At 45.2% G+C, this 466,466-nt stretch overlaps 3 protein-coding genes and 3 pseudogenes across 5 annotated transcripts; 3 read left to right on the top strand and 3 right to left on the bottom strand.

The window, feature by feature from the left end:
- Positions 1-12,711: 12,711 nt before the first annotated feature.
- Positions 12,712-64,792, top strand: MTMR12 (myotubularin related protein 12). 2 transcript variants are annotated; one of them, XM_087815320.1, is made up of 17 exons: positions 12,712-12,807; positions 30,631-30,691; positions 33,264-33,406; positions 34,605-34,677; positions 35,511-35,641; positions 37,008-37,101; positions 41,721-41,850; positions 46,476-46,551; positions 49,156-49,262; positions 50,966-51,090; positions 51,993-52,071; positions 53,457-53,527; positions 55,704-55,876; positions 57,600-57,767; positions 58,678-58,839; positions 59,722-59,763; positions 61,880-64,792. In XM_087815320.1, the coding sequence occupies exons 1-17, from the start codon at positions 12,727-12,729 to the stop codon at positions 62,447-62,449; spliced, it is 2,286 nt and encodes a 761-aa protein (XP_087671446.1). In that variant the 5' UTR covers positions 12,712-12,726; the 3' UTR covers positions 62,450-64,792. The 2 variants fall into 2 exon arrangements, with proteins under 2 accessions (XP_087671446.1, XP_087671447.1); XM_087815321.1 differs by lacking the exon at positions 59,722-59,763.
- On the top strand, positions 49,833-50,957 carry LOC107546049 (oligosaccharyltransferase complex subunit OSTC pseudogene; annotated as a pseudogene).
- A 23,618-nt stretch (positions 64,793-88,410) lies between the features above and the next one.
- Positions 88,411-136,413, top strand: GOLPH3 (golgi phosphoprotein 3). 2 transcript variants are annotated; one of them, XR_015714246.1, is made up of 7 exons: positions 88,411-88,650; positions 105,698-105,829; positions 111,276-111,390; positions 122,688-123,238; positions 126,785-126,866; positions 128,065-128,140; positions 135,267-136,413. XR_015714246.1 is itself a non-coding variant. In XM_087815322.1 (4 exons), exons 1-4 carry the CDS (start codon positions 88,426-88,428, stop codon positions 123,110-123,112), a joined length of 897 nt encoding a protein of 298 aa, XP_087671448.1. In that variant the 5' UTR covers positions 88,411-88,425; the 3' UTR covers positions 123,113-124,568. The 2 variants fall into 2 exon arrangements, 1 of the variants encoding a protein (XP_087671448.1); XM_087815322.1 differs by lacking the exons at positions 126,785-126,866; positions 128,065-128,140; positions 135,267-136,413 and having other exon boundaries at positions 122,688-124,568.
- On the bottom strand, positions 134,331-414,022 carry PDZD2 (PDZ domain containing 2). Its single transcript, XM_087815323.1, has 26 exons — positions 413,051-414,022; positions 411,330-411,388; positions 329,659-330,485; positions 212,987-213,488; positions 203,751-203,893; positions 200,335-200,467; positions 198,202-198,357; positions 177,957-178,068; positions 172,046-172,191; positions 168,706-168,825; positions 167,811-167,925; positions 164,830-164,903; positions 164,501-164,726; positions 163,595-163,712; positions 161,902-162,034; positions 157,660-157,741; positions 156,148-156,182; positions 155,255-155,411; positions 153,257-154,050; positions 150,086-150,194; positions 143,862-147,810; positions 143,080-143,197; positions 140,618-140,719; positions 139,662-139,932; positions 138,686-138,820; positions 134,331-137,158 (listed from the first exon to the last, which is right to left on the bottom strand). The coding sequence occupies exons 3-26, from the start codon at positions 330,132-330,134 to the stop codon at positions 136,992-136,994; spliced, it is 8,373 nt and encodes a 2,790-aa protein (XP_087671449.1). The 5' UTR covers positions 330,135-330,485; positions 411,330-411,388; positions 413,051-414,022; the 3' UTR covers positions 134,331-136,991.
- On the bottom strand, positions 192,912-195,310 carry LOC148093435 (ATP synthase F(0) complex subunit g, mitochondrial pseudogene; annotated as a pseudogene).
- Positions 414,023-459,698: 45,676 nt separating the features above from the next.
- LOC107546286 (Golgi phosphoprotein 3 pseudogene) lies at positions 459,699-460,082 on the bottom strand (annotated as a pseudogene).
- Positions 460,083-466,466: the final 6,384 nt, after the last annotated feature.

Genomic DNA, 466,466 nt, shown 5'->3' on the forward strand with positions numbered 1-466,466 from the left:
TCTACCCCAAAAGCTTCCCCATCAGTCTTTCTCACCCTTTATTCTAAAGAACTTACAAAGCTGTATCTCCTTCTAAGGTCAGTGGTTAAGTGAGGATGGGAAAATAAAGAGAATCCCATGTCCTTTGCTCTGCATTTTAACCTTTTCACTTGAGCCAGAAGCCAGAAAGGATAACCTTTGTACTATATCCAGGATGTAGCTACGTGTTGTTTGGCCCAAACTCTGTTAGAAACTGAGCCAGTACTAAAGATTTCACACACAAAAATCCTAATTTGACTTCTCTTGAAAAATTGACAGATCTGATGACACAGGACGTGTGTTACTACATGAAATTAGCTAAAGCTGAGTGTAGTAGCCACTCCCTCTAGAGGGTAATTTTGAAGCAAAGCCTCACCCCGCCGGTGTGGCTCAGCAGTTGAGCCTCGGCCTAGGATCCAGGAGATCGAGGTTTGATTCCTAGTCAGGGCACATCCCGGGTTGCGGGCTTAATCCCCAGCGGGGGGCGTGCAGGAGGCAGCCGATCAATGACTCTTCCATCATTGATGTTTCTGTCTCTTTCCCTTATCCTTCCTCTCTCTGGACAGTTGACCACAGCCTTCTCCCATGTTCCCTGTTTTGCCTACCAGGCTGACCCTGTGGGCATTTAGTTGTATTACATCTCCTATGCTGGCCATTTTGCCCATGAACTCTCCCAGTTTTAGAGTACAGCTATATCTCTTAAACTGAGGCACAGAGAACCTCCAACTACTTTGAATTCCAAAATTCTTCAGTCCTGTGATCAGGTGTTTCCTACACTAGTATAATTGATGTTATGCACGTTTAATGTAAAGGACAGTCATAAAGAAACACTTGCACTTCCTTCATTGACTGTTTCCAGAGAAATGTCAGAAAGGAGGCCTGAAATTCAAGCAAGCTACAGCTTTAAAGAGTCCTTTATTTCAGAGTAGAGACCAGAACCTATCTCCTGAAAATCTTGTAACATTGGAGCAGCCTGCCTGTCCTGTCTGCTCTTTGGTTAGATACAGAAGAAAAGGCTGTGGGAGTTGACAACAAAGATGGGCTAAACGGAAAGTAAGACTTTCTAGATGGCAAAATTCTTAATTGCATAAGTTCTTAGTTTTTTTTCTTTTTAAGAAATCTTAGTGTGCATCAAAAGAGATGAAAAGCAGAGGACTTAGTATATGGTAAAGTAGAAAGGGAGCTGCAACTAAATTATTCATTGAAACCCAATGTATGAGTTTCAGTTCTGCATAAGATGAAGTAACACCCTCTTCCCTGCCTCTCCCTCTGAATGCAACGATAAAATCTGGATAAAATGCTTAGAGCAGCAATTTGAGGACTCTGAAATGTAATTAGAGGCAGGGAGACCGGAGAAGATCACAAATGAAGTGTCATCAAACAAAGTTTGCCATATTTCTCCCTCCAGAGGGAAACTCAGTGCTTAGCCTTGGATGTGAGCACAAGCTATGGAAGAGTATGGCAGGGTGTGGTAATCAAAGCCCCAGATTTCTGGTCAGGATGAAAAAGGAGAGTCCTGGGGAACTGGGGCATACTGGGCAGATTGGGGAGAGGGAGGAGGAGGAGATAGAATATGTGACCCCGTGAAGTTGTTTATGAATAATTTTATAATTTTTTCCAGGGCTCAACCCCAGTTATTTTGTAAAGCCAACATTACCCTGATACCAAACCAGATAAAAACATGCCACAACCAAGTGGACTTTATCTTCAGAATGCAAGGCTGGTTCAATACATGAAAATCAATATGAATTTTACTTTAAAATAAAAATATAAAACTGTATCCTAGAATAAAGTTTAAAGGGAAACTGAGAAAGCCAAAGCTGGTTAATAAAGATGTGGAAATCACTTCAATCTGATTCCACTAAGAAAAGAAGTGGACACCGACATAAAGATTTACTACCAAATGGTCAAAAGTTGAAAAAAATGGAGCATCCATGAATCATTCCAAATGATGTAGCTATGTACTTATCAGCAAGCTGAGGCGTTCACAAATACGTGTAAAACCCGTATCTGTGTAAGTCCATTTTTGCAATACATGCGTCTACATATGCACGCACATGCATAGAAAAAGTCCTTACTCAGAACCATTATACACATTGGGCCCTTGCCGGTGTGGCTCATTTGGTTGGTGTCGTCCCATACACCAAAAGGGGGTGAGTTTGACTCCAGGTCAGGGCACATCCCTAGGTTGTGGGTTCAGTCCCCTGTCAGGGCGTGTGCGGGAGGCAACCAATCAATGTTTCTCACATTGATCTCTCTCCCTCTCTCCCCTCCTCTTCCTCTCTAAAAATCAAGAAATTGAAGAAAAAAAAAACTATTGACATTGGTTATCTCTGGGTTACAAGATTGTGGATGGCTTTTTCAACTGATTCAGATGTTTTTACAATAAACATGGAGTACTTTGGTAATAAGATAAAAACTTTTTGCATTAGCATTTTTTGCAGAATTTACTCTGAGTCCATACGTTTTTGTTTCTTCAGTTTCTTCTGGGATGTCTTTTGCTTCTGTGCAGCCTCCTCTCCTGGCTTAGGAACAAACAATCTGCTCTTTTTCAGTAGGATCATCTCCATGTGGCAAGGGGAGCTCGTGTGGGTTAATCTGCCCATGTGCTCTAAGCTCTGCACTCATATTGGGAGCTTTGTTCACCTGAATGTGCTCAATGACCAGATAATCTACATCTAAACTCTTTAAGTTCATCATAACTCTCTGCATTTTTAAGCATGTGCAGCAAAAATTCAGCATTCTTTTTGCGGCCACCAACCCTGCATCCAGTCCCACTGTTTGGCCTGGGCACACCTACTAACTCTACCATTGTAGTGACAGAATGGCACGCATTGCTTCTGTAAAGTGACATCCTTCACATACTTGCTGGCTTTTCGGATACGCATACCCTTGGATGGCCTGGGCACTTTCACGAGTATTTTTAAAGTGAACACAAAGATTTGAACCTTTTGATTTGCATGATTTTGTGGGGTTTTCTGGGTCAAGTGAATAGTGAGCCATTTTCAGAGGTCACTTTAGGTTGCATAAGGGCAGAAGAAAATCATTTCTTTAAAAGGGCAAATGAGCAATGTACATGGATGGACAATTCTCAAAAGAAGTATATATTCTCGAAGTATAAATGGCCAATAGCCATATGAAAAAATTTAACCTTAGTGATCAAATAGATACAAATTTAAAAAGCAAGGTAATAGACTTTTTGTCAGCAGGTTGACAAAGGTTATAAAGATTGAAAATAATCAGGTCTGAACTAGTAATACCAAGATCGAAAAGCCAAGGGGCACTAGCTCAGTTGACATCAGAATGACCGACCTTGTTTTTTAAATATAAAAATTACAGATAAAGAGGGGAGAGTCTTTGACCCAGCAACTGAATTTCAAAGACTTTATTTTAAAGAATTTAATCAGGTAAGTATACAAAACTATAAATTCAAATCTTTTTACTGAAGCATATTGGCAAGTGTGTGAGATTAGAAACAATTGAAATGTCCAATAAATACAGCTCAACTATCTAAATGGTATTAGAGACCAGTAATTCTAAAGGGGAGTGTCCATCCTTAAAAATCTTAGTTACTCAACCCCTGTTACTCATGAGAGGGCGTCAGCTCCCTCAGGAATGTTCTGTTGGGAAAACATTGAAAATAACTATGTGGTAGAATAATACATAAAGACATTTATTTTATAATGTTTAGTGAAAAAAATCAGATTATAAAACCACGTGTGAAGTATTATCCATTTTTGTTTTAATAAGCCTATAGAGAGAGACCATTCTCCAAAATGTTTCCAGTAGTTAGCTCTGTGGAGTATGATTATGGCTTGTTCATTTGGGGGCTCTTATTTCTATATGATTAGGAGGTTTGCTAATCTGTTTTTATAATGTTTATCACATAATGATAAATAACTACCAAATAATTCTTAATTACAGCATAATTCTTTAAAAAGAAATGGGGATATCTGTAATACTTTCAACAATAAAGGTAAATTTTTTAAAAAAAGAAAAAATGGGGTGAAAACCCTCCAATATCTCCACCGACCTTAAGGAGAAATTCCCAAATCCTTAGCATGGTGTTCAGGGCCCCACAGACTGCAGTTCTAGCCTGTTCTTCCAGTCTCTCGACCTGTTGTTCCCTGTACTGGAACGCACAGTGTCAGCCGCAGAGCAGAGCACTCGCTCCCACCTCCACCTGGTGCACGTCCTGTTCCCTCTGAGGTCAGCCTCACAGGCCTGGGCGGGGGGGCTCCTTTATTGACCAAGAGTGACAGAGCCTTTCTTTGGGGATGGGGGAAGGTGTCCCCATGGCCTACGAGGAGACCAGGAAAAAAGTCAAGCAGAAAGAGTTTTTTCTGAAAATTAATTGATTACTTTTCTGACCTTATGTGGTTCCAGTTTAAGTTTCTTAGTATTTTCCCTTCAGTTGATGTCTCACATGGGCTGAGAGAATGGCTGGATTGTCCCTACCCCCACCCCCCTCTTTCTGGGCCTCCAGTGGAGCTGAGCCATAAAACTTCTTTTCAGACTCCTTAAACTTGCATAAGATATTTGCAGAGCCTGAGGTGGACTCGTTTGGCGCTTTACTTGGCTGCCCTCAGAATCCACCCCCGAGACCAGGTGAATGAATGGTGAATAGACACCAGTGTTCTGGAGGCAACGGGGAATGGCTGATCAGCACCGGGGCTGCAGGAAGGTTACTCTGTAAAAACTAAGGAGATGTTTCTTTGCAGCTCAGCCACTTCCATTCCTTGAGTTCTCTTTTTGCCTTTGGACGAAAAGGGTTTTTAAAAAATAATTTTGAATCCATTTTAACCTGGGGACAGAGGAGTATTTAAAACATAAAACAGTGGGTCTTTCACAGCCTCTGTTTGTTCTGTTACAGCCACCTGAACAATAAGCCTTTCAGGTTTTCAGGGAGTGGGAATGGGCTCGCCAAGCTCAAAACAGGCCAGGCGGCACCGTGAGCCAAGATCCAATATCCCCGTGGGGAGGCGTGCTTGGCCTGTTTTTATTTCAGAAGGTTCCCCTGCCCTTCTGACAGCAGCGGCTTCCTTCTTCCTCTTTTGAGATCATCATCAGGCTCCAAACTGTGGAAAAGAGGTGCCCTCTCGCCATTGTGACAGATTTTCTAACCAGATTCAGCCCCAAGCAAAACTTGGAAGAGAGGATCCTCCCAGTGCCGCTTCCCTTCAAATTAGAGAATAAACAGCCTGGATGCCAGGCCCCTCGCTCTTCCCCAGCCAGCTCTGGACTACCAGAAGTTTTACGATTTAAACCGGATGCTTCGATCTCAGGAAAAATTCAAGAAGGAATAGCACATTACTTTTATTTTGCAATACTGAGCCTGCAGATGATTGCATGGCACAGAGAGCACTGAGTTACGTCAGTCTTAATAAGTTGAGACATCAACCAGCTTTTCTCATTCCTCTCTCCTGGAGGTCATCTCTGAATCAGGCTCCAGATCTTGACTGCTGTTATCCTGGAATGAGTCAAGAGAAATTTGAAATGGGAAACCAACCAAAATAACAGGTTCTTCTGCCTGCTGGTTCCATCCTCCCACTCCAGACACACACACACACACACTGAATTCGGGGAGTGAGAAGCAGGTAGTGTCCCTATATTTGTCCCCTGCCTCATAGTTTCCCTGTCATTTATGGGAACTGAGATGAGTGGGCCTGAGTCTGACCCCATCTGGGACTTTTGGAGTGTGGTAGCCCTGCAGATACTCTCCCTGCTCCTGCTCCTAGGCACAGAGTACTTGAAGCCTTTCGAGAACTTGCAAAAGCCCCTTGCCTCTTCTGTGCCTCCCAAGGGGGTTGGAAATGACCCGGTTTTCCATGGCCCCTGAGAGAGACCTAGAAAGCAGTAAGAGAGAGCGCCAAGGTGCAGCTGGGAGGCTGCTTAGCAGGGGAAATGGCACATACCAGCCCAGGGATGAGAACTCCGCCGAATCTCTGAGGAATCGCCAGCCAGCTGGGAGAACAGAGTGACTGCAGGCCCCAAGGTGGCACCTTCCTGCCCAGAAACACAGAGGACAAGCAATGGGACCAAGTCAGGAAGCTGGCACCTTGCCCCGCTCCCACCCCAGGCCTGGCTGGGGCTTTGTGCCAGCCCAGAGAGTAGGGGAGCAAACAGAAGGAAGCTCTGAAATGGACTGTGACTGCCTTAGAAGACTTGAAGTGACAACGCTCAGAAAGAACCAGATTACGTCAGACCGCAGTGGATTGGAATTCATGTTCAGAGATCAGATTGGACAAGTTGTTTTACTTCTCTGGGCCTTGTGACTTCCCTACCCCCCACCCCCAGGCTCTCCAAAATGGTTTTTTGTCCAGCTCCAGGAGCAGTTCTACAGCCTCTTGGGGTGGCACACAGCTGACTCAAGCCAAGTCTCTAGCGCATGCTTCATGCGCTTGTGGGCCCGGCAAGTGTGCCCAGGGGAGGCCTGGTGAAGGACAGGAAGGAACAGTCCCGCCTCCTCTTTTATTATTTTTCTTTATCCTGTACCCAACCTGTGCTTGAGAATACCTTCCTGGCTCACCACTTTTTAAATAGTCCTGTAGAGGGCACAGTTTCCTTTTCTCATAGGCTTCCAGGGCTCAGAAGTGTCCAGGATTCAGTCAGGTTTGAAGGCCCATCCATCCATCCATCCATCCATCCATCCATCCATCCATCCATCCATCCATCCGATAATCTCTTCAAAGCACGGAGAACAATGCTCTAGGGAATATCAAGAGGTACAAGAGGGCCTCCTCTGACCCTGAGAAGCTTTAGGCATAGCTCTAGGGGAGGAGACAAAGATGTGGACCTACTGCAGCGATTCCAAGACACGTTCAAGGCATAGCATACAGATTCTGGATGCTTCAGAATTCAGAAGGGTCCAGGATGGTTCCAACAGTCTCTAAGGAAGATGTCAAAGAGGTGGTGGCATTGGGAGTAGACCCTAATGGGTGGGGACGAATGCCAAGATAAGCAGGGGCAGAAAAAAATGACAAGGTCTTATTAAAGGGTCTCACTCTTAAACTAAAATCAATGTATTTTAATTGTTCACTTTCAAATGGCTAATTTTACCTTATGTGAATTTTGCCTCAATTAAAAAAAAAACTACATGAGATAGATATGTGTGTGTCTGTGAATTTTATTTATTGTTGAACTAGGTAACAAAAATCTCATGATTCAAAATCCAAAGGTAAAAGAAGTATATAGTAAAAACTCTTCTTTCTTTTTTAAATTTTATTTTTCAATTGTAGTTTGCATTCAATATTATTTTGTATTAGTTTCAGATGTACAGCATAGTGGTTAGATAGTCATATACTTTACAAAGTGTTCCGATATTTCAAGTACCCACCTGTCATCATACATGGTTATTAAGATATTATTGATTATATTCCCTATGCTGTACTTTACATCCCCATGACTATTTTGCAACTACAAATCTGTACTTATTAATCACTTCATCTGTAAAAACTCGTCTTTCACTCATTCCTCCAAACACCCAGTTTCCCCCTCTAAAAACAACTCATGCCATAGTTCCTCTGTATCTAGCCAAAGGTGTTCTAGGCAAACATAAAGAGCTAGGTGTATGCAGCCTTTATTTCCATCCCTTTTACACAAATGTTAGCCAACTCTGCATACTGTTCCGCTTTAATCACTGAATTCCTTATGTGCCAACACTCTAAACATTTTATATTTACTAACTTATTTAATCCTCACAACAATTCTATGAGGTAGATGCCATTATAATCCTCATAACCCTCATGTCTGCAGGCAAGAAAATTGGGGTCCAAGAAGATAAATGCCTAAAGGTCACAATCTAGCAATCTGTGGAGCCAGGACTTGAACCCAGGCAGACCAACTTCAGAATGTTTGCTTTAACCATTAAACTTTACAGCCTCTACCTAAATAACTTTCTCATTCCTTTCACAGATGCATCGTATCCCATTCTATGGCTGTACCGTAATTTGTTCAACATGTCCCTATTGATGGATAGTAATAGGCTTTTTCCAATCTTCTGCTGTTACAAAAATTGCTGCAGTGAGTAAGCTTGGGCATATGGCATTTCACATATATAAATGGATCTGTAGGATAAATTTTTAGAAGCAGAATTCCTGATATAATTTTTGATGGGTATTGCAAAATTGCCCACCCTCTTGCCCCATCGATTTCCCTCCCTCCCCTGGAAATGATGAGCATCCCTGTTTCTCCCATCTTCCCCGGGGGCTCACTAACGCAGCACCGAAGCATGGTGAGGTCCTAGTTATGGAGCAGACCATCCCTGCTCTCGAGAACTTCCAGTCTCATCAGGAGAGGCTGAGAGAGGAGTCAAGTGAACCATCGGTAAACCTTTATTTAATGAATAAACCAATCAGGCCATGAATTTGTGCTTTGAAGAAGACAGAATACAGATGATATAGAGTAGGCTCATTAAGCCTCCACCACGTGGCCAGCTTAACTTGTGTGTTTTGTGGGGTGCGGGGAAATAACCAGTAAGCCCTTGTTTATAACTGCTGAGTCTCCCCAGCAGGCCCTCATATTATGGTACCACAAGACTAACAACAATCCAAATGCTTCTTAATCCAGGTCCCCTCCTCACCATCTTCAGAGGAGGGCTGAAGGACTCATGGTTGCAGCAAGGGGCTAAAAAACTTCCTGTTACCAGTTAGAGGGCAAGTCTTAGGATCCGAACCATTGGCTAAAACTGAAGTTTGGCAAGTGGCCATTTAACACATGCATTTCAGTGCTTGACTATTTTATACACATATATCGTATATAAATAATATATCATATGTAAATTAGGTGCATATTTATATATTATACAATTTATAAATATAAATAAGACTCTATCACATATAATTCTATATTATGTAATGTTAGATATTATAATAATAATATGTACTTTTATTTATTTTTAAACCAGGTCCTAGTGTGTATTCGAGTGACTTAAAAGTGCAGGCTCTAACCTGGATGCTGGAGTTTGCACTCTTGCTTTTCCTGCTTACTAATCAATAGCTTCCCACGCTGCTTTTCATCTAATACCATTTTCCTCACTGAGATGCAAATATTTATGGAATTTCCACTATGCGCCTGGTACCTGTTAGACAAAGATGACTAATGCACACAAGTAGGCTGCTTCAAGTGACTCCAACTAAGAGGGAATGTGCATGGCTATGCTTAAGTACCTGTCTGAGGACTGTTTCTCCCCATCTAGGTGGCTGCTGGGGGAAGACACACATTGCACTCGTTCTGTGGGAGCTAAGAGCTAAGATTCGGCTTATTCCTATTCAGAATTCTCCAAGCAAGCTTGGGGCAGAATTAGGAGAAAAGAGTGACCTTAAACTATTGTGTGTAAATTAAAACATCTCAAAGTCTAAGGGCTAACATCTGTGTTTATTAATAGATGGAGAATTATTTGACCTCAGCATGACAGGAATTTTTCAATCAGCTCGGAGAGACTCTCCCAAGGAGATTTGACCCACACCCTAAATATTAAGTAAAAATATGCTGTAGCTGGAGAACCTTAATAGCAAGATGGAAACAGATGTTAGCTTATGCTTCTGTCTTCAGGCCCTTATTGCTCCTTAAAGGAGGTATGGGTTTTCATGACAGTCGGAACTGCCCCAAGAAGCAGCTGGCCTTTGTCTCTAAGAACTGTCCTCATGTGCAGCTGTAGTTTTCTGAGCACGCACGCATGCAGTGGAAGTGCCAGGTTTTCTGATTCGGAACATTGCATACCAACTGGGTGCTGATGACCAGGATAAAGGCATTATTATAATGCAGGGTGCTCTGAAGGAAGGGAAGTTGGTATTGATGGATTAGAAATAAAAGCCATGGGAGAGGGACTGGGGAGGGGGAAGGAACGGGGTGGAACGGGTCACTGGGGAGAAAAAGGGACATCTGTAATATTTTAAACAATAAAAAAAAAACACACCTGAAAGACAAAAAAAAAAAAGAAAGAAAGAAAGAAATAAAAGCCATTATTTCTAGTCCAAGGATTGGGGCAGAAGTTAAAAACAAAACAAGCAAACAAACAAAACCTTATTGCTTAACAAAGCCCCACAGCTGATTATTGAGAGAAGTCACTTTGCTTCTGTTTCTGCAGTCCAGGAGAAGGGGTAAATTAGTTCCTGCTTGACGGGCTTGTTCTAAAGACAGCCAGCACCTATTTAGCTCTTGCTGCCCATCAGGCATCACCTGGATACCTCGTTTAATCTTCAAAACAATCCCCACCCACAGGGTAATTACCACCATTGCCCCTGTCATCCTAGACAGAAATACTGGCACAGGGAGGTGAAGTAACTTGCCCAAGGACACGGATAAAAGGTGTAGGCAAGACCAACTACATAATTTGCGGGGCCCAGTGCAAAATGAAAATGTGGGGTCCTGGCCCAAGGCAGGGAAGTCAGTTCCCTTTCCACAGGGTAAGTTGACGCCCAAGGCATTGGAGCTTCTGTGTCTGGTGGCCACACTAGGCTGAATGGGAGTGAGTGAGAGGCTCTGGCCAATTGTTATGGGGCTGCCGCCTAGAGCAGGAATGGCTGCTTATCTCACCCAGAGACACAGGAATGAGTTGGGGGACTGTACCCGACTCTGATTATCTTCTAGTCTATGCTCAGGCACTCATGGGGGTGAGGGGTGGATGGCAGTGGTAGAACTCGAGATTACTCACTTATCCCTCCTGGGCCTGGTTGCAGCCCTCACAAAGTTTGGCAAACCTCACTTAGGTTTGGCTGGGAAGGGCCAGGGTGCCAGGGCATAGTGGGCACCCAAGAGGAGGTGGGGAAAGGCTGGGAAGTGGCACTTTGAAGGAGCTAAGGCTCCAAGACCCCGGTCCTAGTCCATTGTCCCATCACGCTTCACTCAAAACCCCACGAATTCAGAGATAAAATGATTCAGAATTTCAAGGCTGCAACTGCAGAACATTAAACCCCAAGCCCTTCTGTCTAAGTGTGGGCCCTGGATGGCTGCACCAGTTGTGTCCAAGAAGCCAGCCCTGGCCATAGGTCCCCACACTAACATACTGACTGTGGTGGAAGATCACAGAAACTCAAAGTCCTTGGAAAAGTAAGGAAAGTAAAAATGTACTCAGAGTGTCACCCTGGCTGGGTGGCTCAGTTGGCTGGAGCGTCATCCCCTATACCAAAAGGTTTTCTGTTTGATTTCCGGTCAGGGCACATACCTATTGGGGCTGCCATTTCATTATGTAAAATAAAAAAACCCCTTGTTGTGAAACATAAAGTGGTATTATTAGTCCTGACAAATAGCTTCATTCTTCAACACCTCCTTACGGAGTGTCGTTCTTGACCTGGCCTTCCCAAAGAGCATGGAAGCTCTTTCATTGTGCTCCTTCCTAATGTAATTATAGTGTTAAGAACATGAGCTTTAGAATCTGACAAACCTGGGTCAGTAACTAGTCGTCACACCTGGGCAAATTAGTTACATTTGTCTTCTCGCCTGAAAATGGGGATAATGTAGCTCAGTGGCGGCTATAGCGCTGAAAGCTGGGTGGGCTTGACAACGGTCATGTGGTTAGAAATAAGGCTGAAGCAGCACAGGGGGACGCGGGACTGCTCATTTCTGTGACATTGAGACTCAAGACCTGGCATTCAAGGTCCAGTAGCAAGGCCACAGGACTTGTCCTAAAACTATGTTTGCCAAGTTAATACATTCATTATCACTTAGATTTTACGTGTATTTGGAGTAGCTTGGGGGGGGGGGGCACTCACGGTAATGAAGAGAGTAAGAGCATTAGTCCCTGACACCGAAAAAATGAACTGCAAGTATTATTAGTATTATTAGTGTTTTCCACTACAATGAACTTCTTGAAAGCTGTGTCCCCTGTTATTCATCTGTGTCTAACAATGCTTGGAGCCAAGTGTGTTATTTAAATCTTCTTTGCAATCTTCACTAAAAATGAGGGTTTTATCGGTAACTTAGGAGAGTGGATAAGAGGAGTCTCTTATGGGCTTTTGATATTGTCAGAAACACAAAGAAACAAAAAATTCTGTAAAATGAGATCGACAAGGCCCTTTATAATCAAACTTCAAACCTACTCCTAAGTGCCTGTTAACTCTCGGTTTATCTCATTTCTTCTACATTTAAAGTAATAAACCTGAAATCATTAATGTGGATTTGGAGCTCATACGGAGAGATTCGAAATACCATACTTTCGGAAAGTTTTAGTCCAAAACGACAAGCAACAAGGAGGAAACTGCTGCGAACCGCTGCTCGTAACTTAGTGACGGCAGGATCATTGGACGGTGGCGACTTTTTTGCTATCCAATCGCCGAGGAGTCCAGAGAGAACGCTCTCTGGATTGGTCAGGGGAAATATCATTCCAGGTGCATTCAAGAAGGGGCATGGCGTGGGGCTTCGCCGGCAGCGCCTCTGGCCAATCAGAGAACGCATGGGGGCGGGCTTTGCCGTAGGAGGGTGAAACAGAGCCTATCAGACAGCGAATCTCCACCAGTCAGACTCGCCGGCCGCGAGTGGGGGGGCGTGGCCTTTGGCCCCGGCTTTCCAACTCACGGGGAGTGGGCGGGGCCCGCGGGCCTGGGCGGGGCGAGCGGTGTCTGCGGCGGAGCCGGATGCGGGCGGTGCCGCGGCCGTCGCGGCCCTGGGGATGGGCGGAGCCCCAGCCGCCTGTGCTGGTGGCCGCCGCCGCTGCGGGAGCCCGAGCAGCCACCTCTGTTCCCACGCGTTGCTGGTTCCGAGGGCGGTGGTATGCTGGGGAAAGGGGCCGTCGGCGGTGGCGGCGGCACCAAGGCGCCGAAACCCTCCTTCGTGTCGTACGTGCGCCCCGAGGTGAGGGGGCGCCGAACGGGTGGGGCGTCCGGCTTGAGCGGCCGGGGCGAAGGGCTCCGGGAGCCCCTCTCCCGCTGCCGAGAGGGCGGCGGGCGTGTGCGGGAGGGGAACCGGACGGGGTGACGCCGGCAAGGGGCGCGCTGGGGCCTCCGGTGGGCCGGGCTGGGGACCCCCGGAGGGGGCAGGCAGGTGCCGGAGCGCAGGGCCCGGCTCGCTGTCGACCAGGTGAAGGGGCCCGAGCCCGGAAGGTGCTGCGGCCCGGGACGTCCCTGGGTACCCTGCAGAGGAGCTGGGGTTCTGGACCCCGAGGGAGGGGAAGGGCCGAGCGGTCCAGGTCCCCGTGGGGCCTGCCCAGAGCCCGCCGCCCGGGTAGGTCTGCCCTGCCCTTGGAATCTTTCTTGAGCCTTCCGAGCTCGCCCGTCTCAGCTGCCGGCTGCTAAGAGCGCTGTTTGGTGCCGCTGGCGGGGTACTGTGCATCGCCTCTCGCCTCCCGTTAGCACAGCAGGGAGAAACTCAGTGTTGGCCCTGGCCTCAGCCAGTCTTTACCTCTCCCTTGTGAGGTCCGCTTTGTCGCTTCTCCCCGCTTTCATTTCACCCACTCACCGACACCCTTTCCAACCCCTCTTGCTTTCCTCCTGGAGTTTTACTGTCAAGTTCATTCATTCATTCATTCAAAAAATATTTTTTTAGCTCCTGTTCTGTGCCAGGCACTGTTCTGAACTCTTGGGATATGTATCAGTGAACAGAACAAATATCTGTGTTCTCCTGGAGCTTCTTCGAGAGAGCTTGAGAGAGAGGAGTAAGCAATAGGTAAAATAGACATAAGTAAATTATGTGATGTATTATTAGAAGATGCTAAGTATCCTGGGGAAACGTGTCACCTTTTTTTCTCCTGCAACAGTGGCATTTGGGAAAAGACCTGAAGGATGCCTGAGATCTGAGGGTACAGTAGTGCTGGCAGAGGAGAGTCTGGAGTGTTGGAGGAGCATCAAGGTAGCCAGCTCGGTGGCTGAGTGGGACAGTCGTAGGAGAGGAGGTTGGGGAAGTTACAGCTTGTAGGCCATGCTGAGGGCTCCTTGAGCAAGAGCTCCCAATCCAAATGCCTAATTAGACACGTTCCCATTTTGGATTCCTGAAGTTGTTTTCTGCTCTTTCATCAGCACATTCATCAGCAACATGGAGCAGCACTACCAAACTCTGTCTTCAGCCGTCTTCCCATCTCTGTAAAGAAAAGGCAGGTGGGCTGTGGATGAGGGGTTTTGTTCTGGAAAGGCGTCTGTAAGACCACCTGGGGCCCGAAGCCTTTGCATATGTATCTTCAAATTCAAAATGTGTGTTTTCCCCAGTGGAGAGTACTCTTGCAGTGGTTCTTATTGTTAGTCCTAATTTTAAAATAAAATAAAAACCACTTCCTCTTCCTCTGTAAGTGCTTGATAAGGAGTCAGGGTCATTTTGAATTTTCATCTGGCTTCCTTTGTAGTATCATGGACAGTACTGTGGTCAGTTTCTCTTTGTGTCTTTTTTGGTTGAACCCTGGTTGAAGTACAACTGATCTTTAACCTTTCCTTTTTAGTGAGGTTAAACTGCAAGTGGAAAGTCTTCTGAAATGTGGCCAGAGTTCAAGAATGTTCAGATTTTTTTCATACACCAAGTGCACATGTTGTAATTAGACTTGTTTTCCCTCTTTGCCCGCAGCGCCTGCTATATTTCTTTTGAGGGCTAATTAGGGAAGGGGAGTGGTTCAGAACCAAAATAAGCCTGAAGTGATCACATTTTTTCAGATCCTTATAGTTGGCAGTTTTGTTTTCTTGCAGTAAAATAATGCTGTGTAGACTCTATGCTTTTTTGTTTTAATCAGTCTCCAAAAATATTTTGTAACAGAAGATAAGACTCTGATTGATGTAAATTGTGGATGGTTTTTAAAAGATAAGTGAATGGAGGGTGAGAAGGCAATTGGTTTTTAAGTATGTGTGTAACTTTTGCTAGATATCACATTATTGGAAATGTATGAGAGCAGCTTTGAGGCTCACCTTATGTGCCTCTGAGACCACTGGGTCTGGTGGCATTTTCTTGCTCAATCAGAACACTTTTCTGAAGACTGTCATCCTATTGTGTCTACTCCTTTCCCTTATATTGCTTTCATCTTTACTGCCTTTGATGAATGTCCTCCTATTACTTCTTTGTATGCACTTTGCTTTTGTTAGCTGGGAAATCAGTTTGTCAGCACACCTTTTTGCTGGTAGGTTACTGAGCTGCCAGAACAACTTTCATGCCTTATGATATAATGATACCTGTGCCTGGTGATGAACTTGTTTTTGACTGATCAGCTCTTGGGAGGTTCAGTAGTGGCTGCCTTTGATATGCCAAGGAATCTATTAGGAGTCAGCACTTTATGTTAAGCACAGAAGTGTTTAACTGGATAATGTATTTGAAGATGATGCTTTTAAACATCATGGTTTATTTTTTAATTCTTATGATCAGAAAGGATTGGCATTGGCCAGCCTAAAATGAGGGGTAGAGGTTAGCTCCAGCTTTTACAGCTGGATCTCTGCCAGAATAACTTGGGCTCATCTGCTATTGACCTCCGTAAATTAATGAATGTGAAAGTTAAAATCCTGAACTGTAATTTAGGACCTTTGGTCAGTTTTGTAAACCCTGCCCAGAGGGTTACAAATCAGTAAAGCTTGGAAGTGGGAAGCCAATGGTTCTGGAAGTTTAGGTGAACAGGGAGAGATCTGGGCCTATCTTGGTGGTACTTGATGGCTGCTACCGAAAACATCTCAGTGCCCCACCCCAGCTTAGCCCCAGGTACAATGTACAAAGGATGTCAGGCCTCTATGCCGGGGAACCCCTTGGGTGCTGAGCTCCGCTTCAGGGAGGCATCTGTTGATAGTTTGGGTGCCAGATTCATTTTTCTTGTTAGATAAAAGAGCTGTTTGAATTATTTCAGGAGGTATGCATTCATTGTAGAAAAATAAGAAAATACAGATATGCAAACAAATACTTTACAGAAAAATTGTAAGCTTATTAACAACTTGGAGGACATCCTATTAGATGTGTGTAGGTATACACACAAAATTAATCCTATTTTGTTTATATATATATATATATATATAAACAAAATAGGATTAATTTTGTTGATTATATTACTTTGTAATTTGCCTTTTTCACCACAAATGTCTTTATAAATGTCTTTCCATGCCAATTGTTAGCCTGTCATTTTAATTTGACCCCTTTTCCTCAACGGAGACATACAGTGTCTTGGGGAGATGTTAGGTAGCACGAAGAACCAAGAAAGTAGTATGACTGTTAAGTGTTTTTCTAGTCAGCCACCTTCTCTGGTGCTGAGTGACAATTCTGAATCTTCAAAACTGTCAGCTCTCTGCTCAGTTACCTTGAAATTTATAAGCACTGGTTTGGTAATTTATAGTGATTAGAAATGCTTAGTGTCTGTACCCAGAAGTTTGTAAGTAAAGGACCATTAAGTGGTCCTAAGAGAAAGTTCTGATTTAATAATAGTTCATTCCATTTTGATAAGGAAGTTGAATAAAAACTTCAGGATACTGGTATGTTGTTCCCTGAAAAATTCAGCTTTTAGAGTCTGCTGTATTTGTGCCCATATTTGTGCTGTATTCCAAATACAGTTAAAATGTATTTTCTTGTAGATTTTAGGTCAGTGTTTGACTTGAATGTACTAATGATAGTTTTCAGTTTCTTATTTGTGGAGTTTTAGATTTTGAAGAGAATTTAAAGGTAACCTAGTTGATGTGTATACTCTTCCTCTGTTATACACATGTGGAAGTGAGGCCCCACAGGGTTAAATGTCCTCCCTTTGGCCACAGCAATATTGCAGAACAGAGTTAAGAACTGTCTCCTAAGAGCCAGCAGTGCCAGTGGCCAAGCCAGGTCCACAGGAGCTCAGAAGAGATTTTATGAAGGCGTGGGAAGAAAAGTCAAGAACATAGACGAAGATTGAGAAGGGTCAAAAAAAATATATCCAGACTTAAGGGCTGATTTTTTTTTTCATTGGTCCCTTAAGGAAAAGAGTCCATTCTATTGCCTGGTCCTCATTTAAGGCTATTTCTTTTGTTGGGGAGAGGAGAACCTACGATCCTGTATTCTTAACAGAGATATGACTATAGGTATATATCAAAATTAACCCTTTGCGGTCGTATTAAATTTGGACATGTGTGTCGTACTGGTCGGAATTAATTTCCATTGAAAGAGCAGTGATATATAACATGCAAGATTATGAAGGATAAACAAGAGAAATTATGAACTGATACATGAATGGAGTTAAGATTCGTATGGTTCCTTGCTGTGGTGGCTGAGAGCAGACATATGACCGGAATGGTAAAAAAGCTTTGGTGGCTGAGAGTAGACAAACGACCACAAAGGGTTAAAAACCAAATAACTCCTAATATCTATTAGGTACTTCTGTGTCCCAGGAACTGCACTTATTTCATCCTTTCAACTGTCTTTTGCAGTGGATACCAAGTACTGTTACCTCCCCTTTTTTGTGTTTAGATGTGGAAAGTCAGGCCCAGAGGAGTTAAGTATTCAGGGTCACAGCTGGCAAAGGGTGGTGCCAGGATTTAAACCAGGGCAGTCTGACTCCACGGCCATTCTTTTATCCCTTAAGTTTATGAACTCAGAGCATATTATTAGTGAAACATGCTTGTGGTCATGGTTGGTGTTTGCTTTCTCATTAGTGTTCTCAGTAGGTTTCTGTCTTGGCTTTTGTTAGGTTATCTACCAAGTGACTGTGAGTGGATACGGGCCCCATGGAGACACAATTAATTTGTTCAACAGAATTTACTCAGCACCTTCTAGTACCAGATGTTGGAGATACAAACAAATGAAATGATTGAGATTATTTTGTGGTGGAATACTACTGCATTGGACTACTAATTTTCATGACTTTGATGGATTGATGACAGGAAGAATTGGATTATCCTAAAATAGTCCTACTTCCCCAGTCCTAGCAATAAAAATCACCTTTAAAAGCAAAATCTAGATCCATTACCTATTTTTTAAAGACTATAACATTTTCTTTATTCCAAACAAATTTTTTAATGGCAGAACTTATTTCTTTTATGGAGGTCATTGATGATGATTTAACAGGCCATTAAAGGACATTAAAAGTTCTTCCTAAAATGATCACTTTCTTAGCTGTGGCTTTAGCCTGATGATCTGTCCAAAGCTTCCGCTTTTTCTCTTCTGCGTGTGCTTCCTGTGGAATCTGCCTGGGTCACATCCAGCACCACCCAGCTTCTGCAGAGGGAGCATCAGAAGATGTCATGAGGCTGTGTCCAGCAGCACTTCCTATCAAACAGCTGCCACCCGGACAGCCACCACGTTAGAGCCAGACACTCCTCTGTACCCTACTTCTGTCTCTGATTCCCATCAAAATCAGGCTGTGGGGAACCTGTACTTAGAAATGTAAAGTTCTAGATGTTTCTCCAAATAGCCTCAACAGGATGTTTGATGTTCTTGGACTACTTCCACGTTAAAGCATCCTATATAATAGCGTACTTTAGAGAAAACTAGATTTTTAGGGGCCAAGTTTTTAATCATTATAAAAGATGTATACCCTGTTTTTATGATAAAGACAATGTAATAAAGTTGCAGACTTTGGTAGTTAGAAAAATAAAGTCACCCTTAGTTGTGCTATCCTAACTAAAGCAAGTATTTCTATTTTTTTTAGTATGCCCAGGCTTTTTTCTTGTGTGTGTATCTTATATACTTACAATCATAACGTGTGAAAATTTATAACCTGCGTGTGGTTGTCAGATTTGACAGTGGTACTGCTGATCTGTGTCAATAGAGCTTATACTTTGAGGTGTTTTTCCAGCAGGGAAACACCCTCAGTTTTTCATCACATTACGCTTGTGGCTTCTGATGTGCTGTTTTTTAAGACCATAAGGACAGTGGGTTTGTAGTTTAATGAATCATTTAAAATAAACTTCTTAAGATAGGTTGGGAAGGAGGATTGAACGGGAATAATTCTTAAACCGCTAATCTTCTGTTGCTTTGGGAGGAAGAAGAGAGGAGGTAAGAATGGAGTGGGACTCCAGGAGGGAGTGAAGCTGCAGGAAGGGTGCAGGGCCTCCCCTTTCCTGGAGTCCCCTCTGCATACCTGCAGTGTCACAGCTCTAGGGGGAGCAAACACTCCTTACTCCCTCTCCCTTGCTAGCTGTGAATGAGTCTCAGTTGTATTTCTACAACTGAGAAATGGGAGTAATAATAATAATACCTCTCATCTGAAAGGTATATATAAATATTTATGAACATTAAATGTGATTTTGCAGGCAAAGCCCTTAGCAGAGTATGTGGCACGTGGCCAGCCTTCAGTAGTTGGGGGCTGTCTGTGCTATTCAGGAGCTGTTGGTCAGAGCCGCGTGGATGGCTCTGATCATTAGCCTTAGAACACAGCAGTCTTCCCCAGCTAAAGTTTTAATAAAAGTGGGGGTTTTAGTACTTATGCTTGTTGCCATGGTATCATGCCAGGAAATTTCACTGTGTGGTAACTCCTAGAATATTTTTCACTATCTCTAAAAGTTTCTTTTCCGCTTTTCTTTGTTCCTTTATACATTTGAGAATGGTTTGATTATATTTAAAATTCCAACCTAATGGGAACACTTAGTAGTTGACTTTTTTCATTGTTAACACTTGACCTTTGACATTTTGCTAGTTTCATTCTGTGTACTTATTTCTCTCTCCGCTCATTTCTAACAAGCTGTCTGTCATAAGGCAGATTTTGTCCATTTATCACATCTGTTCAATGGTTTACATAAGATAGGAGTAAGTAAAATCAAATTACCTCTGGGAGTAATAACTATTTCACAGGCAGTTGCAAGACCATGCTGTTTTGATTTCATATGTAAATGCTTTTCCTAAAATAATAACATCGCTTTTCAGCCCTGTGCCCCTGACCTTCCCCCTTTCTTGTAGACCTGGCTAGTGGGCAGCCTTTCAGAGGTTGCATCTAAGTCCACAATTGTTCACTTTTGGGGAAGGGAGAGGTTTCAGCCACAAGAAAAGCTGGGCTTGTGTATTTCACAATGGTGAAATATTTTGAAGCCTGCCTTTCCCCTGTGACAGATTGCCAACCCCTGTTTCAGACAATGGCCCTGAGCTGCTGAATTTTTTGCTTTTGTTTTTGCTAGGAGAGTTTTAAAATTCCTGAGAAAACCTTGAAGGAAATGAGCCCAGTTTTTTTGGATGAAAAGTCTCACCATTTCTACTTTTTCTCCAGACATAAAATTGAATTCCTGTTTTGCTTTAATCCCTTGAGATCCATTTCCCATTGTGACTTCAGCTCTTTGACTTCCTTTCCTCACCTGTAACATTTATGACCACCTGCCCTTCAGGCTTATTTTGAGCATGAGAAGAAATACCATATAGACGCAGCTCAGGACTGACATATGGTGGATACTCAACAAATGCTAGATACTGTGATTATTAATAATAACTTGACTTGGGAGAGTTATTGATTGTGTGCCTACCATTTGCTAAGCACTGTGTTAGAATTAGGAATGCAAAAACCAGTCTGTGCACTCAGGATGTTCACATTCTGTTGAAGAGATGGCCAGTTGACAGATGGCCGTAACACATGGAGGTGGGTGCTGCCTGCTGATGAGGGAGAGCGCACTGGAGCACAGAGGAGGGCCCACTGCAGAGCCTGCTGCAGCAGCCATCTTCATTTGAAGGCTGCATAGGACTTGGAAAGGGCAGCATTAAAGTGGGCTCTGGTGTGGGGAGGGGGAAGTCCTGTAGCTGGCAGGCCAGAGGGACAGCTTGAAAGGCTCATAGGTGCATTGGGACCAGGTGGCTGGAGCATCTGTTTTCATTCCTTATGTAAGGCACATGCGGGGAGGTGCAAGTGAGGGAAGCCCTGAAGAGTGGAATCCCCGGGCACCGCTAGGACAGGTAGGATTGCTTCTTGCTCTCTCTGGAGGCTGCGTTACCATTAGGTCAGCCTGGCCGTTCATGAACCTCTAGGTACCTTCTCATTTGCCCCGATTCCTGTTGCTCCAACACCTTGGAAAAGCTGCTGCTCCGAGGCTTTTAGCTCCTTACCAGCTATTCAACTGACCTAGTATTTATGTGGCAGTCCTGGAGGGGGAGGGGTGAGGAGGCACAGAAGGCAAGGCCATGTGTTTCTGCAGCTGCTGTTAGTCACATCAGTTAGCTTAAATTATGCTTATGCTCTGACAGCCCCATAACTGCCACCTGCCACCTTTCTCCGAGCACTGTACACACCCCAGTGCTACCTCTTTAAATGTAATGTAGTGGTAAGAGCATGGCTTTGGAATTAGAGGTCTGCTACTGGTTCACTGTGGGTTTGGGCTGGGTATTTAACTCTCTGAGCCTCAGTTTCCTGATCTGTGAAATGGGAATTAAAATAATGGTATCTAGCCCATAAGATTGTTGTTAGCCTTCAGTGAGGCAGTCATGGAAAGTTGTTAACACAGTACTTGGCATACAGTAAACACTTACCACTTATTAAATGTTAATTGTAGTGGCTAGTACTCTTCTCCCCAGAAGCTGTAGCTCTGTGTGTGTGTGTGTGTGTGTGTGTGTGTGTGTGTGTGTGTGTGTGTTTTCACATGTTCTTTGGGCCACCAGTGTGGTCCGGATAGTGATAAGACTTGACCTTTATTTCCTTCCAGCATTGTTCTTCACCTGCGCTCTCAGAGGCTGTGCCTGGAGCCGGGGTGCTGTCTACCTTGTAGGACTATTTCATACTCACAACAGGTACCTTTCCCATCTACCTGGAGGACCTCCCTTCGTGTACAGTTTTCTTTTTCAGTGAGCTGTTTCTTGGATTCCTTCTCTGTCCTCCTGAAACAGTATTTTCCCTTGTTTCAAGGGCTTCCAGGAGGACCTGTCAGCAGTCCCCTTTTTTCCCAATCACTGCACTCCAAACCAGGCATGGTCCCCAGGGTGCCCTTTGGGAGGGCCTCTGTGGTCGGCTGTCTTCATTTCCGTTGCCATCCCCTCTGCTGGCATTTCCTCTCATGCCTGGGATCATAGACCATAGTTCCCTTCTGCAGTATCCTGAGTCAACTATGATGCCTTGGCCAGACCCCTGGATGCAGCTTTCATATGTCGTTTTCCAGTTTAAGTTCTTCACTCCCTGTGTCCCTTCCACTGGTCTAAATCTCAATAGGCTTTCAGGCTCACTGCAGTTTCTGCCAACTTCTGGTCTGTTTCAAAGAGCCTTAGCTTGGCTCTGGGAGGCCTGGGCTGTGGCCGTTTCTTTTCTGTGTGGCTCTCATTTCCTGATTTATAGAGTTGGATCAGGGGAGTGTTTCTCAACCTGCTTTGTGCAAGGAACTTTTTTTTTTTTTTTTTTTAAACACATTTCTTTGAGGAACTTTTTCAAAATATAGTCCCAAGTCCTGCTTTAAAGCTCTGCATATGCCTTATGGGCGGGGAAGCTTGGGGGAGGGGGGGGGCTGCAGTAGGACTCTGCACTTCTTTAAGGTACTATGATCTCTCCCCCATCCCTTGTTGAGAACCGCTATTTCACATGAAATCATAGAGGAAGCCCAAATAGAGAAAAGAAGAGAAAGGGTGCAAGTCTAGTTGGAGAAGCACTTGACCAGGCATTGGCGAACACCCTTGTCACACAGCCTCTGCATTCTCAAGTCTTAACTCACTGGCATGCTCCCATTCTCTTTGCCCGTGATACTGGCTGTCTGTAGCTCTGGTTCTCGGTGATGCAGCTGAGCCTTCTCTATTCCTTGGTGTATAGTTGCTCTGTGTTGTGGCTCTTGAGGGCAGGGCTACAGTGCCATTCAGTATGGCTTTGCGGAGCTCAAGGTGGCTTCAGAGAGAAGTGTGGATCCTGGGCCACCCCAGGAGGGAGCCTCAGAAGGTAGCTAGTGAGAGCATCATTTGGAGGTCTTTTACATTTCTCCTGCAAAGTGATTTGGGGAGTTGAGGTTCAGAACTGTGTTAGGCCTTCAGTGTGATTGCTGACTCTACTCTTCATCTTTGTGCCGCAAGAGTCAGTTTTGACATGAGGAGCTTTGCCGTAAAATATTCCTTTAGCTGTCACCGTGGCTTGTAGTTTGTTAAACCAGGGACTTGGCATGGATGCCCGAAACCCAGTTTTTCCCTGTGATGTCTCCGGCTGCCCTTTTCTTCCTCAGGCAGCTTCATATTCCATCAAGCAAGCAACCTTCAAGCAACCTTCTTTGTTGGAATTGAGCCAGCTAACTATTTGGTGAGGTCAGATCTATGGGTTCTGAGGCTCACACTGATATTTGGGTCTTAACATTTCTTCTTTAGCTTGAATGTCTTACTAGGGAGAGTTTGATAAAGTGTTTGGATTGTTAAAATCTGGGGAATGCCTGGTAAGAGCGATCCTTGCTAAGAAGCTTGAATGAGTAACACTTTCACTGCCCTTCAATAAATGCTGAGCTGTTAAAACAGAGTGGAGGCTTTAGTTTGGGTCTTAGTGAGCAGTTCCTTCCTTTAAAAAAAATCTGAGATAAGGGGAAAAAGCAGTCTAAATGTGAAAGGAAGGGTTTAGAATGGACATGTAGGTATTGCTCAGCTCTTAGGGTAGTGCACTGTCAAAGGGTGTTGGCTGCTACTCTGTCCTGAAGACTGGTTACAGTTGAAAGGACACTCTATGGTATTGTTTTGTAATAGGAAAAAAGTTTAAGATTGGTAGTTGCCTAGGGCTGGGGGCAGGGAGGGAGGTAGGAGGGGAGAATGAAGGAATGGATGCTAATGGGTACAGGGTTTCTTTTTTCTTCTTCTTTTTTTTTTTTTTAGAGAGAGAGGAGAGAGAAGGAGAGAAACGTTGATCAGTTGTCTCCCGTATGCACCCTGACCCAGAAACCTTTCGGTGTATGGGACGACTCTCCAACCAACTGAGCCACCCGGCCAGGGCTGGGTACCAGGTTTCTTTTAGACATGATGAAATGTTGTAAAATTGATTGTGGTAATGGTTTTACAATTCTTGGAATATATTAAACACCCTTGAATTGTATTCTTTAAATAGGTGAATTGTATGTTATGTGAATTATGTCTTAATAAAGCTTGTACAAAAACAAAGTTAGAATCAAAAGTACTAAACTTGGTGTCAGAACTCCTGAGAACAGGAGCCCAAGCACATTATTTACCCTCTCGGAGCTTTGTCGGCCTTCTCTGTAAAGTGGGGATGGAAATACCTTAATGGATTGTTATAAAGACATAGGACCTATCAAAGTGGACATAGTAAAACCTCCAGCAAATTATATATTTGTGTGTTTAAGTTAGACATATATTTTTGTGGGTAATAAATGCTTAGTCTGAAATGCTCTTGAGAGTTCCCAGCTAGCCCTGTGAAATAAACACTTATGGTGGCTGAGAACTGATTTACATACTGAGTAAATAGCAGAGTCCTTAAAGACCAGGTACCCACACAGCTCTGTCTGTGGTCTGGTACCTTGAGTCCAGACAGAAGTCACTTTGCCTCTTACTGCATGTCTCCTTCCTTGGCTTCAGATACTGTTTTCTTAGTTTATTGTCAGAGTAATTGTTGCTTGTAATTGCCAAAGACAGTGTCTAGTGGGTAGGGTCAAGCTGATCATGCTCTCAGAGGGAAGTGAGCCTTCTAGTCAGGCTGGCTGGGAAGGGAGCGAAGACCTCTGGCCAGGAGCAGGGGACCAGCAGCCCTGAAATCAGCTCCAGGAAACAGATCCTATTCTGATTTCTAGCTCCCTAGAACTGGACAGTGATAGAATCATTGAGTCTCTAGACTCTGTCCTCAGTGATAAGACTTCAGATTTGGAGTCTGGCTTTGAGTATGCCCCTGCCCTATCCATGAGACTAGAGTATTTCAGAAAGCCAGTTAAGGGAGGAGTGGGACAAAAGTTCGGTAATACCTGGCATTCATCATATACTTAGGTAGTAAAATTTTTTCTTTATCTCTCAGGAACTGTTTAGGATTAAAGACTATTATCAGAATCAAAAACTATTTGTCTCTTTGTATGTTTTCATTTATACATTCTTTCAGTAGGCATTTATTGACAATTTACTATTTGTCAGGAATTATATACTGGGAGTTAAGGCTAAAAATACATAAAGGTACAGCTTCAGCCCCCATTTGGCATCATTCATTGGGGAGATAGATAAGGTAAGAGAATACAGTCAGTTCTCGAATGTCTCCCATCTCAAACAATTTGCTTCTCAACCCGACAACCTTTTCATGCTGAGACCTGTATGATCAGTCACTTGTCTCTCAGGTGACAAACAAAGGAGAGAATGGGTGAGTATGAGTCAGTTTACCACTGTTAACATCTCAGGAAATTGTGCTGTGAATATTTTCTTTTTTTTTGCTCTTTATTATTAAATTTTTATTTTTTACTGTGCATTTCGTTTCCTTTTTGTGAAATTTTCATTTACATTTTATGTCCTTTTTGTTTTTAAAGTGTTTACATATAAATTAAACAGTGCATTAAACATGTACTATATATAAGAAAGGTTAAAACAGAGTCATTTGGGGGTTTGGAATAGATTAATTCAATTTACATTATTTCTCATGGGAAAAAATGATTCAGTTTTTGAACAGCCATCTGGAAAGAATTAAGTTCAAGAACTGAGATTCCACTGTATTGCAATACAGGAGGGAGGTTGGATCAAAGGAAGCTTTGCAGAGGACTTGAACTGTGTGGACTGTGGATTGGACAGTGAACTGAACGGGGAGCAGTGGATTGAGTAGGCCAGTGGGTGCACTGGGGGCTAGACACGCGCAGTGCAACTGTAATCATAGAGCACACAAGGTGAGAGATGACGATGGCCTGAAGTAAGAGAGCAGCAACAGGGACGGGTTCTGAGTTGTTAAGAAAGCAGAGCAGACAGAATTTGAAGAGCGGGGACTAGTTAGGATGACACCTGGGTGTTTGTGTGGTTAGTTGGGTGGATGGTGGGGCTGCCTACTGAGCCAGAGTCCAGAGGAGGGCGAACTGGTTTGGTTAGGTGCAGGGGGGAAGTGATGAGCTGATTGTGAAATGTGAATTTGGAGGATTTGAGGGACATTCCAGTGTAGGTGGCCTGGAGGCTGGATGTCCAGGTCTAGAGCTCTGAAGAGGGTTCTGGAGGGAAGTACCATTTGGGGAGTCATCAGCATATATTGTTGGCAATGATATGAATGTGAGAGCTCATCCAGGGACCACAGGCCTTTTGAGGAGGGGTGAAGACCCTGACCAGAAAGACTTGAGGAAGAGCAGCCAGAGAGAGTGTTGGTCATTTGGCCTGGAGCTCATTTCTGCTCATCTTCAAGTCTCAGAATAAGTGACGCTTCCTGAGGGTAGCAATCTTCCCTGCCCCTCTTTGAATGCAGGGTGTTTCTGCTGTGATCCCATCATTGCCTGTCCTTCCCCCAGCGCAGCACTTTGCACACATCTTTATTATTGCTTGTACTCTGGTCGCTCCCATGCACTCTGGGAAGGTGGAGCTCTGTGCTGTGTTCACTCCTGGGTCTGCAGTGCTGGATTAGAGCAGGTGCACACGGAGTGACAGGCCCGTAGATGGAAATGTGTGAGAGGCAGTGGGGAGGAGACAGTGCCCTGGGGAGATGTGGTCAGCAAGGACAGGCAGGTGGTATTGTAATGAAGAGCGTGACTGCTCAGGTAAACTGAGGCTTGGGTTCCACTTCACTTAACCTCGGTCAGCTTCATTTTCCTCATCTCTAAAATGAAGACAATGATTTCAGTTAACAAAGTTTTGAGGATTAAATGAGATGAATAGAGATGTCCTCTTTTGCAGGCTCTAATAGTTACTACACTGATTACCCAGTGTTCCAGTTATTATTTTTTGTCTGTCTGAACTTCTTGAGTGCAGAAGTCAATTCTTATTCATCTTTTTATCCTCAGCATTTGATATTTAGGACATTTGGGAGCTGTTTCTTTTTTTTTAAAATAGATTTAAAAAAAAAATCTTTATTCATTTCAGAGAGAAGAAAGGAGAGGGAGAGAGAGATAGAAACATCAATGATGAGAGAGTCATTGATCTGCTGCCTCCAGCAGGCCCCCAACTGGGGGTTGAGCCCACAACCTGGGCATGTGCCCTGATTGGGAATCGAACCACGATCTCCTGGATCCTAGGTCGATGCTCAACTACTGAGCTATGCCCGGCTGGGCTGGGAGCTGTTTCTTGAAATGAATTGTTCTCTGTTGGAGATGGGTCATCTTGCAGCTTTGAGTAACCAGACATACAACTTGAGTGTTGAGTGTTGACTCGCTGGTTTCGCTCCTCAGGTTCATCAGAGCCTGTGCTTTGGGCCACTCCTCAGAAACATATTTCAGAGGAGCGATCAGATCGACAACTTTGTAATGCCGGGCCAGCTGTAGGAGGCGGGTTCCAGTAGGTGTGTCTCCTTTGGCCATAAACTTGCTGAAGAATGGGTGACCTTCTCACGTCTTGTCTGGCATAGACTTTGTCTGGCTCAGCCCTGGGCGAGGTTCTTAGATAATGTGGGGGCAGTGGCAGCTGTGGGGCCCTGGGAATTGTTATATTCATAATGGGAGCAGGAACAGATGGAGCTTCTTTTGATCTGTGGGGTGAAACATGTAGAAACTGGAAGATTTGTTATTCATGCCCTTATCTTTAAATTTTTTTATTTATTGATTTCAGAGAGAGAGAGAAACACATTGACTTATTGCTCTACCCATCCATGCATTCGTTGATTGATTCTCGTATGTGCCCTGACCAGGGATTGAACCCACAGCCCTGGCATATCGGTCGATGCTACAACCAACTGAGCTACCTGGTCAGGGCTTATCCTCTTTTTAAATTAAAACAAACAAGAGGAGTAGCCAACTCCAATCCTATCACTCTGGCAAAACTTTATGTTCGTGCTTCTGTTCTAACTGAATTCAGGCCACTGGGACATCCTAGTTTTGAAAGCTTGGACATTTTGTGGCCAGTGCCAGTAGTTTTTGCTGTTCTTTTATGCCATAGTAGCAAACTTTGTCGAAACTCAGATGGAGCAGCAAGAGGTGCCACACAAAGCACGTGGGCCATGTTTAATGGCTACATTTCTTGAAAATTTGTATTACTTTCAGATGAGTTAGTTTTCTGGCATCTTCAGAAAAAAGTCCGTCTGTGTAACTAGTATAAGCAGTTCTGCCTGATTATTAAGGAACCCTACCTTTCTTTTTTCCCCCCTGCACATTGAACATGATAGTTATTTGGGGTCAATAAGAAATTTATTCTACATTCCATAGCTTCTAGAAGTAAGATTGTCACCATTTGCTGATTAGACAGCTGGGTCGGGAGTGTCACAGTTGAAAGATAGTGAGATAGAAAGAACGGAAGGTTAGGGGGGACTCTGGGCCCTTCACTGAAACCAGGTGGCAGTTTGAGAAGATCCCAGTGCTCCAGAGAACAAGGATAGGACAGAGGCAGCTGTCGCTGGACACTGGTTGAATTGGTTGTAAGATCCTGGGATGATGCCAGGCCCGTCCACGGCTGTTGCTCTTCTGCAGTTTTTACTGGACAGGCTTCACAACTGTAGTCTTTCTGGATTAACACCATGTACGTGACAGTCTTTAATGGAATGCACACTCTCTCCAGTATCACAATATGAGCATTTGGGGATGCCGTCCATATTAATGCCCACGCCGTGATGTATCTTAATTTCCCATGTGTTTCTCTGGGTCTTGCTGGAGTATTTTTAAAATACCTCACCATGGTCCCGTACACCAAAAGGTTGCAGGTTTGATACCCAATTAGGGCACGTACGGGAGGCAATTGATGGGTGTTTCTTTTTTACGTTGATGTTTCTCTCTCTCTCTTCCCCTCTCTCCCCCCCTTCCTGTCTCTCTAAAAATCAATTAAAAAAATTCTCATGTGAGGACTGAAAAAAAAAGAAGAAATTGTGTTTTGGAAGCTTTAGGGATGTTGCTTCTTAAATCTGCTCCTCTGGCTGGATTACGTTGAACTGAGATCAGCTTCAGTTTTTGACTCAGAGCTAGTAGCAGTGAACGCTTGACGTGAACATTTATAAGCATTTAGGCCTGCGAGAACTTCACTGTAGGAATCCCCCCATTCTTCTTACCGTCAGTGAGCTTCTGGTAGGTCCTTTCCATTCCTGCGTTCCCTGAGGTGCCCTAGGTCCATCAGACTTTTGAGATGTGCACCCTGAATGTGAACTTGGTAAGAAACGAGAGAATTTATTTCTTGAGAACCAGTGGAATGAAAATGACCAGGCTGCTTTTCAGCCTCTCAGCAGATTCTTGGGAGTGTTAGCTGACTTTAGCTTTCACATGCCTTTGTCCTTTATGTGGCCAATCCATGTACAGTGAAGTACATTTCTCTTAAGGGAATTTAAAAAATTTGTTCTAATCAGTTTTGTAATAGGAGACTGGTTTTCTATTGTAGGCAGTACATGTTACAACTATTTTCTCTCTTGTAGTAGGAAACTAGAGACCATGTTTTTTAGAACTACCACCCACTCCTGGCTGATGGGGCTCAGTTGGTTGAGCGTGGATCCATGCACCAGGAGGTCACCAGTTTGATTCCCGGTCAGGGAACCTGCGTGGGTTGCAGGCTCAATCCCCAGAAGGAGGCATGCAGGAGACAGCTGATCAATGTTTTTCTCTCATTGATGTTCCTGTCCCTCTCTCCCTCTCCCTTCTACTCTCTGGAATCAATAAAAAATAAATAAATAATAAGCTTGGTGGCAATCAGCACAAACCCACTGTAGCTAACTTACACTAACAAGGGGATTTATTATAAAGATTCAGGTGTGATTCTTGAAACTGTGGGGCAGAGGTGAGTTGGGCCTCACTGAAGCCTGGAAAGCCTTGGAGTCCATGCCATGACTGCTTGTGTTTCTGGTGACTGGGCTTTTATCTCCACATAACCTCTTGTATATCTTATTCTCTACAGGAAAGCTCCCTCTGCTTCCCCATATGTGTGGCCAAATCAACAAATCTGTAGTTTAAGAGCCAGCTTTATTAGCTTCTATTAGCCCTCCAGCCAAGTCCATAGGGGAGATAAAATGACTAGCCCTTTGTGGGACTGCTGTCTGTTTCCCAATGCAGCTGATGGGGAGTAAGAGGTTCAGGACACTATGGGGACAGTTCTCTGGGGAAAGGGAGTTTTGGTTAGGACAGAATCCTAAAAGGTGTCTCCTGATTGCTAAAGAAAGAGTTCCATTAACCATTTCAAGAGTTGAGATAGGTAGTTTTGGATAGTGTAAATTCTTTATCATCAGGAGATGATAGATACTTCTGTGGACATAGCAACAGGGTAGTCTTCTCCATGCTGGCTTTAGTGTTGAACTGAATTCCAAGCACTCAAGATGATTGCCAGAGTTTTGTAACAGCTGGTTGAATTTAATGAATAGCTTTGCTCTCTCCACAGAGAAAGATGATAGAACTGTCAAAAATAATTGTGCTTTAGTGTAGTTCTTTGCCAGTGACAGATGATGAAAACTCTCAATGAGAACGTCTAAATTACCAGAACGCTCTGATTCCTTAGGCATGTGGGATGTCTTCCATTCTCTTTCTGACTCTGCCTGCCTTTGCTGTGTGACATGTGATCCTTTAGCTAGGGAGTGCCCATCCCTATCCCTCCGCTTGGGACAACTAATAGTTGTCAGTCCTCAATACTTAGCTTATACATTGAACTAATTTGTTGGAATTTTCTGTCATCCTTTAGTTAACAAATACTTTTAAAAATAGTAATTAGCTTGTCACATAAAGAATTCCCGAGGGCGTATGTTCTCACGTGTATTCCGAAAGCATGGCTTTGAGTGACTCATTTTGAGCCTTTAAACAAATAAAAATATTACCCTTTGCTCTTTTCTTTTAGGAAATTCACACAAATGAAAAAGAAGTGACAGAGAAGGAAGTGACTCTTCACTTGTTGCCAGGTAACAATCATGTTAGCATCATGTGCAACTCAAAGCCGGTGATAAATTATGTCATTCCTGCTGTCACTCTCTGTGCCTTTGTTTTCACCCGGCAACATGTAACAGTAATGAGTTGGACAAAATATCAAGGTCTTTAGTTCAGTAGTTACACACCTGGGTCTGAGTATTACAGCATCTGTAAAGAATTTTTCTTCTTTTCCTCCCCCGCAGCAGATGAAAATAAACCTGGGAAATTCTCACCTCTTTCACAAGCAAATGAGGCCTTTTTCCAGTTGCCTTACTTGGCCCCATCCAGTATTCTGGTCCTCAGCCAAGAAAGTCCTGGTCCCCCACAGACCCTACACCCCGCACTCGTTTCCTGCTGCCCAAGTGTAGCTGCCCTTAGCTAGCGCAGCTGCTGGGCTTCCCCAGGCAGACATTGGTGGGTGGCCTTACCTCTCTTCTCTGCTTGTACATCTGTGCCACGTGTGCTAGAGTTTACCAATCCCATGCCAGGACTGCTAGGGCTACCAGGGCTTTGCTCTGTGGTCATCACCAAGGAGCCTGGATCGGTTGGGTATTTTTGAGATGGGGAGAGTGACTCTATAGCTTGAGTCAGGCTCTAAGAACCAGAAGCTACTTGGTAGTGTGCCCTCTTCATATGTGGAGCTGCCCTGTGAGCCATGCATTTAGCTCTTCTTCTGCCTTCTTTTTCTAATCCGAAATAGCTTTTTAAAATAAGTTTTTAAAGGTACATTTTCCTAAAACAACAGGGGCCCGTTCTGGCACCTTTTATTTTATTCATTGTGTTGGGAGGAGATAAATATGCACAAGATTCTGGCTGGTCTGCCTTATTTGGTAAATATATTGGAATTCTATAACTTTTTTTAAAGAATGTTTTTAAGTTTCAGAGGCTTTTTCCTATAATAATGGCGTAAACCTTAATCCATATACCCTGTTGTCTTTCCTTTTCTTGGATTGCAGATTCTGAAAATAACTTTATTTTTCACTCCCATCCCCTAGTTATGAGTTCACAGCTAACTTCTCTGAGCCCCAGTTTCCTAGACTAGGCTAAGATCCTGTCCAGCTCCCATGATTCGGGATTCTCTGCACACACAAGTTGATGACTGTGGTGCCATGTGCCATGCCTGCACAGCCTCATGAATGTTGTGTTTGCCACTGCGTGCCAGCTTCTAGTCTCCAGTGCATGACCATAGACTGGTAACGGCTTACCTCGTCTTGGGGTGAGAGGCTCACTGTTAAAAGCTAGCTGTCTCACTCTTGGACTTGAAAGCACAGGAAGCTTGCTTCCACCTTGGGCTTAGCTGGGTCACTTTTTCTGGGACTATTTTAAACCCTAATGGGGCCCTGACTTCATTGTTTTCTTTAAGCTCTGTGGTCTCTCTAGAGTCTGACTTAGTGACTGAACCATCTTCCAGTGTTTCCTTAGTAGTTAAAATTAACACCTTGAAAGATGAAAAACATACCTTAATATGTGTCCCTTGATAGCCTCAGTGTCTGTAACTTTTCTGTTTACATATTGAAGATTAGACTAGATGAATTTCAGGTCAAACACTAAATTTAAAGACACTGAAGGAAATAGCCAGAGGGAGATTCTGGGGGAAGGTGGTCGTCTGTTGGAGGAGAAGAAATTCCTTTTTTATTGCAAAGTATTTATACTCAGTGTTTCATTTCCCCCATAACCACCTCTTTTCCTGCCCTCACCCAGACATCCAGCCTGATGAGCTTCTCTGTGGGAGCAGAGAATGTTATCTAGCCCTAAATCCTAACCTTTCTGACTGTAAGGAGAGTTACTCTGTCTCCAGGAAGTGCAGCTTCCACGCGGGCTGGGTGCCTGCAGATAGAGCAGGAAAGGTGACACACGGAGAGGAAATGTAAAGAGAGTTACTCTGTCTCCAGGAAGTGCAGCTTCCACGCGGGCTGGGTGCCTGCAGATAGAGCAGGAAAGGTGACACACGGAGAGGAAATAATCTCAGCTAAGAAAGAGAGGAAACCATTTTCCCCCACGAACCTCTGACCTCCCTTTTCCTCCCATCCTTGTGTGCGCAGCCAGAATTAGTGTGGTCATGCTGTGGCCTCTGCTTCTGAGGAAGCTGCCTGAAAGCCCTGTGGCCAGGGAGACGCCCCACTCCCTTTTAGCAATCCCAGAGTGAGAAACAGCCCACTCTTACTGGAAAGTGGGCTGGAGATCTACGCTCTGGAGCAGGCTGGTGAGCCCAGCTGCCTTCGCTCGTTCAGGGTACTGCTTCTATGGACTGTCTGCTTGGGTCCAAGCAATAAAAACATTGCAATCTTATGCCTGCAAGTCTAGCTGAGGTCATTTCCACTTCTTTGGAAACTTTTATTATTCACAGTGAGAAGATGGAGAGACGCCCTGTGTGAGGGTGCATCTGAACCATTTATCTCATTTCTCAGTGGTCCCCTCTCTGTCTCGTCTTCTACTTCCACTTCTGCAGCTTCTGCCTTGTTGGAAAGTGTAAACTTCTGAGTGCTGCATGTGTTGCATGTTGGTCACTACATGCCGTATATTCCCCAAGGACTCTTAAAGAACACTTGTTTTGGTTTCTCCCAGGTGAGCAGCTGCTTTGTGAAGCCAGCACAGTACTGAAGTATGTCCAGGAAGATTCCTGCCAGCATGGGATCTATGGGAAACTTGTCTGCACAGACTTCAAGATTGCTTTCTTGGGCGGTGACGAGTCTGCGTTGGATAATGATGTATGTCTGAGCCTCATTTGGCTGAGTTTGGGGGAGGTGGCCCCAGTGTCTTTTTTCCCAGTTCAGTAGTTATTCCACCCCCAGCACACACAAACACAAAGGACAGAAATCCTGCTCACCACTAATCTGTTCTCTGTCCTTAGGATTTCCTCCCAGTGGTAGGACCATTCTAGAAATTCCTGCTTGTGCCTCATGTCACGCTGGCTTGCATTTGACTTCATAGGTTGACATTTTTTATTTCTTCTGTATTTCATTGCAGTGTATGTCACTCATTGGAATCACATCTTCCCAGATATGCTGGTCCCCCTCGTTTTCTCTATACTAAACTCTTCCTTAAGTTTGGGAACTAAGTTCAGTTATGAAACTGATGCCAAATGCAGCACTTGAATTTGGGTTCACTCTGCACCGAGTGGACTTGTCCCTGCTTATGCAGAATGAGCAGTGCAGTGGGAGAACTGGCCACACCACTTGGAGAGCACTGTATGTTAATGGCAATGCAGCCATCCCACCCACCCTCTCCTCTTAGCAGCACCATTGCCATCTTAGTGCGGTCTTCTGGCTCCTGTCCACTGCAGTGACTTGTTTCCCAGTCCTCTAAAAGATAGCCTTTACAGAAACTTGAGTCTCCTGGTGTTTTCTTCCTGCATAACTCCGTCACTTACCTACTTGTATTTGTGTGGACAAATCGTAACCTGCGTGCCACTTCCCAGCACCTCTCAAAGGGATCGTGTGTGGCACGTTACGTTTGCCTAGGAGCGGCCCAGGAATGGCATGTTCGGCCTGGGTTTGACAAACCAGTGATCACAGTTTTTCTCACACATCTCATAGTCTCCTTCCCAGGCATGTGGCTGCGTTTCCCTGTTTGTTTTTTAAATTTAATTTAATTTTTTTATTTCAGAGTGAGGAAGAGAGAGAGAGAGAGAGAGAGAGAGAGGAACATCAGTGATGAGAGCGAGTCATTGATCGGCTGCCTCCTGCGTGCCCCCCACTGGGGCTTGAGCCTGCAACCCGGGCATGTGCCCTGACCGGGAATCAAACCACGATCTCCTGGATCATAGGTTGATGCTCAGCTGCTGAGCCACACCAGCCCTACTCCCTGTTTGGCTTCATGTGTGAGTGGAGAACGGTGACTTGCTGTTTGTAAATGTCTAACGGTGCATAGAAAAGAGTCCCAATTGTTCCCTTTTGAATCTTTTAGGAAACCCAATTTAAGAATAAGATTATAGGAGAAAATGACATTACACTCCACTGTGTGGATCAGATTTATGGGGGTAAGTATCTGCTTTCCCCTGGGATGTTGCCAGCTTTTGAAAGTGTAGCTGATAATGTTTCTTTGGTCTTTTATAGTTTACTAAAATTTCTTCACATATTTATCTTGTTTAAATTAGTTTTATGGATAAAAAATTGAGATACAAAGTGACTTGTTTGGGGTCACTTAGCTGGAGGAGCTCAAATTTGAACTTAGGACCTGTTCTTTTTAATACTCCACAGTGCCCATTGTATAGATTTTGATCATACCTTCTGCTGTCGGTGTTAGTCATGTAGGTTTTACTGTAAAGGCAAATCTGATAAAAGTCTGTTGTCCGTCCTGCATGTGAGTGTCTTCCCTGTGTTCAAGCCTCTCCACCCACTCTATTTTTGTAAGCAGGACTTTGCCAGAAATCAGTCAGTAGTCATTTATGATGTTTCTGACGTCTGTAGGTGCTGCGTGGCCAAACCTGGGACAGGGAGGGAGGTGGCAGGAGGGGCCCCCAACCATAAACTCAGGAGTTGACTGTTCCAAAACCATGTTCCTAGGGTGTCCTGTCCATCTTTTGTAATCTCAGCTTTCAGAGCTGGGTTTTCTGCAGGTCGGTGGAGTCAGTTCTGACAGTGGCCAGTCCTTTTGAGTCTAGTGCTTCCTGCAGAGGGATGAAGAACCCTGAGTGTTGTCAGCGAGCCAGGGCCCTCCGGGTGGGACTGGACCGCTGACCATTACTCAGAAGGTACCACCTCTCCTCTCCCTTCTGAGAGCTCTCCTTACAAGTTAATAGTACACCTTGTTTCTTTAGCATTAACTTATAACAATTTCCCTTCCTGACTTTATTGTTTATTGCCTGTGCAGTGTTTGATGAGAAAAAAAAAACTCTCTTTGGACAACTGAAGAAATACCCCGAGAAACTCATCATCCACTGCAAGGACCTGCGGGTGTTCCACTTCTGCCTGAGGTACACGAAAGAAGAGGAAGTCAAAAGGGTAACTAGTCGCATGTGTTTTCAGGCTCTGTTTCCCGTCAGGCTTTCCCTACTATTTTTTGCTTACATTGCATGAAGGTTGAAGGGAGCCTTTTACCCTGTAAAGTTGAAATTGGTTACAATCCCATATGCTTTGATTAGAAGTGAGAGAAATTTGGTAAAGCATGCTTGTGTATATCTTGGCACATGCTATCTTTAATTCTTCAATCCATAATGTTTTTATTCCTGGAGCCTCTTAAAGGTGGGAAGTGGAAAGCCAGGGTCAGGAGGCATTCAAGGAAATGGAAGGAGGGAACAGCTAGAAGCAGCCCTCTTAACTTGCCCAACAGCCTTTCTAGGGAAGGAGGGAACAGCTAGAAGCAGCCCTCTTACCTTGCCCAACAGCCTTTCTAGGGAAGGAGGGAACAGCTAGAAGCAGCCCTCTTACCTTGCCCAACAATCTTTCCAGGAGGCAGTAGCAGTGGTTCCCGGCTCCTGGATGGTCGAGCTTGCATCTGGGGAGCAGTGGAAGTGTGTGGAAGGAGGAGGAGGCACACTCGTTAGACAGGCAAAGCCAAGTGCTTTCGGACACTGTAGTAAGCTTAATCTGGCTGCCACAGCAAATTAAGATGAATAACTGGGTGAACTGGGTACCGTGATCTTTGTAACCTCTGAGATTCCTCTTACTGAGATATTAAAGGTCTCCAGCTTGCCACTCTCATGATGAAATGCACCAGGGGAAACCAGGCAAGAGGCCAGTTCACCTGTCATTGGCTCCAGGGAGTTACCCTCACTTATAGGCCAGTCCTTGGTTTCCTCAGGTGGTGTGGAAGTTCAGTTAGACCAGTGAACATGGCTCCAGGATCCATTGTGAGCAGAAGAGTGGTGCAGATATAGAAAGTTCCCTGAGAAGCCACAGCCTTTTTTCTGAATGATAATTCAGTCATCTATCCAAACATACCTTTTTTTGGAACCTCGAACAAGAAGCACATGGGTTGATTGCTTTCTCTAATCTTCTAGAAGGGAGTCCTAAAGGCCACAGATGGATCAGAATAGCTAAATGTGTTGGTTATTATCTGATATGTGCTGTATGTCTTTAATAGATTTTTAGAGTATCTGCACATGGCACTTGAGATGTTTTAGCACTTAGTTTTTGAGAAGTTAGAATATGCTTTGAAAATTTCCCTAGAAGTTCAAAGCTCTTTAAAAACCTGACAAAATGGTAAGGATTTGTTTATTTGGCATTATTCTAAGAGATAAGGTCACAGATGCAGACCTCAATGAGACTGTTGACATGCTGCGCATAGGCACCTATTAGCATGACTGAAAACAGCTCAGTGGTTATCTGCCAAAAACATGACTGTGTCCATTGCTTGCTTCTTTTCTAGATTGTCAGTGGCATAATTCATCATACCCTGGCTCCTAAACTGCTTAAACGATTGTTTCTCTTCTCCTATGCATCTGCTGTAAAAAACAACATGGGTAAGTGTCTTCTGGGCTTTAGTTTATAGGTGGGCACACTTTCCAATTTCTACCTGAAAGTAGTATGAGAAATCCATCCATGAGGCGTTGTCTCTTCTTCTCAAGCAATTGGTCACCTTTGCTTGGGTGACACATTCAGGTTCTTTTAAAAAAGAAAAAAGGTTTCTATTTTTTTTCCTGTGATCTTTGTTGCTTTAACTTATTTTTTAGGTTTGTTGTCTTTTTGTGAGGGATTATTGATTTGATTGTTTCTTATGAAAGATAAAATCAATATATTATAACTGCAGTTGTGAGACTATAGAGAAACAATATTGAGACAAGTTTAAAATAGCCCTGTTTGTCCCTGGTTCTTTTTTCCACTTTAATATACTTGATTGCATATCGTCAGACTCTAGAGAATGTCTTGCATTCTAGAAAGGTTTTGTTTGCTTGCTTATATTTTTAATCCTCACCTGAGGATATATTTTTATTTGATTTTAGAGAGGAAGGGAGAGGGAGAAAGAGAAGTGTTTATGTGAGAGCGAAACATCAATTGGTTGCCTCCCGTATACACCCCAACCGGGAATCAAACTTGCAACTTGGATATGTACCCTGACCGGGAATTGAACCTGCCACCTTTTGGTGTACAGGATGATGCCAACCAACTGAGCCACACCAGCCAAGGCTAGAAAGTTTTTAAACAACCAGGACATGCTTTATAGCAGATATTTTGGGGGAAGTAGAACAGTTGTACATAAAAGAACACATCAGGACAACCAGATGTTCCATGGAATAGCACGAGAGGCAGTATCTACATAGGAGCCAGAATGCCTGGGTTTGAATCCCAAGGCCACCAGTTATTAGCTGTGTGACCTGGAGCAAATTACTTAAATTTTCTGTGTCTCAGTTTTTTCACCTGTAAAATGGAGATAATAAAGGTATCTACCTCACTGGGATGTTAGGAAGATTAAATTAGGGAATATATATAAAGTACTCAGAAAAGTACGTGGCCCATAGTGAACTCTAAGGGTTTGCAGTTAGCATTATTAAAAAAAGAGCACATCAGAAAACTAGCTGGGTTAGAAAAGGTAAGATTCCAAATATTTTCCATTCAATTCACTGAAAAAAAGAGCAGTCTTTTAACTAAGAAACGTTGGTCATCTGAGTTAGCTATTAATAGTGCCTAGCATTGTACAGTGTTTCCACAGATGTCTGTCTTCTTTTTCTAGATCTCTCCCCTCCATCTGTTCCCTTGCTCTGCCCAGTACTCTTAACAGGAAATTGATGTTTGGCGATCCTGCGTGCTGTGTGCTTCTCGTCAGGGAAGTGGCATGCTAGTTTAATGGCACATATCAGGGTTTCTGGAATGCAGAGTTGCTTTGTCACTTATTGCTCATTCAGTGGGGATATGGAGGTGGACAGGACTAAATCCCTGTCTTCTAAGAGCATTATGTTAGAAGCAGCTGAGTGAAGTGTCCTCTGTTGGAAGGGGCCATGGAGCAGGAGGAGGAAGCTCCTGACCACCCTGGGGGGGGGGGGGGGGCTGTCAGAGGGCGAAGGCTGTGCAGGAGCTGATATGGAGGATGTGGGAATGCCTGGTAGGCACAGAGGCGTATTTTAGGCAGAGATGGGGATATCTGAGGGAACAGGGTACATTTTGGGAACTGTGGTGATTTAGTAGAAAAGGTATGAATTTTGGGGTCTTTCTCATTTGAGTTCAAATCCTTGCTTAGCTGCTTAGTAGCTGTGTGATGTTGGGGCCTCTTGTTTTCTCATTTTAAAAACCAGTAGTGTGAATGCTTCCTTTGAAGTGTTGTGAAGATGATAAATTATTAAATGTGTGATATCGAGGGTGCAGTCGGTAAGTGAGGGTTCATTGAGAGTATAGCTGGATATCACTCAGGATGTTGTTGCCATATGTTCAGAGAATTCCGTCGACTTAAAATATAGTTAGCACTACTGTTAGGCTGAACGTAAGATTAGTTTCTTCAGTCAGTAGGTTCATCTTTGTGAATGACAGATCTTTTCCCTGTAGATATATGTTCAGGTGCTGAGTAACGGTGCTGGCTTACAACTGCTTGTCGTGATATGAGATATGCAAAATATGACTTTGTTGATCGCTATAATTTATATAGACATGTATTGGGTTCACATTTGGAAAGTCAGCCTGTGTTTTTAGTTCTTCCTTATATTCTGATTCTTGGTCCGGACCCAGTGTAGGACACTTTCTCAGCTGGCCAACATGTCAGTCTGTGTGCTAAACTCCTTACCTTGATCGACCTGGCAGTTTCGTTACCTTGTGGTGGCTCTTTGTGTGAGAAGGCCCAGGATATGAAGCATTTTTTTATTCTATTTTAATCCCATCCTTCTTTTCTCCTCCTCTTAACCCCTAGTTTTTGATAAGTAAAGGTTATATCAGATAGATGTGAACTGACCAGTTAGCTTTTTCACTGAGTAGGGGTTTGTAGAGCTGGCTACTGTGCAATCTGAATGTCTTTAATTACTCTCAGGCTTAACAGTTCATAAATGTGCTTTGGCTGAAAGGTCCTCTTACATGCTTATGACATGGCATTTTAGGAAGGACCTGTCTGTATTGTAAAGAAAATGATCTGCTATGCTTGAATTGAAGTAGTAGTATTTATGTGCATGGGGAAATTTTTTTGGTATTTATTACTTTATGGAGATTTTCTTTATATTTGCTTAGGTTTGAATTCCAGTTCTGCTGTTGCCTAGCTCTGTGACCTTGGGCAAGTTATTTGACCTTTGTGTGCTGCATCTGTAAAATGGAGGAAATAATACCACCTAACCTATAGGGTTGTAAGGATTGAGTTCATACATGTAATATGCTCAGAAAGTGCCTAGTATGTACTAAGTGCTGTAAGTTTAACCATTGTTTTTAAAAATCATTATTCTTATTATCATCCCTTGTACAATGATCTGGTTTTACTTAAAAAAGCAGATGAGAGTTTTATCAAGCACTTTATTTTTCCCAGAATGCTTTTTTTTTGGTTTTGTTTTGTTTTGTTTTTAAAAATATATCTATTTTATTTATTTCAGAGAGAGGATGGGAGGGGGAGAGAGAGAGAGAGAGCGAGAGAGAGAGAGAGAGAGACACATCAATGATGAGTCATCACTGATCGGCTGCCTCCTGCAAGCCCCCAGCTGGGGATTGAGCCCGCAACCCCGGGCATGTGCCCTGACCAGAAATCAAACCGCGATCTCCAGGATCCTAGGTCGATGCTCAACCACTGATCCACCCCCAGCTGGGCAGAATGCTTGTTTTTTTAGATACTCAAAGGCTGATTTGTGTAAGTACCCAAAACTATTGTAGTATATGTTACCCCCAGCAAGCAGTGCTATGGCTTGGGGGAGTGCCAGGGACCCATCTGCTGAGCTACAAGAGCAGTGATCCTGGGCATTGCCTTCTAGCAGGTAGTAGCAGGGCAGGGTAGGGACAAAGGTATCGTCACTGTGATGCAGCCATTGGCTAGCAGGCCCTGGCCTTCCCCATGGCTCTGATTTGTTTGTGGCCTTCAGAAACCAGGTGTCATGCTGGAAAATCCTCTTGTTGGCAGGGTATCTTCAAATAGAAGGAGGATTGACATTCGGGAATTGGACATGCTATTCAGATGAGTTTGTCATCCTATGCACATACTGGTAGGGCTAAAAATATTATTTTAGCATTTGTGCTAAGCCCGTCTTTTAGGGCCTTTCAGGATTTTTTTATGTTATATAAATTATCTCATAGTCAGATGACTAAAAATGGAGCTATAATTACTTTTGCAAGGAATGGAACTAGAACAACTCCTTTGCTCCAATATAAAAAGACAGAGCCTCGCCTAGCCGGAGTGGCTCAGTTGGTTGAGCATCCTCCTGTGCCCCAAAGGGTTGACAGTTTGATTCCTGGGTTGCAGGTTTTGATCCCTGGTCAGGGTGTGTACAGAAGGCAACAGATCAATGTCTCTTTCCCTCTCTCCCCCGCTCCCCCCTTTTCCTCTCCCTTTTCTTCCCTCTCCATCCCCCCTCTTTCCCTCTCCCTCCCTCTCGCTCCCTCTGTCTTTCTCTCTCCTCTTCCCTCCTCTCCCCCTCCCTCTTCCCCCCCCATCTCCCTCTTTCTCTCCTCCTCCCCCTCTCTCCCTCTCCATCTTCCTCTTCCTTTCCCTCTTCCTCTCTTTAAGCGTGTCCTTGGGTAGGGATTAAAAAGAAGACAGCCCTGGCTGATTTGCTCAGTGGCTAGAGCGTCAGCCCTCAGACTAAAGGATCCTGGGTTTGATTCCAGCCAAGGGCACGTACCTCGATTGCAGGTTTGATCCTGGCCCCTGCCACCAACTGATATGTCTCTCTCACGTCAATGTTTCGATCTCTCTCTCTCTCCCTTCCACTCTCTCTGAAAAGCAATGGAAAAAATATCCTCTGGTGAGGATTAAAAAAAAAATAATAATAATAATAAAAAGAATCTCAGTCATAATTTTGGATTAGTGACAGAAAACAGGAACAAGGTTAGGATTAAGCAGTGAATTCATTCTGCTTGGATAAAAATGGGTGCAGTAGAGGAAATTGGGGCCTGAAGATTCCTTTTCATCATTAACATATCAGCACTTCATGACAAGATTTTATTGTCTTAAAATTTATTTTGTTAGCCACCAGTCCCAAGAACCATACTGTAATGTTTGACACACTTGAGGACTGGCGCTGGGAATTGGAGCGGACCAAAGGCAACCTGAAGTACAGCGCAGTGAGCGTCAATGAAGGCTACAAAGTCTGTGAGAGGTAAGCTTTCAGCGCTGCGCTTTTTAAAAACAGCTTCATTGAGATCTAATTCATATGCTGTACAGTTCACCATTTGAAATATACAGCGTTTGAAAGTATATTCACACAGTTGTGCAGCCATTACTACAGTCAGTTTTAGAATATTCGCATCATCCCCAAAAGAAACTTCATAACTTTAGTAGTCTCTCCCCATGTCCTCACAGCACCCCCAGCCCTAGGCAACCACTCATCTGCTTTCTGCCTCTAGATTTGCCTGTTCTGGACACTTCATATAAATGGAATCGTACAGTATATGGGCTTTATGCCTGGCTTCTTTCACTTAGCATAATGTTATTAAGGCTCCTCCATGTTGTAGCATGTATCAGAATGTCATTCTTTTTTATTGCTGAATAATATTCCACGGTATAGATATATATATATACCATGTTTTATTGATCCATTCATCAGTTGATGGGTATTTGGGTGGTTTTCACTTTGGGGCTATTATGAATAATGCTGCTGTGAACATTTGAGAACAAGGTTTTGATGTATGTATACTTTCATTTCTCTTGGATAAACACCTAGGAGCAGAATTGCTAGGCCATGTTAACTCTGCATTTAACTTTTTGAGGAACTGCCAGACTATTTGCCACAGCAACTACTCTATTTTACATTCCCATCAGAAAGGTTCCCCTTTCTTCACGCTAATACCCTTAGAGTATCCCTTATAATATTTGAAAGTGAATTTGTATCTTTTTTCCTATTATTGTATCTATAAGTGTAAAATTTTTAGAGGCATCCTGAATTTATATTGTGTATTTGCTTTCCTCTTATCAAACACTTCAATTCACTTGATGCATTCAGTAAAAATTTTGAGTGCCTGGTATGTGCCAGGCAGTGTCCTAGCCACTGAAGATACAGCAGTAAACAGAGTCTAAAAATCTTGGAGCTGTCATTAGGATTTTTAATGATGATGGAATGATGGAAAATGATGATAGAATAAATGAGCATTTATAGTATATTAAAAGGTCATAAGTGCTTCGGAGAAAAATAGATCAGGGAAGGGGTTAGAGAGTGCTAGAGGTGTTGGCAGGGAGGGTTGGGCAGGCCAAGGGAACAGTAAGAACGAAGGCCCTGAGGTGGAATCTTGTCTGGCTGTGTGAGGAACAGCGAGGAGCCCAGGGGGCTGGAGAGGAGCGAGCAAGGGACAGTAGTAGGAGGTCAGGGCAGGAGGAGAGGGGCAGCTGGGTGGCGACTGCCTGGGAGACTTTCAGAAGAATTTATAGTTCAGTGAGGAGGAGTTTGAGCAGAGGCAGGATGTGTTCTGACCTACATTTTACAGGATGACTCTGCATAACTCTCTTTTAGAAACCCGAGTCTTATCATTTTGGAACATAATGCCCCATCACTCTGCTAACAGTTTCATAAAATTTGTACATTAGTCTTCCCTTATCCACAGTTTTGCTTTCCATGGTTTCAGTTACCCGCAGTCAACTGCATTCCCAAAATAGTAAATGGAAAATTACAGAAATAAACTACTCATAAGAGTTAAATTGGGTATAGACGCCAACCAACCAATTACTAGACATCTTGGTTATCAGATTGACTGTGGTATCACAGTGTTTTTGTTCAAGTAACCCTTTTTTTACTCAAAAATGGCTTAAAGTGCAAGAGTAGTGATGCTGGCAATTCGATAAATGCCAAAGAGAAACTATAAAGTGCTTCCTTTAAGTGAGAAGGTGAGTACAGTACAATAAGATATTTTGAGAGAGTGAGAAAAACCACATTCACATAACTTTTGTTACAATATATTGTTATAATTGTTCTGTTATTGTTAATCTCTTACTATGTCTAATTTATAAGTTAAACTTCATCATAGGTATGTATGTATAGGGAAAAGCATAGTATATATAGGTTTCGGTACTATCCGTGGTTTCAGGCATCCACTGGGGTTCTTGGGACGTATCCCTGTGGATAAGTGTGACTACTGTACTCTTGTGGAACATTTTGTATTCATGGTTCAGATGGGCCCCTTCAGCAGATCAGTTTCAATATTAACTAACCTCAAACATTTATGAGATTATTCCTACTGTCACAGTGGGAACTGGGGTGACAGCAGGGTGCCTGCAGGGGGAGTGTCCTAATCCCCCCTGTGCCCCATTCAGCTCCTCCTTTATAGTCACAAAGCTTGAAAAGGAAAGCTACTCTTGCTCGGAAAGAGGTTGGAAGCCCCTGCTCCTGGGAGGTGATAGTTTGTAATGTGATGTTGGTACTGATACAGGGCATTTCCATTCCCAGAATTGTTTAGAAAAAATCCTGCCACGTACTGGCTCAGTTCATTGGTATTTGCTTAGATGTCAGCACATCAGAAATACACCTGGTAGAGAAGGCAGCTCTGGGGAATCAAGGACACTGTCTGTTCATTATTGCAGGGTGGGGCAAAAGTAAGTTTACAGTTGTTCGTATGGCAAATAATATAATAGTTAATAAATAATAACAATAAAGCCTTTTGCATATTCACAACTGTAAACCTACTTTTGCCCTACTCTGTATATCCCAAAACCAAGTGCAGTACCTGGATTTAAGAGGGACTCAAGAAATGGAGACAGAGTATATAAGTTAATGAAAGCCCCATCAGTAGTTAGAAGGGACTCTAACCAGTTTGGATAAGAGTAAGAAACTAGCCCTGGCCAGTGTGGCTCGGTTGGGCATCATCAGGTGCACTGAAAGGTTGCCAGTTCAATTCCTGGTCAGGACACATGCCCAGGTTGTGAGTTTGATCCCTGGTAGGGGGTGTGCAGGAGGTATCCCATCAGTATTCCACTCTCACATTGATGTTTCTCTCTCCTCCCTTCCTCTTTCTCAAAATCAATTCAAAAAAATCTTTAAAAAAAAGAGGAACTGAGTGTCTATGTCACCTTCCCCCAAGGTCAGAGCTGGCATCCTCCTTTCTCAAGTGACTGTGTGGTACATATACCAATCCACTTGGTTCTGACATTCATCCCGCTTCAGTGACAGATATAAGAAATTAACTGGTTCCCTGGCCGGTGTGACTCCGTTGGTTAGAGCATCATCCCGTACACCAAAATGTGGCGGGTCTGAGTCCTGATCAGGGCACATACCCAGGTTGCGGGTTTGATCCTCAGGGCGTGTCTTTATTGATTTCAGAGAGAAGAAGGGAGAGGGAAAGAAAGATAGAAACATCAGTGATGACAGGGAGTCATTGATTGTCTGCCTCCTGCATGGCCCCCACTGGGGATCGAGCCCGCAGTCCAGGCATGTGCCCTGACTGGGAATTGAACCATGACCTTCTGGTTCATAGGCCGATGCTCAACCACTGAGCAACGTCGGCCAGGCCAGAGTCTGGATTTTGATGAGCATATCCCCATGTGATGTTTAAAATGTTGCTCCATCCTCTATGAATTGATTCGATCCACTAGCTTGATCACATTCAAATTTGGATCTTTTCCACTTAGAAAATTAATCTTTCCCATGACCTATTACTTAAAAGATTTACTTCACACATGTAGCATACAAACACCATCTGATTATGTTCATTGTAGTTTTTACACCATAGGCACCTTCTTATCTCCCGTGAGCCTTTATTTCAAGCTCTTTGAGTAAAAGATCTTTACAGCTCCGCAGTGATAGAACTTGTGCAACCTTATTAAAAGAAACCTATACCTGCTAACTAGAGAAGGACATGGTGTCCTTGCATATCTCTGATCTCTGCAACTCTGAAAACCTGTCTTTCCCTGGTCCCTTCTTAACAGGTTTGTTACTTTTAGAACCTCAATTTTCTCGTGTAGAAACTGAAGTCATATTGCTTGGGGTCAGGTTCCAGCTCCACTAATGCTTACTAGTTGTGTAAATTGGAAAGGGCCTTAGCAGTGCTGTGTCTCAGTTTCTTTATCTGTAAAATGGAAATAATAATAGTGTTGTTGAGAAGACTAAATGAATAATTTATATTAAGTAATTAAAACATTCTGGCACTTAAGTATAAGAGCACTTAATAAAATGGGCAGTAGTCATCATAATTACTGGATTTCATCTTAATCTATTTGAAAGCCACACAAGTGCTTATATTGTCACTAAATGACAAGAAAGATCACTCTCAATTTTGAATTCATATACAGTGGTACCTTGGTTTTCGAATGTAATCCGTTCCAGAAGACTGAGTTCTGAAACATTCGAAAACCGAGGGATCAGTAGCTGACAGCTAGGCCTCAGGATCTTGCCCTCAGCGGAAGCCGTGTGGCATCTTTGACTTCCGAGGGGTATTCGAAAACTGAAGCATTTCCTTCCGGGTTTATGGCATTTGTAAACCAAAATGTTCGTCATTGGAGACGTGTGAAAACTGAGGCAACACTGTACTTTTAAATATCACATATTCCAGTCCCCTCATTCTATGGATGAGAGAACTGACCCAGAGAGGTGGAGTAGTTTATCTAGTTACACAGAATCAGGCAGAGCTAGGATCTGAGCTTAGATTCTTGACTGATTTGCCTGGAAAGAGTTCATCTGCGCTGGTTCTGAGCAGGGAAATATGGTCCATTTCCTACCACTTCCTTTGTTCATTAAAGTTGAGCTTTCATATTTAGTGAATTAACTCAAGTACTAAAACTGATGACATCTCTTTCTTCTAGGTTGCCAGCATACTTTGTTGTCCCCACCCCTCTTTCTGAAGAGAATGTGTCACGCTTTCAGGGTCACGGCATACCAGTAAGTACATCTGGAAACCCTAACAGCCATGGGTTGCGCATCTGCCCATCTTGGCAAATTATTCTACTTAAAGCCCTCAGTTTTGGTACCTAAAGAGTTTGTCCTCAGTCCAAGGAGTGATCCAAAAATATTGTAGGGACTCCCTAGAGGAGTCTCTTAGACATGAGGCCCCATGGGACAGGGTTCTAAAGTTTTCACAGATGCACTGGAGCTCTTAGCAGAGACATCTTTTAAAGGCTTTAAGAGGATTACAGAGCTGTCTGGTGTTGAAAGCCAGCCTGATTTAACACCTAAATAATTTTGAGGCTGAGCTGACCACTCTAAGGGTTATAGGGTTTAAGATTGTTTTTGGCCCACACCATTAATCTTTGAATGGGCATGGCCTTGTTTTTTCCCAGAGACAACACAAAGAGCTTCCAGAGTTTTCACAGAATCAGCTGGGATGGGAGCCATATTTAATGTGTCACTGATCAAAGAAATCAAGACTCTGGCAGTTTCTCTAGTTTCTAATGGGTGGTTGGGGGTTACCAAGCCCTCAGGAATTTAGTGAGGAATGGGAACTACAAGTAAGTGCTATGCTGTACACATTGCTAGTTGACTAGAAAAGTTGCTCACTTCTGTATAGGAGGCAAGGTGTGCCAGCTGGGGTCACCTCCCCAGAAGCACATGCAGGTGTGGCCCTTACTGTGAGCCAGGGTGGCTGCTCCTCTGTGGCAGCAGGTTTGTGCTATATGGGAATATGGGCCTGGTCTTGCCAGATGCCCTGCTTTCTCAGGAGAAACCACAGATACGGATTTTTATGTGAGTTTTCCTGATTCCTAAATGTATGCATTTGATTCAGAGGTTTAAAAAACGTGTTGGGGGGCCAAGTTGGCTCATGTCCCACCAGTTTGCAACCTTTAATTTAGAGCAGTAGTTCTTAAACTTCCTGGTCTCAGGATTTTTTACACTCTTAAAAATTATTGAGGATCTCAAAGAGTTTTTGTTTATATGGTTCTATGTATTGATATTTGCCATATTAAAAATTAAAACTAAAACATTAAAAAATAGTTATTTTAGTGATAAACTCATTACCTGCTAATGTAAATAACATATTTATATGAAAAATAACTATATTGTCCAAAATTTTTAAAAATAGAAGAATAACACTGTTTTACATTTTTGAGAATAGAAGACAACTGGATTCTTCCGTATGCTCCTTTCATTTAGTCTGTTATGGTATGTTAGGCTTTGGTTGAATTACATGAAGAAAAATCCAGCCTAACAGATATGTATTTGGGAAAGGAAGGAATATATAATAGCCTTTTTGATAATTGAGAATATTGTTCTTTGATGGTACATCAAGAAGTGATCAGTGGTAGGTTAATTGCAATAAGGAATCTGAAAATATAATCAACGAACTTTTCATTCTCTGCTAAATTAAAATGCATTGGTCTATCTTGTACTTTGAATGGATCTTAAAACATGCATGATTTTATAACATTATACGTTGGTCATCTGGAATATATTGGTTCACTAGGTAATATAGATTGTCCAGATATTGACATTTCCGTATGTAATATAGGAAAATCTTTAAATCAGCAAAATCTTTAAATATTGGGAAGCTGTTCAGCTAAAAAGCCAGAAACTAGTTTTCCAAAATTCTAATTTTTACTTGAAAGTTCAGTTTTTATCATTGGCGACAATTTGTCAGCTTTTTCTTTGAGGTGATAAGCTCACTTCTTTTTTTTTTTTAAGAATGACTTTACCAGTTACCAAAGTCTGAACACCCATAATTTATCTCTCATTCTTTCAATTCCATGGAAAAAGCAGCTATCCTTTCATAGATTCATCTAGGAAAAGAAGGTATGCTCTGTGGGAAGAAACATGAAATTCTGCACACGTGGGAACAGCTGCCTCTCCATCCACATTGTATGGAATTTCGATGTTCTGTATTCTAGCCAGGCCTTGGGCTGAGCAGCAGAAAGCGTTTTAGAACCTGAGTAAGGAGTCGACAACATAACTTTGATGAACACTGTAGGAAGGTGTTTTCACTTTATTAGGTCAGCCATTCTGAGGGCACGAATGGACAGCAGAAAATTACTACACAGATGGAATTTATACATTTACTCGGGGAATGTAGAGTTCTCAATACACATAACATAAAAATTTATCACTAGTAACTTTTTAGTATATTCACAACCTTGTTGCAACCGTTACCACTATCCAGTTCCAGAACATTCTGGAATAATAATCATACCTGCCTCAGTGTGCAAATTAAATAAGTTGATTCATGTAAAATCCTGCCATGATAAGCTGTACTCCTGCAGTAGCCACTCTCCCAATAATAGCAATGTCATCATCATCTAGGTTCCCAACACTAAAGCCAAGTCAAAGGTGTGTTAGGCCATAAGCAAGTCTGAGCGTGTCTGTCTGGACCTGTTTTGTTTTTAAGACTAAATCAGTCTTTTTCATTGTAACTATTCCTTAACTTAGCAAAGTTGAATATATCTAGCCATTTTGTATTGAACTTATAAATTTTCCAGTATGAGTTTAAATGCTAAGCTCACCTGTTCCCTGTTGGGTTGTGTACATTATATTTGGAAAACCTTTACTTCTCTGCAGATATGGTGTTGGTCCCACCACAATGGATGTGCCCTTTTGAAAATGTCAGCACTGCCCAAAGAACAGGATGATGCCATTTTACAAATCCAAAAGAACTTCTTGGATGGGTCAGTACTCTTTGACATTTTGTTATTGCTCAGCTTCGTTCTTGTTTTCCAAGAAGTAGGGGACAGTTCCTAGTAATATGTTCATATCTGTTTACCTCTGAGAGCTTAGTGCTCTGGAATACGACTGAGAGTGGTTGTTTTAAATTACTTTGAAAGGAGTGCAATGTGATCATTAAGAATGTCACCTACATTGTTTTTAGAGACACATGCTGAAGCATTTAGAGGGAAGTGGCGTGATGTCTTTAATGTTTACAGTTGTCAAGTCTAGGTCATGATACACATCACCGTGCTATTCTTCTCTATTTTTCTTCATGTTTGAAAATTTCAAAATAAAATGTTAAAAAACCCCAAAGTGCATGAATTAAAAACAGAAAAGATATAGGCTTTGGAATCAAATTGCCTTAGTTCACATATGGCTCCATCAGTGTATAATCTTGGGCCAGGAAGTTGCTCCACTCACCTCCATTTCCACTTGCGTGGACAGGCACTGGTGATCCTGTGGTACTTAGCTCGTAAGTGAGGGTAAACTGGGAGGACACCAGACCGAGAGCTGCCCTTGCCGCCACCGGCATGGAGACATTGTACTAAGTCCCATTCTTAGTGCTGGAATGCCCCAACCTGAAGCTGAGGAAGCCACCCTAGGTGCATATGCCCTCGGCCATGATGGTGTACCCGCTGGCGGTGGTGTCTTACTTCCCCATCACCGGAGGAATAATTTATGATGTTATTGTTGAACCTCCAAGTGTTGGCTCTATGACTGATGAACATGGGCATCAGAGACCAGTAGCTTTCTTGGCCTACAGAGTAAATGGACATTATGGAGGGACTCGCATCCAGCTTCCTATTTACAGTGGGAGGTTTAGGTTTCATAATCCTAAACCGATCCAATGCTCCAAATATTCCAAAACTCAGAAGATTTCTTCTTCTGTTCATTGGATTCATCTGTGTCCTCTTGAGTTTTTCATGGCTGGAGAATTCATGAGAGTGAAACTGCTGGATTGTCTGATGGGTTAGTGTGCCTTTTGAGAAGAAATCTGTGGATCCTGGGTTCGTTCCTGTTAATGATGTTTGAAAGGCTGCACCAAACCTCTGATATGCAGCAGGAAAAGGGTGGAGGGCAGCAGAAAAGAAACACCTGGTGGGAAACGGGGAGCATGTCAAAGCTCAGACTAGAATATTTCTTGGTTTCTAAGAGACAAGCTTATCACAGTGTTTTTTCCTGTTGACCTACACGGACAGACCAATTATGTTAAATATCACTTTCTTCTCAGTTTTTAATTTCTTAAAACATACTCCATTTCTACACCCATAATATTGAATAGAGTGATTATTTTTTACAATTCTCTTAGCATTTTTTTGGAGATGACATTTCTGACTTTCAGAAATGAATGTAAAGTCAGGAAGCAAGATCCGATAAGTTGAGACCTCTGGACAGCTGATCAGCTTTACCTGTGGTGCTTTGCCTTTAAGCACAGTGTGAGACAGCACATTATTTCACATACGTGTGTGAGACTGTTTCCTGAACAGTAAGGTGTATGAAAGGAGCAGAAATAAAGGATTTTCCTAATTAAAAAAAGGGGGGGAAGGACACCTCCAAAGCCCTTTACACAGATCTTGGCATGGAGTAAGTGCTCAGGAAAAATAGGCCATTTCTAGTTCATGCCTGCCCTGCCCTTCTAATCTCTCATTACTTTTGAACCTAGAATTTACAGGATCATCCATAGGCCACCCTATGAAATTGTCAAAACCGAAGATCTGTCAGGCAACTTCCTGTCCCTGCCGGACATCCAGACTGCATACTCTAAGTTTAAACAGCTGTTTCTGATAGGTGAGAGGAATGCTGGGCAGAAACTTTCTGTCACATGGGGAGAACATACCGCGTGCATTGGGGGAAGGAAGGTGCCTTTTTCCTGGGCTCCTGACGGTAGTGTGCAGAGGTTCAGTTGCAGTGAGCTTTCAAGTGAATGATCTGCTTGTTTTCCTTAGTGATTTATTGAGTCCCCACCCAAGTGGAAATACTTTACTTTTTTTCTGGTTGAGAGAGAGAGAGAGAGAGAGAGAGAGAGAGAGAGAGTCAATGTAAAAATTTTCAATTAATCAGAAATGTACAAAGTAGAAAATGAAAGAGAGAGAGTGTGTGTGTGTCAATGTAAAAATTTTCAATTAATCAGAAATGTACAAAGTAGAAAATGAAATATGCCCATCCCAGCCACCCCCACTTCCCTGCCCAGGCTACCCACTATGAACACTTTAGAACTTAAGTCATATTTAATCAAGCTCAGTGGGCTGGGGGCTGGGGCACTGCGTAGTGGTGTGCAAGGTGAATGTATTTGTAGATTTAGGATTCCAGTGGAAGCTGGGTCTACCTCTCGGGCCTCCGTGGACATATCCACTTCTAGGAGCAGTAGTCTGGATGTCAACAATCTCTGCCCAAAGCATGTTACTCTCCTTGTTGAGCTACAGGGTGGGCTGTGGCTCTACATATTGTAGATACTTTTTATTTGAGTGATAAAAATCTGTTTTAGATTGCCACTCCCTTCCAGGGCCTTACAGTTCAAAAACCATTTCAGCTGAAGTTTTGAAACACCCTTTACTTAAAACGGAGACTTGTGCCTGGGTTCACACGTGAACAGCACGGTTGAGTAGCACAAGTGTTTTTTGTGGCAGGCATGTGAGTGAACCACCTGACTTCTTGACTTTCTTTTTTTTTGTTTTTTTCTTCTTCTTCAGATAACAGTACCGAATTTTGGGACACAGATATAAAATGGTTTTCTCTGTTGGAAAGTAGCAGCTGGCTTGACATAATTAGGTATTTGAAGTCATTGTTTTGCTCGTGAATTTTATAGTTCTCATTGAAAGTAGTAAAGCAAATTGGCAAATAATTTAAGTGTTTTATATTTCACAGTTAAATATTCTTAGATCACATGTTCTAGTCAACGCTCACGATTTTACATTTGTTACTTATTATGTCTGTGCACATTGGATCAGAATTTACAGACATGTGACCTGCTCACCAGGAGATCTACTCTAACTGTAGACTGGTAATTGAGAGAAACGACACGGGGTGAGGCAACCCAGAATTCTGCTGAGGCAGCCAGTGCTGGCCTCCAGGGGGGAGGTAGGGTGGAGCAGGGGAGGGTTGCTATGCTGATTTTGTACTAAACTTCTTTTTAGAAGAATTGTGTGTCTTATATGTATATTACCTATTTAAAAAATTTTTTTAATCACTATTAATGTCAATTTGTCATTTTGGGTTTTAGAATTAGGTTGAGATTCCCAGAGAACAGAAGTATATTCCCTTTCGTACTTCATATTTTGAATAGCTCCTCTCTGTTGCCATTAAATAGAGCTGAGGGCGAAGGAGGGAGGCACAGAACAGAAATGATGATCGGGGAGAGAGAATAGCTCGGATCCTGAGATGAACCTGAGGAAAGAGAAGAACTCCCCTTTGTACCTAGCACGGCTTTCTCTCAGCTATGCCGTGCGTATGGGGGAGGAGCCTTGGCCCTCCACACTTACCAGCAAATATGTTTTAAAGAGCCTGCTGCGTGTCTCATAATTTGTATGTTATTGCAAACAGTGATAAGTGTCACAAAAGAATCTTTCTTTTTGTGGGGCAGAGAAGGCTGAGTGTCCTCAACCAGCTGAAGAGTCGGGGCGGGGAGGCATCGCCGCAGGCAGAGAGCAGCTTACGCAAAGCCCTGGTTATAAGTAGAGTCAAAGCCGCCAAGAGCGGGCGGCAACGTCTCAGAGGGAATAGTGCGTAGAGAGACACACAAAGGACTTCTGGGCGCATTGGATCTTTTTGGCCACACTGACCGTTTGGCAGGTGACCTTGGGTTAAACAGTATGGACATGCAGCACACTCTCCAGATGTGGGCCTTGGTGGGTCTCACTTGGACCCACCAACAGACTCCAGTCTGAGTTCTCACTGAGGATTTCCAGCTTAGAAATCACCTGGAAGCATTTACATCAATTTGGGGATACCCTTTTGAAAATGTTAAGTTTCTAATAGGCAGAAGAGTGTCTTGCAGTATCTGAATAGTGTAAATGTTAACTTGTTTCTTTTGGAGGGTTTTAGCAAAAATAAATAAGATAGAAAATTAAAGATCAAGTCAGACTTTGTCTAAATTTCTTATTGTTTCCATACCAGGCTCAAGAACTAATGCCCCTTTTTTTGTCTTTTCCATGTAGACGCTGCCTGAAAAAAGCAATAGAGATTGTAGAATGTCTAGAAGCGCAAAACATGAACGTTCTACTTTTAGGTACGAGGTGTGGCTTCCATTTTCCTTCATTGGACTTAGTTCTGTAGATACAGCCCTGTATGATTTGAATTATCCTGTACAGGAATGAGCTAGTGTGGAAGTCCTTCCAGTCTCTCCTACCCTACCGTGGAATCCTTTGAGTTGGATTTCAGTGTTACAGTTTAAAAATACATTCTTTCACTTGGAACTTGGCAGGTCTGTTCGCAGCCCAAGAAGGAATTGCTAGCTCTCTTTATCAAAGCTCACATTTTCTAATGTTTGGGATTTTGTTTTATGTTAACTCAACTTGGTTAAAGGTATAATCTTTGGGTAATCCCTTTTATAGAAAGAGATCCGTGGATGGTTTAATTGTTATTTTCATGTGTTTGTGTTTGACAACGTCATGCAGTTGCCATAGAAACTTTGTGGTCTGGGATTTCCTTTTCCTCAGTGGGCTTAACCTGCTGTATGTGAGGACAGGACATAAACATTCACAATGCATGAAAGGAAGTGTAAGCTGCCATGCAACAAAGATATTGCTGGAATTGGTTAGGCCTGCTGTTGAGAATATTTTAGGTTTCTTATAGGCCTACATTGCAAATTAAGTAGATCGTCTCATGCTTTCCTACCTCCAAGCTTTTATATTTCTCTGACACGCTCCATGTCTGCTGAGATTTAGCTTTTATGGGCAGGTTGGAAAAAGTAGCTGCCTGTGGCTCCTGTACTATCGGATGCTGGTTTATTGGCTTAGATTTTAATACATTTATTGAGCACCTACCATGTGCAGAGCTCTGTATTTCTGCCTTCTAGAAGTTTACAACCTAATTGGGAGAGTTGACCTAAGCATGTTACTGAAAAAGACCTAACCAACAATGACAGAATAGAGTACTAACTGGTGAAAGGAGGAGGGGTAAAGATTGGGAGTCAAAGAGGTGGAAGTCCCAGGGCCAGAATGCACTGATCACAGAGTTGCAGAAAATGAAATGCAAATCTTTGGCTCATGTGGCTGAGATGTCACTTGCTCCTATGGACTTCTGAATTGTCTCTAATCTGGAATCTCATTTTCTAGCCCCTCTTCCTAGTACCCATGGGTGTTCTATCAACACCCCTCAGATGCAGAAAGGCAGAGTCCCGACATAGGTGAACTTGCTTAGAAAATAGATAGCACGAGAAAGACAAAAATGAAAATCTCTTTCTGTTCACGTAGTTTAGGCCTGTTTCCTGGAGGAGAGAGAGAAGCACGAGTGAAAGCCTGGCCCTGTGGCACTCCATGTCCTGGGGTCAGAGTGAGAGTTTGCGCAGTGTAGACACCTTCCTACTTATAGTCTATTCTTAGTTTCCCTAGCCCCTCATACCAGCACTATCATCCTCATGGACATTTTAAAATAACAACTTGAATTGCACTTCTTTTTGTAAAGAGGGAACCCTGAAGATGTTAGACGCTGACTTTTGGGGTCCTAAAACTCTCTAAAACAAATGCATGGATTTAGATATATGTTTTTATTTGCTATGAGTCATGAATGTTGAACAGGTATTTGAATGGAATTGTCATCATATGGGTTTTATACAGTGCACTTCAGGGCTGGGCGGGCCTGTGGAAATAGGCCGTGGAGGGCTTCTCCTCTAGGCCAGGCAAGGAGCAGCTGGCCCCTCTGCTCCTTAGAAAGGGAAAGAGCTGTGGAGCTGAGAATAGGAGCTCTCAGGTGCAGTCTAGAAATAGTCAACTTTCTCCAGGCAGGAAGAGTGGAGGAATTGGGAGCGGAGGAAAGGAGCTCTGAGGTGGGTCTGAAAAGCATCTGAGCTTGGAACAGTGAGTTCAGCGATAGAGACTTGACACACTAGCCCGAAGGGTTTTGAGCTTGGTCCATGGATCCCAGCAGGTCATCATTGTATGTGTGGCACATCTGGAGGCCCATATGCTGACAGTGGATTTGCAGTGCTGCGTTTGCTCATTCAATAAGCACATCCAATGTTTGGTGCCATGTGTGCTGGAACCCTGCCGTGCAGGCCAGAGCCATTTGTCTCTTAGTACCTTTGTTTTGTTGGCCCTTGTTTTTGGGGAATTAGGGCTTGACTGTGAATGGCAGACCTTGGTGTTGGGACCATGCTATCACTGTGCGAGTGTGAGTGTTCTTTGTCGGTTTTTAACGCTTCATACCCTGCTTCCTCTTTGCACTGCTCCTGCGGCCCCTCCTAGAAGAGAACGCTTCCGACCTCTGCTGTCTCATGTCCTCTCTGGTGCAAGTGATGATGGACCCACACTGTAGAACCAGGGCTGGTTTCCAGAGCCTCATCCAGAAGGAGTGGGTCATGGGCGGGCACTGCTTCCTGGATCGCTGCAACCATCTGCGTCAGAGTGACAAGGAAGAGGTGAGTGTCCTCATGGCAGACTGTTTCAGTCGTGAGGATAAGTGCCCGATCTCTTCCTGTCTTCTGAGGTAGGTAGTTACTGTTTGCAAAATGCACACTGGACAGCTCAGTAAGGAGGCTATACTCAGCTCACCATTTGAGGACTTTGAATGATGAAACAACATTGAAACCCTTCCCAGAGGAAAGAGGTATTAACAAGTGTGTTCAGAGTGTTCTTTTCTAAACTGTGTGCACCCAGGGTGTATATATATTTCATGTTGGGAGTAATACTGATTTGTCAACTTTAAATAAAAATTAACTCAGTAAGAGAGACTCCTATAATCTCTGTTAGTCTTTGCAAAAAAACGAATGCTCGGTACGGAAAATACATAACAGGAAATAAATTTCCCTTGCACATAAACCTTTTCAAAGTAAAGCAGAAGGTGACTTTAGCTGCACCCAGTACCAGGGACTTCGTGGTGTGTCCACGAGTGGTGCACATGGCCTCTTCTGCCTCTGGCTGTGTGAATTGCTGGTCTCTGAGTGTGAGCACAGGAGTGGTTACAATTCGGTTCGTTCTATTTATCTTGCTCAGCTGTATAGACTCCTTGGCTGAATTATTAACAATTGTGGAAAGAGAAATGAAAATGGGCCTTTCTTTAATTAAATCGCCTGCAGAGCTGCCATATGCTAGTAGCACGACTCATGGTTTTTCTCACTCCAGATAATAAGCACATCTGTGTGCAGTGCTGAACAGCTTGGCCTTGGTGTGTTCCTGGGAGACCCAGGCCTCTCTTGCTAGGCCGGGGGGTTTCTTTCAGGCCTGATCTGTATCTCATTGGGCTGAATGGAAATCACCATCTCTCATTTTTGGAATGGACTTTGCCTTTCTGGGAAATTAATTTGAAAGCTTATGGGACTTAAGTAATGTGATGGGCGGAGAGAGCTGATACTGTGTGGGAAAGAGTATGTTTTTATATCTGAGAAAATAGGATTGACAGGCGCCATGTCTAATGGAGAAAACGTCCGAGAGGTTTTCTGCTCTGCTGTTCACGCAGTCCTTGGAGAAGTCTCCCATGCTTCCTGATCCTATCTCCCTGACTACACAGAGGGTCAGATACTTTCACTCTATTTAATGGTATTGAGCATAAAATGAGGTGTGAAATAAAACTGCACTACAAATGTTTCTTAGCACCTCAACAGTGACATATTAGAGCTTTGAAGGAAAACTGGGTGGTCTGTTTATGATATAAATGACACAGCACTGGACTTTGTGTCTCTAGTGAGCTGTGCGTGAGACTTTGGCCAGCCTCTGTGAGGGAAAGGCTATAACATGGACTGTCTTACCCACCTGATTTTGTAATAAAATCAACTAAGAAGGATGGAATTCTTTTGGGGGAAGTAACATTTCACTTAATTGGGATTCAAAGTTAGTGTTTCCTATCATCAAAATCACTGCAAATGCTCATCTGTTAATGCTGCTCAATAGTGAGATTTCATAGTTCACCTTTGAAATGTCACACAAGTAGGTACTGCCAAATATTGATATTAATCCGCGAGCATGAGCATGTGATTTCAGCTGAGCATATTTATTGCTTGGAGTGGAATGGAGCCTGCTGTTCTGTCCAAAGACTATAGTGCTCAGCAATGGTAATTCCACAGCCGTTGAGATAGTTGCCCCCTTAACTCAGCTGGCCTTGGACCCGTAGTGCCACTCAGTAATGTGTATCTTGTTTTCATGTAGGTTCCTGTGTTCCTGCTTTTCCTTGACTGTGTCTGGCAGCTGGTGCACCAGCATCCCCCAGCATTTGAGTTCACGGAGACCTACCTGACTGTTCTGTCCGACAGCCTGTACATACCCGTTTTCAGCACCTTCTTCTTCAACTCGCCACATCAGAAAGAAACTAACATGGTACGAGTTCCTCTTAGCTGGTGTATTGGAGAAGCTGTGTCTCACAAGTAGCATGCAGTAAGATTGATGATAATAAATGAAAGTGATTTAACACTGAGAATGTACGAGGCCCTGTTCTGAGTGCTTTCTGGGTATTGACACCTAATCTGCACAGCACCCCACGGATCTCTAGTAGTAGTGTCCCTGAGGAGCTGAGGCACAGAGAGGATAAGTAACTTGCCCTCAGTCACACAGTAAATATCGGAGCTGGGAGCAAATGTTGGAGTTGGGGAATTAAACAGAATTAAAAGTCCTATGTGAAGATGGTCAGACTAGATGCCCTCTCTTCACTTGCCTGATGTGTGGAGTTACTCTGGAGAGAATGGAGACAAGGCAGAGCAGGGAAGCTAGCCTTGTGCTTCCTTAGCCTCTTGAGTCGGTGCTCCTGGGGGATTAACTCTAAGCAACCTCAGTGCGCTGCCCAGCCTTCTGCGGGCCTCAGTGTTTGCTTGAGCCGGCCCTTGAGGAGGGGTTTTGCCACATCCCACGGTGAAGTGGGAAACACAGACCCTGGGCTCCCAGTCACACAGCCTGAGTTTCAGGTCCCAGCCCTGCCACCCACCAGCTTCATGACCTCAGACAGTTCACTTCAGTTTCCTCAGATGTAAAACTGCAAAAATAATAGTGACTCCACAGGTTATTGTGAAAGTGCCCAGGACAGTGGCTGGCGTACATCCTGTTGGAAAATAGCATGTCCTCTTCTCTCCCTCCTCCCTCTCAAGCCTTAGTGAACAGCCTTGAAAAGTGGAGTGCCGGGAATGCTCGGTCTCAGGGCAGCGCAGGCGCCCTCCCCGGTGCTGGCCCTCCCTGAGTTGTGTTTGCTTTCCTTGGCGCTCCCTGCAGCCTTCCTGACCTCTGCTTGCTTTGGCAGGGTAGGGAAAACCAGGATGCACACAGCAAGCCTTTGAGTCTGCTCACCGTGTGGGATTGGTCTGTACAGTTTGAATCCAGAGCCCAGATATTGCTCCAAAACCCTCTGTACGTGGAAAAACCAAAACTGGACAAAGGCCAGCGGAAAGGAACGCGTTTCAAAGTAAGATGCCCACATGCCTAATCCTTCACCTGCCCAGGGGCCCCATGTGGAGGGATGCACGCTACCTATGGATGCTGGAGACGGTCTGCAGAGCTGAGATTTGTGGTGGGAGAACTGTCCAGTCCGTGAGAATCCTTTGCTTTCAGCAAGTAGGCCTTTGCCCCCAAAACATGGCCATTTGCTGAATGTCACTGGGAATCCTGCTGTGAAATGGCCATATTGCCTGGCATCTGGGTCTTCCCTGAGTGCATGGGCTTTACTCTGTACCAGTTCGTGTCTTCAGTAGCAAGACTTTCTTTATAGATGCACCTACCATGTTCTGTCATGGCCCCTGCTCGTACCTGGCACAACACTCGCTCTGTTGTCAAGGCGCAAAAGCAGCGGCAGGCAGCTTGTGAACAAATGGGCATGGCCGTGCTCCAGTATTTATGAAAACAGGTTCTGTAAACTACAAATGTCAAGTTATTTGGGTTTGCTTAATTATTTGTTTCTGACTTCACTAGTTAGTAAAACCCCATAGTCCCCTAGATGATACACGATTTACATTGCATTTCCTGGCTGTCTCTCCTGGCCAGGAATTTCTCCCCCACAGACCCCACAAAGGGGAGAGCAGTCAACAAATCCCAAGTCAGTGCTTGTCCCTACCTTCTCCACGGCGGTACTTCTGATCCCTCCTGCCCTTGAGGGCTGCAGGGAGCCAGGCTGGCTCTGGTGTGGGAGGGGGCTCCATTCTGAAGAGGCTTGGGGCCCCAGGTGAGCCAAAGGCAGTACTTGCAGAGGGTGCCAGCTGCCGAACTACTTAGAGCTGCTGCTTTGGCTCTTTGGAGGGTCTTAAGGCCCAGGGGAGATGCTCCCCCACTGATTTAACCTCTTTCCTGCCAGCTGGACCAGAACTCCCTGAGCTCCAGAACAGCGTGGCCAGAGGTCAGTGTTTCTTCGTGTGCTATGCCCCCTGATGGCTGCATGCACACTTCTCTGATAGCTGGGTTAGGATCACAGAGCTGCCCCAGGCCAGTGGGAAAGTGATCTCAGACAGGGCAAGGCCCAGCCCCTTATTTTGCACAGGAGGAAACTAAGGCTCTGCCTTGTAAGAATGGATTGCATTTCTATGTCCAGATCCAGTTTTTCTAAGTGTCCCTTCTCCTTGTAGGTAGGAGCAGATAGCCTAGGCTCCAGGAGCTGATGGGTGGGAGAGATTTGAACTAAAGGGTCAGACTATCTCATATTGTACTAGATAAGGTATAGATGGGGCTGGGGCAACAAGGATCTTTGAAGCCTTTAGGTTAGGAGACCAGATATCAGGCTTGGGGCCCCTTGTTGAGGGCAGATGGCCTTCGAGAAGTTCTGTAGAGACTGAAGAGGCTGTGGCTGACTGGCATGAAGCGCTGCTCTGTAAATGAGTCCTGGAGGCCGTAGGGTCTGCTCAGCGTGTGATCTCGACCTCAGCCTCAGCCCTTGGCCAGGCTCCAGGCATGTGGTGCTGTCTCCACTGGCTCATCTAAGTGAACACTCTGTTCACTTAGGGGATGGGGAGAAGGGGCTTCCAAGACAAGTAGAGTTCTGTTAGGAGCCCACACTCTGGAGCCAGACTGTCTGTGAGTGAAACCACCTTTGGCATCTGGTAGCTGGGGCCTTGGTGGATTACTAAAGTTCTGTGCCTTAGTTTCCTCATTTGTAAGGTGGGGCAATAGTGGCTTTGCGAATTGGATAAGTTGATGCATACTAAGCACTGAGCACAGAACCTGGTGGCAGTAAACACTCAGTGGCTGTTAGGTTCCACCTGCATTCCTCATTCCCTGGCCCATTCTGACTCACCTGGATCACTGGGGGGAAGAGAGGCCAGCTGCTGGCCTTTGGCTCCCCTGTCCCCAGCCAGAAAGTCAAAACTCCTAGTCATCTCTTGAGTTAGAGTTTGTGGATGGTTTGCTTGCTTCTTATGTTTTTATCATTATTCCATATTCTGTAGTAAGGAAATATTTCCTTTATAATAAAACTTTTTTACAAGGAAGAACCACTGGCAGAAATATGTTAGAGAGTTGTTATAAGTCTAGCCTGAGAATAAAGTTTTTGTCTGTTCTTACTTCAAAAGGATACCTCAGGAGCAAGAGAGTCAGGAAAACCACTTCCCCACATTTTTTACCTTCTCCTTTGGCCACTGGAGATCCCCTGTAACCTTCTGACCAATGCCCACCTTCACAGCCCTTTTACAGTACACCGCAAGATAAAGCAGCTTACTCTGGCTGCAGGTAGAATTACCAAGGAGGAAAAGCATGTAAACGCTCTCACCTTTCCTCCTCCATGCAGCTTGTCAGACAGGACATCTGGCTGTTCAGTCAGCTCCTCAGATTTCTTTTACCCCCACCTGACTCATCCAAAATAATCTTTTTTTGTTTCACATATCTTTATTGATTTCAGAAAGAGGAAAGGAGATGGAGAGAGAGAGAGAGAGAGAGAGAGATAGAAACATCAATGATGAGTCGTCATTGATCAGCTGTCTTCTGCAGGCCCCCGACTGGGGATCGAGCCTGCAACCCTGGGCATGTGTCCTGACCGGGAATCGAACTGCGATCTCCTTGATCCTAGGTCGATGCTCAACCGCTGAGCCACGCCCAGCTGGGCAAGAATCTTTCTGACTTAAGCTTCAACTCCTCCTGGACACCTAACCTACAGAGGGGTTTCATTGAAGGGGTAGGATCCTCAGGTAGTCAGCACTGCTTCCTCCCAGGTGTTTAGAATATTGTAGAAGATCAAACATTTTGTTCCTTCAGAAAATGAAGAGACACCGCCTCCAAACACCCTAAACCATCACCCTGTCTTAAGTTAAACTTGCTCTTCACAAGTGCTTAGTGCCCTTTGTGCCCCATGACAGTGGGAGAGGGGTGGCATCTTCCCTTGGCCTCACAGCTGCCTTTCTCCACTGCTCCAGATGGGCCAGGAGTCAGTCATTTGCGCATAAACACCGGGCAGTGAACATTCACACTGGGAAGAGACCTGTGCTGTCAGGCTAACCAGAGGCTTTTATTTGTGTTTTCTCTCAAAGCATCAACGACAGCTTTCTTTGCCACTCACCCAATCTAAGTCATCTCCCAAAAGAGGATTTTTCAGGGAAGAAACAGATCATTTAATTAAAAACCTTCTGGGCAAGAGAATTAGCAAACTAATTAATTCTTCTGATGAGCTGCAAGACAACTTTCGAGAGTTCTACGACAGCTGGCATAGCAAGCCCACTGACTACCATGGGCTGTTGTTGCCTCACATCGAGGGGCCAGAGATCAGAGTCTGGGCCCAGCGCTATCTGCGTTGGATTCCAGAAGCCCAGATTCTGGGTGGTGGCACAGTGGCCACCATGAACAAACTCTTGGAAATGATGGAGGAAGTACAGAGTTTACAAGAGAAAATTAATGAGAGGAGACTCCACCGGGAGGCCCTCCAGGCAGAGGCCCCCTCCCTGCTGAGGAACTCTGCCCGCCTGTCCTCGCTGTTTCCTTTTGCTTTGCTTCAGCGACATTCCTCTAAGCCTGTCTTGCCCACCAGTGGTTGGAAAGCTTTGGAAGATGAAGAAGATCTGGCCAAACGAGAAGATGAGTTTGTGGATCTAGGGGATGTGTGAGCTGTCTATTCAGTGATTGCAAAAGAGGAATCTTGAAGACTGGGAGAGGAGTCCAACACATGGACGCACTGACCTCTGGACTGGTGTGACATGCTGAAGCCCACTGCTGCGAGGGAGGGCCATCAGCCCAGAGCTCTGTAAGGGGAAACTGCGCCTTCAGTAAAAGAGCTGGTTCTCTTTTCTTCCTGGTCCTGAAAGACTATGCAATTAAAACCCTATCTCTAGTATTATTAAGTGAAAGGAACTACTACTTGACCCATCACAGAATTGCAGCTGTTATCTGACGCATAAGTATTACACAGAATCTGCAGTAGCTGGTTTACTACTAAAAAGGGCTTTGATAAGATATTCTTGGACTTGAGTCTTTCTTCAAATCTTTTCGGTGCCAAGAGAATTTTTCCAGTCACTGGGAAGTCAGTGTCTCTAACCAATCTCAGTTCGGAGCAGGCTCAGCTATATGTGATGTGTGTATGGCGAATGGAAGGATTCAGAGGTGTTGAGATGTGTGGCATTCATTAAACCGCAGCACTTTTCCTTCCTGCATCCTCTTGCCTATAGAAAAGCTGGAGAAACCCCACCCATGTCACCCATCCTGGCGTTTCAGACCATCCTGCCTCCTGCAATGATCGTGTCACTTTGTGTGCAGGTGCTGGGCCAGTCAACCACGCCACCTTTTTTCGTGTGCTGATGCCTCCAGGTCTCTGCCTACTCCATACCATTCGCTGCTGTCCCTCCCTGCTGCCCACCTTTGGTTCACGTGGTCCCAGGGTCTTGCTGCTAAACCTGGTGGTTAAACTGGGGGACTCTCTTTGGTCTGCCCAGAGGAGCTTCCATTCTTCTGGTGGCTCTCAGGGTTTGCAAGTAATTGCTTTGCCTTTTTCTAGTAGCAGGCCGAGACCTCAGAGCATTCGTGACCATGGTCCCCTGCAGCAGCCCCTCAGATGGTTTCCCCACCTTCGCTGTCACCTGACAGACTGTTGAGGGTCACTTTTGAACGTGGCTTTCATAGGGAAGCAGTTAAGCCTATCAGAAGTGATGGCTGTCATATAGTACCTCAGTGATTTAAAAAGCCATAGAAGAAATGCAACTGTGTCTGGTAAACTTCTTGCATCTGCTGTCTAAATGATCTGTATTTTTAAATACAGGAACGTACACTTTGTAAGGACCAGTTTTTTCATTTTCAATGGAACCCTGTTACATCCCACTAAAGGAAGGGGGAGGGAAAAAACCTCATGTTAGAATGTTTCAAATGGAATGTTTGCCTTTTATATACATTTTCTCTCCAGTATAGGTCCCAATTTAAATAGTACATGTTTAGAAAAACTTTCAGTTGCTCCAGGGCAATAAGAAATGTTGAAACTATTGACGACGAGTTTCTCAGTTTGCACTGAATTGTCTTTTGTACTTACCGGAGACTGCTTTGCCGTTTGTTCCCCAACTGCATATTGACACGTGACCAGGTCATCTGTTAAGACAACCAGAGGTTGAGGGGAGGGCAGGATTGGGGGACAAGCACAGGTCCAGTCTCGGTTGCCTTAAGGGTCTTACTAGGGAGGTCAGTGTTAGGCTTTCAGTAGGGATTTTAGAAATACACTAGTTCATTAGCTACCCTCACATGTGCTCCATGGGCCTTCTTAAACTAGCACTAACCTCCACCTCTCTGCCCCAATTGCCTCCCAAATACACTATGGAGCTAACTATTTTTGTTACCATATTATAACATGAATATTTATACAGTGGCCTCTTCAGTCTTAGGATCTTAGTAATTTTCATTCCAGAAATGCCCAGTGTGATGCTTTATACTTCACAATGTGTGGTTTAAAGGCACAAGGTCATGGCCCTGTCACAGCAGTTGAATGTGCATTGAAATATTTTTCTATGACTTAAAAAAAATTACAGTAGAAAAATAAGCTGTTATAACATGGACAGTCATGTTAATTGGTGTATTTATATTTGGAATCAGATTTCTATAAACTTGTATTTGTGTACGGCACTCTCAGTGGGTTTGTATATTGTGATGTTCTTATTCAAATGTGCGTTATGCTTAACAGTTAAAGCGGAAATGAGACCATTTGCTTTGTTTAAATGCTGCACTGTGCACATTTGGAAATGTACATTAATTTACTGTGTATGATATTTTGAGTTTGTTTATACCTCCAAGTTTTTACACTGAAGACAAATTATCTTTAATTACATGTAAAACTTTTTTTTTTAAAGGGAATAAGCTGTTGGGCTCAATCTGTATAAATGTGCTTTTTATTTTCTGGATGTACAATGAAAGTTTATACTTGTATCTCACTGCATCATATCTGATTGCAGAAATTAAAGCACAGTTTACCAGCAGTAGTGTGTTCATTGTGGTTGATAAAACATGGAATAATTACTTTCACGCATGCTGTGTGTGTGAGTGCATTTGATTGGTTGGAGGTGGTGGAAAATCAATAACTAAATCAATATTTACATTTCAAGTGGTGATAAGATACTCTGACAAAAAATAGAATAGCGTAGGAGGCCTATTGGAGTGGTTAAGGAGACAGTTCTTTAAATCCCTGAAATTCAGTATCACCACCTCTTTACTTTTGTGGGACTATTTAAGATGAGAATTGTGTGTTACCGCTGGAAGAGGCTTCGTTTTTCTGAATAGGCACTGGCCAGATGTTGTGTGGGAGCAGGAGGTTTGCTAACACTTGCTCGACTGAGACCTGGAATTTGTGTTGGTGGGAGAAGTTCCATTTCTCTGACCTTTCTTCCCTGCAGCCCTTTCCCTTTCAGTCTGGACTAGAGAAGATGTCCCTGCCCCTGCTCGCCCCTCCTTAGCTGCCGAAGCCGCCCTGAGACCTCCCTGGACTTTAGTAAGCCTGCGGTGCTGCCTCGGACTTGTCACATGTTTCAGGTCTTTGATATTTGTGTTAAATTCCCAAGTAGTCGGGACCCTATCGGTCAGCAGGCTCTTGACCAGCCTTCCGCATTGCTGTGATGGCTCCTGCACTTCGGTGGGCTGGCTGTGTCTCCCTCCTGACTTTCTTGTTCCTTGGTTTCCAGGTGAGGGTGGTAGGAGGACTGAGGAGGTGTACAGGGTGGTGTACGGATAGCATTTGCCATCTAATGCGACACAGGATGCCTGGGATGGGGACTTCTATTGAGAACAGACTCCTGGCTCCTGTGCCTTCCTGTGTCACCTTCTGTCCTGGACAGGGTGTCAAGGAACGGCAAGCCTGGACTACAGCCTGTTTCCCAGCTTCTCCTGTGATTGTAGTCAAAGTTGCTCCATAGGAGGACAGTCTCCTCAGCCGTGCTGATGCCCGCTGGGCGATAGGACATTTATAAAGCCAGCCCTGGGGCAGTACAGCTAGACAGTGCGCACCCAGGACCGCTCCCACCGCCATGTAGGGACAGGGTCAGCGGTGACCAACACCTGCTAACAACCTCCCCAACACGCACGCACGATGCACTGCCCTTAAAATATTAGGATGGGGTGGGATTGTGCTCTGGGTTGCAGTATAACTTGGATGTGCCCAAGTGCTTACACGTGAGTATGCTGATCACCAAGCCAGCCATGGGTAATACCAGGTAAGTTAAATGTCATTCCTGTATTGAAGAGGAAAGTCATTTGTTGCTGTGGTGGTTTTGTGTCTTTTTTTTTTTTAAATATATCTTTATTGATTTCAGAGAGAGGAAGGGAGAGGGAGAGAGAGAAACATCAGTGATGAGAGAGTCATCATTGATCGGCTGCCTCCTGCACGCCCCCAACTGGGGATCAAGCTCGCAACCTGGGCACGTGCCCTGACCAGGAATCGAACGGGGATCTCCTGGATCCTAGGCCGATGCTCAACTGCTGAGCCACGAGCAGCCGGGCATGGTTTTGTGTCTTTAACAGCACAGACATCTTGGCCTATTTTGTGGTTCGGGCCCAGGTTCTTTTTTCTTTCCTTTTCAGCCCTCTTATTACACTGCCTACCTTTGGCAGTGAAAGGATGCGAAGCATATAATCATCTAGAATATGCACAGTAAGCTTTTGGCCTTTTAAGGAAACTTCTCAGTTTTGCTATCCAGTCCAGTTTTTTTAAGCAGTTGCTTTTTAAAAATAATTTAGATTTGAGCATTACTTTTATAAAAGTCTGTGTGGCTTTTTTTCCCCTTTTATTTTTTTTAATCCTGAATGGAGGACATTGCAAATTGTCCTCGCAGAGGCTGGGGGGCCAGTTGAATGTATGCTTACTTATCCCGGCACAGAGGGCTCAGTTCACACCATGCTTGGGCCTGGAAGGAATGCAGATGGACCACATTTCATCCCTCAGACTGGCCCTGGGGACCTGGGCTTGGGACATCCTGAGGTAGCCTCACAGAGTTGAGCACAGCCTATCCCCAAATTAGGGTGGAAAACAATCAGTAGAGATTGTCTTGGGTGGAGGTGGAGGTGTGGGAGCAGAGATGCTGGGAAGAGGCATGAAGGAATGTTCTGGAATGATGATAACACTATATCTTGATAAGGGTTTGGGCTATACAGGTGTAGGCCAAAACTCTGTAAGTACATTTAAGATGTGCATTTCATTGTATTTAAACTTTACACTAAAAGAAAATTTAGCAAATGCTGAAGTTGAGTTAAATGACACTCCGACCAAGTCATTTAGGGGCAAGTGTACTACTGTCTGCAGTTTACTTCGATACCAATAGTAAGATGGATTAATGGATGGACAGAGGGATGGACGTGGCTGGATATGTGATAAAGCAAGTATAGGAGAGTCAGTGATACGATCTAGACCTGGTATATGGGAGTATGGGTAGTCACAAAACCGTAAGCTTTGCGACGTTTGCAACTTTTCATAGTAAAATGTTGGAAAAAATTTTAAATACTTCAAAACTTAATTATGAACATGGTAAAAAACGTATATGGGAGAATATCTGTTGTTTTAGGGAGAAGAGAAACCCTATCTTTATTCAAACTACCTGCCTACCAGAAGGATACAGTGGAACTTGGAGAAGGAACTAGAAGGCTCATGTTCCCCCTCAAGCCCCCTTTTCCCATTCCCGTTGTCTCTCCGTGTCGTCATTTTCTGTTGCCTGCATCATCATCATAAACTTTCTGCCTTTGGTCCCTTCTCTCTCACTGCCAGTGAATCTTCCTAAAGTAATCCTGTTTTGTTGTTGTTTGGTTGCTTGTACTTTTTTGCCTTGAAAACTTTTAATGGGTGCATCCATTAGAAGTCTGGGTTGCAGTAACTTAAGCCAAAAAGAGGAATCGTGTGTATTTGAGTTTAGGTCTGGATGCTGTTGGGTCTCAGTACCGAAGCCCATGTAGCCTTTTCTGAGTGCTCTGTGCTTCCCCTGTTCCGGACACCAGCTGTCTCTTCGTTGCCATGGATGAAGTGGGACCAGACCACTAGAGCAACTCTGTTTTCAAGAGGCCAGTCGCGTTGAAGCTGGAATCTTGGTCCGCCTTCCAAGTCCTGGGAGAGTCGGGGTTGGGAGGCTGTGGGGTGGGGTCTTCATGTAGGACCAGGGTCCCTCCCACTGGCCCTGCTTGTGCGCTGTGAGGTTCTCCAATTTTGTAACAGTGTGGATGTCACATTTCTGCATTTCTCTAAATTAACTCTGTCACTGCCTCCTGCCAGAGGCTGTGTAGTGTAGTGGTTAAGGAGCTGGGCTCTCCGGAGCCAGACAGCCTGAGTCTGAACCCTCTGGAACTTACCAACCATGGGACTTGGGCACGAGAGTTAACATCCATCAGTCTCAGTTTTCTTTTCTGTAAAATGGCAGTGTTCATAGAACTCACCTCCCTGGAGTATTAGAGGGTTAAAGGTGAATTCCTTTGAAGTACCTATCATAGTAAATGTTTAATAAATGTTAGCTGTTACAGAGTGTGTATGATCGTTTAAATACAGAGTAGTGTGTGTGTGTAAATGAACTTTAATCTCCACCCCAGGAGCAGTTAGCACTTGAAAGACCCTGAACAGGAATCCAAGTTCCAAAGGTGGCTACGTGAGCACTTTAGGTGTTTCCAAAATCTATCTCAGAGGTTTGTTGAGCAGCACATGGGATGTTAATCATCTTTCAGTGGTGAAACAGGTGCTGTACTTGGGATATGCGGGTGTCTAGAGAGATGAAGGCCCCGTCCTCAGACCCACAGGATAAAAATATCCATCAGGCCCAGCTTGTGGACACCTTGGAGCAGAGCACGGGATCTAAAGACCTCATTGACCCCATGGCCTGGGTCCACATCGTCAGGCAGACCACAGGGTTAGTTGCCGCTGCTGCTCTCGTGTCTATTTTTTGTTTTTTATTTTTTATTTTTTTTTAAATATATCTTTATTGATTTTAGAGAGAGGAAAGAGGGAGAGAGACAGAAACGTCAGTAATGAGAGTCATTGATCGAGCCCGCAACCCGGGCATGTGCCCTGACCGGGAACCGAACCCTGATCGCCTGGATCCCAGGTTGACGCTCAACCGCTGAGCCACGCCCGGCCAGGCTCTTGTGTCTATTTTGGGAGTGACACTTGCAGGCAAAGAGGGGGGGAAGGTCAGAGAGGGACTTCCCCCACAGCCAAGGGACAGGAAATGCAGCTGTTTTGTGTGGTTGATGAGTGTGAGCACATCTGGTAGGCTCGGGCGAAGGCTGGCTTTCGTTGTAAATGCCATCTGCCAAGGAGGGTGTGATGATGGTGCCGGGAGCTTCAGCCCCCACCTGCCTCTGACTTCCAGAAGCGGCTGACATTTACCAGAAGCATGTCAAAGTGGCTGAATGGCCAAACTAACTTACGCCAATTCATGACCTCCCGTCAGATTTACTTGAAATTCAGTTGTTACATATATTTACTGGATATTTGACCACAGTTTTACATAGTTGATCTGGGGGACTCCACTGTCATTGCTTGAACTTGTACGGGAGTCTTAGGAGAGGTGGCGTCTGCGCGTGGCCATGGGTCCATCGTGGCTGCTGTGGAGGGGCTCCTTGACTAAGCTCTTAAGTCTTAGTTTGGATTCCCCCACGAGCCGACTCTGAGACAGTGATTTGGGTACAGGTCGTTCAAGACTTGGCAAGTGACCCCAGGCAGCGCTGTGAGAATGGGAATTGAGGACAGGAAAGGGAAAACAATACAAAGGGCATTAATGAGCGAGTTCCTGCTGTGGACAACCGGGCTTGACCCTGCTGGGGCCCCCGTGAGAGGCCATATGAATTTGGGAGTGGGGTCTTGCCTGTACCACATCCCTTCATCTTGCCTTTCTCTCTCAGCCACTGTCCCGTGGCAGTGCCTCTAGGCCAGGCAGAGTTCCGACGCCGCCTCATGTCGTAGGTGCTCGGAGGCAGCATGAAGGCCTTTGCAGCGGCCTCTCCAGGCCCATTCCTCGCTAACGGAGCTCCGCGCTCTCCTGCCTCAAGGGAAACTCCCTGATTTCTCCCCAGATTCCAAATGTAGGACTGCCCGTGCCTCCCTCTTTATAAAGGGGTCCTGTTTCGGTAGCCTCCCTGCCTGTGGGCATTTCTAAATGCCCCTCTTATTAGTATCAGGAGGTCAAGTTCTGTCCTGCGTCCGAGCTCAGGGCCTGATTTCCCGGAATTCTTGAAGAGGTGACCCACAGTGTCCCTGCCTCACAGGAAATGGCAGAAGTAACTAGATGATTATGTAACTCAATCTTAACCGTGAAGTGGAACATTTAATTAAATAAAAATAATGGCACAGTGTTTTTGGTTCGCAGAGAACCTCTGCTTCCATCATCCAACGGCAAGAGCCCCTGCCAACCCTCTGAAGCGCAGTAACGTTCTCAAGCATGTGGCACCACCCGGATCCCCCGAGCTACGGGCGCTAGGGAAGGGCAGCAGGAATTCAGGAAATACATGTTTTGTGATAAAAAAAAAAAAAAAAGTTAAAAGCCGAGGACTTGAACAGCCTCCGTTTATCGTCACCGGTAAGGAAAGCGTAAGGTAACACATGCCGTCTCCTGCCCTTGCGCAGCCAGCTCGATGTGTCGCTGCGCCGTGCCGCAGATCCAGACCGTGTCGGCTTCCTGCGCAGGAGCAGCACATGCCAGGGACTGAGGGTGCAGTGTGTGGCAGGCACAAGGAGAGCTTATGCTGGACTGGCTCGGGCAGAAGGGAGCCAAGCTGTCAAGACAGAGGACAGCTTAGACACATGAATTCCAGCACGACGCCCATGGCTGCTCAGTTCAGGGATAGTTTTGTGGCTGTATCCCAACACCCACATTTTTGGGTGGCCATCTACATCGACCAGGTGGTCGAGGGGACTGGTGACTGTGGAGAGAACAGACTGGCTGGAAGGAAGCTGCCCCACAGCTGACAGTTTCTTTTCTTCTTTCCTTTTGTTTTTTGTAACAGCTTTATTGAGATAATTCATATATTGTATATTTAACCCACTTCTTAAGGTACACAATTCAATAGCTTTTAACATATTCACAGCTGTACAGCCATCCCCACAATCAATTATAGAATGTTTTCATCACCTAAAAAAGAAACCCATACCCTTTGGCTATCACTCCCGATCCCTCACGCTCCGCAGCCTTAGGCAGCCACTAATTTATGTGTCTCTCTCTATTGGCTTATTCTGGATATTTCACATAAATGAAATCACATGTGGCGTGTTCTGTGATCAGCTTCTTCCACTTAGCATAATGTTTTCAAGGTTCATCCACACTACGTGCATCAGAACTTCCTTGCTTTGTATGACCTAATACCTCTTGTATGGATGGATACACCACATTGCGTTGGTCCATTCATCAGTGTGGGCACCTGGGCTTCCACCTTCTGGCTGTTATGAATAATGCTACAGATATAATGTTACAGACATATGTGTGTGAATTTTTGTGTGGATGTGTTTTCATTTCTCTCGGGTGTGGATCTAGGAGAGGAATGTCTGGATCAAATAGTAACTCTTTGTTTAACTTCTTGAGGAACTGCCAGGCTGTTTTCCAAAGTGGCTGCACCATTGTATATTCCCATCAGCAGTGTACGGGGAGTCGATTTCACCTCTCGCCAGCCCTGGTTATTACCTGACTTCTTGATTCTGGCCATCCTAGTGGGTGTGAAGTGGTATTCGTTGTATTTTTTATTTGCATTTCTCTGATGACTGACTAATGATGTTGATGCTGAGCATCTTTTCATGGGTTTGTTAGCCATTTTTCTATGTTTCTTGGAGCTGGAGAAATGACTGTTCAGATTCTTTGTTTTTTAATTGTGTGGTCTTTTTGAATGGAGAGTCCTTCATATATTTTAGATACAAGTCCCTTATCAGACTTATAATTTGCAAATATTTTCCCCCATTCTGTGAGTTGTTTTTTCACCTTCTTGATGGGTCTTTGTGCCCTCGAGCTGGTTTGGCTCAGTGGTTGCTGGGTCTTTGCAGCACAAAAGTTTAATTTTGATGAAGTCCAGTTTATCTAGTTTTTTTCTTTTGTTGCTCGTGCTTAGGGTATTATATCTGAGATTCCATTGCCAAAACTGAGTTCACAGGATTTACCCCATGTTTTCAATAGCAAAAATTTTTTTCTAAGGGTTTCAAACCGGAAACACAACCAGGCAATACCCAGAGTGTTCTGAAGAAGAAAGAAAAGCTAAGAGTCCTTCCAGTAAAGTACCTGGGGCGGGGAGTGGGTGGCAGGTAGAAGGGGTCAGTGGGGGAAAAAGAGGGGACATCTGTAATACTTTTAACAATAAATTTTAAAAAGTACATTCTAGAGGGGAACCAATCCTTCATTCTTAGCCTCTGGGTTGGTCCAAGATGATAACCTTCCAGCTGTCTGGTGGCCTGGATAATGGAAGTCAGGCAGTCTAGGCACCGTGACATTCTTATCTAAGTCCTACCAAGGGTAATCAGGATTGTCTATAGGCTCGGTCTCTTCCTCTGTCCCCCCACCCCTCTCCAGGCATAACTGGAGAGTTCAAAAGTTTAAGTTTCCAGGCTAGTTAAAGCAAGAATAGCATCGTTTCCTTATGCCCCGGCCTACTTGATTAGCAGCTTGACTATAGCGACTCCATTTAATTTCTCTCTATTCCTCGTTGTCCCCTTTTGATCAGGATCAGGATTTTTCTATCAGAAAACATCATAGATGAAACAAAATAGTGTAAAGCTCCTCAATGCCAACATGGCAATGCTGGGTCCCACAAGTCCCTCGGAGGGTGTGTGGTGGGGAGTTAGACAGACACAAGCAGAGCAAGGGCAATGGGCCAGTTACAGAAGGTCACCAGGGCAGAACATCCCGGACACCTACCAATAAAAAAGAACTGTTAGAGCAGATATTGGAGATATTTAAGACCTTACCCTTAAGACCCCCTCTCCACCCTGGGATGGCAAGTATTGGAGATAAGCATTGTCAGGACCTCACCCCTAAGACCCTCTCTCCACCCTAGAATGGCTCCAGTCATGCAGGTGAGATTCTCCTGACCTTTTCACCCCTGGCATGTGTTAGTCATGTGGTAGGTAGACCCCTACCCTTAGAGGAGAGCAAGGGGACTGGAGAAAAGCCCCATCTAACCTCACAAGGACAGAAGATGACTGGACAGGCCCTGATGGGTGAGCTTGAAGAAGAAAGCAGTTAACCCCCTTCTGAGGGGTTAAAGGGAGCCCTAGCCCACTCCCCAGGGCAGCTCTTTGAGCCGCCCACTAGAAATTTCTCTTTGAGTGTACTTGCTCTTTTCTTGCCCAATAGATCTTCTCTAGCTAGTTGGAGTCTTGGCTCTGAATTCTTTTCTTAGCCAGAGCTAAAGTACCGAAGTTGCTGAACCCAGGTCTGGTCTGGCTCCCGATCAGACACCTGTGCCTTTCCCGCTACCTACAACGGGGGGAAATGGGCTAGAGAAATGCCTGCTATATATGAGTTTACAGGCAGCTCAGTATTTATGCCAAGTTTTCGGCTAAAGCATTAGGAAAAGACAAGTTAAGACATTACTATATAGCAGTTTCAGAAACCCATCTCAGCCTTGAGAAGATTAGGTCAGTTCAGGTAAATAGTTGTGTCTCATCTTAGGAGGCGACGATGCAGGTGGTTCCCCAAATTAGGCCTATGGTGCAAGCAGTCAGGTACTAATAAGAGGCATCTCTATGGAAACAAAAGAAAAACAGTGGTTAATGATTAGAGCAGACTGTAATCCCAGTTTCTGAGTTCTGGAGGCAGCCAGTCGAGAAGATTTCTGATGTCTGGCTCCAAACCTCTTCAGCTCCAGTGAAGGCAGGCAGTGGCAATCTGATAGATTCATCTGGTTTGTAGTTTGAAGGTCTCTGGTGTGTGTGTTTTTCTGCAACAGGCACAAAGATTGTCCCTAGATGAACTCTTGTGGTGATTCCTCTGAGATTTATATCAAATTGTCCCACTTTAGTTTGTAAAGATCAGTTTCTCAGTATTTACACTTGCGCCACTGTCCTTGTATTTGACTTCAGACCCAGTAATCAATCACTTCTGTCTGTGCTATTTCTCAAAACTAGGATGTGGCCGATCCATGGCCTACATCTGCCCCTGACCCAGAGATAGGTCTATATTCTCTCTTCTTGAACCTGAGTCACGCCTTGAGACTGCCTCAACTGACAGGTCACGGTGGAATTGACCTTACCTAACTTCTAAGGGTAGGCCATTAAAATATAATGCACACCCGCTCTGCTTCCTTGGGATGATTGCTTTTGGAGCCCAGTCACCATACTGTGGAGAAACCCAACCATCTTGTGTAGAGGCCCACCTGGGAAGGCTGTGAGGCCCCTGGGCCACAGCCCTCGCTGAGCTCCCTGTTAACAGCACCAATTTGCCTGCCACATGGGTGAGCCATCTTGAAAGTGAATCCTCCAGCCTTCCAGTTGAGTTACCCCAGCCGATGCCATGTGGAGCCAAGATAAGCCATGGATTTGTGAGAAATCAATAATTGAAATAGTTATCAGAAATAGATAACTGAAACCAACAGGGTAAGAAGAGTATCCATGGCTCACACTTGTCTAGAACAGTGTCTGGTATGTATTATATATAGATTCAAAGGATTTCCCTCTTTTTGCAGTAAAATAACCAAGTCAGTTATCAAAAGGAATTGTTAACTGCCAATAGAACCCTGAACTCTTCATCAACTTCCCTCATCGAAATAAGCCGTTTAGTGAAAGCTGAGCCTACACTCATTCTACTGACTGGAGACTTTCAAAGGGAAAAGTTAAGTCACCAGTGGACATAGGGGCCAGGAGCAGCCTGGCTAAGAAAAATAATCAGGTTAAAGCAGTCATGAAGAGAAGTGGACAGGACAAAACCCTCCAATTGCCAGGGTAGGACACAAGAAGTTCAAGAGTTGAGCATGAATTAGAGGGGTTGTTGCAGAAATCATCTCTGTTTTTTAACTCTTGAAGGGGTGTGGATGGGATGAAGTCAGCCAAAGAGCTACCCACACAAGGGGTCCAGCATACTATTACCAATTTAGCACTTCTTGTTTTCAGGAGAAGTCAAATGCATCAGAAGATCTCTTGAAAATTGCACAAGAAACATGAACACATGATTCAGATTCAACTGCAGATCAATTCTAGAGAGCAAAATATAGAAGTCGCCTTTCCTCCTTACCCCCATTTTCACTTCCTTCCTCCATATTAGCCAGCACTGTGGTTTGGTGGCCACCCTTCCTGTCCCCATTCTATGTAAATACATGCAACACATATACATAATGTGCATACATTATACAGATGTTTAATGTAAAAGCATCATGCTGTATCCATTGTTCTGCAAGTAGCTTTTTCCACATAAAAATGTCTTGAGAATCTCCCTGCATCAGGGCCTTTACCTCTACTGCATTCTTTTCCTTGGCTAGGAAGTATTTCACAGTATGGGCCAACAATTGAATCAGTTCTGTAATGATGGACATATAATTTATTCCTAAATGTCCACGACACTAGCAGTGCTGCAGCAAATGCCCTGTACAAACATCTGTGTGCTGAGTGTTTCTATAAGATAGATTCCATGCCTTAAGTTGAAGATGAACTGGTAAATGTCCCCATTTCCCCCTGGACGTAACACCCACATACTCTCTGCCATCCTTTTGCCCTGTGTCTTTAAAGGCTGTGTCTTTGTGACTTCCCCCAAGGAATTCTAGCATGGCTACTCAGTAAGGAAACAGGAGACTCCAGTGGCAGGAAAATTCAGCTGCAGAAGCTGAAGTTAACTAGGACCTAGAATTTGAGGTGAGCAATTGAAAAGCAATTTTGCTCGCCCCAAGAGTTTCTTAATAAAGATGGCCTTGAAATATGTTTACCTTTCTTGGTTCCCCTACTATGTTTAGTTCCTTGGGTAAAGTTAATACTTGATTATAAATACATGCTTTTACAATAAAAGAAAGGAGACATTATAACATAAACATTAGACGTTTCAACTAAAATTAGTCATCTTCGCCACTGTAGATGCCCACCCTGGGGAGAAGGGCAGGTACCCTTGGAAGTATCAATTAACTCCTTTACTCCATCAGCCTCTTCTTGGACAGACACATTTGTCTCATTGTACTAACTGGTCCCTCATGACCTTAAAACCTAAATGTCTCTCCAAAGGTCATTTAGCCAAGTCTAAATCATAGCTATCTCCAGCCCTCTGGTCTGGCCTATCAGTTTTATTTATTTGTCTCAATGAGGGTTGAGGGAGGGTAGAGGACAATGAATAGGTTTGCCTTTTACAAAGGCCAGACCAGTGGGATGTTTCAAGGGCAAAACTAAATAGAAATCCTTGTTGGTTGGGCCTTAGACAATTGAATTGCACTCCACCTAATTTGTTAGCAAAGCCCCAGCACTTCTTGCAGCTATGTCAAAGACACACCTGGCATTCTAAGATGTGTTTCCATCCTTAACCGTGACTCCTGAGGGGTGTGACCATCCCATTCAAGTGACCACAGGCATGTTTTCCTTGCTCCTAATGAGGAAAATTCCCTTTCAGTGGTGGTCTGTTGGTTTGCTTGTTTATTGGCAGGCATGTTTCAAATGGTCCGGCTTCAAAATATAGGGGGCTTTGTTTGTTTGTTTACAATACAAAAATAAGCCTATAAAGGCCACTGCATTTTGAACTAAAATTCTAATCGCCAAACAAGAGCTTGGTTTGGAATGAAGATTTAGAAAGATGAGATTGAGGGCACTGGCCAGGTAACTCAGTTGGTTAGAGCATCATCCTGATCGATTCCTGGTCAGGGCGCATACAAGGAGCAACCAGTGAGGGCATAAATAAGTGGAATAACAAATCGGTGTTTCTCTTTCCCTCTCTTCCTCTCTCTCTTTCTGCCTCTCAAATCAATAAATAAAAATTTAAAAAAAAAAAAAAAAAGATGAGATTGAGGAAATCAGTTCCTTGCTGATGGGATTTAAAGGCTGAAGCCAGGTTGATGAAGTACCAAGGTGAGCACTGGTCACTGTGATCTTGCCACTGTGCTTGTGTTTCTTCGGGAGCAGGGCAGGGCGACGAGAGTAACAAGGTGGTGTGCTGTGAACGAAGTCCCAACATCTTCCATTCTCTTCTTTTTATAGTGAAGAAATCTTATTTTTATAAGAGTTAAGAAGCCACTAAGGTACTTCCAGGTATTATCTTCAGTAGATGCCCCTCATCTTTTTTTCAGGTAATATTCAGCCCCTACAGCTACCACAAATACAGCAAATCCCCGTTTGAATTCTGTAACGGTGCACCAACGAGGGAAACATTGTGTGCAAAGCCACCCGCGTACCTCCAAGCTTCGCCGTGGCCTCCTGGTTCCCTCAGTCCTTGCACGGCCAGCTCCTCCTGGACCATTTCCAATGGTGTCCCTTCCACCTCCCATTGTTTATGATCTGGGAGTTCCAGTTCACCATGACCACGTTCATTTCCATGTCCACGGGTCACACACGACCGACAGCAGACTGATCTCTCAGGACGCTCAATAGTCAACCCTCAGCAAGAGCCACCATCTTCCATTTCTGAGACCCATTTCCACGGTCCACTCCCCTCCTGTCCTCCGTTAAGCAGGAGCTGGGGGACATGCTCATTACGCTCCAGAACCATCCCTTTTGCTCTTCCCCTACCCCAGATAAGGTATTTCCATGTCAGTATCAGTTAAGTGTGCAGTGTGTGTGTGTGTGTGTGTGTATGTGTGTGTGCGTGTGTGTGTATTTGGGGTAAAATAATTCAGACCAAGCCATGACTATGACAGTGCATTTTAAAACTCTTTATTTTAAATAATTTGAAACAAAAAGTTGCCAAAATTACAGGTAACTCCCATCTAGCCTTTATCCAGATTAATGACGTCTCTCACGTTTCATCACATCTGTTTAATGATTCTCGTTCTCTCCCTTTCCCTCTGTGATTACTTTTTAGGAACCATTTGAGGTTATATAGATCATGCCTTCATTATATTTTTAATTCTTCGTTGTATAGTTCCTAAGAACAAGTGTGTATATATATATATATATATATATATACACACACACACACACACATACATATATATTTTTAATATATCTTTATTGATTTCAGAGAGAGGAAAGGAGAGGGAGAGAGAGATAGAAACATCAATGATGAGAGAGTCATTGATCGAGCCCGCAACCCGGGCATGTGCCCTGACCAGGAATCGAACCCCGATCGCCTGGATCCTAGGTCGACGCTCAACCGCTGAGCCACGCTCGGCCGGGCACAAGTATATTTTCTTACATAACCATAAACCAGTTTTTAAATCAGGAAATCTAACCTTGATAAGTACTTTTTTCCTACTCTGCAATCCCTATTTCAATTTTATCAATTATACCAATGAAACTCTGCAGCATTTCCGCCTCTAGTACCAGCTCCCATCATGAATCACATATGCACTAAATTACCATGTTTCTTTAATCTTCTTTATCTGGAACAGTTCTTCAGTGTTTGTCTTTCATGACCTTGGTGTTTGAAGACTACGAGCCAGTTGTTTGTGGAACACTCAGTTGCTCTTGCCCGGTGATTCCTCCTGACTTGCTTCAGGTTATGGCCCCTTTGTGGGAATCGCCCCAAAGTGATGTTTTGTCCTCAGGGCATCACGTGTTAGCACAGCACGCAGGCCTGACCCTTGCTGGTTAATTTTGATCATTACGGACCCAGGTGTTTCCCAGTTTTTTCCCCTTGAAACTAATAAGCAATTTGTAGCGAGACCCTTCAGGATGGAGTGAGTACCCTGTCGTCACCGACTGTCCCCCTACACTTAGCAATCTTTGCTATTTCCTGCCCAAGCCCTTCTTCACAGCCATGGCTGCAAAGTGGTGATCTTTCCGCTTCATTCCTCCCTCCACACTCATCAGCCTGTATTTCACCATAGAGACGAGCTCTCCCTTTCTCAGTCCCACTTATTTATTTACCTACTTATTATCGGCATGATTGATAGATTCCTGTTTTATTCAACGAGCAATAATCTTATACTGTCCTGACTTATTTTTCAGCTCAAAAGGGATCCCAGACTTGGTCCGTAGGCTCTCCTTCAAACGAGCTCCTGTGTCCTTTTAACACGGCCCTGTCTTGTTTTTCATTGCTGTTTTCATTTCCTTCCTTTCGGGTACATCAAGATGTTCCTGTATTCCTGACTCCCCTTGTGTTTTCCCTGCCCCAGCCCTAGACTCAAGTCATTCCAAGGGGCCCTGATTCTTTTTAGAGATGACATTGTATTTAGAAGGGTATGGGCGCTGGGTGTCGTTTTGCATTTTCAATGAAGATCACCTCAGATGACATTGCTTGTGTTTGAACTATGACTCTTCTTTTGGGTTATATGGGATTATATTTTTTATTCCTATTTGTTTCAGAATAAAATAGAAATACTTTTTGCCATTTCTTTTAAGTATGAAAACATATATACTCATTGTGAAATATTCAGAAAATGTCAAAAAGTTAAGAGCCTATTTTAGCAATCACCTATCAGGACACAACTAAAAATGTAATCAAGTTTTATGTTTAGATGTTAAAATAAATTGCCCGTTGTTCTATTACCTAGGGTTGACCACCATTGAGATATTAATGGTGGTTATTACCAGGTAACCACATTCACAACACGAATGCACCAAGAACATACTTCACCAAAATACAGTTCTTGGATAGTTCCAATTTATGGGTATGTATGTGTATTTGATATATAAATATCTCTTTAAGATAAAGTCTTACAAGTAAAATTACTGGGTTAAAAATATATGCATATTTAGAAGCAAAGAAATTGTGCTCAACATTATTAGTCATCAGGGAAATGCAAATTAAAACTACAATAAAATACTACCCTACAACTACCAAAATCTGTAAAAATTTTAAACTAACAATACCAGTTGCTGGCAAGACCATGGAGCAACTGGAACTCTATATACTACTAACAGAAGTGTAAATTGTAATAAGCACCTTGGACATCTGGCAGTGTCTACTAAAGCTGAACAGTCTTTAAGACTGTGACTTTGGTGTCAAATTAAAGAAGTCTTTCCCATCCTGGCCAACATGACTCAGTTGGTTGGAGTGTTGTCCTGTACACTGAAAGGTCGAGGGTTTGATTCCTGGTCAAGGCACATACCTAGGTTGTGGGTTCAATCCCCATTCTCGGCGCACATGGGAGGCAACTGATTGATGTTTCACTCTGTAATCAATATTTCTCTCTCTCTCTCTCTCTCTCTCAAATCAGTAAAAGCATGTCCTTGGGTGAGGACTGAAAAAGCAGCTTTTCCTATCCCATGATTATAAAAATATCCACTGACATTTTCTTTCTGTTCTTTCATGGTTTTATTTCTTACAGTTAATTCTTAGCCTCTATCAAATATAAGCATGAGGTACAAATCTCAATTTTATTTTATTTTTTGCAAATAGTTAGCTGGTTGCTCCAACTGCACTTACTGAACAATTATTTCTGACTGAAAATCAATTTACTGATTAGAAAGTCAAAGTCATAATATTCTAAATTCATATATATCTACTTAGGTCCATTTTTAAACTTTATTCTTGCTCATTTACCTGTCTCTTGTTTTGATTTCTGATTTCTTCCCTGATATTTTGGGTTCTGATGTATTGTATACCATATTATCTGCAGGGGAAATCCTCAGCCTTACTCTTCTTTCTCTTCAATTTTCTTAATGGTTCACATTTTTCATTTCTAGTTGAACTCTAGAGTCGTTTTGTAGAGGTCAAATTTGGTGTGGGATTTAGTTTGAGATTTGGTTGTATTTTAAGATAAACTTGAGGAAAACCAACACCTTCTTAATACTGAGTCTTCCTTTTAGGAGTATGTGTATCACTTCATTTACTCAAGTCTTCTCTTGTGTCGGATGGAGTTTATTTTGAGACATACTTGACTGTCAGTTTCTTGAGAAGAGCCCATTGTTAGTCATTTGGGACCTCCAGTGAGGCACAGGGCCTGTCATAGCAGGTACATTCATTGTTGGTTAATTGGATGAATAAAAGCTACTTTGAGATCTCAAACGACCACCTCTTCGAAATAATGCCCCCGCTGTGTCTCCAATAGAGCACCTCCTCTGCTGTATTTCAAGATCTTAGAGGATGTGGAAAGTGAAGGCAAAGTTAAAAATTTTCCTTGATTCAAGTATGTAAAATAATTCTGTTGTAGGAGTAAAAATAAAATAACTGATATCCTGAGTAAATTTGGAGTTAATTTTCTTAGCACACAACTACTTGATTTGGCCTTCCAAGTAGCAGCTACACTTATGACTAATACTTTTAATTTTATTTCATGAATGCCAATGTTAGTTCAAGAAAGATTGTTGCAATAGATGAAATCAGTTATTGGGTAGAAATGTGAGTTGAGAAATGTTGATGATATTTCAGGGAAATATCCACTGACCCAGCCTGGAACCAAATCTACACATGATGCAAATAGGAGTGGCCTAGTGAAGAAATGCTAATCTGTATTTTTTTATCCTCTTGAGTAATGAAAAACTTATGGTATAATTATGTTTTTTTCAGACCACATTTCAACTTGTTTGACTATGTAGAGCCGGCCAGTTTATTATAGAGGTTACAAACTTAGGTATGCAAAAACAAGTGTGTCTGCCCGACCGGGGGTGGCTCAGCGGTTGAGCATCGACCTAGGATCCAGGAGATCACGGTTTGATTCCCGGTCAGGGCACATGCCTGGGTTGTGGGCTCAATCCCCAGTCAGGGGTGTGCAGGAGGCAGCTGATCAATGGCTCTCTCATCATTGATGTTTCAACTCTCTCTCTCCCTCTCCCTTCCTATCTCTGAAATCAATAGAGACATATTTTAAACACACACACACACACAAGTGTCTGTCTGTAATTTCTATCTAACGGCTTCATTCTGCTTTTATCTGAAAACTTCACCTTAGTTCATTTGGGCTGAACTGTCAATTCTGGGTGTTCTCAGTTGATATGAGGGTTTCCCACTTTCCCCAGAATTGTTTCTAGGCTCCAAGAAAAGATAATCTTAAACCATATCAATATGTGGCCATGGGACAGGAGATGGTTCTCTCCTTCCTACACAAAACCCTTCAGATCCCTTGACCCTTTCTCTTAGCTCCTCCAGACATCTTCAGGATATGTGTCTTAGCCCATTTGGACTACTATAATAGAGAAATTTTATAAACACAGACAGTGATTTCTCCTAGTTCTGGAGGCTGGGAAGTCGAAGATCAAGGCACCAGCAGATTGGTGTCTGGTAGGACCCGCTTCCTGGTTCTTGGTTTCATGGCAGTCTCCTTGCAGGGTCCTCACATGGAGAACGGGACGAGGGATCTTTCTTCAGTCTCTTTGATAAGGGCACTAATCTCATTCATGAGGACTCCACACTCATAACCTAATCACTTTCAAGGGCCCCCATCTCCTACTACGATCTCAGTGGGGATTAGGATTTCAGCATGAATTTGGTTGAACATTCAGTCCATAGCAGCATGGAAAACATCTTGCTCTTCTCACCTGCCACCTGGACTACCTCAGGCCTCTCTTCCCAAATGGCCCACCCGACCATTTACTTGGGGAGTTCAATGAAATGTGCCTCTTCCCAGAGATACAGAGAGTGGGACATAGGTCCCCTTTACTCTCAGATTCTCCAATCAGTGATGTGGGTCCTAACATTCCTCTGCACATGTTCAGGGAACTCAAGGGCTAGGGGTAGGGAACAGGGTGCTATACCCCATCCCATGACTTCTGCCAAACCTTCCCAGCCAGAGAATCTTTCATCAAGGAGGAGGGGGAAAGTATGTGAGTGTGTGTGTGTGTGTGTGTGTGCCCTGAATTCCTCAGGACCCTGTTTTTGATATTTGCAGTGGCCTTTATGATGGTGTAGGAATAAAAAGCATTGCACAGGGACAAAACATATCCGTTAACTGTTTAAAGTATTAGCCACCATATTTTCTCCAACAGTTTAAATCAGATAAAGCATGGCTTAAAACCTGAGTAAACTGCTGGGTCCTACTCGGCCCAGCATTTGCAGGGGCGACATTTGCTACACTAACTTCCACATCATGGGGCCCTGTTCCCACGGCACATACTACAAACTGGTTCACTCAACACCCTCTCTGACTCCTCCTAGCACGCAAACACTTATACAGCACCAAGTGTATGCTACACACTATTTTATTTCCTTTATATTTATTTTGCGCCGTCCTCATAAAATCCCTATGAGGTAGATACCACTATCCTCCCCATTCTCCAGATGGAGAAACTGAGGTAAAAGATTAAGTTCCCCCAATGACAGAGCTAGTCACTCTGGAGCCAGGGTTGGAGCCTATTGATCACTACCCTATGGGTCAAAAACAACTGTTAGCTGAATATGGGGAAAATCTAAATATTTAGTGATTTAGTTTCATCAATATTTTACTTACCAATTTTGTGACAAAAATCAGAATTTGTGATGCACACCTATTTCCTTAAAAAGAGTCTTAATTTGGCAAAAACGAGAGTGATGTTAGAAAAATTATGCTTCAGTATCACACCTCTGTGGATACTAGATGATGGTGCTGTTCAGGTTTTGTTTCTAGGTACCTATACACAGAACTCGATCCTGAATTCTAAATTCCTCTGATACCCGACTATGACTCTCCAAACTAATGTTTCCAACCTGTCTTCTATCCTTTGACTTGGAATCACTGAGAACCAAAACTGTCCCTTTCCCAAAGCCATACCCAGATCTTCCACAATCAGGTGTACTGCAGTTTGGTTGATAATGGATTTTCCAAAACCCACTAACATTTACCTTCAAATGCAAATGTAAAAAAATAACAATGGAAAAAAAATTAGCCTAACCAATCAAGCAACTCTTCAAAGAAAAATGTAAAAAACCCAATTTCAATGTCAAATTTAGGATTATTTAAGGCATATGTTTGACTTATACAAACCTTTCACAGGAGGAAATAAGTAATTATGTCACACCATCTTATTTATTAATTAAATGATGCAAGGTCAAAGTTTATTGGGATTTTGAGTTAAAGAAGATATAATCATTATTAAGATGATCATGAACATTACTCTATCTATTAAGATAACTTTCTTGTATCCTCATTTTATTTTGGTGAAAAGAAATAACCCAGTTAAAATAATTTCTTTCGGTTGATGACATTTTGAATAAAATTAGTGTTTTGTATATGAACCCTGTTGCTTTTTCATATGGTTTAAACATACTCTATTCAGAGGAACTTTCCTATGCAGTTAAAAATTCATTTGGAATAGTTGCTGAATTTCATTAGTGAATTGATGGGGAGAGGTTCTGGTGGTGAGAAGGTAATAGAGTAGGAACAAATATGGAAGGAAAACCGTTGTGGTAAACCTCATGAGGATACTGTAAAAATTGCCATAGAGTGCTGAAGAGTATTGTGAGCTTCTAGAAAAGGGGCTATATAAATGCAAAATACAACAATTTTATCTTTTAAAGGTAGGCAGGAGATGGGAAAAGACTATGGCGGATACACCTGGGAACAGCTGCTTTACATTTACACTTTGGCAGGTAAGCAGCCAGGGAGGAGGGAGTTCTCCACTTCAAGAGGGGATAGAGCAGAAAGCTCTTTAGGACATTCCCTGTCAGCTAGGGACAGGGCCCACAGACAGCTGGCAGAAAGTCCCTCCTGGCTGACACAGAGCATTTACAGAAATGAAGCTGAAGGAAGTATGATGGCTGTCGGAGAGGAACATGTTTGTACTGGCACTGGGGCAAAGTAAGCAGAGATGACTCAATCTATGCACCAGAGAAGGAAAAAGAGGAACTGACCCCCTCGTTAGGCAAATAGGCGAGTTTGCCTTAGGCTAGGAGTGAGAGGACAGGGCAAAGGGAACGACTGCCAGTGGGTAGGTGGTTTTGGGCGGAGGGAGTGATGAAAATGTTGATTGTGGGGATGGTTGTACAACTCTGTGATTATGCTAAAAAGCAATGAACAATTTCAATAAGTGAACTACATGGTATATGAATTGAATCTTAATAGAGCTGATATTTTGAAAAAGTAAATCTAAAATTGAATATAAATAAAAAGTATATATGTGTAGATTCGAAAAAAATTATGTCCCATGGAAAAAACAAATACACCATTTACGTGTTCACCACCGTGTCTCTTTTCTCTCTCTCAAATCATGTAACCGCTTTTGTTAGTTTCTTCTGTATCTTTCCAGGGTTTTAAAAATGCACATATAGCCCAGCCGGGCGTGGCTCAGCAGTTGAGCATCGACCTAGGATCCAGGCGATCGGGGTTCAATTCCTAGTCAGGGCACATGCCCGGGTTGCGGGCTCGATCCCCAGTCAGGCACATTCAAGAGGCAGCCGATCAATGACTCTCTCATCATTGATGTTTCTCTCTCTCTCTTCCTCTCCCTTCCTCTCTCTGAAATCAATAAAGATATATTTAAAAAAAAAAAGTAAAATAAAAATGCACATATAAGCAAATATGAATATATTCTTTTGTTCTTCCCTTTCTTATACAAAACAAATGACCAAAACAGAAGCAGACTTATAGATACAGAGAACAAAGTGATGGAGGCCAGAGAGGAGTGGGGGGCGGGGTGACAAAAGGAGATGGGATTAAGTACTCATTGGTAGTTACAGAATAGGCATGGGATGTAAGGTAAAGTACTGGGAATATAGTCAGCAACATGGTAGTAACTATCTATGGTGCTGGGGGGGCAACTGAATTATCAGAGGGAACAGCTGTAACCTACACGAATGTCTATCTGCTATGCAGGATACCTGCAACTAATGCAAAACAGTGTTGAAGGCAACAAATAAAATACTCATTGTTGTTGGAAATCTATATTTTGGTTTCCCAAATATCATACCCTTTTCCTTTCCCTTCCTCTTTCTCTTTTTCCTTCTTTCTAGACAAGGTGATTTTGAAGTCCACCTTGTGGAAAATAAGAAAGGAAAACATGCTAGGAAAACTGAAAAAAGTGAAAAGGGAAAGTTGTGCAAATTCTCAATACTTTGAAGAGTGTGGGGCATAGTCATTACATTTATTACAGCATTGTTTGTAATAGCAAAGGATTAGAAACGATGTCTACCAATGCGGGATTGACTAAAAAAATTATGGTGTGTTTATACACTAGAATGTCGCACAGCTGAAACAAAGCACGAAGGAGCTCTCAAGTACTGATATAGACAGCTCTCCAACATCAATTAAGTGGGGGAAAATTAAGATACAAAACAATGTGGATAATGTGCTATGATTTGCATAAAAAGGGAAGAAAAAGTTATTTTCATATTTGGTGGAATATGCATTTATAAAACTCTGGAAGGCTATCTAAGAAAGAAATATTAGTTGTTACCTGTTTGTGTGTATATGTGCCCAAGTATTTTAGTACTGCGTAACAAATGGGCTCAAATTTAGCAGTTTAAGACTACAAATATTTATTATCTCACAGTTTTTGTAGCTCAGAAACGCAGGAATGGCTTTGCTGGGTGGGACTGGCTGGGATTGCAGCCTCATTTATGAGGCTGCAATCCAGAAGCTAAGGACAGGCTTGACTGAGTATAGGGGATGCTCTTCCAAGGTGACTCACTCGCAGGGCTGTGGGCAGGAGGCCTCAGTTCCTTCCCAACTGCGCTGCTCCATAAAGCTGCTCGCATCTCTCTCTTCATGATACGGCTGCTGGCCTCCCTCACTCAGAATGATCTTATGCCCTGGCCGGGGAGCTCAGCCTGTAAGAGCATCATCCCCATATGCTAAGGTTGTGGGTTTGATCTCCTGTCAGGGCACATACAAGAAGCAACCAATAAATGCATGAATAAGTGGAACAACACATCGTTTCTTTTAAAAGGTGGTAAAAAAAAAAAAGGTGTGTGTGAGAGAGAAAGAGAGAGAGAGAGAGAGATGGAGAGAGGGAGAGGGAGAGCAAGGAAGAAGCTGCAGATTCCTATGACCTAATCTAAGAAGTCACACCTGCCTCATTCATTTAAGAGAGCCCCTGAATCTGGGGAGGGGCATCAGGCTTCACCTTTTGAGAGCATTTGCTCTAATATTTTGAAGCCACCAAGGGTGAGAAGGGGGAAACAACCCTGTGACTAGAGGCAGGTCTGGAAGGTTTTCACTGTATCTGTATTTATACTGCTTCAACTATGTATTTGTCTATATTAGTCAAGTAATAAATTAATTACATTTCTTTTAAAAGGAAATGCACTTAAGCTATTTGGGAAAGAACTGGGAGAGAGAGATGAAAAAGAAAAAGCTTAACAGGATGTGAACAGGAGGAACTGTCTGAGGCGAAGCTGACCTTTGCCCAAGGAAAATAAAAGGTCTACTTTGTACTCGCCCTGCCCCGGGCACCGAGCGGTCGCCACGGTCCGGCTCGGGTGGTGACAGGTGAGGCCAGTTTGGGATAATGGTTTTGTGGAGCGGGAGGAGCTCGGGAGCCAGAATATTCTATGGGACGGTTTGACAGGGGGCGTTTTTCATTTATTATAGCTTAAGTCCTGTTACAACAATCCGTTTCCATCCAAGCCATTCTGTCGCCACAGCCCGCGGTCGTTGTTGATTTTAAAATAACATTGGCAGGCACACAATGCCATCGTTAACAGGTGATGTTTTACTTACAAGCTCCACCCTTCTGGCCTTCCATGCCTCCCATCAGGTTTGACATTTATTCTTGATCGTAACTCGCGTAAACTGCCGAGCGCGCCAAGAGGATGTGACCCGGGACTAGGCTGAGGGGGTGCAACGCGCACGGAGCGGGCCGCGGACTCGGCGGGCTCCCCGCCTCCCCGGGCGCCGGGCCAGCGGCCTCCGTGGGCAGCGCCGGGCGTCCTCCCCGCCCGCGGCCGCTCCCCGGGTCGGGCGGCGGGGAAAGTTTGCAGGCGGCGCCGCCCGACCTGTTCCCACCTCTTTCACGCAGACGCGCCCCTAGGGACACTGAAAGCCCCTTTCCAGCGGCTTAACCGCGCCGCTCCTGCGGGAGGGCCGGGAGTGTGCGCGGAGCCCCCGCCCGCAGCGGCCCGAGTTCTCTGTGTCTCGAGGGGACCCCGGGCTCCGAGCCGGGCGGGTCCCCGCCAGCCCGGCCGAGGCCAGCCCCGAGGATGGGGGGGCCCGGGGAGCTAAGGGCGCAGCCGGAGGCCGAGCGGGGTGTGCCAGCTCGCTAGGCGGCCACGTCCCCCGCCTCGCGGCTCCAGCGCCGGTTTCTTGACAAGCGAGGGGGAGGCAGACGGAGGGAGGACAGGGCACTGGAGGGGACGCCGCGGAGAGGGCGAGGCCCGGGAGACCCCGGCGCGGGGGCGCCCGCCGCTTCCGGCGCCCTCGGGCCAGCCCCTCGCGGCGGTGCCACATCCTCCGGTGACGTCAGTCGGCGCCGCCATATTGGGAAGACGCCGCCGCCGCCGCCGCCTCGGAGCTCGGCAGCCCCCGGCCGCGGCCGCAGGAAGGAAGGACAGCGTCCGCCGCGCCGCCGCCCGGCCCGCCCGCCTCGCCCCGCCGCGTCCCATGCCTGCCCCCGGCCCCGCCGCCGCCGGACGCCGCCCCAGCGCCCGGGTTTAGCACGGAAGCCCGGGTCGGGGGCCGCGCGGAGGAGCAGGAGGAGCAGGGAAAGCCGGGAGGCCCCGCGTCCCCGTCCGCCCGGCGCGGCGCCTCGGCCGGAGCCATGACCTCGCTGACCCAGCGCAGCTCGGGCCTGGTGCAGCGGCGCACCGAGGCCTCGCGCAGCGCCGCCGACAAGGAGCGGGCGGCGGGCGGCGGCGGCGGCGGCGGCGAGGACGACGCGCAGAGCCGCCGCGACGAGCAGGACGACGACGACAAGGGCGACTCCAAGGAAACGCGGCTGACCCTGATGGAGGAGGTGCTCCTGCTGGGCCTCAAGGACCGAGAGGTGCGCGCAGGGCGGGGCGGGGCCCGGGCGGCCGCCCTCCCGGCCCCGGAGCCCCGAGCCCCGCGCCCGGGGGCGCCCAGCTGGCCTGGCGCTTTGCGGTCCTCCCCGCACCGAGGGCCGCGTCGTCCCCGCCCGCGCGGTGGCCGCCCGCGTGACGCCGGGGCCCGTCCCCACCCGGAGGCTGCGGTTGGGCTGGAGCGCCCGGACCAGCGGCGCCCGGGGCGCGGGGGTTCTGCGGGCTCGGGGGGGGGGGGGGGGGCTCCACCGACCTGCTTCCTAGGAGGTTTTTAACAAAGCTTGAGGCGTCCCCTTTAGGATTTTAAAAAACGTTGGTGAAATGGCAGTGGAGGCAGAGTTGTACTGGTAAAGTTAAAAGTCCAACAAAACCCTCGTGACACCTACTGGAAAACGGCTCTCTAGGCTGACTGGCGTTGGGTGGGAGTCTTTGTAGCCTCGCTTTTCGATTTTATCAGTTGACGATTCCCTTGTTCAGAAGGTCCCGCCGCCTCGAGGAAGGGCCTCTGCGGGGGGCGCTGGGTGAGTGGTCTGGGGAAAGGCCCCGAGCCCCGGGCAGGCCGCAGCTGCCGCAGGCGTTCGTGTCCCGACGTGGGAAGGTTATGTTCGCTCGAGGATCTTAGAGTTTTCACCCAGAGAGAGGTGGGGAGAAAAGGCTAGTGCACAGCTTATACATTCGTCTCCTAGGTTCCGTCATTAATAGCGTTTTGCTGTGTTTGCTTTATCACATCCCCTGTCTGTCGACAAAAGTGATTATTTTTAGACGTCCAGGCCATGGGGGAGATGGTTAGTGTAAATGAATCGTGCGGTAAGGAGGCTTCGGAAGCAGGGACACCCTTTCTGAGAGTCAGATGCAGGAAGACCTACGGTTTTGTTTCCTTTTTTAAAATTTATTTTAAAGTTATAGTTGGCATACAAAATTATATTAGTTTCAGGCGTGCCTAAGTTTTGTTTTGGTTGTAAGAACGTCTTGTCAATTCATGCAGGCGGGCAAAAAAACCACTGTAATCCTTCTGAAACCACGGAGTCTGTCTTACTTCACCAAAACTTATCAGATCTAGGTGAGGTTAGATGGACTGTTGGTGGACTCCTGATATTTAGTAATCTAAGGAACTAAAGTGTACCTTGTTAGGACTGTCTAGAGCATGTACAGTATCTAGGTTTTCCATTTGCTTAGGTTTTACTGGGATCACATGTAAAAAAAGTTATGTCCCCTCTCTCTGGCTGGGAAGTGGGCCCAGGCCGTGTGTGGAATTTTTTGTTCTTTGGAAAAATAAACTACATACCCAGTGTTCTAGAAATGCGATTTTAGAAGGTATCCAACTCACCCTTTTAGGATCTTGGTAATAAACATTTTTCTTTTGGGACAAAAGAAAACATTTTAGAAAAAGCAAAAAGCAAAATGAAAACAAGTCCTCTTCATTCCTGAGTGGACATTTTGGCTTTACAGTTTTTGAGACTTTTCTGTGAGAGAATGTCCTGTATGGAAAACTAAAACTTAAAAATACTAAAACCAAAACTAGCTTTTGGACTTCTCAGTTACTCTGAGTGAGAAATTATGGTGAGAAAGTAAGTACCTTTTTGTTTTTTCAAGTATGTATTAAACTCTAAATGTTTTAGCTAAAACATATAAACATGCTACTTTGCTGTGATAGGTTTTCATGAAGATAATCTAAACAATTTGTTTGTTGAAACTTAATGGTACTTAGAAAATTTAGACAATTTAAAGTTCTTTGGTGGCAGGTAACTGAAACCATCTGGTGTGTTTGTGTCAGGAGTCACTGTACTTTTCCAAGTCATGGCCAAGGTCCAGACACTAGGTAACTCTGAATATTTATTGCTGATTTGAACAACCACCATAGGGAACTTTTTATTCCCTGTTGCAGGCAGGTCCAGGGAGTTGAAGTGGAGGTGGGTGGGATTGGGATTTCGTATTGCTTAAATTTAGGTTTTAGGGATTAACCTCTCTATCTTTTCCTGTCCTCATGTCTTTACATACTAATGACCAGGCATGTACTTCTCCTTTGGAGGTTCCCCCCCCACATGTCTTCAACTTGTATCGCTCTTTTTAGGGGGTAGGAATTACTCTCTGATCTAGAGCTTAGGCATTTATGCTTTTTAATATTAGATTTTAACTTACTAATTTGATAGTAACAAGTTCCTACTTTTAGCCATAATACAGGGTGGGCCAAAAGTAGGTTTACATTTGTAGGTACACAAAACACAGTTTATTCTTGTATTTTTATTTGTTACTATATTATTTTCTACAGGAACAACTGTAAGCCTACTTTTACCCCACCCTGTATGTAGTTCAGTAAACTTACTGCTTTAACTTTTTAATTATTTTAACTAAGCAGTCATCTTTGTGATATCTAGGTACTCTCAAAGATATTTAAAAGCTAGCCTGGTGGCGTGGCTGAGCAGTTGAGCATCGACCTATGATCTAGGAGATCTCGATTAGATTCCTGGTCAGGGTGCATATCTGGGTTGTGGGCTCGATCCCCAGTGGGGGGCGTATAGGAGGCATCCGATCAGTGAATCTCTCATCATTGATGTTTCTGTCTCACCCTCTCCCTTCCTCTCTCTGAAATCAATAAAAATATATTAAAAAAACAACACCACAAAAATAAAAGCTAAATATTAAGATTAGGTAGGTCATTAGTGATGGACACATTATATATATATGGGAGCTAACCTTATTTGAAATCAAAATAAAATATTGTGAAATTAGTTTTATTTTGACTTTTTAAAAAGGTGAGACTTGCAGCTTTCAAAAAATAATTTTGTTGAATAATAAACCTACAGAAAAGTGCAGATATAAAAAATGTGATGAGTTTTTACAAACTGAACACACCTGTTAAACTAGAACCTATTCAAGAAACAGAACTAGCCCCACTTGATTTCCATTCCAGTCACTGCCTAGTCCTCAAAGGTCACCACTAGCTTGGCTTTGAAATTCAGCATAGAATAATTTTGCTCAGTTTTGTACTTTCATTTGTGTTTTGCTTTTGTTCAGCATTGTCTTGTGAGATTCATCCATATTGTGAGATAGTCATTTGTTCATTCTCCTTGAGTTACCAACTTTTAACACATTTATAATCTACAGTATTTTAAAAAAAGTTACTTTGATTTATATTCTCAATCTAGTGTTCTCCTCCCTTCTTTACTGAACAGAAAGCTCAGTTTGCCAACAAGCAGATAGTTTGGCTTCAGATTACCTATTATGGGTGACTAAAGTCGTGAAAGATTTAAAAAAAATTTTATTTATTTATTTAAGTACACATTTCAGGTTTTTTACCAATGATTTTTCTTTCTGGCTTTTACTAAAACACATATGCGCAAGCCCTTCTGGGGATTTCTGTCCTTAGCCTGGGTGGAGCATCAGTGACACAGGTATTGAAGTAAATCTTCAGAGGCCGCAGCAAGGATGGCAGATAGGTTTAAACTTCAGTTCAACTTCCAAGTACTTGGCACGATTTCTGCAATCTTTCTTGTGTTTGAAGGGGAGGGGCAGCAAATGAGCCAGGTGTTTTCCTTTCCCCAACTACGTGATTTTTCCATAGATGCCTTCAGTAGTCAGTGTTTTCAGAATACCTCATTGAGAATTACCTCAAATAACTGGTGTCATGTACTTTTAAATATCTTTGTTGTTGGCAAATCTTAGTGATTTAAGGTTGGATTTGATTATTTTAAATGATCAGGTGTAGTTTAGGATGAGCCTATAGAATAGCAGAAGTGGAAAAAGGTGCCTTAGTCCTGGTCTGAGGTGTATCCTTTGTTTCACATATTTCAGCTCTTTGAGCCTCAAAGTTCTCTAAATGGAGAGAGAGATAGTCCTCTCCCATGGTGGTTCTGATTGGACTGTTGCAGACATTTATTGTTTTGCTTTCCACCAAGATTTCCCCCAGTTTTGTTTTGCTTTTAGGGCGTTTCCCATTGTGTGTAGCTCAGGATGCCCTATTGAACCATTTACCTCTTCCCTTTTGTGGTGCAACCAGACCTAGACTTGTCCAATCTCCCTGGGCTTTGGCTCTTGAGAGCAGAACAGGCCGTGAGGTTTTTTGGAGACCTATCTGAGTAGTGTCAGTGTGTGCATCAGACTGTTCTCTGATATGGTTCTTTGAGCATCTTTCTCTCTAGCCTTCTGGTGCTGTCATTTCTATCCTGATTTTCCAGGCACCTTTCAATTTTGTAAGCTTCCAGAGCAGTCTAGTAAAGTTCATTTTTTAAGATAGCCAGAGTCAGTTACTGATGTTTCCAATGCTTGGAGACAAGAACTGTAATGCAATATTTTCACTCTGTATCTTGAAAAATAAGTAGGTGCTTGGGCTGGATAGTATACACTTAGGGCAAAATACTTAAGTTTAAAATGATGGAACTGACTTTTATATGGCTTTTAAACTGGCTCCAAAGATTGATCCCAAAGAGAGATGCATGCCGTTTTTGGAATAAGTTTCCCAAGGTCACTACTTTGAAATATAATACTTATCAAGGTATCTAACTTTTAATTATTTATTTATTTTGTTGGTTAATCCTCACCCAAGGATATTTTTTTCCATTGATATTTTAGAGAGAATGGGAAGGGAGGGTGGGAGTGGGGGGTGGAGAGAGAGACAGACAGACAGACATTGATGCGAGAGAGAGAGAGACAGTGATTGGTTGCCTCCTGCATATGCCAGACGGGCTAGGGAATGAACCCTTAAACCAGGCACTTGCCCTTGAGTGGGAATCAAACCTGAGACCCTTCAGTTTGCCTGCCAATGCTCTAACCATTGAACCAGACCGGCCAGGGCACTTTTTTTTTAAGTCTCCTTTCTATACATTCAGTGATATACACCATCTCTGTATATTATATTTGATGAGTAATTTATTCAACAAATATTTAGTATTTCAAGATGTGCTAGGATTTTAGTAACTTAAAGTTTAATAAAGTCTCCTGAGTTTTGGAATTTTATGATTTCTTGTTAATACAAATAATCCTTCATATTTTTGAAAGATCTGAACTTTTTTTTTAGGTATATTTAAGTACAAAAGTATGAGAGATACAGAATCTCAAAAATCAGTTTTTTGAATTCATCGCGCCATTTGATTATATTTTTATATATGTATATATATTTAAAATATATCTTTATTGATTTCAGAGAGAGGAAGGGAAAGGGATGAGAGTCATCCCTCAATGATGAGAGTCATTGATCGGCTGCCTCCTGCACACTGCCAGCTGGGGATCGAGCCCGCAACCCGGGCACGTGCCCTGACCTGGAATGGAACCGCCATCTCCTGAGTCCTAGTTCGATGCTGAACTGCTGAGCCATGCCCAGCCGGGCCCATTTGATTATACTTTTAAATGAGATTTTATACTATTGAAACCATTTTCAGTACCTTGAGGCTCTTTCAGTGTGGCCAAAAAACTAGTATTTGATATTTATTAACTTCAAACCTTTTGAGCCGCCTTGTATGAATCATTTGCGATTATCTTTTAGAATTATACTTTTAAGTTATTTTGTTCAAATTTTGAAATATTTGGTGAGTTTTTCTGATATTTAAGAAATAAATGATTATAGGAAGTGTCAGCTTATATGTAAGTCTCAAAATACTCTAAAGGCATAATGCTTATCTTAATCTTTCAGCCCAATACTCCTGTATGTCCAAGCAAACTTTCCCTACTTTCTATTAGCATAATTTTTCTGCTGTTAATTAGAATAAATGGTATCATTCAGAGTTGCTATGGTCTTTTTTAGTGGATTTTATTTTCATGAGAGTGTCCTTTTGAAGCAGCACCAAGATACTGTACTTGTCCTGTGTTTCTTCTATTTAATAAGTGTAGTGACAAATACCAAAGGTGGGAACCTTGGCTTCATTTTGAAATTGATGTTTGTGGCTCTTAGTGAATATTGAGGTTTTAATTTAGGTGTTACAGTTATATGTAGAAAACAGGCTGTTTCTTTTCTTATTAGTTGTTTGGTAAACTTCTGATCTGTAAGAATACAATTAATATTAAGATACATTACATTACCAAAAAAGAATGCTTCTGGTTAAGTATACATTTAAACTTAAAAACATATTTAAATGAAAAATAACATTTTAAAACGTAATAAACTGCATTTGGTATACATATTCTGTTAATGAGGAAGTACTTAAATTGGAGTTAACAGATGGGGTTTAGAAACTGAACTCTCAGCAATTGTGTGTTTTGTGTGTGTGTGTGTTTTCCTGGAGAAAGGGACATAGCTTTCATCAGATACTCAAAGCATATTGTGAACCATAAGGTTAAAGATTACGGAATAGGAACTGTTTCTTTGTTTTGTTTTGTCTTTTTTTCCTCCTGAAAATGGACTAGAAACTTCCAGGTTTCAGGGTTGTAGTGAGTTGAATTTTGAGTTCTTTGAGATATGAAGCCAACGTGTCCTGTCGTCCGTCCCCCCCCCCCCCCCCCCGTCTGTCTTCCTTTTTTGTGGTTTAATACAAGAAAGGTTTATTTCTCACTCATGATGGTTCCCATACTGGTTGGACAACTCTTCAAGGCAACTACTGTTGATTTTCCTATTCTTAGTAATTATGTTCTTTTTTTTTTTAAGCCAGCATTTCTGTAGCCTGGCCCTCTTGCTAAATGGCATTCACAAGCTGTGTAACTATCACATCTATAATTCTAACAATTTCCATGCATTCTTCAAATATTTATTGAGCCTGGCCGGGCGTGGCTCAGCGGTTGAGCATCGACCTAGGATCCAGGCGATCGGGGTTCGATTCCTGGTCAGGATACATGCCCGGGTTGCGGGCCCGATCAATGACTCTCTCATCATTGATGTTTCTATCTCTCCCTCTCCTTTCCTCTCTCTGAAATCAATAAAGATATATTTTAAAAAAACCACGAAAACATATTTATTGAGCCAAGCCCTTGACTAAGTATAAACACTAGGAAGAAGGTCTCTATTTTCATTTTAGTTCTGTGAGTCATAACTCGTACAGTAAAATACAAAACTAAATTGTGTTGCTGTTTTGATAGTATCTCAGCCTGGCATAGAGCTACCACTCAGTAAATACTAAGTAAATCATGTATTTCCAATGAGGGCAGTTTCATCCCTTAAGGGAGTGAAAACTGGTTCTGGGGATGGTGAAAACTTCTTGCTCTTTTTATGTTTACACATACAGTATGTAAACATATACAGTGTATCCATCTTATTAAAATTCAATGGGGGAGAGGTTAGGGAAAAAAATGTCTGAAAAAGCTCCTTTAGAGAGCGATAATGAAAAAAATTAATATTGAAAATAAAAGTTTGTGTGTAGCTTAGGTTTAGAAATCTTTTTCTCTGATAAGGATTTTTGTAGTTCAGTAGTTGGAGGACTCGTAGCATACTGAACAATAGGAAGTTTTGAGTTAAGTTTTTTGGTCAAAGTGATTCTTGTTGGTTGGTAATTTATAGGTAAACTTTTGTGTTCCCCCAACTACTACCCTCTGGGAGGACTGGAAGTTAAAGAAGTGCATATAAATTGTTAATGGTTATTTTTGCTTTGGTTTCATTTCCTAGTTCCAGTTTCTTAAATGCTACTGTTAAGCAGTTGTATACTATGTGAAAAAAATAAGCTCAGAAATAACATTTAAGAATTGAACTTACATTTCAGTGCAGTCACTGAATTGAGTTTGTCATTTAATTTTTGTACGTATGTCCTATTTATATAAAATGGAAACAGTTCAGTCCACCTATTGAACACCTACGTTCCAGTCTCTTTGCTAGGTGGTGGGGTTACAAAGAAGAAAATTTTACTCTCAAGGAGCTTCCGGTCTATATAGAAGACAGATGTGCAAATGGTTTCAATAAAATACTTACTTTAATGAAAATACATGTTAAGTGCATAGGGATGTAGGGTGAATGCCTTAGATCCAGAGCAGCTATGCCCTGTTCTTGATTCCCTGCCTTGTCCTTGACTAGTTAGAAGAACTGGGATAAACATATTTTTATTGAGTTTTTAGAGAGAGAGGAAGGGAGAGAGGGATGAACATCAGTGGGAGATAGAAACATCGATTGGTTGCCTCCTGCACGCCCCCTTCTGGGAATTGAGCCCGCAACCCAGGCATGTGCCCTGACCGGGAATTGAATTGGCAGCCTTTCTGTGCACAGGATGATGCCCAACCAATTGAGCCACACCGGCCAGGATGTTTGCCTACTTTTTCATTAGGTTTTCTTTTTTGCTTCTTAGTTTTATATATTCTGGATATTGATCCCTTTTCAGCTATATGATTTGCAAATATTCTCTCCCATTCTGTGGGCTGCCTTTTCACTCTCTTGGTAGTATGCTTTGTCACACAAAAGTTTTTTATTTGGGTAAAGTCTACTTATCTGTTTTTGTTGTTGTTGCTTATGCTTTTGATATCATATCCAAGAAATAAGTTCCACATTCAGTGTCATGAAGCTTTTCTACTGTTTTCTTCTATGAGTTTTATAGTTTTAACTGTTAGGTTTAGATGTTTGGTCCATTTTGAGTTAGTTTTTGTGTATGGTATAAAATAAGGGTCCAGCTTCATTTTTTTACATGTGGATATCCAGTTTTCTCAGCACCATTTGCTGAAAAGACTGTCCTTTCTCCATTAAGTGGTCTTGGCACCCTTATTGAAAATCTTATGGTAATACAGGTGGGTGTTTATTTCCAGGCACTCTGATCTGTTCCATTGGTCTATATATCTCTTTGCCAGTACCATATCGTTTTGATTCCTGTAGCTTTGTAATAAATTTTGAAGTCAGGAAGTATAAATCTTCAAACTTTGTTTAAGCTGTAAGTTTTTGAAAATGAAATTAGGCATTAAAAAAAATTATCCCTCTGCCTAAAAGGTTAGAGCCCTTGAAAGGAGCTCAGCAGTTTCAGTCAGAGAGTCCCCTAAAGTCTGTTTATTTTATTGTCTTTGCTTAAGTTGTTTGCCTGCTGATCTGCCCTGGGTTGTAAGTGCCTTTAGGAAATTCAGAAGGGGAGGTCCAGTAACCAATTTATACCTAACCTTGATGCTTCAGTAGGGTGTTGAGGAGAGATGTCGGGACTGGAAATGGAGAGTTGGGACTTGCATCTTTCCTCTACGATTGTTCCTGCACTCCTTGTCAGTTCATTTCCCTTCAACTACACAGTTGTTTAAGTCATTAAGACTGCTATCTTCTCTCTTTTTCACTAGTGATATCCAGTCTACATTCTTCTGAATTAATTCTTTGAATTTGCCTTCTCTCCATTTTCAGGGCCACTTCCTTAGTTCAGGTCCTCACTTATTTTCCCCTGGATTTATTCTACCCAGTGATTATTTAAAATCCTCATCACCCCCTTAAAATCTCTGTTTTACACCGCCTTTTGACCTGAGCCTATACATAGAGGTTTTCCCTTCCTGGCTTCCCCTGTTACTTTTATGTACAACTCCTTCCTCTCAGTTACAGGGCAAGTGCCCTCCTCTTAAGACCAACCCCTTCCCCCATCCCAATATAGTCTCTCTGCTTCTTTGGGGATCTTGCTTCCTCAACTCTTGTATCTCCTTTTCTAGTAGCCACACACTACCACTTGAGACTTTGCCATTATAGCTTTACTTTCTCCATACTGTGTGGCTGTGTCCTGATTATAAGCTTTGTTAATTAGAAACTTTGCTGTCAGTAGCATTGGTATTGAAGGCCTAGGGTTTGTATTTTTTATATGGTTACTTTCATTGTTTGATGGGAGAAGTGGCTCATCTCTCACCTCCAGATTTCTTAGGTCACATTTTGGCTGATTCTTTTGCCTGGTCTGTGGAACAATGGCAGCCTTTTCCTATTCCTATGCAATTCAGGGGAAATTATTTTTTGTCATCTTAATAGCTGGTAAGAGAAGAGAATTCCTTTGAAGGGAGGAGTTCCTTGTGTGGGCTACTGTCCATATTTCATGAGGAGAGGGAAAAATGACTGTCATCAGTGGTAGTAGAGTGGGTAGGAGTGCTGAGTGCTATGGGGAATGGAGTAAAGAAGAACTGCTGTTGGGGGTGTGGTGAAAGAGGAACATGCAAATGATAGGGAACACGTTAGGTAGATCTAAGTTTCGAGCAGAATTTTGAATAAGATGTGGCATGTCACCTTACGGGAAACTAGCATTATAGATGATATATTATGATGGGATATATATGACAATAATTATGTGGGAAAGGTATCCTAAAAGTGATGTTATTTTGCATAGCTAAAGAAGAAAATCTAAGTTGTCTAGTAATGAAAACTAAGTTATGAGGGAGATTGTGTGTGGACTATGGAAAATGAAGTCATTAGTACCGTTATACATAGTTGGAAATGAGATTGGAGACAATTGTAGGTTTTAAAAATAGCAATACTGTAAACTGGATTTTTAGAAAGACAGTTCTTTTATGTGAATAAAGATTAGTAGATGGAAAAGCTAGAGGCAGGAAGCTTGGTAGTAGGCTTGGGGTTAGAATTTTGGTGCCTGGGTCTTGGATACAGAGGGAACAGGATTGATCAGAAAGATAGTTTTTATAGAAGGATTATTAGGATTTAATTACTGTTATGCTTAGAGAGAGGAGAGAAGATATTTGTTTGAGTCTAAAGCAGTGATTTTCAACGTGTGTGCTGCAAGAATTTTTAAAATACGCAATACCTGACTTGTTCAGTCAGGGGCACTCATCTCTTTTTCCTTAGATTGTCAAATAAAAAAAATGACAACAGCAACACAATAGCTGTCAAGTGTGAATGAATCAAAATTATATCTATCTTTTTTGACAGTTTGGCAAAAAATATAACATATTTTTAGGTGTGTCGAAGAATTTTAGTAATTAGTTTATGTGTGCATGAGATGAAGAAGGTTGAAAATCACTGGTCTAAAGAACCAGTAGAGTAGTAATACTGTCTTAGTTATTTCCTTGTACAAGTCTGTGCTCATCATAGAAAAAGATTTAGAAAATATAGATTACAAAAGAGAAAAATAAAACCTATAATTCAACTTTTAATTTTTCAACAAACATTTATGGAGTATTCTACTAGGTACACTTTACTAGGGAAGAGAGATACATATATAAGCACATAGAAATATGCATATATACTGGGGTGGGCAAAAGTAGGTTTACAGTTGTTAGTATGGGAAAAGACATGCAGGTTATGATTATAATACAAGAATAAACTCTGTTTCATGTATTCACAACTGTAAACCTACTTTTGCCCACCCCTGTATATGTAAAATACACATGCTGGTAATTACGATGAAGGAAAGTAAAGAAGGCTATGTGAGAATGGGTGTGGGTAGGGAGGGCACAGGGAAGAACTTTGCAAGGAAATGATACTTAGGCTGAGACCCAAAGAATTGGTGGGAACCACATCCAGTGAATTCCAGAATACCCAGGCCCTTACAAGCCAGGTTAAGAATTTTCTGTTATACTAAGTGCAATTGGGAAAATACTGGAGGATTTTGGGGAGTGACATATCCAGTCTTCATTTAAAAAAGGTTCTGTCTGGAAAATGAATTGAACAAAGGCTAGGAATGGAAGTTGGGCAGTAACATTTTTGTATTATTTCTTTCAGTCTTATTTTAAACAAATTTGCCCGTGTTAATTTTTTTATAAAAAAAAAAAAGACCTTATTCCAATACTATTTTGTATCCTTTTTCCTCTTAATGATGTATAGTGATCTCCTTCCTATATTAGTAAATACAATTTTCATGGTATGTACTCATGGGAAAAAAAATCAAATGGTATATTGAGAAATAAGGTGTCCCATTATTTATAGTGACTTCATGATAGAACATAGTGTTTGCAGTACAGTCATGTTGGGACCTTCATTTATTTTTCTCTCTAATGGCCTGGAAATCACATTATTACTTTTTTAGGCCTTCATGTGTATATTAGCAGATTCTTCTGTACAGGCTCTCCTTTTCTACTTGGCAGCCAGTTCTTGCTTATCTCTTGATCCCGGTCTTAAACTCTTTTCACCCTATTCTACCCCCTTAGGTAATCAATCTCGCATCCCTTGTGTACCTAGCACAGTGCCTGTGTGCCATAGCTGTATATGCATGTATGTTAGTCTGCTGAGGTTGCCGTAACGAAATACCAACAGAAATGGTTTAAACAATAGAAATTTTCTCACAGTCTGGAGGCTGAAAGTCAGAGATCAGCGAGCCTGCATGGTCAGGCTCTGGTTAGCTTCCTCTCCTGTCCTCACATGGCAGAGAGAGACAGCAAAATCTCTGGTGTCACCCTCATGATTTCACCTAAACCTAATTATCTCCCAAAGGTGCCTAATACCATCACATGGGGGCTTAATGTCAGATTTTGGGGGATAGTTCAGTTCATAGCAGCATGTTTTGGAATGAAAAATGAACGAATGCCATTTATTCATGTCAGTATTACGATAATTATCATATTGAATTATTTCTTTTCATTCTGTGCCTTGTATCTTGGTCATTTTTATCACCTCTGCTTGGCACTCTATTAAAAGATGTTCATTGGGTTAAAATGATATTTTCTTATTTTAGGAATTTAAAAGAATTATGTGTTTTACTTTTTGCAACTTTGTGCCTCTGCCTCCCAAATAGAATTGGTTTTCTACTAGAAAATCATGTGTAGGAATTGTGTTATGGTGATTTGATAGGAAACTTACATACTTTCTTTATATACTTTTCAAAATGTCCTCAAAATACTGACATTGTGAGGTGGTGGTAAAAGCACTTTATCTAGGGTCACAGCACTGTGGTGTGAGGTGTGACTTCTGATTCTGGAGTGTGAATGTGGTCATAATTCTTAACTTCTCTAGACTTGAGAGTCTTCAAATATAAAGTGATGATATTTTACTAGGTTATTTTGAGATGAGATGATAATTTATATATGTGAAAATGGCTTTGCAAACTGAACTGTGAAGTTGTGTTGTGTTTATTAAGCAGAACTTTCATTTTTCCTAGAGAAGAATTAAGACTATGGGAGTATAGCCCTGGCCAGTTTGGCTCAGTGGTTAGAACGTCAGCTTGTGGCCTGAAGGGTCCTGGGTTCGATTTTGGCCAAGGGCACGCACCTTGGTTGCAGGCTCAGTCCCTGGTCCCGGTCAGGGCTCGTGCAGGAGGCAGCCAATCGATGTGTCTCTCTCACATACATGTTTCTCCCCCCCGCCGAAAAGCAATGGATTTTTTCCACTCGGCAAAGATTTAAAAAAGAAAGAAAGAAAAAGACTACGGGGCATAGTTAGGTCTTGTTAATAAGATGCTGTTAAATATACTTTTTAAAATTCCAAAAGAGTATATTTTGGCACTTTATCTAAAAGGCTCATTTGCTTGAGAGGAAGTCAGTTTCTGCTCTCTGCAGTGAAGTGATCAATGGCAGGTATGGAAAGAAAAATGAGTAATATTCCCTTTCGTTTTCATGGGGCTGAAAGAAAACACACCTAGATCACCCACTAAAAACTAAGTTTTGGGGGGCAAGACACAATAATAGAGCCAGGGTTTTGGAGGTAGGGAGTCCGGTTTCAGTTCCAGCTCTGCCACTCAGTAATGGTGGTAGTCCTTTAATTCCCCTGAGCCTCATTTCCAGTATCTTGTGAAAATAGAAGAATAATGCCTGCTTTACAGGCCTTCTAAAGATTAGATTTGATGCACATCAAATGTTTAGTCCAGTTTTAACATACAGTAGATATTTGGTATATGGCAGACTATGACTTGTGCACACTGGAGAAAAAAAGATTTGGGAGTGTATATTCCAAATGTTTATAGGAGCTTGCCCTTGAAGGAGTGGGGGGAGGAGGTAGGGACTTGTTTTTTTTATATACTTCTATTTGAAATTTTAAAAAAGTGATAGTGACTGAGATGGCTCAAGAAGAGTATATAAGTGAGATAAGAAGAGGTCATTGGGCACTACACTTAAGGAATATGCTGTAAAAAAGTGTGAGCGGGAGCTGTCGAGGAAGATGGGAGAGAGGTCTTAGGGAAGCCAGGGGCGACTGGAATGTCAGCAGTATCAGATGTGGGGCAGTTACTTATTAAGATCGGTCCTGTTGAGAGCTGTATCAGATTGCATGGGTTGGGAAGTGAAAGGGAAGTGGTGGAGACTTATTTTTTTTACTATATTGTCAATGAGTTTGGGGCGAATGGGAGGAGGGATATAGGGCAGGGTTGGTCTGTGTCTCTCTCTCGTAATGAAAATTTGAGGATGTTTGAACATCACTAGGAAGGGTATTAGTGTATATGCTAGAGGTTTAAGGTATTTTAGGGAGGCAGCAGTTGTAAGCAAAGGTCCTTGAGGTGGGAGAAAATGGGTAGAAGGATTAGCCTCTGACAGTTTTCCTACTGTAATCAGATATATGGATGAAGTTGAATATATTGGTTTGGTTCATTGCTGAAAGTTCACGCTGCTCCTGTCCGATGGTGTTTGCTCCCTATGAAGTCGTCTGCTGAAAATGAGCCAAGTTTGGAAATGTGAGGGGAATGGAGTTTGAAATAGCTGCAGTGGAGAGTGGTAAGAGCTTTGACTAGTGAAACAGAAGGTTTTGCCAGGTATCATTGAGGGCTTAGGTTAAGTTGTACTGCGATTGAAAGATACTTTTTCCCCCCCACCAGGAGTTTAGAAGTATAGGTACAGAAAAAGAGAAAGTGGACAGATGGATTGATCTGGGGTTGGAGTTTTGCTTGGTGAATGCAGTGGAAGAAAAATATAAAATGCCATTAGTAAATTGGAAAGAGTGTAGTCGAAGTGGTATTCTCTGGGATTTTTCCATATTTTTGAATTGGGAGTGATAATAGTACTTACCTCAGAAAGTTGTTGTGAAGTTTTAAATGAACTACTACATGTTTAGTACTTGGAATAGTACTTGGCACATAGTGAGTGCTCAGTAAATAGTGTGCTGGCAGGAGATGAGAGTAGATGCAGGGGACTGATGTGGAGAAAGGAGGGAGGCGTGGGAGTGGAATCTCCACAACACTGAGGAAGAATTGTACATGGATTAAATTTATTACTTGGATTGGTTACTAACAGAGAGGGTCTTGGTTCAAAGCTGATAGATACCCAGGTTCCCAGGGAATGGAATGGAGGTTCTTAGCCTGGATTTGTGGTAAAATTTGGGGTAAAGCACGTGACTGGGGAAAAATAACTTCTTTATTTTTAATGACCTGTAACTGAAAGTTAACATCTGCTTCAATTATGAATGTAGGCAGCAAGCCAAAGTAGTATTAGCAATACTTGTGAGTTTGTCACCAATAGAAACCAGAGATATTTTTGTATCACGTTACAATTATTGTAGATACATTACTGTCTGCTCATCACTACATTGGGATTACAGTAGTTATTACTTGTTTGTTTAATGTGCTAATAAAGAAACATTATCATCGTCACACATTTGTTTATTTTTAACACTAATAACTTTCGGTGATTTGTTTTATAATCTTATTTGTGTATGTTATTTTTATGCACTTGAAAGGCAGGATAAATCTTTTAAATGCTAAATTCTAGAATAAGGAGTTACTTCAAATGAGGTGTAGGCTTTTTTTCTTTTTTAAAATTATGACTTTTAAGAAAAAAAACTTTTTTATTGATTTTAGAGAGAGGAAGGGAGAGGGAGAGAGAGATAGAAACATTGATCAGTAGCCTCCTGCATGCCCTCTATTGGAGATTGAGCCCACAACCCCGGCATATGCCATGACCGGGAATTGAACCGTTACCTCCTGGTTCATAGGTTGACACTCAACCCCTGAGCCACACCAGTTGGGCTCTTTTTTTGTTTTTTGTTAATCCTCACCTGAGGATATTTTTCCATTGATTTGGAGAGAGAGAGAGAGAAAGAGAAACACCGATGTGAGAGAGAAACATTGATTGGTTGCCTTCCGTAAGCATCCCAACTGGGAATCTAATCTGCAACCCAGGCATGCGCCCTGACCGGAAATCGAACCCACAACCCCTTGGTGCACAGGATGAGGCTCAGCCAACTGAGCCACTCTGGCCTGGTTCCCTACCTCATATTTAGGTCTTCCTCTTTAAACTGATATTTTTATTTATTCTCTTGTCGCTCCTTTAATCTAAATTCATTTTCCCAAAGCCTTCATTCTCAGGGGTGGTAGCTTGCTTAGACTAAGTCCTTGTGTCAGTAGTGAAGTCTCAAGGACCCTGATCTGATGGTCAGTCATCTTTTGAAATACAGGCTGACTGACCACAGTGACCTGGCAAAGTACCAAGACTGACCTTGAGAAAGTGCCAGAACCAAGGGTCTAGGCCTCCCTAATCCTAGGCCCTCCATTCTTTAGAAAATCAGTTTTCCTGCTCTCCTTTCTGCCAAGATTATGTTATGTTACCCTGTTCTGACTCTTAACTAGAACTGGTTGTAGCCTCTGCTTTCTCCTCAGAATTGGTACTTTAAATTGATAGCTGACAACCCTGCTCGCAAAGTTCATGGCATCATAATTTGGACAACCCCGGTTATTCACTCTCAAAGAGTGCCCCAACTTCATCTGGTGATGCCTGGTTGACTTGAGTATCCCCAGATCCCTAGGTGTCTTATCAGTCTCATTGGCTGGCTCTTCTTCCACCTTGGACGTGACCCTTAAATTTTGCTTTGGGGGCCCATCTGATTGTTTTACTGTTTTTCATTCATTAAGGCGTGAGCCCATACATAAATTTTCTAATATTGCCTTCCAAAATTAACTTTGTATTTTTATCCTAAACTGCATTGTATGAATGATAATTCTCATTCTTCTTGAGGCCACCTGCCCATGTATACTAATAATAAACCACTATAATCTGAGGTTAACTGTGTGGGTGAGCCCTGGTCCTTGCAATATGAAAGAGCTTAATAAACACATAACGAAGAATGAAAGAGACTGTATTTTTAAACCTCTGATTTCCAATGTTATTTATCTGCATGTAAGGATAAGTGGTGAAAAGACAGTAAGCTCCTGAAAATCCTAGATTAGTAATGTATAGTAATTGTATTTTTTCAATATCGTATTTAAAATTATAATTATGGCAAGACATGAGAAGTAAAAGGTAACAAATGGCTAAAAATATTTCTATTTTTGACTCAGAATTCAAAGTAAATTAACTATTTTGTTTTCTTTTTTTAAATAGGGTTACACATCATTTTGGAATGACTGTATATCATCTGGATTACGTGGCTGTATGTTAATTGAATTAGCATTAAGAGGAAGGTTACAACTAGAGGCTTGTGGAATGAGACGTAAAAGTCTATTAACAAGAAAGGTAAGAGGAGTGCTATGTAACATATCCTTATCGAAGAGTTTGTGCTGCCTAAAATGAGGAGTGTTTCTACCAGTAGCTTTCAGAAATTAAAGAGGAAGTTGATTTTAACAGTTAAGTCTTTATTAAATCATGGTTCTGTATCTTTTTTTCATTCTTGGTTTCCTGGCTTTTTGTGCATAATGAGTAATGTAATTCATTGTTATGGTCACTGGCCATTGCACATATTCAGAAAGACTCCAAACTTTGTTTGCTGCTTCTGAAAGCCATAATTTGGAAATCCTTGATGTAACTTCAATTGTGCTTCTTGGGCCCGTGGTGTTTCAAAACTGCTTTTTCCTTTATACAGTGTCCTAATGAAATCCAAAAAGTTTTAGGTCAGAAGGGAACTTTTTTTTTAACCGTCACCCAAGGATATATTTCTATTTTAGAGAGAGAGTGAGAACGTTGGTGTGCGACAGAAACATTGATCAGTTGCCTCCCATACATGCACCAACCGCAACTTAGGTTTGTGCCCTGCCTGGGAATTGACCCCACAATCTTTTTGGTGTATGGGACGATGCTCCAACCAACTGAGCCACCAGGCCAGGGCCAGAATGGAACATTTTTTGATTGATATGCTATAGAGAGTAATAATCCTATAGGAAAGAAAGCCATTCATGATTCTTAAAAGTTACATACCAAGTAAACATAGCATAGCAGAAAATATTCCTCATGGGTCCTTAAAATTAAATCTAGTCTAGGCATTTAAAATAAAGTCAAATGAGCTGACATAGGATTAGTTTTTAAATTACTGTTTTAGATAATCTATAAAGCAGAATATAATTTTGTTTCATTTTATTGTGTAGCCATAGAATTATGGAGGAAAAAAACCTTAAGAATCTTCTCTTACAGTTATTGATTAAGTATACACATAGGTTGCTAGTAATTATAGTAATTATAAGTAATTTTGCATTAATATTATGGAGCCCAGACTTGAAGTTAAAAGATATTGATGCTGTTTTTTGGTACTAATATTGATACTTTTTTGTGTGAGAACAAGACCAGTTTATGTTGGTTATCAACAGCTTATATTTATTTAGTGCTTAAGTCTACCATATGTTGGGCTCAACCCTGGGGATATATTGGTGACCAAGAGACACGTTCCCTGCCTGTATAGACTTATTGTTTCAGTCTACTTGTTTTTGTAATCTTAAGTAGGTAGTTGATATGTCTTTTGGAAAAATACTCCAGTGTGATTTAATTTATGAACTTAAAAGTAATTACTGATTTTATTAAGGTAATACGTATATAGTAGCTACAAAATAAAATTGTACCAAAAGGCTTATAACAAAAAAATCAGTCTTCTTTACCCTTCTTCACTTCTTAGTCCTACTTCTGGGAGGCATCCAGTTTCAGTCTTTATATTAGTTTCCTAGGGCTGCCTTCACAAAGTACCACACACTTGGTGGCGTAAAACAACAGGTAGTTACTGTCTCACAGTTCTGGAGGGCAAAGTGTGCTGTGTTCTCATTAACGGCTCTAAGGGAAATTCTGTTCCTTTCCTTTTCTATCTTCAGGTGGCTCCAGGCTTTCCTTGGCTTCTAGCCACATCTCTCTCTATTCTTTCTTTATATCGCCTTCCCTGTTGGTCTCTCCTTTGCATGTCATTGCATTTAGGGCCCGCCCATCTGGGGAATCCAGGAAGATCTCCTGATCTAATTAATTTCGTCTACAAAGACTTAATGGGGATTAGGTTTGGGGGTTAGGACTTGAACACCTTTTGGGGGCCATCATTTAGCTTGCTACAGTTCTCTTAGTTATTTCTTTTGGCATTTACCTCCATATTTCTAAATAAACTTATACTGCCATCTCTTGGTAAATCAATTTGAGATGCTGGTTACTCTCTATCAGAATAGATTCCTATTTGGCTCTCTTACATATCTTCTCTGTGCCCCACCCCCATCTTTCTATTAGAATTACAAGTTTTGGCAAAGCAGTAATGACTGTTTTATATTATCACAGCTATGTTAATAGTGTTTTCTTTAAAGTTAAGTTATATCCTGTGATATTTTCCTTTGTACTTTTTCTGTTTTTTTTTCTAGAGTTAATAATTCTCTTTTTAATGTTTTTTTATGTAGCTGTCCTTTTTTATTACATGCTCCATCAGAGAAAACTTAGTATTAATTTTCAAATGTTTAAATACATCATATAATTCCATTAACTCCATTAAAATTCACCTTTTGCTTCAGTATGAATGGGTTATGTTTTGGTTCTGCTATAACTTCCTGTCACATTTTTACTCCTTTCAGCCCTCTGTTTTCTAGAGCTAATTTTTTCTTCCATCCTTATGGGAGGAAACAGTTTTGAGACTTGGCATGTCTGAGGATGTTACTTCAGTTTTATTTGACAGTTTAGTTTTATTTGACTGGCAATAGAATGTTAGATTTAAATTATCTTTCCGTAGAATTTTTGAAGATGCTTCTCCATCGTCCTCTAGTATACAGTTGCAGTTAAAGTTTGGTGCCCTTCTGATTTTTATTCTTCGTATGACATTTGCTTTTTCCTTTCTGGAAGCATTTAGGATTGTCTCTTTGTCCCTGGTGTTCTGATATTGTGTGATTTGCCTTGATGTGGGTCCTTAAAAGTTCATTATGCATGCACTCTTTCAATGTGAAAATGTATTTTTTTTTATTTTGGAAAGTTTTCTTATACTTCTTGTATCTTCTGCCCTCTTTTCTAAACTTTGTAAGTTGAATGTGGATCCCTTGGTGGCTACTCTTTTTTTAAAAAAAAAATATATATATTTTTTATTGATTTCAGAGAGAAAGGGAGAGCGAGAGAGATAGAAACATCAATGATGAGAATCATCTATTGGCTGCCTCCTGCACACCCCCTACTGGGGATCAAGCCTGTGACCTAGGCATGTGCCCTGATGGGGAATCAAACGGTGACCTCCAGGTTCATGGGTTGATGCTCAACTGCTGAGCCACACCGGCCTGGCTTTTTCGCCCCCTTTCTGAATTTTGTTTATTTCCCGGATTTATTGATACATAATTTACGTTCTCTGACCTTTCTTATCTTTAACCCTCTGTTGAGGTTTTTTTTTTATGGTTCTGATGGTTTTTATTTCCAGGAGCCTTGTTTCATCTTTTATAGTGACTTCTCATTCTTGTTTTATGGATGTAATATCTTCTTTAAAATCTCTGAGGATATTATGGCTCTTCTGAAAGTTTCCTTTATCTGTTTTCTGTGATTCATCCAAGTTCTTATTTCTCTCTCTTTTGGTCTTTTGCTGCTGAAGGCTTTCCTTCAAATGTCTTGTCATCCTTGGCTCTCTGTTCAGATTAAAGAATGAGACTCCCTCCTCTAAGGGAAAAAAGAACTAAGTAGAAATACATTGTGGGCAGAGGATGTTTGCTAGTGAGCTGCATGTTACTGAATTTCATTGAGGAGTTTAGAACTTACTCTATGAGCCCTTAAAGAGTTTTCAGTAGAAATAGTGGAATGTCGTAATAAGATTTGCCTTTTATAAAGATCAGTGAAGAGAATGGATTGAAAAGGGCTAAAGCTAGTTAGGAAACTGAAATTAATCCAAGTGAAAGATAAGCAGAGTAGGTAGACTAGAATAATTACAGAGGGGATGGAGAAAAGTGGCCCCTCTGAGACCGACTTAGGGGGCAGATTCTCATTCCCAGTTTATTGTGACCCTGATCAAAGTGGGTGGGGCGTGGGCATTGAGGCTAGATTGTGTGGATTTAAGGAGTGAGTGGAAAGTAAGAAGGGTGTGGCATGACCTCACTATATAGACATACAGTTTTTTCTCTACAGTTTTTTTTTATTCTCTCTGACCCCCTGCTAAAAGCATGGTGTCGAAGAGCACTGTCTAAAGAACTTTCTGTGATGATGAAAATGTCCTGGATCTGCTTGTGCAGTATGACAGCCACCAGCCGCATTTGTCTGTGAGCGACACTTGAAATGGGGCTAGTGCCAATGGAGACATGCTGTGAATAAAAACACACACTGTATTTTTAACGACTTAATTATGGAAAAAGAAGGATGTAAAATATCTCAACTTAATCTTTATTGCATGTTAATGTTTTGGATATAGTGGATTAAGTCAAATATATTAAAATTAATTCCACCTGTATCTTTTCCTTTTTTAATGTAACTACTAAAATTAAAACAAATAGATTTGTGGTATGCATTTATGGTTATTATATTTCTATTGGGTCACACTGTCTCAAATAGATAGCGTATGTATTTTTTAACTTTTCAGAAGAAGGTTACCTTTTGGAGCAAAAGGGTAAAAGGCACATTATTGAGGACAAATTTAAGAGAAGACTGTTGCATTTAAAAAATAATACTGTTAAATTTCATAACATTTTAATAGCTAACAGAGTAATATAACAGGTTCAGATTTGACATTTAAACTAGAAATTTGTTGCTGAGGCAGCAAGAACATTAATGAAGGCTGTAGAGATCTACTACTTGGCTAAAGCAGTCTAGTAATTTTTCTCTCATCCCCCAGCTGGATTTTTTTCCACTGTTAAGGTGGATTCTGTATTTCAATATAGTTTAGAAAAAAATTTGCAGTATTTAAAAATTTTATGTCATTAAGCCTATGGGTATTTTCTTCAAGTTGTCAGAACTTTGAAAAAACCTTTCTCACCCTCAAAATTATATTTCATTATTTAAATCTTTATCTTTTATTGTGGAATAAGCTCTAAGGAGTCAAGCCTTACTAATTTTTACTGCTAATTAGTTGTTTTAATAACATTTATTGACAGATTTATTTCTCTACCAATGTAAAATGCTGCCTTTATCGTATACTGAATTTTTACATACAATTGAGACTCTTTCTGGAACTAATAAATGTTTAAAAAATGAATTTCTGGGTAAAGTAGCCCAAGGTTTAGTAATGAAAGGAATTAGTATAAACTGTTCTAGCATTTTGCTTTACTAATTAAGCTCATTTTTCTTTTGTTTTTGTTAATCCTCATGCGAGGATTTTTTTTTTTTTTTTTTTAAGAGAGAGTGAAAGGGAGGGGGGAGAGTCAGAGAGAGAGAAACATCGATGTGAGAGAGCTACATCGATTGGTTGCCTCCTGCACGAGCCCCGACTGGGCTGGAAGATCGAGCGTGCAACTGAGATACTAGGTATGTGCCCCTGACTGGAATTGAACCCTTGATCCTTCAGTCCGAGGGCTGACGCTCCAACCATTGAGCCAAACTGGCTAGGGCTAATTAAGCTTATTTTTATTCATGATTGTAGCTAATCTGGTTAGGTTAAATATTGGATTTTCTTAATACAGAATTAATTTAAAATCTGAACTTTGATACTGCATGTACTCTTAGGGCTTTAGCCATAGGGAATTACTTGCATAATTGTTTAAGTTTTTCATTTAAAGAGATCAGGTTAGAGAAAAGGAATCAGTGGATCATTTAATTCTTATTGCTTACATTTTAGGTGATCTGTAAGTCCGATGCCCCAACAGGAGATGTTCTTCTTGATGAAGCTCTAAAGCATGTGAAGGAGACTCAGCCTCCAGAAACAGTCCAGAACTGGATTGAATTACTTAGTGGTAAGTTTCTGTACATAAACTAAAATTTGAATATTGTTTAAAAGTTTTTTGTAAAAGTTTAAAATCCTTTTGAAAGGTACTTAAAATAGTATAGCCAAGGCAAAGTTGTAAGTTATCAGTGACTGAACGGGGAAGATAGTGGCTTTTAAAATTTTATGCCCTTTGACGAGACTGAGCGGATGCTGAATGAAATGTGATATTGTTCCCTAGAGCTCCCATGGTTCTCTATCAGAATTACCTCACGCTGCCTTACCCTGGGTAGGCTAGGCTAAACTGTGGTAACAACCCCAAACCTCAGTGGCTCAGAAAAGGAGCTCATTTCTCACCATGCTGTAGGTCAGTCATAGGCTGCTTCATTCTCACTCTGGCAGGCCAGTGGCACTGCCACCATCTGCAGCATTGCCTGTCACTTGTGAAGGGAAGAGGAGCAGGGGGTCTCTGAGGTTCTTCAGTTTCTGCTTAGAAATGACGTGGTTCAGGTTTCATTGGTCAGAGCAAGTCACAAGGCCTCCCTTGAGTTTAAGCATGACTGTACTGGAGAAGAAACCTGAAATACTTGGTTGACAGTACTAATGCTACTACACTTATGTTATTTGTGTATTTGTCTGCTCTTCTGGATGACAGAGGTCCTTCTGTATAGGACCTAAGTTACCTTGTTCTTCCTCTCTCTGTTACATAAAGCATACCTTCTGCATCTGAACTCCACAGGTCGACTTATATGTGGATTTTTTTTCAGTAAATACTGTAAGTGTATTTTTTCTTCCTTATGACTTTCTTCACAACGTTTTCTTTTTCTGGCTTACTTTATTGTAAGAATACAGTATATAATACATATAACAAAATATATGTTAATAGACTTTATGTTATCAGTAAGGCTTCTGGTCAGCAGTAGGGTATTAGTAGTTAAATTTTTGGGGAGTCAAAAGTTATATGTGGATTTTTGACTCCTCAGGGGTTAGCACCCCTACCCCATGCAAGTTGTTAAGGCTCAACTGTACATGTATTGTTACTTCATTTTGTGTTCAAACATATTGCTGCTTAGAGTAACTGTTTTAAACACATGTGGATTTTGTCAGAGATTGGTAATTAACATGATGTCATTTCTCTCACTTTTAGAGTTTCTAAAATAATAGTCCCTATTATGAGGATGTTGTTAGTAAAAAATTTTGAGTTTTGCATGTTTGTTTATTTAAAAATTGAACACACGTACTACATTGTTAGGTAGTAGGACAGTAATGGGCACTTACACTTAGGGCAGGGTTTATTCTTTTTGATAGAGAACAAACTTACAGGTTGTTTTGATAATTATGAATTTTGTTTTCACTACCCTTTTGTAGATCTGCTGGTAAAGTTTTTTACCTCATTGAGTGAGAGAAACTTGAACTCTTACCTTTCTTTGTGCTTATAATATTGGTGATATATATATATTTAAAAATATATCTTTATTGATTTCAAAGAGAGGAAAGGAGAGGGAGAGAGAGATAGAAACATCAATGATGAGAGAGTCATTGGCTGCCCCCTGCTGCACGCCCCCGACTGGGGATTGAGCCCACAACCTGAGCATGTGCCCTTACCCAGAACTGAACCCCGATCATCCAGATCCTAGCCCGCCTGGCCGGGCTATTCGTGATATTTTAACTTATAATTTCTTTTGTAGGAATCCTTTAAAATTACTTTGCCCATTTGAATGAAGATTTGTTTGGTTAAAACTAGGTAACATAATCCACAAATCCACTTTCCCAGCACATAGCAGTACAGAATGTCACTGTGGTCAACACATTGCCAACTCTCTCTGGTTAGCTTTCTTCCATGTTTGCCTATGGGTGACATTTGGCCATCTGACAGACTCAGAGATTAACGTTAACTGCATATGTAAAATATTAGCAAATTATTTTAGAAAAAAGTGGAACTGAGATACATACTATGAAACTTTAAGATTCATTTGGGGACCAGTTGTATATTTCTAATTATTTGTTAACCTATTAAAGTTTACCAGTAGGGTTTTCTGAAAGTGAATTAGCTCAGAGAAAAGAGAAACCTTGTGAGCTTTAGTAGTTGGAGGAGGAGGTGGAACTTGGTTTAGGCCTTTGCAGGATCAGAATGAGACGGAAAGAAGTGTTCCTCTTCAGAGGGATTAGAGGAACTGGTAAAATTGGTGGCCCTATCCTTACACAGTCTTTTTGCTACTTGTTTTTCAAAACTATGTATTGTACTGATACTTGCATGGGTGGTAAAGAAAAGAGAATGATTAACACAAGTCTGTCTGGTGGTTACTTCTGAGGCTGAGGACACGGAGGCATCTAAGGTCCTGACAAAGGTTTCTTCTTTACCTGGTGTGGGGAGATACCCAGGGGTTAATTTTATTATTACTTAGACTGTACATCATACATGCTAAACCTACGGATATATTGTAAACATTATTTATATGTATTATAGTACTACTCCTTAGCAGTTCATTAGTCAAACAGGAAGGTATTCTGTGCCTCAGAGAATATCTTGGCCATCTTTTCCCAAACAAGGGGAATCTTACACCCCCCTTGCCCTCCCCTTGTTTGGGAAATTTAAAAATTAGTAAATATACACATATTTGAGGCAAAGATTTAAAAATGTTTAACCAACTATTTTTAAGAAGAAAGAGTTTCTGGCTTTCTGAAATCTTAAGACATGTATTTGATCAGTTTGGTCACAAGGTGTCACTAGGCTGCCAAATTTCTGAACAGCTGCTTTTAGTTTTATAATATGATGCCAAGGAAGATAGATGTTTTTTGTAGTGCAGTTATGTAGGTAGCTGTAGCTAATAGTATGTCATTTCCACTGAAGTAATTGTTGGGCAGAGGATATAATTTTTGAAGAGCTTTTCCCCTCTGTATATACTTCTCACAGTTTCCTTTACAAAAAAGTGAATAAATTAATTAGGGACTGGTGAATAATAATACGGATCACAGTAACATTTTTTAATTTAGAATTTTTAGTACTGTTTATCAGGCATTTATTACAAATATTTAAAAGTTATTTAATATTCTGCTTAAATTGAAGCAGGTAAGTCTTTAGCAGCTAGTATAGGTTAAACCTTTATTGTATCCTCTCTTTACTTACCCAACTACCCTTCTTCCACCGCAGTTTATACTGGTTTCTTAAACTATGCTAATCTCAGGAGTGACTTTATTCTTTGGATTTAGCTTAATTTGGTTCTTTAAAAATAAAAAGCACAAATGTCAGAATACCAAGATACTTTGACCACTCATTTTATTGGGGGTGCCAAAAATAGTATTAACGTTTGCATGCTACACTGTTTCAGCCTTCTGCTTATGAGATTTCTTTCAAATACCCCAGGAGATCTGAATAACGTTTTTGTCAAAGTGAGCACACGAGATTTGTCCTTTTACAAAGGATAATGATGTCCAAGTCCTTTTTTATTATTTCCTCTGAGGCAAAAATGATTCCCCATAAAAAGGTCACTCATAAATGGAACACCTTATTTGAAGGTGGGTCTGTCTGTGTTCAGGCTCTTTTTATTTTCACTTTTTATTTATTTATTTTTAAATATATCTTTACTGATTTCAGAGAGAGAAAGAGAGAGGGAGAGAAAGAGAGAAACATCAATGATGAGAGAGTCATTGATCGGCTGCCTCATGCACGCCCCCTCCTGGGGATCGAGCCCACAACCCGGGCATGTGCCCTGACTGGGAATCGAACCACGATCTCCTAGATCCTAGGCTGATGCTCAACCACTGAGCCACGCCCGGCTGGGCACTCTTCTTATTTTTAGTAGCAATACTAAACTGTAAGTTAGCATATTTTGGAATTGACAACTTACAGCAACTTTGTAAGCATTACTTGTTCCATTGGTTGCAATATGTAAGATTTAATTGTGGATAAATTTTAGATAAACTTTAGTATAACTTTAATACAACAGACAGTCATAAACTGCTAATCCCATTTATTTCCTATGGGGGGCAGGATCATTGTATAGGAGCACTAGGGGGATTTTGTTGTTGTTTTGTAGATCTGCAAAGAGAAATTTAACTACGTTTCTTAGAATAATCTTATACCCCCCTTGCCCTCCTGTTGTTTGGGAAAAGATGGCCAAGATATTCTCTGAGGCATAGAATACCTTCCTGTTTGACTAATGAATTGCTAGGGAATAGTACTTCTTTGATAATTGACAAATTATTATAAGCATAGTTAATAATTTATCTTAGAATTGAACTATAGTTTTTTTTATAGGCTTTTACGTAGATTTGGCTATTGAGTAATTTATATTTATTAGTTTAAATTACCAAAAGTTTATTGAGAGTGTTAGAAAACACAACCTAGCCAATTCTAGCCTAATGACTTAGGCTGCGTACCACCTGCCAGTGACATTAGGAAACAGTACAAAACCCAGTCTGCTGTCTGGTGAAAGGTGCTGCATGCAGGTGTTTATTGGGGGGATAGTGGGTTGTTACAGTAATTAAAATTCTACATGTAATCATTGCCTATCCACTTTATTTCTTCTGCTTGGAATTCAGGCTCGTCTTCCTTTCAAAGGATATTGAGTCCTGCTGGATTTCAAGATTTAGCTTCAAAGTTCTTCCTCCTGGAACTTTCCTAGGAATACCCCTTATTGGCAAGCCCAAGTAATTCCTTATTTCTCTGAGCACTTTGTTCATACTATTTTTATGGCCCTATTTATATCTTATTCTAGCCAGTATAGTTAATCATATTATGAATATTTTTCCTTTATTTGATTTTAAATTTCTACAATTAGAAGTATGCCTTACTTAAGTTTGTATTTTCAGTACCTAACATGATTTTTTAGACCATTATAAATACAGTAAATTCTTTCTGCCAAAGTGCTGATTCTGTACATGGACAAATAATAATAGCTAGCATTTCTTGAGAGCTGAGCATGTACCAGACTGTTCTAAGAACTTGATATGTCTTAACATTTAATCCTCATAATAACCCTATGTGCCGAATACACTTATCTTTACTTTACAAATGAGCAAATAGGAATAGCGAGGCTAAGGAACCCTGTCCAAAATCTCATAACTAGGAGATGACCATGTTGAAATCATATCAACTAGTCTGGCTCCAGAGCTTGCTGTTATAACCTATTAGGCTATAATGCTTCATCAAGTAACTTAACATTAAGTGTAGGTGTGAGCTTGTTTTAACACCAGGAATTGAAATGTTAGAATCTCATTTATTATTGAAGTATGTTTTTCTTTTATACAGTTAGGTTTTAAAGTCTAATAGGGCCCCAAAATATATTTTAGCTCTTCTCTTTTTTGAAGTTACCAAGGAAATTGAATGTGGTGATTGTCTTATGTGGAAGCTAATTTGCTAGGGTTTTTTTTTTGGTGTTTTTTTAAGCCCTCTTCAGCTTACAACTTTCTGGTAATTTTTCTTTGCCTATCCTTGTGGAGTTTCTTACCTTATGCTTGGCTTTGTTTTCAGCCACATGCAAGGGAACACCTTATTCTAGAGCTCTTATTCTACATAGTTCTCTCTTCTCCAGTACTCTGCCTTGAATGTTCCAGTTGCTTTAGCCTCTGACCTCTACTTTCTTAACCCAGTGTGACTCCTGTGCTCTGCTTTGGGTCATCTGTCGTCCTCTGTTTCCTGGAATGTGCCTTTAGGTAGTAAAGTCAGGGAATAGTAGAGCTCATTTAGGTTTCTCTCAAGGATCACAGCTCTGGGCTGCCTTTTGACTAGCAGCTGAAAACAGTTGTTTCATATATTTTACCCAGATTTCTAATTGTTTAAGGTCAGAAGGCAAGTCCAGGACTGATTATCATAGACCTATATTCTTTGGTGTCAACTCATGTGGTAAAATAATCTTGTCTATGGCCATCTGAATAGTAATAGATTTTAAGATAGCACTGTGCACCAGAATTTTCTGTGACAGTGGAAGTGTTCTGTTTCTGTGATGTCCAATCAGTAGCCCTAGCCACACATGGCTATTGAGCCCGTGAAATGTGGCTAGTGTAACTGAGGAACAGATTTTTTTATTAATTTAAATGTAATTGCCCCATGTGGTTAATGGCTCCTGTAGTAGACAGTACAATTTAAGGTTTTCTCTTAATATTATAAAATTTCAACCTTATAGCTTTTGCATACTATAAAAGTACCTGTGGTTGATCTTTAAGATGCCCCAATTTAGAAAAATTACTGTGGTGTTTTTTTCAAATAATAAAAATCGTTACATGTTCATTGGAGATCATTTGGGAAACACAGAACATACAATAAAGAAAGTTGTCACATAATTCTCAAATATAAACAAGATTAGTATTTGACATAGTTCCTTCTACTGTAGAGAAAAAGATTTTAGTGAAAAATCACTTGGTTTTATTTAAAATATTTGTTTCAAAAAAAATGGTGAAAATGTTTTCTCCTCCTAGAATTAGCTTTATATTACTTGTCATCAAAGAATAGCATTGCCTGCCCTGCCGGGCGTGGCTCAACGGTTAAGCGTCGACCTGGGATCCAGGCGATCGGGGTTCGATTCCCGGTCACGGCACATGCCTGGGTTGTGGGCTTGATCAATGACTCTTTCATCATTGATGTTTCTCTCTCTCTCTCTCCCTCTCCTTTCCTCTCTCTGAAATCAATAAAGATATATTTAAAAAAAAAGAAAAAAAGAATAGCATTGCTTGAATAGGCTTTCCTAGCTTTATAGACTGGGAGTTTCAGGAATAACATACTAATCAGAAAACTTCCTTTTTCTTTTGTCTATTTGTTAAAAAATGGTGTTTAACGGAAAGAAAGAAAAAAAGTCTTATTTTGCTGTTGGCTGCTTTTTGACAACAGCCAGAGAGATGCCAAACATAATTTAATGTTAGCGTAACTGATTTGAACACTGCTTTCAGTTCCGTCTTTTGAATAACTACTGCGCCTGAAAATGTTCCAGGTGCTTAGAATCCAAAGGCCTGGCCCTCAAGGGGTTTATGAGTTAGTTGACAAGAAAACGTATTTTTCTTCTATTTATTTGGAGGGGAAAAAAATTAAAATTTACTGTTTATTTTAATGGTACACAATTTTATAAAATTAGCAGGTAATACCTATCATTTTTTGAAAAAATTAAAATTTCAGCCCGGCCGGGCGTGGCTCAGCGTTTGAGCGTTGACCTGGGATCCAGGCAATCAGGGTTTGATTCCCAGTCAGGGCACATGCCCAGTTGTGGGTTTGATCAGTGACTCTCTCATCATTGATGTTTCTGTCTCTCTCTCTCCCTCTCCTTTCCTCTCTCTGAAATCAATAAGGATATATTAAAAAAATAATAAAAATTAAAATTTCAACTACTGTTGACATACAACATTATATTAGTTTCAGGTGTGTGGTATAGTGATTAGACATTTATATACCTTGCGATCATCTCAATAAGCCTAGCACCCGTTTGACACCATGCACAGTTATTACAATATTATTGACCCTGCTCCCTACGCTGTACTTTACTGACTGGCAGTTTGTACATCTTAATCCCTTTATCCTTTTCACCCAGCACCCCAGGGCCTCCTACCATCTGCCAGCCATCAATTGGTTTTCTGTATCTATGAGTTTCTTTCTGTTCTGTTTGTGTGTTTATTTTTTAGATTTCACTTAGTGTAATATGTGGTAGGTCCATCCGTATTGTTGCAAATGGCAAGATTTCATTCTTTTTTCTGGCTGAGTAATATTCTGTTGTATGTGTGTACCACATCTTTATCCATTCATCTGTTGATGGACACTTAGGTTCCTTCCATATCTTGGCTGTTGTAAAAAATGCTGCAGTGAACACAAAGGTGCCTATATCCTTTTGAATTAGTGTTCTGTATTTCTTTGGATACATACCCGGAAGAGGGATTGCTGGGTCATATGGTAGTTCTAGTTTTAATTTCTTGAGGAACCTCCATACTGTTTTCCATAGTGGCTGCACCAATTTACAATCCCACCAACAGTGCACAGTGTTCCCTTATCCCCATATCCCCACCAACACTTGTTTGTTGATTTATTGGTGAAAACCATACTCGCAGGTGTGCAGTGATATCTCATTGTGGTTTTGATTTGCATTTCTCTGATTAGTGATGTGGAGCATCTTATTAATATGTCTACTGGCCATTTTTTTTTTTTTTTAAATCTTTACTGTTGAGAGTATTACAGGTATCTCATTCCCACCCCCCTCCCCCCATTGACCCTCTCCACTTCGCTCCCACCTCCTCCCCAGGCCTTCACCCTGTTATTTACTGTGCCCATGGGTTATGCATATAACTTCTTTGGTTAATCTCTTCCCACCCTCCACCCCTCTTCCCCCTTTCCTCTGAAATATGATCGTCTGTTGCATGCGTCAATGTCTCTGGATCTATTTAGTTCGCCAGATTCTTTTGTTCATTAGCTTCTTAAAGAAGACCCTTCAACTTTTCCTGTAGTGCTGGTCTGGTGGTGATGAACTCCTTTAGCTTTTTCTTACCTGTGAAGCTCTTTATCTGACCTATTCTAAATGATAGCTTTGCTGGGTAGAGCAATCTTGGTTGTAGTTCCATGTTTTTCATCACTTTGAATATTTCTTGCCACTCTCTTCTGGCCAGCAAGGTTTCTGTTGAGGAATCAGCTGACAGTCGTATGGGTGCTCCCTTGTAGGTAACTAACGGCTTTTCTCTTGGTGCTTTTAAGATTCTCTCTTTGTCTTTAACCTTTGGCATTTTAATGATGATGTGTCTTGGTGTGAGCCTCTTTGGGTTCCTCTTGTTTGGGACTCTCTGTGCTTCCTGGACTTGTAAGTGTTTCTTTCCCCAGGTAGGGGAAGTTTTCTGTCATTTTTTCAAATAGGTTTTCAATTTCTTGGTCTCTTTCTTCCCCTTCTGGCACCCCAGTAATACGAATGTTGGGCCGCTTGAAGTTGTCCCAGAGGCTCCTTGTTTTATCTTCATATTTCTGGATTCTTTTTTGTTTTTGCTCTTCTGGTTGGGTGGTTTTTGTTTCCTCATGTTCCAAATTGCTGATTTGATTCTCAGTGTCCTCTACTCTGCTGTTGATTCTCTGCAAATTATTCATTTCAGTTCGTGTAGCCTTCATTTCAAATTGGTACTTTATTATGTCATCGATTTTCTGTTATTTCCCTAATAGTATGCTTAAACATCTATTAGTTTGCTTGGATCTATTTCATTTAGTTCCTCTTCTAGAGATTTCTTCTGTTCTTTCCTTTGTGACATGTTTCTTTGCCTCCACATTTTGGCTGCTCCCAGGTGTTTGTTTCTATGTATTAGGTAGAGCTGCTATGTCTCTTGGAATTTGTAGAGTGGCTTTGTGTAGTAGGTGTCCTGTAGGGTCCAGTGGCTCAGCCTCCCTAGTCGCCTGAGCTGGGCCTTCTAGGTGCTCCCCTGTGTGGGCTGTGTGCACTGTCCTGTTGTAGTTGATCCTTGGTTGCTGTTGGTGTCACTGGGAGGAATTGACCCCCAGGCCAATCGGCTGTGAAGACCAGCTGCAACTACAGCCAAAGAGCTGCTGTGCTGGAGACACCCCTATGGATCAGGATTTACTTCAGTGGGGCTTTGGTGTTTACCAAGTGCGCCCCTTGAGTGTGTCACTCGTGGATGTGGTAGGGCTGTAATCCAGCGTGGTCGAGTGTGACCACCAGTTGCACTGTCTCTGGGGCCTCCCGGGAGGTGCAAAGTCAGCCTGTGCCAGTGCCTTGCCCAGGGCCACCCAGCATGGGCTACACAGCAAACCGTAGTTGGCTGCTACTTGTGCTGGGCTTGGAGGTGCCCAGGAGAGACCAAGTTATGAGCCAATGCAGGCTGCCACTAGTGCCAGTATGGGGCACGCTGCCAGCTTGTTTCTCCCTTTACTGGCCATTCTTTGGAGAAATGTTTATTCAGGTCCTCTGCCCATTTTTTAATTGGATTTTTTTTGGGGGGGGGTGTTAAGTTCCTTACATATTTTGGGTGTTAACCCTTATCAAATGTATCATTGGCAAATATCTTCTTCCATTCGGTAGGTTGTCTTTTAGTTTTGTTAACAATTTCCTTTGCTGTGCCAAAACTGTTTAGTTTGATTAGTCCCTTTATTTTTTGTTTTGTTTCCCTTGCCTGGGGAGACATATCCAAAAAAGTGTTACCGAGAGCGATGTCAGAGTTTACTGCCTATATTTTCTTCTATGAGTTTTATTGTTTCAGGTCTTCCATTTAAGCCTTTCATCCACTTTGAGTTTATTTTTGTATATGGTGTAAGAAAGTGGTCTGTTTTTACCGCTTGTGCCCAGCTTGGGGCTGTCTGGGAGGGGCTACAGTGTTATCTGCCGTTCGTTGCTGCTTGTGCTGGGCTTAGAGCTGCTAGGGATTGGCCATTCTGCAAACTGGTGGGCTTGGGACCCTTTGGTGGGCACCATGATTTGAGTGATGCCAAGCTGCCACTTGTGTGGGGTTTGTGGCTGCTTAATTGAGCCTGTGTTCCAAGCCAAGACTGGCTGCTGTGTATGCCAGGCCTGCGGCTACTTGATGATAGTTACAGTGCAAGTTCAAACCTATTGCCACTTGTGTCAGACTTGGGGTAGCTTAGCTAGAGGTACAGGGCACACCGAGGACAGCCACTGTTTGGAGTTTGTGGACCTGCATGCTTGTTGGATTGGGTGGGGGCTTAGGGAATCACCAGGACAGGACAATGGTCTTAGCCAGGTTAATGGAGAGCTCTCATTTGGCACCTGCTGGGTGGGGGGAGGGCTCAACAAAGGAACAGTGGCATCTGACAGTTTGTGCCCGCAGCCCCACCCCTTGCTGCTCTGGTGCTTTCCCTGAAACTAGTCAATTTAGCTTCTCTCTGTATGTCCCTGGTGCTTTTTGAGCTGCTGCTCCTGCACTGGAGCCCAGGCGAGTGAGTTTGTGAGCTAGTGAGTTTGTGAGCTAGTGAGTCTGTGTGCCGGCCTCTCGGAATGCTGGGACTCCAGCAGCCCGTGTGCTCACTTGGATGCAGTCCCTGTTGGTTTTCACAGCCAGATATTAGGGGGACTCCTCTTGTGGGGCTGGGACCCCTTGCTCCTTGAGGGGACCTCCACAGCAGCTGAGGTATCCCTTTAACTCTTAATCGCCATGTCATGGGTGTGGGACCAGTTTGTTTCATGTCTCTGCCTCTCCTACCCGTCCTGTTGTGGCATCTCTGTTACCTAGTTATTGTATTTATGTTCAGCTAGTCTTCAGGTGGTTCTCAATGATGGTTTTGTAATTTAGTTGTAATTTTGATGTAGTCAGCGGAGGAGGTGAGCACAGTTCTGAAACCCACTCTGCTATCTTAACTGGAATTCAATATCATATCATTTCTAACTTCTGAAATTTTTTGTTTAGGTGAAACATGGAATCCATTAAAACTGCATTATCAGTTAAGAAATGTGCGGGAACGATTAGCTAAAAACCTGGTAGAAAAGGGCGTATTGACAACGGAGAAACAGAACTTCCTACTTTTTGACATGACCACACACCCCCTCACCAACAACAACATTAAGCAGCGCCTCATCAAGAAGGTCCAGGAAGCTGTTCTTGACAGGTGGGTGAATGACCCTCATCGCATGGACAAGCGCTTGCTGGCCCTCATTTACCTCGCCCACGCCTCGGATGTTCTGGAGAACGCTTTCGCTCCCCTCCTGGATGAGCAGTATGATTTAGCCACCAAGAGAGTGCGGCAGCTCCTCGACTTGGATCCTGAAGTGGAGTGCGTGAAGGCCACCACCAACGAGGTTCTGTGGGCCGTGGTGGCCGCGTTCACCAAGTGACTGCTGCGAGGAGGCGTTCTCCTGGCTCTCACGCAAACCAGTAGTTTTCCTTCTGCTGACTCCTGGTTTTCTGCAGTTTGTACTTTCCCATACTATAATTGGCTTTTTTTTTTTTTTTTTGAAATGGTAGGTGGCTTTTTTTTTTTTTTTTTAAATATGTATGCAGGATTCTGCTGGTACGAGAGGCCTTCCTCTTTCTGTTTTTAAAGAAGTTTTACTGCCATGTTGGCATTCCATTCCTTGTTGCTATCCTGTCACCTATTTGGGGTTTTGGGTATGCTTTGACTTTCAAAGTAGCCTCCCGTCTCCTCACATGCACACCTTTGGATTACCTCAGGTTGAGTTTTCCCCCCGTGTGCATCTTCATCTCCCCTTCTGCCTACAATTCAGACAGAAATCACAAAAAGGCCTTTAATTCACCAAAGGTAAATATCTGTATCTATTAGGACATTTTATACATAGACCTCAGTTGAAATGTATACTTAGCAAATTATTTTTAAATTGAAACAGTACAGTAAATAATATAAAATGCCCCTTGCATTTTGCTTTCCATGTAAATCTGTGATACCACTTGTTATAATTTTAACTATTAAATCGTAACGGTCCAACTGTTTCATAAAGCCAGTTTGGGATGGGTTGCATTCCAGTTATTCTGTGTATAGTTTGAATTATATATAAATTGCCCTTTCTTCTGGCGACACCTGCCTCCATCTTAGTATTTTGCAAGACTTAATTAGTTGTACATCTGGTGCCCTCACTTACTTCAGTTATTATTTGATGGCAAAATAGACCATCATTGAAGGAGAGAGAAAAAAATGTGTGTCTGACCCCAAGGTTTTTTGAGCTGTGCCATTCATGGCACTCTGTCTGTGCAACTCCTTTTTGCAATTTTTTGGTCTTACTGTTTTTATCATTTCTATATGGAAGAGGTTTGTGACCAGTACTAATCTTGAGTACAGTTTTTTGGTTTTTTGACCGCAAGTAAATTAATGTCTGCTCTTAAATGTCATTTACCTACTCAAAATTTCTTGGGTAAAAAAAAAAAAATCAAATGTCATTTATAGCAGATGTTGCATGTAAATTGTTAGCAAGTAATGACCACAGTTCAGATGATTAAGAATTTTATAACAGAAAGCTCTGCTATGTTTTAATTTTTATATATAATTATGACAATTAGCACATTGTAAAAATATAAACTTTTGCTTTTTACTATTTCTTTATCACTGTTTATCAGTAATATCACCTTTGATTTCATAATGTAAATACTATATATTGAACAAATTAAATGTCAAATTTTTTATTACCATAGTTCATGTTAATAGTGGGGCTTTCAGGTGTCTAGAGGTTTTTTTGGTTAACATTCAATGCAGAAGTACTAGATGGATTCTCTAATATGTACAACATCTTTTTATCTGAGTAATAAATAAACTATCATATTGAAAGTGCCTGAATCAGAGCAAGCATGTCATTTGTACTTTTGTATTCTACCTTTTCTTTCTTCCTTTTTTTTTTTAAAAAAAAAAAAATTTATTTTATTGATTTTTTTCAGAGAGAGGAAGGGAGAGGGATAGATAAAAACATCAATGATGAGAGTCATTGATTGGCTGCCTGCAACCCAGGCATGTGCCCTAACCAGAAATTGAACCGTGATCTCCTGGATCATAGGTCGGTGCTCAACCGCTGAGCCAAGCTGGCCAGGCTTAGTTTTCTTTCTAATGAAGTTTTACTTAGCCTTAGCATAGCATGGTAATATTTTAATGCAGCGGTTGGCAAGCTTTTTTCTTTCTTTTTCTTTTTTTAAAATTCTCACCCAAGGACATGTTTTTACTGATTTTAGAGAGGGTGGAGAGAGAGAGAAAGAAAGAAAGAAACATCAATTTGTTGCCTCCTGTATGCTCCTCAACTGGGGATTTAACCCACAACCTAAATATGTGCCCTGGCCAGGAGTCGAACCTGCCGTCTTTTTGGTGTACAGAATGACACTCCAACCAACTGATCCACCCTGGTCAGGGTGGTAAGCTTTTTCTCTAGGCCAGATAGTAAATATTTTTGACTTTAGGCCACATGTTATGTCTGTTGCAACTACTCAACTCTGCTGAATGAAAGTTGACGTAGACAATGAAATTAAGTGGGCGGGGCTGTGTTCTAATAAAACCTTAGTTATAGAAACAGGCAGCTGGCCATGGGCAGTAGTTTTCCAGTCCCTGTTTTAAGGTGTAGAAAAAGACAGATTTTCCGTCCATTAAAATAACCTCCTTTACTTCCCAAAATGACACTATTGGTGGCATTTAAGTATAGAAACTTATCAGTTTATAGTTTCTTCCCATAAAATGGATACTGGAAACTGGTATCAGTATCTTGGAATTTCTTTTCAGGCAAAGATGTATTGTTTTTTTTCCTTGAAAATATTTTAGAAGTAATGGATATTCTTCATTTCAGCAGCATCTATATTCTCAGGCGAGCGGAAAGGCTGCCAGAACTTCTGTCGGTGTTTGTTCTGGAGCAGAGTACACACCAGCTCTACCTGTGCATGGCCCCAACTTCAGGACCTGTTTTGTATTCAGAGAGGAAATGTAGTACAATCTGGAGGAGAAGCTGTTGTCTAGAACTCTTCTGTAAAATGCTGCTGCTTGCAAGTCCTCTCTGTAGCACGAATGGATGGCTCCATGGAAATAATTACTCTGTGTGTAGAAGCAGTGTTTCCACAGGTTTATGCCACTTTGGTTAAAAGCCTTCAAATCCAAGAATCAGGCAGTGAATTTTAATATCAAACGTACAGAAAGATCTATTGTTCAAATAATTAGTTGACTTCTTATGTTTAATTGAGGTGTGTTCCTTAAGATAACCTGATCTGGAACAATGCTCTCACAGAAGGGAGGAAGGAAACTTACTGAATGCACGTTCTGGGCCTGGCTAGGTATTTTATACCTCGTTTTCACCTCCCCAAACCCCAGTAACTTTCTTCATTTAGTGAACAGGCCCGGAGAGGATGATTTGCCCAATCTTACATGATCTGGTAAGTGAGCTTTAAATCCTGAAGTGATTGAATAACAGTAATAGCATTCAACTATAATTTATCCTTTCTTACTTGGGCACTAGGAGGGGCTGCTTTTCTCTAACAGACAAATACAATAGGCATGCAAAAATTTTCCATGCTTTTGCAAAATACAATGATAAAAGGACATCCCTGCTTTATTATAATATATAGGTATAACTCACATACATTCTTTTTCAGGGATGAAAACGACCAATTCTGTTATTCTCTGAAAAAAAAAACAGCATTGCCAGGTTTCAAATGGCCAAGAAAGCCCCTGGCCTGGTTGCTGAAGTGGGATTGCCCAGTGGTCTCTTAACACGTTCTATCACTCAGTTGTTGCCATTATTTGTGAACAGATGGGTACAATACTATTTCCCAGTATAACAAACCTTTGAATTTGGTCACCACCCAAAGGAAAGTAAGAGAGGCTGGTTTTTGATGGTTCAGCGGCAACATTGGACCAATAAGTAATGACATCCAGGCATGGTTACTTTTGCCCCAGGAGCATGGAAACCACCAGTCACAAGCCTGTGAGGTATTTATTTCATGAAGTTCAGTTTCAGCTTTACGGCCTCTCCACCTTGTATTCACTCGCATATTGTCAGCTAATATTGCTCCATTTCACTTTCATTTAGATCAAGATGACCGGCGGACAGCCTGAGGTAATTTCAAATTAATCGCAGCCCATCAGGTCCCAGAATGATATACTTGGCTCTTGTAAGTTCTGCACAAATGTAATAAATTCTTTACTAGTACCAGTAAGGTAGTATTAACACTCATAACCTTGCAGGCTGTCCTTCAAAGGGGTATGGATGGTAACATGGTTAAATGTTTTTTTTTAAAAAATTTATCTTTGCCCGGCCGGGCGTGGCTCAGCGCTTGAGCGTCAACCTAGGATCCAGGCAGTCGGGGTTCGATTCCCGGTCAGGGCACATGCCCGGGGCGATCCCCAGTTGGGGGCCTGCAGGAGGCAGCCGATCAATGACTCATCATTGATGTTTCTGTCTCTCTCTCTCCCTCTCCTTTCCTCTCTCTGAAATCAATAAAGATATATTTAAAAAAAATAAAAAATTATCTTTATTGATTTCAGAGAAAGGAAGGAGGAGAGAGAGAGGAAGAGAGAGAGAGAGAGAAACATCAATGATGAGAGAGTTATCATTGATCTGCTGCCTCCTGCATGCCCCTGACTGAGGATCGGGCCCGCAACCTGGGCATGTGCCCTGACCGGGAATCGAACCGTGATCTCCTGGATCCTAGGTCGATGCTCAACTGCTGAGCCACACCTGGCCGGGCAACATGATTAAATGTTGATATGTACACTTTCTCAGTAAACATGGGTGTTTACTTCTGATAGACCAGCGGTGCACAGTGTTTCCCACTAGCATCATATACTGGTGTACAGTTTACTTTTTGTACTTAATCATATTGTGGAGAGCTTTCAGAGTAAGCATACACCATTCTTTTTAATCATTTTTGGCTTCATTGTTATAACTTTGTTAAATCTCCCATTAATGGACATTTGGATTAGTCTCATGTTTTTCTTTATTGCAAACAGTATTTTAATGTACATATGTCTTTATATTTGTCTGACTTCTGTAGGAGGAATTAATAGAAATGAATTTACTTAAACGATGTGTCCTGAAAATGTAAAAGGCCAAATTGACTTGTAAGACATCCACTAGTGATGTGAATGCTGGTTTCCCTACACCCTAGCCAGTTCTTGGAGGGTCTCATCAATTCTGGTCTTTGCTAAGCTAATAGGAGAGAATTATTAAATTGTTTTAATTATTGGGGGGTTGGTTATCATTTACTGTCTTGGTAATTTGTATTTTTTCCCCTGGATTACCTATTTGTGTTCTTATTACCTATTTATCCATTGTTCTAATGGGCATCTTTTTATGTATTTATTCATCAGGACTTTTCATATATTATGGATATTAACCCTGTGTCTATAATGCAGTTGGTTTCCCAGCCTTTGGAGTTGGTATATGGTAAGTTTTATTTTTAATATCCCGTAAAGTGCTAAGGTGCAGTGTTGAGCATGGAGTCTGTGGAGACCTTAATTGTCCTGCTAAAGACATCTGCCTGGCATTTGGGTTTGGGATATGTATATATATAGTCTATAAAATTTTTTGGTATGACTAAATAGAACAAGTATAAAAATCTTACATAAACATATGTATAACTCATGAATACATAGGTATATAAGCATTTCATGTAATTTTTATGATTAAGATGCAAATAGAAGATTTCATAAACAAATTCATAGGTTAATGAATTATTTTAAGGCAGATATGTTTGCAGCCTTCACCCAGGTCAGGAGCTAGAACTTGTCAGCCATCCAGAAGCTGCTCAAGGCTTCCTTACAATTACAATTATAATCTGGTCCCAGCCTAGTGTGCATCTCTAGTAATTTTGTTCTGTTTTGTTTCATTTTTCACTTGATATGTGATTTTAAGTTTCTCTTAATTTATAGGTTTTCCCCCTAGCCCCTCTCTCTTTTTTTCTGTTGCAAAATATTTGTCAATGAAATTGGATCACCTGTCCTGAGAGTTTCCCAAAGTTTGGATTTGCTGATTGCATCTACATGTAGTTTAATGTATCTTTCTGACTTCTCTACCTCCCAAGATTTGGTAGTCGGATCTGGAGGCTTGGTCAGATTCAGGTTTGCTTATATAGGCAACACTATTTCATAGGTGGTGTGTGTTCTTCCATCGGGAAGTATATCATCTTTCTCCTTTTGTGATGTTAGTAGCCTTGCTGTTCAGTTTGTAGATCCTGTGATTTATTGAGGCTCCAGAGTGGTGATGTTTTAATTCTTGTCATTTCTTTTTGAGCTTGAATTTTTCTATAAAGAGAAACTTCACCTTTTATTACCTTTTAGTACAGTCTGTAGAGGAAAGGTAGGGTATATTCTACATTTTATTTGCCAATTTTCAAAATAGAGTTGGTTCCCTAGCATTCTCCAAGGTGACTGATTCATTTTCTGTTTTTTTTAAGTATTACGAATTTATAGAAATAAACATTGTTTTTTATCATCAGTTTTTTTCATGAGAACCAGGATTCTCTATATGGAAAAGTGAAGATGCAGCTTTAAGATAGAAGATGGAAAAAACTTGTAGTTCTAAATTTGAACATGAAATATCAGTGTAAACTTATGAGGTACTTTTTCCCCTTCTTTATTGTAGTACAATATATGTTACATAAAACATCATTTTAACCTTTTTTTTAGTGTACGGTTCAGTGCTGCCCCTTTTTGTGGTTGTGCTGCATCTGCATTGTGAGAACACTCATTATACACTGTCGTCTCTCCCTTTTTACTTACCTGAGTCTTAACTCTTGAGACACACACATACTCAGTGCTCGCCACCATTCCTTATGTTTATTGTCCAGTCATTTTGGTGGTTTTGCTCATTTGTTAGCTTTGTCAGAAAGGGCTGTGAGCACAACACTCCTGTGTTTCGGATGCTGACCGCAGTGCGTCTGCAGCCTTTTATTTGAAAGTCAGGTTGTCTGGATAAAGTTCTTGGGTTACAGTCTTTTTCTTAAAGTATCTTATATTCTTTTTGGCATAAAGCATTACTGTCCAAGTTGGATTATTTTCTTTCCCTCATGAGTCCCTTATCTTTTTGCTTGAAGCCCATGGAATCCCCCCCCGATTTTCCCCAGTGTTAGTACAGTGCGCTTGGTTTTGGTGGTTCTGGAATAGAACGTGGTGTGCTCTTGCCATATGTTGTGTCAGGTCTTTTTTTATTCTCAATTTCAGGAAAACTAAAGTTTTAGTGTTTGTTTTCTTGCCTTGTTTAGGTTTTCTTCGTTGGGGACTGCTATTATATATCTTCTGTATGTGTCAGTTTTGCTTGGGCTCCTTTCTCTTTATTACTGATCTTTAAACATTTCACCTTTTATCTTAGGACAGTACTGTGTTTATTTGCTGTGAATGATCTTTTTAGTTTAGTCTTTTCCGAAGTTAAGTTTTTCACTGAGTTTTAATGCCCAATTTAAAAAATTTTTCTAATTTCAGTTTATATTACTCACTTTTTCTGTCATTTTCTTGATGTATTTTAATTCATTTTGAGGTATTACAGTTTTCATCGGCTTCCGGGGCACATCTTCCTGGTGCGCTTTTGTTGTCTGTAGGGAGTGTGTTGGCTCCTTACCATCTTTTTTCGTTGTGTGGGGTTTGACCTAGCTTTTCTTCCGTTGCCTGTTTTTACATGAAATGACCTTTCCTGTTCTATTCGGAGGGGCAGGTGGGTCAGGGCAGCTTTCCTAAGCATTTGGTCTTGGACCTCCCTCCTCTGCTTTGGCCGAGTGGCGAGAATGCTGCAGCTCCCTCTCAGGTCTGGTTCTGCTCCCCTTGAGCTGCGCCGCCTCCTTGGCCTACAGTTGTCCTGCTCGGTTTGGAGTCTGTTCTTGTCTCTCCTGTGTGAAAGGTGCGCCACCTGCCCTTTCTGCCTGTATCAGGGACCCCACATCCTTGCGCACTGGGAGAGGGTGAAAAACGGTTCCAGTTCCAGCTGCTGACCCAGTCGCTCCTCCAGACTCCTGTTGAGCGTGGGGCGGGGAGTGGCGGTGGTCTCAGGGCTGTGAGATGCCAGGCCGCTTCCTTCCACTTGACCTTGCACAGACCCTGATGCCAAATTCGTCTTTTTGGTAGTTTGTCCTCAGCCCTTGTATGTTTGGGGGTCTTGGGGGTGGGTAGATGTTTGCCAGGGTTTTCCTATATTAGTTGCTCTCCGTGTCTGTGTGTGGGGGCAGCGGTAGGGAGTGGGGAATGGGCGGGGTATGAGACTAAAAACCTGCGTCACTGTTCTGCCATCTCGCCCGTATCCGCCGGTGCAGGACAGCGCCCGGTGGTGTGTGGAGTCGGGTCCAGTTACGAGTCTGTGGCTTTATAGCTTCTGAACTGACCATCATATTCACTTTATGATTAAAGCAACATATTTGGCTTTTTAGAGGGTTTTTGTTTTCCTTTCTTGCTTTTATATCTGTGACCACAATTTTTCTAAAACCAGTTATTGAATAATCTTATATTTTCTGCCACAGATTTAGAATGTTCCCTTTGAATTTTCTTTCAACTCAGAAATACTACATATACATACATTTAGCTTTTTCCAGGGGTTTGCTTACCCACTTCTATGGAAGAGGAGCCACTATTTTAATTGTAGTAGTTTCTGATAATGTTTTATAATAGGGCTAGTCCCCCTTTCACTGTGCTTTTTCAAAATTCTCCTGGCCTTCTTTACACATTTATCTTACTATATGGACTTTAGAATAATTTTGTCAGGTTAAAAATTCTTTTGAGATTATGGTTGGTCTTTCGTTATATTTATAAGTTAGTCTAGGGAGAATTGGAATCTTTATAGTATCGAGTTTACTATTTACAAATAAGCAGTATCTCCCCATTTGTTCAAGTTACCTTTTTTATGTCTTTTAATATGGCTTTTTTTTTTGGTTTGCCAGTCCTTGCTAAGGTTAGATGTATTTTTCCATTGCTGATGTGATTAGGTGTTTTTTCCCATATGTTCTGTTGGTTATTGTTTAGGAAAGCTCTTGTTTTGGTGAGTAATTTTTGATAGCCACCTTACTGAATTCTAGTATTTTAAGTTTTTAAATTGACATGCTTGTGGTTACATGTGCCTCATTATACCATGTGTACATTATACCTTTGTTTCCACTATATATACCTCTTTTTAAAAATGTCTAATTGTATTGGCTTGTACCTCCATTTATTCAACAGTGACAACAGTGAACATCTTTTCTGCATGTATTCCTGACTAGTAAGAATGATTTGGGAGCTTTTCCATTAGAGTGTGAGGCAGGCTTTGAAAAAGGGTCTGTTGGCATCTTTCTTTTCTGTCCTATGAATATAATGAACTACATTTATAAATTTCTTAATTTCAAGCCATTTCATACATTCCTTGAATTAATATCCACTGAGACTTGGTATTTTCTTTAATGTCCTACTGGCTTGTATTGGCTAACAATCAGAATTTTATTTTATTCATAAATATGCTTTGTCCATTTTCATTATATTCTGAGCATTTTCAAGTTCATCTTCAATTACTGACTTGGATTTCTGCAGTTTGGTTGACTTGATGCTTCCTATGTGGCTTTGGTTTGGTAAGGTGGTCTCCAGTTTCTGTGCTTAGTTCTACTACGTTCATGCTAATCTCATTTGATTTTATGTCTTTCAACTGTGCTTCTTAGAAGCCACATTCTCTTGACATACATTGAGAATTACAAAACAGTTTATAATTTTGATTTCCAAGGTAGTCTTCCAGATTGCGTTTTTATCTGCTTTTTGCATGTTCCAACACTCTCCCCCCACCTTTCCCAGTTCTGTATCCATGAAAGGACCCTAGCTGAACCTCGTGGTTTGGTGAGGGAGATGGGGTTTCTATCGAGCCTGCCCTTTGCCCAGTATTGGTCAGTAGTGGATCTTCTAGAGCTCTGTGAGCACTGTTCAGGTCCTCCCTGAGGATGAGGGGAAAAGTTGGGTACCAGCTGATTGTAATTTATTCAGAGACTCAGCTGCTTGGGTGGTATTGGGAGGAAGGGGGTGGATTGGTGCTTGCTGTGTCCGTTACGGAGTGGGTGAGCTGTGGCAGCCAATTTCCTACTGAATCAGATGAGCTCTTTTGTCACAGGATCCTATCTGGTAGGGGCTCCCCTCAGGTCAGACCATTCCTTAATCCTCTCCCGTTACTCCTCTGACCCCCTAGGCTGCTGACAGGTGCCTGGGGCAATTAAAAGATCCCCCTCTTCAACGTCACCTTCCCTGCCATTCAAAGGAAGTGGAAATGGCTCCAATTCTAGGTGTTCCCTACTGTTTTTCTGGGGCCCCTTCTCCCGTGATTCCCTTTCTCCAAGGTTTTAGGAGCATTCTTCAGAACTCTTGTACCATCTTTGCTTTCTCTCCTCTAGAGGGACTTGTGTGCCATTTCACTTTCTCCTTCAGTTTGGTCTCGGATTTTACTGTACATGGTTTGTAGTCTTCGCTATTCATAGAATTGGTTTGTGTCTATTTCTGTATTGTATTAAAACTACTTTGTCTTTGTTCATTTCAGTGTGTTTTACAGAGGTAAGTTGTACACTCTCTCCCCCAGGAAAAAGTTCTACCCAAGTAGAGCCAATCGAAATCTTACCTTTGTGGTATATATATAAAATCAGGCAGGCAGCTGCCTGTATGTCCAAAGAAATTCTGTGATAGTGAGTAGGGCCAAAATTATGACAAAATAGCATTCATAGGTCTCTAGGTAGAGAAAAGGTGTGAAGAGTTGGGGGTCAGGCAGCCAGTTTGTGGAGAGAGAGGTGGGTCAGCAGAAACGGATCCACAAACAGCAGTGTTGTTACGATAGGACACGTAATGAAGACCCAGGAACCCCAGAGTTCCTCCAGTCTGAAGCCCAATCCGGTCCCATTCTGGGTCCCATTCTTGGTTTCCTGTGATTCCATCTTGCCTTCTTCCTTGGGCTACTCTAGGTTGGTGTCTGCATCTTAAAACCAAAAAAACCTAAAGTAGGTATTTTATTTCACTTTCTGAAGTAGGATCCCAGATCATCAGAGTATGCAGGAGAAGGTGAGTGGGTTAGGGTTTTGGGAAAAAGGACTTGGTCACAGTGAAGAGTGAGAGAAAAAACTTACAAAAAAATGTTTGCCCAGTAGCATTGAGAGTCCAGGAGAGGTTGGAAGCCATGAATTTATAGCGGCATTCTTCAGTGTGGTTGTGGGATTTTCTTTTGGAATCGGCATGTAGGAACCAAGAAGCGGGCTCAGTGGAAGGATCCAGGAACTGAGCCTGTGGGCTGGATGGGGATTGTGCTCACCCTGGGGTCTAGTCTGAGTAGAGATGGGAATGAAGGGAGGGTTCTGATGGGGAGAAAAATTGACAATTGTCAGGGCAGGGTGGGAGGGCTTGTTGAAATTGAAGACAAGTAGTGGGAGGAAGGGGAACGAGATACAGAAGGTCAGGAGGTTGTGAGTGTGGATGTTGATTTTCTGCTTCCACAGGAACAGTTTTGGATTGTGTCCGATTTTGAGTGTGGCTATGGGAAAGGGTGGCTGACTTGAGTTCTGTTGTTGCCTTTGTACCTCTCACCCACTTAGGTAACAATAAGCATTTATTACCTTGATATTTTAAAAGGTTATTCTGTAGATGCAGAACTAGAAAAACAATTAGTAAGCAGAGTGTTTATTTTTTTAAAATTACTTAAAAAATGTTTACAGAGATGTGGGTTTACATAACTTGGCGACAACATTTAAAAATGTACAGGCTATTTCATATTATTGCACTTACTCTTTAATAATATAAGGCATTTTATTTTACATAAATAAAGGATTATGTATATCATACAACAGGTGTGGTGCCAATTAAGTCAACCATAAAATTAAATGAGATGTGTATGGTAGAATAGAAATGAAACTCAACCTACTTCAACCTTCACTGTCTATCCTTGCAACTACGACTTACATGTTATAACACATATTTACCCTCATAGCTTATTGTGAATGATTGACTAGTTAACAAACCAAAACAATGAAAGTTTTAGTAGGACAATATCATTAGTGTTCACTTCAGGAAGTGTGGGAATTCATTAGACTAATTAGAAATACTTGTCATGCCTTGAACACTGAAGACAAATAAAAAGCTATCTTAGGGTCAAAAACAGTTTAGCTTTTGCTTCCTCCCTTATGTTCCAACTGTCAGCCAGGGAACCCTTCTGGCAAGATCTCCTAGAAATGGCTGATGACTTGAATATAGTTGAGTGAGCCAGAGGTCTGCTACCCTCGCACCCTTCAGAGGTGAGTGCGGATCAGGCACTCTCTGAAGGGGACCATCCCATTGTACTGCATTGCTCTGAAATCCTGTCTGTCTATTCTTAGGAGGCACAGCTGGAAGAATAGAGGCAAAAGTAGTTTTCAGTGTTGACTTCAAATAGTTGCGTGTCAAGAAAACAGAAACCACAAAACTGACCCCAGAGACTTAAAAACAATCTCACATGCACCTTGCACTGACTTTCTATAGTATCTTACCTGGAATTATAGTGAAAAGTAGAAGCTAAATTAATCAGGTCTTTTTAGCTAATTCCTGTACTATGTTTTCTTTTGTAGAACCTGTTAAAAAATGAGAAATCTGGGCTCACACCAACCAGATATTTCACTTGCATCTGAGAGACCTCTCCGGGCAACTCTACAGAGGTTTACTGGGATTAATCACTCAGAAAATGATGTACAACGTGACGGCTCAAGTGCCTCCATGGTCGGGGTGTATAATGACCTGAGTTCTCTCTAAGCCATAGACCCAAGCTATAGGTTATTGAAAGAAGCTCCAACATAAAACCTTAGCGTCACCTTGTGCACAGGTACGCAGTCTCACCTGTGTTCCCTGGGCTGAGCTCGTGCGTGCCCCCCGAAGATTTGGGTTGTAAGTACACAGTACTGCTCCTTTACCTTGAAAGATTTGACTCTTTTGTTCTCCATTTTCCTCCTCAACTACATTTGGTAAATGAAGCTGATGAAGGTTTGAAGTATGAGGGGAGAAAAGCCAATTTTGTGGCAAGGAACAGCGCCTACAAAGTTCCTACTTCGAAAGGAGAGCAGCTGGGACAAGTTTCACAAGCAGCATGAGTCACAGTGGTCTTCTGCAGGGAAACAGTTTTGGCAAAAGGAAGAATTTGCAAAACAGAGAAACAAAAACAGCAAAAACTTCAGTCACTGCAGTGGTATGTCATTACACCCAGGTCAGGAAGAGTGAGCCAATGCTGAGAAACGGTACATTTTTTAAGCTTGTTGGGAAAGGGGGGGGAAAAAAACAAAAAAAGTCCCCTAAGAGGATTAGTTTAAGCTCCTCTATTTGGATTATAAATATAATGCCTATGTTTATAAATCCAAGGATACTAAAAAGATATTTGACTTCTAAAAATTTAGTTTAAATTACCAGTTGGAGTGCATAAAATCTAGAAATGGAAACCCAGTGACTGTGATATTTTTGCCTGCTTTTGTGTTGACCAGTCTTGAATTCAAGCACTTACTCAAGACAAGTTCCAAACTAGATAGAAGGTGCTTTCTGAGCTGGAACTTTCTGCTTATTTCAAGCAGCAAGTTCATGGCTATTGAGTACAGTTTATCAGAACTGCATTTCTGTAAAACAGCCTTACGACTTACACTTTTAGATTCTGACCAACACTTCACGGTGGTCAGTAACTCACTGAGTTGAACTCTGCATCCATACATTGCACATTAAACTCACTAAAAAATACCACTTTTCTGTATTTTGCTTTTTCATTTTTGGATAATTCCTGAGCTCAGCCTAACCATTAGGTCATAATTGATTCTTTTTTCTTAAAGTCTCATTTTGTTTTCAGGGTAACATACAGACCTACAGCTCCATCCATTGAATGTGCCCAAAGCATTGTTATTTACTTACAAAATTATATGAGTCTGTTTAGTCGTGACATTTGTGTTGCCTCTCAGACTGTATAGGCTCCCCAACTGGGGATGTTGGGAGAGGTGGCCAAAAGGAAGTGAAGGTCTAAGTCAATGTTTGAAGTGAAAGAGGGCATCCTGCCATGTCTTGTATCCCCATTAGTGACAGCGAAAGGTGGGGGACAGGCACCAGAGCAAAACGAGCCCCCCTAGCCTAGGTGATCCAGGTTGAAGGCTTCCAGAGTTGAGCTTCATCTGTCAGTAAAAATGTGGAGATTATATTCCTTGCCTACACCAGTGTTCTCTGCTGTTTCAGGAACCCATCGTTTAAAGAAGTCGTTCTGATTTGCTAAGGTACCAAGGGAATGGAGAAGAGATTCTTGTTAAAAGATGTGTCACTACTTGCTTGTTTCATGAAGAATTCCTGTGCTTTCTAATTACTAACTGCACAGGTCCCTCTGGGACAGACTTCATAATATTCCAGGCATCAAAGTGCATGAGCCCAACCAGGGGTTTCCCGTTAATGGCAAGGATTTCATCCCCAGCTTCTATTGTTCCAGCCTGTTCAGCTGCACCACCTGTGAGAGTAAATACAGAATGATGGCTTGGAACTTCCATAGTATTCACAGTGAAGTCCAAATAGACTAAAAACTTCAGTGAGAAAAAGCTCTAAATGATATGTTTACAGTCTTAAGATAGACACACAAAGCAAATACCCATAAAAAGAAATCTCACTTAAAAATTTAAATCTGTAAACTTTTTCCCTCCCCCACAAAATATAAGCAACCAAGGGGAAGATGTTTCAAAAGAATACAAAATTAAAAAGAGAAAGTTGAACAAAGGGAATCATTAATAGCCAATAAATGCAGGACAACAGGTTCAAATTCCAGTTGTTGACATGTTGGTTAAGGTGTCCCAAGTTCTGAGAAGCAGTGCTTCCATGCTCAGCAGTGACTAGAAATACTTAAAGGCTTTTAACCTGTTTCAGCACTGCAGCTTTATGTAGGTTATAGCAAGGTTACGAGCTTTGAAACACATGCTGAAGCCCTCTTCTATTTACTTTCCTGCATGTGCACATCTCAGTCATGTTAAAGAAGAAGTGCACGCCGGCTGTGGGAGAAGCACTTACCCTGGAGAAACGGGCATTAAAAGACAAGTCTCCAAATACAAAAGTAATTTGCTCAGAAGTCTTAATTAGATCTAAAAAAACTGAGCAGATATGGCTCTTCCGCCCTAAATTTCTGAAAATTGAATACTGTTTTATCAGTCTTTATAATCAACTGAAATCACAACACTGGAGCTGGAAGAGAGTTCAGATCCAGCCCACTCAAGGGCAGAAACGCTGTCAGGCACGGAGGCAGACTCTCGTCAGCGTAGCACGCCCCGGGCTCATGTTTAATAAAACTGTTAATTAGTATTAAATTTAGTAATAAAACAATGCTGATAGTTAATATGTTAACTCTCAGTATTATGATGTTAGTATAGTTACATTGTTCAGCCCAGAAACCTGAAGTGACTTGAGAACCGTCCAAGGTCATAACGCAAATGACTGAAGTTCGTTCATGAAGGGATGTGTCGCGACCATTCTGCAGTACCTGCTCCCCCCCCCCCCACTACTTCCTTGGATCTGGTGTTTGCAATTTTAAGTCACTGTGGTCTTGGTCAATGTTAAGTACCTCTGACTGGCCATTCTCACGGCATTACTTAGCTTGGTATGTTCACATCAGTAACAGCTAATGTTAATTAAGGACAGGGTGACGGTGACATGGAGTTAGAGGTGTAGAACAGAAGTTAGGAGCACCGGCTCTAGAGCCAGATTGCCTGGTTCACACCTGTGGCCTTGGGTGCTCGCGTAACTCCCCCGTGGCCCAGTCTCTCCTTTTGTAAAAACGGGGATGATACTAGTACCTATGTGATAGGACTGTCACGTGGATGACATGAGTTAATACATGTAGAACACAACCGGGCTGACATACACTAACCCTATATGTATGTCGTAAAGCATGAAAAGCATTTTAGACTTTTTAAAACAAATTTGATTTCCAAATGGAAGGCACTGAAAGAAATAGGTAATGGACAGTGGATTGGGTTTTCTAGGACATTACCTTTGTAGACTCTTTTAATGAACAGGGGCCCATCCCTAGACATGGACGATTTTCCTCCATCCAGGCTCAAGCCCAGCCCAGCCGAGGTCTTCAGTACTTCAACGCACAGAGCGTCGTTTGCAGCTACGCTTCTGCCTGCAATAAAGATGGAAATGACAGGGACATTCACTACCTCCTGTCCCCTGGCACACTCCGGTCCCATCTTCCTTGAAGTGCTGATGACAACTTTTGAGACCAGCATTAGGGTTGGTCTCCTCTCCTGGCTATGTTCCTGCAGTGCCTCCACCCTCTACTCTTCCTAGCACTGTTGGCAAGCGTGGAACATGCCTTTATGCCCAAGCAGTAATCTCCAGAAGCCTAACTGCTCTGGTCAAGCCCCATACTGTTGGTGCACGTCCCAGTGAAGACTGAAGTCACCTGGGGAACCAGCCCATGCTTCAGAAACAGTAAGCCACGCTAATTACTGACGCGGTTCTGAGTGTGGCTACTGTGGAGCCTTGGAATGACCGTGTGCAGTCTCTGTCTTTAAACACCCTCATTTCCTTATGTTCTTCTAAAGCAGGAAACACCACAAACCCTGGTGTTCCCAGGACCGATCTCAGTCTGGAGCTTCTCCTTCAAGCTTGATTCCCCCAATACAAGGGTTTCTTGTTTTACTTACCAGCCACTTAAACGCTAACGGGATGGAAGTGCGAAAGGGCTCCCTTCTTAGGACACTGAGAGAAGCTGTCAAATAGTCATTTTAAATCTTCAACAGTATCGCTTTAATTCCTGGATCTTTTTAAAAATAACTTACTTGTAATGCTGCTTTTGAAAGAAGCATCCACAAACACTACACTTCACTACAAAAATGACTCACTACAAAAATTTCTCTGACCCAGATGACAGGATGATAGCCATTGTTTTCCTTCCTGTTGGGCCAGAGTCCACACTGCCGCCTGCTCACACCCTGCTGGTTGGTGAGCTGCTGTCTTACCCACTCCAGGCTCCATGGGGATGGTCTTTCTGGACAGCAAGCCCTTCCCGTTGGATGTGGGTGGCTCCTGCCGGGTGGAGGGCCTGGGCTGATCATTTCCTTTCTTGATGACCACGAGGACATCTCTGTGCAGCTGTGCCTGGTGCAGAACCTTTAGGACGTCCCCATGGGCCAAGCCAGCTAGTGAGGCGCCATTGACGGACAGGAGGAAATCCCCTCGGTTCATCGTCCCTTCCTGAGAAGCTGCCCCCTGAGAAAATACCCTGTGGACCTGGGACAAGGACAGGACAAAGCGAGATTCATTTATGACGTCCAGTAAAAGCAAAAGGGTAACTGTAGATCTATACTAAAGGAACCTTCTAATGGCAAGTTTTCCAAGTCATGCAAACACTTGGTTCATATCAAAAACAAATTCATTGTGAGGGATGGGATTGTAAATGTCAGTGCCAGCACCTGAATGTGTTTTTACTCAACTTCTTGCTAGTGTCTAATATGTGCCTGACACTCTATGGGGCAGTAAGACCAAAAGAGGAACAGGACCTGAACTTGTCCAGGGAGGGTGGCCGGCCTCCCTAATGATCTATCTCACAGGCCTTGAGTGATAAAAATTGAAAAGTGGTGGTTCTTGAGAAAGAAGTAATTTCATAAGCAAATTCTAATGTTTTTCTTAACAAAATATTCAGGTGAATGCAAGGCTATAGATAAGTGTGTTTTTGTATATTGGCATCTAAAAGGTCAGTCACCCTGTACAGCAGTCAGCTACGTGTGAAAAGGTGTATTTCTGTCACTGAAAACATGATATACTGTTTTTCCCCCACTTTCCCACTTTTGTTCAGGTAGCAGGAACAAGCACCAGCAGCCTCTGAAGTCACGGACTGATGTGCATTTTGTCCTGATCGAACTCTGAGCTGCTGCAGCAGTGATTTCCCTGAGAGCGTCTTGGCATTGTCACTCACCACAATCGAGTTTGGCTCCACATCTGTCCCTCCTGCCACACTGAATCCAAGACCTGAGCCTTCTTTTTTAGTCAAGACGATAAAGCAGACATCTTCTCTATTCTATTGAAAAGAAACAAAAAAGTAGATTGCTTGTGCCAAGAGGAATGTGTATTGATGTAAGTTCTCCTGTAGTGCTGCAGTTCATCCCCACGAAACCCAGCAGTTGGTTCTTCAGCAGCTCCATGTGCTGCGTTCCTCCTGGGGGTACCCTTTACAGGTTTTCCAGGGCCCATCCTGTAGCTATAGAAGGACTGGAAGGTGGGCATGAACCACAGGGGCAGGGACAATATTTAAAGTACATTAAAACTCTCAACTCCTGTATTGGATTGAACATTCTTGGTAGTGTCCTAAGGTTAAGTAACAACTCCCTCTGTTTCAAACATTGATCAAAAGATACCTTGGTAAAAGATTTTAAAATAAAAACGAGCTGGGCTAATTATACTGAGTTTTGACTTCTTCCACCCACATGTTAGAGATGATTCACAACATTTTAAAGATCTGCATTACTAGGTTCCCCATGAAGTGAACATCAATCCAAGGTGTTCTCAAACACAGCAGCAGAAGAATCTAATAATAACCTTTAAGGATTGCTTTGACACAGAAAGAGAAAATCTTGGAAGAGAAAACCACCTCTGTTGTGCTGGGGAAGGAGCCCATATTTGAAGTGTTTGGTTCTATTAGTAAGTCCTAAGGCCCAACCTTAGGCATTTTAATGTCCTGCAGAACTTATGGAGGTTGGGGTTTTGATGTTACGGGCAAGTTTGACCATGTGTGTGCTTATTAGTTCAGTGGGGAGAATGATGATGGCTTTCCCACCAGAGACGGGAGTGTGTGGTACGGCAGAGGATCTCTTTGCAGCTGCTCAGAGATAACATTGGATGTTGAAACAGGACCCCTTCTATTTAAATGCATTATTGGAGCAAAGAGACAATATTTGAAAATGTGACTTTCCCACATCCTAGGACATGTCATCACCAAAGTTTTAATTTATTCAAATTATTTTTTCCCTGTTGTGTTTGGGAGCTGATCTATTGTCAGGCCAGATTTTACCTCTGAGAAGCTTAGCACAGCATCAGGAAAGCTAGATCCACCAACAGGGGCTCCCTAAGGTCTAGCCCTATAGAAGTCAGAAGACCAGGGCACCCCCAGAAGCCACAAGAAACCATTTTGTGCAGTTCCATTTTCAGCACCTACAAACCATACTCATTGAGAAAAGCAAGGCAGAAAACCTCTGGTCTAAAGATGGCTGAGTAAGGACACCTCCGCTCGCTGCCCCGAAACCAGCTGAAGACAGCTGCATTCTGATGACAGGAGCATGATCTGCCACACCACGCACACCTGCCTGCCTGGTGGTGAATGTGGAACCGGGGTGAGGGGGTAAGGGAGGCCCAGCCCCTGAAGATGACCCCAGGTGGCCTTTGCCTTTGGTTTTCTCCTTTAACCTTGTACCTAACACTGTAAAATGCCAAGGTGATGACGCCTTGACTGGAAATCACCCAGTGAGACACTTCACGTGCAAAAGGCTTGCTTACTGTAACAAGTCGAAGGGGGAAGCGAGAGGATGGAGCAGTCCCTTTCACTGAGAGGGAGAGTGCTGGACGGCTCATGGTGTTTCTTGGCTGCACGGACCCAGACCAGTGGGTGGAGAACCAGGAGAGGAAGCTAAAGACAACTGGTCTCTAGTCCACCCACGTCCTCTCCCTCCTGGCTCCTTATTGGATGCCAGCATCACAGCCCTTCTAATATTAGAATTTTGGATGATACCAGTGACCCAGGTACATTACCACATGAGAAAAATTGCTCATATTTGCTTTTTTCTCTAAATAGAAAATTTCCATTTCTTAGGGTTCGAATTTCTATGGACAGTCCTGAGACATTAATGCTGCACTTCAGAGAAGTATTCTAGACAGGAACCCATGGTTCCTTTTGTTACTGTCACACCCAACTTATTGAAAGACTATTTGTAATGACTAATTAGCTTCTTTGTCTGGAACCCCAGGCTCCAGAAGCTCTCTTGCACTTGAGGCCAGGGCAGAGCCACACAGACGTTAACTTAATTCCCCAGCAGGTGGCGCCCTTGACAGGTAGTTTATGTCTACCTAGGTGGACAGAGGTACTTGTGGTCACTCCCCAGCAGTTCTAAGATGCCTCATTCTGTTTTGAGGGCTCTCTGCAGACAAACTCCAAATGCGGGGTGGGGTGGGGAGGTCAGTAACTAGTTGCCGCTGGGGAATTAAATCAGCAGCTGCGCCTGTCTGGCACCTAAAAGTGCAGGACAAGGTCTAATCTGTAACAGGTGAGACAAAAGACTGAGCTGTGAGCTCACAACAGGAGACCTGGAGAAGGGCTCCCTGGGTCTCGGTGTGGACAGGCCTGGGCGCCGAGGTGCAGCAGTTCCATCCGTGTTTCCTGCATCTCACCTCTGATTGTGCTTTCGCTTCCTGCATGAGAGTTACGACAGTAGACTTCGACCTCACTGATGACAACACAGACTGTAATCTTTGCTGGTCCCCCGCCGAGACTAGAAGTTGATCCAAACTAAATAATACAAACACATTAGAAGGACATTGAAGAAAAAAGCAATTTCTCCATTTTGTAAGCACGCATTTAAAACGATCTTTTGACTATACTGTAGGTATTTTCAGTGGAAATGACTGTGGATTCAGGATTCCTCCAAGATTTTAGGGGACCAATATGGTAATTTAACACAATTTGATATATTAAAAAATAGGCACCGTATAGGCTCAAGTGAGATGTTTTGAAATGTTAGATTTCCTGTTACCGTCAAAGGTCCAGATTCTTCCCTGAGGTGTAGCCTCCTGTCCATCTCTCGGTGCTTTTGCCTACTAAGCGCCATGTCCTACAGAAGCCTCTCCTTCGAGCAACATTTAGGCAAACACTTTCCCTCAGGCACTTACTGTTCTAGTACTGGTATTAAAAACAAAGGGGGGCTAAATGTGATGTATCCTGGGCTGGTTGCTAGAGCAGAAAAAGGACATTTGTGGAACTTAGTGACGCCTGAATAAAGTCTGTAGTTAGTTGCGTTGTTCCAGTGTTTACTTCTGGTCAGTGGATGGTGGTGATAGAAGATGATAATATTAGGAAGAGCTGGGTGAGGGGTGTGTGGAAACTCTGCATTATCTTTGCAGCTTTTCTATAAATCTAAAGTAGTTAAATAAAAGGGAGAGGAACAGATACTTACTTAACGGACCAGCTTTTTCTGGAAGGCAGATCCTGGGTGGTTTCACTCACACTGGCTGAACTGGGTGCCCCAGGCTCACTGGCTTTTGGCCTGCTTCCTCCTGGACAGGCCCTGTCTTCCCCCTTCACAGGACACAAAAGGGCAGTGGCCCCATTGAGGCCTCCGGGGGGTGACCTCCTGGGGACGATCTCCAGCTCTGTTTTGAAGAGCACGGCCGTGGGCCCTGCGGGGAAGTCCTCGCTGCAGAGCTTGTCGAGGTCGGGCATGCTCAGGGCTCTCAGTTCCTGGAGCTTAGAGCGGGAGAGAGGCGAGGGCTGGGCGTGGCGCACCGAGGACTTGTTCTTCTTGATGGGAGAGGCCTGGGTCACTGTTGGGGCGGGAATTCCGGAAGGACCAAGTGACTTCTTCAGGTCCGAGTTGGGGCCCTTGCTGCTGGCCTCCCCCAGGTTCTGCCGGGGGACTGTCAGCGTCACGCTGGATGGGGACTTGGTCATCTGGGGGATGAGGGTGCTGGCTTCACTTTGGCTTTCGCTGCAGGAACTCAGGCTGCGTCTCAGTGACCTTGCTGTCAGGTCACTGGGATGGCTGAGGCTCCCCGGAACCACGCTGCCCGATGACCGTCTCCCAATGGGAGGCTTGGAGCTCACAGACAAAAAAGGGGAAGCCCCAGACCTGGCCACGAGCCGGTCGGAGTTGGCCAGGTTCTCAAAGGACTTGATCCTCTGCTTCACAGAGAAAAATGAGGTAGATTCATGGGGCCAGTTCTGCTCAAAGTAGTAGTGTCTTCTGGTGACCCTGACTTTGTCTGTGACAAGGCAGCTCGGTTCCTGCGCTGAAAGGACGTCCCCTTCGTCGGTGGCCGGAAGGTTCCTGGATGTCTCCAGCAGGGGCTTCACACTGTAGACACCCTGCCCATTCGCCAGGCCAGGAGCACCGCCTCTGGACGCCTTGGCCTCCAGGCCACCGCTGGTCCCAGGGATCTGGCTGTCCCGGTGAGAGCGGCCTGGGCTGTGCAGGGAAGGCCCTTCCCGTCCAAAATGGCTTGAGAACTGGGCTGGCATGGAGTAGGTCCTGGTCGCCGGCCTTGGCGTGAAATAGGGGTGGTCATCCGGCGCTGGGCCCCCATTCCTGGGCGCCCCCAGGGAGTCTGACACCTGGCTCGACTTCCCCGGGGAGGCCCCCGCCTTTTTGGTGGGCAGCTGCGGGGAGGGCAGTTGTGCCGTGCTGAAAGGTCGCTGCCTTTCCTGCTCCACCGGGGAGGCCCGGGATGGGAGCGCCGGTGGGTGGTGGCTTGGGGACGACTCCACTGACTGGTGACAGAGTCTCACTTCACTCTTCTGACAGTTGCTCTGGGCCAGGAACCCTCCCTGTCTGTCCCTTTCGGCTGGCATGTCAACACCTGCATTCTTTGGCATTCTTTCAGAAGACATTTCAACTATTTTCAGCTGGTTGGTTCTTTCTGGGGGATCACTAGCAATTGTTTTGCTTCCTTTGTCACCAGTCCCCCTGGGCTGGGCTGCTTCTGGTACCAAATACGTCTGGCTGGCCGCGAGCTGCTGGCCCTGCCAGGGGGGCGGGAGCTCCCGCCTGTCCGCTGCCGGGGGAACGCTGCTCCTTGATGCTGCGAGACCTGTCCCTGAGGCTGCCTTGCCGTCTGGTCCACTCTTGGGAGATCTGGGGGAGGCTGGACAGCCTCTGTCCGGCTCGGAGTGGACCGCCGTGTGGAGCCTGCCACCCGCACCTTGCTCAGGGAGAGCTTTGGGGGAGGTCAGGGGTGAAACGAGCGGTCTGATGCTTGTGTCCGACGCTGACAGCCTCAGTGGCCCCGAGGCCGCAGGGGGCGGCTTGCTGTCCAGCACACACTGGGGAGACCTGACAGAGGCTGTGGCAGTTCTGTCGGGTCCCTCGTGGTCAGCTCCGGGCGCCCGGGGTGAGGCTCCCTTGGGGAGGGTTTTGGGGGGGGTCTGGGGTGAAAGGAGGGCCTTCCTGTGGTCTGCCCCAGCTGCCGCAGGCGCGGGGGCGGCAGGGGCCTCGGAGCTGCCCTTGCCTTTGCCCTTGCTGCTCAGCCTCTTCAGCCTAGGGCCGGGCTTGGGTTTGTGACAGTTACTCAAGAGGGTTTCCACTGAACTTTTCTTAGGTGGCTCTTTATTTCCAAGGTCCAGGTTCAGCTGAGGGGGGCTATTTGGCACAGCAGCCCCCTTCCTGTGGCTTGTGCCCAGCACCTGACCTTTGGGGTCCGGGCTTGCGGCTGGCACGGCGGGCTGCTCCTTGTCGGTCCTCTGCGAGTGCGCACCGTGGGTGCTCCTGTTGATGTCCTTGAGCCAGGCCATGATGGGCCTCCTGGACACCGGTTTCGGTTTCTGCAGCAGGTCATCCAGGCCTTGGCTTTCGGAGCTGTGCAGGTTTCCCAAAACAGGCTCCCCGTTCTTAGGGACACCCACACTAAAGGAGGGTCGGTTTTCAGTTGGGTTCACACTTGTTTCTGGTTTTTTATCTGGGGTTTCACCACCCAGCAAGTCATGTCCCACACCATTGGCCATGTTAGGAGCGCCGAGAATGACTGGGGCGTAGTGAAGGTGCCTGGTGACTTCAGGGGGCTGGTGGTTTCCCACGGCCGAGCCGGTGCTGGTGGCTCCCCCCGTTTCTTCGTCACTCAAGGACCCGCGGTGCTGCGTGACCCTTGGGTCCGCTGGGGGTTCACGCCCCTGAGCGCTCGCATCCAAGACAGGAGGCGGCTGGACAGCGTTCAGGGTTGGAGGGCACGAGGCTCCCGACACGGAGGCGGCTCTCCCGCGGGGACTGGCCGGGGCCTCCCCCGCAGCGTGGGGCCGGGGCGGCGGGCCTCCGGCTGGCGCAGGCCCCGGCGGGTTGGGGGAACCTCCCGTGGAACAGATTTCAATCTGCTCCTCCTCTGATTCCAGGGTATCCTCCCTGTGAGAAGACCCGCAGGAATGAGGGGGGGACTGGGTGTCCCTGGTGGAAGCTCGTGGGGCTTCGGGGAGTGACTCGGGGTCAGAAGACGAGTCCTCGGCGTCACCGTACATGGAGGAGAGAGATGGCTCCGTGCTGTCACCCAGGCCAGACAGGGACGTGCTGTCCTCGTGCAAACTGCTGAAATTTCTAGAGTAGTTGCTCAGAAAGCTTTTGTTCACAGTAAAAGGTTTGTCCGGATTAATCGAATCCAACACGGAGGGCTGGGAGGCCCACTGTGGGTGCGGGTGAGGGGGCGGGCAGGCCGCCCGGGCCCTCCTGGGGGCAGGGGTCTGGTGCCCCGGGACGGGCTCCGCACGGCGGGTGCTTCCTCCCGCAGCCCCTGTGGGAAGCTGGCCCTGGGAACTGCCCTCCTGCCTCGCCGGGTGCCCTCTGTCGGGAGATGGGAGCCTGCCCTCCGAGGCGTCCAGCTCCTGGACGAGTCTGTCCGTGTCCGTCACGGGGCCCCCTCCACTGTCCCCGAGGCAGCAGTGCCCCGAGACACTGCCACACGCCCCGTGGGCCCCGTCAGGGGCTGGCGTCCAGGCGGTGCTGGCCTGCGGTGCCTTTCCAGACCCAGAGGGTGCAGGCGCCAAGGTTCCAGTCATTTGCAGAGCTGTGCTGTGGTCGCCTGGCACTCCTGGTCTCTCCTGGCACTTGAGGAGGTCTGGTGACGGGACCTCGCGGGCCGGTGACGCTCCCTGTGTCTCGGGCCCTGCTCCCCCGCGTCCAGCTGCCTTCCCGCTGGCGTTGGGCCTGCCCCTCCCTGGGGCTGCGCAAGTCGTGCAGGAGTCGGGATGCGCTGCCGGGGAGGTGCTGTGGTCCCGGGTGAGACTGACCTCGGACCTGGGTGACGCTGGCTCTCTGAGGTCCTCAGGCTGCCTCACACGTCCTGTGCCCACCGAGGTCTTGTTGGGGTCGGGGTGAGCGGCCCCCTTCTGCCCTGGGGAGGAGACGAGGTCTGGGGAGCCATCCAGTCCTGTGTCAAGAATGTAAAAAGGTGGGTGACAGGGGAGATAAAGGGGAGAATGTAAGGAAACAAACTCAGGTAAAAAAATGGAAAACTGTAAACAGTCTTTCCTGTCTTTTTCAGAAAGACATTCCGTAGTAGGCGTGCAGGCCTTCTTGTCTCAAAAATAACAGAGCGCACACATCTGATAAACAGCCCCGGCCTGAGACGCTGAGTCCCTCGGCTGGCCAGCTCTGCGACCCTCGTGTTCCTGCCCCCTTCCCTCTCCTTTGATTATTTTTAAGGAGGGGGGCACCAGAAATCCTCCCCTCGGTGTCTCTACGCCATTGGCTCTGATGACAGAAGCCACAGGAGTCGGGCTGTGTGTGGTTCTAGTCCATTCCTCAGCCTCCTCTTGACGCTGCAGCGGCCTCACGTCCCTCGGTCCCAGCGTCCTGCCCATCTCGGGGTTCAGCCCCAAGGTGTGGGCTGTGAACCGTATCGCAAAGCATGGAACAGTCCAAGTGGACCTTAGGGACTCCCTGCTTAGCACAGGAGATGAAGCTTATCTGGGAAACCACACGGATGCGCGTCTACACTGAGCCCTGGCCGTGTCTCGACCAAGCTCAGAGTCGAGGAGAGAACTAGAGGACAGGCTGTCCCCAGAAGCTGCGATAGGCGGGAGGGGACCAGTGATGACGAGGGTGAGGTGCGGCAGGAAATGCAATGACCGCGGGGGGCGAGCAGCGGCATGCGATCTCAGGCCAGGCAAGGTGATGAATGCCAGGACGTGGGGATAAAGTCACTCCATGACGTGACGTGTCCTGGCCCTGCCTTCTCCTGAGGCCCAAATACTCTCGGGCTAATCTGTCCACCTCTGGCACATAGCTTACGGGGGAGGGGGGAGGCTGGCATAGAAGAACAAGAGGTCATTTTCTCAGGATCTGCAGGCCTGAGGGTGAAGTGAAAACCTCATTCACACAGAAAGCTCTGGCTTTGAGAGGTGTGTCCCCCAAATGTCCTAGTGACTCCATGTTTCCCCACAGATCACCTTGCATATTTCTTTCCCTCCTGAAGTTCCTGTGTCACTCATCAAGAATTATTAGAACTTCGCATTGTGCTGAGAGTTTTTCACGCACTTCATTTTCCTCCCAGCCCTGTGACCATTTGCATTGGAACGGTGGGGAACTGAGGCACGGAGTGGGTAAGCAAGGTACCCATGGTCACGGAGTTCCCAGCCAGGGGTCACCCAGGAAGCTGGCTCCACAGCCCACACCACGACCTAAACCCCGAATACTTGGCCTCCGTGTACAGAGCGCCTGGCAACAGCAGGTTAGCCAGAGACACTCGTGGACGTGGACACCCTCCACGGCTTCCCCAGGCCCCCGTGGGAAGCCAGGGCTGAGCCAAGATTCAAATCCATAGGCTCCTGCTCAACCTCTCTGAGCCCCCTTCATGACTGTCTTGCTTCTGCTGGTGCCAACTGGGAAGAAAAGCAGCAACGAGGCAGGAGGGGGTTTAAAGGCAGCTTTTCAGGTTCAGATTCATTCACTGAGCAAACCCTAAATTTTGTTTGCAATCTGACTGTATTGCAAAGTATGTAACTGAAAAGGGTTTTATTCGAGGGAGATAAATTATATGGGGGGCAGTCCTGAGGTCGCCTTTCAAAATCCTTCACTTAGAACCCCCCTCAAATGCCCATTAATGGGAAGAGGGTTGACTCAGTCATGGCCCATCGTGAGGCAGGAGGCCCGGCAGCCTCTACAGATGACGCTCCAGGTGAGCGGCACCCGGGGGTACAGCGCTGCTTCCTAACCAGAGCAGGTTCCGGGGGTGCTGACACTGGAATCGGCGCTCAGGACGGCCTGCCAGGGCCAGCGCCGGTCCCTCGGGCCCAGGAGCATCCCGTTGCCCTCAGCAGGCTGCTCAAATATTTCCTGTGTGAGCTTGAGGTAAAAAAACATCGATTTTAAACTTTACCTCTGTGCACCTGATGTCACATAAGCTGAGCGTGGAGGTGCTGACGGGTGGGCAACCCTTGCTTTTCCTCTCGTGTCTCTAAGGTACATGTCCCAGAATGGGTGAGGCGTGTCGGCCAAATGTAAACACATGCATCATACATGGAATTAGAACGAGTTTAGGCACAATGATCCAGTCAAGCTGTGAGACGTAGGCAGCTTTTTAAATATCATTCATCTGTGTAAGAGTTTTCTCCCCCTTACAATCAATTCTCCACATGGGATGATTTTTAGGGGAACTTCTACTCTCCCCTCTAGAAGCATAATGAATGATAAAATAATCTTACCTGTCCCAGGGTGCTGCCCCTGGTCTGGTCCAGCTTCGGGCAGGTTCTCTGGGAGGTGGCCAGCACCTGGGTGGGGCCCATGCCCGATGGTCAGCTTCCCCAGAGTGTCCTGGCAGAAACGACAATAGCAAGTCACTGTCAATAGCTCTCAGGTTGTCAGCACCCCAGGACGTCACATACAGAGGAGACTGCTTTGGGGAAATTCTGAAAGCCCTGGACTAGGAGCCACGAGAACCAGACTCTGGGTTTAAGGTCCACTAGAAATAGCATGGTCTGGTCACTCTTCCTGAGCCTCAGCTTTCTCAACTTTCAAATGTGGGTGATCAGGAAAATGCAAATCAAAACCACAATAAGGTACCCCTTATAGTCATCAGGATGACTATCATCAAAAAACAGAAACAGAGCCCTGGCAGGGTAGCTCAGTTGGTTAGAGCGTCATTCGGATATGCCAAAGATGCAGGTTTGATCCCCAGGCAGGGCACATACAAGAATCAACCAATGAAGGCATGAATGGGTGGAACAACAAATCAATGTTTCTCTCTCTCTCTCTTCCCCCCTCTCTAAAAACAACAACAACAACAAAAAAACCAACACGCAGAAATAACAAGTGTTGGTGAGGAGATGAAATTGGAACCTCGTGCACTGTTGGTGGAAATGTAATTAGTGTGGCCACTTTGGAGAATGGAAGTTCCTCAAAACGAAAACCAAAAAAACTGTCATAGGATCCAGCAATCCCACTTTGGGTATATCCCACAATTTGAAAGCAGGGTCTTGAAGAGATATTAGTACACCCATGTTCATGGAAGCATGTTCACAATAGCTAAAATACGGAAGCAACTGTCCATCGATGGGTAAGATATGATGGAATATTAGCCTCAAAAAAGGAAAGGAGCTCTGACACGCTACAGCCTGGGTGAGCTTTGAGGACATTGTGCTAAGTGAAATAAGCCAGTTACCTAGAGTACAAATCACAGACAGAATGCAGAACGGAGGTTTCCAGGGGGACGGGGAGGGGCATTGGGGACTTACTGTTGAATGGGCATAGTTTCCATTTTACAAGATGAATTCTGGACAGGGATGGTAGTGATGGTTGCAAAACATGACTATTAATGTCACCGAACTGTACACTTAAAAATGGTGAAGGTGGTAAACTATGTTATGTGTATTTCACAATTAAAAAAAAATTGGAAAAAAGTGGGGATGAGATGACTAGCCCTAACTCATAGGATTTTAAATAAAGATGATTCAATGAGGTAACAGTTGTAATAACAACATGCATCATACAAAAGGCTACAGAGACGGAAGGTGTTACTGACATTCCATCGCAAAGCGCTACCCAAGACCGTAAACTCAGGCCCTGGGCTTGGTAGGCAGGGGGAGGACCAGTCGGGATAAACGACACACACATTTAATATTTCAGAATTTCACTTTAGTCAAGTGTCAATTACTTTATCTTCCTTTCTTCTATCTAGTACCTATTGTAAAAAATTTTGAAACAAACTTGCTAGAAAGTTAAGTCAGATTTATTTGAAATTTGCCCTCTGGGTTAGAGTCAGAGAGTGGCCCAAAGGTAGCAGCAGAGCAAAGGGGTGAAACGGGATAGAGGGGCTTTCAGCTGCTCTTGTGAAAAAAAAAAAAAAAAAAAAGATTAAAAAATCATTCAGTAAAAATGTCAATTACCTGCTGAGGGACATCTACACTGGGTTTAAGTCAGTTAATTTTCTGTTCAATGTAGTATAGAAACAGAAGAGTTCTGGACGGGACAGGCGGTGGCCACACAGCACTGGGAATGCCTCGAGTGCCACTGGGTCATTGGCTTTAAGATGGTTAATTTTAGGTGATGTGAATTTCCTCTCAATTAAAAAAGGTATTAAAATAAAAGCAGAAGACAACCCACTTACCAAAAGAAATTGTTCTTTTTAGCTTCCAGTGTTTGAGAGTAAATACTTTATTGCAATGCATTCTATTTTCTTCCTCATGCATAAATAAAATAAAATTTTGCAACTAAAATTTTTAAAAGAAAACTTTTGTACCAAAGCATTTTTAAATGCTGTTCAAAGTTTGTACTGGGAATACTAATTCACAGTGGCAAAAGCCCTTATTTTAATATATATAAATTATTATGACTAGAAATGCCGATTTAGCTTTTTATAGTTATCCAGAACTAGCCAATAATACTTTTGAAAAGAAAAGGTTTACCCATTAGCTGAATATTATATTTTAAAACACGTGTGCTAGTTGGAGGTAATAATTTTTTAGGAGGGGGAAAAAAATGTGCATTTCTACTTTTTCCTATAAGGTGAAGAAAACCCCTTCTGTTTGGTATAGTTTTTATGACTTTATATTTTCTGGGTCTATTTACATGTATGTTTCTATAAACTGCTTTACTACACATCTTTATAAATACGGCCTCACACGTCATCTCAGATTCTCAGCTCAGAAACCATTTATGCTGAGATTGTATGTAACACTCATTTCTCTCACTCTCTCCTTGCTAAAGTGGAGGTATTCTGAAAATTTTAAAAACGAGCAGTTTGACAATTCTGGGTCATTCTGACACAGGTGTAACCAAGTAGTAACAAATAATAATAACTTGCATGTCCTGTGGTGGCACTAGAAGTTTCTTTCATGTGATACTCACAAGGGTCTGAGTAGCTTTAATTACACATAATCACTGTAGAAATTTAAAAAAAAATAAGGCTCATTCAGGAGATAATCACTGTTACCCTATATCTGATGGTGACCCCAACTCCATGAGTTGATCAGGGCACACAGCACCCCTACTTCACAGCCAGACAACTGTGGCTCAGAAAGGCTCGGTGACTTCCTCACGTGGTCACCCAACCAGTCAGTGGAGAAACCGGGGCCAGACCCAGGGTTTTCCTTCACCTCCCACTGCGCTCCATCTTCAGCCACAGGCCCCGCCCGAGTGCAGGTAAGAGAGTGGTTATGCCTTTTGGCTGAATGATCTCAACACCTGGACGCCCCAGCAGCCTGCTGATGCATTAACAGGCGCCCGAGCCGTCAGTGTACTGCAATGAGCGCTGTTCAAAGAGAGTTCCCCAATCATTATCCTTGCACAGGAACATGACCCTGTGCTTCACGGCACACTCCGTGTTCATTCACACAATATCCACTCAGATCCCAAGAAATTACGAGAACATCAGTTACCTTTCCCACAGTTCCACCTGGTTGGAAACCAGCCACGGTCACTTGGACTGCAGGGGCCCGGACTTCAGGATCCAGGCCACGAGGGTCATTAGCACCGTCAGTCAGGCTTACTGTGTCCGAGCTGCTGGGCCTAGCCGCGGCCTCCGGCCTCTTGCAGTGGGGGCTCACTCTGGCCACCGGCTTGTGCCTGGACCCCAGGCTTTCGCTCTTCTGCTGGGGGGCACTGGGGCTGTCTGTGCTCACCAGACTCTGCGTATCGGCTTTGTATTCCAATTTGGGTGAACTCCTGGATCCGGACAGTTCCTTTCTCCCCGAGCAGCCAGAGCCACCCTTGGGGGCGTCTGCGGAGGACAGCAGGTTGGCTGTATGGGAAGGAGTGTCCCCCAAGTCCCCTGGGACACTCTCTAAGCTCAATGAGCTGCCAAGGAGAGGCACTGAGGAGGCCTTGCTGACCAGTGTTTTCTGGGGATGTTCCTCTTGGTTGCTGACACCCCTGACCTTGGAAGAGGTCAAGGCATGCCTGGAGTCGTCCTCTGTCAGAGGCCTGCCGGGACCTGGGAGGGTCCCTGGGAGGGAAATGCTGTCCCCCTCGCCCTCGAATTCCTCATCACTGGCGTCGGCGTCGTAGCAGCCCACCTTCCTCTGGCGGAGGAGAGGGTTTCGGAGGACCTGCGGGCTCCCAGGGAGACTGGCTTGTCTGGCAACTGTCACCTGCTTGTGGAAGAGCCCGGAGCCCCGCTGGCTTCCTAGAGACACGAGGCTGTTGGCCCTGGCTTTTCCTGGTTCCTTGCGAGCTGGTGGGGAAAGAAAAGTCAAATGAAACAGTTTCCCCGTCTGGCCTGATCTTATAATTTAACCCCTGAGCATTTCTGCCTTCATAGATGCCCTCGGATGCCCTCTGGCCACTGGGTGCCAGGCTTAAACGACACAGCTTCTCGAGGTCTGCACAGAGCTCAGAGCAGCCAGCCAGCTCCCCTCGTGTTTTCCTGCTGGCCTCCCTTTTTGTGTTTTACTTATTTTTGTACCTGAATTTCTGGATTGTTTAACTTAAACGCAGGTGCTGCCTAGGGACAGAAATGTATAATTTGTCACCATCCAGCATGTCTAATGCGTTGCTGGAGTTCCTCTTGAGGATGATGTTGGGGGACCAACAAGTGCCCCACGCCTGGGCCTTGTAATCACCTGCGGCCCCTCCTTCATTGGAGAGAGAGGGGCTTGATGGAAGGGCATGTGAGCTCCTAGAGCGTGGGGCACAGTGAGCCTGAGATTATAATCTATAAATCAGTTCCACCCCGGGAAGGGGAGAGAGGCCTGGCTGCTCTGCAAACGCTACACATCTCGCTGCACACAGCGAAAAATGACACATGCTTCCACCTTGAAATGCTTCTATGAGACTAGAGTAAGCTCACCAGCTGCTCCAAGCGAGGCAGGGTGATCATTGCCTAAGACAGGCATTTTCTTGTTCACACGTTAGAAATAAAATAAAAAAGGAGCCACACCAGCAGAAGTAAGTCTGAGATACAGGACGGCTCATGTCTGCTCATTTTCTCATATTACATTGAGAAGACAACCAATGAGATTAATCACCCGTCTCCTCCAAGTTCAGAGTCTTTCACTCACTGCTTTCTAAAAAGAATCAGGGTCTGGGGAGGGAAGGGCCTGGCATTTGGCTAGGATTCCCCTAAAGCAGGCCATCAGGGTGCCAATCCTTTGATGCCATCAATTCCAAAACTCCACTATGTACACAGCCCCTGAGGGCGGTGGGGTCCGGCCACCTTCACCGCTCGGTAGAGAGCGTGCAGTCAGCCCGTTTCCTGCAGAAGTGCGTGGCCATGAACTGTGGGCTGCATTTTCCAACAGTAAGCTCTGAATTTAGTCAGGCTGGGAGGGTGGCTTGTACTCAGCCAGGGGCCTGGTTTCCATTCCTCCCTTCGTATCAGAGCACCGTGAGACTCTGTACAGCGGCCTGGCCGGAGCGGGAGAGCAGGCGTCGCTTACTGGAGGCGCTGGGCGGCAGGCCGCCGTCCTCGGGGGCACCGCGGCCACTGCCCGTGTGGTCTTCGTCCTCGGAGCCGGGCACCACGAAGTCTGACAAGGGGCCTGGGACGTCTTGGGCAAAGTACTGGGAGAGCTCGGATTCGGAGATCAGGGAGTCCTGTCGAAGAAGAAGATGTTGGAAGCACCAGAAGCGGATTATTTTCAGCAGTAATTACTTCCTATCTTTCCAAGAACAGTTTGTTCTAATCCATGGTCATTCGAAACAGCTGTGACAGCGAACACTCACTTCCATTTACTTTAGGATGGCTCAATTAAACATTTAATGAATCAAAGGACCACAGCTGCTGCCAGACAACAATTTTTAAGATTTCTGTGTGTGCGAAACGTTTGGCAATGATGAGAGAAGCTGCAGCAGCATTGTATCAACCCTCCCAGGAAAAACAGCGGGGAAGAGATAGGAAAACAGAATGAAATTCCAAGCCACTGGTTCAGCGTGTTGATGAAACAGAACACAGGGGAGCTCGGATCCTGCACTCAGACCCACTGGGACTTGGGGACAGCCAGCTGGGACAGATGCCACCGTCCTCTTAAAGTCCCAGGCCCCTCAAAACCAACCGGGGCCCTCTTATTGTGGAGCATTTTGAAAACTGTTTTTCAAACTGCAGCTCAGTTCTTTTATTTGGCTGCTCTGTTCTTTTCCTGGATGAATATTTAATAAAAGAAACACACATTTGTATACTTGTTCTCAAATCAGCACTGTTGCTGTTTCCTGTGTAAAGTGACCAAATGACTCATGGACAGAAGTACAGGCTGGGCCCTCACATTGGACTTCTGGGCTCCAGGGATTTGTTCATGGGGCCAGCTGGGCAAGGTGGCAGTGTGCTCTGACTCACCTTTTTTGCAAGAGAGGGACTCTTCAAGGGGGTACCTGTTGGGGGAAAAATTCACCATATTGTCAGAACAATGAAGCTCCAATCCATACAAACAGGCTCACACCCTTAACTAGAAAAGGAGCCAAACACATTAAACAAAACCCTCTCTGCTTGACTAGCACCGACGGGCCAGGTGCACAGGTATGGACATGCGTGCAGTCTACCTGGGAACCCAACCCCTATCCCGTCCCACCCCAAGGTCCTGCGCATGCTTTAAGACCTAACTTGGGTACTACCACCTCCATGATGATCTCAGTTGGGAGTAACTTCTTCTGAATTTCAAAAGTATTTTATGCTCCTCACACACCAATTCCTATACACATAGTATAACTGAATTATAAATGGATGCATCTCATCTCCTTTCCTCAACTCTTTAACTATGCACAGGGCTGAGGCCCTCACTGATCTGACCCCACAGTGTTCAGCACTGCACCTGGATGGGAAATATGTGTGGAGTGGGTTAAAGGATGAACCAACAAAGGGACACCGCCCGAGAAACTCATGAAACAGCTGGGGAGAGGGCTGAATATCTATTTTAATTTTAGTTGAAGAGTGAAAAGACTCAGCATTGAGACTTTATAAGCCACAAGCCAAAAGCTCTTGGGCGTGAGGATCATGGCTTAATAACATCTTTTATAAATGATCGAGGGGCTGTGCTGAGAGTATGAGAGGACAGCTTTCAGGCAGGTCAGGAGAATGAGCTGGTTGAATAAAGAGCCCATTGTGGCTGTGCCATAATTTTAAATATATTAATTATGGATGCAAATAATCAGGGTATTTCATGGTTTCCAAGGATTCCTATGCCTTCCTTTTCCTCTGACAACCAGTAACTCATGCCCCAGTTCCTCTTCCTTCCGACATCAATCCTAACGTCAGTAATATCTCAAGTTCAGACATGTTCGCAGAGTCCCTTTAGGTTTCCAGCCTATAGGAAGCATCCCTTTTAAGACTCGATGCAATGCTTCCTGTTTTAAATTCATACGAAATTCTTACTATCCTGGTCCTTTTCTGCCTGAACTTCTCCATGTGAGAACGGGAGAGCACAATTTTTGCAGCCTCTGCTGCCTTTCTTAAGTTGAAACTTTTAATTCACGTCAAGAAACCCCAGGTTCTTGGATAATATACTCTGCATCTAATAACTGATGTACCAAACAACTGATCTCTTGGTATCGCTTCATGTTCGCCTAGACCATTTCAGATGAGTTTTACATAAACACATCAAATGCTGCCAACTAAATTTTGCAAATCATCTTCAAGGAGTCTAAGAAACATGCATGATCAGAACTCTAATAAAGCAGATTAAATAACTGTAGCTATCAAAAGTAGCTTTCTCGGGAAAGCATAGCATCTCTTTGACAGCTACTCCTGCCCAACATGATAATTACAGAGAATCCAATAACCCGGCACCGGGAGCGCTGGGGGAGCTGAATGGGACGCTTCGGGCTGTGGAATGAAAATGTGCAGTCACAGTACCTAAGCCGGGGCAGGAGGTGGCCTCCTTGCTCTCCTGGTAAGTGCTGCGCGCTATCACCTCATCCATTTCCTGCTCGGAAACCTGATTTTCAGCAGAAAGCACAAGTTAGATGGTTTTATTTTTTCCCCCCAATAAAAAGTAGCTCAAAACAGAGGCGGGCACTGAGCACAAAGAGGGAAACCAGAGGGCGAGGGATTTTGCTTGTCCTCGGGAGCCAGCGCTCAGGGCACACAAGACGCAGAGCTGGGTTAACAGGCCGCTTGAAACGACATGGTCAACACAAGACCTTCAGCTGGCGCCCAAGTTCATTCAGCAAAGCAATCAAGAGCAATGCTCACCTCTGCCTCTCTCTGGAACCACTCAGTCTCACTCTTTTTCCCTAAACTTTGAACGATTTTGGGCTTACATCATGACCCTGCACCCGTACACATCTGACCATGTAGCTCCGAAAAACAAGCATGTTCTCTTAAATAGCCCTGGCGTTATTACCAAATTCAGGAAATCTGATGTTGATACGAACGACTGTCCGCTGTACACACGTTTCATGTTCCAATTTAGCCCACGGTCCTAACAGTCTCCTTCAGAAACGCGACTCAAAGCGCGTCTGCAGCCTGGAGGGGGCCCCCGGGAGTCTGACGCCAGCCCGCGCGCAGAGGAGGGTTTTCCCCGAGGATGCGAATCAATACTCAGTTCTTCCATCAGCTACATCTCGCCGGGGGAAAAATGTCACTTGGACTAAATGCTGTGCACAGCGACGTAACATTGACATTCTGTGCAAGCCGCTTATCTGGTGGACCTTCAGTGGGCTGTCACTGACCAACGTTTCTGCATAGTTACACTTTTTGGATTTTTTTGGGGGGGGCGGCAATCCAAAATTCAATTCACGATCTAGTGGCGTTTCTTTGGTCTCCTTTAAGTAAAAGGAATTCTGAGCCTTTGTCTTTCATGATACTGATATTTTGGAAGCAATGAGGCCAATCTAAACCCTGGAAGGATTTGTCTAATAGTTGCTTCAAGCTTAGATTTAGACTATGCATTTTTGGCAGAAAAACTATAAAACTTGTTTCCTTCTCAGTGCATCGCAGAGACCCTCAGGGTCAGTGTGTTTTGTAATTGGTGATAAGTCTGGTCACTTGACTGGGATGGAGTTCAACAGATTTCTCCACTGCATTTTTTCCTGTTTTTGGTCATTAATGGGTAATCTCTGAGGAGATAGTTTGAAACTATGTCAATATTCTGCTCCCCAATATATTTTCACTCAGTGGCTTTAGCATCACTGGTTATTCTTGCCTGAATCAATTATGATAATGAAGTTTTCAAAACAGTGATTTTTATAATTCTTCTTTCTGTATTTACTGGTATCCAGGTAAGTTCATAGATTTTTTTCCCCCCCACAAGTTGTTATTCAAACTGTCTTTTAAAAGCCTGATAGATGTTCAACTATGAGATGTTTTAAAAGACAATTACATTACTTATATAGTTTATAAAGGTAAGAATATTTTAAACTTAGAATGATAATTCTGTATACTAAAATAACATTCAGTATAAATTATATTTGGATAAGCATAGCAATTTGTCTTAAGTAAATAAATATTTCAGCATTACATTGAACCATAATCACGTCACGTATAGGAAATAAAATATGTACACATACATGCACACAGGCACACACACATCCCCTTCATAAAGCAGAGAGTAATTTTGTATAAATCACCTAGGGAAAATATCAGCTAAAACAGCAGTTGCAACTTTATCTTGATATTAGACTTCCAATATTTGCAATTGTTTTTCTGAGTGGGAAAACATGGCTGGGGTTTGAAACAGTGAAAGATTTCCTGGATAATTCTAATCACACGGAGAGCCCCAGCACCAGTTAAACATGGACCTCCATGACTTTCTTCTACCTAACATAAGCTAGACGCTGCTACCGAGTGGGTCCAAATCTCAGCTTGTCTAGACCTGCAGGGTCTGAAAATCCCAAGCGGGCAGCCACCGCTCCAGTCGTTATGAGAAACAGAAGAAAAGAAAATCCTTGTGGTATTTCTCTTGGAACAACATGAAAACTAAGGAAGCACATACATTCAGTATCAAAATGTACTGTTGGCATGAAATGCTGGGATAAACGATACAAAAATACATTAAACATAAAATGGAATCTTGACCAGAAGAAAAATAAAGTATGGTGTTACAACTAAGAACAGCATGTTTACCTAGGAGGAAACGTGAGGTTCAGCCAAACAATTACTGCAACTGGGTTTTGCTGGACATTCTCTCCAACACCATCAGGGGGACCACTTTACTATGGGAGAAACGTGAATCGACCTGCACGTTGGATGATCGCAGACCTTGCTCCATCTGGATCATTATGCTCTGCACTGAAATGCTGTTTTGTTTGTTTGTTTGACTGTATTAGCAAATTAGGCAGATGCTTCTGGGCTGAGAAGAAGCGGGCCTCTGAACAGATCATGACCCGTGTTGTGGTGGAATGGATTTGAAGTTAGACGTGTCCTGAAGCATTAGACTGCAAACCACTGAGAACTTAACTTTCTAGGACGCTGCTGAGGGATGTGCTAGTGGCTATGTGGGTGGTAGAACCCTAGAGAAGACCCTGGAGGAAGGAGCTGAGGCTGCTCTAGCTACGAACACGATGCAAAACAGTGTTAGAAGTGACCCAGAGAGAGCCATGGGGACAGCAGGGAAATGACGTACAGCACACGTTAGGGGAAAGTGTCATGGCTACAGAAGAGAATGGAGAAAAAAGGGAATGACAAGTAGAAAAACTGAAAAAAGGTAGAAGCAGGACTTGACTTTATATTGATGATATCCAAGAAGTTTTTACGTAAGACGTTTTTGAGAAGGCACGTAGACAAGGAGAAACAATCTGGAAAAAAAGCAGTGGAGTTCACTTTGGATCAGTCTGATGACAAGCTCTGTCCAAGCACCGTGGCTGACATCACCCTCCCAGGTCCAGGCATGGAGTCCAGCCTGAGGGCACTGCTGGTACTGGGGGGAACCAGAGCAACAGCTAACACCACTGCGACACTAAACACGACGTCACAAAGTTAATGCCCTAAGGAAACCTCAGACATGGCTCATGAGAGGGCCCACAGCGTCTCTTGGCACAGACTTCTTATCCTTAGAATCGCATCCAACTCCACCAAGCACTGCAGTCTGGGGTCGTTTAGGATATAATCAAATAATACTACAAATAATACACATGCAGGCATGGACAGAACTAATGTTCTCAATGAGCATTTTGAGTTGTTAGAAGGAAAAGATTAAATTGTAAAATACAACCTGATGACAATGTTGGAGACAAGCTAATTTTAAAAGATTTTTACACTGAGTACTCAAAACAACAAAATATAGTGTTCAAAGAGGGTTGAATTGAACTTGTTGAGGTGTCTTGTGATTAGCTGAAAAAAATCAGCCGAAAAATGAGTTTAGAAGAGATAACCAAGTAACAGCAGAGGCCAAGGAGACAGGGGCTGCGATAATCTGCAAGTTCAATATGGGTCAACAGAGTGATATCAATGCTGAAAAAACATTAGTGGGCTCTTAAGCCTAATTACAGAAGTATCCTGCTCAGGTTAGGCATGGCCTGGACAAGCCATCCAGTCTAATGCTCAGATAGTCTTGATGCAGAAACCCCAGAGAGGGTAAGTATCTCAGAGATCACATGGCCACCTGAGGTTAACCAGAGCCCAGCCCTGCTACCTTCTACCACATTTTAAATGCACCAATAACATTGTTGAAGTTGTCTAATAAAATTTTCTAAGCATGTGCCCTGGCCAGTGTGGCTCGGTGGTTAGAGCCTTGGCCTGTGCATGGAAGGATAGTGGGTTCCATTCCTGCTCAAGGGCACATACCTGGGAAGCAGGTTCAATCCCCGGCCCAGTCGAGACATGTGTGGGAGGCAACCAATCAATCTCCCTCCCTCCCTCCCTCCCTCCCTCCCTTTCTCTCCCCCCCACCCTTCCTCCTTTCCACTCTCTCTAAAACAAACAAAGAACCAAAAAAAAATAGAAAATTTTTTCTAAGCACGTGAAGACAAAGTCCAGATCAATGATTCATTTCCCATGTGTCCCTGTCACCTTGGCCACTGTGTGGCCCAGGCCGATTCCCATGCCCAGCTGAGGGGACTGTCTCCCCAAAGAGCGCGTATCACCAGTGTAATGTGTGTGTCACGGCTGCTGGACAAACAGCCGCGCCCACGTTCAGAACAGCGTGAGGTCCTTCACCTTTGGGTTGGGGTGCCGGCCGATGACAAGGCGAACGGGTCCCGGGGGGCACTTGCTCAGGATGGCGTGGACTTTGCTCAGGGCGGCGTGGCGCACGTTGACCGAGTTCACCTCCAGGATTTGATCTCCGCGGCTGGGGGCAGCACAATCGACACGGTGCATCAGTCAGCTTCTTACAAGACTGCCTTCCGGGAGGGGTTACAACAAGGAAGCTTTTCCCAATACTTTAAAGAGGTATTTCAGCTTCGCATATGTGCAAAGGAGCAACACATTCATAGAAACACATCGGATTTTAGATTGGCGAAAGCACTATGCTTATCTATCCGCATAAAATAGATAAAAGGGCAGCAATGCAGGCTGCCCCTTCCAGAGCACGTGGTGTATGCCAGGCACCACACAATGCCATCCACACAACGGTGCCCGAGAGGCTATCATTACCCCCCTTCTGCAGAGAAGGCCACAGGCTCAGAGAGGTCACCGAGAGGTCACACACTGCTGAACTCAGGTCTGTCTACCTCTCCGTCACCACGGGAGAGCCCCTCGACCACCATCTATTTCTTTTTTTCCTACCATCTTGAAATGATTATTGTAATATAATTTAAGGAGGAAATATCTGAAGCTCAAAGGTTACCCAAGAATTTGTAAAAACGTTTCAAATTTGAACAAATGAGAAATTGAGGACAAGATGCCCATTTTTGACTTGAAATTATAGGGAGAGAACTCAGTGCGAGAGAACAAAGACTCTTTATATGGGGCTTGAAGAATGTTCATTTGGCAGGCTCCAGACATATGGAACCATTCAAAAAAGAAACATCATCTTGGGATGTCATTAAAGGATTTTTTTTCCTTGGGTTCTAAAAGTATATTTTCTTTAATGTACTTTGGATGATTTGCTAAAAATTTTTTTTCATATGGAAATTCACTCTGATGATTAACTAAAAACATAATATAATCTATTAACAGGGCCCCAAGATGGCAACCTCAAGGAATGTCATTTTGACAATTCCTCAACTGCTCAAGGACTTAGAAGCTTAGTGGGGAGAAAGGTGATACTGTTTGCACAGAGTGCTTTGTGCAAGACGTGTACATTCTTGTGAGGTTTAGGTGGGCACAGAACCATCGCAACTACCATATAACAGAACACCTAGGCATGTCTTGTATAAACAAAATACCCATGCTACAACCCAGCTAGTGGATTCAGAAATGAGACACGCAGTGACTTCAGACAGTAGGCATCTGGACATCGCCGCTCAAAAAGGAATGGCACAACTTAATAATAAGGCACCCCCATTCGAGGGCGTGATTTGAGGACTCTCTTGCAACCAGTGACCCTGAACCACTTTGAGCATTTCCCAGCATCTCAAGTGAATCTTACAGAACTGAATGTAAAAGTGAAAGAAAATATTTAGATAGTCATAGTTATCTGTATAGAGCTGCGTTTTGTCATTTCTGAAACTGAACTTCTGTTGTCCAAAAAGGAAAAGCCAAGATCCAGAATTCTCCGATTCAACCGAATTTCTTTATATTAGCTTTTCATCTCTGGAGATGCTATTAATTATAATCCTGGCTATATTTCTGCAAATAAGACAAAGATTAAGATTCGCACAAAGGAATGTGATAGGGCGGGTATCTTACATGGGCATGGACTCAGAGAGTCGTGAACATGCCGGCCCCGCACGGGGTTTGCACGCACCTCAGGTTGCTCTCCATCTTGGCCACGGACCCCGGGGCGAGGCTGTGAATGTAGATGCCCGGAGGGCTGTTCTCCAGGGCCAGGCAGCAGGCGCCAATGCCCAGTCCAACTCTGGGCTCTGCGAGAGGCACCGTTCACAGAAAACAAACACAAAAAGCAAGCATGAGTGATCTGAAGCTGCATGAATGGATATTCGGACCAATAGCCATTTATTTTTAACCAGGCTCAAAAAGTAAATCCTGCTCTTCTCTGTCCACATTGCCACGATCTGGTCACGAAACGAGTCCATGGCAGAACCACGGCTAACACTGGACTGTAAATTATTCAGTGATCTACTCTGCTTACTCTAAAGAGCCTCTCAAATCTATTTTTTGGAAATAGGCAGAGTTGAAGTAATAAATTTTATTCTGGATGTGCAACTTTAGGTTTTCTTTTCCCTCTTGTTTTAGCATCTAATCTCTTGATTATTTAATTGTGCCTCATATTTCTACAGTAGGTGGGGAAAGAAAACTCAGGTGAAAAGCAGTAAGATTTGGTGATTACCCATGAGTTAGTTACTGTTGTTAACTGTATTCTTAACTGTAATCTTTTGTTCTTTAAAACTTTATATTAGCGCTAGAATAAAGCTGGTTAGTGGTTTTTTTAAACACGAGTCTCAGACACACAGTGATTTATCTGGGGAGAGCTTAAAGGACTGTGGACTACTGGTAACTTCCCTTTGCTTTAGTAAAATGACTAAAATCTACACCTTTGATCCCACTGTGCACTTAAAGAATACCACATGTAGTTGGAAGCAGATCGTTCCAAAGGAATGGTTCAGAGAAAAACTATAAAAAGTTAACCTAAGAACAAATAACACATTGCTATTTGAGAGCACGTAACGAAAGTGAGGGCAGCTGGTATCACCTTTGTTGAGCGTTACTTCCATGACAATTCTGTCCTTGGGCCCAGGGGCCTTCCGACCCAGGGATGAGGAGTTGCTTTCGTCGGAGCCTACCGCCGAGGTTCCCCCACTGGCGTTGAAGTTTGGGGAGCTGGACCTGCTCATGTGTGTGGGCGTTGAGCAGGGGGTGAGGCTTGGGCTCAATAACTTTGTGCGTACCGTTAACACAAATAATCCACTACGGATTTGCTGAGAAAACAAGAAGAAAGTGGAGCTAAGACATTCAGACTGTCCCTACGTCAAAGGGTGAAAAACATAAGCAAATGACGGAGATCAGTAAGAATGTCGTTACCTTAAAGGTATGAATGGCCTCTTGGAACGTCAAGCCCTTTATTGGTATCCCATTGACATCTAGGATTTCGTCCCCTAGTGACCAAACAGGAGAATTACATTAACACTGGGCCTTGGGCCTGGCCGGGCATGGCTCAGCGGTTGAGCTGCGACCTAGGATCCACGTGATCGGGGTTCGATTCCCGGTCAGGGCACATGCCCGGTTGCGGCTTGATCAATGACTCTCTCATCATTGATGTTTCTATCTCTCTCTCCCTCTCCTTTCCTCTCTCTGAAATCAATAAAGATATATTAAAAATAAATAAATAAACAAACAAACAAACACTGGGCCTTGGAGTCACTGCTCCTGGAGGGGGGAAACCAAGCAGGCTGCTACAGTCCACACAATCCAGGATGGAGTCCTGAGCCTCTGGGGAGGAAAACGGTGATCCAAAGGAGGGAACACATTCAACAGACACTACAGCAGAGGAAGCAAAAGGGGGATGGGTGTTTTAATTTATAGGCATCTAACTGCTTAGTAGGTATGAGAACTGGATACCATGTGGTCCCTGATTTACCGCTCTATAAAATGAATTTTATTGTTCCAATCCACTGTCCTTAGCTTAGCTCCCAGGAATGTCACAAAGTGGGAAAATCAATGCATATTCTTTTGCAGTAATTCTGTATTTCCACCTTTAATTAAAACAACTATGGGAAGCATCAAGGTCTTATTCTTTAGCTATTGCCAAGTTTAATAACAGATGTCCTATGTTTAGAGATCAAACTGCAAAAACTGAGTCCCAAGTCTTTCCTCATGGTCTTTGTTTAAAAACTTAAACCCACACACAGGCAACGAAGCATGAACACACACCCCATGTGAGCAGCCACTCCCAGCTTTGCAGAAAGACAAGCGCCTGAGCCTGGAGAATCATCACAGAGCCGGGAAAATGGTTTCAATAACAGAGACAAAAAAAATCTTGTGAGAGATTGTTTAGGAATGGCGGCCCCACCTCTAGAAATAGTCTAGATGCCTGGTCTTATTGGTGCTGCTCCAGATTCTCAGTCACGGAGCTGGCACGTTACTCTGCGCTTCTAGGTAAGAAATTACTGTAGGCTAATGTTGAATGGCACACACATTCTCCCTTCCTCCCTGCCCCCCTGTCCCCCCATCTGGACTCATCTCCAACCCCAAGAAGGTATAGTTAGGTCATTTTTCAAGCTGTTGATAGTGTCTGCTGGGAATAGAAAAGAACTTCGACATCCTGTTGACTTACCAGAGTTTGTTTCTAGTTTGTACTCTGGTAACACGGTCTGTTTTTTAAAATAACAGTTCATCAGAAACACTACAGAGGGGCCCCGAGAGAAGAGCAGATGGACCTCGCACAGCAGCGCAGGACCGAAGAGGGACCTCTCCTACCTCTAACAGTGCAAAGCAGCGTGAGATCTTGGTTTCCCCTCCCGTGGACGGCCCATCCCAGGGACACACTGTGCACTTGAGCAAGGAATCCTGTACATGAGTTTACAAATGTAGTGGCTTCCCATGCATTTGTTATGTGCCTTCCCTTTTACACAATTATAGAAGTTGTAAAATACGTGAATGAATCTGTTTAAAAATCACCTGCAAAACTGATTGCTCAACCTGGTGAGGTTTTGGGTTTGTTTCCACACAGGAAAACGATGGAAACACGAATATGATTGCTCATGCTCTTAAAAATCTTTATCCAAGATTTTAAAAAGACCATTCAACAGGTTGAAAATTCATTTCAATGACTTGTCTTTATTGTAAATGAATACAGATAAAAAAAAGTATTAGAAAGAATCGAGTGCTATTAACCTTTCCTAACTACTGACTTTTCCCTCCAGGTTGCTCCATTCCACCAGCACTGCAGGAAGAATTTCAGCAAGTGAGCACAGGGCACATCCATTACGAAAACGCTCTGCTGCTAGAACTTCACGCTGCTCTGTACACAGACACAAACGCCACCTGGGAGCCAACCCTTCCTCCAAGAGACAGAAATAAATACTCTGCCATCAAAATATTAAGCCTGGTCACGTCTCGCCATTAGCATACAGGCTTCTAGGGTCACTCTGCCTGAAAAAGGAGACTCCAATTTACTCTACCAGTTAATGAAACAAAACAAAACAGAACAACAGTTTAACACAGCAGCACCGATACTTTGGGCCAAGTGAAAGGAACAGTCACACCAGTTTTGAAGGTAACTAGAAATATTGTGATTCTATCATTTCGTGAAGGAAGTATATTAACAAAAAGGAAAAAAATCAGAATTCATGAATAAGTTCTGGGGATCTAATGTACACCATGGTGACTACGATTAACCATATTATATTATATTCTTGAAATGCATTAAGAAAGTAGATCTTAAAAGGTGTCACCATACACATACAGAACAGGTGATGTGAGGTGATGGGGGTGTTAACTAACTGGACTGTGGTAATCATTTCACAATATATGTGTATCAAGTCATCATGTCGTACACCTTAAACTTACACAATGTTATCTATCACTTATCTCTCCATAAAATGGAGTGTAGGGGGGAGCACTTGATTAGTATGTTTGTGTGTGGCAAAAAGGTAGGTGCTATGGAGAATGTAAAAGATGTCTATGTATCCAGCCCCAAGGCAAGAATGGACCACAGACTCACAGGAATTTTCAAGGCCAGGAACCCGATCAAGGACCAAGGGAATAAGGTAGATATTTAACGACCTGAATAAAAATAGCAAGCCACTTTTCACATATTATCTCATGTAATCCTCACAACAACTCTTCAAGGTTCATATTACTTCCCCATACCTGCAACTGAGGAAAGTGAAGCTCAGGTTACAGTTGTCCAAGGCCATGACGTGGTAAGTGCTGGATTCAGCCCAGGTCTACCTAACTCCCCAGCCCGCAGCCTCAGTCGCTGTGCATTCACTCCACATCTTGCAAAGGGGCAGATTCCCACGGAATCAGAGCTCACCCCCACTGAGGACCACCAAGCCTACCTTCTTTAAGTCTTCCATCCTCGGCGGCTGACCCATTTGGGAAAATAGTCTTGACAAAAATCCCCATCTGTCCTCGAATGCAGTCGCGACCTCCAGCAATGCTAAAGCCAAGGCCCTACACCCAAAGCAGACGGAGGGACAGGTTGGCACTGCAGCATTTCACTGAGGGCATCCTTCCCATTGTGGTCCTCAACTGAGGTGCCCTCCCCAGTCACCTCGTAGTGAAGCCACCCAGCTATAAATTCAAGTTTGTGTTCCCTTCCTTGCCCCCACCCCAATATATATTCACATTGTGCTAGCTCTGCATCCCATTAAAGGGAGAAAGTTTTAGGTCAAAACATAGGAAACTGCCAATATTTGACAATCGTTGATCTCCAAAAATGGCAATTTCACAAGGATTAACTAGTAGCTCAGGGAGTCATTTCCCACTATCCAGGTGCCATGTTTGTTTCATCCCTTTGTTTCAGTCTTTTCATTTTCTGTAATATCAGACGAATACTTTGATATTTGTATAATCAAGCTACATGCATCATTCTCTTTATGATAATATCAGTATCATGAAATCCATTCAAAGGGTGAACTGGGAGTATCCCCGAAGCTGCAGGGTCTGCTTTCCTCTCAATAGTGGTGAAAGCGGGGCGTTCACTTCAGTTCTGCCCTCAAGGCCAAGTGCTGCGACTGCTTAAATCAGAGGGCAAAGGTGTGAGCATCTCACTCAGAGGCCCACAGGCAAGGACGCCCGGAATCCGCTCGGATACACGTCAGGGCCACATAAGCTCTTCCTCTTTAAGCATCTTTAAGTTTCATATAAAAACAACACTAATAAAAAGTGGCCATTTAAAAATCTATGCCAACATTCGCCTGGAGGGCAAACAGCGGGCAGAAAAGCACTCACCTTGCCTTTTTCTTTGTACAGCCCGATGATGGAGATGACCGACGGCCGGATGAGCCTCCACGGAGACTCCACCTGCGTGGTGCTGAGGGAGCGGGTGGATTTCTTCACGATGTGGTACTCCTGCAAGGCGGCACACGGCAGTCAGAGCGCCGGCTACCCTTCCGTGGCCTCCGGCATCCGATAGATTCAGGTTTTGAACACCTCAGCTGTCTTTTGAGTTAGATAGCCATTCCCCCCTGGTTTAGCGGCTTAAAGAAAGCTTATTATAAATAACACCAGAGGGCCCTGGCTGGGTGGCTCAGTTGGCTGGAGCGTCGGCCCATGCACCCAAAGGCTGTGGGTTCAATCCCCAGGCGGGGCATGTACAGGAGGCAACTGATAGATGTTTCTCTCTCACATCGATGTTTCTCTCTCTCTCTCAAGACATCAATAAAAATATATCCTCAGGCAAGGATTACAAAGTAATAATAATTAAAAAATAAAGACATAAAATAAAATGCTTTCAATGACACCGGAGGAATAGCCTCTTCTGCAATAAATTGCCACGCCTTCTTCCGCCACAGAAAGAACGGTCTGGAGGCTGCAGACATCAGGAGTTCTTTCCTCAACTGTGCTCCATGGACCCTGCTTTCTGTTTTCTGGAATTGAGTCAGGAACCAGAAACCCAGAGGCCTCGGAGACGTAGCATGACCACCCTGGGGTCAGGGTCTCCCTTGGAAGTCACCCCCTACCCCCACCCCAAGTTCATGCCCATGGTTAGAAAGCATTCGTCATTTTAAGCTTAATTCACTCACTCAAAAACTTAGTAAGCCCTTGTTTCTTATAAAACCCAAACCGCAAACCCAGATGACTATTATTCTGCAAAAACATGCCGCTGAGAGACTGCCGCAGCTTCAGCTCTAATCCCTCACATTTGCACCATGAAATACTTTCCCCGTAAGCCGCACTCTCCCTTCCTGGCACACAGCAGCGCAAATCTCCATCTCTGTACTGCCCATCACCCCCAGCACATACGTGTGTGAGCAGCGCACTCTATAGCCTAAACAGGAGATTCCATGCTATTCTTCTTATAATAAATGTCTTAAATGACAGGTATTTCAGCATAAGCAAAAAAAAAAAAAAGAAAAAAGATATCACTTCATATTTAATATGAGAAAAGAGACATCAGAAATAGATTTTTCCTTAAAGAGGGTATTCCACACTCAAAGGTAGAAACGAGACGTCTGCTAATGATATTTTTGTATTTCTGGCAGCTTAGAACAATTATATTTTGCAGTTTTACAAAATATCTGCCAGCTATGTTGGCCTCCCAGACTCTAATGCAATAAAAAACCAATGTTGGCTTGGCAAGGTTACTCCCCTTTTACTGAAACCCCCGTGGAAACGGCCTGACACCGCCTGTGGGGTTCCAACCCTTGGGTACAGAGGCACATGTGCGGATGTGTAAGGGAACTCTCTCTGATTGCCCATCTCCAGCAGCACCTCATTCCATCACTCCTTTGGGAACCAGGGGCCTGCCTGCTTCCCTGTCCTCTGTTTCAGGGGTCCCCCTGCACTTTCCAGACTTGTGCTGTCCATAATGGCAGCCACCAGCCACCTGTGGCTGCCTATATTCAAATTAGGATGAGTTAAAGTAAAAAATGCAGTCCTCAGTCTCACAGGCCACTCTCCACACGCTCAGTAGACACCTGCGGCTACTGTCTGGGGCGGTACAGATATAAAACATTCCCATCGCTGCAGAAGGTTTTAGTGGGTAGCTCTACTCTGGACAATACCTTTTAGCGGAGGGAGAGAGAACAAGAAAAAAGGTGAACCCTGGGAGAGAAAAAAAGAACAGAAAATAAGAGAAGGCGAGAGAAAGGGCAATTTAAAGAGGAAAGAATGTCTTTTCTCTAAAATCTTTACTAGCTGTGCTTCCTCGTTCCTGGGAGCCTGGTTAGAAATAGGTACTCCCAGGCTATAAGTACGGTAGAGTTTCCTCAGCCAGTCACCACCTCAGGGCCAGCCGCCCTTGGCAGCCAACACTCCCCTCCTGCCCTAACTGAACCAGCCCCACCACGTGGCCCTCCTGAGCTTGCTGAGCAGCTCACTCTGTCGGTCCAGCGGGGTCATTCTGAGCAGGTCACTGACTCGTCTCCAGTCTAGAGGACTTCACCAGGTCCCAAGCAAGTTTTTTGCTCTGTTTTCTCTTGATGCCTCAACTTGAGCTGCCTTTGGGTGGATTCAACACAAAATAGCCTAATCAGCAACTGCCTCTGAGATATGGGCACTTTTCATGTTACCGGTCAGGGAGAGCTTTCTTCACTGTGACTCTGGCCTATCACTTGGAGTGAAATCCTCACCTCTTTAAGATTCAGTTGCCCTATCTGTAAAATGGTGCCATCTGTAAAACGGTGACAACACAGCCATGCTGGTGTGGCTCAGTGGCTGAGCATCGACCTATGAACCAAGAGGTCACTGGTTCGATTTCTGGTCTGGGTACATGCCAGGGTTGTAGGCTTGATCTCCAGTAGGGGGCATGCAGGAGGCAGCCAGTCGATGTTTCTCTCTCTCATCATTGATGTTTCTATCTTTCTATCCATCCCCCTTCCTCTCTCTTGAGCCCTCCGGCTGATGGTGCCAGGACTCAACCCTCCACGAGTTCCCCAGAGACCGAGCTTGCCTCCAACTTGGTTATGAGACGTCTACCCAGTTTCACCTGGGTTGAGGATGATGTAATGGAACAGGAGTCCCCGTTCAGGGTTATGGAGCCCTAAACACTAATGGGGACAGGCCCTGGAATATTAACATCACCGCCCACGTCCCCCTCTCTGCAGCCCCCTCTGACCCTGCCTGTTTCAGTCATTACCACGTAACAGGCAGGATCTCAGGCACAGCATAGGCACACACACTCCCTTTCCTCTCTCACATGACCCAACACCACATACCCAGTTGTTAAACTGACACCTGATGTACCCACTAAACAAGTGATGGTGGTTCACCGGACAGTGAGGCACCATAGCCTCCCGGCAGTGGAAGGCAGCTCTCGGTTCCAAAGCCACCAGATGGAAGCGGATCAAGATGTCAAGGTCCAACAAGGGACTCTTTTTCTCTGTTTTCAAATATTAGGCTGACCTCCTTCTAGCCTCCCCGGATAGGCCTCACTCTGTATAATATCTCTAGTCCCAAATACTCCTGGCTCACATAAATGGGCAGTTCCTTTTGGGACACAGAAGCTCTTGCTGGCCTTTGAAAGGATAAATGAAAGCCTGGAGACCCAGGGGTGGAAGCATGCTCTTCCATCCCTGACTGGTCAGCTGTGACTGCATGAGAAAGCAAGAGGCTCCATGGAACCAACTACCTGCGCTGTTCCCGAAGATTCCAGCAACTGGGGAAGAGAGTGCTTCCGGCCATCTCGGGACACCTCCAACATCCTGGCCCGGGGATCCCCGTTTCGCACCATCAGCTCATTATATTCTTCAACAGACTCTAGACGGTGTACACCCCCTGGAAAATATGGGGGGGGGGGGGAAGACATGGCTTGATATGGAACGAAGAGAAGGCATGAACCTGCTGCATTTATACCCACACTTACGGTTTTCAGAAGGTCTGGTGGCCAATTCTTTTAAAGCACTGAGTTCACCACATCCTACCATCAAGATCTTCATAAGCTCAGTGTGTGTCAAAGCCATTAATGCCAGATTATGAAGAAAGTATCAGTTTTTGAAGGGACCAGATAAGGGCAATGCATATATTTCATCCAAATATGATGTAGCCATGGTTGATAAGGCAATAAACAGTGAGAATGCTCTCAGTAGACAGTTTTCTAGTGATGGAGGACTATCACTTTGTGGCTGGTTGGTATAGTTCCATTGTTGGGGCAGATGGGTGTTTTTCATGTATAAATAATGACTTTTAAAATAAACTTAAAAGAATTATAACAACTTACAGAAATGTACACAAATAATAAGCATAGAGTTACATGAAGTTTCACAAAGTGGATGTACCAATAACCAACACCCAAACCAAGAAATAGAATCTTGCCAGAACCTGAAAGCCCATTCTGTGCCACCAACCACCCCTCACCCAAGGGTAATCATTATCCCAATTTCTAACATCATAGATTACCGTTGCCTATTTTCAACCTTTATATAAATGAACACATACGATATGTACTTTTGTGTGCGTCTGGTTCCTCACTCTTAGCATTTGTTTGTGAAATTCCATTATGTTGTTGCATGTCAATAGATTGTTCATCCCATTTTTGTATGCTTTCATTGTATAAGCACACCACAATTTATCTATTCTTTTGCTGATGGACATTGGGTTTGTTTCCAGTTTCAGTTCTAGAACAAGGGTCGGCAAACTTTTTTCTTTTGGTAAAGGCGAGACAGTCAATGTTTTAGGATTTATGGGCCACAAATGGTCTCTGTAGCATATTCTTTAAAAAAATCTTTTACAACCCACTAAAATTGTAGAAGGCATTTCTAGCTCATGGGCCGTACAAATATAGCTGTAGGCAGCAGTTACTGACCCCAATCTAGAATATGCTGTTATTGGACATTCTCATAGATGTCGTGTCTGGGGGACATAGATCTAGGAGTGGAGTTGCTGGGTTACAGGTATACACGCCCCTTTACCGATGTCGTATCACCAGTGTGCGTGAGTTCTGGTTTCTCCACATCTGTGTCGCACTTAGTGTTGTCAGTCTTTTAAATTTTAGCCACTCTGGTGGATACAAACAGGTATTTCATTGTGGTTTTAATCTACATTTCACTGATGACTGATGAGCTTGAGCTTCCTTTAAAATATTCATTGGCTGTTTTTCTTTGGTAAAGGTGTAAAGTGCCTGTTTACATCTTTTGCTCATTCTTTTATTGGGTTTCTGTCTTTTGTGGTTGATTTATAGAATTTTAATATTTTTGGTAAATATATTTTGGATATTTGGATAGATGATGGAATCTATGTATTGTAAATATCTTCTCCATGTCTGTGACTTGCCTTTCACTCTCTTAATGTTACTTTTTGACGAGCAAAAGTTCATAATTTTAACATAGTACAATATATAGATTTCTCTCTTTTCGGTTAGTACTTTTGGGTCCTGTTTAAGAAATTTTTATAGGAATGATTTTTAAAGACACCCTTATCAGTGCCTCCTTTACATTATGTGCCCTTTAAAAATAAGGTAATTTAAGGGACTTTAATCTTAAATGATGTCTTAATTACATTGAATATAGTAGCTATAGTCACATTACATTGATAACACTATACACTGTATCAGTGACTTTCTACCTTCTTCACCTCATGGCACACATAAACTAATTACTAAAATTGTGCGGCACAACAAAAAATGTGTATTTTTTGCCGATCTGACAAAAAAAAAAAAAAAGGTATAATTTTGATTCATTCACACTGGACGGCAATTCTTGTGTTGGCTGTTGTTATTTTTTTAATATGACGATCTAAGGGAAAAGAGGTCAGTGTCCCTGACTAGTTGGGTATTGCATGTTTTAAAAATTCTTACGGCACACTGGTTGAAAATCGCTGTACCATATATATGCACATATGCAGATACGTATGTCTGTGAGTATAGCTATACACACATACAGTCTTTGGAATCTCCAGCTCTCCTAGACCAGGTAATGCTTTATTTGATGACCTAAAATTTCAGTTTACCTAAAAGTGTTTCATGGGATAAAATGAGCTGATTCTGCACTCTTACAAATAATATATTGATGGATTTCTAATGGTGATGGAAAGACAGAATAGGGCTGATACAGTTATTTTAATGGACAAGGCTTGGTTTTTCAAAAGCTGAGTATTAACTTTGTTATACAGGTTTTCAAAAACCTGAAATTCCTTTGCAGTCAAAGAATATTTTCCATTTAAAAAGATCACAAGCCTAAGGTATGAACACGAATAAATAAAAAAATATTAAAAATTAAAAGGGAACCCTGCTGGCCAAAAAAGAAGGCGAGAAGTAATTAAAACTCAGGTTGGAATTTCAGAAAAAATGTTCCATGAAATCGCTTCAGTCATTTTTGGAGCCAGACTGGGCAAAAATCGTAGTGGAAATGGCTGGAACCTCTTTATAGAACCTCCTTAATAATTCATGACCAGATTAATCTCTCTTGGCATGCTTACTCATCTGAAAAGATTTATTAGAAGAAAATTCCTTTGGAGCCGACAGGGAGGCACTTGCCATCCACAGAGGAGAAACCACATACGGTAGTGTCTGTAGATAATATACTGACACGTGACCACCACACTGACTCACTTTAAGAAGCTATGAAATAAATACCCAAGTTTGCAGGACAGACAAATGAGCAGCTCATCACATTAAAACCTTCTGTATTCAAATGTCTGCGGCCTGAACATATTTCACAGCACTGAACACAGCCCCAGCTCCTTAAGCCTCTTTAACAGGTCTCCAAATTGCTTTTCCAGTCTTATCTCCCACTGCTCGGCTACGTGAACTCACGGCTCTAGCCTGCTGACTCTCAAAGGAGAGGATCTGTCCAAAGCCGGCATCCTTTCCAAAACCGGGGAGCACATAAACACCGCTCGACGTTTCACCCAACCTCGCCGGCACCTCCCACCCCAGGCGTCTCCTTTCCCCTAATCGCTCCGACACGCTCTGCTGGCCGGCGTCGCCGTCGCTGATGAATTACTGGCTCCTGCAGACGGGTGGGGAGGAACAGTTACCCCGAACTACTCTAACCAGCAGCCCCCGCTGTCCCGAAGCGTGTCTCGTGCGTTTTTCTCACGTCTGGGCCGCTGTTTTCCTTCGCTTCTGTCCTACGAAGCCCTGCCGAGGCCCCGGCCCTCCTCGCATCCTCTGAAGGCCGCCCCGAGCGCCGCAGCCCAGAGCCACCCTCCCTGTCCGAACCCACCGAAGCACCCTGCCCTCCTGAGAGGGAAAGAGCAGAGAACAGTGGCCATGCCGAGGACTATGAGATAGTAATGGCAACGCGGGTGGGAACAGCGGCAGCTACCCCCCGTGAGCGCCCATTGCTGCCGCCCTCCTGCTGGCACCGCCCGGTGCCCTCCCTCGGCTCCGTCTCGCCACGAGGCCCGGCGCTGAGAAGGCGCTCACACTGACCGGCAGAGTAAAGGGAGAAACGGAGAGCCAGAGGGGGGAAGCCCCTCGTCCCCGGCCACACAGCAGCAGTGGCCGAGCTGGGCAGCGCTCCTTTCACAGGTCTACGTGTCCTCGTCATGGCCCTGGGTGTCCGGGAAGGACACGGGGAGAGAGGGTGGCGTCCATTTGTGGCAAACAGTAGCCAGCCCTGGATTTACCACTCGAGGAATGTGCTGCTCATTCTAAACAGAATAAACAGAGTTAGAGAATCATGGACCTGGAGGGTCCTCAGCTGGACCCCTCCCCATATCCGTATCTATGAAGCCCCAGACCGGGGGACAGGATTCCTTTCAAGATCCTTAGAAGTCGGGGCGGGTGGGGTGGGGGGAGGACTCTGTCTGGGAGGCAGATCTGTTTGGGGGCGCTGAACGAGTGACCTTTAGGATTCCCTTAACTTCTCTGGTCTCACCCATAAAATGAGGAACGTGACTGCACTGGTTTCAAAGGTCCCTCATATTTTCCCAGCGCCCTGTGGCCCTCCCCTGGGAACCGTTTACAAGGTGTTGACCAACTCTGCCAAGAGAGCCGACCTACAGATGTCCTCTCTGCCCGTGACTTCCAGTCCAAACACACACGGGATTTAAATGTATTTTTCGCAGTCGTTCCCGGGCTGCTGGTCTTTCTCTCCACGTGAGGAGCTTTGGCACGATGTCTCTCTTTAGATTCATCAGACTCTAGTCCTCACACTTTCCTTGTCACAAACCCACATTCTAGCGTTTGCTCGGATATATACCACCTCATTATTCTAACTTACACAGTAATCCTTTTTGTTACTCAAAGAACGGCGATGTATTGCATGGCCCTAGACCTGCCACCTCACCCGAAAATAACTCGGCAGAGGGCCAGGCAGTGGGGCGGGGGATGTTCTTGGTTGACAGGCACAGATTTGAGTGGCAGGAAGAGGAAACTGACGTTTTTGGGGTGTTAACATACATGCTTTGTGCTAGCTGCTTTCATGTGAGTTTATTATTATTATTTTTAAAAATCTGCTCAGCCTTTCAAAGTCAGTGTCATCATCTCCCTTTTTCAGGCGAGGGAGTGCAAGTTCAGGGACGCTAAATGACCAGCAGTAGGTCATTAGGTAACTCAAGGGCTGAAGGGTGAGCTTGGTTCTGCCGAGCTTCCAAACTCTTATTTTTCCTGCTATACCAGGTGTCTTGCGTGGATGGGTAGCCAGGACTAACTTCTCCTTCCGGCCACAGACACAGTGCTGGGGGCCTACATCACTTTTAGGGGCCCATAAAAGTGTTTTAATTTCTTTTAAAATCAGAAGGAAAAAAAAGAATAGTAATGAATAGTTAATAACGAGTCCAGCTTGTAACTCTGTACCAATGCAGTCCTAAGACATAATTTTTAGTATATTTTTAATAGAGGAAAGAGCCTGTCAAGGCAAAAGTTCCTGGGACCCATGGAGTTCATGGGGTCCCAGCAGACAGCCTCTGCTTCCAACACTAACTTATGTCTCAGGGCACAGGCCAGGTGCTAAAGGATGTGCCCAGGAAATGTCAAATCTGTAACTCCATCTCACCCCCACCCCCATCTAGTTGAAATGCAGATTTGATATTATATAAATAGCTCTTTGCCCCTGGTTCTGGTGGACCAAGGGCTTGGGGGAGAGGTATGTTTGCTGGGAAACAGGCCACCAGGGATATTCCGCCCTGAAAGGGTCACCGGAAGTCCTACTGAAGTAAATGAACCAAGTACACAGGAAATTTAAATTTCATCAAACAGGGATGTTGACATTCACTTCATTATGACTCAAAAATATTCACGAGGGAAACAAGGCTAAATGCAGTTTTATGCCTGGGACATGCACTATCTAAAGGAAAAATAATTTTGGCCCTGGCCGGGCAGCTCAATTAGTTAACAGTGTCATCCTGTTACACCAAGTTTGGGGGTTTGATCGCCGGTCAGGGCACATGCAAAAATCAACCAATGAATGCATAAATAAGTGGAACAACAAGTTGATGTTTCTCTCTCAAAACCAATACATTTTTAAAAAAAGGAAAGGAAAAACAATTTTGAGGTTTTAAGGGGAAAAAAAGCTCACCCTGCTAATGATTATATATTCCCACTCCTGAGGCTGGAAGCTTATTTTCAGAAAGACTGTATCAGGCAGAGTTCCACTTACCCGAAAGACGACTTTTGAGCTTCATTTTACTGCTGCCCTGTTTGGGACTTTCCATGTGTCCCTTGGAATCCTCGGAGCCACACGAATCTTGGGACTCACCTGCCCCGGGGATCTGAAATGCAGAGAGCAGAGCTGATGGGAGAGGCTGGCGCAGTCCCTTCCGAGAAGTTATCTCCAGGCTCAAGGAGCAGCAATTCAGGTGTCACGTGAGGTGGAAGGATCAAAGCACAGCCTGCTGATAACCTGGACCCATGCAGGCAAGCTCATCTGCACAAATCTCACCCACAGCACAGGATCAGGGAGGGTTCAAAGTTCGTAGGCCTCTAGGGGTCTTTTCATTTCCTGAGAACACTTGTTGGACAAGATCACGCATGTGGTCACAAAGCCACAACTTAGAGCCCAGGTCTTTTTCCTATAGTGCAAGTTGCAACAAATATTAAACCAGAAATTTAAACTCAATTCTAAGGTTCTTAAAATACAGTAAAACTTTCATTTTGTGGCAGCCAAATAACCACATCCCTTGGGTCAACCAGATGTTCCATGTGCTACACTCCTGAGGACTGATTAAATACCTCCCAGAGTCCAGCACGGCCCAGGCTATGCGGAGGAGTCCACGTGAAGTCAGCTCGCACGTCTGTAAGTTGTATGTCTACACTACCTGACCCAACAGGTGATGGAGAAAGGACAATCCCAAGATCCATTGTGTCCTCCATCTGAGAAAAGCCAATCATGCTTTAAAAAAACACCCCCCAAAACCCAGAACTATATTTATTAGAAAGGAGGCTTATGCACTGAGAGTGTTTATAAAAAAATCTGAGGGGTAAATTTACACGTACTAAACTTGTAAGATACATCAAACAGTGAGCCTTCCCATTTGAAATTTTATTTTTCTTTGAGGTCCTGGGGAAATAAAGTCATATTAATTAAAATAGATAAGATTCATGTGAAGGAACATATGTGTACTTTAAAATGGTGGAAGATATCCTTTAACACGTAGAGCAGTCATTGGAAAGTCATGTAATTAAAATGTAAAAAAACCTCTGAATTTTAATGAATAAAAATTATACACTGTGTCTAAAATTCTGTGTATGAAAATGTATAAAGTGAGCAGTCAGAGTAATTTCCCAGGTAAATGCCCTTTTAAGAGGTAATTGTTTATGTGTGAAATGTATGTAATATGTAAGATTTGGAAGATTTCCCCTTCGCCCTCAAGTTCAAGTATCTTTCTGGATGAGAAAGGGGGGAAGGGGAGTCTGAGAAATGAGGAGATGTAGGCAAATTGAGGGAGGGGCTCTGGGAAAACAAATTAATCCTGATATATAAAACCAAGATAAATTTGGTGAGTTCCTATCACAATGTCAGGGACTGGCAGGTCTCCAGGTTTAAATTATGGAGTAAAGGCAAGAATAGAATCCTGAAGATGATTTCAGAGAATCTCTAGAGGGAAGTCTTTCCCAGCCCCAAATTGTGACATTAATTCATACACAGTGCAAAAGAACTGTCTTGGAGACGTGCCAGCGACCCAGGGCACAGAAGGAGACATGCAAATAGAAATAACCCTGGGAGAAGCCTCTCCTTGGCTTGGTTTAAACATGTTATGGAAAGAACCTGTCACCAGACTGTAAACAGCAATTACGGGAGACGGAGTTCAGTTCCTGGTTCTTGCTGGTTCCACCACCTGACCCAGGCGATCAGCCCGCAGGGAAAAGTACTCTGTAGGCTTTCAAGTCCTTACCTCCTCTGGTGCCCATGAAGTGGGCAGATTACAGTGGCCTGGGCCCAAGCCATCAGAAAGCCTGTTTGGGAAGCTCATGTCAAGGGAGAAAAACCACCCGGCCTACTGTTTCTGGACTTAGGAAGTTTCCTTCATCCATTCTCCCCTCTATTTTTTCCAGCATAGCCCCAGGTTTTCATGCAATCAGAAGTTTTGGCGGTGACACATGTACTCATAGGAATAACCAAGAAGAAAAGCAGCCTGCCCAAGGTTTCTCAACTCACCACAGGCAACTGCTGTGACTTCCTATTCGGTCTCCTGATTTCCAGCTTCATCTATTACCAGGGTATCCCCCCTGCGCCCCCATCCCAAGATGCTTTTAAATTAATAACTTTGGATGATCAATAAACCGTACTGTGTAACCCTATTCATCTCTATTTCCCCCCCCACTTAATTTCTGCAGCAAACCTGTGTCCCAAGGTAAATAATATTATCTCCATTTGACAGATGAAATAAAACGGAGACCCTTGTTTATAACTGAGACCCTTTTGTGTGTAACACAGATCCAGTACCTAGCACAGACCATGTGTGAAGTCGGTCGGTCCAAAATAAATGGGGTAGTTTTACAAGGGCACCCGGGCACTGTGTCCAATCTGACTCCTTGTGATGCAAACACAAGTGTTGTAAACGCTTATTGATTTTCAGAGTCTGAGGGAGGTGGTTTAGAGGTAGAGTCACAGCCTAAAGAATAATCTTTCTCTCTTTTTTTTAAGTCCTCAAATGCACCAAAGAAAGAAATGGTATTATATCACCAGTAAGATTTCTTAAACCAAAGAAATCTTATGGTAAAGACGGTGTATGTCACATGACTAGAGAAAGCCTATGGCTAAAACCAATGAAGACTGGACCCAGAGACCTTGCAAAGCGTAGCAGAAGGTGCACCGGGGAGCTCCAGGCAGGAGTGACATCTTATTTCAGGTCCCTCTGAAAGTATTAGTGTAGGGCTCCGGATTTAAATGAAACCGTTTCCTCCTGGAGCAGAGAACTGGTCTGTCCTGATTTTAGGTGGCTTGTAACTCAATGAACAGGAAGTAGGTTGCTTAGATACATTAGTTCCAGATTATTTTAGGAAGTAGCAACATACAAAGTGCAACTTTGATTACAATGAGCCTCCCCTTGGTCTTATGACTATTGTCTGAAAATGTCCACACTCTAAGAAAGTCCCTTTTTTGTATTTTTTTTTTTTTTTTTTAGATGCATAAAACAAATCAAATTGTTCTGGAAATGATGTTATTTTAGTTGTTCTAAAATGAAATGTGCAAAAAGTTCTCCGGGAAAGTCTTCGGTTCAGAGAAACAGTTGATACGATCTATTATTCATCAGCAATTTCTAATTCATGTGTCACACAACAATGCCATTATATTAATGGAATCTAATATAACTTGCCAATTGCCAAGTTAGAGCCTCTCTGTTTGCATAGTTTTCCACACCTGTAACTCGTGACATTCTCCCTCATGAAGACTTTCCAGCTCCTGGTTTTACAGGGAGGTAGTAGGGCAGAGTGGTTAAGAATCCAGCTGCCTGGGCACAAATCTTGGCTGCACCATTTATTAGCAATTTAGGCACATAATTAGTCAACCTTTTCGAGCTTCAGTGTCCTCTCAACTGAAAAATGAGACTTCATTTAAGAATTAAGTGATATAGGCTTCTGAGTAAAGCAGGGGTGGGGAAACTTATTCCTGCCAAGGGCCATTTGGATATTTATAACATCATTCATGGGTCATACAAAATCATCAACTTAAAAATTAGCTATGAAAAAAGCTCCTAGATTTATTGAATTTTGAGTGCCACATGTGGTTGCCTTGGCAGGGCCAGACCAAGTGATTTTGAGGGTCCAACAGCCAAAAAAAATGAGGGAGAGCTGTTATCATCTATTCAGAATATAGGTATTTTACCAGCAATGCTGGAAACCTCTGTTCCACTCTCTGTATGAACTACAGACACATGAAGTATATGTAAACTATAATGCAATTCACGTGTACCACAGGTTGTGACAGGTATTGTGCCCATAATATATTAACAGAGCATCGGTGGCAGAGGCAGTTCTTTGATTATGTGAAATAGGAACCAAAGTATGTATTTCTAAAGGGTTAAAATGACCTTGTAATTATCTTATAGGCTTATTATGAGGATTAAATAAAAATGCATGTGAGAGTACTAGTAGAGTACCTAATGTATATCACGGGTATAGTGAAGGTTTAGTTAGCCCCCCCCCCCCCAAAAAAAATCCCCAGAAACAAACAAACAAACAAAAAAGCCAAAACCAAAAACCTCAAGCTTTCTCCCTACTCAGTCTCAGGGTACCTCTGGATTTAGTGATTGTATAGACTATGATTATAGCTCTAGACTGAGCATACATTTCAACTTCATACCTATAGAAGGTAACAGATTAATTAACGGATAAAGCAAAAGAAATGGGGACCCAAAGAGAATAGGCCATCTTCTTGGACTGAAGTTGAGAAAAAAGCTCCATAAAGTTACTGTAAACCTAACAGGTGAGAAAGCAGTTTTAAAGGCAGGCCTTTAAAAACTTGGTTTTTAGCCCAGTTGGCATGACTCAGCAGTTGAGCATCGACCTAGGATCCAGGAGATTGCAGTTCGATTCCCGGTCAGGGCACATGCCCCCGCCGTGGGCTCCATCCCCAGTTGGGGGCACGCAGGAGGCAGCTGATCAATGACTTTCTCATCACTGACATTTCTATCTCTCTCTCTCCCTCTTCCTCTCCCTTCCTCTCTCTGAGATCAACAGGCATATTTAAAAACAAAACAATTTGGTTTTTAGAACTCAGGTTTGCACAGGGCACCACAGAGGATTTGACAGCACACTCTGGTCTTACAATTAGAACAAAAACAGTACAAGAGAGATAATAAATACTTGATGATTTGCTACAGGAACAGAGCTATTTCCTTAAGAAGACGAGATCTGAGATGACAGCCTGGACATACATGAAGGGAAGGTGAGATTGTGAAGTCCAGGGTAGAACAATGTACAAGGAAAGGACAGATGTGCCCAACTATTCTTAAAATGAGCATTACAAAAATGGGGAGACTCTTAGCTATTCCTTAGTTAGAAAGCATGACGGGGACCTAAAGACATCCAAGTGAGGAAGAGAGACATAACCACAGAGACCAGAATGCAAGAACTTCCCTACAGGGATCCCAGGCCCGGAAAAGAGTGAGCGATGTGATTTATAAACTGCAGATAAAGAGCCTGAGTAAGAGGATCTGGGACAGCTATACCCAGAGGGGCTAGATTTAGAGGAGAGGAGTGAGGGAGATCAGAAAGAGTAGGAAAAAAAATTCCTGGGTACATTTTAAAGGGACATAGTTATTTTTGTTGCCCTGATGGGAGTGGCCTGAGAAATGGGAACCAGGTGGGACAATAGTTAGCCAGAATTTGACGTTGGTCTGATGGGAGACTATTTTCCTGGGTGGAATTAGCCACGTCAGAGGTGGCGGTGGTCAAGATACATTTGAACAGTGGATACTTTAGTAAACAGAGGATTCACTGATTCCATCTCTTTCACAACGATGAGCCCCACATGAGAGAGTCTAGAATAGTATTTTAGAAAAAAACACATATGAGCCAGAAAGCAAAAGGAATGGCAGAAGTAAAAAAGGCACAGACTCAGCCAGCAAGGCTATGAAAGAAAAAGCGCCCATCACAGCAGCAGGTTAAACAGAGAGACTCAAAGTGAGTCTCCGCAAAGGAGACAGATAGGAAATACTAGAGGCATATCCAGTTACTGCCCAAAAATATGTAGCAGAAAGCAATGCTACTGGACTCCCAGAATATTCAAAGCTCGAGGAAGGACAACTTGACGGGGAGAGGGTGGCAGAGGTGTTTACCCTCACTAGCTCATTAGGGGCATACACCTCTGAATCATCAACAACAGGCTTGGTTCATGAATCCACAGAGGGTGTTTTTCAAGCAGAAGAAATGGGGGCAAGAGATGCAGCTTCCTCCAGTCTCAGCCCTTCTACATCAAAGGCAGTGGAAATGGCCATTGTGGCCCAGGACAGAAAATGCCTGGTTCTGAGAATGTGGAAGCTCTGTCAGGGACGCAGTCCACACCTGACACAGCACACTGGGGTGCCCCATACTTTTGTCTCAAAGTGTGAGTGCATATCAAGAAGCTCCTGAATATAAACAAAAAGCACTGTAAGTAGGACCAGGTTGGTTCCCCCCACCAGACTGGGAGGATTCCTGTGAGCTGTGTTCAAGTTCACAGTCATGGACTCCAAACAACTGCTATAGACTGACTGGCATCTTTAAGAGAAGAATAATTTCATCACCAACCCTCCTTTACTTGAGATTGTTGAGTCTCTGCTGTAACCCGTTGGGAGACATTTCTTCATGGGTCTCTCCCATTTCTGTATGTTGTGAACAGACACATAGGCTGTTTTTACTGTGGATTATCTATCCTTTCAAGGATGTTTGTAGAGTGAATGGCCTTGATAGGGAGAAGATGGTGTCTCTGGAGAAAGCAGCAGATTTGTATACTGTCCAGTAGAATAAAGATAATGTCTCTCTCTGGAGCAAAGAGCAATCAGGTTTGCTCCCAGCCCACCCTAAAAGATTCAGGCTGTCTATGCTCAGGGTTCTTCAGCTGTGATACAAATCCACTGAATTGTACATCTACCTGAGCCCCGCTGCATCCCTCTCAAAGGACTTGTGTATGTGGGGGGAGGAGGGAGACAAGGGGGAGATTATGCAAACATGAAGCTCTAAACTGGGACTGAATCTTAGACTGAGACTGGAGAAAGCCAAAAACTGCTGTGCCGTAACAAAGTCACTTGTCTCTGACCCAGAAATCTCATGTCTTTTGCCAGCATATGTTCATCTGTAGTGTAAAATTTCAGACTTTTTACAATTTTTTACATAGTCTTTGGCAAAATTAAATAAGGTCCTGGGACGAAAATTTTGCCTGGGACCACTGTCCAGGGGCTGGGGATTGTCTCATTTTTCTAAATGTCAAGGATGTGGGCCCAATGTTTTGATACCATTGTGAGTCCATTTACTCTTTGTTCATTTACATTTCACTAAAAAATAAAGCACACAAGAGACCTGCTGTTTAACAAATTGAACTTTCTTGGAGTTGAAAGAGCCATATTTGTTCCAGGGAAATACAGCCCAGACGACAGATGCTGGGAAGCACCACCTCTCCCCAGCACCCAACACCAGGAATCTCCTTAGTGAATACGTCAGTCCGAGAAAGACAAATTCTGTGCCATATGATTTCACTTATATGTGGAATCTAAAGAACAAAATAAACAACAAAATTGAAACAGACTCATAGATACAGAGATAGAACTGGTGGTTGCCAGAGGGTAGGAGGTTGGGGGCCTGGGTGAAAGAGGTGATGGGACTAAGTCAGCACACATTGGTAGTTACGGGGAAGTAAGTAAAACATAGGAAATATAGTCACCAGTGCTGTGACGACTATATGTGGTGCCAGTTGGAAATATCAAGGGGAACAGTGAAGTATATAATTGTCTAATCACTGATCTGTATACCCCAAACCAATACATAATAAAAATTAAAAAAAAAATCTCCTTAGTTAAGATGCTAGCGCCAGCATGCTTGGGAACATGGAGCAAAATTAGAGCCAGGAGAGAGTGAAGGAGGCCATGAAGTGCTCTGGTTTTTAACTCAAAAGGTCAAGGGAATTTAAGCCTGGATGTTAATTACTTTAGATTTTAACATCTTTGGATTATAATTTGGAAGGGGATTTGAATTGGTTGGCATTTTAATTATCTGAATATCATCATATTGGCATTTTTATCTTATTGCAGATAAAAATCTGAAAAGCTGCACTGGACAATGTGGCTAGACATAACTTTGGGTGAGAAACAGCATAGAAATGGAGCTTTAGCTTCTGGCAAGTTTTAGTCTTTTGGGGGTGGGGGGTGGGGAGCAAACATCACCATCTACTGTGAGACAGGCCCCTTTGGTCCATGTGCTGTGACCACCGTCCAAAGCACTGAGGAGATCTCTGTGAACACACTGTGACTAATGCAAGGTTGAACTCCTGAGCATCGTCTGTCTTTCTCAGCTAACTCTGCAAACAAACCATGCAAAGTGTGGCTTTTATCTCCAACCATTTCCATTGCGCAAGCACATCTGATCCCAAGGAAAACAGCAGGACTGGTTGCACCCAGTTTTTATGGCTCCTAACACTTGAAAAAAAAAAAAAAAAATCTGCAGATGTGACAGAAGACATCCAGGCTCCAAATCCCTAGGAGGCTGTGTTGGCTCCTTCCCTGCTCAGTATCTATGGGACAGTGGAGGCTGATTTCCCTTGCATGCCTCAGTCACACTAAGGCTTTTTTCAGGCTGCCAAAGGAAGCTCGTTTTCCAAATCTCTGGGGCAGATGTTCGAGTGGCCAAAGGAGAACCAGAGGCCAGGGCTGGGAATAAATAAGCATTCATTCAGAAAAAGGGAACCAGAACAACCATAAATCGGCCCCAAAGTAGCAAGGAGCCTGCGGGCTGACTGCAGAAGTTAAAACACAAATCTACTGTGACACTAAGCTTGATGCTTTCCAACAAAGAGAGTAACTCAGGCCTGAAGAGGAAAACAGTAAAACCGAACAGTAAACTCGCCAAGCGCCGGCATGCTCAGGTCCGGGCAGGGCGGCAGGAGCAGCTGGGGAAGCGGAGCTGATGTCAGCCGAGGCGCCGGGCTGTGGCTCAGCCAATGAAATAATATTGTCCTTGATCCAGCTGAGCCCATTTCCGGTTTCCTCCCGGTTATCATCGCCAAGCAATCTGAGCCCACTTTGTAGATTAGGATGATTTTTATTCATGCAAATTAAATGGCTCTCTGGGTCCCTTAGAAGGCAGAGGCAAATAAACCACCTTTAAGGATGTAGGAATGTGATCGGTCATTAGCACACATTTGGCCCTCCCGTGGTGGATTTGCATGTGGCACCTTCCCGAGGAGAGGCGAGCGTCCTCAAGCGCCTCCTAGGTCTTCAAAAGTAACAGGAGAGGCAGAGGGCGAGGGGGAGACTCTGTCCTTCCTCGGTACTGATTTCAAACTGAAGCAAACACGGACATTCTCTATGAAGCAGGAATCTCTCACTCCTGCCATGTTCCCATGACCTAGGGGGGACAGCACTGTGGGCCTGATGTTCTTCTTTGGGTCTGGGGGCTGGCTACTGAAGGCAGGCCCTTGGGTCACCCTCTGCGGGAGCTGGCTGCCTGCTCTCGGTGGACACATCTCTGGGAGCAAGGCTATGGTCCGCCTTCCCCGAAATTCCAGAATGATAAAATCAGGGTGTGTGTGTGTGTGTTTGTGTATGAAAATCTCAAGATACACAAAAAGTTGAGGAAGGAGGGCTATCAAAAAGGCCTGTAGAAGAGACCGCAGAAGTAAACAGAAGGATGACCAGGAGAGAAAATAAGGGACGGAGTGTCAGAGGTGGCCGAATACAGCAGCCGTTGATTCCAATTTGGCAGCAACGGTAAACACATGCCAGGTTCTCCCAGGGCCTTTTCTTCTGTACAAACGTTTTGGAGGGAGTTTTACATGATGACAGGGCTTATTGTAACAGAAAGGGATTCTTTTTCGGGCATACAGTTTAGGCAGGTTACAGACGAAGAATAACTGGTCTGAATTTAACCTGTGGTTAGGTTTTGGCCTGCTGTTTACGTTCCAGGCAGTACACCCTACGGCTTTCTGCTGCCCTTTCCAGACCAACGCGAGCCGTACTCTGAATTCTCTTTTCCAGGGGTGGTGTCGAGTTCATGCTGATTGGCTGATAAACATTTCTAAGGGCATGTACTTCTTGAAGAATCCGGACGGAAAGCTGTGATGGGCTCTGTGGAAGCCACACGGGAGGCAGTCATAAGAGGCTGTCCCAGGCTTCACAAATGATCATGGACAGCACGGGTCTGCCAAGTGCTGCCCTGGGGCTAAGTCTGGCCCAACACCCACTTATGTAAAGTTTTATTAGAACACAGTCATGGCCATTAGTTTGCTTATTGCCCATTGCCTGTGGCTGCTTTTGCACTATGAGGCCACAGTGGGCAGTTCTCGGCCTGAAATGTTTACGACCTGAGCTTTACAACTGCCAACCTCTTGTTTATAGGAGTAGCTCACACCCCAGCCTACCCATCCCTATCCAAGGTCATTGTGAACAAACTGGAGAGTTTTTAGGAAACAGAAGGGAAGGCACTGACAAGGACAGACATCTTTAGGAAGCAGCTACCGGAGGGAGGCAAGCTTAATGGTCTACCACGGCATTTCCTCTAAAAAAACATCTTTGCCATCCAGACTTTGGGAATTAATCTTTCAATTTCATTTTTAAAAGGTACCGATAAGAAACTCATTCAAAAAGACAAGGATTCTCTTTTTAAAATGCAAAGATTTTGCTAAGTGCCATGAGATTATTGGCAATCATTTAAATTGGTTTAATCAGACTGCTGTATTTACAAACATAGGGCTTGGGACAAGGGGAAGGATTTTGTTTGTGTTTTGGTCTTTTTGTTGGTGGTGGTGTAGTGGGAAAAGGGGAGAAAATGACTTGGAGAAGGAGAGGCTGCTTGGGATCCTGGACCCTCAGGGGACAGAGAGACCTTAGGGAGCATAGTGGGGAGGTTAGAACTATGAGGGCACTAGGGTCCAGGAAACCTGTGAAAAGAGGGGTCAGCAAGGGAGGAGTAGATAACAGGGTTCCAAGGTACACAATCTCATTCAAAACACTGTTAGGATCAGCCCTGCCTTCAGGGGAAAAAAAGGCGGGGAGGAAAGTCCTTTCTTCCTTCTCTCCCACCACGGAGCCCCTGCTCACCAAGCCCAGTACTCCCACTGGCAGGCTGGCCCTGCTCCCTTCTTCCACTGACCAGTCAGTGACGCTCTCCCCACCTCTCCATCTTCACGGTCCCCTCTCCTTCCGTCCAGGCTCTGGCTACTTCTCAGTGGGGCTAAAGGCTTCCAAATCCATCTCTCACCTCCATTTGCCTTTCTCCAGCCCAGCTCTTCCTCTAGCTACCACTTCTGTGACCTTAGAGCAAGAACTCTGACCCTCAAAAACTGTTCCTCAATGTGAAAACCATGAATGAGTCAGACAGTACTTGTAAAATAGGTCATAATTCCTTAGTCTGGAACTAAAAGCATAGGCTCTACTTTTGCATTTCATAGACTATGTGCTGATCCTTGAACAGGCTTGAACATTTCCTGTTGGTGGATCATTGCACGTGTTACTTTTCTGCTCTGGAATGTCACCCATTTTTGTGGGTGTTCCTGTGGAAATCCTATGGAACAGTCAAACACCACCCCATCCACGGAACCCTCCCTGATCCTTGCAAGGAATCACATGTTTCTCCTTTAGGACATGTGAAGGGTGGTGGTGTGTGTGTGTGACATGCAGGCCACCTATCTGCCACCACTAGCTTACAAGATAATTCCACAAGTATTTTTTAACATATTTGTTTCTCAGGGAAACAAATCCGAAACAACAGCGTTACCAGCACATTTTGAAAACATCTATCTTACCCATTTATATACATCAGGAAGTGTCTTTCTGATTTTTAAGTGCTAAAATGGGACACACAGACCAATGAGATTGGCAATCAGAGAAGTAGAGCAATTAGAAAAGTCTCTTCAAGGAATGAGGGGCTTCAGGATCAGTCAGGAGTGGAAGGAAGGGTTTTTTCGGAGTGAAGAAATATGAGCAAGAACCAGAGGGAGAGGCATGGTTTACCTTTCCTGCAAATGTCACTTACCGAGCTAAATTAGTAACTTACGTAAAACGCTGGGCAAGCCAAACCAAGCAAACAAACAGCAAACCAAAACCGAGGCAAGCAAACACTTGGGTGGGGAGAACTCTATTCATTTTGAACAGCTCGATATCTTTGAGAAATTTCTGCCCTGGATTCCACAGGGTACCTTTCTGCTCTCTTACATTTAGCTTTAGTTCTCACCTGTGTACCACCGTGTTGTATAAGATGTGGTGAAAAAGAGAAACATTCCAAAAAACTCCACCTCTTCACTGCTCATGAAGTCTTCGAATAAGGTGTGTTTTATTGTGTTTTGAGCACTCATTGCCTATTTGTCTAACTGATCTACGCACTGTGAAAGGTGACCTTGCCATTTGCCTTAAAAACAACAACACAGTGCCTGGAATTGAAACTAAGTGGGGATATCTTGCATCGCTTAAGAGAGTAAGAATCTGACTGTGTGTATCAGCACCGTTTGTATTTAAAGTCTCAAAAGACACACACATCTCAAGGATTCCTGTTCCCTTAAAGACTGAGCGAAGCTCATGAATGAGTAAGATATATTACCTTGGATAGATGCTGCACAAATGAATCCCATAATCCTGTTTTTTCCCTGTGTAATTGCCACCGTTCTGTCTAGGGCAGAAGAAATTTTTATTTCAGTTTCATTTCTGAGCTGCCACTTTCCTTCAAGTCAATATATCCTACTTTACATTTCAATGTGAGAACTAGAAACATATAAAACTCAATTCATAGGGGCGATATATAAGGAACATTTGTAATGGGGCAGTGCTGACAGGCATCCTGGCCACCTGCGACAGACAGGAAGTAACTAACCTGAAGACAGAAGGTCTCTTCATGACTTCTATGGTATTATTTTCATAAAAGAAATTAATTTGAGGGCAAAGAGACTTTTTACATGCTCTAGTAGCCCATATTTTATTTTCACGGAAATTTGAAGGAATTTTTCGAATCCAAACGATGCAACAAAGTTGACCGCACACTAAGGGGACTTCATAACACCACCCATGCGAGGTCAACCTTGGGAGACTGTGCAGCCAGCAGGCACTCCCGACACAGGCTCATAAATTTAACCCGGTATTACCGTACTGATGCATACATGCACTATAAGCACAAAACCACCTAAAATGAGATGAAAATCTATACAAGTGCTAACACTTTCCTCCCACACTCCAAGGGACCCTCGGGTCCCCCCCTCCCCCCATGCTCACCCTGCCTTGGAAGACCACTGCGGCCTGAGGCTGAAGAGCCGCATTTGCTTTTCTATGCAGACCACATGGCTTGTTTACTTCCTTGAGAACTGCAAACTGCTTGGCTGAAAGTGCAGCCCAGCGCCAGGTAGCAAGTTGGAACAGGCCCCGGAAACTGTGCCACGGGAATAAGCCTAATTCCGACTTCAGCAGTTTTCTGGGCAATGCATCCAGGCCAAATAATTACTCTCATCTTATATCCCCACCCCCATTCAAATAATCACTTCATCTCCTTAAGTATGAAACCAAACCAAATCAAAGCCACCCCACGTGTAAATCTTATTTTCTTGGGCCAGCAGTAATTGCAGCCTGTCTTTCTTATCTCGCTCTGGCAACTCGACACACCGCATTGAGTTTCAACAACGTCTTCTGTATGGCCGTGCCCATGGGAGTGTGGCTTAAGGACCGTCTAAGTGAACCGAGACCCCCTTGGGGAAGTCTAGGCCTCTGCGGGGAAGGAGAGGGTAGTTCACGGTTTGGGGCAGTGGAGAGAAAAAGGTCCGACTTGGGGAACCAGGGGCTGGTGCCGGGAGTAACACAGCAGCTGCACCGAGAGCGGCCACCAGGGTGTCTGCCGAGGGGGTGAGAACCACGCAGCGCAAACAGGTCTATGCGGATTCGTGCGCTGGGGACCTGGGCTCCCAAGTTTCCCATGAGCATCCCACACACCTTGGCCTCGAGCCCCCTGTCCTAAATGACAGAAAGGGTTGGAGGCAGTTAGGGCCTAAAACCTCCCTTATCTCATGGCCACGCACAGAGGTCTCTGGGCCTCCTCCTAGCCTCCCGCCAAGAGGAGCCCTGCCACGTTGCGTCGCGTCATGGAAATCGCCATACAGCCAACAGAGGGGTGTGTCTGAACTTGCTGCATCCCCCAGCAGCCACCATCTCTCAAATGTTTGCTTTTCAAAATGTGGGTGAGCATCAGGATCACCTGGGATGCCTCTGAAAATAGACTCCTGGGCCCCACCCCACTCAGACCTGCCGAACGGGCCCCTCCAGGGGGAAAGCTGGGGATCTAAGGATCAGCTAAACCATGGTGAGTGCTCTTCCTGGTGTGTTCCCCTTTCCTTTCCTTTCTTTTTTGCTTTTCCCTCGTAGCTGATTTGGGCCATAACGTGACTCATCTGCTATGTCAGGAGAACAAGTTTGCTGTCAGTGGAGCTCAGCGGTCTCTCACCGATTTCTAGCCTATAAAATGCAAGTAGTTCTGGCATTTTAGTTCCATTTGCCAGAACCGCATCTTTGAGACTGGCAGTTCCATGGTCCTTTCCCTGGTGTCTTTTCACTCATATCCCACTTCACCAACTCCCTTAGGATGTTCAGTCCTTTGTTGTTATTGTTGATTTGCTAAAAATCAAGTCCTAAATTTCCTTTGTAGTTGCTTGCAGCTTTCAAATCTTAACCAAGCAAAAAGTACGAAATCTACTCATCTGTTCACAAGGTGCTGTTACGAAAGGGAGACCCTGCCTGTCCCATACCATACTTGGAAAAGCAATTTCTACATCATTGATATTCTTATCTCAGATGAAAACTCCCAGAAGGGATAGGCACACAGACTTTCTAGTTTTCAGACACAAATAATAAGCACCTACAATGTGCCATGCCCATTGGAAATTCATGGTGTGCTAGGGAAGACAGGCAAGTCAGTGGAAGATATCCAAATCTTATGACGAGGGGTCTGCAGGTGGAGGAATGGGAGAAGTTAGGGCAACCATTTACCGGTCTGTCTACCTGTCCAACAAACCAACCATCCACCCTACAGTACATATTGAGAGTCGACAGTGAGCACTTGGGGTGCACGAGTGAGCAAAGATGACATGGGCCCTGCCCCCATGGATCTTCCACTAATGGGGAAAGATGACATTAACCAAGCTGTCACATGAACAAATGTAGCACTATAATCTGTGTTAAGAATCATGAATGAAAATACAGGGCACAGTGCATGCTGGGGCCCAGGCATGAAGGATGTGTGTATCTGGGAAGACTTCCTGGAAGAGGTGAATCCTGAAGTTAGATAAGTAGGAAGTGTAAGCACAAGGAGACGGGAAGACCATTCCTGACTCAGGAGCATGAGGACATCTCAAGCTGCGGCTGCCACTGCCCTGTACTTAAAGGGATCCTCAATCCCACTGCTGCCCAGGGGCAGCCTGTCTTAACACCCTCCCCACCAAGGCTTGCAACCATCTACCGGTCACCCCCCTTACAGAGAGTGTGGGGAGCCCTGTGCCAGTGTCTCTGCATTAATAGCTTCAATCTGTGAAGATCTGACTGACAGTCAGACCCTGGAAGCTTCCCGTTTCAATACTAATCACAAGGGTACACACTTGGTGCTCCCTGGTCTTTGCATTAAGCTCTAAATTCAATTCACCAGAAAATCCTAGCTGAGATTTCCACTTCTCATCCAGGGCAGCTTGACTCAACCAGAAATACTTTCAGATGCTATAATAAAAGTTCTCAACACTCAGACACTTTTGGAAACATTTGGAGTGAATGCTTTATCAATTATTTAATCCAAACAAAACAGGAGAATGCCTCTCCCTTCTTTTTGTATCTGGATAGGTATTTACCCCAGAGGATGCTGACTTCTCCAGAAGACTGTTACTCAGGTTCTCACACGGCTCAACTATTTCACCAACAAACAAAGGCCCAAACACCAATATCAGACTTACAGGATCATAACATCCAGCTTGGCTCTTCTTTCCTTTTGAGAGATGAGGTCCTTAAATCCTGCTTAAACCCTGATCACCCCAAAGTTCTCCAAGATTTTTCCAAACTAGTGATTCTAAAAATGTTAGAACTGCTTCCCTGATGTCAGAGGAAGCCGGAGACAGGACTGCTGATGGATGTGCTAAGCAAACTCGTCCTCACTGAGCTTTGACAACTGCAGATTTGCAAAGGCAATCAGTACTTACATATACATATATTTTTTTGTTGTTAAAAATTTAAAAAGGAAGACAAGTGCCTAATCACTTAAGAGGTATCGCCATTTCACGCCCTGTTACATCAAAACTCTTCTTTCTCTATTTTAAAAAGAGCCACTCTCTCAGGAGGCTAGAGCATGGATCTTTTTCCCCCCTGTAAAATCTCATAAAAAAAAAAAAAGAACTGTAATTATTTACACTTGAGAAAGGATACACTTTTTTGAGTTGCCAATAAGAACCCATGTGCCACTCATTTTACTGGTGGGCTCTAAAATTCTCAAACGTTAGCCTGAGTCCAAACCACCTGGAAGGCTTATTGAAAAACAGATTGTTGGATGCCACCCTCAGAGTTTCTGATTCAGCAGGTCTGGGGTGGGATCTGAGGATTTGTCTTTTTTGTCTTGTTTGTTTGTTTTTGACATATGTTTTTTAAAATTCAAATACCATTCTGATCACTCATGATTCAAGGACATTCAACTAATAAACCAAAAAGAAACAGGTGTGAAAGGTTGGTCTTCAAACATGATAGCCAGTGATGCCAAGCTTGCCTACGATCTTGCCAACTTAAAACCACATCCATGCCTTGGTGGCTACCAAACCATTCGGCAGAGCTTCCTTGACTGACAGCTGTCTGATGCTACCAGTCTGAGCGCTACTGACCTTTTTTCAGGCTCCAAGTAGCTGTAGGGATCTCAGCAGGGGTTGGAGGAATCAGCTCAAAGTGTGGCCAGTTGAGGTTTCCAGTAAATCACAGCAGAATTTACCAGCCCGGGGCCATCACTGCTCGGTTACAGACAAACTGGGACACGACTCTAGGAATGAAAGTCTGTGGCCTCGAGCAGCCAGCTGAATGTCACCCCCTCCCCCTTGCCCCCCTCCCCCCAGAAGGCAAGGGTTTGTATTTTTAACAAGTTTCTAGGTAACACTGATGCTGAAGGTCCGGGGACCACACTTTAAGAACCACTGCTCTACAGATGGCTTTATGATCAAGACACATGTACTGAGCATGTATTGAACGCAAGGCACTTCACTGGATACTGAGGTGTACCCAAAGAGGTACACCTGACTTCAAAAATTTGCAAAGCTTGCGTATTTTCTTTCTTTCCCCAAAGAGATAAATGGCAACAAATAAATGGAAAACAGCAGATGCCAAAGGCCAGGGGAGCAGGTTTGGGAGAGAGATGATCGTAGATGCTTCCAGAGTGGGAGGCATCACAGGTAACTTTGAACTTTATATGGTCTTTGGGAGGAAGGTAGTGCTTAGGTAACCGGGGAGGAGGGCACATGTGTAACACCTCAAAGCCAACCATCTCCATTCCTTTCAACCTAACTCCCCTCTCCATGGGGGTCCTGGCATGCGGAACAGAGTGACAATCGTCCTCCCTGATTTACCCACTCAGCTGCACCACCCCAGCAGCTGAGTGCGCAAAACCTGCAAGTGAGCTGAGCCCCCCTCGACCGGCCACAAGGACCAGAGAGAACTGCTCCAGTCAGTGGCAAGGCCAGGTCCTGAAGTGCTGTCACACCCCAGAGGCTGACACCCTGACCGGAGGATGAGGCAGGGGCGGGTGAGGAGAGGCCTGGGCAGGGCGAGTGTGGGGGGGCAAGAGGAGGGAAGCAGAATCAGAGGCTGGCGACTGGCGACTGTACCTCAAGGACATAAGGACCAGGTGAGCGTCTATCCTCCAGGGAAGGACCAGAAGTAGTCAAGAAATGACAGGAGAGCAAAGGAGGGTCCCTGCCTTCCTTCCACCCCCTTTTGTTTTCCAGGCATTGTACTGTCCTAGGGATAGAGAGACGCTTAGGCTTCACGTCTGCCTTTGAAATGTTTATATCTAATGAGGAAGACAGAAGAGTAAAAAGGTAATTTATGAGAACAAGATGGTAAGAGCTATGGTAGAAATGGCCACACAGAGCTGTGCAAGCACAAAGCACAGACACAAGGGCTCTGGGGGTCAGGGAGAGGTGTCCTGATGGGAGCAGTGACACTGGGCTGGGTTGGCCATGATTTTGCCAGGCAAAGAAGGTCTTCTAGGCGGAAGGAATAGCAGATGTGAAGGCACAAAGTGGTAGCCTGGGGAATGTGGAGCTCACACTGCCAGGAGGGGCTGTGTGCGTGTGTGCGTGTGTGCATGCGTGCTTGCATGTGCGTAGGGCTACTGGGAGCATGCACAGGACAAAAGGTGGCACAGTGGGCTGGAACTGATGGCAGTCCACAATAAGGAGTTGGGATTTTAACCTCAGCATGATTGAGAGCCTCCGAATGATTTTAAACTGTTAATGACATGGCCAGATTCTCATTTAAAAACTGTCACTGCAGAGCAGAAGACAAAGTGGAGCAGACAGACTTGAGGAAGAGTGGCCGGTCAGGTGGTCCAGGACCACAGCTGGTATGGGGGAAAGGGCTCAAGAATTTCTGACACCAAGAGGCAGCCTTCGATGTTGGATGTGGTGGTGGGCGGAGGGGAGGGAGCCCTGTCGCTGAAACCAGACCCCACTGAGACTGATGACAATCATGCAAAGGACTGGAATTCACCATCCCATTCCCGTTTCCTTTTTGCCTGCCTCCATTCCTCAAACTTGATATTCACCATATGGTTTTATCCTAAGCATGGCTGGAGCTTTTTGAAAGGAAAATCTCATTGCTGTTTATTGTAGCCATGAAAAATAAATCATAAGGGCGCTCTTGGCAGGTCCTCAGCATTTGTATTACATTTGCTCAGCCTAAGTGTTTGGAGCACACAGCCACTTACAGGTGCAAAACCAGTCAGCGTCTGAGTGGGATTGGCAGCAGGTCTAATCATTCTCATCTGTGGAATAAAAGGCTGGGTAACCTGGTTGACTAAACAGCACCAGGTTTCTTTCATTTAACGTGGGTCATTAGTGCTTAAAAATTACAAAATAGAGTCCTGGATTGTAAGCATAGAACTAAAAAATATATACATATTTATAAGGTGTCCTCAAAATTGTATACACACACTTTGAATAATTATAAAGGCAGTGTTTATTAAAATATATTTCATTTTCAAAACTGAGATATATAAGCTGTTGAAGTGTGTATACATTTTTGGGGACACACTGTATATATTATTTTCTCAGTAGTTCAGCACCTGTATGAGGTCCCGAGAGCAGACCCTGGGCAGACTGTGGCAGCTGCCCTTCTCCTGGGCCTGTAGGGCTCAGTCTCAGGCCCAGTTCTCCTGGTGGAAACTGGACCTCAGGAGAATGGCCAACAAAGGATGGGTGGTCAGACTTGGGTGGTGAGCCGGGAAGAAGCCCAGTGTCCCTTCCTCTCTCAGTGCTTTGTGAGGGGATGGAGCAGAAGGAGGGGCAGGGTGAGGTGGACTCCAAGGGGCGGAGAAGGGGGAGCTGTCATGGCAGGATCAGTTCTGGTTTCTCCACTGTGATACTGGGTTTGAGATTTAAAGGCCACCTAAAGTTCCCCAAAGAAAGTGTATTGGACAGAATGCATTGAAATTCCTTTGGAAAAAATACAGCGATAAGCATATAAAACAATATGTGATTAATTGGTAACTTAAAAAAAAAAAAAAAAAGATAATGTCTTTGGTGATGATGGGAACTGGGAACTACCAGAAGTTTAAGTTAGTATAACTTCTCTGGAGAAAACCTTTGACCAAGAAACTCTAAGGGGCTTCAAATGGCAGAAAGGGAGCACCCTTCCCATGGCTGGATGACTGGGAAACAAGGGCTAACGAGAGTTTACACTAAAAATGACACACCTCTCAGATGTGGCATATAAAGCGGAGACCACAGAGCCACACGGAGAGCACAGTTAACTGACAGTCCTCCTGACTGTGCCAGGAGCAGACCATGAAGGTGTGAGGTGTCATAGGCTGTGTAAGGAAGAGCTACGACCATGGAGAGTGCTGGTTTGATTAAAAATTTAAGACCTGCCCGGCCGGGCGTGGCTCAGCAGTTGAGCATCAACCTAGGATCCAGGAGACTGCGGTTCGATTCCCGGTCAGGGCACATGCTCAGGTTGCGGGCTCGATCCCCAGTCGGGGGCGTGCAGGAGGCAGCCGATCAATGATGATTCATCATTGACGTTTCTATCTTTCTCCCTCTCCCTTCCTCTCTCGGAAATCAATAAAGATATATTTTAAAAAATTAAAAAACTTTAAGACCTATCTACACAACTTTGCATGAAGGAGTTTTGTGTTAACATTCTACTTTCAACCAGAAATCTCTAAGTTTAAACGCACACATGACAGTTTTCAAGCCCTCTATCAAGAGTATTAATAAAATCCTTGTACATATTATTAAGCCTCCTAGAAACTGCTATAGTCACTGAACTTAATACCCAGTTGCTCTCTTATCCTGTTTCCAGTTTCGATGTCTTTTCTTAAACGAAGAGCATTACGCTCATCGATCTCTCTGGAAGATTGCGACATAAAATAAATAAAAAGAATGCACTGTGGTCCTTTCCCACTCTGCGCCCTATCAGGCCATCTCGGGCTTTGACCGTGACCCTGGCAGCGCGTCTGCGGGGAGACGTCGCTCCAGCAGCTGCGGGGGACCACAGCACACTTACTGCTCCCCGGACGGAAGACGGGCCAGCTCCTAGGTCCTCTTCCCCGTCTGGCTCCTGGTCTTCGTTGTCAGTCCAAGAGGACACGTCCTCTACTGAGCTGGTCAGGTCAGGCAAACTCTTGGACGTTAACCGCAGGAGGTCCTCTGCAGAGGTTTCCTATGGGAACACAAGGGAAGACCCTGAATCACCCCATGGCACCAGCAGTTCTGGGCCTCCAACCTGAAGACTATATGGAACGTATGTTCTGCATTTCTACGTTTGCAAGGCTACCTCTAACGTCAGGGGTGGGGACCCAGTTTAAACTCAAACCAATTTTCCCTCCTGAACAATCTGTGCTTCTTAGATGAATGTTTCTATGGACAATCCAAGCTCCCTGAACCTCCAATCCTTTGATGCCCTCCCATGTCTTGCTTTCAGGATACAGTTTACAGCCCCTCATTGAGAGACAAACATCTTAGAGATCTGGCCCCTGCCCAGCTCTCCAAACTCATCTCTCTCCATTCTCCCCTCCAACCCACACCTTCCATTCAAACGCCCCAGATTGTTCCTTGCCCTATTACTGCCTTTTCCACCAGCAGCGTCCTCTGCCTAGACCACCCTTCTTCTCATGACCAAGGCCTCCTGGGGCAAAGCATGAGCAACTTCTCCTGCAGACCTTCCTGGATCACATCAGGAGGCCTTCTACGTGCCCCTCCTTTTTCCTCTAATGTCCTTTACTGTCTGCTATTGCCTTGCAGTGTATGGCTCATCTATCTCCCCCACTTGTCTGAGGGTTCCCCAAACTGAACACCATTTCTATTCATCGCTGTGGCCTGAGGCCTAGCACAGAGCTCAAATATACACCGTGTGCTCCTCTCCCATTGCTCACCTCACTGGCATATGTTCATGAGAAAGAGATTAGACTGTTTATTGAATTGAAATGCCAAAGTGGAGATGGATGATGTATTTGCAATAAAAGCAGCCCTTAAACAACTTTTCAAGGTCAACAAAAACACATGGAAACAGACTCCATTACTATCAGACCTTACAACCTAAGAGGCAGAAATACAGGGTGGGGCAAAAGGAAATTTACAGTTGTGAGTACATGAAACAAAATTTATTCTTGTATTATTATTTATTATTGTATTACTATGAATAACTGTAAACCTACTTTTGCCCCACCCTGTAGATAAACACCTGCAGATGCTAAGGTTCAAAAATAATAACAGGGAAAGTGGGGAGATAGTGGTCATACTGGCAGGAACACAAAGCTCGCCCCAATTCTTCCCTGAACTGCAACTGGAATGAACTGGGGCGAAGCCTCGTGACAACACTTTGCTAGTGCCTCCGTCATGTGGGCTCTTTCCTAGTCTCATCCACAGCTTGATGAGACAATGGAGCAGAACCAGGAGACCCAGTTCCCACTCTTCCTCCTCACACAGCCACAGAGTCCCCAGCCTTTATCCAGAGCACTCAGGGTGTTGAGACCCAGGGAGGAAGCAGATGCCGGGGGCCCAGGATGTCAGCACTATCTTAACGCACACCAGGGACCCCAGCCGAGGGCCTCGTAAAGAAGAGGCGGCCACAGATGGAGGAGACAGACACTGACTGTGTATCAAGAACCTGAACAGCATCAAGGCCACCGAAAAGGGAGCTGCCATGGACGCTGTGCCTCACTGTCTCGCTTGTAAAACTGAGGAGGAAGAAAGGGAGGGGGTGACTGGACAAACAGGACTCACAAGATCTCCTCCAGCACCAACGCTCGTGAGGCCATGAGTCAGAGCCACTCTTCCTCCATGACCTGGAAGATGCTCACCTCCACGCCTCTCCTCCCTGCTGCTGGGCGGACTTGCACTTCCCCTCCTCAGTTTCTCCCCAGGCGAGCTGCTGCTCTCTCAACCCTGACCTGCCACCACCCTACCATCTTGACCTTTTCCTTAGTCTTATTATGGTTTTCCATCTCCTAAATATACCTTATAAAGACCCTTAAAAGAAAGCAGAATGATTAACTACACTTCAGCTAAGGGCCCCATGTGGGCCTACACTGTAGAATCATGGCTGTGTGAATGGCCCGAGGTAAAGGTGCATGGGGAGGGCTCCAAGTTCACCACCACCATTAGAGATACACACAAAACACACACAAAAACTACCTACCTTGCTGGCCACAACCAGCTGAACCATTCCAGTGGCTGAGCGAAGGATAGCGACAGCTTCCTCATGGGACAGGCCGACCAGTAAGTGACCATTGATGACCAGTAGTTCATCTCCTAAGGACAGTCGACCATCCCTGAGGAAATGGAGATGGGAAAAATCCCTTGTCAAGGCATTCTGGGCTTGAGAAAGGACACTGTACTGGAGCTGGGAGGGTTGTGACAAGGAACAGTTACATCTAGGCTAAAGAGGAATGACCAGAAATAGTTGGGACGGGGGTGCTTTATCCTTTGGTCCAGGTTCCCACTCAGAGGAGTGAAATGATCCATCATTTTAGGTGGTCACCTCATAGCAGGCACATTCTTAAGTTACCACCACACAACCTTGCATTAATGTCAATGAAATGTCCCATCTGGGTGGAAACCATGATAGAGGAACCGGACCTCAAGCATTCTTTTCTCAGTCCTACCTGCCATCCTTCCCTTGTGACTCAAGTCATCAGTGATTCACTGAGCTGAGCCCAAAGAAAGCAAAGGCATCCTAAGCTTGCCTAGAATCCTTCCCTAACCCATGCTCTCTTTCTTCCAGGTGACAGGCCCTGGCCAGACTTCCTGTGGTGCCTGTGACACCACAGTACATGTGTCTATCCATCTCGCCTCTCCCCCAGAGTAATAGGACCTTGAGGATAAAGTCTCTCAGCTCCTTTTCATCCTGTGTCCCTACAGCCAAGCTTCATCAGCAGAAGGATGAACACAAAAATGAACAAAGAAACTAACTTATTGCTGTTGCAGGTTATCAGAGCTGGTCTATAGACATAGGTGCACAAACACATTCTGCTTCTTTATTTCCTTTCAATTAAATTACAGCTGACGCAGAGCTTCCTTCCCTGGGCTGGCAAGAGACCCAGACCTCATGGGAACCAGCTCCCCTGCGTGGGTCAAGGGCCTGGGAGGCATACTCTGCCAGAGCATTGGGCAGGCCCCTTCATTCGTGGTGCATCAATAGTCTCATGGGTTCCAACTGAGCCCCCAAGGGCCTGGTCTCTCATAATCCCAAAGGAGCCATCTCCATTGCTAAATATGGAATAGGAAATCTGGTGAGGCTGAGAAACCCTAAGCCTAGGTTTCCACCATCTCCTCTGTGGACTTTGTATTAGCACTCAGGGTACACCCTGGGACACATGCAGTTCTTCAATAGTCCCAAACCCACCCAACTCCGTTTCTCCCCAATCTGTGGAGCTTTCAATGGATCAACCAGCTTCTCTCCACCCTCCCTTCCCTAGCCAGTTTCCCTTCCCCTATCTCCATCTGCTAGAGCAGGGGTGGGGAACCTTTTTTGTGCCTAGGGCCATTTGGATATTTATAACATCATTCGTGGGCCATAAAAAATTATCAACTTAAAAATTAGCTATGCAAAAAGCTCCTAGATTTATTGAATTTCAAGTCCTACCTGCGGTTGCCTCAGGGCAGGACCTTCCCCACCCCTACTCTAGGGCATGCATCATACTCTCTTCTATGAATTCAGACTCTAACAGAAGATAAGGGGCACCAGGGACTTCTGACTGCCTCTGCTTCTGTCCTTCAAACACCCCTAAGCCAGAGAAAAGCTAAGGACCCCCCTGGTTGTTTGGAATGGAAAGTGGGGGAAACAGAGCAAGCACACCACCACCCACAGAGAACGAACACCTGGATTCTCAAGGAGGTGTGTGGTGCGCCACTCTGGAGGCCAGGGGTTTGGGAATAAAGGAGAATCCAATGGTTTCAGCCAGTGTCCCTGGTTTCTTTATCCACAGAGCCACCAAGATCCTCCCCGTCCCCATCCCTCTACTTGTTTCCCTCTTTAATTCCATCTTGCTCTTCTGTTATTGACGAGAATACCTACGTGTGAATTATCCACCCCAGAGGTGGAGAGAGAGAGACACACACATAACTCCCAGCTAAGGGTGAACAGAAATGAGAGACCCACGATAAACAGCCCACAGAGAACATGGACAAGAACAGCTCTATGTAAGCTTATCCCTGGCCACAGGAATTTCCTACTTGCCAACTTTCCAAGGACAGGCTAGAACCTAAGACCTAGGATTAGTGGGAAAATGGCTACCTGGTGGGAGGGCCTTAAAGCATATATTATTTGGGAATTTAATGATGCTCCTCTGGATAAAAACCACCCAAGGTCTTCATTCTTCATAATTACTGCCACGCAGCTAACTGACAAGTATAGTTAATTTTATCTCGACTTCAGTTATTAGCCTCCCACTTTCTAGTTAGAGGACTGATGAGCAGGAAATGCTTTGATAGTTTGTGCCCTGGTTCTCTCCCTAGTTTTCCATTCTTTGGACTAAACAACCTCCAGCTCCTCAATTCCACCTCGTGAGATCTACTTCTGAATGCCCTCTCGACCAGTACTGCTCAGGCCTGCCACACCTCCCTTAGTATCGGGGTACTTGGCCTGAGCACTATAAATTCCAGACTACATTCACCTTCCTCACCAGTGAAACTCTCTATATGCCTACTGTATACATGTGGGCATGCAACACGTACACACCCCGCCGTGCCTTGCAAACAGCCGACGCCCTATGTACAACAGGTCCTCGAATAACATTTCGTTCAACATCGTTGTATTATAATGTTTACGAGGTGCTCTAGGAACTTAACTCTTGTTTATATCAATTGGCCTGTGGTCAAACTGGTTTCATTATACATCGTTTTGCTTAAAGTTGCACAACCTATCCATGTTAAGCGAGGACTTACTGTACATGGGAGCAATTAGCTAGCGTGGCAAGAGCATGCCTTGCGTTTGGGGACAGCTACATCCCTATAACTCCACTTGGACTTCTTTTTTGTATCAGCTCTGCTGAAGCACCGTCTCTCTTCCTATTTCAGGTCATTCATTGTTCCGACTAGAAAAGGAGTTTGAGGGCTGAGCTGTTGTCAGGTCGTGAGGAGAAAGGCTCACCTTCCCCCTCTACCTCCGCAGCACAGAGACACGCGTACGTGTGCGCGCGGGATCCTCACACCACACGTGAACCGTGTCGTATTTAAAACCAATCTCTTTCCCAGTCTTCTGGGAATTAGGATGTCAGGATGTGGTACTGTGTTGCGTGGCACAGTCTTGATAAGTGACCACGTATTACCAGCATCCCAGAGTCAGGACAGGTAACATTTGCTTGAAACTCAAAGTGAACTAGAAAGAAACCCCGTTTCTCCTTGACGGTTGGGCGCAGCCCGCGGCGCCTCCAGCAATCGCCACCTTCTGTGCTCAGAGGGGGATTTAACTAGAGCTGCTGGGCCTGGCGGCCCGTGCTCCAGCATAATCCTGGCCAACTGTCCGCACCGGTGCTCCAACCCCGGGAGAGCCCTCGGGCCAGGGGCAGGGCAGGGAGGGGGGAGGGAGAGAAAGCGAGAGAGTTAACTAGTCACCTGTGAGCCGCACCGCCTTCCTTCACTTGAGTGACAACGATAGCGTGAGGCGAGCGCTTTGATCCTCGGCCTCCACTAACCTGAATTCCCAGCCCGTCTGATTCTTTCATCAGCTCCAGCTTCCATATCCGGCCGACTTCCTCCTGGGAAGAAAAAGTGAGCACGTGGTGAGAGTACAGACGGGGCGCGGACCGGCCAGCGAGCGGCCACTCATCTCTCAGCGACAGAGGTCGCGGGCGAAGACGCTGTGGGCTGGCCCAGGGCCTAGCTGGCAGCGCTGCCCCACAGGATGCTGTCGGATGGTGGGAGTGCCCCATGTTTGCACCACCCGACATGGACTCACGGCCGCAGGCGGCTGTTTAGAGCTTGAGATGGGAGTGGTGACCGACACACTGAATTTTTAGCTTCATTTCATTTTAGTTGAAGAGCCACCTATGGCTAGAGGCTATGAGAGTGGACAGCGCAGTGGGGTGATTGCTACATTCCCGAGCAGGGTCCTCGTGCCCGAAGCCCGGATGCCACTGTGCACGCAGCTACTAATTAATACGGGAAGATGAAAGGGAGACAAGCGAGGTCTTGGCGCCAGGAGACTTCGGCTAGACTGAGCCTAGCTCTGCTTCTTAGTACTTCTGAAAGTCACCTGGCGCCTAAAAACCTCAGTTTCTTTGCCTCTAAAGTGGGGATAATCATGAATAATTCAGGTTTGTTGTTAGGGTTAAATGATATATTTATGGAAACAGGTACCGATGACCTCAACATCTAGTTCCCCATTCTAGGTACATAATAAATGTTGATGGGTAGCCATATAGTACTTATAATATGTATAATGTGCATATATGTTACAAACATCATATTGAATCAGATCTCAAACTTCCTTAAAACATATAAATGAGATCTCTGGTAGGAAAAACCAAAACAGTAGGTTAGTTGATGAATTTGTTATTGACTTCTACAGACATTGGTCTATATATGCTTTCAATACATAAAAAAATGCTTCAACTCACAAAAATTTACCCTTTTAAAAACTAATGAATGTCTTTAAGTCCTCTGGACTGCTGGTAGCTTTTCTGGTTCAGTTCATTCCCCGTTGACTCCCCATTTCATTCCAAGGACACACACATTATGCCCACTGCAAAATGTTTGAGTTCCCTCAGCTACTTAACTATTCGGAGAAATTAAAGGAAAACCTTCCCTAGTGGTTTATTTTGGGTCATATTTGGGCTCACCCCTACAGTTCTTTGTAGTTCTAGGTACACAGGTATGGGTCACAATGCATTCTTCAACATTTAAGACAAAAGCCATCTGCTTTCTTCACCCATCATGAAGGTCCAATGGAACCATTAAAGTCCAATATGGACAAAGCCACTGTCCCCCTAGAAATAGGCAACCTGCCCATTCAAGCTGCTTGCAAAAGAGAAAGAATGTGAAGCACTTAGAAAATCTGAAATACACACTGTCAGAAACTAAAATGAAACTTTATGCAATAGTAAAAAAACCAGATGTTGAACGGTCACTGATGTGCAGCAACAGGAATGTCTGGGGAAATTATTACCAGACAGAGACCTGTTGGATCCTAACTTTTTCTAGTATAGCATTGCTCGGTAGGGCTCCATTACCCCAGAAACATGCAGTGGGTGCCAACTGTCTCCTTCATCCACTCACCACAGACACACGAAGCCTGTCTGGCCAGATGTAACTTCAGAAGTCACTGGCTTACCACAGCAGTTCATGAACTTGTCAACGATCTCGGTATCATCCAGTCGGCTCACTGTGGGTTCCATGGCTTTCAGTTTTTTGCCTGTGACCTCTGGAACACCTTTCTCTCTTCCCTTCAGAAACAGCTTCCCTGGCCTTCAACGTCTCACTTAGCCCCACTAATTCAAGAAGCCATCCTTGAGAATCAGTGCTAACACCAAGATGGCAACTTTCAACACTTCCAGTCCATGAGCGCCTATGGCCTAGCAAATGGATAGCCCCAGAGGGAACAAATTCAGGGATGTGCTGATTCTCTGTTGTCCTGGCTCGCTGGGCATCCCACACTAGCACATGGGTCAGCCTGTGGCTGCCTCCTGGGCCTCATGATGCAGTTGGGAAACTAGAGCAGACAGTGGCCTGCCTTGCTTTTTCCTTGGAAGATATGCCAATGGGTCCTGGAGTCTTGAAGATGTGGAACTGCTCCCCACTCTCCCAGTAAATAAGAAAAGCTGTGGAACTCTTTCCCAAGAGCAACAGGGACCATTATTAGAGTCTAGAAATAAGAAATGGCTAAATTAGTAAAAGCCTATCCATCCCACTACTAGTTACACCACCATTTCCCCCTTCCTACCCTTATTTTGTTAAACAGAACATGTTAAGTATGGTTTCTACATTGTGTGACAATGCTAGATATGGTTCTAATTTTTATTTGCTTTTGGAAATAGGACTTGTGACAAGAAACATGCAAAACGATGATAACTGGGAAAGAATAATGGCCTAATATATACTCTAACAGAAAAGTTAAAGACAATTTTCATCAAGAGCACCCCCATCCCCACTCCATACCCCTGCCCCTGCCCAAAACACATACAAGTTAAAAGCAAAGCAAAACAAAACACATACCTAATAAAAATGGCTTCAGATGGAAAAAATGACCCATCTGTAATACAGCCTCCAGTTTTACTAGTCAAGAAACAGATTATCATTTTCTTTTCACTTTTATCCAATAATATGATTTTTTAAAAAATAATTGGAAGTGGGAACTATAAGGAGAGAGTTCACAGAAAGCAAGGCAGGTTTCCTTGCCTTGGAATTTCTTGGTCATCTAATCAGGAGTTCAGAGGTACACAAAGGAAGGCACAAACAGGAAGAGGCAGATGTTATCAGTCTCAATTGTACAACTGTCAGTATGGTATTAAATTTATCTGCCTATAGCTGAAAGCAGTGCTCAGTTAAAAATACAATCAGTCTTTGAAGTTTATTCAGCTAAAGCTGGTACTGGCCAAAACCCAACTGGCCAACTTAAATATAATAATATTAAGTATACTTTCAACTGCCTCCTTGCCATTCCACTTGGGTATCTAACATACACTTCAGTATGGTCAAAACAGGACTCTCCCCCTCCTACCCCTGGCTTTTGCATCTCAGTAAGAAAAATACTATCATCTACTCAAGATAAACAGGATGCAAAAGCCAAAAGCCCAGGAGTTATCTTTGATTCCTCCTTCTAGCCCCTAACCCAAACCATGAGCAAGATCTGTAAGCTCTACTTGCAAAACAGACCCATACCCACGTCCTCCTGCTCTTTTCCTGCCACTGACCTTGTAAAAGCCACAAGCATCGTCAGCTTGGGTTATCACAACAGCCTCCAACCTGGTCTTCCTTTTCAATTCTTCTCCTCCTACAACCCACTACTCTCCATCACACATCTAGGGTGAACTTTAAAAAAGCATACGTCACCCTGGCTGGTGTGGCTCAGCTGGTTGGGCATCGAGCCCTGCACAGAAAGGCTGCTGGTCCAATTCCTGGTCAGGGCACATACCTGGAACTTGATCCCCAGCTGGGGGCATGCAGGAGGCAGCCCATCACATCCCTCTCACATCATGTTTCTCTCTCTCCCTCTCCCTTTCTCTAAAACTCAATAAAAAATATTTAAAAAAAATAAAAATAAAAAAACACATGTTATGATGCACTCAGCTTAAACCTTTCAATAGCTCCCTAATAGACATAGAATGAGCTAGCTCTTGGTGATGGCATACACCATCCTTTGTAATCCAGCCCTGCCCTCATCTCCCAGCTCACCTCCTAGTGCTCTCCCCATTGCTCACTGTGCTTCAGTTTCTCTGCTCCAGGAACACTATCATTCTTGTTAGAGCAGATGCATGTGCTGGCTCCTCCCTGGAAACATCCTGCCCCCAGATTTTCCAGGGCTACCCTTTCTTGACACTCTTCAGCTCAAACAGTGCCTCTTTAATGAGGTCTTTGCTGACATCCAGTATCAGTTAATCCCCCACCCATGACACTACCCAGTCATCTCTCACTTCACCAGTTCTTATTTTATTTATAGATCTTGTCACTATCTAACATTCTGAATTATTTGCTTATTTATTGCTTATGGCTCCTTCCATGTGGTAAATGCCATGGGAACCTTGTTTCTCGTTTACCAATGGGTTCTCTAGCACCTCGAACAGTGCTTAGCACATAGCAATATGCATAAATGTCATGAAATTAACAGTTATGAGATGTTTATCCACTATTCTGATGGTTCTTCAGAAGTTACTGAGACTGACATTAAGAGGCTCACTCAGATGGGAGACCTGTGTGTTTGCCAATGTTCAGCGTGTGAACACTGATCCAGTTGTACACACAACTGAGTTACGAAACACAGCCCGTCTAGACAGATGGCTCAGGCTTTGGTTCCCTTCACACGGGCTTAAAGGGCAATGAGACTTTGTCAGCCTGGCGAGAAAGAGCCAAACCACACAAAACTGGACGCCATGGACCTCTCTGCATTAATGCTGCCAGAATGCTACCCTTCCTATAAGGTGCCAATTACTGTACGAGCACACGCATGCATCTCTTCATGGAGGCAAACAAGGGGGTTTGTTTACCAAACAGGGGTGACACTTTAAAGGGAGCTGGCTCAGTAGCATTGAAATGACCTCATCTTCTTCTGGAACCAAAAATAAAATTTTACAACAGCATCTTTGCCCCAAATGTGAGAAGAAACACCACCCAGCTAGAATTTCACTGCTGTAAATTCTCTGGCTCGAATTATAGCCCTATTCTGAGACCGTCTGCTCCTCCCTTACTTAGAGGAGTCAGTAAGCTGTGAAGAAGTGTGTGATCATGTCAAAGTAGTCGGCCCTTAGTCATCCGACCAAAAGGCTCAGTTTCCAGGTGAGAAGGTGGGATGGGAGAGCTGGGGCTGGAACTTGGTGTCCATCTCTCAGGCCTGGTGCTCTTGGGTGTCTTTGTTAATTAATAGCTACAGAGCACCTATAGGAGCAAGGTACTGAGTTAGGAAAGACAAATAAGGTCTTTGCCCTTAAAGTCTACTGGGAACACACAGCCAAATGGTATTTGGAATACATGGGATTCATGCATTGATGAAGATAAGCAGTGGGTACTGCAGGAGCCCAGAGAGGAGATGCCTAAAGATGGGACAGGTGACAGGGGTGTTACGGAGCCTCCTTGAGAGGGTGTCATGGTGTTTGGTTCCCCAGGAAAGGTAGAAGCTAAGCTACATTGGGGAGGGGAGAAGACAGGACAGTAAGAGCAGCATCTACAAAGGCTCGGAGATAAGAGTGAGCATGGCCTTTTGGAAAAAACAAACAAAAACCTATAACTCATCTAGCCCAAATCAGGGAGGCAGAAAGTTAAGGAGGGATCAGATAGTGCTGGGCCTTATCTGCTACGTAAGCAAGGTGCCTGGATATTACCCTGAAGGCAAAGCGGGCCCATCAGAGTGTATGTAGTGTATGTGGGGATGGTGGCGCACGCATGGTGAGGTTTGCCCTTTACCAAGGTCTCGGACTGCAGTGACGCGAGGAGAGTGGGGGCAGTGAGATGGGTAGGAGATGACTATGAGCACCCAGATGAGATATGAAAGGAGCCTGCCCCGTCTTAAAGTTGTGGCAGTGGGGAAAGAGAAGCGGGGTGAGCAGGGAGCTCCCACAGGGCGCAGCAGTTGACAGGACCTGGTGAGGACTGGACATGGTGTGAGAGAGAGGGAAGCATTTCAGTTGACTCCAGGATGCCAACTGTCCCCAACCTGGGATAAAGGCACTTCCCAGGACATGGGATTGTCAGTGCAAAACCAGGGAAAGTTCTAGGCAAACCAGGTCGAGTGGTCACTAGTTGACTCTCGGGCTTCTCGTTTGGGCAGCTTGTGGGTGGTGATGCCTGGAACACTGGAGCAGACTCAGTGGTGTGGGAAAGTGGTGCACCGGGTTTAAGGGATGATGGAAAATATCCAAGACGGAGACATCTTGCAGGCAGCTGGTAGAAACTCAGGACTCAGGAGAGAGGTGAAGGTGCAGACACGGACTCAGGAGACAAGGCCATGCAGGAGGACACAAGTTCACTCAGTGACCACGGGGCCTTCCTAGAACAGGGTCATCTTGATGCTGCCTTTGTTTGCTGCAAACATCAGGGACCACCTGGGAGATGTCCTGAGTGTCCATCTCCTGCGTTTCCATCGTTCCCTGCAGATTCAGACTCTGTTAAAGGCCCAGGGAAGAGGTCTGGCCCTGTATAGGGCAGATTACAAGCACTAGGTAAGACCACAACGTTCCCCACAGACGCACAGCCAGCGGGGAATAAACTCACCTGCCTGGCAAACGGTAGGAGTGTTCCTGTTATGAGACTGCCTTCGGTTGTAGTCGTTTTTACCATGCGGCATTACAAAAAATATGTCCAAACAGGCTTGCAAACACTGTCACCTTAGAGGAGTAATGATTCCTCCCAGATGGAGTAAGTAACTGAATGCATTTCTAAAACTGCTTATCTAGGTCCTAGGAGGTTCTTTTGTTTTAGATGATGGGTCCAGCTTTTGTAGTTTAAAAATGTAATCTGGTTGCATACCTATCATTATGTGTTAATATTTTATAGAACCATAGCAGTTTTTTTTAAAAGAAAATATTTGTTAAGAGGAAATATTTTCCTGTAGCTCTCAGAGAACCGAATATAAAAACCTGTAACAAATAACAGTCTATGAAAAAGAAGCACCTGACAAATAAAAATGGTCTGAACGATCATTGTAAGCCTTTTCTGTAATTTATTAAGTCTTTGTAGATATATTAAATCATTAATAAAGCAGAAATGGAACAATGCTGACAGGTTTAATCTCCCATTATTCAAATGGGATGGAATTTTTCCCCTAAAAGGCTTACAAGGTAAATAGCAAATTTTTGTTTTTCTGGAAATTCCATTTTTGCATGACCTTGGGCTCATCCTGGAGCAAATATAAAATTCCACTCAGCCCAAGAACCTAAGTAACTTCTGTGAAGATCTACTGGTTCCAGTTTGGGTACCACTGGGAAGCTACTTCTATCAATTTTAGATTAATGCAGCTAATGATGATACTTCCAGGGTTGAAAAGGGTGCTAGAATGGTCGTGTTGAAGATGTGTGGTCCATTCTGACTTTCCAAGACCAAAAGTCAGTCATCAGTCTATAGATTATGGACAGTGACAAAGGATGTGAATTCCAGATGGCAAGTCTCTTCTTTCTATAGGCACCTGGCTTTTAAAAAATGCTCCAAACGCAATAGATCAAGGTTGGGTTTTCCCCCACTATTTCATTTATATTTTCTTGGACATTTGACCTTAAGCACAAAAATCAGGTACTCTGATAGGTGTAGTCTTCAGATAGTCTAATGCAGAAGATGAAATTTATGTTCTTGCCTTTAATTAAGATGAGCAGAAGATGGTACTTTCTTAAAAGTTTGGGGTGTGTGTGTGTGTGTTTTCTTTTAAAATCATTCCAAATTATTTCCACTTATCCTACAACAAATGAAAGCCTGTTCTTTAAATTGTATGTGAGAGTCAACCTTAAACCTTTGGTACCTGAAAACTTCCAAATAATTAAGGATGTCAATACCCCCTAACTTACCTTTTTTCACCTCAGGCCTTCTACGTATTTACAATCTAATCATCGGGGGTGGGGAATCATATCAAGATATAGTGTGCACTGATAGGAACATATTATAATACAGGTATTACCTGCTTTTCGAAAGTCAGTGTTACGACACTTAGCTTTTACCAAAGACCTACAGTAGACCTATTCTCACTAACTGAAAGAAACCCAAAGAGGATTTTTGCTTTTACAGAAAAGTACAAAAAGCGAAAATAGTGTCCAGTGTTGGTTTTGCAGGGAACGATTATAGGGGCAGCAGGCACCCGGAGCAGCGAGAGGGGCACTGCTTTTACTATATGTTAGTGTTATTTTAGATTTTGTGTGTTATTTGGTGTGATTTGGTAGGTTATTTTTGGGGTCTGGGAACACAAAATTTTCCCCATATAAATGAATAGGAATTGCTTCTTTGCTTTAGGCCATTTTGGCCTATAAAAGGTTTATAAGAACATTCTACTTTTGGATGACAGAAGGGGCCATATTTTTATTGGCCTTAATTTGGAGGGAGGGGCATTATAATCTTTTTTTGACCTTAATTCTCTTTGGGGGGGAGCATAACTTGTAGAAAAATCATTAATAGAGACATTGATTTTTCTTCTGATCTGTTTCCACATTCCATCTGCAAGTGCCACCTCTGTGAAAGGCTTTATGATGATCACCTGGCTCCTCAAATGAAGGGACCTGGTCCCATAAGAGAGGGTTATTTTGATTCTTCTCAACCCATTATATAGATTGGCTACAATTGCAGAAATATGCATAAAACCGTCTTTAGAAATTACATCCACTCACAGGGCTCCACTTCCCAACAAAGCTGAACTGGATACTTCCCTCTGGGCCCGTTTTCCACATTTCCAGCTTTCCCTGTCATCCCTAGGGGCGCCTCCTGACTCAGAGAAGACACCAATCAGGAACCACTTAGGAAGTTACTGCTCCGTTAAGAATCCACAGGAGTATCTGCCAAGAGGATTAGTCTAAAGAAATGTAACTTCATGAGAGTGTTGGTTATCATGGGGGAGACATTTTGAGGCTAGAAGTGTGCCATTCAGAATATCCACATCTGCTTTGCCTTTAGGTAGGAAGACCAGCCTGACCATCACAGCTGGATACCATAGTATCAGAGAGTTTTGTGAAGTTCCTAAACTTTGCTGGAATTCAGCAATGTAATAACATGATCCCATGAAAGTGTCGCTGGTTCTGAAGTGTTAAAAATAAAAGCAGATGCGTCCCTGTATGTTGGACATCCTTCCTGTGCAATACCGAGGCCTGGATATTTATGCTATCGACTGCCACCAGGAATTCTTGGCCTCGCAGTGGCAATTCTCCTGGTGACAGCGGTGATAAATAATGATGCAGTTCAAGTACTTCATCTGGGCCTCATATGATTTAAATTATACCACAGCAGGCTTGAATTTTCCACTTAGGATCACTCGACTTGCTCTTTATTTAAGTGGGATAAAATGACTTGGATTTTTTGGTTGTTATTGCTATGTCCTCTGATCATTTATCTTAATAAATGTGTTGGCTTCTAAATGCAAGGTCCTCTTAGACATAGTTTCTAAACTTTAAATGCAAGTTAAAAAAATATTACTTTAAAAATTCAGGTTCTAGAATCAAACCAGACCTTACCCGTGCCAGGCAGTCGCTTGACTGGAAGTCCGTCTTCCCCGATTTTGAGAAGTGGCATTTGTCATTGCTGGTGGGCAGAGGAGCCTCTGTCTTTGGAACTCTATGCTCTGTCCCCCTGTCCACGTCGGACCTGTCTAGATGGGACCCAGCCACTTCCTTGAGAGAGTCAGGACCATCTTCTAGCTCGAAGGCATGACCATTTCCAAGTTCAGGGTCGGGGCCGTTGTCCAGCTCAGAGGCGGGGTCATTGTCCAGCTCCCAGCCAGGGCTGTTCTTGGATACTTCAGCGGCCTTGTGGGTGGAAGGCCTGGAAATGACTCCAAACTTTCTTGTTCTTTTCCCCTTTTTCACAGTCCGGTCGCCCAGCTCCAAGGTCGGCGTCTCTCCCGGTTCCGAGCTGTTGCTGCTGTTGCCGTTGTAAGGAGACTGGACTTTGTGCTTGAAGCGGCGCAGCATGATCAGGTAGATGAAGCCGCCATTCCAGCACTGCTCAGCCAGGTAACTGCAGCGAACAGAAAGCGGGTTAAAGCCCTGGGCACAGCCTCCCGAGCAACGCTGGCGCATCCGACGGCCCACGCAGGACCCGTGCGGTTAAGAACCTGGCCAGCAGACTGAGGTACCGAGCTCCCTAAGGACACTTAACGCCTGCCCGGTTCATTCTTTCAATCTACATAACTGTTGATGCTAAAAATGACTCCAAAGCAAAGCAGAAAAACCAAATGAACTAGAACTGACTAACGGAAGTACCCGAGGATAGGTAATCGGAGAAGGATTTTCTTATTAACAGAACCAATCCTAACATACCATTAACAAACAATTTCTTGCATTAGAACTCGCCTCGCCTCCCATTCCCACAGTTCTGCTGCAATAATGCTGCCAGCCCCCAGGGTAAAGAACAGGTAACACAGATTGGGGGGAATGGAAAGTTCTGCTCTCAGGATCAAAAAATCAACTGCACAACAGGAACCTCTGCCTCCTAGCAGTTAAAGTGAAAAAGGACTGGGGTGGAGTGGTGTTGGCTGGTAGGAGACCGGTGCCTGGCCGACATGGCTCAGTGGTTGAGGGTTGACCTATGAACCAGGAGGTCATGGTTCGATTCCCGGTCAGGGCACATGCCCGGGTTTTAGGCTCGATCCCCAGAAGGGGCTTGCAGGAGGCAGCTGATCAATGACTCTCCCATCATTGATGTTTCTTTCTCTCTACCTCTCCCTTCCTCTGAGATCAACATATTAAAAAAAGAAAGAAAAAGGAGGCAGCTGGTATGAGCACTGGCATGCGTGTCCCATGTTGAATGAGTGTCAGCTCATTTCTCGGTAATGGCTCTAGTCTGGGTTGTTCATGGCACACGCCTGGGCATCACATTAAGAGGAACAGCGACAGAGTGGAAAACACACATACACAGGGTGACCAGGACAAGACGGCTGTGCAAACTGTGAACCAGGAATTGGGGGAGGAAAGAGGGACCCTCAGCTTGAAGAAAACAAGGGCCGGGCTCAGTTGTTTTCCATGTACCTCGGGGCTGCCAAACACTGAGCAGCAGGAAATAACATAAATGAGACGATGCATGTGAAGCCCCCACACAATGAGACGGTGCATGTGAAGCCCCCACATAACAAGATGATACATGTGAAGCCCCCCCCCACAATGAAACGGTGCATGTGAAGCCGCCACACAATGAGACGATGCATGTGAAGCCCCCACACAATGAGACAATGCACGTGAAGCCCCCCCAATGAGATGGTGCATGTGAAGCCCCCTAATGCCACTCCAGCTCTGGAAGAATAACAAGACAACAGGACATCAGATGAGAGGAGTAATTAGCGGTGATCACACCGGAGCACTGAAGTTTAGCAAAGAAAACACTCGCTCAAAGTCAGGAAAGCAGGCCGGGCTGGACCCTCCGCCCGTGCCCCCCACGATAAGGAAGCACGAACCCCAGTGAGCCAGGGACACGCCTTCGCCGCTGGCACCCTGCCACATTCTACACGTCACCGGCTCCCACGCAGACAGTGTCAACAACCAGCTCCCTCCCTCCGAGACCTGCTGCCCGGCCCCCCCCCCCCCCCCCCCCCCCCGCGCCCACCGGAGAAGGCTTCATCTCCACTAAGCGAAAACCAGCTTTCCCAAGTGCACCGGCTCCCTCCAGGCCTGCACACCAGGCCCCAGCGCTGGGGCAGCGAATGGGGAGGGGCCAGGTCGGAAGGCGAGGTCACCCGCTGTGAGGCCACCCAGTACTAAGTTCTGGGCCAAAGGCATGTATTCCCCATACCTAACGCAATGACAGTGACTGTCATGCTGCAGCAGAGAATAATTCTGAATTTGCCATGGAGTCAAGTGAACAAAACAGAAGGGTCTTTAAACATCAACCAAAGCTAATAAAAACTCTCTTTGATCCTGGGCTATAAACCACGGTAATGAACTCACGCACAAAACCCAGGCAGATAGAAGACACAGTGCAAGGCTCAGGGTGTTCTGTGAAACATAGTGGGATGAAGACCAGTCCACTGGCAGGCAGAAAATGAAAATCAAACCTGGTTTTCAGCATAACTTTTCTACAATGTTTAGATTTTATTTTCTTGGATTGCCGTGGTTTCTTTTTTCAGACTAGAAAAATTCTTGTAAAGGTATGAAATCCTAACAGCGGTTAGCCAGGCTATAGGGGTTTCTTCGAGCAAACCACTACTATGAATACAATGCACATACTCAGATGTTATGAAAAAGGGCGCAGTAGTAAAAACAGGGTTGGGCGGAGAGACGCCCAAAGTTCTGCCTTTGGGTCAACCATGTAAAACAATGGTAATTGCCCCAAATTTTCATCAACTGATGAACATATACACAAAATGTGCTACATCCATATAATGGAATATTACTTGAAGATGTATATGCTACAATTTAGGTGAAGCTTGAAAACATGCCAGGTGAAAGATGCCAGAGCACCTGTATGACTCCACTAATAGTCCATGTTCAGAATAGACAAATCCAGAGATGGAAAGCAGGTTAGTGGTTGCCAGGAACTAGACGGAAGTGAAAATTGGGACTGACTGCTAATAGGCACAGGTTTTTTTGGGGGGGTGGAAATGTTCTGGAATTAGATAGCGGTGATGACCACACAAACGCAGTGAATATACCCACTTTAAAATGGTGAATTTTATGTTATGTAAATTATGTCTCAACTTAAAAACACAAAATGGCAAATAAAATAATACTGGCCAAGTTTAGAGTTTAGTTATTGAGTAGGTATTCCCTAAGAACTGTTTACAAAAGGAGAAACTGAGGCTCAGAAATACTGATTCATGTGCCCAGGTTCATATAACCACTGAGTCGGAGATGGAGGTCTGTCTGGTTCCCAAGCCTATGCTATGTTTGCTGTACAATTCGGTTTCTTCATTGTTACCTTCCCAGCACTGCAGTTCCCTCATCGTAAAAGGAGGTGTTGAAATAGGTCATCTAAATCACTTTTGCATTCAATAATCAAGGATGCTACTTTCCTAGGAAGAGTTCTGGGGGTTACAAGAGCAAGCCATCCCAACAATCCTGTCCAGTGCCAAGGACAAAACATCACCCTGCAAAAATAGAAACATTCCTTTTATGTCCAAGTGGTCCTAGGCCTCTTGCATGTTTCCCAAAAATCTGAAAAAGATTTCACCTGGAGGGGCAATTCCTTTAAAATTGTTTTTGAGACTCTACCTTTTGCACTAAAACTCTGAACAACTTGATGGGTTGTACGTAGGGACCTTCTTCTCAGCATCCAAAAGGCTGTCCCGTTGATTCGGAATAGAAGCTCCTGAGTACCTTTCCCATTTCTATGCTCACGGAAGCTCCAAGAACCTTGGAAGGTTCCATGACTGAGAGCATTTTATTCCTTCTGCAGAGTACACCCTCAGCAAAATTACAAAGCAAGAGGAGTTTATATTTAGTTTGGCACCATTTCCCTGTCCTCTCCTGGCTTCCTAGCAATAAATAAGACCCTGACACCTTCAGGGAACTGTATGACAGGCTATTTTATTCCTTCCTGGCCACAGAATTTTCTAAGGTCATCCCAAAGACAAAGTATAGAGAATGACTTATGGACACTCTAGCAAGTTGGTGAGAAAGAGACTTTTAGGCCAAGGGTAATTTTCTTACAATTCTTTGAGTTGCCTTAAACATAACACCCCCACATTCCCCATCCACCTGTATTGAAATAACTTTGCTAACATTTCCAGCACCTTCCCGGCTAATTCGTGCTTCCAAATCCCCTTTTCTGTTCAGGACGATTCTCATCCACCATTAGAATCTGTAAACTTCAAAGTCAACCTCTGAGAAAGAAGAAACGGAATACCACCACATGACTTGGAAAAATAAAAGGTCTCCCATTCACGACCAACAGGTAAAACTCGAAGTTTTTCTATCATATGATTATTCTTTGGCTTCTTCCAAAAACTTGAACCTGTCCTCTGGCATGTAAAATTATTAATTCAATTAAAATGTATTTGATTTTGACCATCCCAGGATGGCCTTAAGATAAGCAAGGACACACTAGCACATCCAGAAAGGAGGTCCTGAATCGAGCTCAGCACCCTCCCTCTGAAACACGTGCGGCTCTTTCACTTGGCTTTGCGGGCATCTTTTCAGAACAGATCTCTCCCTCCTTCCTCTCCCCCAAAAAGTGCTTTATGCAAAGAAAGTTTTGAGTAGTTCCTCTGTTTTTTGATGCTCTGTCATAATTCTGGAGTCTGGGCTCTCTGGGGGTTGGCAGGTGAGGTTGGATGCTTGGAAAAGCTGAAGTCTGGAGTTTGGAGAACAAGAAAACAGGGAGGTAGGAGACAAGACAGGGGCAAAGCCAGAGAGGTACTGGAAGGCCAAAGACACGCATTTTTTATCCATGCCCTGACTCCATCAAAAGGGGGCTTGAGGGAGCTATAAAAGTTTGATATCCTAGACTGTTTTGCCAAGGCCCTTAGAAGGTGCAATTTCCAGGTGCCTTTGAAAATCATCTTGGGCATTCAGCCATCGATTACTGATGCCTGGCACACAGTGTGAACCCACAAAAGGGTGCTGCCAAGCCAGACCACGAGTGTCTATCCGTGTGTAATCGAGAGTAACTTGGATCACCACCACTGGGCACTGGCCTGTACTACAATGCCATGAAAACATGATATAACTCAGAACACAGAAAAGAATTCTGTAACTCAGACCTTTTTACCAAAGCAGACATCCATCTGAGCATGCCAGGTTCCCAGTGGGCAACAGGAGAGTAAACACTGACTGCAAGAAGATGTTTATAGACAACTATTATGACAGAGCCTGCATTTTATGGAATGGGACCAGCTGCTAAAAGCACCTGGTCTCACACACAGGACAAATGGAGATCAATTTTTCTTGCCTAAGAAGTAATGGGAGGCTGAAGAGCTGTTTGTGGTCCTTTGAAAACCTGCTAAGCCTAATTAATCCAGAGGGCTGTCTGAGGTTGTGTGTGAATCTGCTGGTTCCCAGAGAACAATGGTTTGAAAGGAAGCGTTAAATACATACAGATTAATTTCCCAGTGAAGTCTTGGCTGGGAAACAGAGGAAGGCAAGTATGGACAGCTCTATAAGAGAGGAGGGGAGGGTGATAATCATTATTTCCTGGAGTCATTTAGTAACCACGCTCCCCAAGGGCAGCCTCTCCCAGGTGTTGCCTCGCAGCTACGTTGAATTTGGGGCATACTTCTCCCACATTCCGTGACCCACCCTAGAAAGAGCCAAACTTTCTTTGGAAGACTGAAGGTGGAAATTTTTGGCTGAATTTGGTGCTGATAAGAGTGAATGATATCCTTGGTGCTCTCATAAGGCCTTTTTTGAAAATCAATCAATCTACTCCTTTGCTAGTACAGTGAGGGAGAAAGTCAGCCCTCATTAGATGGAGGAAGCTGGGGCTCGGGCACCAAGGGGGCTTTGAAACTAAATCAGAGTCAAGGCTTAGAGTGGAAATAAACTAGAACATTGTGTTCCAGCTGCTGCTTGTGGAGGGCTACTGGTGGAGCCAATTTTTACCACTTCTTACCTCCTCCACTCAGCACAGACGGCTGGGGTCCAACAATTCTTTCCTCCTCTCCCTTACCTGGAGCCCAGGGTAAAGAATATAAATAAGTCAATATGTTTTCTTTATTATAAAATGTGTGTTTATTATTTTTTATCATAAAACTGGGATGGGGGAACACAAATTGAGAGTGAAGAATCAGGGTAAATATTTACTTAAGGATATTTTCTCCCTGACCTATAAAACAACATTAGCCAATCAAACCCAACTCGGATTATCAGCTACCAAAACTTGCTGCCATCACCACACAATAGTGACATTTAAATCATACCCATCTATACACCAGCACAGGGGGCCACGTTAACTTCAGGGACTTTGGGGAAGTGGTTAGTACAAATAACGCTAATACTCTGTCTACTGCTACTTCCATGAATTCATCTCTGATCCAGGAATCTCATGTCTTCTGCCGCCATCCATGACACTGCAGCAGGCTAAGTTGTTAGCTTACTAGTAGGGTAAAATCATAGTTCTTGACATATTTAGCAGGACAATATTCAGAAAAACTCAGTTTATAATTGGTCTTGTTCCAGCACATCAAACTTATGAAGGGAGCTCAATGATGTATTATTCTTGACACTAGTCACTTAGAAATCAATATCAATATGCATCCTCAATCAAACCAACACTGAAAATAAACCTTTAAGGCGGAATCAAACAGAGGTGGAATTATACAAGGGGGAGTAAGAAAGAAGGAGGGTGCTCTACCCTTCAATTCCAGAAACACTGATTAAATTCAGTGTGTTGGCCTTGAAGGCGGCGGCTACATTTGTGTCCATCAGCATTAAGAGTAGATCCCTCTGTCCTGTCCCTGCTCAGAGTCCATCTCCTGCAGCCACTGGCTCCGATATCTGTTCTGTGCTGAAGCAGAGGCATCTCTTTGTTTCCTGCTAACAGCTTCTGGATGTAAAGGGGTGGAGGTGGGGGGTGGGGAGGTAGGGGGACAGTGCAGAAAGACAATGGATAAAAAGCAGCTAAATAATATGACCGATGGGAAAAATTATTTTGATTCTCATACACTGAGGTATCATTGATTTTCATATTTATCTTAAAAGTTTCCACTTCAAACTAACAAGACTGATTTAAATTTACAACTCTCATAGCAAAGAATCACCACACTAGGACACACTGCTGCATTTTCAGCTCCAGGATAGCTTGACTGGCAGGAAACAGAACTGCAGCCTTTCTATCCTACAGCAGTAAGTTTACATGAACTTTCCCTTTTCCTCAAAGGTTTCACGCACCTCGTCTCTACATCAATAAAAGCTTTTTTTTAGAGCACCCACATGCCTTTTGGAAACAGGAATTCAGAAGCTAAATTAAGTATAAATGACTGAACAACAATGAAAACTGACCTTATAAAACACACTGTGGAGATACTGGCCCTTGAAAGAAAACCTCCAGGCTCATATATGCAAATGATTGCATTTCTTTATTAAATTACTGTGAGTGGAAAGGGTTTTTTTTATAGCGATATGAGATCAACCTGCAGTCTATACAGAATCAAATTAGAACTCCAGCCATACGGATTTGCTAACTCATCCTGGTGACGGTCACATTTTCCCAGGGGAGCAAAGGGAGAGCTGGTAAAGTCAGAATCCTTGGTACACAAATGAGTCAGTCTCACCTCATCGGGGAAATGATGAACATCAGACAGTGTACCTGGGAACTCATTTCACTTTTTTTCTCATGACATAATGCTATTTTTTTGTTTAAAAAATTACTGCTTGCTCATTACCAATTCATTCGTTCATTCATTCAACAAATAGTTACTGAATATGTACTATATGCCAAACACTGTTTTAGGCATATGGAGGTACAGCAGTGAACCAAACAACTCCTGTCTTTGTGGAGCTTACAATCTAGTAGGGGAGACAGACAGGAAACAACAGACCTATTAAAATAAGCATCCAACTCTATAGTATGTTAGAAGGTGAGACGTGCTGTGGAAAAGAGAAAACCTTGAAGACAGAGGACCGTCCATGCCAGGAGCTGGACGAGTCAGGCTGGAATCTGAAAGGCTGTGGCGAACGCAGCACCACTGGGAAGAGCACGTGGAGCAGACACTTGGAGATGAAAGAGTTGGCCATGCAGCTGCCTGGAGGAAGGTTCCAGACAGAGGGCAAAGCCAGTGCAAAAGTGGTAAACTGGAAGCGTGTCTGGCGTGTCTGAGGAATATCCAGGACCCAGGAGGCCTTTGTGGCTGGAGAGGAGTGAAGTGAGGAGGGGAGTATGGGGGATGAGGTCGGAGTCGTGGCAGAGACCAATTTATGCAAAGCCCCATCGGCTGCTGTGAAGACTTTTGTGCAAAGTGGGAGCTGCTGAGTTTTGAGCAGAGGAGTCATACGATGTACAGCATTTTTTCCTAGTTGGTCTCCTCGATTCTCCCCATTGTTCCAGTATCATCTTAAACCAACTCTGCTTCAAAAGGAAATCTTTCCTCATTAACAGTAACCACGCAAAGGTTCCAAACGCCATGTTAATGTAAGAGCGCATAATATGTTGTATATGCTAATATAGTCGTGCCACTGTGTATTCATATCAACTGCATTTCATTTTTTATTTTCTCCATGTTGTTTTTGTCCAGGACAGAATAACTGGGGTTTACTGGACCCAAAGTCTCTTCTGTACTTTGCTTGGATTGGTGCTAATGAAGCTCTCATTTCTCCCCTATGTCCTGCTCCCTGGCCAGCCAAAGACACTTACTTTACATCACAGAGCTCTTTGCTATGACTTGTCTCTGAGGCTTAAAATAGGCCAGGTCTGAGAAACAGAAAGCCCAGGCCAGCCCACTGCCCTTGCCTGATATCCTGCTGGCCAGCCCTACCAGGTACATTTCCTACGGCAATGCCTGTGTTTTTCCAGGTATGGTGTTGCCCATGGCCTCCCCTTGGAAGAGGCTACTATCAACGCTCAAGGATAACTGAAGGCTGCCCATGTCCCAAAGATTATGCTCATTTTATTTTCTAACCTCAGGGCCACCAAGCCCTGAAAAATGTGTCAAAAATGACCCAGGGACTGAGTTCCATGTAGGCCCTGCCATATCTCCCTGGTTTCTCCAACATGAAAACTGCTGGAAGCTATGAGAGTAACACACACCCTCCCTTTCTGCTCCTATTTTCCCCAAACCAGCCAAATCTAAGAGCTCACAACCAGCCAGCAAGCCTCAAGCTCTCACACTGCACCATTCAAAAGGTGGCTACTCCCTTCCCTTCCCAAGAGGTGATCGTAAAAGAAGGAAGACTCCTGTGGGTCTCTCAGAAGGCACAGGATGCTACTCACACACTAATTCAAACATTGATGAAATGTCTGTACCCTTCAGTTCCCTCCTCTTTCAAGTGGATCCAGCTCTGTCTTGAAGCAATTTCCCCAGCTCGTTTCAGTCCTTCCACGGTCTGTTCCATTGGCTTGGCCACAGCACGCCCCCACCTCGTGCCAAGCCTGGTTTCACTTATGTCAAAACAGCTTCCATCAAAATAGTGGGCTTCTTTTCTGAATTACTTTCACTGTTTTGAAGTCAGCAGAGAGAAGATACTTATGAAATTGCAAAATGACTACCTCTATCAATGTGTTCTGCCTAATGTCAAGCACTGCTCCTCTCCTGAGTCTCTTCTATACAGTGTCCCGAGGATTTTAAAAATCTGATTTCCCTTTATCTTTCTTCTCAAAGGCTCTCTGGCAGGCATGGTTGGCTGAACAAGTCTCATAATCTGTAAAGGTTCATTTCTAAGTTTTGCAACCTTCCTCTCCAAGCAAAGGGTGCTCCTAAGAAGCTGTATTTGCTGGATCTCTTCCCTGTGGTTCATCCATCTGCCTGATCCTCTAGGACTCTCGGTTTGGAGAACTTCAATTACAAGAAAGCCAAATCAACAGAACTCTAGCCTAGGAAAACAGATGAGCCAAGTCCTTACAGATGTGGATAGAACACTTTTTATATCTTGGCTTCCAATCAGTGCACTCTTCATGTGTCTGTTGACCAGTTGTGATGGTGACATCATCAAATATCTTTGTGACCCCCGATTCTTAGCTACATTCAGACAAGAAAAATGCAGAGGCATCTGTATTTATCTCCTGGGATTTTAAAAATAACTGCAAGTGAAGCATTAAAGAAATTGTAAATTATTGAATGCACAAGCAAAAATGTTGATATGAAAATGCAAAGCTTGCTTTTAAGGGTGTGTTTATATTAGAAGCTCCAAAAACTAACATGAGTTATAACAGACAAGAGGGACAGGTACCAATATTGATTAGGTTGTAACTACATGCTGTGTACTGAGTTAACTGCACACACACATCACCTCATTTCAATAACAACCTCATTAAATGTAGGCATTATGATCCATCTTTTAGAGGTGAGAAAACTAAAGCTTAGAGAGATTAACTTGCCCAAGGTCACAGAACTGCTATGGGTAGAGCTGGGAGTGAAATTTCTATCCGATTGTAAACAACCCTGGCAATGACCTTGGGACTCACTGTGGTCAAATCCCTTCCTATTGTTGTTTATTATGACCATGTTTGGAGTCAGAAGAAGGGCTACAACTTCTCATAGCCAAAAGGCCTCTCCCCACATTAATACCACTTCAGTGGTATGTTAACACCCCAAATATGTCCCACACCCATAAAAAGAGGGCCTAAGGAAAAACAAGGTATTTTCAGGCAGGCACAGAACATAGGTGAGTATTTGGGAGGGGTGAGGTAGTTTCTCAGGGTGTGGGTGGAAGTGGCCAACTGCCCCATTCCCTCTCAGCTATGAGCCTGAGACAGTCTTCAACAGTTCTGGAAAAGCAGAGGCAATACTTGCTCAGATGACCTGGAATCAGAGGACTAAGGAACCAACCTGGCCCCCAGCCCAGTCAAGATCCCTTGTTGCACCCCACACAGTACCCTGACTTCAGACCAGAGCCTCTCAAGCACATCTGTGCACTGGACACCTCCCCCTCTACAATGCACCACCCCACCTTACTGCGGGGAGTCTGCACACCTTCTGGCTGTAAGAGGTGTCTTAACATGATATCCGCTGGTCCGTGGATTCTTTTAGAAGATAGTGCGCTGTCACGTAGGGATGGGCCAACAGAAATCAGAATAAGGGAGAAGCAGTCACGTCTCTGGGCTGAAATACCATTTAGGTGCCCCTTCAAGTAAGGTCGTGCTGTCCAGTTGGTGAGGAGTAGGTTAGTGCATGACCTCCAGATGCGAGCTTCATCAGAACTTTCAAGTCAAGGTCACACTCTTCTGGAGCAAATCCTGGCCAATGGTGACCAAGATGGGGAGCCTAGGCTGGCCATTCCCACTCAGGGTAGGACGCCTCGTATTGGCTAGCTTGGCTTCAGAGCTCCCTGTTGGGCTGATCCAGTTTATCAGGTCAGCAGCACAGGGTTCAAGCTCCTCCTGCCCAGTCCTGCTTCCTCCCTTTTCCTTTCACAGTGTTATCCCAGTAGATACTCAGCGCTCTCAGCTCTAATGCAGCATCTGGAGGACCCCAGGTGAGAGAGGACAATAGAATGACAACCACAAAATATCTCCGAAAAATGAGATGATGGGGAATAACAGTCGCCAAAGAAGGCCTGTCAGAAATGAACAGGACTCAGCCAATCCGGGAGCAGGAGCAGCAGCAGCAGCAGGCAGAGCATTCTTGGGAAGTTGAGTCTGAGGAATGGCATTCACGACGAGTTCCTTTTAGTCTGTTGACTGGTAGCAGGAAAAACCAACAGCAGTGGGCACAGATTGGGACTCTCTTTACTCAACACCTAAACAGCTTCACCCAAATTCTCCAAATATATCTGAATATCGCTGATATTAGAGAGATTACTCTTGGTTCGGGTGTGGGTGTCGCCACTTGGGCCCTTTGGGCAGGACACTTGAGACTGATCCCTTAGTCTCACATACCTACGGGGTTTGGGTGAGATTCAGTGGGATAATGAATTAAGCAGGCTGGGCTGCTGGCTGGTTTCCTGCCTGGCACATAGTAAATGCCAATAAATGATAGCTCCTTTCCCTTTTGGAAATCTGCTAGGTGTTCATAGGTCAGCCAGTTAAACTTGCCTGCGGCTATTGTCTTGGAGGGAATCCTGGGAAGAGGAACTCACAGAACAGAGCGGTCAAAGCCAAGTCTGTGGTCAGAATGGGGCAAAGAGAACCACGGTTAGGTCAGGGAAAAGGAGTCTCTGGAAAAAGCAAATCCACAGGGCCAGGCAGAGAGTCAGAAACGGATTCGAGAACTAAAGATCTGAAAAAGTGGGGCAAATGTGTTTTAGACACAGAGCCTGTCTGGCCCCTTGGCGGCAGAGAAGCATTTTGAGGGTCTCGGGGACCTAAGTTATTGGGCTGAGAAATATGGCTATGTGTGTGTGCGCGTGTGTATGTGTGCTGGGGGAATTAGGCTAGTGTAGATTATCAGCACAGTCTGGCCAACTGCAGGCCATACTGTCTGCCAGAGAGAGATGAGACAGATGTCTTTCAAAACACAGACCGATGGTGGCCTCCTGTTTCACTTCCATGTCCATCGGGCCAGCGTCAGGCTCCCAGCTCCCAGAGCAATTACAAGCTTTCTGGCCTGACCTGAACTCTGGGGATGGTCCCAGAGGTCCTGGAATTGCCCCAGAACTCAGGGTGGAGTCTGGGAGCCTGTCCATCCCACCAAGCTGCGACACGGGCTGACCCCTGGATAGTTTGTAAAATATGTGGGCTGCTCACACCGATATAAGCAACTGCCACAAATAAATCAGATGCACGTGTGTGGGAGGAGACAGACTGCCTCTCCCAGCATCCACTGCTCCCTGATCTACCTTTCCAGCATTTATCCAAATATCTGGATGACAACCCTCCCTTGCAGTTCAGCTGTCTCCTTGACAAGAGCCTCTTTCACTTTTCTGAGGCAGGAGTTTCCAAAGCCTGGTTGTTTTAATATGAAATGTTACAGCATATTACAATGCCATGAGATAGTCAACATTATGATGTTTTTATAAATGTCTAGAGAGGGTCTCTGCAGACACACGATTTCAACTCCAGGGGAAAACACTCCCAGCATGAGCGGCCGGCTCCCTTGCTTTTGTATGAGGTACAAGCAGGTGTGGGCATTTGGGTCACAAACATGTTTTAGAATATTAGGGGCTCACTTCCTTACCAAGAGTTCTCAACAGGAAATAGCTGGCAGACGCACACACTAGACTTGGAACTCATACTCAGAGCAAGCGGAAAACATCCAAAAACAAAACCAGAGCCATGAGCTGCCTAGAAAAACAAACACCCCGAAAGTTCTTTCTTGAACTGCACACCAGGAAGAGTGTGATCTGGAAGGATCTGGAAGAATCTGGGAGGGGGCAGAAACAAAAGCACCGACCAGAGGACCGCCTCAGGTCTCTGGGGAGAGAGCACACGAGAGTTTTCCATGATGGCACTGTTCCATTTAAACTCAAATATTTCTCACAGATAAAGGGACATCTTAACGTGTTCTCACTCCCCGAGCTGGGGGCAAGCTGCACCCATGTTTCACCCAGACTGAAACGCTATGAGGATGGCAGCAGTCCTGGGTCAGGGGTCGGGCACCCAGTTCACCAGATCAGATCCTTGAAGGGCTCCATATGGGCTGAACATGTGCTGTCAAGAACACAGCAACACGCTACTGCTGGGGTTTTTGTTACTGTTGTTTTGCGCGTGTTAACTCTTTGCATCCTGAGTTCTCTTCAGTGGTTTCCTCCTGCAGAGACTTACTGCAGTCCTTTCAATGGGCTCTGTGGCCTGCTGAGAGCACCAAGATGACGTTTATTTATTCCCGCTCCCCGTCTAACTTCCTCAAAGGACACATATTATTGCCACCACCTGTTCTCAGAAGGGCCGCCTCCTAGTACTTTGAGCAAAAGGAGAGGATCCCAGATATGACTTAATTAAGGGGAAGATGTTAAATTTGTGGAAGCAGATCTGCGGAAAGTTTCAGATCTGCTGTTTCTTAAAGAGCTGGATTTAAATGATCAGGCACGAAGCTCATCGGGTCCAGTTTCATTCAGAACATCTTCAAAAAATAAATAAATATGTGATCCTTTCAAATGGCTGAAGTTGCAGCTCAAAAAGTCTACAGCCCTCGTCTAAAGAAAATGCATGGTTTTCAAAGTTTAGATGCCCCCATTCTCTCTCCCCTTGGGGCAGAGGAGGAGAGAAGGGAAAAATCCAACTAGGAGGAAGAACAAATAACAAAAGTGAGTTGTCAGAGTTTTTTCTTTTCTTAAATCCCAATAGGATCAATTATTGAAGCTGTATTTTAAATGCCTGACCTCGGATATCAAGATAACACACGGACGCCCCTCAGACACCACTGAGCCCAACCACAGACCCTTCCCCAGCTTCCAGGGACAGATGTGGGGGGCTGAAGAGAGACGGTGCTCAATAGCCCCCCCCCCCGAAAGGGGAGGTCCCGGTGAGACATTCAGTAGCAGATCAAGAAGGGAGTCATTCTTGTGCCAAAGAACAATTTTCTCTGCAAATTAAGGAGATGATATAAAGAGAATAGGTTCAAAAATTGAGTGAGAGCATTGGGCTTGGCACTGACAAGTGGTGAAGGCGATTGGTCCCTCCCTGCATGGATTTCACAGTGGGCCTGGAATTAACTTTAAAAACTAATGTATCGATTATATAATTAATCATATAAGTGATATTATTGAAATAAAAATTTCATAACAAAATAGTGATACATGAAATGATATTAAAATTTATTAGTGATTAGGTATTTAATAAAATAAAAATATGAATACATAAAAATATGTATTTATTTTTAAAAAGAAGCACACGTTACTTCAGAAGCTTCTAAAAGAGGGACTGGCCTATCCCTCCTGCACTGTTGGTGGGAATGCAGATTGGTGCAGCCACTGTGGAAATACAGAGAAAAATTATCTTGTGATACCTATGGAATCAACAACAGAAAAAAGCAAGCCCCTGCCATTTCAATTCTTGGACGTTAAAAATTTTTGCATTTGAATCATATAAAATGTCTTGGTGTGTTTCTAAAAGTATGATATTTGGAATCTAGATGACAAGACGAGGGATTTCTAGCTGCAACTTGTTAACACTTCTCCTCAAACACCACACTGCCGGGGTGAATTCAGTCTTTGCTCCAAAAGCGCAGCTGCTATGTCTGGATCTTGATCAGATGAATGGCACTTAGATCTGGTGAAGACCATCTTGAGGACAATCACTGTCACATTCCTCATTAATGTGAATCACCATGTCCCTACGCTTCCTGTCTTCCATGACTCATTAAAGGTGCAGCAAACCAAGACATTACCAGGCAGGGGAAATGGCTTTAGGACCATACAATGGGCAGAACCACTGTGGTGGCTAAAACTGATCACCGAGCATGAGAACCCAACTGTGTTCCTGTTGTTCAGCACTGGCTTTGAGATTCTCAAACCATTTTGGAGGGAAAGCGTTAAGCAATTATTTTATTTTCTGAGGCTGACTCCAGGACCACCTCTAACAACAACAGAGGTGTTCCGTGAACCAGGAACAGCTCTGCCAGCTGCTGGGAATGCACAGGTCTGTGATGAGCGACCGCCTGCCTGCGGTGGGATCCTGCGGCGCCGCGAGCCTCACAGAGCTGGAACCACTGGTCGGCGGTTTCCCCCTGGGTCAGAGCCAACAGGCACGGATTTGCTGTCGCTTCAGCCTCTCTCCCCACTAACACACTTCAGAGGATTTTTATAAAAGCAAACAAACCCAATAAAAATGTCAACGTGTATTATGCATGTTTCACACAGGTTTCCAAAGGACCCTAAACCTTGGAATAAACTCAGTTTTCCTCTTTGGACTTGCTCCTACCATCTGACAGGTTATCAGGGCTCAGGTCCTGGCTGGGCAGTAGCTCCCTCCTCCCTCTTCCTACAGCTGGAGATGGACTCCCATGGACAGGTGTGTTACACGCCACCATAAGAGACTTCTAAACGGTGAACAGACAAAACAAAATAGAAACAAAGTCATAAATACAGAGAGCAAACTAATGGTTGGGGGCGGGGAGGGGAGTAAAGGAAGGGTGGGAGAGGGGAAGGGAATTCAGAAGTACAAACTTCCAGTTATAAAATTAGTCACGCACAGCACGGGGAATAGAGTTCATAGCATCGTAATAACTACATACAGTGCCAGATGGTTACTAGATTTATTGTATGCCTTGGGTATACAAATATTGAATCACCATGTTGTACACCTAAAACTAATATAATACTGTATGCCAATTATAATTAAGAATAAGTAAATTTAAAAACAAGACAAGTCATTTGCAGTGCTCAGACCTCACCTAAGGTTCTTGTGAGGGAAGGAGTCCTCATTTACATCTTCTCTAAGACATGTCCACATTTCTAATGGGTGCCTTCATCTACTAGGGCTATTCTCCCTATATTCTACTCCAAACATCAGTGTCTAAGGATTTACAGCTTCGGCTGTAGGAGAAAGTGGGGGCAAGGTCGAGAACAGTGTTCAGCAAAGTCTATCAGTAGAGGGATGAAAGACCTCAGAACTGCTGGGGTTACACTTAGACAGGACAGTTTAGCACCCTCATTACTATTATCAACACTACCTTACTTTGGGATAAGTCTTTACAACTCATGAGAGTCACTATTAGTAGTAGTATGATCACTATCCGACCACTACAAACTGGGGAGGTGGGGAAGGAAGATGTGACTGTCTCCAGTGCATTCGTGATAAAATGTAGGAATGGTGATGAAAGAGCTTTAGGGACCCCATCTGGACTCCTGGTCCCCCTGCTCAGAGGGACAAGAGATGGTAGAGCTGCTGTCTTAGGAACTAGCTGAACGCTGGCCAGGGATACCTTCCAGAATTCTCCCTGCACGGCAGGAAGGGTGTGACATTCACTGGGGAATGGGCTGGATTAGATCTAGCAGCTTGTTGGACAGTATGCAGGTTTTGGAGTCTAGCAGACCTGGATTTGAATCCAGGTTCTGTCACTTACCAGTTGTGTGACCTTAAAGTAAATTATGTATTTTTTTGGCCTTAGTTTGCTCATCTCAAGTGGGTTACTATGAGAATTAAATGATAGTTAGATGTAAAGCGTGAAGCGTACAATACCTGAGAAACGTTCACAATGACTGTATCCAAGCCTCCTGGGCTACCTATAGAGAGTCAGCTAACTACACATAAAAATCCCCCTGGTGGAGGGAAGGCATTAAAACCCACATGATGAAGATGCCGGGCAACTGGATACCAGCCCCAGGGCCCTGGCCCACATGCTCTGGGAAATCTGATGCCGCTGTAGCCCCAGGAGAGGCCTAAACCCTCTAGGCAAGCCAACCTCCTAACCTGGCCTTCTACATCACATGCGAATCACCTGATCGCAGAGCAAGGGCTCGGCCAGAACGAGGCCTGCTTCACAGGAGCAAGAGGACAGGGCAAGTTTCTAGAACTGTCTGTCTACCAATGTGGGGTTCCCTGCTCCACCTCTTCCCCACCCCTGGAGAGGCAGGTCCTCTCTGGCAGTTCCACAGGGCACACATCTTGGGCATCCTCCGGTACCCGGCCACGGGCTGATCACACTCAACTTGGCACTTGATCCAACTTTTACAAACTGGCCCCTAGTGGCTTTCACATGTACACCACATCAGTCAACAAGGTCATGTGCACCGTAAAGCATGGTCCCTGCCTCTCCCATGTTCTACCCCAGAGCGCAGTGTGTTCCTAGCCAACAGCCACTGTGCATTTAGCAATAGAACTGAATCTTGATTTCAGAATTTTACAAAATAAGAGAATTTTACAAAAACACACTTAGACATGAAGCAACATTTTCTAAATGTGAATCACTGTAAGTGCGGAAAGGGCTTTAAAAACAGTAATAGCTGCTATAATTTATATGCGTGTTTGCCATGGTCCACACGCTATGTTAACCACACTGAGAAAACTATGCAATTCGTGAATATGTTCTTATAGAAAACTTGTATGGTCAAGGCTATTGAGTAAAACGTGAAAATCACTCCTTCACATCACCCCCAAAACCATTGCCACAACTAGACTTCCAGCTTTTACCTGTGTATTGCCATCTGTAAGTTTACCGTATCTTCTTTCTGACTTCCTAAATTTAGGCTTGGGGGCTTCCTCACCCTAGGTAATATTCTCCCGTTTTCTTTTAATATATCCACAGGTTTCAGTTTCATGTTTAACGTTTTATCCCACCTGAAATTTATTTATGTATTTAAAGGCAGGACCTAGGTTTATACTCTTCTCTACAAAGTTTTAGCTATTTCGATAAAATTCACTAGACAGACAGCCATTTACCCTCCAGTTTTGAAATGTCTCCTTTGCATACACCCAATTTCCTGACATATATGGACCTATTTGGGGTTCCCTACTCTGCTCCACTGGTCTGTCAATCGTGCCATACTGTTTGAATGACTATAGCTTTACAGTGCAGTTTGCTAAGTGGTAAACAATGCTCCTCATTGTTCTTACCTTTCCAAAAATCTCTTAGCTGTATTCACCCACTTTCTCCCCTTTCAGATGAATCTTAGTTCATCTGTTCAAGGTTCCAAAATAATTCTTTTTCGGATTTTGATGGAAACTGCATTTATTTATAGATAGGACAGGGAGATAGCAGAACCTATTATCCTTAATACAGACCTGTAAATGCAGAGCCCATTTGCTAGGTATAAGACCTGTGGTTGTGATATAAGTTAAGATTGCTCCCATTAGAAAGCAAACAACTAATTCACCTCACCAGCCCTAGCAGTCAGCTTTGAATCTTTAGAAAAAAATCTCAATGCTGTAATCAGCACCCCACAAGTTTTCAACTGAGGTTATGAAATCCAAGAATGTTTTCTTTAAAGGTTATTTCTTACCAAATCATAAATCAAAGGTGTACAGAGGTTACAAATTCAGACATTCCTATCACATAATTATTTCAAATCACCCTCTCCTCCATTTTAACCTGAATTTCAGAGTGCAGTGTTTATAACTATAGATCTCTTGGCATAGCTATCGCAAAATTATTACTGTAGACATTTAGTGGAACAAGTCCAACTTTAAACTGAAAACAGTACTTTAGAAGATTTAAAAATTCTGGCATCCTAGTTTATGTAATAATTACAATTCAATAAAGAAGTCATAATATTAAGACAGTGATAGAGTTCCTTTAGAGATAGATGTTTGACCAGATTTTTCCTTAAAAACACACACAAACAAAAAACAAGAAAGGTTTAAACTTGTTTCAAAGTGTAATGAGAGATAGAAATAAGACCTGTATTCAAAATAGACAAAAATCTAGTGCTGATGATTGTGGGCAAAGAAAAAGAAAGCATACATATTCCGTACAAATACTCTACTTTTCATATTTTTTCCACACTTCAGGAGATATAAAGATAGCAATTTAGTGTGGCTGAAGTGCAGAGATCTCAGGCAAGAGCAGTAATTTCTCTTTTCAATAGACTAAAAGTATCTCTTTTATGAGATGTTACACAATCTGTAACATCTGATGTAACAGCACATTCAAGGAGTGAATGGAAAAACCAACTGTGGCGCATCTATACAACGGAATACTACTCATCAATGAAAAGGAATGGACTATTGATACATGTAATAACAGGCTCTCAAATGCATTATGCCAAGTCAAAGACGTTAGACCGAAATGGCTACATACAATAGAATTCCATTTATATGACATTATGGAAAAGGCAAAACAATAGAACATATCAGTGGTTGCCAGAAGCTGCGGGTGAGGAAAGGGTATGACTACAAGAGAGCACTTTTTAGAGTGATGGAATGGTTTTTCATCTCGAGTATGGTGGTGATTCACATAACTCGTGTTTGTCAGAAGGTATAGACTGGTACAACTAGAAAGGCCCTCTTTTAGTTTCTTTCTTATATTAGCATAATGTTTCAATTTTGTACTCTAAGTATATTTCCTTCAATCCTTTCTTCTGAAATTGGGAAAAATTTATTATGCTAAAGAGTGTAAGCAAATTATACCTCAATAAACTTATCACCATCATCTAATAAAAAAAACTCTTGCAAATCAAACTCTCATCCCGTCCTCCCATGCCATCCTCTATCCGTCAATACAGCATGTCAGCTATTTATTTGCTCATGTAGGATGGAGCCATTTAATGGAAGGAAAGCCATTTAATGAGTCTTCCTTGTGGATTTGTGCTGTTTATTTTCCCAGCCGCCTAGAACTCAGCTTCTCAGTCTTTCCACAGGGCCACGTGGATATTCCCTAAAGCGAATCAACTTAACTGTACTGAATGCTGGGTCTAGGCTGGTGGTCCTGGGCTCCTGGATCAGACTAGGATCCCATGGGATATTTCAAACAAGTCCACCTAGCTTCAGCCCAAACCTATGGGTTTTCATGGACAGACAACTGAATTCCATGAGTGAACCCACTAAAGGTGCTACAATATTTGACTGCACTAAGTGTGCTATCCACAAAGGAGGGGATAATCCTGTTTTGGAGAAGATTATATGCCGAGAGTTTGATCCCGTCCAGGCATCAAAATTCAAAATTTATGATGAGCAGCTGAGAGACAAAGGGTGCTTACCCTGGAGAAGACAATGAGGATGGGGGAAGGGAGGAGGGACGGGATGGATTTTTACACGGACATCTGAATGATTTACATGAAGAGAGGGGAGGCCACTTCATGGTGGCACAGTTACAGGATTAGTACCAATGAGAAAAAGATAAAAAGTGGAAGGTGCTTGGCTTTGTTAGACAAAAACTTTTCGAATACCTAGTGCTACCCCGTTAGGGATGCTGCAGGCAGGGTTTCAGGTTTCCTAGGAGGCTGGGTGAAAGGACTCACGTACACAAAAATGACCAACAGCAAGCCAAGCACATTGAACTTGGTGGTCTACCGGCCATGACACACCCAAGACAGGATGTGGCATCTGGGAAAGGCCCTGGGGGAGAGGAAAAGCCGGGAAAGAGAAAGATGCGGACATATGGAAAAGATGGTAAAGAGGAGAAACGAATGTTTGTGTGGCCACCCAGCGTCCGATTATCCTTTGAATTTGGGAGGTGCTCCCATTACACAAGAGGTGGTGGAGAGAGACATCTATCTATTCTCTGTCCCATTCCCAGGTACCTGTCCACTGGCACATGACTTAGATCTGGCCTCCTGGAGGCTCTTGCCTGGCTCTCTGGATCATGATGGTGATGTGAAGACACAGGGACAGATAAAGGCTTGTCACAGGAGCCTAGGAATGGTGGTGATGTGCTGAGGAGACTGCTTTGTGCCATGGTCTTGGATGTGTTCTTGGCCATTTGGTTCTTGCTCATTTTCTCGAGCTCAGATCTCACTTCCATTGGCTCCTATGAGCTACCCCATATTCTGTCACTAAATTTCTTTTCTGCTTAAATGAGCCAGGATTGATCTCTGTCCTTTACTACTTCAAAATCCCAACAGTTAGGATCACACATATCGGGGAAGGGAGGTTTTAAGAGCTATTTTACACTGTCCTCATGTCATACAAAGGATGAAACTCTTTAAAAATTACAGTTCCTAATATTGGTCATATATGGAGAACTGTTTTTTTGTTTGTTTGTTTTTAAATTAGGTTCTCTACTCTACCTTTACCCCTACCCTAATTGCTTCCAAGATACTGAATCAGGGTCAGAGGGTGGTAGAAGCCGGCATTTTTTTACCCCTAAAGTGTCCTAGGTAAGTCTAATGCAGACTCTTAATCTGACATTTGGGCTTCTAAGCAAATGAACATGACTTGGACCACTTAACACAATCTGTATTACTGAAGTCTTTTCAATCTCTTCTGTTTCAGACCAAGTCTGACCAACATACATGTGTCTACAGGGTAAATCTCATCTTCTCTTCTCCTGTTAGCACATAGCTCCTCACACAAAATCAACACAGCCCTGTCCCACCCCCATGCCTCTACTCTTTCCTCCGGGAATACAGTTCCATTCTCTCTGCCTACACAGATGCTACTTACGCACCAAGGTCCAATTTAAGAGCAGCCTCTCCCATGAACTCTTTCCCATCCATTCCAATCTAGGATTTTTCATAGGATCATATGATCTCAGAGCTAGTAAACACAAGCCATCTATGTCATATCATTAAATCACATATTCCTATCATTAGAATTAATGTCTCATATTTTATTTCCAATTTCATTGTACTTATACCCTGTGTCTCCAGGTCCATAAGTTCTCTTTAAGCAACTCTACAGAGACATAGTTGGTGCTTAACATCATCACGGCTGAGTATCGTTTCCTCTTAGGCAGTCCTGTTTCTTGGGGGAGAAAAGTGAAGCTCTCTCTATTCCAGGGTTCTCTCTGTTGGAACAGCTGCAGAAACTTTTTACAGATGTTAAAATCTGTCTTTCTTAATCTAGTCTGGAACACAAGGTTGGAAACCCTGCCATTCTCAAAATGACAAATCTTGAAGCATTTTCAGTACTCAGAGCAGCAGGAAAGACATGAAAGACAGTCCCTGCCTTGGAGCAGATGGAAAAACACCCTGTGACTTACACGTACCAGCTCCCTCACCCAAAAGAGTGTGGTTCTGGAGCACAGCTGGAAAGGGGCCATTAAAGGGCAGGGGGTGTGAAATGATTCACTAATGGACCATTAGAGCTACTTTAATCAGGAAACTCAGAAGTGATATATTTCCATGGGAATCCTCCTTCCTCCTCCCCCGCCAAAGTAAGCATTTCATTGGGTTATACTGGAATAAAGCATTTCTTCCATCTGTAGAGATTCTATTTGGCACCATACAGCAGAAATGTAAAGTCTCTCTGAAAAATCAATGGGAAAAAATATCCTCTAGTGAGGATTAACCAAAAAAAAAAAAAAAAAAAAAGCAAGCAAGCTGCTTGGGCCATAGCAGTACAGTGACTTTTCCCTCTCATACTCTCTACCACAGGCCCTTTCTCTAATTCGCAAATGTGTATGAAAATCTTACAGTGATATACAACCAGCATCATCTAATGACACACTTAATAAATCACCCTTGGGGAAAGGAGGAAGCCATTCGCCGTGCTCCTCAGAGCGGAGCATATGGTCACGAGGCTCATACAGGGATCAGGTGGTGAATCGGGCGGCTGCAGGCTGCAGGCTCCCAGTGCACCTGGTCCCACAGGGCTGCGGCTGCAGGCTGCAGGCTCCCAGTGCACCTGGTCCCACAGGGCTGCAGCTGCAGGCTCCCAGTACACCTGGTCCCACAGGGCTGCAGGCTGCAGGCTCCCAGTGCACCTGGCCCCACAGGGCTGCGGCTGCAGGCTGCAGGCTCCCAGTGCACCTGGTCCCACAGGGCTGCGGCTGCAGGCTGCAGGCTCCCAGTGCACCTGGTCCCACAGGGCTGCGGCTGCAGGCTGCAGGCTCCCAGTGCACCTGGTCCCACAGGGCTGCGGCTGCAGGCTGCAGGCTCCCAGTGCACCTGGTCCCACAGGGCTGCGGCTGCAGGCTGCAGGCTCCCAGTGCACCTGGTCCCACAGGGCTGCGGCTGCAGGCTGCAGGCTCCCAGTGCACCTGGTCCCACAGGGCTGCGGCTGCAGGCTGCAGGCTCCCAGTGCACCGGGTCCCACAGGGCTGCAGGCTGCAGGCTCCCAGTGCACCTGGTCCCACAGGGCTGCAGGCTGCAGGCTCCCAGTGCACCTGGCCCCACAGGGCTGCGGCTGCAGGCTGCAGGCTCCCAGTGCACCTGGTCCCACAGGGCTGCGGCTGCAGGCTCCCAGTGCACCTGGTCCCACAGGGCTGCGGCTGCAGGCTGCAGGCTGCAGGCTCCCAGTGCACCTGGTCCCACAGGGCTGCAGGCTGCAGGCTCCCAGTGCACCTGGCCCCACAGGGCTGCACCTGCAGCCGCCTCCCGGGCAAGGCATTCCCACGGCAGAGCCACCGGGAGGCACACATCTGCTACCGTGCCCTTTACCTTGGCAGCCTCTCCCAGGCCTGAGCTCCCCCCAGGTTCACTTCACCTGGCAGTTACTCCAGGTAAGTGCTTAGCTTTCATGGCACTTTGGTTAGTGCCAGGAGAAAACAGCCTGCGGAGCAGTGTGGATGCCTTGGGAATACAGTTTTGAAGATAGAGCACCGGCCACTCTGAAGCAGGTGAAGTTTGCTTGTCTTTTGAGATTCTCCCACTTTCCCTCTCTTGGGACATCTCTTGCCACAACCATGTGTTACAATAGTTAAGCTATTACCTACAACTAAGATTGATTACAATTAATGGAAGTGAGTTTGGAAAACACAGGCCTTTATTTGGACTGCTATGGGCTATGGCCTGGTTACCCTGAATTGGTCAGAAACACAGAAACCTGAGGCTCTACCCCAGACCTACTGTGTAAGAATCTGCATTTTACCAGGATCCCCAGGTGATTCACAGGTTAGAATAAACCCTATTGTTCCAGATTAATGTTTTTCTCCTGGTAAATAAAGATCTAAATAAATATCAAATGGGTAGCCTTTAAGGCAGGTTTTCTTTCCTTTCTTTTTGTTGGGTCAAATCACTTCCTTCTCCAATAGCTACCGCATTTGCCTTTTTGGCTTCTGTCAGCTGGCTTCCACGCAAGTTCCCACCACAGCTAAGCACTCAGATGTTTAATAAGTACTTCTGATCAAATCCTGCAGGTTGAGGTCTAGATATTTCTGAAACAGACACACCAGGCTACATTCTGAATCCCATTACACAGAGCAACTAAAACAATCCCATTTTGCAGGAAGCCGACTCCTCCATCAGCACAGGTTCTTCCAGACGAATGTGGATTCAGTATAAATTACTGACGCTGTGCTCGGAGACGTTCCCTCTGCTCTGCCAGGGCCTGGGGCAGGCTCCCTGCCTCTTGGATCATAAGCACCGTTTCGGGGTAGTTTTCTTGCCAAGAATAAGCAACACTTCCCACAGCCATGTCAACTGTGGTTCTCAAAATAAGATCCGTTTTCAGAAAAAGCCCAAATCGATTTGTCCCTGAATTTCAAAACTGTATACCCAAGGCATCCACACTGCTCTGCGGGTTGTTTTCTCCTCGCACTAACCAAAGTGCCATGAAAGCAAAACAGAACCAAACATGTGAGCCTGGGGGAGCTCACCTGACACTTGGTTTGAACTCTCACAGCAAAGTGGCTGCTACACAGGGAGGCATCCATCTAGCAGAAACAAGTCAAGTGAACATATCTGGGCCACATGCTTACACAAGAGCAGACAGACCTACAAATTTGAGACACGGTGCTATGTAAAAGCCATGTCTCCAAGCCCATGGGAGCCATGAGTTAACTTCGGCTTGCAACCCTTCTCCCTGACACACGTCACTCACACTTAGCTTTTCTGTACCTGGGTTTGCTCACCTGAAAAAGATGTCCAACCCTTGCCGTTTGAATAGCCTACGATGAGTTAGTTGCATTCTCTTTATCTGGCTCTCCACCTATTCTCTGGTTCAGGGGCTGGTCATCTAAGACACGATCATAAGGAAGAAAACAGGCTGGGAGCAGAGGAAACCTCAATATTTGGAGGTTAGTCTGTGGATAACAGAGCCTATCACAGCAAATCATATCAGAGTAAAATTGATGTTAAATATCAGCACAGTGTTTGTGATTCACTATCACTGGCCCTAAAAAGGTGGCTGATAGACGTAATGTTTGACAGCTTAGAGGCTGCTCAGGTTTTAGAGTAACTCCAGTTACTGCTGGAGATGAGAAAACCACAATAAAAAACACACACCTAAAACTGATATGAGATCTCTCCCCATTCTGAAATCCCAATGGGAACCATGTAATTAATTAAGCCACCAGAACACCATAGAGATGACTAATGTTTCTCCCAGTGAGAGCTGGAAATAACTGACTCCATTCACTTTTAAGATGAGGTGTTAAAAATTTCTGTTACTGTAAGAAACTCATTAAGAACATCTAATTAGTTATAGACATAGGGCTGTCTGATGCCTCGGCATTAAGAAAACAGCAGGCTGTCCACCAACGTAGAGTTTGGTTGGGCCACTGGGAGCCCAATAAAATCTTCATGCACGAAGATGACTCCAGGTACATTGCTCAGCTCCAGCGTTCCATTCTCTGAACATTCCTTGACTCACTGGAGGGAGAAACTCACTTGAGGGAGCAAGTTCTAGCCTGTAAAAAGGATTGTGCAATGGACTCAGCTTTACAAACCCGAACTGCAGCCTTCACTTCTGCCACTTTCTTCCCTGCAGTGCTTAGAGGTAATTTTCTGTTTCCCCTCCAGGACTTTATTGCTCCCCTGCCAAAATTGTCTTGCATCTGTTACAATAAAATACCTGTGATGTTTTCCAAAGCCAGCAGCTTGCTGCCAACAGTCAACCCTCCACCCCACAGGCAGCCGTCTGGGAACTTAAGTCAAAGCATTGCAAGGTGAAGTTGAGGGGGGGGTTCCTTGGAAGACAGACCCTCCTCTTGCTGGTAGAGCCAGCCAGCAGGAGAAAAGAAAGACACTTTTGCCAAAGGGGCAGAGACAGCAGGAGCAAAAGGTAAAATTAAAGGGTTGCCGTCCCATCAAGAGTACCGTGACGCATCCTGAGATTCATGCACTTCCATTTATGTTCTGACTTGGGTGGGAATTCTAAATTGGACCACTGTTTTTTGGAGGCATAGGGAAGGGAGCTTGTAAAAGTGTGTCAGTTTTTATTAAAAGGGCAAGGCTTGGGAAAATGTAACGTATAAACACAAGGCCACCTATCTACCCTTTTAGAGAGCAATCCGTCACTGTTGTTTTGCCCCAAAGTCTGAGAAGTCTCCCTGAAATAGAGACCTTTTAACTGAACTGATTCTCAAGGGCCACTGTGGCCCTTCTGCAGACTTGCCCTACTCTGCCGTTTGCCAACTTAGTTTCCATCTTCTAATTTAGGAAGAAAAATAGTGTGGAAATTAGAAAGGCCAAAAAAGATGGTCCAAGTGTGTCTTGCTTTAGGTCAACCTGATAGCCTCCAAACCTCAAAACTACAAAAAAATACAACTATGGGGTGATCCTTCTCTTTTACCAAAGGAGTCACTTTTCATCCCTCTGAGAACAGGTTTCTTCTCGGGCATGTGAAACGTGGTTCGATTGCTTCTTCAGGGGAAGGTGATAAAAAGGGAGACAGATCTAGAGTCCCAGGTCAATTGCTGTTATGGTCCAGCTCACTGTAGAGGGGCCTTGTATCTAAGCTAAAGCCACGTGCTCAGTTCATGCCCTGTGGAGACCGTGTGTGATGTCGTGGCGTGGCTGCACACCTTGCACACCTGGATTTAACAAAGCAAGGCAACATGGGGCAGACGTGCCCACAGGGACAGCAAAGCCACTGGATGATCTCCTTGTGGGGCACTCAGCCTCCTCCTGCTAAGCCAGCAGGTGCACGTCAATGCAGGAGGAAGGCTCTCATCTTGGTCCCTGGCCACTCAGGAAGAGACAGAGCTCCAACAGGGACCTCTAGCGTGAGAGGGGTTTTGTGCAACACCCCCTGGGCCTCACTGCAGGAAATGGACAGATATCATGTCTGGGAGTGAGAGGGCGCATTGCCTACAAAAGTTCTTAAGATGGACAGAAATTACTGATCCCCTTTCATGGACAAGGTTGCAAGCTTTCTTGTTGTAACTCAGAATCATAATTTCTTTTTACTCGGCTGCTCCTCTCCTCTAGGTTTACACACTTTTACACACACATGTGCACATCTAGCTCAGTCTTTTATCCCATTCACCACCAGGAAAAAGCTGAGAAAAGAGGTGAGATTCCAACCCTATTCAGATAGCCAAAGGAAGGGGGCAGATACTCCAGCTCTGAGCAGAACACTTAGCCTTCCCAACATTCTCTCCATAAGGGCTGCTCATGGCTTCTACTCCACTTCAGCTCCTGATCAGCCTTTGCCTGCCTGATTGTTCTTTCTTTATGAGCCATTTGGTCACATGCCTCAGAAGTGAACAGGTCCCTCTTGCTACCTGAGCTACCAGGTAGTTCTAGAGCTCTGAGACCTAAACGGCTGACTCATGCGGGTAAGGTAGTCAGTCATCCTCTGATCATGGCCTTCTGGGAACCCAAAGCTGACTCTTTGCCCCAGAGCCTGCCCCACTGGCTCTAGCCACACAGCAGCACCACACCCTCTTGGGCAGTCTTGACAGATCCCCTCACATGCTGAGATTCCTAACTGCCCCTCACTTGCGGAGTCCAGGCCTCAGTCGTCTTGGCTTCCAGTTGAGTTTTAGCAGTTACACAAATCAGGTTTCTGGCGGTGTCTGAAGTTCCAGTGCATACAGGAATAGCAGGTTGCTTAATCTCCAAATGCACAGCCAACCCCCTTTCTAAAAACAGTCACAGGTGCTGCCTGGCCCACGTGGGGGGTGAGAGGACCCGCCCTCGCCAGCTCTGACAACCTGACTGGTCAAGTGCATCGCCATCACCTTGTTTTCCAGGCGCCAGCACCCATGGGGCACGGAACTGTACACACTGTCACCCTTCCTCACTTGTTTTCATCCGTCCGACTAGGCCCCACCCTCATTCTCCACTGACAGCATCTCATTTCTAAATACAGGAGGACAGATGACTGAAATGCCCTGTAGAAAAACAATTATGCAGCCATTTTGTTTTTCTTCTTAAACTACAATCTGTGTGTGAAAACTTTTCTGTGTTTCTGCAACGGACTATAAGCTCCTTACAGAAGGCAGCTCCACATCCAGGCCGGCAGCTCTGACATAAGAGCAAGGTCACCAGATTTTCCTCTTGCCTTAGTAGAAATGACATGAACAATGAAATACTGTGTCGTGTTGAGGACAGTGACATGTTCAGGGGGAAGGCTGGTGGGTCTACAGTAACTTTTCTTAGAGAGCAATAAAGAAGCACTGTTCTAAATACGAGGAAGCATGATATTCACTTAACTCTTTTTTTTTTTTAATTACAGAAAACATCTTTTTTTCCCCCAAAGTGGCAACACCAAACAACTCCTATTGTAGAAGTCTGGCCAGTAGTCCGTCCTCAAGAGAAAGAAGGAAGCGCATCATTTTTGTATAAGTCAGCACAGTTTTGGTCCCCATTGGGTTCTTTCAGTAGGTGACACAGTCAACACGGGTAGGTCTCATAGTATCTTTTTTTTTTTTTAATTAAAAAAATTTTTTAAAAAATCTCTTTATTGTTTCAGAGGAAAGGAGAGGGAGAGAGAGACAGAAACATCAATGAGGAGAGTCACTGATTGGCTGCTTCCTGCATGTGCCCAACTGGGGATCGAGCCTGCAACCTGGGCATGTGCCCTGACCCGGAATCGAACCAAGATCTCCTGGATCCTAGGTCAATGCTCAACCATTGAGCCACACCCGGCCAGGCTCATAGTATCTTCATCAGCAGCTTCACCAAGGAGGGGAGAAGGTGAAGATCTAACCAAGGCCCAGAGTTCATCTCCCATTGTTTGGACCATGCAGAAAATCTTTAACTTCCTTGCCCCTGAATCTACCCTTTTGGGGGGGTAACAATGCCGTTTAACACAGACTGAGAAACTAATATCAGTTTCTAAAACAATTGCCCATTCGACTATGGAGGGCTTAATGAGCCCCATCAGCCCGCCGATCCCACTGCTCGTGAGTGATGTTCACCAGGGGTTGCCACCGTTTTCTCTGAGGGGTCAGAGAGTAGTATTTTAGGCTTTGCAGGCCATATCCGGCTCTATCCTGTATTCTTTGTTTCTTCAATGTTTTAAAATGTAAAATGCATTCTTAGCTCCCAAGACCTACAAAAACAGGCTGGGACATCCTAGATTTGGCCCACAGGCCACAGTTTGCTGACCTCTGACTGCTTCCAGAATGGACCCTGGAAAGGAGCCTGTCCCCCAGCTCAGCTTAACCCACTGCAGACAGCAACTGGACAGACCAAGTGTGAAGGGTGGGAGACAAAGGAAACCTGCTCAACAGGTGGACAGCAGGCAAGAAAAACAAGCATCCTTAAAGGCCCCAGGGGGTGCTGTTTCCCCTCCCCATACAACATGGAAGGCTGAGAAGTCAGAGAGAGATTAGCAATGAGGCACAGGCCTGCCTCAACTAAGCACAGGCATCTCCCAGCCCTCCAGGCCTAAAATGCAAAGCCACAGATTTGGCCACCACAGCATGAGGACAACAGCCAGCCAACGAGCGCTAAGCACCAACGAGCGCTAAGCAAAGCAGCTCTCACCTCTGCCTTCTCAGACACACCCCTGTGGCTAATAGAACATTCTCAAAAGCCCAAATCCAAGAGTGCCAGCGTTCAGGCTGGCCTATTTAATGAAATCAAGTTCTCTACCTAATTCTGATGTTCCTGGCACTGTGACCATGCACACTACCTCTGACCTACCCTGTGTTAGCTCCATTCAGCAACACTCTGACCATTTCATTGGGGGGGCAGATCCATACCAAATTATTCAGGCGCCGATCAAAAGTCAGGCCTGGAAATGGTACAGAAACCCAGGCTCGAGATGGTCTTCATTCTGTTCTGCTTTACTTATCACAGTGCCCGCGATGGCAAGGGTGCTCCAAGACTCAGCTACAACCACAGGGACCACAGAGCAGTCTAAAGTGTCCTGGAGTGTGGCTGCAAACCATGGCCCTCCTTGTTCATTTTCCAACTTCTGAGTATGAAGATGTCACTGTGACCATTTCCGACTCTCTGCCCCTCGTTCCCTCCCCATGCCCCACGACAAATTTTCAGGAACCACGCTTGCCTTTCCCAGTACTTTGTGATTCCCCAGCTTAGAGGCTGAGAGAAGCAGCCTGCCTTAGTGAAGAAAACATTAGTCATTCAGGCTTCACCTTGGACCCCAGTCAATTCCGGATATTTCACAGCTGCTATACACCCACCTCCTTTCTTACAAAAGGCAGCAAAAATTAGCAAGCACCTTGTTGGCTCTGAATATGAAAATACAGCAATGGTCAAACCTCAAATCAGTTTCTGGTTGACTTGTCTTCAGAGTATTTGTTCTAAAACAATGTCAACAGTTCATTTATCATCTCCCAAATTTAAAGCCGGTTTTAGCTTAAACACTGCATGATCTGGGGTGATTTTTTTTTTTTTTTTTTAAAAGCAACCCCCCTAGAATATAACTGTCATTTAGCCATCAAACTAATAACAGAAAAACTCTTGCTTGGGCCGACAGCACAATTCAGGCTAAGTCTGTTTATGTCAATATCATCTAATCATTTCTTACACACTTTAGGAAATAATAAGCCTTCGGAAGACAAGCAAGTGGTGTGCAGAGAGAAGACACGCTTCTCTGCGCCTTGCAGGTCTCCCCTCCTACCTGCTTCATGAGCGGACCAGGTGAGCGTTCTCTGTGCTTCCCAGCCACTTGCCTAGGACAGGCTCCAAAGTTTGTGGTGGTTCATCTCCCCTCTCCATTCAGTCCTTTAAAGTCCTGGGTTATTAACTATCAACAAAAACGTAAGCCATGCCAGTGTGAGCTCCGACATCCTGCCAGCTTCCCATGCTTCTTAGCTTGGGAGCCGATTCTCTCTCTCTCCCCTCCTCCTGAGCTCCAGGGCCCCACCCACAACACTCAGATCATTTTTCATTTATGAGTACATTCAGCTAAACTGTGTTTGTATGTGAATGAGCCAACCCTTGCCCTGCGAGCGTATGAATCCATGCGGCTAAAAATGACTTTAATTTTCTGGGAGTATGGGGCAGAGGGGGTTATTCAGGTCCTGGAAGAAGGCAGTGGTGGCTTCCTCCTGCAGGTATCGGCAGACCACCTCTTCCATCAGCAAAGGACACATACCTTGGTGATGGAGTCACAAGAGTTTCATAATTCAAACACCTCTGCAGCCCACTGTGGTGGACTGAAGATTTCAGTGAGACAACAAAAATGTACGTGCATTTCACGTACATAAAAAATGTGAAGCCAGGATGAAAGTTTAAGAAACTTTCCACCAGGTGACCTAACACTTCACAATGAATTAAATATTTTATTTTGCACTTATTAAAGGGCTAGGTTTCTTACTGCATTCCAATGGGAATAAAAGTGGAGACTTTAAATAATTTAAAAAAGAAGTTCATTGGTCTATAAGGGTTACTTGTCATGATGACTCCAACCAAATCTACAACATTCCCATCTTCCACCCCAGACTGCTGCTAGCAAAAACAGATGATCTGCCAGCCCTGAAGAACAGTTATTCCTGCTAGAGTGTCAGCAACTATGAAGATGATTCAATTTTTACTTTCTAAGATTTTATCAGGAAATAGAATTTTTAAAAAAGGCTCTGCAAAACCAACACACATATACAGTATATCATGACTCCCACCACGTATAAAATTCATCTTATTTTGCAGCTGGAGCAAAAGGGATCTTTCATGATCCATCAACCAGAGACACAGTCCCCCAAACCCCAAAGCTTTCACAGTAGATATGAAAACTTACACAAACTATTTAAATGAGAAAAACATCTTGTTATTAAAATACTGACAGTCCTCGAGCAGCTACAGTCATCAGGAACAAGAGGAGCTGTTGTTTTAAGGTCATGCTTCCAAAAACCTGGAAGGACTTAGGTTTTAGGGTTAATGTTGGTCTTTTTTTTTTTTTTTTAAATATATCTTTATTGACTTCAGCGAGAGGAAAGGAGAGGGAGAGAGAGAGACAGAAACATCAGTGATGAGAGAGTCATTGATCGAGCCCACAACCTGGGCATGTGTCCTGACCGGGAATCGAACCTCGATCGCCTGGATCCTAGGTCGACGCTCAACCGCTGAGCCACGCCCGGCCGGGCAATGTTGGTCTTTTAAAATCTATTCATTCCTTTTAGAGTTTTATCCCACACGGATTTTCCACCTATGAACCCCATGTTGTCATAAGCTGGTCCCAATCACCATGGGAAGTTCTTCAATCTTCAAGATTATTTTTTAATTTTTCATATATAAAAAAACATGACTTAGTAGTGTCCAGATTTAAAGAGAGTCTTATTTTTAAATTAGATGGTTTAAATGTCTCTTAAAAAGAAAATGCTATATATTTCCACACATGCTCCAATAAGTGCTAGTCATCCTAACCTAACAACCACATCCCTGGGGGAGGGTGGAGAACAGGCAAATGTTTTCTTTACAGTTTCCCACCGGCCAGTTTAACAAATGAGAAAAAGGAAAGCAAGACACAAAGTTCCTCGTAGATACACGATGTTTCACTGGTGGGCAGAGAAAGAACTGATGGCAGGATTAGTGTCTGGTCTCCGAACCTAATCCAGAAACCACATGCCAGTCCGAACCTTCACCTGCTGTCCAGGGGTCTGATACCTGATCATGTGGGTGACCTCCTGGGACTTACTTTCCTAGTTTCGGAGCGTGGACTTGTTCTGATTGTAAGCTAAGGAGCAGGAAGCCTGTTCTTTAAAAATTTTTAAAGAAGTGGAGGGAAAAAGAGGGTTAAAACTTTCTTGGCCCATGACCAAACTAGTCTTAATCAGAAGTAAAATTTGCTTATATTCTCTCCAGTGTCAGTTTGTGACATCTGCCAAAAATCCGTGGTGGTGAAACCTGTAATTCCACCTCTCTTGGTCCCATTCTCTCAACAAAGGGTGGATAATATATATCACATCATTTCACTTTAAGGGAAATTCCTGGTCCATTTACTCACAAAACTAGCCATGCAGCATGTACCAGAAGGCAGCAAGTACGAAGCCATTAGAAACATCTAACCATCCAAGGTTTCGGGGCAGAGGAGTTTTTGGTCAAATCACCCATGGTAGGAGTCTGGAGCTCTGCTTTCATTTCACCCACCTTGGTTCCTGGGTTTAGACGACCACTCTGTCCACCCCTCTGTGATCTGGGAGGGACCCTACAGATTGCTTGGTTCAACCTTCTCATTGTGGGGATGTGAAAACACAGTCCCAGAGAGAAATGAGAAAACTTGCCAAGGTTGGCGCATGAGTGGAAACACTGAGATTAGAACTGAGATTAGATCTTCCTGATTCCAATGCCCAGATGGCACTAGGTGGACAAGATGTAGATCTTTGAAGCCCTAGAAACACAGGCAGGGGCTCAGTAACTGCTCGCTCTCCAGCTGGTCATGAAGCGTGGCCTAGGGACACACCTAAGACTCTCCCATGAGCAAAAGCACAGGGGTAGCAAACAAAGGCAGCACCAGAAGGCTAGGGAGCTAGGGAGTGATTCCATTCCAGCAATCCCCAACAGAGAGAGGGGTCAGCAAGGCCACAGAAGCCAACAGTCACTTCTGGGTACATACCCAAAGAACTGAAAGCAGAGACACGAACGGCTCTTTGTACAACCAGGTAATAGCAGCATTACCCAAAAGGCAGGAGCAACCCAATCTGTCCATGGACTGATGGGTGGATAAACAAAATGTGGCCTATATATACAATGGAATATTATTCAGCCTTAAAAAGTTAGAAAATTCTACACATTGTACAACAGAGATGAACCTTGAAGACACTGTATTAAGTGAAATAAACTGGCCACAAAGAGACAATACTGCATGATTCCACTTATGTGAAGTACCTCGAATTGTCAGATTCACAGAGACAGAAAGCAGAACGGTGGTTGCCACCGGCTGGGGAGAAGGGAGAATGGGCAGTTCTTGTTTAATGGGTACAGAGAGTTTCAGTTTTGCAAGATGAGAAATGTTCTGAAGATGGATGGGGGTGATGGTTGCACAGTGTTAGCAGACTTAATGCCACAGAGCTGTACACTTAAGAATGGCTAAAATGGTAAATGTTATACTATATATGTACACATATATGTTAAAAAGCCATTGGAGTCTGGATTTTCTTTCAGTTTCCCTTTGGCCGGTTCTACCGCTCTCATGCTTCGTATCATTAAAGCTATGAAGGAAGATGACCACTTGCCATAAGATAAAATTCATAAATGATTGGAGAACAACAGGACATACTAAAGTTCCCTTCTCTCTTTTCCCCGGGTCCTGGTCAAAAATAACTCCCAGAAAGTTATGAAAGCAAACAAAGTGTCCAGCTCGTTTCCACGTGCTGTGATGGGAGGTGATATGGGCCATGCCCACGGGAACACCCTGCAGCTTGTGCAAGCTGGGAGAGCCTGGCTGGCACGCTCAGAGAGGTGGCTCCCTTCCAAGCTCTGCATCCATCACAAACACCCAGAGAGAGCGCAGTGTGGCTGCAGCCTGCCTTTTCCTCTGTGAAGCTCTCTTAGAGCTAAGCCCCCTCATCTCTCTTCAATCGGGCAGCCTGGAGACTGATGTCATCATGCTTCTTGGCCTTTATATGTGCACAGAACTGTTTCCTAGCTGTCGAATCTGCACAGACCATATGCCTCTAGCTCTCCCCAGATCATCTCAGTCTCCATCCTTGACTTCCCTCCTTCCTCCTGGCATGCCAGGTGAGACCTGGAGGGGCCCCAGCATCTCTCTCCTCCCCCTTGGTTTTCTCCTCTAAATCCACAGCAACTACCACCAAGAAAGAGCTGCCAACTCTTCCACTTCCTTCTCTCTTTGGAGCTTCAGCCCCAGACCTCCGCCTGCCTCCTGCCCTGCTCCAGCTGGTTGTCCCACAGGCATCCGAGACTCAGCATGCCCTAAAATAAAACCCATTAGGCCCTCCCTCAAACCAGTGCCGCCTGCTAAATTTTCTCTTTTAATTAATGTCAATCTCTAGTCCCTCAAGCACAAATGAGTCACCCTTGACTCCTCTCTTCCCTTCACATTTGGTGGTTAGGTCCTGTCAACTCTACATCTTAAATCTTTACCTGTCCCCTCTCCTGTGTTCTGCCAAATTTAAGGACCTTGATCCCAAACTAGTCTCTCTTCCTCAGTTGTTCACCACTCCGATCTGTTCTGCACACGGAGATATTCAACAGCAAAGACGTAACAACTGCTTGAAATGCTCTGATAATTTCTCATTGCCCAAAGGATACAGCTGTCTGGTACCTAAGACCTCCTGATCGAGCCCTAATGCCCGCATCATGAAACTCACTGGTTACTGCTCTTTTTCATGTAGCATCTATGGTTCCACATACACCAGTGTTTGTCAACCGGGGAAGATTTTACCCACTGCGGGGAGAAAGGGGGGTTGTTCCTGGCATCTAGTGGGTACAGGCCAGATGCTGCTAACATCCAGCAATGCACAAGACAGTCCCCTGCAACAAAGAACAAGCCATGTAGGTTCTTAAAGCACTTGATTACACTACACTTATTATTACCATGATGGCTTCCCAAGCCAGGGACTGCGAACATAACTGTTGCCAGAATGCAGAAAATTAAATGTATGTGAGAAGCAGGTTAGACGAATGCAACAGGGGGTACTGAGGACTGGAACAGGAATGCCCTTCCTAAAGCATTCAGAGCCAAACTTCCAAAAGCCCTGAGCTGAACCAGGCAGCCAGGGGATGGTTTTGCAGCTTCCATGAGGCTCCTGCATAGGGGTGGATGTGCTGGATCAATATTTATGGGAAAGTTTCCTCCTGTATTTCCCGTCAGAGCCCTGCATACTCCCAAGTTCTAGTAACTAAATGGAAAGACAGAGCAAAACTCTCCTGTCTCAGATCCTCAATACAGTTTCACTGTCCTTTGGAATTTTCATCCCCCAAAGGTCTTTCTTTGTAATCTGTCTAATGACCCTACTCTAGCTTTCCTAAAAATGACCTCTGCAAAATACCAGTATGAGGAGATGCCCATGGAAGGAGAACTCCAGGGTCAAGTACATTCGCCAAGTGCTCCATGCTAGCCCTTCCTGTGACGTGCGTCCACATCTTATTTTACCAAGCAGTTCCCATCCTGACTCTTTATAATGTAGCTTATTAATGGGAAACAAGTGCTTTGGGGGAGACTTTTTGAAACACTCATTGGCCATCTGACTTGTCCTCCTTCAGTATTAGGGCTCCGTTGGTTTAAATTTCCATTTGTGTGCAGGAAAGTGACTCAGGTCCCATCCCTCAGGTTGGAACCCATCTGTCTCTTTCTCTCCTGCTCACCCACATAGCCTGTCTCCATATCTAAATGAAGGTGGGCACCTTGAGCTTGGCCACTTTTCTCCAGGGGAGTCCCATCTTGGGTACTGATGGAGGGAGGAGGTGATAGCCCAGGTCAGGAAGTATCTATCACTGAATAGGAGGTGCACAGAAGTGCACCCCAGGGCCTGGGGCCTGGGCCCCGGTCAAGAACACATGTCTCTTAGGGCCATTGCCACCTCAGGCCAGCTTTTCAGCATTAAGGCCCATTGAGGATTAGGTTAGTCCATTCCAAAGATAAGCATATTGCTTCTGGTCAAAGATGGAAAAAAAGATCAATCGCTCTGGGTTCAAGGAAAATCCAAGTTCAGAGAAACAGAAAGTCTTTATGAGTTACTCTACCAAGTGCACCTCTCACAGTTCCTCATTGGAAGCTGAACCAAACACGCCCTTACTTCAAGGCACTGGCACCCTTGACCCCTAGTGGGACAGACCTACCAGCCAGTTGTCTCAGTGATGAGATAAGTGCTCAGCCCCCGTTTTTTTTAGCCTGACTTGTCAGTCCAATCAATCCTTTGCATTAGAAGTAGTTTCTTTCTTCATATTTGATTTTGGAAACTAAATCCAACCCCATTACAACCTGAACTCACTCCTGGGAATTCTGCCACATACCTGAGCACCCCCACTGACTAGGCCCTGAGTGTCGGTGGTAACTCACACTCATCTGGGCAGAGGGAACAAGTGGTTTCCTTAGCCAATGACACCGGCCACCTGCAGCTCAAGGCCTCTCTCTAATGCCTCTCAGAGTCCTGGGCTCTCTAGAAATCAATTTTTTGTGAGCATCCCTGCAGATAGTTCCCCAAAGCTTCAGTATATGCTCTTGCTGGTGTCAGGAGACTGGCTACCTCTTAAGACCAGAAACAGACAAGTAATTAGCGTCTCCTCTAAGCACACGTGTTGTGCAAACTCATGGGGCAGATGAAACCCAGTCTACTTGAGAAGATTCCCACCTCTGTAGGGCAATGTGCTAGATGGGAAGAAATGGAAAAAAAGCAGTCAGGGCTCCAGGATTTCCACAGGGAGGCATCACCATGGGCTAGTAATCAGAAGTGACTTTCTAGAGGAAGTGGGTCTTAAGTAGAGCTGTAAAGGCTGCTTCTGGGTTTTGACATGTCCCACAATTCCACACTTCCCTCCCCTGTGGGTAGAGAAAAGTGGGCAACTCCTCACAGTTTCTGCACCTGGAGACAACTGCATCTCGGCCAATGCACCTGACTCGGCACCGCCACAGTAAGCAGAACATGCCAAACGGCAGGCTTGTCAACAGGTATTCGGAAAGGACGTGAACTGGACAAGTGTGACACAGGCCACAATCACAGTTCCACGAAGACATCACACAGGGCAACAAAAACAGTGAGCCGGGGTTGGGATCTCAACCTTTTATATTTTATTTTTGCTCCACTGACATGATCAAATAATGAAAGTGTTGCCATTCACTTGGCCTTCAGAACCTTAAGACGATGCAGAGGCTTAATTGACCCCACCATGACTCCCATGGGTGACGTGCATCCCAAATGCGCGGAGACTGCAGAGACTGCATTAGACGGTGCAGAAGCAGGAGGCAGAGCTCTGGGTGTGGCTCCCAAGCAGGAGAATAAGCTGAAATTCTGACTCTTGCCAAGGTTCTGAGTGATCAAGGGGAGCCGATCAGGCTACGCTGCTTTGGTCACCTGAACAGAGTGCGCATGCAGCGCACACTCCACACCGTGGGACTGGGCTGCAGGCGAAACTTGCATGAACTGGAAATACAGTTTTTTCAAAGCGGTTTCTGTGACTCACCACCTGCTTCCCTCCCCTTCTCCTTCTGCTCACTTGGAAGTTTAAGAGTGGCAACGGGATTCCCTGCGGCGCTCGGTCCTAAAGATTTTCTGCACCAGTCTGTAATTTCCAGATCTCAAAATAGTTCCTCTTAAAATTAAAAAAGAAAATAGTCTCCCAAGCTTACCAAGTCTACAATATGATTAAAAATTATTAGCCTTTCTTACTCAAGTGTGGAAGGGTGGAGTGAGCCCCTGGGGGAAGAAATCTATCAAAAACCACAATATGCTCAATGACAAGTGGGCTTGCTGTACTTTTAAGGTATTTCTCATCTCTACCAGGAAGAGTCTTCTCTCAAAATCACGTATAGTTCTGTGGAGTAGGAACTCGTCTTACAAAACCTTGGCTTTCAGTAGCATCGGTGAGGAAGCTGGGTTGTGTATAGACATTTCTTTCTATAAGCCTCTGAACAATCGGTTATTTGTTTCCCCCTTTTTTCCCACAAGAAGAATTTCTCTAAATAATTGGAGGAGATTTCCCATGGGAATCCGGCAATGGTGACTTCCAGGTCTTAAACTTATCTAAAACAGTTTAAAACAAAAGACACAAGAATGTGCCTGGCTGGCCTGTAACAATGCAAATTCTGGCCGTAAGAACAGCAGCCAAAGCACAAAACTGCTAGTCCCCCAGGAGGGTGGGCACGAGAGTAAAGTCTCCTTGGTTTTTACTCAACCAACTAAGAATGTGGGGTCCTCCCAGCATTGACCAATTAATGTTTAATTTTTAAGACCTATGAAAAAAGCTCGTGCAGGGCTTTCATCATCTAAGTAGCAAAAATAATATTAGAAAGAAGGGAGGTTGGGGGACTGGGTGGAAAAGGCGAAGGGACTGGGAAGTACAGACTGGCAGTTACAAAATAGTCATGGGATGTAAAGGACAGCATAGCGAATAGAGTCAATAATATTGAATAATTATGTACAGTGCCAGGTGGGTCCTGGAAATATCAGGGGTAACACTTTGTAAAGTATATGATTATCTAACTACTATGCTGTACACCTGAAACTAATACAAAATAATATCAAATGTAACCTGTAATTGAAAAAAATTGAAAAATTTTTTAAAAAGGTAAAAAAAAAAAAAAAAAAAGCTTTAAAACTTACTTTTGCCACAACCACTGTGTGTTGTTCATGCACAGATTTCAGAGTAACCACTGAGGTCCAGAGGCTTCCCAGAGCCCTCAGGTGGACGGCAGGGAGGGCGGGATCTTAGTTTAAGTAACTTCCCTAAACCACAGCAGGGGTAGAGTTGATATTCAGGTCTGGCTGCTCCCAAATCCTATGTTCTTTCCTCTGGCACGAGCCCCTTCACGTGCTCCATTTGTCACAGGGAGTCTAAGTGAGTCCTCTGTGAAACCTCTCGGGGGCTGGGGCAGCCTATTTTGTGAAAAGAGAGTGAGCTGGGGTTAGACAACCGTCAATTAAACTCACTGCCCCTGCCTACGAGCCAGGCAAATCACAAATATCTACGCCGCCAAGGCGGCCTCGTCTGGAAAAGTACCGCGCATGTATAGGGTTTCGCTAAAATAGAGAGATGAGGGATAGAGAGATGACAATATTTTAGATTGTCCCGGCGCTGGCCACATGCTGGGAATTCAACAGACCGTGCTTGTAGACTCTTGTAAAAAACCTACTCGCTCCTCTAGTTCTTCACACGGAAGTTTCCTCGCTGCCCTTTTGCAGTATTTAGACCACTAACCAAATCGTACCCGGCTTGTCCAGGCTCCCAAAGTCGTGGCGTAAGTGAAAGTGACAAAGCGGAGAGTGGGAAAGGGGAGCAGCGTGCTCAGCGGCGCAGCGAAGGGCGGCGTTAAACCCCCGTCACATCGCGTGCTCCCCGAAGGGGCTGCCAGCTCCCATCGGGCCGGCGACTTGACGGAGCAGGACGGGAACCACAGGCCGCCCGGGGTTCTCCCCGGGAAGTCAGAACAGCCACGGGAGTCCCCCTGACACGCTTCTCGGCACCCTCCCGGGTAACTGCTGCGTCCCCACCGAGATCAGGGCTTCCCCCCTCGGCAGCGCCAAGAGCTTCGCCTATTCTGTTTCCCAAATGAATCCCTCTCAAGCTAGGACGAGCCAGGTCTCATTTTTTCTTTTCACTGATGAGGAAACGGAAGGAAAAAGAAGAGTAAAGACGAAGGCTGCTCTAAATCCGAGGACAAGCCCGAACTAGCAGATCAGAGCTACGCTAGTGAAACGAACGGTCATCTCCGACACCTGGAGGCTCGGAGAACCTCGCTGGAACACACCTCGGGACGCTTCTGAAACGCCCGGCGTGATGCCCATGCGGGACTTCCAGACACTTCTTTCTCTGACTTAACTTCTCCATCCCAGGAGCTCTGTGCGTTCACCCAGCGGGTTCCGTGTCCCACACAGCGGCTCACATTTGCAAGTGGCATTAACCTCGTACCCAGCCCAGCCCCTCTCCTTTCCCCAAGGCTCTCCCTTCAGTTCCATGGGCACCTCTGCTCTGAGCTCTGGGCAAATCCTTCCAGAATTTCTCTTTGCTTCCCATACATCCTCCAGTGGAAAGGAAACCTATTTTGATTTCCTTCCTAGCTCTCCTTGGCCACAGGTTAACAATATTCTCTACCTGTTAGGTGTTAAGTGCCATAAACATCCCAAACCTGTGACTCCCAGAGTTTCTCTGGATCAAATGTAAACTCCTGACCATGGCCCCGGAGCCCTTCACCTGGCTGACCCTCACCGTCCTCGCCACCCCACCGGTCTCCTCCAGCCTCCACGGCAGGCTGCAGTGCCCCACCTTTGCACAAGTGGTAGTGCCTGCCTGTCTGCATCACCCGCTTCCTCCCACGCCAGCCACATCTTTCCCACGTTTGCCAGCAGAGCTCCCGAGTTCACAAACAGTGACACACAGACTGTATCTCCCATCATGACCAGCAGCACAAGGACCTCAGTAAATACTGATACCGATAGGAGGTACACACCTCTGTCCTATTTCACTCAAGTAAACTGCCCCGTCCATCCTGGGCCTCCCTCCCTTCCTCAGCATCTGGATGTAAGTTCCCTCTCTCTAGCCAAATGAAATGGTCTCACCAAGGAACAGCTGGGCACAAGGCTTCTGAGGAGGAGAAATCAGTGAACACCCAGGGATCCTTGAAGAAAACAAATGAACATGTGCAGGCCACAGCCCTGCAAAAGTGACGCTCAAATCAGGGCAAGCCCAGGCTAAAAATAGGAGCACCTGAATTAGGACATCAGAAGATATCAGGAGGCACAGGAATGCCACGCCCCGCTCACATGGTTTGCTTGCTGGGCTGGGACAGCCGGTGCCCCCGGTTTGAGGCAACACAGGTGGACTTGTTCACCTCTTGCTTAAAGGCAACTGGGCACCCAGTGGGAGTAAAATCAGGCCTCTATGCCTGACTGAGAGCACACAGAGGCACTCTCCCATCCCACACAGCTGCAGCCAGGGTGGAGAAGCCAACCCTTGGATACAGCCAACTGTCTGCATGACGGGGGAGACATGCCTGCTCCGGGCAGGGCAGCTGCAGCTGCCAGCATGGGCACCCATGCCCTGTTCTAGAATGGATCAATTAGAAAAGCTTTTATTTTGTAAACACAGTGCTCTGCATCTAGAAAATGTCTGGAGAAAATAAATCCCAGCATGAAAAAACGTAGTTGTTTGCCTTCCAAGGATTCAGTCTTAGATTTCATGAGCATCTGCAAGCAACAGGAGCATATGTGGGGCCCCTACCCTCTTTCCACAGGCTCTCCCAGCACATTCACACTGAGATGCCGGCAGTCCCTGCCAGACCCACCTCCCATAAATTCTCCTTAAGAACAGGCTCCGAATAAAGGGTCTCTGAACAAAGCACTGGTCTGAAGGTGCCCCATAAAAAAGGGAAATCTCCCTGCTGACAGTGGAAACAGGACTGTGCTCAAGGAGAGGCCAAGCACTCATTAACCTGTCTACAGACTGCTGGTCCTTTCATCTGTTGTTCAAAAACATGTCTGAGAAGAATAATGTTTGTTTCTACCCAGGATAAGTGTTGAAACAAAAAAATTTAAAAATCAATTCTCACACACATATACACACACACGCGCGTACAGAGGCAGGTCAGAACTCCCTTCCCCTCACACCATCAGCGCCAGGCTTTGAAACTCTGCCCTGTCCATAGATCAGATGGTTTGCTCAAGAGCCTGCAGGGTCCTTCCGGTCAAACCCAGAGCTGCCCTTCTCTCCCCAGGACTTGTCTGGAGAGTTCATCTGCCTCTGGGCCGAACTGTCTCCATATAGGACTCAGACAAAGACGGTTCTCTGCCTAAGCACCCAGAAGACAAGCAGCAGGAGTGTAGGAGGCCCCGCTCTCAGGGTTCATTGCCTTGTTGGGAAACCACCCAGCACAGGTCTGTGGCTGGTGGGCTGGGGAGAGCAAACGAAACCTAGGGGAGGCCGCAAGGTTGAAAATGATCTAGAAAGGGCCATGTGTGCACAGGGTCAGCTTTTCTATGTGTGGACTGGGCAGCTGCAACCTAAGAAAACCAGGTGATGTCAAGTGAGAGAGATTTTCCCAACAAGAGTGCAGGCAACAGGAGGGCAGGTGCCCTGTATTCCCAATATTCCTTTGCATTACTGCACAGTTTTGGAAATATCCAACTGCCTTTTTTCCCCTTTTTATGGAAGGTACTGGGTGATACTGGTTAACGTAATTCTGCAGGTTTCAGGTGCACAGTTCATAACACATCATCTGTACCCTGCACTCTGTGTTTCCCACCTCTAGAGCCAATGCCCCCCACCCAGGGCAATCACCACTCTGTTGTCCGAGTCCATGAGTTTTTTCTTTCCTTTTTTTGGGTGGGAGGGTGGGTGAGATGGGTGGGGGTGGAGGGATTGAGCAACGTGCCTTTTTTGAGAAAGTATCGGTACCCAGTGAAGCCCTCCCAGGCCTTTCAAAAGAAACGGGAATTGATAGGGTGGGGCAAAAGTAGGTTTACAGTTGTACGTACGGAAAACAGTTTATTCTTGTATTATTATTTATTATTGTATTATTTTCCATTCGAACCTGTAAACCTACCTTTGCCCCACCCTGTATATCCGAAACTTTGCCTCTCTCCCAATGACAACTAGGACCGTTTTCACCACCTATTTCTCTGTGCCCTACATTTTGTTGAACTCAGCCTCTGCATATGCTAATCCCCGCCAGGCTGATCGTAAATATTTCATGCCAACCCCACTTCCCTTACAAGCACGAGTCACAGTTACTGAGGCTGCAAGACTGAGCTCGGGTTTGCTTCACCTGCTTTCTACGTCAAGGCTGTGTTATGTACACATAGTGCCGCCTCATTTCAACTGAGCTTCCAGCTGGAACAAAATCAACCATTGTGACTTAACGATTGCCTCAGTTTCTTTATGGACCAGATTGCATCAGGTTACTCACACATCTGTCCTCCGAAAATTTCAAAGTTGTCCCCTGAGACATGTCCCATCCACTTAGGAAATTTCCCTTTTCAAAATGAGATCCCTGTGTTAGGAACAGAATCTTGAGTATGAGTCTCTGAGAATCCATGCAGTACATTTTTGTCCTCATGATTTCAATTCACAAAACTCCAAGTTTTTAGTGTTTTGGAGCTGCATGGGCATGGGCCACTCGAACTGAGAGTTTCCCTGGCTTTTCAGTTCTGGGATCACGTGGCCTCAGGGAAGATCGTCGAGGCAGTTTGTGGCTGGGTTGGCACCACTGAAGAGTTATAGACATTGACGTGTGTGTCACCAAGATGCAAGGGGTGACATCTGGCTCCAGCTCTCAGCAGTAGAGAGAGAACGCTGGGGGTAGTGACAGGGGAAGGAGAATGACCCAATTAAAATGCAAATGACGCCTCTTCTTGTTGCTGCCAAATAAACTGTGAAGGGAAGTTAATACTTAGGCGCAAGTCCCTGGCCAAATCAAGGCTTCAAGGACAATGCAAACGGAGACCCTTGGTGCTGACCTCACCTTTAGCCCTGTGTGAGCGCTAAGCCCTCGTCAGTGAATGAGGGAGTCCAAGAACCCGATTCAGACTTCCTTCTTCAGTCACCTTGAGCTTAGCTTCAACCTGCTTAGTCACCTGATGACGTAGAACACCCCTGAATTACCAGGCTAGGACAGACAGAAGTCCATGTGGGCTGCAAGAGTTGGGGGGACATGATGGCCCCACACAGTGGGATTGTGGCTTCTTAAAAAGACAAAAAGTGTCTGGCCGGGTGTGGCTCAGCGGTTGTGTCGACCTAGAATCCAGGAGATTGAGGTTCGATTCCCGGTCGGGGCACATGCCCTGGTTGCGGGCTTGATCAATGACTCTCTCATCATTGATGTTTCTGTCTCTCTCTCCCTCTCCTTTCCTCTCTCTGAAATCAATAAAGATATTTAAAAAAAAAAAAAAAGACAAAAAGTTAAAATTGAAAAACTGTGGGCCAGACACTGTGCCCAGCATTTGAACACTTAATTCTTACAGCAATGCTTAGGGTTTAGCGTTCGGATCTTTCCCAATCTCGCAGAGTAGGTAAGTAGTCAGGGACACAATTACATTTGCCTGAAGTCGTCCAGTTGATACCCAGACCGTCCGCTAATTCCTGGGTTCCTGTTCCTTTCGCTTCTAGACTGTCCTCCAACCAACGTATTTCCCTCGAGTCTCTGTTAGTGTCGAAACTTGGGCCTCTACTTGATGCTTTTCTTGAAAGAAACTGGAAACCTGAAGCCTAAAAGAAGTACACGACGTATTTCTTTTTAACTTAAAATTATTTTTATTGTCCACTGTCAAGAAACTCTTATATTTTTATTACGGCTGTTTGACCAGGAAGGAATCGACTATCATTTAGCTTTATTGTAATGAAATATAAAATATGTGGCAAGTCTTACGCCCCTCACTCCTCGGCAAAATGTCTTCAAGAAATGAATGTGTTTCTCAGGCAGAGGAAGGTGCTGCCCCTTTCTCACGTGTCATCACTGTGCTCAGGGCATGGGACCCAGCCCAAGAAAGCCCCGAGCTACGAGAGGCTCTGGGTGATAATGTATGTCAACTGTGATTGAAAATAAAAAATGATTAAAAAAAACAGAGAGGCTCCGGGGCATGGAGGTTGGGGAGAGCGCCCCAACACGAGACATCTCCAGAGGACCCCAACTCCAGAGGAGAGGCTTCTGCTTCAAAACATACTGTACTTGGGAAAACACGGCCATGCTCACGGAGACTCCACAGAGCATGTTTCCTTTTGGGAGGTGAGTCGTTTTTCCGGGGGGACCCTCAGGGGGCCCCCCTGTTGGTTGTACCAACAACAGTCTGAGCAGCAGAGCGAGGCCAACAGGTCCCAGGGGGAGGAGCTCGGGGAGGTGACTCATCCAGTCTCGGCGGTCCGGCCAGGGGAGGGCTGGAACCCGGGAGAGCTAAGAGCGGAGGCCACTGTGCATCGGCTCATCAACTCCCAGTTGGCGGAAAATCAGCAAAGCCACACTCTCAGGCTCCGAGGCTGAGAGCAGACACGCAGCCCATGTCCCGCCCAGGCCTGCAGGAGCGACCGGCCGGCCTGCTGCGCCCCGCCTGCGGCGATGCTGGGAGACGCACAGTTGCCGCGGCCTCCCCCAGCCCGGGCCTGAGTGCGGGCCGAGGCAGCGTGGTTTTTCCGCTAGAACAGTCCCACCACGTGGTTTGGCTCTTTTCTTGGCTCCACAACATGCAAGTCCGATGCCCGGTCCTTCCCAGAAATTCTGTGAACCACCTAACATCCTTCACACATCTCTCTCCGCTTAAAGGAGCTACAGGAATTTCTCTTTGCAGCCAAAAGCCCCGCTGGGCTCAGCGACGGAGAGAGCAGAGAAACGGGAGGAAGCTGGGAGGGAGCGGAGCCCGCTGGCCCGGGCAGCGCAGGGCCCGCATGTGCTAAGTCGGGGCTTCTAACCCAGCCCGGCGCTGTGTGCCCGGCGAGGCCACACGGGTCACCTCCAGCGCGCAGGCTGGGGTGGCTGGGCAGGGCTGCAGTCTCACCCCCACTGCCCATCCCTGTGCTGAGCTGGGCAATTTCTCATTCTCTGAGCTGTACCTTACCCACCTGAGAAATGGGAACAGTGCTCCCTCTACCTTACAGGGTTGTAGAGAGAATAAAGGTAGGAAATAAATGTAAACAGCCTGGCACAGTGCCTAGTAACCAGCTGTCCAGAAATAATGTGGCCACCCCCCAATCTTCACCCATCGACTTGGCTTACATGGTTTTTTTTGTGTTTTTTTAATTCCAAAATTATATTTCACTTCTTTATTATCTAGATTTTTTTTTTATTAAAAAAAAATATTACAAATGTCCCCTTTTCTCCCCATTGAGCCCTTCCACCCCCCTCCCCAGTCCCTCTCCAAACAACTGTCCGTGTCCTTGGGTTGTACATATATGCATATAAGTTCTTTGGTTAATCTCTCCCCCTCCACAGACCCGCCCCCCAACTTGGCTTACATGTCATACACAGGAACATATTACATATGTCCAAATACATTTTTTCCTCTAAAATTACCCTCATAAAAGAGGACGTAGTCTTATATTTGCATGCATATAATTACAATATGAACCACTCTTGTAATTACTTTGATTTGGGTGACAAAGTACTATTTGGAGAAGATACAACTATCTCAATCAGTGTCAATTTTAGATGCTTACAGATGTCACAATGAGTTTAAAATAAAGAGGGAAAATAAATTCAATGGTGAATTTAACAGTTACTCTTGAGGAAAATGACCTCACAGTTTAAGCGCTGGATTTCCTTGCAACAGAGCAGCATGCAGGATAAAAGCATGAACTCCAGTGCCTGAGTTATAGCTGAGTTTGAATCCTGGCTCTGCCTTTCATGGGCTGTGTGACTTTAAGCAAGATACTTGCACTCTCTGGACCTCAGCTCCCTCAGTAAAATCAGATACTAGAAGTGTCTTCCTCACAAGGCTGCTCTGAGGAGCAAAAGAATCAATACATGTGAACCACCTATGAGAATGCTGACACATAGTAAATGCATATGTAACTATGAGATAGTCTCAATTACAGGATGAAGGAGTTGGAGAATTGTTATGTGAATGGATCCTTGTGGCCTTGGATAGAAGGCCCAGGGACAGCACTATTACATGGACATAAAAATTGCTGTCTCTCATGACGGAAATGAAGGTGACAAATCCTGAAAAACTGACTTATATGATGTAAAATGTGGCTCTGAGTGGGAATAAATTTACTTTACAAACTATATATGTGGGGGAAAAAAGACATTCAAAATAAATATTGCATTTAAATTTTAAGTGGGATTTTAAATGTGTGAATTAAATTAATAAAGCTCTATTATTTGTACACTGCATACTATACTATTAGTATATATTCTTTTTCTAATCAGCACAGAAATACAAAGTGATATCAAGAAACACCTTAAACTGTATGTCCCTGCTCCTGTAAATTCGTGCTATTATGACCCCATTCCTGCTTTTCGCTTAGATTTCAAACAGAAATAAGCAGCATCAAACAAAAATAAAATGAAACGGAAGGAAATGTAGACTATCTTCATGTGTCTTAAATATGTGCAACCTCCAAAGTGGACAGGAACGTTACCCGATTGTATTTACCTGACACCCTCATTATGTCTTTATGGTCTTGGGAGCAGGGTGGGGATAATAAAATCCAACCCAAACAGGATTTTCTATATTCATAAAGCATGAGCCCCAGAAACTAGTATTATTTTTCACAGGGTCTTCTCTCATTTCTACTTCACTGGACATAGAAGATGAATTCCGCCGGATTTCCCATACCATAGAGTTTTAGTGGTTCTCTCTCTCTTTTTTTTACAAAATTGATCTTACAGAGAGGGAGGGAGGGACACAGAGAGAAAAAAACATCAGTCAGTTGCCTCCCACACGCTCCGCAACCTGGGATCCAACCTGCAACCCAGGTATGTGCCGTGCCCTGGCTGGGAATTGAACCTGCCACCTCCTGCGTACAGGATGACGCTCCAGCCACCTGAGCCACCCGGCCAGGGCGGTGGTTCTCCTGAAGGAAGTGCACGATGACCCTGGCAGGCGTGCCAGCTGGAGCACTTACGATGCTTGTGATGTACGCCAGGTGAGGAGCAAGGCCACTGAAAACACTCAGAGGAGATCAGAACGAAACTGTCAACAGGCACCCACTCCAACAAAATAAACCTTTATGTTGACCTTCTCAGTTCTGTTTGTATGCGATCACAAGCTCACGCTAACCAAGCATTCTACCCGAAATTAATTAGATGGTTTGTACAGGTCTCGAAGTTTAGACATAACGTTAACTGTACTTCTTATGGGATATCAGATTATGCAAAAGTGGAAAAGTCCAAACATTCTGTTCAAGATATTGCAGGCAGCTTCTTCGTTAATAGATTTCTCAAATCACTGATAAAACCAAACTATGCAAACATCAGTAACACGCGGCACATTTTACATCTGTGGAATTTCAGTTTAAATTACCCGTTTCACACGTAGCCCCTCCCCCCCCACGCACCAAGAAGAGTCCCTGAAATTGGCCCAAGGTTGGAGGAGTGGGGAGGGATGGGGAGATGCTGCTGCTGGCAGACGAGCCATGTTCCCCGGGCCCTGAATGGGCTGTTCCAAGCCTTTCCAGTCACCTGAAATGCTATGAATCAGAGCTGCCAACAGTCCGCCCATCGGAAGATACCCGGTATTCGAATGGAGCCGCTCTGACTCCGGGAGCTCTCAGCAGGGAGGGATAACTCTGTCTTAAGAAGACACATTGCTGACTAAGAGGAATATGCGGCGAGCCAGCGCGAGGTGGTCTTTAACTGGGCGTCTGCTGGGTTGGAAAACGCAAGCATCTCTCAGTGGGAGACTGAACTCGGCCCCAAAAGGCAGAAAATACAGCCCAAAGCACTGCAGAATATTCCATCGCCTGGCTTAAAGAGAAAGAAAAGTAACTCCAGCACCCTCGGGTTTTAGGTAGACAGGGAGAGATTATCGAACCACTTCAGTTCCAGCTTCAACACATGCACGGTGGTAGAAAGGTTTGCTCTGCATCCCTTCATCGTTCAGAGGAGAAGGGAGGCCGATTAGACTTAACTCCTTAGGTAGATAGAAACAGACTCACTTGTATAATTTTATAGGCTACTAAATGAAAAGAAAAGGAGCTACATTTAGTACACGCTGCTTCTTTTCTGATACTTAATTCTAACCTCAGCTTTATTCGGTGTAATTTAGTGTAACTGTGCCCAGAATTCTTTATCTGCTCCTTGAGTTCAACTCTTCAGGCTCAAGTCCCACAACTCAGCTATGAGGTGATGGTAACAGTATTGACTGTGTTCTTCAGACAGTGTCCTGGCGTGTTTACAAATACTGGTTCATTTAAAAGGCCCGAGGAAGACAGATGTATTACATTTCCTTGACGTCAACCATGACCAGCCTTGCCCATAGTGAGCACTCGATAAGTGTTTAACTGAATGACCGTTGATTAAATAAAATTTTCCTTGATTTTTAACATCTGTGGTTGATTTCATTAAGTTAACCCTCACCAATTTGTAATTTGTAGAAAGGTGTGGTAAGTTCTTATTAATAACTAAGCTTACAAGACATGACATTAACAAGTCGTGAAAAAGACTTACTAGTTATTATTTTGCTGATTTTTAAATTTGTACTTTGGCTCATTACAGATACACTTGTGATAAACACATTGCTTTAAAATATTCAAAATGTGTATTTTTCACTAATTTGGAATGACTTTTCCATTCCTAGCTATTCTCCTTTCACCTCTCACTCACATAATATTTAATTTTTACTTTTGAAAAGAAAGTGGTGTTTTTTGCTTCTGAATACACGTCCTTATCAGATATATGATTTGCAAATGTTTTCTCCCATCCTTTTCGGCAAATTGTGCTGGAACAACTGGAAATTCACACGCAAAGGAATGAAATTGGGCCCTTCCTCACACCATGCACAAAAATTAGCCCACAATGGATCACAGACCTGAATATAAGAGCTGAAACTATACAAACAAATGACTGAGCAATAAACAGACAACCCAACCGAAAAACAGGCTAAGGATTGGAACAGATGGTTCCCCAAAGAAGATACACAAATGGACAATAAGCCCATGAAAAGATGCTCAGCATGCCCGGTCATCAGGGAAATGAAACTCGAAACCATATGAGATACCACTTCACACCCACTAGGGTGGCTATGATAAACTGCAGACAGTAGCAGGTGCTGGTGAGGAGGCGGAGACATTGGAACCATGGTGCCTTGCTGGTGGGGATGTAAAACAGTGTGGCCACTCTGGAAAAGCTGAACAGGTATTCAGAATGTTAAACATGGGATTATATCACCTAGCAATTCTACTCCTGAGTATATACCCAAAAGAAGTAAAAACATGTATACACACAGAAACTTGCATGTGAATGTTCATAGCAGCATTACTCATGATAGCCCAAAAGTGGAGACAACCCAAACATCCATCATCTGAAAATAAATAGGTAGCCTGTGGTATATCCACACACTGTACTGTTGGTGATAACAAGAGATGAAGTACCAGTACAGGCTACAAAATGGGAGAATCTTGAAAACATTAAACTACGTGAATGAACCCAGTCATAAAAGACCATATATTGTATGATTCCATTTCTATAAAATGTCCAGAATAGGACATTTAGAGAGACAGAAAGTGCATTAGTGGCTGCCAGGGGATAGGGAGATTGGGGGCATATGGGGAGTGACTGCTTTTGGGTACAGGGTTTCTCTTTGGGGTAATAAGAATGCCGTAAAATTAGATAGTGGTGATGAATATACTAAAAACCATTTAACTGTACACTTTAAATGGGGGGAATTGTATGTACATTAAAAACAAATGACAAACAAACCCTAGGAGGACAGGTGTGGGCCTGTGCATTCCCTAACACTGTGTCTGTCCCTCATGAAGGCAAAGTATTAACTTCTCAAATTTTAAACAGGCAAAATCAGGATCAACTAAAACAACCTAGGTAACAAAGTCACCTATTCCTACAGCAGTTGACCTAAATGCATATTTTAAATGCTTGGCAAGTAGGAGGTTCTAAGAAGAGTCAGCTCTTGCCTCCAACTCCCTGTTCCCTTTTCTAAACTGGCTAGTGCTTGGGAAAAATTAGAGAAAATTATCAAACTATTTTTAAATAAGAATAGTAAGCATCTGCCCAGGAAGATTTATAAGGACACATTTTTAGTAGAAAGTGAATAAGTAAAATAATCTAAGCATTCTTGCCGGGTTTTTTTTTCTGTCTCCTCACCCCACATGCCCTCAAAAACCTTGGGACCCAGCCAAAAAAAAAAGACACTGGGTTTCCTTACTCCAAGGAGTAGGAGGGTTGATACAAGCAAGACATTATATAGATAAAGAAACAAAAATTCAGGGAAATTAAACTAGCTGTTCCTCAAGGTCATAACTAAGAGAGAGCTTCAGTGTTCCCGGAGCTCACAGATCCTTCTACCTCCCCCCCCCCCCCCAATGACTACACAGCATTTTACATGTGAAATCACCTAATTAGGGTCCGGTCTCATTTCCTCCTGGCAGGGCCTTGCTTCCTCAGGCCAAGGCAGACAGATGCTCAACACCCGGAATAAAATGGAGAGAGAGGACAGCTGTGTCTCCCCTCCCACCCGCTTGCTTTTCTCCAGAGAGCAGACCCCACCTCAGGTAACCTGGAGCCCACCCTCCTTCCAGGCCCCAAGCCCTCTGCCTGTCGCCTTCAGGGAAGGGAGGAGGTCTGACGTCCAGCAGCACTGAACAGGGGGCTCCTGACAATTCCGTCTCCACGCAGACGGCTTTCTGTGAAGGCAGGGGAAGAGGCCGCACGCCCGTGAGTCAGTTCAGCCAAGACCGTAGGTGTTCATGAGGATTTCCCGACTGTCTAATGAGCCCCAGGACGCCTGCTGGGATCCCTAACCGAGCGGGGCCACCCGAGGACACACACCACCCGTCCCGGCTGCTGGCCCGATGCCATTCTCAACTACCGGCACCCACTGCTTATGGCATCGTTCACTGTGTGCGACCTGTCAGCGTGTCACGGGCCTTAGGTGCATCCTTTCGTGTAAGCCCACCAACAAATCTCAGTGGGAAGCATAGTTATCATTCTCAATTTATATATAAATCACACAGCAAAGCTAAATAACTCACCCAAGGCTACACAGCCAGTGCCGGGGAGAACTGTCAGATTTCAGGGCCTTGAAGCCAATTGTTAATCACAGAAGAGGAGTTCCCCATCCTGACGGTCAGCAGGGAGCTGATCTACCAGGAAAATGCCAGAAGTCTGCTGCTTTCCTGCTGGAATACAGGTTCCTTCTATCCCTAGGACTGACCCCCAAAGCTGTCCTGGGTGAGTGGTTTAATTTCCATGGAGCTGGGAAAGGCTTGGCTGGGAGGGAATTGGCTCAGCAAGTCTCAGTGCCACACTGTGTGTGAGGACATCTCTTTTCCAAGTGAGAGGAGCGCACAGTTCACACCAAACAACACACACCAGCAGAACTGAGTCTCCGAGCACCACCAAGCCCACGGCTTACAGACAATGGGGTGGAAGGTGGGTGCTCAGTTTCGCAGGAGCCCAGGGTGAGCAGCTCCAGGACAACTGAGAGTCCCCACCCTCTACGGGGGAAGATAAAAGATACACACATGAAACAGTGGTCAAGCAAAATGAGACCTTGTGTCATCTGAATGTCTCTTACACGTCTCTTCTATGCTACATTGTTGGTACAGTAGTTGGGGACTTTATGCACACTGCTTCTTTATCTGCCCTGATCCCAGAGAAAGAAAACATTCCCACACTGTTAGAAGGCACTTGATAATGCTGGGGGAAGGTAAGGAGCCTTGGGTCAGCCATAATTAGAACTATAGGGGTTCCAAATGAGTCACCCCGAGATGTGCCTCTAAGGCAGGGGTGGGGAATATCTGACTAAATCATTTGGTCTGGCCCTGCCAAGGCAACCACGGGACTCAAAAATCAATAAATCTAGGAGCTTTTTTCATAGTTAATTTTTAAGTTGATAATTTTGTACGGCCCTCAAGTGATGTTATAAAGATCCAAATGGCCCTTGGCAGCAAAAAAGTTTCCTCACCCCTGCTCTATGGTATGCAGGTTGTTTTGAGCTAAAGACAACTTTAGCTTTCAGCTCAAGAGAAACTTCTGCCCCTCCCTTAACTACCTACAAGAACTTGAGTTGGGGGCCTATCACAAAAGATTATCACAGATAATCTCTTTTGACCTGTTTATAGGGCAGGACAAAGTTCTATTTACTAAGCATCTGCTCTGAACATCCCACAGGGACCCTCTGAAGGCCCCAAGGCACCTCACCTCATCCCTAGCTCAGGATGCCTTATACTCACGTTCCCTTTCCGTCTCCGAACCCCTCCTGCACGTGGGGTCTCTGGCCCTCTCATGTATGCAGGTTCCCATACACATGTGTGTATTACATTTGGTATTTGCTCTTGCTAACCTGTCTCGTGCCGATCTGATTATTAGAGCAGCCAGAAGAACCCTGAAAGTGGAGGAGAGGCTGTTCCTCCCCCACAGGATGTCAAGTGTGACTTCGGCCAGGGTTTCTCCTGAACACGTTACAGTTGACTTACAGCTGAGCATCAGACACGGTAGGGGAGCAATCACAGAGGTGTGCACAGTTCTTCCAAGGGCCGAGAGGACAACGTGAGCACATGGAGTGGCTGGGGAAGTGTCACGGAGCAGCCCAGAGCAGCCCGGGCCGCCCACTGATTCTCCCAAGGCGGGAGCATGGTTTCCATGTTCGGATAAGGGGCTCACTTTCCCAGGAATATTCTCTACATCGGCCCCACACAGGCCTGTGGCCCTGCATTCCAAGCTGCGAGTTATTCCACTGGGTTAAGTGGTACTACAGAAAGTATTTTAAAATGTAAATATGTTTTTGCGGGAGGGAAAATATTTTCACCCTGCATTTTTCAACAGGAGTAATGTATAGACCTGTTTTAAAGAAAAAATATTATTGGAGCCACACATCCTTAGACCTCAGTTTGAGTAATATTGACTCAAGATAAAATCTTATTTTATTGCTGTCTTTCAGTTGTAAATTCTTACTGCAAAGGGGGAGTTTTTCCTTAGTAACTGGCACAATACTTTTGAGAAGATTATTTTAATAGTTTTATAAAAATGTATGCATCTAAAGATTTAGAAATCCTTGTTTGAGAATCATAGCTTTAATTTATTTAACAAAGTCTCTATCCAACTAATATATAGCCCTAGCACAGGGCTGGGCACATCGACATTCAATAAATTTTCTTTGAGCAGATGAATTCTATATGATTTATCTTGTAGAGGCAGGAGCTGGGTAAAGTTCAAAGCGTAAAACACAGCCGGGGTGGGCAAGCCCAGGCAAGAACCACGCTGTGACTCCAGTCCGTTGGGTTTAAAAAAGAACCATGAGAGAACATCAAATAAGAATCTGAAGCCCTAACCGGATAGCTCAGTTGGTTAAAGCACTGTCCTAACACACCAAGGTTGTGGGCGCAATCCCAGGTTAGGACACATTCAAGAATCAACCAATGAATGCATAAAGAAGTGGGCCAGCAAGTTGATGTTCCCTCTCTCTCTCCTTTCCTCTCTCTCTTCATCTCTCTAAAATCAGTCAATGAATAAAAATGAAGCTTTAGCATTTGATAAGACAATTAAGTCACCTGGGATGAACTCTGCCCACGGTCACTGCCAGGAAACTTGCTAACAAACCCCTTCCTCGCCCCGCAAACGCCGCTCTGTGCCTAGTGTAGTCTAGTTATTTTTTACCTTTCAGTCACAGTACCTGGGAGGTGTCAGAGAGAGATCAGAAGCAAGCCTGGGCCCACGGGAGAATGACAGGAGTGAAGTCAGCTAGTTCTGGATCCTGCCACTCGAGACGTCTGTGTCCTTGGACACATTTCTTAAATTCCAACTTTCAGTCTCCTCATTAGCAAATCGGAACAAATAGCTACCCGGCCGTGTTGTTGGAAGGCGTACACATTGGGAACGGCTGTAAAAGCTCTTGGCACATCACTGGTGGTTAAGAAAGCTAGCTCCCTAATAGGGGCAGGAGGAAAGAGCCATTATCCACGGTAACGAAGAAAGAAAGAATTCAGGACACGGGAAAGGCAGGGCTGCCTTCCAGAGGGAGGGGGCACGCTGATGTCACGGCCGAGGGAAGGACAGAGGGACAGCATGCACACATGGTCGTGGAAGTTCCAGGTAGAATTTCAAAACACTCCACTGGCTCATAAAAATGAGAAGATCACTAAAAATGACCTGGCCAAGGAAAAGAGGGGAGTGGTAGGTTCAAAGCATTTGTCCTACCAGCAACGTGGACCAAGACTGGGGCAATGAGGTAGTTCCCGAAAGAGTCCAGCATTTGCTACCCTTTGGTTAGCCGTCTGGAACATCTCCCTCACCCACCAGTAGGGGTTCACTGCACTGGGGATAGAGCCATACTCAGGACATTACCACTCAACTCTTCGGGCCACTCCAGCTTAAATTTAATTTCAGGCTATGGCAAAACCAGAATAAAACGAAATCAGCATACACTGCAATTATAACTATGTTATTATAAGTATGCATGCAGACAGGGGTCTAGAAACGCTTGGAAAAGCAAGATACAGTTCATATGTATTGGGTGGTGGAATTGAGAATTTTCCCTTTTAAAATGATTCTTTAAGTCGTCCTGACCTTGTGAGTGCACTACATAAAAGCTGGGAAGGGAAAACACATCAAGTCAGGAACAGCCCAGTCTCGTCCGTGCCGCCTCGTCCACGACAGGAGAATTGGGACTGAGACCACTGCTGGAATCACACACATCACGCCTGGCCCCCGACCCACCCCGAGTGGGCAGAGCAGACGCAGCTGCAGCCCATCAAGTCCAGAGCTTCAGGGACCAGAAGGCTCGAGACTTCATTTCTTGTGGTTGAAACATGAATGCGAATTTCGCCCCATGCAGCACCCTTATAATGCACTGTGCTGATCTCAAACCAGACCCTGAGGATTTCTGGTCTATAAAACTTCATGCTAACAAATACCTCAATTGATGTTTTCTAACTAGCCCGAGACTCTTAGTAGTGCCACAGCACACAGACACACAGACACACAGACATACCATACCCACTTCCCCGATGAACTAGACAGTCCCCAATGTAGGGAGGAGACTAGGCTGAGAGCCGGCACAACCTGGCTTTTACCTTAAGGCAGACTTCAGACATAGCCGATCCCTTCACATTTACTCCACTGGCAAGTCACCTACACCCACTCCAACTCATTACCCACATATTTGAGGTTTTTGTTACACAAACCACAGCCAGGGTTGTACTAGACAGTAGTTTGGGAATGGGATGATCTCAAGGGTAAGTCCTGGAATATACAGGCCTTACCGACAGGTGACTCAACCACGGCCTACACAAATAACCCCAAGGGCAAGCTGCAAGGCCCCACCTGGTCAACGGATGCAAGTTCAACAGTCCCAAGGTTGACTGGCCTCTGCTTCCTTCTAAAAGGCCCTTCCTTACCCCCCTCCATTGCCCCCTCCCACCCCAATACCTTGTTCACACCCCTGTCTCAACACTTACGCCGTAGGATTGCATCTGCTTTTATACTCCTGTCTCCCGGCCAGACTCCGAGTCCCTTGAGAAAAGAGACTAGATCTTCTTTACCTGTGTGCACCCAACTCAAGCACAGTGCCTGGCACATGGGGAATGCTCCATCTGCCCTGTTTTCTTTGGGGCTCCCTGGTTTAAACGATTGTCCCGGGTAATTAATAGTGTCCCTCTCCCTCCTTGAAGTGCACCGGTGTATATGGTAAATCCTATGACCACCCTGTCAATAAACAGCAAATGAAAGCTGGCTGTTGGTTTTATGAAATGTTCGTTCGTTTTTAAAGCCATCTGCCCATTATGTGCTGCAGTTATTATAAGTGGATAGGCAGGCAGATAGGTGGGTGGGGAGATGGGTGGGAGATGAAGAGACAGCCTGACTCTGCAGGTAACCCATCAGTGAGTTTTGTTCAGAATGGGAAGGCGTGATAATAGCTTTGATTTGTCACAGCAGATTTCCCTTCTAATTATCTAGTCAATCCTTTGACAACAGTAAAGGGACCCTCCTTTTTCTGAGCTCACTGGCAATGATCTGGGCGCTGGGTGAGCCCGGCAATGGCAAGAATGTGGGGGTGGCGATGGGGAAGCCACGCTGGCTTCAAGTCCACACCAGGGTTGCTGTGGTGTTGGCAAGTGCTCACTGCTCCAACCTGGGTGTCACTGCTCTGTGGCCCAGCATCCTGCCCATGAAGCTGCCCCTCTCAATAGGTGCTAATAAAAATGGAAGGATCCCTGAGCTTCCTTTACAGCCCTTGAAAATGGACTAGCAAGAACCAGACAAGGTGAGGATGGAGCTGGGATCAGTTAATGGACTCGGCGATGGGGGTTCTGGTTTACGCAGCAGCAAGGGGCACGCTGATAGTCGCCAGGAGCGCGGATAAAGTCGGGATTACCCAAGCGCAGGCCGTCTGTCCTTGGGTTTGGCCTTTTTACAGCCCAGGAAGGACAGAACCACGCGTCCCCACGGGCCTTCCCCACTGTAACTGCCACAGACGGAGCCACATAAAGAGGGCCGGAGGGGAGGGAGGGAGGGCTCCACCTGTCTGGCCCATTTCCTCTGGTAACAGAGACGCTCCTCCTTGGATTTAAGGACCCAGAGGGATTTCCCAACTCTCGCTGCTCATTAAGCCCGTTTGATTTTAAAGGAGAAGATTAAATACGCAGCACAGAGCCAAGATCCAGATGTTAAGCAAGTCTGCCTTTGTGGTGGGGTCCCCTGCTAAGTAGTCCTTCTAATTAACATCTAAGCTGGGCTCCAAGGGGCTGTCAGGGGTGGGAGTCGAGGCAGAGGGGCCCTGGCCCAGCTCGGCTGCGTGTATGACATCTCAGCCCTCATTTGACTTTTCTGCGTCTCGGTGTCTTCATTTTTTGCTCCTGCGAGGAGTCTATGTACCAGGCAGCCACCCCCGACAGGCAGGCTGTAGAGGTCAAAGGGGGTTAATTTAGGAGTTCAGAAGGAGAAACGGAAAAGCCCCCCGGGGCTGCGCTGTCCAGTGTGAACCACTCCCCATGTGCAGCAACTTAAACTCCAGCTAATGAAAATTTTAAATTCAATTCTTTGGTCCCACTAGCCACCGTCTCAGGGCTCCAGAGCCACACGTGGCAAGCGGCTGCCAAGCTGGCCACCTCAGACGGAGAACACTACCATCATCTGGAACGTTCCACCAGACAGCTCTGCTCTCCCCTCGCTTGGATTTCTCTCCATAAAAACACTGGAGAGAACACCCAGCCCTGTCACCCGCTTGAAGGCTATGGTCCGAGCATATTTCAATACCTACAAAGAGATAAGCTCTTTATACTGACACTGTAGGGCCACAACCAGGCTCCCTTCCAACGTCTTCAAAGAAAGTGACCGTTTTCCTTCCCGACACACGAAAGAGGCCCTGGCAACTGAAGGACTTTTCTCCCTCCGCCCCCTGCCTGTTCTACTCAGATCACTCTTCCCGATCTAATCTATTATTTACACAGTCCTACTTTTAAGAAAATGCACTTTCAAATATTCTCTCAACAAGAGTGTCAGGTCCATGCAAATCCAGGGACCAGGGAGACCCAGGCACTTCCCTCCCCAGGCTGACAGGCCTTCCCATAGGGCACCAAAAAATGTCCCACTCGAGCCCGTTTAACAAAATAAAAGGACACACTCTTCCCCAGGGGCCAAGTGTTAAAAGCATTCCAAAAGAAAATGGCCCCAAACAGAAGCTCCTCCCCTCCAATCTGGTCCTCATCGGCCAAGGATTTATTGGCGCTGGCAATAAATCAATTGCCAGGAGAAAGTAAAACCACGGCCCCAATGTAAATACTTGTTGGTAACAATCCTTCAGTGTGACACTTTGGATTTCAAGTGGCTGGGTGGCCTTCCGAACGCCTCATTAAATGGCAACTTTATAGCATTAAGAGGAAAAGGCTCTGGGATTTTCTGTACAGATATATAAATCAATCTTTTCAAAGACAAACAATAGAACAATTCACAAAATGTGTATGATTGGGGAAGTGGGGAGGAGGGGCGGGCAAGCCGAGGGAAAGGGAAACCGAGAGGCAGGGACAGGCTGGTCTTGAATTTTTCCTGGCTTTAGGTTATCTTGACTCTGGACATTTCCATGCTGCCCAGCATTTGTTTATCCATCACCAGATGGGACCACGCTCCCAAAAAGTGGGGGTCCAGGCCCCGTGTGCCTCTGTGTGCATGTGAGACAGACAGACAGACAGAGAGGTCTCAGACTAACGGTGACTTTGCTCACCTTCCTAACCTTCACGGTATTTATCGTAAAGATGTCCAAGAAGCAGACGTTAAAACCAGTCGAGCTCACTGACTGGCACGATCGAAGCTGGCTGTAGTGTACGCCGTGTGTGCAAGCCACCACAGCAATGCCGGCACCACACTCCCCACGCACGCCCAGTCGCTCAGCATGCCCACCAGCACATCAACAGGTAAGCCCACAACGAGACCCCCAACCTCGCAAACCCTAGTGTTTGGTCTCGACCAACCCAACCCCATGCTCTTGCTTAGGAAAGTTTCCATGAGTATTATCTGCTCCATCCAAACCCCGCTGCTCTAAATGGACCCACACAGCTACACCCCTGGAGTCCAGGCTTGAAAAATAGGGTTGTTTCTGGCTGATGTGCCTCCAAACACCAGTGCGTGAGGTTAGTCCCACTCTCACCGCCCTACAGCTGAGCAGCCTTTCACAGGTGTGGCCCCCAGTGGGCCAATCCATTTTATTTTTCCCTTAGAAAAGCTTAAAAAACAAAACAAACAAACAAACAACGAACCCAAAAAACTCACACATAAAACTGTCAAAACCCAAGGGAAGGTTCTGAAATACAGAGCATGTGAGACACTCAGCACTGGTGCTGGTAGGCAATCTCCTAATTGTCAGATTCTTATTGGAAAAATCAGCCCCATTGTTTCACAAGAACAATGGGCGACTGATAACAGCCCGATGAGACAGAGGAAGGAGCCTCAGATCCAGGAATAGTTCCTCTTGGAAAACCAGCCGTCTTGGTAGCCCTCCTGCATCCTCAGGTCTGCTGCTTCCCCATCTCCACAAGCAAAGGGAACAGACCGGGTGTGCGGACTCATGGAAACTGCTCACAGACGCCTAACGTGGCCCCTCCACCAACACCCTCCAAAGAGAGTGGCTCCAGGGCACAAAGTTCGCTGCAAACATTTTTGAGGCGCGAGTCATTCTGCTAATACAATTCCCACTTTGTCGCCGCCTCTGCGTTCACCCCGTATATCGTGGTGGTGCGTGTGCGTGTGTGTAATCCGCTTCAGACCATTTGGAGTCTACCAAGTCCATATTTAAAACACCTACCCTCCCATGGGCGTGTGGAATTTCCAGAATGCGTCAGATCGGTCAATATACAGAAATCCAAAGTAAGAATGAGTCCAGCTCATATAAAAACTTCACGGACTCAGGCACAGAGGAAATGTGCCCATCCAAGTGCTCACCAGGCAGACCGCCCAGCGTGAAGTCTTGCACCCAGTAGGCATCCAAGAGACTTTGACAGAGCCTAATTGGTACATCAGTGCGTCTGGGCTTGTGTGGGAGTCACTTGGTCCTAAAGCAAGAATTGAATTCCACCACGGGCAGGAGGGCCAGGGACGTGGCAAAGGTCCCAGGACCTGGCAGGGTGCCCACGCCTCACAACCTCCTTCACAGAAGCAGCTTCCTGCAGGGAGGCTGCTGGTCCCCCGCCAACCCACAGTTCTCAGAAGGCTGGAAGGGCAAAGGGAGGAATTCTCCAGCTGGCAGACCCTCAACACGAGAGCGGGGGCAAGGGGGAGTCGGGGCAAGTGGGGAGGAAGAGGAGAGGCAGGGGAGGAAGAGGCCTACTGGAGGCCCGTCAACAGCCTGGCGATGGCAGATCCATCCAGAGCAAACCTCTGAGTCACTACCAGTCCTAGAGTCCGTCTAGTGTAGTGACACCCTTTAAACAAATGTCTTCTTAATTGCTTAAGATATATGTATGGGTACATTCTTCCTCTAGGTTATTCAAACCACAGAGATAAACTTGAACCTCCTCAGTTCCACTCTCCTCCCCACAAATACCCACTGTTTTCTGGTTTTCATCTAGGCCTTTTGTGGATGCAGCATTTACACAGTGTTACATTCTCAGAGGAAGCAAACATGTATCCCTTTACTTAATGGCCACATATTGTACTTACCACTCTACACTGTGCTTTTCTCCCCAGCTAACAGGATTGTTCTCTCGCCACAGAGGCCCACGTACTGCTATGAAACTGCTACACAGTATCCTACAACACGGATTCACCCTATTTTATTTATTCATTATTCCACCGATGCTTAATTTTCATTTTCCCCCTTTCAAACAGCTCTGGAATAAATACATGTTCAGATGCAAGCATTTCACTGGAATACAATTCTAGAAGTGACATTACTGGGTCAAAACTATGTACAGTTGTAACTGATACTGACAAAATACCTGTGACAAGTCTGACTCCCACGGACCGCGTGTGACTACAAAAGACTACCCTTTGCCAAGGTTTTGCTCTTTCCAAGGTTTCAGTTACTGGTGGTCAACTTACCATCTGAAAATATTACGTGGAAAATTCCAGAAATAAACAATTCCTAAGTGTTAGATTTCACGCCGTTGTGAGTAGCACAGTGAAATCTCGCACCCGCCCGTTCTGTCCCACACAGGATGCAAATCATCCCGGTGACCAGCTTCTCCACGCTGTATATCCGACCCACCCACTAGTCACTTCGTAGCCACCTGGATTACAGACTGGCTGTCTCGGTATCGCAGTGCTCGTGTTCAAATAACCCTTATTTTACTGAATAATGGCCCCAAAGTACAAGAGGAGCGCTGCTGGCAATTCAGATTTGCCACAAAAGAGGCCATAAAGTGCTTCCTTTAAGTGAAAGGTATGCACATATAGGAAAAAACATATATAGGGTCCGGTACTATCCAAGGATTCAGGTATCCACCGGGGGTCTTGGGAAGTATCCCCTGCCGATAAGGGGGGGACCACTGTACGCATTTCCCTAAGTCCACCCACACCCGACTCTACCATCCTTTTAATTTTTGCCTAAGTCTAACCTGAACCCCGACCTTGTCCAGACAGGACGGTGGACACAGCAGGAAAACCCCACTGCTTTCGTTTGCACGTCCCCGGTTAACCGGGGACGTGCAAGTATTTCGTCTATTGGCCATTTGCATTTTCCCTTCTGCGAGCTGCCATTTCACACATTCTGCGCATTTGCCTTTTGAGTCATTTGCTTTTCTCTCTCATTAATTTATAGGTTTTAATATGTTCAATTAATCCATTGTTCTATTTGTCTTGTACATTTCTCTCAGTCTTTTGAAAATGTTGCTTGTGGCATTTCACCACAAACAAAGTGGTTCCCCATGAACAATACAATACAATGGCTTCCAAATTGTTCTTTTCAGCCATAGAATCCTTTCTTGGGGCCGTGGGGAGGGGGGGCAGTAACAGACAGAAGCAGCAGAACCTCTCCAGCTGAGGCTGACCCGGCCTCCGGAGGGCCCGCTGACCCCCCTCCTGATTCCGAGGGGTTCCCCGAAGCTTCTAAGAGCAGGGTTTGAAAGCACAGACTCAGTCCAAGCCCCTCACATAGCACATGAAGACTAAGCCGCCAGAGGGACGAGCAAGGCCTCCTAACAGAAATAAGACCAGCGTGAAGGTTTCCCTTCAGTTTCGGTGAACCCAGCGCGGTGAACCTGGCACAATATTTAAATGATAGAGGTCAGATTAATCCCATTTTGATCTGACAGGAAAAAAAACCCACACAACACACACACCCACAAAAAACCACCTCGGCTGTTTGCCACCTGATTTATGGACTTATCTTCCATCAAGGAACAAGTAATATGCTAATAAAATAAACTGAGAAACAATTTCACTCAAAAACTCATTAAAAAAACATTATCGTTGTTTTCTAGTTATATGTTGCTGTGTTAACTTCCTGCCTTTCTCCACTAAAATATGAGCTAAATGAGAGCAGGGAACCCTTGTCGTTCTCTGTGTATCTCTACGACCCAGGACTGGACCTGCCCAATTACAGGTCTCAATAAATACTTACTTCCAAAGCCATTCATTAGAGCTAAAAACCACCAGAAAGTGATCCAATTGGCACTTTTTAAAAAATTTCCACTGCGTTTATCAATCCTGCTAGAATAGCTATCCGTTAGTGGGTGGCCTAAAAAGTGGGACGTAGGACGGAACATCTGGACAGTCCAAACGGAATCCCTGAGAGCGACACCCCTGAACACACATGGCCACCCTCCTCTTCATGGAGTTCTCTGGGCTCCGGCTGTCACGTCGGTGTTTCCAGGACACCTGGCGCTTGAGGGCCCTGGAGGCAGCGGGAGTCAGTGGTGCTCCCGCCTGAGGTCCTTCTCTCACCCGCTGCGGCGCTGGGTACCGCTGTGGGACCTGGAGGAGGTTAACTATGGTGAGACCCAAGTCTCAGCTTCCTCCTCTGTGAAGTGGGCACAACAGGAGGCCCTGCTCCTCCTAGGTCTTCAAGAGGTCTGAGGTCAATGCATGGATGTTAACATGATGCTACACACACAGAGCCACTGGAGTTCGTTTTATCAGACAGGATCAGTGGCGTTTGCTTTATCAGATAGCATGCTGTGTGGAGCTGTCAACATTTACGATGAGTTTTGCATGCCCAGAACAAGGGGACAGAGTCAAACTAAACATTGTTAAATATGAGGAAATGGGAGGAGATGAGCCAGCATTGTTAAAAACACATTCCTGAGAGGCTAACCCGAGTTTACAGAGCAAGCCCAAGGCAACCGTAATAGCAAAGAGCAGATGCAGGTCTTAGAGCTCCTGGACCACAGAGAGGAGACGGACGGGGAGCCTTCGGTTAAACGCCAGCCTGCTGATGAGAGGTCCCAGTCCCAAACCACAGCCAGGAGGCCACCTCTCCATCTCCGTGTCTGAGGTTGGAGGAGCTCATGTGCACTCCACTTGGCTGTGGGGACATTTACAGCTTCCATCTGCTCCCCAGGCAATCACAAAGAATGTCTTCTGGCCCAGGCCCACCCCGCCAGGGAGCAATAACCATCTCATACATTGGTATTTAGTTTCAGGGCTACGAATGCCCAATAGCCAATCCAAATAGGATTCCTGCAGATCAGATTTTGATCTCTCTCCATGAGGATACTGGCTAAAGCTACTCTGGAAAAGGAAAAAAGAGCCAACATTCTGTTCATAGAATTTTTAACATGTTTGCTTCCTATCTGTGCTCGGAGACGGTAACTGAAGAAAAGTCGCTGGACTGCTGACCAACAGGCAATCCGTGTGTCATGGAGTCTGACGCATCCTAAAGGATGTAAATAATAATAGAAAATTCTGTGTCTTCACATTGGCCAAAGCAGGAATAACCTTCTGGCTTTGTAGATAAAGCAGAAACAAAAGTGCCCATCGTTTCTCTGGCCTTTTAAAGTCAGGTGTTGCAGGACAAGGTGGGAGAGTCTAAATCAGACTAGAGATTTATCACACACAGGTCTGGTCACTAACTGTACTCTTCTTTGCATCTTGGGGGAAAATAAAGATTGTCTTTATTTGACAAAGATACTGAAGATAAAGAGAAATGCTAAGCAAAAAAAAATTTTTTAAATCTGCTTTGAAAAGAAAACAACCCCTAATCCTTACAGATCTCTGAATGTTGAGAGGGGAAGAGGGAAGGAGGTGACCCCTGAAATGTAGACATGAAACGTCAACAAGTCGACGCCAAGTGTGCCTCCACCATCCTTGAACACTGGATGCTCTTCGTCTCCTGCTAAGACGAGACCTAGAAGGAGGCTTTCAGAACAACTCGAGTTGCTCTCAAACCCAGCCTTTGTTCTCTAAAAAAACAGAATGTAAGACAACTTGTTGGGTCATACTTGAGAAATTTCAAGTCTTAACACCCGCCTGAGCACACCAGCAATGACCGAACTTAGAGTCTCCCATCGGGTGGCCGTCCCCATGAATGATCATGTCAACGTCACAGCCCAGCTACCGTCCGCCCTCATCACTGCTCGGCGCCGTGTGTATGCAGCGACAGGCAGCCGACAGTGGGGTGTATGGTCACAGACATTAAACACAGGGTGAGCCATTTTCTACCAGATTCCAAAATAAGTCCAGGCCACTCAACCACTAGAAGCCCAGAAACCTCACAGCAGACTATGCCACTGAGGGTCTCAAGATCATCTATGTTCTTCTGAGGGTCAGAAAAAAATATATAGTGCTTTCAAGCAAAATTCTGGGAACCAGGATGGTTGACGAGGACACTGAGAAGGGATGGAACTGGTTGCTCAGGGCCAAAAAAAAAAAAAAAGCCACTGTGTGAGGCCTGGGCCAGAGGAAGGGCCCAGAGGCCTCCCAGGCACCTGGGCTGCCACAGGTTTCAGTTCCCACCAGTCCTGAGCAATCTGCACGTGTGAGGTTCTGGGGTGCTTGTTGGCCTCATAAATCACAGTCATGGTATTTTCTCCCCTCTCATAAAACAAAAGGCAAACCACTTCACATCTCTGGACTCCAGTTTATCTGCCTGTTAGGACAGAAGCTAGAGGCCTACTTAACATCCTTATTAACAAAAACAGGCCTTTCAGCAAAGTTCATCAAGCAGTTTCTGTGGAACCACTTTCTTCCTGACCTGCACTGGGATGCTAGGCATGATCTTATCGGACATGATACCATTACAAAGGACAGGGCACAGCCTTTAAAACAAACCATGAAAGAAAAAAGGTCAACTTTCTGACAAAGCACTAATAAGTCTAAACTATTAATAATCCTATGCTTCCCATCAGAAAGATTTCAAAATACCCGACATTTAAAAATACAGTAATGATAATTCATAATAGTTAAAATTTACTGAATGCTTAAATTAGCAGGTGCATACATTAATTCAATGGAGCCTCACAACCCCCCATGAATAGATATGACTATTACCTCCATTTTTAAAAAAATCTGAGGCACAGATAGATTCCAAGGTGATGCGGATGTGACAGTGTGGGAAGCTGGGCAGTCTGGCATCAGAACCCAGTGGTCTGCACATACACTAAAATTTTTAAGAACTGAATTTGAGGCCACACTTGGTCACCACCCAGAGCTATCAGTTTTCATCTTTACGTCCCCTGGCATGTAGCCCAACTCCAGAATCAACGCCTTCTGCATTCCCTATGCTCAGGGCACTTTGTGTCATTGTGGATATAATTTAAAAGTTTATAATTCAAAACAATAGTGAAGACCTGCAGTCAGTCTTTTACATTTAATCATCGAGACAAACCTCTAAACAATTAGAATGAATAGGAGGATGTTATAAGATTTCTGGAAACCAAAATCCAAATTCAAGGATCAGTAGAGTTCCTTCACAACAGCAGTCACCAAATAGAGAATCTAATTGAAGGGGGAAAAAAAAGGCTTCCTCAGTAACCCAAACTATAAAGCAGACAGGCCAAAGTCTAAAAGCAACGTCAGTAAGATATTATGAAACGACATCGAAGCATACAAAAGATTTGGAAAAATGCAGTGATAAACCTTGTTGACGGGAAGGGGAAGACAACATTTTAAATCTGTCACCATTTCCCAATTCATCAGTAACTTAAATGAAGTTTTTAAAAGATCTCTTCAAGACTTTTGGGGAACTTGATCAATGTTTTAATACCTATGTGGGAGAGTATAGGACTAAGAATAACTAAGACAACTTTGATAACAAGTACAGAGGATGGACTCACCTCATCGGTATTAAAACACTGTGGTAACGAAGACAGTGTGATGCTGAGGTGGGACTAGATAAAGGGTCAGGGTGGAAGAGACAGCCCGAGACTGTGATGCACTGGGGCAGGCACATGCTAATCACTGGGCTAGGTCTCTAATCCATTTGAAATTTATTTTTAACCCATTTTAATTTGGTTTTCTCTTTAGAGTGAGGTAGAGGTCAAATTACAGGTTTTCCACACAAATGCAAAATTATACCTAAATATGAACAATTACTGGAAGAAAAATATAGGTGAGATACAGAATTTTCTTAAGAAAAAAAGGCAGTTAAAATGAATGATTCCGTTGACAGTTTTTTATACAATCTTTTTCTCAAAAAAAATGCAAAGTATAAAAAGCAGGATGCAATATACCAGTCCTGTACATTAAAACACACATACAGATGTATATGATAGTATTTAAACATCTAACACTTAGTCTGGAAGGATATGCACCCAACTGGAGCAAGATGGGGGAGGGGCTGAAGGGAACCTTAGTTAAGACTAATTTTTTTTTGTTTAACCAAAACCTTAAAGGCAAATATGGCAAAATCCTAATGGCTGTTAATTCTGAGTAGCAGGAATATGGATGTTTGTTAGATTATTTTTGCATTTTCTCTTTTATGTTTTTAAAGAAAGAATTCTCAAAACTCAAATATTAAATCTAGAATTTCTTCATTAACTTTCCTATCAACTCACAGAGTATCTTCTTTTCTTACTTTATTTTTTTATTGATTGACTGATTTTAGGGAGGGAAACATCGATTTGTTGTTCCACTTATTTATGCACTCATTGGTTGATTCTTGTATGTGCCCTGACGGGGAATGAACCCACAACCTTGGCGTATCTGGACAACGCTCTAACCAACTGAGCTCCCCGGCCAGGCCCCAGAGTATTTTCTGATCTATGTTATTTACTTCAAAACACAGAATATAAACAGGGAAGACAAATAAATGCAGTTACAGACCCCAACTGTGATGGTAAATTTTATGTGTCAACTTGGCTAGACTCTGGTGCCCAAATGTTTTGTTAACACCAGTCTAGATGTTGTTGTGAAGGTATTTTTTAGGTGTGATTAACATTTAAATCAGTAAGCTTCTTGTGAAGTTTACTCTTCATAATGTGGGTAGGCCTCATCCACTCAGTGGAAGGCCATAAGAGAAAAAAGACTGAGGTTTTCTAAAGAAGGAATTGTCCTCAAGACTGCAACATAGAAACCTCATCTGAATTTCCAGCCTGCTGGCTGCCCTACCGATTTTGGAATTGCTACCCCACAATTATGTGAGCCATTTTCTTAAAACAAATCCCCCTACCTCGTATACATCTATATCTCCTCTCCATTCTGTTTCTCTGGAGACCCTTGATGAACACCAATGTTGCAAATTTGGGGCAGCCAAATTTGGTTTCTCAACAACTAAAGTGGTCCAGAATTTTTGCAACGTTTCAAAGGATAGGAAAGTATGCTTTGGGGGAGGGAGGGGACAATGACAGGCCCGCTCATGTTGACACACCGAGATTAGACACATCTTCTGTTTATTTTCTAGGAAAACATATCTCCTGAGAAGATTAAGTTGGCTTCTGGTTGAAGATGTGTGTTTTTCGGAGTGGAAATTTCCCTATCGGCCTCTGATTACTTGTTGGCCAGATGCTCTGTGGGGAGGGCACATGTCCACACCCCCCTGTGGAGGAATAAGAAGGGCCAGAGGAGTGAGGTCTGGCCTTCCTGTGCCTGAGATTTTTCCTGAGCGAAATTCTCCTTGTTTACTTCAGCAAAACCACAAGCTGACAGGCTGCCTGAGACTGCTTATGCTCCACAGGCTACTTCTCCCTGGACGGACACTCTGCGCAGTTCACACTGCTATCAGCAGGGTCAAGGGTCAAGGGTTCCACTTGGTACAAGAGCCCACACTGCTCTCAATCGGCTCCTGACACCTCCAAATGCCTCATCCGTCTGGATGGAAGGACCCTTAAATATAAATTGGTGCCCCTTTTCTGAGTTTAGCTCCCTTACTGATGGTAGAGAAAATTTAGTTGAGTCACTTTAATAGTTTGCATTTCTCTTCATTTTATTTTTGGTTTGACCCTTGCAAACCAGAAAGTTCAAGTAAGAAACAAGAATGGAGTTACTGAAGCAATGGTTCCAGGTGACGCCAACATATATTGTATAAATACTTCCTGACATCAGTTTGTATTTTCTACAGAGTGGACAAAGGACGTAAGGTGACCTCAAATATGAGTCCCCCTATTGCCCAAACAGAAAAGAGCTGAAAAAATAGAGGGGGGGGGAGAGTTTGGTTAGATAAATATAAACGATGTAAATGAAAGAATCTACATCCTTAGATGCAAACATTCCATCTAAGATTTTAAAAATGTAACATTTAAAATATTCACATTAAGCTCAAGATATTACTATAGCAATACACATAAATATTATATACACGAGCATTACGTGGACGTCGTGTAGGCGAATGCTAGTTTAGAAACGCTTCTTGTTTCCTCTCACCCTGGATTTGGAAAACGCTGATTCAGAATCCTCAGTGGCGCCAGCATTTACACCTGCTCCTGCGATTACGGCCCCTTTCTGGGTTTTCCAGGACATGCTCTCTTCACTTCTACTTAAGCTATTTGGAGAAGGTTCTTAACTTGTTCCATTTTTAAACCATCTTTAAAAGTCTTGTTTATAAAGAAATCCAACACTGTTACTGTGAGGTCAGACACCCAGGAATATTACTAGATTTTTTTAACCTTTTTAAAAAAGATATGATTTCCTCAGTTGACCTCTATACAGATCCAAAACCAGTGCTGACTAAGGTCCTTTTGGGATAACGTGGGTTCCCTAAATAATACTTGGAGGTTCAAAATAATTGTGAGGTCCTCTCCCAGCACGAGGGAAGTAAAGACCTAAATATAAGGCGGCTTCCTTATTTCTGATAACTTTGGGGGGGGGGGGGGGCCTGTGCCTTATATTTGGGCATATGAGGTAAACCGTGTAACTTCACCTCCATCTGCCTTTCCTCCTCAGCAGGTTGCCATGGCAATGCGGCACTTTCTCAGGGTAGAGCTGGGGACTCCAGGGGAATCCAAAATGTTGGGTCCAGAGGACCCAGAAACAGGTGCCTCTAGCACAGGACAGATGGGTGCTGCCCCGTGAGCCAGGCTGAGGGAGGGGGCACTGGCTCTGCCTTGTCTCCCTTCCTTCTCTTAAAAACAAGTTATGCCGCTGTGGTGCGACGCCTGTAACGGTGGCAGGAGAGTATCTGCAACAGGGAGAGTCCCCCGGACCCCAGCCCACCTTCTGGAGGGCGTGGGACTCGCCCTCTCTGCCTGCAGATGCCCCGGCAGCAAGGTTCTGGGCTCAGCCCCAGCACCCCAGGGAGGCACTACCAGCAGCCACAGCAGCAAGGGAGGGTGCGGGAAAGAGACGGCGAGCTTTCCAGAACATTCTGAAGGGAGTTTCCCTGAGCCCCCGCCTATTACCTCTCAGCGACTGAAGTGGGAAGGAGAATGGACAAAGCTGTGGAAGGGCCGAGGGGGAGGAGGTGGGAAGAAAGACGGTGACGATGACGCATCCACATCCACAGTGCGGTACTGTGACCCACAGTAAGAAATACACGTTGGGCTTTCGTCCACTGCGCCTGGCACAGCGCTCCTAAAACCCTGTACTTCCCCGTGGAAGAGCCATAGGGCATCTTTCCTTATAATACTTAGTTCCAGAAAGAGCTCCAGAGGAATAAAGGTGAACTGGATATTTTTTGTAATTTGTAACAAGCCCCTTTCAATCACATCTGAGTTTATGATAATGTGCTGACTTTTGGCAAAGTCCTTAAGGATGGGGTTGGCTGCCAGGGGACCCAGGCACAATTAGAGGTTGGAACTTTTAATCCCACCCCTGGACCTCCAGGAAGGGGAGAGGGGCCCAGTCACCAAGGGCCAATGATTTAATCAATGAAGCCTCTGTGATGACGCCTCCACAAAAAAACAAAAAGATGGGGTTCCAGAGCTCGGGGTTGGTGAACCTGTGGCAATGCTATATCCCTCCTCCCATTCCCTGCCCCCTGCACCTGCCATCTGGCTGTTTCTGAGTTGTACCCTTTCATAATGAACCGGTAATCGAGTAAGTAAACTGATTTCCTGAGCTCCCTGAGCTGTTCTAGCAGATTAATTGAACCTGGTTAATTAACCCTATTAATTATAGGAGGGGTCATGGGAACCTATTTATAGCCAGCCAGTCAGAAGCAGAGGGGACAACTTGGACTTTTGATTGGCATCTGAAGTGTGCGCTGTGGGGGAGCAGTCTTACGGGACTGAGGCCTTAACCTGTGGGGTCTGACCCTCTCCAGGTAGACAGTGTGTGAGCGGAACTGAATGGGAGCACACCCGGCTGGCGTCCTAGAACTGTTTGGGGTGGGGGAACCTCCCCCAACGTGCACACCTGGGGACCAGAAGTGCCCAGAGTGAAGTAGTACTTCGAGAGTATTGTGTATAATGAAAATGAAAACAATAAACAGTCTTTACAACAGGGACAGTGAGTCATGGAAGAGGAAAGCCAAGCGGCAGGAACTGAGGGAATGTTGTTGGAATCTGGCTGCATTCAGAAAAGCTACCTCCAGGGCAGCTGCCCAAGTCTCTATTCTCACCAGCGGCCCCAGCGGGTATGTCCTAAAGTAACCCCCCCCCCCCCCAGCCCTTGGGGAAGTCTGATAGTTCTCACATGCAAGATGGGAACTGGCCTCCTTCTCCTTGGGTTTCCTCCACTAAGAAGACTGAGCTTTGCCCTGGTCAGTGTGGCTGTTGGTCAAGCATCGTTCCCTGCACTGAAAGGTGGTGGGTTCGATTCCCCGTCAGGGCACGTGCCCGGGTTGCAGGTTCAGTCCTCGGTTGGGGTGTGTATGGGAAGCAACCGATCGATGTTTCTCTCTCTCTAAAATCAATAAAAACATATTTAAAAAGAAAAAGAAGACTGAGCTTTAACCCAAGCCTCATTTTTACGAGAGAGGAAACAATTCAGGGAAATGACCAGCTGATAAAACACAGCCAAAAGGAGAAACAGCAAACCCAGCTCTTGGGACCCAGGAGCTAAATATCATTTAGGGCTGATGTGCTGGGCACCTCAGTCCTCGTCACCAGCCTTTGAGGGAGCGACACACCTTATTTCCATTTGACGGCTGAGAAAACCAAGGCAGAGAAGTAGCTAACTTTCCCTGGAGTCATTTATAGCAAGAATGTGGACCAGCTGGGTTTGGGATGTCATTCCTTCAAGAACAAGGTTTATTTGTGGAGTCAGAACTGAGAATATGATCTACCCCCTTACACCAGCTATGCAGTTCTGGGTATGTCACAACCCTTCTGAGCCTCAGTTTCCAGTTCTGCAAAATGGGCATGACACACAGCTGTCTGGGTGTGTGATGTTTTACTTAAAAGCCCTGAGCACAAAACCTGACCTATAGCAGGCTCCCAATAAAGGTACTATCTCCCCTTCTCTTGCCCTAATTTTCCTGAGCCTAAGTCTTACAGGTAAGGGATAACAATTTACCACCCTCCCCCACCAGCCGACTTGCATATGGGAAAGAATCAGAGGAACACTAATTATTGACATTCACATTAGCACACGTAGACCTGGGCCAATCTGCTTTGCTTCTGTTCATTAAGGAACAGCTTTTTCTTACCCATCTCAAATCAACTCGAAGCTGTGAATTAGTGGAGCCCAAGGGAACACCTTGTCTTCTGGTCCTTGTGCTACATGAACTCACGCAGGGCCATGGTCACAGGCAGTGCCCATCACAAACACCCCCCAGGGAGAGGCTGCAAACAGCCCAGCCTGACTTGGAGATAACACTTCAGCAGAGGAGGCCTGAGACTGGCTCCAATAACTGCAGCACTTAGATAACTAAGTCACCCCTCATACACCCACATAAACTGCTGCTCCAAGTTTAAGGTTGGTGAAGGGAGATGTCCAAGAGTGGCTGTGGGTTGGTCCAGACATCCCCCCAGCAGTCTGCACGTGGGGCTCATGTAGGAGCCTGGATTAGAATCCACCGTCTGCATCCTATTAGGCACTTTTATGAGCTCAGAGCATGATTATCTGGTTTGCATTTGCAGCACAGAGGGAAGCAATAAGGGGTGGCAGAGGCCTTCTAAAGGATACCTCGTGGAGGTTAGTTTCACCAGGAAGCACCTATGAGATGACCAAGCAGTGTGACCGGAGAGAGATGGGACAAGGACCCCCTAGGCAGAGTCAGGGCACAAAGCTCTGGCATCACCCACACCGCCTACTGCTGTGCTCCAGAACAAAGCCCAGAGCCTTCTCACCTGAGTGTCCCCTAAATGATGAACCCCAATCAGACACACTCTGAGAGAGATTCCTTCCAGCTTGAAAATTCCATTACTTCAGTTCTGAATAAAGCCCCTTTATGGGCTCCGAAAAATCGTTAACAAGAATACCCACCATATTCTTGTAACTGGCCCTTGGCAACTGTTTACTGATTAAATTAATGAACCAGTGCCGATAAGGAGACAAGTAAAGGTTATTTTAAAAACGAAGTCACAGATACGCCACACCACGTATACACCACATACACACATGCACTCCTGCTTTTATGCTATTATTTGACCTCAGGAGTTGCCTATTGCTGTACCTCTAAGTAAAACAGTGCACAGGACCACCTCGTTTTACTGCGTTTCTCAGATATTGTCTTTTTCACAAATTCAAGACCCTCCACCAGCAAAAAGATTATGACTTGCTGAAGGCTCAGATGATGGTTAGTATTTTTTAGCAATAAACTATTTTTTGAGGTATTTACATTGTGTTTTAGACATAATGCTATTTATTGTACACTTAGTAGACAACAGTGTGGTATAAACGAACAGTTAGTGTATAGTGCACTGGGAAACCAAAAATTTCATGTGACTCACTTTATTGTGATATTTGCTTTACTGCGAATACAGGACTAGTCTGGAACCAAACCTGCAATATCTCAGAGGTATACTTGTACTAGACATTGTAGGCAGAGGGCAGGATAATCCACACCTCTGCCCCCTAAGACTAGTAATCTAATAGGAAAGACAAAAAGACACAAGGATAAGATGACAACTCTCCGCCAGGAAGAGATACAACTCAAATTCAGATGTACTAAAGTACACATAACTGGCCTTTCAGAGCTAGACATGACCACCAAGATTTTACACAAGAAAGAAATGGACCTATGCTATGCCAGCCTGGGCTCCAGCAGGAAAGGGAGACACCCTCAAAAGGGCCGAACTGGAGTTTCCCGCAGGGACTATTCCCAGGGGTGGAGACAGGATGCAGCACCCAGGGGCTGGGAAACTTACTTCGGATGGGTCTGAAAGGCCAGGGGAGGAGGCAGTGTGAGTTGGTGCCACAAAAGTCAGCTCAGAAGAAATCAGCCATCGTCAGCACCTTGGCAGGTTCAGGGGATAGTGGTGAGGGAGATAAATACTCCAACACTCTCTCCTGCCTTGTGATCCGCCTGTGCTTCCAGTGGGTGAACCCAACCAGAAACAGGACAAAGGGAGGCCGGGTGTTGCAGTTCACAGAAGTCTGTCTCTTGGTACAGAGAAGGAAGAGAGCACATTGGGGAGGAGGGGGGAAGGAGGAAAGACACATGTACATTCGAGATGTACTTGGGACAAGCACGTCTGACTTTTCAGAAAAGGTTATTTGTTCTACAAAAGGGTTTTACCATAGGATTAATCAAAATTTAAATATCAAGGTCTTCTAGCATAGCCTGGATAATTTAATTTATAAAAGCGGAAACTTCTTGAACTGTGAATAACTTCTACAGAAGGATGATATTGTTCGAGGCCTGGTGTGTTTGTTTACGTAGGGCCTAACAAGTGAAACCACGAAGGCAACCGCTAGCCAGGCAAAAACTGCCTCACAACAGTTTCCTTTAATCCTCCATCCCCGATTTCCAAAGGTAAAGCAAACTCCACACTCTGCACACTAACACATTTTTCCATTTATATTTTCTATCAGCTGTCAATTAAAACAATAACCCCAGAGTTCAGCCAAAAGTCTTAAACAACAAATCAAAGAGTCAGATATATTGTCTCTGGATTCAAAAGTGCAAAACGACAAGTTACGAGAAACCACCTGGAAAACGGCACTTGGCAGGCGACGTTTCAGGGATCCGCACTTCAAACCGTGATTCCTTGCCAACTAATGCTTAACCTGTAACAGGGACCCTTGGGAAAAGTTCCAAAAGTGGTAAAGCCTCTATAACGCCATCTACTTTTATACTGAGTTCTACTGATGGCAATGGGAACCTGAAACTGCAGGAGGATTAGCATGGCCCCTAAGGAAGGCCCCTAAGGAAGGCCTCTAAGGATGGTCCCTAAGGATGGCCCCTAAGGATGGCCCCTAAGGATGGCCCCTAAGGAAGGCCTCTAAGGATGGCCCCTAAGGAAGGCCCCTAAGGAAGGGCCCTAAGGAAGGCCCCTAAGGATGGCCCCTAAGGATGGCCTCTAAGGATGGCCCCTAAGGAAGGCCCCTAAGGAAGGCCCATAAGGATGCCCCCTAAGGATGGCCCCTAAGGAAGGCCCATAAGGATGCCCCCTAAGGATGGCCCCTAAGGAAGGCCCCTAAGGATGGTCCCTAAGGATGGCCCATAAGGAAGGCCCCTAAGGATGGCCTCTAAGGATGGCCCCTAAGGATGACGGACAGGGGGTAGAAGAAAGTTAAAAAACATCTCATGGTCATCTCCCAATTAGAACCATGTATGTGACGTTTCTCTGGACAGTCTGTCTCAGCTGGTTTAGCCCATACTACTTAAATGTCCAATCCTGGGGAAACAGTTACACAAATTATGGTCCTTTGACTCTACGGGGAATACACTGCCATTAAAATTAATGAGTCTGCAATGACATGAAAAATCCTCGTGTTCATTCATTCACAGTAACATTGGAATCCCACTGTATACTACAGATGGTGTAAGGGTGTCCAAGTTGTAATGATGAATTGGATAGCATGCGTGTCAGAGAGCACAGAGTGGGCTCCAGAACCAGACTGCCAGCATGTGAATCTTTGTTCCGCAACCAAAAAGACGGACAACCCTGGGCAGTTTCCCAAATGCTGTTTGCCTCACGTGATCTCCATCATCAGATCGGGATAGTAAGAGCACCTTCTTCATGGGATTGTTGTGAGGGTGAGATAAGCTCACACGTGTAAAGCTTCTAGCTGGCAGGTAGCAAGTGCTCAATAATCGTAGCGATATTACAACTTCAAGTGCCCGTCCTTACGGTCTTGGGTGAGTAAGAGACATGGACACAAACAGGAAAACAATAGTATAATGCTGAGGGCAGTTAAGGGCTTCCCCAGGCTCACGTTTTACAGGGAATGGAAGAAATCAGGAGGGCCTCCCATTCATAAAAATAAAGAGAGTGTGTCATCGCTGTGTGAGTTAGCCTGGGGAAAACAGGAATGGCCAGACTACTTTCTCCTGCATTCCGGTCTTCCTGACACCACTGAGTGCTTCCGGAGTTTATTTCATCTTCAAAGCTTCCCAAAGGCTGGGGTGCACAGAGACAAAGGATGGACAAGGGAGGAAACAATACCGAGTGTGCAGGCAGACTGGTCAGTCTCCACAGTCACAGGAGCAAGTGAGCACTGGCACTCGGCCTCTCACAGGCCGGAATGCAGGTTGGTTCACAGAGCTGTCATTTTAAGAGCCATCTTCACTTTCGTGACAGCCCTGAGATGTTCTCTCACTGGGATCGGTCAGCCATCTCCAAAGCAAGGAATCCTCTTTCCCCAGCTAAATGTCTATGCCCTCCTTTGAAGTTGCGAGAATAAAATTACTTTCATCTGCCTGGAAAACAGGCTTTGCACAGAGGAATGAGGGACCAGGAAGCTCAGAGCTTCAGTAAGGTGAGCCCACTGTCTGCCTTCACTCTTTTTGGTAATGAGGCAACCCACTCATAAATACCCACCTGTATCAGCTTGGTAGCAAAGGATACTAACTCTGATTCAAATGGCTTGAACAGGGAGGAAATTAATCATCTCACAGGATGGGAGGTGCAGAGGAAGGGTGGGGCTGGAGCTGCTCCTCAACGGCCTGCTGGGTGGGATCTGTCTCTCCTGCAAGCTGGCTTCATCCTGAGGCTGGAGGCAAGACACCTCTAGCAGTTCTAGAGCGCAATGGGCCGAGGAAGCAACGGGGTCAGTTATTTTTGTGCCTTTTTCTCAGTAGCCAGCAAACCTTCCTTAGAAGCTCCACAAGAGACTTTCCTTCACACCTCATTGCCCAGGCTTGGCTCACACACTCTTTCCTACCCTTGTCCCTGGGGTGTGGAATGGAGGCACCGGCCGGAGTGGGCTAATCATCTAGGACAACGGATGCTTCGGAGACATGAGCACTGAAGCACCTCATGGGCTGCCGGTGAGGACCACAGAAAGAAATGAACATGAACGTATCTCGGTGAAGTTAACGTGCCGTACAGTTATTCTCACAGAGCTCTGATTAGCGTCAAACACATTCAGAAATGCCTCTGCCCGATACCCCACACATACAAGGGATGTATGACCAGATGGAGAAGACACCAACATGCCTAGTATAAATGTCCAATAACCACTCTATTCACAGCCTGGGACATTCATAATGATTACTGCTGATGTGACAATACAACCTGGCCCGTCGGCATTTCTGTCCCAAGTGGGCACTTCCAGGGGTATAAACACAGAAGGGGGAATTGAGAGGGGGGGCTCCAGGGCAGAGTTGGGGGCACCAGGCAGGAAGACTCCAGCACCAATAACCACAATGGATTGAAATGACAGTAAAGGAATTATTTTGAGTGTGAGGAAAGGGTTAGCTCAACTCCCGAAGAGAGCAAAAGCGGCAATGATTTTAACAACATTCTGGAAGCTGGCAAGTGGTCAAACCAGTGGTAACTGACTTAGCAGATGAGAGAAAGCTGAAACCTAACAGCAGTGCGGGGAGCCTGGGAGCAGGCTGGGATTCATACCACAGAGCTCCGGAGAGCCTCTGGAATTGGGGGCACCAGGCACTGAGGGGGCGGGGCCCCCTGAAAGCGGGAGGACTGGCTGAGAGTCTGTGCTTGAAGCTGTCACACCGCTATATCCCCTCCTCTCCCAATCCTAGCACCAAAGTGACTGCCTGCATCCTGCAGCCTGTTTGTTCTGCTGAATCAGAGACACCACGCATAGCCGAGGGACCAGGTGCCGCTTTAACAAGGGGAACAGAGAAAGTCTCCTTTCCGCACCTGGCTCACAGAATGCCGCAGCCCACCGACTCCCCTCAGTGTGGAGGATTTCTCGTCCCCTGGTCAGTTTCTTCTGAAAGGAAAGACCTTCCACCAACAGGCAGGAGCCCTCCAATAAAAGCACCCAGCAGGGCAATCCTGCAGCAGAGGCGCACGGGGCCAGCTGCACATTCGGATCACCTGGGAGCTGTTAGTATTCTCTACTGCCTGGGCCCTAGAAAGATCGGGCATCATTTAGCTACTTGGCAAATACGCATGAAAAGTTCCCCGGGTGCCAGGCACTGTTCCGGATTCTGAAACCCTGTCCTGGGTGTTAGAAAGGAGGAACTATTCCTGAGGACAAGCCCCATCCACGCACGCAGACCTTCCTGTTAGTGTTCCAGTGATCTGTCCAGGGTCATCGGACACTTGAGGAAAGACTTTAATATGCAAGATTTAACAACAAAAACACAACAAAAATACTAAGAAGAAACCAGACGGAAAGAACCCAAGAGGGGAGTGGAGGTATGCTTCAAAAAAGCTGTCATGAGCTCCACGGAGAGCTGGAAAGCTTTTCATCTGCAAAACGAGAACAGGATGCTGTAAAAAGAAAATTTCAGAGATTCTTAAAGAGCTCTTGGAAATTATAAATTTGAGAGTAGACATAAAAATTCAATATATGGGTTGGAAGATAAAATGAGGAAATTTCCCAGGAAGTAGAATTTTTTTAAGGGGATAGAAAATATAAGAGAAAAAGAGAACTACAGATTCAGTCCTGGAGGGCCCCCTTCAAATTTAGCAGGTGTTCCAGAAGACAAGAAAATTATTTTTAATTCCAGAAAACTGGAATGAGTTTCCAGATTGAGAAGGTCCATTGAAGGCCAAGACAAATGGGTGAAAAAAGACTCACGGCAAGGTGTCCCATAATGAAATTCCATTACAGAGAGAAAGGACATTACAGAGGACCAGGACTGGGAGGGGGAAATGATTCTATTTCAAAGCATCAGGAGTCAGGATGACGTCAGACATCTCAACAGCAACACTGAACCTGGAAAAGCAGAGCTTTCCAAATTCTGAGGGGAAAGGACTCCCAATGTAGAGTTAGCACCCCTTCAAACTATCAGCCAAACTCGAAACATCTCACGAAACTTATCTCCCACGTAGGATTTCTCAGGAACTTCTAGATGTGTTTTACCGCGGGGGGGGGGGGGGGGGGGGTGTATGGAAAAAGAGAAACAAGTAAAGAAGGGGTCTAGAAAGCAGGGGATGCCCCATGAGAAAGCGACAACCTGAATCTCCAGGATGAGAGAAGAGTCCAGGTGATGGCCGTGCGCAGGCCTCATGAGCAGCAGATCCAGAGCAAGCAGGAGGCCGGAGGGCTTGGCGAGCAGGAAGCGCTTGTCAGAAATATGTATGAAGATATGAAAATGGTTGTCTCTGGGGCATAGCAGCTGAGGTGGGTGAGGCGAGGGTCTGCCATTTCTAGTTATAAGCCTGTGCAACTATCTGACGTTTAAATTACACGCTGTGTATGTATAGTTTTGATAAGGAGGACAGGGAGCTCGGGCTATGAATCAGGTGCCAGAATAAGAACCCAAACAAGGACCAGGGAGAGGTTCCCGAGGGTATTTTGGAGAGAATCCACTTCTAGAAGGCAGCAAAGGTACTTGGGGAAACCAAGTTGAAGAGGGCAGGACTGATTTGCGACGACATGGATGGACCTAGCGGGTATTACGCTAAGTTAAATAAGTCAGACGGAGAAAGACAAGTGCCATATGATTTCACTTATATGTGGAATCTAAAACAAACAATATAAAACAACACAAAACAAACAAACTCATAGATACAGAGAACAAACTGATGGTCACCAGATGGGGAGGGGATTAAGAAGTACAAATTGCCAATTATAGGAAGTCACGGGGATGTAAATTACAGCACAGGGAATATAGTCACTAATGTTGTAATAACTACGTATGGTGCCAGGGGTACACTAGACTGATCAGGGCAATCACTTTGCAAGGTATATAAATGTCTAATCGCTACGGTGAGCCCCTGAAACTAATACTGTATGCCGACTATAATTAAAAGTCAATTTAAAAAAAGAAGGCAGGGCTGAGCACCTGGCAGAGCAGGTGAGGAGAGAGCTCAGTGTCCCAGGTAACAGGCCATAATGGGTCTTATTTCACTTTAAGGAAACAGTTCCTAAATGTGACCTGCCCTGGTAGGAACAGGATAAAAGGAAGCTCCGTGGCAGGTGTGGGTGGTTTACAGGGCGAGAAGGCCAGCGGAGACGCAGTTTGGGGAAACGTGGCTGCTCTTGACACCGTCTTCCTCTCACTGTAGGTCAGGCTCCCCAGTCACTTTCTCTGGTGCATCCGGCTTGTTACTTCCCTGTGTGGCCCACTCTGGGGACTGTTTTCTTTCCTTTAGAACCTGACACCACCTCTCTTCCCAAAGCCCACCCCACCCATGGGTCCTCAGGGCTTCACCCCGGGGACAATGACTTTGAGAGAGATCCTGAAGGCAGTTAACTGGGTGGGTCCTATGCTTTCCAACTTCATTAACATCTCAGAAAAAAAAAAGAAAAACAGAGCCAAGGAACATCTATAGGTGAGGGAGTATTTTATGGCCAGAGGAACGTGTTGGGTAGGCCCATACCCTTGGACCTTACTTTTCAGGTCACGTGCAAAGTGAATTTCAAAGTGCAAAGTCTGAAAGTCCTGTACTTTATATGTATTTAAAGATGCTTCTATACGACTTACAGAGTGTATGCCATCCCTCTTTCTCATATGGAACTCAGCCTGACCCATGCGCATGAAAATCCTTTACTGTTTACACTTGTGGGACCGCTTCTTAGTGAAACCATTCCCAGGATGACAGCGCTAACTCCACTCCGAGTATTTATAAACCGCTCACCGGAGGGTAGCACCGAGACAGAAAATACCATTTTCTTTCCAAACATCCTTCATCTTTAAAATCTTTGATTTGTGGATACTACAAACAAAACGCTCTCTGAATCCGCGGTGGGGAGTTGCCCCGAGCCCGCCTGTTTAGTAGCCCGGAGCTCAGCTCCCTCCCCAAAGGAGGTGACCTCGGCAGGGGTCCGGCGCTGCTGCAGCGGGGGGACGGGGCGCGCGCCGGGCCAGGGCGCACCCCGCGAGCCCAGCGAGGCGCAGGGGGCAGGGCACGGTACCCGCGCCCGGGTCACCGCGGCCGCGCCCCCGCCCCGCGGGCCCTTCCTGGGCTTCAGCAGCGCCTCTGCTCCGGGTGTCTTAAAGGACCGGGGCTCTGGAGCCCCCCCTCTCTCACACACCCTCAGGGCGCCTCCTTCCGTCTGGTCGTTGACAAGCCAGTTCCAGTTCCTCCCAAGGAGCACAAACCACCTCCAAACGCGCAAACCCAAGTCAAAAACCAAGCCGCCCCCCCCCCCCCGTGACCTGTGAGACGCGCCCAGGGGAGGCCTGGGGAGGCGCCCCCCTTTCTCCGACTGTGGCTCGCTTTCCACGCGGACGGGCGGCGGCTCAGCCCGCACCCCAAGGCGACGGGCTGCAGCCGCCCGCGGTCCCCGTTTGTCACGCGGGTCCCTACCTCCAGTTCTGAAGTCCCCTTCGGGGGTCTCCTGCCCCACGCCTTCCGCGGGGTCGCGGCGCGAGCGAGTCACTCCTCGGAGCCGCGCGGGGCGGGGCGCAGCGCGCGCGGGGCGCCGGGGGCCCCAGTCACCTGCCGCGCGCGCCGGGCTTCTCTGCACCGCGGCTCCTGCGGGGGTGCCGAGGAGCACCCTCCTCCCGCGTGCAGCCCGCGGGGGGCTGTGAGCCGGCCGCCCCGGAGCCCCGGCGCGGCGCGGCGCTCCCCGCTCACTTGTCAAGACTCCGGAGCTTCCCAGAGCCCCCCGCCGCCCCTCCCCTCGCCGGGGGAGGCGATCGCGGAGTTCGCGGGTGCAGATGCTGCCCCTTGGTCGACATCAAGCGCTCGGGCGCTTCCCGCGGTGGCTGCGCGCAGGTTCGCCGGAGAAAACGCCCCACCCAGATACCCTCCCCGGGTCCGAGGTCTCCGTCCAGCGGACGCAAGAAGCTCCACCCCCCACCCCCCTCATCAATTCATTTCATAACCGCATCGTTTCATAATCAGCAGCGGCGTGGGTTCTTCCTGGGGGTGGGGCGCGTAGGGAGAGCCCCAAACTCGAATCACCACCATCACGCCAGGCAGGATGTCAGGAAACTTTCCAGAAATCTCCAGGCAGATTCTTTCTGCTGGAGTAACCAAATTCACCACTGCTGAATTACAAATCGCCGGTGACTGCACGACTGAAGCATTTCCTTCATACCTTCTGCGGCTCGGGCCCCGCGCCCCTCCCGTCTTCTGGGGGGTCAGTCAACAAGGCAGCCCCGGGAGAGGCATGAATGGGCCCGGGCGGCGCAGCCATCGCTCCAGCTGCAAACTGGGGAGGAAGCGCGACCCACGAGGCTCGATTGTTTACATCACACCCACCCAGGGCTTCCTGTCTTAAATTAATGGGAAGACAAATAAGACAGGAAAAGAATGTTTGCTTTTCTTAAAGCTGGGGTGGGGGACAGGCGGAGAGGGGAGGGGTCGCCCTGCATGTCACTGCGCCCAGAAGGCTGCTTTTCAAAACTTCAACTGTTATTTCATTCCATTTTTCTACTTTAACACTTGTTGAAAAGTAAAAGCATCGCTGTGCCAAACCTCAAACCATTAAGGGACTAGTGCTCAAAACACATTTTCACCTAGCTTCGGAGAGGGATCCAGGTTGGAGCTACCAGGGGGAGCTAGAGGCCAGGAGACCTCCCGTGGCTGGATGGCACAAATCTCGGCACAAACCGAAGCCCTGCGCCTCCAGGGACCTGCAGACAGGTGCACACACTTACCCCACTCTTTGGGGTTCACACCAGGATCTTGCCTTGTCCCACTCCCCAGTTTTATGCCTCTAAGCTACGGTTCTCCTCCTGGGCACCCAGCAGTCCCTGGAAGTAAATGAGCTTTGCGACGGACAGATCTGGTGGAATTCGAAGCAATTAATTATAAAGAAGGAGGCAAAAGAGGGCTTCAGCTCCCAGTCCCATTACCGCCGTTGGAACGGATAATTAGAGCCTGGGAGGGGCCAACCCTGTCAAGACCGGCCTGGACGTCTGCGCTCTCTCGGAAGCAGCCCTCAGAGCTCCTGGTAAGTAATCATCATAATCACCAGTCCTGGAACTACCCCCAGTTCCTTCATTCAGGTTGGCACAAGAGCAAAGCGGGAAACAGGCAGGACTCAGGTCCTGACATTCCTCCTTTGGAAGTGCTGGGAGGAAACAACCCCCCAGCTAAAGTGTATCTCAAGGAGGGGTGAGTATGGCAGCCAACACTGACACGTGGAGTTAGAAGGACGCTACATGTGCCCAGTGAGAACAAACTTTGCAAGTCAGTCCTCCAAATACCGCAATTCCTGGGGCAGACCAAGTTAGGTTGATGACTGCAGAAAAGGCCAAGTGTATGGGAGGTCTCTAACAGAAAGTGGGTGCCTTCAAATACAGGGGTCTCAGTGAATGTCAGGTCCTCCCCAGTCCTTTTCCCCTCTTTTCTGCCCTGAGGTGGTAGTCCTGATGGATTCATTAACATACTTTTTATGAGGCACCTGGGCATCTGATAAGTTGTATGGGAATTAAGTACAAATTGAATAATTTTCCTAATAATTTCAGAAGTGCTCCTTTTCTTCCTTTCTCATTGCTTCCTCCACCGACAGTTCCTTCATGATTTACTTCTAACTTTCTCTACTCCTTCAACCTGGTGTGCAATTTATGACGTGCAAACCAGTGCTGTTTAAAGCAAACCCATGATTTTTAAGCATCATGCAAATAAATATCCCCCCTTCCCCCACCAAATAAGTTGCCTGAGCTCAGTTTAGGGTGTGTATGTGCTGAGAATTAAAATGTAACCACATCTGTAGAAGATCTTAATTTCAGGAAAGCCTTGAATGCATATGACATTCTCATCAGCAGGCCAGAAAGATATGATCTGGCCGGTCTTTTCCCTCACCAGCTCTCACTGCTGACTGGAAAAGAGATCAATGGCTCAGTAAACAAAGCAGTGCTTAAAATGTGGCCTCCAATTTTAAACTGGGTCTGGTTTAAATAATACTTAAAATTGCTATATGCACAGCCAGAGTCTAAAGATAAAATTAATTTGAGTGGGAACTGTTGATATGTTAGGAGAATCCAAAGTGGATTCAATGCATGAAGGAAATGCTTCATTAAAAACAGTTTAGAGTTCATCATGGCAGCTGATTACAAAAGCAGTATCCTGAGGGGTGGTGATCAAAATGACAGGCACAAATGGGTTTAATATCTAGATTCGAGAAAACCTGACAAAGACATGTGGATCACAGCAGACCATGCAGTTAATATGAGTCTGTGTGTTACACTGATAAGAAATAGGCTACACGACACTGGGGTGAATTCACATGGGTGGGAGTTTGACATGAAAGGGAGGTGCCTCTGTCATAATAAAGAATTTGGCAGCAGACTTTTCTTAGGGTCGTATGTCCAGTCTGAGGCCCCTTATTTTGGGGGAGATACAGAGACACTGGAAAGGTTCCAAAGGAGAACCTACATGATTAAAGAGACAGAAAATAGAACCTATGGGGGAAGGTTAAAGGATTTGGAGTTGTTTAGTCTAGAGTGAAAAAGTGCTTAAAGGCAAATGTAACTGTCTCCCATTTGAAGGGTTATTATAAAGAGGATGCCGACCAGCTGTTCTTCATCTCTACAGAAGACAGAAGAGGTAGGAGACTCAAAAACAAAATTAAAATTTGGGTCAGACACAAAGAACACTTGCTTGATGTAATGGTACCTGACTTGATATTGACATCACTGTGAGCGAGATCTTCACCCATCTGACTCCACCCTGAGTGATGGTCCTGCATGTTTAGGCAGAAGCCAGGCCAGATCATTTCATTCATTCCCTTCGAGAGCTGCAGTGCACCTCATTTTTCCACCGACTGTGGGAGCAAAGATCCTGAGTGTCCATGTTCCCTAATTCACAAACAAGGTGCCATGATAATACAAGGCTGCGTATGCCCACATCTCATTGGATCTTTGTTTATTGGGGTGGGTATCTTTAAGAATATGTCCAATTTCAGACACTGGATAAATATATTTTACAGAGTCACTCCTCTATAGAGTTTCTATGTATAGGCAACATTGCTTTTTGTTTAGTGGGCACATAAATATTAGTTGATGATAATGACAATAATAATAGCTATGAATTATTAAGCTCTTACTATAATTATGTTGGGCACTGTGCTAATTACTATGTGTAGATTATTTCGCATTTTTATTTATTTATTTTTGCAGTAGCCCTGTGAACTGGTAATAATTATTACCATTATTCTAACACAAGGAAACTGAGTCACAACAACGAGGTTAAGTAACATAGCTAATAAATGGTGCAATCCCAATTCAAACCCATTTAGTCTGACTCAAAGGATGTGCTTAACCATTACACCACTGCCTCCCATCATTAAGTATTTTTAGCTCTTCGGAGGAAGAAACAACTGCAAAAAGAAGCGTTTACGCTTGTTGACCCCAAATGATCAAACACCAAGCCTTCCGATGGTTTACATTGCCTGACGGACACAGTAGTTTTCCCAGCCTAACAGAGGAAGGAAGGACTGACTGCCTTCTGACCAGAGCCTGCACTGCTACCTCCCTCAAGACTGAAGAATCTGACCAAAGTTCACGTGTATTTTATTAATTAGAAACACTTGGCTGTCCATCTATACTCTAACCCTGCATTTAGTAGGTCTTCCGTGAGTGGTGAATGAACACACATGTATCATGACGGTGATGTTTTAAGACAAACTGAACTAATTTGAGTTTTTCCAGCATGCTGGTGGTCAAGGCCCTGGTGGGTCATTTCTATAGGCCTCTTATCAGATGTCCCTTAAGAGTCTTAAAATCCAAATGTTTCCTTTAATTCAGCATCCACGAGAAAGCACACATATTTTCCGAATGTCAACTACTTTCAGATCAAGAAAAGATTTGTAATGGGGTTTATTGAGCACTGTTGTGTATCAACAATAGATGATTCATGAGAGAAACAGACATCAAAATGATTTTTAGAAAGGCAAACGAACCACACACAAACAAAAAATTAAAAGCCTTGATGCAAATTACTCCAAAGGACAGATATTTTCCCATTAGGACAATTTATCCTGGGTCTATAAACAGAGAGGGGCATAATTATCCAAGTGTTTGTTAACAGATCTAAACCTTATGTAGCTATAAAAAGCTGGAGAGAGGAAGAAAGAGGAAATTCCCAGGAGATCCCTGACCACATCCAGGGCCTAACAGAGCTCTATAAATACAAAAGGCCAGCAGTGATACCAAGCAAAGCACGGGAAGAAACCTCAGCTACAGAAACTGTCTTAAAACTAAACAATGACAATTCTATCCAATAAACTTCCAGCCAACACATGGGCAGGGTGGTGACTTATTGGTATTCCAGATGTAATTAATAGAAACACGATGCCCAGAATAAAAAAGGTATTCGGTAAACGTTGACTGAATGGATGGATGAGTGAACGGATGTCTGAACAGATGCCCAGGCTTCCTCTTTCCCCCTCTGAGTCTTTAATGGAAAGATGTTTTTGATGCTTCAAACCCAAAGCTCCCACACAGGGGTTGGACCATTTGACACTGGTACTCTGGAAACAGTTCATGGAACCAGAGACAGGTTTTCGATCCAAAGATACCAATTTGTGATCTTGCCCTGAACACAGGAAGAGGATTGCAATACCTGCGGACCATCTTTGCAGGCCTGGATGCAAAAGCTTCCATTGTTTGTTTACAGCATAGTTTCTCAACTTTATTTGAAGTTTGACAGAATCAAGTACAAAGTAGCAGGCATCTATAGAACACTAACTGGATGCTGGGTCTTGTTCTAAGGCCTTTACATATTAACTCATTATATTGGGTGTCCCCCAAAAATGTATACACACGCTCTGAATAATTATAAAGGCAGTGTTTATTAAAATACATTTCAACATTGAGCTATCAGCTGTTAAAGTGTGCATATATTTTGGAGGGATACCCTGTATATCCTGATTACAATCTTAAGAATGTGTACTATTATTATCAACCCATTTTACAGGCAACACAACTGGGCCAAAAGATTACCTAGTTAGCTCATGGTCATACAACTAGTAAGTAGAGGAGCTGGAACTCAAACAGATTCCATCTGGAACACTTGATCTTAACTGCTACCCAATGCTACCTGTACAAATCTTACCTCCTGCCACTCCTCAACACAAAATTACTGTGTTAATATTACAACTATTAAAAGAACATTGTGATCTCTGCAGGACGTGTTCCCTGACCTCCTTATCCCATTGTTACCTCTCTCTTCTGAGCACTCATATCACCTCTTCTCCAGTGAACAAAACTGTAACTTACTTGGCTCACATCACATCTCTCCAACAAGATCTTAAGGTCCTTGGAGGTTAGGACTGTGTGTTGGCTGGCAGTCTGGGGATGTAGTGGAATAAGAAAGACCTAGATTTAAAGTCTAAATCCCATAATTATTACTCATGGGACTCTGGGTAAGTCATTTAACATTTCCTATTCTCATACTCAAACCATATTTCTTAAGGGCTATTTGGGGAGGGGAAATTGAATGAGAAAATATCAATGAAGCATCTAGGATGATGCCTTATATTTTAGGCCAGTGATTTTCAACCACCAGCTATTATGACCCCCCCCCCCCAGGGGACATTTGGCAATGTCTGGAGATGTTTTTGGTAGTCAGAAGTGTGGGAAGGGGAGCTACCAGCATCTAGCGGGTAGAGGGCCAGCAATGAGTCTAAACATCCTATAAAGCACAGGACAGGCCTCCACAACAAAGGATTGTCCAGCCCAAAATGTCAGTAGCAATGCAGAGGTTGAGTGAGAAACCCTGCTGTAAGCTATTAAACATTTATTAAAAATAGATGTTTCCATTTCCTTATTTTTTACAGTACAGTGCTTATGGTAGGTATCTAGTAAATGTTGAGTAAACCTATGCTTAAATGGGCATGCGAATGTATGAGTCTTAAGGTATTTTACTAGTAAACACCTGATTTGAGGGTGAGGTCTAGTCATGGCAGGGGGTTGGGTGAGAGTTAATTAACCTTCAGATGCCATGCCCAATGAAAAGAATTCCGAAATAAACCAATCTACTACTGGGGGCCTGAACCCAATGGAAGTGATGTCAAAGTTGGTCTAGGAGAGCAGAAGAACTTTAAGGGCCAGCTCCTCCTCATTGGTACTCCTCCCAAGTGACATGCTATTACTCTGCAAACATTCCTTCATCTGAATCTAATGCCCACTCCAAAGAATTATACAGTAGAAGAGCCAGAGGGTCACAGAAGAATTTGTTCCATCTCTCATCCCATGTCTACCACACAACCTGGAGCCCAGTCAAATGAACTCTCATCAAGAATGCAAATTAAAAAACACAGTGGAAGCAAAAAGCTTGTGCAGTTATTACTTGAAGCTTTTGACAGGTTTAGTACTATCAGTTGTAAGAACTGGAAACCCAGGAATAGAAGCCTACATTCCTGGAGACAGCATTAATGACTTTAACACAAACCAGAAAACGGAGAGGGGGAGTTGAGGAGAGGAGAGGTGAGGAGAGGAGACAGGAGGAGGAGGGGAGAGGAGAGGAGGGGAGAGGGCACAATTCCTTCCATTTCCCATTCTCCAGACTTGGTGGCAACATCTGCTTCCATTTCCATTTTTTACAGTCAGAATACGTGAGAGGTTTTTGTGTACTTGTGAGAAATTTTAAAACTCAGCTGTAGTTTCCAGTCATCTTTAAGCATCTCTGGGAGCTATCCTGAACTAAATTACCTGCTTAGAACTGTGAGAACAAGACAGATTCTTGCCTTGGGCCCTTGAAGACATCTAAACTGGGATTCCCCCCCCCCAACACACACACACACACACACACACTCAAACCACCTTCACCTGGCTAATTCCTACTCTCCTCTCTGGACTCAGCTGAGACACCACCTTCTCCAGGGATCCCACCCCGAGCCCCCCTAGAATATATCCAGGGCCCTCCTTGGTGCTGCCATGGCATCCCACTGTCCATTCAGTTGTCTGCTTACCCTTCCAGACTGTAAGCTACTTTCGGGTGTGGTCATGTGGCCTTGTTTACTGTTTTACTCCCAGAGCCTAGCACTGTGCCTGGCACATACGGGTGCCCTGTGAATGTTTGTGGAACGAATGAGTATAAATCAGAGACTTCCAAATGCATATTCCCAAAACTACTTATTGAGTGCCTACTATGAACCAGATGTTGGTTCAGGTGCTAGGAAAACCACCACTACTACCTTGATATAAACAAAAACAGTAACAGTAAAAGCAATCATAGCTAATGTTTACTGGATATTTACTATGTGCCAGGCATAGGCCAAGATCTTGTATATATTCTCTTTTAATCCTTCTCCCTAAAACCCATGTGGCAGACACTATCAATACTCCCATTGTGCCAATGAAGAAAGAAGCCACACCACTACTATGGACCTTAATGTGAGAGAATTTCTGACATTGAGGTTCCTTGAGATCTATTTACATGGGCTTACATCACGGCAGCTAGGAAAAGGTTACCTGTGAATTCACACATAAGCTTTGCTGATGTCTGTCTCTTTGCCCAGGAAGGTCCTATCCACTCTTCATGTTGTCTGACATTTATTGTAAAATATTTTGATATAGACTATCAAGTGTTGACCACCGTAATCTACACTGTAGAGGCCGTGCGCTAATGTTTGAAGGACACCGAGAGTAACAGGCATGTGAAATACCACTGTCTCCATCTGCAGCAGGAGGTTCTGCAGTGAGCAGAGTGGAGGTGAGAAACAGCTTTTCCATCTGTGGAATAAGAGACTTTTAAGTTGGTTAGAAAGGTTCGAACCTCTGTCCTTGCAGGCTGAGCTGTAAGAATCCAGAGACGCCAGCTCCCTAACACCTCTGAGTGATGCTTCAGCTGTGCAAACCCATAGGTCTGGGTCCCCCCAGTTACTGCAGGATTCTGTCACTGGGCCTGACAATAATTCCTCCCACGGAGGACTGCTGCATGCCCTTCAGAGTGAACCTGCTGGGAAGGGGCTCACCGGGGCCCCTACAAGCACAAGCAGTAGAGATGTCACCAATTTATAAAAGCAGGCTGTGGGACTATTTCTGTGCCTGCTTGCTAATACCCACTCTACGTAGGGCAGGAGGCAAGGACTTGCTTTCATGGTAACCTACAACCATCTATAACCTTCACACCATTAATGCTTAGTCCTGTCAACTGCCTTTGATTTGATGTTTTCTCTTCAAGGACCTACTACTTCAAGGACCAGAGTATTATAGATCCAGGTCCTTGTCTCTGCCTCTCTGCCTGTAGCATGTACTCAAGCTCCTGCTCCCCGCCCCCCCCCCCCCCCCGTTCCCTGGAACAAAGGAACACGTTCCAGCCCACAGAGGTCTTCAAGTTGACCTACCCCTGAGAACTGGGACTTGGCTGTTGTAGCCGCTGCCCACCTCTAGGCCTGGTCCAGACGTCAGCCCTGCCACCTGGATTTATAATAGTGAGCACTATGTTCCCAGAAGGGCCTTCATGGACTCTAAGGAGAGTTGAAGCAGGATAGGATCACAGGGACTCTTCCTGTCCCCAGAGGTCTTCATCTTCCAGGGGCCGGTGCCCTTCCTTCCACAGACTTGTACCCATGTTGCCAGATAAAATATAGGACCCCCAGCTAAATTAGAATTTTAGATTAAAAATGAATACTTTTAGCATAAGTATGTCTCAAATATTGCATGGGAATTATTAATTTATTTTTTTTCTAAACCTGACAAACCTAGTTTGTACTTGCTACTCAGTTTTTATTAAAAAAAAAATCACATCTACATTCAGGTAAGTAATTATACAGAAAACAAAACATATATATGTTGTTAAAACTTGGAACTCTTAAAAATATCCTTTGTGCTCTTTTCTCATTCTGATGGATGCCTTCTTACAAGGATAGTTGTTGTTGTTTTTCAGAGAATATTTATAGAAATTTATTTGAGCCAAACGGAGGATACGCCTGGAAGCAAGATCTCAACAGAATGAGAAAAATGCTTCCAAGCACAGGTTTTTAAATCATCTTTTTCATGGCTCACTCGGAGTCCCTCACCTCTGCCCAACCTTTCTCACTCGGTTTCTAATTCTCTTCCCATGATCAGTCTTTGCATCATTAAGTTCAACCACTTTGACCCTTTCTCTCTTCCCAAGCAGTTAGCATTCAATTGAGCGCTTCACCTTGACTTGCTGACTTACAGCGATATATCAAAACATCTCCTCTTTACAAGTCAGTGAACCACAATAAGGAACCTTCGAATGGCTAGTAAGTCGCTTCCCCCAGTTCTTCCAAATTAACCTCAAGGATCAGATTTCCCTTGCTGATTGCCCCATGCTCTCTCACTCTAAGAAATCCTTCCAGAAAAGCAATGCCAGGACCCCAGCTTCTGATCTGGTTCACCACTGCTTCCCATCAGCTGGAGAAGGTACTAACTGGGAAAAGCAAAGGATCAGATAAAGCTCCAAACAATTTTCTCACAAAGGAAAAGACTGAATTCTTCTCTGGGTACCAGGGGCCACCTCGACCATGTTCTCTATAAAAGTCACGCTGTTTACAAATGGTGCCACACAAAGGGTGTAGCAACACCACCCCAAGAAGTGGAGAGTTCAACCCACTAATAAGAGCATGCCTGGGGGGAAAGGGCATGGAGGGGAACTAACCCTGCAGTTACTTTCAACTTTCACAGAGAGTAACTGGGATTGCAAGTGAGAGACTGGCGGGTAAGACTCAGAGAGGGAACCAGGGTAGCCAACAAGATCTGACAGGACATGGATGCTCCCTGGGTGGGCTGTTTAGGAAAAAAGAAAGGACATTAGTGAGATCAAGAAAGAGTTGTTCATGTATCAAGAGGTGAAAAACACTTTGAATGACCTGAGTCACAGGGAACATCATTCAAAAGCAGCCATGGTGGTAGAGGGGTAAGTGATGTCGCTGTTTCAAACTTGCCCCATATTATTAGTACTATCATCACTTTCAATGAACTATCACAGCATTCCCCGTAATTATCATACTCCATAGAGGAAAAAATGTGATGAGAAGGGTGTAGGGACTTCTAGGGACCCTGGTTTCTGGACTTCTGGTCCAGGGGGCCTTCCTCGCCTAGCAAATGGTTGTTGCATCCAGAAGGATGTGCTGGGACTCGGGACTGGGCTGTGTCAGGGCGAGCAGCCCGGTGGGAAGAGGGAGGCCCGGGTTTGGATCTCGGCTCTTCTTCGCCAACCTGGCTTCTCTCGTCTATAACTGGAGACAGTGACAGTTACCTCGCAGAGGTGTTGCGAGCTATAAATGAGCTGGCACGTGTCGAGTGCTGGCACAAGAGACTGCACTATGCACAAACATTATTATTAGCAGCGACTCTAATTGCAGGCTCAGGAATCTACCTTGTGTAGCAGAGCTCAAATATATGCAAATCCCCAATGAAACAGAGATGAAATGGGTGAGAACTGGTGGCTTTTCGAAGCTATCAACAGGCTTGCCGGGTTCTGTTTCTTTGAAGTGACTAGAGAGTGACACTAACAGCGGCTGGCATCTGCTGCCGCCCGCGGTGTGCTGGGCAGGGCGACAGGCCTTCACGCGCATCAACTCAGTTAACCTCCTGTCACTTAGGAATTAGGGACTGTTCTTTTCTCCACTTTACAGTTGGGGAAACCTTGGCTTTAGTGGGATTAAGAAATTGCCCAACGTTACGCATTTCATAAGTGGTAGGATCAGGACTCCTTAGGTTCACGCTCTTAGACAGGTGGCCCATCCAAACCATTCTGGTAGGGGTGTGCGTGAGTGTGAGTGTGCATGTGTGCACACAAGTTCAGAAGAAAATACACCAAATAGGAGCAATGATTACCTCTGGGTGGCGGGATTTCAGGTGAAGCTCGCTTTCTCCGTTATGTCTGACTGAACTGAGTAGACACTGCTTTTAACATTTAAAATATTTTCCATTTTGATAATAAATATGAGCTTTAAAAAATAAACCAAAATGAGGCTTCAAATATACAATGAAAATGATCACTCGGTGGGAGGCATTGTGTGTGTGTGTGTGTGTGTGTGTGTGTGTGTGTGTGTGTGTGCAAATAGCCATGGCATTTCCAGGTCCACTGTAATTAAACTTCCAAGTGTTTATTTCAATCAAAGAGAACTTCAGAATAAAATGAGCTTCTTGAAAATAAAGATTACACTTCTTCCTGCTCATGGTTTGAGCATCAACATTAATTCAAGATTTTTCCAATTATTTACTCTCGAATGCCATCGATGAGTTCTCACAATCTGTTGTGTTTTCCTCCACGTTCCCTTTGCACAACTATTTATTACTTGCAAGCAAACTCCTTCCTCCTGTGGCCATTAGTGAAGATAAAATGATGAAAGGGCGCCCAAGAAACATCCGTCATGCTGTTTGCTCTGAACTCTGAAGTCTCCTTCAAGGAGAAGAGTGAAGATAAATTAAGATTCAGTAACCCTGTAAACAGAGCTTGTCTTCAAAGATGACCTCGGGGTGGGGGGTGGGATGAAGGAATTGAAAGCGAATTGAAGGAACTCGAAGATGATGGCCTTTTCCTGTTTTTCTGCCGCTGGCAACAACGCAGGAGGAGCATGCGAGGGCCGCCTGCCCTCGGGAGCTGGGGCCCAGCCTCCTCCCGGTGAGAGCTCCTGGGGGTCCCCCGGGCCACGCGATCTGGAGGGCAGGGGGGAGCTGTGCTGAGAAGCCTACAGGGAGGCTGGGGGAGGCAGAGGCCGCGTCCGTCCATCAGAGATTGCTGGGAAGAGGCGGTTAAGAGGCTCTCACGGGACCAAATGGCTTGGAGCTCAGCTAAGCAAGGAGTCCCGGTGGTGCTCGCAGACCTGCGCCTGGGATGCCCACGCCTGGAATTAGCTGGCTGCGCTGGGCTAGATGCCCCGGCTGTGGCTTGAAGGTGGCAGGGAGGTCTTATGGCCCCATTTACCTTGACACCAGACTACTAAATCAATGAGAAACTGTGGCCTTGCAAGAAAATAGAGACGACTTGTTTGCCTTTGTTCTACTTATTTTTATTTCAGAGAGCAATGCCTCCAGAGTTTTAGGACACTCACCTGCACGTTTGCATGGCTATTTACCTGTTTGAATTTTGGTCATTTTCTTTATCAACACAGAAAAGTGGGATTTGTGATCAAAGTCTTCCAGACTACAATTCCGGAGACCTGGGACGCTGTGCTACAGGAGACACAAGCTCATGCCGGTCTATCTGGGCAGCATTTCTAGCTCCACAGGTTACCAGTGTAAAGTATACCTGGGCTCCACCCTAGCCGGTTTGGCTCAGTGGTTAGAGCATCGGCCCGCGGGCTGAAGGGTCCCGGGTTTGACTACGGCCAAGGGCACATACCTCTGTTGCAGGCTCGACCCCTGGCCACAGTCGGGGCACATGCAGGAGGCAACCAAGTGGTGTATCTCTCTCACATCGATGTCTCTCTCTCTCTGTCTCTCTGTCTGTCTGTCTCTCTCTCTCTCTCCCCCTCCCTCCTTCCCTCCCTCCCTCCCTCCTGCTCTCTCTGAAAAGCAATGGAAAAAATATCCTCTGGTGAGGGTTAAAAAAATAGTAATAAAATAAAATGTACCCGAGTTCCTTAAAGTCTGGAAACCTAGAATATTATTTTTAGTACTATTTTGTTTTTTACAGATTAAGACGTTGACAGAATTTTGAATAGTTTACCTAAGTTTCCAGAATTAACAGATACCATATATTCTCTCTCTCGTTTCCTTTCTCAGCTCTTCTTTCTACTTCCTTAGCCCTACTCATTTTCTTTTGAGCCACTGCTTCAGTCAGGGGCTGATCAGAGAAGCACAACCACTGGGACTAATATGAAACGATGGGTTTGACCTCACACAAGTGAGGGAGAGCCAAGGCCCAGGAAAATGTGTAAGGATAAGATGAAACCCAAGAGAAGGGATTACAATGTAATGATTATTTTTATTATAATATATTCTTATTATTGAGAGTCCACTTAAGTATTTAAATTGATTTGAGAGCGAGAGGAAGGGAGAGGGAGTGAGAGAGAGAGAAACATAAATGTGAGAAATATCGATCAGTTGCCTTCCGTACCCACTCCTACTGGGGATCGAACCCGCAATCTGGGTATGTGCCCTTACCAGGAATCGAACTGGCGACCTTTTCAGTGCATGGGGCGGCATTCAACCAACTGAACCACATTGGCCAAGGCCATGATTCATTTGAATAATCCTGGATAAACGAGACCCACTTTGTAGACAGAATTTCTAGAGGTGATCCTGAAAGCCTTTGTCTGCGCCTCCACATTTGTCAGTAGGGCACCACCACGATAGGAGAGATATTAAGAGGAAGGGTTTTGATTGCATTGTGGAAATTTGCGAAAATCATGTTTGTTTGTTTGTCCTTGCAAAACCAATAAACTTACAACTTGTTTATAAAGAAAAGACTGAAACAAGCTTACACAAATACCACCAGCATGCTATTTTTTGAAAGGATCCATTTCAGTCTATTTCAAAACATATAAATCAGACTGGTAAGTTGGGAACACCAACACAGACTGTCTTTTTGCAAACACAGCAAATGAAAAAGCACACAACATACAATACTTCTATTTATTTTTAGGTGGACAATTACGGTAATTCCAAATCTGGATCCACTGGGGTTGAAGACTACATTCTCAATGACTGATGCTTCTGCCAGAAATAATGGGGCTGGTGCAGGACCAGTGATAGAAGATATACAAACCGAAGACTTGTTTTAAGAAGGAGCGCTTATTTTATTCAGCCAGTATTTACTGAGCTTTCATTCTGTGGTATGTGCTGTTCTACTCAGAGATGCCAACCCAACCCAAGACCACAAGGCTCTGTTTTTACCCCATGTGCCACTGATAAAACATTGAACATCAGCTTTAGAAATCACTAAAGGGTAAGAGGAGCTACTTTATGTAACTGTCCCTAGATGAACTCTTATGTTCTTGGTCAGCAAGGCAGGGTTTGTGAGGCTAAAAGATAAACTTTAAAATATATTAAATAGAGAGAAGCTCATCACAGAGAAGAAAGGTGTAGAAGATATTTGAGGGATAATAACTTACAATGGTCTCACGTGATAATGAAATAAGTGGTGCCCGCACACATCAGTGGCCACCATTCTCCTGCACTGTCCTGGCATTGTGCACACTGGAAGGAGCCAGGCATAGAAAGAGTCTGAATTGTCTTGCTCTAGATCATAACGCACATAGAGTATTCTTTCTTTGTTTCAAAGAGAGTTGAGTTCACCTGCCTGGACTATTAAAGTTATGAAATACCAGCTGACATTTCTGAAAAGCAAATATTCCTGACGAGTTCTAGTTTGTTCCCTTTCGATCACTCCTTACTCACAGCAACTAATAACATAATGAAATAAATCTCTTAAAGATATATTTCCCAATCACGAACTTTTTTTCTCTCCACAAGCTGAGGTTACCCACCACCTTTTATGTTTGAAATATCAAAATGGAAAAATCACCAGAGATGAGGACCATTAAATGTTTTGGGGACCAGAAACATGTGCACAAAGATGTCACCCTTAAACCACAGCTTAGAGCCATTTCTCTGCCTTCTATTTCTGTTGCATTGTCCAAAAAAAAATTTTTTGGAGGGTGCCCATCAATTCAAAAATCTTTTTGCAATTTCATCTTTAAGCTGATATCTTTCCATAAAATCAGCCGTGTTAACCTCCAGGAACCCTTTTGAAGCAGAAGTTCTTTATTGTGTTTTTTCCCCCCTACTAAAATAGCCGATTACTTTAAAATGGAGAGTAGAAACATATCCTGGTCCATACCTTAAAACCTGGGAATTGGTGGTTAACTAGCAACGGAGGTGGGGTGTGGTGGTCAGTGGCTCCGACTGGGTACATCTTCTCAGACCTGGAGACCCCTAGAGAAGGAGCCAAGAGGTAGAGGAAGCCTTTCTCAGGCATTCCCTCCTCTTGACCACAAATTCTTGCCTCCAGAATTGTGAGGAAATAAATTTCTCTTCTTTGAACAAACTAGTCTGTGGTGCTTGGAAGCCCTAACAAACTAACACACTTTTAAAGGCTGGCTGTTATTCCATCGCATGGATATATCACATCTTGTTTATTCATTCATCCATCAACGGACATTTGGGTTGTTTCCACCTTTGGCTGCTATAAATAATGCTGCTACAAATACTGGTGTACAAACACATGTTCGAGTCCCTGCTTTCAATTCTTTTCGATGTATACCTTAGAAGTGAAATTGCTGGGTCATGTGGTGATTCTCCTTTTCAAATTTAATTTTAGTTTAGGTTTTTGAGGAACCACCACACTCTTCATACTTTTTATTTTACTCACCACTCATAATAAAAAGAGGAGATGTGAAACAATATGTATGTACATATATTGGCTGGGATTCTGGAGAATTTGACCTCTGGTCTCTTTTTTAAAGCACTTTTGTCTTCTACTATGATGAAAGCTTCCTTATAAAGACAGAATTGGTTTCAATCGTTTTTATGAGTTATTTCAAGTCCTTTATCTTTACCCAACCTTTTCACTCAGGTCACAGGTTTTCTCGCCCCTTGGTTATTCTTTGTACCATTAAATTCAACCACACTGACCCCTTTTCACTTCCCAAGCAATTACTCTTAAATGCCCTTATCACTGTGACCTAGTACATCTCGTTTCATCTTCTATCAGAACATCTCCTTTTCTACTGGCTAATGATCCATGACGACCGAAAACACTGGAAGGGAGCTGGGTCCCCACACCTCATAAATTGTCCCAAGGAAGGTCTTCATCCCCCTTGCTTTCCCACTGGAGGGATTCCTCAAGAGGAGCAACTTTGGAATGCAAATACTGAGTCCGAGATGAGCCATGATGGCCCCGAATTAGCTGGAGAAATTGGTCAAGAAAAGCAAAGAAGTTTGCATGAAAAGATAATGCTTCTCCCAAAGGCCTCTTAGAAACTGTCCCTCTGTCTGGACACATCAGAATGTTTGTATATTGTGCAAAAGTCCCATGAAAACCCACCTCATTTTATCCTGAAGAGATCCCAGCTTCCTACGTTTATGTTGACAATCAAGTGTGTGCAAGTCTTGAAAAAAGGGATAGAGGAGAGTTATAGCCATTCCTCCAGGGCCTGGTTTAGTGATGGGAGAATGGTTGTGAAGATAGAAGGATTTTGGGAGGCAAGAGGAGCTACACAGAAATAAGTGGGTGCCCCAGATAGGTTAATTAATTTAAAAAGTTGGAAATTAAAAGCAATAAATTTAACAAGTAAAATAAAGAAAGATGATATTAGATTAAGGGAGTGGTTTGGGGGAAATCTGAATAAATTATAGTCAAACAGAGTTGGAAAAAACCATGATGGTACTGGAGAGGCAAATTATCTTGTAATGATTAATACCACTTTACTTTGATTGGGAGGGGAGGGGTTGTGTTAATAACTGGAAAGGGTATGAGGGAAGGTTCTTTGGTACTAGAAAAATTCTGTTGCTTGATTTAGGTTATAGTTAATATAAAAATTTACTAGCTGAACACTTATGATTTGTGCTTTTTTCTTCATGTATGTTATACACTTTTTAAATCCTCATGTGAGGATTTTTTTAGATTTTTAGAGAGAGAGGGGAAGAGAGAGAGAGAGAAATACCGATGTGAGAGAAACATCGATTGGTTGCCTCCCATACATGTCCCGACCAAGAATCAAACCTGTGCCTGGGTATGTGCCCTGACAGGGAATCCCACCCACAACCTTTTTGGTGCATAGGACGACGCTCCAACCAACTGAGCCACCTGGCAGGGTATACAGATGTTACACTTTTAAAAAAGTTTATTGGAAGAAACATTTCTGGAATGATAGAATGAGGACCTCTAAAAATTTATTCCTTCATAAAAGCAACAAGAACACTGGCAAAAAATTATCAAAAGCAACTTTTTCAGAACTCTGGAAATTAACTAAAGGCTTGAAGTAGTCTAAAAAGCACTTATTCACCCTACCAGTCTGCCTCAGTGGTTAGAGCGTTGGCCCAAGGGCTAAAGGGTCCTGGGTTTGATTTTGGCCAAGGGAACAACCAATTGATATATCTCTCTCACATTGATGCTTCCCTCTCTCTCTCTCTTCCATTCTCTCTGAAAAGCAATGGAAAAAATATCCTCGGTTGAGGATTTAAAAAATAATGAAAATAAAATAAATAAAATAAAATAAAATAATAAAATAAAATAAAATGCACTTATTCAAGAAAAATGGCTGGATCTCAGTAAGCCCAGTGAGTTTTGTGGCATTTTAACTTACACTGTTACCATCCTTTTCCCCCAGCTCCACTCAGCCTTGAAAATCAACACCCTCACAATTATGGTAGCTGTGGAAACAAGCAACCTATCTCCCACTGGGTCAGAACAAGTTTTCAGGTTCTCAAAAGCCCTATTCCCAGAGAACTCTCAGTATTTGTCCTGACAGCTCTCTGAAAAGCTCCATTTTCAGGACTTATCTCTATTTGATTTGATTCAGAGCTCACTCTGCAAGAACAACCTAATTCCTAGGTCATTTGTTGAAAACAATCAGTGACAATTGTTTAACATCTATAGCTACCTGAGAAAATATCTGCAAATTATATATTCAATAAGGGACTTGTATTTAGAATACATAAAGAACTCTTACAACTCAATAACAACAAATAAAGGCACTGATAAAATTTTAAAATGTGCAATGAATCTAAATAGACATTTTTCCAAAGATACATAAATGGCCAAAAGCACACGAAAAGGTGCGCAAACATCATTAGTCATCCGGGAATCAAAACCACAATGAAATACCATGTCACACCCACTGGGATGGCTGTGATAATAAATAATGATAATAAGTGTTGGTGAGAATGTAGAGAAATTAGAATCCTCATACACTGGGGTGGGAAAGTAAAACAGTACAGCCCCTTTGGAACACAGTTTGGCAGCTCCTCAAAGAGTTACGCATAGAGTTACCATATGACCATCAATTCTATTCCTAGGCACACACCCAAGAGAACTGAAAACATGTCCACACAAACACTTGTACACCAATGTTCGCAGCATTATTTGTAATAGTTAGAAAATGGAAATGACCCAAATGTCCATTGATGGATGGATGGTTAAACAAATGTGTTATGTCCATATTATGGGATACTATTTGGCAATTTCTGAAACATGCTACAACACAGACGAACGCTGAAAGCATTATGCTAAGTAAAAGAAGCCAGTCACAAAAACCTTCATATTGAAATGTCTAGAATGCACAAATCTCTACAGACAGAAAGTAGATTAGTGGTTGCCAGGAGCTAGGAGAAGGGGCAAATGGGGAATCATTGGTAATGGGTATGGGGCTTCTTTTTGGAAGGATGGCCAGGATGCTGCTTATAGAATTATCACTGCACACTTCTTATTGGGGAAGAGACATGCTGTCTATTTAGGGTGAAGGTGCTCTCTATTGGGACAGACATTCTATTTGTGATATGGGTGTAAGTTGGCAGTATCCTAGCAAAAAGAACTCAGGTCCTGGAGGCAGGTAAACCTGGGCTCAATTCCAGGCTCTGTTCCTTACAGGTATGTCTACCTAATCTTTCTCAGCCTAAATTTCCTCATCTCTAAATGGAGATAATAATACTCACCTTTTGCATCATAAGGTGGTTGTTAAGAATTAAATGAGAAGAGTATATGTAATACACATGGATAATGTATAATTTTATTGACATTGATAACATCTAATAAATAGGTCTTTCAAGTATCTTGTAAAAAAAAAGTGTAGATGGGCCAGTAGTTGTTTTCAGACCCCTCAAAAGGCCCTAACAAGGTCTGAAACCTCACTTCTACCCTCCCAACTTGGTGGCACTGAGTCAGCTATGGAAAAGCAATAACTCCTCCCCCTACCACAGCTCCCTAGTGGCCATCAGCCTGGCTGGAAACCAGCATAATTATCTGGGGCATGTGGTGGTAACAGGTTTGAGACAGGAAATACCTCACTGCTAGGAGAAAAGAGGAAAACAAGTAATAATTTACACCCACGTCAACCAAACATGCCCCCCACTCCGTTTTATAACGTTGCCATATTTAATTCTTTGTTTTTCCAATTAAAAAGGAGTACATGCCCATAAAAATGTAAATCATGTCCAAGTACATAAAATAGAGGAGGGCTGACTGAACTTGAACTGGTCCCCACCCCCATGAGCTGTGTCCTCATTAAAAGAGGGGGGAAAAGTTTCTATTTTGTTTGACATCTGTAGAAGAAACAAGTTACAATGCTAGAGAATAACCTACGATTGCTGGGAAAATTTGTGACTAAGACATAATTTAGGTAAAGCAACCAGCATGGTGGCCTGACACATTGTTTATTTCAAACACCCTTTTTAGAACAGCTCTCTCCCTACAGTGTGCACTAGTATAGAATAAACTTAACTGAATAGTGCCCTCCAGAGGTCACTGGGAATTCAACTGTGCTGACAGTCGAAAGGCGAAAAAGGCCAAAGAGACGTGAAATTTAATTTTCTTTGATATTATGCAAATCAGCACTCAAATTTGGTGTCCTAGGACTTACTAGAACCTGACTGATTTGTCACCCACCAGCAGCCTTTGGCCATAACTTATTTGTTTGCAAGGGATACTGTACAAGGGCATGGAAATCTTGTGGAAACAAGTCCAGTTAGGTGCCTTGGGAAATGGTGCTGGGAACCACAGGCCCCTGAGCCCCTGAAAGCTGTTGTCCAGTCCCCCTGTCTCTTGGGACACTGTCTCTCAGCCCTGCCTCTCCCTGCACATCCACTCTGAGTTCCTCTAAGGAGCCAGCTTCCTCTTGATGACCACCCTTCTGTAACTTTAGGCATGTGGCTCTGGCTCTCTGGACCTGATTCCCGACTGTTCAGCTCATCTCGAGCAACTTAGCAGTTTGGTCTTTCTCTGGCCTGATTCCAAATCCCCAGGAGACAAAACTGATTACCAGTCAAGTCCAATGGCTGGATTTAGTTTATCCATCCCTGGTGGATGGCCGGTGGGTGGAGGTAGAGATGTGTGTGAGTGTGTGTGTGTGTAGAGGGAGGGGGACAGGGTCAAGGTCACATGGTACAAACAAATTTAGCATATATAGAACATACAGAACTGTGGGAAGCTCTTCAAAGAGTCTGTGTGTTTTTTAAATAGCAATAAGCTATTATTTATAGTTTGCCATGTACCATGAACTCTACTAAGAGTTTTATAACCATTCTCTCATTTATTCCTCATAACCCAACTGGTTATATCATGACCCACCTTCAGAAGTAACTGCTGATAACAATGGTTGTGTATCTTTCAGTAATTTATCTGAAGCATTTTGTTTCCATTTTTAAAAAATAAAATAAAAATAAAAATAAATAAAAATAAGGGAACCAAGATTTAGAGAGGTCAAGCCAAGATTTAAGCCAAGGCAGTCTGAATTTAAACCTGCCTGCTAACCTCCCTGGCCCAGCATAGTTAATGGGGCAAGGTAGACAATGTGGCTGATACGGAAGAAACACCAGATTTGGTCTTATTCTCAGGGAGTTTATAATCTGATTGCAGGAGACAAGATGTACACATGTGAAATTATTTGTAAGTGACATGAGGATGATTAAAGTACTACATTGTGTGTTGACATTGTATTAGTTTTCTACTGCTGTGTAACAAATTATCATCAACGTAGAGGCTTTGGAGCTTTTACTGGCTCACAGTTCTGTAGGTCAGATGTGTAGCACCACACGGCAGGCCTCTCCGCTTATCGTTTCTCAAGATTGCCATCAAGGGGTTGGCTGGGGCTGGGGGACCTCTTCCAAGCTCAATGGTTGTTGGCAGACTTCAGTTCTTTGCAGTTTTAGGGCTGGGCTTCCCATTTTCCTGCTAGATGTCAACTAAAGACCGCTCTCAACTCCTAGAGGTTGCATCTTTCCATCGCCCGTCACAATGTGGATGTTTGCTTTCCTCCAGGTCAGCTGGATCATGTGTCCCCGACTGCCCCTTCTGCCACCAGCCAGACAAAACAACTCTGGGTTTAAAGAGTGCATGTGATTAGGTCGGGCCCACCCAATCTCCCTTTCTTAAAGTCAACTGTGTCTTCTGACATAACCTGATCATGGGAGGAAGTTCCACAAGTTCACAGCCCTGGGGTCATGGGGACATGTACAGGTGGGAATCCTGCCTACCACACCCATGAAAAGAGGTGATGTGAGTGTGCAGGTCAGAGCCGTTCTCAGGAGGGAGAGAACAGTTCATGGGAGGGGATTTGAACGGGGCCTTGAAGGATGGACCATGCTGGGAAAGACAGTGCTCCCCTGGGATGGCCTCAGAAACTCAACACCATGACTCAAGATACTTTGGAAAAATTAATGGGTAAGAATTTCAAATATTAGAAGAAATTTCAGCAATCACATGGAGGAGGGAGCTAGTGCTAGGAGATGTTACAACACTATGAAAATACTGGTAATGAGCATAAAAATAGACACAGAGAAGAGCAAAAACAGAACACCCTGAAATAGAAATGTGTGTATATGTGTATGTGTGTATCACAACAAATCAAGCCTCACAAATTAATTAAGAAAAATTCGTTATTAATAAATGGTGTTTGGATAACTACACAGCAACTTAGTGGGGTGGGGGCTGGGTGGGGGGCAAGGGGGGAAATGGGGGACATCTGTAATGCTGTCGACAATAAAAAAATTAGATATAAATTATCCACTATACTACATCAAAATAAGTGCCAGCTAAATTAAAAAATTTAAATGATATAGGTAAAATTTAAAATATAATCATGAAAATTGGCAGAAGAGTGCTTTCAGGTCTGAGAAGATGGCAATGGCCTAAGATTTGCAGCCATGAAAAGATAATTACAAAAGAAAAAGACATAAACTCACCCACAGAAACAGTGAAAACTTCTTTATAGTAATAACAATAATCTTTTTAAAGATTAAAGAAGACTAACCTTATAGGGCAAAAAGATTGAATCTGTAATATCTACATGCACATTCCAGTGCTAAAGCTTAGGACCCCAAAAGACAAGAATAGATGATTTAGACAACAGGTAAAATAAAACAGGGGGAAACTAGGTGGTAATGGTCCAATACCCTGATAGATAAATGCAAATTAAACCATAATGTTGAGTCATATTCCTATTCATTAAACATAATTTTAAAGCATATGTTGTGGGGACAAAGTAGGTTTACAGTTGTGAGTATGCAAAACAATTTATTCTTGTATTATTTATTAATCATTGTATTACTTTTCATATGAACAACTGTAAACCTACTTTTGCCCCCCATAATGCCCAACCCTGAAATGGTCCTGGTACACTCATACATTTTTGGTGAGCGTATAATTTGGTAAAGCCATTTGTGAAAAGCAACTTGGCCCAATGGCCTTTGACACACTGCCTTCATTCCAGGAAATCTGTCCTAAGAGCATGTTTCTAAAGGAAAAGTACAGTTATGCTCCCAAGAGTCTTAAATGCGGTATTATGCACAGTGCTGAGAGACCGGGAACAGCAGGATGAGTGAGCATGCTTACCTACGTTATCAGTGGTGATTACGCCTATGAAGACTATTTGACAAGGTGGAGCACATTCGAATGTGTTAAGTAAAAAAGGATAATTCAGAATTCTGCATATATTATTAGTCAATATTTTTAAAGTATGGTATTGGTGAAGCTGGGAGAAAAACAGCACTTTTTATGTACTATCAGTGGGGATACAAATTAGTGTAACTTCTCATGTGAAGCAATTTGCAATATGAGTAAAAAATTTAAAACCTGATTTGTTTGAGGATTCTATTTGTAGAAATTTACCCTTCACATAAATGTAAAAGTTATTGTAGAATTGTTGACAAAGCAGAAAAGACTATGATGAAAATGCCCATCAATTGGTGACCAATTAAATAAATCACATTAGAACCCTTCAATGGAATAGTATATAGCTGTTAAAAAGAATGAGAAGTGACATGTTCTTCTGATTTGAAACAGTCTCTAAGATAGGTTTCTATGTTAAAAAAAAAAAAAAAAAGCTAAGATGCGGAATAGTGTGAATAGTGTTTTCCTTTCTGTGTAAAAGAGAAATTACACAGAGAGCTTATATATGCTTAGAAAATTCTTGGAAAAATACCCGCAGACTGGTAGCAGAGTGGGGCCCTGGAGCGCAGCTGGTGGTACTAACGAGAATGAGGTCTGATTTATCACTCACTGTTCTTCCATCATATTCAAACGCTTTGCCATGTGCATACATTACACTCCGATGAAAATAATTGTTAAGCAAGGTAGCCTAAATATATATATATATCTTGCAGATGAACATAGATGAAATTAAATCTGTTGCATTAGTATAGTGGTTCACATGGTCACAGATTAGATCTTAACGTAGAAAAATTAAATTGAGAATTAGTGTAGTAATGACTGCAAGTCATTCTTTCCTTTAAAATGCTATTTTCAATGTTGTTTTAATGTCGCCACTGAAATAAATAAAGATTAGCGTGCAGGCTGGGACTGGGTGCCTGAGTAATGAACTAATAGCTTCATAAACATGTTGCTCTGAATAAGAAAGGGAAAGAAAAATGAGGCACGGAGCGCTCACAAAGTGGTCCAGGCAGCAGGCAGCCGCGGCAGGAGTGAGGAGGGAGCCACTGTACCGTGCTCGGGGGGGGCTGGGGGCACCTGGAAACCGAGGGAGGAGGAACCCGAAGAGCTTAGGAAGAGGGTCCAGCCTGCAGAGCCCTCTGGAGAGCCAGCAGCTGGCACAGGGCTGATGAGAAACACCAGAACCCCCCAAATCTCAAATGAGACATTTCCTTAGGGAGACAAGGCCAAGCTCTGTACCTGTTGATGACTACTCTAAAGATGTTAAATTCTCACTCTTCTCAGTTAAAAAAAAAAAGTGAGCAGGCACCTCAATTATATGTACATTTATTTAATGCCTGCATGTACCATTGCACTAATACAGTATAATCATTATAAAACATATATTAAAAAGGTATTTAAAATAGATACACTTGACCTGAAGTGCTTTACTAAAAAGAATAATATAAAGAGAATATTATTTTTAGGAAAAGTTATGGTGTTAAATATACTTCAAGGTTTTTTAAAATCTTGGTTTAACACTTTGGGATGTGATACTATGTAGTATGGTTTAAAGTTCAAAATAAATGGATGTTGGTTTTAAGGGCTGCCATAGCTAAAGACATCTCACAAGGATGGGTAGATCCCAATGGAAGAAGCATGCAAGTGGCAGCATTTAATAATACCGAGGTGGGCAAAAGTAGGTCTACAGTTGTTCATACGGGAAAAGACATGCAGGTTATGATTATTACAATAACTTTATTAACTTAAAAGAATGTCACAGCGCAACTGTAAACCTACCTTTGCCTACCCCTGTATTTATTTTCCAACCCCATCCACCATTTGTGCAAGGTTTTGGTTGAAACTTTGTGTTAATTTTCAACTTGGTTGAGTTTTTCTTGAAAAGTCATTGAAAGGTACTGTCTTTTTAAAATAATTTTTCACATATAAATTCTTGAAAATTCTTTGCAAGATTTAAAAAATAGAAAATTTGTTCTCAAGGTTTCAAATATGCATGTGAAACTTTTTGTTGACAAAGAGCATTTTTGTTTAAAAAAAAAAAAGTCATATACATACGGGGACGTTTCCAAAAATCCATTTTGAAAATGCTCTTTCTATAGCATGAGTTACTTTCAAATAGTAGTTACTTTCTTATGTGTTGTTATGTCATCCTGACCTGGGAGACACAGGCTATGTGTGTGGAGTTTTTGTTGGTGACCTCCACAGAGCATGTCACAGAGAACCACTTGTTTTCATAAACAGGGTGGGCAAAGAAAACACTTCTCTCTTTTGTGGAAGGAAAAAGTGCACTCATCTTTAAGTTCGATTCCTCTGTTAAGTACTGTGCCTCTAGATAAACATCAGGCCTCCAAACAGTAAAACATTTCACAGTCACTTCCCATCTTATTACAGAGTAAAAATTCTACTAATTTTTCATCCTCACTAGAGCATATGTTTATTGATTTAAGAGAGGAAGAGGGAGGAGAGATGGAGATGGAGATGGGGGAGAGAGAGAGAGAGAGAGAAATCAATTGGTTGCTTCTCTTATGCACCCTGACCAGGGATCGAGTCTACAAGCTAGACACGTGCCCTGACCGGGATCAAACCTGCAACATTTTGGTGTGCGGGATGACACTCCAACCAACTGAGCCACCTGGCTAATTTTAAAGGTCTTATTTATATAAAATCAACCATACTGATGACATTGTTTGGCCTATTTATGTAAACTTACTCTGAATTCTTTTTTATTCTAGTCAAAGCAGCTGCTGCCTTATATAATTTCCCCATAAAGCATTATTTCAACTAACAAAGTCACTGACTTTTGAAAATGTATCTTCTCTGGTAACTCTTTCCTTTAGTGCCTCACAAACAGGCAGGTGTTCTATTTTATCATTGAAACAGAATTAAGCAGTGGCCCTGGCTGACATGAAGCTGTTCTGTAAGGTTTGCTTATCAACTAATAACTTAGTGATCAAATTGTGCAGTACTTTGTGCATTATGTGGATTTAAAAAGTTTTTTTTTTATTATACATTATATCAAGTCTACCACTGTATGGCTGGAAATTAAGACTTTATGGAGTTTTTATATGTTGTAATATTTCTTCAAATAAATCTCTCCTATAAATTAAAAAAATCAGTAAGTCCTCAGTTAATGTCATCCATAGGTTCTAGGACTTGAAGCCAAACGATGTATAACGAAGCCAATGTAACCATAGGCTATTTGATATATCAAGAGTTAAGTGGCTCTGGCATCTCATCAATGTTACAATGAACTGACTTTGAAGGAAAGAACATTATTCAAGAACCTGCTGTACCCTTACTTGGAACATGAGAGAAACAGCAGTACTTTCCTCCAATTTCATAGCAAACCTCCCACACTGCATGCTGTTTCTTTAAAACTTCAGCAAAGCTTCTATGCATTTTCCAACAGAATTTGGTGACAAAATTGGGCATTTTATTTTGTAGCTATAGTGTTTTCCATGCATCATTTTATCTATTTTCACCGCATCAGGAAGAATGAGTGATTTCCTAATGGTATAAGACTTTTTGCCTTAAGCAATTAGGTAAAAAAATTTCCAAATAGGCTCTTAAATATTCAGTTTAGTAAAATTCTGGACTAAATTTAGTATTGCATATTTTAAACATTGCCAAACATTTAAAACTATTTGTATTCATGTTGTGAAAGGTTGGATTTTATTTTATATAGAAAAATTCTTTGTCGATTGCTTTTAGAAAGAGAGGGAAGGGGGAGGGAGAGAGAGAAACATCAATTTGTTGTTCCACCCGTTTATGAATTCATTGGTTGACTTTTGTATGTTCCCCGGCCAGAGACTGAACCAACCACCTTGGCCTATCAGGACGATGCTCTAACCAGCTGAACTACCAGGCCAGGCCAAAGGTTAGATTTTATTTAATTAATTAATTAAATTATTTATTTAATCCTCACTGGAGGATACTTTTTCCCATTGCTTTTCAGAGAGAGTGGAAGGGAGAGAGAGAGAAACACCGGTATGAGAGACACATAGATTGGTTGCCTCCCGCACATGCCCCAACTGGGGCCGGGGATCGAGCCTGTAACCAAGACATGTGCCCTGGGCTGGAATCGACCCTTCAGTCCGAGGGCTGATGCTCTAACCACTAAGCCAAACCGGCTAGGGCTAAAGGTTAGATTTTAAATATGTTGTTAATTATGATAGCCTCATACCATCAGTAAGTATTATCTCAAGGCACAGTCTAGGCTTCTGGTGAGGTTTTTCATTAATGACAGAGGCTGAAAATTTATATTTTGCATAGTCTCTTCATAGCTTCAAATTTTATTTTTTTGTCTGACTTGTCAATCTGAATAGATTGTCATCATTTTACCTCATAATATGGCTGAGCACATACCAGTGGTAATAAAAGGGTCAGCTAGTCATTTTCTTATGGTTTGCTTACACCTGCATTATTTTATTAATATATAATTAATTTGTCATTTAATATATAATTAACCATGACCAAATAAAAAAATAAAGTTCTTGAGGGAAAAAAGAATGGATATATCATGTTAATAATAATTAATTATATACTATATATAATTATAAATATAATATATTAATATGTAATACATAATTTATATAAAATATAATTAATATATAACAACTTACATAGTATAAATACAGAACTATATTATATAATAATGTATAAGTAATATGTAGTATATAATTAATATTATTAATACAATAATATATTCATCCTCTCCCTCCCCCAAGGATTTTAGTTTATTTGTCCATTTGGTAACAGTGAACTTAGTTAAAATGAAAGAATTTAACCCATAAACCTACTTCAACTGAGTGAGGCTACATGAAATAAGTAAAAAATGAATTAACCAGTCAGGGGCCTTGGTGGATCACCTTCCTTCCTGTAGGACACGTCACATACGACACAGGACACAGGACACTCTCACATAGAGTAAGGACACCGGTGTTGATTCATAACTAAAATATTAGTCAAGCTCAATTTCTTCATTTTTTTAAGATAAAAAATATGTCTTGGATGCTAATATTTTTTCCCCCTTACCCCATGGATCTTCTTGGGCTTCCTACTTGGACAAAGAACTTTCTAGAGCAGTGATTCTGAATCGGTGCACTGCAAGAGTATTTCAAACACGCGATAACTGACTATTTAGTCAGGGGCACTCACCTCTTTCCCCTTAGATTGTCAGATAAAAAAATGACAACAGCCCACACAACAATAGCCGTCTGTTGTGAATGAATCAAAATTATACCCTTTTTTTGTCAGATCGGCGAAAAATATAATATTTTTTGGTGTGCCGCAGAATTTTAGCAATTAGTTGATGTGTGCATGAGATGAAAGAGGCTGGAAATCGCTGCTCTGGAGCATGAATCATTTCCGTTGACTGCTGCTTAAGTGCCCCCTGCCCATTCTGCTGGGTCAGACAGGGACTTCACAGGAATGGACATCTGGACTAATAAAACCTTTGCGTCAGGGAAAAACCTCGAGACTTGCCATGCAATTTGACAGAGACCTGTACTTCACGGAGCTTGAATTTTTAAAAAGGACACCACTTCCCTTCCCCCCATAATAGCTCAGGCCTCCTTCAGGGGCATTTGTGAAAATACATGTGATCCCCAAATCCAAAAGTTTCTTAATAAATCCCAGCCCCATTTAAATGAAATAACCTTCAAGTTCAGTCCAAAGGGCTGAGCAAACATACACTTCAACTATGGAAACAGCCCAGCCCTCCATCTCCCTTTAAGCCCCAAGAGGCAATGGCTAAGTTTCAGTCCCAAAGACACTGTAAATGATAGAATCTCCCTTTCTCTAGTGAAGAAAGAGCCTGAACAAGGTAACTGTGGGATGAGTTAGCGACTAGACCATCACCGACGGCCCTGCATCCAGGTGTCTGTGGCTGGGACATACTAAGAGCTGTGATATTCACGTCTTTGAGTGCTGCTCTGCACATTTGAACACTGGTAAGCCCTGTCATCCAAAAAGCCACCAGGAGTCACATCTCCATTACCATTTTACATATAGTGTAACTGAAACTCACACCCTCAAAAGGAAGATTGTATTTTGAAGAAGAATCCCATGAAGAAATCTATATAACTGTTTAAAACCCACATTTCATTGTAAATTGCATGAAAGATACACACACGTATACATACTTATGTCCTGAAAATAATAGATTTTGTTCCCCTCCAGGAGGCAGCAACCCTTAGTCAAATACCAAGACAGGAATTCAAGTCTTTGAACCTCTGTGCTTGGCCAACAGGTTAATTAGGGGCAGCTAGGCCTGGCCGTGTAGTTATCTGCCTCCACTTCAGAAAACAGATAGGGTAAGGGTCGAAGCTTGGAACTCAGTTACCTTTTGGGAAAAAAAACCCTCAAGAGTCATTTGAGGGCATCTGGTGCTCAAACTGAGAGAATAAAAATGCTTAGCACTTTAACACCTGGACATAAAAGACTGAAGCAGAAGTTGAGATTTCTGAAAATGGCCCGGGAGCACCCCCAGAGAGAGGGGTATGAAGTCGGGCCCACAACACTATAATCACACTGAGATCCTTTTATCTTTTTTCTTTTTATGGTTTATAATTACAATTCCTCAAAGCGGTGCAGAAAGTTTCAAAGTGAGTGTCTTAAGTGAGATATTTGGGTTTTGCATCTTCCAGGGCTGGTCAGTCCCCAGCGGTGGCTCTAATGGGGGGACCGGGGGTGAGGAAGGTCACTGGGATGAAATTAAAGAGCATCTGTGGATGGAGCTCTACAACCTCAATCCCGTTTAAGTCCTGGAAAGTGGCTCCTGTTATGTAATCTCTTCCCTCATAGGAAGGAGCGGACCCTGAAAGGCCTCTATGGACATTACTGGCAGGCTGTCATTGAGGGCCTGCCAAAGCGGCCCGGTTTCTGAAAGAATGCAACCCTGGGCCTGCGTAGGGTTCGCTACCGCTCAGCTACTCACGCTTTTGTAAGGCCTCTGATTCTGGAGCTTGAGTTGGGCTGGGAAAGTGGGAACTTCCCTCCACCACCCACCAAGAAGACTTCAGCATGGTGGGTTTATCAGATCAGCTACTCATCTACCTGTAGGGACCTGAAGGCTGTGTCAGGAGGGGATGCCATTGCAGGGAACTGGGGTGGGGCACCTCCTGCGGGCTGCACCAGGACACCAGGCACCCAGAGGAGGGGGGTGGCGCCTGAGTCACTCTCTGCCCAGGGCTGGCTGAGGTGCTGCCACTCTAGGAGAGCTCTGAAGGCCGAAACCCCCATCCTCACAGCACAGTTGAGAGCCGCACCCAGCCTAGTGAACGGCAAGTTTGCCGAAAGCTCCCAGCACTGTCTCCGCTGCGCTGACTTCAGCCACAAGAGGGCAGCCGCTGGCGGAAGATCCTCCCCAGCCTCGCCCAGAAGGCCTCGGAGGAGCTGAGCGCGCTCCCACAGTCCCGTCACTGCCCATCCATTAGCCTTTTACCGGCTGTAAGTTAAACTGTTGTTGAAAAAGGTTCTAGATGGGGTATAGAAAAATATGTAGAGAATATGTAGAAAATCTTGATTTTTCTATTTGTTTTTTTTTCTGTCAACATTTTGTTGTATTTTTTTTAAAAACCCACAACTATCCTAATTTCATTGGTTACTATTTGTAGTGTTGGAGAAAAACTTTTTTTGTTTTTTTAAAAATCTTTATTGATTCAGAGAGAGGGAGAGAGAGAGAGACAGAAACATCAATAATGAGAGAGTCATTGATTGGCTGCCTCCTGCAAGCCCTGGACGGGGGATCGAGCCAGCAGCCCGGGCATGTGCCCTGACCGGGAATCGAACCGTGATCTCCTGGATCCTAGGTCAATGCTCAACCACTGAGCCATGCCCGGTCAGGTGAAGAAAAAGTTTTAAAATCTGAGTCAGAGGCCCTGAATTCTAGTCCTCACTCGTAAGAAGATAACTTGACCCCGGGAAACCACCTGCTGGAGCCTCAGTTTCCTCCTCAGTACAATGAGAATACGGGGCTGGGACGGGCTCTGGGATGCCTTCCAGAAACAAAGGCATGAGATGAACAGCATGTGGGGAAAGCAGGCCAAGGGGAAGGAAGTGGGCACCAACGTGAGGTCTGCACGCTCCATTTGCATGGCATCCCTGGGGAACGGGCTGTTCCACATGACCAGTTTTCCAGATAATTGAATTTTAAATGCTGAAACCAGTTTTCCCTTTAACCTTCTGCAATGGAAATCCTTCTAAAGTGTGTTACATGCTTCTCTGGCTTCTTAAACAGCAAGCTGAACATCATCGAACCTTTCCTGGCTATCTCCAGGTCATCAAGCAAAGGACCCAGAAACAGGGTAGCCCTCCGTCAGCGACAGCATGACCACCCCCTGAATAGAGCGCCGGCGCCTTCGGGCATATCCAGGTAGGCAGGACCCTTGGGCTAAATGGCCCAGAGACCATATTAAAAAGCTATTATTGACCATTCTTCCTTTATTCGATCTCCTACATCGCCACATGCATCATTTCTCCAAGTAACACCTTCTAGCAGCTTCTTGACACTCAGTTTAAAATCTGCTATAACCTAGACAGAACTCAAGGTTGCCATGGGTAACCAGAGTCTGAGCTTGTAACAACCCTAAATTTAATTTTACACACAATTTAAAGGCAGTGGGTACTGTGCCGAAGGTTGCTTCTGGCCAGGGCTGATCTTCAGCTAGTCAGCCAGCATGTAATGCTTCTGGACCAGTTGGCCAATTGCCCTGAGCCCCAGGCCCTCCCGCCAGCCCAGCACCCTGCTCTTGCACGTGCTGACATTCTTTCCAGTTGGCTAGTACCCACGCCATACTGGTTGCTCAATATTGGAACATCAGCCTGGTTTCTGGGTTGAAGATTATTCTCTTTCCTGCTCAGTGAATTGCCAGAGTCTGAGGCTCTTCTCTGTCCCTTAGACCCAAAGGCCTTTTTTCCATTTCATGCTGAGCCCTGGGTTCAGGTCACCTGAGGCCAACCAGGTTGGGTGTTAAAAGCTACCTTTGGCCATAACTGGTTTTGCTCAGTGGTTAGAGCATCAGCCCACGGACTGAAGAGTCCTAGGTTCAATTCTGGCCAAGAGCATGTACCTCGACTCCATACCTGGCCCCAGTAGGGGAGTGTGCAGGAGGCAACCAAGCCATGTCTCTCTCTCACATCCATGTTTCTCTCTCTCCCCCCCTTCCACTCTTTCTGAAAAGCAATGGAAAAATAACCTCAGGTAAGAATTAAAAAAATAAAAATAAAAATAAATAAAAGCTACCTTTGACTGAATATCTACCATGTGCCAGATGCCTATTCAGAACATAATACAAATCATCTTATCTCAGCCATGAAAGGACCCCGTTGGGGAAACAGCATCAGCCTCCTGTGGCTGAGGAACTTGGGGGTCACATGGTCGATAAGCGGGTCTGGAAACCGGATCCACCTCTCTGAGGCATGTACTTTGCACTCTGTTCTGCTCAAGTTTATTAACTTACAAGAAAGTCCAGTCAAGGGTCACATCCTGAAAAGTATATTTTCAGTGAAACATGGGCCCTTCTACTTTTCAGAAAAGGCTACTTGTTTTTGATGTGTGGGTTGTGTTTTAATTAATTCCACATTTTGTTATCAATTTGGAACAATCTGTCCTCAGGGAACAGAGCTGGTTTACTTATAGAAAGCTAGCAGAGGGAGGGGCTGGGGTTATAAAGTATTTGTAGGAATTAATCAAAAAAAGCCTTCCCAGTTCTTCCTGCACCAAAAAGAAGTAAACAGAACATTCCAAAAGTCCTGTCTTCCCCAGAGTAGGTGTGATACAGCTCACAAACAAGAACTTTGCTCTGTGGTTGGTTAGTGTCTACCCAATACACCAAGGTTGCAGGTTTGATCCCTAGTCAGGGCATATATGGGAATCAGCCAATGAATGCGTAAATAAGTGGAACAACAAATCAGTGTCTCTCTCTTTAAAAATCAATTTAAAAAAACAATTAAAAAACCCAACATGTTGCTCTGTGTGTTATCAGCTATGCCTGCAAAATGGAACATGTGACGTCAAACATAACTAAGATCCCTCCCCATCCCCAAAAGTTCTCTAGAAGTTCACTCCAGGATGATGCTGTTACCACTCAAAAGAATGAGGGGCTCTCAGAGCTACTGGGGGAGCTCAGGAGTCTCAGCCAGTGAGAAGGCAGGGATGGGGTCTGTAATTTTAGGACAGTCACTGATTTAGCTTTGGAACTGGTTCTGGAGTACAGAAGGGTGTCAAACCCACCGCTATGAATTCTGCTGTCTCCCCAGGACAGAACTTTCCAAATGGACCCTAAGCTCATTTTTAAAATGAGCAAACCATGACCTCACCTTCCACAGTTTGCACCTGCTCCTCCCACAGTTAACACACAATCTGCAGTGTCCTCTTCCAAAAACATTCACAGGGCTCTAAAGTTTCCAGAGTAACCCTTGTCCGGAGGGAAACCGACAGAGAAACCGACTAGTCATAGGTGACAGGGTCAAAACAGCATGTGTATTAGTTTCCTAGGGCTGCCATAAAACAGTACCGCAAACTGAGCGGCTTAAGCAACAGAAATTTATCGTCTCGCAGTTCTGGAGGCCAGAAGTCCAAGATCAAGGTATCGGTGGAGCCATCCTCCCTCTGATGGGACAGGTTAAGATATACCTCAGGCCCTGATCCTAGCTTCCGGGGGTTCCTCGGCGTGTCCTGTCTCCCCACAGTCTTCTCTTTGGGTACATGTCTTTGCCATTTTTATAAGGACACTGTCATACTGGATTAGAGGCCCATCCTATTTGTATGACCTCATCTTAAGTAACTATATCTGCAATGACCTTATTTCCAAATAGGGCCACATTTGGAGATACCAGGGATTAGGACTTCTACATATAAATTTCGGGGAGACACTAGTTCAACCCATAACATCATCTAAGGTAGTTTTGAATTCAAAATCAAACTCAAGAGAAGGAGCAGAATGAATTGCCCAAAAGATCGCCTCATATTATAACTGCGAGTGCTAGCGTGGTGGGCTCATCCTGTCGGTGGGGTGCGTGGGAAGTTGGTGTGTTGACCCCTGAAATCTGTGGCCTGCAAGGGGGAATCGAGGAGCAGAGAGGTACAGCAGACCCTTGAAAGAACCCTAATTCCTGCTCACCACTTTCTAGGCCAAAATTGACTCTGGTGCGTGCCAGAACCTGGTGCGAAAGGAGCGCCCCTCACTCACCTGGCCCCACTGACGTCCACGCCGACCATGAGCTGCCCGTTGAGGGACAGGACCTCGTCGCGCAGGCGGACCTTCCCGCTCTTCCCCGCGGGGCTGTTCTTCCTCAGCTCCGTCACCCAGATGCAGCCCACGTCCAGCACGGGGCCCTGGTGGGTCTTCCTCTTCTTGCCCCCCCTGCGCTTTTCTCCATAGTCCCCGAAGACGGGGATGTTCCCGAAACTGAGGCCCACAGTCTCCGCGTCCCCCAGCTCCTTGGCGAGGTACACAGCGCAGATCTCCATCCCCGGGGGGCTGCGCTCGGGGGCCACGGCGCCCTCGTCCACGGCGAAGTTCAGCTGGATGTACTCCCGCAGCTTCTGGATGGCCGCCTGGCACAGCCGCTGCTCCGGCCCCGCGCCGCCCTCCCGCAGGCTGTTCTCCAGCCAGCGGCAGAGCAGGGGCAGGTGCAGCCCCGCGTTGTCCTGGGTGATGGGCATGGTGCTCACTCGGGGACACCGGCGTCAGGAGAGGGCCTGCGCCTGGCGGCCGGGCCCCGCGGGGCCCCGCGTCCCCTGGGAACCCTGGCTGTCATCGGCTGTGCCCGTGGGCATGTTCAGGCTGGCAGGCGACGGATGCCTGCTGCCGAGGGGGCTGCTGGCCGTGGCGAGAGGACAGGACGCGCTCCAACAGCGGGACGGTGGCCGCGCCAGCAGCGCTCAACGAGGGGAGGAAGGAAGGGTCCAGCGCATCCTCGCTGCCTTCGTTTCACAGCAGGGCCCATGCAAATGACTCGGGAAGGGGGCAGCCCTTCATCCGCACCAGCATGACCTCCCCAGATGCAGTCACACCTGAAAGGGGGAAAAACAAGAAATTCCTTCCAGTCACAACAGTGAGCCTTCTGACACAGAACACACGGCCTCTTGTATTACTGAAGGGCAATGTTTGCTTTCTGAGCCAGAAGCCTAACGCCTCTCCCTGTTCCCCTGCTTGGCTCCCTCCACCCAGTATACACAGACACACACACAGACACACACACACACACACACACACACACCCTTCCCTCACACAGAAACCCCTGGAACACTGACCTCCAGGAAGTTTCCCTGATCAGGAAATGAGAGGACTTTTGCCAGGACAACCCCCATCAAGCTCACACCCAACCGGGAAGACCATAGAGGGGTTATGGACATATTTAAGAACTTACATTCCCAGGAAGTTGAAATCTACCTCCATTTGCCTTGATCTGTCCAACTGCACACACAGGGAGGCTCTCGGTTCCAGAACTATGTTCTTACACTGCCACCGAGAGGAGGAGGAGCCCATCAACGGCACAGAGAGACTCAGGCTGGGCCCCAGGACAGCACCAGTCCTGAGCTCAGCCATGGGTTCCATCTTCATCATCTAGATTCCATGGGGAACCCTGTCCCCTGGCGTCCCACAGCTCTCACTCTCCTCTCTTCTTTTCCTTTGGTAAACCTACTCTTAGGCCAACCCAAAAGCCTTCTCCTCCAGAGAAATGTTTCTCCAAGCTTCTGGGTGAGAAGACTCGGCCCCTCCTTGGCTTGTCCTTTAACGCACCACTTGAAGCTGTGATTTGCTCACAACCCCCGGCTCGATGGGGGTTGTCCTGGCAAAAGTCATCTCATTTCCCTGCGGATCAGGGAAACTTGCTGGAGAAGGTCAGTGTTCCAGAGGTTTCTGTCTGAGGGGAGGGTGTGTGTGTGTGTGTGTGTGTGTGTGTGTGTGTGTGCGCGCGTGTCTGCAGGGCCAGCTGCAGCAGAGAGCTGGTGGCAGTCCTGCCCCCACTGAATTCTGCACAGTGCCTGGCATAACATTGGTCCCCCAGGGAAAGGTTAATTGAATTTCATCACCAATTCATCTTCTCCACCAAAGAAAATTTTCACCTTCATCCCCTGTAAATGCAGAAAAATGACCCCTTTCACTCTCTTCCCTGAACTTCACTTTTGCCCAGAGAAAGTCAATATAAACTGTGCCATCAAAGATGGAAAACATTCTTCGCCTTCTCAGGAAGTGATTTCACAAGAAATAATAATAAATGGGAGAGGTGTCAGAAGCCATGTCAATAATAAATAACCTTATTACTCAGTAACCATAAAGAAATGTCTAGAGTCGTAAGTTTTGATTTTCCAGAGAACTCGAGTGCCAGCTATTAATGGGTTCCAAGTAAATTAAAAGTTTAGCAAATATCATCTACATAATCACATGCCTATTAAAAAGAAATACAAAATCAGAGAAAAGATAATCCATAAATGCAACCAAATTGAATGTTCCCTTTGGCCAAAATAAGGAACATCTCTCCCTGAAAAGTAATGCCACAGGTACGTATTAAAATCTTATGAGTAAATCAAAACATTTTCCATCAGACCTAGCAACCTTTCTAAGTCTCCTTTTCATCATCTGTAAAATCAGAAAGGTAAGCTAAGTGATCTCTAAGGTCTCTCAAACTCCATGGAGAGATCCTCAAATACAGTGACTGTGTCATATTCAACAATATACTCCCTACCCCAGCACAGTGCCTGTCGCCTTGTAGACTCTCGATGACTTTAAAAAATTTTTAGAAGAGCCTTTAAAATTCTAATTTTAATGGTCTGTGATTCAAGATGTAAAGCGTGGTTCTTTCACAACATCCATTGAAACATGCCAGTGAACAAAATGTTGACCCAGAGACTATACAGAAGAAGAGAAATCTGCAAATGGTTACAAATAACTACATTTCTGTTTGGCTGATCCAGCAAAGGTCTAAAAGCGTCTCATCCTGAAGATCAATTCATGTCAGCAGTGAGCACAACTAGCGGACTGGGAGGTCCGCTGCACGGTCCAGCTCACTCTTGTCTACCATATACAATTCTCCAATTAGAGTCCCATCTCAAGCAAACAGCCATGATAATTTAAATTAATTTTGAGTAGCCTGAAGCTGACAGCCTTAGCATTCAAAAGAAATGCTTCTGTTCCTAAGGTAATTTATTGACACTGTGTTTAGTGTTTACCAACTTTCTTGGATCCCCTTTCAGCTAACTCAGGCATTCACAACAGGGTGATATCGCTCATGAGGGGGTGAAAACTAGTTAAAGGGTGGGGGGTCAAAAGGATGAGGGGGGGCCAAAAAGTCTTAGATGTTATAACGGTTAGTGCCCCTCCCACCTTACCCCACCCTGCAAAGCTCAATCCTATTTGGAAAAAAAAAAAATCTTACTCCTTAGTATTTAATTTCTGTGTTAAAGAGAATCTAATTTTAAAATTAATGAAATTGCAATGAATTAAATTTTTTTCTCCAGGGTGAGGAGAGGGGAACAAGAATGAAAAAGACTGAGAAACACTAAACTATGTGGAACCGATCATCTGCCAAAGGTCACAGGCCAGAGTCACCTGAAATCCAGAGGCTGAGCCCTGAACCTGACCAGGAGGTTATGCAGACCTCACCTCAAAGTCAGAGTCACAGCTGGCTGTGTTGCGTGAACTCCCTCCTGCAAACCGTCCTGGACTCCTGCCGTCCTGTTCTGACCTCTGCTAAGTTCCAAGTTCCTAAACCTTCATCTCGTCTTCCTACCTTCTGAGCTGGATTCCTCTTTTGACTTTTAGGAAATGCTCACATCTTAAAAGAAAAACAGTGTTGATTAAATATCTGCTAGTCACTTATTCCACAGATGTTCACTGAGTGCCCATCACGTGTTGGGCCCTGAACAAAACAGACAGTGCTCCTACAAACCTTCCTGAAACAATGGCAAGTTAGTAAACATAAAACACTACAATGTCAGATGGCAATTGGTCCCAGGAAGGGAACTGTGGTCGTATCAGATGCGTGTAAGTGAAGGGGGCATGGGGATCAGGAAAGGCCCCCCTGAGAGCAGACCTGAATAAATGAGAGACTGAGAAGAGACAACACCTGTGGGAAGGCTGTTCTCAGACGGGGCAGCACCTGCAGGGACTCCAAGGGGACAGCCAACACTACAACCACTTTGCAAAACACTGGCATCCAACCCCATCTCACCCACACTGGCAGGGCTATGTGGTGTCGATCAGCAGCTGTTATTGAGTTCCTACTTTGATTTGGGAGGACGCCAAAAACAACAATAAAAAAACCCAGGGCATGTTTCTGCCCCTTAAAGAGCTAAAAGCACCCATGAATTCATGCCATGGTTTACTAGTACCAGTGTGCAGTCCCAGGTGTTACAGACAAACCCTCAATTGACTGAGAAACTGCAAATACCAATGACAGTGACTCCCTTAGGTTGGCTTATGTTTTGGAAGAGCAAGGCACTGCTGGGGCCTTCGAGGATGAGAAACGTGTTTCCATATAAACTCTAGAAGGGGAGGACCTAGAAGGAACCTCAGGGCTGGTATCATCCAGCCTCTAGTTTTACAGATGAGAGAAATGCAGACCAAGACAGGGCCGAGAGCCTTCCATTTCCAGGTCTGATGACCCTTGAAGAACAGGAAAAAAAATAAAAACAAAATGAAATGAAAAAGAACGACCTGGCAGCTATTTTGAAAATCTAACACTGGAAGATATTGTGTATCCTAAAACATGGACTTTTTATCCAAATAACAAAAAAACGGGAATGAATAGAAATTGCAGAAATTCATGAAACATTATGAATGTTTCTTCTCAAGATGAGTGCAAGAAAACAGTTGGAGACCAGAAAACCAAAACGAATATTAGAAATGATTTCTGTTCCCTCCCTACTTGTAAAATACATTTGTTGTGCCTTCAAACACTGAAACAAGTTTGTCCGTCTGCAGTTTAGGATTGTTCAGGACTTGGCCAGTTCTGGGCTAATAATATTTCTGGAGTTTAGGTATCTCAATCCTAAAAGAGCACAGTGATGGGGGAAAGAAGTCATTTGTGAGGTGCTGTACATACCCGTGAATTGACAATTTAATTCTTTGAAACAGTGGTTATTTACCAAGAGGGTAACTGGCCGAGACAATCACAGCTTCTGTGTCAGCAGCAAGATAGTCCTGAGGTCACTGTGGTTGTGCATTTTAACGGGACCTTCCTGTTCACTTTGTAGGTCTGGGCAGTCATGATGCCACCCACCTGTCATCCACAACCGTATAGATCACGCCATCAACATACAGCAGGCAGTACAAGTAAGTTCTTCAGTTACACTGGAGTTACTTTCTTATTAATATATCTTTATTGATTTCAGAGAGAGGAAGGGAGAGGGAAAGAGAGAGAGATAGAAACATCAACGATGACAGTCATTGATCAGCTGCCTCCTGCACAACTCCCACTGGGGATGGAGCCCGCAACCCGGGCATGTGCCCTGACTGGGAACTGAACCGTGATCTCCTGGATCCTAGGTTGATGCTCAACCACTGAGCCATGCTGGCCGGGCTGGAGTTATTTTTTAAAAATAGTTATTTTACAATGACTCCTTTTTAGAACAATTGTGTTGTTTAGATGCTTCTGGTGTGTAGGCTTTTGGGTAAATAAGCTACTTACTATATTTGAATTCTCAGCATGTAACTGCACAGGTTCTGACCTGATCATTAATTAGCAACGACTCACATATTTATACTGGCCAGTAATATACTCTGCCCTTAACTAACTGCAGGTCCCCAGGCAAATCATTTAACATCTTTGAGCCTCAGTTTCCTTATCTGCCAAATGAGGTGGTTCTATTAAGTTTCTTCCCAGTTCCAGCATTTTCCTGCACTTTGGAGCTGAGTTAGCAAGTCAGGGATGGAGTCGCTAGCCTCATTAAGAAGCATATACACAACACATGGAAGTTTTAAACTGCAGAAGAGATGAGCCAAATTGCTTTATCAGATTTTGAGTATCTGCCAAGACAAGGGAGGAAGGGGGTCCCTGGGGTGGTTTTACATTCACGTGCTTATAACCAGAGTTCAGCTCTTCCAGAAGACAAGAAGAAATATAACCCACTGAATAAAAGCTCTTTGGAGCAGCAGAAAGAACCAAGGTCTCAAGAAGGGAGAGGAACAATAGGAAATCCGGTGTTTCCATTGGGGCCCCCACTGATGCTCCAGTTTGGCAAGGGCCTGAACTGTGCAGAGACCAGCCTCCTCTCCCTCCCCTCCCAGGCCACTCACAGGACCCAGGGCTGGAGCACATGGTGCAGAGAGAGTATCCTCAGAGGACACCGAGGGATCACGGGGCACAAAGGTTCAGCAAGGTTCAGCCCGTGCGCCTCTCGGAGGAGCATCCCGTTTTCCCAGGCCTCGCTGTGGGAAAGGCCTCAGACAGTGACCATGAGAAGGCAAGTCCAAGTCCATGGGAGTGGGAGAAAAGAGAATCCTCACTTGACCTCTTCCAGGCAGGAAATCAGAGTGAGGGAGTAGGAAAGTTTGTGAAGGACGGAGAGACACCAGTCCTCGCACTCTCAATGGCCCCCACAGCTAGCTACTCATGTGCCATCTTGGTTTTAGAAGGGGTGGGAGAGAAAATAAAGACAAGATGACAGAGATGGAAAGGAAGTAGGCTGGAAATCATCAAATTGAGGTCCAACTCTAGGCACTGCCGTGATGACCTTGGGGAGAGGCCTGGAGATACGAGGTTAGACCCACTATCTTTGAAGATCCTGCTGTTGCTGTGTCAATGTTAATGTGTGTGGGGGCCTGTGCGTAGGTAAAAGATGTGGCTGAGGAAGGCCACTGGGAGGCCAGGGAGATGCTACAAGGTGACCCTGGTCCTGGTTGACTTCCCACCATCCCTGTCTACAGGCTCCCAGGCTCAGAAACATGAATTCTGCATGCACACTGAAAGAGCATCCGCCCTCAAGTATAGATACACTGTTACCAGCAAGAAGGCTTGTTCATTAATTTCCCATTGAAAATACAGGTATTAAGTGGGCAGGATGTTAGCATTGACCTGATCAATGCCTACTTTTCCCGCAGGCAGGATGCAGAGGAAGGCAAACCTCAGAACAGGGAGAACCAGGTGAGCACAGGGGGCTCCCAGCTAAGGCACAATCTCTGCCATTCCAGCCTGGGCTTTGCAAAGGAAATTGCCCACTTAGCCAAGAGACTCCCCTCCACTAGACAACACCCGAAAAGGCATCGCCAACCTCTGGCTCCTGGAGCTTTTCCTTCCTGTCCCCTGCACTAACTCCACCCCCTTCTAGTCATACCCCTTTCTCCAAACTACATATCATGACACCAGCGAGTGTTCATTTCTATTCTCTGAATTCCGGGCACGATCACATTTATTCCTTTATCCCCACAACGACTCTAATTCTAGTTCTGGATTCTATTCATTTTTATGGACAGTTTCTTAATTTGGGGATTCCTGGGGCTGGCTATTCAACCGTGTGTAATATATTTCCTAGTTTCATGTTCAACATGGAAACTTGTCTTCTGAATTTCTACATTCAGGGACCAAGGACACCTTCCAGATTGAACAAAGCTCCAGGGACTACACAGCGGGCACGCAGCAGGCCCACTGCAGCGCAGCTCTGTCCGCTCAGCACGGCGCACGTGTGAGGATGTGCACGGGGCAGGACAGGAGGGACACACCAAAGTCACAAAGGAAAAGCCAGCGGAGTCCATGTTCTCTTTAGTGCTCTTGGCCCAGAGCCCTGCTGAGGAGCCGTATGCTGCTGAAACTGCAGACAGCTCGAGCATTTCCCTGGGCCCTGCGGCCCTGTGGCGGCCCCCCTCACCGCGACACAGATGGGGGAACAGATTGAGAGGGGACCTGCGCTTCAGTCGGCAGAGCGCGAGGTGTCCACGGTGTCACTCGGCAAAAGCTCACTTCAGATTGGAAGCAGGTTCTTATCCAGAAGGCAAAGTCTCTTGCCAGGAAAATCAGAAATTGGAATTAAAAAACAAACAAACAAGCAAACAAACAAACCAACCTTTAGAGTTCTTTGTATTGGAGATAATGTAGGCACTGGGGCACGTCCCTATGGGGGAAATATAGCCAGTTAGACCCATCGTGGGTTTAAAGTGTTAGGACAGAAATCTGGTCTTTCCGTGGCTGAGCCTGCAGAGATAGGTGCTGTGGGAAACAGACGCCCCCCAGGCACCCTGCTGATCTGGGGCATTACCAACAGGAGCAAAAATGGCTATTACCTGCCACCCACCAAGTTCCGCTGAAGCATTTCCAACAGGCCTTAAGCACCCCGGTCCGATGACTGCGGGTTCTGCATCATTGCCCCTGCGAAGCTGAGCGCAGGCTGTGCCAAGTCAGACTCGAAAGGAATCCTGTGAAAAGCACTGAAGACCTGTTCTCAACTTGAAATCACAAGTCTCCTCGCCTGAGGAGGTGATTAAAAACTTGGCCCACCTCCCCACGCGACGCTCCTGCCCCCGCCAGCGGGCTGGGTTGCGGGCCCCCTCTCTCCTGTCATCCTCAGTGCTCTCCAAGTCTCTCCATTACGCCTCCCACCCGGGGCCTTTCCCACGAGTCTCATGACCAGGAAAGAAATGGAAAGAGAGACGCCTGTGTTTCTGGGGTTCCTGGGTTCTACAAGATAAACACTGGTTAAGCCAATATGGATTCCTCAGGGAGGAATAATTCATTCATTCACTCACTCATTCAACAAATATTTATTGAGTGCAATAAACAAAGTGACGTCCTCACTCTCAGGAACTTAAAATCGGAACCAGTCTTCCCAAGCTGAGTGGTGCCTCAGAGTCACTGGAGGCCATTCGGATATTGGCCTTTTTAATAAAGCACTTCAGGGAACTCTGATATAACAGGGCCTTAGAAACTATTGGTTGGGTGGAGTGAGAGGTGCTGGCTCCTCCATGACTGTGGGGAGAAAGTCAGTTCAAACATCCTCATGTTTCAGGAGACCCCTCATTTCCCACCCATGTAGGGTTGTTAGATTTAACAAATAAGAATACATAGTGCCCAGTTAAAAATGAATTTCAGATAAACAACAAGTTGTGTTCTAGTATAAGTATGTCTCAAACACTGGAGTATGTCTTAGTATGTTTATGTCCCATGAAATATTTGGGATATACTTAGATTAAAATGTTATTGATTATCTGATATTTAGGTTTAACTAGGTGTCCTATATTTCATGTGGCAACCCTGTATCTAATCCCATCTAAAAATGAAGCCCCGAGAGCCTCTGACCTGCATGCCTCGTCTGCCCTTTGGGAAGTCATCCTACCCAGCATCTCTGTCCCTTCCTCAGCAGACCTTTCACTTCCTCCTGGATGCAAATATCAGCCGTGGGCCAGGGACACCCACACTCTGCAGGTGGAGAGTGAATGAATCTGCCAGGGACAATAGCTCCCCAGCCCACTCAGAGGAACTGCTCTTCCCAGCTCCCTGTCATCTCAGCCTCTGATCTCAGGTGCCCAGATCAACTGCTCCCAGCCCAGCTGCCCTCCTTGAATGGCCCTGCTGGCCTGGACTCTGTAAATGCTGGTCCTCTCTGGCCAGCTGGCCTCTTGTCCCACATAATACAACTGTGTCATCAGGATGAAAGGAGACAAGGAATAGAAAAGTGTTTGACGCAAACACAAGAAGGACTCTACCGCGGATTGTCAAACCAGGATCCTAGAACCACATCCTCCTGTGGGTTTACAAACAAACTACTCTGACTTTATCAGTTTTATTTGTTTGTTCTTCTCGGTAAGATTTTAATCAAACAAAGATAAGTAGCTGAAACGGATCGAAAATCACTACACAGTTGGCAACCAATTCTACAGCTTATTTTGAGGTGTAGAGGACACTGCTGACCATCTACCCAACATCCATTCCCTCTGTTTAATCCCCTAATAGAATTCTGACTTTTGTTCAAAGATTCATGGATCGTCTTCTGAGAAATAGGTGCCTCAACTCTGAAGATGGGCCTAACTGATCAATGGGAACGCCCTTCCCTTGCAAGCAATGGCTTCAGGAATGGGTGGGTGACACAACACTGGTCCATGAATCATGAAGCTTGCCTCCAAGGGCTCTTCTGGAAAACCTTGCCTCACTCCTAAGAGAAACTGCCAAGAAGTGATGGTCCCTCTTCTTCCTCTGAATGTCATTCAGAATCAGATGTCTAGAATTGTTGCTGCCACCTTGATACCAGCCTGAGATGAACCATAACACTGACGATGGCACAAGGAGAGAGAAAAATGGGACTGGGACCTTGATGCCATTGTGGACACTGTGGAATCACTGGACATCCTTCCCACTGGAGCCAGTTTGGGTGGGATTTTTATTACTTGTGTCCAGAAAACAACCTGTTGCAGATGTGGTTTTGTGCTTGGAGTGCCTATTAAAAGGTAATGCAAAGACAGACATGCAAAATTTAACTTCTGAGATTTGTGGCAATAAAGGCAGACATACCTGCCTCTATTTCTATCCCCGAGGGCAGGAATTTGCTCATCCTTACTTCTGTATAGATAGTACCCATAGTAGGAGTGAAACTGACCACCTTCCCTTTTCTATAAGTTTGAATAAAAATAACTCTAGTTTAATGTTAGTTGATAAAATCTCAAAAATGAAAACAAAGGTACTCCTCCCTCTGAAAAACCTTCATATTTAAGCATCTTCACAATCACAAGAAGTAGCACCTGGTGTCTGAACTGCCTGATGCATTTTTCTTCCATTCACAGGCAGAGGCAGAGACCAGAGTCCCTTGGGAATGTTTAAGGTGCAGAATCTCACAGCCCCGGGCAGAGCCCTGGGCCAGCTACACCCCCCTCTACCCTCACGCACTTGGCTTTTCCTACCACCTTCCTCTCCAGTGAGTGCTGAGCTAGCCCCTGGTTTTGACGGTGGAGCTCCCACTCTCTACTCACACTGCCTTCTCCTGTTTCAAACATTTCCATAAACCTATAAATCAACACTTTAGAGGAGGGCTGGAGGCCTGACTCTGGGCTGTTGACTCTGAGAAACTGAGCACGCTTCTCGGGGATTCTAAATAGTACAGTAAAGCCACCTGAAACTAAGAACATCTTCAACCCACCAGCGAAGGCATAACTAAAGTGGTGCATGGCTCTAAGCCAGGAGCTCTTATTTCAGTACAGCAAGACTGAAACATATAAAGGGGGAAAAGAAAATATAATATGGATTAACCATGGACACCAATAAAAACAAACACGTGAAACTGGCAAGAGCATGAAAACAGACATACCAAATCGAGGCCAATTCATTCCATAAATATTTATGGAGTGCCTACTGCCCTGTGCCAGGCATAACCACGAGCTGCTAAAAATACAAAATGAGTCAGTTCTGTTTCTGCTCTCAAAGAGATTCCTAATTTTCCTAGGGATAGACACATAAATAACAAGATAAATCTTAAAGACTGGCGGGAGATGGGAGTCCTTTACACAAGCCAATTTATATGGAATTCTCAGAGTAAACATGTAGGTAGTGTGTTCATGCAAAGGAAATAAAAGAGTGGCAGAGAGGGTGTGCAGGGGTGGTGTGTGGGGGTGGGAGATCAGCGTCAAGGGCACATTTGGCCTCCCCTCTTGTTCCAAGGAGTTTGACCTTCCTCATGTAGGAAAGGGGTTTTGATTGGTGGTGGTTTTATTTACTCAATGATTTAAGCAATCAGGTTTGTGATTTCATTTTAGAAAAGTATCAATATTGGAAAATGTTCCCCGTAATAGGTGAGGAAGTAGGTTACAGAGTGGTTTTGATTATCAATTGTGTTTAAGAATGAAAATAACCTCTGAAGGATATTCAGTAAAATAGCTGATTTCATCTCAGGTAAGTAAGGCTATGAGTGGTTTTTCTAACCTTTAAATTTCTGGATTTTGTAAATGCTTATTAAAACATTTTCTTTTGCTGATTAAAAAAAAAAATAGTGTATGTGTAGGGATACAGGCTGAGTGAGACTAGACCGCAGGGAGCCAGTTGGAAGACTGTTCTCATAGCTCAGGTGGGATATAATGACCACCTGGACTGTGGCAGTGGAGACGAGGGAAGGGGGTAGCTTCTTGGGTCATTTCTAAGCCAGTGTTGACCAGTCTAGATGACCACTTGGAAGCAGGTTGGTTGAGAAAGGGGTAGAGGAGTCAAAGATGACCCAGGGGATTGGAGAGACTTGGGGGCTTGCTCAATAGAGAGGCCCTTTATTCATGCTGGCTCTGTCCTTTGCCTCTTATACTCCAGGCATCTGAACTTGACCCTCTTGTCAGGGATCCAAACCAGATTTCTTGCCATCTTCCATTCACACTGGCTACACAAGTAGAGGGAAAGTCCAAGTCTCTCCTTCTTGCTATGAAAATGGACTCCCCCCTGCCCTGCACCCACCCACGGCAACCTGCTCCCCACACCTATGAAGTCTTAGTTGGCGACTGCCTGTCTACATTCACTGGGCCTGGGAGGGCCAGGTTTGTTATCAGAAGCTCATAAAACTCAGCCTCTTTTAAGGCAATTAAAACTCCAGTGTGGGAGACCTTTGGCACCCACTACTTTTTCCACCTAGCCAACTCTTACACAGATGCAGCAGTCCACCAGTGTAGGGAGGCCAGTGCACTATCCCAGAGCCAAGCAGGAGATGACGCCACACACACACTGCTGCTTAGTGAGCACAGCTCTCCACTCCCTCTTCCCCCTGCAATCTCCCAAAGCTCCCATTCAAGGAGGAAAAAACATGGATATGATTAGGAGGTTACTTGTGGGCCAAACAGTTGCAGCCCGATTCTCATCAGACAGACAGGAGGGGGGCCAATTTCCATCAGAAACGCCAGGGGAAATGAGTGACAAGTATAGAAGTGAGCTGGCGGGGCCAAGGGGAAGGAGCTGCAAAGGAGAAAATTGCCTCTATTAAGTCAAATCCGTCCTGGGATAATGGACTGCAGAATCGGTTCCTGGCCACCACGCTCTCTTTTGCTTGATCACATTAATCTGTCTTTTTTTTTCAACTACATTTCTATTCCTGCCACCTAATAAAGTGTAGGTCCACTCCCTACTCATACAGGATCTTTGGAACATGAGAAACAGATACATTCAAACTAAAGGGCAACGTTTACAATCAGCGGAACAGGCTAAGAGCCAGCTCTCGATTCCAAAAGGGAAAGAATTTTGATCCAAAAAGTAATTTGACAATCATATACTTTACAAGGTGTTCCCCCTGACCACTATGCTGTACACTTGAAACTAATACAATATAATATTGAATGTAAACTGTAAATGAAAAAAAAAATTTTTTTAATTTGATAAAGACAATTTTCAAAAGTTTAGGTATGAAGACTTCTGCATTATATTGGGAGGAAGAAAAGCTAAAGAGAACAAAACTTGGTCAGTGGTGTGCTGGAGCTGGCTCTTGCTGGTTCCCAATGGCTGGTTATTAAATTTTCAGGAATTTTGCAAGTTGTTGGACATTGTGTTGGTAGTTTGAAAGCAGCCATAGAGGGAGCGTTTACACTATGGACATTGGCAAATGCTGCAAACCAGGACGACCTCTCCCCTAGCCATTTGTTAAACATTTACCAATACACCACTGAGTATAATTGTTTAAAGTTCTATTTATATACACATCGATGTGTGTGTGTAAAAAATCAGGAAGTAGCTAAAACATTAACCCTTTTTATTCTAGGTGGTGAGACTAACAAGCACTTTTTAATCTTTTACTTTATTTTATTTTTTACAGCAAACATGAATTCTTTGTACAAAAACCAACCTTCTTCCTTCTGAGCTGTCTGATTCACTCCTGTCCTCTCCTTACTCTTCTTTAATCTCTTCCTGCCCTAGCCTCCCAGATTTTTATTCTCTGCGTAGGGTGTTGCTGAAATCCCAAACTACTCAGCTATCCCCAGGCAGGCGGAACTCCAGGTAATAAGAACAAGTGAGCAGACACCAGGCTGCGGGTGGTCAGAGCCCACACGAGGCTAAGCAGCGGGGCTGAGTGGTTTCGGGTCCGGGGTGCAAGGCCATTACTCCTGGTGGTTTAACACAGGAGCAGTGACCAGCTAGGGACAGTAGGAATGTCAGCCCAGACAAAAGTATCTGGGAAACCAGGAGCAGCTTTGGAAAAAAGGCAGCACTGATTCTAAAGTCTTGTTGACCAAGCTTCTGAACTAGAAGGGATGTTACATTTTTACCCAATCTAGCATCTTTTAACGCTATTCCCAGAAGGTTATGGAACCACCTTGATACATAAGACTGGCCAAGTAGCTGAGGCTCAGGAGCCCAATCTGGCTCCTCTCCCCAGTGCCAACCGGGGCACGCCCACTTTTATTTGATTTGCACATTGGGCTTTCTTGTCAAAATCTAATTTCAAGAAAGGGCTCCAGTGCCTCCCCCCCAAAGTAAGTTTGAAGTTACTCATCCAATCTAACCATGTTATTCAAGAGGCTGAAGAAACTGAGGCCCAGGAAAGCAAAATTCAGGTAGAAGTGAGTGGAGGAGCCAGCTCTTTCCACTACACCCACATCCCCTCTTGCTTCAACCGTCCTTGGACTTGGCAGGTAGCTGACCTTGGCCGTATGAAATACTCCAATCTTTTTGGTCTACCACAGCCCCTGCTTTAATGGTGAGGAAATGATCTAATCATTTTCAATTTTGGACCTGGCTCCACGACCTGTACTCGCCCCCTTGTTGACTTTAGATTTCCTGTCCATGGACCCCGGCCAATCCAACAACAGACCTGCCAGACCCTGTGTTACCTCCACAGCCCCTGCCTCTCCACACGAGGATGCAAAGCTGCATCAACTTTGGTGGTCCTGGAAACTGCCAGAACACCCCCACCCGCCCGGGGTGTAAGCGACTGTAATACTTAATGCCCAAGCGCAGTGTGCTCTGACTCAGTGTTGCTAAAGATGCTGATGAGAAACTCAGGGAGACAAGATTGGCACCAAAGTATACTGCGGTATCCACACACGGGCTGGGACTGCCAAGAGTCCGCAATAGTTATGTGAATAGACAATGCCTGTATCACTCTCCATGTCCTCTTTAGTCAAACACAGAGTGGCAAAACTTCACCTATTTTTATTTTTCATTGATTTTTAGAGAGAGAGAAACATCGATGTGAAAGAGAAACATTGATCGGCTGCCTTCTGCATGCCTCCTACTGGGGATCGCGAGCCTGCAACCCAGGCATATGCCCTGACCAGGAATTGAACTGGTGACCTTTTGGTGCAGGGGACGCTGCTCAACCAACTGAGCCACACTGGCCGGGGCAGAACTTCACCTATTGTCACGGAGGTTCCTAATTTGTAAACAGCAAACACATTAGACTCAAAGCTCATCCCCAGCCGTTCTACTAAATTGTGCTTATTTGCACAACCAAAGAATCCTTCCCTTGACAAACTGCACCACTGCAGTGTTTCCTTCAATAGCAAGCTTCTCTAATAACCGTACACCCTTCTTTACACAAAAAATGCAGATTTTACAACTCCTGCAAAAAAATTAAGGTGTACTTAAAAAAAAACACTACAGATAAAAGAAAGTGAAAAAAAAAACACCAGAAAGACAAGACCCAGAGCTGAGGCTGTTCATGGCTCCTTGACTTTTTCTAACACTGAGAATCTCAGAAAGCTGGGGCTCTGCAGAGAAACAGCCCTGGATTGGCACTTAGCACATAAAGTCTCCCTCCAAAGGCGAGTGTGCAAAGCTCTCCAAGTCATTGGGTTCAGTTTGTAACCGGGCTATTCTGGGGTGGCCACTGCTCTTAGCGCCTCTCTCGAGGAATCTGGCCTGGTTCATGACACCCACAGGCCTACAGCCCAGGGGAGCTACTGAGCCCTTCAGCCCTTCTGAGTGTTCCAGTCTGTTTACAATTCCTAACCCAGCGGCAGCCAGTTCACTGGGACCTGGGAGTGCCCTAGAGTTACCTGAGGCTGCAACTACTCAGGATGCATCCCTGGGCCCCAGAGAAGCCCCCAAAATACTCTCTTCAAGTCTGAATGCCTGCCGTTCAGCTGCAAATCAAACGCTCTGAAGCACGCCCCAGGGACCCATCCATTGGTCTTGGCTCCCCGCTGGCCCAGGAGGCTCATTGAGCCCGCCTGGGGAGGTTTTCTTCAAACCCGTGGGGGACCCCGCAGCGCAGGGATGCGGTCAGGCCCTGGGTGTCGGGCTGGCTGAGAAAGCTGTGATAAAACCAAATGATCGGAACCTCTTTTCTTTTCCTTTCACAACCAGAACAGGCTCCAAATGTGACCTACTTTCTCTTTCTTTGTGATTATGCAGAACTCACAAAGCTTTTCCTTGAGCCTGACTAATATCTTCAGTGACGTGCTTTTCATGTTTCGGAACAGAAGAGCCCGCCTCAGCCTGCCAGAGCACATAAGTCTTGGTGACATGACCGACAAGGACACGTGAGGCACAAAGGCTTCGCTGCGGGACTCATGGAACATAAGAAAAAAAACACAAAAAAGCCCACACCAAATCCAGATCCTGTCCCTTGAAAGGCATTAGCATTTTGTCTGAAAGTTTTCAGCAACAAGAATCACGACGTTATTGATGAGCTAAGTGCCTCCAAAGTTCCTCCCCACAGCCTGAGTCCTGGGACTGCAGACTCCGGCTGGCCTGGAACCCTGCCACACTCCAGGCCCACTCAGGCACATCCAAACCCTGCATTTTGCATTAAAAATTAATTGCTTTCTTCCAACTCTTCAGTGAATCGGAACACAACAGGGTTTTTTAAGTATCAGGAGGAACGATTTAAAGATAAAAACCAAGCGCCCAGCTTGGGCGGAAACCTGGCTCTATTATTCAAAATTAAGTTGATATTGATTTCCCCCCTATTTTTACCTTGGAGGCTCTGCACTTTTTCATGGCTGATCCGCTGCCCGTTTCTAACAGTGAAACTCCAAATTACAATTGGTAGCTGGAAAACATTGGCTTGGTGGCTTCAGCATTGTTGCTGCGGGCCCCACCTCTGGCCGTAGGATTCTGATCCAAAGCTTCCCTTTTATCCTCAGTGAGGTGACACAGGGCCTGCGTGACGTTTACTCAACACGTGGTCTAAAATAGAAACAGACCTGCGGCCTTGGATCCAGCTATGTTTGCTTCTATCCAGGATAGGTCAGCTTCATGCCACATCCAGGCTGTCTGGTCAGGACTGACTCAGACACAAGCCACACAGGCTCATGGGGTCCGGAGTCACCGTGTCAGGGTGGGGTACACCCGGCTGCTCTGCCCTCAGCAACGTGAGGACTGGATCAGCTCCTGAACATTCCCTCTGGTGCAGACGTAATTCCATCTCCACTACTGTTAAACAGTTCCCATTCATTCATTCATTCAGCAAGTACGTACCAAGTTCCTCCGGGGCAGCACTGTGCTCAGGCAACACAAAGGTGAACCAAACAGACACTGTCCCACCTTTCGGGAACTTGTGAGAGTACAGGACAAGGATTCCAAGTGCTACAATGGAGAGAGCAGAGGGTGCTGCTGGTTCCCAGCCACTGCCTCCCCCTTTTCCTTACACGGGAGCCCATGTGATCCCCTCTGGCCCTCCATCCTTGACCCTGCTCAGCGGCACCCGTAATGTTCAGTGCGATTGCGACAGCTGGCAGGAAAGACTGGAGAGCTGCTCAGGGGCATCAGCTCATTCTCCTGCCTGTTTAGGTCCTGATCGCGCTCCCAGTTCTACCCACCGAAGCCTCATCTATCTCTTTCTAGTTTCCAAATGTGTTTCAGCACCTGGAATACCGCTCTGTGTCGCACAGGACGAGCTGGGATGTGCTGTAAGCTGCCAGCCGGCCCTTCACTGAATTCCACCAGCCTTGGGAGTCTCTGGGGCCAGCTCCTCGTCTGCAGCGTGCTGTTGCTGGTCCCCCTTGACATGAAAGCTTGCCTACCTCACCCGGTGGACAGAGACCTAACTCTCGGTCCTGCAGCTGGCACCACCTATCCTCCTGCCATTGGCTGGGCAGGGCCTCTGGATGAAATGACAACTCTGGAAGGAAGAGCTGACCTCACAGGCGAGAAGGCAGGCTAGTCAGGAAGGTGTTCCAAAGAGTGGATCTGGTCGTTCCCAGTTCATTACTCCACCTTCAACTATCCTACCAAAAAGATTTGGCAAGCAATTGCTCTACTCAAAAAATGGAGAAAGTGAAAATAGCTAACCAACAGCTGGGGACCTGGATAAATCCTCTCAAGAAGTACGGATCAAGACAAATGGGGGGACTAGCCAGGAGCCATGTCCTCAGGCTTGAAGGAGGTGATGCATGGAAAAGTGAGGGGCCTGGGGAAGGATCCTGAGCTAGCGAGGACTACACCACCACCCTGCCTGGCCCTACACCGACTGGCCAGGAGCAAGGTCACGGGCAACTGTCTCATCTCTCTGGGCCTCTGATTCCTCATTATTAAAACAGCAGACGATCTAAGGCCATCTGAAACCTTTAAACAGCCCTCCTCTTACTTCGAGCTAGCAAATGGATTTTTTAATAAAACAAGGTAAAAATGGATCAATTTCTTAAAAAACACACAATCCAGCATGTAGAAGAGAAATGAATACACGGTATTGAGTCATCTCGTGTGAAAAGTCAGCTGAGACAGCGAAGGCCTTTGACCCGGGGAACAGGCACCGAGCAGCTACGGTTGTTCTATCAAACGACACTTCCAAGAGCCACTCTCCCGGAAAAGGGCGTCCGTGATCACACAGGTGACGAATCGCCATCTATGACACACTCTCCTTAGTCATCCTTCCTACTGAAGTCTCACAAGCCCTGGACTGCTGGAACCTAATTAAGGCTTAGACCAGAGCTGTTAAAACTCAGCTGACCAAGGAGCTGCATTTTTATATTTAATTGTTTATTAGCATCTTTCAGATGTGGACATCTGAGTTTCACGATATGGGATATAGTACTATAAAGAAAGTTTGGGCTTTTTTTTTTTAACATAAAGAAGTGCCCAGTAAAACCCAAGCAGGCATAATCTTAATTTATCAATTCCAAACCTGAGCAACAGCTCCTGGCCGGCTACCTATTCAAAGTCATAGCCCACTGGGCTTTCTTTTTCTTACTCACTGACCCTTGGGCCACTGCAGAGATATGGTCCAGCTGGGCAAAGTGGTGACCTCGGTCTTGGCCAGCCACTTCTTGTGGGGCCTCAGGACACACAGCATGCTGTCAGCAAACCATCGGACACGGAACTAAATCACGGTAATGTCTTCCTGCCTCGGGACGCGCCCCTGCGTGCAGAGGCTGCTCGGGGACAGCTAATTGCTTTTCAGCTCAGGCTGCACAGCTTTCTCACATCCGCGATTCCCCAGGGTCATATTTTCTTGAGCTGCATTTTTCAGAGAATAGGACGGGAGGAAGAGGGAGAAGAGGGACAGCAGCAGTGGGCAGGAAATTGCTTTTTGTCTTCATTATAACTTAAATTAGCATCTTCAAAATCCCTCACTTAAGCCAATAAAAAGTCCTTTCCCAATGTTCAGTTTGGGGTGTGAGGGTGAAGGCTGAAACTCCAAACCAGAGGGGAGCGTGGCCCCTGGCCTTTTGGGAGGAACGAAGAGAATCTTCTGTGGAGGAGTAGGAGTGGCTTCCTCTCCTGGGTTCAGACACTCTGGTCCCCGTTAGCAGAAGTGCTGAAGGAGTGGACAGCAGGTGCCCACCTGGACTCCTCTCAATAGTCTCCCTAATGCTTCTCTCTGTAGGATTCACGGCGGGACCATTCTCCATTCAGTGAGGTCTCTGTGGACCCACTACACGTTGATCTGTATTTTATTGTCGGTGGGATGACTCCTTTCCTTTATTTCCAAATTCTCTGAAGACACTGCATGCAGTTGGCCGTTTCCAACTTGTAGGCAGGTGACAGTTTCATTGCAGCTGGTCCTGTGTCACTGGGTTGCAGGAACCTTTTAACTGGATTCCACACCAAGAGACTTGGTCCATATACAGTTGTTGAGCTGATGTCCCCATGAGGAAAGGAAGGTCTGAGGCTTCCTATTCTGCCATCTTGCTGACATCACTCCCTTTCAGTCTCCTCGAAGTTTCCATGATCCTAATTTCAAATTCTATGTAAGAGCACACACATGTCATTAAAATTCATATGAAGGATTTGCCAAAGTGGTTTGTTTCCTCTTAGTTCTGTCCCTCCAGGACAGCTCCTGAACAGCATTCTCTCTTTGTGGTGAGGTGATTGTTGAGCTTGGTGAGCTTATTTCTCTTTGGCCTGCTCTAAACAAGAAACTGCATAGTGTTAAGGGCAGAGCTCTGTGGCCGAAGTGGATGGCATGCCACCTGCTGGGGATGGGCCCAGAAGGCTAGGGACTGCTTTCCTTAGGATGCAGGTCAAGCTGATGCCTGAAGGCAGGGCCAGAGAGTGGCAGTGCCTGTCATGGTGTGCTCTATGGGGAGAACAAGGGTCATACCGATGCTGGTGAGGCTTTCACACTCACAGATCATTACTGAGGGCTCTTCTCAGAGCCCCTCAGCTTCCTAGAACACAGTTATTGATGTCTCAGTCACTGCCCTCACAGACCACTAGCTCTTATTCAAACAAAAAAGACATTTCTGATTTCTCATAACTCCCTAAGTGCTTTTTAAAAAAATCGCATTCTTAATTACCCGCTCTACTGAGCTCCACCTTGTTTCAAGTTAAATTATTCCCGGTTTGCTCATTGCTGAGGGAAGTGTGTGGTAGGGGCGTGGGGGCAGGAGAGGAGGCTGCAAAATGCCTATAAATATCAGGCCAAGTTTAAATAGCTGAAGAGAACACTCCAGGTGGGAAGGACACGAGAGAGCGGACTGCATTATCTCTCAAGTTCAGTGCTGCCTCCCCAGTCCTGACATTATTTTGGCTTCCACCTAATGAGCTCTGATATGTGGCCAATGACTGTACCCAGCCAGCTGCATTCAACAACTGCCATGACACGTGGCTTCCACTGAAGTTCAAACAAAACTTTGAACCGGTTCAAGTGTTGGAGAGTCACACTACAGGGAGGGAAAGGCCTCTGGCATCAGAGGGAGTGACTGTGCAGGAAGGTAGATCCCATGTAAGTGACGAGGTCGTGAATTAAGCGTGAGCAGCTGAACATGAAGCACTTGGCTGAGGTTTGTCCTCCCATCAGTCACCATCATGGTGGCTGTCAGACCAACATCACAGAGATCTGGATCTTCAAGACTGTTGAAGGTTGACCCACTGGGGATAGCCCCTAGTCCTCAAAGAAGCACGTGATTGTGAAAGTCTTACAATAAGAATTAGTCTTGGTCAAACACATATCGGTGGGAATGCGGAGAAACTGGAACCCTCTTATGTTGCTGGGGGTCATGTAACATGATGCAGCTGCTGTGAAAAAGTTTGGCATTCCTCAAGAAATTAAATGCAGAGTTACCATACGACCCAGGAATTTCACTTGTAGGTACACATCCCAAATAATTGAAAACAGGTTTGTAAAGAGAACCTGTACACAAATGTACACAGCAGCACTGTTCACAACAGCCAACAGGTGGAAACAATCCAAATGTCCATCAACTGACGAATGAATGAACAAAATACGGTATATCCATACAGTGGAATATTATTCAACCATAAAAAGGAATGATATTCCACAAACTTCAACACAGTATTTCCAAGGATCTTTAGAACATGTCTAGTGGGAGGTTCTACTGTATCTTCCAACCTAACATACCCAGGACTACACTGAACTCTGGACTTTCAGGCCTGTCTCCTTCCTTTTTCCATTGGGCTTTCTCTTGCTGTATAACTCATATCCACCCCATTCTCTGACATCCACCTCTAGCCCCTTTCTCCCGAATGTCTTCATGATGACGCTAGGCATGCCCAATTTCTCTCTTATTTTAACGTTTGTAGTGCTTGCTGCTGGACCCACAGTCATATGCTGCCTTGTACTGACCCTGGTTATCCCTTCCAGGCTCATTTCTTGGAGACTCCTCAAGTTACTTCACACCAGGAGCTGTGTTTGGTTCACTACTGCTCAGGCACCTAGCAAGCTGTCCAACAATAGTGACAACATTTGTCGTAAAAACGACAATGAGCTCACTCTACATGTTCAGTAAAAATATATTTTAATACAACTGTGCCTGAGTTCAACATAAGAGCCACCAACCCAGTGCCCACTGTCTCCAGTAAGGGCAACCCCCCTCCGCTTCTGGTCCGCTCCCTTAACAAGATGAAATAACGGCCAAGAAACGCTCTCCCCTCCCTCCTCCACTGGCCTCACCGAGAGCAGGATGCCCCCAAGCCTCTCCCAGGGGATGCTCTGCAAATGCAGAGTCCTGAGGCTAGAAGACGCCACAACCATGTCCCCTTAGAAACTTCTGGTCATCTTTGATTTTTCGGTGTGGGAATAAACCACAGTCCCTGCCCTCGGCAAGCATAACCTATGAATGCTTCTGAGAAGCCCTTGGTAAAGAGGCTCTAGGTTTGTTCAAACTATACTCTCCTCTCCACCCTTTTTTAGAAGCACCTAACATCGTTCCATGGGCCACAGGTTGGGCTTCAGAGGAGAGGGCAGCAAATCAGGCTACGCCAACGTTTTGGGGTGAAGGAATAAAGAACTGATCTTTTTACTTCCCAGTAGGAAGCTTCCCGGCCCCCCCCCCCCCATCCCCGACGCCTTCTCAGAGCGCCCAGGGTGTGTGCACTGCCAGCTGTTCAAGCGCATCCTCTATACAACCCAGGAGCAGCGTGGCCCCGCAGCAGCGAGCTCAGGATGTTCCCTCCCAGGCACCCAGAAATAACAACAGTGAGTAAGAAGGTGGGGAGAGGGTGGGTGCCGACAAAGGGAGGCAGGGGCTGGTGATTGGAAGAGCTGGCATGGGGGCTCGCCCATCTTGGGTTGTAAGAGTATTAGTAATGGGGTGAGAACTGGGGCAGAGCTGCTGAAGGAGGAGGGAGCGGGGTGCACAGCCAGGCAGGGCCAGAATGTACCCTAGCCAGGGAACACGCGGGAGGGAGAGGTAGGAGGCTGCGGGGGAGCGCAGAATTCTTTCTGATCCTTTATGATCTGGCGGTTTGTTTCTAAGGCAGGGACCACACACTTCCCATACTTTGTGAAGAAATGGGTAGATTCAGAAATGGACACATTTACCCACCTCGGGGAGCCTTCTCTGCCCTTCTGCCTCCCCAGAGAGAAGATGAAGGATGCAGTTAAGAAGAGGGAGGGAGGGAGGGAGGGAGGGTCTTCCAAGAACACATTTTGGGAAACTCAACTTGAAGATGACATATGATCAGGGGACTGTACCTGGCAAACCTGTCCTGGGCCCGTGTGTGAGGAAGGCAAATCCTCCCATCACCCATCCCAGCACCCTCCCATCATGTCCCTCCTCCCCTGTGGGCCTCCCCAGCCCAGGAGCGGGATAACCACATGACGCCGTGCCCAGGCGTGCCCTCTCCTCCGTGGTCCCTTTCTGGGCTCCATGCGTCTGCCCAGCTCTGGAGCATCCCCTTACTCAGCAGCTTCCTGCGCCGAAGGGCTGCCCAGCCCCAACTCCACCCCTCCTGGGAAGACTTTAAGGTGCCGCTCTTCCCGGCGGTGGCCAGGGGTGGTTTAAGGCAGGTCGCCTTCCAAGGCGCTCGAATTGATTGAACAAAATGTGTTGAGCCCTGCTAAGTGGCAGGCTCAGAGAAGATATAAAATAGAAACAAGTGGAGGCCCAGGCCCTTGAAAAGCTTCGAAACCAGTGTGGTATAGAGCAGGAGGAGGAACCTCCTAGGAGGATCGACTGAGAACACAGAGGGCTCCTGGACAGAGCTGCCAGCAGACTGGTGGACAAGGCGCACAAAACAGATGAGCCCCCAGCCTGGGCAGTTGCTGTGGACAGAAGGGACCAGACATGTGGAATGAATTAGGGAGACAGACAGGAGCTGGAATTAACAGTGCAATAAAAACAAGAGTTAATTCACCTCAGAAGCCAGAGCACTTTATAGGGCGCAAGGCTGGGCTGACAGGCCCCGGACCCCTCCTTCCTGCGTGGGGCCCACAGAGCACAGCCCAGCATACCCGGCGCCTCACCGGGAAAGAAAGGGAGAGTCAGAGCTGGTGCTGCAGGTGGACACGAAAACTCAGCGGGACACGGAAAGGGACAGAGTCAGAACTGAATCGCAGCCTGGGCACGTAAACTCACCGCGGTGTTCTGGCCTCGGTCGAACCCATTGCAAAACCACCTTGACTACTCGCTTTCCCTTGGACACTTTTCCTTGAGAGTGTGCAGCGTCATAATCAGTCAATAAGCTGTCAGAGCCCCTGGGAACTGCCATTAACGTATTCTTAATATCCTATAACTTGATGCCCTTGTTGACTCTTATCTGACACAAAATAAAATTCTAAAATATATACAGTGGTGTTGTTTCTTTCTTTGTATTTGCTTAACTAACTGGATTATTCATTGCATTGACGTCCTGCTCCCAGGGATGTTGTGTCTTTGGCTTGGCCACCCGGCATGGCCACCCTGCTCCATCCTTGGAAGGAAGGGCTCCTCCATGTGTAAGGCAGTGCCCTGCCTCCCATCAGGCTTACTTACCACAGCAGGGACTGCCAGTAGCCAAGTTCACGAGCGGGTGGAGGCATGGTGCTCTCACCCTGGACTTTGGATCCCGAGGATGTGCAGATGGAGAGCAGTTTAGAAGAAGCCCCCCACAGGGGGCCCGCACTAAGAAGCCAGAGCAGCAGGACGAAGGCTAGGGATACCCAGGGGTGCCCTGGATGCTGACTTGGTCCAGTGTCCCCCAGACCTTCCCTGCAAGTGACCCTGTCTGTCATGCTGCAGTCTACCTTCACTCCTCCCTCCTTCAGTTCCCTATCGGCTCCGTGGAGCGCCCGATATCCTTCCAACAAATTATTTTTCTGCTTCAAGTATACAGAGGAGGTTACTCCACCAAGCAGTAGGGTGTCCCCATGGCTGGCCCAGCCACAGCTCTGCAGTAGTCACAAGACTCCATGTGGACCCGAGGGAATGGCCGGTTAGCACTGTGTGAGGTCTTCCCAAGCACCTCTCCCCATTCCTTTTATTCAATAATCCACCATAGTAAATAACAATAATAATAATAATATTGGTCGGTCAGTGCTGGGGGGTGTGAGGACAGAACTGGAAATGGTCCTTGCCCTCAGAAACCTGTCAGCCTTTGGCTCTTTCTCAGAGTGTACACTGGCCTTTAGAAAAACTCAGAGGATTCTCAACCCCGTCTTCACTCCAGGCCTCATAGTCAAGGCTCCATTAATCGGAAGCACGTGGCCACGTGTTCTGCACAGGCACAGGTGCTGGAGGCACCTGGCCGCCTCTCCTGCACTGCCTCCCCCAGTCCACCTTCTTTTACTGCTGTTCTTGCCTTTCCCATCAGAACGAACCTCTTCTCTGTCCCCCTTTACTCTGTCCCCTGCCTGCAGAGCCCCGGGTTTGCTGGAGGCCTAAATTACAGCCGTTAACATGTGAGTGGCCAGAAATTTATCAAGGCTTTCTAAGAAACGTGAAGACAACAGTCTTCTGTAGTCAAACCTAGAACCCCAAAATTTTGACCCTAATTCTCAGAACTGGAGCCAGTATGGACAGTTGTTTCTGGCCATGTCTAACTCTCTAGCGCAGTAAATACACGGCCTTCCTACTGCAGCCTCCTCTGCCCCCCCGCCCCCCGCTGCTCCCTGCACGGCCAGGCCCGGCTGTCTTCATCAGCTGCTAACCCCGGCCACATAGAAGCTGTTATCCCATTGTCCAGAGAGATTGGCAAATTGTTTCCCTTCCCACTGAATCTATCATTCACGTTAGCTTCAGCCCTTTTTCAGAATGTTTAATTTGAGCGAACAAAGCCTGTTAACTTCTATTGTCCATCTTTCCCTGCAAAAAATACAGCATACCACCTAAAAATGAAAAAAAAAGGGGGAGGGGGAGAGACTTGATCTCAATAGACAAAGTCGACCGGTACAGGACCTGGAGCCTGCAGGAGCAGAGTGTGCTCACAGGAGGAGAGAGGGAAGCAAGAACACAACTCTCTGATCAGCTCTTTGTAGGCGATATTTGTACAAAAGGGTTTCCCCTCTGTGCTGCCTTCAAACTCAGCAAGCGGCTCTTCCTCTAACACACCGGTCAAAGGGCCACCCGGGGCTTCCAAGCCCAAAGACTCCAGGCTTCACGTTTCCGTTCTCACCCCCATCCACTCGCCCCACATTAGAATTTGCTCCCATCTACAACAAAAACAAAAAACCCTCTAGAAACGGTGCGCAGAGCCAAGGAACCCAGCACAAACGAGGAGCTGCTTGTCATGGATGGTGAGCCTGACCGCAAGATCTGAACGTCTGTGGTCTGTCCACAGGGTGGACCCTGGGAAGCCTCCCCGGGGCGGCCCCAGCGGCCGGGCTGCTGCTACCCTGTCATTGCCGGCGCGCCTGTAATTTTCAGGCGGGGCGCCCCACATCACACGCCACCAGCATCCTTCCCCGCGCTTTTTATAACATAAATGCTGAGTTTCCGCTGAACAAGCCCTCGCTTGTCCAAGCCTCGGTTAGCCTGTTGTCTAACATATGTAGATTGGTATTTTTATTGACTTCTGAAACACACCGAATGTCGCTCAAGGAAGAGTTTGGTGTCATTTCACAGAGACGCGTAAATCACCCACTGCAGGCGCTGGAACGGACCTTCGCGGTCGTGTGATTCGACTTCCTCCTCTATCCAGCCCGGGTCCGAGGCCAGGAGAGGTGAGTCTCCCGTTCAGGTTCACACAGATGGTTCTAAAGAGGCAGAATCAGAATCCAGGCGAGCTCTTCTCACTTGAAACCAACGCACAGGGTTGACTCTTTTAAAAACACATGCTCTGTTGGCCATGGTAATAGAACGTGAGAAAAAGTGACTGAAAATACAGAAGGAAGCCAGATGCCTGATCATAGCCAATGAGGTTAATGCAGCCTCGCAATTAAGCCTCTGATGCAGGAGCCAAACAGTGGAATCTGAGCTCCTCTGCTGGTCTTCCAGCAGGATCCCTGATGTGCTGTGGGGTCACCCAGAGGTGAAGGAGAGGGAAAAGACAACCAAGAGCCTTGAGGGTCCAGCCTCGGACCCCCATGCCTGGGCACAAGGGGATGCCCGTCAGCCTCCCTGTCCTCCACTGGCCCACGGCAAAGGGGGCACTGGACCCCTCATCCCTGAGGTCTACTGGGACAGGGAGGAGGGACTCGGGTCCCTAACAGCTGTTCCCTCCTGGGGAGGGTGCGCAGATCCGTGAGTGACTGGTTGCCAGGGCTGCCGGCAGGGGCTGAAAGGCACCACATTAAGCCCAACGTCATTATTATTAAACCTGCAATTTAAAAGCAATTATGCTTTGCAGAGGACTGCAGCCTCCATTTAAACCGCTCCTGGAGGAAAATAAAAAGCTCGTTGTGCAGAGTTCAAGGCAAGCTCCAGAAGCCCATATGCCCATGATGCTGGGATCCAAGCACAAATGAAGGAAGGAATCCTGGGGTTCCCACTCGGATGGAAGCAGGACAATGGGGAGCAAATGCTAGAGAAGAAAAATGAGAGGCAAACATCCTCCTTCTACTGAAAAGCAGCTAGATCTCCCGGAGGTTTCAGGATAAATTTACTTCCTTCCCTCAGGGGAGAAAACCTAACGTATAAATGAGACGTCCTAAACTGGTAGCCCCACCCTCCCAGCGGTGATGGATGGAAAGAAAAAAAAAATCACTTGCTAACATCTAGAAGTCAGAATTTCCCATGCAGAAAGTCTGAATTTGCAGCTTCTCTTGACAAATCAGAATATGCAGAAATACTATGGCAACCACTGTCTAGAGCCAAGGCTTGGTTGTCAACTTTAGATGAATGGATGGGCACAGGCTCCCTTGTTCACCCCAGTCTCTGCCACTCCCTATTGCCTCCCGACAGAGAACCTGCATCCATGGCCTCTTTTTATCTTACGAAGGGTTACAAAGAAAGTGAAATCTCTCTTAGAATGGTGTCTCTATTAAAAGTTTTCTTATACTTGTCCTACCTCTTTTCCTTATGTTAGACTCTGACTTATCTTAGACATTTGATTGCTTGATTCCTAACTGACATCGCCTTTAAAAGACAAGTGTCCTGCAACTGCTGAGAATGTCAGTTGTAAAGGAAGCCAATTTCAATTCGAATAATATTTATCAAGTGCCTGGGTTCAAGAGACTGTGCTGGGCCTTGGGGGAGGGACTCAAAGATAATTTGGGCCCATTGCTTCACTGTGAGCATTTGGGCTCAAAGGACTGGGTAAAACCCTGGAGAAGATGACGTCATACAAAAGGCATAAACCGCTCTGGGGTTCAGAGGAGGCAGAAACCGCCTGCAGCTGGGACATCAGGAAAAGCTACATGGGAGAAACAGCATTGGGAATGGGCTTGGAGGACAGCGTGGGGTTTTGCGAAGTGAAGAAAGAAAGTAAGAGATTGCTCAAGAGAGAGCAAGGTGGGTATCTGCGAAGGCAGAGAAGCTCCAGGGTGCAGGGAACAGGGGGACCCCTCCCCCCAAAATGTCTAAACTTGGAAAGGGAGGGGTTGGGCTGCAGAACTGCTGGGTTTGTTCCCACCTCCTCCCCCGGCCCAGCTCCTGCAGAGGCAGAGGCGGCATCTTAACTCCCTGATGACAACTGAGTGATGCAGAGGGGCCACCCTCACAAAAGTCCCCTGCACGGAGAACATGCAAACCACGGCCCGGACGCGGGCACCACGGAATGGGGACGGGTTTCTGTGTTACTGACTGGCAGTGCTGGCTGCTCGGGGACTCCATTATTTAATGCAGCACCCACAGGTCCCTGCCCTCATGGAAAGGGAACTGACAAGTAGGAAATCAGCAAACATGGGGGTTTAGCATCATCTTTCTCAGTTGGAATTCAGACTTAACTTCCCACTCCAAAACCCACAGTCTTTACCCTCAAAATACATCCTTGCTCCTGACTACCTCTTCCCCTCACCTGCCACCCCCTCTCTCCACTCCAGCCACAGTCACTGGAATGCTTTCTGAGTGCCTACCAAGGGTCCAGCAGCCCTCTACCCGCTAGGAACAGTGCCCTCTTTGCTCTTTCTTGAATACTTAGAAAATGCTCCTGCCTCAGGCCCTTTGCACTGGCTGCTCCCTCTGCCTGAAACAACCTGTGCCTCGGATCCACATGGATCCCCACCACGTCCCTCACTCAGGCCTTCCCAAATATCCTCCTGAGGATGGCACCCCTAGCTCTCCAGCTCCTCACCCACCTTTGGTTTCCTCCTAGCACCCGTCATTAGCAGACCTTACCTTATGTTATAAATATATTTGTGCGTTGTGTTTTCTGCCTGTCTCATCCACTAGAATGTAAGTTCCATGGGGACAGGGCCTTTGTTTTGTCCACTTCAGTGTCCCCCACATCTAGATAAGTGTTTGGCACAACACAGCTGCCCACTAATTACTCACTGGATGATGAAGTGAAGCTAGGAATCCAGAGAAGGAGAAAGGAGGGCGAGCTGTCCAGGCAAAGGGGAGACTCGGGGATGAACTGGGCTCCGAAGGCCACTGTGATGAAGCTAAAGGCAGACAGGAGCAAAGACTTCTTCAAGTGGGAGAAAAACCATGACCCAAAGTGTGGAAGTGGAAATTGGCAAAGCAGAGGCTGGAGAGGGCAAACTGGCCCCTGTAACCCCAACGGTCAGCTCCTGGGGTCTCGTCGCCGAGGACGAGGTTGGATAGGAAGGGCAGGATGGGTGGCTTTAAACATCACCTGCCCAGGCAGGGCTCCTTTCCAGAAACCCAGATTCAGGAGGCCTGGGGTGCAAACCAGGAATCTATCTTTAACAGGTTTGGGAACCACTGTGCACAGAAGCCTGCAGTCCCAAAGATAAACAACATCAGAGCAGGGTGCCAATTTTCTACTGAGTGCTATCTCTTTACTCCCACTGAGAGCCTCTCCTGGAGGGGGGGCCAGGGAAAGCCAAAGAGGGGGAAGGAGCTGTGCTGGGGGTAGGGAAAGTCTGCAGGGCAGCTCAGAAACGTCAGGGGAGGACAGGGGGACTGCAGGTGAGCACCTCGAAGATGGAGACACCGGAATCACACTTAACGCCTTCTTAACTCCTGAGGCAGCTGGGTATGACGGGGACAGATGTCTACCCCAGACTTACTGCTAACCTAATTACTTAACCCTCAGGGCTTCATTTTCTCATTCACTCACCTATCCCACTCATAGAAAACAAACAAAAGTCAGTGGGCCTACTATGTGTCACTGATCTGGGCCAAGAAGCACAGATAAAACACCATTCCTGCCACGCAAGGCACATTCAGTTTCACCAGGAGACAGATAAGCAGGGAAACAACTTCAAAACAGTAAACCCTACACCAAAGTCATTGCAAAGACTTAGGAGGGGAATATAAATTACAGGCCTGTATACAGCAGAAAGCCAAGGAAGTCACTTCCATCTTGCTTGCTTGCGTAGGGCTGCTCCTAAATTCAGTAAGTGCTGACAAGGGACTTGTGTACCCCAAGATCAGGGTTACTCTAAGTGCTGTTGCAGGCCTGGGAACCGCTGTCCTAGAGGAGAGAGAGAGGAGGACAGTCACCCCATACAGGACACGCGGGCACAGCGAGCCCAGCCCCACTGGAATTGCAATGCACGGAGAACCTAAAACCTTCTCTGTGTCTTTGGTTTCAACCTCCGCCCCAACCAAGTGTGTGATCAGAGCTGCTGACGGAAGGGAACTGGATAGATTTAAATTTCACCCCCTTTTAATTTTCTCACCCACCCCCTGCCAGGATTGCCTACTTGCAGGAACAGCCTACCCAGAAATAGGGCCAGAAGGCAGGCTGCAGGAGAGGAAAATCAGAGTCTCCTGCTGGAGGAGGGTCGGGAAGACCCTGAGGACGAGCCTGTGGGCCAGAAGAGGAATGAGGGAAAGTTCGTAAGCTCTGCTCCTAAGGGCTTATTTTGGCTTCAGTCAGAGCAGCTTCGACACTTTCTGTTGGTGTTATGTTATGTTTTGAAAAAAGGGCATCATTTCTAAAACAAGTTGACAGCCAGTGACCTGGTCCTCCCACCCCCTTGACAGATGAAGAATTGGGTGCAGGGAGGGGAAGTGACATGTCTATAGTCACACAGCTAATTTATGAGGAAGTTAGGACTGGAATCCAACACTCTGACTCCAATACTCTCATCTCATATTGGGAACTAAACACCAACAACAAAACAAAACAAAAACTGACCGCACTGTAGCAGGACAAGAACATTACTTGTCGGATCAAATATCTTGATGCTCAGCTGGGAAGTGGGGCTGGCCCTCCCAGGCGGCTAGTCTGAGCCAGCCCAACAAGCTTAGCAGGAAAGCAGCCCAAAAGACGTTTCCAAGGAGTCTCTGCAGTCAAGAGTCAGCTGCCCACTGCATCGGTTTTAATTGGTGACGTCAGTGCCACACAGCCCGAGTTTATTCATAGCAACCTAAAGAATGGGGGGACCTTCTTGGAAATAAGAGTAGATCCAAAGAAAAATACCTAACTTATCTAGGGAATCCCAACTCTCATGCTCAGTAAACAGATGTCTACAGCCACCCACTCGGGGCGTAGGGGCCGTGGTGAGAGCACACGGTAGAGAGTGATGGCCAGCAGGTCTCAGGGTAGGCCCAAGGGGTTGGGTTTTTGGAAAGCCGTCTCCCTGAGGTCAGGTTGCACGGCCATTCATATCACAGGGAGTGGGGAAGGCAACCCTGGAAACTGGAAAAACAAAGTGAGGAGATGGATTTGATGGTTCTGCCATCGGGAGGTGGCGAGGGGGCAGAAGCCAGGCAGCACTGGCAGAAAAGTCTCCATGCCACAGAGCTCTCACGATGAGCCCCTCTGCATAGCGTACCGAGGACAAGAGGGGGTGGGTGCCTGGATCATTCATCGTCATGTTGGGGAGTCAAGACAAACATGCCCCAATCAAAGGGCTCCCTGGAAACAGTGCAGAGCACAGTGGAAAGGGAGAATTTGCCCAACTAGCTCCAGAAACTCAGGGTGAGGACATCTCCATATAAGGGTTGTTTGCAATGAATGAAGTGTTATGGGTCTTTGTTTACTCCCGTCATCCTAGGGTCGGGGTGATAATTTAAAATACCATTTTTGAGCACAATTTCCTGTCTATACCAAGGATGACCAACTGCTGGCATACCTGCCCCTTTCCCACTCTCATAGCCATGACAGACATTGTTAATGGGTCATAGATATCCTTTCCACGGATCCTAGACAAAGTCATTGAACCTTCTCAAAACAATTTTCCAGAAAATGAGTTGATACTGAGTTGCCCTCGCTGGTGTACGTCTCATCTGGTCAGGAAGTCCCTCAAGAGGGCTGCAATTTCCTGAGGCCATGAGGACAAAGCCATGGAGACCCTCCTTTGGCTGCACCTAGACGTTGGTCTTGGTCAAAGCCAAGACTATGCTCTTATTTCTTTGGGGATTGGCAGGGACTTCTACCCAGGAATCCAACCAACGATCCCTGACTTCCAAGCAGATCAAACCAGCCGGAGCCCCACAGTTCTATTTAGAGCCCTATTTTGGTTGCTTATGTTGCTCTGAAGGACAGTCTGTGTGGTGACTTATAACACAGGCCTCCACTTGGCTTTATGGATCAAGTTTCACTTGCTTTTGTTTTTTTCCTCCCAGATTTTGGTGATGGTAGAAGGCACAATTCAGACAAATTTTGCTGAAATTTAACATGCTGCCTCATGGAACAGACCCTTTAGTTCTTATATTAGGAAAAAACACATTCCTTTACATGAGTTAGGGGACACCTGACTGCAGAAGGATATGGTGAACACTGAATACTTTCATTTTCACTAAGACAGGACATGGAGATAGAAGTGTAAGTTGAAACAGAAGAAATCTGACCTTACAGGAACTCCTCTCCTCCAAAGAGGGGAAGACACACACTAGGACAGACAAGCTAAAGGCCAATGGCATACTTCTCCTGGAACGGCCGGGACTCTAATGAGCATGGGACTGTGGAAGCTGAGAGGTAGGTAGGCAGTGAAAACGTGTGAGGTGGTGGTTTGGCCACACATTTAGTGAGGCCTCAAAGAGGATGTCTCTCCAGGTGGTGTGTGTGAGAGCTCCTGGGGAGAAAGGCTTCTAAGACCTTGAATCCATTTATTTTTTTCAGCAAATTTATTAAACACTTACTATATATCAGTCGCTCTTCTAGGTGCTGGGAATAAAATCATAGACAAAACAGGCAGAGATAAAAGTCTCTTTCTATTTCCATCTCCACCTCTCTACGCACACACACACACACACGCACACACACACACACGCACACGCACACACACACACACACACACACGGGCATGAATAGTGTTTTCAACTGCATGGTGAGATTCTTGGTCTTTATTCCCTTTTTGGTCCAACCATATTGTCTCATCTTTCGACAATACTCATGAATTTCTTTATTGATATAAATGACTTTAAAATTAAATGTTAAATGGAAGGTACTGAGCACAAGTACCAGAGAGATTCAAGGCAATGGGCATCCAAGCGGCAACACTCGGCATCTGCTTGTTCATTTGAATGGCGAGGAGAGGACAAGGGCAGTGAAGTCGCCCTGAATGCTGCCTCCCTCCCTCGAGTCTCTCCAGTGACCCTGGGGGGCCCTGCAGACCTGGGAGCACCCAGCCCAGAGGGAGCGAGGCGAGGCGCAGGAATGAGCCTCCCTAACGCGGAGCTCCCCGGCCCACCAGGAGGATTTCTTATCACTATTAAACTTTTTAACTTTTTAGTAAGTTCACTAAAACCTTCTGAAATAATCTGAATGTATCCTTAGCCTCAATAATTGCACTTGCCAAAAAAAAAAAAAAAAAAAAAGAAAGTGTTTTTTACAGTAAGATTCTTTCCTCTTCAGGCTACAAGAGGGGACATCTTTTGTTTTCCAAATTTAGCATCCAGATAATATTGGAGAACAGAATACATGCCAGAAGAAAAAAATCATATGATTATTCAAACGATGTCAAGATCAAAAGGCACTCCACAAGGAAGTCGTTTCCTTCCCCTTTTGTTTTTAAAGTGAATTAAGATCCTCTGTTGGCCACCAGCTGTGATAGAAAGGACTTTCTGGCCTAAGAAGATGTGGCAGAGCCACTCCTGTCCTCCTGTTAGTGGCTTGCAAACATGGGTGAGGCCAGTCCTAACTGGTTTTGAAAGAAAACGAACAACAACTCTGCCCAAACCTCAAGGAACTGATAGAGTTTTCAGTGCACAAGTGTGACTGAGAAAAGAAAAACCATGTCAGGACAGGGTTAAGCCAACAACCAAGCCGTAGTCCTCGAAAGGAGGTTGAATATCACCTGATGGCTCAGTGTTGGCAAGACAAAAAATTCCACCTGTCAACTCTTTAGAAAGTAAGTACCCAGAATGTTCCAGACAAACCCCGTTCCGAAGTGGGTGGGTGAGCATGTGCAGTATTTTGTGCTTAACTGAGGTCACACAGTATATGCAGTTTTTAAGCTTATATTTTCACTTATATCTTACACATTTTACCATATCACTATAATTCTTCAAAAACTGACATTTTAATGACTGCGTAATACTGTAACAAACAGATCCCCATAGTTTATCTTACTAACCCTATGCTGGGAATTTAGGTTATGGCCCACTTTTTTGGCCGGCATAAACGATGCCTTGATGGCTCCAAAAGTGTCTCTATTTCCAATTAGTTCTCCAAGATGTATTTATAGAAAAGGCATTACGAGGTGACAGGGCATGCACTAGGAGGCTTTTAACACATATTGGCAACATGCTTTCCAAAAGAGGTTGCAGCGATTTATATTAAAATTGTACCATTAAAAAAGAAAGTCTCTGCCCCTTAGTTTTTCTTAACTTCAGAAGCAACTGCTTTTCTGGAAGGATGGTGCTCCCTCCCCTACATGGTACCGCTGGGTTCCTCAGAATGAAGCTCTTACTTCATTCACTTTGTTTTTGAGTAGCAGATGAACATGCAACACTTGCCAAAGAGGCAAAAATGCCCTTTATTGGTTTTTAAAGGCCTCTGGTGAGTGAATCCTCCCAAGCACATGAATCAAGAGGAACAGGCCTGGAGGAGAAGCCTTCCATTGGAAAGGGCAGCGTCGTTTAGAGCCGTGTGGCCCAAATGCCCAAGAGCTGTTTGTCAGGAATATTTTTAGAAAGTGCAGAGCAAGGCTGTGTAGAGAACTGGGGCCGCAGTGTCTCCATCTCCCCAGGAATCCTCGGCAGCCTTCAGAAGCCGCCGGGGACCAGCTGTGCTCCCAGCACTGACATGTGCCACACGCGCCCCTCCAACAGCATCAAAGGCTCAGCCCAGCAAGGACACGCGGCTGCCCAACGGTCTCTCCGAGGATCAGCAAGATTTGCAGTTACAGCAGGTAAATAATTTCTGTTATCAGACTCTACAGATGTGAGACAGTGAGAAGGTGAAGCTGAGGGCTGCATCTGTGGGGAGGTGGACTGTCTTTTCTCAGATCTCTGAAAAGAACTGCTTCTGGGAGAAAATCCCGTGATCTATAAATACGTCCTGGATTTCATACCTTGCAATCTCTCTACATTCCAAAAATGTCATTGTCACTGCTGTTCTTCAGGTCTGTGGTCTTCCACTGTGAATGAAGCTTGTGCTTAGGGGTCAGGCAGAACTGGGCGACCCTGACCAAGTTACTTAACCTCTCTGGGCCTCAGTTTCTTCATCAGAAAAGTGTGTCAATATTAATGTTTGGGGCTTTGTGAGAATTGAGCAAAATAATCCATATTAAGCATTCAGCAGAATACCTGGTCCGTAACATGCTCTCCTCTCCTTAAGTGCTAATTTTAATACTGGTTGTCACAGGATAGTTCAAAAGCAGATTTATCCAGCTATAAATTATTGGCACGTTTTACTTCTGGGAACCACTGCTCACTAGCCTCCTCCCCAGAGGAAGGGAAAAGAAATGAAACCTAAAGAGCCACATTCGCCTTACATTAGCCATTCCTACCAGCCACACAGTGGGAGGAGAAATTTGTAACAAGTGCTAAACATGAAATTATGAAATGACCTGTGGCTATTCCTGTCACCACTTAGCATCTGTCAGGGGATATGAAGACACACAAAGGATGCGCAGTGTGAACTCTGCCCGGGCTCAGACTTTTCCTCTGGTTCTACCCTCCTCTCTTCCAACCACAAGCAGACTTTTCCCGAAGTTTCCCTGAGATGGCCAAGCCTCTCCCCGCCCAGGGTGTAATGGACAGACCCCCAGGTTAGGCAGTACCAGGGCCCTGGGATCTAGCCCTGTTCTGCCACTGACTGAACAAGTCACCGCTGGTAGACCTGTGTGATTCAGTGCCAAACACCTGCACCGGATTAGGTCAAGTCCACAGTGTTTGTTGAGCAGCTACTCACAGCCAGGCGCTGTAGCAGACTTCCAGGCAATACCTAGGTACGTACCAGCCTCATATGGACGTGAGCAGTGAGCAGGAAGGGAAGCCAGAAGCAAGGAAGCCTACAGATTATTTTGATATTCCTTTGTGTACTTACAAAGTTATCATAAATCATTAAATGTTTTATTGATGAATATTTCCCATCCAATGAAGAGCTGAAAATCTATACCTATAGCAAAACATGAGACACTGTTAGAATCACCTCAGTTTTAGATGATTCTGATTTTAGTGACTTCCTCCACACCCCAGGTGGAACCACCTTAACAATCTTATTTCAAAAACTGCTACCTTAGATCTCCTTTGTGTACTTTGTAATTTGGGATATTTTAAAATACAGAGTTTACAAAAATTGGTAATGGAAGGTCATTAGCCCTTCTTGGTTATCTCCATCAGGCTGGTAAGCTCCCATCAAGCTATGTGCTCTCCTCTCTTCTATTTCTGTTTTATAGCTAGAAAAAGGCATAAGAGCCAAGTGCCAGGAGAACAGCAGGAAGCAGTGAGCCAGTGGCCACACTAAGTACCCCCATGCCATCCCAAATAAACACACGAGCCAAAAACAGTGTGTGAGCTACCCCAACACAACTTCAGAACAAGTCCCCATCCCCCCAACCCAGAAGCTACTTCTAAAGTCCCCCCAGTACCTCCACCTTCACCTCCCCAACAGTTTGGAGCCGCCACTGTACCCAAGGGGGCTGGCAGAGGGGCTGAATGCTCCATTGGAAGGTGTCAAATTTGGACAAGCACATCTAATGTTTCTGATTGACTAAGAAAGAAATGAGACAAGGGATAGAAATTCAACCTGAAGAACAGGGCAGAAAAAGGAATTTATCGACACATATAAATTAAAAATCCATGGGGAACGAAGACAGCTCTTAACATGGCTGGACCCGTACATACGGTCACCAGGAATCTCGATTTTTCTGACTTCTGTGCTGGCTTCAGTTCCAGCTGGCACTCTGCATATGGTAGCAAAAACAGCCAGACAGCCACCAGCAGTCGAAGCTTATGTCCCACCAGTTTAGAAACCTCAGCTGAAAACATGTGCGTTTCTCAGGGTTCCAGCAAATGGACTCTCACTGACTTACACCATGCACCCATCGCTTAACAAGTTAACAAGCCCGGGAGGTAGACAGGCTCCTGGGGTCAGAGGGTGGGGCAGGCCACCTGCAACAGAGTGAGCAAGGGCAGGCTCTGGATGCCAGGAAGGCAGAAACCAAGGCTATCCCCCCACCCTTCGACAATCAGGGGGCTTAGCTGTTTGAACCATATTAACCCCAGGATTTTTCTAGTCTCAGCTTGGTACATATTAAATACTATTTGAGGTTCTGTTAAATCACAAAGAGTTGTTTCCAATCAAGAACTGGAATGTCATCATCACCTTGGGGACCCCCTGTGCTCCCTTCAGGCACTAACCACCTAAGCTTAAGCAATGCCCGGACTTCTAACACCATAGATACATTTTACCTATTATTAATTATACTTCATATAAACAGAATCGTATAGGGTGTACTGTTTTATGATTGTGCAATTTTCTGTATGTACATTATATACTTCAATAAAAAGTTCAGTTAAAAAAAAGAGCTCCTTGTGATATTTTTCCCCACCCTCTCAACACCATAAACTGTGTAACTTTCAAGGACTTCCTCAGCTTTTTCAGAAATGGCCTTCTCTCCAAACAAAACAATCTCTTAGATAGCAAATTCTTCCAGCATCTGCAGCAAACCACAGGTGGCCAAGGTCACAGGCAGTGGGACCCATGTGACCTTGCCATGCTCTTCAGCCTCCTGCCTCATTGGCACAGCCTTCCAGCCTGGGTCCTGGCCTTTCACAGGTGGGTGTTTAGGACATCAGCCTTTGCTGGTCTTGCATCTGGGTGGCAGAGGTGAGCAGCTGTCAATCAAGTGATGCTCTGCCAGCACACCTTTGAAGGCTCGCGGGTAGGAGAGAGAGAGGTGGCATTACTGGGTCACTCCAGAACAGTGGTCAGGAACCCCTTAAAGAGGAATGACAGTTACAGATTCTTCCCCTGTCTCTCCACACTGAAGCTCATCTGGGGATAAAGCCCAAGACTCCATGGATTCCAGGTGAAAAACTTCTCTCTGGGGCAGACCTAGAGCAAGTCAACAGGTGGCACTGACCAAAAATGGACTGGCCATCCTCAGGGGTAGGGCACTCCCTGCTCTAGAATTGTGTGTGCCAGAGATGGGGGGGCTCCTGTAAGACTTACTACAGACACATTCCTGATGGGTGGGAAGATGGATTAAACCTTGAAGGCTCTTTTTATTTTATCTTTTGGTTTTTCTTTTAGTTTGCTTTTTAATTTTAATAACTTTTATTACTGAGTATACACTGGGTATTAGCAAAAAATAGGGTATTCACCTGGGGATTTAAGTCTAAGTTAGAAAACACATTAAAACTCAGGTATAAACATATTCAAAGGAGGAGACCACAACTATCTCTTTCCACCTGAGATTTCTTTCCCTGTGGAACCCTGAGAGGTCCACTGAACACACTTCTTAGTATCTCTGGGCAATGTTTAACATACTACAGGTGTTTAGTAAGTACTTAATGTAGTCCATCACATCGTCAGGCTAAAGAAGAAAAATCACATCATCATACTGATGTGGTAGGCAGTTAGACACGAGCAGAGCAGGGACAATGGGCCAGGTACAGAAGGTCACCAGGGTGGACAGCCCCAGATGCCCAGCAAAGGACAAGTGTAGGGTGGGACCTCGTCCCCAGGGTCACCTTCCCTCCCTTAGCATACTGCTGGTCATGCGGTTTGGGCCCCATGACCTTTCTTCCCTAGAGATAACATCTAGGCCTCAGTTGTATTTGAGTTCCAGGCCCAGAAAAGCAGCAAAACTAGCCACAGCTGACCTCAGGACTGCATTGGATAATGAACCCCTACCCTGGTGCCAACCAATTACACAACACTATAAATGTACTAAATGCCACTGAATGGCAATTTTATGTTTTGTGAATTTTACCTAAATAAAAGGTAAATAAATAATACCAATGCTGGGTGAGCACCCAGGTTGCCAGGCAAATATGGGGCCCCATTGTTCTCTTACCGGGGAGATGACGAGGAGACCTCAGGTTCTTGTCTTCTGGAGGGAAAGATTTCAATCAAGAGACAAAGTGTAGCAAAGCAAGCAGGAATTTACTGACCGCAGCAAAAATATATTTAGGAAAATGAAACAAGGAAGGGGATAGGAGAAGCAACAGGAGAGCCCAGGCTGGGCTGCGTTGGCTCAGAGAAGTCAGAGAGAGAAGAGAAGGGGCCTCGGAGACAGGTTCAGGGGGTAAGCCCGGGACGAGCTGCCGCTGCCCACTGCTCCCCAGGTTGCAAGTCTCGTGGGGTCCCCTCAGAAGGGAAGAGATGGCACTGGCATGCTCAGGGGTGGGGGTGGAGCGAGTGTGCTGGGTCCTTTGTCCTGAGTGCATTTATCTCTTTCTTGCAGCTGGGGAAATCTTAGGGGAGGTCTCTATAGAATATTCATCAGCTTTATGCTGATGTACCAAAATGAGGAATTTTATTCTTACTTTGTCTGTCCTGGGGTCTGGTCGGCAAATGGCACCAACTGGATTTTTGTTATCTGTCTCTCTGAGTAATGTGATTTAAGCTATTCACCCTCAGGTTGGGGAGGAGAAATGCAAACCATTTACCCTTAAGTGTCCTTGGTTTAGGAAAGATAGAATTTACTAGGTGGCCACAAACTATTTGTCTCAGTTTCCCTGTTCCACTAGTCCTGGAATTTTCCTAGCTTGTACTATACTGTAACAGTTCTGGGTCTGTTCTTCAGGCATGCCTAACCCACAGTCATTTCCTGGGTTTGGAAATTTAAAACAAAGCTAAATAGCAACAACAAGGTCCTCAACAAAAATCCAAGCCACTTGAAAAGGCTCTAGCCTCTGAACACCCAACCTCCAGGCTGGAAACAGGAGCGGTAGATGTAAATCAACTACCTGCATCAAAAGGCCAAGGATTTTAAGCTTGAAAAAACCTTGGGAATTCAGCCAGAGGCTGGCCTAGTGTTTTCCCCTAAATTCAAAACATAGCAAAGGAATTCACCCTAGACCTATTACGATACACACGGCCTTGAGAAAACATGGTAGTGTTTGAAGGCTTCGAAATCACCTGTTTCATTTAGGAAGATCCAGCAATTGGCTTGGCCATGAGAATCTTGACCCAAATACCCATCTCCTCATTTCTTGAAGCTTCTTTTCCCTTTGAGAGCAAGAACACATCAATGGAACCCAGATAACCAAGCCATTCTCAGATTTTAAAATGTTATAAAGTATAAATAATTTCACTGTCTACCCTATGACAAAGCTGGCAACTTTACCACTGTGAGACTCATTCCAGGGCACCCCTGAAAACACTGATCCCCGAGGTCTGTTGTGTGGGAGAGCCCCTCAGCCACTGACCAGGTAGAGATTTCTAACCCAACCCACTTACACATACACATATACACACACACACACACACACACACACACACCCCTATTGATGGCTTGGCTTCCTAGAATAGTCCCTTCTTCCTTGGCTGAATTGCCCTCCTTATGACAGAGGGGAGGTTGTGACCTTCTCCTGTGGCCCCGCTAAACAGAGATGCATGTCATGTCAGATCCACTTGCACCCATGACTCACAGGTACTAGTGTTAGGTCCTGCAAAAAAAGGGAGTGATATGTGTGCAAAGTGACAATACTACTCAAGTATTGTTGCCAAAGCTGCTCCTCATGGCGCAGAACTAGTGGGCAACAAGAAATAAGTCATCTCCAGAGCTAACTTGTAAAATAGGGATTCCCATTACTTAAGAGACATGAAGAGTTTTTGCTTCTCAACTCGATCTTGCCAGAAGTGTGCTAGGCAGTTCGACAGACTGGAGCTGAGCAAGGACAATGGGCCAGGTACAGAAGGTCACCAGGGCAGAAAGCCCCAGGTGACTAGCAAAGGACAAGTGTAGGGTGGGACCTCGTCCCCAGTGTGACCTTTCCTTCCCTAGCATATCACTGGTCATGCAGTTTGGACCCCCCTGACCTTTCCTCCCTGGAAATAACATCTAGGCCACAGTTGTATTTCAGCTCTAGGACCCTAAAATCTCCACCCTTAAAACCCTTAGGACTGAGGACCCAGCTTGCTCTCCCTCCTGGGAGCATGCCCAAGCCTTTCCCTTTCCCCTCCCTATCCCTTCAGGCATGTCACCTTTACCTTCCTTTGCCTCTATAATTTGTTTCCTAAGCCCATTTCTTCTATGAATTATTTCTTCTACCTCTGTGATTTTCCAAATAAATGTTCTCTTATAGTTTGAGTCTTGGCTGTGAATTCTTTCCTAGCCAGAACTCAAGTACCAAGGTTGCTGAACCCAGGTCCAGTCTGACCCCACTGGTCTAAAACCTGGTGCCGTTCCCACAGCCTACAACAGAAGTACACAGGAGTTAAGAAAAATTAAACAGCAAGTATTGATTATGCACCAACTCCGTGTATGACACCTGAGAGGGGAAGAGTTATAAGACATACTCTTGGTCTTGGAATGTAGAATCACTGGGTGGAGAAGCCACATATATTGAGAACAGACATACACATTTGTCAAAACAGCCTTGAAGTGAAAAGAGATTGTTCTTAAGTCGGTGGATGGACAAAAAAAGCTGGGGGCAGACCTCAAACTCCTAACCTCACATTCCTTCCAGTGTGATGGAAAAAACAGTCCCTGAAAACAGAATAATCTGAATTTGAATACTGTCTTCACTGTCTACAGGCTTTATGACCAAACAAGATACTAAACCCTCCCAAATCTTACTTTTTCCATCTACACAAATGGACATCATGCGACCTGTGCAGGCAGGTGGTTGTCAGCAGCAAATGAGATATAAAGGTAACAGAACACAGAAGCTGTGCATCACATAATAGCTGTAATTTAAATATCACATGACAGATAAATTAGTCAATAATAATTCCTAAAAATCACTATGGATTAAAGCTGAGTATGTCACATGAACTATCTCACTTAATCTTCTCAACAATCCTGTTATCAGTTATTTTATAAATGAACTTTAATTTCGTGGATATTGCATTTGTTAAAGCAAACTCATCTTTCAACCAAGAAGCACATAAGTCTCGCCCTGGCCTGTGTGGCTCAATGGTTAGAGCACTGGCCCCTGCACCAAAGGGTTGCGGGTTCAATTCCCGGTCAAGAGCACATACCTGGGTTGCAGGTTCGATCCCTGGCTCCAGTCAGGTGCATGTGGAAGGCGACCAATCGATTGATGTGTCTCTCTTTCTCTCTCTCCCCTCTCCCTCTCTCCCTTCCACTCCCCCCCCCCCAAAAAAAAATCAATGTAAAAAATATCCTCAGGTGAGGATTAAAAACAACAAAAACAGAACCATGTAACTCTCTGAGTTCTCCTAGGCTTCACGGACACTATAAAGAAGCATCGCACTGAGTGTGGTCAACTATCAGCACTTGTCCAAAAACAAGAGCCCTTCAACACCCAGGCTGCTAGGTGGCCTGCGCCAGTGCACCTGTGTTTTCTATTTAGCTTAAAGTGCACTCCTCAAAATACTTTATGTCATCCCTTGTACTGGACAATTACTTCCCTCGGGGCGGTGGCTCTCATAAAGGGGGAGGGATTTTTGCCCCTGGGAGTCATTTGGCAATTTCTGGAGACTCACAAGTGGGTGTGGGGGTGGGGAGGGGTTGTCATGCTATTGGCCTCTGGCCACTAAAAGGCCAGGGATGCTGCTAGGCACCCTACAACACCCAGGACAGCCCCCCCCCCCCCCCACACACACACAGACTTATCCGGCCCCAAATGACAGCAGTGCTGAGGTTGAGAAACCCTGACCTAGGGGCAGAGAGAGAAGCTTGGATTTATTTCCTTCTAACTACTGCACATGCCCGTAGGTGGTCTGTGACCTTTCCTGGTTGATCTTATAGCAGGAGCCCAGCTTCAGAAAGCGCCGGCTTGCACAATTTGCTGCGGGAGAAGCACTGGAGGGAGAATGAAATGTGGGTCATCCCTATTAGGGGAATCACAGGAGAAGTGCAGAGCCTGGGAATCAATCCCCAGGGTGCGCTGCGGGCCGATGGGGGTGGGGCAGGCTGTGCCAAGCCTGGGACAGTGGTACCCTCACAGGGCAGAGCGCTCCTCAAAGGTGGAGCGGGACAAGGTCTGGCAGAGGGCTCGAGGGTTCTAGATTGCTCCATTCCTTCACGAAACATTTACTGAGCACTTCTGGGCCAGATGCTGTGGCTACAGAGTGAACTAGGCAGATAAGATCCCTGAACTCAGATTCTGGGAGAGACAGAGGGCAAGCAAACCAAATGTGCTGTGTTAGATGCCAGAAGAGAAATAAACAGGGCGCTGCAATAAGAATAGACCAGGTTGGGGAGAGCTCGTTTTAGACAGAAGATCACGGAAATGCACGTGGAAGCAGTGCCATTTAAGCTTGAGGCCCAAGAGATAAGAAACCAACTCCCTAGAGGGCAGAGGGCGGGCGGGCATGGGGCAGGGGCAGCTCATGATCCCACACGTCTAAGGCAGAAGGCAGACGCTTTCTCAGCTTCCCCTCCCCGCCAGGCACGTGGCCTGGCCTCTGCCAAGAAGACGGAGGGGCACGAAGCAGTGGTTGCCTCGTGGAAGCCATCTGGGCAAAGGCGGCTGCAGACACCAGCCTTTCAAAGATGTGAGACGCGGAAAAACCTCAAAGCGGTGTCTCGCGCTCAACGTCAAGCACCGGTGCCCGTGGACCAACAGGAATCAGGGTCTCCACTGGAGCAGTGCTTTGCCTGATTGGCGCTTCGCTGCCAAGCCCGTTCTGCCTGAACTGGAGCTGATTTAATAAACTGCCTCTCCGCTTAAACCAGTTGGAGTGGATTCTGTTGTGTGCAGCTAAAATTCTCCACTGATAACAGAGGTCCTGGAGGTAGGGATGGAATCTCATTCTCTATCACCGTCTAGCAGTGTCGGGCACATCCCCCATCCACCTGCCACACTGAATTTAAGCAATATTGCTTTAAGCATTACTGGAGGTGCTCCATCAATTATGCTAAATAAATGAACAAATGGAAGGAGAAGCCAGACTGCAAATGGTTAACCTCTCCAATCACCTTTCTTCCAGTGATCATTAAAACATGTTACTTACTTGTCCTCTAAGTCTTCTCACGAATTAGAGAAGACACACAGGAGTGTTGCTTCCCATAGGGATTCTTGATGTTCCTCTATAATATGGGTGATGTTTTCTTTGCTAAAACTGAATAATAGTGGGTTTTTCCCAATACATATAGAACATTTATTTTGTACATGGAATTTTGTCAGCTTCAAGTTTTTACTCAAAGTTTTTAAAGCTCTGGCACCTGCTACTGTTTTGTCAGCAAGTACAGCAGATGAAAAAATAATTGGGCAAGTAAGCAAATATTACAGCAAAAACTCAAAACTGTTAGTCTGCTGAGTTCAACAATTTCCCCCTCCATGAGCCCATTTTACTCACTGGGATGTGAGATTCCACACTTACACAGCATCCTATTTTCTGCCACTAAAGTTCTTGGTTCATATAATGGAATCTAACAATTTGACATTTTATTGACTAGACACCACTGACTCACAAAATCTTGGCCACCTGACATTTTTGAGAATTGCAGTTCTTGGTTCCCATCGCCATGCAATCCTGCTATGCTGTGCCCCCCCCCCCCCCCAATTCAGTGTTGAAGCCCTACCCCCCAGTACTCAGAATGTGGCTGTATTTGGAGATATGACCTTTAAGGAAATGATTTAGTTAAAATGAGGCCCTTAGAGTGGTCCCTAAGCCTTATAAGAAAGAAGAACTATGCCCGGCATCCTTATAAGAAGAAATTTGGACGAGTAAACAGACACCAGGGGCCTGCACACCCAGAGGAAAGACCATGCAGGGAGGGCACAGACGGAAGTCATCTGCAAGCCAAGGAGAGCGGCATCAGGAGAAACCAAACCTGCCTCAGGCTGATCTTGAACCACTAGCCTCCAGAGCAGTGAGGAAATAAAGTCCTGCTGTTTAGGCCACCCAGTCTACGGTAGGTGTCTTATCAGGGCAGGCCTAGCAAGTGAATGCGCCTTCCTTACAGCTCCCTAGCCTCAAATCAGCGCTTGCAGACACCTGGAACATGAACTGGAGCTTCTGGCTGCCAACCTTTCTTCTCTGAGGCCCTCTCCTGCCTCAGTCTGTCCTCTGTCCCCAGGCTGGGGAGGCGGAGGGACAAATCATGACTGTGCTCTGGATGTCCTCTACGCATCCACAGATCCCTGACTGCAGTCCCATCAGAAAGCCATCCTTTATACTCTGTAATGTGCCCTCCTTCCCATTCTCTTTTATAGCACAGATTCATTGGAAAAAGTGACCTTTAGATTCCACTAATGTGACTGAATTACACAGAGGAGCTGACAGCACCAGGCCCCTCGGGAAGGCCGGGAGGCGAATTAGGAGGGGAAGAGGCCCACAAGAAGGAGATGGGAAGGGCCCAGGACAAACTGTCTACCTCAAAATTGCCTCTGGCCTTCTGTTGGCTCCGGACCCCTGCCAGAGACAACAGCTTCTAGGGATAAGAGAGCATCTTAAAAGGGACTCTGGGTGGTTAAGCCCCTGGTAGGTGGGGGCACTCCAGCCTTACCCCGCCAGGCGCCCTCCCAGATGCCCACCAGCGGCCGGTGCACAGCTGCTCTGAATTAGTGCCCAGAGCTGTGCTGTGTGACTGGGGACAGGCGGGGCAGGGGGGCCTGCTCTGACTCCAGCCAGGCCCCTGGGAGCGGCATGTGGGAGAGCTGGGGGGGGGTGTTCCTCCGGCGAAACCACATGGCATCTCTCTCTGCAGTCAGTGGAAATGAATGTGGCGATAGCTTTGGAAAGTGGACTGGGCAAGACTTGAATGCTGAGGGGTAAGGGGTAAGGAGGAGGGACAAGGAGGAGCAAGGGTCACTCAAGTGCTGGCTCCAGTGGCGGGCACACCATGAGGTGGCTCTCCGGCAGCAGGGACTCCAGGAGGAGTAGGTTTGGAGATGACTGCGGCTTTCAGTAATGGCAATTATTGTGCTATAATAAATATATTTATGTATTGCTTTCTCCAGTTAGACTTACATTCTGAGAGTGGAGGCAGCGTTTTCGGCACTTCTATGTACTCCAGGCTCAGGTGGGGAGCGTTCATTCAGCACTATTGTAACAAACATCACCGAGGGCCACCCCATGCCCAGGACTGTCTCAAGGACTGCACTAGCCCTAGAATCACAAAAGCCAGACACACAGCTAGCACTTGATACGTGTTTATTATCTCCTGGGTAAATACTTTAAAGGGTGGCGCATTAACTACATTTTTAAATTTTTCTATTCTTGATGCTCTGGCATCTGGGACTTGCTGACTTGAGAGAGACTATCCCCAGGGCTATAGATTCTCATGGATAGCAAAATAACCCATGCACAACACCCCTTTCATATGCAGAGCAACCAATCCAGAGTCCACGTCCGCAACTATCTCCTTTTGTTCCCTGCCCTCATCACCCCAGGACCTAATCACTGCAATTGTTCCAGGCAACCTGGGCCAGTCCTTACACCTTGAAGCTCTTGACCTTATTCAAATTAGTCAGTCCTAAGACTGCTTACCCCACACCTCACCCATTCCTTCCAGAGAAAATCACAATAAAGACTTAGACCCACCTTTCCCTTTGCTCTCCTTCTTTCTGCCTCCTGATCCACCCTGGTGCTTCCCCAGGTGGCCCTGCACTGTGTGCCTCCTGTCTCCAGGGATCTGTGCATATAAACTTCCATCACGACAGTCATTTCTGTGTCTGCATCTCTTATCATACATAATTAAAACAAATCCGGGTACATTTTTAAACAGATGGTTAAATGTGAATCAGCATTCAGTAACTATAAATTCACAACTGATCCTTTCTAAGCAGTGCAAAGTACATCTTCTTCAAAAGACAGAAGACAGTTCTATCTCTCATTATGCCCAACATGAATGGAAGTGGGAGAGGCAGCTAGTTCGGGGAGATGGGCCAAATCCATATGTAGGTAGCCCCCAATCTAATGTGGGCAAGAATGAAGGGCAAAGAAAGACGGGAAGAGTGGCTTCCACCACATGCCCTGCAGAGCTCTGCACAGGCTGGGAGAACACAACACAGGTGGTCAGTTAACACCAGCTGCATCATAGCCAAGAATCTTCCTTTCCAGGAGTTACTTTATCCAAGCCATGCAAACCCACAAAACAAGGTGTAGGAAGCATCCCTTTTATGATGTTTATTTCTTAATGGTAGCATCAGAAACTCCCATTGATCCAGAAAGATGACACGAGATCATGAATACATAAAGCACGCCACACAACACCTGGTATCAAGTGAACCCTCGAAAAATTATAGTTGTTATTGCGGCTGTTCTTGGCAATCGCTAAAACAAATTCTCTAAGTGGCTTTTCTAGTAAACAATATTTAGATGACCAATGATCACAAAGACAATAAAATGAAATTCAACCTTATGACTGGGCTGCACATAATTCCATGTTCCCTTGATGCCTTGATGATTCTGAATACACTTTAAGATCTCACCCAGCTTCCAAAACATTATGAATAACATCAACTGCCTCTGTATCTTACTGATCATAAAATATATCTTGATCATATTTGGATGTACACGAGGTAATTCCATGGGGATGCTGGGGGATCACAGACTCGCTGGACCAGGAAGAAGGGTGACTTACTTATGGCGCACACTTGCAGAGCTATGACCTTCCCAGGTATGTCAGGTATATGTATTGGAAATAAAGTAGCACATTCTTCATGTTTGTCTCCAGGGATTTTATATGCCTAGACAGATGAACCCAGACACAGCAATGCACAACTCAAAGGAATTCTGCCAAATCCACTTTCTCAGTTTTAAGCTCCAGATATGGGAGCTAAGTGCCAATAAACATGAACCCTCCAGAGGCAAGAAGGAGCACACTCTTTCCTGGGGTGGGGGGGTGAGGTTGAAAATCAGGGACCCTTAACCACCAGTTTCCATTCCCACAAGACCTCCGAAAGCATCTCCTTTCTCCTCTACCACACTATTTCCCTCTCTGGGGTCTTTAGACATCCCCCCTCCACCTACTAGAATATTAACTTAAGCATTTTCAGACTGATAATTCAAACAACAGGCAACAGCAAGGGCCATGGAAGCTTAAACACGTGGAGCCCATGAACACGCTGTCAGGAATTAATTGAGCAGCAGCGCAGGCCTCAGCCAGAATTGGCACCTGAGGCTACCTGACCAACAGCTCTGCTTTGGTCCTGGTTGGCTACCCTTGACCCAGGCAACCTCCCTTGGCAAAGCCCACTGAGTTGAGCCTGGGGGTATTAACCCATTTCAACCACCAATGCCTGTTCACAGGGAAATACAGATTCAACAGTATATTCAAATCCTCTTCTGGTGCTTGTCTTAAGTCACTGCCAGGAGAAACACCAACTGAAGAAAGGATACCAAGGTGTATAAGAAGCTGACCTTGACTTCAATTATCTAATAGCCTAATTAGGAATAATTAGTATGTAAAGATAATTAACAATGCATGGCAGTATCTAACGGTAGAAACTCCCTCAGCCTAAGTTATAGAAATCCAGAAACTAGGGCCGTCAAGCAAAGCTTGTGGGAGGAGGCAGACCTTGAAGGCCAGGCAAGTTGCAGGCAACCACTGAGAAGGCAATGAGCCCTGCAAATGGGGGCAGGTGGGAAAACACATGGCAAGTTTAGAGACTAATTAATACACCTGTCTCCCTTCCGGTAAGAGCATGGCATGGTCAGACCTAGAATTAGAATAAATCTACTCCTCGGTCCAACACAGACATGACCAATACACTGTAGCCCTGAGCCTTGACGTGGTTTCAGGATCCTCCTCAACATTGTGCTCTAGGAAGCCACTAGGAGTCCATCAGAGTTAGTACTCGTATTCCACACCATTTCACTCTCCTTGAGAGAGGATGGGTGAGGAATTCTGGGGCTGGATGTGGCCAGATCAGAGTCAGGATGGTTTCCTGGAGATAAGAAGCAAAGAGGGTTCATCATGCTGGTCACATCTCACTCCTGGAACCAGAGGAGGTTTGATATTGAGGGACAGTTAGGCTGACACTTTCGCAGCCATGAAGGCTCTCTGGGCATCATTACTGCTGAGGGGACCCCAGACTCCAAATCCTTCCAAATTCTGCCAAGGGGGCCGTGTAGTAGCTTATTCCCAAAGATGGGCACTTCAGTTCCCTCCCTTTCTGTGCACACGTGCACTCCCCTATTGAGTAAGTCTCTACCTCCATCCTGTTGGATCTAAGCTACTCCGTGACCAAGAGTATCTAAGCTACTCCGTGACTACTTCAGTCAACAAGACACGGCAGAGTGTGGCTGTTCCAGGCCTGTCCTGGCCTTTAAGAGGGTTAGCAATTTCTGCCTCCTCTCTCTTGGGGTCCTGGAACCAGAACCGTCAGATAAGAAATCTGGCAACCTGGCAAGAGACACATAGAGAGACCAGATGGAGAGGAAGAAGCCCTGGGACTATAGCAGAGAAAGAGAGAGAGAGGCCCAGCCATCCATCCCAGGGCCCCAGCGGACCCTAGCCTTCCAACACTTCACTGACAAGGTTCTGACACAAGAGTAAAGCCTTCCTGGACCCTCCAGACCAGCCCAACCACTGAATCCCACTGAGGAACCCCAGTCCACGTGGAGCAGAAAATTGCCCAACTAAATTCTGCTCAAAATTCCTGGCTCAAAGAATCACAATCGAATGATTGCTCTTGTAAGCCACTAGGTGGGAAATGGATTGTGCCGCAGCAATAGATAACCAGGGTTGTCTTGCATAGGTCCCCTTCACAGGCACCTGCAAGTGCTTCTCGGGCCTCCTGGTTTTCGGGCTGATCCCTGCAAGCCCCTGGACCTTACCGTGTCCAAGACAAGTCAGGGCCCTGCAGTCCGGAGCAAGATGCCACGCTGATCACTCCCAGCCTTGCCTCAGCTCACTGCACACTTTCTCCTTCAAGTCACCACGTACAGTTCCTGAAGAACACAAGTTAATCACTGACTTCAGACTCAAAGGTTCCAAGTGTTGTCTATTTGTTGTTCCTCCTCTAAAGGACACAAAGGGCAGACCTGTCTTTCTGAGGCTGGTGCCTCTGAGAACTGCAGCCGGTGCTTGGGCGGCGGACTGAAGAGGTTCAGATCCACCAAGGAAAGCCTGTGGGCCAGCTGCAGATGCCCCTCACCTGCTCCAGCCACGGGTAATAACAGATGGGCTGCACCTGGCCTTCTGGAGCTCAATGTGGCCCGAAAGCTCACAGTGTCCACCAGCTCGTTTGGCAGAGGACAACACACAGGCTTGAAGATGAGATGTGGCTTGTTCATGGTCAAAGGCTTTCAGCTGTAGCCAGATCCCAGGCCCCGGGTCATGGTCCAGGAATGACCCACGCCTTGCCTGTACTCATAGCATCGGGGTGAGGCCGTTAGCCCCAAGGAAACACTTTCGCTGCACACCCTCTGGTTTGTGTGCGGCCTCAGCACCATCCTTTAAACCACTCCTGGTTTCAGGCGTGTGCATAGTCAAGCACAGCTCGCTTCTGCTTGAGACTCTCTCCAAGAGCTCAAGGAAAACTGCACCCCAGGCAAGAGCCAAAAGACCTTCTCTTTTTTTTTTTTACTCTCCTTCCCAACCCCCAGCGCACGCGCGCGCGCACACACACACGAGTATCTCTGGGGACAGTACACTTTCTGGTTTAGTAGTGTGTGTACATCATCTGCTCTTTAATTAGGATGCATTGCCTATTCTGGTGCAAAGCCACAGGGTTGAACCCTGCTGATTCCTGTTTCAGCCAAAAGGGCAAACTCAGATCCCTCTACCCAGATTCATCTGCTGATGGACATCCTGAAAGCCTTCAGGGGAGGGAGGGAGGGCAAGTGGGGGTAAGGCTGGGAACACAGAAACACATCCTATTAATAATTTTGTTTTGTCACGTTGACATCCTGGGTTTGTTTATCTGATAGACTGATTGATTGATTGTTTTTCAAACACAGAGTATGCAGAGAGAATCCTGTGAAAAATTCAGGAAGATATAAACCCATAGCAGCTCGGCATAGGTTTTTCACATTGGCTTCTTTAAAAGGGAAGACTAAAACATCGAGGGAAAGAAGAGCCATCAGCTGTTTAATAGCAGTGCAAGTTAAGAATGGTTCTCCACTGCAAGACTTATTTCCCCCAATCACTATATACTTTCTTTAAAAGCAAAAGAAGTGGTACATGTAAAAGTTAACAGAGTAAATCCTGAGAGTTCTCATCAAAAGAAAAACATTTTTCTTTTCTTTTTTGTATCTATACGAGCTGACAGATGTTAACTATACTTATTGTGGTAATCATTTCACAATATACATGAGTAAGTGAAATCATTATGCTGTGTACCTTAAATGTATACAGTGCTACGTGTCAATGATATCTCAGTAAAAGGGGGGAGAGCAAAATAGTTAAAATGTTCTAAGTCTTATTACCGCCTACATGCTCGTGATTTTAAAAGATGGAATGGAGCTTGGCTGGTGTTGCTCAGTGGTTGAGCACAGACCCACGCGCCCAGAGGTTGACAGTTCAATTCCTAGTCAGGGCACACGCCCAGGTTGTGGGCTCGATCCCCAGTGGGGGCCAAGTGGAAGGCAGCCGATCGATGTTCCTCTTTCATGGTTGTTTCTCTCTCTCTCTCTCCCTCTCCCTTCCTCTCTCTCTAAAATTCAATAAAAACATACTTTAAAAAAGAAGATGGAATGGAATGAGTGCAGTTATTCCTATAGCTTCTTGGAAAACATCGTAGAATCCCTATTATCATTTTATCATAATCATTTAGAAATAATCAGGGAAAGTTACTAAGGCCATCAGGACCCGAGTTTAGAAAACAAAGGTTGGAAGAAAAAGATCCAAGCTGAAGGCTTCCCTCAATGTCTCATCAAAGAAGCATGAGGTGAGGCCAGAGCTGTAGGTGACCCCCAATGGCCTTGACATGCTGTTGGGTGAAAGCCCAGACCTAGGCGCACCATGGTGCACGGTTCTCATGGAGTGCTTCTTGTTCCCCTGACTCCATCAGCGCACACCCTGTACATGGCAGCCCAACATTACAGATAATGATTTTCAGATATAGTATTTCCTCTATGACAAAACAGAAGCAACAATTTTGCCTTAAAAATAGATTTGGGGGCTGCAGAAGTTAGTTGAGAAATAATAAACAGAATCCAAGCCCAGAACAGCCAAAGAAAAACACATGCCCCTGGTCCTGCCACGTGGCCCCTCCCCTAGGACACCAGCTTCCCATGGGCCAGTTATGGTTTGGACCAGATGCCGTAAATGAGGGGTATGCAGTGACTGCTGCTGTCCCCCACCATCTACCCCATGATGTGCAATTTTAATTCATAATTGTGGGTAAGTTATATCTGTGCTCACAGTGGGGCAGGGAGGGGACATGGGGGGCCAGGGACTTAGATAAATAGGTTGCAAAAGATACAGTGAAAAATGCCAGACCAAAATTGAAGAGATTGAACTTGGTTGGTTCAAACTGTCTGAGCATGCCCTTCCCTGCACCCAGCCTGGTATCATTATATCCCTCTGAGAACTGAGAACAAGGGCCACCATGAGCTGCCATCATTCCCAGACACATGAAGACAAATGGGTGATGTTTCTCTTCTAAATATGAAAATTCTCTTCTAAAAACAAAAAACGTTGTGATGTTTGGAGGGTGTATTAGCCAGCCCAGGCTGCCATAACAAAATACCAGACTGGTGGCTTAAACAACGGAAATGTATGTTCTCACAGTTCTGGAGGCTGAAAGCCCAAGATTAAGGACGACAACCTAGAAGACACTTGGCCTGCAGAAGCCACCTTCTCACTGTGTCCTCACATGGCCTTTCTCTGTGTGCTCTTGGAAAGAGAGATCCCTGGTGTCTCTTCCTCTGCTCGTAAGGACACCGGTCCTATCAGATTAGGTTCCCTCCCTTATTACTTCATTTCATTTTAATCACCTCTTTCAAGACCCTATTTCCAAGTTGTCACAAGAGGGGTGAGGGCTTCAACAAACAAATTTGGGGGTACATGATTCAGTCCATAACAGAAGGTTTCTTTTTAGGTCTGGGAAGCAAATGATGGGATTATTTTGCTTTTAAAGAAATCTGCCTTCTTCCCGGGCTCTCTTACAGCTCGCTCCTGCGCCCTCTGCCCAAGTCAGGAGGCTCCTCTTCGCTCCCCGCACGTCCCCCTGATGAAGGCCCTTGCCTGCCACGCAAACTCACCGGCCGGCCCTTCTAACTGCTGCCCATGGCAGTCCTGCTCCTTGGAACTGACTCCTCACTTTTCCCAGACATAGCCTGGTCAAATCCCGTCCCACTGCCCGCTAAACCTCTTCTTTATTTAGAAATTAAGGTGATTTCTGACCATGTTACCCTACATGCTTTGTCTATAAGGAGGCTCAGAGGCAAAACTGCATCTGACCACTAGTAACGTATGCAGGACCATATGGCACACATCTTACCTACCCTTTACACTCACTCATTTACTCATTCATTCAACACATATTTATCGAACATCTATTGAATGCTATCATTAATGCAGCTGTGTGGGATCCATCAGTGAACAAAACAGGTGAAGAATCCTTCCTTCATAGAGCTCACCTTCCTCCTGTCCATATTTTTCCTTTGCCTTGATTTCATCTATTTTTAAAACATTTATTATCCTGTGCCTATTTAAATCATATTGTACCTGCAAATATTTCCAATTTTATATTGTATAAATCTATAATCTGTTTATACTGAATAGTTTTTGCAAGCATTCACTTACTTTAACAACAAATTGGTAGGGCCATTGTAAGGAAAAAGTCGATGATATGTATAAAATCCCAGGCACATTGTAAGGGCTCAAGACAACGTAGCTTTCTATCTTTTTAAATCCCAGATACTCTTAAAGATCAACTGCAAATCCCCTCTCTCCAAAATTGTTTAACGGTGCCAGAAAAATGTCAGGATTTTCTCTTCTTTTACTGTCTCCTTAGTACATGTTCATCCACCATATAGTTTTCCACCTTATTATATTCTTCCATATATTACTTTCTAGTTCTTTCCTGTATGCAAAAACAGGCTTTCTTGGGAATAAATTGCAAACTCATTAATGTATATCCTTAACCCACACAATATAATTTAGGTTTACATAGAGAAGTGGTGTATGAACATTGTTCTCGAACATTCTCTCCCGCTTTCTCACTCCCTATTTTATTTTTAAAATCTGGTCCTCTTTAAAAAACAGTACGTGGTTCCTTAATTGGGGTCAGGGCAGTTCTTCTGCTAGAACATCCATCATTTAACGTGGGGGAAAAAGCAGTACCTCAAACAAAAGAAACATTTCATGTAATTAAGAGTAAAGGACATGAATGTCGCAGTGAGTTCTATAATAGGAAATATCTGCAGTCAAACATTTGAGAAAAAGAACAGTTGGGCAAATCCATTGTGGTGCATCATTGGAAGGAGTATTACGCATTCACTTAAAAAAACACACTTGAAGGCTCTTTAATGACATGGAAAGATGCACACAATGTGCGGTTAGGTGGGGGGAGCAGTATTTGAAACTGTAGAGATGAGCTCAATTCTGTAAATACTCTATATACAGATCTACAAACACATCGGAAATAAGACTGAAAAGAAATGTCTTGAAAATAACAGTATCTATGGGTGGTGAAATTATTGATGAAAATTTACTTCATGTTTATACAGGTATTTCTTTTACAATCAGAAAAAAGGAACACACACTGTATTGAAAACTGAAGTTAAAGAATTTCAAGGCATCCCTTTAGGGATGGGCGCTGCTTTGGGGAATGTGAGCACTGCCAGCTATCCTGTGTGTGTGGGGTCAGGCCCTCGCCCTGGTCCTAGGATTCAGAAAGTATCTCTTTAAGTAATAAGGGCTGCATTTCTCTTAGAGCACCCTGTAATTTAGGCTTTCCCAAAAATCCAATGGATGCTCTTCACAACTAAGGAAAAAGCTTCTCTGGAAATACACACTTCCGTTCAGAAAGGATGGAGCCCACTGCTATCCCACGTATGGGTGGGGCTGAGAAGGCCAGCTGGTGGCAGTGGTCATGTCCTAAGGAGAACAGGGAGGGCCACCCATCTGAAATAAAGCGAATGTGAGGGCACAGGCTGTTCTTCCTCAGCTCCCCTCCCCTGCCCCAGTAGCCTGAGAAGAGAATCCATAGCTGCTCTTTGAGATCTAGCCTCATTCCTCTAGCCAGTATCCATGTTGGTATTTTTAACAAGGCATAAAACTTGCAATTCTATTAAAAACACATGTCTCTTGTTTCAAAGCATGGTTAGCGACAGCCACTGATATTCAGTAAACACACCATCAGCCAGAGGAACATGCTCATTGAACTCCAAGTCGCAAACTCTGAGAATTATAATTTTACAAAGAAACACAGGATCTTCTGTGTTTAATAAATTAACTGGAATAAATTTTGAGATAATCTGTTGGGCCTTCTCCAGAGACTGTTCAATCTGCTTGAAAACGTTTCTCAAAGAGAAGACAGAAGATCAGTAGCGCAGTTTTGAAGAGTGGGAAAAGGGGAGAAAAGAGACGGCTAATGAGCTAGAGTGAAAAGTGGAATCTGGGAGTTGGGAAGCTAGGTCAGCTCCTAGATTTATTGTCAGCCAACATGTGTCAATGAAAAGTCCCACTTCAAAGAAGGGTTTTGCTTAGACACTGCATGGACGGAATGGTTGGGTCCCTGTAAAATTCATGTGCTGAAGCCCTAACCCCAATGTGATGATACTTGGAGGTAGGGCCTTTGGGAGGTAATGAGGGTTAGATCAGGTATTGAAGGAACCAATGCCCTTATAAAAGGAGGAAGAGACAGGAGGTACCTCTGTCTTTCTCCCCTCATGCACAAAGGAAAGGCCATGTGAGGACATAAGGAGAAGATGGCTGTCTGCAAACCTGGAAGAGAGCCCTCACTAGGCACCGAATCTGCTGGCACCCTGATCTTAGACATCCCAGCCTCCAGAACTGTGAGAAATGAATGCTGGGTAAGTGGCGTACTTTATGGTATTTTTTTATGGCAACCTGAGCTGACAAGAGAGACACCTTTAAAATAAGGGAAGATTTGAATTTGCTGCACTCTAAGGTTCATTCATTGATGAGGGCCTTGGGCCTTGCCATTAGACAAACTGGGCTTCAAATTCGATTCCCCACTTAACAGCTTAACTTGTCTAAGACTTGCATTTCCCATCTGTATAATAGAGAAAACAGGGATGTCTTCTTCATGGGATTGCTTGAAAATTAATGAGACCAAAACAAGGCCACTAAGAGAGGGCTTGGCATGTAGTACTCCTCAACTCTTACCCTCTCGCTACTCCTAGTAATGCTGTGATAAAGTCCATGAGAAAGTTAATGTGAAAAACATATAAGCCAAGGTTAGGACGGGGAGAGACAGATAACCAGCAGCTAGTCACAGAGAACTGACTGTGTGTCCGGGCTGGAGTTTCTGTAGGAACACAGGCCATGTGGCTGCTGGGAAGGCAGTTCTGCACACACACGTTGCCAGGCACTTAATCGCTTCCCCAAATCCTGATGTTGGGGAGGAGGGGGAAAACGGGAGGGAACCTCCAGATCAGATATTTTAGGCTCCAGGAAAGGAGACAGAAAGCTTTATTTATCTGGGCTCCCCAGCTTGCTAATTAACTTAGGACTGGAAACTATTCTCATGTGTCAGCGCCTGCACGTCTTCTCATTATTAGAAGAACATCTGCTCCTTATGTCCATGGTTTCCAAATGTGAGAGAGGGCGAGCGTTGGGTTCCCAGATGCAACTGTGACATCAAAGCTGCCTCGGGCACTGGTGGTCCTGCATGGGGAGATTAGAACAGGTACTGGTTTTCTAAGTAAGCCAGGAAGAAGGCTTTCATCTTGGGGGCTTCAGGAGGGATGGTGAGCAGAAGACATCTGTGTGTGCACCAGAAGGCTGCCATTGAGCTGGTGAAGAGGAAACGCTCCATGTCAACTCTGCCCCTTTTCCATGTATCCCTGGGCGCAGTCACTGGGCAAATATTTATAAAGGATGTACTGTGTGCTCAGTACTAGGTCTGTACCACTCTTCCAAGGGCCGGGGACTCTGGGCTCAGATGGCAGGGGCCTCTGGCATAAGAAGCATATCAGTCTCAGAGGCAGCCTGTGTGTGACCTGGCTACTGTGTCCCAAGGCCAGAGGGACTGGGAGCCTATAGCCCTGTAGCCCCCCTGGGAGACAGGAGACCAACCTGAGAGCATATCTTCCTCCTTCCCTTTTCTCCAACCAACCTAAGGTGACCAACCATCCAGGTTTGCCAAGGTCTGCAGTGTTTCCTGGGATGTGGGACAATCCTGGCAAATTAGGATGAGTTGATCACCGTGCTCATGTCCCCTCCTCTATCCCTTCTCCCCTCCTTGGCTGGACAATGGGTTCACCCTTCCCTGATATATAGCAGCTTAAAAAAAAATTTTTTTTGTGGGGGGCTTAGTTTCCTTATCTATAAAATGGGGAGAACATAAAATTCCCCTTCCCAGGGATGTTGGGGATATTGTCAGGGCTTTACAGTGAAGGCAGCTACCCTGGTTTAAATAAAGTACACACAAAAATGGGGCCAGTGGCCATCTGAGTAAAAGGACTGACAGCTGGAGGTGGGGGGGGCAAAGAGCAGCAGGAACATAGGAAGGAAACAAGGGTAGGGGGATCAAAGCAAGGTCTTCAAATCCGAGATTTCCAACCATTGGAAACATCTGTTTAACTCATGGGCCTCCAGATCCTCCCCCTCCCAGTCTACCAGGCCTTTCCTTTCCAAGCTTGGCCTCCACCTTTCTCTGTTTCCTCCTTTCTGCTGAAAGGCCCCACCATCCACTCCGGCCCAAGCCCCAAGTCAGGCATCATCTCTGCTCTCTCCGTCTCCTCCTCACCCCGAGAGGAGCTCACCCGCTGCCTCTGTGTGGCGTCTTCCTCCCAGCCTGCCGCACGCGTCCCCTCCACGTCCACTGCCTCTGCCTGCTGGCCTTTGGGCCAAATCACTTCCCCGCTGCGACAGACTCTCGTCTCCAGTCTGTCCCCCTCCGACTGGCCTCCACTCAGAAGTCAAAGTGCTGATCCTCAAAATCCTTCCAAGACGCCCAAGGTTGGGGGGTTACGTTCAGACTTGTTCATGTATCACCCCGCCTTCTTTCTAATCTGGCAGTTCTGAGCCCCCCAGATGACGTCCTTCACCCCTCACTCTTCACCCTCAGTTTTAGCCATAATGAACCACGTGTGGTCTGTGGTTTCCTGGACACTTCATGCTGTGTGACGCCTCCATGCCTTCAAAATTCAGCTCAAAAATGGCTTCCTGTGGGAAGCATCCCTAACCACCACCCACCTTCTAGGCTGCTTTGCATTTCCATGCCCTCTCTCTGCCCCAGGCCGCTCTACCATTGCTCCTACCACAGTCCAGGGCATTGACTTGTCTGTCTGCCCTTCCAGAATATAAACCCACTGAAGGGGGGACCTCACATCACTTTGCTGCCCATCCCTAGTGCAGGCCAGTGCTTGGAGCACACCAGGCACTTATAAATATCAGTGAATGGATCAGTGAAAACAGCAACCTGTGCCTACAACACAGTACCAAAGCCCAAAGCCAGGGGATGTTCAGGAGCAGGTCTTCTCTATTGAGAGAATAGAAAATTCTCCAAGCCCAGATAAATTATCCTTCCACCATCCCAGCCCTGGGACAAACCAGGGTGGGAGGAAGGATGGGACAGCAAGCAGCTTGGGCTCTGAAGGCAGAGGACCCAGGACTGCTCTCGGTCTCTGCAGGTGGTCTTTGTGTCACCCTGGGCCACCTGCTGAATCTCCTGGGCTCCTCCTTTATCATACAGGGATCATAATAACGCACACTGCCTTTGTGGTTGTGAGGAGTAAATGAAATGACATATGCAAAGTGGTCAGCACTCGGCACACACAGAGGGCTGAGCCGGCCCCCTTCCTTTCAATGTTTCCAAAACAAGGTCTGAGCCTAATAAAATCTACGATCCCAACACACACACAGCTCCTGCTGGTGAGACACAATCTAAAGAAACAGGGGAGGAGGCAAAGACTTGCTTCCAGGCTGTAAACCTGGAGGTGCTGGGCACGGCACAGAGCACCCTAACAGGGTTCAAAGGTCTTCAGGCTCCTTGACTTGGAACAGAGAAATCTCAGAGGCCTCTCGTCACCCCAGAGGCAGCTCACAGGGGCTCCATCCATGCCAGTGTCCCCCTCCTCCTGCCCATGGGGTGGTGCCAGAGGAATAGATCAGGAGATAGGACAGGTTCTTTCCCACCTTCCCCACCTTGAGGATCACCATCTTCTGCAAAGAGAAACAGAAGAAAGTCTGAAAGAGAGTACAAAGAAATGTTAACAGTGATTACCTCTAGGGGCAAGAGTTCAGGTGATTGTTTTATCTTCTCAATACTCTATTTTCTAAACTTTATCAATGAATTGCTTCATAGTCTGCAAACACTGACAATGCCTGTGTTATACTTAATAAAGGACCCATTTCCCTGAGACCCAGCAGAGTTATGCCCCCGTGAACACAATCGCACTGTAATATCCAGTCTTGTTCTGGATGCTCCTGGGACCATCAAGCAGGATCACTCTGGCCCTTGAGAGGTGAGCTGAATAAAGACCTTCCCCAACACAGGGTGTAGGCTGACTCAGGAGACCCACACTTGCCTCTCTGGTCAGAGCTTGTGGGTAAAAAGAGCCCAGAACTGGGGACAAATCACGAGGAAGGGAGAGGTTGAGGCTAATACACTTCACAGTACAAGTTTCTAAGGGAAATGTACCTCTTGTTGAAAGAAAGCAGTGAGAGAAACGCTGCAACTTGCCAGAGCCCCTTAAACTTAGTCTCCTAAGAGAATCCCCTTTGCTGCACATGGGCTTTGTCTGCTCACTCATTCACTCACTCACCCCCTCATTCATCAGTCACTCACTGAGCCCCTCTGGGTGCCAGGCCTTGTGTCTCTGGGGAAGTATGATTACCTAAGACTGTCTTCCCATTGTCACCATCACCACCGCCACTCAAGAGGAAATCTTAAGGAATAATAGTAGTTGGGCATTGTTTTGCTCAGGAATGTGGAAATAAAATGAAGGACAAGGAGAGATAAGACATCTGGCAGGAGAGAAGGGCTCTGGAGAAGAGAATGAGAAGATGTCTCATTGCACTGAAATCTTCAGTAAAATTCACACCCTTCACCAATTTCTTTTGACGTTAGATTGGGCAGGATCTCACGATGGGAGGCAGCTGAAAGCAAAGGATGACCAAAGAGGCCCAACAAGTCCCTGCTGCACCCAAATAAAAAGACACTATGCTTGCCCTCAAAGAGCTCAAGGTCCCTGCAGAGACACGGGCACCTTGGGTGATGTATGCCAAGGGAGTGTCCAAGGCCTCCAGCACAACATTTAAGGGGCTTCAAAAAACCCAGTACTCAAGGCTAATTAAGTGTTTTATAAAATCAAAATTAGTGCAAAAAAGCATGATGAAAAAATGTCAATTTTCCAATAAAGACAAGATCTGTGGACAGGGCTGGGACAGGTGAAGGTGAGTGAGGCTGAGTCACGTAAGACAAGGTCAGATTTTGTCTTTATTTCCAAATGTTGATATTTAGTTCAAGGTAGATTTTTTGCATTACATTTAATTTTTTTTTAAATATTGCATTAAAATATCACTTCTCTTGATTAATGCATATGTTGGTGCTCTTTCATTCTGTGTCTCAGGGAAGGGCCTCACCCTCCTCACCTTAGCCCGGCCCAAGGTAGCACCTGGGAAGGAGGGAACCAACTTGGCCTAAGAGGCCAGAGAATGCTTCTCTGAGCACCCAGCATTCAAGGTGGATTCTGAAGAATAAATGGAATCTATTGTACGCAAAAATAAAATAAAATAACATAACAAAACATAAAATAAAATAAAGGCACTCTAGCTGGAGGGCACAGCCTGGGCAGGCATGTGGAAGAGCAGGGGTGCTTGGGGAAAGGGCCACCAGAGCACATGATGGAAGTGCCCAGTCTCTTTCATCTTACAGGTAAGACAGCAGGATGGACCAGGTGACCACTGAGTCATTCGGCATTTAAGGAGCAAATCCTACATGCTGGATACTGTAGAGTCGAAAATACAAGAAAATGCAAAAGACATACCCTTGCCCTTTATGAGCTCACGTCAGCCAAGACACCCTATGTCACTTCTGGCTTTTCACATTCTACAAGCATTGTTTTTGTTTTTAACATTTTAAATGTTACCATCATTATGAAAGCATTGTTTAGGAGTTGCCCACCTAGTCCTTAAAAACAATATTTAATCCGATGCAGTTATGTGGTTTTGATTTGGTTTCAAAACGGGCCTTCCTAGGCAAGACCCTGTCTGCTCCTCTGATGAGCCTGGGCAGCAGGCTGGAGTTAGCTTTTGCATCTCTGAATCTGACACTCAGAGCACGTAAGCAACTTCCTTAAAGTTTTCTGACCATAAGGGCCACAGTGGGACCAGCATCCAGGTCTCCTGAACGCCTGTCCCTTCACTGATTTGTGTGGGAGGAATGAGCTAGCAACCTGGAGAGCAATTTCTCTGCAGTTCCATATGGACTTTGCTAAGAAAGCAATTCCCGGCTTCTGAGCTCTCTGCTGGGGGTTATAAAAGAATGGCCAGGCCCAAAGCTTCATCAGTGAAGGAAACGGAAAAAAACGCACACAAAAAACCTCACCCCAAAAGCCCACTCGGCCCACTCTCCCCCACCCCTACTGGAGCAACCATTAACTCCACAGTAGACCCCTGCCATCCGCATCCTCTCAACCAGGGCTTTCACTGGCACACCAAGCCCCCTGCCAGACCCAAAGCTGCCCCTTCCCACCCTGAAATTAAGAAAAATCAAGCTGTCAAACTTGAGCCAAGCAGGGCCTGGAGAACAGCAGCATTCCAGGCTGGAAAGGGTGCCACCCCAGCAGCGGCCTGGGGGAAAGGCCTGGGGAAAATGCTGCCTCCCTTGGCCTGGACGTAAGCGGCACATCCTGAAGGCCTGGGGGGGGCGGCTGGTGATTATTTGGATGAAATCACTGGATCCTGCTCAGCATCACAGCTCCTCTCAGCCAGGCTGGATGTAGGAAATGGGCCTGCTGGAAATGTCATCATGCTGAGCCCTCACAGAAGGTCCACGTGCCTCACAGGGGAGGTGGGCAACTGGGCTGAGGGCAGGCACAGGCCTCAGTGTCCTGGCTGCCGTGAGCTGGTCCAGAAGCCCAACAAACCCAGGCAGAAGGGTGTCAGAGCTATGGACCCACAGGGCTGTCCAAAATGCAGCGAAGGGCAGGAAACCAAGTCAGGCCTGAGCCCAATCCCCTCTTTGGCGCCACCCTGAGCACTTCCCCCAAGCCCTTAGACTTGCCTACACTTCTTTACTGATTTGTATTGTCATTGTCATCATTGCCACCACCACAGGTAGCATTTACTGAGTGTAGTGGGCTAGACTGTGGCCCCCAAAAGATATGTCCACATCCCAACCACGGCCACCTGTGAGTGTTACCTCATTCGGTAAAACATTGGGTCTTTGCAGGTGTGATTAAGGATCTTGAGAAGAGGCACGTACCCTGAATTATCTGGGTGGGCCCTAAAATGTAATCTCACACATCCTTACAATTGCAAGGCAGGGGGAGATTAGACCAGGACACACAGAGAAGACACAGAAGAGAGGAGGAAGCAATGGGACCACGAAAGCAGAGACTGGAGTGATGCCACCCAGCCAGAAGGTGTACAGCCACCAGAGCTACAAGAAGCAAGCGAAGATTCTCCCCCAGTGCCTTCTGAGGCAGCCCAGGCCTGCCAACACTTTGAGTTTGGACATCTGGCCTCCAGAATTGGGAGAAAATAAATATCTGTTGTTTTAAGGCACCCAATTGTTATGGCAGCCCCAGGAAAGGAATGTCCTGGGCACCATTCCACCACCATTATCCCAGGTAGCACTGCACTAAGCATACCCCAAGCCTCTACTGCCACATCCCAGGCACTGGGCAGTGTGTTAGGCACTTTGCAAGGTGGTCAGCAACTCTATGAGTTATTTCCATTTAACAAATGAGCAAACTGGAGCGTCATGATATTAGAGCTTGCCAGCGTCGCTTGGGACCCAGCAGAAACACAACCCCATCCGACTGCTCTTTCCAGCTGGGAGACCACAGATGCTCTCACAGCATCTTACTTCACTGCAGCCACCTCAGGAATCTGCACACAGGAGTCGAACTCATTTCTGATCCCAAATGATATTTTTACCAGAGTTATCTCTGATGCTTGGCTCTCTTCAAAAGTCAGGGGATGACTAAGTGTGGGGCCGTGGGACAGCGTTTCAAATGACCTGAGCGACATTCTGATGAGTTAGCCAGCACCTAAATAAATAGTTCAGACGGGCCTGCAGAAATTTCCCGATCTCCTTTCTAAGGATGGACTTTGAAGCCAAGACCCCACCAAGAGACGCCTCTGCACTGACTACTGGAACTTTTGCCCTCCTTTGGAAGAGATGAAGATGAACTAGATGCACAAGGAGAGAACATCATCACCTTCCAGAAGTCTCCCTGCCCAGAGAGCAGAGCACCAGAGAAGACCCCCTAACCTGTAGCTTCAGGGAGGAGAAGGGAGGTGCTCCACTCGGGATACAATCAACCACGACAGGGCTCAGCAGAATTCAGCAGAAGGGGTGGGGCTGTAGGACTAAATTTCACAGCATTACGTTTAATTGGTTTTATTAGACACACCACATGCATGGTGAGGGCTGGCTGGCCCGACCCACAGTTTCGCTTGTACAGCAACATACCTCATGTGGGATGTGGCTGCATCTAGAAATGGGTCTAGACAAGTCCATCCTGAATCCCACAGATGCTGGGCCATGCGCTCCCAGGCCCCGGCCAGTCCACACACAGGATCTGCTGCCTGGGTAATCGGAAATGCTAATTACCCCAGGGAGGCCTGTCAACTCAACAGAAACTGCTGAGAGAGTAGCTCTGCCTTGCTGTGACCCAGCTAACTACCCCTGCTCTGCTCAGAGGAAACCTCATTCCCTAAAGCAGAGCAAATATTACCCCAACTTTGCAGTATATTCATTTAATCTACACTGAGAAAAGAAAGGGGGGGCCTGAGAGGTAATCACCGCCTCCTCCCTCGGAGTGGTTCCCCGAGGAGTGAGAAGACAGTCTGCTAGTCAGTCCCTGGATGTCCCAGCACTCAGCATGCGGCCTGCTCAGTACATCCAGCACCAGCCCCAGTCACCTGGCCAGGAAAAGGGGTCCAGAGGCTCAGCACCCAATCCCTCGGGTTTGGCTACAAGGTTGGGGGGGGCGGGGGCGAGGAGAATAAGGGGCATTAGGAAGCACGGGCTGTTAGGGCTGTTAGCGAGCCTAAGGTTCTGGCATGTTCTACGGAGATCAACTAATTCAATGGCAGCCGATCCCATGAGAAGGGGGGCAGCCCTGCCAATCTCTTTACTATCTCCCCAGGGGACCTGTCTAGTCTCACCAGGGCCTTTGCTTACATGGGTCCACAGTTCCTATTTGCAGCTCCCAGATCGAAAGAGCTCTGATAAGTGAGTTTGTTTTGTAAAGCACTTGACAATAAAACTGCCTGAACTGAACTGTCTTGAGGTCATTTGGAGTCTTTCTTCATCCTACTCTTGTAAATTCCTATATTTTCCTCCCGAACTATGAATTCATTTGATTTCGAGGTGCTACTCCAAACCCCAGCGGAAAAGGTACATAACAGATTATACGCATGGCGACCTTTCTAAAGACCCATAACAGAGCTGAGGGCTCAGCACCTGCGGCCCAGAGGGGCCCCGTGAGGAAGCGCTGATGTGCACCTGCAGGCCGAGCACGCTCCTGCGTCTCCCGCCAGACTCCGCCCTCACCTCCTGGGCGCCTTCACTGATGGGTCTGATCTTGCTGGGATCTCCAGCATCGGAAGGCTTTCTTGAAACTGGTTGACTTAGTGTGGACTTGCTGATGAATTTCTTGTTCATTGTAAGTGTGTGTGTATGGTTTTGTCTATTTTTATGTCTCAAATGAATTCCCAAATGATCTCTGGGATCTAATGACCTGTGTGGGTTCCCTTCAGCCTCAATGCACCACGTCCACAACCCTGCCCATGGCAGGTGTGCATGGACGCACAGCCCAGATTCCAGAACCCTGCAACCGCAGGCAGGCAGAAGACTAGGAAAGTCTAAATACAGGAAGAAAATTCAACGAGGTGACAGATTACAAAGTTAATATATGAAAATTGTTAGTTTTAATATATACAAAGATAACTATTTGAAAAATCCAATGGAAACCAGTATCCCATTTTCAACAGAAACTAAGAATAATTTTTTAAACTTTGATATATTAATATTCAATAAGAAACATGGCTGACCATTAGAGGATAACTTTAAAATTATTGATAAAGAAATATTGTTAGGTTTTTTGGGGTATAATAATGGTATTATGGCTATATAGTTAGAGTATCTTTACTTTTGTGTATGTTCAAAATTCTGTATTTTAAAGTTTTTTTTTAAAAAATCTATTGAGGGACTAGAAGAGTATTTTAAGTTAAGGGAAAAGCCTCACTTGCTTTTAGACAAAGAGATTCAATGATTTTTTTCCCCCCTCAAAATTAATCTATAAATTCAATGTGAACCCAATTAAAATACCCACAAGGAGCACTTTTAGAAAGTTCCTCTGGAAAAATAAACATATAATAGCTAGGAAAATTACGAAAGAGAAGAGGTGAGGGAGTTAGGGCAGAGAAAGCTTGGTCTTACAAGCATTTGAACTTATTATGAAGCTACAGTAACTAAAACTAAATTGTAATGAAGAACAAAAGACAGGGCAACGGTGCAAAATAAAATCCCAGGAATAGGCTCAAGTGCCAGGCACTAGCCAAGATGTTGAAAAATCAGTACCCAACAGAACAAAAATTCTAAATTTTAAATAAGTAAATGAATAAGAAAAGTAATGTAGTGATGTATTGCAGAGAAAATCTAGCAAGACAGTGAGCTAAAGAGTGATGTGGGTGACACTGGAGTTGAGACCCGAAGAACTGGCCATGACAAAGATCTAGGAGAAGCCTGTTCCAGACAAAGAGAAAAGGAAAAGCAAAAACCCCTGAGGTTGAAATGAGCTTCAAGTGTTCAAGAGACAGAGAGAAGATCGTGGATGACAGGAAAGGAGGCCAGGAAGACAAGCAGGGTCAGAGGAGCCTGGGTTTTAATCTAATTGAAATGGAAAGCCCTTGGAGGGTTTTAGTCTGCATATATGATCTGAGGAGCATTTTTAACAATTTACTCTGCCTACTATGTAGGGAGAGGACTCTACAAATACAAGAACGGAAATGCAGTTCCAGTTTTCCCCAGCAATGGTCTACCCAAAAGGTAATGCTGGTGGAAACCAGGTGGAAACGGTGGAAGTGTTCACCAGTGGTCTGATCTGACAGAGTGCCAGCCTGCTGATGGGTTAAGAGTTAAGAAAGAACCATCGAAGGAACCAAGGATTACGCCCAGTGTTTTAGCCTGAGTCACCGGGGAGATGATGGTGCGCATAACTGAGGAGAAAATGAGCAGGAGCAGGTTTGGCAGTGACGGCAGGAAATCAAGGGCTCTATTAGCACGTCTGCCTATCACCGGAGATACGCATCAGGCGTCCAGGAAGAGCACGCAGCAGGCAGGTGGCTGCCACATGAGGATGGAGCTCAGAGCAAAATAATTTCCAAAGGGGTAAAAACAATTATTTAAATATTGGTGCATGTCCATAGACTATGGCCCTTCAGCACTCTTGTTGGGAGTGTAAACTTGTACAGCCTTTCTTAGGGACAATATAGCAGTGTTTATCGAATTTACAATGCATGTTTCCTTTGTTCCAGTAATCCTGCTATCTGTATTAAGTTATCCAACAGGTATACATGGAAGAAACTGTATGTGCAAGGATGTGCACTGCAGACTCACTGCACATAAAAATTAAAAACAAGCAGTGTATCTCCACAGAGGATAAACAAATGATCAATGTCCACACAATGGACTACTTTGCAGGTGATATACCAAAGGTGAAGGAAACCTTCATGAGCTGGTATCAAACTATCTCCAAGACACAGAGCGTGAAAAACCTCTAAGTGCAGAACCTCTTGTGTTTCACTATCCTTCCGGGTAAATATGTGTATATTAATGTATAAAGGCTCTCGGTTCATTGTTTTAATCATCCTGCACTGTTTGAATTTCATAAGCATGCATATATTTTCCATTAACACCAAAAAGTTTTATCTGAACAGTGAAGTTCTCAGTCCCTGTTTGTTTTCTCTATACTTTGGTGTATACTTTTTAAAAAGCAACCTAAGACGTGTTATTAGAAAAAAGGACTACTTCGAAGAATATGGCCCCGCATCCTACCTAAGACTGCAGACAAATCACTCTAAACAGCATGAAAATCTTAGGACTTCGTTGCTAATTCTTTTTCTTCCTTCCTGATGTACTAACCTGAGATTTTGTACCTTCAGGCTCTGTTGGAAGCAGCCTGTACCCAAACCAAAGCTGTAAAAGTTGCAGGAGCTACAGATGCCAAAGAAGGTGTTTAATGAGCAAGCTTAAGGGTCGATGCAAACTGCTCAAGGAAACCAGATGGTAGGGGTCAGGCAGGAGGTCGCTTCAAAGAGATCAAGTCTGGGCGCTGGTCACGTCTGGAGAAAGAGAAAGGACTCCCATCTGATCTGGAGGGAGGGTCTCGTGGGACTCCCGCAGCTGGTGTGCACACTCCCGCACGAGCAGAAGGGGTCTGTCTGCAGCAGCTCCTGGATGGGGAGCCAGGGGCAGGCCAGGAGGAGTAAAGGATTCAAAGGAGGACGGCGGCGTGTGGTGAAAGTGGAATGTCCAGGCCTGTGTGAAACTCTCCTGTGGGACTTTTGAGGCTTAGCTGCTCTGAAATCCCCAAATGTCCGAACCATGTACATGTGTTATACACACACACACACGGCCTAAAGACTGACAATGTGCTAGCTCTAGTCAACCATGGAGGAGGAGAGTAAAAACACAGAGTTCAATGAAATGGTTATTAAGAATTTTAAATGGAGAAGGAAAGGACCCAATTAGCCCTTATTTTGACATTTCTCAACCTTTAAAAATCACACACCTTATTTAAATACAAAGTTAAGACTGTCAGTTAGAGCTGAGTCTTATTTGCTGTAATAAAGCCTTGCTTTTAATAGGAATTCCACCTCTCCCAATGAAATACCGTATGGGGAGCCAGGCTGTGGGTCACTGAGACCCCGCCAGGGAGCAGTCTGCCCCGACTGTGGACACCACACCTTGGCAGAGATACACTCGGTAGCAGTGGCCTTGCAGACGCTAACTTAGTGCCCACAGACACGAGAGCATCCCCTTCGGAGGCTGACCCCTCTCACGCCGAGTCCAACCGCCGAGCCTCAGCCTGAGCCTGAGCGGCGCCCCCTCCTCTCAGCCCTACAGGAAAGGCGACAGCTGCTTCGGCCCATCTTTTCTCCCTCACTCTCACCTCCTCTGCCTTCGCCAGTCCCAGTTCCTTTAAACTGTCCTCTGGGGTCTAATTTTCCAACCGTATGATTATCTCTGTGGGTCTCAGAGAGAAGAATGTGGTGTTCCCAAAAAAATTATACCCTTTCTTTGGTCCTCTCCTCCGTATTTTCTGCCCCATAAAGGGATCTAAACCACGCTACTACAATATATTTACTTGGAGTAAGCACCTTTCCCGCAGTCCTTCTTTTAAACTTACCATCACCCTCTAGGGAGAAACTGTAGCTCAGGGGAGCTGGGTTTTCCAAATGGTGTTTCTATCTTCACCCAAAGCATCAGACGCCCTGAGAGCAGCAGAGGAGTCACAAGGAGGGCACCGGGCTACAATGTGACCAGTTACCAAGTGGGCGAGAGATAAGGTGCCCCAGGCCGAGGTTATAGGAGACAGGGTTGTCCCAATGCCAAATGGCTGAAGCTTACCCGCACTGTCCCAGGGCCAGAACACAGGGACCCAAGGTTTAACGAAGTCAAAATGATCGGGAGAGGAGAAAAGAAAACTCATACTCCTTGATTCTGAGAAGTTGCTGAAATCAGCTAATAAATATCTTTTTAAAATGTCTAATTTTCGGTAAAGTTTTTATTATAAAGACTAACTTTGGGAAAGAGTTTTATAGTTTTGAAAATTTTTCCCGTCGCATTTTGTGATCCAACAAGGTAGGAAAGACAAGTGGAGATAGGGAGATAGATGAACACACATATATATTATATATACATTATACATCACACATTATATATTATACATTATATATTAATTATATATTATGCATATATTTTATACTACATGAGGAACATGAGGCTCAGAGAGTGTTGGTTTTTTTTTTTTTTTAACTTTTTTATTGAATTTATTGGGGTTACATTGGTTAATAAAATTATATAGGTTTCAGATGTATAATTCTATAATGCATCATCTGTATATTATATTGTGTGTTCACCACCCTAAGTCAAGTTTCCTTCCATCACCATTTATCCCTCCTATACCCTTCTCCCGCCCCCCTTTCCCTCTGGTAATCACCACACTGTTGTCCGAGTCTATGAGGTGCTTTTATTTTGGAGGGGGGAGGTTGTTTTTTCTTAATTCCTTCATCTTTTCCACCAGCCCTGGAGTTTGGTTTCTTGGAGGCATCAAATGAATAGAGGCATACCTCGTTTTATTGCACCTCACCTTACTGGACTTCACAGATGTTGCGTTTTTACAAACGGAAAGCAAGACCCACCACCAGCAAAAAGATTACGGCTCGCTTTATTGCGGTGCTCTGGCACGGGACCCGCGATATCTCTGAGGTATGCCTGTAAATAGAAGTCCCTGGATTCACACCCAAGCCGGATAACAAGTCCTGTGAAAATTCTATGACAGCTAAGATAGCAAATGAGTCAATACCATCTGCTGTTCACAGCCCAAGATGACAGATGACAGTCAAGTTTTAGTTGTTATGAGAGAGAAAAAGTGCACTCCCTTTATGAGAACCCCACAATCAACGCAATTCACTCCGTCTTCCTTTTTTAATGCCCTGAGCTAAGATACTCTGATATTAAACAGAGTTGTTACTAAGTGCACTGTGGTATCCTGGATGGGTTCCTGGCACAGACAAAGGCCATTAGTGCAATCTGAATAAAGTGTGGGTTTTAGTTAATAGAAACGTGCACCATGGTTACGTAAGATGTTAACAATACGGGAAACAGGGTGGAGGGTATATGGGAACTCTTACTACTTTGGCAGCTTCTCTGTTCATCTAAAATTATTCCAGAATTAAAAGTTCATTAAATAGGTAAGTATTGATAAACCAATAGTCTTAAACCTTAAATGTTTATCACATGTTAAAGGAAGGAAAGCAGTAAATTTCCACCCAAGTGGTAGCTCCATATTGAGAAGCCCTTAGCGATAATCTGGCAATGGTATCCGTTTATGGCAAAGGCAAATTCACTTACATGTATGGAGGTAATTATTTTGCAGGTTTTGACCTGGAGGGCAAAAAGACGGGGAAATCCTGGGAAAGAGTTCAGAGTTGGCCAACTCCCCAAACAGACGTCAACTATTGTCTAAGAAGCCAAGATGGGCTAGAGAAGCCCAAGCTGGGCCAGTCGCCACTGTGCGTCTCTCCAAACTGCAGGAGACAAACTGCCAGACCGGGCACAGGCTCCCTGCGCCCACAGCAGGAGGTATTTACAAACCCAGCAGGGCCTGGCGCCTGGTCAGGGCTTTCAAGGACAAGCCGGCAGTGTGTGTTTGCAGAGAGCAGCAGCGTAATTAAGCGCGCACGTCCAGATGAGAAGCCTGGCAGGCCCCGGCTGCAGAGCCACGGGCATGCTCCTGTCTGCCTGTGTGTGTGCAGCACCGAGGCCTGGCCCCAGAAAAAAACAGTATGCGGGGCAATTCCAGGCAGCACAGGAAGACTGATTTTCCTGAGGCTGACATGTATGAGGAATATTTTTAAAAATAGGTTTTCTAAGAGCAAAGTTCCTCCCAATCCTCAGGGGGCTGAATCCACAGCCAGCTCACTCTGCCTTCTGTTAGCAGTTAGTCTGGGAGGTTTTATTTGAATATTGCACTATTCTGAGTTCCTCTCTGATGACATGAATGGGTAGAAGCGTTTCTCTTGTATTGTCTCCAAAGCAAAGTTTTGCAATATACAATAATAATATATATAATATATAATAATATGGCAGATTCCCAATATCTGTTCTGTTCCTTCAATCTGATGAGAACCTTGGCTGTGATGAGAAGCTGGGGTTACCAACAGGCTGTCCCCTAGGATCCAGGCAAATTTTGGTGACAGGCAGCCAGTGGAGGGTGTTTTCCTCTCCAGGCTTGCCCCTCCATTTAGCTTTTCCATGACACCTACTCCAACTCTGAATGAATAAATGAATGGGGACTTGACAAGTCCTCTCAATCATTTCAGGAATGCAAAGCACAACATAAACATAAAATACATAACATAATTCCATGTCACTTATCTAAGAAAGATACTGTGGAAGATATATTTAAAACCTTTAGTGCTGAACATTTTAGAGTATATGATGATAATTGAAGATTTGATAAAATTTTACAGACCCTTTGTGTTTATATAAGTTTAGGCATTGCACAGAGCCCTTCCTTGACGGTGAGTTTAACAAACCTGGGCTGATAATGTCTCGGTACTACAGGACCTAAGAGACTTCATAAAAAGAGGAAACTTCGAAAATTTGATATTCACTTCTGAGAGGAAGTAGACTAAAAATAAATAAGTGGACATAAGTACTCGACTCTCTAAATTTACAGCCTATCAGCTGGAGGTCAAAAATACCTCTGTTTCCTCATATGTAAAAAGGAATTATTTCATAGGGATGCTAGACAGAGTGAATTAAATGAGCTAATGCTGCATTTATAAGGCATAGGAACAATGCCTGGCACATAGTAAGCACTGCCTAAGTGCTTGTTGCAAAAATACAAAATTTGGTGCAACACAATACACGCCCACACAATACAAGGACAAGTATCTTAACAGGTCACAACACCCCCAAGGCACCTGTGGTGAATCTCAGTGTCTTTAGACACAACATCTCTCAAGATGAAAGAGCAGCTGCCTCAACCTGCTTTTTAAAATCCTGGTTTCCAGAGGGAAACTTTTGAAAGCATAAGCTACTGCAAATGTCTTTAAGCATAAGCTGCTTTGCAAAAGTGAAAAAATATTTTGCTTTCCAGAAGAAACCTTGGAATCTGTGCCAAACCAGCAAAGATCTTTCAGTCAAGTGCAATGAAAATAAGCAGCACCTGTAAAGTCATTTTAACAGGAAGATAATGCTCTGATAAGTATGTCTTCCACACGACAGAGAGAGAGCCCTTCTCCTTGGTTAACTCAGAGAACAGTGGGTGGCTTTGCAACCAGAGACCACAATCTTGCCCACCTCTCTTCCCCTCAAATAGTCTGGCAGGGCAAAATTTTTGTGACATCACTGTCTAAGAAAAAAAAAAAGAAAGAAAAAGAATTACCTAATGAAGCAGGACCCTAGTTAATTTTCCCTTTGACATAATTTTTTTTAATCCTCACTTGAGAATATATTTTGTTTTATTTAGTTTTTTTATAGAGAGAGAGAGAAAGGAAGGGAGAGAGAGAGAAACAGAAACATTAAATCAAACTTACAATCTAGATATGTGCCCTGGCTGGGAATCGAACTTGCAGCCTTTTGGTGTACAGGACAATGTTCCAACCAACTGAGCCACCTGGCCAGGGCCCTTTGACGTAATTTAAATTTAAAACACCCAGACCTATAGGGGGTGCTGTGATGCAGGACTGAAGCCCCCAGCTCGAGGTGTGCCATCAGCACACGGCCCTCAGCTGCCTGTTCTCCCAGGGAATTACCTTTGCAGCTGCTTCCAAAGTGGGACACACAGGCCCTGCTCCCTGGTCACAACTCAGGGCAATCAAGGGCCATCACAGTCCAGAGCTCCAAGGGGCTGCCTGAGTCCCTGGCGGAGACGCACTGCAGCCCAGCCCCAGTCCCCACCCTTCCCCCATGGGATCTGATCATGAGCTAGGCCCCAGGAGCTTCCCAGGGAATCCAACCTGCACCACGCACAGCCCTGGGGGAATGCCTGTTTTTGTAAAGACCTTTACTGAGATATTTAAAGCATACAATTTGATAGCTTTTAACACTATGTATATATTCATGAAGTCATCATCACTATTAAGATGATTCTCACACAGACGGCCGGTCCCACAGGGATGGCGGGTCTTACGTAGATGGCGGCGCAACACAGAACAGTGACTTGGTGCTTTCTTGGGCTTCAAGCTCCCATAGTCTCAAGTATGAACCCTCTGTGCCCGTCGGCTCTGACAGAAGACAGGGTTCCTGGGCGTCTCTCTGCCCTCATCTGTCCTCCTAAGGCAACAATAGCATCAGCCTCAAAGGGCTGTTGCATTGATTAAATGAAATCATGGAAATGAAGCTCCCAGTACTGTACCCTCAACAAATCATAGCCGTTAATGTTTTACGATTACAGCTCCCAAATGTTTCATCTGTCCCCAGAATCCTTCCCTCTCCAACGTCCGCATTTCTCTGAAAGGTCCCATCATCACTGTCACCCCTATTTAGAGAAATCCAGTCAGCCACTAGGTTCATCTTGTCCGCCTTCCATTCCCCCCCTTCCTGTGGCCACGACCCTAATCCAGACTCCTATCATCTCTTGCCTTCACTTTTATAATTGTCCAATTCAGTGGTTTCTAGACATCTGGATTTCATAGACCAATAAAAATGTTACAAATTATTTTTGGAACTAAAGTATTTCTAACTTTTTTTTGGCCTATAAAGATACTAAATAAATAAATACCATTGAGAAACACCATAGTTTAATCAATGACAAGACAGTTTAGCTTCTTCCAAAGCAGAAAGACCATCAGTCCAGCATAAACCTGTTTTTAAAGTGAATACATCTAGCTTTAAGAAAAGCTCATTGTATTCACCTTAGTTTCTTAATTATCACCCGACTGATAGAAACTAGTGCTGACCAGCACCTGTCATTTCACACTGCATTTGGGGCCATGTCGGTGTAAGTCATCTTCTCAACTGTCTCAGTCCAGGCTGATAGAACAGAAATACCATAGGCTGCGTAGCTTAAACTACAAGAGATTTATTTTTCACAGTTCTGAAGGCTGGGAAATCCAAGATCAAAGTGCCGGCAGTTTAGTACCTGGTGAGGGCTCTCTTCGTGGTAATGTCCTCACCTAGCAGAGACAAGGAGAGAGAGACAGGGGCTCTCTCTCTCTCATTTTCTTCCTATAAGGGCACCAATCCCATCCTGAGAGCTCCACCCCCATGAGCTAATTACCTCCCAAAGTTCCTGGCTCCAAAAACTATCACATTAAGGATTAGGGCTTCAACATAGAATTGGGGGTGGGCACAAACATTCCGTCCACAGTGCTGACTAATCGCCCTCCTCTCTCTCCCACACAAATCTTTCTACAACTCACCCTAAACACACAAGTTTCCCGCTGGAAATCCAAGGGTCACATCCTGTTGTTCTGGGTAGGGCTCATCTAACACAACATCCCAAACCCAGCCAGAGGGAGACACCAACGTGGCAGTTTGCATTTTAGAGCTCAGAATGCATTCTCCCAAAGAAGCATGCACCCACGCAGTGGGACACCCCACTGCCACCCCAACAGTCTGTGCTGAAGGGAGCACAGCTCTGTCCTCACAGAGAGCTGCCGTGAAGAGCTGGTGTTCCCACCTGAGATGTCCCAGCGCGGACCCAGGCCACCCCAGTTTAGAGACCAGGATGGCAGTTCCCTGCTGTCCTCCTTTCCCTACACTTGGATGCCTCCTTTGGGTGACTTTTCCAGTACAGCATCCACTCCTCTTTCCCCAAACTGCCTCAAACCTTTTCACGAAAGCATGAAAAAGGTCTCCTAAGAATTTGTACAGTTGGTACAATAGGAAACAGACAATGGCTAAAAATAACAGCGGGCAAGGTGACAGCATTTTTAGAAGTCTGCAAAGAGTTCATCACCAAAATAATTCCTGGATTCAGTGGTATGCAAAGGCGCACCTCCCCCCCCCCCCCCCCCCCAACCACATCTGCGTTGAGCTTTCCTGCTCCACAATTGCAGCTGCTTCTTTGGCCCTAAGAAGCAGCCCCTAAACCCTAGCCACCAGAGACTACCTGCTATGAACCTCCCAGAATCTCAGGTTGGCACACCTGGGCTTCTTACCTTTCATAAAGCAGGTTCCCTCCTCCTTTCTCCTTTTAAAACTCAAAACTAAAAAAATAAGAGACTCAAAATGTGAAGTGGGCTCTTTGGGGACAGATAAGGCCCTAATGAGACCCATGTGTGTATCAAAGGCACACTCAGACCTGCTGTCACTCACAGAGGAAGGCTGACTCCTCCCTGGACAAGCAGGACAGAGGTCCCAGGGCTGGTGGAGAGGTTGGTAGGGGAGGGGAAAGCAGCAGCCACAGCTTTCCTAGAGGAACCACCCAAGGTTACCAGCAACTGCAGGGGACACCTTCAAGCCTTTGGGTCCATCCAAAGCTCTCCAACTCATTGGAGTGTGGACCACTGCTACTCAAAGTGTGGTTGCCCAGCCAGCAGTATTACTACTACCCAGGAGCTCAACAGAAATACTGACTCTCAGGCCCCAGTGCAGACCTACTGAATTAGAATCTTCATTTTAGCAAGATCCCCAGTGATTTGTACGTGCACTAAAGTCTGAGAAGCAGTGTTCTAAATCATCCAAGTCAGTCAATCTCAAGCTGGCTGATTTGCCTCCCAGGCAAAGTTTGAAGACATTTGGGATGTCACTCCTGTGAGGTGCTACTGGCAACTAGCGGGTAGAGACCAGGGATGCTTCTAAACATTCTGCAATGCACAGGGGACTGCCCACAACAAAGAATTATCTGGCCCCAAGTGTCCGTGGTGCTGAGGCTGAGAAATTCTGATCTAGCTGAAGACATCCAGGTGAGAGTTGGATGAAAGGTCCTAGATCCTCACTACTCCGAGTGTGGACTGTAGGCCAGCAGCATCAGCAAAGGAGGGGGTCTCTGACCTGACCCCACCACTTCAGAATCAGAACCTCTGGAGGTGGGGCCAGGAATCTGTGTTTCCACAAGCTCTCCACATGAACTGCATGTGTGCTTTCTGCTTCTTAAATTTTGCATCAGTGTAGAACATGGGTCCCTGCCCTCGGGATGGCTATCAGGAAACACTGGCTCAGCCAGCTCAGCCATTCACCCAAGATTTCACAACAATAACAACTGCCACCTGAATTTGAAGAAGGGCTGGCTCTGGTGGATGGGGAGGGCAGTGCAGCTGGCACCATCCTCTTTGCTACACAACTTCAAGGACAGTGGATTAAAGATTCCCGCTGCTGTGAGCACACATGCCAGGCTCATGACCCTCATGCTGACCACAAGAGTATGCTGGCGTAACTGCATGCAGGAAAAAGAGAATTCAAAGCTCTCAGAATCAGAGGCCAGACAACACTCAACACGGTGTTACTGCACTATGTCCTAGTGATGAAATTAAGGAAGATGATGGTGCTAGAGAACTATATTAAATATGTTCTCAGCTCTTCTGTGTCCCCTCCTCTGGAAAGCCTTCCCTGATTTCCCCTAGTGGAGTCATTTTGTTTTTGTTTTTGCTTTTGTCTATTCACTGAGCTCATCCTCCCACTGTCCAACTGTATTGTGGATTCTGCTAATTCCCCTGACCATCGCAGGATGAGCTCCTTGAGGACAGGAATTGTATTGTAGCAGATGTTGTGGTCCCGGCCCCTGGCCCACCCTCCCTGGAGATCAATACAAGTTCCTAAAGTTGCTCTAGGCTTCTTCTTTGTGCCTGAGGGACAGGCCAGGGAGTTCAAGCCCCCAGAAGCAACCTGCACACATGAAGGAACAGAGTGGGAGTGGACAGACAACTAACCCAGCATCCACTCTTCTTGGTGAGACAATTCTGAGGTGTATTCTGCATATAGCCTCTTAGAGACCCACAGAGGGACTAAGGCACCAAGTCACAGCAGTAACCCCATTAGCATACCCTTTATCGGCTCTCCCTTCCTCTCTCACCTTCCCATTCCTCACCAGGGTTTCTGCACTCAAATGAACTTCCTGCATTCAAAGCCTTGTTTCAGGGTCTGCTTTAGCAGGAACCCAAGCTAAGACAAGTATTTTGCTGAATCCCCAGTATTTAGTCACCTCGCTAACACAGTAGATGCTCACAAAAGTATTTATGAAAGTTAAGAATAAGTCCTATTATACTTGGAAAATCCAAAAACAAGAGCAACCAAAAACTTAACAAAAACCCAACTGGTGGCCTGGGTTGTAAGATCCAGAAGAATGTATCTACATTTCTGCTCCTTGAGTTTTGGTCAAAAGTCTAGAGTTTCCTAACAACAGTAACTATGTTATTTGTCATCATCATGTAGAAAAAGGAAAGCTAAGTGGCTAGGATCTAGCTTGGGATTCGGTAGAACCAGGCTCAGTCCTAGCCCTGATACCTGCTAAGTGACCCAAGCCTCAATTTTGTCATCTGAGAAAGGGGAGTCATAATAGTGTCTGCTTGCAGGCTTGTGGGAGGGGGTTTACTGAGATAAAGGATTTACTAAAGGATACAGCATGGTCCTGGCCCAGCTTGAAGCCTCAATGAATGTTCTCAGCATTACTATTTCTATCATTGTACTTGTAGTGCCCCTGTTAGGCAGTCTTCATGTCTACCCAGGTGACAAATGGCAGCAGGCAGCCAGGGCCGTAACACTCAGCAAACAGTTACCGTATGAATGAATGAATGGATGGATGAAGTGATAATTCAGAGTAGAATGTAAAAAGCCTGCAACCACTCCTTTTGCAACAGTTCCTAAAATGTTTTCCTGTTCATTAATCCTACCTCTGTTACTAAAAACCATGTGAGCTTAGGACAGTCTCAGTCTCTAGTCCTACAGGTACTACCTATGAAACTTAGGTTAGCACTGGATTGTTTGTGAGGCCGCTTCCAGACCTTCACCTGGAATGAAATACACCCTAGGAAAGGAAGGCAGGAGCCACTCCACAACGGGAGGTTGGACAGAACAGCACAGGGAGCCACAGGCGGCGGAGGTGCTCAGCCTGGGCACTACTGGCTGACATTTGGGGAGGTAATCCTTTGTTGTGGGGCCGTCCTATGCACTGTTGAATAGCAGCACCCCTGGCCTCTATTCACTATGCCCCAGCACCACCAGTGACAACCAAAATGTCTCCAGACATTGCCAGTATCCACTAGGACAGTATCATCCTTGATAGAGACCCCTGTGGTGGAGCTTTGCCTCCCTCAGTGACCCACACATCTGCCCCATGGTCCACCCCAGCTCCATAAAGGGCGGGTTAGGGAGGGGGAAACATTGCTCTTACCTCAGATGGCCTGTTATTTTTATTTTTTTTAAACCCTGGAATGCTACTTCTACCTGTTTCCCTCTTATCCTTCATTCTCTACTGCACTTCATTAAAAAAGAAGCCCTTTGGAAATAACCAAGCACTCAGGGCAGATTTTGAATTATATTGTTTTCCCCAGTCTATCATTAGCCTTATTTGCCTGCAAATAAGATTGATATTTTTAAAGCTCATCTACTTGCAACCCCAGAACATAGTCCCTTCCCAGGTCATTAGCATCCATTGATGGCATGAGGAACAGCAGGAGGCCTACATGCTGAAACCCAAATGGTCTTGACATGCAAATGTGTCATAAAAACCCAACCACAGCAGAAAATTTCCAAGGACTTATTAGCAACAAAGCTGCTGCTAACTAGACAGATCTGAGCGGTTTTCCAGGCAGTGGTCAAAGTTGCCTTACATTGGGCCAATTAGACCCAAAGTTCTCTGCTCAAAGTCGGAACCCTCTGACGAGGCAGGGCACTTGCCAGGCAGTGGGCAGCACCAGGGTCCTGAGAACAGTGGTGTTTAATATCCACTGACTTCCAAATGGCTTTCTCCAAACAACAGGTTGTCTGGGTTCATTTATTCCTTCCTCTTCACCAAAAGCAAATTCCTGTAAAGACTGGAACCCAGACCTACATATGCGAACATGTTAGACTATAGCGATGGGAAGTCAATAAGCATAAAACTCCCACCTCTCTACACACTTCCCTCCCCTTCTTTGAGCAGGGGTCAAACTTCTCTAGGGTAGCCTCACCCCACGCCTCCTGCCTTCTGATGATTTGTATGGCCTTTCCCTGGGTGCGCCAGCAGCCAGTCCCGCTACACACATGCTCCACTCCATGTCACTGGCCCTGTTGCTCTTCCTCCCTCAGGGCCCTTGCACATGCTGTTCCTTCTCCCAGATCCCTTAGCCCTCAGATCAGTGCCTGGCTGACTCCTCACTTCTCAGGCCTCTGCTCAAATGTCACTTTCTCAGAGTAGCCTACACTGGGCAAACCATCTAACCAAGCCCCCTCCATTCTTTGTAGTCCCTGAACCTGCACTACTTTTCTTCTAGAAGCATTCGGTGCCTGAAGTTATATTGTCTATTCATTAGTTGACTTGTTTCGTGTCTGCTGTGTGGCTCCAGGGCTTTGTCACCCCTGCATCCCTGGTGCCTAGCAGGGTGTGTGCCAGGTGCTCTGTAAACAGTTGGTGCATGAATGAACATCTGCACTTGGGCTGACAAATCACAAGAAACAGAGCGGACCACCCGGGAGGCAGAGTGGGGGGGTTCCTGAAGGGCTGTTAGTCAAGTACTGCTCCATCGACCTCAGAGACTTCACCCACACCTTGGAGTCTGTGCCTTCGGTTCCCACTGCTTCAGAAAACCACACTTTCAGGCCAGTGCGGGGAAGAACAGAGAAGCGGACAGCATTCTGCAGAGAGCCAGTGGGGTTAATCCTTCCTAAACCGTCCTGCCAAGGTTTTTTTCCTGAGCACCCAGCTCACCGGTCTATTTTTAGGTCCCTCTATTAGTAACCTAAACAGTAAAAGCAGCGGTTGCCTCACAAATGCAGGATCAGCAGGCCCCTCGCATGTATGAACTTGTCGGGATAATCGCAAAAGGCACTTTTCCTTGAGATCATTAAAAATAATTAGTAAGAAAGTATTTTTGAACAAGGAGATGAGTGCTGCTGCAGGAGAAACATGCTCATGTCTTACATCCAAAAAATTAAAACCCCATGTTCCTTTATAAGGTCCTGGGCCTGTTGGAACAGGAAGATGCATTCCACAATTGCTTCGACTCTGGAAGGTTCTATACGTCCTCTGGCCTCTGCTTGGAGACTGAGGTTGGCTGGATAACCATCTCCTTCTCCTCCTGGTCAAAGAGGATGCTTCCCCAGGTGCAGCCTCTGCCCTGGTTTGGGTGTTTCATCCTTAACCAGCACTTGGAAGATTTTCTCATTTATTCTCTAGATATAAACCCCAAGAAACAAGCCCAGAATGCCACCGATAGAAGTGCAGTTTCCTGAGCTGAAGTGGCCTGGAAGCCCCATGACGCCACACCACCTCCAGAGGGCTGGAGCTCTCATCTCCAAGCCAGCCGAAGGTTGTAAAGGTCCCTGCCTCACTCGGCCATCATCCTGTGCCTTCCTTACCTCCCTCCTCTCCCAGGTAGAACTTTCATTTCATGAGCAGGAGGGCTTCCCTGTGGGCATCAAGTCCAATAAATAAAAATCTTCTTGCTTTGCCCTCATATAAGGCCAGAACGCATGTGTGCAAACTGGGTGTGTGGGTCCAGGAAAGGCTTCTTGGGAGAAGTGCCTTGAGGGGCAGCACCCAATGGAATATTGACTTAGCCAGGGGCAGGGCGAGTGAGGTGGGAGGAAAGGTCCAGGGGGAGGAAAGCGCACGGGAACAGTGTGAGAGATGGAGAGAGAGTGGCATGTTAGAAAACTGAAATCAAGCTCAGGAGGAAGCGCGGGGAAGGAATAAAAAGAAGCGATGGTTCCTCCTTCGTCGGATCCAGATTAGGTGCCTCTCTTCTGTGCCTGTGCAGTGTCCTGACTGCCCCCCGCCCAAAAAAAGTACTTATCAGACAATAGCAGAGATGGCGGCCAAACACCACAGTTCCACATGTTCCCTTCCAGCATGTAGACTCATCGTGGGCTACACCTCCCAGTCCTCTTGGCATCCGAGCGGCGCTGTGTGGTTAGTTCTTGCCAAAGACATGTGAGAAGTGACGTATGCCACTTTCAGACTAGAGCATTTCAGAAATAAATGTACCTTCTTTCCCTTTCCACCAGTTGGACACAGGGTACACTGCAGTCCCAGGAAATTGTGGGGATGCAGGATGGAAGGAGCCCAGAGCCCTGAATCACCGTGTGGAGGGGAGCTACCTGCTGACTGAGAATTCTTGCCCTAGGATTTTAGGTGAAAGAGAAATAGTTTTGTGGTATATTAAGCCACTAAAACCTGGGTGGTTGCTTGGTACAGAAGCTAACATTACCCTAATATACAGACTAGGTAATACTTATTTAGTTATAGGTAACCTCTTCTAGATGGTAGGAGTTACCATTGTATTACCAGCACCTGGCAAAAGGTGGATATTAAATAAATATTTGTTGAATGAAAATAGTCCATTTGATGAGAAGAAGGGCCTTCCCAGAACTCCTGAAATCCCAATAAACAGAAATCTTCTTACTCTGCCATAAGGTCAGTGTGTGGGTGAACACGCGCGCACACGCACACACACACACCTGCACACACACCCCTAAGTTTCCACACCAAGGCCACATACAGTTCATGGCCAAACCTGCTCCGGCTGTCTTGTGATTCATATGACAGCAGAGACCATCCTAGGAACAACCCTTGCAGGATTCTGTTCCCCAGCATGGGTATCACACAGAGCCAAATACCGCAAAAGAAAATCGGAATAGGAAAGAAAAAGTCATCAAGAAAAATAGGCCAGATTTCTCATGATCTCATCCGTGAGTCAGATCTGCGTTTGGGATAACAACTAACCAAGTAGACTAGAACAGTCTGTCTGCAAGATGTTGGCCTGCCAACTGCAACAGCACAGAGAAGGCACATTTTCTAAGCTGACTTAAAAGGACAAATCTAGTGCCCTTGTTTCTTTCCTTTTCCTTCAAAAAATATTCTGAAGTGAAGCAGCCTCCTGTTTAAAAATAACTCTCTTGGAAATTAAACTATAATGTAAAAAAAAAAAAGACAACACTGATTGCCAAGTACCTGCACCCTGCCATTTTGGGAAGTGGGAAAAAGTCCTGCAGAAATAAGAGTTTTTGCTGTGTGGCACTTAGAAAGCTGCCTCACCTCTCTGGGCCTAGATCTGTTCATGTATAAAATATGAGATTTAAATCAATGATCTCTAACAGTCTACAGAAGAAATAATTGTCAGTGGAAAGAAAACTGAATTTTTCATGCCTTGCAAGTCTTTTAATATTCATGGAAATTATTCCCAACAGAAACAGGGTATTTTTTATGGGTAGCTTAATTTAGGAGAATGTATTCATTCAGGACAGAACACGAGGTCCAAGGCACTGCAAACACAGTGGGTCTTTAGTTGTGAGAAGCAGAAATAGGATGCTTCGTTCTCAAGTAACAGGCAATATGTGGACTATCGAGCCATGACTGTGGCAGGACATTTTCTTCTTTTAGAGATAAAGGAGACTTTAAGAATCATTAAGCACAATTGCTTCATTCTAAGTGTGGAGAAAATGGACCTAGAGATGCTGGCTACCAAAGCTGGACAGCGGTCTGTCCCTCTTTTACTCTGTTGCCACCCTCCCTCCCAATCCTGTGTGGCGCCTTTTATAATGACATTAACCTCTGTGCCACTCTGAAAAATCTCCTTGGAAAAAGGACCCACAGAGGAGCTGGTTATTCTACCTCACTTGAGGCTTGAAAATGATTGCTGGACTTTAATTCCCAAAGCCTCACCGAACCCTCGAGCCCACAGGCTGGGAACGCTTTCTGAGAATTCAAACAATAAAGCTGGGGTCGGGTGAAAGACGGAGAAGTAATCACACACCTCAGAGTAAGAGGATAAGTGCTCCTCAGAGTTCTGGGAACGGCAGCTACCGAGGGCTATAAAAATACCCTCTCGCAGGTTATCTGCCAGTTGCGTCTCGATAGCTTGGATTTCAGGTCCTTAACTCAGCTGTCCCCTTGGACCCTTTTCTCCCGCCCAGGTGCTGCCCTAGACTGACTGCTTCCCATTTTGATGCTTACCTGCAGTTTAAATCAGATCTCTGGTTCCTTCCAGGACAACGTAGTAAAGGCAAAAATGGAAATGAGGTCAATATTTGCTTATATATTCTTTCTATACCTCAGCCAACCCTCTCCCTTTCTTTCAAGTTTGTAAAAGGAAACCCAGGATTGCCCCGTTCAGCATCTGTCACACAGCAGGATCCTATTTTAGCAGCAACCCAGGCCCTCTGAAGCTGGGACCTGCATTTCATTAAAGGCGGTTCCAGGGAAATGGAAGAGTTAACCCCTTCTCATGTGTTCCTTTCCAGGCCTCTGGGAAATGGAAGTGATGGCCTACAAAGAAAATTGCATTTGGTTATTAGAATTGCTAGTGATAACAACAAAGGCGAAGGGTAATAATAGGCCAATAGATATGGAGACAGAGTTAAAAAGAACTTAAGTTCCAAACTTAGTTAAGCTCTGAATCAAAGAATTGTTCCTTTCTGTTACCGTTAAAGGTCTCCTGTGCCAATGAGGGTACAGAGCTGTCTACACTCTATTGAACTGAATTCTGTTTCCAATGCCAACTGGAAAGGCAGTGGCTTCACAAAAATGATGGGATTTGGGGCCAGTGGACCTGCCTTGGAAGCCTGGCCCTAACACTGACTACCCAGCTGGATCACTTTAGAAAAATTACTTGACTCTCTGAGCTTCTGGTTCCTCATCCATGAAATTGGACTAATAATCTACTAGGAAGCATAAATGAGATGCTGTGGACAAAGTATGCAGGAGGGACGTGTTAGCTGTTGAATTAAATCTCAGAGTTGGCGGAGCCATCAGAAGCCCCCCGGCCCAGTCATGCAAATCCAGACCTCAAGCCTCTGCTTGGTGCCTGCAGTTGAGGAAAGCTTCCTACTTTGCAGGCCAGTCCCTGCCACTTTGAGACTGTAATGTTAGAAAAATTTCCCAGTGTGGAGCTGTATCTGCTCCTTTAATTTCAATGCTTTGGCTCTAGTTCCAGCTTCTGGACCAGAAATGCAGATAACTCTCAGCAGTCCTGCACAAGAGGGACACTGAAATATTTATTTGGTCATGCCATGGGCCTTCGTGGCAAACCTCCACGTGCAGGTATATGGAACCACAGAGAAGTGAAGGATGGATGTTTGCGGGGCTGTTTCAGAAGGGGTGCCATCGGCCAAGACAGGGAACAGAGGGGAAGGGGCAGGTTTGCGTGGGAAGGGTGATGAGCTCAGTTTGGGGTATGTTGCTCTGGAGTGGCAGAGGGTCGCCCAGGTGGAGACAGTAGGTAGACAATGGACACCGGAGCCCAGAGCTCAGGAGGAGGGTTGGGGCTAAAGGTACAGATTTTGGAGTGATCAGTACAGAGGTGGGGGCTGAGGTTGAAATGTGGCTGAAATTGCCCAGGCGGGAAATGAGAACATCCGTGTTTAAGAGACAAAGCATAAAACCCAATCAAAAAGAGCGAACGGAGACAAAAGCTGTTGTAAAAATAAATTAAAGGGCTCCATGGAGAGGAGCTCCGAGAGAAGATGAAGATGAACTATTAAAGAGGTAGGAAGAAAACCAGAAGAGGTTTCACAGAAGCCAGAGAATGGTGTTTCTTTAAGGAGGACCTAGTGTCAAATGAATGAAATACTGAAAAGCTCCCGCTGGATTTGGCTCTAGAGGCCCACCCGTGATCACAGGGAGGGTATTTCAGTGAGGGGCTGGGAATGGAAATCAGGTGGCAGTCCACTGAGGAATGCATGCGAAGCTAGTGAAAAGTCAGTACAGACCAAGCTTTCAGGGAACTGGGTTGTTAAGGACAGAATGGCAAAGGGGCCTTCAAGAGGGATGGGTTTGCGCATGGCGGAGAGGAGCCGCTCACAGCCACGGAGAAGGCAAAGGATGGGGAAAAATATCCTGATCAAGTGCGATCCTTAAACTGAGCCCGGGAAGGAAATATGTGATGAATGGAGGGCCATTTTCTCAGAGGCAGAAGGAAAGAGCACAGGCTGGATGTGGAAACAGTTGGTAAGGGAGGAAGCGGAACTGAGGGGTGTCCCCCAATTCTCTCTGCGAAGAAAACACTAAGGTCCCCAGCCTGGAGGGTGACAGAAGAGTTAGAGTGGGCACTGGGGGTGGCAGGGGAAGGTGGTTGGGATCCCGTGAAGGGACTGTTCACCTGTCTGCCAGTCTGCGTGCTGATGCGTTTAGAGGCCACTGCTCTACAAGTACCCCAATCCAAATGCATGGGGGTTTTTTCTTATTTACTTTTTAAATCTTCATTCAAGAATATGTTTTTTGTTGATTGTTTTTTTTTAAGAGAGAGAGAGGAAGAGGTGAGGAGAGAAACGTCGATGTGAGAAATTAACACTGATCGGTTGCCTCCCGCACACGCCCTGACTGGGGTACCAAACCCGTAGCCTCGGTACGTGCCCTGACCGGGAATCAAATCTGCAAGCTTTTGGTGTCTGGGATGATGCTCCAACCAACTGAGCCACCCAGCCAGGGCTGTGGGTGGTTTTTTTCACTCACACAGATGCTTAGCAGTCAGGACAAAGGGGCAGGAAGTGCTGGTGGTTGAACTTATTTGGTATAGGGATTTTGGATGGTGAGAAGAGCAAAAGGAAAACAGATTAGGCAGTTCAGAATATTGGCAAAGGAGCTGATCAAGTGACGGTCCATTGGGGTGTGGGCTGGAAGGGGACGGGCTTGGAAGGCAGCTATGATCTTCCCTGCAGTCCCTCCCAACAACTCCTCCATCCTGGACCCTGGCCTCTGGATATGTTACTTTAGACCATGCATTGCCAGGAGCAGCACACGATATCTAGATGTGTGGGGCTAGTGCAGAGGGTCAGCATGCTGTTTCAGGGCCCCTGACACCTGGGATTTACCTTAATCTAAATCACATCACAGGGCTGTACACACTGATCACAGAATCAAATGAACTTCCTACACAGTTTGCACAAAGATCTCCATGAAAGCAGGTTCCCGACAATCCCGTAATAAATGCGATTGGTTTTTTCCAGACATAAGTGCAAAACTTTCGCTTGAGCCCCTTGGCTGGTGCCCGCAAGCCTTGGCCTATCCCGTGAGTCTACTTTGATTCTGACGCTGGCGTGAAATGAGGTCACTGTGTTTCCCAGATCTGGGTCATGAGCAAATGGGATAAACATGTCATCCACATTTTTATTAAAGTCGGCAAAAATGTTGAACGGGAGCAGGATAAATCCAAAGGCAGAACTGCATCTGACTCTCACTACCAGAACCTTCTCTCTGGACGGACACCAATCTATCACCCCCTTTGCACGGGCACGTAGCCAGTCAGCTACAAATCACCAGGTGCTGCTACTGTCCAGTCTACACTTCTCCATCTTGCCCACAAAGATGTCCCAGGGGACCATCCAAACACCTTGCTGAAAAGTCCAGATACGCTGTGTCAACAGCTTTCCCATGATGTACTGGTCTGTAACCTTATCCCGGGTGGATAACAACACAATGAGCTTTTCTTTGCTTGTGTCTTGTACACCTACAACCAGATGGAAATCGGTTTATGACATTTTGCTGCTTTATAACATTTCCTGTCTCACCATGACATCACTTTTCCCCAGGCCTAGACCTTCAAAAGGCCACAAAGGTGTTAAGAACTTAGTTTCTAAACCTTCCTCCTACTCTGGTGTATCGGGTTGCCTGATCTCCCAGGCTGCTGAAATGAAGAATGCTAGCTTGCTAATGAGACTGTAATAGAAAAGCCCCTGCCACAGAGAGGAAAGGGCCCTATAAGGTGGACCCCTTTGCCCTGTCCTGGAGCTTCCTCCCAGCAGCCCTAAAAGGCAGTTTACATTGTATTTCCTTGAATCTAATTTTGGAAAAAAGCGAAATGTGATTGCATCTGAGCTATCTTGAGTACATCATTTTCAAACAGGGTGCTGAAATCTTAGGATTTTAAATCTTCCAAGCTATGTATTCAGTTGCTTTTTAAAAATCTTAAAATGAGAAAGATACAGAGCAACAATATGCCAGAGTGAAAAATACCGGGGCGTTTATGAAGCATATAATCCCTAATTACGCCAAGGGTGACACCCCTTTTCGTAGGCAATGCCGCCAATACATTCAACAAAAATAGTTTAAGCAATTCATCAACATCTTTTTACCGTCTGCTGCTGGGGACACAGAGGTGAAAGCATGGCCAAGAGCCCTTGAGAGTTTACAGTCTCGTCTGGGTGGGCATCAAGGAAAAGAAGACACTTTCTGCCCTGGCCAGGTGGCTCCGTCAGTTCAGCATCATCCTGTAGTACACCAAAAAATTATGGGTTTGATTCCCGGTGAGAGCACATACCTAGGTTTTGGGTTCAATGCCCGGTAGGGGCACGTGCGGGAAGCAACTGATGGATGTTTCTCTCTCACATCGATGTTTCTCTCTCTCTCTCTTCCCCCTCTCTCTTGGGGAAAAAAAAGATACTTTCAGCAAAAGGTTCACCAACCAAAGCAGCATGTGCTAGATGTCAAGTGAATGTGCCAGAAGTGCGTGCACCAGACATTCCAAGAGGCTGCAAGCACTTTTCAAAAGGAATGAGACCTCCTGCGTCTTAAGGGATGGACAGAAGTTAGGCAATGGGTAGGTGGGCATTCTGGGTAGAGGGTGTGGAATAAACTGTATCACCCTTGTATATGAAAAAAGTCAAGCTGGGTCCAAATCCCCTTGTACTTTTCAAAAATAAAGAGAAAAAAGCCTTATGCTCACCTGGGAAATTAACAAAGAAAACACTTGACTGCAATATGGGGTCTGTGTCTTCCCACAAAGTTCAGCCAAGGTCACACGGGAATGAGTGTCCACTACATTCACTCTAACAAGATTCTCCGATGAGAACCCTGATATGCTATTATACACAGCACAAATTCCATTAAAATCATCCTCTGCAATTTAAGTCTTGAGACTAATGGATTTTCTAAGAATGCAACAACATAGGCCACAGAGGTAAATTCGAAGGAAGAAAAACAAACAATGGTTTGCAACCCTCGCTCCACATGAGAACCACCTGGGGGCGTTCAAAAAATACCAAGGCTTGGACTCTTCCTCTTACCAATTACATCACAGTCCCTGAGGCACAAGCATTTAAATGAAAAATACCAGTGATTCTAATTCATTTTCTCATTAAATATCTTCTGAGTGCCTACTATAGGGCAAGCATCATTCTAAGTGTTGCAGTTACAAGAGTGAATCAACAAGATCCTCCCCTTAAAATAAGCCTTCAGAATTTACATTACAGTGGGGAAGAGCAGACAGAAAAGCAAATTACATCACTGAAATACATGCTAAGAAAACTGACAATGTGCTAAGGAGAAAATAAAGCTGAGAAGGGGGATGCAAAGTCTCAGGCTCAAGTAGGGTGACATGAAAGACTTCATCAAAGGTGACATTTGCACCAAGACCTGAAGGAAGTGAGGGAGCAACTCAGCTACATGAAAGAACCTGCCAGGTAGAGGGAACAGAAGGTGTAAAGGCCCTGGGACAGAAGCATGTCAGTGTGGCTTGAGCGGAGTGAGAAAGAATAGAGATGAAGTCAGAGAGGGAAGGGCAAGGGCAAGGGGAAGAACACCAGGGCCTGGTAATCTATGTAATGAGTACGGCTTTACTCTGAGTGAGATGGAAAGCCACTAGGAAGGTTTGAACAGAGAAGTGACATGATCTGATTTCCATTTTACTAAAATCACTCTAGCTGCTCTGCTGAGAGCAGACAGTGAGGGAAGAGGGGAAGCGATAGCAATTGAGCAATTCCTAAAATAGCCCAATTGAGAGATGCGGATAGCTTGGATGAGCAATGGTCAGGGTTCTAGGTATATTTTAAAGGACTAATCACAGACATAGCATCTGGAAGGGGCAGGGTGGGAACTTGGTTTTAGACGTTCAAGTCTGACCATGAGACATTCAGTGGGATAATACCTGAATTACCATTCAGGTTCTTCTTTCCCACCCAGACATGTTGGTTTGACACTGGTTTCATTCACTTAAAAAACTTTCATAAAGGATCTACTACGGTCCAGGTACCACTGTAGGGGCTTGAGTCACAGCATCAAACAGGACGTGGTTTCTGCCTGGAAGAACCTTCCAGTCTAGTGTTTCTCACCCACAGCTTATACCAACTCAAGGCTCTGGCTTCATTCTGGACTGCAGTTCACACCCCAGCCAAACCCACAGCACATTGTTACATCGCCCAGATTCACTCAGGCCTAGGTATGTATCTATCAGCCAATATGCCAAGGGGATGCTTAGCCAGTTCCAAGTTTCCAACAGAAGTGGGCTCACCACGTTCTTGAAGGAATGCTTTTTCATTCTTTCTTCCCTGTCCCAAACGACAGGTAAACAATTTCATACAATTGATCATTCAAGACAATCAGAATTTTATTTTTACTCCCCATGTACAGAATATAAAATATATAAACATATACACATATATATGTACATACACATATTTCCCCCCCGTGCCATGTGCTAAACAAATAGTATTTGAATGAAAAAAGAAATAAGACAATGAGGGCAAACTAGAAGCTCTAAGAAAGAACTGAGCGTAACTGATAAGATTACCCTCTTTCAAACGCTGGCTGAGCTTTCATAATTTTCAACGGCCTTGTGGGGGGCTACCCACCTCCTATTTGCAGGACCACTACCGTTAGCAAAGTTTACGTGCTGTGTCCAAATGAAGATGGGGAAAAGCGCTTGAGAAAGTAATAAAAAATCATCAGTCCAACTACCCTAGCGCACAGGTTCCAGCACCCACGTGGACCGATGGCAATCCAGAAGCGCTCCTTGATTGGGGCAGGGGGCAGGCGGTGATGGTCCACAGGAGAGCAGCACACACAATGCCACCCGGGCTCCACTGTGACTACCCGCCTGCCTGTTGGCAGGAACAATGAGCGGCTCCTCTTTGGTTTATGCTAAAAATAAAGGAGACTGCCAATGAATGACACTTTACATGCACAACCCTCCAGGTAAAGTTCTGGTTACCATGGCAAAGCCCACTCATGACAGCAGAGGCAAAGCGCATGATATATCAAATGGCCGGAGTCCTGCATCCTGCAGGAAAGCAGCTATCTTTGCCAGATGCACTCATCAGCCACTATATAAGCCCTTTCTATGAATAAAAGCCCAACCTATATTTGTGGGTCTTGGCCATTCTCACCATTACTACTTGCTTGAAATAGTAGCCTTTTGTCTGATGTTTACTTCTCTGGATGCTGATGTAATTCTCAAGATGGAACTTATTTTTAAAAAGAGGTCCTACAACAGGGAAGGAAACAAACAGCTGCTTTCTCATTTTCCCAGCCCCCAACCTTGGCCAAAGTGTCTCTGAACCCCACACCTGGCAAGAACCTGTCCTTTTGTGTTTTCCACAACTGGTGTCTTCCATGACTGGTGACAGAGAAATGGACCAATCTTTGAGCAGACCCAATGGAGAGGGTCTTGCTACCAACTGGTCTAAAAAGAGAAGGCAATGTGAAGACAGAGACAGAGACAGAGACAGAGACAGAGACAGAGACAGAGACAGAGACAGAGACAGAGACAGAGACAGAGAGGAACAGCCACAAGGGATGTCCACGGTTACCAGAAGCTAGAAGAGGCAAGGGAAGGATTCTCCCCGAGAATCTCCCCAGGGAGCATGGCCCTGCCAACACACTGATTTCACACTTCTAGGGCTTCTTATGAATGCAAATAAGTTCCACCTTTGCATACTAGGAGGCAACCTGGTCATCTCTGCCTTTCCTTTAAGGGTTCAAGGAAGAGGGTTTAAACCAAGTACGTGTCCAGCTGGATCAGAAAAAGTCTTGAGCCTTATATGCCCAAGTGGAGAAAAAATATAAATGAACTTCTTAGCTTCTCAAGCTTAAGCCCCAGGGCCAGCTTTTTAGAGGAGTGCATTTAGAATTTAAGTCTGTCTCTTCACTGTGTTTTAACAATCTGTGTCCTGGGTTTATGAGCAGGAAAATGAATTAGAAAACTCAGAGCTCTGTGGGGCCTTTAGGGATCCTGGGCAGTTCCTGCTTCTCCGAAATTCTGTGTGGAATAACGGTTAAGAACACAGGCCTATGAGTCATAGAGATTGGGTTCAAATTCTTGCTCCAACTCTTAATAGATGTGTAACCTCAGGAAAGTAATTGAAACTGTTTGAGCCTACCTCCATCGTCTGAAAAATAAGAATAACTGGGATCAGTCCCCGGAATCTAGTAAGTGCTCAATTTGTTCAACAGCTATTTATTGAGCGCTTACTGTACACCAGGCACTGGAGAAACAGTGAACAAGACAAGGGCCTCGCTCTGATGGAGCTTATATTCCAACAAATAAATCAAAACTTTATTTTAAAGAGAAGTAATGTGATAGAGTGCCTGGGGTGACCATTTCAGATGACATGGTTGGAGAGAAGACCTGAGCAGGTCTGGGGGAGAAGCTTCCAGGCAAAGGTATGGCCCTACTGAGGGGTAGAGCTTGGTATGTTCCAGAACAGAAACAATGACAGAGTTTCTGGGCACAGAGAATGAGTGCAATGAGTGGTAACAGAGGAAATCACTGGAGAGGTGGGTTAGGGCAAGGGGCCTGGGTCATATTCAAACGGCAAAGAAAAATCCCCAGTTTTAAGCTTGGAAGTGACGTCACTTGATTTGTATTTTAAAAAGTCACCTCTAGGTTTTCTGAGGAGAAAGGACTAGGGGTCCAGAGTGCTGTCTGGAGACCCAGTTAGAAGACTACTCCAGTAGGGGTCCAGGGACAAGACAGTGGTGACTTCAACTGGGGTGGGTGCCAGGGAAGAAAGGAGAAGGGGGTAGATAGATACTGGACAAAGGGCCAGAAGGACTTACAGATTTAGTTTCTGGGAGTGAGGAAAAGAGGAGAGTGAAGGGTAGTTTCTAGGTGTTGGAAGTGAGCCTTTGGGTAAATGGTGATGCCATTTACTGAGAGGGAGGAAGAGAAGCCTGAGGGAGAAATATCAAGGATTCCATTCTGATCATGCTAGGTCTGAGATGCCCATTACACACCCACGTGGAGACGCCAAGTTGGCAGTGGTGCGTCTGAATCTGGAACTCAGTGGAGAGGTCAAGCTGGAGACATAAATGTGGGAGGCAGCAGCACACAGATGGTAGTAAGGCCTTGAGGCAGGTGAGATTTCCCCAGAGGGAGGACAGCTAGAGAAGAAGACCCAAGGTCAAGTCCTAGAGCAACTCCACAGTACACCGGGAAGGACAATGTTACTCGATTATTGTTATCAGCATCATTTTATCCATCTATCTCCCCACCCATCCTGCCATCCATTAATGCCATAAACAATCACTGAGCACATTTACTGAGAGGCAGTAAAGAGTAGTGGTCAAGAACGTGAGATCTGGAGCCAGACTGCTCTATTTAAATCCCGGCTCCACCAGACCCTGTAACCTTGGAGAATTTGCTCAACCACACTGCACCGCCATTTGTCCATCTGCAAAAGGAGATGTAGTAGGCTGAATGGTGGCCCCTAAAAAGATATGTTCATGTCCTAGTACCGCTGAATGTGACCTTATTTGAGGTGAGATCATCCTAGATTATATGGGTAGCCCTAAATCCAATGACAAGAGTCCTTATGAAAGGCACACTAAATAGTGATACACAGACATAATAGAAGACACAAGGCACAAAAGAGAAGGCAATGTGAAGACAGAGACAGAGAGGAACAGTCACAAGGCATGTCCACAGTTACCAGAAGCTAGAGGAGGGAAGGAAGGATTCCCCCTGAAACCTCCACAGGGAGCACGGCCCTGCCAACACCTTGATTTCAGACTTCTGACCCCCAGAACTAGAAGAGAGCAAATTTCTGTTGCTTTAAATCGACAAGTTTGTGATAATTTGTTATAGGAAATGAATATGGGGGTAAAACAGTATACAGCTCATCAAATGGTTATGATAATTAAATGAGTTAATATATGCAAAGTGCTTAGAATAGTTCTTGCCAAATAGAGAACATTCAAACAATGTTAATTTTTACCCACATACTGGATATTGTGCTGGATCCTGAAGGGTCTGGGGAAGAGGCAGCTGAGCAGGTGAGGGACCAGCAGGTGGAAAGGGTGCTCAGGTGCCAAAATTTGCTGAACGCTGCTCCCCAGCAGTCACCAATAAAGAAATTAATAAGCCTTACATCTGCTCAGGTTTTTAAAGACGAGCAGTGGGTCCAGAGAGGGGTTAACGCAACCCTGTATGGTCCCTTCCTCTCCTTGCACCATCTCACCGCCCGTTCTCTCGTGAGGATTCGTGCTGATGAGGACACTCGGAGCACATTTTCTGGGGACAGCTGTCTCTACTTTGAGCCTAATGATATTGGGAATAACGATGACCAGGGCGGGGTAGGGGTGGAGAGTGGGCAGTGGAAAGCTGGGTGGAGGGTGCTGCCAATTTTGTATGCTGAGTGATTTTGTAATAATATTTTCATGGCTCTTTAGCCTTGGAAGTTAACATTCTCCACCAAGGGACCCGCATAGCACAATCTAGCTTTACCCAAATCTCTATAAAATATACTTTGCCAAAGGGATGGGGGTAGAATCCAACTGAAACACAGCTGAAATCAGACATTTTATAAGTGTCCATTGGCCAACGCACAAAACTGTACAGAGTTTATTGACATCTAGCTTTATTAAACTTGGCTCCATTTTCTCCTTTGTAGGTGTAGAACAAAAAAATCTTTCAAACACTTGAAGAGACTATAATTGCTGTATTTGATCACCTGCACGCAAATATAAGCGGTGCTAGGAACCAGTTAATGTTCCTCAGGGATGAAGGGCCTTACTGGGTGTTCAAACTTGTACCCACCAGCCCAATATAGTACAGCTAACCCGAGACACACGTGCCTGCCTACATTCCAGACAGAGAGGCTTCTGGAATATGGGAATTACACTACTACCCGAGGCCCTGTGAGCAGGACAAGCAGGTTCCCATTAGACAGGCACCTGCAAAGTGTTGGCCTTTGGTGAAAAGCACATAAGAGTCTGTGTCCCCCTAGGTATGGCAGTTCTCACTGGGAGGAACCGCAGCCAGACAGGGCAACAAGGGGCCACAAGAGACCAACGCTCCCAGGCATGAGTCTCCTCCCACCACCTTCCTCCAGATGCCCAGAGGCCTCCCCTGTGAGGCAGCCCAGTCCCCCCCAACCCTCTACTGCACCCACCATGATCCCCTCCCACCCCCACCCCAGCACACTGCTTATTCCCTCAGCAGGCAAGTCTCGGCCAGGGACCTGAATGGGTTTCCACTGCACTAAGTATGGCCCTGCTCGGGGGAGGACTCCCATTCTGCGTTGTATCACTGCGCCTTTGTTTTTAGCAAAGCAAGATGACACTCTTGGGAGGCCAGGACAACAAGGTGTGCGTGTTCTGAGATGACTGGTTTGAGATAGCAGAGTTAGTTCAAGCCTAGTGCACGCAACACCGGGTACGAGAGGTGTCCAGGCATTGATGAAAAGGAATCCATGATGTGCTCAGGCCAAGTCCATGTTCACTCCTGCTAAAACCTCAAATGCCCCCCAGTCTGGGGCATCGTTCTGTTAAGGGCCACACATACCATGGAAGCCCCGCCTCGGAGGCTGTTCAAACACCACAGATCCGAACTGGAATGAACTAAATTTACTTCAACCTCAAGGCAAGGAAGGGACTGGGCCCTTCAAGGACTTGCAAATCCTTAAGAGTTTGCAGGTTTTTTATCCTCATGTGGATAACTAGTCATTTTAGGCTGCTCCAGACAACAAACTTCCCCTATCTCCTTGCTATGATTTCATCTAATGCTTGAGACAATAGTGTATGCGAAATCAGTACTTGCTATAAAGCCAGTTCCCCAAGCCCCACTTCTCCAAACCTCATGTGTCCTAGAGTGTTTCATGAGCCACAGAAACACTTTAAAACCTAAAAATGAATAATCTGAGCATAACTTAATCAGCCAGATGTTCAATGCTATCCGGTTTCATTGGATAGCTTCGACAAAGAGAGTTAATTCTTCAGTTTCTGATTTTCTGTTCACTTAATGTGTTCCTGTAGGTAATGCATGCATCAGGAGGCCAGGAGTTCTCAGAACAGGGATTGTTTCCTGGCCCCAGTGAGAGTGTAGGGTGGAGAAGGTGCTTGGCATGGGCAAGGGGCCACAGCCAGGGGCAGGCGTCTTCCCAGAGCTGGAGAGACTTAAAAGACAAATGTGTCTTCTCCGCACACTTAGAGCCTTAACAAGCCATCTCTCAGCTCAGGCGCCTTATCAGACCACAAAGGGCCTCTTCAACTATTGAATTTTCAAACCGTAAATGCTCCCAGTGTTTTCTTGAACACATTTGTAAATAGAATGCAGAGCTCTTTGGATCACAGGCAATTCAAGTCTGGATCAGCTGACCTACCTGGCTTCACATCCTGCCTCTGCCCAGAACTGCAGGGCCCATGGGAAATAGACGCTTTCCCGATTCTATCTCTCTTTTTTTCCAGTTCTAGAATATGGCTATTATAAGATCAAGAACTTAAATTTTATAGATGCCATAAAAGGACCTATCATTTTAGATGCAACCTACAAAGGACAACATAATCTAGGCATAGACCATTCAGGCTGAAAATAATTTGACAACATACTTTTTCCTTAAAAAACTTCTTTTTCTTTAAAAAACACCACCATCCTGCACATATTCCCCTGATATCATCTAATTTGGCAAACATCTATTGAGTGTTTACTAAATCAAGCTAAGTGCTCCTTTCCTTCTCTCTTCACTAATAAATGAGACTGTTCATTTAATCTCTCTAGGTTTTAATCATAGATCCATTAATAAAACCAACGGGGTATGCAGATTTTTAAATCTTCCTCACCCACCTGCATCTTGCACAATTGCCATTAAAAGACAACAGTTCCCAGGATCGAGCAACTGTAAATTGTGCTTTTAGTTCCAGTTGTACTGGAACGAGGCAAGTTCTCTGCTTTTCTGGGCCTCAGCTTCCTAAGTGCAGGAATTAGCAAGTGTGAATGCACCACCCCCTTCCAAATCTCCGAGGAGGGGGAAGGAGACAAGGCAGGACTGCCCAGCTCTGAGCCTTAGACACTTGACCTTTGCATAGAGAGGGAAGTGAAATGCAGACGTATCCACTGAACCAAGCCAGTAGATAAAAGGGCAGACATCCTGAAAGAGTCCTAATTAAGGGGGAACAGGGAGGCCAGGCTGCTCGGAGCAGTCCAGTTTTTCACCTAAAGCTGAAAGAAAGCTTCGGTTGGGTCCACTAGAAAGTCCTACCTTCTACATTCAACTGGGCTGAGAGGCTAATTCCTTTCTCAGCACACTGTCAGAGGGACCCACTTCATTCCGGAAACTGCTATTGAGGGATCTGCACGCACACCTCAGCACCTCTTTTTATTCCTCATAAGGGTCTTCCTATTTAGTAGTAGTTGTACCAATTTTGCACATGAGGAAATAGGCCCAAGAATTTCGAATGATCTGGCCAATGAGAAGTGCTCTGCACTTGGGCTACATTCCAGCCCAAGGTTCTGACCCCAATTCCAGAATCCTTCCTTTCCCTCCGGGCTGCCTCAGCTGGTGCCAGGTGCCAGGTTCGCCTCCCCTGGCTGGCAGCTGCACGTCCGCCTGTCCCCACAGCTCCCAGCCTCCTGCAGTGACGCCCGCCTCCCAGCAGGTCCTCCTGTTCCACCAAGACCCATTGGTCCCTCCACTGCATTGCAGGCTCCCTCCACGCCTCGTCCAACCTTGGCTTCCCTCCTACCTTCCAGGGAAGGCAGATGCCAGCTTTTCTTCCCCTGCTCCTGCTCTGGCCTATTCCCTCCCAAACATTCCTTATCTTATCTCCATTCTCTCCCACTTTCCCACTTCTCCTTTGTTTACCACAGGTGCCTGGGAGGGGGGACTTGGGGGACTCTCCTGAATAAACCTCCCCACAAGGCTACCACCTCCTCCAACTACTCTCCGATTATTTTTAACTGGCACAGGTCTGGATCCAGTGTCTATACTCCCCACGTCCACTGTCTTGGCATCACTCTCTCCTTCGTCCCCAGTAACCTGGCTTCCATGGCCATCCTTTACAGGCACGCTCAGTCTCTGTCAAAGGCCTTTTCCCCGTCATCCTCCTGGGACGCTGGCCCTTCTCAGGCATTCCTGCCTGCACCTGTCCACCTGCCTCCCTCAGGGGTTTGCCTCCCTAGCATCGTACTTGGTACTGTGGAGACACCTGAGGTCAGACAAAAAAGAAGTTAAAACTCTCAAGGCTCCAAGTCAACCTTGTTACGGAGATTCAGCCTCTCTTTGGGTTTGTCCTCACCTTTTGTGGGCTTGTCTTTTTGGGGATGTTTCCCCTTGTGACTGGTGTTGTAAGAGGGACCTGGGGCCACCTTCTAACAGGGCCATCCCCCTCCTACCATGGTCTGAGTCACTTAGGCCCACGTGATCCAGGACAAGGGAGCACCCACAGCTCTGTGCTATCCTGTCTAGCCCACTGGGCCTGGACCTTCCAAGTCAGGGTAGGGACTACACCCTAGAGTACAATCAGCCAGAGGTACAAGGGTCTGGAGTATTGCCTCTGCCTCTCTCCCTGCCTAACCTGATTACATCGGTGGGCAACTGGGCATGAATAAAATAAGGTCCTAAAGAAACAGGACCAGAGCACATGATAAGTGCGTAAAGGGGGCTCTGTAGAGTGCTGCTCCTCTTGGAAGAGAGGCAGAGAATTCACAGAGGAGGAGACCTGTGAGCTGGATCTGGAAGAACTGGGGGAGAAAGGATATTCCAGGACCTCACCCCAGAAAAACAGCATTGTAGACACAGAGAGTAAGAGAGTAAGACATGTCAGGATGCTGTGTGTGTGTGTGTGTGTGTGTGTGTGTGTGTGTGTATTGGGGGACATAACAGGAAAGAAGTTCAAGGCCACATATAAGATTTGGAATTTATCCCACAAGGTCCTGGGGGCCACTGATGGGTTTTGTAAGCAGATGTAGGCAACCGACCTTGGTGGCTGATTAGATGTGGGAGGAGTGAGGAGTCGGAAAGGATCTCTCGAGGTTTCCGGTGTGTTGAATGTTAGAACTCCAACCCCTATTCCAGTCAACTGTGTACCTACACTGCTATCCTGCAGGTGGCCTGTTTCCTCTTTACCCCAAATCCAAGCAGCGACCACACTTCAAGTCCATGTCTGGCGAACCTTTGCTTTCTTCCAAGCCTGCTGCCACCCCTGGGTGCAGACCTCCACCCTCCGTATTACAATAACCTTCTCACTAGTCTCCTCACCTATCACCTCTCCCCGATCCCAACTTTTTCTGTAAGAGATCAGATTAACCTCCCTAAATCGCATGGCTGACAGTGACAGTCCCTTGCTCAAAAATCTCAGGTAGCTCCCTACCAGCTGCAGAACCAAGTTCCCCCAAGTCCTTTAGCTCAGCCTCTTCTTCCATCATCCTAAGGGCCACACCCTATCTGAGGACCAGCCTCTCAGCACGCACCTGATCTACCTGGGATCTCCTCCACAACGCCTTTCAGATCTCCTCGGTCAAAAGTGACGGTCTCCTCCCTACTTCTAAAATGTTTTATTTAGGCCGCTCTTCAGGTGCTTTAGTCATTGCATCATCCCTTCATTCCCTCACCCAACAAACATAGGAGGCTTATTATATGCCAGGCGGGCACTGCTTTGGATCTGAGCTCTCAGCACACTTATCTCACTTCTCCTGATAGACTGAAACTCTGACAGCAAGGAGGGAGCCTCTTTCATCTATGTGTGTCCCGGGGAACCTTTAAGCCCCTGTGCACAGCAAACCACAGGTACTCCAAAAATAAATTGGTTGAAATGAATAGAAAAATTATCATAAGTTTCCTTAAACAGTAAACTGCCTTAAGTGTATGCAAAATCAATTTCAATGATAGAGATTTAAAGTATAACTCAATATTTTTCCAGGAGCATATTAACAATGTCAAGGGAGATGCGTTTATATAACTTTACAAGGTTCTGATCCTTCCTCTCCCAGAACCTGCCTTCCCCTTACCCCTCCATCTCCCCCCCACACCCACACTCACAGCGGTCCCCGGCCCAGGCTAATGGAAGGAGCTGCGGGAGCTACAACAAACCACCTACAGCCACGAGTGTGCTCTGAGACACTACTGCGCCCCCACACTGCACCTGCCCACCCGTACCAGCTTGACACCCACCCAGAGTCAGGCCAGAGAAGCTGGCCCTGTGGAAACATCAGGGCCCTAGAGCCCAAGACCAAGGCAGGCTGAGGGGGGGAGACCCCACTGGGGAACGAAGGACCAGCAGCACTGAAGGGCCAGGGACGCTCTTCCTACAAGCAGATCCAGGTATCACTTTCTGCAGCCATTCGGCGACCACCTCCAGCAGCCTCAGCACGGTCCACCAGCACCTCCACCCGAGGCACCCCACTCTCCGTGGCGGGCAAGAGGCCAGCCGGCCGCAGGGGAGGTGCGGCCCCTTCCCGCCCCACGCCCCACGCCGGGGGGCGCAGCCTGCGCCCCGCAACGCCCTCGCGCCCGCTGCCCCAGTCCCTGCCTCAGTCCCCGCCAGACCCGTCCTCACACTCAGTGTCCCTCACCTCGGTCTCTGCACCGATCGGGGCGGCGGAGGTCGGGCTTCTGGCAAACTCCAGCAAGGGCCCCGACCCTCCCCCGCTCAGTTCGGCATTGCGGGCGGGCGAGCGGCCCCAAGACCTGAAATGTCAGCGCAAACCCAGAGAGAGAGAAGGGGGGCGGCCAGCTTTCAGGAGGAGCTCCGCTTCAGGGGGGCACAGGGTGTCCCCGCCTCCCCGGCAGATGCCCACAACCGCCCGAACGATGCCCTGGCTCTTTGCGAGTCCCCCCCCCGCCCCGCACTCCCTCGCCCCGCGCGTCCCTTCCCCGGGCAGCGGCAGGCGAGGTACGAGGGCGCGCGGGAGACGATCCCAACGCGGTACCTGAGCCCGCGCACCTGAGCGCCCCGCCCAGGAGCAGAGGACCCGGCGGCGGCTCGGGGCGGGGGGCCCGCGGTCCCCGGCCCGCTCCGTCCGGCGTCTTCCCGCGGCCGCGTCCACCCCGCCCCCGAGCGGCTACGAGGGGAGTTCGCTCCGCGCCGCGTAGACCCGGCTTCGCCTCCCCGCGCGCCTCCGCGCCGCCGCCGGGGTTCCCGCACCGGGATTTGTCACTAAACTTTCCCGGGCGCCCGCAGGCTCGGAGGTGGCCCCCGCCCGCCCGGAGCCCCACGCCCCCCGCCGCGGCCGGAGGGTCGGTTCACCTGCGCGCGGCTCCGCGGACGTCGCTGCTGCTCGCGGCTCGTCCGGACCCGGGCGCCGCCCGGCGGGACCCGCACCGCTGCTGACGCCGCCGCTGCCGCCGCCGGTGCGGCCGCCGCGCCCGCCCGGAGCTGCAGCGCCGCGGGGCTCCCGCAGCGTGGGAGGCGCGGTCCCGGGCGCCCGCGGCCCGGCGGGTCCCCGCAGCCGGCCCCGCACCGCGTCTCCTGCCCGGGAGGCGCGCGCGGCGCTGGCAGTGGGCTCCCCGCGCGGCTCTCGCGGCAGCGCGGCGCTGGGCTCGGCCGAGCCTCCAGGAGGGGCGGGGATCCCCTCCCGCCGGCGCGCGCGAGGGGCGGGGACTCCCTCCCCGAGTGACAGAGGCGGGGGGCGGGGATTCCCCTGCGGGCGGGACGCGGGGGGCGGGGATTCCCCGCGCCAGGCACCCCGCCGGCGGAGCGTCCCCCGGGTGCGCCGCGAGTCCCGGTGCGCCCGCTGCAGAAACCTGAGTGTCTCGGGATTAAGGATCCGGGGAGATGGCAGCTCGGAATCTCCAAACGCCGGGGCTTGGGGCGCCATCTAGGCGCGGGAGAGCGAGCGAGGGGCTGAAGTTGCCTTTCCACGGCCCTTCCCATGGCGCCGAGAAAAGTGTCAATCGCTTTTCCAAAGAATGGGGCGGGGGCCAAAGAGGATGGGGGAGGGGCTAACCACCCACCCCAAGCCGCCCTTGGGCTCTGGTGCTTGGGATGCCAAAGTATGTTTAACCCTGGTTTGAGAATTTGGGGGGAACCTCCCGGCACCTCCGAGCTCCCTCTCCCCCCAGGCCAGCCCCCCGAGGGAAATGCGCGCTGAGTGGACTGTGAGGGCTGCGCCTTCGCCCTTGGCCTTGCTCCAGGTCACTCGGGGAACAGAAATCTCAGGCTGTTCGGAGCCTTCCCTGCCATGGATTTCCAGGAAGACCTTCGAATATTTTTGGATCTTTTTTTGTCATTCTTGTCGTTCTGCCTGCCACAGGGAGGGGTGGATAAGAGCATAACAGGGAGACTGCACAGCTCTGCAAATTAAGCTCTCCTCAGAGGAAAAAGCCGGTCTGTTCAAGCTCTAGCAGATAAGAGTAAAAACATATGAAAAATTACAAAACCTGGGATAATGAATAGTTGAATAATGCTTTTGACATTTTCTGCAGAGCAGTAATTGGAAATCTTTGCTTCGGGGGGGATGGGGTGGGGCAGGGATCTGCCGCTGCTTTGCCCAGCAAGGCAATAAGCTCTGGTCTCTTGGAAGAGAGAGCGGCATAAATCACCTGCAGACTCTGCAGAGCTGGCCCGCGGCATCAGAGGCCAGGGTGGTCCCAAGGCATTTTGAGAGGATATTTTTGGCAGGGGTTGGGGTAGGAGAGTACTTGAATTCGGCTGTTCTTCAGCCTTTATAATTACCAGGCTACTGAGATCAATGTCTGCACCAAACCAAGCTTTACGTGTTACAAGCCGTGCGGTCTCAGGCACCAGAGCGTCTCTTCCTATCTGTAAATAGAGAAAATACTGACCGTGCAGTATTGTTGTAAGGATGGGTGGTAACATACTCAGCACAGCATGTAGAAGGTACTCAAGAAATGGCACCTATCCTCTGGAAAGGTAGCATTGGGACATCACAAAAAAATCTTTCTAGAATCAAACAGTGGATTCTGTTTTTTCAAGCCCCAGATCCATTTCCCACCAGTGTCTCCCAATCACATAAGCCATGAAGCGCCCCGCCTGTCTCCTGAGCTTCTGTACCCAGCACCTACCTCCTTGGTGGCACCCATTGAAAGTTTGCTGAATAAATGGATATGTAAATGAGTTGATCACTCAAACCCTGAAGCACTGCTACTTCTCCCCAATTAATCCCCAACCCTTCATTCCAGCCATGTGCTCCTAATCTGTAACTTTGTTCTCTCTACCAGGACATTGTCACCCTCCTGTGTCTGTTGAAATTCCAGAGTTAAATGTCACTCCTTCTGAGAAGGCTTCTCTGATCACTGGCACCAACATCAGGTTTCTTCTTTCCCACTAATTGTTGCAACGGTGGCACTTTCTACAAGTTGCTGATATAACCCTTGTCAGGTTGTATTAGGTTGTAGGAATCACAGTGATACAGTAGGCCGACAGACATGAGCAGAGTAGGAAAGATAGGACATCACCCCCAGGGTAACTTTTCCTCCCTAAGCCTACTGCTAGTCATGCAGTTTAGACCCCCTGACCCTATCTCTGGTCACTCGGTTTGGACCCTCCCCTGGCCTTCCCTCTCCTGGCATGGCGCTAGGCATACCGTGGACCCCCTTAGCGGAGGAACAAGGGGGCTGGACAGTAGCCTCATATGACTCCCTTGTACAATCACCCCCTTAAGCATTAAGCACTAGGGACAATGAGGTTCTGACCTGCATCAAATGATCTTTAAAGCAGAGCCAATGGTCTGTTGACCACAGAGACAGAGTTTTCATCAAACTAGATATAACACCTAGGCCTCAATTGTGCTTCAGCTCCAGGGCCAGAAAAGCAGTGAGGCCAGGCTGGGCCACGCCTTTGCTGACATCAGGACCAGCTGCATGACTAATGGCCCTTGCCCTGGTGCCAACCAATCAGTGGAGACCACAACCCTGAAAGGACACACCTGAGAAGCTGATGGATATTCTGCTGAGATCATCTCTTGGGACCTCCCCTGAAATCACGGTCTTTGGAAAGTAGATAAAAACCCTCAGGATGAGAAGTAGGGCTGGTTCTCTCTCTCTGGAGCACACCCCAGAAGCCTTGCACATTACCTTTGCCTTTCTTTTCCGTAAGTGCCAAGGGCCCTTCTTTTGCCTTTGTAACTAGTTTCCTGAGCCCACGCAGCCCAGCTGACTCACTTCTTTCTAACTCTGTGACTTTCTAAATACACTTTCTCCTTCAATTTGAGTTCCTTGGCTCTGAATTCTTTCTTTGCTGAACTCAAGAACCAAGGTTACTGAAAGGGGTCCAATCGCCGGTAACACCTGGTGTCATTTCACCACTGACAATAGTGTTCCCTTTCATACATTGTAAGCTTGTGAGTTCCTGGAGGCAAGAGAACCTAGATATTATTATTTGTGTTCCCAAAACCTAGAGTGGACATAATGTCTAATCCGATAGCCACTCAATAAATATTTGCTGAATTAAAATGAATTCTTAAATATAGAGATGTATTTAATATGTGTTATATACAAAATTTATGCCTATGTCATATTTTATCTTCTGTCTCCTTTGGACATGGCTCTGCTTACCAGCTTAAAGTATTCTAATTTCAATCACTTTTCATCCAATATTTTCCAGAGAGTTTTTGACAAGTTCAAGTTCTGGCTTGCTAATAATAGCTCACCTCTCAAGAGGTCAATCAAATGCATGAAAATTTTGTTTTGCCCTTGCAGTCTTGCCAGTCTGAAAAGCTCACCACTGAAGGCATTTATTTCCCAATGTTTGAAGTTCAAAATGTAAATTCTTTCTGCCCCCTTGTTAAATATTTAGTCACAGATTAGTACTTCCATCCAAGTTGCCATATTAATTTATTGCTCATAACTGCATGATACGGAAAAGGGTGTTGGATACAGAAAATCCAAGGACGAAAGTAATGAACCAAGAAGAAAGTGTATTATCCTGGGAGACACTATGTCAGTGATAAGTAGAAAGCTGCAGCACACTTTGAGTGAGTCCAGGTCAGTCCTCAGGGACTGCAGTGGCCTGTGGTTTACCTGTGAGCTTTCCCCTCTATGAAGAAGAATCTACCCACCAGGCACCTGGGCGAAATGGGAAGTCTCATCACCAACTCAAATGAAATCTTGAAGACCACTTTCTATCTTTTCTGCTCAGTGCTCTTCCAAGTATGTTGGGGTGGGGTGGGGGAGAAGGCTTAGTCCAGAACTGGCTCAATTCCCTTTCTTATCCCAGCCCCTGTGGCTTCATTTTATCTCCAAAACAGATGCTAGCTTCCTGTTTACCCAGTTAATTACCCCCCTTTCTTTCTTCTACAGACTCCTGGCCACTAAAATGTCCATTGGTGAACTCATATTGGAATGAGCCATCCCCTGGTCAAGGAAGAGCTTAAAGAGAACAAACAAGGAACAGTGACAGTAAAGCATTAATTCAGTGGATCCTAATCTCAAATGTGTTTGAGGATCCCCAGGAGATTTGAAAATTCAGGTTCCCTGGTGCCTACCCCCTCCCCACAGGCCATCACACACCGAGTCTTTTTCCAGGCTCTGATACTGCATTTTCATCAGCAGGCCAGTGATGGTGACTTGGAGGCCTACACCTGTAGGAACACCAAAGTAGAGTGACTTTAAAAGTGAGAGGGAGCCCAGGTAGATCACATTCCGGTATTTGGTCATAGGAGTGATAGATTTTATTTTAAACCTTAATGAAAATTTGTAATATTTATTCCGTCTCAGACCAAACCTTTTATTAGCTAATATGTGAAATGAACCTACACTTGATGTATCCTGTTTTAAAATACTCATTTAGGGGGAAGGTTTAAGTAGTTTTCATCTTGCGTATATTGAAAATGATGATTCTCAATGTATTCATGAGCATGACATTGGACTCATGCAAATGTGTTTTGCTGTTTTCGGTGTTGTGTGATATCACCACACATGCAGAACTTAGGGATTTTCTCCCAGGAAGGCCCCCCATACAAAGTACACTCTCTCTCCTATTTACCCAGGTGGCCACAACATCCGTTATTTTATATCTCTGACAGCCTTCCATTTATATTATGTAAGCATTGGTTTCCAGGGTAATTTTTTATACAATTTTTGAATTCTATACTAGCAAGTACAGAGCAGATATTGCTTACTTTCACAGTTTATATAGATGATTCAAGAATTCTGTCCAGTGCTGAACTACCCCACATGCTTAGGGCACCAGCAAAACAAGGCAACTAAAAGGTTGAAGAGTCGTCCAGCTTTGATGAACATAACCAGTACTTCGCAACCAGCATATCTAAAAAGAAGCTATTTTAGTTCCACATACACACAGGTTTTGCTTTATAGTTGGCCAGTGTCTTTATTTTGAATTTACACATGGGGGCCTTCTTGGGGCTTAGACCTTCTATCACACTGGCACAGTTGTGAAGCTTGTGTTATCCCCAATTCCTGTTCCCACCTTGTTGTAATTCAGGCAAATCACCGTGTTTCTAAATTTGTAGACTGTTTAGGTACGGTGTTTCTGAACTCCTCATTTGTGCACAGCACATTCTCCTTCCTAACTTCTGTCTCCCCGCTGATTACTCTCCTTGTGTTCTGCTCTACTTGCTTATGAAAAGGCATCATGCGAAGTCAATCATATGCTATTTTTACTCCATCAGCTCCTTCTTACTTCCAGATATCTTTATTTAATAACCTTGAAAAAAGCAACTATAAAAATAAACATTGCTAGTCATCTCTTCTGTTTTCTTTTTCTAATTTTACATTTTCACTCCTCGCCGTCTCTTGCTAAACTCAGCACCTGCCTTGACTATGCAGTGCGGAGTAACCTGGGGCAGCCTTTCTAAATGGGATAGTGGCGCCTGCCTCGAACAGTCTCCTAGGGATCTTAGTCCCCAGTGAGCTCATAGGTGTGAAAGGGCTTTGAAAAAATGTAAAGGTCTCTTCAGAGGAGCAGGGGCAAGATGGTTTACATTGCATCTCAATATACAGCAAGAATCACCCAGGGTGGCTGATAAGGCAATTGACAAGCTCATCGTTAATGATTTACATGCATTATGAATGACTTTGTGGGCCAACCATCATGCATGCATTTTGCCCGTCTGCTGTGTTCAAGAGCAATGAAGCAAAGAAGTCCACAGGAGGTAGGACCTTTGAAGAAATGATATAGTGGACTTGAAAAAGCCAGATGTGGTAAAAACACAGCCACTGTCTATTGGAAAATATGCAAAAACATCTTATTTTTGTTTGGTTTTGGCAAGTGCTAATAGTGACCGCCTTCTCTCTAACTGCCCATCCGAATGGGTTCCTCATAAGGCTGCTTCTTGGAAAACCCTCCAGGTATCATGCTCTTTCTTGCTTGGTCTTTATTTAAGTCATGGGATCCTTCTCATTTCTGGTTGGTAAAACATCATTAAAAATATTTAAGTGGCCTTTTTTTTTTTTATTTCTTAAATTTTATCATGAAGCCAGAGAGAAGTGAGCCATTTTCTGCTTTACTGTGTACTTATCAACAAAGCAAACAACCTAAGTAGTTTTTAAATAATTTGCTTTTTTAACTTAGACATTCAGACCACCTAGAAATAAAGAGAGAAGAAACAAAAGAATGCAGGCAACACAAGATGACAAGATCTCAGAATTCTAGAGCCCAAAGGAGATGCCTTGGGAATCAACTTGCCCGCTTGGTTCTGAGACTTGCCTAGAAGTGCTCCTGGAGGGGAGCAGAGTGTCCTTTGGAAAGCAGTGGAGAAAGATCCTGTAGGTTCAGGTGGCCTCTTTTTCCTCCCATCATTTTGGAAATGCTAATTTTATCTATTGCATAATATGTAATGCCTGGTTTTCACAATCAAGATGCTATGTTTCAGGACTACTGGCTGTGGGATAGACTAACTTCAAAGATGGAGGGTAGCCACGTCCCCTTGACACTGAAGGGTGCAAACATATCTCTGTCTTATGCCAGCATAGAAGAAATAGTCTCCAATGAAGGAAGCAGACTTATAAATTAATTCCTTATGATAAATCCCAAATGCTCCTAAAAGAATGATGTTTTTCTTATTAAAGTCTTTTGAGATGGGCATCATCAGTCAGAATGTCATGGGGCTTATCAATATTGCATTGGCACGAAAGTGCCTTTAGAGATCAAATAAGTTCACAGAAAATGTGGTAACACAGAGCATCGCATTGCAGAGTTTCTCAAAGTTGGCTTCTGTGCATAGATATTGTTTCCTAACAAGGACTCACAATCGACTCCAAAACTGATTTTTTTCCTGAAATTTCTAATTGCAAACCTTTCTCTAAAAGCATAGTGAATAGATATCATTTCATATTAGAGTTTGCTGCCAGGCCAGAACAAGGGTGAGGTAGGAGAGGTGCCGAAGGTACAAAATATAAAGGTTGCACTCTCGCTCTCAGGGGTGCGCCTCACTTGGGGCTGTGCCTGACCCTGAGAGGGAGGCCTCCCTAACTGTGTGCCCTTGGCGCCTCTCTGGCCTCACCCTGGGCCTGGCCTCGGTTCCCTGACAGAACATCTAGACTGCAGAAGACACCTGAAAGTTTTGGACGCTGATTCAGCAGGGGGAAGTGTAGCAATCGGGATTTAATAGCACAACTGTTGAAGACCAGTGAAGGCTTTGCCAGTGACCACAGGGGTGACCTGGGGCAAGCTGGGCCCAGACAGCACATCCCATGACGCAACGCTGCCCTCCCTGCTCCGAGCCCCACCTCAAGGATGACCAGCGCATGCTGCTATGCACAGCTGTCAGCACGTCACAGACAGTCAGCGGAGGCAGGTCTGGCATGCCTGCATCCACTTGCCATTTTCTACACCTCAGCTGGTAGGCCTGGGTCCTCAGCGGACCCTAGGAGACATTGGAGATGGAAATAATACTGACTTCTTTCCTTTCTCCTTGGTCCATCCCCACCGTAAGCCCCTTTTGGTTATTTGCCGTTTGCTGTGCTCTCAGACCCACAATATCCTGCTCCACTCCAACACAGTTTCCCGTTCCACACCGCCTCCCACACCGTCAGTGCCCACTCGGCACCAGCCAGGATCCCCATTTCCTTAGCCTCTTCTCTAAACATTCCTCCCTCCAGACTGTCACCCTCCACCGAGGACACAGCTTCCCCTGCAGCTCACTCTAGTGGGGTCTGTTAGGTCACAACAAACATCAACTGACAACTCAAGGTCAGGTGTGGTGTGAGGGCCTCTGTGCTTTTATTTTATGGCCCATCATTTTCATCACGTATCTAAAATGTCTTGTGCCTTCGTTGTACCTACCTGGAAAAACTCCAACCCAGAGTGAAACTGGCCCTTCCCTGAGCCAATACCTGTCAGTTGAAACACTGATGGAAACCCTCGCCCCCCCAAACAGAGCAGGGTGGATGGTGAATTCCTAGCTGCCCATCTCACCTGGCTCTGAATGGTGTCCAGTTACTATTTCTCTAGTCAACCCACTCTCCTGCTTACACAGTAAGTATTTCGAACCTTCTCCACCATGTTCACATTTCTGATTCGTCTAGTTTTATCTTTGTCTTGCCATCTAAAGATGACCTGCTTTCTAATTTTCAGATAAAATTTAAAAGTTATGACATAGGAGCTCCTTTAACTTCCTCCCTCCAGATGAATAGATATTTCCTAAGTCAGCACCCGCCTTCTTCTTCCTTCTTAGAAGCTACCTCTCTCCACTTGCATAGCCTGCAGATACCTCAATCTATATAAGTACAAACTGAATTTATGCTTTTTCCTCAAACTTTTCCTCTTTGTTAACCTTCCCAGTAAACAGAGCTCTAATGTCTCATGTCTCTCATCCTCATATCCAAAAAGTACACTTCTTTTTTTTTTTTTAGAGAGAGAAACATCAATTTGTTGTTTCACTTATCTGCGCAGTCATTGGTTGCTTCTTGTGTGTGTACTGACTGGGGATTGAACTTGCAACCTTGGAATATCAGGATGACACTCTAACCAACTTAGCTACCTGGCCAGGGCCTGTCAACACTTTCTCAAGTGCCTGAAGGCTCTACGACTCTGGTCCAAGCTACCTTCATCTTTTGTCTACACTAGAGGCTGGCAAACAAGTTTACTAGAACACAGCCACGTTCTCTCGTTTATAGATTGTCTATGGCTGCTTGCACTATGAGGGCAGAGCTGAGTAGTTTCCACAGAGATCATATGGTCCACAAAGCAGAAAATATTTACTTTCTGGTCCTTGACGGAGAAAGTTTGCCAATCCCATCCTTGGTCTCCACTATTGCAAGAACCTCCTCTATGCACCCTGCCTGGTCCTCTGATCTCAGGCTCATGCCCCTAGCACAGTTGGTCATCTTCTTAAAATCTCACATCCCTGTGCCTGCAAGCCCTCAAAGCATGAGCACCACGCTTGGGATAAAATGCAGTGTCCCTACCCTGACGACTTGGGTCTGTATGGTCAGCCTGTGTCTACCTCTCACCCTTGCCTTGTACCATCCTACCCCTTGCTCGCCACACCATGCTCTCTTATGCCTTGGAATTTGGAAAATTTCGTTTTCTTTGCCTTGGACGCTCTTTCTCTCCCTCGATTTGCCTCTCATTCAATTCCTACTTATTGTTCAGGACTCTGCTTAGGCCTCCCGTCCTCCAGGGAGCCTTTTCTCTCTCCCAGATGAGGTCAGGCGCCCCATTTCACAGCACTGTGCACTTTGCTTTTGAACAGATTATCTTGACTGCTCTTGATTCTTTGTGAAATGGTTTGTATAAGGTTTGCTTTTCTAGATAGACTACAAATGTTACGATAGAAAATCTTCGTCTGCCTGGCTCAGAAATATTATCTTCAAGACTTGACACAGAGCCTGGCACAAGATAGGCACTCAGAAAATATTTTTTAAAATAAATGGATGAATAGTAATAAGGTGCTGATGATGCTGGCAGGTAATATACACATGCCATGCAGTTAATTGCCTGGTACTGGCAAAAGTTAGGTAATATTTATATTTTAGTACTATGTTCTTACTTTGAAATGCTTCTAGACTTCTTGATTCAGCAAAAAAGAAGGCGCCTAAGAAGGCATTTTATTCTCGCAACACGTAGCATGAATTGTTTTTATTGATTTCTTCTGTTTGGCTGCCTGCAACAAGCATCTCTGACTTTTCACAGTGAGAGGCCTCTAAAACACCACTGCATCCAATCCTGGGAGCCAAAAATCAGCCAGTGTGTATCCTCTGCTGCACAGTCCCCGCTGCCCTCAGATCCACTTCCCATCATTCCGACCCTGCCCCGTGCCTCAGGACGCTGACCTCCTGTGTGCTCCATGCCTTCTGCCTTCTGCTGGGTTTGACCAGTGGGCACCACCAGCCAAAGACTAAAGGCAGGGCAGCAGGCAAAAGGCGTTCCCCTGGCTCCTCTGTGCTGCAGTTGACAGCGACTCTTTCTCTACCCAAGGTCGTATGTGCCTCCTAGAGGGGACTTCTCTAACCTGCCACTCTCGCCGGGCCCTCTGTAGGTACTCCCTCCCCTTGATTCTTCTGGCCTAAGGTACTTGTAGCTCCAGCCGCTGCCAGCCTTGGCAGCTTCATTACCCTTCTTGGGGATAATGAACTTGTCTGCACCGTAGTCGATTAACACCTCCTCAGCTATTCCTGTCTGTGTGTGCCGTGTTTCTGATAGGATCCTGACTCACTCAATTCCACTGCCTAGATAAATAGAAAGAACACACGTCAAGAGTTCTTATGTGCTTCTCTAGATCTCTCAGCTGCCTCTAAGTAAGTCTGCGAGCTTGGTGGGTATGAGCTTAGGTGCTATTATCCCCATTTCTTGGGCAGACAGCAGGAGTCTGGAAGCAATCAAAGGAAGGGATGTATCCACCCCCCCAGAGCCTGGCGTGGCGGAGGCAAAGCTGCACCTCAGCTCTGAATCGTACACACTGAACTCAGAGCTGTATCCTGGCTCCTTCCTCCCAGAGGGCCACCTGCCAGAGTCTGGACAGCTAGGCTCCCAGATCAATCATTCTTGGCGACAAGGCTGCCTGCAGTGAGTCTGATCCAGGTGAATTCTGAAGCTGGTGGATGTACAGCTGGCTCCATGCCCCCCTTTGGAGCAGGTCTGGGAAGCATTCCCAGATGGCTTCTGAATGCCATGGCTTTTTCTGGCTACATTCCTGGGGGAGGTGAGAAAACATACATAGGTCTCCTAGCTGCAAACCCAAGCAAAGAGCACATTGTCATATCTTTAGTAAATGATAGCACACAAACACAGAAAGCCAAAGGACTGGAGACAGACATGTCTGCCTAGCTAAAATAATCCACTCTTTAGAGCCACAGAATAGCCTGTGTAGAAGATTCTCCATTCTCTGCATGAATCAGTTGTTCTTCTTAAAAACACCCACGTGGGACTTTGAACAGATCACAGACAATTCTTCATTCTATTCTATTAATTTCCTTCTCTGGGAAGTGGGGTTCTGCCCATTGGTAAAAAGGGGAGCAATTACTCACTAAGGTGAGCAATAATATGCATGGTCCTTAATTTAAAAATCCCTAAATACAAAGTTATTACTGATTGATCTCCTTTTGTTTGGGTAGGAGAAAGCTCCTATAACCAGCTGGTAGGAGTCATAGTTAAGAGTATAGACTCTGGAGCCAGACTGGAATCCCAGTTCTGCCACTAACTAGCTGTGTGATTTTGGAAAAGTAACTTAACCTCTCTTTGCCTCTGTTCCCTTACCTGTAACATAGGGGTAAGGATAGTATTTACCTCATTGGGTTGACATGAAATGAAATGAGTTATTATAAGGAACGCATGTTGGACAACACCTTGTATGTAATAAAGACTACCTATATAAGGTAATTGAGTAAAATTATTTCAGTAATTATCCATGTATCTTTAGATAGATACATCTGGAGTGTTGATCATTCCATTATTTTTCATTATTTTGGGGGGTCTGTAGCCCAAATAACTTCCAGGGTGAAATAACAAATCCTTAGGAAGATTTGCCAGCACCGACAATCATGAAGCCAAGGGGATTTGGCTGTTCCTTAACTGTTGTCAGGAAGAGACTATACCTAGAATGCTAATATTTGGAAAAGCACACTCTGGCACACAGATTCTGCCTGGCAAAGTCATTAGTTATGCCCCAAGAATAAGGGGAGCACCAGGTGCCTTACCTGTAGGACTGATCCAGACGATGAGATGCCTTTTCAGCAGACCATCCATCACTGATAACTGAAGGCCTCGTCCAGGTGCCAATCCATCACTCACACATGTCTTTAGGCATCTGCCCCGCAAGGCAAACAAGTCTTTGTGCTTCTCAGAGGCTGGAGTAGTGGGAGTTCTTCCCTCTCCCCTCGTCAATGTCTTCAGTTTCCTATTGGAAATCAGTGACCAACCTGGATTTCCATGTGCGAGCTTCGGCTTCCTCTGCTGGCTTTCAGTTATAGTACGAGTCCTCCAGGCCTGAGGCGCAGCTCAGTCTCCAGCAGGCTGTCCTCTTAGGGAAGTCCTGATCGACAGGTGCTCTTAAAGAAAACACTTGAGCTCCCCTGAGAAGTCAAGAGTTCATGACGGTGGCTGTCCTTTTATAACGCAGTGATAATGGCCATTTTCTTAACTGACTACTTACTGTATACTAGGCACTCTGTCAAACAATTTATATGGCATTCTCATTTAATTCTTACAATCATCTCATGAGATAGGCACAGTAGTTCATTATCTGAGTCCACAGGGCAGTGGGGTCCTGTAGAAATGTAATATGAGCCACCAGTGTGGTCACATAGGTCATTTGAGTTTTCTAGTAGCCACATTATAAAAAATAAAAAGAAACAAGGAAAGCTAATTTTAATAATATATTTTATTTAACCCAATATATATTAAATTGGCATTTTAACATGTAATCAATATAGAAGTTATTAATGAGATATATTACATTTTTTGTACTAAGTCTTCAAAATCTTAATTCCAATTATTAAATGTAGAAAGGTTGAGGGAAGCAGAAAATCATTATTTGTCAAACACCACAGTAATCATTGTTGCATGCAAGATCCTTCTATGAATGATAACATTAGAGAATGAGAATTTGAGGAAAAATAGAATATCTTCATACTCTGAAAATATTTCTCTCAAGATATTGATTAATATCCAAAGGGAGAAACAGTAATTGCACAGTGGAGAAGCCCAGCAGACACCATCTTAACAAAGTGAGCAGAATCAGCATCACCAAAAATAGGACCTGTCAACATCATATACACCCAGGTAGGATGCACAGAGAGGACACATCACTTTTGAGATCTTCTAAAAAAAAATCTAGAACCTCAATATAATCATGAGAAAACATCAGAAACACGCCACACTGAGGGACAGTATACAAATAACAGGCCAGTGCCCTTTCATGAAAGACAAGGAAAGACTGAGGAACCCTCACAGATTGGGAGAGATGGAGGGGATGTAACAGGGGGGAGCCTGGATTGGATCCTGAGGCAGAAAAAGAATATTAGTGGAAAAAACTGGTGCAAATTCCCCCCCCCCCCCCCCCCCCCCCGTCTCAGGTTTATTTGTACAAACAGGGCAGGAGGACACCAGCTCCATGCACACAGCAGCCCAGGGATCCCATTGGTCCTTCGGTCCTCACATGGGCAGACAGAGGCCTCTTCCGTGGAGCTTTCGTGGGGCCCTGGGCACCTTTGGCAGCCTGAGCAGGAGCCTGAGCAGGAGCTGCAGCCACAGCCTGGGGCTCGGTTTGAGCCTTGGCCTTGGCCTTTGGCCAGCAGAGCCTGAGACCCTTGGCGATGCGGCACGAGCGTGTTTCCCAAGCTTGTGGTGAGCGATGTAGGCCAGTCGATTGAGCTTGAGGCTGCCTCCCTTTGGGATCTCAGGCTTGACCTCCTTGGGCTTTACAGGGGCCTTGACAGCCTCGGCCCTTGTGCACTCATAGTCTTATAGTCTTGGTGGTGTTGGCCTGCGACTTCTACAGGCCCCTGTTGCTGTGCTTCTCCTCAAAGCACATGCCTCAGGAACTTGAGGTCCATCCTCTTAAGAGATTCATATCTTTGTGACTGGGGTTTCTTGAAGCTGTTTCTGTGCCATTTTCGGGACTGGTTGTGGGTAGTATGGTTCTTGGACTTGGCTATGTCTGCACCGAAGTCCCCGGCTCCCCCAAACTGGTGCAATTTGAATAGGTCTATAGTTTAGTTTAAAAATCAGTGCCAGTGTTGATTTCCCGGTTTCGATCACTTACCCTAGTTGTGTAAGTTGTTAACATTAGGGGGAATCTGGGTAGAGGGTATGCAGGAACTCTGTACTACTTTTGCAATTTTTCTCTAAGTCTAAAACGACTTCCAATTAAAAAATAAAAGAACACAGTGCAATGAAAACAAAAATGCAAATTGTTTGCAAAGTACCTTTGCAATTATTTCAAAAGATGCAGGAGTCTGTGAAAGTACTGAAGTATTGCTAAAAAATGCATGAAAAACCACTGACAAACTAGGTAAAACAGCATTTGGAGAAGAAAAATCAACAAGGACGGTAACAGGATGTGGGTTTCAAAAAAAAACAAACCCAATGATTTAAATGTCAAGGAATTTTGAGAGATCTTTGGGAAAATGAATGAAGCTTTCTAATAAGCTTGCCAAAAAAAAAAAGTTCTGCTATAAAATCATCCATTGAGTGAAGGCTGTTGTAACATGCCACAAGTCGTTTCAGTTTAAAAATTATGCCAAAATCTCCACACGAGATTTACTTGTGTTTGTTCTAAGAATGAACACATAGTTGCAATTATAGTTTACGTTCTATTGGAGAAGATAACATTTTATTCTCATAATTTGTAGCTTCATTTTTTAAGTTTTAAATAAAAGCCTTACTTAAAATTTTAATCGTCTTCAATGGCTTGACTTTGTTTTATTTCAGCTTTAATTATCCTTGAATTATGTGTACTTCCCATCAGTTACTAGGTGATCCAGGACTCAAACCCAAGCGATCGGACCCTTCGGCCCATTCTCCATGTTCCACGCTCCTGTCTCCTTCAGCGAATACAGGCACTTTGTGCCCTGTGCCATGCTCACATCCCAAAGAGGGGGCACCTCTTTGCTCCCATTACCCGACCAAAGTCCCCCAAAACAAGTCATGTCCTTTGTGAGGAAAAATCACCCTAGAATGTTTTCATTTTTATTACACTCTAGGGATTTGTTGAGGATGGGCAACTCTATAAATCAATGAAAGACAAGGAAGGGAATGGATAGGAACCAGCACATGGACTTCATCGGCTGCATTGGGTGGCACTTGTGAAATATCTACCGTTTGTCTCTCAGATCTATCAAAGCTGCAGATGGCATTCATTTTTAAATAAACTCACTGAATCCTAACTCGGAAGCAAAACCTATAGCCAATAAAATCATTTAAAATGCTTATAGTGTTAAAACAATGACCTGTGTTCTTTCGAAATGAGACTTGAAGAGGGTGGGAGACTGAAGAAAGGAGACACATATCATCAGAAAGGATTTTCCTGCATTTGAAACTCAGTAGCAATGGTATGAACAGAAGACCAATAAGTTACAGAGAGGGTGAGAGGATGGGTGCAGAATGTGTGGAAGAACCTGGAGAAGCCAGGTGAGAGAACATTCTCAGAGGGGCCCCTACCACCCAGGAGTGAGCATTGCTTTAGAGTGACGCACACACACACACTCACACACACTCAGAATGGAAACTTGGATGATATCAATGGGTGATTATTAAAGTGCAATATGGTAAGTTATCAGCTTATCCCTGGCCCTGAAGTTGGGAGGTTTGCTTTGGAGAGAAGCTCTCAGTAATGGGAAGGAGGCCGGGCATGACTATTTTCTGTGCCCACACAGGCTGGCACATGGGTCCATTTAGATGCATCTTTATCCTGAAAAAACCCTCAAAACAATTGAAAAGTGGCCAATGTCCTAGTCACTTATTGAGCTGACAGTCGGAAAGATTCTATACTGGGGCCATGCCAATGTCAGGAACCTGGGCATGGCTTCCTGTGTCAGCATATTGTAAAGTCAAAAACTTCCTTGTGGTCTGATCTGTTCATTTTCCTGAAAGTTGCAAGAAGAGTTGGGTCCCTTTCTGTTGGCCCCAAGTGAGCTAAAATCCTGGGAGTGCCCCTCTCATCCCAACCACATTGCTACTGCTACAATTACCAAGGAAAGAAGGGATGGGTGGAGACGAGGTGAGTGGAGGGTGACAATGGACCCTTTCTCCGTCTATTCCCCACCATCCTTGTAGCTCTTCATTAATTCTTCACAGGCCTTCTGGAGATTTCCTTTTTCTGAGTGTCCCAGCTGTGATCCCTCAAATTGCACAATTTAGTGGACATGACCATGTATTGCTTACCATGTGCCCCCTTCAGGGAGGGTGCTCAGCTGTCAGCCCTCTTTGGGAATTGCCTTGGCTAAAAAGAGCTGCCTCCCCAAGGGCACACCCCCTTCTTAAGTCAGGATAAAGATCCAGGCCCCTTGCCCCAACCCAGGACAACTCTGATGAGTTATTCCAGCCTTTGAGTTCCCCATGGGGTTGGCTGAGGCCGCTGCTGAGACTGTGTCACAGGCCACCTCTTCCCTCTGCCCGATTCACTTCCTTGCCCATGTACTGATCCCAGCAGCACTCCCTGATCGTCTCACCACACCCAGATCTCCATCTCAGGGTCTGCTTCCTGGAGGACCTACTCACAACACACTCTCTCCCGCATTGTACTATCCCCCTGCCTGCCACAATGGCCCTCTTGTCAACCCATCTTCAGCCCCTCTTGGCATTTCTTCTCTACATTGGCTCCCAGCCTCACAGACCTGAGGCCTTGATGACTTTGCTCTCCGATTCCCAGGGAAAAGCCCCCATCCCTTTATGCACGAGTATTTATCTCCTTCTGTCAAAGGGAATAAAGATTCAGCCTGCTGTCACCACACACATCCACCCCACCTCCACCTGCAGCTTCCCAGGGGACTGTCATAGTCAGGTGGGGGCTGGGAAGGAGAAATGCCAATGTGAGCCTCTATTCTAGTGGCTCAGAAATCCCAGCTTACTAGAGGGTGGGATATTCTGACTTTGGTAATTCCTGGGCCAAAGGTTGCACTCAGCCTTGGGCACCTTCCATGGCATATCTTTGGCCAAGATGCTTTGCTATCCACCAGGGAAGCAGGGTTAGGTGAAATAACTGTGTTGGGCCTGGCTGGTGTGGCTCAGTGGTTGAGCATTGACCCATGAACCAAGAGGTCACTGGTTCAATTCTTGGTCGGGGCACATGCCCGGGTTTCGGGCTCGATCCCCAGTAGGGAGCATGAAGGAGACAGCTGATCAATGATGTTTCTTTCTCATCAATGTTTTTCTCTAGCCCTCTCCCTTCCTCTCTCTCTATAAAAATCAATAAAAACATACTTAAAAAAGAAATAACTGTTGGCTCTGCTTGCTCCTGAGCTTTGGGAGAGCTTCCTAGAGAAGGAGAGAAATGCAGGACGTCTAGGCTCACAGGCTTCTGGTGCGATTATAAATATAGAAAAGCAACAGCTGCGGAGCTGCAGTCGCTGTGGGCTGTGTGACCTGGGGCACTCACTGAAGACACGTCTCACTGTGCCCACGTCAGAAGGCAGGGGTGCCAGCTTTACGATGCACTGGGTGTCCTGCTTAGCCCTGGTGGCTATGTGCTTTACACCGTTCAAATGACACTGGTGTTCAGGGGGTAGCCCCATGGTGCCTCCTATATGCACCAAGGGCCCTAGTGGAAGCTCATGCACTTCTCTTAATTAAAAATCAAGGCTCCCTGAGGGAAAACCACCGACCCAGAAAGTAAGATGAGCACAGTGGAAAAAATTCTTTTTAAAGGTACAATTTTTCCCTCCACTCGTCCATTTTCTAACAGTGCTCCCAAGTGTTTTTCATGCCCATTGTATGTACGTAGAAGTTCCGTTGCTTGGATGTCTTTTAGAAAGGAAAAGAGTAGCCTGTGAGGGAGGCGGGAATCCGAAACCCCGCCAGGGGTAACTGCTAAGAACGCCACAGTTTGCAGATCCGAGTGTAATGCCTCCAGGACCAAAATAAATTTTAAAAAGAGTTACCCACACTACCTAAAAGGTCGGGAGGGGTGCCCTCCTGAAGCTGGGGGAAGATGGTCGGCGACTGGGAATTTGGCCTGTTGGACGTGCTCCTTGCCGGGGAAGCTGGCGACTGATGCGTGTTAGGAAGCTGGCTTGCGGGCGCGGCCTCGGCCGAGGTGCTGCGCACAGCAGCAAGGCGGAGAGAAGCCCGAAGCGCTGGGAGATGGAGGGTTCCCGATGCTGTGAACTCTTTCCACGAGGCAGACCTTTCTTGCTGCGTTAGGTTGGCAGAAGCAGATGCCGCTGACACTCCGTAGCCCCCACCCCACCCCTGTGGGCCCTCCCATAAAGTCAAGCAGCCTCCTGGCGAGGCCTCGCGCTCTGGACCCTTGTTTACAAAAGACCCTGGGGACGGACTAAACAGCCAAATTTCTGAATGAAGGAAAACATACTCAATGGATAGCCTTCATTTTCCACGTGGCTGGCAGTCCTTGGGCAGTGGTTAGACAAGTCAAAATCACTCCCCTCCGGTCAAATAGGAAAACTCTCCTTCCAGCCCCTATGTACAGACCCCGTGTAGAACCAGCCGCGTTGCCCGATGCGCCCTGAGGTCGGGCCTCTCCAGCCTCAAAGTCTTTGCTCACTATTGCAGAGCAATGTAGAACCACTGCGAGCTGAGAGAGCCAGTGTATCCTCAGCTCCACATGAGCAAAATCCCTCAACCTGCCCGAGTCCCAGTTTCTTCATCTATAAAAAGACGGTAAAAAAATACCCTGGGTCCCACACTGGGATAGGGTGTGGAAAAGTGATTTTAATAACTGCCAGCACTGTATGACTACACAATTTTACACAGATCTGGACTCATCCCTCCAATAGATCCTGTCATTTAATACATGTCTGGTCTCTGCACAAGCACTTTCCATAACATTTCCCACAAAGATAAATACCAAGGGCAGAAGGTGAGGGAGACTCATTACCAGGGTTTTGAATATCCCTCTTCTCGCCTCTCTCTTAACCTAAATGGGGCCCACGCTCGCTTCCCCACATAGTAAGAGGAGTGCGGATCCCCACGGCACATTTCTGTCTGACACGGCGGAGACCTGACCTTATGGAGTGAATTAGTGCAGCTTCTTACATTTTTTCCACCAGCCACAAATATGTCTGCCTCTGGCACAGAAATATAAAATTACATGCTTTCAGCTATTCGGGTGTTTTTATTTTGTTTTGTTTTACTGCTTATATTTAGGTGCAACTTAACATCGCCACATTGTGTGATGTATTTTCCATCTCTGTGGGGTAGGTTGAGGGACCACAGCTCAAAAGAAAGGTATTTCCATTGTTTAATAACATGATCTGGCCATGAACGAATATGAAATCTCACACCCAAGCATGACTTTAGATGCCATGAGCAATTTCTTAACAATCAGGCCATAATTTATACATCCAAATGGATATTTTTCTTCCAGAAATATCTAAAGGGAAACATTTTAATGTTGTTTTAAGAATGTTCCGAAGATGACTCAGCCAAGAAGACTACTTTTAAGTTTGTCACTTTGAAAGTACGAATTTGAGTGTGTCTGTTAAAATCAATGGCCTTATTTTATTTTCACACACCATGCGCTTACCTTTCTTCTGTTAATATAGCACGGTTAATACTCAAAATAGTCAACGGCTGGTACAGTGCGTGTACCCAGCAAGCAGCAGAGCCCCGGCTTGCGTGTGGTGTGAGAGCTAGCTGGCTTTCGGGCCATGAAACAGAGAACGATCCACGTGCCTCGAGTGGCCTGGGATATGAAAACCCTAGGACTACGGCTGGAGGGCGAACTCCACCTTCTCGTGATCTTAGACTGCGTGGTAAACTCAGATGAACCGGGGAGGGACAAGATCATTCAGGGAGCAAGCGGCTCCAGCAAGAGTTCTTGCCTCCCATCCAGAAAAAAACAATCCGAAGGCAGAGGCTCTCTCAGATAGCAAAGATTTGTTTACGCTTATTACCCCACTCATAGCGATGGCCCTGCTCTTCATAATGTCAAGGCAAAGGTGACTGCTCCCTCACGGCCACCTTCTACCTAACTTAAGTCACTAAGCCATTTAGCCAAAACCCCAGGTTTCGCTTCTGTTTCTCTAAGTAATTACTTTCTTGTAAACTTCATTTAACGGATCTGGTTGTATTTTGTGCTGTTCCAGGTCGCTGCTCCTCACAATTAACCAGTCAGCTCCACACTTGCTATTTTGAGAGCAAGTTTGCCTCGCGACACTGCACACGGCCCAATAGCACCCTCTTTTGCCGGCCAAAATAACACTCACCTCTTTGCTGTGTCACATCCCAGACGCGTCTGAGTTTTAAGAATCTATTTGCCATCCGCTACGTTGTTCTTTTTTGGGGGGGGGGGAGGCTTCATTTCAGGTTCTTCCTTCAGCTGGTTTCAGCCTGGAAGTAAGAAGTTTAGAGATATTTCAACACAGGATGGTGGCCAAGGTTCAAAATAGAATATTGCAGCCTTGGCTCTCACAACACACCCAGATGCTCTTTACCCCTGCTAATCTTTATCTTTGTTGGAAAGTCAGCATCAGATAAAGAACTTATTCATAATCCCTAAACAATTGTCTCTTATATGTTTTTCTGTCATTCCCTCAATTTTGTATCTCTGTTATTGCATTTATTGCATCACATTATTTGTTCAGCGTCTAGAATATGAGTTCCTCAAGGGTAAGGTCTGTGTTTTATTGATTTTTTTTTTTTTTGCCCCCATCACCTAACACGGGGCCTGACATATCCCATGAATTATAAATATAGGGGTGTGTGTGTGTGTGTGTGTGTGTGTGTGTGTGTGTGTGTGTGTGCAGGAAGGCAAGAGACCCCAGTCACTAGGATACTGTGTACAAGTCATTCACGGATGGCAGGCCATAGGTCTGGCTGACACGTTCATAAAGGAGGTAGCTCGTGCTATGAGATAACCAGGGTTTCTAATCCTGAAAGGACCCTAACAGCAAAACTCCCAGAAGTGCCTTAGTAACGACTCCTTAAAACTATGAGACATGTAACCACTACAAAGATAAAGGCTCAAGTATTCACAGCATTCCAGCAGCAGCCCCAGCCTTTATTATTATCTTAAGAGCCACATGGAGACTATAAAATACCCAATCAGATTTATACTACAGACAAAAATAAGTTAAATTGTTGGACCATTTTAAAATCCAATCCATGTGTCTCGGAGGAATTCATTAACTGTTCGTGACTAGAGAAGAGATTTCTGGGTGCCAAGCCACTCCTTCTGCAGGGTCACCTTACTCTCTCTCATCTTGTGCTCAGCAATTATTAATCACTCAGTTTGGTCTTCCCTTAATCAGGATCTCCAGAAGACTGCCTTATATTGAACAATTCTTAATGTCACCCAACAATGCTTTCTCCTAAATTATTTTATGATTTTTGTACCTACATGACTGTATGTTTTTAAAATTTTATTAAGAATGTTCTGATTCCCAAGAGTTCAGATATTTGTGCAAATTTTAAAATTTGCACTCAACTCCAAGGCCTAAAGCCCATAACCTTAGGGCTCTTCCTGTCTTGTTTGTCTTTCTGGATTTTTATCGCACTGCATGTCCTATGAATAGGAGTAAGGAGCACGAACTGACGGGTTGAGGGGCTGTGTAGGTTGATGTCCTGGTTAGCTAATGTCAGGCTGTTGCGCAGAGTCATGTCTACATTTGGTCAAGGTCAGGTCAAAACTCACCTACACTTTTCAGCAAAGAGGAGACTTCTCTGCTGTGAGCCATTGCTGCATTTCTCTTCTTTTAACCATTAAGACACATTACCTTGCCAAAGAACATGTTTCAACCTAATGATAGCTGCTGCATTAAGGGGAATTCCATATAATTAAAAGGGATAAGTAGACTGTAAACTAAAGGTAATATATATACCTGGGAGGATAACTCTTGAAAGCTACCTGAGTCGATTTTTTAACCCCACTCAATTTTACGAATAATTTAAAAACAAAACAGAGGGCTTGGCATATAGAAAATCATGGATAAATATTTGTCCAATGATTGCATGAATACTTTTGCACATTAACAACCTTCGTATCTACTAATTAATTGCATTAGGATGAACATCGCTCTTTGTAAGGGCACAGACCCACATGGCCAATTTGGAAATGTTTTATTCTATACTAATAATTAGCACTCCCTTGAAATAGCAGAATCTCACATGAATGACTGAAAAGCTCTACGAAGTTCTATTGACCCATGTGATTATTTAGGGTCCACCTGGATAACTCAGGCTACTGTCCCCAGGCTGGGCTGTCCAGTAGAACTCTCTGCAATGATGGAAATATTCTGTACCTGCACTGTCCAGTACAAGAGCCACAAGCCACCTGTGGTTATTTAGCACCTGACATGCGGCTAGTGCAACTAAGGAACCAAATTTTACATTTTATTTAATTTTAATTAATTTAAATTTAAGTAGCCACATGTGGCTAGACTACTATATTGGAAGGCACGGTTCCGTAAAAAGATCATAAAAACAAAATTTGAACCATGGGAGAACACATTTAGAGGCATTCCTAGGAGCCTTCACCATGGTTGCTCCCCCGTGGGGACAGTTTGTTCAGTTTGTTCATTTCTCTTCTGACTTCCTTTATTGTGATCATTTTTGAATTTTGTAGTTTTAAGGATGGTGAATGCTATTCCATCTGCCGGTTCTTTGCTCTCGTGGTTCTTACACTTGGCTGTGAACCAGCATCACCCCCAGAGATGAGATTCAGCAAGTTTGGGAGGAGGCTGGGCATCTGTGTTTTTTAAGCTCCACAGATGATTCTGGTCTGCAGCCAGGCTTGGGAACGACGACTGTACACCAGAGATCCCAAACCAGCAGCCCCTGGGCCAAGCACACCCTCCAGACATATGGTCATCCCACACAGTGTTTTAAAATGTTTTGAATTAGTTGCCAACTTCCACAAATTATAATTTTTTATCTAAAAAAAGTGAAGTGGAGTAAAGGCTGCCCCCTTTAGATAGAAAGCATAACTTCTGTGGTTCAACCCTACTTACCCACCTCATACCAGGCCGCCTCCCAATAGGCATTGCCTTTGAGACCCCTTCCTTGCCCCATATCTGTGTAGTACTTGCCCAAACAGGCAGCAATTCCTTTACATCAATGCACCATGCTTAGGATGGAGCACCAGCTATTTTATACATGAGCTGCCTGTAATCATCTTGGCAGGCTCAAGAATATTCTCCTACCATCATGTAAAATTCCTAAAAAATATGGTGGGAGATTCAATCAGACAGTGGGTCCCAATCCAGGACCTTGAAACTAATCTTGTTCAAGGACAAATCATTAAATTCAAGGAAAAGATTGTCTCACTTTTTATTTTTTATACCCCAAACTCTCTCTCCTAAAGCACCATAAGGCCAGCCAACAAGACTGTCAGGGAGGGTATCTCTGTTATAAATTCCTATCTCTATTTTGAAAAAAGCTTTTTAGAGCTCGCTCATCCTTTACCCAGTTTCCCTTCTAATATATTTGTATTCAGCCATGGTTCTCAACATGACAAACAGTTGATCAGCTCCGATCAGATAACTCAGTTGGTTAGAGCATTATCCAGTGTGCCAAGGTTATGGGTTCGATCCCCAGTCAGGGCACATACAAGAATCAACCAATGAATGCTCAATAAGTGGAACAACAAATCAATGTTTCTCTTTCTCCCTTCCTCTGTAAAAATAAAAAAATTTTAAAAATAAAAAACAAAAGAAGACAAAAATCAGTTGACCATATTTCTTCACCTTTTCTCTCTTTTGAGAATCCTCTATAATGACAGATAATGAATGAAAGTGCGTAAGCCCAAACGATGAGATGAAATGGAGAAGGGCCATCAGCTGGTGAAAACCAGATAGGGGAGTGCTAATTGATTTAGAAAGGCAGAGGGAGGCGTAACTTTGGAGTATTTGTAGAAACAATAGATCTTCCAGAAAAACATATGTATGCCAAACATCTTTCAATCAGTTTTAGGGATTTTACAGGCCCCTAAATCCCATCCACTGATTCCTAGTCGAAGAAGTCATCAACGTGAAATAAGACACACTACTCGATAAATACTTATACTGGATACAAAACACTGAAATGTCAGCTGCATGGGACATAGTTTCGAATCAAATACTATAATTAGGCTTTATTATCAAAAGGCACACCTTTACACTGTAAATAAAATGCAAGGAATACATAGTCTCTCTCCCAGGATCACATTAAACTAAGTGTCATCTAGAACTTAGTAAATTTCTCAGGACACAATAAATAAATCTGTGGCATTTGAATTTTTAAACAAAGCCTCAGAGACATGCATGAAGAGCTGCGACCCTTCCTGGAATTGCACCCATGCACACATTGCAAACAGTCCCTGATGCCTTAGCCTGGTCACTTCCACTAATTTGGGACTATTTTGCTCCTGTTCCTTTCCCGAGTGGCAGTCGGTGCGGTCCGTCATTGAGGTGATGAATTAGGAGTCACCTTAAGGCATGAAACACACAGTATGAAACAATCTTCTTTTCCGATTGGAAATGCCGGTATCTATTTCTACATCTGACAGGTACCAAAAGTAAAGTGAAGAAATTTTTTTCCCCAAGATGACTTGCAGTTTCCTATTTCAGCCACTTTCCGTCAATGAGAATGTTTAGGCTTCACACATCTTGATCTCCCTCGGAGCAGTGTCACAGGTACTCCTTAGGACCTTCCTGTGCACATCACCCCCCTTTCGCTGCCTGCAGACGCGCTCTCTGCGCCGCGCTGGGCCCCCAGGAGGCTGGGCCCCTGGGACTGCGTCTCCCAGGCCCCCTTGACTGCTGGCTTCCAGTAGCCAAGGGGGTCTGAAGCTGGGAGGGGAAAGGAGTATTGGGTTATTTCTTCCCCTCTTCCGCCCCGTTTTGCTAAGTCGCAGGGCGTCTTGCACCCCTCCAGGACTGGAGATTCTGCTGACGGCCCCCCCTCCGCCTCGTCCCCCTAGCCCTTGGTGTGGTGGTGGCTGCCTGCTATTCCTCGCCTCTGCGTGACTCGCTCTGCCTTGTTCCTTCCCTTATCTATACCTCAGAAGGAATTCCTTTATTAAAGTCTTATCTTTGGAGAAGTTGAAGTGAAGTTAGCTTCCTGCTGAGACTATGGCTGACACACTTCATCGGTCTTCATCTCAGACGGGCAAGACCGATGAGGCAGAAAGAAGAGAGGGGAAAGTGCTTGAGGGAGGAAAGACACAGTGTGGATTTTAAAGATGAGACTCACCAGATAGTAGAGAGGCTAAAACCCATCAAAGATGCTCTTTTCTTTGCAGTAGATCCCTTAGTAAGATGCCACTGACCTACATTTCAACTTTGCTTTTAACAAAGACCAGTCTTAATGAGCATTTCACTAATTTCCATCTTTCGCTTATTCATTTCAAAGCAAAAATGGAACTTATATTTATTGAGCATACCGTATGTGCTCATAGCTCTTAATTCTTGAGGTTTTATTAATCCCATTTTAGACAAGAGAAAACTGAGGCTCTGAGAGATCAAATAATTTGACCCAAATCGTATAGCTAGCAGGTGATAAAACCAGAATTAGCGTGTATGATTTCATATGGAATATTGCTTTCTTACATTATTGCAAAGTATTTATCCTTGATTTGACTACTACAATCTTAAAATGCTTTTGACCCTATGCAAAAAGAGCCTATTGTGCCTACATATGTTTCATTAAAAACAGTTGATCCACACTTGCTGATTTTTGTATGTCTCTTGAGATTTCTCTGTAGCTATAATGAGAAATACGTAAGCCCAGATGATGCCATCGGTAGATGACAGTCAGATAGATGTGCGTTAATTGATTTAGAAATTCAGGAAAGGGCACAGCCTAAAGGGCTCCCAGAGGGAAATTCGGTCGGGAAGGAAGATACTTGACTGACAGAACCATAGAGAACTCTGGAACCAAAGATGGGCCATACACAAGTGGGGGGGCCCAAGAACAAGAAATAGAGCTGAAACAGAGCTGATGGAAACACACATCTGTGATCCTTGATGGTGCATATATTTTTAAACGAGGCACTGAACAGTGATTGGGAAGCCTGGGTCTGTTACCGGGGTTTATAGCTTTGTCTGCTTAGTGTGAGATGATCAGAAAGGAAGAGAGCTGTTTGCACCCCTGCCTGCCGCCCAGCTCACACTGTCTCTGAGGATACCCGCACCCCGTAGGCAAGAAATTAGAGGGTCCTCCCCGGAGAGGCGGAACGGTCGGCAGGACAGACCCCGGCGTTGCTACGAATTTCATAACAGTCCGCAGCTTTATTCACGTAACTCAAAACTGGAAACAAGCCAAAAGCTCCCACAAGAAGACAATCGTTAAGTAAGCTGCGCTATGTTCAGATAATGGACTACTGCCCCCCAAAAAAGAGAACAGAAAGAGAAACGAACTACCGGTTACTTAACCTAACGCAAAAAATGAAAGGTTGGTTGTCTCGGGGGTGGCGGAGATGCTTGGAAGGGCCCTAGCGAATTTCCTAGGGTTACGAGAATGTTCTGTCGCTGAGAGGGGTGTGGGTGACATGGCATCTGCATATCAAGACTCACTAAAGTAGGCCCTGGCCAGGTAGCTCAGCTGGTGAGAGCATCGTCCCTATACGCCAGGGTTGCAGGTTCCATCACAGGTCAGGGCACATACCAGAAGCAACCAATAAATGTATCAATAAGTGGAACAGATTGATGTTTCTCTCTCTCTCTCCCTCCCCCTCTCTCTAAAATTAATAAATAAAAATTTTTTTAAAAAGACTCACTAAAGTAAACACTTATGATCTGCGCTTTTCATAGTATGTAAAGATATGCGTAAGGTATACCTCAAAATTAAAAGGCAAAAGAAAGGGTATAATTCCATTTTCTTTTAAAAACAAACATTTTTGTTGATTTCAGAGGGAGGAAGGGAAAGAGAGATGGAAACATCAATGATGAGAGAGAGTCATTGATCGGCTGCCACCTGCACGCCCCCAGCTGGGGATGGAGCCCGCAACCCGGGCCTGTGCCCTGACCGGGAATCGAACCCGGGTCTCCTGGGTCCTAGGTCCATGGAGATACAGCAAAACTTTTCACTATACACCTTTTATTAGTTCATGAAGCAGGTGAATGTGATACGCATTCCAAAATTAAATAAAAATCACATCAGAGATAAATGTTGCTGACTTGGCTCAGGAAACAAATTGAACTATAATAATTTGAAATCAACATCATCTTTTTCTAATAATATGATCTATATAAAAAAGTCTAAGGCTATCTTCAGACGTGTTATTTGATCTCTTCCTTTTATGAGGACACCAGTTCTATCAGATTAGTGCCCCGCCCTCATGACCTCATTTAACCTTAATTACCTTCCTAAAGGCCTATCTCCAAATACAAAATTTGGGGTCAGGCCTTCAAAATACGAATTTCAAGGGGACACAGCTCAGTCCTTAACAGTTGGATTCACAGGTTCATTAGTGCTTCAATTATCTGTTATATAAAACTATCCCAAAATGCATTCTCTTAATGCAACAATAATTCAATATTTCTCATGATTCTCTGGGTTGGCCAGGTGGTTCTTCTGCTTCATGTGGTGTTGGCAACAGTGTTACCAATTTTTCCACTAGCACACATCATGATTCCTTCCAGGCTTCAACAGGAGTTCCCTCACCGCTTTTGCAGTGTCCACTAACAGTCTCCTTGCTGCCTCTCCAGCCTCTATCCACCAGCCAGTCCCAAGGCCACGTCACGTGTATTAGGTTTTGAGTACAGAGCACCTCATTTTTAGGTACCATTTTCTCTTTCAATCATTTTAGTCTTTGATGTGGAATAAAACACCCCAGAGTTTAATGGCCTAAATCAAGAAGAATCCATCGTTTCCCGTAATTCTAGGTCAGCTGAGCCGTTTTCTGCTGCAGGTGCATCCAGCCGGGGGGCCAGCTGTCTGGGGCCGAGCGTCGCGGGGACAGCGGGGCTTCTCTTTCCAGACGCTCTTTTATCCTGGGCTTCATTGTGCTGTGGTGGTCTCGTGGCAGCATTCCAAGAGGGTGAAGACAGACACTATATCACATCATGTGTCCCAAACTCTGGAATTACCAAAATGTCACTTCGGCCGCATTCTATGGGATAAAGCAAAGAGCAAAGCCAGCCCAGATTCGAGAGGGTGGAAAATAGATGCCCCCTTTTGATAGAGGAGCTGCAAAAACTCCGTGCCATATGCCACTTACCACAGAGAGCTGCGCCAGCCATGTTCCTAGATGGGAAGGCCCAATGTCATAAAGATGTCAGTTCCTTCAAATAAATCTGCACAGCCTGTGTCATACCAATCCACATGAAATATCCCAGCAGAGTACTTCAGGAAACGTGATAAGGTGCCCCTAAATTTCATATGCAAGAGCAAAGGGCTCAGAATCACCAACACAATTTTGAGGAACGACTGGTCCTCACAGTTACCAAGATTTATTAGGTAACTATGGTAACAACAGTTCAACGAGCAATTCGTGTGAAGTCTACACTATAATACGGCAGAAATGGGATGTATCACAACCCAAGCAGCTCTATGGAGCAATTTACCTTTATGATTTAATGGTGGAAATATACAAATATAAGATTTTTTTTATTAATAACTGGAAAGCCATTTTTTCCAGTTTTAGTGAGATATAATTGACATACATAATATGTATTATATATCTCAATATATATATATATTTATACTGTAAAATGGTTGCACCATAGCCTTAGCTAACACCTCGATCCTGTCACATAATTACCATTTCTTTTTGGGTGAGAACATTTATGATCTACTCTCTTAGTAACTTTCAAGTATATAGCGGTGTTATTAACTGTAATCACCACGCTGTACGTTAGGTCCCCAGAACTTATCCATCTCATACCTGGAAGCTTATACTCTTTGACCAACATCTCCCCACTTCCCTCACCTCCCGGGCCCTGGCAACCACCATTCTAGTCTCTGTTTCTATGAGTCTGGTTCTTTTGGATTCCACGCATAAGTGTATATCATGTAGTATTTGTCTTTCTCTGCCTGACTTATGTCACTTAGAGTAATGCCAGGGGAAAAAAAAGTTAAAGTATGCATCTCTATTGAGCTCCATCATCAAATACCCTAATAGACACAGCTTTTTGCTTTTGGTGAGTTAAAAACTTTGTGCATATATGTGAGTTCTGTCTCAATTTTTGAAGAATATAGAAGAATTTTTTTTCTTTTTTACTGAATTTATTGGGGTGACATTGGTTAATAAAATTATATAGGTCTCATCATAATAATACATCATCTGTATATTATATTGTGTGTTCACCACCACAAGTCAGGTCCCCTTCCATCACCATGCATCCCCCCTATGCCCCCTTCTGCCTCCAAGAATTTGTACTTGATGAAAATTTTAAACTGGGCAGATACTAATGATGTGCATTTGGGACTGAAAGGAAACATTACAGAATTCCAAACCTGTTAGAGTGAGAACGGCAAACCTCTTGAACTCAAGAAGGAATAAAACGCCGGTAGGCAACCCACCTTCCTTTCTAAACCTACATGGAAACGTCTCGCATACCAGCAGAGCTCTGCATACACACACATAAAAGGAAAAGCCACCTATTACGTTGTAAAAGCCAATTATAGTGTGGGAAGGTGCAAACTGCAGAAACCAGGAGTCAGCAGAAGGAAAACTACTGGTCTGCGTGAGAGCCAGGAGAAGGCCTCCTCGCAGCGGTCACTTGGTGAACGCGGCCACCACGGCCCACAGAACCTCGTTGGTGGTGGCCTTCATGCACTCCACTGCAGGACCCAAGTCGAGGAGCTGCCGCACTCTCTTGGTGGCCAAATCATCCTGCTCATCCAGGAGGGGAGCGAAAGCGTTCTCCAGAACATCCGAGGCGTGGGCGAGGTAAATGAGGGCCAGCAAGCGCTTGTCCATGTGGTGAGGGTCACTCGCCCACCTGTCAAGAACAGCTCCCTGGCCCTTCTTGACGAGGTGCCGCTTAATGTTGTTGCTGGTGAGGGGGTGTGTGGTCACGTCAAAAAGTAGGAAGTTCTGCTTCTCCGTTGTCAAGACGCCCCTTCCTGCCAGGTTTTCAATCATTCTTGCGTGTTTCGTAACCGGTAACGCAATTCTAGGGGATTCCATAGCTCCCCTAAACAAAAGCTGTTGAAGTTAGAGGAGAATTTCAGCTGTTATTTTCTCTGGTTTCAAAATGTGAATAGCAAAAGGCGTTCGCCGTAGCCGGCGTGTCTCCAGAGAAGTGCGCAGGCCGCGTTCCCAGGACGCTAACCTCGGGGGACAGGGATCCTATTCATCTCTGTGGCCCCGGCACCAGGAATTGTCCGGAACTTAGTACTTGCTCAGTAAATATTTGAAAAAGAGAGTGAATAAACTATTCTAACTCATGAAGGTGAACAGATTGCTGATAGTCTTAGTATAAGGTAGAAATGAGCCAAGTTGTAAAGCAATCATTTCTGGCCCATTTCTGTGGACATAAAGGTGTCAACACATAGCCGAAGGATAAACGAGCAGGGCTTATTTACTTTTATTGTTTAATGAACTTTTTAAAAAAAGAGTAGTTTTAGATTTATAACAATGTTGTGAAGATAGCAGAGTTCCCACACCCAGTCTCCCCCTTAGCGGGATATATTTGTCACAATGAATAACTATACGGATAATTACTATTCACTGAAGTCCCACAGTATCCAGCTTTCCTTTGCTTTGTGCCTGGTGTTCTTGTTCTGTTCCCAGGTCTCCTCCAGGCTGCTGCATTACCTTCCCTCATCACGTCTCCTCAGGCTCCTCCTGGCTGTGGCCGTTCTCCAGGCTTCCCTTCTCTCTGGGGACCTTGACAGTTTCGAGAAGTAGTCAGGTACTTAGTAGGTTGTCCGTCAGCTGGGATTTGTCTTATGTTTTTCTCATGATTAGGTTACAGGTATTTGGGAGCTGACCCCAAAGGGTCTGTACTATCAACAGGACTCATCGCTACTGATGGCGACCTTACCACCCGGCCAAGGGCTGCTGTCAGGCGTCCCGCTGCAGAGCTATCCCTCCCCACGCCTTCCACTCCGCACCCTCAGAGGGGTCACCACGTGCGGCACACGGAAGGAGCGGTGAGTTTGACGCAGTCCCCTGAGAGTGAGGTATTTACATAAATGATTTGGAGTTGAAAACATCCGTTTTCATTAAGAATCCAATCCAGGTTCTCATTAAAGACGGCTGGTTGAATAAATACTCTGTGCCTGATGAAAATGCTGTGAACATGAGCGTAAAAGGGTTTTTATAGAGTCACAAATTCATAAGGAGACCAGGAAAGAAAACAATAGTGGCAAAAATGTTGGAAGCTACAAAGTAGTTGGAATAGTGGTAGGTGGATTGGTGGGTCCAGGAAAGCTAATCTCAAAGTGGCAGCGGGCCGAGCAGAGAGGTAACAGACTTTACACCGCAGAACCCCAAAGGTTCAGCAGCTGGCACCAGGTCGCTGTGGAAATGGGGGCGGAGGGGCAGGTAATGGGAGGACTAAAAATAGAGAGATTGTTTGAAAGTCCATTGAAAAACCATCTCTAGATCCCTTCCTCTGCTCCCTGCAGCCGTCCCAGGAGTGGAGAATGAAACAGAGGGTCTCTCATCTCAGGGACCCAGGCACCCTTGAAGGAGGCAGGGATCACCCACTGAAAATGGAGATAAAAATAAAAGTTTATGTCCTAAAATCTGTGACATCTCAGCTTTCTCCTTTCTCTCCACTCATGGGACACTGGAAGCTAGGATTATACCCTCCAGAGAAAACACCGAAGTGTCTCCTCTGGAAAACGGCACCAGCCCAAGAGACAAGAGTGGAAAACAGCGACCCGACGTGAGGATTTCCCCAGAGAACGACCATCCGGCCCCCACGTCCCCCCTCCCACCACCACACACGTACGGCTCCCCAGTAACTCCTCTGGCCTTCCTTTCTAAACAAGCAGGCTGGCAGGGTGTCACACATTTGGGGGAGAACACAGAGTTCAAAATAAAATATTAAAATAACAAAGACATGCTTATAATTTCTCTGAAGTGTAAACAGCCCAAACGTCTAGCCGACGGGTGAGTGACACAACAGCGTGCCCTGCAACCCTAAAAAGGGCTGGGCGCCCGGCTCGTGGTGTAACAGGGGGGCCTCTGAACAATCGTGGGGAGTGAGAGGAAGCAGACGCAGAAGAGCACACGTCGCGCGATCCTATTTATAGGAAATGTCTGGGAGAGGCAAATGTAGAGACAGAGAGCAGATCACGGCCAGACTGGGAGCAGCGGGGAATGCAGGCGACCAAACGGGCACACGAGACCTTTTCAGGGGGCTGGAGATATCCTAAAACTGAATTGCAGTGATGGTTGAATGACTCAGTAAATATACTAAACATCAGTGAATTAAGACACTGGAAACGCGGGAGTTTTATGGCATATAAAATAGGCTCCCAATAAGCCTTGTGTGTTTTTTTTAAAGAAACTCAGAGGAAACTCAAACTATGGAGGGAGAAAACTAGAAAAAAGCCATTACTGTTCTCAGAATTAAAAGAATGTATTGTACACATAAGACAGGAAGAAAATGGTAGATTTAAAAAGAATATTCAGCCAGGCCGGGCGTGGCTCAGTGGTTGAGCATCAGCCTAGGATCCAGGCGATCGGGGTTCGATTCCCGGTCAGGGCACATGCCTGGGTTGTGGGCTCGATCCCCAGTCGGGGGCCTGCAGGAGGCAGCCGATCAGTAATGACTCATCATTGATGTTTCTCTCTCTCTCTCCCTCGCCCTTCCTCTCTCTGAAGTCAATAAAGATATATTTAAAAAAAAAGAGCATTCAGAGAATAAAGGCAAAAACATAGGAAAATAAATTTGGATGGCAGAAATAAAAAGCTCAGTAGCAAAGTGAGTGAACTAGGGAATCCACACTGTTGAGCAAAGTGGCAAATAACTGGACAATGGGAGAGAAATTTTAAGAAACGAGGGATCCGCGCAGGAGGCTGGACGGCTAAAGAAGACGAGCTCCAGAGAAAGCAGGAAAGGGCGGTCGAGAAAAGCGTCAATAAGCCAGCGCGAGAGAACTGTCCAGAGCTGAGGAACGGAGCCTCCTCTCAGAAAGGCCTGCTGAGCATCCAGCCCAGAGAACAAGAGACAAAGACGAAACACTCAAGGCTCCTTAGCTTGAAATGTCAAAGCCTGGGGAGAAAGAGGAGGCTCCGAAAGCACTTGGTGGGGTGAAGAGGAGGGTGGGGAGAGGTGACCACTGATTTCCTGCACTCGAGGTGGCCAACGATGGAGCCGGACCTTGGCACTTCCAAGGGAAAATTAGTTTTTAAATGTACCTCCCAATCTCCTTTCTTAGGAAGCTATTTCAGGATGTGTGCGCACGCGCACACACACACACACACCCAGGGCTCAACTGTAAAGGACAGTGAGATGCTGGGGTGCGGGGACCGAGGGAGCAGGGGACCCCCGGGGCAGGGAATCCCAGGGCGGCGGGAATGGAAGTCCACAGGCCCAGTGAACTACCCAGACGCAGGGGGAGGCGCTAGGTCATTCTTCAATCATCTAACATGTTTTTATAAAATTTAATTCTACAGAGCCGCTGAGTTTGTGGGAATATTTAGTCAGATGTTCAAAGAAAATGAAGAGATTGTTTTTAAAGTGAGGCAATGATTAACTCTAGAAAAAAACAAATTACGGAAAAGAGAGTATATAATCATGCTACTTGGCCCAAAATACAGACATACAGTCAAAATTAGGAAAACACTGAATATAGATTTGGCAGATATTTGAGATATAATTTTATTGAGAAGATGGTGGAGAAAGGGCACACAAATGAGTTAAAATCCTTATTATCTGTAATTGGAAATGAACAGGTAAATCTAGTCAGATCAGTCAAGGGATAGGAGTATATATATACGTGTATACATATTATTTAGAAATAAGAAAGTAAAATCAGGGAAAATAGCCAACAAACTTGAAATTGGTTGCTTGGTGGATAGTGGGGGTAGGAAGGTGAACAGAAGGGGCTATGGTTTTGTAAAAATTACTTTTAGCAACATATGATCATTTATGCTACTCAAATATAGCACTTTGATAAGAATGAGAGTTGATTAAAAATAATTAGTTATTATACTGAATGCAAAAATGTATAGCTGAAATGATACAGTAACAAGGAATAGGAAACTTTAAATTATAGTATTAATTCTCAATTTAATATACATAACATTTCATTTAATCATATGACTTAATACCAGAAGAAGACGTGATTTGGAAAACCCATTTTGCTCTTTATGACTTGCTTTGTAAAAGTGAAGCTTTAAAGTTGTGATAATTAATTCATGAAAGGTTGAGGATTTGATTCCTGCTCTATGAGGTTTATTAATATTAAAAGCCTGAGTCCATATTTGAAGCATAAAGAGCTTTATCAAATTAAAAAGTGGCAAATCATTTCTCTTTGAAGAAAAACATTATAATTTGCATTCAAATTCCTTTCTTATCTTTAAAAAATAAAATAGACAGCATTGATTTTGAGTCTCATTGTATTAACTATTCTAAGAGTTTGTAAAAGGAAATTATGCCCAAATGATAAATGTAATCCTGATCACTTCTTGCCTCTGGATTGAACATATGTGGACACACCCATACGTAAATATTAAGAAATCAGCAACAGTTATTTTATCCACCCGTAGTCTGAGCCCATCAGTGGGACGACTCCCGCCTTCAGAAACACTTACACTTTGTTCCCAGTATTGGCTGGGTGTTGAAGATACAAAAAACCCCCAACTACAATTTTTTCTACAGGGAAATTATAATCTGGTGCCTCTTTACGCAACGAACTATAAAACAATGTGAAAAGGGAGAGAACACAGTCCTGCAGGAATAGAGACGAATCAGGATTTACAGGGTGTCTGCTGAAGGACTATACTGGGAAGAACTCTCCCAAGGGGACACTTTCTCACTGCCCCTTGGAGAGCTGGACAAGCCAGGGGAGAGGGCCTAATGCCCCAGGGCAGAGGGGTCAGCAGGTGCCAAGCACCCGAGACCACTGGGAGGTACAATGAGATACACAGAGCGCCCACAAACCCTGCCTCCCAAGGCCGTTCCCTTCTGGTCCTGGCAACCTGAGCACACACGCTCCCAAGTCACGCCCCTCACTGGGAGGAGAGTAGCAGGTCTGGGGGTGCTGTGTCAGAACTGGGCACACCTGGTGGAGGGCCGGGAGGGCCGAGGGAACAAGGAATGGCTGTTTCATTTCTAGCACAGGGAAGAATGCACTGCAAGCACATTCAAATGAACCAGTGCTCCATGAATAGTGCTAAATTAAAAACTCTTGGGCAGAAGGATTTTCTTCAAGTTCCAGATTATTCAGGTTAATGTTAGAAAAGACTTGACAATGTTTATATGCCAAGAGGACATGAGATGTTCGATCATTTAACAGTTATTTATCAGGTGCCTGTTATGGCACTTGGAACAGACAAAGTTCTATGCCTGTGACACATATTCTAGTGGCTTCTTTTCATTTGTAATTCATCATTCTGGATTTTTAAACAAAAGTCATTGCCAGATTAAATTAAAAATTAAAAACCGAATTAAAATTTAAATCAAATAAAAAATTCATCAAGGCCAATTTAAGGAAACTGCCAACAATAATGGTGAAAACTTAGATGCAAATGTGATGAGACGATTTAAAAAAATTATTAGAAGGAAATTGTAGAATTGTCTTTAGTATAAAACTGAAGGGACTTTTTTTGGTGAGAAACCTGGTAGTCTATCGCCACCTTGTGCCCAAAGTTCTTAATTACATGATTTATTAGTAAAGTTTCTGTACTAGTTTCCCATTGCAGCTGCAACAAATTACTACAAATTTAGTGGCTTACAAAAACACAGATTTATTATTTTATAATCCTGGAGGTTGTAAGTTTGTAATGGATCTCAACGAGCTAAAATGAAGGTGTCGGCGGGGCTGTGCTCCTTCAAGGCCCTGGAGAAGAATCTGTTTTCTTACCTTTTACAGCCCTCTCCCGGCTGCCTGAATCCCTGAGCTGGGGCCGCCTCTCGTCTTCCGAAGCAGCAATGGCCAGGGGAGTGTTCCCAGGACGAGCCACTCAGGCACTGCGTCCCCTCTTTCGCTTGCAAGGACGCCCGTGATTATACAGGGCCCACCTGGATAAGCCAGGCTCCCTAGCAAACCATCCCAGCTGCGGCCCTAATTCTCGCTTGCGAGGTAACAGCATGTCCACAGGTGGGGGGGGGGTCGGGGGGGGACATCTCTGGGAAGGGGCATTCTGCCTACCATAGAGTCAGTCTATTAGTTTTTTTTTCTGGGTGCAAATATGATACTGTTTATGTTTCAGTCAAATGGTAATGACATCAAACTGTTTCTCTGATCTTATTTGTAACTTGGAATTGAACCGGGAAAAAGTCCCTTTTGCCAATGTCTATAAAATAATTAAATGTTTAAAAATTCTGCCAGTGAATTTTCACTCATGCTTTACTGATTC

This window comes from Miniopterus natalensis, chromosome 3, assembly GCF_054644295.1.
Source record: "Miniopterus natalensis isolate mMinNat1 chromosome 3, mMinNat1.hap1, whole genome shotgun sequence".
NCBI classification, from domain to species: Eukaryota; Metazoa; Chordata; class Mammalia; order Chiroptera; family Miniopteridae; genus Miniopterus; species Miniopterus natalensis.

Excerpts from the sequence above, each read along its gene's own strand:
- PDZD2 (XM_087815323.1), bottom strand. The coding sequence starts at position 330,134 with ATGCCCATCACCCAGGACAACGCGGGGCTGCACCTGCCCCTGCTCTGC. Across the intron at positions 150,195-153,256 it reads CAGGTGGAACTGTGGGAAAG|GACACTCTGGGGAAGCTGAC; the intron begins GTAACTGATGTT and ends CGTTTCTGCCAG. Across the intron at positions 147,811-150,085 it reads GGGGCAGCACCCTGGGACAG|GACTGGATGGCTCCCCAGAC; the intron begins GTAAGATTATTT and ends TTCTTGACACAG.
- GOLPH3 (XM_087815322.1), top strand. The coding sequence starts at position 88,426 with ATGACCTCGCTGACCCAGCGCAGCTCGGGCCTGGTGCAGCGGCGCACC. Across the intron at positions 88,651-105,697 it reads TGGGCCTCAAGGACCGAGAG|GGTTACACATCATTTTGGAA; the intron begins GTGCGCGCAGGG and ends TTTTTTAAATAG. Across the intron at positions 111,391-122,687 it reads CTGGATTGAATTACTTAGTG|GTGAAACATGGAATCCATTA; the intron begins GTAAGTTTCTGT and ends TTTTTTGTTTAG.
- MTMR12 (XM_087815320.1), top strand. The coding sequence starts at position 12,727 with ATGCTGGGGAAAGGGGCCGTCGGCGGTGGCGGCGGCACCAAGGCGCCG. Across the intron at positions 46,552-49,155 it reads TTCAGGGTCACGGCATACCA|ATATGGTGTTGGTCCCACCA; the intron begins GTAAGTACATCT and ends ACTTCTCTGCAG. Across the intron at positions 58,840-59,721 it reads GGAAAGGAACGCGTTTCAAA|CTGGACCAGAACTCCCTGAG; the intron begins GTAAGATGCCCA and ends CTTTCCTGCCAG.